Source organism: Manis pentadactyla, chromosome 2, assembly GCF_030020395.1.
Source record: "Manis pentadactyla isolate mManPen7 chromosome 2, mManPen7.hap1, whole genome shotgun sequence".
NCBI classification, from domain to species: Eukaryota; Metazoa; Chordata; class Mammalia; order Pholidota; family Manidae; genus Manis; species Manis pentadactyla.
In genome coordinates, this window is record NC_080020.1 from 77,957,129 (window position 1) to 78,518,951 (window position 561,823).

The 561,823-nt window shown below is 36.8% G+C and overlaps 3 protein-coding genes and 3 long non-coding RNA genes across 22 annotated transcripts; 3 read left to right on the forward strand and 3 right to left on the reverse strand.

Moving 5' to 3' along the window:
• Nucleotides 1–47,789: 47,789 nt before the first annotated feature.
• LOC130681222 (uncharacterized) lies at nucleotides 47,790–150,166 on the reverse strand. Of its 3 annotated transcripts, XR_008994307.1 has the most exons (6): nucleotides 150,028–150,166; nucleotides 148,793–148,939; nucleotides 148,610–148,675; nucleotides 87,570–87,685; nucleotides 75,225–75,420; nucleotides 47,790–47,895 (listed from the first exon to the last, which is right to left on the reverse strand). It is a non-coding gene; the product is annotated as an uncharacterized LOC130681222 (long non-coding RNA). The 3 variants fall into 3 exon arrangements; XR_008994305.1 differs by lacking the exon at nucleotides 47,790–47,895 and having other exon boundaries at nucleotides 74,285–75,420; XR_008994309.1 differs by lacking the exons at nucleotides 47,790–47,895; nucleotides 75,225–75,420; nucleotides 87,570–87,685 and adding exons at nucleotides 105,610–106,298; nucleotides 117,831–117,896.
• On the forward strand, nucleotides 150,011–445,404 carry SSBP2 (single stranded DNA binding protein 2). 10 transcript variants are annotated; one of them, XM_036914196.2, is made up of 17 exons: nucleotides 150,020–150,288; nucleotides 227,660–227,732; nucleotides 241,216–241,277; nucleotides 254,854–254,938; nucleotides 365,318–365,407; nucleotides 385,573–385,632; nucleotides 398,859–398,925; nucleotides 399,618–399,688; nucleotides 406,025–406,116; nucleotides 410,862–410,910; nucleotides 420,438–420,473; nucleotides 422,292–422,346; nucleotides 425,825–425,895; nucleotides 428,693–428,771; nucleotides 431,015–431,043; nucleotides 437,514–437,612; nucleotides 444,779–445,404. In XM_036914196.2, the coding sequence occupies exons 1-17, from the start codon at nucleotides 150,101–150,103 to the stop codon at nucleotides 444,806–444,808; spliced, it is 1,236 nt and encodes a 411-aa protein (XP_036770091.1). In that variant the 5' UTR covers nucleotides 150,020–150,100; the 3' UTR covers nucleotides 444,809–445,404. The 10 variants fall into 10 exon arrangements, with proteins under 10 accessions (XP_036770095.1, XP_036770094.1, XP_036770091.1 ...); XM_036914197.2 differs by having other exon boundaries at nucleotides 150,026–150,288; nucleotides 406,049–406,116; XM_036914201.2 differs by lacking the exon at nucleotides 150,020–150,288 and adding an exon at nucleotides 150,795–150,987.
• On the reverse strand, nucleotides 191,200–347,314 carry LOC130681229 (uncharacterized). The gene is made up of 2 exons (XR_008994312.1): nucleotides 344,857–347,314; nucleotides 191,200–195,391 (listed from the first exon to the last, which is right to left on the reverse strand). It is a non-coding gene; the product is annotated as an uncharacterized LOC130681229 (long non-coding RNA).
• On the forward strand, nucleotides 437,619–438,832 carry LOC130681225 (uncharacterized). The gene is made up of 2 exons (XR_008994311.1): nucleotides 437,619–437,975; nucleotides 438,510–438,832. It is a non-coding gene; the product is annotated as an uncharacterized LOC130681225 (long non-coding RNA).
• A 25,775-nt stretch (nucleotides 445,405–471,179) lies between the features above and the next one.
• ACOT12 (acyl-CoA thioesterase 12) lies at nucleotides 471,180–515,519 on the forward strand. Its single transcript, XM_036914195.2, has 15 exons — nucleotides 471,180–471,308; nucleotides 478,336–478,405; nucleotides 483,472–483,532; nucleotides 486,800–486,901; nucleotides 489,647–489,782; nucleotides 499,358–499,514; nucleotides 501,018–501,137; nucleotides 501,953–502,103; nucleotides 502,733–502,788; nucleotides 503,061–503,124; nucleotides 503,790–503,873; nucleotides 508,906–509,039; nucleotides 510,674–510,802; nucleotides 512,096–512,222; nucleotides 512,468–515,519. Exons 1-15 carry the CDS (start codon nucleotides 471,182–471,184, stop codon nucleotides 512,615–512,617), a joined length of 1,668 nt encoding a protein of 555 aa, XP_036770090.2. The 5' UTR covers nucleotides 471,180–471,181; the 3' UTR covers nucleotides 512,618–515,519.
• A 17,566-nt stretch (nucleotides 515,520–533,085) lies between these two features.
• Nucleotides 533,086–541,957, reverse strand: ZCCHC9 (zinc finger CCHC-type containing 9). 6 transcript variants are annotated; one of them, XM_057493859.1, is made up of 7 exons: nucleotides 541,820–541,893; nucleotides 541,022–541,158; nucleotides 540,281–540,671; nucleotides 537,190–537,340; nucleotides 536,858–536,950; nucleotides 534,908–534,976; nucleotides 533,086–533,677 (listed from the first exon to the last, which is right to left on the reverse strand). In XM_057493859.1, exons 3-7 carry the CDS (start codon nucleotides 540,662–540,664, stop codon nucleotides 533,559–533,561), a joined length of 816 nt encoding a protein of 271 aa, XP_057349842.1. In that variant the 5' UTR covers nucleotides 540,665–540,671; nucleotides 541,022–541,158; nucleotides 541,820–541,893; the 3' UTR covers nucleotides 533,086–533,558. The 6 variants fall into 6 exon arrangements, with proteins under 6 accessions (XP_057349842.1, XP_036770087.1, XP_036770088.1 ...); XM_036914192.2 differs by having other exon boundaries at nucleotides 540,994–541,158; XM_036914193.2 differs by having other exon boundaries at nucleotides 540,979–541,158.
• Nucleotides 541,958–561,823: the final 19,866 nt, after the last annotated feature.

Consider the following 561,823-nt stretch of genomic DNA (forward strand, 5'->3'; position numbering starts at 1 on the left):
TATCTTTCCACTATTCATTCAAGTTTAAACAGCTCTCCTCATCTTAGAAAATTTAAGATTTTCTTTTATAAACTTTCTTACTGAGGAATCCCTTAGAAATACTTAAATACAAATAGTCATAAACCATTGCAGTAAACATACATTTTATTTCATTTCCTTAGTAGTAGAATGGGAAGATGAAATGTCAGAAATATTAGAGTGTGATCATATTAGGGTTCTCCAGAAAAACAGAGCAAATAAGAGATACATACATAAAGAGATTTAGTAAGAGGAATTGGCTCATAGACAATGGAGGCTGAGAAGTCCCACAATCTGGCATCTGCAATTGGAGCCCCAGGAAAGCCAGTGGTGTGATTCCAGTCCAAGTTCCAAGGCCTGAGAATCAGGGTAGCTGCTGGTGTAAATCTTAGTCCAAAGACAGGAGAAGACTAATGTCCCAGCTCAGCAGTCAGCAGGCAGAAAGCAAAAGGGGTGAATTCCTCCTCCTCCACCTTTTTGTTCTACTCAGGCCCTCAACAGATGGGATGATACTGAGGCAGAGACCATGGGCGATAGAGTAGGGCCTCTGGAAAAAAACAAAGCAAGATAATCTATTGTGGGATTTGCTTTGGCCTGCTGGAGGGCCCAGCTTGTTTTTCTGACTTTACCCAGGTGCTGCTTTTCTTCCTCCAGCCCTAATGATTTGCAACCTGGGCAATGTAGCAAGCAAGCCCAAAACAACTAGTAAAAACAGGAAGGATTCCATCTTGAAAATGAGATTGCATCTTAAAACCCAATTAGTTAAATGTAAGTTTCTTAACTAACAGACAATAACTCAGCCCACTTTGGAAGCAAAGCAGGCAGCCTTGAGTGATATGCTCCCAGACCAGGAAGCTGCTATCCTGGGAAGAAACCAGAGCAGTAAAATTCTTGTAAAGAACCAGGAAGACTAATAAGAAACTTAATGTCTCTTCAAAGATAAACATTTTGGGACCACTTAGCAGGTGTACATACCTAGCCCTTTTGCCTCTCAATTGCCTATAAAGCCCCTAGACAACACACCACCCTGGGGCTCTCTTGTCCCCTCCTGGCCTGAGCCAGGAGCTCTGTCCTCTTGCTTTATCTCTAAATAAAAGCCTCTCCCTGGCTCTCCTACCTTGAGTGTTTGCGAAGTTCATTCTTTGACTCCGCAGACAAGAACCCCAGCATCAATACCACCCACCTTCACTGGAGATGGCAATTTGCTGAGTCCACTTATTAAAATGCTGATCTCATCTGGAAGCATCCTCAGAGATATAACAAAAAATAGCATTTAATCTGAGCACTCCTTGGCCAAGTAAAGTTGACACATGAAAGTAAACATCACATGATCAATGATGAAATGTTAAAATCAAGATTTGGGATTTCCTTTTCTAGAAATATGACAGTTGAAATAACCTCAAAAGTCTACTATACAACATAAAGAATACTAGAAAAAAATATTACTTTAAAGCCTGACAGGCAGTGTTTTTTAATGCTTAAAATAGAGACCTTAGAGTTACAATTCCTGGATTTGATTCCCAGGTCTGCCTCGTAATAGCTGTGGCTGTTTCCTCATTTGTAAAGTTGGAAGAATATTATTAAATATTGTCTAAAGAGTTAAAGAGGACCAAATGTAAAATGTGTAGCATAGTAATTACTCTGTATTCTCTATAGAATATCCTCTGTAGAAGTTGTGTATCTTCTATAGAAGTGTTAGTTCTTATTGTTATTATCATAATATTATTATCTGCCAAGAAAATATGGGAAATATACAGTTGTTTGAACTAAACTAGAGCAGAAAACCAGACCAGACGCTGTGTTTTGTTGGTCTCAAAAATCTAAGGACTTGAGATTTTATACCTATGTAGAAAGATTTGCCTAAAGCTAAATACCTAATAAAATAGTCAACAAAATTTCTACTTGCCAGATAATAAAGTTTGTTTGCTTTGGGCTGAATTCAGGTAGAAAAAGCCTTTCTCATAAAACTATAACCATAGGCCTTCTACTATAATGATGAAGTTCAAATTTATAAAACTGCCTGCTCCTGGAGCCCTTCAAATTGAAAAATTAAGATAAAAAATTAATCCTGGCTACTTATATCCCCAGTACATCTTAAAGAGGAAAATACAAAACCTCTCTGAAAAGATACACTTAAACAGACAGCCAAGGAATCTACAGATCAAACTTCTCTAAAAATTAGCTTAAAAATATAAAATCACAAAACAATTTATGAAAATAATCCACCATGAGTTTAAGTCAGTAAACACAATAAACTGTAAGATTTAGCCCCAAGAATTTTACATGGTAGAACAATCTAATAGAGTTAATCACATAAAAATATGATCATAATGAAGATTTTAAAAATCTAAATTCTATTTTAAAACTTGAGAAACTATAGAAATAGGAAAAAGTTGATATAAAAAATAATCTCTCAAGAAATGAAAAATACACTCATCAAAATTTTTTAACAATCATGGCTAAAGAGACAATTAATAAACTGGAAGACAGATCTGAAACAATTACAGAAAATGCAGAAACTAGAGATAGAAAATATGAGAAGTTAAGAGTAGGGTGGCTAACTATACTGTTTTGCTTGGGACTTTCCTGGTTTAAGTACTAAAATTCCCACATCCTGGGAAACCTGTTGGTTCTGAGCAAACTGGGTGATTGGTTACCCTAGTTATCAGATCTAAAGAGTAGAAGAAGGGCCAACAGGAATTTCAAGAATTGGAGAGAAGAATACTTGAGGATGAATATGAAATGAATTTTACAAAATTGGTGAATATGAGTTATAAAAATAGCAGATTAAGAGTCCCCTAAGCTTCAGGTCATAGATACCAAGAGAGAGAAATGAAAATAAATATACCGAGAAACATCATAATGAAATTTCAGAACATCAAAGACAAAGAGTATTTAGAGTTACCATAGAGAGAAACAGATTTCCTATAATGGAATAAAATGCAGACTGGCAGGAGAGAATACAAATGCTATACAGAAATCAGTGTAATAATAATCTTAAGGTCTGAGATGAAGTAAGTCTCCACCAAGAATTCTATACTCAGCTAAAAACTATTTACAAGTAAAGGAAACACCTCCACTTTTGCCTCATGAAAGGCTTTTCTCACACTCACACGCCTGAAGGGCGGCAGCACTCCTGCCTGGGGCCCAGACTCACATGCATCCTGCCACACCCAGACCAAGTCGGCTTCTCACCAGACAGTGAGACACGGGCCTACATACCTGCTGACTGCCAAGTACTGCTGCTGGTGTTTGCCTTGAGACTCTTTGTACAACAAAGGGCAGTCACAGTAACCAAAGCTGAAAAGAGAGTGGAAACCGGAGTAGAAAGGAAATGCCACGGGCTACACTGAGGGATCTGTCAGTAAAAGGAACTTGGAGCCTCATGACTAATGGTAATGTAGGAGGCAATACCAGAGAGGAGACCTTGAACCCACCCACTGGAGAGTTGGTGTTGAGGCCTTGGCAAACACTAGCCAAGATCTTAGGGCAGCTACAATGAGAGGATGGCAGACAAAATATTTGTTGGAAAAAAGAACCATTAAAGGAGAACTGTCTCTCTTGCGCCTTTCCACAAGATGTGGAAGAAAAAAATTTACCTTGTGAATTCATCAACATAAACCTGCCCACACTAGGTTTGGTATTCACATTAATTTGTGTGGTCTAAGAAAGTTTGTGCCAGTTGCTTCTGGCTCAGTAATGCCCCAGGGCTTCTGGCAGAAGCCAAGGCAAATCCTCACTAGAAAAATGTACCTTCAAGTCAGGCTTTGCCACACTAAGATTTTCCAAAAAATATATATAAATGTGTGTGTGTGCATGTGTGTGTTTTATTGATGTAAGTTTAATAGCTCTTCTGATGAGTATTATGGAACTTTGCTATTCAAGCCGCTCAATATGTCATTAGTGCTAAAATTGAATTCCTTTTAGAATTTAGTAGTGGCCAGCCTACTTGCTCAGGTATCCATTCCTGAAATTCTTGCTTCACATTTTATAAAGGCATTATATGATATTCAATAAACTCCCTCATTTTTGGACAGTCAATGTGTGACATTCTACAAGTTTAAGTCATTTGATCTACAGTTAGATTTTAATAAAATTATATAATTCCCTGGATCTTTAATTACATACCAGGCCAAATACAGTCAATCCTTCCAAAAGGCTTCTTTTGTACAAAACAATAACCTTCCTTTTAGTGCTTCCTCAACAACGACTAGCCTCTAATAAAAGTTGTGATTGTTGGGTTTTTTTTTTAAATTGTATTCTGATCTCCTCCTTTAGTACCTAGCACAGTATGAGTTATGTGATGGATTATTTAGTCCCTCTGGGATTAGAAAAATAGAAGGGAGGAGGAATTCAGGGTATGAATCCAAGTAGAGAGAGGTTGTTGTTCTGAGTGATAAGCATTAGCTCAAATCCTGAAATGTTTTGGAACTGTAAACCCAATGCCCCTAGGCCTCACCTGTGTGGCTCGAAGTTACCATCGCTTTTATAACTGTGGGACCTCAGGACCTTACCAATACCTCCCTCTACCTGAAGGCATTCTGGAAGCTTCTGGGGATGTTTCAAATACATTCCAAAGCCTGTGCTCTCCTGCTTTTACACCCGATCTCCTCTGTACATCCACTGTATCTGCAAACTCCTGTGGGTCTCACAGCCTCCACTGGAGTGCTTCTTCTGCTTCTCAAGAGGGAACCTGCCCTATCTACAGAGTTGTTATCTCCTTAGTAAAGCTTTCAAGGTGTCACAGTGACACCTTCAAGCCTCCCTACAGTGGAGCCAGGCTCTTTAGATGCAGAAAAGGGGAGAATGACCTTTCCTCAGGGATTTATGCTGGCCTCTGGGCAGGCCCAGATGACCAGGTGTCATTTATCTCTTCCATCTTGTTGCTTTGGTCCCTGGACCCAAACACAAAAAAGGACTCCTCTGCTCACCACTCAATCATGTGGTAAATTGATATATGCATTCCAGGTTAGGCTCAACAAGGTATCCAGCTACAGAAACATTTTCTTGTTCATTCAAAAAATATCTACAAAATACCTATTATATGCAGGGTGCTGTTCTAGGAACTGTGGTAGACACAAGGAGGAATTAGAGGCAGTTATTCAGGCATGAGACTGACATGTTTCCATCTGACACACATGGCGAAGGAGTCCAGTTGTAGTATCTTTTTTCAAAGAATCTCATCAACCTTAATATCAACCTTGGTACATTTTGAAATTTGACACTTAAAAATCTGACTTAGGACAAAGTAGGCTAATCCAAATTAATATTGCTCCCAAAGGGTAATGAATGATGGTGAGGTTTATTATTCAGGGTGATGAATAAAAATTCAAGACAGTTTAAGTCAAATACCTGCCTGTCTATGAGGAGCCTTTATCTAATTGTGCATAAGCCACCAGCGAGTCCTTGGGTACTTACAGAAACTGCATTAATTCTTTCAGTAAGTTCCTGCCCTGAGCAATAAATGGCTAGGACTGGAAGAACTTGGCTCACCTACTGAGCATACCTTATCACCTTGTCCTGTGACGGCAAATGACCATGTAGGTGTCCTGTGACGGATGATGATGACAACAGGCTTGCCTCACTGTAGACCCAACAAATGACCCCAGTCAGAACAGACACCAAACCAACTGACTGGCAGGAGGAGCTTCAGTCACGATGATGACATCTAAAAAAGAGATGCTTCCTACCCCAGGGAGAAAAACCCTAACAGAAGTAGTTTCCTACTATGTGGAAATGTAGACCAGATAGATACATTAAACATGACAAAAAAAGAAAAAATCTTCTACATCCCGGACTTCTCTTCCAGCTCTGAAACTGGGTATCTATATCCAGATAGGGATATTTCAGTCATGTGCTGTTCAATATAGTAGCCACTAGCCACACGTGGCTATTGAGCTTTGGAAGTGTGGCTAGTCTGGACTTAGATGTGCTTGTAAGTGTAAAATATATGCCATATTTCAAAGACTTACTAAAAATAAACAACATAAAAGATTTTGTATTTAAAATGTTGATCACATGTTGAAATCAGAATATTTTGGATATTTCAGGTTAAGTAAAACACATTTTAAAAATAATCTAACCTGTATCTTTTTCATTTTTAAATGTGGCTCCTAGAAAATTGAGAATGTCACATCTTGCCTGTAATTCTATTAGGTAGCACTGTTTTAGATATAACTGCATTTACTGTATTTATAGATAATATCCTGGAGCTGGCCCTTTTGTGTTTAGATAAAATGTCCCATTAATACCACCCATAGCAAGGTTATTGATAATGGCACAATGTTCTATCATTGCACAGAACCCAAAATTAGGCTCACCATGAAGAAACCTACACAGAAGGCTACAGACAGACAGTTTCATGATCACTTACAACTTTCACACCATGACTTCAGCTATATGAGCACTGCAAATGTGGCTAGTCCAAACTGGGATGTGCTGTAAACAGCTAACCAGCTACAAACAGTTAAATTAGATAGATCTAGAGGTGATCCCAACAAGATCCTATGGCCACTAAGAACTGATATTATTTGGCCCAATGTGAAAAAAAAATATGTGGAAATGAACAGAATATATCTGTGAGTTCCTAGAATTGGAAGAATGAATAACAAGGCCAATAGCACTGAAAACACCCTTGTGATAGACTGACTTACATCCTCCCAAATGCGCATGTTGAAGCCCTCACTCCTAGTGTGACCGTAATTGAAGACAGGACCTTTCAGGGGGTTATTAAGGTTAAATGAGGTCATAAGGAGGGGCTCTAATTGGATAGGACTTGTGTCTTATAGGAAGAGGATGGGACACCAGACCAAACCTCTCTCTCCTCCCCATAACCCCCAAGTGGGCAGAGAAAAAAGGCCTTTGTGAAGACGCTGTGAGAAGGCGGCAGTCTGCAAGTCAGGAAAAAACTCCTCACCAGAAACTGAATTTGCAGGCGCACTGATGGTGGGCAAGCCTCCAGAACCGTGAGAAAATTACTGTCTGTTATTTAGGCCAGTTTGTGGTATTTTATTGTGGCAATCCGAGTAGACGATTCCAGCTCTTAAAGGGGATTCTGGAGAAAAAGTTTATCAAACCACTTTAGTGGGTGGTTAACCACCCTTGCTGCTGGTGTGACACCACATAGTGGAGACTGTGTCGTGGTGTCCTAACAGCGACACAGAACTACTGAGCAAGTCAGCAACACAGCCAAAGGATCAAGACTGCTGAGTCTCCATCCCTCAGAAGATAGATTCTGGAAATTTCCAACTCTACAAAGAGACTGCAGAGATATCTCCACAGTCCAGGGGAACTCATGAAAATGTTTCTTGCTGAGAAAGCGCCTCAGAAATTTCAAGAGAAGCATAAAATCTTAGCTGTAGTTGTCATTCTAATGAATACCAAAGAGATTTCATGTCTAATGAATACCAAAGAGATTACTTTTATCTTGTATTCAAACTAGCCCTTAATTTAATACATCTTCACCTAAGTAGTTCTCATTAATAAGAATATGCTCTAAAATCCAAGTCATTATCTATATTAAATTAATGCAATAGAGCATTTATTTTAATTCTAAACAGATGGATACCAAACTTTCCTGGCTTAATAATCATGTGTAGAGCTTGTTAAAAATACTGATTCTGGGGTCCCATCCCCTGGGAATTTTGACCTGGGAGGTGTCTGGGGTGGGGCCAGTCTTTTCATTTAAATTACACCCAAGGGATCCTGACCTACACAGTCCCTAGACCTAGAGGAACATTATTCTAGGTTTCAAGCAAATTTTAAGAACAATTTCTCCAAAACTTAAATGGAAACATAATGTTATTCACATGCTGACTAGGAATATGGTTTGAAATGTATGTGGGCCCTCATTTTTTCACTCTCAGCTATATCCTCAACAATGCAGTTTTAATGAAAAGCTTATGTGTTGTTAACCTCACTTAGTGTCTGACACACAAGCAATGTGCTAAAAACCATGTCAACACTCCATTTGAATGGGGCATTTTTTAAAAGGCGTAAAGAATATTTGAATTCCGTATAAGCTTTGATCTAAAATGACCAATGGAAAGAAAAGAGAAATTCCATTTATTCAAATGACAAGTATATATTCATGACACTATAAGTAAAATGTATTCATTTAGGCAACAAATACATGTGTGTGTGATACTGTGTTAGCACCGTGAGAGAGATGAAGATATGTCAAAGAAAAACCTATCCTCAAGAGGTGTCCAGTCTAGTAGGAGCGATGAGGCATGGGTACAGATGCTGTTGACAGAAGAAAAGGAGTGCAAACTGAACACTGTGAATTTAGGGGACGGGATTCACTATGTTGCAGTAAAAGCTAAATGTGGGGAAATGTTGGAAGATGAAGCAAGTTATAGGCAAGGGCTAGATCGGGAAGTCTTGGGTGCTAAACTAAGACATTTGATATTTATCCTAAAAGCTGTGGGGAGCCACTGTACGATTTTAAGAAAGGAGGTTACATGTATTCACTCCCTCAGTAATTACTGACTACTTGCTGCATAGCTGGAGTCACCTGTGGAGATTTTAAACCATCCCCAAGCCCAAGCCCCACCCAGACCTACCCAATTAGAATCTCTAGGGCTGGCGAACAGCCCTGGGTTATTTAAAACCTCTCCCAGGGATTCTGATGCACAGCCAAGATAGGCAACCACTATTGAAGGCTGTATGTAAGTACATATCTGCGAAAAAACTCTTTACTCCGAGATGTCTTTACAGGGAGAGCATTTGAGCATAGGACTTGAGCTAATGATAAAATCATTAATGTGGTGAAGGTTGCTGAAATCAACAAGGTTGGAGGCAGCCACAGAAAAACTAGACAGGTAAGGTGGGCATCAATTGATTGGGTTGCTTAAACGACAAAAAGATGCTCTGAAAAAACTGTTAAGAAATTGTTTTGTCTTGATGTCCATGATAGATTAGGAGAAACTGTAGACTCCAAGAAGAGCTGACCACAGTGATCCAAGCATAGGGTTATGGTAGATGGCCAAGGCGATGGCTGAAGGGACAGAGAAAAATGGATAAGACTGAGTGACAGATCTGGAAACTGCCACATGGCTTATGTCTTGCCAATGGGTTTCAGCCCCGGGCAAGTTCGCTTAGGATTCAATGTGACCAAAGAAATTGACATCAAAACGTTCTTGGGGTGAAAGGGTTATACCCAACTTTATTTCCAGGTGGAAGGTCAGTCACTAAAATCCCATTCACTCAGAGTGAGTCTGCAGGCAGCAAGCCGGTCTCTGCCTCTGGGCCTCTCTGCCTGCACAGCCATCCCACACTGCCATCCTCTGGGCCTCTGTCCTCGGCGCTGCCACCACTCCAGCCTCTGCTCTGCTCTCCTGCAGCCTTGCAGCCCTGCCACCATGTTGCACAGAGCACTGGGCAGAGCACTTCATATAGAGTCAACAGCCATGTATTGCCTACAGGTGTGCAGTGAGCTAGTCAACCAGGGCCAGGTGAGAATTCTGGCCATAGGAACTCTCATTTTATCCACACTTATAATGTGTGTCACTAATGAGAAAGGAAAAAACACAAAAGAGTAGGAGAAGGAAATAAGGCAAGTGGATGAGATAATGATGAGACTTGCATTGTAAGAAAAGAGCTGCATCTAGTTATGTAAGCTGCCAGTTATTTGCATAGAACCTAGAATATAGGATATTTGAAATTGCACTGAAAATTGCCATTTTGTAGAAAGACAACTTAAGCACAAAATGACAAATATTCCAAAATGTCAAGTGAAAGTGGCAACTTGTTTTGTGACTCAGACTTGAGGTTTACTATTGGTATTATTTAAAAAATAAATACCATAGCTACAGTCTTGTTACTATTTTATATAAGTGATCAGTCTGAATTATTACTAGTTTTAGTGTAGGTCACCTCTTTTTTTCATTAAAAAATTTAAACTACCTCTCTGTTCTCCCACCCCTTGCTTTGTGGAGATGTCTTTGCTCATGTCCATGCTTTGGCCGGAAGTCAATTATGATAACAAGGGTGAAAAGGGAATAAGAAGCTTCTTGCCAGGGCCTCCTGCCAGGAACAGATGCACTCACTCTGGTGCTTCCTGTGCACAAAGGATGCTTAAGCTTTAAACTGAAAGCTTGAACAAAAACAAGGCTGCATACATGTGTGCGGGCTGTACACTGCACAGCTCGGGAGCCCCGCTCACCTCTGTGGGTTTGTATACTTAATTTTGGGCAGATGGAAATCAAGTGTTAGAGAGAGACATGCCTTTTCCAATTCTCACTAAGGCACTGTGTGGGCTGGCAGCAACGGTGAAGGAAATCCTTTTTTCAGTGTTTCTCAAACCATGGTCTTGGGACTAACTACATTGGACTCCTTTGTGAACTGATTTAACACAGATTTCTGGATCTCACGCCGGACTACTGAGGTGGGCCTTGAAATCTGTGTTTCTAACAAACTCCCCCCACCAGGCAATTCTCACATTCTATTTAAACACAAATTTTCAATTACTTGGCAGATGACTTCATCTTCCCTCAACCAACCATTATGGCATAAAGAAGTCTATATATTTAAATTAATTTACTATCAAACAAGAGAACCAGCACACCAGTTCCTATCTGTCCTTCTGTTTTAGAATAAAAATAACAGATATAGATGGTGAGAAGTGAGACCACAACTTCATGTCAGAGATACAAAGACAATAATACAAAATAATGTAGGAAGTGCCATACTAGGTCATATATTTGATATGCCCAACCCAAAATGTTGGATTTATCCCTATGACCTCAAAAGTCTACAAGAGAAATACTGTTTAAACATTCCTCACCTGCCCACTCTGGGTCATTGATCAACATTTACAAACTCTCATCAAACGTATTTATATTTTCAGTCCACACAACCCATGAAATAATACAGTTGCTGTTTATTACCCAATGTGTAAATGCTCATCTACCTTCCTGTGTCCTGAAAGGAGCTTTGTGGAGCTGAGGTAGCACTGAGTGGCAGCACCCTGGACCTGATGGACACCGTGGCGTTTGCCCCAGCCTTCCCATCACTTGATTTATAAGCTACAGTCTAAGTTCCCTGCAGGATGAAGAGCTCTAATCTTTTCAATCTATTCTTTTAATAAAAACTGTCATCACCTTTTAGTCATTGTAGTTGTCCTTGTAAGGAGCGTTTTTTTAAACCCATTGTCTGTTTGAAGTTTGGTGACCTGAAATATACACAGTTGACTGCCTACGTATATATATGCCAAAGATTTCTCACGAGCATAAGAATATGCCTGTGTTGCATCTAATATCATTCCTCATCATGACATTGTCTTCTTAACCTTTTGAGCTATCATTTGAGACCTCAAAAGCAATCTCAGATATTAATACCAGATACTGAAATTTGATAAAAATGGAAAATTACCCAGGTGGAAGAGCCAAGATCAACTGAATAGCATGAGCCGCCTGTTCTCCCCTGAGCAGCATCACCGTCCACTTCACCTAGACGTACCCTCAGCTGCCTGGCTTCCATCCAAGCCCACAGTCTGGCCAGGAACATCCAATGCAGGAAACGGCACTGCAGGGACCTGTTGAAAAGGAAGTGTCTAGCAAAGCATCATCTGGACAGTGATGATACTGCTTCTTCCATATGCCTCATGATTACTTAAAAGATTCAGATCCTGACCTGCATGAGCATACATCCGGTGGTATTGCAGGTACCGATAAGTCCCACAACACCTTAGCAAAAAGAAAAGGCAGGGGAGGCAAGGCCTAAACATCAGCCCAAAAAGCCCAAAGCCGGGTGCTTTTGAGCCTTGCTTTATGGGAAGGTGCAGACTTAGGTGCCATTCATGTTGAAGGTCGCTGCGTGTTTTGCAGTGACCCTGCAAGCCAGCTGGCACCCTGCTGAGCCTCCTCCTTCCCACTTCTGCTCACATACTGCTCTGCTCTAGGATGTTGGTTCTTCAGACTGAATTCTCTTTGAATAAACCCTCTGGCTCTTTGCTTGCTTTCTCCTTTTGGGACCCCATCCAGGATGACTTGGGAAGCCTTATTAAGCAAACATCCACCCAGCACCCCACTTCCTGCCCAGGTTGCTGCTACCCAAATCTCAAAGCCTCAAGTGGGCAAACACACTACCCTCATCCTCTTAGCAGTCCCCGTTTCTTCTGGGTTTATTTGTTCCAGGATATGACATTTGGATGCTGTCTGTGAACCAGGAAGCAGGCTTTTGCCAGACACTGAATCTGCTAATGACTTGATCTTGGTCCTCCCTGCCTCCAGAACTGTGAGGAATAAGTGTCTTTTATTTATTTGCCACCCAGGCTATGGTAATGTTGTTTTAGCAGCTGAACGGACAAAGACAGATAGGCAAAGCAGAGCATTCAGAAAATTGATCTAATGTTGGGGGAGCTGTGGAATCAGAAGCAAGGCCATCCAAGAGGAAGTGAAAGCACTCAGCCAGTAAATTAAGATAATGGCAGTGGGAATAATAGTCACTTTTAAAAGGAAGACCCTAGGGATGAGTCCCACGCTGTGTAAGCTCCTCCTGTCAGGGGTAGACCCCAGCCCTCTCACAGCGCAAATTCTCAGTCGCCCTTACCGTCTGTGTTCCCACTCGGTCCTGGCATCCTCAACACCAGGCCCTTGCCTCGCTGCCTCTGTACACCTCTCGCTCACACTCTGGGTTTGACCTCAAACACTGTAGCTCTGGTCTGACCTCTGACTCTCCATCAGTACAGTGCACATTGGCCCCTTTGCCTCACGCAGCTAAGCATCCTCTCCAGGACCCCAGCCTCAGCTCCAGCTACTGTGGCTAGCATTCTCTGTAGGTGTGTGCTCATTTCAAAACCAAAACTCAGTTGCCAGACAGCTGGGTTGGGCATGAATAATAAAACACCAGGAGGAAGGATGTGACCCTGGAGTTTAGGACCTGGGGCTGAGAGTTAGATGAATGCAGTTTCCCTGTATGGAGGTAGAAAAGTGAGGAAATTCACTGGTCTAGGAGGTAAGGCGAGGCAATCACTTTTCACACACAGATTAGTGGTGACAATGGGACATCTGAATGGAAATGTCTGAATGCGCAGTCGGACATGCTGGGTAGCAACTAAGAAGAGAGGTCAGGACTGGAGTCAAAGCATACGGACACACAGGCCATGCACCACTTAACTCTATAGTAGGATGTAAATGGCGCCTCCTGGAGTTGTACAAAGCAACAGTCTTGGTGGAAGCAGGAATTACCACATGGAGGAAACAGGTGAAGCCAGGAGATAACAGAACTAAGGGGAGAGAGCAAACCAGGAAAGGGGCACAGGGCTAGGATGGCACTTTGGGGAAAATGTAGGGAGCAAAAGAGAAAATCTGTATTGGAAGATACAGAAAAACAAAGTAGTGTCATTAGTCAAGCAGGATTTCAAGGAGTAAATAATCAATAATCTCAAATGCCACAGAAAGGTCATAGATGAGAGGACCTAGAAAAGAATTTAAGAGGAAGTATGTAATAGTCCCAACTTGTATGTGGGGGATACCTTCCTAACCCCCACAATGGGTGCTGAAACCATGGATAGTACCAATATATATATTCTGTTTTTTCTTTTACATACATATCTATGCTAAAGTTTAAATTCATCAGTTAGGCACAATAAGGGATTAACAACAATAATAAATTAGAACAATTATACCATATACTGTAATAAAAGTTATGTGAATTTGGTCTCTCTCAAAATATCACACTGTGCACTGCCCTCATCCTTCTGATGATGTGAGATGATGAAATGAAGTAGGGATGATGCAGCCACTATGACGTAGCATTAGGTTACTACTGACCTTTTGACGCTATGTCAGGAGGATCACCTGCTTCAGGACCTCGGCTGACCATGGGTAACTAAACCGGCAGAGAGCGAGTCTGCAGATAAGCAGAGCCTATTGCAATGTGGTGAGAAGTCTGATCTGGAAGTGAGTAATCGGGACTCTGGTCTTGGCATGGCCACGCCTGAGCCAAGGCTCCTCACATAAGTGAGACCATGTCTCTTCCTCAGGTTGTTATGGATAAAACAATAATCTTCACTGAATGTTTCCATGTGCCAGCACTGCTCTAAGCACTGTACGTGTTTTCACATTTATTGCCCCACAACGACTTTTATTGTAGTTTTCCAGTATTATCCCTATATTACAGGTAAAGAAACTGACTGCAGAGAGCCCTGAAGTAAAGTTGAAAGTGACACAGTCAGTAAATTGGTAGCACCAAAATCTGAAAAATGAGGTTGCTTGGCCTGGTGTAGGAAGACCTTCTAGCTCTCATTTTAATACATAAAAATGAGAAGGTTGCTAGGATGTATTTCGAATAGAGGTGAGAGAAAAAAAAAAACAGTGATAATAAAAGAAAGGAAGTGTGGGGGTGTAAAGGAGAGAAAAAGGATTGTGAGCATTGCAATCAATAGGATCAAGTAACAATTGTTTCAAGAAAGATGAGACTTGTGTACAATGATGTTTGAGGGGAAGCAGCCAATGAAGATGCTGGACACTGAAGATGATTGACAGAGAAGGATTCCAGAGAAGACAAGTAACCTTGAAAAGGGAGACTGCACCCAGCACGGCATAGAGACACCGATGTTTAGGGGCAGAGACTAAGAGAGATGAGAAAATTCATGACTGAGGTCCTTGCCTTTATGAAATAAGGATTGAAAGAACAATCAGCTCAAAGAGACATAAGCTCTGCTGGAAATTTTTCCATATTTTTCCTATAGAAGCAGTATGTACTCACTATAGAAAATTTTGGAAAATTGCAGAAAAGTAGAAAGAAACTTCTCCTAAGTCCTAGGAAACAAAGAAAACCACCAGAGTACATTTCCTTCTAAAGAATTGGGTTAATTTTTCCCTCCACATATTAACATCAGCAATTCTAGTTATTATTTGGCTCTCAAAAGCTCACATGTAAAGTTCGTTAATATTCTGCCAAATGGATATGCTAACCTTATCCATTTCCCACATTAGAGTTGCTTCCAATTTTTATTATTTTATAAATAATGCTACACTGAACATCTTTGCACAGAAAACTTATTCTGTATTTAGAATCACTTTCAAAAGATAGAACCCTAAAAGTGTAACTACTAAGTCAATGATTTAGTATAATTGTGAACATTTTTAAGGCTTTTGATACTACTTATGCCATTTTACATTTTATCAGCAATGGATAATACTCAATTTTCTTAAGCCCTTGCCAGAATTAATCATTTACAGCAGAAAAAACCTTTGTTAATTTGACACATGAAAAAGCAGTAACTTACTATATAACATACCAGTGAGGCTGAATAACTTTTCATATATTGATTATTTTTTCTACTTTGTAAAGTTTTTATTTTCATCCTTTGTAATTTATCTTTTGGGTTCATAGTTTATATATATATATATAGGTTCATTTTTAAATCTTAGGAGTTATTTATAAAATAAATATTTTAATATGTTCTCATTCTAAACCTCTTTACTACATTTTAACTTTACTAGTTTTGTAAAATTTATTTATTACATCTTCTGAGCCTGGTTCTTCAATCTCCTTTTAATTGAATGAACTCCCTCATTTGCTTCCATTCAGTTCCTTTTTGGCTCAAGTTGGTCAGAGTTGGTGTCTGTGGGTTACAACAAAGAACTCTAACAAACCCAGCAATAATCAATTTAGGAGGGCAATAAAAAGAAGCTGATGTATGTTAGCAACAAGAACCATAACATATCTGGGAATAAATTTACGAGCAAGCATGCTAGACCTCTAAGAAGAAAACTATAAATCTTTGCTGAGGATATAGGAAAAAGCCTGAACGGAAGAGGAGCATACCCTTTCGCTGGTGAAAAGGATTGACTGTTAGAAAGACATCAGTATGCGATCCAAATGGTTGTTAAATTCAATGTCATTCTAATGGGATTATTTGGAGTATGACAAGTTGGTGAAAATGTAGAACAAATAATATGTGTGAACAGCCAGAAACTTTTTGAAACTTGCCACTCAGTGTAAGGCAGTGATTGATAGGGCACCCTGCTTACACTTAGGGCAGAATTGACAATTAGAATGGAAGACTCTGGAGATAACCCTGGGTGCGTGTTGAAAAAGATATGATAAAAGTAGCATTTCAGATCTATGGGGAGAGAGAATAAGTTATATATTTGGAATAGTTACCACATGGCTTCCAAGATTCCTCATTCTACCCCAACTGTGCTGGCTTCTCCTTTTCTGTGTCATTTATCAGCTTCTCCTTCTCCATCTGAGTGCCCCAGAACTTGGACATGGACCTTAGATTATTTATTTTTAGATCTACTTTATCTAGGAATCTGGCTTTAAATACCAATTCTTTACCTATGAGTCCTAAATCACTCTCTCTAGCCCTTACCTAGCGCCTAAACCCTAGTGTCATACATTAAACTGCCTACTTGACATTACACTTGAAACATCTAAAACTTAATATTTCTAAACCAGAACAAGTAATTCCCCTTCCATTACCACTTTCCCCACCACCTCCACTGAACATGTGCACCCATCCCCAGATTACAGCTCCCCTAATATTTCCTATCTTAAGTAAATAACACCACTATCCACCAAGGTGTTCAATCCAAAAACCTAAATCATCTCTGATTTCTGTATTTCCTACATCCTTCAATATTTGCTCTACAAGCACATCCATGGGGTCAGCTTGAGAGAGAGGAGGAATAGGTGCTTAAGAACATGAGCCTAAGAACCAAGCTATTTGGGTTCAGATCCTGGCTCTACCATTGGTCAATTCAGTAACCTTGGGCAACCTACCTACACTTGATCAAGTTGTCATCTGTAAAACAAGGATAATGACATTATTTAATTCATAGGGTAATAGTGGGGATTAATGAGGTGTTAAGAGATTAGACAGGAGCTGATATATATTACTTGTCAATAAATGTCAGGTGTTATTATTGTCTCCAAAATATATCTCAAATCTATCCAATTTTCTCCATGTTCATGTATACCTCCCTAAATCAAGTCACCATCATTCTTTGCAACTGATCTCCCTGCTTTCTCTATTGCCCCATTACAATTCATGCTCCACTAATAGGCAGAAGACCCTTTAACTACAAGTTGAATCAGATGCTCTCTTGCTTAATAATTTTCACTACCTTCTTTAACATGGCCTAAAAATCCCTGCAAGAACTAGCTCTGGTCCTGCTCTCATCTGGTAATACTCTCCATCTCACTCCCTTCACTCGGTTTACTGAAGTTTCATTCTGTTGCTTGGATACACTACGATTGCTCCAGCTTCAGAGACTTTGCCTGTGCTTGCCCCTCTGCCTAGAACATTCTTTTCTTGGTTCTTCCAATGACTGGATCCCCATCATTATGATCTCAACACAAATGTACCATTTTGGAGGAGATTTTCCTGACCATAGTATCTAACAAAGCTCTATTCTCCATCATATCATCCTGTTTCCTTTCCTTCATAGCAGTTCCAACTGTCTGAAAACCTTGTGTATTTTTGTTTAATTTTTTTTGTTGACTCTCTCCTCCATGTAAGCTGAATGAGAACAGAGACCTTGTCTGGTCTTTTTTTTTCAGGTGTATTTATAGAGTTTAAAATAGTTTTTAGCACTTCACAGATATTTAATAATTTTATTGAATGAATTTTTAAAAATTGGTGAATTACTGGATAATTTTTAAAATAAGCCATTGGGTCTTCACCTTATAGATATATAAAAGTAAATTTCTAATTGATTAACTCTCTAAACATAAAACATAAGAAATATATTGATCTTATTAAAGAAAATGCAGGCAAATAGTTTTACGGTCTTGGAGTAGGAATGATCTTTCTCAGCAAGAAAATATACTATGAAGTCATAAAGGAAAATACTGACCAGTTTGGTTGCATAAAAGCTGAAATATTTGCACTGCTAAAGACACAATGGCAAAGTTAAGTGGACAGACAGACAAAAGTATCTAAAATGTAAAAGGCCATATAAATATAGTTGTAAAAATCCTCAAAATACTAGTAAATCAAATCCAGAAATATATAAAAAGGAATATATACCACGTGGAATTTACTGTAGGAATGCAAGATTGGTTTAACATGAAATTGTAATTCACCATATTAATTGGATAAAGGAAAAAACCATGTATTCAACTCAACAGATGTAGATAAACAGTTTACAAAATCCTACATACATTTATGATTTTAAAAAACTATTAACAAAGTTGGAATAGAAAAAAATTTTCAACCTGACAAAAGGGTATCTACAAAATATCCACAGCAAAATCATTCCTTATGGTAAAAGGCTGAACATTTTCCCCTATTGTGAGGAATAAGACAAGGGTACCTGTTTTCACCTCTTCTGTTCAACATAGTACTGGAGTTTCTAGCCAGTGAAGTCAGGCAAGCAAAGAAATCAAAGGCATCCAGACTGAAAAGAAAGAAGAAAAACTGCCTCTATTGCAGCTTAAATGTTACTGCATAAAGGAAATCCTAAAGAATCCACTAAAAAACTAATAAAGTTCAGTAAGGTTGCAGCATATAAGAGCAATAAACAAAAGTCAAATTTAGGTCTATACACTAGGAATGAACTATCCAAAAATAAAGTTGTTCTAGGCAACCACTAACCTACTTTCTGTTTCTATGAACGTGCCTATTTCAGACATCTCATATAAGTGGAATTATACTGTATGTGGTCTTTAGTGACTAACTGACTTGATAAAATGTTTTCAAGGTTCTTTCATTTGGTAGCATGAATCAGTTCTTCATTCCTTTTTATGGCTCAGGAATATTCCATTGTATGGCTACACCACATTTTATCTATCTAGCTGATAGACATTTTGCTTTTTTTTCACCTTTTGACTGTAATGAATAATGCTGTTATGAACATTCGTGTATAAGTTTTTGTGTGAACATATGCTGTTAACTCTCTTGTATCTGTACCTAGAAGTAGAATTTCTGGGTCACATGGTAACTTTATATTTAACTCTATGAAGAACCGCCACATGGCTGCACTGTTTTATATTTTCATCAGCAGTGTGTGAGGATCCTGATTTCTCTACATCCTCACTACACTTACTATTACCTGTCTTTTTTATTATAACTATCCTAATGTGTAGGAAGTGATATTCCATTGTTGTTTTGATTACATTTCCTGATGGTTAATGATGTGGAGCATGTTTTTGTGCTTATTGGTCATTTGAATATCTTCTTTGGAGAAATGTCTATTCAAATACTTTGTCCACCTGTAGTTATTTCTCTGTTTTCCTTGTTGTGTGTTCTTTATATGTTCTTATCATATACATGATCTACTAACATTTTCTCCTGTTCTGTGGGTTTTCTTTTTCACTTTCTTGATGGTGTCCTTTGAAGCATAAATATTTTGAATTTTGATGGGGTCCAATTGATCTCTTTGCTTCTCAGTAGCTTATGCTTCTGGTTTCATATCTAGGAAACCATTGCCTAATCCAAGGCAACAAAGATTTGTTCCTATGTTTTCTTCTAAGAGTTTTATAGCTTTTGCTCTTACAGTTACATCTGATTTAACCCATTTTGATTTGATTTTCGAACATGGTGTGAGGTAGAGCTCATTTTTTTTTTTCACCTGTGAATATCTGGTTATCCAAGCACCTTTTGCTGAAGAGGCCATTCTTACCCCATTGAAGTGTCTTGGCACTCTTGTTGGAAATCTCTAGTTTAAAAAACATGACATTTTGTTCTAATAAAAAGTGGTAGGATGACAATGGGTATCCTTCAGCCTCTTGGCAAATTTATGACAGGCAGTTGACCAGTTGTCACATGTGTCATCAATATCTGTAGATAGTTTTCACACAGGGAAACTTCTAGTCTCACAACTCATCTAACTGAAATGGGATTTTATGGGAGTCTGTCCCAGTTTCAACTGGGAGTCCAAGGCAATAGGTACGTTTATGCAAATCAGCAAATAAGAAACTCCACTGGATATGTAAATTATAATAAATTGCCCCTTTTGGCACCCTATACCTAGAGGAGCAAAAGCTGGAATTCAGCATTCACTCACAGCATTCACATAATCTTCTTGGCTTGGGATCTTTGTGCATGATACAAACTGCATAATTATGTAGTGGTCTTGGATTCCATCTAAAGCAAAATTCTAAAGTGAGTTTTGAGGACAATGAAGCAGGATTTACAAAAGAGTTGGTAAACCTAACTCTACCCCAAAATAAGAGGTTAGACAGAACAAAAGAGAGAATATCTTTGGAGAAAGTTGTACTGAGAATCTAACTTCCTTCAAGGTTAGATGGAGTAAGAGATATTTCTTCTTTACCTCAAATGTGAAAGAGCCTCTTTTGGGACCACCCAGAAAGTATTCTCTATGTCACTATACTACAGAGACTGTGTGTCTGACCCAGGCTTAGAAATACACATCTATTGGTTCAAGCTACCTTTAGCCATATAGTAGAGGGGAATAACTATAGTGTAATTGACATCAGATCAGTGTTTCATGGACCAGATTGAGCCATGAATGAGAAAGTTAGGCTGGAGCTGTCTAAGGTTCTGTCAAAAGGACCATTGGGAGGGGTAAGCAGACCTCAGCACAAAGAGGTACAAGTTTTCTGCTAGATACTTAAATGCTAATCAAGGCATCAGAAAAGACCAGCTGCAGAAGAGACGTTTCTATTTTTCAAAGGACCTTCCAGATAAAGATCACCAATAATGTGGGAATCTCTAAAAGAAAAAAACAAATTTATAGACATGCCCATGAGAGAAAGTCAGGCTAAGGAAGTCACCAAGTCTGAAGAGTACCAACACCAGCTCAGGAGTATAACAGCCAAGTAAACCTAGGCCTCTTTCCTTTCTTTTCGGTTTCTCCCTCACTCACGTCCCAACCCTGGATGCGTCAGAAGTCACCATTAGCTAGTGGCAGGGAAGAGCAGGCAGGGTAAAAAGAGAAGTAGACAACTCCTCCTACTTCCCACTGGAGGCCCAAAGTAGGAAGACACTTAACTTCAAAACACTTTAACTATTACACTGACCTAGGCATGAATGACTAACGTAAGTCTCATTTTTAGATTAAAAGTGTCTGAAAGACATTTTGTTAGCTAAGTGTACATATAACTATGTACAATAGCCCCTTATAGCCCCTTTCTAAAGGCAGGGAGAAAACTAGTTTACAGAGTGGGTTTGGGTAGGCAGTGTGAGGCGAGTGGGGAGGCACTCTGGCAGTGCACTTACTCCATTCATTCATTCCTGAACTATCAAAATCAACATGCTGCAATATGAAAAGTAGTCGTGTCTCTTTAAGTCAGATAATGCCATTTCAAGAATCTCTGTAAAAATAACTTTGATTCAATTCTAACAATACTTCAAGTAGTTCCCTAAAGAAATAACTGTACTGTAATTTGGGCATTGATAGCTGTAACACAATTTAAACACGGCTTCTCTTTTTTGTCTTAATACGATTCCACCCACTGCATCCTTCTGTGCCTTGTTTTGATGATCCTGTCACTTCAGGTTCTTTGAGCTCCATTTTAAGGCGTCAACAATGAATGAAATGAACTCAGCATTGAGATACATTTTCAAGAATTCTCACAGAGTTTGAAACCATCCTATGTAATTCTATCATATTTGATTATAACATGAATAGAAACAAAAAAAGCTAATCATGACATAGAAGCAACTTCATGTCAAATAATGTCCATGAATGAGTCAATTTAGTAAACTCAGAATTGACTTAGCCTATTTGAACATCCATAAAGGGGACTTAGCAACAGCAGTCTTTCCATATGCCAGGTGAAACCCTCAGAGGGAATAGGCCTCAGTTTAATAATGAAAGAGAAGGGAAGGGGTTGATAATTATTCTGTCTAAACAGTGTTTTGCGGCCTAACATTGATTGTGTCTTGAAATCTCCTTTGGGAATGGAGCAGGCAGCTTTTCCTCTGCTTTCACAAACCTCATGCAAATTATTTAAACATTTTTGCAATTATTTTCCTGAAACTGAGTTCTGGCCCAATGCCTAGAAACACTGAAAAGTGACATCACACTGCACCCAGCAATGCAGGTTCCAAAAAATTCTCCAGGGATTCTTACAACTAACTCTTTTAGAGGCCAATTTCCATATCACCATGTAAACATGGAAGTCTACTGGTACTTCTGCCTTTAGAGAGGCTCCAGTTAAGGACACCACCAGTAAGCAGATGTTTAGGTGATTTAATTCTAGTTATCTTGCTATAACTTGACTGTATGTGCAGTTTCTTTTAAGGTCTTTTCTATCTGTGAAAAATATTTCCGGTGGCATTTTCTTATATCCTTGATACATCTGTGCTCCCCTTTTTAATGTTAATCACAGAAAGAAGACTGTTCCCCTTTTTCTCTATCTTAGACCCTATATCTGGTTATTCATAAGGATAATTTTATAATTAATGCAGATGACTGGCCTAAAAATGATGACCCTCTTTTGTACTATTACTTCATGCTGAGGACAAAGAGGATACAGGAAAATTACTCCTTGGCCCAGGAAGTTTATTAAAATGCTAAATGAAGGTCTGGCGGCAGCTCAAAGAACTTTAAATAACCTTGTGGTGGAAAACCTCCAAAACCTCTTTTTACCGTCAGCTTAAACTAGGCTGGCTGTGACAAAGAGTAAGAAAATAAGTAGTTTCAAGAGTGCAAAAATACATCTATTTTTAAAAGGTAGATCTGTCCACTGGTTGTGGGTAAATGTGACATGGCCTCCCAAGGAATGGTGATGATTTGTTGTACCATGGTTTTACAAGGTTCACCGACAGTCCTGGGCAGGTTTCACAAAGGTATGGACAAAGTTGAGCAGAAGGAAGTGTAAGGACATTGTGGTCGATGCAATGTTCTCTTTTGTTAGTCAGTGCAAAACACATCACAGACATCGTTTGTGAATAACGTTCTTGTGGCTAAAATACCCTAGGATGAAAGCACCAGTTGCATGAAGTGAAACGACAACTGCTCCTCCAATTAATTTTACTGTGATACCGGGGGCTCTAACTCCAATGTGGTTTTGGCTCTGCATTGCTGTGCTGGATCCTTCAACATTCAACAGGTTGCAGACTATTGAGAAGATGAGTCTCCAGGGTGCAGTCATTGAGCCACAGTATCTGTAAATTATTACTGGGGCACATGTACTCAAATTTTCAGGAAACTCACGGGATTGGATACCACATGAACAGAAAGAGAAGCTAACCTTGTAATGGGGTCCCAGGAAGAACACAAGAGGTAGATCACCACAGCCTTGCAAGGGCTCATGGAGACAGGGTCAGATAACAAGGGAGAGAAGGCAAGCTTTCCTCCGAGCCCTCCTAGGGAGGACCTGTGCCTTTCTCTCCCATCTGACTTCCAGACACACAGAGGCACAGCCTCCACCCACAGAGCTTCTCTCCCATGGTCTTCTTCCCAGCCCTTGAAGCTGTCTTCTTCGGGTGCCCCTGGGCTCTACCTGCAGCTGCTCTGTCAACCTCCCTCCTACAACCAAGCTCCCCGGCCCAGCTTTAGTCAGGAATGACTTAAAGCAATTAGGCCTGGAACTCAGCATCATCCTGCCAACCAGCTAGCACAGGATGTCTGCTTTAGTTCTGATACCTGGACTTGTAAGACCTACTCCCACCCTATTCACTGCCTTGTAACTGAAGCCCTGCTAAGTTTCTTGTCTCTGCCTTGGTCATTTATCTATTATGAGTCCTTCTAGAACAAAAGCCAATCTTGTTTCCATTTTTCAGTCCCCAAGCTGCTCCTGAATCTCATGCCAAGGGCTGGAACTTTCAATCACTGATTGTCAAAAGTTTCTGGATTCTTCCTTTGGCACCCCGTCCCAAAGCTGACAGCCTCTCAACTGGGCTACAACCAGGTCAGATATAGAGTTCCTTTGCTCTTGGCCCGAAATCCCTTCCTGCAGCTGGGTCTGCACCCTCACTGCTCACCCCAGCCTAGTAGGCAGAGGCAGCTCCTGGACCTGCCCTTCCACGCAGTGCTGCTTCATTCAGGCTAACTAGGTCATCTTGGGCAGTGCCCCATGGCATGAAGGCTTGAGCTCAAGACACCAACTTCACCCTGCTGAGGCTGACTGAAGCTAGAAAAAGAAGTCATATAGTTCTGTACTAAGATCGATGCTTCTACCTTTGTAACTGTCAGGCTTTTCAAGAATTCTTTAGGACAGTTAAGGTCACATATGCTGTTTACTGATCAAATTAAAACTGATATTACAAGTCACTGAAAATCTTAATTTTGAAAAATACTTCATGCTTTAGGAAAGTAGTCATGATTTAATGTTTGAGGGTAAAGCAGGATACTGAGCTATATAAAGCTATGTGAGCTCATTGTGGCAGACATCATGCGGGGTTTTGGCTGCTCAGCATGTAAACTCCATTCCCAAGTTTGGGGAACTTCCCACCATGTGATTCTTCATGTGCAAATGAAGGCCTCCTCCCTTTACAGAGGCAAGGAATCAAGAGCTTTCCTATCACTGCTCCCTGACAGCTGGGCGGGTCTGTGGCCTGGACTTGATCAAGCACCCAGACCTCCCACCCAGACTTGGAATTGGGAGCTACCCACAGAAGCAAGGATAGTGGAAAAGCCATCCCTTCAGTGAGGCAACGCAGGTTCCTGGGCAGCAGGGCCACTGGAGGCAGCACCCATGTCCAGGCTGGCAGTGGTAGAGGTACCAGCTTCAGTGAGAGGTCTTTATTGTGGTAGCATGGAAGCCTCAACAGAGTGATTCCATGGCATTAGCTGGCCTCTGGTTCTGGTTTGTCAATCTTCCTCTGCCACTTCTACTCTTTTCTAAGACTGGTTCTCCAGCCTTCCCTGTGAATTTCTGAGCTACGAAATATCTTTTCAATAAACTTTCTATTTAAGGAGTGACAGCGCTTTCTGTTGCTTGCAGGTTAAAAATCCTGATTCACCAATGTTATTTAAAATACAAAGAGAAAAGACTTATGTACACCAAATGTTAATAATGGTTATCATTAGGTGTGTGACGTCACAGATAATTTTCATTTCCTTCTTTTCTTATGTGCATTTTCTAAAAATGTTAGTAAAGCTACGCAGATGGACAGTGACTATGAAGGGGTATGTGGGGGGGACTTGGTGAAGGGGGATCCTAGTAAACATAATGTTCTTTCTGTAATTGTAGATTAATGATACCAAAATAAAAAAAAATGTTAGTAAGGTTATGTGACCTCACTGGTCTGAAAAGAAGTAAAGTGTTTTGGATCTCTGATGTCCTTATTTGTTGGAAAACAATTAATTGGTTCTCTCAAGTGGAATATAATTTGCTTCTATCAGAATAAGGTACCTGGTGACTTGACCTGGGCAAATCATAAGTATTATGGTAAGAGAAATGCCAATATATTTCATTTTGTTAAAAATCCTTGAGATCAGTCTTTACCTTTCAGTCCTGATCTACATATATTTTTTATTTGTTTTAGAACTCAATAGTCTGTTAAAAAGTGGCTTAAGAAAATTGGGCTATGTTTAGGGAAATTTACCATAATCTGAAGCAATAAGGAAGCATTGATGTTTATAAAAGTGTACATAAGCACAACGACGTTGCTCTTATGATTCTTTGTTGGTTCCTTTTAAACAAACATTCCAACAGTTCTGTGAATATTGAGAATGATAATCTAGATTACAAGGGTATTGAACTTATCAGTAATTCACACAGTTGTTTACCAGCAATGGTGTGAGTAGCACAGAGGAAAATGTATAATAGCGTCCTTCTTCAGAACAAAATCCCAGCTGCCAAGAGAAAACAAAGACTATTATTGTTAGGAAGCAGTGATAGGCTTGTTTCTCCCTGTAAGATCACGTGTAAGTGTTCCATATACCAGACTCACACTAGGGGACTGCCTGCTTTTGACCATAGGTAAGAGATCAAAGCTACATGGTGCAAGAGTCTCTTGCCCCTCCGTGAACACTACTGAGGAAGCAGTTAAGGGAACTCTGCATCTGAACCAGTTGTGGTCACTGCTTGCTGCAACCCTCAGAGTGTGGGGACCCCACGATCATGCCAACTGAAGCAGCAAAGTGGAAGGAGAAAAAGTGGAAGCCTGGCAGAGTGGAAGGAGAGTGGAATTTTGTCCAACAGACTTGGAGTTAGATCCCAGGCCAAACATCCATCAGTTTACTGCATGAGATACGGTCTTGCCCACTCTGAGTCTTAGTTCTATCACAGAATGCAGATAAAAAAAATCTCACTGTGTTAAAGGAAATAATGTATGCAAAATTCCCAGCAGTTTCTGACTTATAATGGGTACTCATTAAATATAAGTTAACTTCCATCCATGACTCCTTCCTCCACATGCATTTTCCTGGGAAAATCTTTATCATTTACAAAGACTGAATTCAGATGCAATTTTTTTGAAAGAAGACAGTTATTTTCTCTAAATTTCCCAAATCTGGTAAAAGGCTATAGTTACCTTCTACTTATTCCCTGGAAAGAGATGCCTTGCCCAAACCACAAAAGTTATTGGTAAAGGGAAGTATTCTCAATTAGCTCAGCAAATGATCTATGTCAATGGACAAATGGATCATTATTTGGGAATTCAGGAAAAAGGTATTAGAGCTCATGAGGCTGAATAGTACAAAAAACAAGGATTGACATTGCTTGGTGCCAAGTTGCAATAGGCAATCAACACTTTCTTCTATTTATTGAATAAGAGAAATACTCCACATTGAGCAAACTGCCTTCATAAATTGCTTAGGTGTGGCTAATTAGCTTGGACATTAAGATGCAGCTTTCCATATCCTTCTAAAGAGCATTTTTCTTGCCAGTGTGCAAATGGGTCTCTGAGAAGGTGACACAGAATAGAAGTGCAGAAATGAAAGAAAATCTAACTGGAAAGGGTGCTCTGTAAAAAAAAAAAATCAATAATTTTGCTACTGAGAAATTGCTACCATCTTTATCCAAGAAAGGGTGGAAAGGTCAGACCAGGCTAACCTGTGTGATAGATGAGTTTATAAAGTAGCCTGTATCAGGAGACTAATTTAATTGACTGCTTTAAGTATGGTAATATACTGCACTTTCTACAGATTTTTTTCCATTGCTAAAATCTTACAATTAAGCTGCATGTGAGGCACACTTTGTCCACCTGAATGGTACAAGTAGCACCAACTGCTGCTGGGCCTAAATGCATTCATTATTATTATTATTATTACCAATATTTACCCAAAGTATTGTTTTAAATGAGATTTTTTTCTTCTTGACTTATTAGACAATTCCAAGTCATACAATGTCAAAGAAAAAATATTTTTGTTCTACCACCATCCCCAGGACCTTTGGGGCCTCACTAAATGCCCACTGTTGTTGCCCCAAATTACAAATTAAGTCAAGAGATTTAAATTAAGAAGGAGTTTTGACCATATACATTTATAAATGTAAATGCCTGGATGTGCATTCTCAGGTTTAAAGCTCAATGTTCCTCATCTCTGTTAGTTATATGTTAATGTAGTTCATATTCCACTGGCTGTCACTTGCTATATTTAGAGAAGATAAGGTATTTGGAAATGATGTTAATTTTAAATGTAATTTTACACAAGTTCCCCACCTCTTTTATAAGAATAACTGGTAGATGAGAACAGCTCTGAATTAGGAACACAGATACACTAGAGAATAATATAATCCAGACAATCTTTGCCTCCTAGAATGAGGGATAAAAGCCAGTGAGGTCTGAATCCTCCGAAAGTGCTCATGAAGGACTGTACTGATGCACACAGTAAACAAGCCTGAGCTTAGAACCCACAAACCCAATTTCTGTATGTAAGGGAAGTAAAAATGAGAGGAAAAGAGCCAATCTAGTATTATATCATGTTTTCTGGTGGTAACTGATAGAGATGGTAATAGATGTTATACAAAACAACCATCAAAAAATAAAAAGGTCAAGTAAGTTTAGGATACTCTATTAAACAGGTTTTCCTTCTCTTCTTTTTTTTTCCTCAACTCAACAATTCTCCAAGCCTCTCAAAAATTAAGATGCATTGAAATCTTCACAAGGGTAGTGATAATAATAGATTGAGGTCTTCCTGTACAAGAAAAAGCTAGATTTACATATTAAAACAGGTAGCTTGCTGAACACTTTCCTGAATTTTCCAAGCTTTCTTTGGTGGACATATATTACATTTTTCATTACAGAAAAAGCAAACCTTCTCCTTTCTTCACCCTTATATTCAGTCCAACAGTACTTCCTGTCAGCAATACCTCCAAAGTATATCCTGAATCAAACTAATTCTTACTAGCTCCCACAACCACAGTCCTAGTAAAGTCCCATCTTTCTCCTGGGTTGATGCAACTCTCCCCAGCCCCGAATTAATGATCACTGCCACCACTCTTGCCAACCTTCAGCACTTTGATTCCTGCACAGAGCAGCCAGCTAGGGGAGTCTTCCTGAAGCATAAACTGGGTTGCATAATATTTCCCCTGCTTCTTTGGTAAGATGTTTCTAAAGGTACCGCATATTTCTCAGTCTTCTTAGAGTATATTTATCAGAATTTAATGTTTTCTGAATAACACATGATATTTTCTTTTCATCACAAAAGGATTGGCTCTATAACGTGCAGGGCCCGGTGCAAAATAAAAATGCAGAGCTTCTTGTTCAAGACTTAGTATGAATTTTAAGATGCTGAGAGCAGAGCATTAAACCAGGCACAGGGCTCTGTATAACTGCTCAGGCTACATGCCACAAAGCTGCCCCTGCATCATACCCCATACAGTATACAAAACAGGGATTCATAGGCATTTCCTAAATAATGAATAATACCTTTAAGATCTAGTAAGTGATCCAGGGTTCACTTCTCTAAATAAATTCAAATGTAATAGAACAATAATAATAACATTAATTGAGTTATATGTCAAGCAAGCACTGTTCTAAGTGTTTAACGCATTTTCCTATCTAATCCTCAAAAAACCCTATGAGATTCATAAAGGATTTTTATAGCAGCATGTAACAAACTCAACTGGATGGCTTAACCAAATATGGGTTGTATTTTCATATACTTGATAAGGGCCTAATATCCAGAACCCACAAATATATAACTTTAATAATTTGTATCAGGATTCTTCAGAGAAACAGAACCAATAGGATATATATGTATACTTTGTGTGTATATATGTATATACATATATATATGCATACTTACATATATATGACTTCTATAGAACATTACCTATGCAAACATACACACACACACATACACAAAGAGATTTATTTTAAGGAATTGGCCCACATGATTTGGGGTCTGGCCTACAGGCTGCAAACTCAGGCAAGATTCTAGTCTTGAGGCAGAATTCCTTCTTCAGAAAACACTCAGTTTTTTCTCTTAAGGCCTTCAACTGATGGGATTGAGGGCACCCACATAACAAGGGTAATCTCTTTTACTGAAAGTCAATTGTAAATGGTAATCAGATCTATAAAATATCTTTACAGCAACATGTAGACTAGTGTTTGACTAAACAACTGGGTATCATAGCCTAGCCAAGTTGACACATAAAATTCACTGTCACAGAACTCAAGAATAAAAAGACAGAAACTTAATTTCAAAAGGGACAAATGACTTGAACAGACATTTCTCCAAAGAATGCATGCAAATGACCAAAAGCACATGAAGAGATGCTCAATATTGTTAGTCATCAGGGAATGCAAACGAAAACCCACACTCAGGTACCACTGCACCCCTACTAAGATGGCCATAAAAACAATAATGTATTTTAAGAGGAAAAAAGCAAGTACTGAAGATAATGCAGATAAACTGGGACCATCATACTGAGACAGGGACCGTGAGTTTAGACAAAGTAGAGTGAGAGCCCCTGGAAAAAGCAAGGCAAGATAATTAAAGTCAGAGTAATGTAACTACATGCAAGGAAACCCCCTACCAAAACTCTGTGCTAACATTAAGCTCTAGAGCCATTCTTCAGTGAGATCAGTTAATATTCCCCAGATAAAGGAAAGTACCTCAGCATAGCCCATGTTTTCATTATGCTAATCATTTGTAATCACGTGTAAGATTCACTTTAGCATGCTAAAGGGCCCAGGTCTATGTGCTGTTTTTCCTCCTTCACACCTGATCAGGTGATCTGCAACCTAAGCAATTAATACAGCAAGCAAGCCCAGCCATAAACAATATAGGAAAAGCAAGAAAGATCCCATCTTAAAGATAAGATTGCCTTTTAAAACCCAGGGAGTTAAGTACAGTTCTTAAACTCTTTAGCAAACAGACAATAACTCAGCCCACCTTGAGGTCAGGGCAGGCAGTCTTGATGGATATGCTCCCAGACAAAGAAGCTGCTATTCTGAGAAAAAATCTGCAGTAAATTTGTTAATTTTGCAAAATTACCTGGAGGATTGATGAGAAAAGAAACTTAATATCTCATCAAGGATGAACATTCTAAGATCACTTAACAAGTCTACATCTCTAGCCCTTTATCATGTTCCTAAAAATCCTCAACCGCTTACAAATCCCCTAAACAATGCACAGCTCTGGACTCTCTTGTCCCCTCCTGGCGTGAGCCAGGAGCTCTGTCCTTTCACTTTATCTCTAAATAAAAGCCTCTCCCTGGCTTTCCTACCTTGAGTGTTTGTGAAGTTCATTTTTTGACTCCGTGAACAAGAACCCCAGCATCAATATAATGCTGGTGGAAAAGTAAAATGGTGTATCCATTGTGGGGAATGGTTTGACAATTTCTCAACAAGTTACACATAGAATTATCATATGACTCAGAAATTCTACTTCTAGATATATATTTAAAAGAATTAAAAACAGGCATTCAAATAAAAACTTGAACAAAATTTCATAACAGCTCAATTGGTGGAAAAGCCCAAATGTCTATCAACAGAAGAACAGATTTTTTTTTAATGTGATATGGCCATATAATGGAGTATTACTCATCTATAAAAAATGATGTACTGGTACATGGTACAACATGGTAAATATTGGAAACATTATGCCAAGTGAAATAAACCAGACATAAAAAGTTACATATTATATTATTCCATTTACATGAAATATCCAGAATAGGTGGATCCATAGAGGCAGAAAGTAGAGGGGAGGGAAAGAAGAGTGGCTGCTAATGAGTTTGAAATTTCTTTTTGGGGTGAAGAAAATGCTCTGGAATTATATAGTGGTAATAGTTGCACAACAATGTATATATGATAAAAAATGACTGAATTATGCACTTAAAAGATTAAATTTTATGCCATATGAACTATACTTCAAGAAAGCTCTAGTGAAAAAATAGTCAAGGGCATAAACAATCATGCATGACATTTTGACAAGTTTGAGAGTTCAGAGGCAATTTTTTTGCTCAGCTTCTGGGTACTACAAATAAGTCAGTTGATTAACATGACTGCAGAAGGGGCCTCCAGATAAAGGAGCTGTTAAGAGCAGGAATTTCAGACAGAAGGGGCAAGGGAAGAGGAGAATAATTCCTTTTGTTAGAGTCCTTGCCTCTGCTCCTCTGATTTCCACAATGCCCTCACTGTTAACCTTTCCAGGTCCTAGAATTCAAGCTGGGAAACACTGGTCAATGTCATTTGGTAGAGCCAAGATAATGTGTATCAGTGCCTCATATTTAATCTAAAGGACTATAACAGATCATCTGAAAGTATTAGAACAGTCTAGGGTTGTTTGATACTCTTGTCAGAGACTTAGTGGTAGAGAAAAACATGTTGAAGTAATCTAATTGCCTAGAGGTATTAAATACTTTTGCAGATAAGTATTTTGGTTTGATATTTAAAAATAACACAACCTGCAAAGTCATTCACAATCTAAATTGAGGAACTTGAATGAGCTGTAGCTCAGTGATATGCCTAGAGACTTACAGTGTATGAGGAAAAAGGAAGGTCAGAGAAGTGACTCATTCCAGAACAAAGCTCAGAAAAGATCATTACTTACAATGAACATAAGCTTCTCCACCAAAACCAAGTCAAGGGGGGAGATCTGCATCATCAAGACCTTCTTCTTCAGGAAGCTTTTTTCTATTGTCCCAGAAGGAAATGGTTGCTTCTGATACAGGACAATCCCACTTTTTGCAAATTAGAATTAAGGCAATTTGGAATTATGTGGTACAAAATTAAAAATAGATCTTCATGCACAAAATGGAAAGAATGCAAATTCTGAAACTGCTTCTAAATTTATCAAGACTCTCAATTTCAAAGCGGGTATGTAAGAGACTTATAAATTAGGTTTATGCTATCATTATAGTGGTGCTACTTTCAGCTAATAAATAGGATTACCTGTCCTTTTTTGGTCATTATTAAAGCTAGAATTAAAGGAGCTTTGAATCACACAAGATCTTAAGAAGTTCTTTGCTCATGAAATGCTACTGCCCTATATCTCAAAGAAGAGACTTATCATGGGAATTCCAATCCTGTGGATCTCAACAGAATAATGAGAGAAAGGAAGTTCCACAGACCCTTTAATCAAATGCAGTCAGGAGAGGGAGTGAGTTGATTAATGAAAGGTGTTGATGAAAGAGGTGAATCTTAAAAAATATTGTAGATATACACATGAAACTTTTATTTTGAATTAAAATAACTACATTCTTTACCACGCTTTTGCTGTAAAGCCCAGGCTTTTTCTTTGCAAGTTGGTCAGTTGATTGTAGTTCCACCTCAACTTTCTTGCATAAACCTCACCAGTGCTACATCTTTTATTATTTCCAATGACAACTTCTTTAAAAGGAAACAAAAACTCAAAAATACCTGTTGGGAAAACTGAGTGCAGAGTCATTCTAGATTTGTATCCTTGTTTTCCCACTTACTTTCATTGAATCTTTTCAACATATTCAACCAAGTATTCATAGAAACAACTCTCCTTTTGCATTCATATTTTGTGTATTTATATAATACTTAATTTATTAATAATGGTAAGTTTAATTGGCATGAAACAGGTTAAGGAACAAAAAATCTGGGTTTTGATAAGTATAGAACTCAACTAGTGGACAGAAGTGAATGCAGGTTTCACAGAGCAGACTGCTGGCTGTGACATCTCAGGTACAGTGGGTTTCAGTTGGTATATTTCCCTGCAATACTGGGCATGTTCTCATCAATGTATCTCAGGCTCAGTTACAGCAGCTCTGCACCAACTCTGCCCTGCGCACCACCTCCCTCTCCTTTATTGCTGGAAGTTCGTTTGCAAGCTGAGGCCCCTCCTTCACAGCTTAGCTACTCATGGTGGCCAGTCCAGACCTGCCACACTCAGTGCCCCACCTGCCTTATGGCCCACTGAATGTAGGCAGCACGTGCCCACACAATGGCCACCATCACAGTGTTGTGGTATGACTGTTCATGCTCACGCCCAGGTGTTATTCTATTATCTGTGGCTGGTTTGTCCACATAGTTCTGTGACATAGAAGAAACTGTCTCTGAAACCTGAAGTTAGGTCCGGATGCAGCTAGTGCAGAGCAGATTTTGCCACCATATAAAGTAATCTGGCTGGAGTCTCATGATGACATACTAGGGGGCACAAAATTCAGTGCAAGTCCCCTTGTGGTGCTTCCTCCGCTTAGCAGACTTCACATCCTGGACAGCTGACCCTCATCACTGCCCTATTACATTTCCCTCCGTGGAAGTAGGGAAGATAGATGCACATTCACTGAATCATGACAAAATCGATAGAATCCCATGTCTTCATTGAAGCTCCATCATTCAGACTTGGAAGGGCCAGGTTGACTTGCACAGTGTTATGTGACAGAGTACATGGCCTCGACCATCCTGACACCTGGTGCTTGGGGTAACCGTCTCCACAGAGTTCTAACTTCCCTTCCATCTTTTTTCTAATCACCTTGCTGGCTAATCTGTTTTGTTTGTTTTAATTTTTGTTCTTGTTTTTAGATGTGGGTGGTAGGAGGTAGGTGTACAGTTTTTGAAAAGTTCAATGTGAAAACTAAGGGACATGGGAATCCAAAGGACACTTTGGGTTGGAAAATTCTTGAGAATTGCCAATATTAAGAATTGAATCACAATTCAAAATAATATGCACATTGTAGGAAAAAAAGGTTAGAAATATTTAATAGAAGTTACACATTTCAGAATTTCAGAGGAGGAATAACTGAGGAAATGAAGTCACTTGGAAAATTCATATGAAATAACTAAACCAAAAAAAAAGGGCTGGTAGGTAGGCCGGAGGTAATCGTGTCAATGGGCTGTGAGGGTGACGTGCCCCACTGCGACAGGAAGAGATCCCAAGTCACAGTGAGAGGGATGCTTGTTTCAAGGGTCCAGGTGCTCTTTCCATGTTTTCCCTTTGCCATCTTTATCAACCCCTTTTCAAACTACAGCATGATTTCTATATTGTTCCAAGAGAGGTAACACTTTACATTGGCTTTACTCATACATATCTCTCATATTACCACAGAATGCTCCTCCCAATTGATTAGATATTTGTCCATCTTAAAGGGAAAGTTTCTTCCTCTGGGTCATTTTCATACCAACAAACTTCACAATCTTTAGCTCCATTGCTCCTGGCAATAACCCAGCGAAGGTCCTACCTCTGTACCTGGGGGAAATCCCTTCGAAATCACAGGATACCTCTATCCCACCTCTAACTGGACTGGGTACCTTGGGCCTTGTTTGGTGTGTTTCAGGGATGCTCATAAACCTGCCTTGTCCCCACATACTTTTGTGATGCATTTGAACAAAGTCACCTCCATTCTCTATCCCAGTCTTATGTATCTACAAAAATTCTCCATTCATAGTATAACCAATATAGCAGCCTTCCGTGTCTGTGCATGGATTAATTTAGCACAGTCTACTGATGCAACTGTCAGCCCCTCTCAAAGTAGCTTCCAGGAGTGTGGAAGGCACCACAGAGCCCCCTCCTCAGACATTGCCCCGAATTTCAGGTCTTTTCAGCTCTGTCTTTTGGTTAATCAGAGAGCCTTTCTTCAGCTTGAAACCAGGTCCTGAGGCTTCTTTTCACACTGCAGGGAGCTTTACCAAAACATCTTCTCAACAAAGATTGGTCTCTCCCTATATTGGAATTTCTCTCCTGGCAGCTACCCAGGAGACAAAACTGAAAACCTTCTTCCTTCATTTCCTACTGTATCAGCTCATGCCTCTCATTCCCACTGGTTGGCCAACGTTTGCTTTGCCCAGTGTCCAGCTCTAAATCAGCCTCCTCCTTCTGCTTCTCCCTCTGCTGCAGCAACTCACCTTCTTTTTGGACTTCCGCTTTTTGGCAGCTTTCTGTCTCTATCTTCATAGGTCTACGTTAACCTCAACCTAACTGTCACATACTGCCACCTTAATGCATTCTGTGATAAGATTTATCGGCAGTAAGAACTGTCACTCAAACAGGACAGGAAAGCAACTCTCCAGAGGTGTCATCAAACAGGACAGAAAAGCAGCTCTCCAGAGGTGTCATTCTTGGTCACAAAAGAAAGTAGGGATTTCATTTATTTCACAATAATTAGCTTTCCACCCACCCCCACCATCCACCATCATCCAGGTTATCTCTACTGCTCTCCACAAGCTGTCTCCTGGGGTGCTCTGATACAGTTCTGGATTTCATCCTGGTTATCTTGCTAAATTCTTTAATTACCTCAGATTCAATGCTGAATCTTGACCATTCCACATCCTATTAAGGAACCCATAATGCGATTGCTTTGAAACATTACAATGCACCAGCATCTCCTAGAGAGTCTGTTTAAAAGCAGATTTCCAGGCCCCTTCTCTATGTTTCTGCTTCAGTAGATTCAGGAATCTGCTTCTTTCTTTAGTCCACCTGAGAGATTCTGAAGCCAGAAATAGGAGATGTATTTCTTTCAAAGTGGGCATTCATACTGTGGTGACCCAAGAAATTTTAATAGTTATGTGTTTATTTTAATTTACATTTTTCTAATAATCCATAGAATAGCAAAAACATGGGTTCATAGATATTTTTTAGGAGGCTAAATAAAAAGTGAGTTAATTTAAAGGATTATATATAATAGTGGTGGTTAGAACTCAAATGGCAAAAATCATGGAAGTGACACGTACATGATGAAGTTGGAAGCTCAGTGCTGCAAGGATTAGGACTGCTTCTATGAATATCTGACATTTTTTAAACTTCCAGAATATTTCTTTTGTATGTAACATATATTTTTTAATTATAAGAGCTACATTTTCACCACAGAAAATTTGAAAACTTCATAAAAATAGGAAAAAGAAAGTAAAAATTACTGAGAAACTATCATTGAGAGCTTCCCACTTACATCTTACATACCACCTTCCTGTCTTTCCTCTTTTGGGCTTGCTCGTGCTTGCTTTCTCTCTCTCAGTCCCTCTCAGTCCTTTATCCTTCATGCTTTTAAAATTGGGAACATGCAGATTCACGCACATACAGATTTGCTGCTGTTTTTTCTTTTTTTTGCATGTGCCATTAAATAGTCTCCACAAAGATGGTTTCATATCATTCCAGCACAGAGCAGTAGTTGAGAGCATGTTGGCCAGCCTGCCTGATTTCAAATCCTGGCTCTGCCTTGGGTAGATTATTTAACTGTTTTCTATGCCTTCATTTCCCCCTTAGTAATATGGGAATAGAAGCACCTACTTCATGGATTGGAGTAACTGAGATAAAATACTTAGGATGCATAATAAATACTCGAGAAGTTTGGAAATTACTATCCCATGTGTATTACCATATTTAAAGCATTCCCTTTTTTCTAATGTTTTTTATTCTTCAGACTGTTTGTGATTCCTATAGGACCTGATCCTAGGGTCAGAATATCCATGTACAATAGTACAGGCGAAGCAACCGCACCTGTGTTCACAGATTCTCATGGCCTGTCTGCTTTGGCTCTTTGGTTTTTACATTTCTCTTAACTGACTTACTGCTGTTGTTCAAGATGACTTTCCATTCTAGAACCTAAAATCTGGCTCATACAAATATAAGCATCCTTCACACCAGAGGTAGGAGGCTCCACTACCATCATATACAGTGGTGCTAAGTGTGGTCTCCGTGAAGGTGGTATTCACCGGATTTCTCCATTGTTAAAGGTGTATCTCCCCTTTGTGATAAATAGGAATTGAGGGGTGAATTGTTTGAACATCCCAATCCCAATGTTCTTTAACCAAGAGGATTTAGCATCTTTTGGATAATACCTAATAGTTTTTACCTGAATAATTTACTATGGCTGGGCATAAAATGATAATTTCCTATTTCTATTATACCTGTTACATTTACTAGTTGATATTTTTCACTAAAGAAGAACTTTCCCTCCTCCCCATCTCCCTTAAATTTATTTCTTATCTGTATGAATTCATAGATATTTTTTAAAATTCAGTGTGTTTCATTAATTCCTGTCATTGCTCATCCTGGTGCTTGGATTGTTCCAAATTATTCCAAATTGGCCCAGGCTGGTCAACATACTTTTGATGAGGACTCAGTACTCAAAGTATGAATTCTGGATCATTATATTCAAAAGCAAAAGGGATAGAGAGGGATAAAGCTCATAGCTCTGTGATAAACACTCTGCATGCATAATTTTACTATTTTTACTCAAGCCTATTAAGTAAGTGTTATCTTAAATATTTTTAAATTCTGCAATTAACCCAAAAGCCCTGATATATAGATATTGTAGCACAAATGGACAGTTAAGGTAGAACACTCAAGTTTGCCAACAGGCGGACTGGACACTTCTGACAGGGCCAGAACCAACATTTCCTCCAGCCATACCTGACGAAAATAGTTTTGCTTTTAGGCATGTGCATGTTTCTGTGTGTTTAACCAGTTCTTCGGTGATGTTAATCCAGAATCATACAGCATATTCTGGGTAGGTAATGCTAACTTATAAAGCAGAAGCTCTGAGCTACTTTCACTTAACTACCTTGCCAGCTTCATAGAGGCTCTCCACACCCTGTGCAAACCGAGTTTCCTGATAACCACAACATGTTGAGCACTTGAGGGCAGTAACTACTTTCCAACATGACGGGCATATTACCCAAGGACTTCTGCTCCCACATCTTCTGTGGTTACTACCCAAGAGTCAGTTGTATTTGTTCCCAAGCCTGTTGGGGTTCATTAGACTTCTGATTGTAGTATTTTAATTAATTAAATTAAGTATATTTTAATTAAGTATTATGAAAATCAACAAACTAGGAGAACAAAAAAGAAGTTGTTATCCTGAAAATCAAGTTAAGAGCTTCAGAAAGTCTCAATAATCCCAAGTCACTTAAAAAAAAAATTACTATTATAACACGTGTGCAAGCAAGAATAATTTAAAAGACTGCAACAGGAATCATAAAGTCCCATCAAGTTCTAGATACAGACTGCCTCAGAAATGTCCACTTTAAGTAAATTGAAACTAGGAATAGATGCATGTGGATATGATTTATGCAGGAAAGTCTCAAAAATTCAGATCTACACTTGGGGGTAGGAGGGAGGCCCTGATGCTACATCAAAATACTGTCAAATGAGTAAGCACATTCTGTTTTTGTGTTTTCTAGGATTTCAGGCTTTAACCAAAATTTTGGACTAATTGAGCCATTACTGCTTTTGGTCTTATCAAATAAGAGTTTCTACTATGAAGTTCTCACTCTACAAAGTTTCAGTCATTCTTAACTAAGGTTTCTGTGTCTTTAAAAGGTCTCCAGGTAAAGAACCATTTTAGGTATTGCTACAAATCTGCATTTAAACTACAGAGACCTAACTGACCACTGCAGCCTAGCTTCTAGAGTCCAGAATGGACATACAGGGCACACAGTCCCCCAGTAAGATGGTGTCTAAACAAGTTTTATCTGTGCTGAACATAACCTATCAGAAAACATTCTGGGACTTTATAAACTACCTCTATATATCATGTTATATGCTATATATTATTTATAGGTTAAAGGGTCTATTGCATTTTAGGGATGGCTATCACTTCTTTTGAATCTCTCCAAATACCTAACACTGTTGGTGCTTTTCCTAAATTAGACCTTCAAAAAAATTAGCTGAGAAGATATGTAATAGCTCAGCATATGGCCGATCTATCGGGGGCACCATCCTTAGCCCTTTCCTATTCTGACAGGACTTCAGGCTTTTGTTTGACTTCTGGCTTTGATGGCTTCTTTACCACCATTTAGGGCAGGGCAAAACTCCCACTTTTCACCCAGGAGGCATTTAACAAATATTCGGGGATGATGGTGTTTTTTTCCTTTACTTCTGAAAATATTCAGGAGCTCAAATGACATCTAAAAAGCCAGGACACAGCGGCCACACTCAGCAGATAGGCTGTCCCTGGGGTGGACAGGGGAACGCACTCCTACTGTGCTCTGCCCTCCAAGTAAATCTGTAGTACAGAACCAATCTCTCTCCCAGGGGCTGGAGAATGAGTCTCACCCTTTCAGCAAGTGAATGTGACTGAGTATGAAAACGTGGGCATCAGAGCATAAGCAGAGCAGTGTCACGTCACATCATGTCACACTGATCTGGAAGGAGCACCGCTGCTGACAGAATCTAGTCAGACTCCTCAGGCTGACATCCCAGCCCCTGACTGCAGTCCACCTTCCCTGCTTTACTCCAGCTTCTCCCACAAACATTCACCACACGACAGCAAAGCAGGAAACTCTCTTCTCAAGGAATGCCTGTCTTTAACTGAATTGCCTTTCCCACCCTACTCAAACCAACCCACTTCTGCCTATTGAAGTCCTACTCATCCATCCAGGTCCCAGGGCCAATGTCGCTTTTCTCTGAAGCCTTCCTTGATTTCTCTAACCCATGGTCATCCTTCTCTCCTTTGAACACCTACGGCACTGAACATATTCTGCATTGTCATGCTATCATTTTTGACTGTACCTCCTATGCTTCTTGGGAGCAGGCATTAGGTTTTAGTTCATTGGCATTTTCTGTAGTACCTTACCCAGTGGGCACCTTGTACATAAAAGATATTTAACCTCTAAATGAATGTTTGATAGCTGTTAGTTGAATTGTATAAGTTCTTGACTCTATAACCAAGTAGTGCAATGCTCAAAGAGTTTAGGAAATATTTTTAAGATTAAAAGATACATAGATTTGGGATGAAAATACTCTAAACAGTGGCAGTTTATGAGCTGAAAAATAATGTTTAGAATTCAGATAGAACATTTGACTTCCAGAGAAGCTCCTTTATGTACACTATAAGCAGATTAGCACGTAGTCCAAGGCAATTTTTATTTATTGAACACTAGGAAAAATATTACTTCTCTTCCATTTTTGACACTTGTAATTCTTGTCCTTAACATTTTTTAACTTATTATTTATATAACTACTTATTAAAATATCAGCAGTCCTAAGAAAAAATATTTAAGACTGTCTACATTTTTTTTGGCATTGAGTGGTCAAACACAATTCTAGGGACTGAAACTTCAAATAAATACAGTGAACTACTTCTTATATATAAGACATTCCTATAATTTATTATTGAAACATTCTATAATGATACATCTATTTCCTCCTTACTTCTCTGCCACAGAATTAGGTGGCAGGCAGCAGAACAAGCACTAAAGAACTTTCCCTATTAACTTTATTCTGCTCTTCAGGATACATTGTGACATTGACAGCATTATAGATCACTCAGAATCCTCCCCTCCCCTTTATTTTTTTCTAGTATTATTCTCTTGGGGCTGAGGGGCATTTCAAGGTGGGTTCAGTGCATTAAATATGTGTGCAGTCTGACTCCAGTACCAGGATGGTATACATTAATGATCTCATTCCAGATTCTGGCTTCATTTTTATCTCTTTGTGTGCAGTACTCTTAGCTAGATCATGATCAGCCAGACACGTTCCGAATTCACCTCATCTTAGTTATTCGGGGATGGGTTTCCACATGTGCTGTTCAAGCCAGTGTACCTCTTAGACTGGGGGGCAAGTTCCCTTAAATGTGGTCATCATGCACAGATTTTGAGCATCTGAAAATGAAATGGTAAAACTATAAAGAGCACAAAGAACTATATTCTTTTGGCTTTGGAGTGATAACTGGGTTTCACTGTTTAAATGCAAAATTGCCAGTCTTGAGTGATAGAAGAGAACAGCTTAGTTACCTCTGCCCAAATTTTGGCCCCATAACAATCTATAAAAGGGGATCCTGTGTCTAGCCTGCCAAACTCAAATACTTACAGACAAATGACTAGAATTTCTGAATGATATATAAGAGGTGATTAGTATGTCTGGCTCCATGTCCCTTTCATATCAATATGGGAATTTAAGTCTTAAATCCCCCCCTGTTGTCTTTTTGGAGTTTCCAGAGCTCTGTCATGTAAGACAGAGCGCTTTGCATTTGCTATTCCTTCTACCTAAAATTCTCTTCCTGCAGATATGCACACGACCTGCTTTCTCATCTTCTCTGTCTTTGCTCAAATGTTCCCTTTCTTCTCAGTGGGAGGTTATGTTATATAGGATGAAGTGGTCACCCCATTGCAGAGACTGTATTTGTCTTCCTTCCCTGCTTTTTTTTCTCCATAGCACTTACCATCACCTGAATGATATGATTATATATATATATAGTTTATTTATTTGTTTGTTTATAGCCCTTCTCCCTCCACCACTTGAAGCTTCATGAGGGCAAGAATTTTTGCTATTGGCTCAGTGCTATATCCCAAGTCCCATAGCACCTAGTAAGTACTCAATAAATATTTGCCAGGTGAAATGAGTAAATTTAGTCTTTTTCTTCCTTTCTTTAACTAGGGAAACCTAGTTATCTTTGCAATACAAAAATCTGATCATGTTACTTTTCTGCTTTTAAACTTTCAATAGCTTCCCATTACCTACAGGATACTATTCAAATGTCTGAGTTCAGACACAGAATCACAGCCCAACTCTCCAACCTTGCCTCCTTGCATGAACACTAGACACCACCCCACACCTGCCCTGCTCCTTACACCCACACTTTTGTGCACATTGTTCTTTTCACCTATGGTGCCTTTGCACCCTTTCTACTGGGGAAACTCCTGATAAACCATCAGGATCAATTTGAAATTTGGGCTCCTCTGGGAAGCTTTCCTCATCTCTCCCAGGCAGAATCTGCCTATCCCTCACCTGGGCCCCCACTTTCACTATAGCAGTAATGACATGGTTTACAGTTATTTATACATCTGTGATTTATACATCAGCTACTAAGCTGTGATATTAGCCTTTATCTTCCTCAATCATTAATAAGATTATATGTGTAAAGCTTTGAATACTAGTTAAGATACAGTTGGTACATAATCTCCCTCCCTTCCTTTCTCCCTGATTTTGCCTCAAAACTGCATCTCCTCAAGTTATGACATATAAACTCTTCAAGGACTGGAAACACCTTATAATTATCCTGAAACTTAGTGAGTCCTTTGGAGATTGATACTTTGCAAGATGTTTTTTTAAGGTAATGATGGATAGATGGATGAATGGATGGAAAAATGGATCACCAGAGGCCAAAGTTCCAGGTCTTTTCCTAAGCTCCCCATCCTTTTTTTGCAGCACTACTTTTGTGCATAACTGCTTCATTCAAAAATTGTGTGTATGATTATCTCCTCATGTGCCCAATTAGATAATTCCACATATTTGAGGAAATAAATAGTTAATTGCACACCCAAGTGATTAGCTTTAGGAACCCGAAGTTTATGTTAAAAAAAAAAATAATTAAAAGAAATAGGTTCATCTGAGGTCAGACTGAAGACCTGGACAAAAAGTTAAAAGTACTGTGTACAAAGCAGCAGCTTGCAATTTTTCAACTTCTAAATGTATTATTCAATATTCAGGGAATAAACAATGAGCAAAGAAATCTAGAGTTGAATGCATTGGAAATTGTTTCATACTTGATTCTGTAAAAGGATTAAAAGGACTTGACATAGAATAAAGCGATTTTATCAAGCCAGAGGACACTGTGGAAGAAAGGTCATAGAACATAGCTGAACACACAGGGACGGCCATAAATCACGTTAGCAATCAACACACCCAGTACTCTATGGCCACCAGTGTGGCCTTGTTTGAGAGAAAAGTCTAAATTCCTCATCCAGCACTAAGTTTAGCAATCGTATGCTGTAAATAACATTTCTTTCTACACCCATCCAGGGATCAGAATATGGCCTGATAAATAGCCCCTATTTTATTTTAGTCATTAAATATATGGGATGGGAAAAGCAACAGCGTCCACGGCGCAGGGTCAGGTGAAAACAGCCTCCATGCCAACAGTTTTCACATTTGAGACTCATAGCCCCAAGGTCCCAGCGCCTCACTTACTCTGGGCAACTCATTTCTCACTGCTTGACTCACCCAACCCAGTTCCTGGCTGACTCCTACTCCAAAAGCACTGAACCCTGAAATCAGTCTCTCTAACCACAGAGTTCTACCACTCCTCTTCTACCATTGCTGCGCTCCTGCTGAACCCATCCTCTTAGGACCTCTGGGATCTCACCTTGGAAAGACAAGATGTTTGTGGCAAAGAATGCCAATTTTTCTCCAATAGTTCCTCCTTTCTCCTAAGAATAATAAAAACCCAAAGTTTTATCAGAGCATGTCACTGCTCACATTAAAGGCTACATTTTCTGGTTTCCCTTGCAACTAGGTGGGGCCTTGTGACTACATTCTGGCCAACAGGTTGGGAGGAGAAGCGACGTGTGCAATCTCTATTTCATTTCCTTAAAAGGAAAGAGTGTGCCATTTGCTAAATAGAATGTAGATGTAGTAGTGAGTTGTTCTGAACCATACGAAAGGGGCAAAGCCACAAGACAAAAGGACCTTGGTTCTCTGATAACTCTGTAGAGCAGAGATGCCCACCAGCTCAGTCTGTAACGTAAGAGAGAGAAATAACTTTTATCATGTTTCAACTACTGTCATTTTGGATCTATGTCACAGCAGCCAATCCAACAGCCTAACTTACAGCCCTTCACAAAGTAACCTTTCCACCAAACATGTGTTTCCATCCTTGTTTTATAACTTCTTCCATAATGATCAATGGTTCTCAACTTTGGTTGCATATTATAATCACCTAAGATGTTTTTAAAAAAATGTTAATGTCCGAGATAATCTTGGACCAAAGACATCATAGTTTCTGGGAGAGACTCAAGCATCGGAATTGTTTGCATTTCCCCAGGTGATTCTAATGTACAATCAAGGTATAGGTGGTTAGGATGATTTGCTGGTGTCTTGAGAAATGATAAAGTTCATTCCCAGCCTAAAGTTGGAAGGAGGGAAGGAGGCAGTAGAAAGCAGGTAAGAATGATAACTCCTCATATCTCTTGCTTGAGAATTTGATAGAACTATCCATTATCTTGCCTGAAGCTTTGAAAACTCTCAGTTTACCATAGAGGCCATATTTGAATATAAGTAGGAAATACATTCCAGAGCAATGTTTTGATGACCTTTTTATTTACTACTCTTATTTCTTCCATGCCTCAGACTTCTTTCATGAGTAATAGAGAGTTGAACTACACAATTAACATCTTGCAGAAAACTATACAGATAAGAAACAGGGGCCACCGGGGAGAACCCCAATGTCTAAAGAAAGTAAAATCTACCCCGGGGAGTGACTAAGGTGCTTGGGAAATTTTTCAATGTTTCAAACACACAGACCATCTCTCAGTAAGACAATAGACACTTAGGCCTAAGAAATTTGTAAACTGAGTGAGAAAGAAAGAGGGAAGGGAAATGAGGAGGGAGACTGGAAGAGAGAAAAGAGAAGAAGGGGGAGATATTGAAAAAGATGGGGTGGGAAGAAGAGAAAGACTGGCAGAGAGATAGATGGTTATAGCCCTGGAGGGGCCATTAAGGTTCAGTTCCCTTGCCACACACTCCCCCTCCATTCACTCAGCTCCTGTAAATGACTTTGCTGATTTACAGGGCAGGGGAGGGGCTATTCATTTCCTGTGTATTATTCCATTACTTACTAATATCTGAAACCAGACGGAAAGATGGCATAAGCTGAATGGGAGGAGGGCAAGGCTGAAATTGTAATTGCATGAATTTATTGTTTTGGAATTTTTTTTTTTTTTGCCAGTGATATTGGTAGGACAAAAATACTGTTGTAATTTATTAAAACTGTGAGGGAGGAAAAAGTAAGATCTTTAAATTTTAAGCACCAAAAGAAATAAGCCCAAGAACTGATTACTTTTTGAAATTTTTTTACACACATTGTCATTACCTTCTTAGGCTTTCCTCAGCTAATGTTCCTTCCAAAACTAATGTTCCTTCTTAGAGGATATTCAGTGGAATCCTGAGATGGTGTGTGTCTGCCCAGATCCAGCGGGGCTTGAAGAGATGGCATTTATAAAAAAATGGTTTGTCACCACTCAGATCTAGCTTTAAGGAAATGGAATGATTTAAAGCTAGCTATCAGTGAGCTACAAATGAAAAGAAGGCAAATTCTGACAGCCTTCATTGGAGTTCCACAGCCCTCACTGGTTCTTAGCTGTTTCGCTTGTATTATCAAAGCCCAGCCTAGGTCAAGAAACAAAGTTTTAAATGGCTTAAGAGAAAAGTTTGATTAAAGAGAAAAGTTATTGCTGAACACCTTATTATTAATCACAGAACTCATAATTGGATGGATAAGAACTTGTTGGTTAAAACATTAAAATAAGCATTTCAAAGGATCAGTACTTCACCAGAGAAAGCAACCACCAACATAGAGTAGGCATCATTCAAAGGGAATAGAAGCAACTGGCTTTTAATTTGACATTTTTTGCTCTATTTTATTTGCTGCCCTCCTGGACTTTCTTTACCAGCAATTACAGCTATTACACTTCACACTATGGTTTTTAGAACCTCTCTTTTAAAAGGCAAAGACAACATTTATTTTTAATAGGGCCTAGCTTATTAGCTATTTGTATTCAAAATATCTCAGACACCATCAGGGAGTTTTCCAACAGTCTTTCTCCACCTTTCTCCTAGTTATTAAAACCCTGATTTGTCTGACCACAGTCACCTAGACCAGGGAAATAAATCATGATAGGTCTAAGACTCTTACTGTACAACTATAACCTCTTTTGCCAGGTATTTGTTTTCTGTTTCCCTTGTAGTTACTGGTCATGTGACCCTGTTCTGGCCAATCATATATGAGGGAATCTCCACAGGCATTCTGGGTAATATTTAGCTTTCAAACAAAAGGGTAAGTATTTAAGGAGACTCACTTGGAGTGCTCCTATGCTTCCTATCTGAAATATTGATGTAAAGGCCTGATGCTTGGAGCTGAAACATATATCTCAGTACTGCCTGTGAGGCAAAAGCATGATAGAGAATGGAGATAATCTCAAAGATGCCACAGCCCTAACATTATTAAGCCATGAACAAGCCCTGGGATTGCCCACAACCAGACTCTTGTGAAATAAACAATAAATATCCTTTTGACTTAAGGCAATGCTTGTTGGGTCTTCTGATTTGCAACCAAAAACATCCCAACCAATGCAATTGGTTCCCTTTCATAAGTTTTTATTACTTTATCATGTGATTATGGAGCTGAATCTCATTCAGTTTGCCCTTTTGGTTTATTAATATAGCTTTATATAAATTTTAAATAATTGGTAACCTCCTCAAGAAAAGAAATAGATTCTTTCCTTGAAATCAAGTAGTTATTATTTAAAAATGTTAACTAGCCATATGGTGATACTAATCATGCGCACTCACAGGATTTACGTCATTTTCAGTTTGGGGGTCTGACAAACTTGACACCCATTCTTCATCTGAAAGGTTGATACGATGACCACAGTATCATTTCCATGTTGATGAATGGACATTGTTGTATATTTGCTACAAAAAAGTAATTTTTTATTGGATTTCAAATTTTCCAGAGTGCTTTCACATATATTAGTCCAACTGATTCTCACAACAACCTCCTGAGGCAGATATTATTTTTAGCTCTGCTTACACATAATGACACCAAGACTGAGGAAACTGAGTGATTTGCTCCTGCTAATTCAATTAATAACTAGAAGACTTTGGATTTAGATCAAAGCCTATGTTCTTCCCAAATACAACGCCATGGAGAACAGTCACTTGGACAACTCTGAGTCTTATGTCTTCAGCCATCAGTCCAAATATTCCCTGATCTCAGGGTATATTATTGCATATTATATTGAACTTTACAGAATTTAATAACAGGTAATATATCTGCAATACCCCCAGTAAATTGCTAGCCTAATGTAAGTTTTGGTAGAACTGGCTTAAAACAAATTTGCAAAGCCCTGAAAGGGCACCATTGTGGTGCAGATCTTCCTCCACTTACAATGGGGTTACTTCCTGATAAACCAGTCATGAGTTAAAAATACTGAAGTCAAAAATGCTTTTAATACACCTAACTACCAAACATTGTAGGTTGGCCTAGCTTACCTTAAACATGTTTGGAACTCTTACATTAGCCTACGGTTGGGCAAAATAATCTAACACAAACCTACTTAATAATAAAGGGATGAATATTCCCATATAATTGAGTACTCTACTGAAAGTGTAAAAATTAGTGATAGTATGGGGTGCAGAGTGCTTGTAAATGCATAGGTTTTGATGGCAGGGCCCACAGGGAGCTGTGGCTCACTGCCACTGCCCAGCATGACCAGGGAGTATCGCACCACATCACTAGCCCAGGAAAAGATCTAAATGCTAAATTCAAAGTATGGTTTTTACTGAATGTGTATCTCTTTCCCACCATTGTAAAATTGAAAAATCCTAAGTCAGACCATAACAAGTCAGGGATCATCTGTGGTCGGACATTCCTTTTCCTAGGCCTTTCATGGCAATTTCCTTATTGTCTATTATTACTTAAGTCATATTAGAAATATGTCAGCCCATCCAGGGCAGAGACTCTCTGTGTTAGTTGTTTTTGTCTAGCATACTGCCTGCCACATAGTACGCATGCCATAATATTAATTAAATCAGCAGAGTTACTGATATAATCATTCATAGAGCCAGAAACACCTTCATCTTTTCTCTCTTAAGCATATTAGTTTATTGACTCGAAAATTGCTTTGGGATCCCAAACTCTGCAGTTTCAGGAAAGAAACTTGATAAGGAGGAGCAGCAAGAGGAAGTTTCTTCACAGTTTGTCCTTCTTCAACTGGTGAAAATACCCAAAATGAAAGGAAAACAATTAGTTTTTTCAGTAGTAATAATAGTTTCTAGAAGCAGATTATCCATCTTCCATTGGGAACTGTCTCTTTTCTCATCACTGTTCTCCTTAGTGGATTAGTTTAGAAACATTACTGCCAGAGTTTGGTGCACGCTTTTGCTTTTTAGTATTGCAACCACATCATGGCAGGTAGTGAAGGAAAACAGCTGGGTTAAGGAAAACTATACACCTATTAAGGGTCAAAAGAGTGAAATTATAGCTCAGATAATCTTAATTTTCTGTGAAAGTTACCCAATTTTTAAGGGAAATCCATGCTCTTGGTATTTTTGAAATGTGCTGCCATCTTCATGAAACTTAATTGCTCTAATCAAGGAAAGAAATTCATAACTGGAATCCAAAATGTTTGTGAATGATCACTGTGCACACTGGGTTTGTCCCAATGGGGAAAACAATCACTTCAAGAAATATTCATGCTTGGACTTTATTTTTTTAACAGTCTATTCAAATTTATTTTGGTAATCAAGCCTTTTTTAGGATTAAGGGAGGATGAAGTGATCAATGGAAAATTTCAGGCACTAAATAGTCTGAGTTAACTTAGAAAATATCAGTTAACTAGAAAGCCCCAAAGGGACTAAAATATAAGCCATTCCATGACCCCATAAACAGCTACAGTCACGGTAATATTAGAAAGGGAACTCTTACTATAACAATATTCAGGAAAACTTAAGAAAATGTGTGTTGTTATGAATCTGATATCAATCAACGTTTGTATTCTAGGAAAGAAATTCTTGAGGAGGAACAGAGCTGTGAATTAAATGTTCCTTCTAAACAGTATGGATCTGATAGGTGTCTAGCCATTTACACACAATACATGAGGCTCCCACCAGGTGAGTGCTGGGTGAGTTTACAGACACCTAAACTAGCTTGTTTTTTATTTCATCTCATGGCCACTACCATACTTTATTTCTCTTCATTTTGAAATAGCTAGTTCACATGCTGGCAAAGTCAAGGAGAAGGCTGCTGATTTGTGAAGAGAGCAAAAGAAAGGATTTAATTCAGTTTTACCTGCATCTCTACCTCTATCTGTAGAAACATTCATGATGCATTTACTTGACCAATTTCAATAAAAATATATGTAATGCACATAATTTAGAACTTCACTACTGTTAAGTAGCTGCAACAGGGAAAATAATTCAATCATAATGAATAAGACACAGTTACCAATTTTTTAAAATACGTACATTTTAACACAAGGATCCTTTTCTTCCTTTTCTCTAGTTGAAGTTTTTCAGTAGAACCACAACATATAAAACACTCGAAAGTAGTGTGGTTCTAGTTGAATGGTGAGAAACAATTAACTCTCTCCCCTAAGATCCTAACATATTCCCAGAGACCCCTAAAGCTCCCAGACAGATAGTTTGAAGATCACGAGGCAAGTAACTTGACCTTGAAACCAGGTTCTAGATCTGGCCCAATCACCAGGGCTATACTCGTTTGGAAAAGTAATTTTGTTCCTTTGGGAGCAATTTCCCTTACTTATAGAATGAATGATCTCTAAGAGTCCTTCTAATGCCAATATTTTATTCTGGCTTCTAAATATAGCTATTCACGTTAAGACCTTGCAAAGAAATCTACTGGGAGTAAAATATGAAGAAAGGCACCTATGATTTACATTAGCATTAGAAGCATGTTATTTTGAAATATGATGTGCTTACTTACTCTTGGAAAAAACTATCCAAACCCTCAGGGTCACGTTTCTTGATCTACAATCATTATATTCCACCTCCAACTTAAACCCTAGCACATCACTACACATGAGTGGGAATATTTGTTACCTCACTTGTCTGCAGCCCTCAATATTTTAAGGCTTTAAGATTAAATATGTAATATTGTCAGTATTATGTTAGCAAATTGGCTGGTGTCTCATTTCCACCTGGAAAAGTTTCCATTGTTATTCTATATGAATACTGTATGATTTGGTTAGTGATATTTACTTAGCTAGGTTACAGATTAGTTAAACACATATTTTTATTCTAAAATATGTACTCTCACCTTACAGCCTTTTTCACAAGTTGATTTTCTGTCTCCCTGCACAGCTGTTCTATATTATGTAACTATGTTGTGCAGTATTTGGCATATAAATAAATGTTCAAGTACACCTGGTATAATTAGAAATGCTGTGGGTGTCTAGGAAGCTGTAAGGGCAATGCTGAAGTGATTGGCCAGGCTGTGCAGAAGATCAACACAGGCCTAAGGAATTGGTGGACTAGATAGAGAGGAAGGAAAGTATCAAGGAATTTTATATCCTAGTGCTATTCCAGAGCAATGAGAAGGGTGATAAGGATGGTCAAGGGAGAAGAACAAAAGTCCAGATGTCAGAGGGCGAGAAGAACTGAGTTATAAGTTGCCAGTATAGCTGTGCAGGTGCACTATTGAAGGAGAGTGAAGGAAGGGTTGACCGAAGTCAAGAGAAGGTGGGTGCTTACAGTTTGAATATTTGTACCCCCCCCCCCGCATTCATATGTTGAAATCTTAATGCCCCATGTGGTGGTATTATTAAGAGGTGGGGGTCTTTGGAAGGTGATTAGGTCATGAAGGTGGAGCCTGTATGTTGAATAAAATTAATGCCCTTATAAAAGAGACTGGAGGGGGATTTCTTACTTTCCCCCTTGTGAGGATACAACAAAGTCTCTGACTATGAACCAGGAAGAGGGCTCTCATCAGGCTGCCACCATGCTGGTATCTGATCTTGAACTTCCCAGCCTCCAGAACTGTGAAAAATAAATTTCTGCCATTATCAGTCACCCCATCTATGGCATTTTGTCATAGTAGCCCAAGCTGACTAAGCTAGTGAGTCTGGGAATGTCATGGACCATAAGGAAGGGTCTGAAATGGCTGCAGCAGGACTTCAGAGCATCTGCACAGGAACACACTGCTTCACATGATTACTGCCACATCACCTAAAGCATTCAAGCACAGACCAGATGGCCACCAACAGGTTGGGATTCCCACATCATGTGGGAGGTAGAGGAGATAATTTCCATAGCTCCTTCTTATTCCTAAAATTCTGTTATTTCTACCAGGAAAAAAAAATTATCAGATTAAATTGATCTTGTACAAGGCATAAACATTTATGAGACAAAATGATTCAGTTTATGACAGTTGATAGAATCCGGACCTGAATATTGCCTTTTGAATAAGCCCACCCACCATCTCAGAGAGACCTAGGTGTCATCTTACCTAGGCTACAAGCAATCTCCAGAGGACATGTCAGCAAGCCACAAGCCCACCTTTCCCCTGACCCCTCCCCTCAAAGAGCACACCTAAAACCCTTGGCCATAAAAAGCCTCTTGGCCAGTTAGAGACTTTTTCTTTTGTTCTGCTGGCCAGGACAGGGGGGTCCCTCTCAGGTTCAGCAACAAACCTGCTTGGACTGTTGAGTTTGCATCCCTTTCAACAGTTAACTGCAGATTTGAATGAAGCTTTAAAATGGTAGAATTATAAAGATCCCAAAGTCCTATTTCTCCATTACACAGAAGGGAAAACTGAGGCCCAGGAAGAGTATGCAATTTGCTTAAGGTGATGAGACAAATTTGGTGACTCTGGACTCAGGATTAATCTCTTTTTTCCATTATAGTGTGCTGCTTTTAAGCCATTTAAATTTTTTGCTGATCTGTGAATTGGAGATAATAGATGCCATTAATTGGCCAGATTTGTGTGAACAAAGAAAATTGCAGATTTGAGACAACTGTGCAGATAATCCTGTTTCCTAAGATGCTAAAATGGCTTAGTGAAAATATCCAGATAATTGAAACCTGACCATTTTATTTTAAAAGTATTTTTAATAATAATTACCTCATTCTCCATTTTAGTTTACTAAACGCTTAGTAAATGGAGATACTGGTCTAATCTCTATGGTGTTCCCATAATAAAGGATTCACTTGAGAAGTGCACCAAAGAAAAAAGAGAGAAAGAGGGAGATTAATCAATTTTAACCTCACTGATAATGGAACAAACTTTCCATACATTGCAGAGAACACATCTCATGCAGTACTCTTGCCAAAAATGTTTAACTTGAATCTGATATATACTGTGGGATATTTTACAAAATGATGGGTCTGGATTCTTCAGAAAGAGAATTGTCATGAAAGTTTTTTAAAAGTGGAGGGACTACCAGTAGATGAATGGATAAAGAAGATGTGGTACATATACACAATGGAATATTATTCAGCCATAAGAAGAAAACAAATCCTACCATTTGCAACAACATGGATGGAGCTAGAGGGTATTATGCTCAGTGAAATAAGCCAGGCGGAGAAAGACAAGTACCAAATGATTTCACTCATATATGGAGTATAAGAACAAAGAAAAACTGAAGGAACTAGACAGCAGCAGAATCACAGAACCCAAGAATGGACTAACAGTTACCAAAGGGAAAGGGACTGGGGAGGTGGGTGGGAAGGGAGGAATAAGGGTGGGGAAAAAGAAAGGGGGACTTATGATTAGCATGTATAATGTGGGGGCGCATGGGGAGGGCTGTACAACACAGAGAAGACAAGTAGTGATTCTACAGCATCTTACTACACTGATGGACAGTGACTGTAATGGGGATTGTGGGGGGACTTGGTGAAGGGGGGAGCCTAGTAAACATAATGTTCTGCATGTAATTGTAGATTAACGATAACAACAACAACAACAAAAAAAAGTGGAAGGCCTGTTTTAGATAAAAGAGGACTGAAGAGGCATAGCCACTAAATTCAATGATGTGTGATTCTTGGTAAGATCCAAGTGGGGAAAAAAACTAAAAATTAGATACAGGACAATTAGGGAAATTTGAATGTGGATTATATATATTAGATGATTTTATCAATGTTAATTCTTTGAGTAGGCAATAACATTGTGGCTGCGAAGGAGAATGTCTTTATTCTTAGGAGATACATGCTAAAGGATGAAGGAGTGAAGTGATGATGTCCGCAATATTTCCAGACTGTTTAGCCATAGAAAAGGGGTGGTGAGTGCTCATATTGGGGAGAGATAGAGGGGAAAAAGGGAGAGAGAGAGCATATATGGCAAAATATTAATAATTGGTGATTCTGGGTGGAAGGTATGATGAGGTTTCATTGTATTTGAAATTTTTCAAAATAACAAGTTGGAGGGAAAGTTGAAAGCTCTGTGAGCTGTTTTCCTCCATAAAAAGTATACAGTAGGAAATGAATGAAATGGGAACCTTTATACCTTGTCCAGTAAGTTATTACTTGGCCTGGGCAAGCATCTATTAACAAGACTATTACCAAGCACTTTATAGCACTTGAATAAAATGCTAAACAAATGACAGATCTAGCTGTGTATGTTTCCTAAGGGAGTTTCTCTCCAATCACTTAGGAGTTTAACTTTAGGAACCACACGTTTCAGAAATGATATATGTGAGGAAATCCAACCTGTAGAACTGCAGAACTAAGTTTCCTTAGTCACAACTAATTAGAGGCAGTGAATGTGACCCTCTTTTCTTTTTGCAGAATCCTACCATACCCAAGTAAGTCTACATTTAGCATATAGCACATACTTTATTCCCTAAACTGTAGTTTTCCCCACTCTAACTAGAGAAAGAGTAATCCAGCAGCTAGTGTGCATGAGTGTGTGCGCACGTGCACACATGCCTCCTAAACAAAGGAAGGGTTTCTAATACCCCTGGTGTGTAGCAGGGGTTTGTAGTTGACTAGGGAGATTTCCCTGAGAACATGATACCTGCTGAGCTAGTGTAAGGTGGACAGGGTAAATGGAATTTTGCAAAATGTGGCAGTAGAATGAATAAAAGCAGCTGCTGGCTAATCAGCTTATCCAAAATATGAAGCAAGATTTAATGTTCACAGAATGTCTGTGGGTTTTTTCTCCCCCCACTCTATAATTCCTGTTGTTTTGCCTTTGTTCATTGACAACAATCTAATGACTGTTTCCCTCATATATGAGTCAAGTATTTCTGTGCAGAGAACTAACTAAATATTTCTGAGTTATTCTTTGACAAGAATTATCATGATTGGCTTAGAATAGACAAATCAAGGCTCATCCTTTGAAGCTGGTACAGAGGCTGATGCCAGCTTTCCCTCGAGCACATATCTTCACAGAATCATGTGGATACCTGAGCAAAACAGGCATTCTCTTAGCAAGGAAGAAAGCAAGGGGAATGTTTGTTGCACAGGTGCCCATGGCTGGCTGCTACAAGGAGGGAATCAACTCAATAAATATTATGGAAGACCAAAAAGGTGTTGGAAGGTGGAGGTCAGAAGACAAAAATGCTACTCATGACTCTGGGCTTGCACTTTGGGGAAACTGTGGTGCTATAAACTGAGACAGAAAATACAGCAGGGAAACAGATTTGGGGATAATACAGAAAATTCTGTTTCTGTTAAGTTGAATTTGGATGCCCTTGCAACACCAAGATGTAAATACACAGCAAATATTTGAAGTCCCAGGTAGAACACTGCATTGGATATACAGAGATTGAATGTCACCAGCACTTAGTAAAAATGAAAACCACTTTGTAGTTAGATCACCCAGGGTGAGGATGTAGCAGGAGAAAAGCAGTGGACAGAAGAGGAACCTACGAGAGAGAGAGAAGGGGTAGCTAGGAAGGCTTTAGGGGGACTTAGAGAAGTGTCTGATTTGGAACTTAGCTTTGAGAAGTAAAGTGACAGACATTGTCAAATGTAAAAGAGGTTCAAATAGCCACAGTCTAACGATATCATCAGAGGTCTAGAAATATCACTGGATTTGCCAATATGAAATCACTGGTGACCCAGAGGCAGGAGAATGTGAAGGCAGTAAACAGAGAAGGCGATGAAAGGTGTGGAAGTAGAGCAAATGGTGTAAACTAGCAGTTTGGGAGAAAATGGAAAAATAAAGATGGAGTGTGTTACATAAGGAGGGAAAAATGGAGAAGACATGTGAAGAATAAAGACTTGGAATGGTCCTTAAAACATATAAGGGACCTTAACTTTGCCAAGTAACGAGATTCCCAGGCAGAAATATTAAGGGTCCACATAAGGTTGACTAAGCCAGTACAGACAAAATTTTGTCCAGTAGTGCTTAGCTTCTGAGGGATAAATAAAAACAGTACTATGTGTGTGAGGTATTCTTAGAGAGTACACATACTGACTTATTTAGTCTTCAGAACCATTCCATGAGAGTGATGTAAGGACCAAATTTTGAAAGTAGAGGGGGTTGATCATGGCACTGAGATTTCACAGCTGGATACAGTTTAAGTCCAGGGCTATAAGGGAAGCAAGCCTTTGTGACCTTAGGGCTGAAGTGGGGCTGCAAGAGGACCAGTGGGTAGGGAGGGGAAGAGTTGAGGTTCTGAGGGTCTCTGTGCAATTGACTGGGGTCGGGAGTGACAGAAAGATAGACTTGATGGATTAGGAGGTTGGGGTCAGAAGGCAGGATATTGGAATTTGAGATTTTAGGGGGATTTCAGATTGATTCTACCTGACTTTCATTCCTATCTCTCATATCCAAAATATCCTATCTCTAATATCCAAAAATACATCTAGATCAGTCTCTGGCTGAGTCCCAGCTTTGATGAGTAATCTTGAGCAAGAAATTTAACTTTTGTGAGGCTCTTATTTCTTCAGCTATAGAGAAAATAAAATGCCTTCCTTATAAATTGTGTGAAAACCAAGTGAATTGATGAATATAAGGCACCTACCTTATACTATATCTGGCATACAGTAGATGCTTGATCTAATATACACATTCACTACCACTTTTACACTTGTTATCAACATCATCATCATCATGTATATATAGTTCAGAGAGGCTTTAAGGAAACTGCAAGGGGGCAGCACTCATTGTCTCATTCATTCATCATATACCCTTAAGACTTAGCACAGCATATGGCACGCAGGAGGGAGTCAACGAATGGATGTGGAACCCACATTGCATGCCCTCCATGCAACCAACCCTCCATTTCAAGGGTTGCCTGCTTCTAAGGCCTCTGGGGGAAAACAGTTTTTTCTCATATCTGTTTCTGGTTCAGTCTACATTGAAACCTGCTTCTCTGCTTGACTTCATTGAACAACTATTTATTGAGACCCACATTGCCTCTGGTGCTATTTTAGGAACTAGGGATGTAATGGTACAAACAGCTCTTCCAGAGCTTCTGACCATAGGGAAAGCATCAATGAAACCATCTTACAAATAAATGTAAAATCGTAACTAAGACACGTGCTACTAAGGAAAGGCTATCAGGAGGAGACTGACCTAGTTGGGGAGGTTGGGAAACGTTTCCCTGTGTAAATGATAGTTGAGTTGAGCAAGAGAAAGAATTAATTTAACAAAAAAGGGAGTGAAAGAATTCCCTAGACAAAGGAAAACAGCATATGCACTCTCTGTAAGGGGGCACATCGACTAAGACCTGTGTGTTTGGAACAAAGAGATACAGAAAGTGTGTTGTGCTGGATAATGCCAGAAAGGAAGGTGGTGGCCCCAGCATGCAGGCCCAGAATCTCCACTTACTCTGCCAGTGGTCACCACATAGAAGAATAAGACACCATTTTTCTTGACAAGGTGCTAATCTAGACCAAAGAGAAATGAAGAAAAGGCCTTACTTCACTACTTCCTTAATTCCCCATTCACCACTAGCCCAAGAAGGGAGGAATTTTTATAGACAGTTTGGGAGTAAGGGAAGGGGAAACGTGGTGTAGTTCAGAATAGGGGACAACTGAAAATCAAACAGACACTATTGGTCTTAAAATGTTCCAAGGCCATCCTTCACTACAAACTCAGCTAGGACACTAAACCAAGGCCATCTCCCCTAGGTCTCAACCCCTGGCAACGCAATTGCAGCCATTGTTCCTGCTGGTGTTTGTCTGTTCTCTTTAACCTGTTCAAGGTCAGGTTTTTAAGCATGGCTTCCACCACTGCAGATGAGAGCAAACAGCATGAACGTGCATGAAGACAGCCTCATTTCTTTTTAGTTCATTTCTTCCATCACAGTGAATGACCAAGACTCACAGGTGAGCACACTGTAAACCAGTCAGATGACTTTGTACAACAAAATTCCCTTTAATTAAAAAAAAAAAATCCTGTACCACTTAAAACTTTTCATTCATTTAGTAAACATTTATATAAACATTTATATAGCACTTAAAATGTGCCATCAACTTTCTGAAATACACAAAGATGCATAAATCATGGTCTTTGGCCTGGTAGTGCTAACAAGACAAATCGTTTCAATATGGTATCTTGTGGTGGAGCTATAACTGAGGTGTAACTGTGTTTTGCATGAGCACAGAGGAGAGTAATTCTCCCTGGGGAAGTGGGATGGAGGGACTTCACAGAAGGTAACATTAGAGACATGGCCTTGAAGAATGAATTGGAAGAGAAAAATGAATTCCAGGAAGACAGGGAAGAAGTTGTGTTCTAGCATGAAGAACATGTAGGAAGGCATGTTGGAAAATGCTGGAAAGTCTGTCTAGGGAGATGAACCAGGCAAGATAAAGACAGGTCTTTATGGTCTTAATAAAGCAGTGATGTAACCAAATCAATATCTTAAAATGTATTTCAAAGCTCTAGAGATGCCATTTGTCATTATAGCTGTTTTGAGAAATTTTCCTATGCTGTTATATACACTAGTCAAGAAAAATTCAGCTAGTTGTCCTGGATGTCTAAAGATGACTTTTAGATTTCATCTAGATTGGCATTAGATAAGCCAGCAATAGATTTCTAGCTTGCTCACCTACTACTTATCATGGTCCCAAATTAGAGCACTGGATAGAGACCAGGAAATGATTTTTTTATACAAAATAGGTATGAAATTGGTCTACAGACCCAATAAAATGTAACTATGAAACTAATTCAGAAACTTCAGTCATTACTGATTATCTCTGTGTGGATTATTCACTATTTGGTTTACTCCGTTACTTGTTAAGAATAAGAGCAATCATTTATTGAGTGACTCTGTGTGTCAAAAGCTTTACTTATGTTAATATCTAACCCTCACACCTTCTTCTTTTAAAATTTTTTTATTAGGTATAGTTGACATAATATTATATTAATTTCAGATCAATGACAGTGTATAGATCTAAGTTTATGTATACATAAGCACAAACATATGTATGTATGCGCTTAGATCTAATTACAGATCTAAGCATATGCACATTATGAAATGCTCAACACAGTAAGTATAGTTACCAGCCATTAAAAAGTTATTACAATATTATTGAATATTCCTTATGCTACAATTTACATCACCATGGCTTACTTATTTTATAACTAAAAGTTTATACCTCTTGATCCCCTTCACCTATTTTGCCTATCCACCCCATTTTTCTCCCTCTGGCAACCAGCAGATTGTTCTCTGTATTTTTTATTTGGTTTTGGGGGCTTTGTTGTGGTTATTTGTTCATTTGCTCATTTGTTCTGTGTTTTAGATTTCACATACAAATGAAATCATATGGCATTTGTCTTTTTCTGTCCAACTCATTTTACTTTACAGAAGACCCTCTACAACCATCCATGTCATCACAAAAAGCAAGGTTTCACCCTTCTTGATAGCTGAGTAATATTCCATTCTGTATATGCACCACACCTTCTTTATCCATTTATCAATTTGTGGACATTTAGGTTGCTTCTTTATCTTGGCTTTTGTAAATAATGCTGCAGTAAACATAGGGGTTCATTATTTTCAAATTATTAATTTTGTTTCCTTTGTAAATACCCAGAAGTGAAATTACTGGACTTTATGTTATTTGTTTTTTTAATTTTTTGAGGAACCTCCATACCATTTTCCATAGTGGTTACAACAGTTTACATTTCCACCAACAGTGAATGAGGGTCCATTTTCCCCACATCCTTGCCAGTATTTCATATTTCCTGCTTTTCTTAAACTAGCCATTCTGACTGTCATGAGGTGATAGATACCTCAGTGTGGCTTTAATTTGCATTTCCCCAGTGATTAGTGGTGTGGAGCATCTTTTGGTGTATCTGTTGGCCATCTGTATGTCTTCTTTGGAAAACTGTCTAATCAATTCTTCTGTCCAACCCTCACACCTTCCTGAGGTAGATTTTGTCACTTATGACAGCCAGAAAAAACTAAATTTTATAGAAATTAAGTAGTTCATGCAGAGTGGAGTGATTAGTAGCATGGACTATAACGCCACAAGCTTGTGTTTGAAACTTGGCTTTGCCATTCATCTTGACCTTGGGAAATTTGCCTGACCTCTCCATGGCCAAGGTTCCCCAGCTGTAAAATGGGCATACTGTATCTAAGCACTTAGAAAAGTGAGTAGAATAATTTTTCACTGTTATGATTATTAATGGCCAGATTGAAACTTCTCAGTAACCCTCTGCTTTCAAGTATTAAACAATGCACTGTCCTAGACAAAGGCAATTAGGAAAGAAAATGTGTCATAAAATGATTACAATGCTTCCAGAACCAACAGAGAAATGGCCTCAGGTGAAGTATTTATTTACTTCATGATTTGGGATAATAGAAGGATGACATCCTGAAGCTGTATGTTTATAGGTCTCAAAATTCAGCACATAAAACAATAGCAAAAAAATTAATGAAACCAAGAGCTGGTATTTGAGAAAATAAACAAAATAGATAAACCCCTAGCAGACTTATGAAGAGAAAAAGAGAATCAACACACAAACAGAATCAGAAATGAGAAAGGAAAAATCACGACAGACACCACAGAAATACAAAGAATTATTAGAGAATACTATGAAAATCTATATGCTAACCAGCTGGATAACCTAGAAGAAATAGACAACTTTCTAGAAAAATACAACTTTCCAAGACTGACCTAGGAAGAAACAGAAAATCTAAACAGACCAATTACCAGCAAAGAAGTTGAAGTGGTAATCAAAAAACTACCCAAGAACAAAACCTCCGGGCCAGATGGATTCACCACTGAATTTAATCAGACATTTAGAGAAGATGTAATACCCATTCTCCTTAAAGTGTTCTAAAAAATAGAAGAGGAGGGAATACTTCCAAACTCATTCTATGAAGCCAGCATCACTCTAATACCAAAACCAGGCAAAGACCCCACCAAAAAAGAAAATTACAGACCAGTATCTCTGATAAATATAGATGCAAAAATACTCAACAAAATATTAGCAAACTGAATTCAAAAATACATCAAGAGGATGATACACCATGATCCAGTGGGATTCATCTCAGGGATGTAAGGATGGTACAACACTTAAAAATGGGGACAAAAACCATTTGATGATCTCCATAGAGATGCTGAAAGAGCATTAGACAAAATTCAACATCCATTCATGATAAAAACTCTCAACAAAATGGGTATAGAGGGCAAGTACCTCAACATAATAAAGGCCATATATGACAAACCCACAGTCAACATCAAACTTAACAATGAGAAGCTGACAGCTTTTCACCCAAGATCTGGAACAAGACAGGGATGCCCACTCTCCCTACTTTTATTCAACATAGTATTGGAGGTCCTAGCCTCAGCAATCAGACAAAACAAAGAAATATGAGGCATCCAGATTGGTATAGAAGAAGTCAAATTGTCACTATTTTCAGATGACATGGTATTGTACATAGAAAACCCTAAAGAGTCCACTCCAAAACTACTAGAACTAATATCTGAATTCAGAAAGGTTGCAGGATACAAAATTAATACACAGAAATCTGTTGCTTTCCTATACACTAACTATGAGCTAACAGAAAGAGAAATCAGGAAAACAATTCCATTCACAATTACATCAAAAAGAATAAAATACCTAGGATTAAACCTAACCAAGGAAGTGAAAGACCTATACCCTGAAAACTACAAGACACTCTTAAGAGAAATTAAAGATGACACTAATAAATGGAAATTCATCCCATGCTCTTGGCTAAGAAGAATTAATATTGTCAAATGGCCATCCTGCCTAAAGCGAACTGGAGCAAATAGTTCTAAAATTCATATGGAACCACAAAAGACCCCGAAAAGCCAAAGCAATTCTGAGAAGGAAGAATAAAGCAGGGGGGATCTTGCTTCCCAACTTCAAGCTCTACTACAAAGCCACAGTAATCAACACAATTTGGTACTGGCACAATAACAGACCCACAGACCAGTGGAACAGAATAGAGGTCCAGATATTAACCCAAACATATATGGTCAATTAGTATACAATAAAGGAGCCATGGATATACAACAGGGAAATGATAGCCTCTACAACAGCTGGTGTTGGCAAAAACTGGACAGCTACATGTAAGAGAATGAAACTGGATCATTGTCTAACCCTATACACAAAAGTAAATCTGAAATGGATCAAAGACCTGAATGTATGTCATGAAACCATAAAATTCTTAGAAAAAAACATAGGCAAAAATCTCTTGGACATAAACATGAGCAACTTCTTCCTGAACATATCTCCCCAGACAAGTGAAACAAAAGCAAAAATGAACAAGTGGGACTATATCAAGCTGAAAAGCTTCTGTACAACAAAGGACACCATCAATAGAACAAAAAAGCATCCTACAGTATGGGAGAATATATTCATAAATGACAGATCTGATAAAGGATTGACATCCAAAATATATAAAGAGCTCACACACCTCAACAAACAAAAAGCAAATAATCCAATTAAAAAATGGGCAGAGGATCTGAACAGACACTTCTCCAAAGAAGAAATTCAGATGGCCAACAGGCACATGAAAAGATGCTCCACATCGCTAATCATCAGAGAAATGCAAATTAAAACCACAATGAGATATCACCTGACACCAGTTAGGATGGCCACCATCCAAAAGACAAACAACAACAAATGTTGGCGAGGATGTGGAGAAAGGGGAACCCTCCTACACTGTTGGTGGGAATGTAAATTAGTTCAACCATTGTGGAAAGCAGTATGGAGGTTCCTCAAAAAACTCAAAATAGAAATACCATTTGACCCAGGAATTCCACTCTTAGGAATTTACCCTAAGAATGCAGCAGCCCAGTTTGCAAAAGACATATGCACCCCTATGTTTATCGAAGCACTATTTACAATAGCCAAGAAATGGAAGCAACCTAAGTGTCCATTAGTAGATGAATAGATAAAGAAGAGGTGGTACATATACACACAATGGAATATTATTCAGCCATAAGAAGAAAACAAATCTTACCATTTGCAACAACATGAATGGAGCTAGAGAGTATTATGCTCAGTGAAATAAGCCAGGCAGAGAAAGACAAGTATCAGATGATTTCACTCATCTGTGGAGTATAGCAACAAAGCAAAAACTGAACGAACAAAGCAGCAGCAGACTCACAAAATCCAAGAATGGACTAACAGTTACCAAAAGGAAAGGAACTGGGGAGGATGGGTGGGAAGGGAGGGAGAAGGGGGAAAAAGAGGCATTACGAATAGCACACATAATGTAGTGGGGGGGCACGGGGAAGGCTGTACAACACAGAGAAGACAAGTAGTGATTCTATAGCATCTTACTATGCTGATGGACAGTGACTGTAATGGGGTATGTGGTGGGGGGAGATTGAGAATGGGGGGGAGTCTAGCAACCATAAAGTTGCTTATGTAACTGTACATTAATGACACCAAAAAAAAAATTCAGAACATATAAAAGTCACTTATGAAGCTTGTTGAAATTTAAGATTACTGAACACACTCCTCTCCTCCCCACCTGGTATCTGGAGCAGGAAGTCTGAGGTGACATACTGAGTTTTACTGGCATGTCTTACCTGAAGAGAGAAGAAAAATTTGTTTTCTGTTTGTGTTTTTTCTTTCTGTTTCAGCTGAAATTCTGTACTGTTAACCTGAAGCCCATTTGGATTTTCTGCTAATCCAAATTGTCTTTCTCCTTTTTGTTCTCTTGGCTCCAACACAATGCCTGGATTCCCCAGGGTCCAGAATTCTTTAATAAAACTGAGAACTATTCTGCCTTCTAAGAGTAAGGAAGTGGGACTGAGTGACCAACTTTTGGCCCTTAAGAAATAGCTGCAATGTTTTAACATATCAGAAATATGAGTATGCCATAGCAGCAGGAGGGTACTAATCACAGTCTTCAATTTTTTTTTTCTTATAGGGAAGGTAAGTACTAAGTAAGAGAAATGAATTAAGAGGCCAAGAAAATGCTCTTTGCCTTATCTTCTCAAAGAAACTTCTTTAAATAAATCCTGGGGCAAAGAATTTTTAGTATTTAATAGAAATGATAAAGCATCAGAACTCACTCACAGAGGGCACTGCAGAGCCCAGAGATGCTGGCCTGGGAATCCTAAACTGATGAAGGGTTTCTCCCCAGCTGGGGCTATGCCAGACCTCTCTCCTCCCCGCCTGCCTGTGTTGGTCCTCGTGCACTGCACACTCCCTGGACTCAGTCCCACCGCCACCAGCCCCCAGGCAGGAGAAAATCCAGAATCTCTTTGTCCTGGGTTGCCGATGACAACTGGAATCCGTAGTCAGGGGAGACAGCCTCCTGGGCAGCCCATTTTTGCTCTTTCCCAATCTGTTCAACTCAGTTTCCTGCTGGCAGGAGTGTTCTTTTTGTGCCAACTTTAAACCACTGAGTGCCCTGGGCATGGGCATGGCCTCTGGAGCTGGCCCAGTGCTTGGCCCACTGCCCAGGAGCTGTCAAGTGTCTTCACTGGGTATCTGTTCCTTCCACTGACTGTCCTCCATTCTTCTTGGAAAAGTAGGATGAGAAACATCCATCCTTAGCATTTTTCCAAGCCTATCCAAAAGCTTCTTCATGCCCTTGTTGAGGGAATGGGCCCAGTGTGGCTGCAAGCGCTGGCTAAATAAGAAGGGAGGGTGCTGGGACTTTTAAAGGCACTCCAGTGATTATGAAACATTTTAAAGGGCCTTTGGGCTCTGTTCTGTGGATTCTTCCAGAACCAGAACCTGAATGCAGCCTCAGCTTACAGGTGTTGTCTAGAACTTCTCCATCCTTAAAGTCCTTTGGTTAAATATAGCCATTTAAAAGAGAGGTGAAGGAGCTGGCTAATTTTATCCTTAAAGATCTAGTATGTGAGGCTGAACCTGTCAAACTGTGCCCCTAGGATGTTATACAGCCATCCAACAACTTCCTTTTTCGTGTCCCAGACAGGCTCAATGGGGACACACTCCAGGAGGATGGTCTAGAGGGAGAGAAGAGTCAAATGTGTGGGAGGAGAAAGAACTTCCTACTTGGAGAAAAGGACTAATGCAAACGAATCATGGCCGGAGGTTCCTGCTACATCAGAATTCCCACACCAGGTTCCTGAACACAGAGATGTGCACTGTATTTAAATCTCCCAAGTCAAATGGGTTCAGAAAATTGTAGGAAAGTAAACATACTACTTAACCACTAGGTGGGTAGTCATCACATATGTTGCATATCTGAAAATTTAAGTCAGAATAGCTTTAACCTTTCCATATCTGATTCCAACTAGCAGTTCTGAGCTGGCTTAGCATTGTTCATTAACAAAACCAAGGCTACTTCTTTCCCCCTAAAAAAACCAGTTAGCCCTTTGAGATAAACCTATATATAAAAAAATAGTGTTTTGTTTACAAAATCACAAGTAAGAGAGCCAGATTTTTTTTCTAATTCAGGGTTCTTTGTTTCCATATGTAAACAGAGAGAGATGCACAGTCTGGTTTTTAGAAAGCAAGTTTAGTTTGCAGAAAAGGCAGAAAAAATCTTATTTGTACCTTCATAGACAGCAATTTGAAAAGCAAACACCAGTGGACCAAAAAACATTCCAAATGCTAAATGTCATTGTCATGATGACTGGCTACAGCCACAATCAAAAGATAATCTAAATTTTAAATCCCCAGTTTAGCTGATAGCTTCTTTTTCACACCTACTCACTATATAACAAGTCATAGAGTAAATGGTCATTTAGAGCATTACTTATCAAATTCCCACATTCACAATGAGTTGGAGCTACTTTCCATATCCACTTTGAAAAAGTCACTAAAAATTCTTTGGGTCACAGGAGTAAAATTAAACATCCTGCCATGGATAACAGTAGGTGAAATTGCAATCTGTAGTCCTGGGTATAAAGACTAGCTTCACTCTAAAGCATTTCCAAATAAAAATAACTTCAACTGATAAACTTTTCTTTAATATTCCTTATGGACAAAGAAATTCCATAGCAACTTCAGGGAAAAAAAAACACTTATGTGCAGTATTAAAATGTGAAAAATATTTTTTTATCCATAAAACTACAATTGCCATCAGGGGTTTACTAACCCATTTAGGATTTTAGAATCTTTACTGTCTAATCTTAGCATACTACACTTTTTGGCTTAACAATTAAACTCATTATAATATCAACACAGATTTTTTTTATAGCAGTAGCAGCATTTCTAAACACGTAAAAACATGTTACAGGTTATAAAGCAGCAATAGATTTCAAGTGCAGTCAGAGTCATCTCATATTAAAACTGGCATCAAGTTCTAATAGCATGTTCACTTACCAAATAGCACTAGAGATTGGACTGGTTATTAAAAACAAAGAAGGAAAACAGAAGTAGGACACCAGAGTATTGTATAGTGTGTGTGTGTGTGTGTGTGTGTGTGTACATGTATATTTAAATATATACACACACATGCATACACATGTATATAGGGAAAAAGGTATACATATGTAGAGGAAGACAATTCCAACCAGCTCTATGGGAGGCAGGAAATTCTCTCTCTCTCTCTCTCTCTCAGAACTGCTTTCATTTTGACCCAAATTTGCTGGCTTACTTGAAATGATTTTTATCTTCCTCATTACAAATTCATTTGAAGTAAAACTGTAGAATCTTAGACATTTAGAGCATCAAAAAATATTTATATTAAGGGAATGGATTCTGCTATTATTTAATTTTATATACTATTTCTTTTCTTTTGTCATTCATTTGGTGCTAAATTTTGAAAATTTAGTCTAATGCCAACCAGTGATCTGCCTGGGAAACTTGCCTTAGCAGGCAGATGCACAGATCAAAAAATAGCCTATCTTTATGGAAAAAATATACACAAACATTTATATGTCCTAACAAAACAAAGTTGAAATGGGTGGGGCCATTTTCATTGATATCCATTTGTCACTTTCACTGGAAAATTTCATGAACAACTTCCAGTATGCTTAGACAAATTTAGATGAATGGAAGCGCTGACTAATGATGCCATTATCTATATACCAAATATAAATGAAGGCCCCAAAATCCTGAGTCATTCATGTGAGCTACTGAAATGACAGGGAAGGGGAACTTAGAAAAATGATAACAAAATGTCTTGAGATGGCAAGTTAATAAAAGAAAAAGCATTCAGAGATATAAAAAGACAAAATATGCTTAGTATTGGGGAAGAGATCAAACTCTAGTAAACAAGGTCAAGTCTTATGAATTGCAAAAACTGAATAATGTACAATCTTTTTAGCAATAAAACTACCTTAACTATCGACAACTAAGAGTTGTTATTTTTGGAGAATGAAGTCAATACATTTGTTTTCCTGAGGCAGGCAGGGGCAGTATTGTGCTATTCATGAACCTCATTAATATTCATTAATTTTTAAAACAGTTTGGTTAGCTTTGGCCAGTATCTATACAGATATTTTGCCTTTAAATAATTACAAGAGCTTCATTATTTAAAAATGTAATTAGCATGAAATTCAAAACCTGCATTTTCATTAGCTGACATTGTTCACTGGAGTGTGTATTTTTTCCAGAAGGGTCTGCTTTAATTGAATTCCTGGGGTAAAATTCTAAAAATCGTAGTGACTAAAATAACATGGTGACTAAACGTAACCAAAAGTAAACTGAAAATACATTTTTTAAATGTTCAAGTTAATTTCCACTTTAAAGAACACCATACTTGTGACCCAATTAGCTCTACAAGCAAATTTAGTTGTTTGACATCCTTCAGCATTTCACAGTAGACTATTTTCACCAGTCCAGCACCTTAGATCCCCAAAGATCCCAGTGCACATTAAGTGATATTTACCTTATGAAGTAACTAAATCCAGATGAGCACAGAGCTCACATCACTGTAAAAAGAAATTGTTTCCTCATGCTCACCACTCCCATTCGGGGACTAGAAACTGAGAAGTCTGATAATTATCCTTGTGCAACTAGGAAATTGTGGACAGAAATGCAAAATAGTTTTATTTGTAAATAAGTCCAACCGTAGAAACCATACAATACCTTGTTCTGCAAAAGTCCTCCAGCCTTTGCAAATCAGGGTTTTTTACACTATGACAGATTAACAACCAGGGCAAATAATTCATGCATGTGGAGTTGGAAATGGAATCCTCCACATGTCCCTCTTGATTCATGTCCACTCTAAGGTACAACAATGTTGGGTAGTACTTTGTGGATTATAAGAAAATTAATCTCCAAAAATTAAAATACCACCCAAAGAAACCTGAATAATTCAGAGAACTATTTGAGGCCTAGCCAACAGGAAAATTTACTGCAGTGAAGAGCTAAACTTTCAAGAAAACACATTTCTTTGTGTGGTTTTGTTTTGTTTTGTTTCTCAGGGCTGTGTGCTCTATAGCTGTATTTGAATCAGATTGATTTGTGTTTGCAAAAGTAATTTCCAATCCCTGAGAAACACAATTGCATTTGCTTTAGATTTTGTTTTTGGCTTTTTGTTTTTGTTTTGTGTTTTAAAGTAAGTTGGACCCTTGGGACTAGTACAATTTTCCTGTTTAGGACATTTGAAAAATAGGCAAAAGCATCTTGGTTCTTGCTACCAAAGATACATAACTGTAGACATAATTTTTCTAAAGACATGGTTAATAGCAGCCAGTCAACAAGAGGAGTAAATTGAGTACCTGGTTCCCTAAACGGATTAAACCTGCCTTCCCACTCCCCACAATGTCAGAGTGGGATAATGGGTAATACTCTCTTCAGAGATCTTTATTCACTTTGAATAATTCACCCTGAGAAGAGAAGAATTTTGCAGCACCCACACGTGGATACATTTCTAATTCAAGGGAGCAGGCTTTGAGTGGCCCACTTTAGGGATACTGAACCCTCTCAGCAACCCAAACCTGACTAGACATAACATGGGGGATACAGCAACCCTCTTCGAGCTCTCCAGGAGCTGAACGTAGTATGTGGCCTTCTAAAGTAAATAGGGAATTGACATCAGTGTCTGAGGTTCAGGCTCCTCCACAAAAACCTGTGGCCCCCAAGTGGCATCACTTTATGAACGCCTAGGATCACAGCTCTCCAAGTCAGGCCTTGTCTTCTCAAGTAGTCTGAGCAGGATTGACAGTGTTGGATAAAAGTATGGAATGCAAAGGGTTAGTCAGAGTCCTTACCCCCCACCCCCAACACTGGGAGGATGGAGGGGTCATCAGGAACACCTTAGTAGGGGACCAACTGGGAACCACAAACACCCACCCACACTGGGTAGCCGCAACTTACACCAGACCTAGACCTGTCTTAAGGAGTCAGTTAAGTTCAGACTGAAAGGTTTAATCAAGGTTTTAGAACAGACCTATTAAAGACAGAAAACGTGGTACATCCCTGCCCTCAAATTGCAAGGATTTCTTTTATGGTGCAGTTGAAGCCTCAAAATACATTTTATGACCCTAATGCCCTTTATTTCCAAAGATCCCAAGAGGTATCTGTAGAAATGACCAGCGGGAGCGAAGAAAGCGCAGTGGGTGTGTAAAAAGCACCCCCGTCGGTTTTCCTTGGCCAGCTCTTCCAGGTAGCCTTTGTTGCTAGGTCGGGGACGCAAAGCAACCACCTCTGCCCCGGTCGGTGCATCCTGCACCCCGACGGCAGCCCAAAGGCTGCAGGACCAATTGCGCCCCTACCCCGCGCCCATTTCCAGCCGCCACCCCGCCCCTTCGCAGCCCCTTCTCCACTCCCCACCCCCGGGGCCGACCCTCATCTCCCCCAGAGAGCCGCAGGCGCTCGCAGCACCCACCAGCCAATTCCTAACAGCCCCAGCCTTCCAGGAAAGAAAAAAAAAAAAGACCATGACATCACGGGCAGGTTTATTTGGGTTTGTTTGTTTGCTTGTTGGCTCGATTAAATACTCGTGGAAGGTGAACGTACCCCACACAGGAGAAGTTTGATGTTGACAAACTTCTGGTGGCAGCGAGACTGTGTCAGCACAACTTCCGGGATAATGAGAGCTGCTTTGCAGGGAGCGCGGCAGCGGCGGCGGGAGGCGGCCGCAGGACGGAACAGCAAATGCTATTCAGCCCGAGCAGTTTCAAGCCGCCCGAGCTGGGGAATTACTGTAGTCGAGCTACGGCTCTTACCACCGGCGCTGGATCTGGGCGCGCGTTAGGGGGGGAAGCTGCAGGCACTGGGCGCCGAGAGGGGAGCTTTCAAGTTACTTTGCTCTATCCCTGCACCCGCCAGAGGCTTGCAGCCTGCGTGGTAACTGCAAACATCTTGTTCCCTGCCTTTCTGGGCGGCCGCTCTGGAACCAACCAACTTTTCTCTCCCCCAAAACTCCCTCTTTGTTTCAAATAGGACTCTCCAAAATTTATTCTTGGGAAGACTGACAGCCGGGGTCAAGAAACAGCTGTTGAAGTTAATGTTTCTTCCTCCCACTTCGTCTGATGGTTGTGCCCTGCCAAGACAAAGTGAGAGGCACTGCCTAGTGGCTCTTTAAACAGACCTGCCTTTATCCAAAAAGGAGGGAGGGGGGTGTATATTTTCCTGCTTAACATACAATCTGATCAGAAATGCAACAGCATGTGCCTTTCAACTTGTGCTGATTACTTGCTGAAAAGATGCTGCAGCTTTTAGTTTTGAACACTTTGAACACTGGGGGCAGGGATGGCGGGAGATGTGGTTGACACTTTCCCTGTTTTGGTAAAGGGGCAAACATTTTAAACCTTTCTCCCTCTGCCCCACCTCTCACCCTCTCAGAAAGGCTGAATGGCCTGAGTGGAGGGACAACAGTTGCATTCCTTTGCAAGGTTTAATTCACATTTAAAAATTAAAATCATTATGCAGTCTAGGGCTTCCCTAAATCTGGACAAATTGTTTTTTATTTGGAGACCTAGGCCAACGCTGGACCTAGCTGTGAGCCCTTGGTGGCTCTCTCCAGGTGAGGCCGGTCTCCTCTTCCCTTCCTCAAATCCAAACCCTTCTCAGCCAAGGGGGCACCCTTTGGGGGTAACTACTCTGCTCTTCCTGCTGTTTTCATGGGCTGAAGGTTGGTTTTAAGCCACCCTTTCTCTGTGCACCCTGCTTTTTAGAATGTCCTGTGGACTGCTGAGGGGCCTCTCGGGGCTGTCCTGAGTCTCCGTGCCCTGACTAAGCCATTGCCAGGTGTCCAGCTCTGTCGTGGGGGAGGGTGAATGGACACTCTATTCCATCTGCATCAGAAAGTTTAACTGCTCTTCCAACCAACCTGTTCTCCCATGGGAAAGCTCTGCTCATTTGGCCTCTCATAAGAAGACATAAAAAGCTCTTCTTCCCCACAACCAGGTTATGCTGTCACCACATCGCAATGCAGTGCCATCACAAAGTGGTATTGCATCAGACCCAAGGATATTTTAGGAAGTTCTTGAGCTGGGTCCAACAAGCCTTCCATGCAGGCCTCAGGGCCACACTGCCAAAAGAGGGCTGCAGAGCTGCTGGACAGGTGGCAATGATGCCCTCTCTATTCTCAGCTCTGTCACCAACCTGTTCCCCCTAGCCCCCACGCCAGTCAGATCCACAGGGTGGCTTCCCTACTCCTCTCTTTGCCTAGCTCCCAGATGCCACCACTTTTGTTCTTCCTCTTGTCTCTTTGCAGTGTTCACATCCACCTTCTGATGTGTTTCCTGTTTTGCTGCCTATAATGGTGGCTGGATGAGACCTTAATTAGTATTTGTTCTTACTGACTATAACTGAACTGAATGACCCTTGAAGATGCACTGGCTGCTGCACACACAGGCTCCACTTGGGTGTCCGCAGGCCTCCCTGGCCTGTTTGACTTGGGTGAACTTCCCTCATTCTCTCTGACTCTGGGGATCACCCAGCTAGACTGGCACAATGGGAGCAGCCAAGAATCCATGCACCACTCCTCTGCAAGAGCCCCCTTCTCTGAGTCCTGCTAATGCAATCCAGAAGCCAATTGACTTAAATTCCTTCTGCTTTATTGTTCTCTGTTCTTAGGCCACCGCTCAGCATCTAGCAGGGCTGTGAGGCAGACCTCCACTGATCTGGAGTTGTAATTCCCCACTGCTGGCTCCTGCCGTTTTATTATGGCCTCCTTTTTTCTAAGATTGACAGACATAAACCTCCAGTGTAGAGGCCTGCAACAGCACCCTTAAAGGCTTCTTTGTGTGGAAATGTAACCATAGGGCAAAGTCAGCCCAGATTCAGCAAAGGCACATTATTCTGCTACAGGAAAATAGTGTGTGGGGACAACCTTAGGCCTTCTCCCTCTGGCTGCCTACCTGGGAGCCTCCCAGAGACAATGCTTTCTCCCTCTTAAGTAGAATTTTTTTTTGGAGGGGACACTTGGGGGCTTGGAATACTGTAAAAGAAGACCTGTGGTGGCAGTCCAGGGAGCTCTAATGCAGTCAGAGGAATCATATGTCCTTCTTTCAGGGAGTAGATCTCTAAATACAGCTACTCCTGAAGCCCCCTTCTGTTGTCCAGGTCGGGGGACCCCTTGTTGGGTGGGAGTTAGCACCATTTGCTCCTCTTGGGGCAAATTCTACAAATGCCTTTGGATCACTTAGAGAATCTGATCCATTTATTCGGTGTTGGGTTAGACAAATTACTCTAAAAAGCAAGGGTGAAAAGATACAAAATCTTAATTTATCATGCAGGATTAAAGTCAGATTTAAATCTGGCAGAATTATTAAGGGATTTAGAGCCCACATCTTTTCCCAAAGAGAAAACAGACTAAAGAATCCTCCTTTGAAGTACAGTGAGGTCAGGAATGTAGAATCTTATGCCTGGATTTTTTTTTCCCCTTTACCTTTTAAAGTTCACTTACATTTTTAATCAGTCAAATACAATAGCAATAGGAAATTCGATTATCAGATGTATATGATTAGGCATTAACCCTTCCATACAGACAAGTGCAAAAAAGGAGAGATGAGTTGTGTATTTGTCATTAAAGAGGGCTTCCTGTAGGACCTGGAGCTGTGCCTGGGTTAGGGGACGGTTAGGTCTAGCTAGCTAGAGAAGATGAATTGGAATCAGGGACAGGTAAGAAAGTGTACAGTTCACGCATAACTGTTCACATGAAATTTAGTTGAAATGTGGGCATTCAGTCCTGTACCCCTAGAGTTGAGGTGGAGAGAGATTAACACAATGCTTTTAATCAATGTTTTTGAAAAATATATTCTCACAGAGTCAAGAACATGTCCAGTGAAGGAAATGGAAAGAAGGAGATGCCTTTAGATAGTATTTGAGATTACAGAATGTGGACAGAAATAAAAATACACATGCAATTATTTCTCCCTTCTCTTTCCCTCCTAAATCTAGGCAGGAGTTTAATTTGGGATTAAAATGCTCCCTGTTGTTTCTCCTCTGGCTTGTCTTCCAGTACCCCATCCACACTCCAGTTCTGGTTTTGGGCAGAACTATGGTTGTCCTTTGTAGGGAATTGTGCGGACTCCTGTGCTGGTTTTCTAATGTGGGAAAACGTCTACTAGGGAGGCTAAGACCACCAAACTAGTTTCATTATGACTCAAGGTACACTTAAATCCAGCCTGCCAGCAGTGGGCCAGTGGCCCAGCATACTCTTCCTCCATAGGGCTCATTAAGATGTTATTTACATTTTTATTTTGGCAAATAGAAAAAGAATACTCTGGTGATATCTGAGCCTGAAAAGTTTTAACTTCTACTGTGGACCTGCTGGTGATTTGCAAAACAAGGTCATAGTATTTGAGAAAGAGATCTTCCCATTTCAGTTCAAAGGAGCTGGCAAGGAAGTGAAGAACAAACTAGAGACCCAGGATTACAAAAGCAAACTTATTAGCCAAACAGATTTTAACTTTTACGTCCCGCTTAAAAGTGAATTTAATGTTTGCCAAAAGCACAAAATCAGCAACTTTGAAAAAAAAAGCAGATTTTGTACTTTGGTCCCAAGCCTTCTACAAAGGCGGTAAGTCTTCATAATTATGCTCCATCTGATCTCCCTGCATTAGAGCCAACCAGAATTATTCCAGATCAAAAACAATGTCATTAATCCCAGTCATTTTTAGGTGAACCAAACGGTCTGGATTCTTACATCAACATGCCAAATTAAATTAACATTTTAATGATGTGTTTCTGGCATTGTTCATGCTTCATAAAGAGTAACTCACTTTATTTGACTCAAGGCAACAAGGCTAACCAAGTGATTTAAAAAAAAAGGATCTCTTCCAGGTCTGGAAATTAAATTTCCTTGAGTTCTTCTAAGGCATCAAAGATTCTTCAGAATCTACAGGCCCAACTATATGATTCTGCTGCCTTTCAAAGACAAGCATTAAGAATTAACAGCTAGAACCAGTCATGAGAATAATTTTTTGCAGCATCCTCATGAAGGCCAGTGAAAATCAGAAGCCATCTCTCAAACAACAATAGGCCAAACATTTAAGACCTCTGAAGATGCTTGACATCTTGCCATGTGTCATCACAGTCAAATCCTGGACAGAGTATTCTCAGTTGAGTTTCACTGAGTACCAGGAAGGGGCTTGTGCAGAATAATAAGTGATTCAACTTTTAGTCTCCAGTTAGAACTGAACATGTCTAATAACATTCCAGGGAAGATGGTGTGGGGAATATGTATCAAAGATGACATCAGCTCTTCGCCTGTCATCAGCCTGTGATAACTGGTTGGGGACCCAGTCTGATGCTGTGGTTTGTAAAATTCTGGGATTCTTGTGATTAGTATACAGAACTCTCAGCTGAAAACAATGAGCCCTTTCTCAGCTGAAGAATGGTGAACAAAGTCAACTACAGAGGATTTTTTTTAAAGCCAAATTTAGAGGAAACAACCACTTCACTGACCCAAGAGAGCTTTTGTTGCCAAACAGCAATCTCAGACTCTAGTAGTTACGTAGTACATTTGGGTTTCAAAGGTGCTTGTCCCACAAAAGATTGTTTTTTTCCTAACCAGAAGAGGAAACCAGAAAGTTTCTTCTCATCTCTGTTCAAAGAAGCCATGTGCCAGTCTCCAGAGAAATGCCTGTGTGCACAAAGCATCTTCAAATTTGTAAGTGTATTAAGAGGCCCCCAATGTCATGCACCTAATTATAATCTAAATCTAAATGTAATCCTGTAACTATCTAAGTATAATAATGCAAATTAATAATGCCATCACTTTTCAGCACTACACTGGCAGTTGACTTTCTTTACAGGGCCATTTTTCACAAAGAAACAAAGTTGTTATCTCTTCACAGGATTTATTGCAGATGTGGCAATTAGACAGAAACATAAGATCTTGCCTAAGATGTGAGTACCAGGTGGATGGGTGGGCATACTCACTAATCAAATGATTTGTTCTCAGACAATCATGTTTGGGATTTGATGCTTGCCTCAGCAAAACTGAAAAATATTATTTTTCAAAGACCTTTGAGGTTGTCCGTAAGGCAATGCAATTTTCAATGCCAAGTCCTCACATTCTCAGAGATAAGCAGGGCAAAAGAAAGAAAGAACATGTAACTTATTATCCATCAATTATTTCCCTATAGCTTAAGATGTTGAAAACACTTTTTGGAAATTTTTCAAGGCAGTGACTCCAGACTTTTCTATAAATATTTTTGCATTTCACTTACTATCTCAAGAGTGGGTATAAGAAGTAGTTTGTTTTCACTCTTTAACACAGGAAGTGAATGAAATAATTTGTCTTTCATGTCATAATGATCATGGTATTGAACTAAAACCATTCTTTTTACATTCAATTCTTTTATCATTGCTACTTTGCAAGGTAATACATATCACAAACTTGACTGAAACGATCAAATGAATTTTTTCTTTTAAAAAATTTACACTTTAAAAAGAAGTTTTTAACTCTTTGGAATAGATCATAAATCCAAGCTAAAGTCTAATGATAGTCAAGTCATACTTTCCCTGTATTGCAGAGTTCTAAAGAATAAGTTGGTACAATTAAGTGGCAAATTTCATGGCACAATCCATTACCACTACCAGTTATGTTATGTAGCAAATATAAAGCACTTTTATCCTAGATATTGAATATGTCATACAAAGCAAGTCTGCAACCAAAGTATCTCAACAGCAGTTTTTTGAAAGTGAATTTTGTTGTAGTTGAATTCAAAATGCAAAGCTCCTTTGTATGCACTGCTTAGGCAGAATAGAAGCAGAAAAGATGTGTTTCTCTATTAAAGTGCTTTAACTCTGCCCTAAAGGGAGTATTTCCAGGAGTGAAAAGGAAGACCAAGTCTACAGAAATCATGGCAACTTCTTACCCAGGAAGACTGCAGAGATTTCATGGATCTTGCTGTTGTTTACCAGAAGGTATTACCTTTCTTCAAATTCCATTCTCACAGCTGCTTTCCTTGTTTCTCCCAGGGTAAATTTCATAGTAAATACACACATTGATAAGTGCCACGCTGACCATCTCTTCTGTCCACAGGTACCAGGTGATGATCATCAGCCTGCAATCTGCAGTGAGGAAGGGAGTGGGTTATAGAAATTAAGAGTGCAGGCTCTAGAGCCACAGGTACTGGGTTCAGATCCTGGTTCTGTCCTTAGCAACGATATAACCTCGAGTCAGCCTCAGGTTCCTCACTCATAAAATGGGGCAAAAGGCAAAAATACAACCCATACTGTTCACCATCTCACTTCATCAGTGCTCCCCTCAAAAGCCCCCTGAAGCTCTCACAAGATCTAGAAGAAGCTCTAACTGGTCTTTGGACGATCCATGTATTTCCCCTCCCCTAAATAAAGAGCTGCATTTTTCTCTGAAGGTTATTACCTTATGCTCTGTGCAGACTTTCATCTAATGGTTGGAGCCCACAGAATCCTAAGTGGGAGCTAAGATTGAGAAATTAGCTAGGTAGTTTCTCCACCTTCTCTCAGTTGCACCATCTTGCTGATACCTCAGTCAATGATGACCAGGTGCGGTGGCCTTTCTCACTCAATGAGGACCTTTTTACCTTCTCAGCTAGACTGCTAGCTTTTTAAGGACAGGCTCTAGCAGTCTTACAGATCTTTGTACTCCTCTGAGCACTAAGTGTAACACAGTACCTTGAAAATAACAGACTCTCAGCAAATGTTTGTGGCTTGGTTATTTTGAGAATGAGCTCTGGGGTGTTTACAATAAAATGGCTTCATATTGAAGAATCCTATGTACCCCTTCAAGATGGACTGTAAAAGGTCTTTCTAAGAAGAGAAAGAAATGCAAAATGGGTAGTCACTAGATATGTAGTGACTACCCATTTTGCATTTCTTTCTCTTCTTTTTTCTTCTTTACTTTGGCCTTATCTCAGCTATCAAGTTAAAAATATTTTTAATTGGTTTCAATCATATCTGAAAGTGTAATAAATTACTCTTTAAAAATAAGACTTCCTAGATGGGCTTTCCCCATTCCATACATACCTATTAGAAATGACTGCTAATAGTTTAAAATATACTTTTCGAGGTTGTTTTATTTCTTTATATTTTTTATGCATATATGAAAATTTATTATTATTTCATAGAAATAATTATGTTATTCATAGTACTTTGGAACTTGCTTTTTTCATTTAACAATGTATTACGAATGTTTTTTCCATGTCATCACATACCTTATTCCTTTTTAGTGCTGCGTAGTGTAGCAGTTTCTTATTTTCTATCTATTCACTATCATTATCTGAAGCCTAGTAGTTGCTAAGTTGTATAAGAAAGCAAAAATTGGTCATAACAGGAAAATATCCACTAATGAACTGACCATTATTAACTTAGTACCCACTCAAACAGCCCTCCCAACTTCACACCAGCATCTATCTCCACCCAGCCAATTTTGCTGATTATAGATATTATAAACATCCAACAATATAATGTAAATAAAATGCATTTCAGTTGCCATGTAAAATTGCTAATCTTGCAAAAGATGCAGGATTTTATGAAGTCATCGAGAATAATTTTGGAAAACTGTTCCATAAGCAAATGAGTATCTGGCAGTATTAAACCAGTTAACAATTAAAAATGAGAAAAACAACAAGAATGATAAGAGGATAAGTTCTTCAAAATGAGAATTATTTGAATGTCAAGGGACTAAAAGAGGCTCTCAGGAAAATTGACAAAGCCCTCATGCAAATAACCTTTGTATGATTCTGCTATTAAAGTTAGTGTGAAGGGTGTCAAAATTTGCTATTAAATAATTTTCCTAGAAAAATTTTCTCCATCACCAAATTAATACTTGATTCACTGTTGCAATTAAAATTTTATATGTGTATCTTCAGAGATAAATCGTAAAGACAAGATAATCCTTTTCTTTTTTTCAAAACAAAGTCTCAGTTAAACCTTTTTTTCATTCTTAATTTTACAATGCTAGATCATATTTATTACTTTTGCAGCTTTCAACAGTCATATTATGGCAAACAGAAGCAACAGACACTGAAAATCAGACTCCTAATAGACTAATCGGATTCCCTAGTTCTCTCTCTATGAGGCCTTTAGAAGCAGGACTGTCCACTCTGCAAGGAGTAAAGCCCCAGGGTGGTTCAGAAATCAGAGGAGGGAAGAGGCCTTAAGAAAGGAGACAGGCAATAGACTTCCTCTGGCACTAATCCAGAACATAGATGTTAGGGCCTAATGTAATTTGAAAACATGAAAAAGATGTAACCTTATTTGTGTCCAAGCTGGTAAAGAAAGTTATAACAGTTAAATGTGGGTAAATCAGGATTTATTTTTAGCAGTTACCTACTGACTGATATTTGGATTATTTCCAATTTTTGCTGTTATAAGCCATGTGTCAATGAACAACATTGTACAAATGTATCTTGGTGCATTCGTACAAGCATCTTTGTACAAAAAATTCCTAGAAGTGAAATGCCTGCTCTTTGAAAAGGTGTATTAAAAACAGGCAGTAGCAAATTGTCCTACCATTTAATGCCATCTACAGTATCTGAGAAGGCCTGTTTCTCCATACCCTTCACAATGAGACTATTATCAGTTTTTACCAATCTGATTGCAAAAATGTGCTATATACATTGTTGTTTTAATTTCCAAAAATATAAATACTTTATTTGCAGGATGAACTTTTCTCCCTGCCTGCTTAGGATCTTCAGGAAAAGCCTCACTGTGGACTCTGGAAAAGCCTCATGATAGAAGTAGGAGGAGATCATCACATCCCTGGTAATGGGTAGAAGCTAAAAAATTGAGATCAACATGCATTCTTCTTTTTAAAAGTCCCTTTTTGAAACTACTGCAGTCATTGCTTACACACAACAAATTGTTAATATTCAGTAGTGGAAGATGGAGATAATTATTTCTGAAAATTCATGATTCCAGGTCTGTGAAATCCTTTACAGATTTCAAAACATGTGACTAGATAAGGTCAGCTGCTCCTGAAATTGGACGCCTGATGTCATCCAAGCCAACACTGCTTTCCATCAGGATTTTGGTCACAGAAAGTGTTAACGTTTTAATTGAAAAATTCTTACATATCTCAAGGACCTAAAAAAGAAAACAAAATGTCTGCTAAAGTATGCATTTGTCACAACCCATCATATGGTAGATTAAGATATGTGCATTTCACTGTGTGCAAATTTTACATAAAAAAGAAACCAGAGTGCCCAAAAATTTAAACATCGAATTACCACATGAGCCAGCAATTCCACTTCTGGGAATATACCCAAAAGAAGTGAAAACAGGGACTTGAACAGATATTTGAACATCCATGTTCATAGCAGCATTATTCACAATAGGCAAAAGGTAGAAGAAAGCAACGTAAGTATTCATGGATGGATGAATAGGTAAACAAAAACGTACTATGTACCCACAGTGCACTATTATTCAGGCTGAAAAAGGAAGGAAATTCAGACAATGTGGATGAATCTTGAAGACATACTAAGTGAAATAGACCAGTCACAGATATTGTAAAAGAACAGATCCTATATGATTCTGCTTACCTGCATACCTCCAGTAGTCATATACATAGAAACAGGTAAGAGAAAGGTGGTTGCCACTTCTGAGGAGCCAGGCAAAGTGGGGAATTAGTGTCTAATGGATACAGAATTTCAGCTGGAGAAAATGAGAGGTTCTGGGGATGGGCAGTAGTGATGGTTGCACAAAAATGTGAATGTTCTTAATGCCATAGAACTGTATATTTATAAATGGTTCAAATGGTAAATTTTATGTTACACATATTTTACCACACACAAAAAAATTTTTTTAACCCATAAGCAAATATTGACTTCTAATGATACGCATGCTGAAGTGTTTGGGAGTGGAATGTACTGATGTCTGTAACATATTTTGAAATGTATCAAAAAATGGAGATGAATTGATAGACTGATAAAGGAATGAATGGATATGTGTGATCAAGTAAATATAGCAAATGTAAATTGTACAACCTAGATTATAAATGTGTATTATCTGTCATTGTTCCATCTTTTCTGTATATTGAAAATTTTCTTAATAAAATGACCTAGACTAAAATAACTAGCAAATGAAAGATTCTTTTTATCACAAATTCATATTTTACTTTTTTGTTAATTACTGGGAATAATTTTGCTGTGGAGAGATCTTCAAGTACACGTAAGGAAAGAGGATTTGTTTGTTTGTTTTAAATAACATTCAAACAGGAACATTTATTAGACAAGTATTGGACAGGTATTGATTCACAAGTGGCTCCATGATATTAAAAATGAATTCAATATCACCAAAATTGATAAGTATCTCTCTCTATATATATATCAAAGGCAAGGGTCATGGTTCAGCATTTTCTTCCACTTGTTGAATTTGAGCATGTGTACAAGGAAAGAATCCCAGCCTACCCAGTGAAATGGAAAAGATGACACAAAATGGGTTGGCTATGATAACATGCAGCTTCAGAGCATTTGAGAGACTGGAGGTCCTCCTGATAAATATTAACTCATTGTAGAAGTATAGTAGGTTATAAATAGCAGTTCTTCATTTCCTCATAGAAACATTTTAGAGAGCTCTACTTTCCCTTTCTTCAGTTCATTAAAAAGTAAACAGAGAGAGACGGCCTTCATTTGTGGAGTCTCTACATTGCAGGCACACTTAGGCAATTTTTATAATTATAGAAGCATGTGATCATCCTATCCCAATAACACTCTTACTGTAAATGTCCAACATTTCAGAGATACAAACTCAGTGCCTACAGGGACAAGGAAGTAACCCTGCTGAATAATGCAGGCCATTCCAAGTAGGAATTGTAGCCTCCTGGGGAATCCTTATCCTGACTGGAGGAGGAATGCATGACTCAGTCCTACTCAACTGGCCCAAGATACAGAGGTCAGTTTTTTAAAGGCAATCAGAAATCTGCATTTTTATGTGAAATCCTCCAAGTTTAGATGTGGGCAACAAATTCAAATGTTTCAAAAATGTTCTGTGGCTCAAGCAAAATACCTTTACTGACATTTTGGGGTCTGTAGGCTCTCTTGGTGTGACCTCCAATGTATGTGCACAGGATTGGGTAGTTCAACTCTCTTGAGTGTTAATGTTCAATAGAATTCAAATCTAGTATTGTTTCAACTCTTTGGGATCATAGTTCACCTCCACCATCCTCCGATTCTCCCTTATAACTGTGGAATATAAATTGTTTGGGTCTTTGTCACTTTAAATAGAAAACAAATATTCAACCACTGTGGTGTTTTCAATATTCATGCAGTAAATGTGTCTGGAAAGTCTACTTTGTGTCAGGAACCTTTTGCAAAGAAAAGATGAGTCAACAAAAATATATAATTTGTGTAGCTCTCAATCTATTTGCATGTGGTGATTCCAAACATACATGTTTGGAACGAGGAATTTATTTTTTCATAAGATAATAGTGCTACATTTAGTAAGTGCTACCTCTGAGTCATTCAGTACATGAGGCCCCCTTATATATTTGTTATTTATAATAATATATATTATTATTCTTCAATTCTTATATCATTATTCCAACTTTACAGATGAGGAAACAGGCCTAGAATAGTTGTATGACTTGCCAAGCTGATAAGTGTCAGAGCCAGGAACCAAATGCATGTGAGGGTCAGGATCCAAGGCCTGTTGTTCTTTAATTCTTCATCACTACAGTGCCTAACATTCAGTGTTCTGCCTGGTGTTAAGGTCATCAGGAAAGACCACAAAACACTACTGTGTCCATACTGTGCTCGCAGAACTATGTTCCTAACACTGTACCTCCAAGAGAATCCAGCCTTGGGTATGATCATGCTTCCTTTCTTACTTCCCTCACTTTTATGCAGGAAAAATATATTTAATTACCCAGGTGATGCACAGATACCTTCTCAGTGTGAAATATCTAAACAGCACTATAGCCTGCAAAGCAGGAAGCAAATTCTCCTTGGCTTCCTCCCCCACCCTAATCCCACTCCCTCTGCTATCTCTGGCTCTACCATTACTAACAGTAGGGCTTATTGCTTCCAAATTTTTTCTGTGCATTTTTACATATGTGTATGTATATAAATATGCATGGAGCTATGTTTCCATGGTAAATACATCCAGAATTCCACCTTGGGACGTTCAGAACACTTTTCTGTTGCATCTTAGGCAACTTCCCCAGTTCCAAGTCAAGGTGGGAGGGTCTGGGGATGGGGCAGCGATGAAGACAGCTATATTAGTTATCTATTACTACATAACAAACTATCCCACAACTTGTCAGCACAAAACAATAAACACTTTTCCCACACAGCTTCTGAGGGTCGGGAAGCTGGGAGCAACTTAGCAAGGTGGCTCCAGCTCCTGATCTCACGAAGTGGCATTCGAGATGTCAGCTGGGCCGTAATCATTTTGAGGATTCTCTGGGGTTGGGCAACTCATTCCCAAGTTGGCTCACTCAGTGGTTATTTGCTGGAAGGCCTCAGTCCTCCGTTGGCCACGGGCAGGAATCAACAGTTCCTTGTCATAAGGTTCTCCCCACGGGGCTCTTTGAGGTTCCTGTGGCATAGCTAGCTGCCCCAGAGTTAGCCTCCGCAGTTCAGAAAGGAGGACAAGGAGGAAGCTGCAGTCTTTTATGTCCTGGTCTTGGAAGTCATCGCTGCCACCAGTTCACTGAGTTGCTACATCCAGCCCCACTCAAGGGGAACAGGTCAGGCTCCACCTTCTGATGAGTGGGGTGGCAAAGAATTTGTGGACATATTTAACACTGCCAAAAGAGCCATTTTATGTGAGAAGAAAAATGGAGCAAAGCAGAGTCTAAGATCAGGGCAAAACAGAGTAACAGGTAGGAAAGAATAGGTGCAGAGATAACGCAGCAACAGAATAGTGAGAGGTAGAATAGCATGGCTGGCAATCCTGGCGGCACATGAGAATCACCTGGGGAAATTTAGGAAGTGCTCCTGCCCAGGACCAACCACAGATGAAGTAAATCGGTATTTCTGGGATTGAGGCCCAGGTATCAATATTGTTTAACAGCCCTCCAAGTGATTCTAACATGCAGCCTGAGTCGTGATCCATGGAAAAGCAGAGGTCCTGGAGTCCAGCTGTGTCTGGGCTTAAGTCCCAACTATGCCAGTTAAGTAGCTGCATGATTTTCGGTAAGTTAATTAGCTTTTCCATGCCTCATCTGTAAAATGGGGTGTTACTAGTACTTCCTCATAGGGCTGTTGTAAGGATCACCTGGGTTAATAACCCAGGTAAATTGCCTTCAACAGTTCCCTGCACGGTGAGTGAGTGCTGAGTAAATGTTCTCATTGTGATTACTAGCAACAAACAGTGGACTTCTCCTCCCTCCTGTTCCCCCTTCCCAAGTGCCGGGAGAGGAATGTGCATCACCTCCCTTCTTTTGCCTGACCGAGAAGGTACCTGGACTCCAGCATCCTGCTCAGTCCCTGCAAGCCAAGCCCAGATGGCCCGCAGGTAGGTTTCAGATAAACTGAGAAGCTGAGCTGCTGCTAGGGAAATGGTGGGCGGAGCTGCAGAAGGATCTCCTTCATCCTGGGAGATGGAACGGGATGGCACCCGGGGCAGTTAGAGGAAGGGCACCCTGCCCTCGGCCTCCCAGAGAATTAAGATACAGCCAATTATACATCACAGGGGCAGGATCTGCGCACACGCCTTGTGATTTCCTCAAGAAACTTTTCCTGATCTCAGTTTCTCTGAACTCCTATCATGTTGGCATGTCTTTAACTGCCTGCTGCCTTTTGTGTTTATTCATCTTCTGTGTTTTCTTTCTTCAGACAGTAAGTTCTTTAAGAGGCAAGGACTATGTCTTCTGGGAGAGGTATCAGTGAAAGGAAGAAAGGGAGGATGAAGAAAAAAATAAGGAGGTCTTGTTTGGCTTATAGATACCTCTTTAATCTTTAAAAACTCACATATGTGTAGTGGGAAAAAGTCCCTGCCTTTTTAACTCCCTCTCCTTATCCCCCCACACCACTATAGCCCTAAAACACCCATTCCCCCAACCACCATTTTCATTGAAAAATCATGTGAGTGTTCTTTCTCCTGCTTTTACAGCAGAGGTTAATAAACTGCCGCTATTACAGGGTATATTCCAGCTGATATTGATGCGGCAGGGACAGAAATAAGCTAATGGGTTAGTTTCTATAAAGAAATGTGTCTCCCAAGCATAAAAGCACTACTTTGTAGGAAAGTAGATTCAGTTTTTTTCAAGCCTTCTAGGATAGGTGGAAGGGGGAAAAGGGCTAAAAAATAAAATAATTAAACTATAAAACAATTGTTGATAAAATTCCTGCACAAATTTTCTCCCTGTTCTCCAACACTAAAATAATAATGATGTGAATAGATTATATTTTCAGTCTCTTGTTCTGTTTTTTTTAAACTCTCTATTCTGCAGGTTTATAATTTGGATCCTAAAATTAAAGATCTCTTCAATAAAATGTATTAAGCACAAAAATATTGAAAGATCTGCTGTTTATTAAGTGTGGATGACAAAAGACAACACCCTATTAGTAGTTAAAACTATGACAATAAAGGACATAATTTCAATAGCATTTGGGCTTAGTTTTGAAATACAGAAATGAGCATCACGGCTAAAAATTCTAGGTTAGTGGAGCCTGATCTCTTGTTTATTGGTGGTGTCAAAACATAAAGCTATCTTGTTAGCAAGCACCTAGATGCTAGAAAGACTTTACTCTAGATTCTGATTTTTCCTAGCTGAGTTCATTCATTTCTGCCAGAATGAATGCAGGGAATTCTGAATGTTAAACCTTATAAATTAGAACTAAAATTAGCCCTAAACTTAAAAATTATTCTAGAGAAATATGGCTTTGGTCGTTGAGGTTATAATAACTGTTACTTATATAAATAGCTGATTTTATTGGTCTAGCTGAATGATTCCCAGGTGTCCTTCTGAAACTTTCTGCAGTCATTCTTCATTGACTGCTATCTCAGCGATTAGAGAAGAAAAAATGATGAACTCAAGGCCTCTTCATCAATGAGCTCAGCCAATAAGCCAATAGGGGTTCAGTGGGCACCATGACCTTCCTAGGAGAGCCACCAGGCTGCAAACTGAAGAAACGTGGCACAGAGACACAGCAATAAAATTCAAGAGACTAAAATAAACTCAGTGAGCCTGCCTGGTCGCTAAACACTGAATATATTTAAGTTCTATTTTGACAAGAGAGCATGGCAGCTTTTTAAGAATTTCATTTTTAAATTGCTAATACAATTTTGTTCTTCTAAGAGCATCATCCTGTATCTGTGTTTGTTCCCAGTGAGGTCATTATTAAGTGAATTGAATTATTGTTCTGTTCAAATGACCTGCACATTCAACGTGTGCTGAGCTCCAGCAAGAAATGTTTTATGTATTATTGGGAGATGGCCATCTGTGGCACAAACCGGGCCTCCCAACATGCAGAAATGTTGGGAGATAGTTTATGTTCAGTTTTATCTATGATCAGAATTCCATTTATAAGCTTTTTTCATCCACTTGTCAACACTGTTCACTATAGCAACACTGAAAATGGCCAGAAACGAACAGATTTATCAGAGCAATGTGAGGTCAGACTGTATGTTTCAATTACTGTATATTGGATTTTTATCATCCATTTTAAATTTTGTCCATAAAAATAGTAACAATGTAATAAAAATGGAAGTAGTTTTCTTTGATCAACTTACAGTTATTATAAGTTGCAAAGTGAACAAGCTAGATTTCATGATTTTTATTAGATAATGGGTCTCACATTATATATGTATATTTTAAATATAACATTGGTTATCCATGCCAAGAAACATGGATTAATTTTTTCAAGTCTGAAGAATACTGCTCTTCCTTTTCCTGCATATGTAATGGAACAGCATGGCAATGTGTAAATTAAATTTTAAAATTGTAGATTATATTTAAGCCTCACCCTACCAATCTTTTCATGTCTTTTCATATCTTTTACAAGTAAACTTTTGATAATGCAAGGGGCATGTTGGACCAAATGAATGGTTTTACATAAGGTAAATACATCCAGATATTTTATGTTACAGAATGAAGAGAATTTTAGGTATCTTTTTCTGGTTGTTTTTGTTGTTGTTCATTGATATCTCAATTAACAACAGGAATTTCTTTTATTATGAAGTATAACATTTTACAAGGGGAAGATGATTTCTACAAGGAAGAGGATTTCCTTCCTTCCTTTCCCCCCTTTCCTCTCTTTCCTTTTCAAATTAAAACCTTCTAAAGTATACAAAGTAATATTCACTTTGGAACATATAATTGTACAGTTTAAATATATTTGGATTTTAATTGCACTTGTAAGTGGGAGATGTTTATTAGAAACATGACTAGTATCAGCAAACAGAGAGAGAAGCTTTGTTCACAAATGTACCCCTGGAGTCATATTATACTCACTCACCTTGAAATGTCATAATGAAAATGACAATAATGATGATGATGATGGTGGTGATGAAGCAGTGGTAACTAGCATTTAGTGAGCACTTTGTGACTGGAACTAGGCTAAGTGTTCCACAGGCATTGTCTTACTTGCTCTTCACGACAACCCTATGAAGCACATAATGTCATCTTCGGATGATAGACTGAGGCTTCAGAGCTAAGAAACTTGCCCGAGGTCCCTGATGAGGACTCTCTCCTAGTCTGTGTGACCCCCCCCAGACTTCTGGAGAGATGGAGGAAAGGAGAGAATATGTGGTGAGTATCCCCAGGTTCCTGCAGTCACGTAATAAAAGTCAAGCCAAGCAGAGATGAGTGGCTTTGCTGTGGCTGTGAGTGGCCACAAGCTTTGGAGCTACAAAGTGCTTGCCCTGGTCTTGCTGCCTTTTCTAGGACTTGAAGCTCTGGGATTTAGCCCAGATCATGTCAGCAAGTCCTTGCTGTCTATCTTCTCCATACCCACCTCTCTGATGCACTGTAGATTTTCTGGTGCAAATGTTTTAAATTTAATATTTGTTTGATGTTTCCTATGATGACTCTTCATTCCTGGTACTCTGGAACACACATCTCTAACAATGGACACAGTGCAATGTGTCTGCCTCATTCTAAATTCTCTAGCTTCTGTTATTGTTGTTCAGGGGGGATCCTGATAGAACCAGAGATGGTGCCTCATCTAAAGAGGTTAGCTGGCCACCCACAGGTATCCAGGAACAGGGGATTCTGCACAGTAAGAAGAGCAGTGTCGTTAGCTGACCTCCTGGGATTTGGACTACAAAATTGGGAAAATATTGATCACATAGGAGTAAATGGGAATTTATACTCCGAGAAGCAGAGCTAACATGGAGGAGAGACCAGGAGAGAGATCTAGAGAGCAGCTGGCCCTAAACATATCTCAATTTTTTGGTGGCTTTCTACTTGCAATCTCCCCATATGAGTTTTTACACTTTTTCATAGGGAGACCTGAGCAAGGCTCTGTTCCTTGTAGCTACAAGAACTTGGCAATGCATACACCACCACCACCTTACATGACTTCTTTTTCACCTCTGTCTTTGATGGTTTTATTAAGAGGGACACTGGTAAGGATTCTTTCCTTTGCAAGTGACAGAAATCCAATTAAAACTACTTTAAGCAAACAAACAAACAAAAAACAGTGTTGGAATGGGGATGTGGCAGAGGAGTAGGAGTTATAAAGATACTGATAGAGAACACAGAACCAAAGGAATTGTTGCAGAACCCAAACAGCTCCGAGCCCACAGTGACTAGAAGCAGAGGCTTATGGTTGACATGGTTCTTTTCCATTTCTCCTCTTTTTCACTGGCTCACACATTTTACATGGTGGAAGATATGGCTGACTGCAGCTCTTGAACATATTCTTACAACTCTGCCACCAGAAATGAGTGAGAATTTTCCCCACCAGTGAAACTTAAAAATTTCCTGTGGAGAAATTCTGATTAGCCAGACTTTGGTCCCAAGCCGTAGGAATATTTGCTAAGGGAAAATAGCCACCCACCCACCCCGTGGCCCAGGAGCATAAGGCACTGATTCTGAACCCACCAGAAATATACGTCTGGACTGAAGGAAGAGGGAACAGGAAGGCTGCTCTGTGCATACAAACCAGGTGCATTGATAAGAGGTGTAGCTATACACACTTTGCTGTGTCATTTACAAAGAAGCAGAGGAGCAAATTTGCTCTTTGTCTGATGTCACACAGTCCTCATGCATATTCCATACTCCTTCCTCTCGCTCATGTCATTGGCTCATCTCAAGACATTAAATCATTTACCCAAAGACAGTCACTCACCTCCACCTGGTAGTTCTCCTCACTACAAAGCCAAGCAATGTGAATGAATTTGAGGACCACAGAAGAGGACAGTGGAGGCTCTCTCTTCTTTACACTGTGGCTTCTCACTGTGATTCCTGGACAATTTGTTAGAAATGCAGATTTTCAGGCTTTACCCAAGACATGTTGAATCAGAAACTCTGGGGGTAGGGCCCAGGAATCTGTTTTAACAAACCTTTCAGGTGAAGGTTTCCTCTTCTTACCCTTATCTTCCAGTCTCACTCTCTGAGATCTATCTGGATGACTCTGAAGCTAAAGTTTGACAATTTCTGCTGTAAGCCACCCTTTAACCAGCTCTTTGTTTAGATGGCTTCTCCAAAGCATTCCCAAGGAAGATGGGCCCCGGGATGCTGGCCTATCATTATCACATGCCTTTCAGCAGGCCTCTGTGTGTCCCTGTTGGTGCCACAAGGTATTGTGCCACTGTCCACGCATCCAGTGCCACCTGGGTCATCCAGATAGATCCCAGAGAGCGAGACTGGAAGATAAGGTGAAGCAGAGGAAACCATCTACGGGGTTCTCTCATATGGCTCAGTCATGGCAAGGCACTCCCACAGTGAGCATGTGCTCGTTCCTGCGCGGGCATAAGCAAATGCTTGCGAAGTGTACCCGGGGGCCCTTCTTTGAGTCAGCTATGCAGGCTCCTGTGACCCCAGAGACTTTAGGGGTGGTACTTGGAGGAACCCTATCTTCTCCACTCACGCAATGGGAGTTGCTTAAAAAACCTCATGGGCTTAAAAGGGAAAACTGAGCCCCAAGTGTTTTCCTGCCCTGTTTTTTCCTTTTTATATTTTTAGAAATCTGAGATCATTTTTTCTCCACTCTGTGAACATCATTATGGTATCTTCATAGTACTGTGCACACAACAGGTGTGGAGGAGATAAACGCTGGCGGCCCCCACTATCTTGCTTCATGAAAACCATCAGTATTGGTTTCCCACCCACTTAATCAGAAACAGATATTTCTCTGCATTTCTAAAAGTTCCTAACATTAAAGCATCCCATTTACTATTTTTAAATAAGTGTTCTTAAGATTTCAAATAGCCTTATATTTAGAATTTGAACTCATGATATGTACAATATAGACCCACGTTTTGGGCAGGTAAAATTATTCAAAAACCAAAGATCATAAATCTTAAAAACAAATGAGTTTTAGTGTTTGTCCTTAGAATCTTCTGGGTTCAAGAACCCTTGTACAATCATCTAATCTACAACTCCACCTTTAAGCTGAAACTGATTCTGCCAGGATAGAGTGCTCATCCCAGAGTTAAAGGATTTGCAAGCAAGGATTCACAACAGAAGCACCATCTCAGCCTTATTGGTGGGATTGCAAAGTAATAATTTAATTTAATTACATGATAATTTAATATCCCCTGTGTTTTCCTGTGAGCACTTGGAGGACAGTGTTTGGAGTGGCAGCTAGGTCTTTGACAGCATAGCCTAGTGGAAGGTAAGGTTGTACCCACCTTACTAGCTAGATTTTAAAAAAATCTCTATTTCTGAAAATATTTAGCTCATGTTAAACTTTTTAAAAACATAAAATAACAACATTCTTTTACAAGGTCATTCATTTGCATTCTTATAAACAGAGTTGGAATTCCAGAGAATAATTATTTATTTGCCCAGCCAATGACTCAAGCTTTCTTCTCTAAAATAGGAAAAAGAAACAGCCACTTTCCCATTCTTCAGTTATTTCACCAGTCCCCAGCCCAGGCCCTAGAAACTGCCTGGAAATCTGTTGTCTTGGCTTCTTCAGAAATTCAGGGAGTAAAAGACAGATAGGACTTATGCCAGATTTCACTTTGTAGTGAATTATTTAAAATTGTTTAAAAGGATAAATATGCTAGAAATTAAATGTGACAGACTGTTAAAAATCACCCAAGGCAATTTTTAGAAATCTTCAGATTTCTATTCTACTACCTTGGGTAAAGAAAAATGGTGATGTTGATAACAAACACAGGAAAGTCAGAAAGAAAATTTAACTTAAGAGGAGGCTGAGTTTAGTTCCCACACAGTGAATTGGTAGTGTAACCCAGTGCAGTGGGTTATGTGTGTGCTACCCAAATTCCCCCTCTGGGACCAAAGCACCTATTCTCTCAGCTGTTAGGATGTTACCTGTTGATGACTCAGAGCTGAGTCCCTCTCCAGGAATTGCCCTTAGCCAAAAGGAACTGTTGTTTGCACTTCCCCAAAGTTATGTTTCTTTCTGCAGGGGCAACCCACATCCAATGACTGGTTGATGAGGGCTACCAAGGCCTAGGTCCCTTGCTTCAATTTAGGGACCTCTCTGAAGTGCCATCCATTTTTTAGATTCCTGGTGGGATTGACTGAGGCCTTGTTGCAACTACGTCACAGTTCAACAGCCTTCTGCCCTATCCTGCCTTCCTCAATCACTTACAAGTGTTGTTTTCCAAAGCATGCCCTCGTTCTTGCACATATATCTTCATCTCTGTCTGTTCCCAGGAATTAAACCAGGAACTTAAAGATGTTACTATGGTAGCTGGAGCAGGGTGGGTAGGGGGTGGGGGCAAAAGGAGATACTTCTTGACTATAAGCAAATCTTAATAAAGTAAATTTATTTGGGGTTATAACCTTTCAATTTGTAACTTCCTTTAAGACATTTGACACATTAATATAAACAACACCAGTATAAATCAATTAGCCAAGTATTTACTAACCACCCATAAGATAACTAGTTTCTGTCTGACAATCTCCACCAACAGTGCAATTTGTTTATAACATAACCTGTTGATACTATTCAGATGGTTTTACAGTTTTGATGATGACGTGCTCATCTTAAAAACTGCACAGCTAATACGATCATGTGATGTCAAGGGCTTAAATGTGACTTACTGACCCAGTGTGAACTTCAAAAGTTTCCCATAAGCAATCAGAGTCATATACAATTAGTTCTTTATGAAAACTATTTAAAATGTACTTTTGTGTTTTTTAATCACCTAATGGGACAGTCTCAAGTCAAAGTCCTCTGTGTCGGGATTATATTCAGTGTGATCAAAACATGTAGCTCAATTTTATAGATAATGTTGTGAGAACCATGTAGGATTCATTGAGCAGCAAGAGCCTGAATGCAGTATCTCTCAGCACCACACCTCTTCCTCATTACCATTTGTCCCAAGGCAACAATAGCTGCCCTACTATTCCACTGTTTCCTCCCTCAGGACAGCCCGATGCAACTGGCCCGGCAGATCTCAGGAAGACAACACTGATGTCCAAAGCACACAATTTACAGAAGGACTTCTGTGATTCATTTCAGTTTTGCAAGCCCAGCTGTTCAGGTTTTGGTTGCTCTCCAGGGCTGTCCTGCAGGCTTGGGTTTGGGAGCTCAGAAATAAAACTGATTATCCCAATATTTTTAAATGATGAAGAAGTACACTCTCTCAACAGCCTCACTATTTAGATTCTGGGACTTCCCAAATCTGTGATGTTTCCTATAGAATGCGGCACCTCTCAACCATGACAGACCACATGTACTAGAATGTTGCAGAGAAATACACTGCACAGAAGATGAATTTTAGCACTAGCTCGCTCTCTATGTAATTTGATATTAAAATAGTGATTTAACATTTGAATGTGGCACAGTTGACAATACAGGTTTGTGCAATGAAAAGATAATTGCTATAATGTTTTAAAATATTTCATTACAGCATTTTTAATAATAAAAACAGTAAAATGCTTTTGCATTTTAGACTCAACCTAAACTTTAATAATCGTTCTTATTCAAATGACAGGATGTGGAACATTTGAATGTTGATATATACCCATGAATGATTTAGGGGAACTATGAAATTATATTAAATTTGAAGAATACAGTTTAGTTGGGGGGAGGGACCCTAATGACTTCACAGGAGAAATATTTATTGGAATATCATGTTACCTTTGTTTGCAGCATAACGGTCTCTGAGGGACCATGTGAGGTTGTTTTGATGGTAAATGTATTACATAGTTTTTAGGGGCCTGGGCCTGAGGGATCTTGTTGAGAAGGGTTTTGTGATCCCAGAAGCAATAAGGAACTTTGGCCTCTCACGGGAAGAGTCTCCGCAGAGTGAATCAATGTCCTTGGAGAACCACAGCAGATGCTGCCCAGGGTGGGAGCAAATGTTTCAAGTTGGTGTCAGTTCACCAAAGAAAGGGAGCAAACAGCACATATTTTATTTTGGTCAAAAATGCTGTCTTTCCTTTAGGATAGCAATCCCAAAGTATTCCTTGTTTCTTCTCTTTAAAAGCTCAGGCTCAAATATTGAACTTGAGCTGGAATTTTGGCGCCCCGGTTTGCTGGCCATTTGACCTCAGCAAGTTACTTCACCTTCCTGAGCCTGTTTCCTCATCTGCAAAATGGGAATGCTTATAGGACTTAGCGTATGGAGTTTCTCTAAGGACTAAATGATGTAGTTAGCCTGTGACACTCAGGTACACACACAGAGTCTTGGCACATGATTAATGTGCCAACAATGGTAGCCATTATTATTATTGGAAATAACTGCTTAAAGGCCCTGTTTTGTCTTCATGTATATGGGAGAGGTCCATGAAGAAGTAGAATCCTCATATTGTGAAACAGGGTTTCTACTTTAATGCCTCCAACTCCAGCTTCACTTTGGGGACTGTAGGCCCACAAATAGGACCCGCAGGAGGCCGGAGGTGAATGATCTCTCGTATGGCCACTGTACACCCTGGAGTTTTCAAGGATCCAGTCTACAGAGTCCCCAGGAGAGCAGAGGGCCTCTCTCATTACTCACATCTCTAGCAAGGGCCCCACAGAGCCCAGAGATCCTGGACAGGCCACAGAGCACAAAGACTGTGTCAGAATTTGCCTAAAAAGAAAATCCCACTCTCTCAACTGTGCTTGCAAGAATTTTCCTTGCTCCTTTCCTCTGCTGCTCTTTTCCAACCCATGACCCTCATCTGGAACCTTAGCCTCACCACAGATCTGTGACTAATCTTGTTGTTACCCAGAGAGAACTAAATAACTATGGTGAGTCCACATCAGAACCACCTTGGCATTTGTTCTCGCTGGATTACTTGTGCCAGTTCTAGTAATAATAATAAACAATAATAGCTAACATTTTTAACACCTATTCTGTGCTAGCCCTGCTCTAAGCACTTCTCATACATCCATTCATTTGCCTCTCACCAAAGCTGTCTGAGATAGGCATTGTTAGCATTCTGGTTTTGCAGGCGAGGAAACTGTGGCACACAAAGGCTAAGTCCCTTGAGCAGTTACGCAGGTAGTGAGAGACAGAATGGAGGTTTGAACGCAAGGAGGCTGGCTGTACAGGCCATGCACTTAAGTACTCTGCCTAACAAACTTCTCCTCTGCTATTTGTTTCAGCCCCTAGCTTGTCCTATTCTAAAGTCTGAGTGTCCAACTTGTCCTGCCTGCCTGAGTGCTGTGGCGATGAGCTGCCTGCGGCTTTAGATCCTCATGTCAGTCCCCAGGGGCTAGAGCTCGGTCCAAGCGCCCTAGGCTCAGTTTTAGGCCTCTCTGCCCTGGATCACTGCTTGGGACGCTGCCTTATGCTTATCTCCCAACATTCCCGAGGCTGCCTTTCTGGCAGAATTTCTTCTATCACCCACAGGGACTTTGGTCTCCAAGCCTCTACTAACCTACACTGGATGTCCCACATCTGGGCTCAAGCTCCTGCAGGCATAGCTCTCACCACAGGAACCCAAGCTCCATTCCTGGTGGTGGCATGCTGGGGCTTTTCTCTGCAAGGAGTGTCCTGGTTATGGAAGAGCACAGCCACATCATTTCATACCTGCTAATTTTTTTCCCCTCCTTCTGCAGCTGAGTCTGAAGGGGGCCATTATAGTGAGCCAGCATTTGAGCTTTCTTAATATATCCTGAATGAGCAGAGAATCCCCCAGAAGCTTCTCTGATGTAGCAGGCAGTAGGATTACTGATCTGTTCAGCATGTGTAGACAGGCTTCCAACTATGTAGACTAGAAGAGTGGAGATGGCAAAGCCCCTCAAAGGCCAGTAACAAATATTCAAGGCGTCTTGAAGACTGCACCCTACCCCTCTGAGTAGGAAGGGGAACTTAGGCTTACTAAGTGAAAATAACCCACTAGATGCTACTCAGTTTAATGCCTAAGACATTGAAATGTCAAGTATCCCATGACATTTTGCTAGGCCAGTTAAAACTAACTGAGTAATAAAATATACCTAAAGTAGTAGAGAGTTAGGGGACTTGTTAGTCATGAAAGCACATATTTGACGAACAGGTCGAAAAATCTCCCCTGACTGAACGGCAGAATGTTCAACATTTTGAGAGTCAATAGATTCCCAACCTAGAAGGTGCTGGGCCACTAAACCAAGGTGATTAACCTCCAGAGTGGTACCACATATGCCTCAGGGTCAAGGGCAAAGCCACGACCTCAGGGCTGCCTGAAAACTCCGAGGAAAGTCTGCAAAACCGTTGGCACAGGAAATAGCTGTCCTTGTATAGAGAACTACAAGCTCAGTGGGTTCAACTGGGAGGTTATGGGGAGGTAGAGAGGGTAAAGGTCACTGCAGAGTTAAGATCAGAAATCATAAAGGAAGATATTTTCAGATTATATTCACCCCCAAATTAAATTCTCTGTAAAGCTAAGTGCACTATAAAAATTTAAGTTAAACCTCCAGCTGGTTCTAAGGGCCTCTCTCTCTCCCTCAGGCTTAGCCTCCGACTTCCCCCTTACATGCTGGGGAATTCTCTCCTGTATGACTCCAGATGAAACACGGGGCCTACTTCCCACTGCAGATGGAAAGTCCTCACATTCACCTTCTCAGCTCCTTGACAACTAGGATGCAGCCTGTGACAGAGGCTCAGCAACCAGATACTCTGGTGCAAGACTCTGAACCAGGAACAGAGGACAGTCCAGTTTGGTGGGAGTGGCATCATTCCTAAGTGTCATTTGGGCTGCGTTCTGCCCTGCCTCCCTTGGCACTGCTCTATTTTCAGAGTCCAGTTTCCTAGCTTTTCCAGTGATTCTGTGATCTACCGAATATCCTTTCAAAACACTAATTTTCTGCTGGAATAAGCTAGTCACTTTCTGTTGCAGGCACCTAAGAGCCCCTGACAAATACACCAGGAGACCTACTTGCAGTGTTTTACAGACAAAAGCAAAAACTCATGAAAACACAAATGGTTCTAACAAATTCAATAAGGAACTATGTATATTCCAAAAGAAAACAGGGCAAAGAACATGAACAGATACTTGACCTAAGAGGAAATACAAATGGCAAATAAACAGGAAGAGACATTTACCCTCACATTTCCAAGATGCAAATATTTCAAATACTGTTGAGAAATCATCCTTCCCATAACATATTTACAAAGATTAAGATTGCCAATACTCAGTGTGGTAGGCCTGTGGGGAGCAAGTTGTTGAGGTGTAAAATGACATACCTTTCTGGGGTGGGGGTGGGGGGACCTGATATTGTATATCAAAATGTAAAGTGTTCCCTCCCTTTGGCTAAGAATTCTGCTTATCGGAATTTATCCTGAAAAGCCATGACTCATGAAGCTCAGTTCCCAAATCATGTCTTGGAATATACAGGTCATGTAATTCAAGGTAAGTTCACAGTTCAAAGTAATCTTAAAATAACTCCCACTCTTCATGTTTAATGTCACATGGAAAGGATGGGCTCACAGAATCATATATTAGATCCCTTTTCATCCTCTCCCCAAATTCACTGCCCCTGTGCTTTGAAACTATGCCCTATGGTACTCCTCCTTGCCCCAACCCCAGACAACTTTCCTCTTTCCCTTAGGACCAAAAGACCAAGAATGTCATCTCTGAAGGCAGAGGACCAGGAAAGAAACTATCAGGGGAAGTAAAGAATGGGAACATTTGCAAATTCATAATCCTTGTTTTAATCCCATCTAAAAATAAGTAGAGACAGATTTGAAGAGATACAGCTCAGCCCCTGCCAACCTCCCCTTCACTCCACTCCAGCCTCCCTGACTCCTCACTGTCCTTCAGGCCGTTGCACTTGCTGTTACTCTGGCCATGCTGCAGTTCAAGATAAATAACGAGGGCTTGACTTCCCAGCCCTGTCAGGTCTTTGCTCAGATGTCACCCTCTCAGCGAGGTCTGCCCTGGTCATCCTATTTAAAATGGCAGCATGCATTTCCTTAATACTTTCTGTCCTCCTTCCTAGTTTTATTTTTCTCCATGGGCCCTTATCATAAACTAACATTCTATATGTTTTACTCATTCATTGATTGCTCCTATTTCTCCTCCCCAACTGGAATATAAACTCCATGAGGGAGGCATTTTTGCCTGTTTTGTTCACTGCTTTATCACCAGTGCCTAGAAGAAAAGCTGACACATAATAGATGCTCAGGAAATATTCGTTAATGTTCTTTTTAAAATTTCTAGTCCTACTGTCATGCTCACCCTTTTAGTACTTGGATACATACAATTATATTTGTACATGTTTTTAGCTATTTCTTGTAAGCTCAGTGAAGACTTTGGCAAAGATCACATCTTACACTTTTTTTTTCAGCCTGGTTAATTGACTGAATACATAAAAAGAATACCTACCACAGACCAAGCAATATATGGGAATTTTAGAGAGGTGAACTGGAAAAAAAAAAAATCACCATGTCCTCAAGAGCCTTGAAGACTAGCACAGAATGTATTACTCTTGGCAACCCTTTTAAGTCAAGTCCACCAACTTGATTTTGTATGACAGAAATGAAAAGTTTGCTCACTCTATGGGATATGGAACCAATCACAGCATGTGGTATTCTGGACTGTTTCATAAATTGAGAAAGCAATGAAAACTGGCAGATTCTATAGGTTCATTTGCTCACACATTCCTTTTTAGATTTTTCTATGGAAAAAGCTCAGGTACTCTGTGATATCTGGAATATGCAACTCTTGCAAAGTGAACTTTTTAGCATGCAGTGTGGCATACTATAGACTAATGGTGTCTTAGTCCCATAGAGTACTTCTGATTGGGTCTGAGGAAGACCAGGGCAAATGAGCCTCTGCACAAGCCTTGCACTTGTATCTTACGTTGCAGACTGAATTATTTCAAGGAGTGACTGACAGTTTCAGGACTGTCAGCAGCAGACAGAGATGGTCACAGCTGCATATGTAAAGCCCCCATTACTCCTGAAATAACTCGGCAGTGACTACAGCCTTCAGAGTTTCTTTCTGAATATGAATACTTCGTGGACAACACTACCTTTCTTTCTGTGTCTTTAAGGCTGATATGTCTCATCCACCATAGGCTTTAACATGAGTGGATAGAGAGATGAAATTATCCATGCATCTAGAATACAGGACTGGGGTCATCTTGTTCTAATTTTGACTCTCCGTTGACTTCTATATAAATAGCTTAACCTCTTTGTACTTTCTCATTTAGATGTCCTAAAGATTACCTCTTCAATTGAATATGGTAAATGAGCCATCTATATCAGTAGAGGCTTTCTGGACATGAGGTACACTCATGAGAAAAATACTGTCCTTGGGTTTCTAAACTATAAAGTTTAATCTTCAGTAACCATTCACTGAACTCTTGGTTGATTAATTCATATAAAATCTTCACACTTTCAATGGTTTTTCTCCTTTTCATTCCCAGTCCAAATCTCAAAGACAACATACAGGAATTAATTTTTTAGTTAGAAGGGGAGAAATTGTGTAAAATTCCTTCAGAGAATGAATGTGGAGTTAAATGTAATATGTGCAACTCTACAATGCTTTGCTAGCATTTGTCCTTTCCATTTTTATTTTAATCCTTTATGTCTGCTTTTCCTGCAACTATTTTAATTTAGATTTTCAAGTATTTTACAATAATATTTAGTAGAGGGGGGACAATGGCCAGTGTACAGAGAAAACCTAGTTACTGAGATTGATGAACATTGTTGAGTGGGTTGGATTTTCATCACTGCTACCTGGAATGTGGAGCTTCTACTTGACTGATAGTAAGAGAGAATTTTTTGATGGTTAATTTGTGGTCCTAGAAAAATAATTTACTTAACTGTTCTTCTTCTTTTTAATATCAAGGTCTTTGGTCTCTCAGACATACATTTAAAGTTATGATGAATCTGAAACAGTTTAGAAACTTGGTATTTGACTCCTCCCACCCCATTTTTGATACTGACAGCTTTTTGAATGAATTCAGCTGGTGAATTCTGATGTTTGTTACCATCTCTATGCACCCCCAGGGAGTGCATTTTGGGGAGAAAACAGTGTGAAGATGAATGCAAAATTAATTTGTATAATTTGTAAGCAGTAAGGTAATTTAATGTTATATTCTTTATAATCTTTGAAATAATTGTCATCATCATCACACCACCCCCAGCAGTGTCAAGTTGCACCTCAACTATTACAACCTCATTTTCCTTCCTCTCTGCTTCAAAAAGTTTAAAAGTCCGTTCAGAAGCAGCCCTGAGTAATCTTTCTCTCCCGTCATTGCAGCCTCATTCTCTTCCTCCAGACTTCTCTGTCTTCTGGATTAAGCAACCTCACATCTTTCCAAATGGTTCATTTTCTCCTGTAAGATGTTTTCCCTTGACCATCACACCAATCTCAGAAATACCCAGCATGAGCAATGACTGATGACGGAAACTAATCTCCCTCCCTGCCGTCTGGTGGCTTTGCCTTTCACACACTCCATTCTCAGGGTAAATGCCCTCTGTTTGAATTGAGAGTTCCAGAGGAGGACTGGCCTCCCTCTTCTAATTTGTCATCTACAGCATCACTGCTATTTACAGATGAGTCACAGTAGACATGAATATGCCATGTTCTTGCTCTAGAGAGATGGCATTGGGGTCAGTTTCCTGGGCTGCTCACTGGGGTTGTTTTCGGAGGTAAAGGGGAATGCTGAAGGGCCATCTCCCATGCTCTGTCTCTTGCCTATAGGCATACATTTGAGAAAGAGGCATTGCAGGTTCCCTTTGTTATCGTGCAATAGTGTTTTTCTTTGGCTTCTTTCCACATCCCTTTCTGTACCTCTCAGCTCCTGGAATGCTTATTACTAAGGACCCATTCTCAGAATGTGACATGCTCCAACTTTTGACACCTGAGGGATAACCTAAACTGTAGTTGCTTAAATTAAAAGTTATGGAGTTGAAACTTATTCAAATGTATCTCAATTCAGAGAGTTTCCTTCAAGTTTTTTGCCTACCTTTTCTTGCTGTCCTAACTATAACTGTTATTTATTGAACAGTCATTAATGCACCAGGCTCTGTGCCAGATGCTTTATATATATGCCTTTACAACAATCTTGCAATTTTACATAATCCCAATTTTACAGTAGAGGTAATGTGGCACCTTAGGGGTTAAGAAATTTGCCCTGGGAAGCAAAACTATCAAATTACAAAGCCCAAGTTTACCCAGGCTTTGCTTTCTCTACCAAACCACTCTAGCAACTCCTGCCCTCACATATATTCAGTGCCCCATACTTCAAAAGTCTCTTCCCTTCTCCCTAGTCAATTTTTCTGTTAGGTTTTTGTTGTAAGAAAAAGAACAAGACAATTGCCTAACTAAATTAATTTATGCTACTGTATTGATGGCTCTTACCTTCAGGAGAATTTGTCAGGCCAAGTTAATCACTAATTCATGGAACATGTGAGGAAACTGTCCTGTCTTTGGTGGGGTGCCTTTCTGTTTTTCCTTACTTAGCCCAAGTCACCAAAAGGACCCCCACCCCAGTACATGCACATGCTTATGCACACACACACACACACACACACACACCCCTGGAGAATAAGAGGTTAACAATTTGATGCTTTGTGCTGACCTCAGATTTAGCCAATTGAGCTAGTGGTTCAGTATGTATTGACAAACTAAGACCTGAGCCCCAGCTTATCTAAGGGATTCAGTCTACTCCGAAGTGCTAGTGGCCTTTCCAATTAGCCAGAGAATATAAGATATTTTATGTTCAATACTTCAAGTTTAGCTACTGGAGATAAATTATTTGAGAATTGCTAAGGGATATGGCAGAGGAGGCACTACGTCAATATATAGTCTTTCTCTCCCTCAGATTAATCTCTTTTTCTTTCTCTGACACTTGCCAGCCCCCTCTGAAGTCTGTTACTAAAAATTTTGAATCATATATGTTAAAGGTATATAATTAAATATCTAATCATATCTCTAAGTCCCTTTGAAAAATATTTTATTTTAAATTATGCAAGGAATGCATAACTTATAGGCTCACTGTTAAAAAAAAACCCTAAAACAATACAGAAACATAGAAAATAACAAATGAAAATTCTTCATTTTCATTCCTTTCCCCATAATAGATCAGTATGTATAGTTTGGTGTATAGCTCTCTGGATCTTTTCTATCATTTACATTCAGTTAATTTATACACATATATATTTATTATTATTATTTTTTAATGTGACTGAGTTTGTACTAAATATAATCTGAAATTTACTTTATCTAGTGTGCCAGGGGTGTGTTTATGCTTGTATTTTCTCAGCCACGTTCTTTAATCGATGAAGCCTCAGTTTCTTCCTGCTGCTATAAATGAGATTCACATTGGCACCGGGTCTTCAAAGCCAATTGTGTACATCTCTTGCCAACTCCGTATTCAAATGTCATGTTGGTAGCTTGAAGTTGTCCTTTATGGAAGTACTTACACCACAGAAATTGGCAAATACTACAAATCAGGTCTCCCCTAGGCCATAATGCTAACCTCAACCCCATGACCTTCATGGGAGCGGCTAACTCTAATTCTCTCCTCCCATTCTGGTGTGCCTTACATCATTATTGAAACTTGGTTCTTCCCTTTTCATTTTATCCCCTGCCCTTATCTCCCAGATATCTCCTTCCCTCACTCTTCCCATATGCCCTGGGATGGAGGAATAGGAGAGATGGAAACAGAAACCAGTAATTCAATGCCAACCACACTTACCTGAATACACGTTACAGCATATATTAGGCAAAAATGTATATTAATTCATGACAGGGATTTATGGGAAAGGCAGGAGCCTGCATTAGTATTCTGTGCCAAATCACCATCCTTCATGGGAAAGAAGTAATCAGGGTGTGCACTGGTCCACAGGGGCAGTAGATACAACTATTGTATGTCATCCTGGGCTTGATGTCCCATTTGACAATATAAGTCACATCTATGTGAGCATCTGACCAATTCCTCCCTGATTGTTAGGCATTTATCACAACTGCTTACATTGTAGGTTATTATTAAGAGCCAATTAAATGGTATATATACTGTGCCTAAGTAGGGGTTGCACAACATATTAATTTCTTTACTTGTTTAGATGAGGAAGTTGAGGTCCAGAATGGTTTAGTGACTCGGTTCTACAGCTGTTACTGACAGAGCAGAGTCCAGAACCTGAGACCTCTGGCTCACAGGTAAAGATTGTTGTACGAAACTGGTCGTTCTCAAAGTATGATCCAAGGAATCCTGGGCAAGTCTTCCCTTTTCCAGCTACGTATTTCTGTGAGGCTGGGTTTTCTTCATATACTTTAACCAAAATAACCTAGCACAGCAGGTTGAATGCAGAAGCAGATATGAGACTCCTACCATCTTCTGTTAAGGCAGGCATTAAAGAGAATTGCAAAATATAAAAGAATGACATAATTTGCACTAGTTATTTTTGTTTTGGAAAACAGTTATTTTTCATAAGAATATATTATCCATGCTAACATATTTGTTAACATTATTATTTTGAAAAAAATTCATAAACACTTTTAAATGTCTCATTTTTCATCTCTAATGTGATATATATGTTTTTCTAAGGCATAGTATCTAGAGATATGGCCAATGTAAATGAAAATTCCTTTACATTCTTAATTTTTAAGAGTGCAAAAGGGTCCTGAAAGCAAAAAATTTGAGAACTATTATAAACTATCCTCTCCCCATTATGATGCTTCTCCGTGTCAAATAAGGAGAAAGCATTACAATCTTGAACAATCTCTAAATCCTTGAACAACTTAAAATGTGCTAGACCATAACATTTAGAGTCTGGGAATTCTGAAAGAGTGCCAGAGTTGAAAAACAGTTGGATTCAGGTTGGTGGTTGGGGAATGTCCACTCCAGGTTTAAAAATTGTGATAGTCAATTTTATACCTACATGACTGGACCACAGGATGCCCAGATATTTGGTCAAACAATATTCTGAATGCTTCTATGAGGGTGTTTTGGGATGAAATTTACATTTCAGTTGGTAGACTTTAAGTAAAGCAGATTGCTCTTCATAATATGGGTGGACCTCATCCAATCAGTTTAAGGCCTGAATAGAGCAAAAGACTGATCTCTCCCAAGATTGGTTCCGAAGGGATTCCCAGGGAATTCTGCCTGCAGTCAGCTTTCAACTGTACATTGGCTATTCCCTGGGTCTCCAGCCCCCTGGTCCACCCTACAGGTTTTAGATCTACAAGCCTCCATAAGCTTGTGAGCAAATTCCTTAAAATAGGTCCCAGTCTGTCTGTCTCTGTCTTTGTCTCTCTCTCTCTCTCTCTCTCTCACACACACACACACACACTATTGGTTCTGGAGAACTCTTACCAATACAGCATTAAAGTAGGGGAGAGATTAAGGCATAAAGACCTGGGGAGGGATTAAGGGCTGTCAGTTCCTGTTAGGCAGGCAAGCTGCTGTCCTGGAAGAGTTGAGGCATATTCTCTATCTCGGTTGCTTCAGGGCCAGGTCAGAGGGTATTCAGCTGAGGAAAATGTGCCCCATGGACAGGCCAGACCATGGACTGTCTTCCCCTCCCACTCCACTCCCCACCTGCTATGCTACACTAAGGGGCTAAGTAAGATTCCTTCCGGTCCCTTGATTCTGCTGGAAATTTCTTGAAGAAAAAATTTTTTAATCTAATATATGAAATTTATATATAATCTATATGACATATGATATATATATATATATAATTCCACAGGAACACTGCAGCGAGACTGGGTTTTGGTGAAAGTGCCAATTATTTTACATGTGTCAGAGTCTTCTCAGAATAGTTGGGGGGTGGGTCGTAAAAGGAGCATGTGAACAACCCTGTGCTCAGTGAGGACTGCCCCTCAGCAGTGAACCAGGGAGCAGGGGGGCAGGGGGGCTTGGGAACAGAGCCGTCACCCTCTCAATTTTGCTTAGGGCTGGTTAGCAGACACCTTAACTGGGAACAATACTTGTGTTTTTTGTTTTGTTTTGTTTTCTAAATCTGAGTATGTTTGAACTAGTTTCCTGGGGGATTCATCGATTAAGATATGTCTCAGGACCTTGGCCACAGGCCATAAAGCTTACTTGACCTGAGTATGATATAAATACCTTCTCCTCCCTGATGCATTGATTTGTTTGCATTGGGCTGTCTCTAGGTACCATACACATCCATATCCCAGCCTAAGTTCCCAGACAGCAAGGACTGGCTTAGAGAAATTCTTTGAGCAACGTAAGAGCCCAAAGGGGGAGGACTGCAAATTTATCCAATATATAAAATGTGGCAGGCATTTAAATATTAAGCTTATATGATCTTCAGCACGTGTAATAGATAAGGAACCTGAGTCTTGGATAGGTTATATATTTAGTGGGAACTATTATTTTAAAAAGCATTTCCTACTTCCTTTCTCCTTCTTGGTAAGTTGGGGTTTACCTTTTCCCTTCTTGGTTAAGTTGATAGGTTGGTTGGTTTTGCCTTCTTAAAGCTCTAACACCAGTAAGACCAACCCCTGAGATGGAGACTGAGCAGACAAAGGAAGGAGGAACACACGTGAGAGAGGAGAAGGAAGGAAAAGGTAAGAATGGACATCAGAATGCCCAAAATAGACAATTTGAGACTTAAAGAGGCTGAGTAGTGTTGAATATACAATTTTAACCTTTCTTCTTACTTCTGAGTGGGAACTGGAACTAGAAACTAAATTCTCAGTATTTTTCAAACTTCTTTGTTCACTACCCACAATAAGCAATGCATTTGACATTGAGACCAGTAAACACAAGGAACAAGTTCCATGGAACAATATTTAACCCTTACCATATGCAAAGAATTCTATTATTTTCCATTCTACTCTTTTAAAAAAAATAATTGTTGAGGTTATAAATTGATTTCATTATCCATTAATGATCTCCAATTCTGGCAAAACATCATTATGGAAAAATTATTTTTAGCCTGCCTAAGGAACTTGCTCAAGGTCATGTAATATAAATGGTGGACCTGAGAATTTCCCCACACTTATTATCCTGATTGGGAGTGAGTCCCAGGGCAGAGAAGTTCCACCTGGCAGTCTGAGGTGCCCAAGACACAAGAAGGCCTTCATCTCACAGACCTTTCAAGTTCATAAGGGATACCCTCCTCCTCCTCCTCCTGCTGGGATCCCATCTGCTTTCATCTACAAAATGTTTCTTCCTAGACATGTTATGGAACTACAGAGCTGCAGGCAAAATATGAAGAACTTCAATCGGGAATAATCAAAGAGAATAAAAGGAAAGGACATTCTCCCCATTGGAAGAGGAATTTCCCATGTAGGTAATTCAGGAGCAAACATAACATACACCAAGTTCAAGGAGGATGGGAGGTAAAACAACTCTCTTCTCTCTGGGCCACAGAACCTCATGCCCAGCCAGTCCAGTCTCCATTAGGATGGGGACAATGGGGAGCTTTGAGATAGGGGCAAAAAGGGGGATTTCTCCTTGTGCTGACTTGCTTCTCCATCTTCCCTTGGTCTACACCTTCTAGAAAGGTGTTTCTCCCTCTCCTTGTTTCTTTCTTTCACATCTTTCCCCTTTGTGAATTTGCCTATAATGTTGAAGGAAAATGAAAAACACAAAACCTTCTCTTCCCATGAGGCAGGTGAGTAATACTTTTCCTGGGGGAAAGTCTGGTTGTCCATTCCCAAGCATCTCCTTTGACCAAGTTGAATTGTTTATCTTCAGTGCACTCACTCCTTTCCCATCAGAGTGCTTCTAGGCTATGGTGATACCTTTAGGGAAGACTTAGGATTAACCTGATCTGAAATTCTTCTCATTCTTCCAGCTGCTTGTCTGTTCTGCTACCTCTCTTAGATGACTTTCCTCCTCTGGAACAGGGAAGGGAGTTGGCTGGTTGAAGCTATCAATGCCTTATTTCCCAGGCTGAGTGACAGGGCCCCTGCCTTGTTACTTTCTTGCATAGGCTTTGAGCTCCTTTCGCTCTGGTCCTGTAGTGTTTAGAACAAAACAAGATCTTTCCTGCCTCAGAGCTTCTGTACAAGTTATTCCTCTTCCTGTAAATCTCTTCCCTTGGTTCTTCATATAGTTAGTTCCTTCTCCTCATTTGAGGCTCAGCTTATGTATCACATTCTCAGGGAGATTGTCCTCAAACAGATCCTCTAAAATAGGTTTCCTTCGTTATTCCTTATCTTGGCTCTTGGTTTCCATCATGATACCAATCACAATGTGTTAATAGTTTACTTAATTGTCTTTGTTTCTGCCTCCTCCACTATATTGAAAGCATCCCAAAGGCATAATCAATCGTATGAAGTAGACAGTGTTACCCTCCTTTACACATTAAGAAATCTCATTTGTCTTGTGATTAGGATACGGTTGGCAACCTTCAACAAAGTGAGCTCTTTGCCAGGCTCTTCTTTCTCCCTCATTAAAATTATTCATTTGATCATTCAGTCACCCAGTAACAGATATTTATTGAGCACCTACTTAGTTATTTTGCTCCAGACACCATGTTACAGTCATGAGCCAGGCAGTTCCTGTTCACTTCACTCCATGTTGCAGCTGGCCAGAATGATCATTCTCAAGTACATTTCTCTGCTTAAAATGCTTGTCAGCTTCCAATGCCATCTGGATGAAATCTGAGCTCTTCAATATGGACAATAGTGCAGGCCGTCTGTGACCCGGCCCCTTCTTCCTCCACAACCACATCTTCTGGGATACCTCTCCTGGCCTAGGTTCTGTTCTGCTGGTTTTCTTAACTACAGAATCTCCTGGGGAAGGCAGGTAGCAACAATGAATGTCCCTTGAGTTTACTTTTCCTGTTCCTGTTCTCACTTTGTCTCACTTTGTCCTGTTCACACACACACACACACACACACACACACACACACACACACACACACACAATGGCCTGGGACAATCACTGAATCACTCAAAACAATGGATTTTGGATTGCTAATTGAGAATCTCAGCAGGTATATTCCTCTGATGGTTGGTCAGACTGCCTTTTACTTCTACCTGCCAGGCTGTAGCTTCTTCTAACTGAGATCTCAGTCTCAGTGCAGCAGGTGAGGGTTTGACCGGCCCAGTAACTTGACGGTGGGCTTCCATAAAGGATCCCTAGTTTGCCAGGTTCCACTGTGGCTAATGTTGTTAACAGTGGCATGAACTTCACTCTCTCTCTCCAAGGATGCTAAATGTCTATCAAGTGCTAAGGCAAAGGATGTCAGGAGCTCCAGATCAAAGAGCTTTGCATCAAGAAGTTTTTCTCTGCACGAAGCAGCACCTTGAGTTCATGCTGTATTAGAAAGACCAGAGAGAAGGGAATTGAAATCTTCACCATTTGTAAATATTTATTTCTTACTTTCAATTCCACAGTTCTTCTGGACTGCTGTTGCAGACCTTTATAAAACTTTTCCCTTCTCATTTTGTGCTACTTGGGGCTTGCTTTTAAATTTTTTTTTCTTGGGGGAATATCATGAACAAAGGACTAAGAGGGAAGGAATTTCTTCAGCAGTTCTGGAAACTTGCAGTGGCTTGTCTTCTAAATGCTTTATGCTTCAGCTTCTTCATCTATTAAAATGGAGAATTAGCAAAATTAACGAACCTTTGTCTTTCATAAAATGTCTTATGGGATAGGTGCTGTGTAAGTAATATGCTATGGAATGATAGCATTTTGTTAGTGTTTATAAACATAATTTGAATTTTCCATTAATTGGAATTAATCCTTTTTATAAGGAAAGACCTTTCTAATTAAATCACTGGTGTGCAACTTTGGGTGACTGAAGCTTTCATTTGGCTTTACTCCTAATAAAATGGTTTTCCACTCTATTTTGGGTAAATTCGTAATTTGCATCTTCCTTTGGCCAGTTTTAGTTAAGTCTCACCTTTTATGCAGTCTCTCTAAACATTCTGTTTGTTTCAGAAAATTTTCCTTAATATTGTGCCTCTTCTCATTATTGAAAACACTTTACAGCTGAAGGTTAATAGTAATGTTTATTCAAAGTAATGCTACTATGTGCTTTAAGATTTTAAAATAAAAACAAATACCCTTTCATTAAATCACTGTTTTAGTAAATTATACTTTATTTTTATCCTGGATTTATGATGTTCCTTCTCCTTAAAAATTATAATTATTTTGAACACTCTGGCCCCAAATGGTAATGAACTACTAAGCCACTTAAACTTTTAGTTTTTTCATAAGTAAATGTCCACCTGGTTCGAACACAGAGTTATGTTTCAGTGCTATTCCCCCACTTACAAGTCTTTTAACCCTCGTATAACCTTCACTTCTCTTGAAAAGTAAAATGTTTTCAACATTCTTAGATACACCTTCCATCTAAATCTCAGTTACTTTTTAAACAGTGTTAGTCATGGAAGTCAGGAAAAGAAAATGTTCTTTATTATGCCTACCCTATGCTAAAAGGAGGGGTTCCAAATAATCTAGGAAGAGATGCTGGCTGTCCTCTGTGAAACTCTTTCTGCTCCCCAGGTACCATGCTGACCTGATTAAAATCCTGGGGCCAGATTTCAAGACTATATTTAGGGAATATAGTCTATAACTGCCAATTAGGAGGGTTTTAATAAAGGAGAGCCCCCAACCCTTGAATCTCTGGAGGACTAATACAAACTTGAACTAGGTTTTCTAGGATGTCTCTAAATCAATACGGTAGTTTAAATTCACTCTAAACAAAATCAGTCTTCATGTCTCAAAGAATGCCTACAAATCTTTGTATGGGATGCTGCAGCACCACACTGAGGTCTGAATGGCCCATCATCAGGTAAGGTTCCTTAGCTCAGATTCCCTACAGAAATATGTGGGCCTGAGGTTAATTCATTTTAAGTGTTTAGCAAAATAGCTGGCTCATAAATGCTTAACACATATTAATGTTTATTTTCCCCCTCTTTTCATGAGGATTTGGAGTAGGAGAAGCTTGGGAAAAATGGTAGAAACATGGCCAATAGACTCCAGGTCTGGCAAAATGTATTCAGCTTCATTTTCCCCTTAGAGAGCAAGACTCGCTGCACACACATCTCTTGAGCCTACAGGGACTCCAGTATCAAAGCTCAGCTAGCTGCCACCCAGCCGTGTTGTACTAGCTGTGGGAGGAAGAAAATACTGATTCTGAAACTGCCCCAATGCAAAGTCAAGGGTGAAGATGATCAGAGCTCCTGTGAAGAAGCCCTAAGGAGAAGATGAAAAGGGGAAAATTCTGAGCAGTTATTTTCTGCAATCTGAGAAGCAAAAGATATTGTGGAATACATACTGTTACAACTGACCCCTCACAAAGCTTTCTGTATAGTCCTTTCAGTCACCCTCAAATGACTTATAAACACTGATGGTATGAGATATAATCCACTCAAACTAAATACATTAGTCAGTCATATAAAAATTTATTAAGCTTATGGAAAGATGAAGGAAGGTTTTACACTGTACCCTGCATGTGATACATTGTGATAAACCCTCTCTGTTCAACCACCTCTCTGCCCATGTCATTCTGGCATGCCACTAGACCCATGCCACAGCAGACCTCCTTTCCTTTTCTGCCCCCTCCCCCATTGTAATGTAATGCTCAGACTTCCAAATTCCACCCTTCCTCCCCTAATGTCTTACAATTGCTTCATGCATTTCACCAAACTTCAGTTCTTCAAACTTGCCTAACCACATGCAGGTGCTGAGTACAAAATAACTCTTCAAAGGAAACCTGAGTTACATATGGTTGTATGATTGGCTGGGATGGGTTTATCTCCTCAAGATATAACCAAGTGAGTCAGCTGACCCTTGCTGAATCCTTTCTCTCAATGAAAGAAGATCTACATGCTCTGAAGAATGACTTCCTGTTACTAGTACCTTCACATTATCGGCTCTGAGGAGCCTAATTTGTTTGCAAGTCCATAGACAGACTCAAGAATATGAATACTTAAAAAAATGTGTCATAACCACATGTTGACTTTCCTCTTGTCCTCTTTGAGCTTCCCAAATCACAAAACTTCTTACACAAAAGCATTATGTAAGTACACCTACTGAAGACTTACTTAATAGGGTGGATGAAGGAAAAGTTTTTATTACACACCACATAGGAAACAGCTTAATAAATGCCCCATTATGCATTTCCTCCCAAAGTTCCTTTACAGGTGGACCATCAGCTGGAATCTACTTTTCTTTGACCCCTTCCTCCAGGAAGCCCTTGGCCTTGGACCTGCCTGTTCTCCCTCCTGGAAAAGGAAAATAGTCTGGAACCCCGAAGGAGCCTTGCTTCTACTCCACAGCAGGTTTATCAGTGTTTATAGCAAAGCAAGTCTCTGGCTACAAAGGCATTCTCACACCAGATGAAAAGAAGATAGTTTTTGCCATATGTTACATATCCTTTGTTATTTCAAAGGTATATAGACTCAGATTCATCTTTTCAACAGATAATTACTAAGGTCTTTTATAGGTAGGCCAAGCAATGGGCTAGAAGCTGGCTATAGCAGGGAGCAAGATCTACTACCTACCCTCAGTGAGCTTACTGTCTAGCAGGAAATAAGTACAAGAAAACACATGTCAACTCAGACTGCCAACTGTGATACTGGGGGATATACTGATTGTCATGGGGACACCTTCAAGAGTCACTGTCTTGAGGGAAGCAAGTCTAGGAAGGCTTTTCCGGAAAAGTGACATTAACAGCAACCAGCCAGATGAACAGTAGCAGAGGAAGAGGGAGGGTGGGGCAGCCTTCCAGTAAGGGAACAACAGGTGCAAGACCCAGAGGGGAGGAATGTAGCCTATTCGAGGCTGGGACAGTTCACTGTGCTTGCTGCAAGCAATGGCGAGGATGAAAAGAGTAGAAAAAGCTGAGGCTGGATTAGCAAGCATGGCTGATTGTATCTGGCCTGTAATGCCACATTGAAGTTTTTTTTTTTTAACTGAAGTTAGTGGGAGAGATTTTGAGCAGACAAGGAGCATATTTAGATTTTAATTCTTTAGAAAAAACCTCACTGGGTGAAATAGAAGCCAAACAAACCAAAACAATGTGTTTTGCTTGAATTGTGTACCAAGTGCTGTGAACGTTCTGTGAGGGGCCAGGTGACTCCCACAGCTGAGGCAGGCTCGGCCAGGGCTTTGAGAGCGGGTGGTCTGGGCAGTGAGGGCAACGCTTCAACAGAGTGAACACCCTGCCTTCTAAATGTACTGGTTTTATTCCAATGCACATCTTTTAATTCTTGAGAACTTTGAAGACAGTATTATTCAAGTGCCTCCTAAAGCCACAGTCCCATTTATTATTTATCTGAAGTTCCTCACGGCTTTCTTTCCTGTCAAGGATATGAATCTGAAGGAATTTTAGAGCCCAGATGATAACTTCCTTGAATTAATTATTACACAATTTTCAACGTTGAGGAAAATTACCTTCTACAATAATAACATTTGGGGCCTTAATCTAATTTTGGTATTATTTTCTCAATGATCTACAAAATCCCCAAATCCTACAAAGACGTTGAAGAATGATGTTTGCATGATCATTATCTCTTTTTCAAGAGAAAATAACTTGTCTCCCCTAATTACAGCAATATCACACACACAAAAAAATGAATTTAGCAAGAAAGATTTGGGCATGTAGAAAGGAAAATAATTTTGATAGAAATGGATGTCAAATTTTAATTTGTCAACAAAGAACTGTTAAAAACAATAATTAAATAATGTTGAACACTTACTATGCGCCAAGTGTGATTTTTGCATTTTGTTATTTAATTCTCAAAATTGTCCTGTGAACTATATACTAGTAGTACCATTATCCCCACCTTACTAACAAGAAAGCAGAGGTTGGGAAAGGCTATGTAACTTGCCTAAGTTATGCAGTTACTAAGTAGGAGAGCTGGGATTTGATCTATCTCCAGAGGTTATGTTTTACATCTTATTTCTGTAAACCTCTTCTTAGAGATCTTGGGAATCTCAGTCCCTACCTTTGGGCTAGATATTGGATAAGAGCCTGGCAAAAGGCTAAAGTACAGACATATAAGTAAAAGACTGGTACAGAAAGGATAACTTGTATTTAATAATCTTATCATTCCACCAGTGATTCAGTAATTTAATATTAACATTAACCTCCATAGCCTTTTCTCTCAGACCACCATTATCTTTATTGAAGGCTATAGGGTATGGCCCTAAATTATTTATTTTTCCTAGACTTGTACAATTCTGTCCTGTTGAATTATTTTCCATTCTCATCAATCTCATGGGCTTTATTGATTAGGTAGGACTGAATATTTCTCCCAATATGAACTGTTTTCAGCTGTTGGGAAGGTAGTTTTCTGTAATACAAGAAATGCAGTCTAATGACCAAGAGCCTTGAATTCCAGCTCTATCATTTCCCAGCTATATGCACTTAGAGAAATTAAACTTCTTAGAGCTTTAATTTCCCCATCTGTAAAATGGGGATATATTACTGCCCTTAAGGACTTGATTAGAAACCATCTGAGGTCACCTGTTTAGCACTGGAGAGAGTAGCTTTAAAGTCAAACCTACCTTCTGTAATGCTGCCGCAGCTTAAACTGCTGCAATAAGTTTCTCAGCTTTGGCATCCTGTTCACAAATATTTCCTCTTCCTTCCATGGCATCATATGTGCAACCTTTCTGAATAAGTGTTTGATTAAAAGGTTGACAAGTGATTCTGGTGGTGATGATTAGAGGGTAGGGCTCACTGGCTCAAACTGCCATGTATAAAATGTGTCTATCAGAATCAAATGCCACTCTGCTCTGCTTCATGCTTAGAACAGGTGGTTTTTTAATAGTATGTCATTTGCTAGGATCCTGGAGTCCTCAGTCAGTTCACTCTCCTGTTCACAGGTGACTGTTGGCTTGAACCTGTGCCAAAGACTCAAAGGTTGTATTTGCCCTTACAGCCCAGGAAACAGATTGGTTTTGAGGCACAACGCTAAGGGTTTGAATGTAACATACACTTGAGCTTAGACAAGTGACAAGTTTATCTCCTTTTTGCTGGTTTATGAACTGATAGATTTTTTTAACCCAACCCAAGGCTTCTCTCAGGATGAGCCAGGTCTCCTGCACTGGCAATCTGTGGAACTGCTGACTCTTCCTGCCCATGCACAGTGTAAAAGACTTGGTGATGCACCTCCTACTCCACCTTTAAGGTATAATTCATATGTCATGAAATGAATTATTAAAATAGATACAAGTCAGTGGTTACCAGTGTATTTTCAAGGCAGTGCAACCATCACCACTAGATATAGTGATTCTTACTTTTCCAAATACATATACCTGATGGAAAAACAAAATTTTGCTTAATGCCTATTTTCCTTTCAATAATTTCTGGTGTAAAAAATCCAGAATTCTGATTGCAGTAATTTGCTCTTCAGGTTGCTTTAGCTGGTATATTAAAGTGAACTCATTATTATGAATTATAAGCATATTCCTATTTATGTAGGTGTCTTCTCCATTTCCCATGATTATTGTGAAATACACAGAGCCTACAAATGTTTAATTCTTTTCTTCTCATATATTAAATTACTTTTCTGCATGAGCATGTACAGAATATATCTAGGAAGATGTCCTTCTAGAGGGTAACACACAGGTCCCCTAGTTTCATCACCTTCTAATAGTGTCTTGTCTTATCAAGAAGAGGTAGAAGTGTTACCACTCATTTTGCTTCCTTGTTTCAGTGATCCCACTCACATTTGGTAAAAAACTAATTCATGTTTGCTTCCCTTATTTGTCTTTTCAAATTTAAAATGTTTTATTTTCAATGTAGGCATTATAGCACCCTTTTTTTTAAACATACATTTTTTGAAAGAATAGACAAATATGTGTCATGGTTTATATACAAAAATAATACCATGGACCAACAGTAACCATGTAGAACTGTTTTCCATTAGTAATGCAGGGTTTATATCAACAGTACAGTTACAGGCAGAGGGAAACATCAATAGCCCCAGCCAGTGAACACCACTGCAGACAGCATCACGGGCAGGGGCGGCCCTCCTGTCACTGGTGGGTATTAAGCTGGTTGCTTTTTGAAGAAGGCATCAGGGATGAGCAAAAGTGTCTAGAAGACTTCACACAACAGGCTACAGTTTCACACTTAATTCCTTCAAATAGTGATAAAAATGGTGATGAAGAATGAAGGCCATGCTAACTGCAGTTCAACAGTTCCAATGGTACTATTACTATATACTGGGGAAACTGGTTTCCACTCCACATCTGGGTCTATTATAAATTGTCCACTTGTTCTAGTGTTTATGAAACATGTACTCTGAATGAAATTTTCTGTTAGGGACTGTTTTGTTAAGGATCTTAGGATCCAGTGGAAGAACTCATGCACTTTCATACAAGAAAGTTGTAATTACAAGGTCAAATTCCATTACCACAGAATTGAAGTAACATTTAAATTATTTTATTTCACTGATTTTATTGTATTGAATATGTTTGAAATAAGTAATTTATTTGCTATGGCTGGGAAATCATTTTTATAATAGTGAGGTTTTCATTATGATGGTATTTATTGTAAGGGGATCTGAACTGTAATATAATACAATTACAATCATAAATATAATTATGAGTGTGTAAGTGCTAAGGGAATACAGTAGGGGAGATTAATTAGAGACAGGTGGTTCTAGGCCTCCTCCAAGGGCTTCTGATTGATTCAGGGAGAGATCCTGGTTCTCTCTAGACTTCTCTTTGCTCCCAAGGGACTCCCCTACACCGAAAATTTATGATGGGGAGGGTAAGGGTCTTTGCATGCATGTCCAAATCAGAAGGATCTTTTGGCCCCAGTTTTTAAGTGTCTCACCTTATTTCTTTAAAATAACTAATATAGCTAGAAAATACTACCCATAAAAAAATACTATTCATTATCTTTGAGACCTCTAATAATGGAACTTTTCCCCAATTTTGAAAAATAGCCTTTTAAAATGAAGTGCCATGCAGAGGATTAGGGTCAAGCTCCCCAAACTCTGTTTTAGAGAGGTGTGCTTAATGATGGAACCCATAAATTATGAAGCATAAATGGGTCCTGACGTGGCCCTCACTAGGACACCATGGCCACTCTCACATGGCTGGCCATGTGTGAGGCCTCACTTACATTAGGGCAGGGATGCCCCCGTTCCACATCTTGTGGTCCTCCCAAACACACATTTCACAGCCTTGCATATTTTATAAGGGACTCTCCTAACATTGATCAGTAGGCAAGTGGCTGGGTGTCAGATTTGCTTTGCAGTAAGTTATTAGGATGGATAAACATTTTGACCATCACTAACACTAAAGATAATTTGACAACTAACTCGGGGAAATAAAGACACACTAGGTGTTCCTGGGTACTCAGCCCCTTGGCTCCACGATGCTTTTGCACAGCAAGCACAGCAATTAGACATTCCTGCATGACCTTACCTAGACTGTCCTGAATCTTGGGGTTATTTTAATGTATCAGTACATGTTTAATTGCTATCAATAAAAAGATGAAATAAAACTAAGCAAAGGCCAAGGTTGAATTTGCGGAAGGGAGAATTTGTGGAGCTCTAAATCCAAAGGTAAAAGAATCACATATACTGTGCCTACCATCAGCTGTCCGGAACACTGAGTCCCAACCTGAGTTTGGTGATGATGCACTCTGCAATCCCAGGTAAGTCACCAAACCCTCTGCTCCTCAGTTTCCCCACCTGTCTATCTTTAACATGTACGCAAAGCCCTGGCAGAAGAAGACTTTTAAATGACTTGCCTCTGAGTGGTCAATCATTCTAAAGGAACAAAGGAAAGAAACTTTTTTAAAAAGCAAAATTTATAGCCTGGGTTGATTTTACATCAGTACCAAATTATAGTTTGTTACCATTTAGGGTTAGAAATCGACAGTCAAGCAAAAGTGAAGTTCCAAAAGTCTGCATTGTTAAAGTGCCAGCAAGCAAAAGGTAGCTTGTAATGTCTTAAAACCGCTGGCAATATGGGAGCAGGCTGAAGCAGGCAGTTAGAACTGTAGGCAGAACGTAACACAGCCCAGGGTTAAAAAGAGGAGGTAAGGGTGAAGTGGTATCTTTGGCTTAACAAAGCGGTTAATTGTCATCAAATGATTCAAATATGTTTATTTCTTCAATCTTCACCCCAGAACTGAGGTGGACAAGGAGTCCCTTTTTAGCTACAGATGACTCTTAACAACAAACAAGGGGAAAGAAAGAAAAAAATGAATGAAAGAAAGAAAAGAATTGTGATTATTTGCATTATCAAAAGTGATCAACTATCAGTTCTTGAGGCTGCCAGAACGACATTTCACTATTATTTTTCAGCTCCAGCCACCAGCAGAAACTCCCTATAGGACACTCATAGCAGCTACACAGACAACAGAAAGGGAAGCAGCTTTTTGTAGCCAGCACCTTCGGGACAGCAGACAGGGTGTTTCACCCTGACGGTGTATGTGTGATTACACAAAACCTTCACTTGGCCTTTTTTAGGTGTTTTAATAATGCTGATGCAAAATAAGAGTAAAATTACAGGTGCCAGTTACCAGTGCTGAATGCTGATAAACAACTTACCATTTTGCAGTGGCTGGTCACATCTGGAGCCTTTTGGGATGCAAAAGTACTGGAAGGATTATTGCAAAACTTAAAGACACTTTTGCTGCCATTACTTTGTTTTTCACCTAAATTAGTGAGGGTTTTTTGGGGGGTGGAGAGGGCATTTTTTTAAGGGAGTCTTAATGCTTATATCACAAACTTACTTAGTTAAACACTAATCAAATAGCAAAATGGAAAAGGAGGTAAGATGTAGAGTACTTGCTTGAAAACTTTTCTAAATTGACCTTAAAGAGACAGAGGCTGGTATAAAATTATGGACTGGTGGATCATGGTTTACTAATTTTCATATGCTATCAAATTCCCCAGTTTAAATAACTTGCTTATATTTGATTTAGCATTACTGATAATTTGCCTTGCAATGCTGAATTAGCATATAATGGGAATATTAATATAAAGAGCATAAGAAAAATAACTTAAATATTAGTGCATTATTCTTATTCTGTTTGGAGTGATGGTTTTCCATAGCCACAAAAGAACATTAACATAAGAATATAATGTGTTAGGATATAGTTAGTATTTTGACTCATTTTTAATAAAACTCTTCTTTTAGAATATAAATATTTCTCTATATTTTATATCCATTTTAAGGTTATGGGCTTGACACCAGAGCTAGACATTGATGGATAGAAAGAGTTTGGAGAGAATACCTTTTAGAAAAGTTATTTTCTGATTCTTGCTTGTTTTCCATCAGGCTGCTTCAGGAATAATTATTCATGTACATAGCTAGTAGTACATAATCCTCTTGCTCTCTTCTTTTTGTGCCTCTCCATTGAAAACATGCAATCAACTCTGAGGCTGCAAACTGGTCATAACTACTGAAGTCTGACTTCCAGGAGATTATTTGCTCTATCTATCACAAAGGAACTCAGACATTTTAATGAACACACATGTTTTTCTATAGCATTCATGGACTGACAGGGCTGGAGATGTCTGAAATGATTTGGTTAGACTCATTGCAGTCCTCCAGAAATCATTTCCTGTGATATCATGTAGTACATTTCTCTTAGGGCTTCCCTGTCAAGGATACTCCATTTTAAAGCTAAATAATAACTTAGGGAGCTTAATAGATTTTATTACTGAACATTGATGCAGTGTGGCCAGTATATGAAGCATTCTAGCTTTCTCCATGCAAATGAGCAGGTATGCTTAACAAGTCAATCTTGAATTTATGTGATGACAAAAGCTACTCTGTGGGCTGTGCCTGTTAGTACATGTAGACACAAGCACATACTGGCTTGAACATGTATTAGCATAAGGTGTTACTGTGCTGAGAAAGTAATTTGTTGACCAAAATATCCATATCTGAATTATAGAGGGCGTCTGTGGTTCTTCTCTTCAATTCCAGTCCCTTCTGCCTAAAGTCTGATTTTAAGCCCTATGTATTTCTTCTTTTTTTACAATAATGTAAGAAACTTTTTGCCTGGCTAGGTCAAGAAGTCAAAAAGACGTTTTTTTCCTTCTAGTTTCCACACCCTGCTTATTCATTTGGAGTGATATTATGTGGTTGTTGTAAAATTAAAAATTAAAAAATAGGACTCAAGTGGTGAGTAAAGGGAAGGAGGAGATGAACATTTGCTGAGTTATGGCACCTGATATGTGCCAAGCTCTTCCCATACATGATCTCACTTATTCTTTACAACAAAACGAAAGGGAAATGTTTTTGCTCTCAGTGTAGAGATGAGGAAACTGAGGCTAAGAAATGGTAAATAACTTAGCCAAATTCACAGAGCTCATCTTTAGAGGAGCCAGAACTTCATCTGGGTCTATCTCTAAAATTTATGTTATTTTCACTACACTGTGCTGCCCTCTATGGATTCTGAAACTTCATTTAGGGAGTACCAGAGCAAGAGAGTTTGTTTGAAGGGTAGCATCTCATATTGTTTGAAGTGCAGTTTCGAATCAAGTTAGTAAATCTCTGTGTTCCAAATGGGACCTGTTCTTGAATCTTCTATGGACCAGTCTGCATTTTCCAATTGGAAAAACCTATCTGGAAACAGTGGAGAGAAGTAAGTTTCATCTTGGTAGCTACAAAGGACAGTTGGAAACTTTTGCTTTTGGTACAATAAAACCTACAGTGTGCTTGGTAATGACCTTTTCAATTGTGGTATTAATGTTTTAGCCAAAGTTCTATTCATTGCCAGGAAGAGAAAGCCACTCAAGGGGAGTTTATTGTGAGGTTAAAACAGGCCATCTTCTGGCAAGCCTAAGGAAAAAAAATCAATGTACAGTCCATGGACTGGATTAAGAACTAGACCTAGAATCAAGGTACTTCTTCTGTGCTCCCTGTCACCTTATGATTTATGGTTTTCTTCTCTCTGTGTATCCACTCCATGCTCCAGCGTTCTCTACCTACTCATCAGCATGCTCATCATTGACAAAGGCCACAATATATCCCAATTTCTCGCAATCACCAGACTGCCATCTGAGGACATGCTTGAGTCTCTTTAATTTCAAGAGAAGATATGATTCCTCACTACCATTGGGTGCCCTTGGTCAGGTGTCTGCCAGTGCCAACAGGGAGGGAGACACAAACAAGACTGCTATGATTACCTCTTTAGTAAAGGTTACAGGTTTGCACAGTTCCTAGAGAAAGTGAAGCAGCCACTCCAAATACATCTGTAAACAAAAAGAAAAATTATCTGAATATGACTTTGTAGTTTTTGGAGTGTTTTCAAACAGTCTCCTTAGATCCGGAATTGTTTATCCCCAGTTTTATGCTTAAGGAAACTGACCAACTGGCTGAATGATCTGCTGAAGATCATTTGGCAGAGTAAATGGAGGACCCAGGACAAGAGACTAAAGCTTAGATCTTTCCACCATAGTAGCCTGCATGTTTATCCAAGAAATGGATACAACTTAAGAAGGAAAGTTGTTGCAATGGTGGTTTTAAATGTACAGTTTAATTCACAATCAACATTCATGAGTGAATTTGCTAATTTGAAGTCACAGTGAGTTTTAACTTAATTTCATAGTACCACATCTTTGTGTTGAACCTAAGAATGGGTACTGCATTCCACTGGAAGCTCATAAATGCATTTTCTTATATTGGTATGGCATGAACTTGTAGGAATTATGGATACCATGAAAAGAATAAGGGAAATATATTGTTTTGGATTGCAGAGTAATTGTAGTTCAATCTTATACAGATGACAGAGTATGCCTTTAAAATGTCATGTGACATTTTTGTGCAAATGGGACATTTTACAGAGGCACAGACTCTATGAAGGTAGGGCTGTGTTTAAAATGCAAGAAGAAATGAGTCCTTAGTCAGGTCTATACCCAGGCACAACTTGTGCTAATTTTTTTCAATGACTCCTGAATCTCAAACCAAAAATCAAGAAAACAAAATTGAATGAAACACTTGGAAGTATACTCTTTGCCCAGTGATAACGCAGTTTTCCTGTGCCAAATTATGTTAATTTCTCCAGAATTTAAAGAAGTGATAACATTTTAAAGATGAAAGGAATTTATTCTTATGCTCAAGAAAAGGCTATTATAATGCAAATTGAAATGCACCAAAATATAAAGCATTTCTTTATTTGCATCCTACTGGACATATCTGCTGGCAATGTCCATGGTGGCAAAAAAAACCACCATGGCAAGAAATGGATGGTAATTTTTCATGCAAGAGCATTACAAATAGATTTCTGTAGAGATTTAAATGTCTGGAAAAGTCTCTAGGAACAGACCTTAAATGGTTACACAGTTAACATTCAGATATCAAAGAATTCAGCAAAATAGAAACTGTTTAAATATTAAACATCAAATTTTCTTTCTTTCAACCCAAGGACTAGTAACATAGTAATAAAAATTGTCTTTGAATCTTGCCGTCACAAGGCCTCAGTCAGGCAGTGGATTTTAAATAAAAATTTGCAAGCAGTTCTTATTTAAGCAAAATTAACAGCTGAGCAAAGAGGAATGAATTAGTAGCCTGCCCCAAACTCACCTTGACCAGACAACAGTCCCCCTCCTTTGCAGCACAAGCTCCTCCTAGCTGTCTGCAAAGCGAAACCGCCCAGGATCAATGCTGTCAGGGAAATGCATCTACAGAGGCCGGGCACTAATCAAGTTCTCTTGCAGCTGCTGACCTAGCCCTCTACACTAAAAGAAGTAACATGCAGCCACGAAAGACAAGCAGGTGGTGGACAGAGAATTGGAGGGAAGGGGAACAATAAAGGCAGAATCCCTGGGCTTGAAAATAATGGGGCACCCCAACAATAAAAATCTCTTTGTCCACAGTGATGAAGAAAGATTTCATTACGGTGTTCTCAAAGAGACCCACCGCGTTGGGTGAGAGGCACAGGATAAGGCGACTGACTCCGGCTGTTCCTGAGGAGGAGCCACAGCCTGAGCGCTGGTTCTCGCGTGGCAGCCCTGTGACTGGACCAAAGAGAGGCAGGTGGGCCTAGTCAGAAGCAGTGGAAGGAATCATAACTGAGAGGAGTAGACGCTTAGGAAACATCAACACATTCTTTCTGTACTTGTGTTCTCCCAGAAAAATATTGATTCTACTTGGTACTCAAGAAAACACTCATAAAGAAAGAATGACAATGTCCTAGAATCTTGCACCTGACAGTAAGCGGGGATATTCAGGAAGATTCAAGAGCTTCCCCAAGGTCACATACAAGTTAGGGAGCAGAGAACTGGACAGAACCAAGGTCAGTTTCTCGTAGGTCTCTGGACAGTGCCTTGCAGTTCCCATAAATGTTCCATACTTCTGAAGCCCTTTCAGCTATGGGTTCATGTTGGGACACTTCATTTCAGTAAGTTGAAATAAAACACTGGGATTGTTAACAATAAAACTGGTTTCTATAAATAATGACTTTTATAGGAAATATGACTCCTATCAATTAACATATGAAGTGTATTTTGCTTTTACAAATGATGAGGCAGTTGTGTCTATAGTAGAGGTCAGAGATCCTTTTCTAGATCTTGTCAACAACTTGATTAGGCATAATGCATCATAGATTACATTTGAAGTAGTAAATATCTACAGTGAAAACAAGGAATCCAGAGACTCTAAGTAGCATTGTTGACCATTCCATTGCTTCCAAAACACTCACTTTATCCTCCTCATTTATTTGATTAATGTGTACATAAACTATAAGAGTAGCAAGGAATCAGAAGAGGAATGGTTTAGCTAGAGTAGTTTGCATGTTAAAAACCTGTGCTCTGGAGGTCTTGGGCAAGTGTCTCATTTTTTTATCTTTAAAAGAATGAGTGGATGATGGTTGTTGCTTTTTAACACAGGTCAAATATTTCATTTAATTCATTAATTAATAAGACACCACTAAGATGTTATAATGGATTCAAAGGAGAATTCACGATACAGCACATATGTAGGGCCTATTGAATGAATTTTAAGATAGAGCAAAAGGAGGAAAAATGTGCTAATATCCTCAGGCAAATAATTGATTGCATTTCACCAGACACAATTTGGACTTTTATCATCAAGAATTACATTTTTATCAATTTTTTTACAAGTTACAGAATTATGAAATAGCTCAAAGACAATGAAAGGTGAGAGATCTCATAGAATCAGACAACTTAGAAGCATATGCTGGATATATATGCCTTGTTCTCAACCGAAGACATTCAGTAATCTTTGGGTGCATTAAAGTTCTTTCATAATTGCCTCTACAATTCACATCTTACAGATGAAGAAACTGAACATAAAGAGGTAATAGCTACCCTGGACCCCTGGATGATAGAGTATGAAAGGGAACCAAAATCTATCTGATTTCATGGGCACTTCTCTTAACCTACACTGTAGTAGTTGTCATCTAGGGGTGATTATATGTCTCAAGGGATATTTGGCAATGCCTGAAGACATTTTTGGTTGCCACAGTTTGGGATGTTTCTGGCTTCCCATGGGTAGAAGCTAGGGATACCACTAAACACCATACAATGCACAGGACAGCCCCCCACAACAAAGAAAACACCTCTTTTTGAAAACTGTTTGCTCTGAAAAGAAGATATTTCTGTTGGACATACATAGGTTTTCAGTGACTAAGAATCTACATGCCAAGGCAACTGTATAAAGCAAAAAACACACTTTTAGAGTCTCATCTTCTTAAGAATCTTCCACTACCATTTATATCATTAAAGAATTGAAAAGGACTAAGAGCGACTGGTAAAAGACAGTGAGAACTTGTGGTAATTGGCACAGTACAAACATTGACTGATATCATCGCAGTAGTATTTATTTAACTTTCCCACAGGCACTGCTTAGGAGTAAAGTATTCAGTGGGCAACATTATTATGAAGCTCACCTGCATTTGGAAATAAATGTAAATGAATTGCATATATTTCAGTATCAGATGCAAAATAAGTGAGACTCTGGCATATGCTTAACATATTTTCTTTAGTACCTACTATGTGCTAGATGCAATGCTGAGGATATATACAGATAGAAGATTGTGAGTTAGTGAGAAGATGAACATGCACAAGAAAGATTATAATGGGGCATGGTCATTCCAGGACCCTAAAGGAAAGCAAGCTTAAGAACTGCAAAGAGGAACAAAAGAAGGCAACTCAGAGACCGGGCTAATCCTGGGGAGATGGACTAGGAGAACAGGAGTAAAGGGAGGGTAATTCTGGGCAGATGGAATTGCACTGTTCAGGGGCATGAATGTGGGAGACATCAGTGTGTTCTGAGAGTGTAAGTGAAAGGGTGTAAGGGCAAGGTAATTCATGTAAAATGACAACAGACAGGTAGCTAGGGTCCTCTATCTGTTTCCAGATTTTTGGCTATAATGAATAAGCTGCTATGAATATAGCATAAATCTTTTGTGAACGTATTTTTAAAACTTTTCCTTGGATAAACACTTAGGAGTAGAATTGCTGGATCATAGAGTAGGTATATATTTAAATGAATAAAAAACACCATTCGAGTGACTATACCATTCTACATTCTAACCAGCAATAATGAGAATACCAGCTACTCCTTAAATTTTAAGTCATTTTAATGAATGCATAGTGGTATAGCAATGATTTTAATTGGCATTTGATGATTAATAATGATGAGCATATTTTAATGTACTTAATGGCTGTTTATAAGTCTTCTTTTGTCATGTGTCCAAGTCTTTTGCCAATTCTTAAAGAATTGTGTGTTGTTTGCTTTTATTATTAAGCTGTAGGTAGGTGCGCTTTATGTGTTCTGGATATGTCTTTTGCCAAATGCATGTGTTGTGAATATTTTCTTCCACTCTGTAGGATGTCTATTTATATTCTTAACAGTGTCTTTTGATAAAGATTTTTTATACTTTGATAAAGTGCAATTTATCACTATTTTCCTTCAATGATTAGTGCTTTCTCTGTCCAGTCTAAGAAAGCTTTGCTTACCTGTCAACACAAAGATTCTCCCCTGTATATTCTTAACACTTGATAATTTTAGCTTTTGTGTTTAAGTCATGATACACCTCTAATTAATTTTTTGTGTATGATGTGAGATAGGAATTGAGTTTCACCTTTGCACACATATAGGTATCCAATTGTCTCAGAACCATCAAAATCATTCTTTCAATCCTATTGAATTTCTTTAATACCTTTGTTGAAAATCATTTGACCCTATAAATGTGAGTCTATTTCTGGATTTCTCTACTGTGTTCCATTGATTTATCTGTCCATCCTTTGGTCAATACTACTCCATTTTGATTATCACAGCTTTATAATTAAATCTTAAAATAAAACTCAAGTAGAGTAAGTCTTCCAACTTTGTTCTTTTTTTTTTCAGAATTGCTTTTGCTATTTTAGGTTCTTTGGTTTTCCACATATATTTTAGAATTAGTTTGTCAACTTCTACAAAAAAAGCCTCTTGGGATTTTGACTGAGGTTGTACTGAATCTATAGATCACTTTGGGGAGAACTGACATCTTGACAATACTGAGTGTATCAATCCATGGACATGTTTATCTCTATCTATTAGGTGTGTTTTCAGTTCTCTCAGCAGTATTGTGTATTTTTTCAGCACAGAAGTCTTGTACTTCTTTTATTAAATTAACCCTAAATATTCAATGTTCTAGCATACTATCATAAATTCCATTTCCCAACCCTATTTGCTTTAAATAAAAAAAAGAAAAACCCTCATTGTGGAAAATAGAAGTATAGAGAGAAGAAATAATCAGTTTAGTATGACTGCCCAAAGTTAATTATTATTAGCATCTTGCTTCATACATAATGGTCTTGTCTATATGCATACCTACATACACATATTTAAAAAATATAAATAGTGAGTCTGTCTTGTAAACATAAAAATTAAATCAAACCAACACCAGTATAACCAAGCAGCACTTAAAAGCAAACCTAGACACACATTGATTTATCTATGTTAATAATATTTAAATGACAGATTATCAATTGAGGCCAAAAACAAAAACAAATGAACAAACTCTACTTAACCCATAATGGCTTTTAGAGTTAAAAGCCTGACCTGAGCTTATTTATATACTCATTTAAGGAAACACAACCCTTAATTCCCTATAAACTCTGGGTCTCCCTAAGCTCTATAAAGAGGGAGACACAGGAGGAGTTGGTGGATGAGGGTGAAGAAGACTTAGGAAGCACAGGCTACTGAAGTTGGCTTAAGGAGTCCCGTACCAGCAATGACTCTGGGGTCTGTGTGCAAGCTTCAGAAGCCAAGCAGGCTCTGGCAGTAGAACTGAGTTGTAGCAGCAGTTGATCTGTATTAATTCTTCCCAAATAAATCTACTGAGGCTGAAATACAGGAGGTCCAATTTCAGGGTTGTCATGTTATCCAAGAAACATGTCCCAGCAACTAAAAGGCAACCTCAAAATAATGTAAATACTTGCCTGTCTCAAACACCATGCTGTCAACACATAGTCCACAGATTTATTTTTGTTTAAATCTCCTTTAGTTCTTGCATTGGCTTCATCCTATAGCTTTTCTAGAATTCCCTTCTCTGAATCGCATAAAACTTTTTTCCTAGCCATATCCTATGGGCCTTTTCTCTTCTTCTCCACCCTACCTACCTCCCCACCCCTTTCTCCCAATTCTGCATTCCCTAAGCCCAAAGAAGCATCCTTGCAATGGCAGAACCCTCTCTGAGAAGACAGGGCGAGGGAAACCCCAGGAAAGCCTCCACATTACAACTTCTATCACATCCCCCTGAGCAGATATTCCTAAATCGGGAAAAGCCTGTGCCACTGGGAAGACTTCTGGGAAGTCCTGGAGGCTGGGAAAGATAAGACACTCACAAGAATGGATTTTTATTCTTACATGTAAGATAGTAGATACAGAAGGTACTTTGGACACAAGTCATTTTCAGGAACTTCTCATCCTATTTCCTGTGAGCTCCATTAATAAACCACCCAGCAAATTAGTTCAGCCCTGTGCTCAAGGAGGGCCTAGGTTTGGAATTCCTGGGGAGCCACACACAGGTCAGGAAGGAGCTGCTTTGGCAGTGCAAAACGGGAAGCTGGCACAGTGGCCGTCCAGGCTGTGTTGATCTTTCAGTCTCATACTTGTTTTTAGTTTCACTTTCTTTTAATTATGGTCTTTCCATATCTGACCTGAACAGCACCATTCTTCTGGTTTGTTAGTTAATTTTAATGATAACAGCGTATTACCATTAGAGTGGCTTCTCAGGTCACAGTGTATTGCAGAGAGTAGATTGTTAATTAAATGGTAATGCTCTCTGAATTTGGAAGTAATTCCTAAAGTTAATAGTTATTAGTTACCTTGAAAATGTAAAAAAAAAAACAAACAGTATATTAAATCAGTACATAATTAGTAAGCTGTCCTCCAAGAAGCAGATCATATCACATTCTGTGGAAAAGGAACAGCTTTGCTGACAAGGCACTGACATAGTTAAGAGAAACCATGAATCATGAGGGGCCAGGAAAATGGTGCTGCCCAGCTCACATTCAGAGGCAGCATAATTTATGAAGCACTGAGGACAGTGGGAGGTAAGCTGTCAGAAATGCTAAGTTCTCTGTGGAATTATTACATTCCCTTTGAAAGATTCCATGTCATTGAAACGAGGTAATCTGGGGAAGCTTGGAGGTTCTGTGCAATTGGGAAAAGGGCAAAGATACTTGGAAACGAAGCCAAATTTCTTCAGCCCTTTTCCCACTGGAAATCAGGCCCAAGGTCTTATGAAAACAGACTTTCTTTTCAAGTATCAGGAGGAAATACTGCAAGAAGGACACCCATGGCACTTGGAAGCTTCCGGATCCACCAATACCAGAAGGGTCAGAGTTGTGCAGAAATTGCAATGACTCTGCCTTAAGATCAGGGTTTTCTTTATCCCTCAGCACACTCTTTTCAATTATTTAAAGGAAGATATTGTCTATGGTTTCAAGGGAAAGAGAGTGCAAAAATAAACAACATATTGATGACCTGAACAAACTTATTATCAGTTATTACATTTATTATTTCTGTTGATAAGTAATAATTTCTAACACTTATAATTGAGTGCTGAAGACAGTGGTGAGTGCTTTGTGTGGGTTATTCTACTTAATCCTGCCATAAATATAAGATCCACCTTCAATTTACAGATAGAGAAACTGAGGCTTAGAGATGCCAAGCAACTTGCCCAAGATCATATAATTTATCAGCACTAGAGGCTACACTCCAGTCATTTCCTTTAGCTTTTATAAAGGTGTCAAGTTTTAACCTAATAAAAAGATTAAAATGACTAAATCTACTTGACATTTTGGAATGGAATATGATTCACCTTGACGATGAGCACTCTGGATTTTGGCATAGCAGACTGGCTATTTCTTTTTGTCAAATCATTTTTATACAACTTCTGTCTGGTCTATAATGGCTCTGTATAATTTCAATATAATGGCTCTGTAGCATGTACTCTCTGAATATAGATGAAATCACTCCCAGGTTAATGCCTCAATGGAATGTTCCCTCAACAAGAGAGAAAGTTTATGCAACTTTGGAAAGTAGTACTGGCAAACTATTCCTAAACTACCTCCCACTACTTGTGGACCCTTTCTCTCCCTACCTATTCATATAGTTAGCTTGTCCATTGGGACTTAGATCATAAAGAGACTTCTTTTATGGGGTTACATTATTTTCCGTCAAGCAGTCATTTATTTCCTTGGAGGTCTATTGAACCCACTATCTATTTCCATGGGGGTAGGTAGTTCTATTTCTGAAGCATTTATAAGAAATTTTATAACAGTTTCTATGGCAACAGAGGATGGGAACATTATTTCAAGACATTTAAAATGATAATTTACCAAAACAAGTGCATACCATTTTGTTTACTACTTGGCCATTGAAAGGTCTAGGGTAGCTTCATTGGCAGTTCAAAGAAACATTGTACTTCTTACTTCTTTGCATTAAGCAGCTACCTGGTCAGAAAATTGATTTCCAGAAACATGAATGACCACAGAGCAATGTTAGCAGCAGCTTTCATTGGATTTTTGTGGTAAACAATGTGAAATGGCATTCCTGCACCAGGAAATCTGGGTGCAGAGTGATTGGATTTCAAAATGAACCATCAAGCCCACAGGCAAGCTTAGTACAGCAAGCAGGCCTGCTTTCCAAGCTAAGAGTTAAGCTTTTCTCTTCTGAATCAAATACCAGAAATAAGCCTTTCCCATTTATGTATGATACCAGAATAAATAGAGGGCCCTCACAAGGGAAGCCTTTTGACTCAGTTCAGTTCAACAGATGGTTATGGGGGAGTAATGTGATGTCGTGGAAAGAGAGCAGGTGTGAGGCCTGACAGAGCTGGATTCAAATCCTAGCTTTCCTTGTGGAGCCGTGAGAGAATCACTTATCTGCTTCAAGGCTCTTTCTTCACCTGAAAATGAAAGACAAGAATGCCTCACTGGCAGGATGTTTAAGGATTAAAAATAATATGTATGTAATCTGGGCCCCCATGTTCCTAACTTGGAGAAGAAAAAGATGCTGAAACCAGGTAGAAGTAAATCATATCCTTTACTTGGGTTTCTCAGGGCACAATAAAGGAGGTGCTGTTTGTAAGCTCCCAGTCTCTCAGTTCTGTGTCACAGATGTCCAGGAATCTGGCAAAGGTCTGATTCCCTTCACAGGGCAGAGAATGCAAGCAGCAAAACAAAAGACAATTCTTTCTAGATGGAAGAGGGGGTGTGGCAAGGACTGTGAAGATACACTATAAAGAGGTTTGCCCTCTCATATACATACAACACTCTTCTCAGTGCTTAGAACCTGATAGCTCTTTCTAGAGTAATGAGCATCTACAATGTGCCAGGTCTTACCTCCTGAATGTGAGGGATAGAGTATAGTAATGAGTACGGTAAGATTCCTGCCTCAAGAAGTTCACAGTACAGAGGTTATTCTGAATTTAGATGTCTGTTTTAAGCATCTATATCACTGCTAAAACATTGAACATGCACTCTGTTATTTCCATCAAACATTAGGTATAATAAAACATCTATGTGACATAAATGATGAATAAATGTATTAATTGTATTCCAGAGAACTATTTCAAAATGACCAGGCAACATCTCTTAAAAAACAGAAACAAACAAAACAAAACAACTCACTAAATGACAGTTATTTAAGATATACATTTACTAGTTTTATGTTTAGCAATAAATGCTATTTGTAGGTTATATGATAATTGAAGTGCTATCAACGTACATAAATTGTATCATTGCTTTTAATCAATTATGTCATCCATTCTTGGGTTAGAATCATAATAAACAGGTATTTTGTTCATTAATTCATTGCCTTTTCCCTCTTTTATAACTTCTACCCTATTCTAACCCTAAATGGATTGTAGGGTCTGAAATCAGCTACTTGTTATTGTATTCTGTAGCAAATTATTTAACCTAAACTTTAGTTTTAACATCTGTTAAGTGGGGATAAATTCAATCGTATCTACCTTATGAGACTGTGAAGATTAAATAAAAAATGTCTCTTAGCACCTAAGGGAGTCTGGCACACTGTGCCAACATTTAGCAAGTGGTTGTTATTATTGCTCTTATTATCATTATTGTTTATCATTGCTGTCATTCCAATCTATCATAGGAGCTGGGTGCTATGAACAGAAAAATGCTTTATTTTTAAATTTCACTGCCTTCAAACATGTTCTGTCTTACCTCCCTTTCCTGCCCCTGGAGGATACCTCAGGCAGATTCTGTGTATTTTCCTGTTACTTTAGGGTATTAGACAAAGTCTCATTTTCAAAGACAATTTAAAAAGTCTCACCCAATCTCAATCACTTCTGTTTTCTATCCAGGTTAAAGCACCTCCTGTCTCCCGGACTCAGGCCTGGCCTGGGAGCCCAGAGGTCGGTGGCGGAAGCTACATAGGGTCCGTTTCCTGGCCTTCCTTGCTCTACCTTCTCTGTCATATGCTTCGGCCTTCTTCAGGAGAGTGTGCAGTGGGGGCCAGAGGTGGTGAAGGGGATGGAGGGGACAGAGGAGATGGTAGCTGCTGCTCCTTGTACTTCTCTCTCGGTTGTCTTTCGATGTACTCTCTCAAAGGGCCTCGGTCCTAGCCACTGCCCAATGCTGGCACTTTCTTTCTTGGAGCATTTCTGTAGGTTCTACAACTCTCACCTCTCCACCCACCTCTTGTCACGAATGCCAAGCATCATTTTGTTCTCCCGGAAAAGTGTTACTCTGGCTCAGCGTGCAGCCCTGGAAACCAGCCACTTTCTGGGCTATCTATTGGTTTAGAAGAAATTCACTCCCCTTTTCCGGTCAAATTCTGGAAGAGTAGGCTCTTTGTTGTTCTCTCTGTCCCCGGCCACCTCCAGGTAAGAGTTAGACATCAGCCTCTCTGCTCCCCAAAGCCCAGAGAATATGTGATTTGAGAAAAGAGAAAATCCACAACACTTTCCACTTTTGCCTCCCAGATTCTTTTCTTTAATGATTCACTAACTTCTTTTATGTAGGATGGTAGCATGATAGACTGGCCAGTCAAAGAACCAGTATTCCTGCATGGATGCGTTTAGCAGCTGTCTTTAGAATGTGTGGCGTCCCGTTGCCTATTGTCCTCAGCCAGCCACTTCAGCAGAAACCCTGAGACAACAGGAAAAGTCCCATCCAACATCCTGTTACATTTTTATTACGCCTGAACTTTTAAAACAGTCCCTTAATTGGTTTTCCTGCTGCCTATCACCCCCTATTTTTTTCCACCCCATACCTAGCTGCTAGATTAATCTTCCTCAAAAAACACTGATTCTTGTCATATTTTTCTTTTCAGTCCATCATTGCAACTTGCACAGGTTGGCTACCATCCCAGCAGCCCTTTCAAAAAGAAAAGAAAAACCTTAGGGTCTCCCAATTTAATTTAATCCCAGATGATTCATCCAGACATTACAGTAGTAGAATTTCTGGGAGTCCCAAAAGCTCTGGTGACACTGGTTGGCTTCCAACTGCTTATTATGTCAAATAAACTCCCCAGGCTACAAACATAAACTCCACTAATTCAATGAGGTATTTACAGAATTTTGGAACTCAAAGAACATGTCATTTAACTTTCCTGTTTTACATAGGACAAAATGGTGATTCAGAGGGGCTGAGACTTGCCCAAAGTCACTGGTCATCTGAGGCACAGTCAGAACAGTTACCGAGGTCTTCTGGTTCCTAGAGTCAGGTGACTTCACCATCCTAGGTGATAGAATGTCAGCTGGTTTCATTCTTTGTAAACTATTGTCCAGTTAGTCCCTGAAATGCAGGCGATAGCCCACTTATAAAGAAAGGGAGTGTTCTTTCTAAAACTGGTATTAAAGTCTTTTCTAATAGCATGTAGGAAGAAGACAATTATTACTATTAAAAAGAATTAAGATGGACTGCAGATTCAGAATTTGTTTCAAAAGATGATAATGGATCCTTTTGGCAATGAAAGGGAAAGCTGGGGACATATCCTGGATGAGGAAGGCAGAGAAAAAACAAGTTAAATTTCTTTAAATAATAAAGTAATTGGAGTTTTCCATTTCCAGTGAGAATGGGGAGGAAGGTATTTTAGCAGGCCCAGGACCTGGAGAAGAGAGAATATGGGGAAAAAGGTCCCAGGAGGTAGGGAGAGTGGGCAGACCAGAGGCAAAAATGGCTAAAAAGAAACTCCATGTGGCTGAAAACTTTAGACACAAAGTTTTATATTTGAATTTAAGTGTTTTTCTATATTGTACTGTGATCACCCTTTACAATCCACAAATCTTCATAAAAGTTCATTATACACAACATTAAGTATTAGAGATGCCTTGAGGAATAAAGGATAAGCCATTTACTCTTGCCTGGGGCAAAGGGGAGTAGGGAAAGGGACAAAATCACAGCTGATCCCAACTGGTGGGTTGCTGAGGTCAGCAGAATAATGACCCCCGCAGATGTCCACGTCCCAGTCCCAGGAACTGTGAATGAGTTCCTTGCATGGCAAGAGAATTAAGGTTGCTAATCAATACATAGGGAGATTCTCCTGTATTATTCAGGTGGGCCCAATATAATCACAAGGGTACTTAAAAGTTTAAGAAAGAGGCAGAAAAGGAGGTAGGATGATGCACATGAGAAGGACTCCACCTCCCACCAGTGTTCTTAAAGACAGAGACAGGCCATGAGCTGAGGGATGTGAGCGGCCTCTGGTAGCTGGAAAAGACAAGGAAACAGACCCTCCCCTCAAGCCTCTGGAGAAGAATGTAGCCTTGATGACACCTTGATTTTAGCCCATTGAGACTTATATTGGAATTCTAACTCACAGAACTGTAAGAAAATACATTCCTATTGTTTGAAGCCACTAAATTTGTGGTAATGTTTTACAGCAGCAATAGAAAACTAATATGGTTGCCCAATTTCGATTCTCTAAGACTCTTAATACTTGCAGTTAACCCAAAAGTTTCCACGTCCTTCAACTTTTTTAGTTCACCCTATGAAAGTACAGAGCTGGCCCCCAAATTTCCCAAGAGTCTCAAAGTGGTGAGGAGGGGACATTCTACTTGGTGGTTGCCCCAGACTGTTACTGTACAAGCCAAGCTCTTGATTATTTCCTAATAATTAATTCTACTTGATTTATGTTGGCATTCAAGTCCCTGTGCAGGCTTGTGCCAGCCTGCTTTTCCCACTTCCTCTCCCACTGTTTCTCTTCACAAGCCCTGTACTCTTGCTCAGTCAGACCACTGGTACCCCAAATGTCCTCTTTACTTCGGCTGGTGCTGCCTTGTCACCTGGAAAGCTCTGTCTCCACTCCATGCACACCAGGCCTGGTAACCATCCGCTCTTCCTTCACGGCCCAGTTCAAATATCACCACATTTTCAAAGCTTCCCCAGGTCAGCCTTCCTCAGAATTTCCCCCAGGATTTTGTTCTTAGCTCTCTTAGACCATCTGTGATAATTTACTTGCAGCTTGGACATTTGATATACCTCCTAATTCATTGTCTTGACTGGAGGCTCCCTGAGGGCATTGGTCTCCACAGTGCTGGGCACAGAGCTTTTCACATCACACATGCTCAGTACATGTTTGCTGAATGGTGTCATGAGAACATTTTTGTCTTAACAATTTACTTAAAAGTGGAACACATTAAAATTCACACTATCAACACATACATTTCTTTCTATCTATCATCTATCTTTTTCTTTTTTTCTGAATGCCATGGTCCATAGTTTAAAAAGGAACAAGTGGATACAGTGAAAACATATTTTGGTATGCCGGGTAGACCCAGTTTATATCTGCCTCACATGGTTATTAATCGTGCTCTTTTCATTCCAAAAGAGTCCCAGTATGAATGGTCATCTGACTGTTGGACAACATAGGTTATAAGGGCAGCCTTAGGCTTTCATTCTCCCTGAGCATGACAACTGGAAACCAGTTGTTCCCACCAGGTATCCACTTTGCTGCAGATGCTTGGCATGCCCCACTTCTCTGTCTTTTCCTTCCACAGCAACCATTAACGTTCAGGTCTATCACTCCCCTCAGCTTCATCTCTGCTTCCTACCCTTGGTTTGGTCTAGGGGAGTGTCTGCAGTAGCAGGATTTGAGGAAGCAGAAAGAGGAAGGCAGCACAAATCTCCAAGTTAGCTGCTCTCTTGTCACTCTCACCCAGCCCCATTATCCTGGCCTCATTTGGTGTTCCCAGGCATCATTCCTACACTTAATTGTTCTGCTCTATCTTTCAATGTCTGACTGTGCTTTATATCTCAACATCCATCACTGATGTTAGCTCCAGACTGACACCATAGGAATGATCACCAGTACCTATCTTACATTCAGGGTAACTCCCAAAGCAGCAGGGATGTTAACATCTCAGATTGCAACTCAACATATTTTCCTACAGCGGCAATTGCCAAAATGTGTTCCAGGGAAATCTAGTTTTGGGTGTTAATATCTGTTACTCAAGTGGACAGTTTCAAAGTCAAAGAAGGTTGATGAATTCTCAATGGAACATTTTAAGCAGTTTTCTTTCCTACAGAACTTCTTAAAGCCTTTAATATGCAAATGCACATTATGAATCTGAATGGGATATATGATATGCAGTGTTTCCCAAACTTCTCTGGCCTTAGAACTTTTTTCCTTAAAATTTTCTTGAGGGAATATTGTTTGGTGATACATATTTTGTCTTAAAGAAACATACTTAACTCTTGTGGTTTAGGCATACATAGGTTCTTGTGAATTGACACAGGGTCTACAGAACATAGGCATTATTATCCTAGTGGGACAATGCATTCTAAATGCTAAAACTGCATTTTTGGAATACACAGTTTGTGCAGTGGATAGTTGCACATAAGACCCTTCTAGATAAGAATTGTGATTATCCAAAAAGCAGAGGCTGATGACCAGGTAGAAAGCATTTGGGACCTGAGGTCAGAAGAGCTGGTATCCCATGTCAACTTGACCACTATTAGCTAGGTTTTCCTGAGCAACATCCAGCATTTTGCCCTCAATTTCTTTATCTATAAAATGGAGTGATTAATTATGATGTTAAAATAAAAATAAATAATACCTGCTTAACATATCTCACAGGAATTTTAGGAGGATCTAAGGAGATAACATGAAAGCAATTTGAAAAGAGTAAGGGTTTGCTTAGTAAGTAGATATAAAAATACTGTATTATTTCTTAATTAACTTGGCTTTGCAGAAGGGGCAAGGATGCAAACCCATACATAATCTTCAAACCTTATTATTATTGTTTTTTGCAAAACACTTCAATCCAAATGATTTTCCTCAACACTGGTAATAAATTTTAATTTCTTTTTTCTCTTTCTCTCTAGATCTTCCCTCTGGTGGAGGAACAGTGCAGTGACCAAAACAAAGGTGTAATCGAGAGAGCAATAGAAGCCCAGCATTTAATCGACTGGGTAATAGGATAAAATAGGTCACTGTCATATTTAAGCTTCAAGTGGGGTCTGACTGAATTGGAAACAATGCAGTTGGGCAGATTCCATCCTCAGATTTTTGGGGAACTTTGGATCCAAAGTTAGTATTTGTCCCAATTTTCCCATTGGCAAAACCGAGAGTATGCCTCTGTTGACAAAGCCTAAAACATCATCTGTGATGCCACAACTGTTTTGTTCATCCAAAGAGCAGGGAACATTAGTTATGACATTTCTCCATTGTCCATCTCATGTGATAGGACAGAACATGTCACTGGGCCATGAGCAGCAGCAACATGAGTCTATTTCTTGGCTCTCTCAGTTCCAGGACTGGAGTGATCTATTAAATTATCTCACAGCATTCTGAGTATTGAGCAAAGTCAATCTCTCTGGTTCAATAACTGACTTACAGAAGGGGGACTCTGAGTAACCTGTTAAAGTATCTTTTATCTGGAAGATTCCTAGATTAGCAATAAATTTTTTTTCTTTGCTGTATTTGCTTGAAAATGGAACCTGTAAGAGAAAGTAGATATGCTCTGCAGACAAATGCATTTTTAATTTAAACTCCATTGTTTATTACTTTATGGTAGAAGTTGCAGATGATTCTAGGATGGTGAATTACATAGGCAAACATGCATAAGGAGAGGTACTGACTTATCATAATCATATGTATTTAGGTTTGGTGGCTACTTGGGGGAGGGGAATTTCTCTGTAGATGACACAAATCAGCAGCTAATTTAGAGATAAGTAAAATAAAAACTATCTGGTTGCTTTCCCTTAACAGAAACTATACTTTGGATATTCCTTTCTTTTTTCACTTTTATCACTTGATGTGAAAAGAGTAACATTTTACAAGTAAGCATGGCTTATGTGGGACTCTTTCCAAATTGCTTTATTTATATATTGCTATCTTTATTTGTTATCTTTCTTTTTAAATAAAGAATCTCAAAGCATATTACACCAAAAATTCATTAATTTGAATACATATCTGCCATGTTATGGGTACAATCACTATATTGTACCTATAATCCACTTCAGTGTTTGAAAATGATAACGGAACCCAAGTACCCTTTCTCTGTGTTAGGTTCTACTTCGACCACTTAGCACATGCTACCAATTCTAGGCATTAGATTGTGTTTTCCAACAGTGAATTAATTAGCACACATTCTTTGTTGTAGATGAGGAGGGAGGAGAAAATCAAACAGAAACAAGATTGAGAAGAGTGAGGGAAATAGGCTCTTTCACATTTGAAAGATAAAGTTCTGTGGAAGGAAGCTTCTTGGTGCTCATTAGGAACACAAGCCTCCATACATGCATGGAAGAATGGAGAGCAAAAGGAATTTCAATTACTTTTTCATGAAATCTGACCCAGAGTTGAACAAAGAGAATACTAAAGCTTTTGCATATGCCATTTTTAGGGGGGACATCAATCTTTTTTCCCCCTTCTCTGGTGTTGCTTGAACAAAAAGAATTATTAAAATTGAACTTGTACGGGTTTTTATAAATCAAGATGTCAACAAATACAAGCACTAGTCTAGTTACAGCGAGAAAGTATAGTTTAAAGAATAAAACTAACCCTGTTTCATTTTTTTTAAGCTCTACAAAGAGCACATTGTTTATTCTTGTGTAAAAACGTCATGTAAAGAAGCTCTCTGTCAGGTACTCTATTTTTATTTACTTGTTTCATAACTCAATTATAATGTTCCCCTCTATCTAATAATTAGCAAATGCATAGTAACAAGGCTTGAAAACATGTTCTTTTCCCCACTGTGTGTCAGTTAAATTTCCGAATCGTTATGGAGAACGGGTTGTGCCTGTGGAGGTGAGTCTTCCCTGCTGCTCTGGCAGCTTGCCCCTGTGCAGTAGTTGAGGGTCAGCTCTTGGAGAAAGGCCCAGCCAGAGGCCTGTGCAGGGACTTCCTGCCATCTGGAACACTCTGAAGCACAGTGAAAGATGTCAGCAAGAAGCACTCAAATAACTCCTTTCCAGCTCCCTTGGGATGACCAGTATTTCCCCCAGTTCCATGACTGGGAAGATTTAACAGTCACTGCCAGTAACTTGATGCACACTGTTTTGAGCTTTGGTTGCCTTTCATGCTTAGGTTTTTGTGGCCATTTGTCATCTTTTGAACACCCTTTCTGTGTTTGAGGAATTCACCAGAGTCTGAGTTCTGCTTTCCCATTGAAAAGTCCCAAATGCACTTTCCCAGCTCTTCTTATAGCAAGGATGCAAATCTGTAATCTAGATTCTGCCAATCTGTCTTCCTTGTAGGAGACATTGTTTGGGAAGAGAACAATGAGAGGAAGTTGGTGCCTCACAGAATCCGTTTTCTAGGAAAAGGGGTAGTGGAGGCTTCTGGCTCTGGGAGAGGACAGTGGCAGAGGCTCTGGTATCTAGTTTCTAGTGCTAACACCACCCACTGAGATGAAGGGGTTGGGGCCACAGGGGTCTTCTGGTGGCAACTGTGATAGATGCAGTGCCAAAGACCAACATCTTTGCAATAAAAAAAATCAAAGCTATCTAATGTAATTATTCATCAGACATATATGTATACTGAAAATCAAAGCATTTAACTTGATTTGTTGGAATTTTAAGAACTTATTAAAATGATAACTTGTAAATGCCTTATTTTCCATAGACAAGTAATAGAGCTTCTCATAAATAAACTCAAAGACCAAAGGGTTTATGGGAAACTGCTGTGGCATGGTTTCCCTTCAGATATTTTGGGGATACATGTGGATTTATATTTAGTTTGGATATTATCATTTACCCATTTCTGAGCTTCCTTCTCCCTTTTCCTCCTGTATTTCCACTTTCTTTTCACATCTGTATCATTGCACTCATCTAATTTTTCCTAGGGTTGGATGGACAGCAGTCCTCATATACAGTATGGCATCTAGGAAGGAATGCATAGGATTAGGGGTCACAACGGGACCATCTTTCTGGAAAGAACTTCCTCGTAGTGTGAAGGAGGAGCAGAAAACCCCATCCAAATCAGTGAAAAACAGATTTTTTGAAGTAAATGCTACCTTATTATTTTCCAAATAATTTCCATAATTTCAGAAAAAAACAGTATTTGTAGAGGTCAATTAGTTTTAAAAATATAAATCATTATTGGCTCATGGCAATGGATCATGACCACCCTTGACATTATGTAAAATAACAGCTGGACCCAGAATTTGAAGATAACGCTTGGAGAATATCAGTAGGCCCTTTCTTTTCAGGGAAAAGAAACATTATAAAATGTTTTCTCAGCTAGAATGACACACTACAACTGTATTAATGAAACGTTACAGATTTATGGGATCTAAATTAATGAGTTTTAACCATAGGGATATATTGTGAGAGATGAGGAACTTAGGAAATCAGAACATAATACTAAGTTACAGGAATCATAATAAAAGATCTTCACCATTTTCTGCCCTTCATGCTGTCTGCCATGATATTGAAAAAAACTGATATTCTAAACTCTGATGAGCATTCCTTCTTTAGTCATTCAATTGGTTTTTAAGATTATTTTCCTTTCCATCCTGTACCCTGTGTCATAATTTCTACATGATATTATTCCTGTTATGAGTGCTGTTTAATTATTAGTGACTCAAACAATGAGAACTTAAATGTTTTGGCAAAGATCTGAGGCTGTGAGGCTGTAACTGACCAGATAAAGAAAGGAAACCACAGGGTTCTCCTATAGTTGAAGAGTGCTCTTTACCACTTTCTAATGTTCCTTCTACTTCTATGAAGCTACATGACTGCTTTGCATGGTTTATTAATTCTGTGATTTCCCATGTATATATATATTTCCAAATATACAAAGGTAAGAGAACAATATCCTCACATTAATATTATTTTTTTCTGCTTTAATTCCCACTGGTTTATTAATAAATGGTTTTAAAGTCAGTGTTTAAGTCTTCTTTTCTCAATACCATTTTGGCATTTCTACAATTCTGGAAAGAAACCTTCTAAGGGTAGGAGACATAGATATGTGGCTGGAGTGACACAGATTTAGTTCTACCAAGGCCAAGAATATAGCCTGGTTCTGCCTTTGAGCTCCATCCAAATGTCAGTCTGTAGGGATAGGAGACACAGAGATTCCCTTACAAAGAAGAATATGCTACTCAGCTGTGGGGAGTGTCAACATCTTCAGGGTCTGCCTCAGCTGCTAAGAACCACCTCTTCAGAGATCATATCCACCCTGAGGCAGCTCACATCTGATGAGCAAGGTTGGGTATAAGACCAGACCATTTTGGCAGGACACAGGACACTCTGATGCATTGTATTTGTTCTAGAGGTCTCCACTGGACTGGAAGAGGCTTCGTCAGGCCTACATCAGGGTTGATGTCTCCTTCTGTCCAAGCCAACATCATCCTCTTCCTTTCACAGAGTTGACCCCTAATGAACATGTTGTATTCCAAATTCATCTCAAACTCTGCTTTCAGAGAACCTTAACCTGTGACAGTAGGCAAACTGAATAAGATCTAGAGGCTCTTTTGGTCAAGATCTGAATGACATAGGCCAGAATTTTGAGATGTTTCTTGTCGTCTTGTCCTGAATCAATTAATCTATCTATCTATCATCTATCTATCTATCTATCTATCTACCTATATATCTTCTAAAAATAATTTCCTTTTGTTTGGTTGTGATATAATTTTTCATTTTGCTTTTCTTTGGGGAGTTTTGTTTGTTGGGGGAATTGTAGGAACTCTTCTTACATAGAAACCTAAAGAAAGTACAATGCTGATTTCCCCATAAACTTCTACTGTTACTGAAAAGACATATTCTCATGGAAAAATAAAATTGGCTCTATCACATGAATTAATTTACAGTTAAAGAACTTGTACAAGCAATATAAGCAGTAAACTCTCTTTGTCTATGTGTTATCTATGGATATTTAATTAATATAAATCTGCAAGAAGTTGATCAAATAGATAATTTTTGTGCAGTTTCTGAAATGGACACAGAACAGTGCTAGCTCTTAATTTTTCTCCATCTCCAGATCACATCCCTCCCTTACTGCACCTAGCTTATGCCCTTCCTTCATCCATTAATTTGCATCCTTGTAAAAACCCCTCCACTTCCTTACTTCTACCTACCCTTCTGTCTCTCCTTCACACAACTTTCAGCATGATTTTTCTAAATTTCAAATCTGATCAGTTCATTTCTCTGCTTAAAATCCTCAGTCACTTCCAAAGACTTACAGGGATTTAAAACCTAGTCTTTTTCCTGGTACTCATACAAAACTTTTCATGAATACATCTCTGCTTACTCTCTCTCCAGTTTCATCTCCCAGTCACCCCCACCTCAGGCAATTCCTCTGCAGCTTCTGGGATGCACATCGTCTCTCTTTTCTTTTGCCTGTGTACATGATGCTCCCTTTGTTGAAATGCCCTTCTCCACTTTTTTTAAATTAAAAACAATTTTTTAAATTTAGCTGAGCCTTATTCTTTCTTCAAAGCACTACTCGAACATCAAGGAAGCTCTAGGTAGTAGTCCTCCATGCCCACAGAATACTCATTGCCACTAACACCATTAATAGTACTTATAAATAAGACTATATTGAAATATAAGATTGCTATAATGCTTAAAAGGTTCCAATTACTAGGAGTAGCTTAGAAAAACATTTTACGTGTCGATTGACCAGCAGAAGTCTCTCAAGTTATTTTTATTTCACCCAAAGCAGTTGCCTATACCAGGAACTACAAGCTAATAATATTCACAGGAGAGAGAATGTCTGTTTGCCTAGACTGTTTGTGATATTAGCTATGCAAATAAATATTTTGATTGTTCATTTGGGAGAAGAGGATTACTTGATGACTGTCTTGAAGTACATGTAGGCTTATTATAAGAGGAGGATGACTAATTTTTTTCCCATTGCTATTGCTGATTCAATGAGGAAAACTTTATACATTGTATTAACAGTTACAGATAAGAAAGATTTTCTTCACTGGAATAAGGAATGTTGTGAAAACTCCCTCATTACAAATGTGACTAGATGACATCAAAATTCTAATTTTTACCCTTGAATCTGTGAAATCTGAAGTGATGTCATCTCAGTGATCAACTGTCACCAATAATGAGTCTTGAATTCAGCATTACATTCTCCAGTTACTACCTTCAGATAAGAGCTTGTGGCGACATGTTATGAATGTAGGGCCATCCTGGGCAGTGCTTAAGAATCAGAGCATTACCCTCACAGTTATACCTCACTGGGGAGACAAGACACAGGAAAGTTAAGTTCTAGAGAAAGGCAACTATTACTATATATGACACAGATTATAAGAGCAAAGAATGGCTTTCTAAGGAGGTAGGAGCTGGAGAGGAGTAGGGAAAGCCACTCATGGCAATGGAAACTGCATATACCAAGTTATGCAGTGTTGATAGATGTGTGAGGTATATTTGTGTATGTTTAGAGACCATGTAGGGCAAAGATCAGCTTTCCTGAGGAAGAAAACATTCATAAACATTCACGAAGCACATATGATATGCCAAGCTCTGTGCTAAACCAGTATATGCATTTTCTCATTCAATTCCTATGATAACTTTAATGTATAGTTAGCAACATTATCTCAGTTTGCAGTTGATAAAACTGAGGCACAGGAATATTAAGTGACTTGCCTAAGATCCTACAGCTAACAACTAATGGAGCAGAGAATTCAAATCCAGGTTCTCAGACTTTAGCTACTGGGACTAAAATTCTAGAAACATTAGTAATCACTTTCCAGAGGCAAGGTATAAACTGAGGTCAGAACCGTGGGGCTTGAAAGCAGGGAAATGTCTTCAACATGTAAGTATACTGGAAATGTCTGTGAATGAACAGACTATTTCCATGGAGTATATACTCAGGGAAGAGACAGACGTGTGTAAGTGACTATTATGTACTGAAGGCTGTAGGTACCAATGGATCAGACTGAAGGAAAACCTGAGGGTAGAGGACATTATCCTATAAGCAGTGGGGAGGCATTGAGGTTTCTGTGCAGGGCAGTGACATGATGAAAGCTTATTACTGAAAACTTCATGTGCTGACTGGATGCTACTTGTTTTCTTATTGTCAGCAACATTAAGCCACTTAGAATGCCAAGCAAGTTAGGTATGTGGTAATAGAAAAGAGGAGGACATATTTCTATTTCTCAGGTACTGCTCCCCAAAATTCTGCTAATTTGGTTTAGATGCTGGAACAATAAATTGGAGTAAGAGCAGAAGCCTAAAATCTGAAGGCATGCTGATGCTCTCCGCCCAGTCGCTATTGTTTCTAAACATATAGGGACCCCCAGCCTGCAGGAGGACAGAGCGTGGTAAAGACTGTCCCTTGCAAATATCTAAGACAGCTAGGATCTAAGGTCATTCATGTATGATTGTTTCAGAGTTATCCATTCAATCACTCAGCCAGATTCAAGGACTATTTGTTTACTGAGTGCCTTTGGGAGGCATAGGGATCTGACATAAGAGGTACAATAAGGCCACTACTCCCATGGAGTATGTAAGCCAATAAGGTAACTCAGACCATAAACATTTCAGATAGTGATGTGTGGCTATAAAGAAAATACAGCAGAGCAATAGGAAGAAGAGTGACTGCTGAAAGAGGGATAGCCATTTAAAAAGGACTCAGAGAAAATTCTCTGTTGAAATGTCATTCCAGGAGACTTGAGTAGTGAGAAAAAGCCAGCCATGCAAAGAGCACAAGGAAGAGCATTCCAGACAGAGGGAACAGCCAGAGCTAAAGCCCTGAGGTTGGAAGTTAAAGGAAGAAGCAGCAGGAACCATTGGCTTTTGCCATTAGTCACATCCAGAACTTTGAAAAGCATATCTGAAATTCTTCCTCTTCAAATACTATGCTAGTGAAACATTCTAACATTTAATTCAATGATCTATCTCATTATTAACTTTGTTCTTCATAACCAATTAAAATTTTCCATCTATAAACTAACAAATAACAAAAAAGAAAGAAAGGTCATAGAGTCAAAAATATGGATGAGGGGTTTCAGAAGATTACCTTGTGGAGAGTGTGGTGGTGAGGGCTGAATATGCAAGGTTGCAAATCATGTAGTATTTATTAATTTAATAAATCTGTCTTTATGTCAATGTAATCGAAGGTTGCCACAAAATAATGGTCTCTTGCTGCTACATAAATGTTGAGGCCAAGCTCTGATGTTTATTTTCAAGACAGGAGACATTGATCCTTCACTAACAGAATATTACAAGTTTATTTCTATTATGCAAAGTAACCAAAGTTTATTTCATTGCTTGATTTCGATGGATGTTGGTGCTGTCAGAGTTCAGAATGGTCAGGGGCTAGGAGGCCAACAGGATGAGTATTTTTTTTCCTGGCATCTTTGGATTTCATTCTAATATTAAATCAATAAAGGAAAACTTTAGAGATACTTAGTTTCTGGGATCTTTCTTCTGATGCCCCAGGGATTAGGACTGTTTGACACAATATTGTTCTCCCTTAGCACCTAAGAGACTCTGAAAGTCAGACAGTGAGTGAGTTGGACGGGGGCCCCACCCAACTGGAAAGGCAACAGGAAGAGTGATGAGAGGAAAAAGACAGCTACAACAATAGAAGGAGGAAGTGAAGCCAAAAAAAAAAAAAAAACAAGAGAAGGAAAAGTAACAGTGAACTACAATAATCTACCAGGAAAGGAAAAACTACACAGAAAAAACAAAAAACAAAAAACCAACTCCAAAGGGAACTGCAAGCTGCTGACTTTGGACGCATGGGACCAGTTTTTGGTTATTTCCAGAGGCAGGGCACTTAAGTGATCCAGCGAAAGGATGGTGACGTACTCCAGGGATTCAGGTCTCCCTATTCCAAGGAAGGATGTGAATTAAAACAAAGATTTTGGTTTTCAGGTTTTATCTGTCACAGATCACACAGCCATATAGATCTGGGAGGTGTGATCAACCCAAAGAGGAGCGCACAAGGTGAAGATGGGAAGGAATACAACAACTGGTAGGGGTTCCTGGATTTGGAAGGAGTAAGGAGAATATTTACCTCATTTTTTTTTATTAATTTTATTTTGGCATCATTAATCTACAATTACATGAAGGACATTATGTTTACTAGGTTCCTCCCTTCACCAAGTCCCCCCTACATACCCGTTCACAGTCACTGTCCATCAACATAGTAAGACGCTGTAAAATCACTACTTGTCTTCTCTGTGTTGCACAGCCCTCCCTGTGCCCCCCCAACACTATACATGTTAATCGTAATGCCCCCTTTCTTTTTTCCTGCCCTTATCCCTCCCTTCCCACCTGTCCTCCCCAGTCCCTTTCCCTTTGGTAACTGTTAGTCCATTCTTGGGTTCTGTGCTTCTGCTGCTGTTTTGTTCCTTCAGTTTTCTTTTGTTCTTATACTCCACATATGAGTGAAATCATTTGGTACTTGTCTTTCTCCGCCTGGCTTATTTCACTGAGCATAATAGCCTCTAGCTCCATTCATGTTGTTGCAAATGGTAGGATCTGTTTTTTTCTTATAGCTGAGTAATATTCCATTGTGTATATGTACCACATCTTCTTTATCCATTCTTCTACCGATGGACATTTAGGTTGCTTCCATATCTTGGCTATTGTAAATAGTGCAGTGATAAACATAGGGGTGCATCTGTCTTTTTCAAACTGGAGTGCTGCATTCTTGGGGTAAATTCCTAGAAGTGGAATTCCTGGGTCAAATGGTATTTCTATTTTGAGCATTCTGAGGAACCTCCATACTGCTTTCCACAATGGTTGAACTAATTTACATTCCCACCAGCAGTGTAGGAGGGTTCCCCTTTGTCCACACCCTCGCCAACATTTGTTGTTGTTTGTCTTTTGGATGGTAGCCATCCTTACTGGTGTGAGATGATATCTCATTGTGGTTTTAATTTGCATTTCTCTGATGACCAGCAATGTGGAGCATCTTTTCATGTGTCTGTTGGCCATCTGAATTTCTTCTTTAGAATATTTACCTCTTTTAAAAATATCAAAAGATAAATAGATTCATACCAAGTCACCTTCTCCTTTTAAAATCTTACGAAGAGCCCAAACTTCACTTTACAATAGTCAGAATGGGAGGAAATGATATACTTGATAGAGGACAAGGCTTCAATGAAGCAGGGTGTGGCTTGGTGTTTCTGATTTTGCCTAATCAGGGGGCTCAGCTACAAGAACAGAATCATTGCTGCTTACTATGCTGAGCAAGATTCACTAAGCCCTACTCAAGGAGTTCTGCCTGTATTTAATCCGACCTGAATTCACAGAGAAGCTTGCCCTTCCAGAATCATAGCACGTGAAAAAATAAATGTTAAGGAGCAATGGTGACTGGATGGATCCGAGATCTGATCCTGAAAGGGCCTGAAGACAGAGGCTGCCTGGGTGCGGATTACAATCCTGTTGTTCACTAGGTGTATAAACCAGAAACATTTGTGAACAATAACACCTACCTCCAAGGCTGTGAAGATCACTGAGTAAGATAGTCTATGGAAAACACCTAGTGCCTGTCACATTATAAGAGCTTAATAAATATTAGTGTTGTTAATACATATGAAGTCTGTGGCGTGGTTTGTAAGAACTAAGTTCTTGCATGACTGAACCATATAATGTTGCTAACACTTAACCATTTTTGACTTAAAAAAATAGCAGTTCCTTACATTTCAATATAATATGTTCTCAAGAAACTTCCCTATTCCTTTCACCTTTTATCCTTTTTGTCAGGGGTTAAGGGCAAAAGAAAGGGAAGGGGGAAAAGAGAGGAACAGGGAAAAGAAGGAACAGAAAGGTGGGAGGTTACACGGTAAAGCCCTCTGAGGCCACCTGCACTGACTGCTAGCTGAAGTGATGAGATGCAGTCCATCCTTCCCTGACAACCTGTTACAGAGATTTCTAGGTCTTCAGGAAAGTTCTGAGACATGGATGTAGCATATGTTTCCTTGTGCCGCAAATGAAAGAACTGTAATCCCAACTATACCAAAACAAGAGAACAGAGAAGGGTACCTCCTAAAGGACATGGAACTGAGGCAGGAACAAAGGCAGCAGTACAGGAAAGCTGGGGTGTAGAGGAGTGGGAGAGAGTGCCCAGAACTGGGTTCTTCCTTAACCATCCTTCTCCACAGATGACCTGCATCCATCTCTGGAATGAGCTATTTGTCTGCCTTCCTCCTAGGAAATGGACCAGGCTAAAAAGCCAGGACAAATGGATATAGTCCTCCGGATGCGTCTAATTTCTGAGTACCTTGGCATCAAACATAGTCCCAAAGAAGAATATTCTAAAGGTCAGTGTACTTGGCCCAAACTCTCCTTAACCCGGAGCAACAACTTTCACAAAGCAACAACTTTAGCCCTAAGTAGTATCCACAAGGCTGGAGACACTGACTAAGATTCTTTACAAAGAACTAAAAATCCCTCGAGTGTTGCAGGGAGGACAGGGTAGGAGGCAGGCAGAGAGTAGCAGACCATAATACAAAATGTACTTTTTCCTAACACTGGTCCACACCACCAGAGACAACGTGGTTCTTAGAGGTGGGTGAGGGCAATGGGGATTTGCCTGGTAGTAGTCAATAGTTCAGCATTACGTGCATGGCAAGGGGAATCCTTCTACATTCTGCCTCAAGAATTCAGGTCCAAGGGAAAAGACCTGAAAAGTTTGGAAAGCTGATGATAATGAGATTGTAAACTTATTCATCTAATGAGGAATCTGGTTTGTACATGTAAAATCTGCTGCTGCTGCTGACACTAGCAGGTAGCAATTACCACGGCAGAATTCTTACAAATCTTCAGGAACTTATTGCAATATGTAGGATGGAGCTCAGTTTGGTTTCAAACACATTTTGGGCATCCCAAAATAAAATGTTAAAGTGCCCTGCATATCATTGGCAAGTGTATATGACCCTGATAAGATTGTTTATATCTTATAACTTACTACTGGCAATGGCTATATTCAGCACTTGTCTTAAACAGACTTTTAATACTGTTAAAGAGGCTAAAAATACAATATATTTTTAACCCCTTATTCTTAACCTATTTCAAGGTAAATAAAATACAACAATGGTAAAATTTGTCATCTTTCTTTCTTGCCACACTTGGTTAAGAGGACCCAACTATGTTGGAAAATTATGGATAGCAAATATAGTAGGTACTTTTCTTTCTTTGTTTCCATTCCCAACAGGAGGAAATGACAATGCCTGGAATGTTGCATAGCCTCCCTCTTGAGACTGGGACTTTTATCAACTCCAGGAGAGCAAAGACATCATATTGGCATAAGCGCAGTAGGTGAAAAACCATTGTGAAGATTTAGGAATGCACTAAAAAAATATAGTAATACTTATGAATAAAGAACACTTTTGGCATACTTCCTATTATATAACTTTAAACATTTAATGACAAAAATACAGCCAGTGAACACTGCAACACTTGGAATTTGTTTTATAAATGTGCTTAAGTATGTGAAATTGCCATACATGGTGGCCCTGTTTTTCCACTTTTCTTCATTTTATGCATAATTCTTTAATCAGGATTATTTTATATTTTTCCAAATTACTAAATTTCAAATTCTTGATGGTGCTAAAAAAAGACTAGGCCCTCCAGAGATGGAATTGTTTAGAACTGGCAGGTCTGCACACTGTCTCTTCTAATCCATTGGTGTTTATGAATTCTAAATTGGGATTTTAAAATCCAGAGCAATAGGTTAAGAAAACATTCATTGCCTCAGATTAACTGATGTTAAACCAATAACAGTATGTCAAATAATGTTAATTTGAGGCCCCATTTCATTTATTATTCTGATATAAGAGACCATGTTGCATAGTATTATAGTTCTAATGACTCTGTTCATTCAATTACTTTGGTACATGGCCTGTGAGCAGTTTGTGAATCTGAGCATGCTGGTCTGTGTTGCCTGGAGTGAAAGTTTCATATGGTAGGTTGAGTGACAAACATCTCAGAGCTTGCTCACATTCCTCTGTGGAATAGTCACTTCTGAGAGAAAGAGGTGCGGCTTCGTGGTCTGGGAACAGGATTGTCAGCCAGGAACATAGAGTTCTCATCCTGGAACTAGTTTTATTTTCTTTATGGATCAGATCATGCTAATGAATCTTTCTAAGACTCAGTTTACCCAGTTTAGAGCTGTTTAGGAAAATCTAACTAACTGGGGTATATTAAATAGTAATGAATGGATATCTATTAAAAAATTTGAAATGAAAAGTATGAATGTAAGGAGATGTTATTTTTATAAACTAATTAGTCTTATGAAATAAATAAATAATAGAACAGTTTGTCCTTTGGAAAAATTACCCCTAAACAAGAAAATTCATTCTCATGTTTAGTTTAATTTTTCTAAATAAATATTTTCTACTCTACATGTTTTAGCTTTTTTAAGTTCACAAGGTGAATATTCTATGTGATACAAATAATTAAACTCATGATTAGCTTTCACTTAAACATAAAGAGGTAGTCTCTTTGTTCTACATAGCATAGGGAAATTTGTTCTGAAGTTCCATGCACTGCAATATTATAGAGATTACTAACCTTAATGTTTTAAAGAAAAAATTAGGATCAAAGATATGTATAGTCAATCTAGAGCTTGAGCAGGGTGGTATAATGATCTGCCTGTTTTAAAATGATAAAGACTTCCAAGAATAAGATTTGGGTTCCAGAAAGAGAAAATTGTGCATACATGTCAAAACAAAACATGGGGGATAACCTAATGAATGAGTAATTGTGGTATACTATACCTGAAAGAATAAAGTTAAAAAAAAAAATCGACCTCAAATGCAATGTAGCAAGCTCAGCTGGTCAGCATTTTCCTGCCCAAAATATATCGCCCAAAAATTAATCAGTCTCATGTGTGAGGTTAAAAAAATAACCCAAACTTTAAAAAAATATATTATGATTCTTTACACTAGGAAGTTTTACATCTCCTATCTCCTACTCCTTTTTAAAAATAAAAAACAAACAAAACAATAGATCTTCACTTCTGTGGCTGAGATCTCAAATTTGGCTCTGAATATGTGTTTCAAATCTCATTAATTACAATATTGGCCCCACGAGATATAGTTGCTGATGCAAAGAACACTCTTTGTACTCAAAACAATTTGAACGAGGGCAAAAAAGCATTTTATTTACATGTGTAAATATTAAGAAGAAAATAAAACAGATAGCTGCTGAGATGTTTTAATGATAATTGATTTGATTACTTGAGCTTTAAGGTTACCATGCATAGGAACAGTCATATTTTCGTTTTGTGTATTTGTGGGATGATAACATTCTTGTAAAGGTAACGTAGACATTAACTTGGCAAGTTCTGAACTAAGACCTTTAGCATTTTATTTTTTCCAGATACTGAGACCAAATTGTTCTGAATTCCATACCCCACTGTGCAGATCTATAATTTATTTATTTTTTAAATATCAGAAACTATGCCATTACCCAAGGGACTCTTCCATGTAACAAATCTGGGTACAAATGAATCAAATGAATAAATTACAGCAGTAGACAGCAAACAGCCTTTCTTGTTTTCTTTCTTCATTTTCCTTTCTCTTTAGGAAACAGCAAATTAAGCCATGGATATTTGTGATCTTGTACTATAAGAACACATGTGGTCATACATTTTCATCCTATTAACAAACCAGCTGGCTCAGTGGGTAGAAGGTAAAGTCCACTCTAAGGATATCTTGATGCCTTAAATGAGGAAGGTCATCTGCTGTGTATAGACACAACCTAAAAATCTTGCTCTGAGATCTGATGGTGCCCACTGGCTGTCTTTAAACGTATACTGAACAGCAGAGTTAAGCAGCCTTGCTTACATAGAATAATCACTTGGAGCTTGCAAAAAATACAGATGCCTGGGTCCATACCAAAGGTTTCTGATTCAGCTAGTCTGGGGTGGCATCTCAGAGCTTGATTTTAAAAACAAACAAACAAAATTCAACAAAAGATGAATCCTCCTAATTCAATGCTAATGTGCCACAACTAAAAACCATAGTTAAAGAATCCCAACATGAGTGCAAGGATAACTAACTTGTTTTTAGATAACAGTTGTTTTTTTTTTAATGGAAACCCTTGTTTTTTAATGGAAACCTTACCTTATTCTAGGCATGGGCAGGAGCATGGATCAGCAGCTCACACAGCTCCCTCCTTGACAGCATTTCCTAAGCATCACAATATAGGGAGTAATTTTTGGGTGATGAAGCCTTGGATTACTAATAATTTTCTGGGGTAAAGCCATTGAAAGTAAATAATTGAACAATAAATTACATAATGCTAACCTTGAACATAAAGTCTGTGAACAGTGGCAGCCTTATACACATTTCAGTATTTCGAGTAAAAGTTCATCAGAAGAGAGACTCTTACTGGCTCAGTGTCACTCCTTGTTCTTCAGAGTCCATGAATGCCATGTTCTCAGCACCAAATCACTGTTAAGTCATTAGAAACAGAAAGGAGAATGTTGAGATAGAAATGGTAAATTCCTTCTCTTGGAAGTTAGTCAACTTCACCTGATGTGATTTTTTTTTCACTTTCTTTATCCTCACTTCTTTTATTGGCTAAATTTTTGTCCTTTGAATAGGAGCACTTTTCTTCTTTTTTATGATGTCAGTCCACTATTGTTTTTGTCATCTTCTTTTGCTATTATGTTCTTTGGCTTCTTCATCTTATCTTGTTTCTTTTATTCTTCTTTCCTATTTTTTGCACTTTACCTTTTCCAATTTTTAAAAATTCCCCTAACACTAGTACAGCAGGTCCTTCCTCTTCATTTTTCCCAGTTTCATATGTTTGGTTACCAGCCCCTTTTCTGATCCTCTCTCTCATTTTTACTGACTGCTCTTCCCTAACTTTCTGTTGATGTTTTATCCCTATCACTTGCTGTCAGTGGGCACACAATCCCGTGTCTTCTATCTCCCTATCTCCATATGCATTTTTAGGTTCCTACTACTAAAAGCTTAAGGCTACATGTGAGGAATAGAAAAGTACCTTTCCCCATCTGAATCCTATTTCCTCTCCCCTCCCATAGCTGTTCCATGTCTACTCATCCTTTCCTGATATTCTCCCTGACCCCCACCTGCATCCCCTCTACACCTGTCACTCCCTATTTGATGCCCATCTCTATTTGCACTGATTTTACATCCAGAAGATAAAGGATGGAGTTCTACCAGGAGCCAGGTTGTGTTTTCCAGGAATTTTCGTGCATTTACTGAAATGGGCCTGGGGGCTTGGATCTAGATTCTTGGGCAGCTTTCAACTCTTGCACAGTTTTGCACACCTGGGAATGACCATGGGGCCTACTCTGATGGACAGGACAGGGATGTCTTTAAAGGCCTTCTATGGGCCTTTCCACTGGCACCCCAGACCCAGGCTGGGAAATCAGGCCAGGTGGGGATGCCTGGGGCCTTTTTCCGCAGCAGAGTGGTGTGTGGTGCGCCACGGGGCTCTGGGAGTAGATGTTGGGATAGCGAGCCACTGAGGCCCCAGCAGTCAGGGAGCCATCTTTGGGAGGCAGGCTCACCTCTAAAGAGAGGACGCAGGCCCGAGGCAGGGTGCTCCCTCAGGACGTAGGGCGCGGCCCTAGGGGCCAGGCGATGCCACCCCAGCGGCGCCAAGGGCTGGAGGCGCAGTCCCTCCCCAGGAGGGGAGGCAAGTCGCTCCGGGTATCTCAGCCAGAAGGTCGAGGGAACAGCGCATGTGTCCCTGCCAGCCGGCCCTCTGGGAACAAGGCGGGGGAGACACCCCAGGGAGTAGGACGGAGGGCTGCAAAGATCAATCCTGGGTACCGGCGCGGGGTCATAAACAGGAGAGGAGCGGGAGAGGGCGTTGGTGGGGGGCCCCAGAAAGGCTGGGGCCGTAGGTCTGTTTGTCTACTCCGCGGGCGCCCTGAAGTCTGGGGCGGCCAAGGTTCCGGCTCCGCCAGCTCCTGCCGGAGACTCCAGGCCGCACTTTCCCCTCCTCCCGGCGCCTGCTCTCCAGTGAGGAGCCGAGCGCGGGCGGCACGGTGGGAGGGGCGGCGGCGGAGAGAACAGCCAGTTGTTTAAAATCCTTCTAGAGCAGTTTCTAATTCCCCCCTTGCGCCGGGGTTCGGAGGGGGGAGGGGGAAAGAGAGCGGGAGGAGGGAGGAGAGGGGAGAGGGAAAGAGGGAGGGAACCTGGGAGGGAGGGAGGAAGGGACGAAGGGAGGGAGGGAGGAGACTGCCGCTTAGGCTGTAGCCGCCACCGCGCGCTTCGGCAAGCCGGAGGGAGGAAGAGGCCTGTCAGTCTCTAGCGTTGCCTGGGCGAAGAGGGCGGAGCTTTGGCGTGGGGCGGCCAATAGTGGGGGTGGCTGCGTGGGTCGCCATGGGGACGGGGCTGTTCCCGGGGAGGCTGTGATGGGTTGACAGGTGCGTGACAGTGGGAGCTGCTCTCGGCACAAGCATGTACGGCAAAGGCAAGAGTAACAGCAGCGCCGTCCCGTCCGACAGCCAGGCCCGGGAGAAGTAAGTGTCTCCGCTTCTCACCCACCTCCGCCTTCACACGCGCGCACACACACGCACGCACTCGCACACTCTTTCGGAGACACACACAGACACACTCCGCCCGGGGAGAGACGCGGGTGGGCTGGCAGGGGGAGGGGTACGCGAGGTGGGGGCGTGCGGTACCCGGAGCGGCGGCTTCCCGGGAGGTGCCAGCGCGGGGCGAGCGGCCGTGGGGGGCTGCTGGCGGGCTGGAGGGAGTGTGTTGGGGAGCGGTGGCGGTGCTGGGGGCGAGGATGGAAACTTGTTTGGGTGATAGAAGGAAATAATCCGTGGGTTCACCAGCTCACAAAGTAACTTTAGAGCTGGGGGCCCCGGGCTGCGGGGAACGGGAGAGCCGCTGGGGGTCGAGGAAAGGACGGGAGGAGGCAGCTGCGTAGAGGGCGCGTGGTGGGAACGTGTGTTTTTGGAAGGGCAGGCTGGGGCAGGGACCCGCAGCACCAGGGACGCCGCGGTGGGGGCTCGGGCGCCGGGTGAGGCCAGGGCGTCGGTGCCGGGCGCGCGGCGGGCGGAAGCCGGGATCTGAACGGCCGAGCGGGGCCCCGCGGGGCGCGGAGACGCGCGCGGGGTTCGCAGGGCGTGAGCGGGCGTGGGCCGGGTGGGCGTCCCGGCTTCCCTGCCGGGCGTTGGAAAGCGGCGGTCGCGGCCGCCTGTGCCTAGCGGAGCTGGGGGCGGCCAGGGGCGCTGCTGAAGTTTGGGAGTCTGAGAAGCCCCGAGTTCCCGGGAAGGAAAAGTGTGCTGGCGAAGAGCGGGATCTGCTGGAGAAGCTGGTGTTTTTGCCTCTTCCAGCCGACCCACCTCCGCGGTGGTGGCGGCGGCTGGAGAACTTTTTTTTGGAGATTTGCTTCCTTCTAATCGTCGCGGGGCCGCGGCTACCCAGGCTGAGGGCGATGGTCCCCGCGAGGCGGTGGTCTTCGGGTGCGTAGAGAGGCCGCTGTGGGAGCTGCGGCGGCCGGCGCAAGGAGGGGGCGGTGGTCCGAAAAGGGATTTGCCGGAAGGGAAGCAGCGTTGAGGTGGGAAGGAGTTGTTTGGTCCGCGGTGTGGGGAGATACAGGTGTTAACTTCGGTGGGAGCCCAGAGGAGGCTGGCGAGAAAAGAGCCCCTCCTGGTCCGGGGTGCCACAGTCACCGCACACTGCAAATCAGGGCTGTTTGCTGCTATTCTTACGTACTTGTAACGGTGATTTGGTTGTTACTAAAAATGAGAGCGAATAGTTACTGTGATCGCTGAGGAAGAACCCCTGTGCCGCAGATGAAACAGTGATTCCCAGTAACCACCTCCACTTAGAGCGTGACTGCGCGCTCTGCCTTTCTGAGGGGGTTCAGACTGGGGAAAAGTCTGAGAGCATCTCTCAAGAGCTGCTTTGGTTACCTTGCGCACGGAAATAGCTGGGTAAATAAATGCCCAGACAATCGAGTTTCCCTCTTTGCTATAGGCAGGTAGTAGTCTTCTGAAACTTTTCGTGCCCTAGGGAAGGGAACATTTCCTAATCTTCGTGTTGGCAGCAACACACAATTCCCATAGGTTTTAGGGGTGGCAGGCCTTGATGTAGCAAAACAAAACAAAACAAAATTAACGGAGATATGCTGTGTTTTTTTTTTCTTCCAGAAGTATTTTATTAAGAGCTTCATTGAGGATCATATTGCTGTGAAAAGGCATATATAAAAAACTTAGCATTAGACCCTGTTTAAGAAACAGCAATTACTGAAATTGAAGTTTTGAAATAGCCTAATTTGTGTGCATTAACTATTGGTTGTGATATATCTGATAAAATAAAAACATTTAATGGAATATGTTTTAATGATTACAGAGTTTTTGAATTTCCTATAGTTGGGAGTGAAGGAATTGGAAAGTACTGAGACATAATTTTATTTTTGGGGGGGGTGGTTAAATTTGAGAATCAAAGTAATTTTGGACTCCTAGGAATGGCAGACTCTAATTTGTATCCCAATAACTTTGTGAAAAAATTTTTTTCTTAGAATTTGAGGTAATAATGAAGCAGTTACCCATGGTCTGTCTGTGGTCCTTTCTAGTTCTAATTCTGTGATTCTGTCATGAAAATAAATAATTGCCACTATTTGCTGTGAAGTCTACCAGACTTAACACCAAGTAACATTGTAAGCAAAGTGGTGAGGGTTCTGCTAGATGGTGCTATTTGATTTAAATATGTTTCTCCCATTCATTGTAATTGGCATCAGGAATCCTGGACTGGGTTGCCTTGTGAACTAAATATAGGTGGAGAGGCCACTTTTGGAGAATTGACAATGACTGTTCTGGGTTAATTGTTGAATTAATTTGTAGGTGAATGTTGTTTGAATCTAAAACAAGCATTGAAGTAGATTCTATTTTATAGAATAAACTTACTTTCATTTTGGTGGGAAAGTTGATTTGTTGTTCAAATTTTTCCTTTTATGTTTACTTGGGACTTTAATGGCATTATTTTACAATAGTGTACTAACTTCTGAAGATAGGAATTTTGAAGTGTTTAAAATGGATGTGACTAGATTAAAAAAAATTTAAGTGGCAGATTTTAAAAAGTTTTGAATGAAGAATTAGTAAGCAAGTTGGAATTATGATCTTAAAATCACACTTGTTTTTCAGTAATATGTAAATGTTTTATTTTAATAAACAAATCCAAAAAAATGAGCCATTATTATGAATGATGGCATGCACATAAAATAAAAATACTGGTTTTATAATCTATCAAGAAATGTGTTTTCTAACATGAGTTCATAGTGGATAGCTGACAAATGCTTACCTGTACTATTGCATTTTTACTTTCTCTTTTATTAAGTCACTATAATTTGCTGGTACACAGTTTCTATAATTTCAGTAAACAGTTCTGAATATAAAAATGGCCAGAGTCAGGTTAATTGCTTATTTTGTTGGTTTAAAGACCAGACAGGTCAAGTCTATACAAAGGTTTGGATGAGGTTTAATTATAGAGGGAATGATTGAAAACCCTTGTAGTGAGATGGGATGCTTGCGTAAAAGTTTAAATTATTATGATTTAAGTAGATTATTTCCCCTTTAGCAGACTTTCTTTGTAAGGAATCACAATTGTAATTAAGTAACTGTATAATTGGTTGTTTAAAGTCTAGCTTCCTCTAAAATGTAAGTTTTTTGAGGGCAAGAATGATACTTCTAATTTTCTCAGACAGGAAATCCTAGACATTAAGGATAGTGCCTTTGAATGTCAAAACCACCAAATAAATACTGTTGAATAAATGAAGATGTTAGACTCAAAGGAAGTTTGTCAATGTGAAAAAAAGTTTTTCAGTGACCTTGAACATAAAGACTTTGGAAGTTTGAGTTCCATGTTCTCAAGCTTAGTTGTGTTTAAAAAATAACCAATAACAAGACAGTGATTATTTTTTTGTCATTTTATGTGCCAGTCACTGTGTTCGGTATTTTAGGTATGTTTTCTCTAATTCTCTCTCAATTCTGATAGGTAGTGATTTTTTTTTCTCCATTAAAGAAATAAGAAAACTAAAACTAGTTAAGTAATTCATCCAGGAATACATTGCTAGCTTGGTTTTTAATAAAGGTTTCTCTAACATGGGTTTTTTCACCATGGTTGAAGCTCAAATACACATTTTCCAAGTATATCAGACTGCCTTTCAGATGCTACAGATTTAGGGAACAACATTACATAATCATATATAACAGACTTTAAAGATTTGATTAGGTGATGTTTTCTTGACCATTGGCGCACCCTGATGCTTATACCCTCCATTTTGACAGAGTGCATGTATATTTGGAGATGGCCTAGAAATTTTAGGAGTGAAAGTTGGAAGCCTAAAATAAGAATACCAGTTTCTTCAAATTTTTCTCCCAGGAACTTTGTTGGATCACTTAAGTTTTAAGATTAGATCATAGTTGTGAATAATTCCTGTATGAAATGTTGTTGAATTTTAAGCCACACTGTATGCCACACAACCACAGAAAGAATAACTGGCAGCTGCACACAGCTAAGTAGCGATACTAGTTTTTTATTAAACTTACATAACTTTTTATTATTTTTTTAATTTGATCCTTTGAAATTATGGAATAGCATAGAAAGATGAACCTTCTATAAAGCAAAGTTGAACATAGGATACACATACTAGACAGTGACATTGTATTAAGTAAACTTGTATATTTCTGAAGTGAACTTAAAAAGCTACAGAAATCAGACTGTGCATCTAACCTGGGGGTCTGAAAAGTGACTTCGGTTTTAAATTATGAATCTTCTAGTTGAATATACCAAAAAAACAAATACCGTACACCCATTTTTAAGTGGTTAAAGTGTAATGAGCATTTGAATATTACTCCAGATTTAAAGGAGAGTTCATAGGGATGTAATGCCAGCATCACCTTATTCTCCTCTTTTTGTTAGTAAGTCATTCCCCTAAAAACTTACAAACTTCCCTACTTTTCTTCCTTCCTTCCCTTCTGAAGGAAATAAAGACAAGTGAAGTAGTATAAATCTCTTCAGAAACATGATTGACAAGCAGTTAATGCAGTTAATGCAATAAAAGATTTCTAAAACTAATGAAAGAGTACTTTTTGGGGAAGAAGTTTTCTGTAAGATATTAAATCAACTCACTTTTTCTGAATCCCAGGATGTTTTCTCAAAACACTGAACAGCCTGTTTCTAATATGTCATTTTAGCTGTGAGATTGAGCTCTGTTCCATTACTTTAGGAGAAATACATAAAGGAAAAGTTTTTTTTTAAAGGAGCAAAGCTAAAGGAAAAAAACTGTGTAAGATGTCGAGAGTTCAATTTTAGGATTTTTGTCAGGAGATTTATTTTAGAAATAGTATTACTATTGTAATGTGTTTTTTTCAGAACTATGAAAGAAGCAAATGAAAGGTTTAGTTCCATACTTTAGAGCCAGTTTGCTATGTAAAACCGGTCCAGGGTAAAGAAGTCATTAGCTTTTAGTTGCTCTGAAGTAGTGGACCAAATGTGTCTTAGATCTTCAATTACAACTTGAAAAGAGTTATTTTGTTTTAAAATTAAAACAACAGTGTGGGTGGGGTTAATAATTCCTAGGTTTCAGTTTATTAACATTTCACCCAAATAGTTTAGAGTTAAAAGTAAAATTTGGGGAAAAAACCATTCTGAATTTACAATATTCTTTCTTCCATAGAGATCAAAACTTGTTACATTAATATTGGGACATAGGATTAAGGATTAATGCACTGGATTTTAAAGACATGATGCTACTTGGAATATATAATGTAGAAATACATATTGAAGATGATTTTGGAATACATAAAAATATTCTCTGTTATATGTATATTACTGCTTTGACATTGGTGTGGAAATGATGAAATATGTGCATGCTAGTGACATATTGTGGGCTATTAATATTTGAGTCTGTCAACATGCTAAAATATTCATTTTATTAATAACTTACTGTTTCTCAAAGGAAGGACTTAGAATTGCAGCAATAGAATAAGGTATTTGTTAATATTTGAAGAGCGTTTGGAGTAAAAAATAAGTGATTATATGTAGATTTTAAACTTTTCTAATCAGATTTTATAGATATTTATGTGTGTAACATCTATTTATGTAAGGTTTTATTAATGTAAGTATATAAGTTAACATGGTTAGGACTGTGGGAGTTACTTGACTATTAAGTCAAAACTCCATGTATACTACAAAAAGTGATCTGAAGGGGGCTACACCAAGATTTATGTCCAGCTTGTTTTCAGTAATGTTAGAGAAGTGGTAGACTTATTCTTACCTTCTCCAAACTATATAATCTTATTCACTGTGTGAGGACTTATTCCACCTGAGGAATAATTGAGTTTTTCCAGGTAACTTTTAATAGTCCTACAGGCTGCCCAAATTTATGGATGGGCATAATGGGTAATTGGTATTTTTGTCAGAGTCAGAGTAGGTTAATAGTTAAAGATTGAAAAGTGGAGCTAATATGTTTTTGTAGTATTGACAGACCAAAATTTTATCTGGACTCAAAAGAGCCTGGACAGTTCCAGCGCAATGAAGGAATTTATATTCTTTCTTCATTCATCTTAAAAGAGAAAATTCAGTTGATGTCACTTCTTCAGTAATGACAAAAATACCCTCATATTTTACTTTTAGAATTTCGATTATGCTATTTTATGTAGGACCCTAAGCAGCTTTCAAACAGTAACGAGCCATCATAACATTTTAAATCACAATTCAGCTGGAGTGGCAATCTCCAATTTTTGATCTTCTGTATTAATTTTGATTCATCATATTTCAAACAAGTAGTTAAGCACAGAAAAAACTGTAGAGACTGAAGTATAACACTTGTGGGGAAAATGGAATTTCCTATGGTCAGGATCCTCACCTCACTTAAACTACTTGATGTAGTTGGACTACTGCTAGGCTACTGCTTCCACACTGTTAGCAAAGAGCTATTATTGACTGAGTCACTATATAAAGAGTTCTGCCCAGTGCTCTGGGCAGAGGCAGAGACCAAGGTGAATTAATGACCTGCAGACTGCTGGATGCAGATGTGATCCTAGTGCTTGACCTACCACGTGAGAATAAAGCTGGGCATAAACCCTTTTGCCCCAAAATGTTCCATTGTCTTTTCGGTCTCATCAAATCCATAGTGAACTTGTCTGGGGCTGAACTCATAGGCAAGACACACTTTTTTTTTCTATTTTTTAAGAATTTTTTCGTAATTGTAAATGTAATTTAGTTTCAATTACTACTACACTTTAAATTTCTAGTTAGTATAATCTCAGCTGTGTTAAAATACTGATGAAATATTGTGAAGATAAGAATAGTAGATGAAAATTTATATGTGGCTCTGTCCATGTAAACTAAGAGAGGAGTTGATGCCCAAAACAGACTCTTTCCTGAAATTAATATGATTATTTTTCTTTTGGAATCTGATACCTGCCTTAATTCTGTTTTTCTTTACCTATTTCAACTTGATAAAGAACCAAAGGCTACTTTGCTGACAGAAGAAAGCTAGGTAAATGAATTATTCTATTAAAAATGATTTTACTTAAACAATTAGAATGAATGTTTTCTGTAAAATAACAAAATCTGAAATACTACAGAAAGAGCTTGAGGAATTTTGTCACAGAAGGTTATTGTTTAATAGTAAAAATAGTAACAATAACAGCAGTGCTGTCATTTGAGTATTTTGTTTATATTTGGTACTTTACTAACATTGTCTCATTTAGTCTCTTCCCGAATCTACTAGACTGTAGATACTGTTCTCCATTAATATCACAGAAGAAACAGAGGCTTAAGAGTTTATCATGCTTTTGGCTGCAGGTATCAAAACAGGAGAGAGAAAATTTCTTAACTGATCAGGGTTTAAAAATAAATCTCACGTTACAGGATGTCTGGAAGAGGTAGTTTCAGAGTTAGTTCAGTGAATCAAGAACATCAGGGTTCAGGATCAACTGCCATCTTCATGGTTTCCCTCTCATGATTGCAACATCCCTGCAGTCAGGTTCCAACACCACTCAATCATCCAATCAAGTATAAAGGCAGAAAGAAGGGCAGAGCTTTTCCTTCCTCATGTCTCATTAATCAGGGAGGAAAACCTTAAAGTTACTTAGCCTATACCTTCTTAGGCCTTATTATAGAGAACAGCAAAATTCTCTACCCTAAAGCAATTACTGGCAAAGGTAATGGGATTACCATAATTGGCTTAAATCAATTATCATTCATCCTTTGGCTGGAAACATTGTTCTTTTACACTAAACAAAACAGGGGGTCTTTGGCAAAGAAGTTGTATCTTAAGGAAATGGAGAGAATAAAATGGGTGGGTCTGTTTTCATAGAACTTACTTTCAAGTTTGGAGAAACATATAATAATAAACAAGTAAATAGACATACTAGGTAATTTCAGACAGTCGTAAGTGCTACAAAGGTAATAAAGTAGGCTAATGTAATAAAGAGAGTGACTGGGAAGCGACATTAGATTGGGCAGTCCCGACAAGGTTCCAGGGGAAGAGACCGGTAAGTCAAGACCAGAATAATATTGGAAGAATCAGTCCTGAGAAGATTTGGGGCTAGAGCATTTGAGACGGGTCTAAACTGCCATTGAGGAAATCTCTCAGCTTCAGCATAATTGTCCAAGGATATGTAAAATATGAGTCAAATTTGGGATGAGAAACTATGCTTCCTGGGACAGTTTTGTTTTTTTACTGAGGAATTGGGTAGTCAGGCTAGTTTATCTATATTTTCTTAGATCATAAGTTTGACCATCTCCTATCTCCCTAACCCCACCCCCCACAGATAAAATTGTTCCTAATAAAAATAGTGTAAATGTGACTTTAAAATAATGTTGATGATAGAAATAACTAAGATTTATTGAGCAATTAAAGCCTATTGGGTTGACAAAGGGTGGTACAACTGGCATAATTATTTCTTGTAAATTTCCGAGGTTGGGTTAGACCCCTTTACTGTATGTTCTCCTAGCAGCAACCTCTACTTTAGCTTACTCACTTCTATCATAAATGAATGAATTTCTGTAATATAGGCATTTAGTAGCTTTTTCAGTGCATTTCAGGACTATAGCAGATTACCTAGTTGTATTACATTGAAATATGTGTATTTTTTTCAATATGAATTTATGATAGAACAATCTTTTGTTTGTGTTTCAACAAATTTAATAATATAAATAGAATTGTACTTTGTAGTTTCAAAGAATTTTAATATGCTTAATTTTATTTAAATCGTAATAATTCTGTGAGAAAAGTGATAATTCCCTCTGACTATTGAGATTCATTAGTGGAAATTGATTACCCAGCCAGGGTAATACAGGTAAAATGTGCCAGAGCTAAGCCATATTTAGATTTTTTTGGTTCCAATGTCAGTGTTTCTTTCATTATACTACAGCTTCTTCTTTTAAAATGAGAGAAGAATATATATTAAGAAGGCTTAAGTATGGATTTGATTCAACAGAGAATCACGAATTTGATGATAGTTAAAACTTTATGTCAATACTTTGATTAAATGAAAAATTGTTATAGTGTGAGTTAAACACAATCCTACACATTTACTTAACTCCAAGAAGTGCTATATCATAAGTAAAATCTATTCAAAATGATTAAGCTTTTCTTATATCAATTGACTGGTTTGGGATTTGGGGTAGTTTGGACTTCTAAATTGTGAGGGCTTAGATTCTTTGATAAGTGAACTCTTCTCTATTGCCAGTTAGCTTCAATTTAGAGAGTTAGGATATTTGCAGGAAGAGGAAAGGATTTTTGTGTCTTTCTTCAATAAGGGAGGAAAAATCTTTTGATATGAATTACTGAATGTTCTTTTCTGTTCTTGCTTTTATGGTGATAAAATGTATTTAATATAAAATTTACTATCTTAATCATCTTTAGGTGTACATTTCAGTGGCATGGAGTACATTCACATTGTTGTGCAGCCATCACCACCATCCTTCTCTAGGACTTTTTCAGCATCCCAAAATGAAACTCTCTACCTATTAAATAATAACTCCTCATTTCCTCTCCCCCCTCCCCAAGCCCCAGCAACCATCATTCTATTTTCTGTCGCAATGAGTTGACTATTCCAGGTAACTTGTATAGGTGGAATAATACAATATTTGTCTTTTTGTGTCTGGCTTCTTTTCCTGCTTAATTCCTCCAGCAACTTCATAAAGTAGATATAATCCCCATTTTACATCTGGGGAAACTGACTTTCAGTGAAGTTATACATGCCTTGTCCAGGGGCATATCATAAGTTGCATAGTCTGGATTCAAACTCAGGTTACTGACTCCATTGCCAATTTTAACCATTTTGTCTCAGTGTGTTTCATTGCTTAATATGGGAAAAAAAGGGGGGGGGATTGGGGAATGGAATACTTAGATAGTTCTCATCACATGTATCCACCATTTTAAGTTAACAGTGGAGGCGATAGAGAAGAAAGAGGTTGGGAGAAAGGTTTAAAGCATTGTGCAGCTGCTAAAAAGGTGGGCAGAACTACAGCTACCAAAAGTGCTTCACATACAGCTTCAGATTGTTGGTATCTGAGATTTAACAACTTGGATGTAATGCTTGTCAGAGAGGAAGATGCCAGTTATGAGCCCTGGTTAAAATTTCCAGTACAACTGTTTTTTCTTTCTGTATCTAGAAGCAATGTAATCCAGCTTTAAGTTACTTCATACTTGGTAAGTTTTAGAGTAAGAAATAAATAGAAGAAATATGTAGTGGCTAGAAACAAACTTTCTCCTCTAATTATGAATCTCCTCTACTTATTGTCTCTTCCAACTAATATATGGCCTGTTGGTTTTTTTGTTATTGTTTTGACTAGGACATCTAGAAACTTCTGTATGGTTCAGGAGCAATAGTACAACCATATTGAATTTATTAGGTAGTCATTTCTGTAATACTATTAGAAAAAATAGAAACAATTCCTTTGTTTCATTTTTCATAGAATCATATGCTATTTGTCATTTATAATTAGATTACAATTATGTGGAGATTACACTTTATCAGTGCATTTAAGCAATAGCTATTATTAGGAAGCTATTAAAGGTGTTTCAATAAGCATTTTTTTTTTACCCTGAATTAAACTGAGAAAGTGCTATTGCTATTCTTTCTTTTAGAAATACTATAATGGAAAAACTTGAGTAAGGTTTCTGTTAACATGAAATACATTACCCATATACACATACTCATATATGTTTGTGTGTATATCTTGGGAATAGTTTTCAAGTAGGAGTTCATCTTGGCAAATAACTTAAGTCATTTTGAATTCAAATTGGTACTGGGTCAATTATGCAACTGAGTTGGACTTACAAATTCTGAGCCAGGAAAATTAGGATGCAGGCAAGTTTTACTAACACACTAAAGGCAGTTGATGCTCTTCTGTAAAATGGGTTTTTCATTAACAGGAGAACACAATATAGCAAACACTGGCCAAAATGCTGCCAGTTGACAAAATGTTTATGGGTTTGTATTAGATCCCCAGCAGGATAGCTCCCTTTAAATGATAAATGAAAAGAGTTTAATGAAATTATGTACAGGATTAAAACCAACAAGGGATGGAGCAACACCTAGGAACTGGCAACATGGGAAGCCTTATGCATCTCAGGTCTGAAAGAGAAAAGGGAGAGAGCAGTTACCAGAATCTGGTGAGCATGCTAGTCATTGCAGAAAGGGCACCCCCTGGCGTGGTGGTCTCATGAGGACCACAGTCACTGTCAACCCTACTCTGAACAGAGGTGGAGGCCTGGCAGAGAGGGGATCTTCTTCCCTTGCCCTCTGATCATCTGATGCCTCCTTCTGTAGAGCCCAACTGGGGAGCCAGAGGGTAAGGGAGCTAAGGTGATACACTCTGTAGAGATCAGCCTCCCAGGTCACAACAGGGCAGAAAGTGTAGAAGGTAGTTCTGGCAGGGCCAATGGAGAATACCTAGGACAGTGTTCATGTTTCAATTTTAAAAAAAAATTTGATGTCTTCCAGTTCTTTGTATAGAATGACCTGAGAAAATAGCATTTTTAAAAAGTTGGGTTTTGTCAAAGGAACTTTTAAAACCCACATAACTATTTTATGATAGCATATATTTATATATGTTTTATGAGATGGGGGATAATATTCGTTCTGCTTTTTGCTATCTCCCATTCCTTTATTCACTTAAGAAATGTTGCTCTCTTATGTCAGCCTCCGTTGAGCCCTCTGGAGTCAGATCTGAATAACAAAGCAATGTCTGTCCACCCCAAGCTCACCATGGGGTGTGGGGCCACTCTCAGTGACTACCACACTGGGTAACAAGCACTGCAATGGGAATAAAGAAGGGGCTGTGGGAGTTCTGACAAAGGGCACTGCACACAGCCAAGGGCTGTGATAGTCTCAGGAGATATTTCTAAGAGGATATTTATTACATGAGAAGCATTAGCCGAATTGGTGGGGGTGTGGTGGGGGAGTAAAAGAGGAGTCTAGGGAGAGAGAGAAACATATACAGAAACAGGGAGGCAGTGAAGAGTACGATACACTTGGTGAACTGTGAGAACATTGGTATGACTGGATGTGCTGTAGGGGATAATTCTGGCAAGTCAAAGAGGACTTATTTCAAGAACAACCTTGAATGACAGCTTGACCTGGGAGATAAGCAATTTCCAGCAGATAAGTGACATCATCTGAGGTGCATTTTAAAAGAATCATTCCAGAAGTAATATGGAAGGGTGAGGTAAAGGGCAAGACCGAGACATTAGGAACCTAGCGTCTAAATAAGCTGCTGTAGTAATACATCCTTTCTCTACACTAGTGGCAGTCCAGTGGTTGTGTTACGATGTATAATACACAGGACTTGGTGGCCTAAATGTGAAAACTTAGGATTTTTAAGATGGCTGTCACTGTGGGTAGAAGTTTCAGTCACAGACTTTGAGGACTACAGGAGGAAGGACAGATAGATCAAAGGATGAAGATGATGAGTTCAGTTCGAGGTGCCATTCAGACCTGGAGATGGAATCCTGTGGGAGGAAATCGGATATATAATTCCTGAGCTGGGTTTGGGGCTGGTGATGGTGGTGACTCTGCTGGAGGTACAGAACTAATGATGGGGAAAGAGAAGTAACATTTGTAAGCATAAGGTACCCATGTTTCAGACATTGTGCCAGGCACCTCATTTATATTTTATTTCATTCTTAAGAGTGTGCGAAATAGGTGTTATCTCCATTTTAATGAAGAAACTAAAGCTTTAAGATGATAAGTAATTTAGCCATAGGATAAGTAATTTAGCCAAGTCACACATGCCAGACCTGGAATCTGAACTCAGTTCTAGCTCATTCTTTCTCTCTTCTTAAGAATGACTTATTGAAGTATGACATTCTGTTTCTTTCTTATACAACAATGATAGTATTATACGCAGCAGTAATAGTATAACTTCTTTTGGGTTCTGAGACCCGATTCCAAAGTGTGTGTGTGTGTGTGTGTGTGTGTGTGTGTGTGTGTGTGTGTTTGGGAAAGGGATCATCCCACACACAACACCAGGCAATTCTCAAACACCAGCAGGATGACCAAGAACTCAATTCTGATGCTATCTGCCTGGAGACAACACCAGATTCCCCAGGTTAATGACTGTGTTCTAAAGATGTGACCTCCACCCTCCACTCCAGACACCAGTCACAAGCCCCAGACAGTTCCCTGTGCTTCTGACCTACCAGCAACAGATTGGAGGTTGCAATGACCTCCCGCTTAGGTTTGATTAATTTGCTTGAGTGGCTCACAGAACTCAGGAAAATACTTAACGTTTACCAGTTAAATAAAGGATACTGTAAAGGATACAAGTTAACAGTCAGATGAAGAGAGACATAGGATAAGGAAGGTCCCAAGTAAAGGAGCTTCTATCTTCATGGAGCTTGGGGGCTGTTTTGGTGGCACATCGACATGTTCTGGTTCCCCAAGCATAGAAGGTTTCTCTGACAGAGAAGCAGGATCCATTAGAGGGATAACCTCCTCTCTGGGGTTTTTGTGAGGGCTTCATTGCATAGTCATGACTGACTAAATCATTGGCCATTGGCTGATTCAGCCTCCAGCCCCTGCCCTTGGGTGGGGTCCAAAAGTTTTCTCATCAACACAAGGCACCCATTTCACTTTTAAGACTCTGCAGTGTTTTCAGGAACTGTGGATGAAGACCAAATACAGGGGAAATATATATTTGGTCATATGAATGACCAAATATGTATTTCTTATGATGCATTACATCACACATTCATACAGAAAATTGTACATAAATGTGTAGTTTGATGAGTTTTCGCTAACTCAATATACCAGAGTAATCAAGCACCTGCATCAAGGAAAATAACATTACCAGCACTCCAGAAGCTTCACACATGCTAGCCCTCCCTTGCCCCAACTTTTAACAGCATAGATTAGTTTTGCCTGTTTTTCCCCTTATATATAACCGGTTTTAATTTGCTTCTACAAAATTTGAAGCCATGAGATGGGAATGAAGTCAGTCTTAATGGGAGTGTGCAGGGAGAATGTGTGAAGAGATCAAAGTTGGAACTTTGGGGAATATTTAAAGGACAGGTAGAAGAAGAGTTTGAGACTGAGACTGAAAAGGAAGACTAGAGAGGTATGAAGGGAACTCACAAGGGATTGACCTCACCGAAGTCAAGGAGGGGAACTTTTGAGAATGGAGGTGTGAGTTACTGTGCCAAAATAGTAGGTTGAAGGGGTTAAAACACGGGCTAAATTTTCAGAATAAGAGAGCATTTGTGATCTCAGTGAGAAGAGTTTCGAAGGAGTGAACCCAAGCTAACATACAGTGTTTTGAGGAGGTGGCTGTAAGGCAAGGACGTGGAGACATCATATGTGGACAGCCTCTACTTCAGAAAGGAAGCATAGACAGAGGACTGACTAGAAGAGGATATAGATTTTTCTCCTGGCTAATTTTGCATCAGGTGGGAGCTTTAGTTGTGAACAATATTTGGTTTTATCTTCTTGCAAAGAGGTTTTGTCAATTACTTTGAATCACTTGTTTTTACTAAAGGTGACAATGCTGGATCTCTAGGGGACGTGGAAGGAAAGGAGGCAATAGATATGTGGTTTTTAGTAGACAGGCTTAGAAAAGGACTGTATGTGAATTTTTAAACATAATTTTTAGGATGTGGTGAGATACTTTGGTGGGGTTTTTGTCAACTGATTAAGGCTTTTTTGAATCTTAGGAGGTTAGAATAAAGGGATATTTTCAAGTGATGACTGGGAAATGACTGGAATAGTTAAAAAACAATAGCTGCCTGACATGACTACCAATCCAGTAGGCTAATAACCTTTAAAACAAAATTTGATGGGAAAGTATTTTTTAAAATCTCTCCTGGTTAGCATAGTCTAATTCCTCCTTATAGAGTATCTCTAAATTTCATTTCTACTTTTTAAATTGATAGAAGGACAAATGAGAATAGTTGAGTAAAACTCCTGTTTAAAGTATACAATAGTACTCTTTAAATTTTTTTTTGTTTAATATTCAAAGTAAAAAATTAAAAATTACAGATAAGCAAAATAAAACAAATAAAAGTAACCATATAACATTCCTGATTTTTTTTCCATATCCATATATGCATTTAAAATCTTTGATATTTAATAAATAAAATGTCAAAGCCATGTTACTAAAAACATACCCTTTTAAATAAGAGGGGGAAAGACAACAAAAGATAACATTTGTGAACCTTCATCATTTTCCAAGTTCCCAGTAAATACCTTCTGCAAAAACAGAAGTTAAAAAATAAAATAATTTACTTAATTCACTCATGAAATATTTATTCAGGGTTCTACTCTGTGCCAGGCACTGTACAAGGCAACAGGAGTGTAATAGTGAGCAAGATAAAACCCTGCTAAGGAGTAAACAGGGCTTTTGGAATGGGAATAGTTTGTGCTTGGGAGAAGTCCAGGAGTGAGAGAGGCTATCATCCTTTCTAGAAACAGAAGTTCAGTAGTGCTTTAGTTGTGTGTGTGTTTGGGTGAGAAAGGTGGTTTTAGAAAGGTGGTAGAGACAACGGGGATAAGCATAGGCTAGTTTCTGAATGCTAGGCTGAGAATTGCTGAATTCATCCTGAGACTGCCTGGAGTTCACCGTAAGGTTTTTAAGAAGGGAAATAACTTGGTGAAAGTAAACTGCCATCGTGAAAACAGGAAACAAGTCATCTGCGATGTTAAAAAATGTCAGTTCCATTTTACCCAGATGTAATAAAGTACAGATGGATAGATAAATATGTTCTGTTATTTGTATAGGATAAACTTAAGATCAGAGGAAAGCAAATAGACATACAGAAATAATAAAAAGTATGGTTTAGTATTGATGTTCTATTTTTATATAATATTTCATGATAAAACTTGTAACATTTTTGCCATCAATAGAGTTTATAAAATACATTGTGAATTATTTGTAAAATACGAATTCCATATTAATTATTTAGAAGCATAATTAAATAAAAGAATAAGGATAAGGCTTATGTAACAAATCATTAATAACCTATTTGCCTTTTGCATAAATCTCATGACTGCTTTGTGGGCTTTGAAATGTAATGGATAGGATAAAGTTTGTTATTTATTTTTTGTTATATAGTTATAAAAGATACAATAAATTAAGTTTTATCAATATATATTTAATAAATTTGCAACAACCACCATGAGATGAATTAACTAAAGTTTACAACCATTGCTGTTCTAAGCACAATTCTTAAGTACTTTCATTTGATCATTAATTTAGCATGCTTATGTTAATTTAAAATCAACAATGAGGAGCATACACAGGTCAATTTGATTTTTCTCTTGGGAACTTGAATAAAGTGGCATTTATTTGAAAAATCTTCCAATAAAGGCAGTGGTCTTAATAAGATGTAAAATAATCAGTTATTGATTGGAGAGGCAACAATGGTACTAGCTTAAGAGTGTAGCATTCTGCCTTTAAATATTTTCCTTGTAAATACTTCTTAAATACTGAAAAATCTTCATACTCAACAAATTCAGGGGGCTTTTTAAGTCCATTTTCCTTTGCTTGGTTGGTTGTATTAATGATGTGTACTAAGAATTTGTTCATGTTACGGATATACTTATTATTATCATTTTGTTTGTCCTCTCGGCAAAGCTAGGAGCTTTGAAACGTATAAGAATTGTGTATGTGTTATGGTAGCCTGCTGTCATTTAGAATTAAGGTGAGGGAGGGAGATATTTATGTTAAATTACAAATGAAAATCAAGATGGAAAGTATCTTATTTTAGGTTTACTAACCCTTTAAGGCATTAAAGATTGTTTAGAGATGCTTTGTTAAATTTACTATTTTATCATATTTCTTTCTTAATTATTGTTAATATGGAAGTGCTAAAACAAATTAAACACTGAGCTTTTAATCTATGTATCTAGGAAATTATAAAAGGCAGAGAAACAGCTACGGATTGGTATTCCTTTTCCGTATCATCTACCAATTCTTTAAGTAACTTTAACCCAAATAAAATAGTCTTAATTCTTGACTCTAATCAGAAAATGTCATCCTTATGTCCATTTACTATAAATGAATAGGTACTTATGATGCAACAGGCATTTTTATGATGGGCTCTGTATTGTGTTTGATTTTTTTAAGAATGAAGATGTTTTTAAAAATGTTAGACTTTTTTTTTCCTTTTACAGGGCAGAGAATAGTTTCAAATCCTTTTAAAGGTGTAGAAACTTAACTAATTAAAGTAAGTAGTATTTACTATTCAGGGCCCTATTCAGACAAAAATAGCCAGTGTGATAGGGTTATGGGAGATCTTTCTTTTTCCTAAATTACATTGCTGCAGGCAAATGCTGTCTAATGGTGACATTTGGTCAGATCAAGGTGAGTTACATAGAAAGAAAAAAGGAATCAGTAAAATCTAGGGTTAATAATTTCTTAGATTTTCTAACAGATATGATCTGTCAGCAAAGTTGGAGGACTTTTAAAGGACAATTCTTGGGCCTGTTTGATTTTAAATAATCTAATTTAGATAGATGATAATAAATTCACATTATGTGAAATATATAGCTTATCAGTGAGACTACTTCAGTTTTAAGTCTAATGAGTTTTTACCTGTGTGGCTGTAATAGGGGTTTCTGACCCTTCTCTTCTAGCTGTTGATATATTGATGGAAATCCCTACAATCATAATTTACAATGACTAAATGAGACTCATTTTTCTGATGTTTGAAAGTCATGAGAACCCTCTCCATTCCCTCCATGTTTGTTTAGTACTGTATGACTATTTCTTGGCTGATTTCCAAGTTATATTTTCCATTCAGTGGAATCCTGAGATTGTTGGGGCCTTCATATTTTTTTTTCTGTAGATGACTGATAGTATTTTATCTTGATGATTGACATTAAAATGAGTTTAAGAAGACCTTTTATCTATTGCTGGGGGATTCTGGGATTATTTATTTTGCCTTACAAAAGCTAGAGTATTAACAAGTCTATTAGAGTATTTTAAAAATTTAAATCTTTTGAAATTACCAAATTGGAGGGTCCTATAATATCTAAGACCTCTTTCCTTCCAGTGATGAGAGAAGTATTCCTTTGACTTTTTTAAAGGCAGAAGTTGAGAGTTTCTTGAATGTGCTGTTTACTAACTGTCTGAAATGACAAGAGATAACTTATCTAGCAACACACCAGGCTACTAAGATAACTGAGGAACGGGCAGCTTTTTATTTATTTATATTTACTAAAAAGGCGTAAGAGACTTTATTGCAGTGATAGGTGCATCTGCACAAAGCTCAAGTTTACGTATAATGCTTCTATTTGAGCCACTTAAAGCTTTATGTGACATACAAAAGCGACATTCAGATTGCTTGTTTTGCTTTTATTTATTTGCATATGTAGTTTATTGCACTTGTGAAAAGGGAAGTTCTTATAAAAAGCAACAGAACAGGAAAAACAAGCAAATTGTCATTTCTGATAAATTATGATAGAGAGTTTAGTTCAAAAAATTAAGTTTGAGAGATTTCATTTAACCTTGGTAGAGTTTTGATAGGAAGCTGAACATGTAAAAGCAAAACTATTCTGCTTAACACATTAAAAACATTATTTACAAGATGCTAATAGTAAATTTATAGAGTGTCCTGGTGTTACTACTTATTGCATATGCTGCTGTAAATTATTATTATTTTGTTCCATAAAGACTAGTAATTTTTAATATGTGTTTATGTTGAAATATTTATCCATATTACGGGTCATGGATTACCACTTTGTTTTGAGAAAAGAATTATAGTTTTCATATTTAGAAACTGAGAAAAAAGAATTAAGACAAAAATTGAAGGGCCAGATGGTTTAACATCACGTGTCATTAATTTTTGCTTATTTTAGTTTCTGAAATAAATTTATATTGTTCTGATTATGTTTTTCTACTTTTGATGTAACATTTTTAGGATTTCTATTAAGACTTTCAAATTCACATAAGTGGATGATATCAGAGATAACCTTGATTTGACATAAGATGTCAACTCAAACGCCATCTTTTGAAGCCAGTTTTAAGGCCTTGAAATTCAATGCTTCAGTGTATTGCAGTGTTAAAACAGCAAAAGTTTTTGTTTTCTTGACGTGATAATTGAAATGAACATATTTTCTCCATTTAAGTTAATGTTATCCTACAAGAAAATCCCATTTTGGGTTTTATCTTATCACTTTCCCAAGTTATACAGAACCCACAGGGAGGAGAGAAGCAAAGTTTTGGATATTATCCCTCTCAAGTAATCTACAAATAAATGGTTCATTGTTCTTAAGGGAAAAGAAGAAGGTATCTTCTCACTTGGATGATGATCTCTTCTATAGATGTGTTGAAACATGAAAATGGAAAAAAATCCTGTTAATTGAACTCTATTTGGATTAGGTAATTGGCTTCCTATTTTTTGGATTCTTTACTGGAATGGTTACTGGAACACTTGAAATGGATAAGCATTTTTGCCCTGAAGCTTATTAAGACAGCCAGAAATCTTTTTCCCTTACTTGGCATAAGTAAAGATACTTTTCCATAGGATATTGCCAAAGATTCATTTGGCTTGGCAGTCACATGGACTGTTATGTGATTACTTCTTGAGGGCAGTAATTTTACTGCATGAAAGTATTAGTCATTATTCTTTAAATCCATGGTCATCCAAACAAGATAAAGGGTTAATGTATAATTTCCTAAACTATCAATTTATTTGGATGACCTAAAGAACCTAGAATATTAAATTAATGACTTCATTCATCATCTTGCAATCTCAAGGAGGTAGATATTAATACTCTATTTTATTGATAAATAATTTGAGGCAAAAACAGTTTGAAAGTTAAGGTCATAAAGTTCAGTATGTATAGAATCCATACTTGAACCTGTTTTTTCCTTTGAACATTTGTTTTTTATTGGAATGCAGTTTTAGTTTTGCCAGATGAAAAAGTTCTGGAGATGTTTCACAACAATGTAAATATAGTTAACACTACTGAACTGTACACTTAAAAATGGTTAAGATGGTAAATTTTATTATGTTTTTTTTTACCACAATAAAACAATTCTATTAGAAGTGATTTTCTTTTTGTTTACTTACTAAATAAAACTTTAGTGACCAATAACAGGAGGTAAAATGTTCATCATTTTGGTTCATTTGTCATCTAAAATGATACTGCTGAAGAAGAACCTGAGTTTCTACTTAGATATGTACTGATGTATAAAAAGTTTAGTTTTCTTTTCTTACTGTCTAAAGATTGTATTTCTTTTAAAAATCTAGTCAATGATATAGTTAAAACATAAGATGTAAATCAAAGTTATGGTACCAAGGAGTAAGTATATTTTAGTTTGTCCCTCTGAATAAGAAGTCCACTTTTCAGTAGAGGTGAAACTCAGGAAAGCCTGCAAATTTGTAGTTTTGACTATGTAAAATTTCTTTTAAAAATAGTTATTCTGTAGCTGTTTATTAGTAATGAGAGTATAGCATTTGCTTTTAAAATATAGTACAAAAAAGTGTATATTTGGCAAGAATTACATATTTTGGTGATGCTGATTTGTTTGGTGTGCCTTTCATGTAACAAGATAAAAATACAACATCTCATTTTATTAAAAAACAACTAACCACTGGAAAAAGCCAGTCTTTTTCCTATCTCTCTCCCATGTCTGTCAAGGTATATTTTACGCACGTGTATTTTGTAAAATTGTTATGCCTTATTTTACCTTTTAGATGAAAGAGAGATTGATGATATCAGGCCAATCATTTAGAATTAGATATTTTAAATTATGAAGTTTAGTGTATTTTTCTGTCTGTGTAACTATTTATCTACTTACTTATTTTGACTGTAAGTGTAGAAGCTAAAGTTAATACTCCTCAGCTCAAGGCACGGTATGACCTTTGGTCCATGGGTGGCTGATCTACTGTTTAATTCACATTCATTCATTCACTCATTTATTCAGCCTTACCTACTTCCATTCCCCATTTCTACAACCTTAGCCTCATAGGAAACTGTTTAGGTCTATCCATCTTGCTGTGTGTGTGTGTGTGTGTGTGTGTGTGTGTGTGTGTGTGTGGTCTCCATTTCAATTTCTAACTACTGCATTGAAGATTTACTATTTTACATCATCTAACTGCTTAAGAATTCCCGCTTTCAAGTTACTTATTCTTTCCATTTTGTAAAAAAAGAGAATCCAACCTGTTTGAAGCTACGCTAATTCAGATGAACTATTTAGAGACAAATGTAACCGAATTCAGTGATTTATAAAAAGTAAGTAAGCTTAACATGTTGAAAGCATTGAGAAGTCTAGGCAAGTGTATTATTTACTCTTTTAACTTACTGGCATTTTTAACTCAATAAGTAATTAAAAGATAAACTTCATTTTCCATTAAGCACCAAATTTATTCTTTGCAATTGACTATAGCATTGCATAGGATCTCAAGTGTAGTAGGGATTTAATAAATGTGTTGACTACATTTGATGCCATACCTATCCACTTATAAACTGGCTTGGCTATTTGCAAAAGTTAATTCGTGTTTGGGGTCTAAATGTTCCAATATGATTTGGACATCAATCAAGCAAAAGGGGTAGCAGAATTTACTTATTACAAAAACAAAAAAATCTACTTTCTAGTTTAAATCTAGTTGGGATCCCCTTTTCCCCAACATTATCACTTTTGATTCACACTGCCATTGTGCGTAGTAAGCATGCCAGGTTTGTTTCCATTTTAATAAAGGAGAGGTTGAGATGAAGACACTAAATGGCTTGCCCATTGTTACTTTGCTGTGTAGTTCTAGTCAAGACTAAGACTGGAATCTCCTGATTCTTAAGCCAACATTCTTATTCCTATACCCATAGTTTCAAACTTTTTCAGAAAGAACTTAAGGAGGTGACATAGTATGCAATGAGGATCATATCATGGTATGGAATGAGGCCATATTAGAGTAGCTCCATTATTAATGTTTTTATATAATGGGGTACAAAAAATGCTTTTTTTAAAAAAAATTGCTACTCCTTTAACAAAACTTTGAAAATCATTGCTCTGTATTGTTGCTGCTTTTGGTTTTGATGGAAGCTCTAAGCCAAATTAGACAAAATTAACTCCACAAAAGAATAAGAAAAAAAAGTCTATGATTACTGAACTGCTTGGTGCATTTATTTTTTCTGTCTTGTAATGCTGCTTTCCATTACATTTAGGCTAACACTCAAACTCCTTATCAGGGCCAGATCATTCAGAACTCTGTATGACGTTTGATTTTTCTGCATGATCTGGTTCTTGCCTAGTTCTCTATCCTATGACACAAAGTGAAATTATTTAATGACTAGTAGACTCTAAACAATGCAAGTGCAGAGACCATGTTTGTTTCATTCAGAACTGAATCCTCAGTTTACACATAGTTGGCCCCTGATAAATATTGATTTATTTTCATATGTATTGTTATGCCAGACTTATTAATATGGTTTCCCCCAGCCTTTTTGAGATATAATGACATAATATTGTGTAAGTTTAAAGTGTACGTGTTGATTTTATGTGGTTAATACATTGCAAAATGATCACCTCTGTAGCATTAGCTAACACCCATATCATTTCACATAATTGCCATTTCTTTTTTGTGGTAACATTTAAGATCTCTCTCAGTAACTTTCAAGTGTGTAATACAGTATTATTAACTATAATTGCTATGCTGTACATTAGACCCCCTTAACTTACTCCTCTTATAACTGCAAGTTTGTACCTTTTGACCACCATCACCCACTTAGCCCCTCTGCCCCTGTTTTTGGCGACCAACAATCTGTTCTCTGCAACCATGTTGTTTTTTTGTTAGTTTTTTAGATTTCCATATGTGAGATCATACAGTATTTGTTTTTCTCTAACTTATTTCACTTAGCATAATGCTGTCAAATTCCACCCACAATATTACAGTCTGCAGAATGTCTTATGACTGAATAATATTCTATCATATATATATCATATCTTCTTTATCCATTCATTCATGCTTGGACACCTCCATATCTTAGCTATTGTGAATAATGCTGCAATGACCATCAGAGTGCAGATACCTCTTTGAGATCCTGTTTTCATTTTCTTTGGATATATACTCAGAAGTGGGATTGCTGGATTATATGGAGGTTCTATTTTTAATTGTCTTTTTTACAGCTACACATTTATTAACAGAATCAAAACTCTTTTAAAAAATTGTTGAGAAACCTCCATATTGTTTTCCATAGTGAGCACACTAATTTATAAATGGAAATTTTTAAAAATTCACTTTCTGGTAGTTCATTGTTAGTATATAGAAATGATTTTTGTATATTGACTTTGTATACTGCAGCTTTACTGATCTGATAAATATTTATGAATGAATGAATGTTGAATGAGTTATCAATAAATGATTAATTTACATGCACCACCCTCAGAGAAAAATCTCAAAGTATATACATTTGATGAACATTTTCAGTACATAATAGTAGTGGGAGTAATGTTGTAGCCATGATTTTTAAAATGTTGAAGCAGTTTCTTTGTATGTGACTTAATACTAAAGTTAAACAACTTTGTGAAGGTAGGAGTATGTCCTCACTTTATAGATGATGAAACAGACAGAGCTCACACTTGCTCAAAGCCACTTAACTAGTAATTCGCAGAGCTGAGATTTGAACCTAGGTCTATCTATAACTATAAAGTTAGCACTACTCTCCTTTCCTACTTCCTAAATTAATTTCTCTCTACTTTGCTGCTTCTGAAATGAATGCTTAAGTTGTCTGGAAAATTCACTTCTGATGAGCACTTTGCTTTCCCAGTGATGCTGGATAAATGAGGTGTTACTGTAATTGGTGCTAATTGGATGGCACAGAGAGAAAGTGCAAAAGAAATTAAGGAAGGGAAAGGTGTGTACTGTAGTCATCAGGGAAGCTCTTGGAGTAGCTCTGGGACTTTAGTTCATTCTAACACTATGAAAGTGCTCTGAACACTGAACCTTGTAGATACATGGGATACAAGGAAGTATAGAGGAGAGTAGAGGTATTTCACTTCAGAGGAGGTGCTTAGAGACTTTGAGGTATTCTGGGTATCCTGAAAATGAGGAGGACTAGTGTGACTGGAAGAGAGAATTTATATCAGGGAAAAGTAGGATATTTGTTGAAAAAGTGGGTGAGGATGATTGGGGGCTGTATATAATCTGCATGGAATTTATGCCAAGAATGGTGGCATTGTGGGGCAAAGTAGTACTTCAGGACATTGCATCTGGTAGCAGTGTGAAGTTTGAAGTTAAAAGCAGCGCTGGTAGTGTGGTGACTAAGGGTGGCAGTTGAGGCCCTGGGCTTGAATTTCACCCCTTATACTTGCTGGCTTATAAGCTTGGAATATTATTTCATGTACTGTCCTTCAGTTTCTCCTCTGTGAAATGGATTTGAACAGTAGTAGCTATTGCCCAATCCCAGAGATTCTGATTTAGTGGGTTGAAGGTGTGGGACAGAAATACCTCCGCCTCCCAAGGCAGATTTAGTTACCTCTCCTCTGGGATCCTAGAACACTTTGTATTTTAATATTTTGTTCTTGATTTCAGGTAAAAATAATTTGAATCAATCAAACTCCTATGGCATACTATCAGCTTTGGCAAGTACAAGGCTCATATTATTTTATTTAAAATAGTCCTCATTTATCCAGTTTCCATTCTCATTCTCTGCCTCCCTAGACATCCATACTAATGTCTTTGGATATGTCTGTATCTTTAAAAAAAATATGGTGGTATTTATGTACGTGTTTTTACTTTATATAAATGGTATTCTTCCGCAAATCTGTCTCTTTTTTCATGCAACACTCTAAAAATGCCTTTTATTATGGAAAACTTCAAACATACGCAAATGTGGAGAGAATAGTATAACAAACACCCACGCATCCATCATCCAGCAGCAGCAATCAACTCATAGCTAATCTTGCTTAATGGACACTCCTCCCCTTGAGGCCTCCTCCCCACAACTCCACCTTTATACTATATTATTTCAAAGCAAATCTGAGATTTCTTTTCTGTATTTTATGCTCAATACTTAAAAAAAAAAGTCTCTCTGAATCTCTGTTTCAAGACTTGTAACTGCTACAGGTACTTCAGAATATGCATAATCCACGTCTTCACTTGTCTGGTCCTCTGGTAATGGGCACCTAGGTTGCCTGCTACCATAAACAACTTCCTGCTACCATGGCCAGCTCTGTGGTTTCCATTTTCATACATGTCCTCTTAAGGACTGTGGGGAGAACTCTGATTTTCCAGAGTAAGAGCTCTGGATCATAGGATATACACATACTTCATTTCACTAAGCACTGCTAGCTTGCTTTGCCAGAATGGCTATACCCCTTTACACTCTCACTAGCAGTACATGAGCATTCCTTCACCCTTCATTTCCACTGACTTGATATTATCTCACATTATATTTTTGCTGGTCTGATATTTGTAAAGTGGTATATGATTACTTACATTTCCAATTCTCTAATTATTAGTGAGGTTGGTTATTTCTTCATATACTTGTTATCTATTATCCTTAGAGCCTCCCATTCTTGCTGTTTCTTCTGCCTAGAAAGCTCTTACTCACTTGGTTCGCTCACTTCATTCAGAACTCTATTATATCCCTGACCATCTTATCTAAGAGTTCTTGTCATCACTTTCTTTGTTCTGCTTTATTCTTCTTCATAGTATTTGTCACAAGAAAGCATAGCATGTTAATTTATTATGTGTGTATTTATTTCCCCTGCTTAGCTTACTTGAAGGCAGGGATTTTATGCATTGTACATATCCGTAACCCTAGCACTTAAAAAAGTAGGCACTCAATAAATATTTGCTGAGTGAATAAATGTTAATTTGCTATTCATGTCCTTCAGCCACTTACCCTACTCAGTAGGAGTTTCTTGAATATTTAGACATTAATTCTTGTTGATTTTAGACATTGTAATATAACCTGTTAATTTTGTCTATGGCGTTCTTTATAAGGAATCTTTAATTAACTGGTTAAGTGATCACATCACAACACAGAAATCAACACATTGTGGTTTGTGGTGTTGTGGTCTGAAGAAATATTTTTCCATCACAAATTCCCCTGTATTTTCTTCTACTTGCTTTAGAGTTTTGTATTTTACATTCAGGACTCTGATTTCTCAGGATTTTACCTTTATGGAGCATGTGAAGCATTGTGTTTGATTCTGTTTTTCTCCCAGTAGAAAATAAGCACTTTGTACTTTTCCTGCTGATTTGCAGGATACTCATACCTGGGTGTATGAGTTCTTTCTCATATTTCATTGATCAGTTGTCTACTTCTGTCTAGTATCACTGTTTTTATGACAGTGGCTCTTTGAACTATGTCATTAAGTCTGGTAAGGTAAGTCCTCCCTCTTTAAAAATTGACTTGCAACATATACATATACAATACAGCAATACAATATAACATATACAATACAACCATAGCAACAAATACAGTTAAGTAATTAACCTAAAAAAGAATGCACAAGACTGTTGTGGAGGAATTTACAACTCTACCAAAGGACATGAAAGAAGACATTACTAGTAGGAGAGAAATACCATGGGATGACTTAATGTTATAAGGTTATGAGTTCTCCCCAAATTAATCTGCAAATTCAGGGCAAGTGCAGTCAAATTTTGCAGATCTCAAAACATTTATTCTAAAATTTATTTGAAATTTTTTGCAAATCTGTGTCAATTTTTGAAATAAATGTACTCTTTCACAATACTTTGGATACTGTGTTTTTTGTGATTAGTCTTTGCAATTTCATGGATGGGCAATTGATTGGAGACAGAAGAAAAAGGAAGAGAGCAGCAGAGAAAAATGTTTTGATTAGCTATGATAGAAATTGTGGTGGTGGCAGTGAGTAGCAGTCTTAACAGAGAAACAGTAAAGGGAAGAGTGAGGGACTGTTGGACAAATACATACTCCTTCCTCAACTCTAGGCAAATGAGTGTGGTAAAAACAGAGGACAAACAGCCACCTTAACGTTCCTCAATATAGAGCCTTTTCTATGCCATGCTAATGACATATACCATGTCTAGTCCAAAATCTGTAGGGCATATTTAACTGGGGTATAGTATCTACGGCAGGTACCTCTGAGATGTGGCTCAGTAACCGATGCTCATAAATAATGGGGATCATGAGTAATCAGGAAGACTTTTTAATATATTTTTGATGTTCTGTTTTAAGTGTCAGGGAAATGCATATAGAGTTTCAATAAAAACTAGTTAAGGTAAGAATAATACCTGCACTTGGGTTAACTTCTTCCTGGAAAACCCAGAGCTATTCATTTCTTCAATTTTCATAGAGTCAAACTTTTACTCTATATCTTGTGTACCTGCAATTGGGTAAGCTCACAATCTGAACACAGAATAAACCACTCTGTTTTTATGGGGACTGCAAAGAGAAGAAAAATGGAGTTGAGGGAACTGAACCTCATTACTATACTACCAACACTAATCAAGCATGTTGACATCATTATATTAACTGGGTATTGTGAATCTTTCCTCTTTCAGAAAACTAAGAAATTTCTCAAGGGATGTATTTATGTTTACATAAACACATACACACATATCTAACTCTTACTAAGAATGTGAAAATTTGGGAAGGAGTTATGTAGCCTAACATGGTGCAGACCACTTGTTTGTAACTTGTACAGAAGCTTCTTTCTATTATTTAAGGTACCCACCTTTTTCTAAGTAGGTGAACATTAAGAGATTTGTTTTAAAAACTTCTTTTAATTAGCAAAAATAAAAAAATGAAAGAGCTTCTGACTAAGTTGATTTTTCACAAAGAAGTGATAATGTGTATACATATAATTATTTGTCATTCAAGAGTTATACAAAGTGCTATAACTCCTTTAGTGAGATTTCAAAGGTGGAAGAAAGCACTTTTGCTGGATGCATTGGGAAAGATTAATTTGAGCCAAACACTTAAAGGTAAATAGAATTGAGCTTTTGGCCATTCTGTGAAGTTGGGCTTTTATATATACTTAAAGGGAAGAGACCTACTGTGTGTTTCTATAATGTAGCACACATTGTGCCAGGTCCGTCATTTACATTGTATACTTCACACTTAGATAACCATATGAAGTATATCTTACTAACATTATATGATGAAACAAAGATTTAGAGAGAAAATACCTGCTCAAGGGTATGTAGTTAATGCCTTGAGTTTGTTACAATCAAGATAGCCGTTTGGAAGCTGTTACCTGAATGTTGCTAGAATAGCTTGAGATGGTTACTACTTCAAGAATAATACACAGACTTTGCCTCAGTACCACAGTTATTGTTATGTTTCCTCTAACTTTTCATGTTTAAAAGGTTTTGCCAGTGACTGGTGGAAGCCCATTGTCTCTGTTTTCCAGCCACCTCCTTCCTTTGATGTTTTGGCTGCCTTTCTTCAGTAGGGTGTGCCATTCTCATGAAAGAGTGTTATCGTTAACAGGAGAAAGGTAGGTTGTCTAGTCCAGAAATGAAAATGAAGTGGCAGTACTGGAATTATTCTCTTGGCCTTGATGCGGAGAGAATGAAACCATGCTGAGGAATAAGGAGGCAGCCCTTCAGCTGGAAGGTAAGGGGCTCTCACCATGTGCCTGTATGGTTATATTCCAGCTTTGGAGGGCAGTAGCATAGTTACTTAGCAGTATTTCTGACAAGGCCTTCATGCCATGGATTCTTACTAACTCAGTAAGATACTAATGCATATTAGACTGTAAGCTAGGTTATTTTGCATTCTCTTTGGTGGTGTTCTTTTCCCTTCTATTTTCTGTTAATACTTGGCAAAATTTTTTTGAAAATTCCAATAAAAATATAGGATGTGGCACATAGTATTTGTACAATAAATGTTTCTTGAATGAATGCTTGCATGTGTCAGCAGTACTGAGAACTGAGGGAAGGGTTTTCTTTCTTCTGTGTTTTAGACCATAACTTCAAATGAGGATCAGGGTGCCCTGATGGACCAGTGTAGGGGTAGAGCAGCAGGGAAAGTACAGAAATCCTAAAAAGGAAGTGATTTCCATGGGCATAGAGTCAGATTTTGTTGCACCAGTCATCCATTTTTCTTCAGTGAACATTGGCAATTTTTTGTTTTATTTTTACTAGGATTATTGATTCCCCTTACAGTGACTTTGATGAACTGACACAGGAAACCAAAATGTCATGTCTGTGATTTCACAATCTATTAGAGGGTTTCATTGTTTGTTTGCTGTCTGAGTTGGAAGAGTTCTTCAGAAGTTAAAGATATTTGGGGATATTTTTAGATCCTGTGATTTTCAAGCCCAAAGAATTAAATAGCCGATTTATTATGAAGCATAGGGATTGGATTGCCATGTTTTATTGCAGTGACTAATCATCCCATCAAGTAGTAGTCTTAATATTTTTTGTGGTGTCCATCCAAACTTAGTAAAAACCTAACAGATTTTAGGTTTTCTACTATTGTGACTATTTTTGGAAAATCCGTGATAACAGTGTGAGCTAGGTGGCTGATAAATGTACTAGAGAATATGGAGCCAATCCTGTATGTGTATCTGTTTGCTTTTGCCCACTTCTTTTTCTTTTTAAAACAGTATTCTACCTAAATATTTTATTTTATCATGATCACATGCCTGTGACTGTAAAAACAATATGTATCAAAAAGAAAATCCCTGGTAATTGATACTATTTGTGTGTGTGTTATAAACAGATTTTGTTTTACTTTTATGTAATAATCAGGCAGCATGTATAACAGTTTAACAGTGAAATATATCTTACTAGTTAAAAAATTAATATAGAGATTTAAGCTTTTCCTGTGGCTAAACATTACTACACCGAAAAATGGTTGACCAAATTGTGAATTCTAAGAGTGCACGACTGACGGTATTTTAAAGTAGAACAAAAATTTCATTCAGAACCTTAGCAAAAGAGAGGGGCAGATGCCTTGATATTTATCTAGTCAACTTTCTTGCCTTTCATACAGAAGATGATACATACTAGTGATGTCTTTGAAATAAATGCTCTGAGGTCTTATTTTTGTGTTCCTTTTTTTGAAATTTTATGCAACCATCAAAACAGTAGCTAACAGTCTAGCTTGAAAAGCTTAGTATGTATTCCTTTCTAGCACCTGGGCTTTAGTGTTCTGAATGGCTCCAACAACAGTAGTGTGACTTCCTCAGAAGTTATAGCAAAGGCCAAGCCATCATTTCGATGGGTTGTAATACATAGTTCAAATTGTGAGGTAACAACCAATATGAAACCAAGGGAAGACCATTTGGACTGACTACTCTGATACATTTTCCAGCAATGCTTGGTAGTGGTGACTCAAAGTGGAGATGGGATTTGGTGGTGCTTCAACTCTGGAGCTCAGAATAGGCATTTATGAAAAAAGTGCAGTCTAGATGAGCTCTGAGACCAGAACTACAATCTGGGCTTCATTAATCATATTGTTATTTTCTGTATTTTATGATGTTTTGACATCTTGAGGCCTTGCTGACTGGGGAGAGATTGCCCCTCCTGGGCTAGCTAATTTCTAGAGATAGCTTGCATTCTTAGAGAAGGCATTCCCCTGTGAGTGTGCCTTTCATATGCAAACCATCCAATTAGGAGCCGCCTTTATTGACCTCTCACTGGTTGAGCCACCTACCCCCAGGGCCAAGTAGTGGCGACTAGGGGCAGTTCCTACAACCCCAGAATCTGCTGAAATTGTTCAAACTTAACTGGTCCTAACTACTTACCCTTGCCTGCCTTTCCTTTCCTGAGAAAACCACAATAAAGGCTTGTGCCCATGTTTTCCCCTTACTCCTTCTGCTTCTGAACTGCCTTGGTGCTTTCCCTCGTGGTCCTGTGTGGTGTGGCATGCCCTCCTCTTGGGAATATTAATAAACTTTTCTTTCAAAGGCAGTTATCTCCAAGTCTCTCAACTTACTATAACCAATAAAAACAAATCCTGAGTACATTTTAAAATGTGGGTCCTGCTATCTTCTGGAGCCCCCTAAGCTACCTCTGGCCAAACCTCAATTCAAGCACATAATTAAGACAAGTAGATCTTGGGCCCTGTGGAATGTCCACTGTTATTGTGAGAAGCCATGTTCTGTACCTTTTTCCTCCGTCTGCAGCCCACCCCCCACCTTGTGAATATCAAGTCCACGGAGGGCATCTCTTTTGGGAAGTAGCAGGCTTGGCTGGATGAAGATAGTAATCAGCCCCCTCCTTCTTTGGGATTGGCTTTAGCTCTTTTTGGAGGATGGGGAGCATGTGGAGAGGACAGAAGGAGCAGTGGTGGCTGTGAGACCTGGAGAAGGGGAGCTTGGCTACCTGTGAGGGAGATCCACAGCAGCTACTCACTGCTGCAGAAGGCACAGAGCCAAAACACCCAGGTTGCTGCTGCTTAGGACCTGAAAACGTCTGTGGATTTCTGTAGCAGGAGGTTGTTATCAAACTGTTTTGAAACCTGTGGTGACCTCATCTGGATTAATGTATAAACAAGGATGCTTCAGTAGAAACACTGTAGGAATAAACATAATAAATGTTTATTGAAGAAAGGATGATACTATATAATTCTGGCAAAAATATATTCATTTTTTTAATGTAAATGGGAAAATGGAGAAAAATAACACATTTAGAGTTCATTAAATATCAGTTTTATTTTAAGCAAGAGGTTTTTACAAAGGGTTGATAACAATGTCTGGATTAAAAATGGCCTTAAATGTTTACATTAGAGTTTCTGTGACCCCCAAGTGCTTTTCACTGTTAAGGTCTAGGGAAGACCCTAGTCAGTGCATTTTTTTACATAGATTCCCTGAAGGATTTGTTTCATTGAATATTGGCAAATTGACATACTCTCTTTTCATGTGTGGCACACCTGGGAATATCTGAAATGCAAAATTTATATTCTTGACATATTTCTATTACTAAATTTATCTAATGTAAACATCAACTCAGTTTGCTCAAGGAAGCTGGTGAACCCCTCACCTCCACCAGCTTCCTGATTTCTTGTCTCAGTTGTTTTCCTTTGAATGTGGGGAATTTTTAAATTGAGGTTTCCCACCAGAGCCTGAGCTCTGCTTCCAGGAGGAGGCTGGATATAGTTGCTGGATGACATCTGGTATGAGCTAGCCCACCTTTCCTGCTCTCAAAGCTAATCGATGTCTCTTTTTTTCTTTTTTATCATTGCTATCTTTTATTTCTCTCAGCTTTTTTATGGGTTTTTCTTTCCAATCGTGCACTTTGGATATGTGCACTCCAGTTAGCCTTCTGAATTCTACTCTGTACATGACTTATTTTAGAACCACAGTGAAAAACCATGATAGTGTCTTCCTCCATCTGTCCCTTCTTATGTAAACTCCTAAAAAATATTTCTCTGTTGATGATGTGTCACTGTGAGCTTCCCTTGTCTCCTTTTCCTGTCTTTTTCAGAAATATGATTTCATAGTTATTTGCTTAATAACTGGGAGGGTATAAGGTCTATTATCAAAAAGAAAAACATAAATGAATGATAAAAAACACATTTTTTCATCAAGAGAGTGCTACAAGAGAGTTCTCAGGGGCTTATAAGATTAGAACTGAAATCTAAATAAGTACCAACATACTTCAACTGTGTATTAATAACCTTTTTTATGTGGGAAGACCAGAACTATGTATGCTCCATTGATTTGTCCTGGTACCTTTTAGATAGGCTTTGAGAACTGTTTGGGTGCGGGTTTTATATTTCATGGTTGGAGAGACAATATACTGGAAGAATAAAATCTCTTCCAATTTAGGGACTATTTAGAATAAAAGAGAAAAATGGAAATACAAGTAGAATTATGAAGTTTGGTTGGCGACAAAAGAGCACTAAAAAAGGTAAAGATAAGCAGGTGGAAAATCTTGAAATACACAGCAAGTTGAATTTTGTGGGGGACATGAATTTTCATATATTATGTTTGTTTTAATATGGATGGGAAAGAAAGACATGGCATGATTACTCAGTAGTTTAAATGTCATGTATTTGATTGCAGAGGTCTGAATTGCCAAGAGGCAAGTTGGTTGGGTCTGGGATTTGATTTCATTTCTTGTAAGTAGCCTATTACTGTTTCATGGGTGCTGGTAGAAGACACAGCACTGCTAGGTGGGAGATGAAGGACTTTATTGCTCATGGTACAGCAGGCAACAGCTTTGCTTCACTTCTCCTTGCCACCAAGTCCCATGAAGAGGATACAGTATGGTACGGACAGGTCCTGTACACACAATGGGCTGCTGCTGAGGAGCAAGACTGCTCTTTGTCCTGGAGGGTGACTTTACCTCATTCTCAAAGTTCCTCCCTGCAAGCACAACCTGAGAAATGGCCTTGTAAAGTGTGGTCAGAATCTTGCATTCCTGGCATACCCAGCAAGACATAAAGGACTCCAAGAGATCCCCAGAGAGTGTCTCCCGACAGGGTCTATCAAGAGTCAGTAAATTCTCTCCTGTTTTTCTTAAGTTTTAGAACATAGTATTTAAAGAACTGTATACGTAGTATTTAAAAAACAACTAAAGGAGATTTTTAAATGGAAACTTCTTTCAGTGAGGTTCAAGCACAAGGTAGACATGTATTGTGCAAAAATTCCAAAATTTATTTCAAACTTCATATTGCCAATGAAGTCATTATGTTAGGCAGTCATGCTGCAAATAGTTTTTAGGGGCTCACTGTTTAGTAGACTCTGGGAACACAAAGATTGAACAACATGAAGCACTTGGGCACATTCAGGATCAAATAGAGAGATGGTTGGGTAATTTGTTACTGTATAATAATACTGTGGTACCCAGGATGCTGTGGAAACACAGAAGGATGGTGCCCGATGCAGCCTGGGCTGAGGCGGTCAGGAAAAGTCTTCTTGGAGTAGCATGTCTTTAAGTTGAGTTTTAAAAGATAAAAAGTTAGCAAAATGCAAGTGTGGATGGGCATAACTTGCTTAGCGACTAGAAAGGAAAATGATAAGAGAGTTTATTGTATTCAGTGACCTGCCTGTACTAAAGTAGTATTGCAGCAGTAGCATTTCACACATGGGGAAAGGTCATTGGAAATTCTAAGCTTGGGAGTGATAGGACCAAGTTTTAGTTTAAAAAAAATCGCTATGTTGACGCTAAGGTTGGAAGACAGGTGAGGTTGATTCTAGAGTCATGGAGACTCCTTATTAAGCTGTTGTGGTAATTTAGGTAAGATTTGGAAAGGGGCTGAAGTAAGGGTGTGACAAAATAGGTGGAGAAGAGGGGGCCAATTTAAGAAAGATTTGAGGAATAGAATTGACAGCCATTAGTGGGAAGACAGCATGAGGAAAAGGTTGTAAGAAAGATAATACCTGATAAACTAATTCAGGCTTGAATGTCTGAGTTTCAGGTACCTGTAGGAGATGCATATGAAGGTGGTAGCTGACTGTATGGATTTAGGATTTAGGAGAGTTTTGAATGCCAAGATACAGGTTTGGGAGTCTTCTACTTCTTCAATGACTGAACATCTACTGTATGTATGGCACTCGTTAGGTGAGGAACCAACATTGAATGAGATTTGTTATCATGCACTTTACATTCTCATGGGCCACAGACATTAAACAAAAAAATTTTCGAATTCTTTTATTAAAGTGCTGCCTGTGTTAGGTTCCAGAGCCCTAGTGTTGCCCAACTCCAGGGGGATTGTTTACATAGAATAAAATGAGCAGCTGGAGGGTCTTGTTCAGGGTGAATAGGAGTTAGCTAAGGAAAGAGTTGTGGATAGAGAGAAGGAATTGTTTCAGGTAGAGGAAACTGCACATGCCGACACCCTGAGGCAACAGAGATTGTGGTATGTTTAAAGGACAGAAACACTAGTGTGGTTGGAGCATAGAGAACCAGAGGGAGAATGATGTGAAATGAAGCTAGAGAAGTTGGCAGTGATTTATCAGGGTACAATATCATTAATATTGGAGTCATCCAGACTGTGGAGAGAAGATGGAGAATGAAATCCCACAAGACCCCAGCATTTAAGCAGTGGGCTGAGGAGAAGGATTTCACAAAAGAGAGACAGAAGTGGCTAGAGAGAAGAAGGGAATTGTGAAAGATACCACAAATCAAGGGATGGGAGTTTGGGAAAGGAAAACCTTGATAACTATCTGAATGCTGAAGAATAAGTAGGAAAATGGTTAAATATGTGATGATGGAATATTCCAGTGTTTTCAGAGAATGTTTAAGGATATCAGAAATGGTAATGAAATTGAAAATATTAATTGAAAAAGGGCATGCATATTTGCATGTTCATCATGAATCCCAAGTTTTATTTTTTAAAAAAGTCTACATACACGAATGTGTGTTTATGCAGCAAAAATATTCAAAGGCAGTACAGCAATATGTTAATAATAGTTTCAGCCGGATGGCAAATTATTTTATTCTTTAGTTTCTGTGCAGTTTTCAAATTACTTGTGCATGTATTAACATTATAATTAGGAAAGTTATTTTTTATTTTGATGTAATTTTTATTAATATTTAAATGCATTTTATCAGTATTTTACAAACACATTGTTTAAACTTGTAATGGGAAACTATATTGTCTACTGTCACCCTCATCCCATATCCTGTTTCCTAAGGTCAACTACCATCACCATTTTGGTTGATTCTTTTGCTATTTACTGTCATATTTCCAAATAAACTTAAACTGCTGCTACTTAATTTTTTTAAGATATTGTCTAAACTTTCCACAGTGGAAGATGAGAAATTTTGTTCTCCCACTTACCCTGTTCTCAAAGCCACATACACATTTGCCTTCCTATCCTCCTGCTACAATTATTCAAATTTTGGGTAGAGTAGTAGTTAATGTTGACATTATTATAACTACATAAATGCTCTTCATATCTCTACCATGTGGTAGTAGTATTCTATGATTTTTTTTCTTTACTGTACACAGTTGTGTTTTTCCTGGAATACATTTATTTGTTAAAAGGTAGCTTAATTTTCCATGTGCTTATAGTTAATTTATCACCACACTCTACTTGTTATGTAAATATCCTCTTAATCATTCCATTTATTTCATTTTCTTGAAGATATAGCTCTCAGACTTCTGATATGTTCTAATCTATACTGGATGCTCCCTTGGTCTTTAGAATCTCCCTTCTCCATCATCCCTGTTATGCCAAGGATTCCCTTTGCTTTTTCTTGTGTTGGATCCCCTGATACATGATTTCTTTTGTTAGTCCTCATTTTGGTAGAGCACATTCTCCAGCAATATCCTGAGTGTTTGGTGGCTTCTTTTGACCTAGAAAAACGTGCCCAGTTCTGGGCATTTTATTGAGTTAGTTCTTTGCCTTCTTTACCTCAATTTCTGCCCTACTCCCACACCTCTGTTATTAGAATTCCATCTTTGGATGTTATAGGAACTTGGACTGATCCTCTTATTATTTTATTTTTTCTCTTCAGTTATTTTCCACATTTTTCTTTTTGGTTTTATTTTATTGGAGATTTCCTCAGTTTTTATCTCCCAACCCACTGTAGATTAAAAAAAGACTTCTGTTATTGATCCCCTACTTTCCTTTAATACCAGTCCTGTTCTTTCATGCATGCTTATATTCTTTTATCTTTTAGGGATTAGTAACGAAAGCTTTTGGAAATTTTCTTCTCTTCACATATCTTTTCCTTCCAAGTTACTTTTTTTCTGCACTTACTTTGGTCTCTACCTTTCTTATTAGGAAAGGAAAAAGAAATCTGTGTTAAATTCTTATAGATCACAGGTTATTTAGAAGTCTATTTTTTCTGTTCTACATTTTTGGTGAGGTCTTTAAATTCATGGAGATCAAATTACATAAATAAGTCAGGTTTCGAGGGTTTGTCTTTTTCCTTCTTTGTCATATTTTGGTTTGTCTATATTTTCTATGGGATACCATCAACTTGATTAAGCTTTGTTGTTATATTAAGAGTTGTGATTAAGATATTAAGGAGTTACCAGTAATTGTGCACATAGTGGTGATAAAATGAAGGAAACTATGTATTTGAAAGGTATTTGCTTAACTACATTATTAAAAGAGAAAGCAGGAAAGAAGGAGGGGGGTAAACTTTGGAAAAGAAAGGTGAAAGAAATCCAGAGGAAAAAATGGGAAGAGAGGTACCTGTGTAGCTATAGTTGATCATGTATTTGCTTCTGTTTCAGTATTTTTCCTGTTCTTTTCTCATTGAATTTAAATGTCTAGAAAATGGGGGCCATTACTTCGACTGACTTTGCAGCTCCCAGATCCTAATAGTGCAACTCAATTATCCATCGAGAGACTACCTGCTTTGTGTTTTTAGCCTTTGCAAATATAGCTTTCAAGTTCTTATTGACATAAGTAAACAAAGAGGGTGACAAAGACTTTCTGAGTCATTTCATTGTTTCGTGCATACATTTACACCCCTGTGTAGCTTGGTTTTAGAGCAAACTATTCATCATCAACCTTTAACTTAAATTCAGAATGGATAAGTTATCTCACATAATTTTTCTTAAAAAAAAAGCAATTTACAATAAAAGTGTTTTTCTAGTGAATTTAATTGTCTTCAGATTGACTTTTAGCCCCTACTTGTCCTAGCTATCCTTACCTAGGGTAACCAACCCAATATGCTATTCTTTCTGTATTTAGAGTTATAGGAGCATACCTAGATAGATCACTGATATTCAGCTAACTCTGAAGGACTTGGAAAATTAGCCATCAAAGACAGCTCAGTTGGGACACACTACCCAAACATACAAACTAGAGAAGAAAGGATACATTTTTGAAGACTTCCAGTAAGGTTGAAACATTCATTTTCTGGTTTTCTCATGAAAATTAATACCCAGTTAGCTAGCTTGACTATAATTCTCTCCCTAGCACAAGAGAATGATAATACAGATGCAGCAAATTTAAGAAAAAACAGTTTTTGTTTAAGCCTCCTTTAAAACAAACAATCTGAGAGATGAAGTTCTTTATCTCTAACATAAAACAATGATCTGAAAAAAGTTAAGAAGGGAAATTGAATGACTTTTCAATTAATTAATTGAAGTGTTGCTCTGTATCCCAAAAATTAAACATTATTCTATTCAAATGTAGGTATGAATAAATGTGTCTGCTTTATTGTACTCTGTACATAACTCTGTCATAGCTTAAATGAATTTTTATTTAATCAATTATTATTTCCTTTGCTGTAGAGGGAGCTTCTTGTCTGGGCCCATGTCCCTGAGCTCTGTATCTTTAAGATTTAACCCAGTTTCTGGAGTATAGTAGATGCTAAACAAGTACTAGGTTAATTAATCATGAGCTATGAATGTTTCTGGGTTTGTCTGTTTTTAGGGGGGATTACTGTTTAAAAATTAACAGAAAAGTATATGTTGACCATGATGTGCTTTTAACTTGTACTATGTACTTGATTTAATTTTTGATTAAACCTCTGAAGTCACTGGTGTCTTACTTCTGAGGAAAAAATGTGGAGATTGCCTGTATGGCAAAATGTGAAGGCAAAATGTGGAGGGGTGTAAATATAAATTGTCTAAATGTAGAGGTATTTTTGAAAGAACCATCTCTGTTCTGGTTTTTAGGACTATAGAGTTTTCTAATGAGTAGTTTGTGGAAATACCCTTATTTATCATTTTATTTCCCTGGAATTTTCTTAAGTTAGAACACAGAAAGTTAACTGAGAACTAAACACTTCTCTTGGGGCTAATCTTTTAAAGTAAAACTATCTGTCACCTCAGGCTCCAGCTGTTCTCCTGTGCATCTAAATGGCTCCACTTCCCCTGAGGACTCAGGCAGGTGCTGGAAGAGTCTCTGAAGGAAAGTTTAGGTTAATCAGACTATCAAGCAGCTAGTTTTTTTTTAAAGGTTATTCCATAAATAAATGGTGAGAAGACTTGTTGAATAGTAAGATTCAGAGGGAGACAAAGAACTCTCTACTATTGTTTAGATAAAATCCTGATGAACTAGAACTTGTGTAACTGACTTATTTAGCTTAATTGAGTCCCACCACCCCCAACCTTGTATATTATAATGGGAGAAATAAGTTGTATAAAATAAAGGCTGCTATGGGTCAGCAGACATTTAGCCAGATCACCTACATATTATACGTATTAAATATGTATAGTCATCATCATTGTCAGTCTCAGGATGAGCCAATAATTCATACTGAAGAAAATATGACTTTGGGCAATGGGTAATTTGGGGCAATATGAAGTTAGTTCTAGGCTATACACACAGGTTAACTTTTCGAACTTATTAAAACTAGTAAGTGAACAAGTGTATTTTAGCGTAATTTCTTTCTTTTAACATGGGCTAAGGCAAAGAACACTAGATTAGAGTCACACACTTAGATTATTGCCCAGATTCAGTATCCAACTAACTGAATAACCTCTGGCAAGTTACTTCACCTTCCTAGGGTTCCTTTTCTGTTTGCACTGAGAGATTTGCACATTCACCTGTGAAACTTTGTTATTCTGTGAAATAATTTGTGTTCTTACTCTATTGAAGATATAGTGCAGGATTCAAAGAGGGAAAAGAAGTGTTCCTTGCCTTCAGAAATGTTACAGTAGAGCTAGATGGAAAGCTGTAAAATATGAAAAGCTAAGTAGTAGTATAAAGTAATAACATAAGGTATAATATAAAACATGCTATGAATGATATGGATGCTAAGTACTATGAATTCTGAGGTAGGTGGGCTAGATAATCTGTAGGGTAGAATCTGTAGGGTAGAAAATAGCTGCACAGAATTGGGAATTTTGAGCTAATTCCAGGAAACTGTGTTGACCACACATAGATGAAAGGAAATGGATGGGAGAGTATCTCAAACAAAGGGTGGAAGCTGGAGTCATAAGTAATATTTGTTTAAAAAAAACTACATTTGTTTCTAAATTCCAGCACAGACCCATCATGGATATTTTGGGTTCCTAAATCCAAGTAGAATGTTTTACCCCTTTTAAGTTTTACTTGGTACAAGTATTCATGATCAAATAATTTATAAAAATTTTTCCTGTAATATTGCAGTATGAAAGTCAGCAATAAGATGAGGGAGCTAAAAGGATTTGACTTACAAAAATTCTAAGCGAAACGGCAAAATTTTTAAATAATTGGTTTTGTACAGTTGTTGACTAGTTGAATCCAATTAGGAGGCATTTGGTTGTATTGATGTGTTTATTGTTTTTCAATCAAAAGCATATATTTATTTTAAGTACACTTTACTTTTTTAGACTTAAATTATCAATTGCTTTTACACTTTTTTTTTACTTCAGTTGCTTCTGAAAACTATGTAGAATAATGTAATTAGAAATATATTTATGCATTTAGTATTACAGCACTTTTGTGAAGCAAATGTTTCCTTGGTTTACTCCTTATAATTTCTTTTTATTAAGGTGTTATTGATATATACTCTTATGAAGGTTTCACATGAAAAAACAGTGTGGTTACTACATTTACCCATATTATCAAGTCCCCACCCATATCCCATTACAGTCACTGTCCATCAGTGTAGTAAGATGCCACAGATTCACTATTTGCCTTCTCTGTGCTACACTGTTTTCCCTGTGACCCCTCATACCATGTGTATTAAACATAATATCCCTCAGTCCCTTTCTGCCTCCCTCACCACCCACCCTCCCACACCCCTTTCCTTTGGTAACCACTAGCCCCTTGTTGGAGTCTGTGAGTCTGCTGCTGTTATGTTTCTTCAGTTTTGCCTTTTCGTTATACTCCACAAATGAGGGAAATCCTTTGCCACTTGTCTTTCTCTGCCTTATTTCACTGAGCATAATATCTTCCAGCTCCTTCCATGTTGTTGCAAATGGTAGGATTTGTTTCTTTCTTATGGCTGAATAGTATTCCATTGTGTATATCCATCTTCTTTATCCATTCATCTACTGATTGACACTTAGGTTGCTTCCATGTCTTGGCTATTGTAAATAGTGCTGCAGTAAACATAGGGGTGCATTTGTCTTTTTGAATCTGAGAAGTTGTATTCTTTGGGTAAATTCCAAGGAGTGGGATTCACAGATCAAATGGTATTTCTATGTTTAGTTTTTTGAGGAACCTCCATACTGCTTTCCACAATGGTTGAACTAGCTTACATTCCCACCAGCAGTGCAGGAGGGTTCCCCTTTCTCCGCATCCTCACCAGCATTTGTTGTTTGTAGCTTTTCAATGCTGGCCATCCTTACTGGTGTGAGGTGATACCTCACTGTGGTTTTAATTTGCATTTCCCTGATGATTAGTGATGTGGAGCATCTTTTCATGTGTCTGTTGGCCATCTGAATTTCTTCTTTGGAGAATTGTCTCTTCACATCCTCCGCCTATTTTTTAATCAGGTTATTTGCCTTTTGAGTGTTGAGGCATGTGAGTTCTTTATATATTTTGGATGTTAACCCCATGTCAGATATGTCACTTACAAATATATTCTCCCATACTGTAGGATGCCTTTTTCTTCTGTTGCTGGTGTCCTTTGCTATACAGAAGCTTTTTAGTTTGATATAGTCCCATGTGTTCATTTTTGCTTCTGTTTCCCTTGCTTGAGGAGACGCGTTTAGGGAGAAGTTGCTCATGCTTATATTCGGGAGATTTTTGCCTGTGTTGTCTTTTAAGAGTTTTATGGTTTCATGACTTACATTCAGTCTTTGATACATTTCGAGTTTACTTTTGTGCATGGGGATAGATAATAATACAGTTTCATTCTCTTGCATGTAGCTGTCCAGTTTTGCCAACACCAGTTGTTGAAAAGGCTGTCATTTCCCCACTGTATATCCATGGCTCCTTTATTGTATATTAATTGACCATATATGGTTGGTTTTATATCTGGGCTCTCTAGTCTATTCCATTGGTCTATGGGTCTGTTCTTGTGCCAGTACCAAATTGTCTTGATTACTGTGGCTTTGTAGTAGAGCTTGAAGTTGGGGAGCATAAACCCCCCAGCTTTATTCTTCTTTTTCAGGATTGGTTTGGCTATTCAGGGTCTTTTGTGGTTCCATATGAATTTTAGAATGATTTTCTCTAGTTTGTTGAAGAATGCTGCTGGTGTTTTGATAGGGATTGCATTGAATCTGTATATGGCTTTAGGCAGGTTGGCCATTTTGACAGTATTAATTCTTCCTATCCATGAGAACAGGATGTGTTTCCATTTATTGGTATCTTGTTTAATTTTTCTCATCAGTGTCTTGTAGTTTTCAGTGTATAGGTCTTTCACTTCCTTGGTAAGGTTTATTCCTAGGTATTTTATTCTTTTTGATGCAACTGTGAATGGAATTGTTTTCCTGATTTCTCTTTCTGTTACTTCTCATTAGTGTATAGGAGTGCAACAGATTTCTGTATATTAATTTTGTATCCTGCAACGTTGCTGAATTCAGATATTAGATCCAGTAGTTTTGGAGTGGATTCTTTAGGGTTTTTTATATACAATATCATGTCATCTGCAAACAGTGATAGTTTAACTTCTTCTTTACCAATCTGGATGCCTCTTATTTCTTTGTGTTGTCTGATTGCCATGGCAAGGACTTCCCAAACCATGTTAAATAACAGTGGGGAGAGTGGGCATTCTTGTCTTGTTCCCGAGCTTAAAGGAAAGGCTTTCAGCTTCTTGCTTTTAGGTAGGATGTTGGCTGTGTGTTTGTCCTATATGGCCTTTATTACGTTGAGGTACTTGCCCTTTATACCCACTTTGTTCAGAGTTTTATCATGAATGGATGCTGAATTTTGTCGAATGGTTTTTCAGCATTTGTGGAGATGATCGTGTGGTTTTTGTCTTTCTTTTTGTTGATGTTGTGAATGATGTTGATGGATTTTCAAATGTTGTACCATCCTTGCATCCCTGGAATAAATCCTACATGATCATGATGGATGATCTTTTTGATGCATTTTTAAATTGGATTTGCTAATATTTTGTTCAGTATTTTTGCATCTATGTTTATCATGGATATTGGTCTATAATTTTCTCTTTTTTTGGTGTCTTTACCTGTTTTTGGTATTAGAGTGATGCTGGCCTCATAGAATGAGTTTGGGAGTATTCCCTCTTCTTCTACTTTTTTGGAAAACTTTAAGGAGGATGGGTATTAGGTCTTCACTAAATGTTTGATAACATTTAGCAGTGAAGCCATCTATTTGGCCCAGGGGTTTTGTTCTTGGGTAGATTTTTGATTACCAGTTCAATTTCTTTGCTGGTAATTGGTCTGTTCAGATTTTCTGATTCTTTCTGGGTCAGCCTTGGAAGGTTGTATTTTTCTAGAAAGTTGTCCATTTCTTCTAGGTTATCCAGTTTGTTAGCAAATAATTTTTCATAGTATTCTCTAATAATTTGTATTTCTCTGGTGTCCATAGTGGTTTTTGCGTTCTCATTTCTGATTCTGTTTATATGTATAGACTCTCTTTTTTTCTTGATAAGTCTGGCTAGGGGTTTATCTGTTTTGTTTATTTTCTCAAACACCAGCTCTTGCTTTCATTAATTCTTTCTATTGTTTTCTTCATTTTAATTTTATTTATTTCTGCTGTAATCTTTATTATGTCCCTCTTTCTACTGACTTTGGGCCTCGTTTGTTCTTCTTTTTCTAGTTTCATTAATTCTTAGTTTAGACTGCTCATATGTGATTGTTCTTCTTTCCTGAGGTAGGCCTGTATTACAATATACTTTCCTCTTGGCACAGCCGTTGCTGCATCCCACAGATTCTGCAGTATTGAATTATTGTTGTCATTTTTCTCCATATGTTGCTTGATCTCTATTTTTATTTGGTCATTGATCCTTTGGTTATATAGGAGCATGTTGTGAAGCCTCCATATGTTTGTGGGATTTTTCATTTTCTTTGCATAATTTATTTTTAGTTTGATACCTTTGTGATCTGAGAAACTGGTTGGTACAATTTCAATCTTTTTTAATTTACTGAGGTTCTTTTTGTGGCCTATTATATGATCTATTCTTGAAAATGTTCCCTGTGCACTTGAGAAGAATGAGTATTCTGCTACTTTTTTAGGTGTAGAGTTCTGTAGATGTATGTTAGGTCTGTCTGTTCAGTGCCTCTGTGTCCTTACTTATTTTCAGTCTGGTTGATCTGTCCTTTGGAGTGAGTGGAGCATTGAAGTCTCCTAGAATGAATGCATTGCATTCTATTTCCCCTTTTAATTCTGTTAGTATTTGTTTCATATATGTAGGTGCTCCTGTGTTTGGTGCATAGGTATTTATAATGGTTATATCTTCTTGTTGGATTGACCTCTTTATCATTATTTAATGTCCTTCTTTGTCTCCTGTGAGTTTCTTTCTTTTGAAGTCTGTTTTAATTGATACAAGTACTGCAACTCCTGCTTTTTTCTCGCTATTAGTTGCATGAAATATCTTTTTCCATCCCTTCACTTTTAGTCTGTGTATGTCTTTGGATTTATTGTGAGTCTCTTGTATGCAGCATATAGATGGGTCTTGTTTTTTTATCCATTCACCAACTCTGTGTCTTTTTATTGGTACATTGAGACCATTTACATTTAGGGTAATTATCGATATGTATGTACTTATTCCCATTGCAGGCTTTAGATTCTTGGTTACTAAAGGTTCAAGGTTAACTTCCTTACTATCTAAGAGTCTAACTTAACTCACTTAGTATGCTATTACAAACACAATCTAAAGGTTATTTTTTTCTCCTGCTTTTTCTTCCTCCTCCATTCTTTATTTATTAGATATCATATTCTGTACTTTGTTTATCCCTTGATTAACTTTAGGGATAGTTGATTTAATTTTACATTTGCTTAGTAATTAACTGTTCTACTTTCTTTACTGTGTTTTTATTACCTCTAGTGACAGCTGTTAAACCTTAGGAACACTTGCATCTAGAGCAGTCTCTCCAAAATACACTGTAGAGACGGTTTGTGGGAGGTAAATTCTCTCAGCTTTTGCTTATCTGGAAATTGTTTACTCCCTCCTTTAAATTTAAGAGATAATCTTGCCAGATAAAGCAGTCTTGGTTCAGACCCTTCTGCTTCATTGCATTAAATACATCATGCCACTCCCTTCTGGCCTGTAAGGTTTCTGCTGAGAAGTTTGATGATAGCCTGATGGGCTTTCCTTCGTATGTGATCATATTTCTCTCTCTGGCTGCTTTTAATAGTCTGTCCTTATGTATGATGGTGTTTAATAGTATGATATTTGCCATTTTAATTACTATATGTCTTGGGTGTTGTCTTCCTTGGGTCCCTTGTGTTAGGAGGTCTGTACACCTCCATGGCCTGAGAGACTATCTCCTTCCCCAGATTGAGGAAGTTTTCAGCCGTTACCTCCTCAAAGACACTTTCTGTCCCTTTTCCTCTCTCTTCTTCTTCTTGTATTCCTATAATGCAATATTATTCCATTTGGATTGGTCACACAGTTCTCTCAATATTCTTTCATTCTTAGAGATCCTTTTTTCTCTCTGTGCCTCAGCTTCTTTGTATTCCTCTTCTCTAATGTCTATTTCATTTATTGTTTCCTCCACCATATCTAATCTGCTTTTAAATCCTTTCATTGTATGTTTCATTTCTGATACTTTGTTACATAATGATTGGATCTCCGATCAGTAGCATTCCTGAGTTCTTGAATATTTTTCTGTACCTCCATGAGCATGTTTACGATTTTTATTTTGAACTCTCTTTCAGAAAGATTCATGAGGTTGGTTTCATTTGACCCTTTTTCTGGTGTTATGTATGATTTTGCTTTGAACCAGCGTCCTTTGACGTGTCATATTTGTATGTGGCGCCCTCTAGTGCCCAGAAGCTCTACACTCTGGAGCTGCTTAGCCCCTGGAGCAATTTCATGGGTCACAGGTGAGCGGTGTTGGTGCCTGGGAGTTGGAAAGAGCTGTTTCCTGCTTCCTGGCTTCTATGCCCATCTCCACTGCCAGAACCAGTGGGCCGAGCACACAGGTATAAGTCTCTATGCTTTGAGTTTGTAGCTCCTGTAGATGGGGTTCCCTCTGGCTGGCCTAATGCCACGGCAGTGTTTGCTAGTTCGTGAGCCAGGTGGTGCTAGCCAGAAGAAAGTCACAGTAGGCTGCATTTCACGGAGGGGGGCCTTGGTGCTGTGTAACCAGCCAGTGGGCTGGAGCATCTGAGATCATGAAAGTTCCCAACCTGCTGGGCAGAGTGCACCCAGACAATTTTGTGTACTTGTCGTTTATCCTAAGCAGTAAGCTCTGTGCAATCCTTGCCCCTTTAGGAGCCCTCTCACTTTTAGAAAGTCTCTCAAACTGCCCTCCTTTCTTTTGTCCCAGTGCAGCCACATATGGATCCCTGCTTTCCACAATCTGCTGGAATCTCAGTCACTCCAGGAATTCTGCCTGTCTTAGCTTTCTGACCCCCTAATCATGAGGGCACCATGAAAGCACCGTGAAATGTAGGTTTGTGCTCCCAGAGCAGATCTCCAGAGCTAGATGTTTAGCAGTCCCCGGCCTCCACTCCCTTCCTGCTCCGTTTCTCTTTGTCCCACTGGTGAGCTGGGGTAGGGAAGGGCTTGGGTCCTGCAGGGCCACCGCTTTGGTACATTGCACTGTTCCGTGGGGTTTATTCTTTTCTCCAGTTGTATGCAGTCTGGCACAGCCCTCTTTCCTGTTTCTCTTTCAGGATTAGTTGTATTAATTATATTTTTGTATTATATGCGGTTTTCGGAGGAAGCCTCTGTCTTACCTCTCATGCCATCATCTTTCTACTCCTTATAATTTCTTCAAGGGGATCAGTTATATTAAGTTTTCTGTTAATACATTCTTTAAGAATTTTAACACATTAAGTGGATTTTAAAAACCCTGGTATTTTATATGGAGATTAATTAGAGAATGAAAGAAAGTGTGTTAAACATATTTCCAGATTCACCTTCCATGGCATCAGGCACAAGACTATTCATTTATATAGGCACTCTATATATATGCTATCTGCTGAATGACTGGTGGGATGGATCAATGGACAAGTGAATAAATTAATATATTCAGATTTGTTTTATATACATCTATTTTTATACATAGTTATGCATATACATATTTGTTTTATAAAATAATATATTCTGTTTTGAGGAGTTTGGATAAAAGTGTTCCAAGGTGTGCTGTGAAAACATTCCTTAAAGAAGGTCTCTAGCTAAACAGGTTTAGAAATGTAATACATTATGTTTATGTCAAGAAATTCTTAATATAGGCTAGCACATTAAAGGTTCTGAGTGGTCCAGCAATAAAGAAACTCATTCAAATTTAGCCCAGCATTTCCAAAAGAAAGATGAAATGCTTTTTAAATCACATATTATGTATGCATGTGTGTGTATGCAGGTATGTGTGTGTATGTGGGTGGGTGTGTATTTGTAAGTATCTGCAAAATTTGGAAAACAGTGGGTCTTTTTGTAATGTATGTGGGAGCACTGAACAGATGGTGGTATGGCAAGTGACAGTGTTTCATAAGACTTGTAGATAACTGGGAAAGCACGTGTAAGATTACAATTTTCATAGGAGTTAGTGACTAGTAATAGTGAAAGCCTGCTATACCCTTCACAAATTGTAATCATGCCATCATTGATTATATACCACAGTGGAAGGACTGAGAAAGGAGAACAAAAGAGCCAGATGAGTAATACAGTCTCCATCCCTCCACCCCATTGCTTAGGTAGCACAAATACCAGAGCTGCTTGGTGACAGCAGTGGTCCTGTGGCCATTCCATCCACATGGCTCAGAGTGCCTGGCTTTTTGCCGGCTTGACTATCCCCTCACTGCCTCATTTCCCAGTTTTCTGTTCACATGTTGAAGGAACTAAAGCATCCGGAAACCTCCATAGTGATGTACTCGTGGCATTTATTCATTTTAAGTATCAAATATTTTCAGTTCTATCTTAGTATATGTATTATACAAGAAGATACAATAAAAATAATAAGGAAACACAATTTACCAATGGGTACAGAGAAAAACTTAGCACGAAATTTTGTATCTGTGGATAAAAAAACTTACTTAAAAAAACCTGAAAGATAGTTGGAAGTGAACTCACTTTATTAGGTTCCTTTGTGGTTTTTCTCTTTTAAGAGAAAACAATAAGCATTAATAAATCCAGTGTTTTTCATTACTAGGAAAATAAACACAAAGACTTAGCTTCAGTGTTTAACAAGTGAAAGAGGAATTGAATTTAAAAAATAACTATTCTGACTTCTTTTCCTGGAAGTATGTACTGTGTTTCCGTCTGAGCCTCCCCAGATAACCTGATGTGCTTCTGCTGTCCCAGGGAATCACTATATCAATGCCAGATTTTGCGTGTGCATCTGATGGACACCATGTATCATGGCTCAGGATACCTGAGCTTTGTGGCTTCTCCTGGATGGCTGGCACTACGTGTGCATTCTCTCTTTCTGGCTGTGTATGTTGTGTCCCAGCTTAATATCTTCAGAATAATCTGTGTGTTCTCAAAGTTCGTTTTTAAGTCTTATTTTAAAACTTCTATTAAGTTTTTTTCATTCATTTTATAAAGCTTATGCAAACACTGAAGGGTTTTATAATTTAATGGACAAACTGTTTTACCATTTAATCCTTAATTAAATATTGAACCACTTTAATAAAGTAGCTATCACACAAAGAATACTGAATAAGATATTTGGAAAAAAGTGGGGAAAAACAAAAGGCAAAAATCCTTCATTAAAATGACCAGCTTGTCTGTTGTAGGAAATAGTGGGGGCTATGTATAAATATCTGTTCTTATTTCCAGCTATTAGAGCCTGGTATTGTAAGATTTAGCCATAGCATGAGAAATCAAAGTTCTTTTACTGCCCAGTAGTTCAAGGTGAGACTTTAATGGCAGCATGGAGTGGGTCACAGATCTCTTAGTGGCTAAAGGCTAAGAAAATATTATATAGCTCTTTAAGGGGATGCAGTGGAAATAGGGAAAAAAATAAATAATCTAGCCTCCTATAATAAAATGACAAAAAATATAGTGACCCAGTTTGAATGAGGGTTTGAGTCATGTGACATAGGGATCCTTACTACAGGGATTGAGCACCAGCAGAGAGAGCTCACACTCAAAAGTCTGGATGAAAGTAAAATGGCAAGCTTAGTTTTTAAAAAAATAGCCTTCCTGCATTTGTCCAGAACTTACTGGCATTGTGTTCCATATGCTTTGTATTTTCAGATTCCTATTTTGGAGTTTTCCCCCTGCTTTCCTTCTATTGCTTTGCATGAAAGCGCTGTATATAAGTAGGCTTGAGTAGTAGGAAGAATATATCTATACCTTTTGTCCTCTTCTAAATACTGCAAAATCTTTTTTTAATTATGGAAAAATTAATTACATTGATTTCTTTCAGTGTTTGCCTTATTAGTCTCATGTATCTGTTTTTAATCATCCCTGTTAATGATACAGTTAAACTTAAAATTTAATCCTTTGTGAAAACATTAATTACTATGTAAACTGGTATTCCAGTATAAAAGGGTTCAGAGTTCAGATGGGTTTATGGAATGGTACATATTATATCTCTTTTTTAGAGATTCATAATGTACATTATAATGTCAAAGACTCTAAGAGTAGCTTAAGCAAATAATAATGTTTAGTCCAGAGTTTCTTTGAACACCAATGATAGAATAAAGTGGCAGGATATCTATTGCCTTAGTACTTTGTATTTTGGTGGGCTTGTTTTGATATGGCTAAAATAAAAGGGCTTACAAAATTAGCTTAGTCAAAAAGTTCTTTTTCATTTGAGACATCTTTAGTGGAAACATTTAGCAGTACTTGGCACAGAGTAGATGCTTAATAAAGAAAAGAATTTTTGTTTAGATTGACCAAGGATGTACAGTGAAATACAAATAGTTTAGAATTAGATTATCCTCTTGCAGTGTTTAGTATTTCTGTAGAATCCTACTTCTTGATTGCTCCAGGAAATATTTTCCCTAACTTATTCCTCTGGCTTTGTCTGGTTTTATGTATGGGGCTGGGAGGTGGAGGGGAGACAAGGAAGACCTAGGAGTCCTAGAATCATGAACCTAGCTACCCTAGGGACTTCATAATAGAATAATGATACCGAAGTAATAGAGCTTCATCTAGGGCTAATTTTTCCTTCCATCCATATGCAGAGGGTATTTTGTCTGTGTCCTTGTAAGGGTGCAGCTTAAGGTGCTGCTGGATTGAAAATAATTAGACCAATTGAATTTACCACCATATTATTCTTCTGTTTTACTTCAGAAATTTTGAAGACTTTCACAATTTGGAGTTATGTTTCTGGCTTCTTAAGTCCTGCTTGAAGGAGAATGAACTGTACTTTCATAATGTGGTCAAGTTTATCTATTTATCAAGATATCCAAAGTGTTTATCACAATAACGGTTGCTATTTTAGCCATGTGTCAGGCATTGTGCTAGGGACTTTACATAGATAATCTGTAATTGTCCCAACAACCTCAAGTGGTGGCTTCTAGGTAGTTCAATTTTGCAGGCAAGATATGGTACCCAAGAGATTTATACTGTTTTTGTTCTTCCCATAAAATAGTTTGTAATTCATTTTCTTAAACTTGTTTTTAAAGACTTTAGTTAGGATCCAGTAGACTGGAGAGTAACAGTAGGGGGAAAAAAACTACTTATTTTTCTTCTTTGTAAACTCAGTCTAATTTTTACTCAGATGCATATTCTCATTTTTTATTTACCCATTGGATTAATCATTTTTTGGCCACCTGTTTTGTATGCATCTTGCTTAGAAGAAACACACTGAAACAGAAAGGTGCTTGCTGGCACGAAGGAATTAATCTGCATCATTACTACTTTTCCCCCACTGCTTTCACTCCCATGAATGAAGTGGGCACAGACAGGGCTGGAGCAGTTGTTGAGAGATGGGGTTGATTGAGGGAGTGTAAAGGCAGCGGTGGGATAATCATTTTAACTTCCTGTCTTGTTGCCATCTTGGGCAAAACTTGTGACACCAGAAAGCTGCCTGGGAATTCTTAGTGATATTTTTCAGTGCATTTTTTGTTTTTTCATGATGTAGAATTGAAGAATGGCTATACAAAGTAGTTATAGGGAGTATTAAGAAACAAAGACGAACACTGCATCTAACATTATTTCACGATCATTTATTTGGACTGTGGCAGTATTTTTCCTGTTTTTATCTTGAATCTTTCTCAGTCTCAAATTAATACTTTATAGTATGTCATGAATAAGGACTTTGTAACTAACAAAATGTTATACTAGTTTACTTTAATGGATGCCAATGTCATTCAAAGTAGCTAAACCTATAAAAGCAGAATTCTTTTGCCAAATCCTAGAAGCTTAAATTATGTGTCAGGGCTCTTTTTGCTTTGTTAGTCCTTAAACTTATTTCTGGCAGACGTAAGTTTGAAAGGCTTGTTAAACCCTCTTAGCCACTGGCTCTTTGATTTCTGTACAAGTTGCACTGTGGAGTCTGGCCCTTGTTGTTTTATTGGAACAAGGCAAAAGCACACACAGTTTAAGTGAATGCATTTTTCTCCTCCCACTCTCTTTGCTATCCATCAACCCTTCCAAATTACTGAAAATGAGTTGTTTATTAAAAATAGGATAACTTTTGGTGTTCACTGACTCACCTTTTGTTTTGAGCTAAATCGTACCATTCAAAAACACTAGTACAAATGAAGAAATGTGGAAATAGATGGAACATCCAGACAAAAAGTATTTATTAAATACCTGTAGTATACATAGCATTATATACTACATTAGGCCACCTATTTTATTTAGTTATAAAGTAGAAAAATTAAGCTTAATGTGCTAAAAATCTTAAAATTAATTTTGACTATACTCCAATTTTTATGGTTGATATTTTATATTCAAAATGTTTTACTACTTTATGTGTATTTTCTTTGTAGTTCATTCATATTCTGTTATTCATAGACTAAATATTTTAAATAGCCACATAAATTTCCCAATATCGTCTTTAGCTTTTGAGGAAATATCTAGTATCTTGAAAAAGAAATTGAATATAAAAATTAATTGGTAGTGTAAGAACTTATTTTTCAAAAGAATATATAGATGAGATTTTTAGATAAATGCTACCTGTAGGGCAAATAATTATTGTATTTTTATTATGTCAACATTTGTTCATGTGCTGCATTTCTTCTGTTATCTTAATGTATCATTTGGATATGTGAGTAGTTGTTACTGAATTTAAGAGCTTTATACTTATAACAATGTAAAATTATAGCTCAGTGCTTTACCTTGTCTACTTTGAGAACTTTATTCCTTCCTTAAGGCTTTTTAGTAGTCTCCAGAGCATAGCCCACAGAGCTAGAACCTCAGGTCGGGGACCTCAGGTCCTGTTTCACTTTTTTCTTCAAAATCTTATAAGTTGTTCAAGAAACAGTAAGGTTAAAGAATTTAGCTTAATTTTTCTATTCATAAAGGAAGATGTTTAATATATTTTACTGCAATAAAAAAATCATGAAAAAAGGTAATGTTTATTATAAAAGCAAACAAAAATAGTACCACAAGTAAAACAGTAAGAGTCACTAGTAATCCTCTCCTATCTAGGAATGTATTTATCTGATTAATATTTAAAATAGAAGATCCGGCAAATGATGTTAATGAAGGATTCCATGTAAATAAACACTAGATGATAGATTCCAAAAGAAGCTATCATAGACTATTGTAATAAAACTGTAACTAAGATTATGACTGAGAGAATGAAATAAGTGGTGGAACCAAAACCAACCAATCTGGATAACTTAATCCCAAAATAATTTTCTGCCATGGCCAGATTTCTTTTCCCTGCTCCTCAGTTTTATATAAAAAATGTTCTCAGTCTCCATTTAATTTTTCTGTCTGGTTGAAATTGAAAGAATTGAACTTGTAAAGTTATCTTGTAGTGTTACCAGTGGAAGATGACGTAACATCTCAAGTTTTGGACAGACTTAATTTTTGACAGCCTATCTTGGGGAGATAACATTTTGGCTATGGATAAGTTAAGATTATTGAAAAAGGAATTCCCCACTTACCTCATATAATCTGAAAGATAAAGAAGGCTCCTTTCCTCTAGATCTCTGAAATGCCCTGTATTCTCTTTAACTAATTAAAGGTACAAGTTCCTCAGGAATGGAGACTCTTGGGGATTTGAAGCTTCTCCTTATCTGCAGCCTCCACCACCTTCTTTCCCCAGGTAGTTTTTGAGTGCGCAAAGTCTGTCAAGTTCTGGGTGCAGGATAAAATGCTGAACAAAAAACACTAGCTCCTGCTCTTTGCCAGCTTAACACTTTTTTCCTCCCTATGCTTCTTATTTCTTAGTATAAGAAAATATGAGTGAACAAACCCACATGCTGTCCAGTGTTTAAATAGGTGGCCTTTCAAAAGGTGCTTTGTAAATTGGTTTGTTTGGTAAAGAGGGCATATCCCTAAAGAGAAAATATTATAAACTGTAATTACATTCCCAGGTGGTACCATAATATAGTTGAAATCCAAAACTAACAATATTATGGTTTCCCATTGTCTTTGAGGGCACAGGTTACAACTGTAAAACCAAAATTTGGAGAAACTATTTAGCTTTATAAGCAATTCCAGTAACCAGAAGAATGTTCCTTTTCTTTTCCATCCTGATTTCTATATGTGCTAAACAACAGGGAGTGTTTCCATTTGTTCTCCCAACCCATGGGCAGTGAGGGGAGATTCATTCACCCGGGTGCTAGTGGCAATGGCAGGGGAGGACGAGAGTCCTCTGCAGCTGTGACAGGAAGGGGATAGGGGTTTCTGGGAATTAGCGAATGAGTGACGTAGTTGTACCTGGACACAAACATATGAAAGATTATTGTAGAGGTGGATAATTTTTGGCATTTAGAAAAGAAAGGGGAGATGGAATAGCACTGGTACGAGGTCAAGTTGGCATTTAAGGAGTAGAGAAGATGAGTAAGTTGAATGTGGTGAAACAGGGCACTGGAGGGGAGCGTTTAACAATAGCTGCGTGAAAGGGAACTGGAATCTTGGCCCTCAGCCCAGCCAGGCCCTTGAATTTCTCACATGTGGCAGATTTGCGGGATTGACATATTTGCAAGTCAGGTTCTGCCTGTATAGTTTCCTTTTATTGACACTTTCTTTTAATTTGTAATATCTTTAGGAAATATTTAAATGTTCATAGAGCATTTGGATTAGTTTTAAAAATGTTACTTTTATGCATTTGAAATTCCTTTTAAAATTTTCAAGTTATGTAATCTTTGGAATCTTTTCAAAGATATATATTATACCATTTCACATAAATTAAAAAGTGTAAAATAAAATCCATTGAGAAGAAAGCACTATTGAAAAAGAAAATATGCCAACTAAGTTTGATTTAGTCGAAGTAAAGGGAGAAGTTTCTAACAATAATAATCTGGTTAGTTTACATTAACCATGTTGTCTACTTTTTCCATTAAAGCCTTCAGCATATTAATCATAGTGTTTTAAAATTCCTGATCTGATAATTCCAACATTCTTGCCATATCAGAGTCCAGTTATACTGCTTGTTCATTTTCTTTAAACTGTGCCTCTTCTTGTCAGGGCACTAATCTCATCTGTGAAGACTCCACCCTCATGACCTACTTACGTCCCAAAGGTCCAACCTCCAAATACCATCACATTGGAAATAGGGTTTCAATGTATGAATTCCCAGGGGACATATTCAATTCATTGCATCTAGCATTCCTAAAGTGGTCTCATTCTCTTGGCCGAAGATGGAGGCTTTATCCATCACACCCACCCTACAGGCTGATTGCAAAATAAGGAATGTAAAAGAGTATACTCCCTCATGTAAGTCTTCTAACTTCAGTCTGTATCTCTGACCAAACTTCAGGCAAGTGAACACTCCCAGTTTCAAGGGAAATAGGAGAATGTTATCTTTTAGCTGGGGAACAATATATCCAGCCAAAAATGTGGTTTCTTACTACTCAGGTGAAAGCCCTTGGACGCAACTAATAGACTTTGCTACAGAAGGGGTTAAAATTGTGTGTGAGTGTGTGTGTGTGTGTGTGTGTGTGTGTGTGTGTGTGTGTGTGTGTGTGTGTTTGGGGGAGGAGAATAAAAATTTATTAAAGCTCTCTAAATTTGGTTGATCTGCAGTTTTGGAGCTTCCATGTCATTTCTCCTGTGGATAATCAAAAGGGAGCTGTTAAAAGATAGAGGGATAGATGGTGCACCTGACAGTGTTTTGATCTGCAAACCATTTTGTTTTCAAACATTTAATTTTGCAGATATTTAGGGAAGTCAATTAAGGAAGGCAGACCTTTGCTAAAATATTTTACTTCCATATTATGTATTCTGATATGTCAAGAAAACACTGAAATGGCATAGTAATCTGATTTAGTACCATGAACCTATTATAACACATCTTCTATTTAGCTGGCTTTGTAATTGTCAATATTAGTGCAATTTATCCCCTTCAAATGTTTTGGAATAAAAAGTATGGTTTCTAATTATAGGGTAGATTAGGTTGAAAGGATTAAACTAATATAGGATGTAGCAATTCTCTGCTCTTTGAAAAGCTAACATCTGGGGAAATTTGGAAAGAGTAAATATGTTTAGAAATTGCATATTCTTTTAGATAGAGTTTTATAGTGGATGTACCTCTTTCCATTTAATGATTAAAACTGTTCTTGCTCCAGTTTTGCCCATCGAACCAACTTACATTGAGTCAGTTGAATTATCTTTGACTAGTAGGGCCAGATTTTTCCCACAGGTGTAGATAGCAAGCGTCCTTTTATCTTAGTATTTTATCTTACACTGCTATAGGAACTATACAGACATATTATGGAGAAACAGTTTATTTTAAAGTTTGATTGTAAGAGCAGGGTGATTGGAATGGTGGCCTACATTATGTGCGCTAATAATGTCCCATTTTCCCCCTTATCTCTCCCTTCCCACCCACCCTCCCCAGTCCCTTTACCTTTGGTAACTGTTAGTCCATTCTTGGGCTCTGTGATTCTGCTGCTGTTTTGTTCCTTCAGTTTTTGCTTTGTTGTTATACTCCACAGATGAGTGAAATCATTTGATACTTGTCTTTCTCTGCCTGGCTTATTTCACTGAGCATAATACCCTCTAGCTCCATCCATGTTGTTGTAAATGGTAAAATTTGTTTTTTTCATGTGGCTGAATGATATTGAACTGTTCATCTTCTGATGCACACTTAGCTTGGCTATTGTGAATAGTGCTGTGATAAACATAGGGATGCACATGTCTTTTAAACTGGGTTGCTGCATTCTATTATTTATTTATTTGCTTATTAAATTATTTATTTATTTATGTGTGTATGTATTTATTTACTTATTTGTTATTTATCATTAGTCTACAACTACATGAGTGACATTATGTTTACTAGACTCCCCCCTCAACAAGATGCCCCCAGATACCCCTTTGCCGTCACTTTCCATCAGCACAGTAAGATACTGTAGAATCACTACTTGTCTTCTCTGTGTTGTGCAGCCCTCCCTGTGACCCCCTTCCGTCATTATACATGCTAATCATAATGCATGCTTTCTTTCCCTCTCCCCTTATGCCTCCATTCCCAACTATCCACCCCAATCCCTTTCCCTTTCGTAACTGTTAGTCCATTCTTGGGTTCTGTGAATCTGGTGCTGTTTTGCTCATTCAGTTTCTCTTGGTTCTCCTTCTCCAGAGGTTAGTGAAATCATTTGATACTTGTCTTTCTCCACCTGGCTTATTTCAATGAGCATAATACCCTCTAGATCCATCCATGTTGTTGTAAATGGTAGGATTTGTTTTCTTCTTATAGCTGAATAATATTCCATTGTATATATGTACCACATCTTCTTTATCCATTCATCTACTGATGGACACTTAGGTTGCTTCCATTTCTTGGCTATTTTAAATAGTGTTGCAATAAACATACGAGTGCATATGTCCTTTTCAAACTAGGCTGCTGCATTCTTAGGGTAGGAGTGGAATTCTTTGGTCAAATGGTATTTCTATTTTGAGTTTTTTGAGGAACCTCCATACTGTTTTCCCCAATGGTTGAACTACTTTACATTCCCACCAGCAGTGTAGGAGGCTTCCCCTTTCTCTACATCCTCGCCAACATTTGTTGTTGTTTCTCTTTTGGATGTTGGCCATCCTAAATGGTGTGAGGTGATATCTCATTGTGATTTTAATTTGCATTTCTCTGATGATTAGCGATGTGGAACATCTTTTCATGTGCCTGTTGGCCATCTGAATTTCTTCTTTGGGGAAGTATCTGTTCAGCTCCTCTGCCATTTTTTAATTGGATTATTTGCTTTTTGTTTGTTGAGGTGTGTGAGTTTTTTTATATAATTTGGATATCAACCCCTTATCAGATATGTCATTTATAAATATATTCTCCCATACTGTCAGATGTCTTTTTGTTCTACTGATGGTATCCTTTGGTGAATAGAAGCTTTTTAGTTTCATATAGCCCGACTTGTTCATTTTTGCCTTTGTTTCCCTTGCCCGGGGAGATAAATTCATGAAGAAGTTGCTCATGTTTACGTCCAATAGATTTTTGCCTATATTTTTTTCTAAGAGTTTTATGGTTTCAAGACCTACATTCAGGTCTTTGATCCATTTCGGATTTACCTTTATGTATGGGGTTAGGCAATAATCCAGTTTTATTCTCTTACATGTAGCTGTCCAGTTTTACCAACACCAGCTGTTGAAGAGGCTGTCATTTCCCCATTGTATATCCATGCCTCCTTTATCTTATATTAATTGACCATATATGCTTGAGTTTATATCTGGACTCTCTATTCTGTTCCACTGGTCTATGGGTCTGTTCTTGTGCCAGTACCAGATTGTCTTGATTACTGTGGCTTTGTAGTAGAGCTTGAAGTCAGAGAGCATAATTCCCCCTGCTTTATTCTTCCCTTTCAGGATTGCTTTGGCTATTTGGGGTCTTTTGTCATTTCATATGAATTTTAGAACTATTTGCTCTAGTTCATTGAAGAATGCTGTATGTATTTGGATAGGAATTGCATTAAATCTGTAGATTGCTTTAGGCAGGATGGCCATTTTGACAATATTAATTCTTCCTAGCCAAGAGCATGGGATGAATTTTGATTTATTAGTGTCCTCTTTAATTTCTCTTAAGAGTTTCCCATAGTTTTCAGGGTATAGGTCTTTCACTTCCTTGGTTAGGTTTATTCCTAGGTATTTTATTCTTTTTGATGCAACTGTGAACGGAATTGTTTTCCTGATTTCTCTTTCTGCTAGTTCATCATTAGTGTATGGGAATGTAACAGATTTCTGTGTATTAATTTTGTATCCCGCAACTTTGCTGAATTCAGATATTAGATCTAGTAGTTTTGGAGTGGATTCTTTAGGGTTTTTTATGTACAATATCATGTCATCTGCAAACAGGGACAGTTTGACTTCTTCCTTGCCTTTCTGGATGCCTTTTATTTCTTTGTGTTGTCTGATTCCATGCATAGGACCTCCAGAACTATGTTAAATAAAAGTGGAGAGAGTGGGCATCCTTGTCTTGTTCCCAATCTTAAAGGAAAAGATTTCAGCTTCTCGCTGTTAAGTATAATGTTGTCTGTGGGTTTGTCCTATATGGCCTTTATTATGTTGAGGTACTTGCCTTCTATACCCATTTTGTTCAGAGTTTTTATCATGAATGGATGTTGAATTTTGTCAAATGCTTTTTTAGCATCTATGGAGATGATCATGTGGTTTTTGTCCTCTTTTGTTGATGTAGTGGATTATGTTGATGGATTTTTTAATGTTGTACTATCCTTGCATCCCTGGGATGAATCCCACTTGATCATGATGGATGATCTTTTTGATGTATTTTTAAATTTGGTTTGCCAATATTTTGTTGAGTATTTTTGCATCTGTGTTCATCAGGGATATTGATCTGTAATTTTCTTTTATTTTGGTGTCTTTGCCTGGTTTTTGTATTAGAGTGATTTTGGCCTCGTAGAATGAGTTTGGGAGTATTCCCTCCTTTTCTACTTTTTGGAAAACTTTAAGGAGGCTGAGTATTAGGTCTTCACTAAATGTTTGATAAAATTCAGCAGTGAAACCATCTTGTTTAGGGGTTTTGTTCTTAGGTAGTTTTTTGATTACCAATTTGATTTCTTTGCTGGTAGTTGGTCTGTTCAGATTTTCTGTTTCTTTCTGGGTCAGCCTTGGAAGGTTGTATTTTTCTAGAAAGTTGTCCATTTCTTCTAAGTTATCCAATCTGTCACCATATAATTTTTCATAGTATTCTCTCATAATTCTTTGTATTTCTGTGTTGTCCATAGTGATTTTTCCTTTGTCATTTCTGATTCTGTTTATGTGTGTAGACTCTCTTTTTTTCTTGATGAGTCTGGCTAGGGGTTTATCTATTTTGTTTATTTTCTCGAAGAACTAGCTCCTGCTTTTATTAATTCTTTCTATTGTTTTATTCTTCTGAATTTTATTTATTTCTGCTTTAATCTTTATTATGTCCCTCCTTCCACTGACTTTGGGCCTCATTTGTTCTTCCTTTTCTAGTTTCATTAATTGTGAGTTTAGACTGTTCATTTGGGTTTGTTCTTCTTTCCTGAGGTAGGCCAGTATTGCAATATATTTCCTTCTTAGCACGGCCTTTGCTGTGTCTCACAGATTTTGTGTTGTTGAATCATTGTTGTCATTTTTCTCCATATATTGCTTGATCTCTGTTTTTATTTGGTCATTGATCCATTTATTATTTAGGAGCATGTTATTAAGCCTCCATGTGTTTATGGGTTTTTCATTCTCTTTGTGTAATTTATTTCTAGTTTCATACCTTTGTGATCTGAGAAGCTGGTTGCTACAATTTCAATCGTGTTGAATTTACTGACGTTCTTTTTGTGGCCTAGTATATAATCGATTCTTGGAAATGTTCCACTTGCACTTGAGAAGAATGTGTATCCTGTTGCTTTTGGATGGAGTATTCTGTAGATGTCTGTTAGGTCCATCTGTTCTAATATGTTGTTCAGTGCCTCTGTGTCTTTACTTATTTTCTGTCTGGTTGATCTGTCCTTTGGAGTGAGTGGTGCCTTGAAGTCTCCTAAAATGCATGCATCGCATTCTATTTCCCCCTTTAATTCTGTTAGTATTTGTTTCACATATGTAGGTGATCTTGTGTTGGGTGCATAGATACTTATAACAGTTATATCCTCTTATTGGACCCTTTGCACCCTTTATCATTATGTAATGTCCTTCTTTGTCTCTTGTTACTTTCTTTGTTTTGAAGTCTATTTTGTCTGATACAAGTACTGCAACTCCTGCTTTTTTCTCCCTGTTAGTTGCATGAAATATCTTTTTCCATTCCTTTATTTTCAATCTGTGTATGTCTTTGATTTTGAAGTGAGTCTCTTGTAGGCAGCATATAGATGGATTTTGTTTTTTAATCCATTCATGACTCTGTGACTTTTGATTGGTGCATTCAGACCATTTACTTTTAGAATGATTACCGATAGGTATGTACTTATTGCCGTTGCAGGCTTTAGATTCGTGGTTACCAAAGGTTCAAAGGTAATTCCCTTACTATCTAACAGTCTAATTTAATTCACTTTGTGTGCTATTACAAACACAACGTAAAGGTTCTCCCTTTTTTCTTTCTCTCCTTTTTCTTCCTCCTCCATTATTTGTATGTTACAAATCATATTCTGTACTCTTTGTCTGTCCCTTGGGTGACATCTATTTAGCCTTAGGAATACTTCCATCTATAGGAGTCCCTCCAAAATGCACTGTAGAGGTGGTTTGTGGGAGGTAAATTCTCTCAACTTTTTCTTATCTGAAAATTGTTTAATCCCTCCTTCAAATTTAAATGATAACCTTGCCAGGCATAGTATTCTTGGTTGAAGGCCCTTCTGCTTCATTGCATTAAATGTATCATGCCACTCCCTTCTGGCCTGTAAGGTTTATGTTGAGAAGTCTGATGATAGCCTGATGGGTTTTCCTTTATATGTGATCTTTTTTCTCTCTCTAGCTGCTTTTAAAAGTCTGTCTTTGTCCTTCATCTTTGCCATTTTAATTATTATATGTCTTGATGTTGTCTTCCTTGGGTCCCCTGTGTTTGGAGATCTGTGCACCTCTATGGCTTGAGAGACTCTCTCCTTCCCCAGACTCAGAATGTTTTCAGCAATGACCTCCTCAGTGACACTTTCTATCCCTTTTTCTCTCTCTTCTTTTTCTGGTACCCCTATAATACGAGTATTGTTCCATTTGGATTCATCACAGAGTTCTCTCAATAGTCTTTCAATCTTAGAGATTCTTTTTTCTCTTTGTGCCTCAGCTTCTTTATATTCCTCTTCTCTAATTTCTATTCCATTTACCATCTCTTCTACTACATCCAATCTGCTTTTAAATCCCTCCATTGTATGTTTCATTTCAGATATGGAATTTCTTAATGATTGAATCTCCATCTTAAATTTGTTCCTGAGTTCTTGAATATTTTTCTGTACCTCCATGAGCATGTTTATGATTTTTATTTTGAACTCTCTTTCAGGCAGATTGGTGATTCAGTTTCTCTTGACCCTTTTTCTGGTGTTTGTGAGATTTTGGTTTGAACTATGTTCTTTTGATATTTTATATTTCTGTGTGGTGCCCACTAGTATCCAGAAGCTCCAGTCTCCGGAGTGAGGTTGGGGGTTGTAGGGGAGGGGAGCTTGTGTTTTTGGGAGGAAAGATCTGTTTCCTGATTCCCATCTGCGGTGCCTGTCTCCCATGTCAGAGCCAGTGGGCCAGGCACACAGGTGTAAGCCTCTGTGCTTTGCTAGCTGTTGTAGGTGGGGCCTCCCTCTGGTTGGCCTGATGCCAGCACAGTGACTGCAGGTTTGTGAACCAGTGTTGGCAGGCTAGGAGGAAGGCATAGCATGCTGCGTGTCACAGCAGGGGGCCTCAGAGCTGAGTAGGCCGCGAGGAGGATGGGACACCTGAAGCTCCTCAACGTTCCCTACCAACTGGGCAGAACATGCCCAGACATCCTTGTCCAGCTCTCCCTTCCCCCTTGCAGCAAGGTCCGTGCAAACCCCACTCCTTCAGCAGCCCTCTCGCTGATAAGAAGCCTCTCATACCGCCTGCCTTTCACTTGTCCCAGAGTGGCCGGGTGTGGGTCCCCTCCTCCACAAATGGCTGGAATCTGTCTCTCAAGCACTACACTTGACTGAGCTCCCCAACGTCCAGAGCACCACACAGTGTAGGTTTCTGCTCCCAAAGCCGACCTCCAGGGCTGGATGTTCAGCAGTTCTAAGGTTCCACCCCCTCTGCCACTCCATTTCTCTTCCTCCAGCTGGTGAGCTGGGGTGGGGGAAGGGCTCGGTTCCCACCGGATTAAGGCTTTCATACGTTACTCTGTTTCGTGATGTCTGCTCTGTTTCTGAGGTCTGTATGCAGTCTGGTTCAGCCTTCTTTCTTGTTGTTTTAGTGTTAGTTGTATCAATTAACTGCATTTTCATACTATCTGTAGTTTTGGGAGGAATTCTCCATCTCACCTCTCACGCCGCCATCTTGAACCTGTAGTGAACTAATCTTTAATAGTAATATCCTAATCTCAGCTCTTCTACCAAGTAGTTTTGTTGATCTGGAAGTCAAAATTGTTTTCAGGCCATATCTAATGAACAATAGGATTATATAATCTTGTAGTTGAGAGATAATTTAAAGGTCATCTGGTTCAAATTTCTATTCAGTGAATAAAGCCCTTGCAGTATCCCAGCTTCAACCTGAATGTTTACTCTTTCAGAGATTGAACACTTATATTTCCCAACCCTAAAATGGTTCATTTCCCAACCCATAACATTTTCTAATAGCTCTCATGGTTATGAAAAAGGCCTTTGGTATTGAGTTACAATTTGCCTTCTTTTCACTTTAACCCATTGGTTTTAGTTCCACCCTCTTTAGCCATGTGAAATAAGACCAATCCCTCTGATAGCTGACAACCTATTAAGTTTTGTGCCTTTTCTTTTTGCAGGCTATGCATCACTGACACTTCCAATCATGACTCCCCCACCCCTTCTCTTTCTAGGATTATTACCTCTCCTTTTCCAGTTCTGTGCTCTATTAATGCATTTAAAGATAAAATTAGCTCTTTTGGCAGGGCAGTCAACTACACTATTAATTCCTATTAAAGTTACAAATTCCTATTAAACTTGCAGTCATCTAAACCTGTCTTTTCACTAGGCTGTTATTAAGTTACACCTGTCTGTCCTGTGTAAGTTTTTTTATTTAAGTATAGGATTTTACCAATATATTTGTTAAGGTAAACTTAACTGATTTAATGTAGTTTTCAGAGTACCTATTTTTTGGGGATACTAATTCAGGAAGTCTTTATTTTAGTTTTATTTTCAAATTTGAATTTGATTATACTGTGATTGCACATCTAAAATCATGGAGTTGGTTTGATTATTTCAGTCTGGACTTAAGGTTAAATCAAGATTTCTTTCTTTTTTTCTTTTTCTTTTTAATTTCATTTATCTACATTATTCAGTGCTCATCCCAACTAGTATAGTTACTATCTGTCAACATAGAATGATGTTACAGAATTATTGACCATATTTTCTATGTTGTACTTTCATCTCCATCACTAATTTATGTTGTGATTGAGATTTTATGCCTCTCATTCCCTTCACCTGTTTCATTCACTCACTGTCAGGAAGTCAGGATTTCTTAGAGTTTTTTTTTTACATTGATTTAGGCACCCATGGGTGCTTAATCCTTCTTAGTGCAATTGATTGGAAATTGAATATTTGGAGATTAACTTAGCAGAGGCTCATATTGTGTTTAGTCCAGTTTTTTATCTACTGACTATTTTGGTTTCTTATGTAGAGATACATTTTAAAATTTTTACTTAAGGTACAAATACAATTGAAGAATCAGAATAATTTTAACTAAATTTGAAAAATGTGCATCCCACTTTCTGATATTTTAAAAAATTTTAGGTTTTTGCTTTTGTTTTTGGGTACAGAATAAATTTCTGTATTCCAAAGCTTTCTATAGTAACCTAAATTTTAATTAGGCAGTGCCATAGGGAATGCCTTCTTGATGAACATTTTTTCAATTACAAACGTACATAAGGCTTATTTTAATGTAAGCAGAAAAATAATTGAAAGAGAACTATGTAGAAATTCTTAATACCATAAAATTAGTATTGTTTTTACTGCTACTAAATACTTACTTTCATGTGTAAAATCATTTTATAAGCTCTAAAACATTATAAATATAAGTTGCTATTATTACTGCATTATATTCTATAATAATGAAGTCTTTCTATTGCATATTAATATATAGAGAAATTTGTCTCCATAATAGAATATTTTATTACTTTCAGGTACATGGAGAACTTTTTTTTTGGCCAGCAATGTTGCATATAGTCTAGATAATTCTTTCATTCCAATTATCTTTTTCTTAAAAATTCCCTTTTCTTCCTACTTGTGCCATTTCCTTTAATACATAGCTTCAGTGCCATTTCCTCTGTCTTTTGAAGCCTTTTTGTCAAGAATCTCTTACAGTGGTCTCTTCCTATTCTGAATTCCTCATGTTTTGTTGCCTGTATACCCATCATATACTACTTTGTATTAGTGATCTTATTTTTAATTGTATGTTTTGTCCCCTTAAAAGTTTGAAAAATACTTGAGGGCAAAATTTGTATCTTCATTTTTTTTAGTATAAGACCTAAAACAATAGTAGGAGCCTACTAACTGTTGATATGATGAACATGAGTGTTTATTTGTAAATTTCTCAGAATATTTGAAGTTTTTATTTCTAACATTAGATATTTAGAATTACCTTTATGCTACTAATTTGTTAAACAAACTCTTGGTATAAAGATGCCTTCTCTGACCATAATGCCAGAAGTTCTGCATTAGTGGGTCCTAAGTTAATGTTTCATTCATTCTCAGTATTTTACACAAAATAGGTGCATAAGAGTTGTCTTATAAAGAGATGACTAAATGACCTGAAAGAGCAAATGCTGTAAATGTCTACCTATTTCATGTTAATGCTAGGAAATAGATGTAGCCCTGGAAAAAAAGTTCTATAGTTCTGATTTTTTTTTTAACTGTTAGATCCACTTTTTTTTTCTTTTCTTTTTTTCTTTTGGTATTATTAATATACAATTACATGAGCAACATTGTGGTTACTAGATTTCCCCCCATTATCAAGTCCCCACCACATACCCCATTACAGTCACTGTCCATCAGCATAGTAAGATGCTATAGAATCACTACTTGTCTTCTCTGTGCTTTATTGGAGATTCCTCAAAAAACTCAAAATAGAAATACCTTTTGACCCAGGAAATTCCACTCCTAGGAATTTACCTTAAGAATGCAGGAGCCCAGTTTGAAAAAGACATATGCATCCCTATGTTTATCGCAGCACAATTTACAATAGCCAAGAAATGGAAGCAACCTAAGTGTCCATCACTAGATGAATGGATAAAGAAGAGGTGGTACATACACACAATGGAATATTATTCAGCCATAAGAAGAAAACAAATCCTACCATTTGGAACAACATGGATGGAGCTAGAGGGTATTATGCTCAGTGAAATAAGCCAGGTGGAGAAAGACAAATATCAAATGATTTCACTCATCTGTGGAGTATAAGAACAAAGAAAAAACTGAAGGAATAAAACAGCAGCAGAATCACAGGACCCAAGAATAGACTAACAGGTCTGATTATTTTATATGGAGCTTTAAAAAAATAGTCCCAAATAATGATTAATTGATTACCATACATTTATTCCCTCTGAAAAGTATAGGGGAAGAATTATCCTGTGTTTTTCCTTAGTTGGCGTTTCCTTTGAACACCTGCCTACTTCTGTTTGTGGTACTAAGAATTCTGGGTCCTTGTCTACAGTGCATTCTGAAGCATTTCTTTCCTGTTCTGCCAGTGCCCTAAGGAGTACAAAGAGACATTGCTGGAATTTGTTATGAGAAAAACTTCCAGAGTTCCTTTAGGACAAGTGGCAAATGGATTATAAGTACTAGCCTCACTTAATGGTACATATTAATGTGGATACTTTGCATATTACAAAATGAGGTAGGTACAACTATAAAGACATCACCAAATGTAGGTAGATTATTTTAGGGATTTGGCTGGGATTAAGGAAGTTGAAACAAGGGGAAATATTAAGAAAGAAGGTTCAAGTAGTAGGGAATGTACAGTGGATGGGAAAGGAAATCTGATGTAAACTAGAATCTAAAAAATCCTGTAAACCAGAATCAAAAAGCTAAAATGCATGTGTAAAATTAAAAAAGAGAATGGAAAGAATTAAGAAAAATAAGATCAATGAAACCAGGAAGAAATTCTGAATAAGTTATTTTTATTGATTAGTAGCCAGAGGAAAATATTAGACTGGTTTTAAATATTTTCCACTCATACTAACTTCTTGGGATATGCAATTTACATTATTTAGAAAGAAGGTACATTCTTAGTTATAGTATATTGAAATAACTTATTATAAGTGAACTATTATTGTTCATCTGTACTTGAAAATATTATATATAGGTAATAATTTACAATAAGCTTGGGGAAGTAGATAGGACCTCATGACTAAGTTTTAAAATAATTTTTGTTGATTATAGAAAATTTGCAAAATACAGAGCAATACAAAGGAGGAAGGAAGAGGCTTCATTATTCATTGTAATCACTTAAAAAAAACTTTATAAGAACAAGCAGTTTTTGGTTCAAAGCAAAATTGAGCAAAAGGTACAGAGATTTCCTATGTACCCCTTGCTCCTAATAGCTAAGTGATTTCCCAACCTGAAAGATACTTTAGTATGCCTTGACTTCATACACAGTACCACTATTTTGGGGTACTTTACTTGAAGCCACTTTCTAGCCAAATCATCTAATTACACATGCATGTCGTTAAAAGTTGGTTTGGGTTGCTCAAGTTACCCACCACTGTTAGGGTAAGTCGCCTTTATTCTAGGACTAGTTTAGTCCTACCTCTGAAATGTGACCCATGGGTCTGTACTGTTTTTTGAGGTCTTTCTACTGTGGGTAGATAGTGGTTTCCCAGCCCTGTGTGAGCAATGGTTCTTTGCCTGGAGTTTTGCCCTCACATATTCAAAGGGACTCCATGCAGGCTATTGGAGCTTTTTTGTCCATGTACCTCCCTCCTATCTGGTATTCTGCCTACAAATTCCAGCTGTGTTAATTTCTTCCCAATTTGATCTCTTAATCTCCACAAGAGTCGACTGTATTTGGTTTTCTCCCTCCCTTCATTGTGTTCTGGACATCACCAGAAAGCCAGGGTGATGATGGGACTCAATTTTGTTTGTTCCCCTTTTCTCAGGAAGTACAGTACTGCCTGTTGCCCAACGTCTAATATGTTTTATATATTATGTGGAATTTTCTAGTTGACTATAGCAAGAGGGCAAGTTCAATTCCAAGTGAAGTGGAAGTCTGGTGCCTGGTGTTAATTTTGATGTTAAAACATTGAAATAGAACATAGCAAAACTTCCAAGGTTAGTCATCAAGTATTGAGAAGCTGTTAGTTTTCTGGATCAATACCAAGGAAAATCTGCCCTCTGCAAGGATAACACAAACAGATGGAAGTAAAGACTGTGACTTAAACTATGTATATCAATATTCCATAGATAAGGGGGAGCTCTTGTATAAATCATAATCTCCAAGGTGGATTGAAGTGGAGTAAGTACTATTATCAACTGTACCCAGTCCTATATTTCCAATGTATATAGCTTAGCTAGATGATTGGATAAAAATTTTTACTAAATTCTATAAATAGTTGTATTTCTACAAACAATTAATTCCTTTTTTGTTAATTCTCATTTTTATATCTTAGCCATTTTTAATGCCCCCCAAATTGATAGTAGTCATTTTAATCATGAGCTTGCTTGTTTGTATAAAGGGAGTATTTCTGTTTCTAAGCATGCTAAGTCATTTAATCCCAAATTCATATACCCAGGCATTCCTGTCTGTCATATATGACATCAAAGAAACATCAGCAAAGTAAAAAATTTTTTTCCCAGCTATCCATGTAATTGTTAAATCTTTCATTCCTGTCCCTGTCTGTCTTAACGGATGCAATTATCCCTGCCCTAGAACATTTTCACAGTTTAGTATCTTCAGTATCTTAATATATACCAGGAACTTTTTCTCTAAAACTGGTATTGAGAATACAGTTGACTCTTGAACAACATGGGTTTGAACTGTGCGGGTCCACTTATTTGAAGATTTTTTTTCAATAAATACATTGGAAAAGTTTTTGAGGTTTGTGACAATTTGACAAATATTTTCTTTTCTCTAACTTTCTTTATTGTAAGAATACAGTATGTAATACATATAACATAAAAATATGTGTTAGTTGACTGTTTATATTATCAGTAAGGCACCAGTCAATATCAGGCTGTTGGTAGTTAATTTTGGGCTATTCAAAAGTTATATGTGGATTTTTGACTGCGCAGGGGGTTGGTGCCCCTAACCTGCATGTTGATCAAGGGTTAACTGTATAAAAAAATAGACACTTAAAGTGTGTTTAAAACAAAAACTGGGTATTAGTATTACTTGTGGTTGCATAGACACAGTTTTTGATGCTCTAAATCTTGTTTTTTAGTTTCACTGTTGATGAGGAACTTTAAAAAAAAGACAGTGTTAGAACAGATTTCTAATTTTTCACACCTCTTTAGCACTAGGTTGTAAACTCCGTTGAAAATTTGATCGGGCTGATCTAGTTTCACTACTATATTAGAGTCCCACGAGCAGCCTCTCAGTGGCTGCCAAATGCTCTTTGCTACTTGTTACTAGCTGTGATCCAGCTTTTGGCATTTTTTCAGCTACCAGTCACATTTGGACTTTGATAAGTGTCCCATTGGTCAACACTGGAATTATACAGTGGCTTAGGAAGAAGAACTTCTTTCTAGGTCCAACATGACTAAATAACTGTTAGGAAAACTTAATCTGTTCTGAGTTATCTACATCTCAGGCTTTTCTGGTCACTGATGTTGGGATTTAAGGAGAAAAGATGGGGAGTGGACTTTGGATGCAGTATGTTGGATACATACAACTCACCAGTGCTAAATGGCAGAAGCTAGGCCATCTTTATGATATAAACACCCCTCTTCTAGACCTGAACTATTTTTTTATTGTTTGTTCCCTAACAGTGACTTATTTACTTTTAAAAGGAAATAAAAAGGAGAGAAAGAGGTTATTGTCTTTTGAGGATTCATTTTATTAAAAATAACCAAACAACAAAAATCTACCACCCACAACTAAATGGACTAATTTTTTTCTTACAAAAATACCACCCTTTGTATATAAGGTTTAAGAATCAATATGAAGGAATTGTTTTGGTAACATCCATATTGTCAAACTATATTATTTTACTGAGAGGCTGAATTTTAAAGATACTAAGGGAGTGCTAATCCTAAAATAGGTATCTAAGGGGATATCTTACACTTCTCCTTTGAATGCCTTGAAGGAAGAAACCAAAGGATTCTGTAAGTGCCTTATGCTTGGTCTAAGAAAGTTATTCATTCATTAAAAAATGTACTGAATACTTGCTATTTTAAGTGCTGGAGATACAAAGATAAACAAGACAAAGTAGTTATCTACTGAAATTATACAGTATAATTTTACAGCATTATTAAATTTATTTATAAATAAAAATTAGTAGTTTAATTTCCAGAGAAACCATGTACAGCCATTTTTTGAAGTTATCCTACCCTATCTGGACTCCACCTTTGCACATACAGTGAATTAACCAAAATAATTTTAAAATTACAAATGGGGATTCTTAATTTGAAGTCTTTATGTTTATTTGAATTGGTTTTCTTTTTCCTTACTAAATGGAAAAAGATCACAAAATGTTAACAAAATAAATTTTCATCAGGGTTTGGGATGTATGTATGTTTTCTCATATTAAATAGCTACTTTCTCTTGTTTTTCAATTTCAACACCGTATCTTTTTTGGAATATTAAAAGAATAGTGTGCAAAAGACAGGTTCTTTAACAGGTAATAGATCTAAGTATGAAAAGTAGATAAAGGATATTATGGACAGACATGGCCATTTGCTGGTACTTGGACATTTCATTATATGGGCACTTACCTAGTGATATTTATACATAGTCGATAACTGTCTACATTACAGGACTATTGTGAAGCATAATTAAATATTACCCACAAGTGGCACACATTATAGTACATATTCCTAAAAAATTTTATAAATATTAAGTCATATGTTGTTATGACTAGCATGTGTAATATAAAGGAAACTTGTTGAATCCTGTTAATAAGCTTAAAAAATCCTTTCTAGGATAGAAAGTCATATCCACTTAAACCGTTCAAAAATTCAGATTTTAAAAATTAGGCACTTTTTCTGAACTGACTTCTGTGAAGTGACGATTTGTTTTATATAGATGTATTATATACACATATGTAGATATTGACATACATACATGTGCCTGTATGTACAAAGGAATTAGCTCTGAACTATAAGCAATATTCACCTTTTATTTACATGTAGCTTAGGAAACTTGTTTGCAAATTAACAATACTGTCTTAGAAACCCATTTTTATATCTTGCCTAATATAGTTCCTTATTTTTTACCATTTCCTTCAAAGGAAGAAATTTAATCTCAAATTAGATAGCTAGGTAACATGAAGAGTTGAATCAAGTAAGATCTTTACCCTTTTCCCAGACTGTGAAGTCCTTTATTACGATTATTGAGAATTTGTGTAATTAGATTCTCAAGTGACAGTATCTGTTTCAGATGCCTTATTGGTTAAATACTAAATTGTTCTGGTACTGTTAAATTATACCTATTGGTATGCATGTAATATTTTGTTCATGTGAATGATAAACTTTAAGTTTTTTTGCTAGATTTTATAATTTTCACAAGGCAAATTTGAAATAATTTAATTTGGTGGTGTGGTCATGACATTTTCAGATTTTAAAGTTCAAGAATTAATCAGAGAGCAGTCACTTAAGTGCATATTGAATGAATATATCTAAATTCTGAATTGTTTTTTCAAACATGAAATTAACTTATATAAAATATTTCACTGTAAATCCAGCCAGTTTCCTTTTTATTTACTTTTTGATTGTTCTTCATATTCTTTGGTTAGGAATCTTTGTGCATTAAGATTTTCTACATTTAGGATAATTTCTGTAGGTTAGATTCCCAGTAATGGAATTATTGGGTCAAAGCGTGTGAATTCTTTTTTTTCAGGTTCTTGATTTATAGTTATTGCCAAATTGATTTTGATAAAAGTTATACCAATTTATTGCCATCAGTAGTATTTAAATTCAATTCCTTATATATTATGTGTTTAAGTGAGAATTTAAATCTCACTGTTGCTTTAATATATATTTCTTGGATTCCCAGTGATGTTAAAGAGTTTCTACATTTTAAAATTAATTGTAGTATTTGTTATTGTCTCTGCCCATTAATCTATAAGGGTTTAGTATTTTTCCTTTCATATTAGTTATTTCTGTTTTGAATATTTAAACAGAAGTATCTAAATTGACACCCCCCCACTCCCCCCAATAAAACCTGACTAAATTTAAATCAGACGACAAACTGGGACAAAATTTTGTAGAAAATGTATCAGAGGTTTAATATTTTTATCTAAATAAATATCATATTTTTGTGTAGTGTTAAGTGGCACAAAAGTTAATCTTTTACTGAAGATGCAATGCTGCCATTATGATGTTATTAGGGGACACTTCTGTAACAATCTCCCCCAGGACTTCTGAAGGAGGCTGGGATGTTTGCTCCTACTCTAAGTAGGCCATACTGGTTTCAATGGTTTATTTGGTTTTTCTGTCACATCAGTACTTGTTGGAATTCATCTATTATTTCTTATTGTTATTGATGTTCCTACCAGTAGCTATAACTTTATTTCCTCCTACTCGGTTTCTATGCACAGTATGTAAACATACATATGTATATACCTACATATGCATATATATATATATATATATATACACACACACACACACACACACACACGTAAATGTATAAACTTTCAATTTTAACATGGATTATGAGCATTTTTTCATTCAATTAAACATCTTCAAAAATATTTTTTCCCCCTCACATGCATATATCACAATCTTTATTCCTCTTTTATCAAATATTTAGATTGTCAGTTTTTCACTGCTCTAATTTTGTCACAAGCTTCATAATAAATTGTTTGGATTTCTGATTAATTCTTTAGTATTTTAGAATGAAAATTACTGAGTCAAAGGATATGAAAGGTTTATTAATATTTTTAATGACATTTAAATTATATTAATAATACTATTATTTTCCTTTTTGCTTGTTTATTTCTTTTGTATAGGTAGTAGAAGAAGCACAGGGCAAATAAATAATCAATCAGAAGAAAGTTTATGTAGTAAAAAAGTCTTCTTGTTATCCTAGGCTCCCAATCCCTGGGACAGAGTCCTGCAGTAAAATACACTGAATACACGTGAGTGGGACCTGAGGAGTGACCCCTGCTGCCCCTGTGTCTGTATATGTGTAGCATCTCTCTGGAGGAGTGTCCATGCAGTGTACCCAAGAGCATACTATACCAGCCGCTATACACTTTGCAGACTCCACATATTCACTTACCTTTTCACCTTGACATGTTATTTTCCTGAAAAGCCGTACCACTTACACTTCTGTACTTTACCTTTACAGACATTGAATGCTTTCATGTTTTTAGAGCTTTTGCATCATTCACTGATGAAATTTCAAAATACTTTTTGTAACTGGGATCTTCAGTATTTCCCTTAGGATTACTTATTGGCTATAGGTACTCATTCTTATTTGACTTTTAATTTCTGTACCTTGCTTATTAGTTAAAAATTAAGGTCTTCACATTCTGGCAGGTTGTTTTATATGAACTCTTTATATATTAACCATTTAGCTTTTTATCATCCTATTGATTGCATATCTTATTTTCTCAGTCCACTATTGCTTTTTAATTTTATTTGCTTTTTAGAGGAGGCAACCAGAGGTTTAACATTTTTCTGTATTTTTTCATTTTTATATATCTTTAATTCCCTTCTAATGATATACTTTTTAAATAAACAAAAATTTGATTTTAGTTAGAATCATATACAAAATAAAGTATAAGTGGGACCCCCCAACCCACTTATTCCTTTTTTTAATTGAAGTATAAGCCCATCCACATCCAAATTATTGGTTGTTTTGAATTCATGAGGCCTGATTGACTATCAGAACAGGAGATTGATAGACTTTGAATTGTGGAGTTTTATCAGGTTGGCTGACTTTTCCATTCTGTCTCCTGGGGCATCTGTGAGTGCATGTGCATGTGTTTCAGGGACAATGAGTTTAGTGTGTATGTGATACATAATTATTGTTTTGAGTGCCAGATGGGCTCAGCCTTTGGTTCTTGTCTACGTTCTTCCCATTTGAACCTCTGTCTTTGCTCTTTTAAAGCTTAAGAGCCTGCAGTGACCAGCAAGTGAAGAAGATATTGAGCTGTTTTGGATATATTTTACATTGTCTTTGGTGCTCTCTCTAGAATTGTTGGTCACAATTTTGGTAACTCAGTTATTGATGTCCAGTTGAAAATTAGAGTGAAATTAAGATAATTTCAAGATACATGATCCATGAATTATTGATATGCTCTTCATTAATCAGTGTTAAAAAATAGTCTGGGTCTACTTTCTGCTACCAAACCCTTGTTAATTTTTTTCTATGCACTTGAATCACATTATAGGCTACTATTAAATAGCCCCTCTGTACTTTATCAAAAAAAGTTAAGTTTCTTAAAGATACTGAAAAGAAAAAAGACAAAGTTAATTTGAGAATATATACAGTTTAGATATTTATATATTTCATATTTATTTTTAAATTTTCACATTCAGTAGTAGTTGAATCCAAGTAAAATGTTCTTTTCCTGTTTTGTGATCTCATGCTATGCTGTGATTTACCTGCATAGCATGGTACCTACAAGTGTCATTCACCACTACCCTGGAATCATTTGTATTCAAACAGCATGGCTTTTCCCCCAGAACCTTCTGGAGATACTTATTTCTGGTGTCCCTATTGCCTCTGTTGTGAGGCGGTAATGGGAAATATACAGCATCTGTGTCTGAAGCTAGAGTGAAAATATTCCTGCTATTGCTGTGGCTCCTACTGGTTCCTCAGGAGCAGGAAGAGGCATAGGAAGGAATGGCAAGGTGGGAGAGATCGTGGCATTAGAATCCAGTACATGACTTGGTAATGTATTACTGGATGTGAAATAATTAGCTGTAATTATAGTAAACATTGTTACTTGTTTCTGTATTTTCTAGTCCTTTCAACAGTACTACAAGGGAAGTATTCTTCCCATTTGACAAATGAGGAAACTAAGACTCAGAAATTGTGTTTCATTCAAGTGAGCACAGGTACTATACACACTATAAAGGTGGAGAAGGTGAATTTAAGTTTTGACGTGGTCAGTTGAAGAGAGAAATAACTTGTTAAAATTTCAAACAGTTGTTTGGAGAAGCAGAGTTGGAGTTTGGTAGAGAAGACAGAGCTAAAGGGAGGTTTGGAAAATCCTGTACTCAGAAGCGATAGTTAACATATTGGAGATTTGCTGGTGATATATTATAAAGTCATCATGGCAGCAGAGTTAATTAATTGTTCACCCATAAAATGTTGCCTGCCACTCTTTCTGGAGCATAGGTCCTGACTGCCTGGAGGCATTAATTTTGTTCAAGGGAGGTAGCAGAGCATGGATTTATAAGGTGGTGTTATAGACAGGTTTTTCTCAGCCTTTATCCCCTTTCATCACCCTGCCATTAAGGATTCCATGCTGCTGCAGGACAAATTGTAGTGGTAGGAGGACAGGCATGTTCCCTGCAAGATGCTTGGTTATGTAGTTTGAAACCCCTTCCCCTGTTGATTCTGTACCCCTTCCAATACAGTTTTTAGAATAACTCTCATGAACCCATAAATAGTGGAAGTTGTTGCTTTTAATTCTGCTTACAAAGGTATATCATTTTTGTTGCCTAATTAATTGTGGGAGAACATAGAAGAAATCTATTAGTTCCTTTAATATAAAAAAGAAGAGATTACAAGGAAGTGACTTGTTTAATTTTAAGGAATGATGTTTGTTTGTCCCAAGGACACAGGAACAGCTGTGCTCTGGCCTCTGCTGTTCTGGGGTCTGTGCTCTTACCCCTCAGGTTTGCCATGGTGCCTCTGATCCACTTTTGGCTTCTCATTTCAAACTCCCCCAAGCTTGGGGGAACATCCTTGTTATGCAGCTGTTGACTTAGTCTTGGATTTCTTGTCTAGCCAGCACTACTGGGCTCTAGGCCCAAGATTTTACAAACTGCAAGCAATCACATGAGGCTGTTCGCAGTTAGGCGTAGGGTGACACTACCACTGGCAGGCAATTTTTAGGCTTCACAGGCTTTCCAAGAAAAATTCACAAATACTCTCATTTTCAAGGCTAAACCTGTCATCATAGTCAGTGAGCCATGTAGCTGGTTTGGGTGTAGTTAGTGAAGGACAGGTTGTGTGGGATATACGTATTTGAAGAATGTGTGCTAAGAATCATCAGAAGGGTTTGTTTGTCTGAAACTGCAGGAATATTCCAATTCCTGTATCTTTCACTTTGTACTTTGGGGATGAGCCACACTTCCACAGGGAGGTACTCCTACTGAAGGGAGTATGTTCTATCACTCCCGTGTGTTAGGGTAGAAAAAGAGTTGAGAAGCCCTGATCTAGGATGTGTCATTCGTGAAGAAGTTAGGAGATGTTTCTAAATTACATATGTACACTCACAGTCAATGACATACTTTTCATCTCTGAGTAACTTGAACAGATGTCTACTCTCTCTTGGTGCCTAGTAACTGCAGAATGATTCTCATTTTAAGTGTTTGGCAATTTGGGGATGGGGAAAGGAATGGACAGAGCAACTGAACCTGTACGAGTTTTCATTCTTTATGACAAATGCATGATATGTCTTCAGGAAAATGAAGAAAATATTCATTTTTGCAAATGCTATCAATCTCTAACAATCTCTAACAATCAAAAATTCACTTGGCAAGAGAAGTGGTATAGCTATACAGAATTGTGGTTATTGTTACATTGTTCTGTTTACTGTAAACCTGGCTCAGTATTGGTAAATATGGTGTAGCAGAAAATGAACTGTTGTGAGCTATCTGGGCATCAGTCCAAGATATCATTAAAAATACTGCCTCAGACTAATTTGGGTTTATGAATAATATTTTGTTAACAGCTCGAATGAAATTGAGCCACATGGTGTAGCTTAAAATTCTGAATCCACAAAATAATGAGAGTAGTTTAAGTGTAGAGTGCATACTTAATATTCTATATTTAAGTGATAAATTTTTATGTAATTTTGTGTTAACCCTTAAACTATAGGTACTCAAATACTTAATGTGATCTGATATCTTTAATGCTGTGTGTGGTTTGCTGTTAACTTGCATTCCTTTTAAGGAGAGGTTGCCTGAACAAATATTAAAATAGACATTCAACACCTGTATGGATGTGCAAACAGCTGGAGTTTGTTAACATTCACCAAAAAGATTGAAGGAATAAAGTTGTTGGAAAGGTCCAGGAACTTAATTCCTGTATTTTACTAATGAAAGATTATAATTATACCTAAAATAGGTTATGGGGATTATTAATATTTGGTTATAAATTATTGATTATATTAGGTATAACAAAGAGAATGAGGTGTTATGATGTATGAGATGATCCAAGACAAAAATTCATATTTAGATGCTTCTTACCAAGAAACCATATATTTGTCTTTTCCTTTGTTGTACTATTTTGATTAGCTTAAGTTCTTTCTGAGCATACATATATAAACTCCTATTAAGAAGATACAGGAGAGTTGATTTTCTCTCATTGTTAGTATGTAAAATACTTTTCTAATGAAAAGGTATATGTATTATTTGAAGAATAAATTTTAAATATACCTTTTGTCAATAAATATTTTATTCATTTTCCAGGTTAGCACTCTACGTATATGAATATCTGCTCCATGTAGGAGCTCAGAAATCGGCTCAAACATTTTTATCAGAGGTATGTTTTATATATTTTATGTTGTATATGCATTATATATGTGTATAATATATTTATGCATATATGCAATATGCATAATATAGTCTTTATATAGTTAAGCATTTTTAGTATCCCAAAATGCCATTTCCATGCCAGTACCCTCCTACTCAACTTGCCAGTCATTTTTTCCCATAGAAATAGGAACTAATGTTAGCCTTTACAACAATATTCAAGGAAGCAAATTTGCTTAAAAAAAAGACAACCACCACCAAACACCAAATATCTAATTTTAGTAGTATCTTATTTTGGCATCATTCACAATTTTGTAAAAAATAGTGGGTTTTTTTGTATGGATAATAGTGGATTGATGACTAAACTTCAGTTAGAAAACATTTTGATTATCTTTTTTTTTTTTTTTTTTTTTTTTTTTAGATAATTATTTTTTATTGAAGGGTAGTTGACACACAGTATTACATTACATTAGTTTCAGGTGTACAACACAGTGATTCAACATTTATATACATGATAATTCTAAGTACCAGCTATCACCATACCAAGTTGTTACGATATTTTGACTATATTCCTTATGCTATACATTACATCCCGGTTGCTTATTTATTTTACAATTGGAAGTGTGTACTTTTTCTTGGTTGTTGTTGTTAGGGCATCTCTCATTTTTATTGATCAAATGGTTGTTAACAACAATAAAATTCTGTATAGGGGAGTCAATGCTCAATGCACAATCATTAATCCACCCCAAGCCTAATTTTCGTCAGTCTCCAATCTTCTGAAGCATAACGAACAAGTTCTTACATGGAGAACAAATTCTTACATAGTGAATAAGTTACATGGTGAACAGTACAAGGGCAGTCATCACAGAAACTTTTGGTTTTGCTCATGCATTATGAACTATAAACAGTCAGTTCAAATATGAATACACATTTGATTTTTATACTTGATTTATATGTGGATACCACATTTCTCTCTTTATTATTTTTAATAAGATGCTGAAGTGGTAGGTAGATACAACATAAAGGTAGAAAACATAGTTTAGTGTTGTAAGAGAGCAAATGTATATGATCAGGTGTGTGCCTGTAGACTATGTGTTAATCCAAGCTAGACAAGGGCAATAAAACATCCACATATGCAGAAGATTTCTCTCAGAACAGGGGGGGTGAGGTTCTAAGCCTCACCTCTGTTGATCCCCAATTTCTCACCTGATGACCCCCCAGCGACTGTGCCTGTCTTAGGTTGTTCCTCCCTTGAGGAATCTTACCCGTCTCTGGCTAACCAGTCATCTTCCGGGGCCACACAGGGAAATGTTAAGTTGGTAAGTGAGAGAGAAGCCTTATTGTTTGAAATGGTTAGCTTTTTATTTCTTTGCATATTTATGCCCTGTGGCTTCTATGCCCAGCATTTGTCTTGAGGTATCTTTACCACTTGGAGGAGTTATGATACTCGGTAAATTTGATATGAGGCACGAATTCTATTTAAGAATTCGTTGTAATTAGGAAGGAAGAAGAAAAGCTATAGAAGTAGCAGGCGGGAGAAAACATGGGAAGATTGATTATTTCTTTGACATATCTTCTTGTAGAGTAACTTCAGCATGTATATATTTTAAGCTACTACTTAAATTGCGCACACACATTAACATAATAGGAGTATAGTTACATAACCAAAGCATACCTGTAATTACCAGCCATCTCCAGTGAAACCAAGAAAACCAGTTAGGCACCTTAGGCATTTGTGAAAACTTATCAATGATATGATGGTTATTATCTAACTGAATTTGAATAGTTTGAGAAAAATCAGACAAATTAAAACAACCCATTCCTGGGCACTGTTCACATCCCATATGTTCTTTTAACAGTAAATAGTCTGTAGTTGTAAGATTTTGGAGCGCTACAATTTGCACTTCTCCTAATTCTTGGTTGAGTTCCAACAGTATAGATCCAGTCAAATTTGTTGTTTTACTGTATGCACAGGCCAGCTTAGATATCTCCTTCATTCCCATGGCAAGTCCAGGAGCTGGTGGGATGAGTGCATCTACAGCTGTAGCAGTGCGTGGATCTTTGTTGGGGTTTTTTGATGATCATCTTCTGGCATGAGTCTTCCCGAGAGTGCTGATGTTGGAAGTTCTCTTTCATATCGTTTCTTAGTTCATTTTCGGGGTAGCCAAATTAGGCTTTGATCCTCTGTATAAACACAAACAGACCCTTTGCCTACACTTTTATATGTCCTTTATATTATTGTGTAGAACTCATTAGAGGTCACCACATAGGAACTGCATTTTTTTTTTTTTAATCATTAATCTACACTTACATGACGAATACTTACGAATACTTTGTTTACTAGGCTCTCCCCTATACCAGGTCCCCCCTATATACTCCTTTACAGTCACTGTCCATCAGGGTAGCAACCTGTTGTAGAATCACTACTTGTCTTCTCTGTGTTGTACAGCCCTCCCCTTTCTCCCACCCCGCTATGGATGCTAATCTTAATACCCCCCTACTTCTCCCCCCCTTATCCCTCCCTACCCACCCATCCTCCCCAGTCCCTTTCCCTTTGGTACCTGTTAGTCCATTCTTGAGTTCTGTGATTCTGCTGCTGTTTTGTTCCTTCAGTTTTTCCTTTGTTCTTATATTCCACAGATGAGTGAAATCATTTGGTATTTCTCTTTCTCTGCTTGGCTTGTTTCACTGAGCAAAATACCCTCCAGCTCCATCCATGTTGCTGCAAATGGTTGGATTTGCCCTTTTCTTATGGCTGAGTAGTATTCCATCATTTTGATTATCTTATTTCAAGTTCTTGTTTCTTTTTAAAAATTTTTCTCCACATTTTTGAATTTTGAATTTAAGCTTTCTTACAATGATGCTTTTTCTTTTCCAATTTGTATAATAATGAGAATGAGGAGGATTTTATTGACTTCTATTATATGCCAGGCACATTGTTGGCCAAGGTATTTTATACATGTTATCTTTAATTCTTAAAAGATGGCATTATTCCTGTTTTATGATAAGAACTGGGCTCAGAGAGTTTATAGAACTGGTTCACCTTAGTCAGTTATGGAACTAGAATTCAAACCTAGCTCCACATCAATTCCAAAGCTCCTGGTTTTCTTGCTGAGTTCCCTCTGTGCTGTCCAGTATAGCAGCCAGTTATCAATATATAGATTTTTGAGCACTTGAAATATGACTAATCTAGTTGAGAAGTACTACAAGTGTGAAGTTCACACTACTGGATTTTGAATTTTAATATGGTTAGTAGAAAATTTAAGATTACATATTCAGCTTTCATTTGTGGTCTGTGTTTATATTTCTCTGGGGCAGTGCTGGTCAAAATTATGTTGTGCTAGTGATCTCACTACTTTGGCCCCCACCAGATCAGGGATGTAACAGGCAACCTCTTGACCACAGTGCCCTGCCTAAGGTACAGCCTTCTTGAGATTCACTTGCTCCTAAAGAATTGCTCATAACCCTCCAATCTTTTATCTGGTTAATTAGTTTATAATGAGAGGTATGTTCAGAATATGTAGGAAGTCAACTGTTTTACCATAGAAAGTAAAACATATGTAATGTAATAAAAATTTGATTTCAAAGTTCATTCAAATCAAAAGTTTTGTGTATCTATATCTCATTAAATCATTAATTAGAAGACTTCGTTTTATGATTTTTCTACATCACATTCTCTGTTTGGTAGTACAAAAGCAGTGATTGAGATTGCAAAAAGGATACTCTTAGTATTTTTATTCTTTATCACTGCCACCTAGAAGAAACTAAAGTTAGCTATAGAGATTTCCTTTTTTTATATTAATACAGTTGAAAACTTGGTGAAAGAATTTACTGATCTCTTTTCTTATATCAGAGAATATTTTACTGTTTTACTGATAAGAACTGGGCTCAGAGAGTTTATAGAACTGGTTCACCTTAGTGAGTTATGGAACTAGAATTCAAACCTAGCTCCACATCAATTCCAAAGCCCAAAGTTGAATTCCAAATTCCAAATACCAAAGTTGAATTGGTTCAACTTTCTGAATCCTCAGGGGTCCCCAAGACTGTATTTTCTTACCAAAATTATAAGAAATCAGATACAGTGCTTACTAAACTTCATCAAAAAAGAAAATGTTGTTAACTTATTTAAGGAAGTTCAGATACTTGGACTCAAATGGATTATGTGGATTGAGCAGGTAACTAGATACTGTACTGATATGCCCTGAGCTCAATGGAAAATAGATGTACAAAATTCCTAGGACTATCTGGTAAAAATAAATTTCAGTTTCTGAAGAGATTCACACATTTTTGCTAAGTATGTACCATGGTTATATTTTTTTCTGGCTGCATTTGGAATACAAAACTGAGGATTTCTCTGCTTTCTCAGTCTGGTTCAATTTCACAAGAGGAATCAGTTAAGCTGAAAACAGTGTTGTCACCAAGAAGATACAGTATTTCTGGACTTTGGAGATGAGTGTATGTGATTCCCAGAACTATTCTTCACATTCTAGCTTACCAGACTCTGAGTGGCAATGTGAAAATGTGTCCTAATTACCTAAATAACCAATATAGGGTTGGCTAAATATAGGGAATGGCTAAATTCATTGAGGTGTAAGTTTACCATAATGTAAAAGAATAAGTTAGATCTTTTTGGACTTAACATGGTAGACTTCTAAAACATTTTCTAGGAAAAAGTAAGCTGAAGCATGCCATTTATCCTTTGCGTATAAAATGATCTTTATTTATTTTTGTGGGTATGTATTTATGAATGGGAAGTATAATAAAATGTCTAAAAGAATGTACATGCTCTGGATCAAACAGGAGCAAGCCTGTGATCACCAGCAGGGGAGATGATTTCTACTAATCAGCCAGGAAATGTGCTTTCCTTCTCTGCTGGGCCTGAAACACCCCTTTCACTGAGAGACACCTGGGAGTCTGGGAGCTCCTGCTATAGGGGTGTCCCACACAACAAATGGTCCAGCCTAGTAGCCTCTTTGTCCCCATGCACTGATATTCCCCTCCTCTGTTCAGAGACACAGAATGACCAGGTGAGAGGGATCCTGTCACAGTAAGCACCAGGCCAGGGAAGCCCTTCTAGCATGGGCCTGAGCACCCACATGTTTGAAACAAACTCATACAGGATGTGTTCTCTGATCACTTTGGCATCATCAAACAAGGAATCAATAATAGAAAAAACAGGAAAACTTTCAAACAGGTAAAAATGAGACAGCACATTTATAAGTAATACACAGGTCAAAGAGATCTTAAAGGAAATAAAAATACATAGAACTGAATGGAAATGAAATCACATCATCAAATTATGTGGGTTGCAGCTAATGCAATTCTGAGAGGGAAACTTATAGCACTAAACTTTGCATCAAAAATGAGGAAAGGTCTCAAATCAATAATCTAAGTTCCTACTTCAAGAAATTTGGAGAAGGGGAAAAAAATCCTAAAATAAGCAGAAGGGAAGAAATAATAAAAAGCAGACATCAGTGAAATTGAAAACAGGAAAACAACAGAGCAAATCAAAAGTAAAAACTGATTCATTATAAAAAAAAATCAAGTTGATAAATGTCAGTCACTTTACTATGTACTTGAGGTCACATAGCTAAGATTGTGTGAAAGCTGCTTTTTGCTAATGGGTCTTAGGGCTCCTGTATATTTAATATATAAATTTTCCTGTATATACAGGATGTATTTTTTTGAAAACTTAAGAATGAAAATATCATGTCTTGTCCAACTGAAGGTATTTTGCTTGAAGCTTTTTAATTTGTAACTCAGATATTGAACCTATGATGTTTAATTATTTTTATTATTACAAACATCAGATGTGCACTTGGAAATAAAATTCCAAACAGTAAAAAAAAGAGAATGTATATGCTGGACTAGTTTTCTGGGAGTGGGGATGTTAAAGGGCTCAATGGGGGAATTTAAAACTAGAAATATATATATATATATATATTTTATTTGTATATATATGTTCTTTGTACAGTTATTTAAAAATAAAAATAAAAATAAATAATGGAAGAGAAAATACAAAATTATCTCCCTTTTAAAATGGAAGCCTAGAGGTAGATCAGTGATTGGCCATTGCTGGGTACACTGTAGAGTTCTAGATAATTTCAATTCATTAAATTTCAGTAGCTTTCTATATCCTCCCTCATACTTCTAAGTCTCCACAGTATGTAGCTGCTGCATGTGTTTGCCTCTGCACACCTTCAGTTTCTGTCATCTGGGATTTGCTCAGTGATGTTCACTCTACCTTAAACCTCCTTCCTTTTTCTACCTGACTGGCTTAGAAGTAGCTTTTTTTAGGAAAGCTTTCTCAGGGCTTCACCTTTCTACGCTGATGGTGCATTCTTATAGGAAGACCTTTGCATACTATGCCAGGAAGCTTGAACTTTATCTTCTTGGCAAGAGGGAGCTTTTGATGGTTTTTAGGTAAAAGAATAACATCATTAGGCATGTACTCTGGTGTCTATGTGAATGGCAGTACTCCCCTCCCTAACTGTAGACAGTAAAGAAAGGTGAACCTAATCTTTTAGACCTTTGTGCTCTATTTAGCATTATTTTCCTCTCTTACTGTCACTTGGATCATCTGGAAAATTTAAGCCTGTTTATTGTAGAATGACTTCTTAAGTAGTTTGAGTAGTAAAGGACCATCTTATCTAAGTTCTTCTTAGTCTATCCCTAGATTTTTACCTAATTCAGAACTGTTACACAAGAACTTAAAAAGTAGGGAGACCTATTTATTTGGGTTGGGTATAGTGATTAAAAAGGAAATGATTGAAGTGACAACAATTATTCAAATACTCGATATTCTCACTCTGGTTCAAGGTGAAGTAAAGTATTTTTTCCTATAAGGGCATTCTCCTTCAGGTTGAATGAGGAATGGGTATCTACGATGTTAATGAGCCCTTTGGAACCAGAATATTTACTGTGCTTTGCCACCTTTTTCATTAGTATGGGGTTGCTTTGGGGGGAAGTTGTACGAAGGTCAGATTGGAACTCTAGGCATCATCTGAGCAAGTAAGATATATATCTCAGCAGCCCAATCTCTCCCTGGGGCTTAGTCATTCTAATGTGCCCACAGCCTGGACTGTCGGATAGTGGGCTGCTCCTGATAGCTTTTGTTATCAGTCAGAAAAGTAGGGCACTATTAGCCCAGCTTTCTTTCTTTCTTTCATTTTTTTTTTTTTTTTACCTTTTAGTTAAAAGGGTAAGAGAGTAAGAGTAAAAATCAAAACATTTCTCTAGCCAGGTTGTGTTAACTAGCTCATTGTTATCTGATTCGTGATAGAGTCTAAACTACTGCCTGAATCCTAAATATAATTTGTATGTCTTTTCATTTTCTTATCTCCAGGGGACAAAACTGAATATTCTTTAGAAATAATCTCAGTATAGAACCCTTCCTCTGCTTTATCTTTTATAATTCTTCACTATTTAATAATTACAAACAAAATGCCAAGAAATTTTCTATACAGTTCTATATCAAAGTCCGTTACCTTGGATTCATTAGCAACTATTCTCTTCTTGGTTATTGTTTCATTATGCAAAGATAATTCTGACTCATTTCTAAAATTTTGCATGATATTCTGTGTCTCAGATGGTTTGGTGTCCTTAACAAATAAAATTAAGAATTAGAATGTTGTGAGATCTAGATTTATTTACCTCTTAAAAATTTTATATTATTAATACTTCATTACTAATTCCCATAAATTAGACAATAAGTTAGAAATAGAGGCTTAAAAATATCTAATGGACAGATTCTTCAGATTATATTAGGAATGCTTAATTATGGAACACCCTAGACTCCAGAATTGTGTTCCCTGTCTATCTTTCAGGTATGTGAAGAGAGAAAATAATAATTTTATAACCAGTTTCTTGAACTTTAATTTGGAAGCAATATAATGTAGTGGGTAAGAGTAATTGCTTTAGGGCCAGACTGCTGGGTTTCAATTATGTTCTACTTCTTATTTACTTACTTAGTTTTCTTAATTATACAAAGAATAAAATTGTAAAATACTTTAAAGTTGCACTGAGATTTACATGTTAGTATATATAACCCTGGCATGAAGTACTCTAAAGAGTTATTTTTAAAACTCTTGACCAATTATTTTCTATCTCTGTAGCTTCTTTCTTTAGGGTGCAAACATAAATATATATCCTTTGTGTACAAATGTGCTCCAAGTGTCTGCCCCTTGGGTGGCCCACAACCTTCCTACCTCCTGGGGTTACCTTTTCTATCAAAATGGCTCCAGCTCTAATCCCTGTTATTATGGGTTGTTTCAAGTCCTCTCTATTACCTCTGTAGCTTCCTGGGAGAGGGGGTGCTAAGAGTACTTTTTCTGTAATTTCCTGTTCCCACCGAATGTTACTGCCCTGCTGCTTCTCCTCCTTACGGCTGATACCTTTTCTTTGCCTGAAATCTCGTGTGTCCCTCATAGTCTCAATTCTCCACTAATTCATTGCCCTGGTATATAAAAGATTCTTACTCAAGTTTAGGGCAAAACTGAAGACTATTAAGCCTTATACAGTCTAGGTAACAATGTTAACTTGAGTATTAAACACACTATCCTTAACTATCCCAATAAAAGACGTTCCTCTTTAAGAGGACTTCTGAAGCAGAGCAGCACTATTCCAGTAAAGCTTCCATAGAAATGCTCTCTGATCTCTGCTGTCTAGTAAGTTCATCACTTGGCACAGGTGACCACTGATCACTTGAAAAGTGGCTAGAGCAATTGAGAAATAATTCAATTTACTTAATTTTAAACTAAAGAGCCACATGTGGCTAGTGGGTACCATGTTGAACAGCAGTTTTGGATTATCTACTTCTAAGTGCAGGTAGATTTTTCTCCCTGTTAAACATCTATTAGTTTTAATTTTTTAATTAAAATATATTTCATTTTTGCTTTTTTACATTTAGTTTCATGTATAGATATTCCCATACTTCTTTACATAGAAGATTTTTAGAAAATTAGTGGAACAGTAGGTTATATCTAAATTAGAAGTTTCAGGAATTCTGTCTAGGAACACACATATACATAGGCACACAGATTCTTTTCTTAACACAGGAATTAACTTTATCCTTTTGTGCTATTAAAATTATTTTGAAAATTGGTTCTCAAAAAGTACAAAAGGATTGAGAAGTAATCTGAAAAGCTTGGAGCCAAGAGCTTTAAGCCTGCTGCCGCTCTGCTGGAGAGGTTGTTGAAGTGGGTCTGGATCATGCAAGGAGGTCCCACACTGACGGGGCTAGAATCTCCTGCTGACAGTTGTCCCACCCTAACTAATGATGCTGCTGCTTCAGCTAGCCAATACTTCCTTCTTGGAGCCAGGGGCTAGAAGTCTCTCTCTTCTTCCTCCAACCTTTTGATCTCCTATTAGTGTTTCCTGATGGCAGAACTTAACAGGAAACCAGCTGGCAAGGAGCCTAAGAAATATAATTTTCAGAAACTCAGCACCAAGTGTAGGATGGAGTATAGAAGGGTGCGTGTAGGGATGGGAGATAATAGGTATATGACCCGTATACCTTGCCAGAAGCATATAATGATGAAAAGTTAAGCAAGCAAGCATGTGTGTGTGTGTGTATACCTATGTATGTTCATGTGTGTGTGTGTGTATCATGTTTTCTTTTGTTTACACAAATACTAGTTTACTATACACATTGTTCTGTGCTTTGGTTTCTGTTTCACTTGTTTGACTTCAATTATTTTATACTGGTTCATGAAATGTCATAATTCCCTTTTTATGGTTGTAGGGTATTTATTTTATGAAATGAGCCATGGTATATTTCACCAGCCCCCTACTGATTAGACATTTAGGTTGTTGCCAGTCTTTTGCAATTATACACATTGCTTCAGTGAAAATTGTTTATATATAATTTTGCATTTGTGACCATATAGAATAAATTCCTAGAAGAATTGCTATATTAGTATGTGCATTTGTAATTTATAGTTACCTTCTATAAATCGTATAGCTTTATGTATGTCTTACTCCTGACAGTATACCTTTTGTTCGTGATTTAATGTTTGTTTCTGCATTTGTATAGAAATGTTGACAATGGTAGATCACATGATCGAGACACAGCACAATCACAGACTTACACCAGGAGATGTCTGGCTTTCTCATTGGCCACACTGGGGAATTAAAAGGACTATGAGTGGGCTTTATGACGCCCACCCTCTCCAACTCCTATAGAGTTTCTTCAATTTCCTTGTCCCCCCCCCCAGGCAATTTACACTGCTTAATATTTGTCACCCACCAAGGTACAAGCAGAGCTACAGATGGGTGCTTAGCATGTCCCCTCAGGCCCTGCAAAGTATCTACTCCCAAAATATATTCAGGGATGGGAGAAATGTACACGGTATACTCCTTTGGGGGTAAACGATCTATCCCCAATTGGATTTGGGCTTTCTTCACTCTAATTGCCTTACCCCCATAGCCATCTATCACAGCAGGGGTCCCAGGAAAATACTCAGGGTTGCCATGAATCAAAGAACACTCAGCTCCTGTGTCTACCAGTGCCAGGATACATTTTACATTCACAGGGGACCAATAAATTGCTAATTCTACATGTGGCCTCTGGTCCCCACCATGTCCCCCAAGGTGGGGACTTTGACCCTCCCCTCAGTCAAACTGCGATACCCAATCATCTTTCTGTGGGGGTGAGGGCCCTGGCGAATCCTGAGTACTGTCTCCCATGAAGTTTTGCAGGGACACAGGCTGGGCAATGAGGCCTTGACTCTGGTTTCCGTGTCCTGGACCTCAGCGGCTGGAACTACTGTTCTGGCTTTAATTGGTGCCACAGTTCTAACAATATTCTATTGGGATGCCCATCGAGTTTTTCTTTCACTGTCCCAGCCTTTATCAAATCAACCCACATCTGGGTCCTCGAGACCTTCACAGGGCCTTTTGCACTTCTTCTTTCAGTCATGGCCTGTACTTCCCTCTGTGCCCTTATTGTTTCAGCCTCCCCCAGATCTCTAAAGTACGAGTAGCCACACTCATAAGTTGCCCCAGGTGGAGGGCAAGAGTATTCACTAGGGACCCAAAGAGAGATGTGGGAGCTGCATGCAGCACTAGATTTCTCATTCCTATAGTGACCTCCTCATCAGGGCCCTGGGGGTCCATATTATAGATGATGTTTTTCATGCCCAGTTCCTGCAGTACCTGTTGGAGCTCTGCATACATTTTCCAAGTACTGGGAAAATATGGTAAATCACCCTGATTAGTCCAAACTATCCTGATGGCAACTGTCAGCGATTCTAGGAGTGTCTGATTCCCTGAGGTGTGATGGGCATTTTACAACCGCTGCCGGAGGGAAAGGTGAGTCATCAGGGAAGCCATTCTACTCATCTCTGTACCCAACACAACGTTTTCCACCCCCATATCCCAGAAATGTAAAAGCCATGTAGGTAGAGATTCCGATGGCCTCTGCCTACCAGACGCTCATGTCCACCAGCTCATCCTGAGTATAGGGGCGGAACATGGTGTGCTCCACAACCTGGGGACGGGGCTGCTCCTCCCCATGAAGAGCCCATTGTTGTTTTGTTTTTATTTTCTTAATTACATCTGGGTGGACCTTTAAAACAGGAGAAGATGGTACCTCTGGCGGTGGCCGGGGTAGCAGATCCTCCAATGGCCCCCCTCTTCCTCTTCTCCCTCAAGCTTCTCCACCAATGGCTCCTCCTCCATGATTTCCAGGACTGAAGGCACTACTCTTTCCTCCCCCTCCCCCACAGCTTCCTGCAACGCAGCTTTTCCTACTGTCTCCCCACTCGCCAATGCTAAGGAATCTTGTAGGAGTGTGACCTGCCTTTTCAGTAACTGTCTCTCTTCTTTAAAAGCATCCCGTAGGTTATTGCCCAGTTCCTCCAAGCGATGCTGAAGTGTGTCTCTCTCCCGCCTAAGTCCCTTGATAATCCTCTCTTTCTCCTGTATAACATTTTCTACCATCTCAATGAAAAGAGACCCTACAATGCCAGCCACTACATGGCCCCCTAAGGTCTCCAAGCAGTCTTCCAACTCCCAGAGGGAGAATTCTGCAACTTCCGGTGTTTCTACCCTTCCCCGGTTCTGGGGAAGGCCCCACCCCTCTAAGAAGTACTTTACCCTAGACCAATTCCCCACTAGGGGTTCCCAACTTGGAAACCCCACAGCTGGGGGGATAATAGCAGGTGAAGTGGCACCCTGTGCTTCTGCATCCACTTGGGTCTCCCCACCATCCACAGGAGCAGCCCTCCCAAAGGTCACGCCCATTATGACAGATTTTGGGTTCAGAGGCACCCTGCTGGTAGCCACCAGATGTAAGTCCAGGGAGATGAAATCCCAGAGCAAAATATCTCTAAAAACTGAAATCAGTCAAAGGGAGAAATAAAGTTTAAAACCCATTTATTGCTTACAAGCTTCAGTCCAGGGCCGTCTCTCTCCTCTGATCCTGAAGAAGCAAACAAGCAAGCCAGCCAGCCAGCCCCTCCCTTTAAACTCTCAGGTTCAGACATGCCCTAGGTTGCCCAGGTAATTACCGTTGACATGGAGATGAACTTCTCTCCACCCCTGAGGATATGCAAATGCACTAAAGCCAGGCAAGATACTCTGGAAATGTTACAATTTTACCCACACTGAGTTCCTATTTTTTTTTAAAAAAAAACCTTTCTGGTTAAGAATTACTAACTTTTTGCATAGTAGGTGATAGAAAGGATTCCTTGAATTTTTTGAAATCTATAATTATAGTTGCTTTGTTTTCCTCCATAGCATCAGTCACCTTTGACTTTTACTATAAATACAATCTTCTTTTCTGCTGTTGTTTGTGTTCTATCTTCCCTAATAAATATAAGATTTTCTTTTGTGTTTACTGCTATCCAGTGCTTAGAAAAGGCATTGCAATAATATCCACCCAACTTTTCAATTTCTAAATTTAATTTGTAAAGAGTATTTAGTCAGAACTCTTAATTTTTTAGAGAATTAAACTTTTATTACAGTGTTCTGATTTTATTATAGTGAACTCCAACTTACCTGAAATGTAAATAACTGGAAAGTTAATATCACAATCTTTTTTACTCTTATTTTATGGAAGACATGTGCCTTCTTATTTCCACCCCCTCAAATCAGGTATTTATTAAAAACTCAATCCTTAAGGCATAATTTAGAGTCCATACATATTAAGCCCAGATTCTTGTAAATTGCTGGGTTAATGATGATAACTGATTTTTATATTGATGTCAGTAATGGTGACTTTGATATGCCTTAAGATCCTGAAATCCCTCCTGAAATTTTGGTACAGTGAGAAGCAAATTCAGGAAAATAATGGTGGCATCTTCTGTTATAAACTACTAATCAACAAATCACTGGGTAAAATGAGTACTTATAAAACTTGAGTTAGGAATAAGTTTGTAATGATTAAAATCTTATATATTACCTTAATATTTTATATGGGAAAATATTGTTTTGAACTATGTATAAAAAAAGTATTATTAGGAAGTACTTAATATCTCTTTTATTTATTTTAGATAAGATGGGAAAAAAACATCACATTGGGAGAACCACCAGGATTCTTACATTCTTGGTGGTGGTAAGTATCTTTTATTCCATTTTTACTAGACTGATAATACATTCCAGGAGGCCTGCTTTCTACCTGTTTATGATTTCATGCCTCTCTTTTATTCTTTGTCATTTTCTACAAATATTTTCTGAAAGACAGCACTTATTAAACAAGCTCAAAACCAGCATTAGTGTTATTTAACTTAAAGATACTACTACTGAGTCAAATTGGAATTGGGGCCTATATGTGGAATCCCCAACTCTTAAGTATGATTCTATGTTATTCAGCTTGAGCTACCATAATAAAATACCATAGATTAAGTATCTTAAACAACAGAAGTTCGTTTCCCACAGTTTGGGAGGCTGGAAGTCCAAGATCAAGCTGCCTGCATGGTATGGTCCCTTTCTGGTGAGAGCTGTCTACATGGCTTTTAGATGGTTGCCTTCTTACTGTGTCCTCACATGGAGAGAGTGTCTTATAAGGACACTTATCCCATCATGAGGGCCCCACCCTCATGACCTCATCTAAATCTGAGGATACTGAAGGTGGTGGTGGTGGTGGTGAAATGTTTAGGACAGTGAAGAATAATCTAAAAAATACTTCTTGATTATTTTTTGAAATAGTTCTATATAGGCTCAGAGATAGAACTGACTAGGATCAAACAAGATTGTCAGACAGTATTGGAGGCCTAGTTGATACTAGAGCTTATAAATGTCATTGTAGTATCAGTATGCTGAAATTGTGACTTTTCTGTAGCAGAAATCAGTAGTCCAGGTATTTGTATGGACAAGCCAGGATTTTTTTCTTTTTCCCTTTTCTTTAATTAAAAGCATTTCCTGTTGAGTGTCTTATACATTCAACTCTCAACATCTTATGTGAAAGAAAAAACAAAAGCTCTCTTCTGTTGTCATGCACGTAGTTTCCTTGGTATGTTATTTAATGCCATCATCTTAATCTGTCTCCTGAAACATGCCTTACTAGAAGTTCTGTGGTGAATGGGGCTGCACACATGGTCAGTTGTGGTTGTGGGTTTCCCTTGTTTGTCTCGTGTAGTATGGCAGGAACAGGTGCAGTCCTTGCACTCAGAGTTGTTCCTGTATTTGGAACAACGGTTTGTTGCAGTTAAGAACTATCATTTTTGTTTTCCTGAGGTTTAAGACTGAACTCTTTTAATGTATAATATTACAACAGTTTTTCATTTAGCATGCCAGGTATTAATGAGGTCTAGTTCTAGATTATGAATATTCAACTGTTTGCTGAATATAACTGAGTCTCCTCACCAGTTGACACCCTTATATTTTGTATGTTTCCAATTAGGTCTACAAAATGACATAAGAGACCATTTTAATAGTCTATACCTATTGTATTAGTGGGCTAACAAAGTGAGGAGCTTAAGGTTTCCATTAAAAATTAATTTTATTTCTTGCTCCCATTTCCCTTTTATTCCCATTTCTCATGAATGTAACTCATTCTCATATTGTAGATGGTCAATAACAATCCACTGAATACTTGGCTTTTTGCTTCAGTCTTCAGTCAGACTTTAGCTTTTTTTTGGTCTTGGCTCTCAGAAGGTGCAGGTCTTCAATCTGCCATTGCATTTCCTTCTTCTATGGCTCTTAAATTCAGGGAAGCCCTGCCTCTGTGATTTTGGTATTTTAAGTAACTTAATATGTTCTTAGTTGTAGATATCAAAGGAAAGATAAATAATGGCACATAAATATTTTTAAACTGTGTTTGTTCATTTTAAATCTAGCACATGCAAAATGTATATGTATAGTATTTTCAGTGCTTTCAATTTTCTCCCTGGAAACCACTAACATACTTTTTGAGGTGCCTACTTCATCTATATAAATCAATTATTCTTAATGACTTTAAGATCATGGGGTCCTCTGAGAATGGATGAAAAGCTAAAGCTGTAGTCCAGAAAAATACCCAGGTCCTGAGCTTTCCTGATCATTGTATGTAGCCAGTCATGACTGAAGGCCTTAAATCCAGCGGATTCCTGACCATTTTTTTTTTGTTAACTGTTTCAGAGGTCCCTTTGCTTTTTGTTTTTTATTAAGACTAGTTTTTAGTAGCTCCACAACATAATTGAGGAGAAGGTACACAGATTTCCCATATACCTCTGCCCACACACACACACCTCCTGCCCACACTCATGCATAGCCTCCCTCATTATCAACATACCCTACTAGAGTGGTACCTTTGTTACAACTGATGAACCCACATTGACACATCATAATCACCCAAAGTCCATAGTTTCTGTTCTTGGTATTGCACATTCTATGGATTTGAATAAGTGAATGATACCATGTGTCCATCATTATAGCATCATACAGAGTAATTCCTCTGCTCTGCCTGTTTATCTCTGTCACTCTTGCCCCTGACCCATGACAACCACTAATCCTTTTAATATTTTTGCCATTTCTAGAATTATTTAGTTGGAATCATATAGTATGCAGCCTTTTCAGATTAGTTTCTTTCACTTAGTAATATGCATTTAAAGTTCTTCCATGTATTTTACATGGCTTGATAACTATTTCTCTTTAATGCTGAATAATATTCCATTGTCTCAATCTGTCATAGTTTTATTTATCTGTTAACCTACTAAAGGACATTTTGGTTGCTTCCAAGTTTGGGAAATTATAAGTAAAGCTGTTACAAACATCCATGTGTAGGTTTTTGTGTGGACATAAGTTTTCAATTCCTTTGGGTAAATATCAAGGAACTCAGTTGCTGAATATATAGTAAGAGTAATTTTGGCAGTGATATATGTCATACATATAGTGCTATGGCTAGTGGTAGAAGCTTTTTCAAAGCAGGTGCTTCATAAGAAACCTACAAACTGTCTTCCAAAGTGGCTGTACTATTTGTGTTTCCACCAGTAATGAATGATACTTTTTGTTCTACATCCTTGCCAGCATTTGTATGTTGTGGATTTGGGCTATTCTAATATGTGTGTAGTGGAATCTCATTTTAATTTGTACTTTCCTGATGGCATATGACATGGAGCATCTTTTTATATGCTTATTTGCTATCTATATCTCCTTGGTCAGGTGTCTGTTTAGGTCTTTGGCCTATATTTTAATCACGTTGTTTCTTATAGTTGAGTTTTAAGAGTTCTTTATATATTTTGGATAAAAACTCTTTATTAGATGTGTCTCTTGCAAATATTTTCTCCCAGTCTGTGGCTTGTCTTCTTGTTCTCTTGACATTGTACTTCATAGGGTGGAAGTTTGTTTATTTTAATGAAATCCAGCTTATCAATTATTTCTTTCATGGATATTGCCTTTAGTGTTATATGTTATATGTGAAAAGTCATTGTCATAACCAAGGTAATTTAGGTTTTCTCCTCAGTTACCTTCTAGGAGTCTTATAGTTTTATGTTTTACATTAGGTCTATAATCCCTTTTGAATCAATTTTTGTGAAATGTGTATGGTCTGTGTCTAGATTCATTCATGTGGATATCTAGTTTCAGTACCATTTGTTGAAAAAATTGTCTTTGCTCCATTGTATTGCCTATACTTCTTTCTCAAAGATCAGTTGACTCTATTTAAGTAAGTTTATTTCTGGACTGTCTATTCTGTTCTGTTGATATATTATCTGTTCTTTTGCCACTAATGTGTTAAACTTGATTACCATAGCTTTATAATAAGTTTAAAGTTGGATAGTATTCTCCAGTTTTGTTCTTAAATGTTGTGTTGGCCATTCTGGGCCTTTTTTCTCTCCCTATAAACTTTAGATTCAGTTTGTTGATAGCCATAAAATAGCTTGCTGGGATTTTGATTGTGAATGCATTGAATCTATAGATCAAGTTGAGAAGAACTGACATCTTGACAATACTGAGATGCCTGACCTTTTTTATCCTTAACTCTTTAAATCTGGGCTTTATAATATGTTCTCTAGGTTAGGGATTCAGGATTAATAATGTTGTCTGTAAGTAATAACATCAACTGTAATAATGGTTGTCTTTTTTGGGGGGACCTAGAAAGCTGTTGCTGCTGGTTAGGTCCAGATGATTAGGATAACATGCATTTTTTGAGAACTTAGTGCTTGCTCAGTTCGTCAAACTAAAGGTCCATGTTGGATGGACCAGTTGCAATTTATGACTTTTTCTCACTTCTGTTTTTTATGGAATATAGAAATGAAGTTGTTGTTTTTTAAGCTTCTTCACCAAATATTTACAAAGTGCAAAGCTATGCTGTCCTCAAGGAAATAAATAGTAGGAGAGATAAACAATAACATTATAACTGCAGTATAGATTCATTATAATAGCAATACAGGAGGGGAGAATTCAGCTTGGGGGAGTTAGGAAAGGCTTCATAAAGAAAGTCAGTCTGAGCTGGAATGGAAGTTGAGTGAGGAAAGGGTATTTTGGGTGATGAATAGTTTAGTATGAAGTCTTGAAAGGGATGGTCATGCATCCAAGGAATGACAGGTAATTTGGGCCAGTTGAATTACAGGTGCAGTACTATCAAGTGACAGAATATAAGACCAGAAACAAAAGCAGGGACCAGACTAGGAAGTCCTGGAGTACATCAAGAATTTTAGACTGAAGCTCAAAGATTTTAAACAAGGTACATTACATGATTAAGTTTATGCTTTAGTTACTCACTTAGCATCAACATAGAGATGGATTGCACAGGGTTGAGAAAAGAGTCAGAGTCTAGTTTACAGGGCAATTGTAATTATCTAGTTGAAAGATGATAAGGTGATGGATCCCAGATAGTTAACAATGAGTGAATACTTTGGAGGCGAAGGTGGATGCTCTTATGTTTTAGGTATAGATGGTGAGATGAACAGTGGTGCTATTGACTGAAGGAATATAGAGCCAAATATAACTCAAATTCTAGCTCTAACCCACACCATAACTTCATCTTAGACCTAACCCTAACCCTAATCCTAATCCTACCCATACCTCCATCCCCTCACTTTCACCCTCATCGTCACCCGCTCCTCACCATAACCCTAAACCTCCATGTTGCACTTCCCTAACGTTATCCTGGAGCCTAACTGTAACTGTAACCCTATCCTCCCCATACACCTAATGGAATATAGAGAGAGCTTTGAAGAAACCACCATAATTTAGCATGGTTAGTTTAAAGTTTGAGATGTCTATGTAACATTCAGAAAGAGATACCCTATACCAAGTCAGAGATCTGGGTCTGTAGCTCTATAGAATTTGGTGTTAAGGCTGAGGGATTGCATGAGAATTCGGTTAACGGTTATGGTTCCGTGTGGGTGAAGGTGATGGGGAGGGTTAGGGGCTAGACTTATGGTTAGGTTTTGGGTTAGGGCTGTCATTAGGTGTAGGGTGAGGATAAGGTTACAGCGAGAGTGAGGTTTAGGGTTCAGTGTTAGGATTTGGCTTAGGTTTTGGTTTTGAGTTATGGTTAGGTATGGGTGAAGGTTAGTATGAGGGTGAGGGGTTAGGGTGAGGCCAGGGTTAGGTGTATGCGAGTAGATAGGGTTATGATTAGAGTTAGGGTCCGGGTTTAAAGTTAGGGTATGGGCAAGATTGGGGTTTAGGGTTATGGTGAGGTGTAGCTCTGAGACAAGTCCATCATGGTTTGGGAATTATTGGCATAGACCATGCTATAGGTGAAGGGTATTCATAAGTGAAACTGCCCAGTGTAATAAGTAAGAGCAGGGCCTGGAGTTGGAACTGTGGGGCAAGTTAACACTTAAGCATGTGAGGATGAGGAAAAGCCTCAAAGGAAAATAATTGGAGAGGAAAGAGGGTGATTAGGGGAGAATAATGTATTGAACCAGGAAAGGCATTCATGTAGACATTAAATTGCACAGCAAGTTTAAGTAAAAAGACCCAAAGACTTTCCTGAATTGGGAAGTGAGGTGAACTTTGGTGGTCTCGGGGAGAACAGTTTCAGTGGAGTGGTGGAAGTGGAATTTAGAAGTCTGCTGTAACTCATTTTTCCAGCTTGATGGTTACTGAGAGTATGTGAGGTGTGGAGAGGCACATGTAGTGGTTTTAGGATTAACAACTGAATAGGACCTGACATTTTTGTATTTAAAATAAAATAGATTTAAGCATATATATATATATATATATATATATATATATATATATATATATATATAGGTTGAGATGAAAAGAATGAGAGTTGAAGATGTAGGAAAGAGAAGTACACATGCACAAAAATGCAGAATGAAGTATGGGAGAGAGGAAATAATTTTACTTTCTGGAACTTTATTTCCATGTTCTTATGTGATTTGCTTATCACTTCTTTTTTTCTTTCCCAGTTTACACCATGCTCAGTGCTGGTATTTCCCATGCCTCCATGTTCAATACCTTTACCTGGATCAAATCCCCTTTGAAACTCTTGAATAAAAGTTTCCAGCTCTTCCATGAATTTCAGAAATAGAAATACCAAGAAGGTTCTTTCTTCTGAAATTAATGTCCTTTTCACATTGTGTGATTCAAAAATATGCACCTTTTAAAACTCCCTACTTAAAGTTTTAGTGGCAGAAATTATGCTTCTTTTTATTGAATTTTATTTATAAAACATATTTTGAAATACCTTTGGGCCGATGAATTTATATCCTGAAATTAAATATATATGACATTGCACAGAAATAAACTATTAACTAAAGTTATCATAAGAATTCAGTATCTTTCACCTGGGAATGGGAAGTCAAATATTGTAGTATGCTAGCACTCTAATGATTTTAGAATCCAGTGGATGACATCAGGTTTAGCTAGGAATAACCAAATACGCATGTGAAAACAATAGCACTGGAACTAGTCAGCTGGCTTACTAGAATGGTATAATAATTATAATTGACAGACTGGTTCTTACTCATCTTGTATGTCTTGCCTATAAAACAGGCCTTGCGTATTTGCATAACCATTTATTTGAATTAAGGTAAACTAAGCAGTGTAAAACAATGTAGGCAACAACTAATATAGAAAGAGTATAATCACAAGGAATTAGCAAGAAAGAAAGCAGAGACAGGTGATCAGGCTATATAGAGAAGGCAAAGTGTATCTGAGAAGGTAGGAAAGGTGTGCACTACAGGGGAAATTTTGTTAGGGAGAAGACATTGTAAAAAACTAATGGAATCTTCCTCTAAATGCAAAAGGTTAGAAAGGAAATTGAGACAAATTTTACTGGGTTAATAAGAAATCTTCTTTGTTTTTGGCTATACTAGCTATATGAAATATTATAGAAGATATTTTTAGAACCTTTATACTTCTTTTAAAAATACTTTTGCATATACCATCTCTTTGTACAAAAGCCTGTAAAATACATAACATATTATTGTCTCTCTTTTTACATAAAGAAACTAAGGAATGAAGCTATCTTCTCAAGGTCAACTTTAGAATTAGAATTGAAGTTTTCTGAATTGTAACCAGTGCTATTTCAGTAACAGATAATATTTCTTAAACACAAAGCAGAATTTAGTGGCCCTCTATTAGTAAGACATTAATTTGTCTTCCCTTTTGAGCATCGTGAGTAGCAAATTATAGACAGTAGATATAAAAATGCACTCAGAAAAGTTGTGTCTTTTGAGTCTGTCTATATTGAGACATCCATAGATCACTGGAAGCTGTATGTAGAGCGATGGGCTGGTTGCCATAGGATACTCAGGAAATGAGTTGGAGTAGGAGGGTCAAAGGTAAGATAACAAAGTGCTTGCTCTTTTATCTGGGACAGGTATCTGCTTATAACAGCTGATGCTGATCAGACTGCCAGAGCTGTATAAACCTGCCTATAGTCATCTTGCAACATGAACTCATAATACCATACTCGCATTAAAGGTAAAATAATGTAAGAATTTAAAAAGCCCAGCTCTGCCACTAACTAATGGTGGGACCCCCTTGGCAAATTAACCTTTCTAAGCCTCAGTTCCCTCATCTATAAAGCAGGACTAATAATAGGAGGATTTAATGCCTGAATATATGATACTTAGTATATGGTATTTGAACTTAGCACATTCGTTTTAAATATAAGCTATTTTGATGATTCTTTAAAATATGTATTTATTACTAATCCAGAAATAGTGTAAAAATTTTATGGTAATGGGACAAAATTTAATGCTTGTATTTTAAAAACTATTAAGTAATGATAAGGAATAAAACAAGTACATGTATGTGGAAGAGCTAAGGTAATGATCAGGTACATGTGTATTTCATGTAAAACCACCCTTAGTCTTACAAATGGATAGTTTTCTTCAGTTTGGATTATGAGTAACTAACATTCGTATATAATCTACTTTTGGGCCAAAGAGAAGTAATTTCCTTGGTTATTGAGACTTGAATTTATAAGAACATGGCTTACTCCTCAGAAAAAATGTTTTCTCCAGGATTTTTTTCTTTAATTTTATTTTCAGGTGGTCCTAATTCTGGCCAGTGGCACAAAGGTTATACAGTTATGTTAGTGTCCCATTTTCTGGACACATCTGGCATATTTATTCACCTTTGCAGATTTCTCTGATGACCATTTTGCTTTTTGTATTCCTCAGAGATATTAACAGCCAACAAAGTCATTTCCACTCACATCCTCAGAATAGAAGGAAAAACAGTATTTGGATGAGAATACTCAACTTGGGAGTCCTGTGTTTGTCTTTGATTTATGTAGGGAAATATTTAGTAATAACAAATGATATAAGAACAAAGATTTTAATACTTTGCAAGTTTTGCTTCCCTATGTTGTTTTTTATCTTGTTCATTTGAAAAATACATATTTTTCACTTGTTTCTGGTTAGGAGTAAACTGTATAAATCTAAAACATTATTCATGAGGATGAATCCACCACATTTCGAGGATGACATTTTAGTTTCAAACTTAACAGATGCAGGGATTAGAGAAATTGAAATGCTCCTTAGCCACCAGCATCTCAGGTTGTACAGAAAGGAAATCTGTGTTTATGGAGGCCCAGAATTTTCTGCCCCTGGTGCTCATGAAAATCAAGGAGCCAGTTCAGTGGGTCATCAGAAGCTCTTAAGTACATCAGTGAAATTCCTCCAAGAACAAATCAAATATTGCTATGAAACTTACTAAAAATTTTAATTCTTCCTCTATTGGTAAGACCATATTTTCATACGATAAATGGCACATTATCTTAATATCAGCCAAAAGCATTTGCCAAGAGTATTTGTAAAATTTTATAGTGTATGAGATATAGCTTGTACTTAGAATTGTCCTTAGGTGTTTCAGGAGGTTGAGTTGCAGCTTTCATCTCATTTATCACTAGTCTTGGATCCACAGTCACATATGTACTGTGGATAATACATCATTTTCTTTTTTCTTGTGCAGTATATGACATTGCATAGCTTCAGCATTTACTACATAATTCAGATATCACTAGAAGAAAATCATAATTTAAAATTTTTATTTATGAATGGTTCATAGCGGTCTGCCTTATTAATCTATTTTCTAAATAACAAAATAAGGTTGTAAAAGTTAAGTGATTTGTCTGTTATCCCACAAAGCTAAGCTTAGATTAGTGGCAGAATGTGGACTAAAATCATGTGTTTTGGTAATCATGTTTTGGCATCTTTGTTACTGTTGTTATGATATAACTGTTTGTTTTCAAATATTAGGATGGTATTGTAGTCGTTGCAATGTATTGTGTAGCTTAGATTACTAGTGCAAAACATGGGTTAAATTTTCTAGAAAACATATACTTTTGAAATATGTTTCCTCTGTGATTCCTTGTTAGGTAAGAATATAAAACAATTATAAAATAGATGAAAGGCATTAAAACATGAATAATAGAGGGTGGGTAAAATTGCAATATTGCCAGAAACTCTCGCCTGGCTTTAGCGCATCTCCATATCAACAGGCGTTTCCAAGGGGTGGAGGGAGGTAGACCATCTCCATATCACTGGGTAATTACTCCGGCGACTGAGGGCTTCTGTGGACCTGAGAGGTTGGGGGGAGGATTCGCTTCTGCCGCGGCATGAGAGACACCGGGTGGCTTTTTGTAAGTAATGAACGGGTTTTAAACTTTATTTCTCCCTTTGACTGGTTTCGGTTTCAGCTAGGTATTTTGCTCCGGGATTTCCTCTCCCCGGAGTTACATATAGCACTAAGAATAGATTTGTATTTAACTAATTATTAATTTTATACTTTAAATTTCATGACATATATATATATATATATATATCTTAGATTATTATTGACTTAATTATGAAACTTCTGATGAGCAGGGTTTTTTTTTTAAATGAAGATTTATCTTATTTTTATAATTAATGTTCTTTAAGCTATTCTTATTACCTCATACCTTCTGATGGTCTCCTTAACTATATGGTCTTTGAAGTGGTGGAATAGAAATTGTAAGTACACAGAGAAGAATATACATTTGTCATAGGCATTATAAAACCATGCCTAGAACAAGGCTGGCCATGAGTAAATATTTTTTCTCAATTTTTTTTATTGTAATAAAAAATACATAACAAAAAATTAACCATCTTAACCATTTTTAGTTGCACAGTTCAGTGGTATTAAATACATTCATAATATTGTGCAGCTGTCATCATCATCCATCTCCATAACTCTCTTCACCTTACAAAACTAAAACTCTGTATCCTTTAAATGATAACTCTCCATTCTCCGCTCTCCAGCTAACCACCCTTATACTTTCTTTGTGATTTTTGCCATTCTAAGTACCTCAGCTTGGGTTGTCTGCACGTTTTAGTTCTTGTGAGTAATGCTGCTATGAACCTGGTTGTAAAACTAGCTCTCTGAAACCCTGCTTGCAATCTTTTTGTGTATAAATCTAGAAGTGAAATGCTGATATGGTTATTTCTAGGTTTTTCAATTCTTTTTGATGCAATTATAAATGGGATTATTTCCTTAAATTCTCTTTCTGATAGTTCATTGCTAGAGTATACAAACACACTGATTTTTGTATATTGGTTTTCATATTCAGCAACTTTACTGAATTCATTTATTAGACTGAATGGTTTTTTGATAGATTCTGTAGTAATTTGAGTCTGCTCTCTTTTATTCTTAGTACATCTAGCTAAGTGTTTGTCAGGGTCGTTCGTCTTTTCAAAGAACCAACTTTTGTTTTCATTAACATATTCTATTGTGTTCTATTCTTAGTTAATATCTCTGTTCTAATCTTTATTATTTCCTTCTGAATGTTTAATTTATTCTTCTTTTTAGTTCCTTAAGTTTTAAAGTTAGGTTGTTGATTTAAGAACTTCCTTGTTTTTTAATGTATTTATAGCTTTAAATTTCTCCCTTAGCATTACTATTGCTGTGTCCACTTAGTTTTGGTGTTTTGTGTTTTCATTTCATCTCTAAGTATTTTGTTACTATTCTTTGATCCTTTGGGAGTGTGTTGTTAATTTCCACAAGTTTGTGAATTCACCAGTTTTCCCTCTGTTATTGAATTCTAACTTCATCCCATTGTGGCTGGAGAAGATGCATTGTATGATACCTATCTTAAAATCTATTGAGAGTTAATTTGTGCCCTAACATATAGTCCATCCTGGGAAATGTCCCATGTGCACTTGAGAAGAATGTGTATGCTGTTGTTGGGTAAAGTGTCCTGTTAGATCTAGTTGGTTTAAGCCCTCTATTTCCTTGCTTATCTTCTGTCTGGGTGTTCTATTCATTTATTGAAAGTACTGATGTTCTAACTATTATTGTAGAACTGTGTATATCTGTGTTGGGTAAATGTCTTTAAAGGATATATTTCTTTATCTTTATTCAAGGAGATAATGTATAGGTAATATAGGATTATTAGAAATACCGTATATAAAGTTGTCCTATTTTAGTAACTAATTTTACTATTCCTTATCTTGATCTGTTAAACTTCTGACTTTCCATTAAATCCATCAAGGGAAACTTAAAAATAGTAGAACATGTTAGTCTTCTGGGATAAATATTTAATTTAATTACATATGTATAAATGATCATTTACAATATTTATTTAATAACTTTTAGGGCATATTCCAACAATAAATTACTGTTTTTCTCCCAGTCCATTTTGTATGACAGTCTTTTAACAGCAATATTGGTATAATTTTCAAGAGGAATCCTATGGTATTTACTAGAAAATTGGGGAACAAGAAGAGATTTTAAGGTGTCTGTCATAATATTGCATATAATCTGTGATTAAACTATATACAGTTTAAAGGCTACCATTATAAAATTTTGGTTTTAAGAGCTTTGAAGTTCCTTAAGAACATAAAAATAAGAATAACTGCAATAAAATATAGCTCATAACATACCTGATCCAGGTGGAAGACTTTTAGCTCTATCTATGTATATCTATAATTCTTACACTTTTTATCCCAAAAGGGACCTAAGGAGGCCAAGTACAGCTTTTAACATCTACTGTCCTAACTTACTTTTGTTTTTATTGTTTTCTTTATATTTCTTGCTTATTGTAGAAACTTAAAAGGAAATAAATGCCAGTATTCAATCTTTCATATTTTTACCTCTTATAATTATTAATCTTAATAATAATGAGGGTAATCTAATTTTACTGAATTAGTTGTGTTATAAGTCCTACAGAATGTTTCCTTCTAGCTGAGGAAAGAGAGTCTAGACTAAGTGAGTCTTCAAGGGTCAAAAGAAAGAGGGCAGGTGCAATTTACCAATTTTTACTGTATCATGTTACCTTTGTCCTCAGAACAATGACCTACCGTAATAATATGTACATAGTTTTATGCCAGGTAATTGTAGTATTCATATTATTAATAATATGCTTACTATGTACATATTATTATGCACTATGTTATATAATTTAATTTTCTCAAAAACTCCATTTTATATAGGACGGAATTGTGTTTCTGATCTGTTGAAGTAACTTGAGCAGGGCTGTCTTCTGTCTCAAGTTATGTCGTACTCTAAAACCTATTCTCTTAAGCATTTGACTTAGTCTGCTTTCCACTTCTATAAAATGGAAAATGTGTAATAAAAAATACTTCTTTTGGTCTGTGCAGTTGCTTTTAGATATTTACTTTCCTGATTTTTTAATCCTTTGCTTATGCTCACTGTTAATTTTATAGATGGAAGGATGGCCAGAAACAAGTTTTACAGACAGCATAATTATTTTTTCCCAACCAGTTACACCTTGTTTTTTCCCATTGGTTTTGAAAAGGAGGGAAAAAAGAGAGTGTGAATTCTTTATTTTAAAAATCACTAACCTGTTTTGGTAATTGCAAGGGAAAAGAATATATTTTAAGAAAATATATTTGTTTGACCAATCTGACTTAATGGTCCGGGTGTTGGCCTAGAAGTTGGACAAGAAAATTGTCTTGAAAAAATGAATGAACCACTTTATTCTTTATTTATTTACTGTTCTCATTCTTCATGGGAAAGTTTTATTTCAATCATGTTAAAGTCATGTAAACAGACAATTAAGAATGACGGTTTTAAATTTTTTGAAATTATTTTGTTGTTTTAGAAAAATCTTAATAGCATTTCTGAAAGATGTCTATTTTACATATCCTATTATTGCATGAAGAGTCTTGCCTCAATTTAAATGTTTCAAAAGAATATTGGTCCAATATAAGAAAATACATTTTGTTTAAAGAGTAATACATGTCTTCTATTTTTGGAATTGTGATCTTTTATTTGATAGTTACATGATTTTCTTAATGTTACCATATCTACTTTTTTAGTGTATTTTGGGATCTCTACTGTGCAGCTCCAGAAAGACGGGAAACATGTGAACATTCAAGTGAAGCAAAAGCCTTCCATGATTATGTAAGTTAAGATATAATTTACTAAATTATCTTGTCAGTTTTCTTTTTAGCCACTGCCTTTTGAAAATGCATTGGACCATCTATTTTTTTCCTTTGGTTCTAAGAAATTGGTTGTTCTTTTTTTTTTTTTTCTGAAAAATAGGCTCAGAATGTTAAAAGTGAAATACAAATGGATGATAGAGTCTTGTTGAAGAAACTTAAGATAAAACAGTAATCCTGACTCCCAAGTTATTAGAGGTTATTTCTTTAAGCATGCCTGGTGTACAAAATTTTAGACTTATAAAAATCTAGTAGTAATTCTTTATTCTACAAGAGTCATCATAAAAATTCTGTAAATGATAAGCTCCTCTTTTGCATGTGATTTTAAAAGTAGATAGAAATATTACAACTTTTTGTAACTTTTGGTTATATATCATAAGGCTAAATATCTCTTTCACTGAATTCAGTTGCAGAAATAAAATTTACTGTCAACTAAAGGAAACGAGAGAAATGTGGAAAATGAGAATGCGTAATTGAAATGTGCAAAATGAAAATGTGAATCCTTTTTCTTGAGGAAGGACAGTGGACTGTCCTTGGCTAGGTGATCTCTACTGAGTATTTTTTTAGAACAACAAATGTGATTTTTAGAAAGTTGATTGTATATCAGTAAGTAGAATTATAAAAAAAGGGGGGGAGATGGAAACAAGGTAATTTTGTTTAAGGAAAAATTGCATTTAAGAATGAGGAGATGATATTGTGAAGGGGCTGGGAAAACACTGTTTGCAGAGCTGACCAAGAAAGGACAGATTGAGTTTGGGATGGAGGAAATCTAGTGTCCTTGATCTGAAGAGAGTGGAATTGGGGCTGGAGCCTGAGGAAATGTCTGATAGTAAGTACCTAAAGCAACCAGAGGTATACTTGTTTAGTTGGTAGAAAGGAGGCATCATTCTGTATAAACAGTCTTAAAAACCAGAAGCAGAGCTCAAAAAAGAGAAGGGAACCTTGTTTCTCCAGGGGAAATACTCTCAGCCTTAGACTGAAGAGTGGAAATAGAATAATTAGAACCTCAAAAGTAGCGCAAGGAAAAGTATGCAGACTTAAGAGAAGTAGAAATCTTGGTTGGGCATTTGGCAGTGTCTGTTTAATACTTTAAACGTGTACTACTCTGATTAAAGTGAGACTGCTTGTGATTATCTATCTGATATTGATTGTACTCATAAAGCTTTCTGTATTCTAAACAGTAGCTCTCAGGAACAAGGTGAGTGAAAGAGATGTGACTACATATAAGGAAAAAGTAGAAAAAGGCAGATCAGGCAGGGTCCTGGACACGGTATTTGTCTGAACAATCTCATTTTCCTTTTTTTACTTGGGGAACAGCAGAACGTAAAGTAGAGACTCAATCACGAAAAGTGTATGAGGAATCTGGATAGAGTGGGATACCCCCTCTCATCTGTCTTTCATACCAAGAAAGACATGCCTCGATTTGGCCTGCTTGTCATGGGAAAAGTTTTTAAAATACCCTCTAATTTTCACAACTAGGTGGCATTAGACAGTGCCAGTGTTCTAAAGGACATTTGCTGTCTACATTTTTAAGAAATTAATTATATAAGTACTTTGTCAAAATTCCATTGTATAGAAAGGTGAACCCCCTGTTCATCATAGAGGTCTTTCAGGGAATATGGAACTAATTCAGCATCTCTTTCTTAGAAGCATTAGCTAAATCATTGTTGTCACTGTCGTAGCCATTATTTATCATTATCATCATCATATTCATTTTGCATAAAGCACATTCAGTATTTCAAAGAGTATTCACACATATTAGTTTTAGAAACCCACTTAACTATTTGAAGGTTTTTAAAAGTAACAATGGCTAGAGGTAGAAGTAAAAGTAGATTTTGAAGGAAGAATAACTCCTTACCATGTAATCTGGTCCTATGAAAATGTAGTTTAGAGAAATTAAGTATTTGGATTTTATAATTCATTATGAATAGTGGCATGTTTTACCAAATGGTTTATAATTTTATCTTAAATATTAATTTTAAGAGATTTGATTTATTCTTAGATGGCATTTTTATTATACCAATAAAACCAATATATGTATTTCAGTATTTTATAAATATCTATAATTAATACTAATTTTATATTCAGAAAAGTTACTTTAAAAGAGGTCAAATTTCAGCTTTAGGTGAGTTCTGATCACTCTTCTAAAATTAGAAAATAAAAAACATGGTACAATAAAATTTAAGTTTGAGCTGCTTTTCATTCCATTGTGTTAGATCCATAGGCATTTAGCATTTCTCTTGAAAGACTTGTTTTTTGTATGTGCACATGTTAATAAGAGTACACTAAATAGATGGAATTTTGAGCCATTCTATAATTTTTAATAACTTCTTTTTTTCTTCTTCTTTTTTGGTAACTACTGTTCCAGAAATATTTTTGACCTTTGGTTTTTAAATTTAAAATTTGTTTTCTGACAGTTGCCTCTTTAGAATATGGGTTTTTGTCACTTTATTATTTTATTTGCCAAATGATTGTAGATGCAGTGTTAATATTCTTTCCCTCAAAAATAACCCCACCATCTTATTGTGAGAAAAAGAGAAAGCGTTTAAGATGAGTTTTGATCTTCTCACATTTATATTTTAAAATATATTAACTTAAATATTTAGCATCTGTACACAATGCTGTATGTAAAATAATATATTTAGAAATCAACAGTTCATAGTATGGAGGGATGTACTTTTGGATGACAGAGCTGTAAAAAAACACAAGGCAGTGATTACTAGCCAAGTCAGGAAATAGGCACTTCTGGGAGGTGGAAGAGGTTATGGTTATGTTGGGGCTCACGGGAGGGTCTTCAGACATGGGTGACAGAGTTGTATTTTGCTTGACCACTGTGGTGGTTGCTTTATAATAACCATGTGTTTGCTTTATAATACTTCATAATACCATAAATTTATTTTGTATTGTTTTTCTATTTATATTTAAAAAATTTTTAAATAACAAGACTTAAAAACACAATTAAGATAATTAATTTCATAGAAAGAACATGTACAGTGGTTTCTAATGTGTTTCCAGGCATTGCTCTGGTTCATCCTTGGGAACTGATGGCAGAAAATATAGGGATGATCTCCATAAAAATCTGTGTTTGTTTCTTTTCTACTATGACAGACACTAAAAAGTATGTCTTACTCTTGATTTTTTAGAGGCAAGTGGGAAATACAATCAGAATATTGGAGGGAAATTTAATAATCAGGAATTTATCTCGTAAGAGAATATAGGACTTTATAGTAGAATAATTGTTTTGCCACATGGCCAGGAGACACCTAGCTTGGCCCTGTTATTTTTATCCTGAGTGAAGTGCAAGCTTATTTGAACCATAAAATTATTATTATATATTGCAACATTTTCATTAAAAAGTAAACTATCTCAAGTGATCACAAATAATGTCTACTAATTTGTAAAGTTTATTGGACTAGCTTTTTGTTCTTTCCTCATCAGTGTGCTTTATTTTACTCTGAAATCACAGGCAAGGCTTTTATGTGGAGTTAACAAATTTTTATTAGATTTTTTCCTCCACTTCAGATTAATATAGAGTTGTTTTATTTAACAATTTATTTCTAATTTCATTCATTTCCTAAGAAAAGTGTCAATATATACTATCAAACTGAAGACACATGTATATAGTGATTATAATTTTAGCTTTCTGTTGTGAATGAAAGATTTATTGTCCTAAAGCAAAAATAGAGCCATAATAAATATATTATTGTTTCAGTGTGGTGATAATGAGATCACATCATTGCAGTGAGGTCTTTGAAAGCAGAGAATTAGATTTGTTTTTCCCTGGGGTCTGTCAAATAATAAATGTTCAATAAATATTAACAAAATGCTGTAGTCTATTCTTTGGGAGACTGGAAATGTTTCATGTTCAAATGTTCAGGTAAAGTGATAGGCTTGAGTCATAATTATTGATAACATGTGAATGATTTTTGTGTTCTTGCATAGGAGTGTTCATAATGTGTAGGAAGGATTATGGTGCAGGTTTCTAGTGATGGGATACTTTTATAAAATGATCTATAAATGTAGCATTATGCAAATAAAAGAATAGAAGAATGTTTTCATTCATACCTCATGAAGATTTTGTTACAGATGGTCATATATTATTTAGAAAAATACTTCTGTAGAAAACACAGTATAGGGAGTATAGTCAATAATATTGTAATAACTCTGTGATGACAGATAACTATACTTATCATGGTGAACATTTCATAATATGTATATAAATGTTGAATCACTGTGTTGATCCCCTGAAACTAACATAATATTGTATGTCAACTATGCTTCAATTAAAAATAAATAAGTATATCATTATGTATGTATAAAATTATATATATATAATTAAAAAAAGAAACTGCTGCAGAGAGTTAGGTGCACCCTTTATGATTCTGCATCATCTTCTGTTTACCTTCTTAAGATCCCAGTATATCAGGTTTTTGTAATAGAAAGTTTTTTCTAGTAATTTATGAGCTTCCTCAGGGAATAGGTTTTGTTTTATTTGTTTTTTTCATTCCCTGTGCCCAGCATGGTGCCTGACAAGATGTTCAAATCATGTTTGGTGTTTATATAAATGGATGATTTGATAAAATATTATCTAATAAGTATTTGCCATTTCTTATTTTAATATAACTGGGTATGTAGTTGCAGGAAGGTCATTTAATACTATTTTTACTTACTTTGTATTTCAAAACATTTAGATAAGACAGCAGTTTGCAAAGACATAATGACTGAATCAAAGCAGGTAGCAGATGCTTTTTATCTTGGAAAGCATGGTTCTAGGGAATGTAACAGTGAACAAAACAGAGTCACAATCCTCATGAGTTTGCCATCTAACAAGAGACCTTTTCTTGAGAAGTCTGAAATATCAGATAGTCAAATGTATGTAAAGATACCTTATAGTCTTATATTGTTGGATCAGTCAAAATTATAGATATGTAAGGATGTGTAGAGATGGCAGACACACATACCTTTTGGTGTGTGTTTAGATTTGGGCATATAGTAGGCATAATTAATAAATGCTCACATGAATGCATAGTGTCACATTGGCCTGAAGTTCTCCTAAACAGTCCGTGTAATCCAGAGTTCTTAAGCTGAAAACAAATAAAGTTACACTTAAAATCGATTGAGATAAAAACTTGTAGGTGTATATTAATGTTCATGAGTCAGTATATACTCTGTTGTTCACCTCAACAGGTAGGGACATAACGAGATTTATTTTTTGCCTTACTCTTATCTGCCATACTGTTTCTACCATTGTTTTCATTTCTTGTAGAATCCAGTTTAATATTTTTACCTTATATAAACCTTATAAACCACCTTGTATTCTTTCTAGCATAAGGTAAGTTGTTTGCTTTGTTTTTATGTAATCTGTTTTGATTAGAAGTACTTTCGCCACTTCACCTGTGGTGCATATATATATCTCTATTCCCAGCTTGTCACTGGGCCTAGAGTTGCTTCTGGGTGGCTTCTAAGTATTGCTGATAGCTGTATCAGCTACTTTTCCCATTTCTTTTGATCCTGAGATTCCCTGTAGGGCAATATGTTCTTTCCTCATTCGATGGGAAACTGTAAAATAAAGCATTGTTGAAGAAGTCTATTTGAAAATCTTACAGTATAATTTTTGGTATTAAATAGACATTATGAAATCTATAAAGACATAAATGAAGAAACTAACATGGAAAAGAGATAAACAGAACAGGGATGTCTTTATTGATAGTTTGTTTCATTGTGGAAACTGATATATTGTTTCAAATGTATTTTAAAGAAACTTCATCTCAAGTCCCTTTCCTCCCAACTGATACATTCCTTTTTGTTAAAATCTAATTTCTGGTGAATGTGAAAAATAAATATGGAAAAGCCTTTAAGTTAATGTTTTCCACATATATTTGATCTGTCTCTTTGCTTAAGGCCACAAACAATGACTACTGTAATACAAGGAACTATTTGCAGCCAGCCACAGTACATAGGTATTATGAGTTCCCAGAGCTCAGGTGCCAGCTTTGGCATCTTTGATCTCCGTAAAAGGAAAGTTTTTGGATCTCTTGTAAAAGAAGATACAGATTTTTTAAGGTGGATTTAAGATTTTTCTTATCAAAATCAAACTTAACTTAAAATGTATGTGATATATTGTGTTAAAATATTTAGATTTTTAAAGAACAAAAGGGTACATAATTACTAACAAATGTAATTCTATGCAAGATTATCACTAAGAAGTGATTTTGGTAGACATAATTTAGGACCATTCTATTATCACTTATTAATTCTCTTTTGAGAATCTATTTATATACAGGTCATTTTAAGACTATGGGAAAGGCAAATATTTGCAAATATTTCTCTCTAGGGGTTCATAATCTAGAGAGGTATATGAACTGTATATTATGAGTTAATTGCTATGAATATAAAACATAGATAACTGTTGTATGAGCTTATATGTATTGACTTTTGATGATTGGGATTTGGGTAAGAAAGGATGTGTGGGGGAAGGGATATCAGAGAAACTGGCTGATAATGGAAAAATATAAGGTGTATTTAAAGAATGGAAAGCAGAGCCATTGACCAGAGTAGGACAATCAAACACAGAATCAACACCTAGCTAAAAGATGGTAGAATTTAAAAATTTTAAGGACGCTGTGAATCCTTTTCAGTGGTTCATGCCAAGTTTTCTGGACAATTGGGATACAGTGGAAGGGCCATAGATGGTGCCTAGGAGTGAGAAAGAAGGGAGAACACCCTATTAGAAAGGCCCCTGGCCTTCTTCTCTTTTAACCTAAGCAGCTCAGTTTTCTACCTTTCTCAATTTCTTCTATTTTCTCTTTCTAATAAAATGGAATCTCCATTTAACTTGTTAAACATGCCATATACGAATCTTCTTTGGTTAGTTTTATTGTTGTTCTCCTTTATCTCCAGCTTCAAAACCAGCCAGTTCCATTGCCTAAAGATTTCTTATGCATGTCTTCTCTCTAATCTCACTGCAGATGCTTTAGTTCAAGTCTGTCATGTTCCAACAACAACTTCTTCTGCATCTGTCTCCCTTTTACCGTCTCAGGGGTTCTTGGTTAAACTCTTGAATAAGCAACTCTCTTTAAAAAAAAATCTCTTGCATATTTACAGCATCAGAATCCAAACATTCTAAAAACTTTAAATAAAAGTTTGAAAGCTGCTTATTTAGTCCAATCTAGTTATTTTACTAGATAAGGAACTTGGTACCCAAAGAAGTAAAGGCTTTGTCATTGTTTAAAAGTTTGAGTGAGTTTTATTCAGGAAAACTCAGGTTTTTCAAATTTGTGAGTACTTTTCAACTATATTGAATGAGAGTTTTGTTCTGTCTACAATGGAGAGTAATTTTTTGAGCATATTCAAAAATTAGTAAATTTAGGACAATTAAAATGAGGGCAGTGTGGGAGGAACATTGGAGAAGGGAAAGGACTCAAGGTAGAGACTGTGAAGAGGCCACCCTAATAGTCTAGATAGGAACTGAAAGCCCTTGAATTAGGGAGGTGGCATTTGAAACTGAAAGTAGAGAATGAAAATGAAAGATAAAAAATGTGATTATCTAGTTGTAAGGATTGAGAGAGAAAAATTTTAAATAATTTGTAGTTAACTTGTCTGATGAACTGAGACTTGTGCTACCATTAACAAGTATGAAATTGGAAGGCAGAACATAAGAGACAGTAGGATAAACTACTGAGGAAATAAAGTTAAAATAAGAATTAAGGCCTGGGGATAGAAATTTGAGAAAATTGCTCACATTTGTGGGAGATAGGAAGAAAGAGGTTAGCAGTAAAATGGGGTAAATGTACAACACAATGAGAGGTAAGTATGATTCACACTAGCCGGAGCAACATAGATAGTATAACTAGTGTGTTCTTTAACGCGGTAAATTACCTGAATCTGTTCACTATTTCAGGATGTTTCCAACTTGAACTCTATCTCCTAGGGCAACTAATAAAATTTGTTTGGTGTTAATATACTATGTTGAGTTCCTAAGATACTCAAAAACTGTTTATGGTTTTGAAGCAAGACTTGAGACTCAAGCTATGTCAATGCCTGAATGATTTTTATAGGCCACAATTTCATTTTAAAAAGCAGTCATGTATTGTATAGGGGAGAAAGTAGATTCAAATTTAGGAGGAAAACTAAATGGACTTAAATGATCCATGGCTTCTGTCAGAACTTTTTGAAGCTTAGATTAATAGGTAGGGAAATCTCAATGTATTAGCCCTCTTTTCATTGCAGCTTTCTTTTATCAAGGATTATTGAATTGTCTGTTAAGTAAAGAGCAGTGTAAAAATTCTCATACCTCAGGGAGGTGAGCATGTATAGACTATAAAAATCTATTATGTTCAATTTAATAGTCAACCGGCCTGTTCTTAATTGGTACAATTAATATTTGATGAAAGAATATACATTCTTCAGGCACTCTATTTCTAAACTGTGCCCCCACTTCCATGCAAACATTGTACTACTTCTAGGTGATCCATTCATTACTCTTTGTTCTTGCTTTCTTTTGATTATTACCTTATCCTTCTTATCACCTTACCTCTGCTGTCATCATTATCCTTTGTCAGCCTAAGATAGATATGAAAAAAGAAAATGAAGGAAAATGTGTCAGACCTAAATTATAATGGACAAAAGTCTTGACAGATAAAAGAAATGGGAAATACATAGATATCACAAAATGATTTCTGTATTGTTTGTAATAGTATACCTTAATTAATGTGTATTAGGAATTATGGGGATATTATCCATACATACATCTCATTGACACATCGCCATGTATACCAGACTAACTTCCTTCCATTTTGCTGTAGCCTGGAAACCCCTGTGAAAGAACATTGGGAGTTCGTTGTAGGTTAAATCTGGAGGACCCGTTCCATCACAGGCCACCTGTCTTCTGTTCCAGACCATGAATACAACTTCTGATCTGCTCTTTCCATTTTCCTTTGTCAGTTGTTCCTCCCATAGGGCCTACTCTTTTCTTTAGGTCTAAGATTTTAATTTCATTCATTACAAAGACACATAGGACAAAACAAAACAAACACTGGGAAGTTTGCAGAGAATTAGGAATCTCAGCAAGACTTTATATTTGAAATATAAATGGAAGTTTCCTGGTTTATCTTCACTTCCACATTCCTGACTATTTATTTATTTATTTATTTATTTGTGTATTTGTGTGTTTATTTCTGTATGTATGTATGTATGTACTTGAGGGGTTGTAGGGGAGAGTGGAATGGGTGGGGTCTTTTTAAGTCTCTTATTTGGGAATCGCGTTCTCCTAACTCCTGTCTTGAATGGGGGAGAGCTCTTGCTTTGCCAAGTTTAGACCAAGATAGGATTGAGCTGGCGCCACTGCTAGGTCCTTTAGAACTTGCGGTGTCCTTGGAAACCTCTCACTTGCTAAGTGGTCTCTCTAGGAGGGCACAATGAGTAAGGAGGGCAGTTTCCTAGCTGAGGGTCAGAGTTTCTCCTGGCTCTTTAGCTGTCTTTAACTGCCTAGTTTTCCTTCAGCTTGTTCAGCTGCTGGGACTTTCAGGCTAATTCTGCACTTGAGAGAATGCTTTTGTGTTTTTAATGAATGTTTGGGATTAATTTCTTCAGTGCCAATGAGGTTTAATGGCAGGTGTTACAGAGGGAAGCTCTCAGCCTTTCATTACTAGCTCCTTCAGTTCCTCTTTGCTCTCTCCCATGTATATTTTTCTATGTCAAAGTTGTGCATCCCATTGGATCAGCTACTGAATTTCTCTTTCCAGAACAAAAACGATTGTCCTTGCTCAGGGACCTACCTGCTTGGATCATTTTCCCAGCAGAGAAATATACATATTCTCTGAATCAACTGTTAGCCTTCTTTTGCAAATTTAAACCCTGTTAAACGGTGATCAGCTCTGGCAGTTTGCACCAGTGGGAAAAGGTAGGCTTTCTTCTTTTGATATCCCTGCTTTGCCTTTGCAAGCTCTCCTAAATTCAAGGTACAAGTTATATTCTACCTCTTTAGTGAGGACTTCCCTAACTTTTCTCACCTTAGTTAGTTGTCCACGTTATGAGTTTCAAATAAGAGATTAACTGTCAGTTCTCTACCTGATTTGCTTTTCACTCAGACTCAACATAAAATATTCTCCTCCTCCTCCCCTTCTCTTCTTTTTTAACTTTTTACAGAGTTAAAGTTATAGCAACGTTGAATTAAAACAAAAAAAATTTATCTCAGTAATTTCCTTTGAAATAAAAAAGAGCCAGTAGAATTTTGTTTTTCCCCTTTTAGGACATTTAAGAAGTTGATAATTGTAGTTTTCTGCAGTTTAAATATGTACATAGTTCTCATGGGTTATTAGTATCTATCTGGAACAAACAACAACTGTTGCTTACCTTACTCATATCAAGACTAGACTAGCAGTAAAGAGAGGTGCTTAGGGAATGAGGATTGATTTATTTAATTTAGATTAAAAAAAAGAAATTTAGGATTTTAAAAACTTGAACTCCAGTTCTAAAGCCCTTTTAAATATTTAATTTTTAAATTAATAATGGTAGTTATTAGAAATCCCAAGAAGGAATAATAAATTTGTCATTAAATCTTTGTAGAGAAAAACATTTGTATGTTTTTCTCTTGAGTAAAGTATAAGTAGATAGATATTTAGTATACTATAGTGGTACCTTCAAGAATGAGGACATAAGAACCACCTCTGTTGGGGGAGTCAGTGAATTGAACCAAAGTTAAAACAAATTCATAAAGGTAAACAGGAATTCAATTTAGGATTTTAATTTTTATAGTTTCTATTTAAAAAAAAGGGAGTTTTTTTTTTAAGAATCATCCTGAGGATTGGCTTTTAAAATAGAGAACAAGAAATGCAAATACTCAATAAAATAATTTTTTAAAGATTGAATTCTATCTATCTATAATGAACAATTAGGAAAAGAGTAGGAATCAGAGGAAAGACTTTGCTATTTAGGAGAGTTCTAAAAGTCAGAGATTAATTTATGTATTAAACCAACGTTCTGAGAAAAAAATGTAGCCCTTTAATTTAAATATATAGATAAATATTGATCAAATTTATTGACAATACTTTAAATTCTTTTCTCATGAGTGCTTAATACCTCTTTGCTTCATTTTAAATGCAGGAAAAATGCTGTTTAAACTGGTTCAGTATATTAAAAGATAAGGAGAAAGTAAAATTTTATATTGAAAGCTTAGAATTCTGAGTTGCTATTAGATTTCTCAGGTAATATTTTCATTTTCAATGGAAAATACAGTATATCTTATAACACATTACATGTTCTATGATGTCATTAAAAAGATCTAATCAGTGCCTATCTATGTGAAATATTTAAATTTTAAAGCAGTTAAGATTTTTTGTTTTGTATTATGAATTGAAACAATTAATTTTTAAGGTCTTTGCTGCCACTTTACCCAGAATTAAGATCATGGCAGCCTTGTGGCCAAATTGAGTGTATTCTCCTTATTAAAAATACAAACAAGACTATGTAAGCTAATGAGCCATGTTTACATTTGACAGACAGTTAGCTAACAGAGTTTAATTTACTATACCTATCCCCTGCCCCCAGAAGAAAAAAGATAGAAAAAAGTTTGATCTTGGGCCAGCTAACATTTTTCAGAATGAGAAAGGTTAATCTGAAACTTGCTGTCTTCTAGCAGTCATTTCTAATAATTCTAAAAAGCATCTCCCCCTTTTCACATTAAAGCTGTTTTTCTGATGGGTTTTCCTACTGTTACTTTAATAAGGTAAGTACAAAGCACACCTCATTTTGGCTAACTTGTTTGGAGATGTGATAAAATTGGATCTAAACATTTAAGAATTTCTTCTCATGTTGAGTCACATGATTTACCAGGAAAATTTTGGTTTTTGCTGTATAGCAGCACACTCTGCAAAACCAAGTAGAGATATCACAATATTTATACTCTTGACCAGTTGAATTGTGAAGATTTTATATAAAAACATTCTTCTTGTTAAATCAATGAGTACCACATTTCATAAATTCTAAGAAGCATTTTTTAAAATGTATTTTTAAACATTCCTAAAATTCATATGTATCTTGTATTCAATAAGTCATGCCATGGTCTAATTATTTGGCAACACTTTTCCCTCTTTTTAATGATTCCTAAAATAATTGTGTATTTTAAGGTAAGTGATATCTTACTGATGAATTATGGTTATGGTTATGGTGGATAAGCAGTTTTTTTTGGACTTTGAAAATAGTAGTTTATATTTTTGAGGTAATCTCATCTGTTACACTTTTTGTGATGTCAGCTGTATAGAGTTTAATATAACATCTTTACTTCCTCATGTTCAACGTGGAAAATTATTTTGATTGTTTGGTAATGTTTAGCTATTCCAAAGGACGTTCAGAGCCTTAGTTGTATATGCTCATTATATATTTTTATTTTCAAAATGATAGTATAATATAGTAGGAGCCATAGAACTACTTTTATAAAATGTAACTAATACAAGCACAGCAAAGGACTTTGATAGTTTTTATTATCATAGATGGTGAACCCAATAACAAATAATTGTAATTTTCTAGTCTTTAAGTTTTTTGATTTTAGTATTTTTAGTAATAATTTTAGTGTTATTTTTATTGTGTATATTATTATCACTTTAGTAGAGTTGTCATTAGTTGAAGCCTTAACACTTTCCTCTTGAGCCTGGTTAGTCTTTTCCAACATCCATCATGGCTCTTTACATTTTCCATGGATGGTGACAGTATCTCTACCGTCTCACATGTTCTTCTACAGTGTGACCTTGCTACTTTTCCATCAAGAGACAGAGTCCAGTTTCTTTCCCTTAAATCTAGACTGACCTTAATGACTAACTTATAATCAATGAAATGTGCTAGAAGTAATGCTGTGTGACTTCTGAGATTAGGTCTAGGCTAGAAGTCTTGCAGCTTCTGCCTTGAACTCTCGGAATGCTTGCTCTCTGGCTTTTCCTCCTCAGGATGCTCCATCTTGAAGCCTAGTAGCCAATCCTGTGAGAAGTCCAGTCCCAAGGTAACAGTCTTTCAGCCTTCCAGGCATCAGAGCCCAGGCACCAGTCATGTAGTAAAGAAGCCCTGAGCTGTCTGAGTCCTCACAACTGAGGTACAGATATAATGGAGTCTGCAGAGATAGCCATTTCCCCTTCTCACTATCCAAAGCCCTGAACAACTGAATGCATAAACATAATAAAAGGGTTGTTATTTTTTTCTGCTGTTAAGTTTGGGGTGGTTTATTATGCAGCAATAGATACTCAGAACAAAATTTAATATCTGCAAGTGGGGATGCTCCTATAACAAAAACTAAAAGTGTATGGGATCAGCTGGTGGGTGGGGAAGACTGTTCAGGAAAACTCAAAGAGATTCATGGAGACTGTTGGTGAGTGCTTGAAAGAAAGTGATGACATATTATTTGAAGCTGGAAATAAGAAGATCTTTGTTATCTAGTGGCAAAAAGTTTAGCAAAACTGTCACCCAGTGTAACATGGATAATTGATAATATACTTAATGAACAGATAGATCTGGCAAATGAGAGCTCCAGATAGAATGTCCAAAGAGTTATCAACTATTTCTTTTAGTTATATCTGGTGAGATATGGGTGGAGAGAGATGAGCTAAAAAAAGGATTTCTTGTTTTCAAGCAGAATTTGGAGGAGATGTAAAGGACCCTGGACAGTTTTTCCAGCATGTGAAGGGTTCTCAAAGTAACAAGGGGCCTCAGAACACAGATCAAATCCAGATCAGAGTTAGGAAGATGTGGTCTCAAGGTAAAAATGAAACTAAGGTGTAACTATAAAACCTTTAAAACCTCAGAAAGAGAGGAGGCCCTTATAGATTCTTACAGACACACAAAAATGCCTTCCACATATTTTAATTTCACAACTCCTAGTTTTTCTCTGTTAAACAAAAGGGCTTCAAAGAATCTTCAGGGCTGTGTCCCATAGCAGCCTCACAGGGGATCCAAAGTAGACAAGGACTTATTTCAGAGATCTATGGGTGTGGATGAGTGCCTGAATGAGTGGATTTATAAATTGAAATATAGAAACCTATGAAATTTTCAAAAGAATTTTATCAGCCTGGACTTACAAGAACTAAAACAACACTAATAAAGAGACTTTTGGATTCCTGACCTTCTGTAGGCAGGAGAAAAGCTGAGAAAATTTCTCAAAACATGGCTTCTTTTTTATGGAAAAGGAAGCATGACCCAGATCGTGGAGCCGAGAGGCTAGAGGACAGGCCCAGAACATAGAGTAGCCCCACCGAGTAGGAATGCGTCTCGATCAAGGTCCTAGTTACGTGTGCTCTGCTAGATATCAGAATTATTATGGCAATTACATGCCTCCTATCCTCCCTCCTCACAAACCCAGTGTTTGAATGGGATATCAATCATGATTATCTTATCTCTGAAAACTAGGTGTTTTGAGTGTGTGGAAGGTAGATGGCTTGTCTCTTTAGTTTATAGGTCTTCAGATTGAGAGGAATTGTATTTGAGGTGCTGCACCCAAAAATCTTGATACCTGGACCTCATGTAAAAGTTTGGTTCTTGGAGTTTGAACTAATGCTGTGATCAGGAAGGACTTTGGGTTTGGGGTTGTCTGGGAATGAATGTATCTTGTGCTGGGATGGGTGACAATTGTTGTGATCATAGTGTGGATTGTGCCCGATTGGGTTTTTTAACTTTATATTTTGAGATTCTTTTTATTATAGATTCACATGCAGTTGTAAGAAATAATACAGGGAAACCCCATGTATTCTTTGCCTAGTTCCTCCCTGATGGAAACATCTTGTAAAACTCTGGTACAATAACTGAGTCTGATATCTAGTAGAACACATTGGTCAGGGTTGCATCCTACTTGTTGAGAGAACTTCTCTGTAATATAGGGGCAGTCCTCTAGCCTCTTGGTTCCAAAATCTTGATATAATCCACTGATCTAATTCACAGTTCCCTAGTTTTGCTTGTATTCATTTGTGTGTATGTGTGTGTGTGTGTCAAGTTTTGGTTGATTTTTGTCATCTGTGTAGCTTCACATATCCACCACCATAGTCAAGGTACAGTACCACAAGAATTCCTCCTGTTGTTCTTTCGTAGCCACACCCTCCTCTCAACCCTATTCCTAATTCCTGCTGGATTGATTTCTGTTACAGCATTAGCTTACATTAGAAATTCAAATGTACTTTGAAAAAACTGAATATATATTATATGTAGAATCATTTTATTAAATTGAGTCTGGAAATTACCAACAAAGTCTTCAATTTAGAGATACAATGGTTGACTTTTACAAATTTAGAATTCATCTGTTAAGAAAATAAGCAACTATTACATTGATAAAGACTACTTTAACTATTTTTACTGCTGTCAGGAGATGGTTTAAAACACTGAAATAAGTACTTCATTTGCACGTGGTCAATTGTATAGACAGATTGGGTAGTATATAATGCCTTTGCTTTTGTATTAAAAAAATGTGTACCATAAATGATGGTATTTTAATTCTTTATTGTTCAGCATATTCAGTCAAAGGCAACCAAGTATGAAAAGCTATAAGGAAAGCATCCCTAAAGGAAAGAATTGACTTTCTGTACTACTTTAATATTTATTCTACTGTACTATTTTGTTGCTATGGTAAGAAAAATAAGCAAAATAATTGGAAAGGAATTTAGTGTTTTTCCTTTTTAAATTTTTGATTACCAAACCATTTCTGGTTTCTCCCTCCTTTTCCCTGTTTCTCTCATGTACTCAGCTGTTCCTTATGATCTTTTACTGTGATTACAAATTATTTATAACAATGCCAGATTTATTATGGAACACTGGTGTAAATTTTGTATTCTAACTAAGAAACATGCAGGATCCTTAATCTTGTAGTATCTTAGTGTATGATATGCATCATTTGTGATCCACAAATAGAAATACCTAAAAATTATTATGAGATTTATCTTATTTCTAGCATCTAATCTATATCTTCTTTTACTTTAAAGAGACAGACCATCTTAATATCCTCTTTTTTATTTTGCTCCTTCTTTAATTAAAAATATACTCATTGACCTTGCTGAACACAAGCCTGGTTGCTGAAGAGATAAATATAAGATAGAGCCCTAGTGCTTAAGGAGCTTCTGTGCAATGGGGCAGAGAAGCCAATAGATGATTGCAATAAAATATGGTCTAACAGAAAAATAACACAGCATATTATGGGAACATTTAGGGCTGGACTTTAAACTTAGCCTGCACAGGTGAGAGACGGCTTCTAGGAAGAGCTTAGGAGGAGACAAGAATTTGTTAAACTTCATGAGCGTAGAAAAATTGAGGCCATGTTTCCTCCTACCTACCATAGTGTCCAGAATATAGTGGGCCTTCAGTTCATATTTGATGATGGTTGAAAAGCAGAGATGTGTAGCTGAACAACAGAGTTTTGGAATGAGTTGAGTGAAAAGTTAAAAGAAGGTTTTCAGACCAAGTGAAGAACATGTGCCAAAGTTTTTGTCTTTGGTAATATCTTCTGAGCCAGTGATCCTCACACTTTTTCAAGGTCAGTCAATTCATTCAGTCTCCCTTTCTCTCTCTCTCTACAAAATATCAATAGACTGTGACTACTGTCTATTGTTTCTAAGCAAATTGCCACAAGAATCTCTGTTATATGTCCCAGAGATTAAACAATAAAGAATGTAATATTTTCAAAATCCCTTTGAAAGGACCCTTTGGGTCTAAAAATTATGCTTGTTTGTTTTTTGTTAAAGATACTTTTATTGAAGAAAAGGGAAAAAAATAGAAATGTGTTCTTTTCAGTCCTAAAGAAAGTAAAAAATGATGTAATTGGTTTTACAATCAAACCTCTAACTAACGATGTGAGGGGCTTATGATGGGCTGCCATCATTAGCCTAGAATTCCTGACCTGGGCAAAAAGGTTGGGCATTATTCATCTTTCTGTGCCTCCTGAGAGTGGTCCCATGGGCAGAGGCTTGACTTCAGGTATCAGCTATCTGGCACTTGCTTTGCCGTGCATTCCCAAAAGCCAGTCCCATTGCAGGGTTCTGAACTTTTCAGAGGATTTAAGACTGATACTCTCCTCAGAAGAATAAGCAGTGGTGATAATATCAGGTTATAGCTTGGCACCATACATGTTTGAAGAATAAAGACAGAGTCCCATTTCTTTGCATTTCTCATGGAGGAGGGGTTACAGTTTTTTTTTTTTATTAAGAATCAAAGTAGGCTTGGCCCACAGGGAAGCATCTCTAATTTTGACAGATCATAAACCTGTACAGAAGTAAGACTAAGCATGCATATTTAAGAGACTTCTTATATCTTGTTATGGCTAGAACAACAGGTATGAGGGGTAATGCTGAGAAATGAGATTAGATCAATAGGCAGGGACCAATTCGGAGAGGATTTTGAAGACTCTGTTACAGAAGTTTTGATTTTTCCTCAGGGCAAATTGGAGCTGATAAGGATTTTGACTTTACAGAGTGAATAACATAATCGGATTTATGTATTTTAAAATCCACTCAGGTATCAATACAGAGGATGGGTTGAAGGAAGCAAACTAGAAGTAGGGATATGTGGACCATCATTGCACTTTCTGTTTCTGTGTAACAAAATTACCCCAAAAAGTAATAGTTTAAAACAATCATTTATTATATTTGGCAAATCAGAAACTCTAGAGACTAAGAGAAGATAAAAGGATTTGTTGAGCTATAACAGATGCTAGTCAGATAAGGACTGAATACTGGGAAAGGAAATTTCTGCTTCACTTGCAGCAAGGCCAGTTAAGAGAAACAACTTGTCCATCAGACTCAAGAAACAGGGCACATTTATAAGGCATCTCAAGGAAAAAAAGTGCGTTACATTCACATTGGCTACAGATAAGGAAGGCAGGCTAACACAAAGTGGGGAAAAATCTGGGGTTAGGTGGTTAGTCTATAGAGAGGATTCATCGATTGGTTGTTGTTGATAGTCAGACACTGGGATCAGAAATGTGCAAGCAGTATGTGGTGGTTCTGGGGCCCTTCTAGATGATGGTTGAAATGACTTCATTTAAGAATGTGGAGTTTCTGGTTAGTCATGGCATGTGGCTATAGGCTGATGACCTTCCCTTGTCTCTCAGTCCCTCATTCCCCAGCTCTATGTCACTTAATTTAGGACATTTCAGAATTTTTGCCTTGTCATATGCATGGGTTACTAGGCAGAGGAGTTCAGATGGGCTGTAGTGGGGATGGCTTATCTTTGCTTTGTGATGTTTGTATGGCAAACAAGGTGAGAGTTTGTTGTAATTCTGTCATCCTGCCTCTGGATGTAATGTCTTTTTTTTTCTAGATGCCTCAAGGTTTTATTTTTATCATGGGATTTAAATATTGTATATCTAGGTGTGATTTTTTTTTATCCTGTTTGGCATTTTCTGAGTAGGTTGGACCTGTGTTTTGTTATCTTTCATTTACTTTGAAAAATTCTCAGTTACATCTTCAAATATTTTTTTTGTCCTTTTTTCCTTCTCCTCTTCTTACAGGTATATTAAGGTGTTTGATATTGTGGTATAGCTCTTGAATGATCTGTTCTCTGTTTTATTCTTACTTTGTGGGGTTTTTAATTTTAATTTTATTTTTTTACTCTTTGAATTTCATTTTGAATATGTTTTATTGACTTATTTTCAGGTTCACTGATGCTTTCCTCATTGTGTTGAGTTTACTAATGAGTTTGTCAAAGTCAGTCTTCATCTCTTACTGTGTCTTTTACTTGTGGCATTTCAGTTTGATTCTCTTGCACAGTTTCCATCTCTTGACTGAAATGTCTCGTTTGTTCAGGCTTCTGGCCCACCTTTTCCACCAGAGCCTTTAACATACTTATCATAGATATTTTAAAGTTCCTGCTTGTTGTATTGGTGTTAATCTTAATTTCCTTGACAGAATGGCTTTTTTTTTGTGTCTTGTACTTTTTGGTTGAAAGCTAAACATCTTGTGTAGGATGACAGAAGCTAACGTATGTTTTATTTAGCCTAGAAATTGATATGCTGCTGCTTTCTCTCACCCATTAATGTGAGGAGGGAACAGTTAAGTTCATCTATTCAGGTGGTTTGCTGGGCTTGGTTTTTTTTGTTACTTTGGTGTCAAGGCACCACAGGCTACAGATTTCTCTAACATGACTTTGTGTTCAGGATGGAGGCCGGTTTGCTGGGTTTTACTCAATATTTGGTCTGCCTTTAGCTGCAAGTCTTCAGTTCACTTCTGAGTCTTTACTGTCTGACATCTCCCTGAGAACGTACTGCTTGTTGCTTGATGCTCTCCAGCCTGGTAACACAGAACATGGGTTACATCCTCCGTTGTTCATATTCAGCCTCAGCTTTAGTCTCAAGAGTGTCATGTTCTGAGTAATCCTGTCCTGCCCCAGTGGTAGGGGATCACTGTCTTGATTCAGGATGTTTTCCTATTCCCCACCCCTCCAAGATTGTGTTTTTTTTTTTGTATTTTCTTTTCTATCACTTTAATGGGGCTTCACCTGTGGCCTTAAGGCTAAAGGACTTTTTGTTCTTCATTCAGTGGTTTTAAAGTTCTTTGTTTCTTAGTGGAGAGGGAACTAGGTATAGCTTTGTGCTTTTTTCACAGTAGCTGCTTTTCCTCTCCTCCAGGCCTGCTGCCTGAGAGAGGCCCTCTCCAGTCTCTTGCATTCCCCCAGGTTTTCTTGTGAGCACCTTGTGAGGCATGTGGAGAACAATCTGTGAGTAGAGCATTCCTCTCATGTTTCTGGCTCCCAGGGATTCTGTAGTGTCATGCTAGTTCACACTCAGCCTTCAGTACTTTGTTAGAAATTTTAGCTGAGTTCTTACCAGCCTTTATTCCATCTGTCATCTATTTCAGGTAATCAAGTGCTCACATCCTATCTCTCCTTGGAGGTATCTTTCTTTACTTAGATGAGCTCTCTCATAAGTTTAAGAAAATTTGTGATTTTGTGGGTTACCTGCCTTTTTTTTAGTTATAAGGTTGGAAATGATGCTGTTCCCAGCTTTCTACATCTTACACAGGAAGCATATGAGTAGGTCCCTCAATATATAACCATACCATTAAACCATATTGCTTATGATACTTAACTGGGTTACACATTTGACCTGAAAGGTCCACAATTCTCTGTGATTTTCCTTCTGATAGCTTCTTTTTAAATCTCTGGCTAGACCCTGATAATTCTTTCCAACACTTTCCTCTCCATCCAAAACATATCTAAGGCAACTCAGGAGAGGCACATTTTGAAATATATTGGTAGAGAAAGGAAATCCCATTTTTAAGAGGTAGAGAAATCTGGGGATGTCACCTCTCCTTTTATTAGTTGATTTATCTAGAATCAGTCACTTAACTGGGTGAATCTCTTTTTTTTCATGTTTGAAGGGTAATATTGAAACCTTCATTCCTTTTATAGGGTTGTTACAAGATTCAAAGGAGATATTGTATATAAATAATTTCTGAAAAATGTAAAACTCTATGCAAATTGTGATTTTATTATTACCTTTCCCTATGTACTTTTCATCCATGATTGCATTTATTTTTACTAAGATTAAGTGGACCAGCTATAATCTGTCTGACTTCCTGTTTTTGATTTATTTAAAGAACTTTTTATTATTGGTTTAAAGGTTCTTGGTAAGGACTTGAATTTTTTTATTTATCTAACTTCTAATTTAAACCTCTCATGCTCTACTTCATAGACTTCCCTGTGTTTCTTTGGTGGTCAGAATTTTCCTACCTCAAAATATGTTTTTTTCTTACCTTTAAAGATCTTTTTTACTTTGTTAGTTACCCATGTAAACATGTATTTGCTACTGTTTGATATTTTTTGAAGTTCTGATTTTTTGATATGTGACCTTCATTTCATTTCTATTTCTAATAAATTTGTTGTAAAGTTTCCAGTCATCTTGTCATTAAGTGTTTTTTACAAACTTTTCTGAAACAAATATCTCATTTATTCATAATTATTTGGAAGTTTGGTGTTCTATAGCAGTTTTTTTATTTGTTATTTTCTTATTTTGGTATCATTAATCTACAATTACAGAAAGAACATTATGTTTACTAGGTTCCCCCCTTCACCAAGTCCCCCCCACATACCCCTTCACAGTCACTGTCCATCTGTGTAGTAAGATGCTGTAAAATCACTACTTGTCTGCTCTGTGTTGCACAGCCCTCCCCGTGTCCCCCACGCACTATACATGCTAATCGTAATCCCCTCTTTCTTTTTCCCTGCCCTTATCCCTCCCTTCCCACCCATCCTCCCCAGTCCCTTTCCCTTTGGTAACTGTTAGTCCATTCTTGGGTTCTGTGATTCTGCTGCTGTTTTGTTCCTTCAGTTTTCCTTTGTTCTTATACTCCACATATGAGTGAAATCATTTGGTACTTGTCCTTCTCTGCTTGGCTTATTTCACTGAGCATAATACCCTCTAGCTCCATCCATGTTTTTGCGAATGGTAGGATCTGTGTTTTTCTTATGGCTGCATAATATTCAATTGTGTATATGTACCACCTCTTCTTTATCCATTCATCTACTGATGGTCATTTAGGTTGCTTCCATTTCTTGGCTATTGTAAACAGTGCAGCGATAAACAGGGGTGCATCTGTCTTTTTCAAACTGGAGTGCTGCATTCTTAGGGTAAATTCCTAGAAGTGGAATTCCTGGGTCAAATGGTATTTCTATTTTGAGAATTCTGAGGAACCTCCATACTGCTTTCCACAATGGTTGAACTCGTTTACATTCCCACCAGCAGTGTAGGAGGGTTCCCCTTTCTCCACAACCTCAACAACATTTGTTGTTGTTTGTCTTTTCGATGATGGCGATCCTTACTGGTGTGAGGTGATGTCTCATTGTGGTTTTAATTTGCATTTCTCTGATGATTAGCAATGTGGAGCATCTTTTCATGTGCCTGTTGGCCATCTGGATTTCTTCTTTAGAGAACTGTCTATTCAGCAACTCTGCCCATTTTTTAATTGGATTATTTGCTTTTTGTTTGTTGAGGCATGTGAGCTCTTTATATATTTTGGATGTCAATCCTTTATCGGATCTGTCATTTATGAATATGTTCTCCCATATTGTAGGATACCTTTTATTCTATTGATGGTGTCCGTTGCTGTACAGAAGCTTTTTAGCTTGATATAGTCCCACTTGTTCATTTTTGCCTTTGTTTCCCTTGCCCAGGGAGACATGTTCATGAAGAAGTCACTCATGTTTATGTCCATGAGATTTTTGCCTATGTTTTTTTCTAAGAGTTTTATGGTTTCATGACTTACATTCAGGTCTTTGATCCATTTGGAGTTTACTTTTGTGTATGGGGTTAGACAGTGATCCAGTTTCATTCTCGTACATGTAGCTGTCCAGTTTTGCCAGCACCATCTGTTGAAGAGACTGTCATTTCCCCATTGTATGTCCATGGCTCCTTTATCAAATACTAATTGGCCATATACGTTTGGGATAATGTCTGGAGTCTCTATTCTGTTCCACTGGTCTGTGGCTCTGTTCTTGTGCCAGTACCAAATTGTCTTGATTACTGTGGCTTTGTAGTAGAGCTTGAAGTTGGGGAGCGAGATCCCCCCCACTTTATTCTTCCTTCTCAGGATTGCGTTGGCTATTCGGGGTCTTTGGTGTTTCCATGTGAATTTTAGAACTATTTGCTCCAGTTCGTTGATGAATATTGTTGGTAATTTGATAGGGATTGCATCGACTCTGTATATTGCTTTGGGCAGGATGGCCATTTTGACTATATTAATTCTTCCTAGCCATGAGCATGGGATGAGTTTCCATTTATTACTGTCCTCTTTAATTTCTCTTAAGAGTGTCTTGTAGTTTTCAGGGTATAGGTCTTTCACTTTCTTGGTTAGGTTTATTCCTAGGTATTTTATTCTTTTTGATGCAATTGTCAATGGAATTGTTTTCCTGATTTCTCTTTCTATTAGTTCATTGTTAGTGTATAGGAAAGCTACAGATTTCTGCGTGTTAATTTTGTATCCTTCAACTTTGTTGAATTCTGATATTAGTTCTAGTAGTTTTGCAGTGGAGTCTTAGGGTTTTTTATGTACAATATCATGTCATATGCAAATAGTGACAGTTTAACTTCTTCTTTGCCATTCTGGATTCCTTGTATTTCTTTGTTTTGTCTGATTGCCGTGGCTAGGACCTCCAGTACCACGTTGAATAACAGTGGGGAGTGTGGGCATCCCTGTCTTGTTACCGATCTCAGAGGAAAAGCTTTCAGCCCCTCGCTGTTCAGTATGATGTTAGCTGTGGGTTTATCATATATGGCCTTTATTATGTACTTGCCCTCTATGCCCATTTTGTTGAGAGTTTTTATCATGAATGGATGTTGAATTTTGTTGAATGCTTTTTCAGCATCTATGGAGATGATCATGTGGTTTTTGTCCTTCTTTTTGTTGATGTGGTGAATGATGTTGATGGATTTTCGAATATTGTACCACCCTTGCATCCCTGGGATGAATCCCACTTGGTCATGGTGTATGATCCTCTTGATGTATTTTTGAATATGGTTTGCTAATATTTTGTTGAGTATTTTTGCATCTACATTCATCAGGGATATTGGTCTGTAGTTTTCTTTTTTGGTGTGGTCTTTGCCTGGTTTTGGTATTAGGGTGATGTTGGCTTCATAGAATGAGTTTGGGAGTATCCCCTCCTCTTCTATTTTTTGGAAAACTTTAAGGAGAATAGGTGTGATGCCTTCTCTTATGTTTGATAAAATTCCAAGGTAAATCCATCTGGCCTGGGGGTTTAGTTCTTGGGTAGTTTTTTGATTACCGATTCAATTTCGTTGCTGATAATTGGTCTGTTTAGATTTTCTGTTTCTTCCTTGGTCAGTCTTGGAAGGTTGTATTTTTCTAGGAAGTTGTCCATTTCTCCTAGGTTTCCCAGCTTGTTAGCATATAGGTTTTCATAGTATTCTCTAATAATTCTTTGTATTTCTGTGGGGTCCGTCATGATTTTTCCTTTCTCGTTTCTAATTCTGTTGATGTTTGTTGACTCTCTTTTTCTCTTAATAAGTCTGGCTAGAGGCTTATCTATTTTGTTTATTTTCTCAAAGAACCAGCTCTTGGTTTCATTGATTTTATCTATTGTTTTATTCTTCTCAAATTTTATTTATTTCTTCTCTGATCTTTATTATGTCCCTCCGTCTGCTGACCTTAGGCCTCATTTGTTCTTCTTTTTCCAATTTTGATAATTGTGACATTAGACTATTCATTTGGGATTGTTCTTCCTTCTTTAAATATGCCTGGATTGCTATATACTTTCCTCTTAAGACTGCTTTTGCTGCATCCCACAGAAATTGTGGCTTTGTGTTATTGTTGTCATTTGTTTCCATATATTGCTGGATCTCCATTTTAATTTGGTCATTGATCCATTGATTATTTAGGAGCATGTTGTTAAGCCTCCATGTGTTTGTGAGCCTTTTTGCTTTCTTTGTACAATTTATTTCTAGTTTTATACTTTTGTGGTCTGAAAAGTTGGTTGGTAGGATTTCAATCTTTTGGAATTTACTGAGGTTCTTTTTGTGGCCTAGTATGTGGTCTATTCTGGAGAATGTTCCATGTGCACTTGAGAAGAATGTGCATCCTGTTGCTTTTGGATGTAGAGTTCTATAGATGTCTATTAGGTCCGTCTGTTCTAGTGTGTTGTTCAGTGCCTCTGTGTCCTTACTTATTTTCTGTCCGGTAGATCTGTCCGTTGGGGTGAGTGGTGTGTTAAAGTCTCCCAAAATGAATGCATTGCATTCTACTTCCTCCTTTAATTCTGTTAGTATTTGTTTCACATATATTGGTGCTCCTGTATTGGGTGCATATATGTTTATAATGGTTATATCCTCTTGTTGGACTGAGCCCTTTATCATTATGTAATGTCCTTCTTTATCTCTTGTTACTTTCTTTGTTTTGAGGTCTGTTTTGTCTGATACTAGTATGCAACACCTGCTTTTTTCTCTCTGTTGTTTGTATGAAATATCTTTCTCCAACCCTTGACTTTTAATCTGTGTATGTCCTTGGGTTTGAGGTGAGTCTCTTGTAAGTAGCATATAGATGGGTCTTGCTTTTTTATCCATTCTATTACTCTGTGTTTTTTGATTGGTGCATTCAGTCCATTTATATTTAGGGTAATTACTGAAAGATATGTACTTACTGCCATTGCGGGCTTTAGATTTGTGGTTACCAAATGTTCAAGGTTATCCTGTTTACTACCTTATTGTCTGAACTCACCCGCTTATTGAGCTGTTATGAACACAGTCTGATGATTATTTCTTTCCCTTCTTTTTCCTCCTCCTCCATTCTTCATATGTTGGGTGTTTTGTTCTGTGCTCTTTTTAGGAGTGCTCCCATCTAGAGCAGTCCCTCTAAGATACCCTGTAGAGGTGGTTTGTTGAAGGCAAATTCCCTCAACTTTTGCTTGTCTGGGAATTGTTTAATCCCTCCTTTATATTTAAATGATAATTGTGCTGGATACAGTATCCTTGGTTCAAGGCCCTTCTCTTTTATTGCATTAAATATATCATGCCATTCTCTTCTGGCCTGTAAGGTTTCTGTTGAGAAGTCTGATGGGTTTTCCTTTGTAGGTTTGTAGGTGACCTTTTTACTCTATCTGGCTGCCTTTAATACTCTGTCCCTGTCCTTGATCTTTGCCATTTTAATTATTATGTGTCTTGGTGATGACCTCTTTGGATCCCATCTCTCGGGGGTTCTGTGTGCCTCCATAGTCTGAGCAACTATTTCCTCCCCCAGTTTGGGGAAGTTCTCAGCAATTATTTCTTCAAACACACTTTCTATCCCTTTTTCTCTCTCTTCTTCCTCTGGTACCCTTATAATGCAGATATTGTTCCTTTTGGATCGGTCACACAGTTCTCTTAATATTGTTTCATTCCTGGAGATCCTTTTTTCTCTCTCTGCATCAGCTTCTATGCGTTCCAGTTCTCTGGTTTCTATTCCATCAATGGCTTCTTGCATCTTATCCATTCTGCTTATAAATCCTTCCAGAGTTTGTTTCACTTCTGTGATCTCCCTCCGGATGTCTGTAATCTTCCTCCGGATTTCATCCCTTAGCTCTTGCATATTTCTCTGCAGCTCTGTCAGCATGTTTATGATTTTTATTTTGAATTCTTTTTCAGGGAGACTGGTTAGGTCTGCCTCTGCAGATCCTTTCTCAGATGTAACTATCTTGGTCTGGACCAGATTTTTTTGCCTTTTCATGGTGATTGCAGTGGCTGTAGGCAGGTTGTAAGTGTGTCAGCTGGGAGAAGAAAGTCCTTTCCTGCTTGCTGGATGTCTTGCCCTTCTCTGCTGCCTGTAATGGCTACCTGCACTCCTGTTGCAGCCACCAGGTTAATCTCCTAAGCTGCTGTGGGCAGGGTGTCTGTCAGAGCAGTGCGGAGCCCTGCGGGGAGTGGCAGGCATGCCAGGTGCGCTCCTCCATGCTAGCAGCGACCCTGCCAGGCAACTGTGTGGCAGCAGAGGCCTTTGGGTCTGGCCCGGGTGGCTGTTCGTTGGGCTGGGATTCTGGTCACCTCCTGGGAGCACGCCTGCTCCTTCTGGCTCTGCTGCTGGTGCACGCGGGGCTTTTCCGTGCAGGCTTCTACTGGGCTCTGGCTTCACTGCTGCCGGTGCACGCCAGCCATGCCCGGGCTGTTTGGTTGTGCCGCTGCGGGCTAGCCCTGCAGTGCACGGATTTGCTCTCAGTTCCTTCTAGCGCTTCTGCCCCTGGCGTGCACTCCCACTCTACTGCTACTGGGCCCGTGTGTCGGGGTCCACGCCAGTTGGAGGAACGACTGGCAGGCTGCCTAGTCATGTGAGGGGCTTCAGAGCTACACTGCCTCCGTTTAGGGTGCCTAAGTTTCCCTGGTATTTCCAGCTGCCAGGACAACTTCGTCCAGCTATGGGGTCCCTGTCTCTTTAAGACTTGCAGAAAGCACTCGCTTTTCTTTTGTCTCAGGGGCGCCGGTTGCAGGGACCTGCCCGCAGGTTTTGCTTTTCCGTTTCTCTAATATCCAGCACCCCGTGCACCTTGTGTCTGCGTTCCGGGTGCAGATTTCTAGAGCTGGGCTTTCACTCCCTCCCCGTTCTGACTCCTTTCTTCCTGCCGGGTTTTGAAGTGGGGGAGCATTCGGGTCCCGCCTGGCTACGGCTTGTATCTTACCCCCTTCGTGTGATGCTGAGTTCTCGCAGATTGTAGATGTATGCTGGCTGTTGTACTGCATCCACTGGTGTCTCTTTTAGGAATAGTTGTATTTATTGTATTTTCATAAATATATATGTTTTGGGGAGGAGATTTCCTCTGAACTGCTCATGCCACCATCTTCCCGTGATCCTCCTCTATAGCAGTTTTAATGAGAAAGTTGAGCTTGATCTGTTAAGTATTTACTAAGTACTCGTCAGTTTGTACCTTGGGGGGCAGTGATCCTGCATCAGGTCTTGGCAACCAGGGTGTTCTGCATCAGTACGGTGGCGGTTACAAAGGGTGGTGGCTCCAGTGTCCCCATTTTCCACTTTTTCTTTTCTTCCTAGAAATGTGATGTTCCAGGTTTCCTGCCCTTTCTCCCTCTACCTCGGCCTCAGTTTATTTTATTTCAAACAGTATTTTTCACCCTCATATGTATATACTGACATATTATTTAACTTACATTCTTTTCTAAAAAATGACTTAGTTCTTATGGTAAACTCTTTCTCTTTTGCTCATATACACATTTTCTTTCTCAATTTTCCTCTTATATAAAAAGAACTTCAAATAACTCTATTTAGAAATAAGAAGAATCAGATACTGTTAACTAGTTTAGTTGTATTAAGGAGGAAATATTCATACAATAAATGGAAATGAGGCAAAATATACTAACCTGTGTCAGGGATCCCCAAGAGCGCCCCAAAATTCACTGCTTTGCTAGAAGGATTCACAGAACTCAGTATAGAGTCATACTCACTGGAGTGGTTTATTACAGCAAGAGTTTATAAAGAAAAAAAATGTCAGCAGAAGTTGGATAAAAAGGGAGAAGTCTGAGAGTCTGGAAGAAACCAGATGCAAACTTGCAAGAGTCCCTGGCCAGTAGTCATACAAGATGCACTAAATTATTCCAGCAACCACTTGTGATGACAAATGTGAAACGTCCACCAGAGAAGCTCATTTGAGACTCAGTGTCTAAGGTTTTCATGGGGGACTGGTCATGTAGGTACCCTATGCTTAATATATACCAAAATTCCAGACACCCAGAAGGAAAGCAGATGTTTAGTACAAACCATGTTGTTTGTCCAACAGTTTAAGCATAATGAACCATCGTTTTATGAATGGTGACATCCTTCCTGAAATCAGAGTTCCCAGAAGCCCTCCAGAGTCCAGCCTTGTACACAGTTTTTTCTAAGGATGGCAACCTCAAGCTTGCAATGTTAACTCTTTTTTGTATACTACAGTTTGACTTTGGAGTTACTTCCAGGAAGTATCCAAATCTCTGTTCAGAATCAACAGAGGATTGTGGTGCGTTTCTTCATGTTGGTTGCTAATCAAACAAACACTACCATTTATTATAAGTTATTATAATACTATGAAATAATTTTCTATTACTTTGCACTTCAAATAGTATTTCCACTATTACAAGTTTTTGTGAGATAGCCCAGAAATTTTATAGCAAGTATTTTTACATAAAACTACATTCCACTTTTCAAACCGATTTGCAAATGAATTTTTACAGTAAAATCTAGATTTAGGATTTTTCTTGTATGTGGTGTGCAGAGAAGGAAGAAATGAGAGTAGATTGGATTCATCAGGGAAGGCTTTAAGATAGGAGGAAAAAAAGGCCAAAGGATATTGTCAGGGAAACATAATAGCCTAAAGGAAGGTTCAGGGTTGGGGACATGGAGGGGAGAGATGATTGTATATTATTACTGTAAAGCAAATGTAAACTCACAATTACTTTTTACTCAGGGCTGTTGAGGCATAGATGCCTGATCAATGTATTTTCTGCTCATGTGGGTTCAAAAACTATTCATAGGAAGGCCTATTTTTCTTATTAATAACTTATATGAGATATAAGTATTATATATTTTTATTTTGTTATGTTTCCTAATCTTAAACTACTTAACTCACAGGGTTGCTTTGAAGATTCAAAAAGGTAATATATTTGAAAATGCTATGTGAAAGTGTTCATGGCCATCATTTCAAAAAAATTATAACTGTCTCATTCTAATGAGTTAGATTAGGCATATAGTTAACATACAGTTTTTATTATGTATCGAATTCCTGTGCACAGCAGTATTATGTACTGTCCTCAGTTTGCTCTTGCTTGTTCTCCTAGCCCTTGACTGAGTATTCATACCAGAAGTTCTTTCTGCTAAACATTATAGTTCTTCTGTTTCGTAGTGTAGACTTCTAACATTTATATATGTTGTGGTTTAGTTTTCCTCCTTCGTATCATGTAGGTTCTTTATTTAGCCTTTGTTTCCTGTTTTCCTCTGACACATCACTCAACTATTTGGAGAGTAAATTTTATAAGAACAAATCTTCTGTACTTCATTGCCTTACAATATTTTTTAAAGTTAAAACAAAATTTAAAATAGTCCAAGATAGCAAAGCTATATTTCAAAAGTTTTTCTTTATATAAATAAGAGGTGGAAAATATTTCATGAGGGCCTAGTGCCTAGTCTAAAGCTGGCATTAATATTTGTCTTAATGTGAAAAATTGAGTATATTCTCTAATTCTCTCTAAGTTGAGTATATTCTCTAATTCTAAGTTAAGATATATTGCAAGAACTAGAAATTAAGCTACATAATTTTTGTCTACTAACTAATAAAACTCTTGGTAAACATCTAGATGAAGCATTAAAAATTTTAGGCCAAATATTTGATTATGTCACTGACTCCTAATAAGCTTACCTGAATATTAATGAATAGTTCAAAAATTGGCTGATTTATTCTCTTCTTTCCAGATTTTTGCTGTATGTAGAAACCCTCTTAAAGTTTATTAAGTAACACATACCAGTGTTATACTGACAATCTATAATTCACTTGTTTCAAACTAGTTTTTGAGCATAAGGACTGCTGTATTATAGTTATTATATTTAAAAATTTGAGAATAGCAAATATTATGTTTACCATGTGTATTAACACTAGTCAGATGAAAAACTGCATTTGATAAAGCTGGATCTGAAATAAGGAAAGCTAAAAAATAACTATGGGTAGAAATTTCTGGAATGTCAAGGGCATTTGGAAGATAAATATGAACAAAAATGCCATGTTCTGTTTAAAAGCCAAGAAGCTATTCCTTAGTAATAGTTTTTATATCTACCACCACTAATCTAATGTATTCTAGAACTAGTTGGGCAGTGACAGGAAGCCACATTTCAGATGGGAAATGTGTCAAACTGTCTACTTTTTAAAATGAGGGAGAAACATACATGTTGGTAGCAATGATTTATGTGTTTGATGTAGTTAATTTTCAGAATAGTTCCTTTGTTATTTATATTTTAAAATAGCTATATGTTAAAAGAGGATAGTAATCCATGATCATATATGTTTGCTATCAAATTTAGATAGGTATCACAAAATGTTCACATTTATTTGTGTCATTTATGTATCTTCTATAAATGAGAAATGCATGTTAAGAGGGAATTATACTGTGTAATAGAAGTCTAATACAAAAATTGAGTATACATTAGGTTTAATATCAACCTTTCAGATTGCACTAAATTTTTTAAATGAATAAAATGGAAAAAGCCTCATCCTTTGTAACATACATTTTTTGAAGTATAATTTGATCAAAATAAAGAAAATTTAATTTTGTGGGGTTTTTTTAGTAATTTTTAAATTTTGTAAAAAGGATAGAATAATAATAGTTCATAGACCTCAGCTCCAAAGAAGAATACTTTTGTCTTTGTGAAGATGGCTTTTCCTAGACAAAACAAACCAAGCTTTAACCTAATACTTAAACAAACTGTGCTTATATACCTAGGGAAAAGCTGTTTACTTTGAGATTCAGTTTGTTAAGAAGCTCTTCAGAAAACTGGGGAAAAGCAAAAGATCTTAGCTGAGATAGAACTTGCTTACTGCTGATAAGGACATTTCTGTATTTTTAATAAATCTAAATTTCAGAATTAATAAAAAAAACTTAAGTTGGAATTCATACCTAGAATAAAATTTAGTGGAGGTATTTGTTTTTGAAGCAATTATATGACCTCATGCATTAGGTTGAATTTTTCTGTACCTATCCTTGCTTAAAAGGAGCCAATTAATGGGAAATGTTGAGGTAGGGCACAACAGGAGAACAAGACTATTCTTCATAGCTTTTTCTGTAAAATATAAAATATACTTTATCCCCTTTGCTTATATACTTTAAAAAACCATTTACTGTGCTCAATTTTAGGCAACAATTAGCTATAAATGATAGGTTCTCCCAACGGAAACATTTCCCTCTGTCTTCTATAGGGAAGAGTCATCATTTTTTTCTCTCTACTGTTTTTAAAAGGCTGGAATTTAAGTTTTTAATTTAGCAGAGTTACTCTTGTTCTTACTGAATCTTTCCTTTTGGCTCTGAAGGTTCCTGTTAACATGGTACAGCCTCTGCAAAATCATAAGGTATAAAGTAGCAGATTTTTAGAGATAACAGCGACTTTTCAGATCACCTAGTCAAACACCTTCAGTTTACATTTAACCCAGATGTCATCTCAAGCTTTCTATCCATCCTGTGGCCTATTTAGTATTGCTGCATATCCTCAGGGATTATATGCTCATGGTTACTTTCAGCTTCCAATTTCTGACCCTTGGGGACTCTTGATCTCACTTCCAGTGAAATCCATTAATCCTTTTCTCTCTGTTTCTTATAGACCTAAGCAATAAATGCTATGATTGAATGTACTAGACTATTAATGTGCCTCCTAGAATTGGGGTAGTGGACTGTGCTTTTACTTAACCTTCTCCTGGATTACATGGTGGTCTAGGTAGAAAAGCAGAATATTTTGTATTTAGTCTATATTCCCTAATTTTTAGATGTAAGGTATTAAGTGGTCTAAAGACCTTCATTAGGAACTTATAATTATATTGAAGACTACCTTTAATCATTTATGCCTTAAAAAAATAGAGTAAAGGGAATATAGTGGAACCAAAAGCTGAATACTGGTTTTGTAACCAGCATTTGGTGGTAACATATAGTGTCATTGTATGTCCTTGTTTCTATTAACAAAGCATTTTTTCCTTACCTACACATGAGACTTTTTTAAGGAGCATCCTAGCTAAAATGCTTTGCCTCATAAACACATTGACAGTGATATAGTATACTAGTGATATAGTAATATAGTATACTAGAACAGTGATATAGTATACTGGACCTGAGACTCTACTAAGATATCTGTATTATTATTCTTATCATTATCATTATTATCATCATCATCATTCTCTCTGATCAGTCTCTTGTAACCAAAGCTGATCTACCTCGATTACATGATAATTCTAATACAAAGCAGGAAAAAACAATAAAAGGTACAGAGATGAACTTAAACTGGGATACTAGATACAGTGATGTCCTTTTCCCAACCAGTAATTACAGTATGAAATGGAACTAACATAGAAAAACAGTATTTATTTTGATTTTGCAATGGGTATCTTTTGGTTGAGTTGTCAACTTATTTCTCTTTTCCTTGTGCATTAAATGACCACATGTTTTAATTAATTTAAAAACTGTTCCTGGGGTGGAGCCAAGATGGAGGCTTGAGTAGAGCAGCAGCAATCTCCTCCCAAAACCATATATATTTTTGAAAATACAACAAATACAACTATTCCTAAAAGGGAGACCAGAAGATACAGGACAACAGCCAGACTATATCTACACCTGTGAGAACCCAGCACCTCGTGAAGGGGGTGAGATACAAGCCGCGGCCTGGTGGGACCTGAACGCCCCTCACCCCAGCTCCTGGCGGGAGGAGAGGAGTCAGAGCGGGGAGGGAGAGGGAGCCCAGGACTGCTAAACACCCAGCCCTAGCCATCCGCACTGGAGCACAGACACAGGGCGTGCGTGGTGTGCTGGATGCTAGGCAAACGGGATAGTAAAACCTGCGAGTGGGTCCCCGCAGCCGGCACCCCTGGGACAAAGAAAAGTGAGTGCCCTTTGAAAGTATTAAAGGGACAGGGACCTCACAGCTGGACAGAGGTGTCCCGGCACAATCAGCTCAGCAACTGGGAACCCGGGGAACTCCGGGCGCCCTAATCCCCTGGGTGGCAGAGCAGCTCCAAGGCCCCTCATGGTGATAAACAGCTTCCTGCCAGTTCCCCCTCCAGCGCAGCTCCACCATAGAGGCAGAGGCCTAGCCCACAGCAACCACACACAGAGCTTCCTTCACAGCAGCTGGGCAAGAATCAGACCTCATCTGTGCACAGCTGCCCAGCACAAGCCGCTAGAGGGCGCCGTCCTCCCAGGAGAGGAAGGCCACAAACTAGCAAGAAGGGACGTTCTCTCACCTGACAGGTGCCAACTACCCACGACAATCTCTATTGCCATGAAAAGGCAGAAGAATTTGATACAGACCAGATTAACCCAGACAGTCTCCCCTGAAAAGGAATCTGGGCAGATAGACCTAACCAATCTTCCTGAAAAAGAATTTAAAAGTAAGGTCATAACCATGCTGATGGACTTGCAGAGAAATATGCAAGAGCTAAGGAGGGAGAACACAGAAAACAATCTCTGGAAGGATTTAAAAGCAGAGTGGACGAGATACAAGAGGCCATTGATGGACTAGAAACCAGAGAACAGGAACGAATAAAAGCTGATGCAGAGAGAGATAAAAGGATCTCCAGGATTGAAACAACATTAAGAAAACTGTGTGACCAATGCAAAAGGAGCAATATCTGCATTAAAGGGGTACCAGAAGAAGGAGAGAGAGAGAAAAAAGGATAGAAAGTGTGTTTGAACAAATAATTGCTGAAAACTTCTCCAAACTGGGGGAGGAAATAGTTGCTCAGACCACAGAAATACACAGAACCCCCAACAGAAGGGACCCAAAGCGGATAACACCAAGACATATAATTAAAATGGCAAAGCTCAAGGACAAGGACAGATTTTTAAATGCAGCTAGAGAGAAGAAAAAGGTCACCTACAAAGGAAAACCCAAAGAAAGCAGACCTAACAAATACTAACTAAAGGCAAAAAATAAAATCAACTACACACAAAGGCAGTCAAAGAAAACACAAAAGAGCACAGAATAAAACACCCAACATATAAAGAATGGAGGAGGAGGAATAAGAAAGAAGAGAAATAAAGAATTATCAGACAGTGTTTATAATAGCTCAATAAGCAAGTTAAGTGAGACAGGAAAATAATAAAGTAGCTAACCTTGAACCTTTGGTAACCAAGAATCTAAAGCCTGCAATGGCAATAAGTACATATCTTTCAGTAATCACCCTAAATGTAAATGGACTGAATGCACCAATCAAAAGACACAGAGTAATAGCATGGATAAAAAAGCAAGACCCATCCATATACTGCTTACAAGAGACTCACCTCAAACCCAAAGACATGCACAGACTTAAAGTCAAGGGATGGGAAAAGGTATTTCATGCAAACAACAAGGAGAAAAAAGCAGGTGTTGCAGTACTAGTATCAGACAAAATAGACTTCAAAACAAAGAAAGTAACAAGAGATAAATAAGGACATTGCATAGTAATAATGGGGATTAGTCCATTTATACAACAAGAGGATATAACCATTATAAATATATATGTACCCAACACAGGAGCACCAGCATATGTGAAACAAATACTAACAGAATTAAAGGAGGAAATAGAATGCAGTGCACTCTTTTTAGGAGACTTTAACACACCACTCACTCCAAAGGATAGATCCACCAGAGAGAAAATAAGTAAGGACACAGAGGCACTGAACAACACACTAGAAGTGATGGACCTCATACACATCTATAGAACTCTACATCCAAAAGCAACAGGATGCACATTCTTCTCAAGTGCACACGGAACATTCTCCAGATTAGACCACATACTGGACTACAAAAAGAGCCTCAGTAAATTCCAAAAGATTGAAATTCTACCAACCAACTTTTCAGACAACAAAGGTATAAAACTAGAAATAAATTGTACAAAGAAAGCAAAAAGGCTCACAAACACATGGAGGCTTAACAACATGCTCCTAAATAATCAATGGATCACTGACCAAATTAAAATAGAGATCAAGGAATATATATGGAAACAAATGACAACAGCAACACAAAGCCCCAACTTCTGTGGGATGCAGCAAAAGCAGTCTTAAGAGGAAAGTATATAGCAATCTAGGCATATTTAAAGAAGGAAGAACAATCCCAAATGAATAGTCTAATGTCACAATTATCGAAATTGGAAAAAGAAGAACAGATGAGGCCTAAGGTCAGCAGAAGGAGGGACATAATAAAGATCAGAGAAGAAATAAGTAAAATTGAGAAGAATAAAACAGTAGCAAAAATCAATGAAACCAAGATCTGGTTCTTTGAGAAAATAAACAAAATAGATAAGCCTCTAGCCAGACTTATTAAGAGAAAGAGAGAGTCAACACACATCAACAGAATCAGAAACGAGAAAGGAAACATCACGATGGACCCCACAGAAATACAAAGAATTATTAGAGAATACTGTGAAAACCTATATGCTAACAAGCTAGAAAACCTAAAAGAAATGGACAACTTCTTAGAAAAATACAACCTTCCAAGACTGACCAAGGAAGAAACAGAAAATCTAAATAAACCAATTACCAGAAAAGAAATTGAATCAGTAATAAAAAAACTACCAAAGAACAAAACCCCTGGACCAGATGGATTTATCTCAGAATTTTATCAGACATACAGAAAAGACATAATACCCATTCTCCTTAAAGTTTTCCAAAAAATAGAAGAGGAGGGAATACTACCAAACTCATTCTATGAAGCCAACATCACCCTAATACCAAAACCAGGCAAAGATCCCACCAAAAAAGAAAACTACTGACCAATATCCCTGATGAATGTAGATGCAAAAATACTCAACAAAATATTAGCAAACCGAATTCAAAAATACATCAAAAGGATCGTACACCATGACCAAGTGGGATTCATCCCAGGGCTGCAAGGATGGTACAACATTAGAAAATCCATCAACATCATCCATCACATAAACATAAAGAAAGACAAAAACCATATGATCATCTCAATAGATGCTGAAAAAGCATTTGACAAAATTCAACATCCATTCATGATAAAAAATCTCAACAAAATGGACATAGAGGGTAAGTACCTCAACATAATAAAGGCCATATATGATAAACGCACAGCTAACATCATACTGAATAGCGAGAAGCTGAAAGCTTTTTCTTCTGAGATTGGGTACAAGACAGAGATGCCCACTCTCCCCACTGTTATTCAACATAGTACTGGAGGACCTAGCCATGGCAATTAGACAAAACAAAGAAATACAAGGAATCCAGATTGGTAAAGAAGAAGTTAAACTGTCACTATTTGCAGAAGACATTATATTGTGCATAAAAACCCTAAAGACTCCACTCCAAAACTACTAGAACTAATATCGGAATTCAGCAAAGTTGAAGGATACAAAATTAACACACAGAAATCTGTGGCTTTCCTATACACTAACAATGAACTAAAAGAGAAATAAGGAAAATAATTCCATTCACAGTAGCATAAGAAAAAAATACCTAGGAATAAACCTAACCAAGGAAGTGAAAGACCTATACCCTGAAAACTATAAGACACTCTTATGAGAAATTAAAGAGGACACTAACAAATGGAAACTCATCCCATGCTCCTGGCTAGAAAGAATTAATATTGTCAATATGGCCATCCTGCCCAAAGCAATATACAGATTTTATGCAATCCCTATCAAATTACCAACAGCATTCTTCAATGAACTGGAACAAATAGTTATAAAATTCATATGGAACCACCAAAGATCCCAAATAGCCAAAGCAATCCTGAGAAGGAAGAATAAAGGGGGGGATCTCACTCCCCAACTTCAAGCTCTCCTACAAAGCCACAGTAATGAAGAGAATTTGATACTGGCACAAGAACAGACCCACAGACCAGTGGAACAGAATAGAGACTCCAAACATTAACCCAAACATATATGGTCAATTAATATTCGATAAAGGAGCGATGGACATACAATGGGGAAATGACAGTCTCTTCAACCGATGTTGCTGGCAAAACTGGATAGCTACATGTAAGAGAATGAAACTGGATCACTGTCGAACCCCATACATAAAAATAAATTAGAAATGGATCAAAGACCTGAATGTAAGTCATGAAACCATAAAACTCTTAGAAAAAAACATAGGCAAAAATCTCTTAAACTTAAACATGACTGACTTCTTCATGAACATATCTCCCCAGGCAAGGGAAACAAAAGCAAAAATGAACAACTGGGACTATATACAGCTGAAAAGCTTCTGTACAGCAAAGGATACCATCAATAAAACAAAAGGGTATCCTACAGTATGGGAGAATGCATTCATAAATGACAGGTCTGATAAAGGGCTGACATCCAAAATATATAAAGAGCTCATGCACCTCAACAAACAAAAAGCAAACAATCCAATTAAAAAATGGGCAGAGGAGCTGAATAGACAGTTCCCTAAAGAAGACATTCAGATGGCCAACAGACACATGAAAAGATGCTCCACATTGCTAATCATCAGAGAAATGCAAATTAAAACCACAATGAGATATCACCTCACACCAGTTAGGATGGCCAACATCCAAAAGACAAACAACAACAAATATTGTCAAGGTTGTGGAGAAAAGGGAACCCTCCTACACTGATGGTGGGAACGTAAATTAGTTCAACCATTGTGGAAAGCAGTATGGAGATTCCTCAAAAAGCTCAAAATAGAAATACCATTTGACCCAGGAATTCCACTTCTAGGAATTTACCCCAAGAATGCAGCAGCCCAGTTTGAAAAAGACAGATGCACCCCTATGTTTATCGCAGCACTGTTTACAATAGCCAAGAAATGGAAGCAACCTAAATGACCATCAGTAGATGAATGGATAAAGAAGATGTCGTACATATACACAATGGAATATTATTTAGCCATAAGGAGAAAATAAATCCTACCATTTGCAACAACATGGATGGAGCTAGAGGGTATTATGCTCAGTGAAATAAGCCAGGCAGAAAAAGACAAGTATCAGATGATTTCACTCATATGTGGAGTGTAAGAACAAAGAAAAACTGAAGGAACAAAACAGCAGCACAATCACAGAACCCAAGAATGGACTAACAGTTACCAAAGGGAAAGGGACTGAGGAGGATGGGTGGGAAGGGATGGATAGGGGCGGGGAAAAAGAAAGGGGGCATTACGATTAGCATGTGTAGTGTGTGTGGGGGCACGGGGAGGGCTGTGCAACACAGAGAAGACAAGTAGTGATTCTACAGCATCTTACTACGCTGATAGACAGTGACTGTAATGGGGGCTTTGTGGGGGGGACTTGGTGAAGGGGGGAGCCTAGTAAACATAATGTTCTTCATGTAATTGTAGATTAATAATACCAAAAAAAAAAAACTGTTCCTGGGAGTTGGTCAGGACAGGAACTGGCAAATCTATTCACCAGGTAGTATCTAGGGGCTGTTTGACAGCTTTCTTTCCTTATCATGAAATCCTTTATTTGATTATGTAATGTGTATGTGCTGTAACACACTGAGCAGCCAGGTGCTGTTTTTACTGTCAGCTATTTGAAACTATAGACTAGAAACAATGGCTTTCATAACCAGAACATTTCTACTTCTATTTCTACTGTCAGTGAAGACAAAAACAGCTAAGATTAAAATAAGAAACATAAGAAGTAACTCATCTTTCAATCATCATTAATGAGGTCTACACATTTTACTATAATGTAATCTCTCCTTTTTCCACTATCAAGCCCCTTCTTACATCTTAACACTTAGAACTGCTACTATGCTAATTTTTCTCTTTTTCTCTCATAATTGATATAATGATCCTCATTGGGATGATTCTCTAGTCTCCTTCAAGCTTTGGCTTTACTTCTCCCGTTGGTCCATTGGACATTTGTGCTTGTATGTCATTCTGCCACTTTAAATTCAGTGTTTTAAAAAGAATTAAAATCACCCACCCACAGTCAAACCTAAACAAAAAACTTTATGAAAAGTAAGAATCTTTTTTTCTGCTTCTAGCTTTCATAGTTCTATTTCTGATACCATTTGTCTCCAGTTCTCCTATGATTTGAAACTTTAATGTTTGACTCCTCTCTCTTTCTCTGCCAACATCCTTCAAACTCTTTTGCTTCTTGCCACGTTCCCTGATAACAGATTAGTAGTTCCTAGGTACTGCTTTAATCAGCTAATTCCTCTCAGATATGTTTCACGATGTCTTAGTACTTTCAAGAAATCCACGTTTCATTACCTGGCATTCAGTTTCATGATTATCTGCTTCTATTCTCTATTCATGATTAAACTTCTACTCCCATCTACTTAAAAGTTTGCCTGCGCATTTTCCTGTGTATGTGCATTGAAACTATGTTCAAACCAATTGCTTTTTAAACCAGTCCATTCCTCTCCCAGTCACATGGCTTTGGGAATATTCCCCTCATGTCTTTTAATGGCCGAACGTGCTCTCTACCTGTTAAACCTAATCCATCCTCAATAAGTTTTCATTATTGGTGTAATGTGTTGCCACTTTATAGTTGTAGCTTCCAGGGCACAGCACAATGCCTAATGCATTTCATACAAGCATTTGATTTATATGGAATGATTCATTATTTTGCTGCATTTAATAACATTATAACTATATTGTAAGGGAGTTTAATGGTATTTTAAAATTTTTGCCTTTTTTGTTTGTCTTTTATTTATTATACTTATTTTGAAGTTAAGGCTAGAGGTAGGAACTTATTCACTAATTGTAGCTTTTTGTATGAAAACACAATCTACTTTACGATTATTTACTTTCCACTTAAAATTAGTTAGGATTCATGGTCAGTGGCTGAAATTAAGAGATCCCCAATAAGATAATAGTTTATTTTTCACACATAGAAATGTTATGACTGATATGATTACCCCACAAATACCAGAGAGTCGGGCTTCTTTCTTCTTGCTGTGCCAGTTTCAACCCAGTTGTCCAGCTCCGCTCACATTCTAGTCAACTGGAAAGAAGGAATAAGGGAAAGGAGAGGGCACACATTGCTTCCTTTGAAAGTAATGACTGAGTAGTGGTATATTATCACTTATACTCAAATATCATTGGCCAGAACTTAGTCATATGCCATATCTAGCTACAAGAGAGGCTGGGAAAAGTCATCTTTAGTAAATATAGTGTTCACTTGAAATTTTGTGTCATTTTGTAAGAGGAGAAGTGATCTGGGAGGAAAACAGCACTGTTAGAAATATATTGAAGCAAAAAGCAAAAATCACTTTTAAATGTTAAATACAAATGGCTTTATAATGATTGTCCAGAAAAATATTCCAGAAAAATATGCCTGTAGTTTAATGATAGTTTTTTTTTGGGGGGGGGTCATTAATCTACAATTACATGTGAACATTATGGTTACTAGACTCCCTGCATCAAGTCCCCACCACACACCCCATTACAGTCACTGTCCATCAGCGTAGTAAAATGCTATAGAATACTTCTCTGTGTTGTACAGCCTTCCCTGTGCCCCCCACCACATTGTATATGCTAATAGTAATTCCCCTTTTTCCCCTTGTGCCTCCCTTCCCACCCACCCTTCCCAGTCTGTTTCCCTTTGGTAACTGTTTGTCCATTCTTGGGTTCTGTGAGTCTGCTGCTGTTTTGTTCCTTCAGTTTTTTTCTTTGTTCTTATACTCCACATATGAGTTAAATCATTTGATACTTGTCTTTTTCTGCCTGGTTTATTTCACTGAGCATAATACCCTCTAGCTCCATCCATGTTGTTGCAAATGGTAGGATTTGTTTTCTTCCTATGGCTGAATAATATTCCATTGTGTATATGTACCAATCTTCTTTATCCATTCATCTATTGATGGACACCTAGGTTGCTTCCATTTCTTGACTATTGTAAATAGTGCTGCGATAAACATAGGGGTGCATCTGTCTTTTTCAAACTGGGCTGTTGCATTCTTGGGGTAAATTCCTAGAAGTGGAATTCCTGGGTCAAATGGTATTTCTATTTTGAGCTTTTTGAGGCACCTCCCTACTGCTTTCCACAATGTTTGAACTAATTTACGTTCCCACCAGCAGTGTACAAGGGTTCCCCTTTCTCCACAACCTTGCCAACATTTGTTGTTGTTTGTCTTTCTGATGATGGCCATTCTTACTGGTGTGAGGTGGTATTACATTGTGGTTTAATTTGCATTTCTGTGATGATTAGCGATGTGGAGCATCTTTTCATATGCCTGTTGGCCATCTGAATTTCTTCTTTGGAGAAGTGTCTGTTCAGATCCTCTGCCCATTTTTTAACTGGATTATTTACTTTTTGTTTGTTTAGGTGCATGAGCTCTTTGTATATTTTGGATGTCCACCCTTTATCAGATATGTCATTTATGAATATATTTTCCCATACTGTAGGATGTCTTTTTGTTGTATTGATGGTGTCCTTTGTTGTACAAAAGGTTTTCAGCTTTATATAGTCCCAGTTGTTCATTTTTGCTTTTGTTTCCCTTCCTCAAGGAGATATGTTCATGAAGATGTTGCTCATGTTTATGTCCAAGAGATTTTTGCCTATGTTTTTCTCTATGAGTTTTATGGTTTCATGACTTACATTCAGATCTTTGATCCATTTCGGATTTACTTTTGTGTGTGAGGTTAGAAAATAATCCAGTTTCATTCTCGTATATGTAGCTGTCCCATTTTGCCAACACCAGCCGTTGAAGAGGCTGTCATTTCCCCATTGTATATCCATGGCTCCTTTACCGTATATTAGCTGACCATATATGTTTGAGTTTATATCTGGGCTCTCTAGTCTGTTCCACTGGTCTATGGGTCTGTTCTTGTGCCAGTACCAAATTATCTTGATTACTGTGGTTTTGTAGTAGAGCTTGAAGTTGGGAAGTGAGAACACCCCTACTTTATTCTTCCTTCTCAGGATTGCTTTGGCTATTCGGTATCTTTTGTGGTTCCATATGAATTTTAGAACTATTTGTTCCAGTTCATTTAAGAATGCTGTCAGTATTTTGATAGGGATTGCATTGAATCTGTAGATTGCTTTAGGCAGGATGGCTATTTTGACAATATTAATTCTTCCTAGCCAAGAGCATGGGATGAGTTTCCCTTTGTTAGTGTCCTCTTTTATTTCTCTTATGAATGACTTGTAGTTTTCAGGGTATAGGTCTTTCACTTCCTTGGTTAGCTTTACTCCTAGTTATCTTATTCTTTTTGATGTAGTTGTGAATGAAATTGTTTTCCTGATTTCTCTTTCTGCCAGTTCATAGTTAGTCTATAAGAAAGCAACAGATTTCTGTGTATTAATTTTGTATCCCACAACTTTGCTGAATTCAGATATTAGTTCTAGTAGTTTTGGAGTGAATTCTTTAGGTTTTTTTATGTACAAATCATGTCATCTGCAAATAGTGACAGTTTGACTTCTTTACCAATCTGGATGCCTTGTATTTCTTTCTTGTGTCTGATTTCTGTGGCTAGGACCTCTAGTACTATGATGAATAACAGTGGGGAGAGTAGGCATCCCTGTCTTGTTCCTGATCTTAGGTGAAAAGCTGTCAGCTTCTTGCTGTTAAGTATGATGTTGGCTGTGGGTTTGGCATATGTGGCCTTTGTTATGTTGAGGTACTTGCCCTCTATACCCATTTTGCTGAGAGTTTTTATCATGAATGGATGTTGAATTTTGTCGAATGCTTTTTCAGCATCTATGGAGATGATCATGTGGTTTTTATCCTTTTTGTTGATGTGTGGTGGATGATGTTGATGGATTTTTGAATTTTGTACAGTCCGTGCATCCCTGAAATGAACCCCATTTGATCATGGTGTTTGATCCTCTTGATGTTTTTTTGAATTCGATTCACTAATATTTTGTTGAGTATTTTTGCATCTATGTTCATCTGGAATATTGGTCTGTGATTTTCTTTTCTTTTGGTGTCTTTGCCTGGTTTTGGTATTAGAGTGATGCTGGCTTCATAGAATGAGTTTGGAAGTATTCTCTCCACTTCTTTTTTTGGAAAACTTTAAGGAGAATGGGTATTATGTCTTCTCTATCTGTCTGATAAAATTCAGCGGTGAATCCCTCTGTCCCAGGGGTTTTGTTCTTGGGAATTTTTTTGATTACTGATCGAATTTTGTTGCTGGTAATTGACATGGTTGGATTTTCTCTTTCTTCCATGGTCAGTCTTGGAAGGTTGTATTTTTCTAGGAAGTTGTCCATTTCTTTTAGGCTATCCAGCTTGTTAGCATATAGATTTTTGTAGTATTCCCTAATAATTCTTTGTACTTCTGTAGTATCCATTGTGATTTTTCCTTTCTCATTTCTGATTCTGTTTATGTGTGTAGATTCTCTTTTTCTCTTCATAAGTCTGTCTAGGGATTTATGTATTTTATTTATTTTCTCAAAGAACCAGCTCTGGTTTCATTTATTTGTTCTATTATTTTATTCTTCTCAATTTTATTTATTTCTTCTCTGATCTTTATTATGTCCCTCCTTCTGCTGACTTTGGACCTCATTTGTTCTTCTTTTACCAGTTTCAATAATTGTGACTTTAGATTTTTAATTTGGGATTGTTCTTCGTTCTTAAAATAGGACTGGATTGCTATATAGTTTCCTCATACAGCTGCCTTCTCTGTGTCCCACAGAAGTTGGGGCATTTTGCTGTTGTCATTTGTCTCCATATATTGCTTGATCTCTGTTTTTATTTGGTCATTGATCCATTGATTATTTAGGAGTATCTTGTTAAGCCTCCATGTCTTTGTGAGCCTTTATGGTTTTTTTTGTACAATTTATTTGTAGTTTTATCTCTTTGTGAGTTGAGAAGTTGGTTGGTAGAGTTTCAATCTTTTTGAATTTACCGAGGCTTTTTTTGTGGCCTAGTATGTGGTCTATTGTGGAAAATGTTCCATGTGCACTTGAGAAGAATGTGTATCCTTCTGCTTTTGGGTGTAGAATTCTGTAGATGTCTGTTAGGTCTGTCTGTTCTGGTGTTTTGTTCAGTGCCTCTCTGTCCTTACTTATTTTCTGTCAGGTGGCTCTGTCGTTTGGGGCGAGTGGTGTGTTGAAGTCTCCTAAAATGAATGAATTGCATTCTATTTCCTCCTTTAATTGTGTTAGTATTTGTTTCACATATGTCGGTGCTTCTGTATTGGGTGCATATGTATTTATAATGGTTATATCCTCTTGTTGAACTGTCCCGTTTATTGTTATATAATGTCCTTTATCTCTTGTTACTTTCTTTGTTTTGAAGTCTGTTTTGTCTGATACAAGTACTGCAACACCTACTTTTTCTCCTTATTGTTTGCCTGAAATATCTTTTTCCATCCCTTCACTTTAGTCTGTGTATATCTTTGGATTTGAGGTGAGTCTCTTGTAAGAAGCATATAGATGGGTCTTGCTTTTTTATCCATTCTATTACTCTGTGTCTTTTGATTGGTGCATTCAGTCCATTTACATTTAGGGTGATTATCAAAAGATATGTACTTATTGCCATTGCAGGCTTTGGATTCATTGTTACCAAAGGTTTAAGGGTAGCTTCTTTTCTATCTAACCATCTAACTTAACTCTCTTATTAAGCTATTATAAACACAGTCTGATGATTCTTTATTTCTCTCCCTTCTTATTCTTCCTCTTTCATTCTTTATATGTTAGGTTTTTTATTCTGTACTCTTTTGTGTTTCCTTTGACTGCTTTTGTGAGTAGCTGATTTTATTTTTTGCCTTTAGTTAGTATTTGATTGGTCTGCTTTCTTTGCTGTGATTTTATTTTTTTTGGTGACATCTATTTTACCATAGGAGTGCTTCCATCTAGAGCAGTCCCTTTAAAATACCCTGTAGAGGTGGTTTGTGGGAAGCAAATTCCCTCAACTTTTGCTTCTCTGGAAATTATTTAATACCTCTTTCAAATTTAAATGATAATCGTGCTAGATACAGTGTTCTTGGTTCAAGACCCTTCTGTTTCATTGCATTAAATATATCATGCAATTCTCTTCTGGCCTACTGTTTCTGTTGAGAAGTCTGATGATAGCCTGATGGGTTTTCCTTTGTAGGTGATCTTTTTTCTGTCTCTGGCTGCTTTTAGTACTGTGTCTTTGCCTTTGATCTTTGCCATTTTAATTATTACATGTCTTGGTATTTTCCTCCTTGGGTCCCTTGTATTGGGAGATCTGTGGGGCTCCATGGTCTGAGACTATTTCCTCCCCCAGTTTGGGGAAGTTTTCAGCAATTATTTCTCCAAAGACACTTTCTATCCCTTTTTCTCTCTCTTCTTCTTCTTCTGGTACCCCTATAATTTGAATATTGTTCTGTTTGGACTGGTCACACATTTCTCTTAATATTCTTTCATTCCTAGAGATCCTTTTGTCACTCTCTGCCTCAGCTTCTCTATATTCCTGTTTTCTGATTTCTATTCCATTAACAGTATCTTGCACCTCGGCCAGTCTGCTCTTAAGACCTTCTATTGATTGTTTAATTTGTGTTATCTCCCTCCGGACTTCATCCCTTAGCTCTTGCATATTTCTCTGCAGGTCCATCAGCATGGTTATGACTTTTATTTTGAATTCTTTTTCAGGAAGATTGGTTCTATCTATCCCACCATGTCCTGTCTCTGAGTTTGCATGAGTGATATTTGACTGCGCCAGATTCTTCTGCCTTTTCATGGCAATAGAAGTGGTTGCAGGCAGGTATCTCATGTGTCAGCTGGGAGAACAAAGTCCCTTCCTGCTTGTTGGTCTCCTTGCCTTTCTCCGCTGCCTGTGCCGTCTACCCGCACACCAGGAGCTGTCCCTGGGATAATCTTCTGAGCTGCTGTGGGCAGGGCAGCCCTCGGGATAGCCTAGTGCACTGCGTGGGGACGCAGCCGCACTGGATGTGTTTTCCTGTGAGAACGGCGCCCCTTTGTGCCTTCCGGACCTTGCTCTGGCTTCTGCTGCCTATTCCACCTACCCACACACTGGAAGCAGTCTCTGGGATAATCCCCTGAGCTGCCGTGGGTGGGGCAGCCCTTGGAATAGCCTAGCACACTGTGGTGGGGGGGGTGGCAGACGTGCTGGGTGTGTTCTCCTGTGAGAACAGTGCACCTTTGTGCCTTCCAGATGTTTCTCTGGCTTCTTCTGTCTGTGCCGGTTAGCTGCACGCCAGGAAGATACTCTGTGTGTTTGCTGTGAGTGGGGCAGTTCTCTGGCTGCTCCACAGATGTGGTGGGTCAGCTGGTTTGGCTTTCTTTTGGCTGATATCTGCATAAGATATTTTTTCTCTGACCTTTTACTTTCAAGTTTTCTATATCCTTATATTTAAGGCCTGTTTCTTGCTATAGGCATGTAGTTGGACTTTAAAAAAATAAATCTTGTCTATCTTTTGGTCAGAGCATTCTGTGTATTTTTAATGTAATTACTGGTATATTCGAGTTTAAGTCTGCTGTTTTACTCTTTTCTATTCATTCCATCCATTTTGTTTTTTTCTTGTTTTATTTCAGTTTGATTATTTTTTCAAATGGCATTCCTCCCCTACCTCTCATCATTTGCTTGTTATATTAAGTCTTTATTTTTCTTTTTATGGTTACTCAAAAGGCCACACCCTCCATTTTTCATTTGTATAAAACGAAGTAGTACTATTACCACTTCCTGGGTTGTAAAAGAAGCTTCCTTCAAATATGTTTAACAACCCCGTCTGCCCAACTTAAAGGCTGCTGTTATGTATTTTAATTTTGTATGTATTTTATACTACAGGAGTCATCATTATTGTCAGTGTTTTTACAGAAAACCTTCCTTACTGAATCTTTGAGCTTTCTTCTTGAAGCATTCTCTTTTTGCTAAAGAATATACTTTAATTAACATATTATTCTTTGTGTGGATCTGCAGATGATAAATTCTCTCAGCTTTTGTTTATTTGATAAATGACTGTTTCACCCTTTTTTAAGGACATTTTTGCCAGATGTAGAATTCTAGGTTGACATTTTTTAAGGACATTCTTGCCAGATACAGAATTCTAGGTTGACAGTTTTCTTTCCGTGTATTAAAGATATCATTGTAGTATATTCTGGTTTCCAGTTGTTTGTCTTTGAGAGTTCAGCAGGCAGTAACACTTGCACCTTTACTATTTTATTTCTGGCTGCTTTTAAGGATTTATTTATTTGCCTTTGTTTTTCATCAGTTTTTACGGTTACATAACTAAGTATTGTTTTATTTGTACTTACTCTGAGTTTGTAGTGCTTTTTAAATCTGGGGCTTAATGTCTTTAATTAGTTTTGAAAAAATTTCAGCCATTGTATCTTCAAATATTGCCTCTGCATCTTATTTTCTTTTTAAATCCTTTCATTCTGGGATTCCAAATACCTATATGTTAGATATTTTACCATATCTTCCATATCATTTTTGCACTTTTCTATATTTTCCATTTATTCTTTCATCCACATTTTAGTTTGGATATTTAATTCTTATCTGTCTTCTAGTTCACTGATTTTTTTCAGCTGTATGTTATTTGATGTTAAGTCCATATACTAAATTTGTTAATATTGGTGATTGTATCTTTTCCTTCTAGAATTTCCATTTAGATGTTTTTATTCCAACTTTTTACTGATGGTTTCAATATTGTTGCTTAATATTTTGGTCAAATTAAGCATAATGCTTTTTAAGACCACCTCTATTTCCCCATTATTTGAATCCACAGTTGTTTATATTTTATTTCTCTTAGTCTCCATATGTTTGATATTATTGTATTTTCATATACATGGGTATTTTTTATTCTGTTCCAGCTGTTGTATATTAAAAATAATAGAGATAATTTGAGAATCTCAATGACATTTCAAATAGGATTTATTTTTGCCTCTGGCAGGCAGCAAGTCTAGGGGCACTAGCAATTCCAGATCATTATAATCCAACCAAGGAAGTGAGGTAATTTTGAATATGCTTTATTTATCTCCTGTGAGTGGAGATAGTCTATATCTGGATTCGTAATTACTCCAAGGGTATAACCCTTTGAGGTCACAACCCAATCCAGACTTTATATTTTCCTTGGTGGGCTCTGAATGCTAATATTTATGCCCCAGCACTATAAATTTAAAATTTCTGCTCCCTTTTCAGCCTCTCAGCAATGATTTTGACATTGGCAAAAGCCTTGAGCATGAAATTGCCTTCAGATGCCTCTCTGAGTTGACTTTCTTTCCTAAGCCTGACTCTGCAGTTCTTTACTATTTCAGTAGCCTCTCGTGCCTTACAAAATTGTTTTTTTAATATTCTTTCCAACTGTTTACGACATACCACAGGATTGGTCTGAAACACCTTGTTTGTTAATCTGGAAGTCAAACTCCTCTCCAAAAAGTATATTTTAATAGTGATGATGAATGTGATAATGATAACTAGTATTTTACTGAATACTTCTGTCAGGTATAGTTTTCATACATTTCATTTAATCTTTCAGTACTTACTATAAAGTAAGTACTATTATTGTTACCATTACTACATATTAGAAAATTAAGATTTGAAGAGTGGAGGTGCACAATTAATTATGGCAAAATTAAATTTTGCACATAATGCTGTTCACCTCTAGAATCCACAGTCTAAACTAGTGCTCTACTGTAAAGTTTTTATGACAACTGAATATATCTATGATAATAATGTGAGTCTGTGATTTATAATTTTGGGCGTGTTTGTGTTTATGACTAGAGATTCTAGTCTTTTCATTTTATTACTGAGTTTTTATGTAACCTTTAAGCCATTCAGTGTATATGTAGCTCACTTTTAGAACAGAGGTTCTCAAACTGTCTCAGTTCACAGAATTCTTAGTATCATGGGGGCCTTAGCAAAAAAACAAAACAAAACAATTCTGTTAATGAAGCAGTAAGGTCCAAACAACTAAGTATCCATGATCTAACAATTTAATAGCCTTTAAAAAAATACATATAAATTAAAAGAAAAAAATATATTTTAATTTGTTTTTTTAAACAATCATAATTGTTTATAGAATCTGAGCACCTGTTGGGCATTGCCCAACTTTTCAAATCTTGGAGTCACCTTAGACACTACTACTCTCACTTCCTGTTTCTCGTTGATTTTTACAAAATCTAATATCAAAACTGTGATCTAGCTAGAGCTAGTGTTTCACCCGGTATTCAACATACGTTGAGTACTTCTGTGTCTCCCTTGAAAATTTAAGATATCCCATGATGCAAATTTGTCGAATGTGGCATTAGCACATTTATGTTTAGAGGCTGTAAGTTTGAAAAAGCCTGCTAGCCTCCAGACTCTGGGGTTCCTCAGGGAGTATGCTTTCACCTTCCAGATAAGAATCCAGGCATTGTAGGTATTGATAAATGTTCAATATAAATAGGTTTTTAAAAAAAATTAAGGTAATTGAATGTTAAAACTTTAAAAAGAATACTTTTGAAAAGAATCTCTTAGTAATCTTAATAATAGCCTTTCATATATTTGTTTACATCTGTCTGGGGATGATGAGCAAAGGAATTTGTCTGTCTACTCAGAGAAGCCAGTTGTATGTATGTCAGGTAGATGTCCATAAAGAACAAGACTCTACTTTAAAAAACAAACTTTAATAATTAAATGACCTTTTATGGCATCACAGGTTTGCTGGGAAGTGGGGAAAGAGACAGTCACTATGGCTGTTTCTGTCATTCCCTTTGCCTGGGGACAAAGATTCAGGCTACCAGTTCATAGAGGTAACAAGGATGATAGAAGTGCATATGTTGCATTCTTACTCTGAAAACCAGTTATGTGACATAGTCTATAGGTGATGACATTGTCTTGTTGGGATGGTGTTTTAGATTTTCTAGAGATAAGGCAAGTTAAAAGAGGAAAAGTATAGAAATCAAATTTCCAGTGGCTGTTCTTTTAGAAAAGTTGCTTTAGCTCTGTAAAATGAAAGTCTTCCTGTATACCTCTTATATGATCTATAAAATTCCTTTCAGCTCCTATGATTCACCAAGACCTTTTGCTATATTCTCTACCCCAGTAGACCATTCTGTTACTGCTATTGTTTATTTGTAAATTTATAAATCTAATGTAAATAAGCTACCTTCTTAATGACCATTTAAATCTTCCCAGTAGATCTATCCATGGAGCCATAATGTTTACTGACACGCCTTCCTGTGATGCAGTCCTTAATTGGGAAGCACATCTTATAAAAGATAATAGTGTTTTATAGTCTCCAAATGGGAAACTCCTGTCATTTAAGATTTGCCAGAAAGGAATTTACTGGCATTAGAAACCAAAACATATTTACTCCTCAATACTTGTCCCTAAGGCTCTAAAATGTTACTATAAACTTAGAACATTCCTTTATTTACCCAGGTTTATTTTCAGGTAATTGATTACTCAGTGTTTTCCTAGAAACCTATTCATTCATATCCTTTAGAAAGTACATATGTCCTGAGCTATCAAAATGATATGAGAATAGAATGCCCTTTTCATTTAATTTCTGGTGTGATACTATGTGTAGAGATTTGTAGTTGAGTTTCCCAAATCAATTATTTGCTATTTCTTGGAATGCTTTAAATTGAAAACATTTACTCAGTTTTTTAAAATTATACAACTAATTAATTCATTGAGTTGTATCTAGCAAAGAAAAGCGTAAAAGTTAATTTTGAATTAGATGGATTACCATGTTATTTAAAAACTAAGTTAACGTGTTTTCACTTGTATCATTAAAATTTAAGTTTCTTTTAGTTTGTTAGAACTCTAGTAGGAAAAGGCAGCCAGAAGAATAGAAAACGTTTTGCCTATTGGACATATGGGCAAGTAATATTATTGAATATTTTAGTTTGCTTTATTTATTCTTAGAATCTTTAATAACTAAAAATGAATCAGTCTTTCATATATGTAATTGAGCTGTATTTGAATTTTTTAAAATATATAATCCAACATTAGCCAAATTATATTTAAGTCCAAAAATAAAAATTAAAAGTTAAAAAATAAAATGTACAAATCTGGAGATATGACTAGATAGCAGCTGGTTAGGAAAAAAGTTTTCAATAATTATAAGTTAAATATAATATTTCAGTATTGTAAAAAGGAGAAATTCCCCATTAATTTGCTTTTGTTTGTTTTGATTTCCTCCTGGACATGACATTTTAAGGAGAATGTTGACTAGTCTAGATACTATTAGGGGGCTACAAAATGTTTTTGCCCCCCTGTGCTCTTACTCCCAAAGCATTGCTAAAGTTATCCCCCCCCAAAAGTTAGAGAAAGTCAACAAAATTTGCTTAAAACTTAGCCATTTTGTCAAAGCTTGGTTTGTGGCAGAAACCAAGTAAATGCTATCATCTGTCTTTGGAATTACTGGATTACTAGTACAGAGACAAAAATAGTGTTATATAAAAGCTCAGTAGAAGCTATATGCCTTCCCTGCAAAAGTAACTTCAAGACAAGCCTCTAGCCTGTCCCATATAGGAACTCTGGAATAGCCACTGTCAAAAAATACATCATATAATAATGAATTAAAGGAACTGAACTTAATTGCAATGAAGAGGAGAAAGAAGAGATGTGGTAGTTGCCTTAAAAAGTTCTTTAGGGCTATCATGTATAAGAGCAATAATTGAAAAGGGCAGAAGTTTCAGGGAAATACAATTTGGCTTATAACAAAGAACTACCTAATGGTCATAGCTGTCTGTAGAAGTACTTAAATATAGATTAACATGGTATATGATAGATTTCATATCTATAGAAGGAAATGGAGAAGGAATGACTTAAGATTAATTCTGATTTTTAAGATTCTGCAATTCTACTTATCTCCCTCCAATAATACTACATTAAGCTGCTTTAATGATGGGCTTTTCAAAATTTTTAAATTTTGAAAATTTTTCTGTAATATTTTACTTCACATTTTCTGTGGGGTGCTCAGCAGGAATATGACATAATTGGTGAAGGGTCTCAATTCTAAGCTCTTCTGTTTCTTTAACCAGGTGGCCCTGTGTAGGTAACAGTGTGCATAACCTGAACCACCATATACAGCATCCCTGTGTGGTTGTCAGTGTACTTAGAGCATGTCTCTCCAGACTGATTTCAAGTGTACTGTGATCTTGTTATTATTTCTGATTGCTTATCTTATTGTTGGAGTAGTTAAAAAAAATAAATATAACTAAATATTACTCAGAACATTTCCTCTGAATGAAGTAGAGTAGCTCTTAAGAAAATTCTAAAATTTTCCTGATTTCACATAACTGGAAGATTTAATTTTAAAGAACTCTGGCACTATTCGTGTTACTAAAACCCAGAAAATATTAATTGAGCCACAATATTGTATTAGAGGTAGCTGCAGGGACTTCCCTCCCCTCTCTGTACATTTGTATATGTGGTGTGAATAATAGTTTTTGAGATATACAGCTTCCTTGAGGTAAAATTGATATACAAAAACACTGCACATATTTTGATACATACAAAAATAGAAATTGATGTGCTTGGACTTGTGATACCATCACCATAATTTAGGTAATAAACATGTCTATCACCTCAGGTTTCCTTGTGTCCCTTTGTTGGTAAGAATACTTGAGATCTACTTAGTCTTAAATTGCTATGTTCACAATACCATATCAATAACTATAGGCACTATGCTGTACCAGATCTCTAAAACTTGCTCATCTTTTATGATGGTAACTTCATAGAACAAGAACTTCCCCCTTCATCTGGCAACCACTATTCTATTTTCTACTTCTTTAAGTTTGACTATTTTACATACCTCATGTAAGTGGAATTATACAGTATTTGTCCTTCTATGACTGTCTTATTTCACTTTGCATAATTTCCTTTAGCACTACCAATTTTGTTGCAAATGGTAGGTTTTACTTCTTTCCTAAGGCTAATTAATATTCCATTCTACATATATACCATATTTTCTTCAAGTCTTCATCTGTCAGTGGACATGTAGGTTGTTTCCATATCTTGGCTCTTTTGAAAAATGCTGCAGTGCTCATATTTCTTTGATATCCTGATTTGAGTTCTTTTGGATATATACCCAGAGGTGGAATTGCCACATCATATGGTAGTTCTATTTTTAAATTTTTTTAGGAACTGATGTACTGTTTTCCATAGCAGCTGCACAATTTTACATTCCCACCAGCAGTGTAAAAGGGTTTGGACTTGTCTACATTTCCAACAGTTGTTATCTTTTGTTTTTTTTTCTTTTTTTGATAATAGCCATCCTCAAAAGTGTCCGATGATACTTCATTGTGGTTTTGATTTGCATTTCCCTGAGGATTAGTAATGTTGAGTACCTTTTCACAGATCCATGGATTATTTGTCTTCTTCAGAGAAACGTCTGTTGAGTCCTTTGCCCATTTTTAAAATTAGTTTATTTAGTTTTTTTGCTGTTGAGTTGTAGGAATTTCTAAAATATTTTGGAAGTTAACCCTTGATCAGATATATGGCAAATATTTTCTTCCTTTCTGTAGGTTACCTTTTCACTGTTGATTATGTCCTTTGCTATGCATAAGCTTTTTTAGTTTGATGTAGTCCCATTTGCCAATTTCTTCTTTTGTTGCCTGTTCTTTTGATGTCATATCCATGAAATTGTCAAGACCAATGTCATGAAGCTTTTCTCCTGTTTTGTTTTTTTTCCTAGGATTTTTATAGTTTAGGTCTTAATGTCTTTAATCCACTTTGAGTTGATTTTTGTGTGTGGTATAAGATATAAGGGTTTCAATTTCATTGTTTGCATATGGGTATGTAGTTTTCCCAGCATCATTTATTGAAGAGACAGTTATTTCCCCATTGTGTATTCTTGGTACCCTTGTTGAAGTTCAGTTGATCACATATAAGTGGGTTTATTTCTGAGCTTTCTGTTCTGTTCCATTGGTCTGTATGTCTGTCTTTATCTTAGTACTATACTGTTTTAATTACTCTACTTTTGTAATTTGAAGTATGTAATGTATTTTGAAATAAGTGTTAAAAGATTTTTTATTCTGAAGATTGCTTTTCTTAGGCGTCTTTTGTGGTTCCATATAAACTTTAGGATCACATTTTCTATAAGAAATGGCAATAGGATTTTTATGAGAATAGCACTGAATCTGTAGATCTGTTTGGGCAGTTATGGACAGTTTAACAATATTAAGTCTTTGGGATATCTTTCCATTTGTGTCTTCTTTACTTTCTTTCATCAATGTGTTATAGTTTTGATGTACAACTTTTTCACCTCCTTGGTCAAATTTATTTCTAAATATTTTATTCTTTATGAAGCTATTATAAATGAAATTTTTATCTAATTTCCTTTTGGGATAGTTAATTTTTAGTGTACAGAAATATAATTTATTTTTAATGTTGATGTTGTATCCTGCAACTTTACTGAATTTGTTTATTAGTTCTAACAGCTTTTTTGGTGCAGTCCTTAGGATTTATATATAAGATCATGCCATCTGCAAATAGATAGTTTACTTGTTTCTCTCCAATTTGTATGACTCTTCTTTTTATTTCCTTATTGCTTTGGCTAGGACATCCAGTACTATGTTGCATAAAAGTGGCAAGAGTGGGTGTCTTTGTCTTGTACCTAACCTTCACGGAAAAGCTTTCAATTTTTCACTATTGGTTATGATGTTAGCTGTGGGTTTGTCATATATGGTCTTTATTATGTTGAAGTACACTCCTTCTCTAACTAGTTTGTTGAGCTTGTTTTTATCGTAAAAGAGTGTTGAATTTTGTTAAATGCCTTTCAGTATCTGTTGAGATGGTCATGTGAATTTTATCCTTTACTCAGTTAATGTGCTATATCACACTTGTTGATTTACATATGTTGAACCATGCTTTTACCTCTTGAAATAATCCCATTTAATCATGAGGTATGATTCTTCAAGTGTAATGTTGAATTTGGTTTGCTGGTAGTTTGTTGAGCATTTTTGCCCCAATGTTTATCAGGAATATGAAAAGTAGTTTTCTTTTCCTGTGGTATTTTTATGTGACTTTGATATCAGGATAATACTGACCTTGTAAAATGAGTTTGGAAGTGTTCCCTTCTCTTCAGTTTTTTGGAAGAATTTGAGAAGAATTAGTGTTAATTCTTCTTTAAGTGTTTGGCAGAATTCACTAGTAAAGCTCTCTGGTTTTAGACTTTTCTTTTTTGACAGGGTTTTAATTACTGAGATTCAAACTCCTTTACTCACTATTGGTCTATTCAGATTTTCTATTTCTTCATGATTCAATCTTGGTACATTGTATGCTTTGGAGAATTTCTTCTAGAAATTTGGTGTGACATAATTATTTATAGTAGTCTCTTTGATCCTTTTATTTCTGTGGCATCTGTTGTAAATATCTCCTCTTCATTTCTAATTTTATTTGAGTCTTTTCTCTTTTTTTTCCTTAGTCTAGGTAAATGTCGATTTTATCTTTTTGAAAAACCAACTCTTAGTTTCCTTGATCTTTTTATTACCTTTCTCATCTCTATTTCATTTATTTCTGCTCTAATCCTTACTAGTCCCTTTCTTCTGCTAATTTGGGACTTGGGTTGTTCTTCTTTTCCTAGTTACTTGAACTGTAATGTTAGGTTGTTTGAGATCTTTTTTCTTACTTTAGGCATTTATTAGTATGAAATTCCCTCTTAGAACTTTTGCTACATCATATAAGTTTTGGTATGTTTTATTTCCATTTTATTTTCTCAAGGTGCTTTCTGATTTCCCTTTTGAATTATTCTTTGGTTGTTCAGGAATGTGTTGCTTAATTTCCACATACTTAAATTTCTACTTTTCCTTCTGTTACTGATCTCTAGTTTCCTACTATTGTGGATGGAAACAATATGTGATAGGATTTCAGTTTTTTTAATTTGTTAAAACTGTTTTGTGGCCCAATGTATGATCTATCCTGGAGAATGTTCCATGTTTATTTGAGAAGAATGTGTATTCTGATATTGTTAGATGGATTGTTCTGTATATGGCTATTAGGTCCTTTTAGTCTATAATGTTATTCATGTCTTCTGTTTCTTCACTGATTTTCTGTCTGGATGACCTATCCATTGGTGAAAGTGGGGAATTGAACTCTCTTCCTAATATTGTATTGCTGTCTATTTTTCTCTTAAATTCTATTAGTATTTGTTTTATATGTTTTTGCTCCAATGTTAGGTACATACACATTTACAGTTATTGTGTCCTATTGATGGATAGACCCATTTAGAATTACATAGTGACCTCCTGTATTTCTTGTGACTGATTATGACTGAAAGTCTATTTTGTATAATAAGTATTGCCAATCTTGCAGCATTTCGGTTACTATTAGCAAAATATTTTTTACTGTTCCTTTGTTTTCAGCTTATGTATATTCTCTTTAAGTGAGTCTTTTGTAGGAAGTATATTGTTAGATCTTATTTTATCCATCCCACCATTCTGTGTCTTTTGATTGGAGAATTTAATCCATTTACATTTAAAGTAATTATTAATAAGACTTTCTATTGCCATTTCATTCATTGCTTTTTAGCTGTGTTGTCATTCCTTTGTTCTTTTCTTCCTCTCTTGTCATCTTCCTTTGTGATTTGTTGATTTCTTTTTTGTAATGGCATGCTTTGATTCTTTTCATTTGTCTACAAGAGGTTTCTTGGTAGATTTTTCAGTTCAGTTGTTCTATACTTCAGCTCCAGAATTTCTATTCGGTCCTTTTTTATGTTTTTTTCTCTCTATGTTTATATTATCATTTTGATCATGTGTGATTTTTCTGATTTTGTTGTCTGTGTTTGTTTATTTGCTTTTTCCTAGCTCACTGAGGCTTCTTTAAGATGATTACTTCGACTATTTTTGTCAGGCGATTGATTCATAGATCTCCATTTCTTTAGGGCCTGTTATTGGAGATTTCTTGTTTCTTTGGTAGCATTGTATTTTGCTGATTCTTTCTTTGTGTTCCTTATAAGCTTTGCTTTGGTGTCTTTACATTTGAAGAGCAGCCACCTCTTCCAATCTTTATGGATTGATTTTCTCAGAGAGAAACTTTTACCAATCAATGCAACTAGAAATTCTGGGAGTCTCTCAAACCTTTTTTATGGATGTGTATATTTTACTTCCCTTCCTCCCTCCTGGGGAAGAATTTTCAGGGTTGTGCACCATTGCTCAATTCTCTAGAGCCATTCTCAGTACCGAGAGCTACCTTTCCTCACCCTGAGGTCAGTGCACTGAGATGCTAGGATGTTAGGTGCTAGCTCTCATTCTCTCTCCTCTCCCTCCCTTCAGAAGAGAAGTCTCAGGATTGTTCACCTTCTCCCAATCGCACAGAGCCAAGCTGGCTGCTAATATCCATGCTGCTGTTATTCACTGGGGGCCTTGCCATTTACTCAGCCACCTCTTCCTTGTTCCTAGATGCCCAGAAGCATTCCAACTCTCTGGATCCTTCAGTACTCTGGATAAGGCAAGACAGTAGTGGTTCTCTTGGGAAGTACCCTGAGGAGCTAGGGATGTTAGACTCACCCTTAGCTTTCCCTTTTTCCCATGGTAGAAATCACTTACTAAAAGGATCTTTTTTGGCACTGACCTATGTTGACTTAAAGAATGAGAGACACAGGTAAAGTGGAACTGCTCTTCTTACCCATTTTGATGCAGTTCTTGGTTTTGTACTCTTTTAGGATGCTGCATCTTTTTAACTGGATTCTGGGGTTCTCCTAAAGGTAATTTTGGTCTCTGTGTGATTGTCAAATCACTGTGTCTGTGTGAGGACAGGGCTGAGGCTTCCTATTTCTCCATCTTGCTGACATCACTCTGTATATTATTTTTTAACTGTTTGAAATTTGAGAAAGCTATAAAGTCAGGTACTAAATCTCTGAAAAGATATCTACCCCATCCATTTCTCCATTAAAGTAGCATGTCATTTAAATGGAAGGGTTTATTGTTAATTTATTGCCTGTTTATGGGATATCTTTTTTTAAATAAAAGTGTTTAACATTTTTAAGTCATTATAGTTTCATCTTAAAGTAAGATTTGAAACTAACCAGAGTCATCAGTGATATAATTGAAATTCTGAAGACTCAACTTTAAGAAGGTTTTCTTAAACCACTTTACACTGCCATGATTATTACCATATTAGCTTTAATTTAGTGTCACTTTGAATTAGGCCATGGTGTCAAACTGTGCTAAAAGAAATCGTCTAGTGACTAGAACTATTCAGTAACAGCTATTGCTCTACCTATGAGAGGATTTTTAAAAACCTGCCAGCAAAAAGCATTTTGATATACCTTTTACATTATTACTATATTAGTTGCCACTTCTATATGTAGAGGTTGGCTTTATTTATGGAATTGTTTTTAGGATACTGCTAACTTCACTGACCCTGTTTCAGTAAACGAAAAATAGTTAAGTTTAAAGGTAATTGTTGGAATAAGACTCAAGCAGATAACAAAAGGAAAGCATGAGGGGATTTGGGGATGATAGAACTGTTCTATATCTTGATTGTGGTAGTGGTTATACTATGCTTTTGTCAGAATTCACAGAAATTTACACCAAAAAAAGTGTATTCTACATTTTTGGTGTAGAAAGAAAAAGAAGATAAAAATACAGCCATCCTTTCTTTCCCCAGAAAATTCATTGGATATGATTAAAGATATTTGATGTACCTTCTGCCTTTCTTTTTTGCCTTAGTACCCAGCCTAGTAACATTTGACTGGAATCCTCAGGTAGTCCTGTCTAATTTAGATGAGCTTCAGAAGGTATTTGAACAAGACTTTGAAAGATCTCCATTCATAGAATCCATCCTTTCTTTTTACCTTCTTTCATTCCACATTTTTCTACATACGTTTATTTATGGTATTTTCATACATATGTTTATGTTGCTAACATAAACTCTCAGCTAGATCTCTTAAGACCATTTATATAGGACAAATAGCCAGCTTCAAATATTTGCTTGTTATTTATAGAGAAAAATTTTGGCATGTGTGTAAAAAAGGAAAGTTCTTAAATGGTTGCATTTTTTAAAAATACAAAAATATAAACAAGCTAATGACTCACTGTTTTTAAAATTGTACTTTATATTATTTTGATAATGGTAGTGATATTTGTGCATAGACCACTATATTATTTTCCCTCTTCTTTCTGAATAACAGCACAAATTTTTGGAATAAACTGTGTAACAGAGTAGTTACCTTATTCTCATAAGGGTACAGTTATAGTCTGAGTTCTATATATACACTGCATTAACATAATAAAAACAATGCTACTTAATACAGTTATTTATCTGAGTTTAAGTAGATTAAAAAATTGAGTGAATATATATAACACATAGCTTGTCTTTCACAAATAATCCAGAATTTTCATTATTATTTTCAGTTGTTGAACACATGTATTCATTAATCAAAAAACTTGCCTTTATTATAGTCCCCTTTAGCCTGATATTTTCTCTATTGAGTTTTTACTACTAAGTGATTGATTAAGTGAAAACATTATTCTGAACTGAGTATTTTTAAGAATGAAAGTTGAGAAAAATGAACATACCATCTTCCTTTCATAGCTAGATTAAGAAAGTTGAGTATATTGACTGGAAACATTTTCTTTCTATATGTGTGAGATGCTACACATTTAAGACTCAATAGCCCAAATATACTTTATCATTTGCCTAAGATTTCTAATGAAATATGTATTGATTATGTTGATTTCATTTATCAAATCCTTTTAATGTGCCTGCTGTGAGGTAAGCACTATTATAAGTGCTAAAGATACCTAAGTGAAGGATATGATTGGTTCTTTCTCTATGAGTTTATGATCTTATGATTTATGATCCTATGAGCTTATGATCTTTGAAGAGACAAACTTTAACAACTGTAACTTTATAAATTTATAATAGAAGAATGTACACAATGGTAAGGGAATATGACCTAACTTGTGATTTAGTATAAATTTATATTACAGAGTGGGGGAAACACAATTACAGTACTCAAAAACTACAGCAGAATTATTTATATTTTGGCACTTCAGAAAATTCTTGCCAGACCTTTGAAAAATTATCTTTTGATCTTAAAAATTTTAGGCCAGTAGTCTTATGTTTTAGTGAAATGAGGAAATTAATTTATTACAGCTTTTAAAAATCATTTTGTTATGCTCAATATATGTAAAAAAAATTTTTTAATAGTTGCTATCATAGGATGGTAATCAACAGGTAATAACTTCTGATTAAAAGGCCAATTTCAGATAATGTACTCCATTATTGGACTATTTGAAAACAACAGTCCCAAACTTCTTTAGTTAGAAATATGTTCCTAGAAGAAAGTGAAGAAGTTAATAAACTGCTCCCATTATATGGTAAAGAAACATTATGCATCACATATGGAAAGGAATGTTGAGAGGAATAGATATACAGAAAACTGTACATAATACTTTATCATCTTGCAAAATTCACTTTGATTGGAGTATATGTGGGATTCATAGGAATTGGTTCTTCTCATGAGCCATGGTATTGTTTTTGAGATTTTAAGTAAACAGGGAACACAAAAGTGGAAGTATATAGCATTTTGATTCTTTGACAGCAATTAGCAGTACGTTTCTAGACCTACTTTGCTTGAAATGAAAGGTTTGGTATTAGAAGGAGCAGGTAAAACCAGGAAACAGCTTTTGAATACCACAGTTTGTAAATGGCCCATTCTTTGATCCTGCTTTCTCTTGATTTTTGATAACTCATAACCTTATTTTGCATGGGACTTTGTCTTTTTAAGATGCTGACTACAATCCTAACTCTGAATGACTTTATGCCAGAGAATCAACCACTGTCTATATGAACACAGGTAATTTGGTTCTTAGTAGGCTGCTTTGGATCAAATACTTCATTTGGGCCAATCAGGTGCATGTAGCCTATCAGGATGACAATCCCAGAAGAAACATTTTCTGATATTGGATAAGATATAACAAGCAATGAAACATGTTTAATATAACATTTTAAGAAAAAGGAATTTTGTTACAAGGACTCATAAACTGGATAAAGAACTAAAACTAGAAAACTGTTAAGTATCAAGGCAGTTCTAGGTTCTAGCCTCTTTATCTCTTATCATTCAGCCATTTCATGCAGGCACTCTCATTGCAGGTGTGTTCTTATACCCCTCCACCTGTCTTTCGTATGCCCACAATCATTCACACTCTACTTGTCTCTGTGTATAGGCTCTTCCTTTTGCTGTTGATTAGCCAGTTTTCTCTTGTTTGTATCTGAGAATATTCAGTCTGTCTAGCTCAACAAGTTATTATCACTTTTTCTAAGCAGAGCTCTGTAAGCCTGCCTACCTCACAGATCACTGTTCAGCTTAGTGATTGGCCGCCCCTGAGATAGTAACCACTCATTGATAATAATAGATCAGTGGTGCATCCCCAATTGGAGGTTGTGGTGATATAAATGAGAAGGGGAAGCTGGGGGGTGCTAATTCATGTGGGTTTTCTAAATAAGAACACTATTCTTCTGAGGAGCAGTTGCTTTACCTTCTCAGATATGGGACTTTTGGGAAAAGTTGGACTTTCAGGAATGAAGAGAAAGGAGGAGAGAGGGAATATTAATGGAATATTTAGAAGCCAGGTAAAGAAGGAGTTGCTTTTCTGTTACTTCTTGTGTAATCAACCAAGGTAATTAAGTGACATTCCTAATTTAGGTGTAGGATAAATAGCATTTGAAGTTAGGCCTGTTTATCTGTCTGTTCTGAGTCCATGATTTTTTTCACCAAGCACATGATAATGTCTTACTACTATGATTATACATTGGTGACATATCTTTCCTTGTATTTTTACTTTAAGTTAATGTATATTCAGTACATGAGATGAGGTGGTCTTGAGAAAAGCAGACATACATGTCCAGTTTTTTCTTACATATAATCTGGTTATACAGTTGTTTCCTAGGGTTTTTTTAATGTTATTTCACCTACCAAATAATAGAATATTGCCTTGTAGTATTAAAATGTTGAACAACAACCCAACTAGCAAACCAACAGAACTAGTTGAAATTTGAGATCAAGTTTTTAACTTATAATTCAAAATTACTAATCATAGTTCATAACCTACATTCAATACATAAACTTAGTATTGCATATTTTGGTTAAAAATAAAACTGCCTGGTTATGGTGTTTTTTTTCCCCTACCTTTTATATTAATGCATAATTTAGATACAGTAAAATTCCACCTTTTGGTGTACAGTTCTGTGAGTTTTGACAAACATATTGGATGCAACTACCACCACAATGAAGATATAGAACAATTCTGTCATCTAAAAGAATTCCAGCCCTTTGTAGTTAGCCCCTTCCCTACCGCCAGCCTCTAGTAACCCCTTATGTATTCTCTGTGCCTATCGTTTTTTCCTCCCAGATTATCATACAATTTGAACCATACAGTATGTGGCTTCAATCACCTAACTTAATGTATTTGGAATTAAACATGTTGTTGCATGAATTAGTAGTTTTTCCTTTTTGTTGTGAGTAGTGTTCTCTTGTATGACTATACCACACTTTGTTTATCAATTCCTCACTTGAGAGACATTTGAGATGTTCCAGGTTCAGGTAATTTTGAATTAAGCCAATAAAAACATCCTCAGACAAGCTTTCATGACAACAGGATTGTTGGGTGAGGGGGTTTGTTTGTTTGGTTTGTTTGTTTTTTTCTTTTCATTTGGATAAATACCTAGGAGTGGGGCTATTGTGTCATATGGTACCCTATTTGACTTCACAAGAAAAAAAACAAAATTTTACAAAGAATCTGTGCCATTTTGCATTCCCTCCAGCAATGTATGAGTGTTATGGTTGTTGAATATCCTTACCAGGACTTGTTGCTGTCTTTTTCTTTTTTTCAGTCATTCTAATAGGTGTGTAGTGAGTGGTTTATTGTTATGGTTTAGTTTGTATTTCCTTATTAACTAATGATGTTGATTGAGCCTCTGTCTTTTCATGTGCTCATTTGCCATCTCTATATCTTTGGTAAGGTGTCTGTTAAGATCTTACTCATTTTCAAAATTGGGTTATTTGTTTTCTTAAGTTCTGAGAGTTCTTTATATAGTCAGGATGCAATCATTTATCAGAAATGTGATTTGCATATATTTTCTCCCTTCTGTGGTTTGTCTTTTCATTTTCTTAATTGTTTCCTTCAAAGAACAGTTCTTATTTTTGATGAAGTCTCAATTTATCAGTTTTTCTTTTGGTGATACATTTAAGGAATGAATCTTTGTCTAAACCAGCGTCACAGATATTTCTTCCTATGTTTTTTACTAGAAGTTGTATGTTCTATGATTAATTTTGGGTTAATTTTTATATATGTTTCAAGGTTTGTATTAGAGTTCTTATTTTATTTTATTTTGTGGTAGATTGGTTTCCAATTATTCCAGCACTGTTTGTTGACAAGACTCTCCTTTCTCCATTGAATTGCATTTGCATCTATATATGTGTGAATCCTCTTTCTTTCTCCATTGCCATGTTGTCTTCATTGGTGTGCTTTATAAGTCTTAGAATCAGGTAGTGTAAAACCTATAATTTTGCTCCCCATTTTCACATTCTTTTGGCTCTTCTAGTTCTTTTCTATTCTATATAAATTGTAGAATCAGCTTTTGATTTTAATAAAACACTACTGTTGGTATACTGATTGGAATTACAGTGAGTTCATAGATAATTTGAGGAGTATTGAAATGGAACTATTGATTTTCCTATTCTTGAACACAATATGTCTCTTCATTTATTTAAGTCTTAAATTTCTTTTTTTAGTGATGTATAGTTTTCAGTGGACTAATTTTCGTTAAATTTATAGCAAAAGTTTTATGACTTTTGTGATATAATAAATAGTACTTTAGAATCAACAGCTAATTGTTCATAGCCTGTATGTAGAATATTGATTTTCTACCTTGTTAAGCTACTAAATTTTAGTTTTAGTAGCTTTCCTTGTAGTTTCTTTTGGAGTTGGTATGTAAGTAGTGATATCTATTTAAGATTCAGGAGAGGAGTACATTTTATTTGGTTTTATTCATGAGATCCTTAGGACCTAGAATGGTTTTTCATATACATAACATATGTTAAGATAATTCTTAAGTTTTAATTTGATTTTTTTTTTGTTTGGTTATTTTTAGTATCAATAATTTGGTATCAGGAACCAATTTAATCAATTATATAAAATGTGATATTCCGTTATACTTCCAATATGTTTCCATGAAAGACAACATATGGGGGAGTGAATGTTTCTTATAGTCCTCTCTGTTAATGGGATCTAAAAGAATGTGTATCTTACTTGCTGTAGGCAACTAAGATAAATAATAAAAATGGAAAATATCTTTTTGCTAGAGTTGTACTTCTTAGTCATCATTGTTATATAAGTATAAAAAGGTCTAAGTATTTTAATAATGTTCAAGACTGCCTTCATATTTTATGTGATTTTTAAAAAGGAGTTGTGACATTGCTCTAGTGAGTTCTCAAGACCTTAAAAATTAATCTTTAATTTGAACAGATGATGATGAATGTGAGGCATTTACAGTATACAGTGGTTCTCTAGATGCAATTCTACTCTGTAGTGCTTTATTGATTTCTTTCTTTCTGCACTGCCACAGCTCAGGATTTCTGCTCAGTAATACCAGGATCATTGAAAACAAGATGCAGTTAATAGCTACTTTTTTACCCCTCAATCCAAAAAATGTCTTATGTTTAGTATTTAGTAGAAGAGTTTTATCTAATAATTTTTATTTATCTAATTTATTTGCCAATATTTGTGGGCATATATCCTAAGACTACTGGTTTGAACTAGTAGTTATTAAGTAGAATTATTTTTTTAGGATTGGTAAATGGAAAAGCATGGACCACTTTTTTCAGACACCACATTGCCACCTCCTACTTCCATGAATAAGGAAATATTTTAAAAGATATTTACAACCATGTTTTAGAGACAATAATTATTGTTTTCTGGTTTGTAAGAGATTATTAGCAAAATTTCTGCTTTCCTTTTTCTATACTCAGTCTCTTCAACTGTTATTTTCCTTTTCCAGTATCCTAGGATGTTCCCATTCTTGGGAAAGGACTTAACAAGTGATTATATTATTTGGTGTGATATTTTGCTCCAAAACTTCTAGAAGTTTATTCAAGAAAGTGAGTGAACTAATTTATGAAAACATTAGTTGTAGAAAAAAATTCTGAGAATGGGAGAAATTCTGATTAGGGGACAGTGGTGAAATCTGAGGAGCGGGACACAAACAGTTAATTTTTTTTTTTTTGAGTCCTGTAGCAATTGTAATGTTGCTAAAAAGTCCTATAATTTCTTAAACACATTCTTCTACTCTAAATCTTGTTACCTATTCGATACATAATGAAAACAGAACTTGCTTTTGAAACCTAACTTCATAATCACGTCTGTTAAAATGTATTCCTATGAAACCTACTTCTTAGGCTTTCTAATGCTGCTTCTCATGGGATACAATATGACAAGAGTAGGGAATAGGGGAGCCTAGGGGTGGAAAATTATGCACTGTGGTAGCTTTCTATATCAGTATTCATATCTAGCTAGAAAAAGACTTTTGCTACCTGCATTGCTGTAACACTGCTTCTCTATAAATTGATTCTGAAGTTCTTCTAAAGAATCATTCTCCTTTGTTTTGCCAGGAAAGGCTTATGCTCTAGCTGCCTTTTTTTTTTTTTTCCCACGCTGCAACCATTTGGCTGTAAAGAGTTTATAATCATATCTATGTTCCTATCTAAACAGAGAGCAGGACAGTGAAATATAAAGGTTTTCTCACTGTTGATCTGGGAGCTTGATGTTTTAAAACCCAGGAAAGTTATCGAGACTTGCTAAGTTTAAGCACAGCGTTTTAAAAAGAAAATTAGAAATGATATAAGAATCTAACAGCCACATGTCTTTATTTTCTAATTAAATAGAAACTATACAATTAACCATGGCATATAGTACTCTGTTATTTTTAGACAGTACATTTTACTAAAGTTTTATTTTTCAGGGGAAACATCTCTTTTTTTCAGTACTGATTGTGGGAATATGTTGAAAAATAATTGAAAGAAATTGAACATTAATTTATTCAAGGTTATTTTGCTTTCTCAAGCAAATTAAAAGCTTATTTTAAAACTTTAGGTTACTTGTGAATAAATCAAACTAGGTTTCTGATACCTTACACAATACTCTATCAAAATAGGTTGTTTACTTTCATTATGTCAAGTCTGTTTACAGCCTTTTGTTTGAGGGAGCCTAAAGATATTGATAATTACTTGTATAAAGACATTTTTACTGATGTACAGGCTTGAATATAAAAAGTTTTAATTGTTACTATGGTTATATGTACTAAAATGAAGGACCAATTTTAAAAGTGTGGTTAAGTGTTACTTTGATAAGAAGCAAATTGATTATTTAAGAATTTAAGGCAGAACATTACTAGTCTGCAGTTCATTTTCATTACTTCTTATAACATTATAAATACATTTTTAAAACACCTTTCTAAGGATTCCAGGCATCATTATACTGTTCTTGAGCAGATGTCCAGGTCTGACAAGCCATAGTAAATACAGACAATACTACCTCTCTGGAGAATAACACTTTCTTTGCTTTGATCATTATATCAAAAAGATAGAAGCTAAGCAAGTTGAGCCAAGATTTTACATTCAAATATGCAAGTGGTTATGATTTTATAAGGATAAAAGTGTACCACTATGTTCAGAAAGTCATGTGAGTTAGAAAAAAGATAGTTCAATCTTAAACCATGGATTTCTGATACAAATTTAGTTTAAATATGCAAAATTTTATATTTTGTCAACTTACATGTATGAATTCTTATTTATTCAACTAGTGTTTAATTATGCCAGGGCTGTACCAGGTATTAGGAATATGCATTGCTTAAATACAATTGCTTAAATAAAATATGCATTGCTTAAATATAACTTAATATAGCAACAGTATGGAGAAAGAATGACATAATGAGAAGACAACCAGATAAACAATTCCAATTTCCAATGCTTTATTTAGGGAAAAGTATGGGTGCTTTAGACATACATGGCCAACAGAATGTAAAATCTTATAATTCACAGGGCATTGGGTAGCCTACTCAGAAGGGCCTTGCTTCAGCCGTGGAAAATAATTATTCCTAGACTGCTACTCTAGTCTCACCTATAATATCTTGAAAACAAGGACCAAAAGGATCAAGCAATGATCAAGTAACTAGCCAGTGGGCTGTCTAGGACAGAGGTGACAAGTGCAGGGGAAGGGCCCCCAGCAAGAATCAGCTGGGTGGGCATGCTGGGTCTCTCCTAGACCCACACAAGAGCAGGGAACATCAAAGCATCTCCCAGGGCATCTCAGGGAAGCCAGGCTGGTTGGGGTCAAGGTACACCTGAGGGGAACCTGCAGAAGCTTGAGGACATGAGAGAGGAAGAAGGGAAGAAGAGCTGGGCCAGGGTAGGAGGCAGTGTGGGAGCCCAGGGAATGGGCACTTGGCTCCTTTCTGGTTTGGGTTTCTTTTTCAGAGGGCTTGAGGCCTGCAGGGCTGCCCTGGGATCTCTTTGGGAGAGGCCCAGCCTGTCCACCCACTCATTCTTTTCAGAGATGTTGCCCACTCTGTGGGCATGGGGGCATGGTGATTTTTTGGTTCAGGCAAAAGCATTTGAAAGAAAACACCCTGCCCCTGATAAACACAGGAGAATAAATGCAGTAAAAGTGCCTCCCTGTAAAAAAAAAATCCCAGAACAATAGGAACATAAAAATATCCAGCACCCAACAAAGTAAATAAATAGTTTGTGGCTTTTTCAATCAGATATTATCAGGCAATACAAAGAAGCAAACCTAACCTGTAAAGAGGAGGAAAAGCAATCAAAACCAATCCAGAACCAACATGGGTGTTAGAATTAGCAGATGACATTAGCAGTTACTATAATTTTCTGAATCTTCAAAAGTTAGAGGAAAGATTGAACATGCTACATATAAATATGGAATATATAAAAAGAACTAAATCAAAATTCTAGGATACAAAAGGACTGGGTGGAATTAATGGCTGATTAGACATTGCAGACAAAAAGATTAGTAAATTTGAAGACACAGCAGTAGAAATTATCCAAAATGAAACAGAGAAAGAAAAATACCAAAGGAAGAAGAGGAGCAGCGAACTGTGGGACAACCTCAAGTAGCTTAATATACTTGGAGTTGGAGTCACCACAGCAGAATAGAGAGGAGGACAACAAAAATGATAATGTATGGGAGTCATTGCCGAAAGTATTCCAAATTTGATGAAAACTATAAACTTAGAGACTCAAGAATTTCAAAGAACCCAGTACCCCCAAAAAAGATATGTAAATATGTATGCTATAAACCCTAGAGCAACCACTAAAATAAGAAAACAGAGTTATGGCTAGGCAGAAAAGAGGAAAAAGGGAGCAAAGAATAAATGTGACAAAAGAAGACAGAAAGATGGTACAGTTAAGCCTAACCATATCAAGAATCACATTAAATATAAATGGATCTAAACACCCCATTTTAAAAGCAAAGTTTGTCAGATTGGATGAAAGAGCAAGATCCAACTATATGCTGTCTATAAGAAACCTACATTAAATGTAAAAAACAAATTGATTAAAAGTAGGAAAAATAGAAAATACAAATAAAAATAAAGTTGGAGTAACTCTATTGGTGTCAGAAAAATATTTCAGAGTGAAGAAATATAACCAGGGATATAGAAGTTCATTTCATAATAATAAAGGGGTCAAGGAAATTTGGGGCCATTATTCATTCTTAAAAAAGGAGATCTGTCATTTGCAAAAGCATGGATAAACATGGAGGACATTATGCTAAATGAAATAAGCTAGACACAGAAAGAAAAAAAAACTGCATAATCTCACATCTATGTGGAATCTTAAAAAGTCAAAGATATAGAAGCAAAGAGTAGAGAACAGTAGTTATTACCAGGGGTGAGGAGGTGGAGGAAATGGGGAGATTGTTGGTCAAGGGCACAATGTTACAGTTATATTAAGATGAATAAATCTAGGGATCTAATGTACAACATGAGGACTATAGTTAATACTGGATTGCATACTGGAAATTATCCAAGAGTAGATATTAGATGCTTTTATCACATATACTAAAAGGTACTATGTAAGGAGATGAGTTCATTAGCTTGACTATAGTAATCATTTCACAGTGTATATACATCAAATCATATACATCTTAGATATGTATAATTTAAATATACATATAATATATAATTTGGCCTACTGGACATTTATAGAACATCCACAACAACAGAATATACATTCTTTTCAAGTGTGTGTTAAATATTTACCAAGATAAGGAGTATTCCTGGCCACAAATCAAGCCTCACAATTTTAAAGGATTCTAGTCATACAACCTATGTTCTCTGACCAAATGGAATTAATTGAGAAAATTTTTCAAATATTTGTAAGTATTTTGAACTGCATGAAAATGAAAAATTACATATAAAAATTTGTGAGTTGCCACTAAAGTGATACTTAAAGGGAAGTTTTACAGCAGTTTTAAACACTTGTATTAGAAAATAAGGTCTCAAATCAATGACCTTCAACCTCAAGAAGAAGAAAAAAGAGAAAATAAGGCCAAAGTAAGAAGGAAAAAGGAAATAATAAAGATCAGAATGTAAATTAATGAAACAAAAAAACAAAAATAGAGAAATTAATGAAACCAGAAGTTGATTCTTTGAGAGGATCAATGAAGTTGATAAATATATAGCTATACTGATCACACAAAAAAGACACAATAATCAGTATCAGGAAAGAGAGAGGTGGCATCATTACAGATTCTGTATATATTAAAAAGATAGTAACTTCACACCAATAAATGTCACTTGGATGAAATGGACAAATTCCTTGAAAGACCAAATTATCAAAGCCCAGTCAGAACTGATAATTTTAATAGCTCTTTATTTCTTAAAGAAACTGAACTTATATATAAAACTTCCCCACAAATCAAAATCTAGACCCAAATGGCTTTACTTTAAAACCCATCAAATATTTCAAGAAGAAATAGTACCAATTCTGCATAAATTCTTCTAAAAAATAAAGAAGAGAGAATACTTCCCAGCTTATTCTATGAGGCCAGCATTATCCTGCCACCAAATGATAAAAAGACATTCCAGTAAAGAAAACCAAGGACCAGTATCCCACATTAATGTAGATTCAAAAATTCTTAACAAAAATTAAGTAAACAGAACTCAACGGTATATTAAAAGGATGTACACTGTGAGCAAGTGGGTTTATCCCAGGAATGTCAAGTTGGTTTAACATTTGAAAGTCAGTCAATGCTATGTGTCATTCTCAGTAAACACAGGTAAAGCACTTGACAAAATCCATTATTCATTCTTTATAATTCACAGCAAACTGGGAATAGAGAGGAACTTCCTCAATTTGATAAAATCCTGCAAATAGCATTCTATTTCTTGGTAAAATAATGAGCATTTTCCTTCTGTGGTCAACAATAAAGCAAGGGTGTCAACTTTTACTACTTTTATTCAGCATCATACAGGAGGTTCTAGCCAGTGCACTCACACAACAAAAAGGGGAAAAGGGCAAAGAGAAAGGAAGACATAAAATTAACGTTATTTGCAGATGGCATGATTATCTATGTAGAAAACATGAGGTGGGTGGAGAGTAATGATGTGACACAAAGTTCAAAAGGTAAATAAAGGCAGGCCATGCAGACTTTTTAAATCCACATTAAGGAGTGCCAGAGTTTCATGAGAGCAATGCATAACCATTAAAATTTGTCTTTGCATTGATAAGATTTGCAGTTAGTGTACTTTGATTGCATTGTAGAGCATGCAATGAAGAGGGCCATAAGACTCAAAACAGAGACTTCAGGTAGAAGTCCATAGACATAATGTAGATGAAAGATTAGAGTTGCCTAGGCCAAGGTAGTAACAGTAAGAATGGGAAGATGTGAATAGATTTGATACCTGTTAAAAGATGGAGTTGACAGACCTTCACTATATGTGGAAGATGGAGTATAATGAGGAATCCAGAACAACTCACATGTTTCAGGCTTGGCAAACTGGATGGGTAGTGATGCTATTCACTGAGATAGGTAACATGGAAAAAACAATAAGGTTGGAGGAAGCAGGTGGGATGATGAGATGAGTTTTAGATATATGTGGCATAAGATTCTTTTTGATAGGTAAGTAATGATGTCCTAGAGCCACTTTATACAAATGTCTGGATAAGGAAAAAAGTTTTAATGGGTGATAATAAATTGGAAGACACCAGATGGTACTAGAAGCCAATGGGAATGGAAGAGATTGCCTAGGGAGAATATGTAATATGAGTAGGAAAGTGGGTAGGGAGAGACACTGACTAATAAAGGAAGAGGAACATGAAAGTAAGATTAGGAAGAATGAATCAAAAGAACAAAAAGAAAACTAGAGAATGTGTTGTGGAAAGAGATGCTTTCAGAAAGGAGAGAAAGAGTAATTGTGTTAAATGCTGCTGAGAGGTCATTCGTAAGTAACATTTATACAGGGGTGACTATGTACCTACCAAGCACTACATACAGTAAGCAGTTTTGCATGTGTTAATTAATTTAATTTTTATAACAATCCTCTGAGCTTGGTATTATGATATTCCAATTTGCAGATAAGTAAGTGAGGCACAGATAGGACAAATGGCTTGCCCAAGCAAATGCATACATAGCTAGCACGCCACATAATCAAGATTTGAACTCATGCAGTTTGACTATATAATTTTAACACTAAGGATTTCACTGATAACTTTAGTCAGTTTTAGTGGATCAGCAGGGTAAAAACCTGATTGGAGTGAAATAAGGAATAAATGAGAAAAGAGAAGTGTAGATAATTCTTTCTTAAAACTTGAATGTGAAAAGGAAGAGTAAGAAAGGTTGGAGAGTTCTGTTTGACATTTAGGAAGGGCTTCCTTAAGGTAGGCAAATCATAAGTAAGTTCAAATAAATGCTGATGACAGCCAGCAAGGGAAGAGAGGTTGAAGAAACATAAGAGAAAGAGAGAGGGAGGGAGGGAATAACGAGAGCTTGTGGACCCTGATAAAAGGCAATGGGAAATAGGATTCACAGCAAAGAAAAACAAAGGGGCCTTCGAAGGAAAAGACCTCTTTTATTGTCACAGTGGGGAAGGAGGAAAGCATGGATGTGATTCATATAAACTTGTAGGTTTCCTGCTATTCCAACTTCTTCAATATCAATTTCTCTCTCTTTCATAGATTTGAAACAGGGATGAAAATTCTCTGTGTCAGCAAGTACTACCCATTTAACTTGGACTTCTGTTGGCTAAAGGGGAGAGGGAAGAGCATCCTTCTACTTTGCTATTGAAATTCAGGTTTCTAAGACACAGACTGAGCTGGGGAAGTCTTTCTGTACCGTTCCAGCATGGAGGATTTTCTACCACTTTTGAAGAATCACATTTGCAATTACCACAGGAAATGAACATACTCCTTGGTATTGTGTGCTGGGGTAAATCTGTGTTGATAGAAAAGATAATCTGTAAATGCTCAGCTACCGGTGATAGTATCCATGATATGCCCTATTTCTTTATAAGCAATTGTCTGGAATATGGAGTTAGCAAACCACAGCCCATTTCCTGTTTTTGTAAATAAAGTTTTATTTGGAATTTTATTGGAGCACAGCCACATCAATTCTTGATATATATTCGTGGCTGCTTTCAACTACAATATCAGAGTTAAAGGGTGGCAGCAGAGAATACATGTTCTGCAAAGCCTAAAATATTTACTGTTTCATCCTTTTCAGAAAGTTTGCTGACCTCTTTTGTCAAACAATAAAGCAATAAAGACTCAGAAAAAAATTTTGAGAAAGAGAGAAATTAAGATGCTAAAAATGTGAAGGGAATTAGAAAAGTAAAAGATACTTAGAATCTATTGCTAAATGAAAATACCACTTTACAAACTGATATAGATTATACCTTAATCTCATTTTGATTTAAAAATTTTTTATTGAAATGTTAATAATAGTTGTTTCTGAATGGTGTAATTATGAGATTACACTTAATTTTTATTTTCTTGCTTGTCCTTATGTGTTTTCTGATTTTTCTACAATGAACATGTCTTTACTGTTTTATTATAAAACCAATCAATAGAATAGAATGAGAACACAGAAGCCAACACAAATTAGAACATGAAAAATGGCAGGGTCACACAAAGATGCGATATCCTGGAAAATAAAGGAAGTTCATCTTGTTGATTACCAAAAAAGTTGGGAGGATTTTTCGATGATGCCACAAAGAACACTTTCAGGATCTTTAATTCTTTACATGTAACGAGCATCTAATATGAGCACTGTCAGAGAACATAGCTTCCAACAAAAAAACACAAAGAAAAGAGTTATATAAGTTGTAAATTACATTTAGGCTTTATTTGTCATTTCCAAAGAGACAGATTTTTTAAGTTTAGATATAGAGAGATTCTTGATTTTTGTGACTTGTAGGTAATGTTTTATATTAGTGATTTATCTTTAATTCAAAAAATTATATTCAGTTATTTAGCTATAAATAAAACCAATTCTTTGTTCTAGAAATTGCAGGCTTTGTTTTCTAAGAAAATTGTGCCTTTAAAAAAAGGGTGAACAGCTTTTATTTGGATAAAAAGAAGTCAGAAAGTAATCTTTTCAATGAAGTACTGTTATTAACCAGATGAGACTACAAGTAGCTTTACTGTGGTATTCTCTTCCAACATCTGCACTGGGGCACTACACAGATGGTCACTATAAAGTTCAATGGATCTTGACTAGCATTAAGTTGATTTCAGTGGCTATACTATATCAGGAATCATTGAAACAGAAGAGAAACCAGTTTTCACCAAATCTTATCTCTGAAGTCAACATTTTTAAAAAAATTATAACTGTGAATAGTATATATTATCTCTCTAATGAGCAAATCAGTTGCTAAGAGGAATCTCAAGATTGAAACTTGGGTACAAATTACTGACTTGCCGATAAATTGCCATGCAAAACAAACAACAGACAACCAAAGCAAAAAACAAGCCAAAAACTCTTGTTCTGTTTGTCTTTTAAATGTGATCCAAGTAGGCTGATTCATAAACTATAAAATATAACTTGTAAGAGGCATTTTTATGTAACCTTGTTAAAAAAAGGATTAAAACAATAAGAGAAATGAGCCATAAAATAAGAATATCATCTGTGGATATATATATATATATATATATATATATATATAGCATTTTTTGTGTAAAATGTAAAATTTAAGCCCATGTATCAAATATATAAATGTATAAAATTGAATTCAATTGTATACTTATAATTAAATATACATACACAGATGGGTGTGTATGTGTATACCTATATATTTATGTGTGTGTATAATTATATCCATCTATTTCACTGACTAGTAAAGAGTGAATAAAAGAATGACTTTGAATGAAAAATTTCAGTAATAACTATATTTAAAAGAAAATTTCCTATTAATGAAATCCATTATGTTACGGAATAATCTTAAAGGGAAGTTGTAGGAGTCCCACTGCTTGTTATTTAACAATGCACTGAAAAAAAATCCGCTCAAATTGGGAGTGAACTTCATTGGCCAGAATTCACATGGCCAAGTGCAGGACATCCTAGTAGATCTTATCCATATCTGACATTTATTATTCAAGTTGATTTTAATCATAATGTAGACCGGAATCTGTTTTTGTTGCTTATGCAAGCACCCTTTTTTTTCTTTTTAATTAATGTGTTTCTCATTTATTCAGGAAGTCTCTAATGGTATTTGGGGGAGGGGCAACTTCCTAGCTTCCTTCCTGAGTAATGCAGTTTTTATTTATTCTTGAAAATGTGGTCTTAGCCAAAGGCCAATGTTGAACAGAAGGAAGGAATAAGGAAAGGCACAAAGGAGGAAGGGAAGGATGAAGGGAGGAAAGGATAGAAAGAAAAGAAGAAGCATAAAAGGAGAACAAGAAAACAAACTGTATAAACACTGAGTTTACTAGCATAAAAATAAGTAAGATTTCTGAAATGTTCTGCTAAAACAGAAAGGTCCTGTCATTGTCTCATTGGTTCTCCCTGCTGCCTTGATGATACCATTTTATTCATATATAAATAATTGAAGCAATATATGTATTTTTGGTAATGATACTGCTGTTACTGAATTTACAGTAATTGAAACATAAAGGGAAACTGTTCTGATTATACTTTTTTCTGAATTTTCATATGACTACTGGAAATTACCCATGTCATACAGCTTTCTAAGTTTACTTCAAAAATGATATTATTAGTGTTATGAGTAAAGAAAATATCCTGCTGAAATCTGGGATTTAAGGGATGACTAGTAGGGTAGTGAATGGAAAGGTGGGGGGGTAATGCATCAAAATCTTGTTGGGGAGAGAGAGGTTAGGCAGCTGAAAATACATAGTTGATTAAACTATATTTATATTAAAAGCTGTAGAAGGTAAAACTCAATGAAAGCTTAGATGGTAGGGATATACAAAAGATAGAGTGAAAGGTCCTGTAGGAGGTAGATTTGAAAAGGCTGATAAACGCTACCCAGAGGTATGAGAGTGTTACTTTCTAAGTCATTCTTAAATAGTTTTGAAACTATTTGAGTAGTCTTTCCAAATTATTATAATATATGAGTACTAGATTGCATTCCATTCTCTGCTAGTCAGAGATCCAGTGTCAAGTCCATTTTCATGACTTTGAAGTTTAGTTCCACATGAAGTGTGGAAAAAATAAAACTAATATTTTGGAAATGAAACTAATATTATTTCCTTTCTAAAATAAGTCCTTTTCCTAAAGATTGTCATATTTTTAAAGTTAATCTCTCAGCTTTGTGACATGCAAATCTGCACGTTGTCTTAGAGCAATAAAACATAAAAGGCAGTTAGAAAGACTAGGGTCATAACTAAAGAAAAATGTATTTCATGCACAGTGTATATCACGGCTCTGTTTGACCTCACAGTTCCTTTGTGGGGAAACTAGACTACTCTACTACTCATAACATAAACTCATCTGTGAGAAAAGTATTGCTGTTAATCAAATCACTGTAAGTGACTCACCCAAGGCCACACAGAAAATGGGTAATTGGACTATAGTGAGATTTGCAACCTTCTTGTCTGATTTTCAGCAGTAATGCCGCCTTATTATTGTCATTATTTCTTAAATTCCTACTGAGCTCATTTTCTTCCTCCTGCTAGTTTGTATCATCTGTCAGAAGCTGTGACCTATTTTTAATGTTGCCTTTTCAAATGAAGAGATAATATTGCATGCTGTGTTTTATACATTGCTGCGAAAAATAGATGAAGAAAAATTTATAAATTCTGGACATGACATTTTCATGCTCTTCATAATTACTGAAAGTCTATCACCATTCGAGTCATAAATTATCGGAAAAAGTATTTTGTTCTACTTCCTTTTCCACATGCACACCTTTACATTATTTTCTGTAAATCTTGTTTTACTTCGTTTTGACTATGTAACTCTGGTGTCTTCATAGAGTTTCAGGCTATAATTAAATATGTGGTTTATTTGCTCCCTGAATATAGATGTTTATTCTAAATATATACTATGTGAAATCAACTGAGTCCTGTGAATGACACACAACTAGTGCTAAACATACTATATAAACTCTTGTTTGCTTATACATCTCTCAATACAAGAATTAACAAATCTTCACACATTCAAGGATTTACCCAGCTAATATTATTAACTTCATGCTACAAAACAAAATAAATTTGTACCCAATTTTTTCCACATTCCAAATGAGTATAACTAGAAAAGGAATGTAAGAGCAATCACAAATATTTATAGTAAGTGCTTAGTAATATCTGAGTTGGCACACTCATATCTTTTAATATTCAATTAATTATTTTCTTTAAATAGTCTGCTCTAAGTTCTTAGAAATTCTCTGAAATGTATAGCTAGCATAAAAAGTATAACTGCTTCACAATACACCACAGGGACAGTAGTACAGCATGGAGATAATCATTGAGTAATGATTTTGTAACATCTTTCTATCTTGATAGTAAATGCACTAGAGGGGTGAGGATTTAATAATATGGGTAACTGTTGAACCACTGCGTTGTACATTTGAAACCAGTATAAGATTATATATCAATGATACTTCAATAAAAACAAAGTATAATTGCCTTCGGAATACTTAATAGGTGTCAACATTTTAAAAGAATAGTGTTTCAGGTTTTAAAAGAATACATGTGACATCAAAAAGGACAATGACATAAACATAAGCATAAATTTGAATTGTTTCTAAATTTGATAAAGTAAACATTTTTTTTAAATTTAAGTATCATTAATATACAATCTCATGTTGGTTTCAAATGTACATCACATTTGTAGTTCAACAGTCCGCATGATCAACTGTCCCCGGACCCAGATACCTCCCTAAACCCTCTCCCTTGGTAACCACTAGTCACTTCTCAGTGTCTGTGTGTCCACTGCTATTTTGTTCCTTCTGTTTTGCTTTGTTTTTATAGTACACAAATAAGTGAAATCATGTGATATTTGTCTTTCTCCCCCGAAAACATTTTTAACTTCTGAAAAACTTATTTTATACTGTTTTCAGTACTGAAATGTAATTTCTAATTTCTTTACATGACAGGTGACCATCAAAAAGTTTTGAACAAAATTTAAGCTGAGTGCTTTATTGGAATAAATTTAAGTTACATTCCTATATGTAAAAAAAAATTTTTTTTAAATAAATAGAGTATAGGTAGAAAATTTGCCTTAGAGAATTATTTGTTGTTCAAGCTTTCCCACTGAGGAAGTGTTGATTCTAGACTTCTAGAATTTTATAGGTAAATTCTATATAAAGCCAGCATTTGTATTTCTATAAGTTTTTAAATTATGAATATAATAAAATTCCAAAAATGGATGCATAAGATGCTTCACTTGAAATATCATTAGTTAGGAAACCTGTGCTTATGCATGTGTTAAATATCTTCTGAATATAGAATCATCAAATTTATTGTGAAGCAGATACATAAAAGGTCATTTTTCTAATTCCTGAAACCAAATATATTTCATACTGTAATGAGATAGTTACAGGAGAACAGTCTTAGAGGCTAGTTAATTAGCTGTTTTAATAGTAAGAAGAAATTGATTCCTAGTTAATTATAATAATAACATAAGCTTTTTTTCCCCTATTAGTACTGTATTTCTCTTACAGTAAAATATCCCTGTGTTTTGGGAGCTTAGAACTAGCTCGATAAGTTCTCAGCCATGATTCCATGAAATATAAACAAGAAGCCAAATCCAGAAATTATATCTACATGGTTAAGTCAAGTAGAGATTTGTTGAACATGTGAGATTTATGTAGAGAATCAAATTGTCCTATTCAGCTCAGTTAAAATCAACTAAGGTTTATTTTAAAGTTTTAGACCATTTGTGCAAATCCAAAATAAAGGTTAAATAATGTGTCATGATTTTCTTCATTCCCTGTTTTGAAAATCTTCAAACTGCTGCTTTTCATATTCTCATCAATAAAATTATTTTGGTTAAAAAAATGAGGTAATTGAATATGATGTTTTCATAACATTATTTATTGAACACCTAGCTATTAAGTCTAAGGTGCTGAATGGGGTTTCCTTAGATAAGACTACAAGATAATATTGTGGTCTTCAAGGAATTTGCAATTTAGACAGAGTCAAAACCCAAACATATGAAAAGTTAAACAAATTTAATGTTGGACAATATCAGAGATATAAATAGTATCAGAAGCACAGTTACACATTCCAAGTATTAGAAAGTGGATTTGGAATATAAAATATAGGTAAGTACTACTAATTAATGTTCAAATAGAACAACATAGGGTGAAATTCATTTACGTTGAAGTTTAATCAGTAAGCAAGAATAAATATATCAGATTCCCTTTTATTTCTTTGATCTATGAATCTGGACATGTGTCTTTAAGATGGGGGTTAGAGGGAGATTATGGGGAAGTGTAACAAAAAAGGAGAGAGTGTATGTTACCCTCTTGAGAGAAGATTGCTGTCTAGCAAGAGAGCACAAAATTGAGAGGACAGATATACCAAAATCCAACTGACCTTAAGATTACAACTTCTTTTGGTACTTTAAAAAATCATAATGCCATATTAACAAGCAATCAATAAATATTCAATAAAATCACTTTCATAATAATAATTCTTTAATTGAAATAATTTTTGTGTCACTCATCCATTTATTCTTTCAGTAGATAGTATCACACCCCATTGTATATGCAGAATATCGAGGTAAACATTGTTCTTCTTCCCAAGATGCTTACAGTTTTAGCTTGGTGGAACAGATGCATTTAAGTACACACAACTGTACCAGGATGTAATGTAATTACATGTAGGAAGGTAGTAGAAACAAAGCCTGGAAACCCAGCTCAAATTTAGAGTATGTAGAGATATTATAAGGTTAAGATATGTAGAATTAATTTAGGTAGATGGGATTCATGGAAGATACTTGAATGTATCAGTGACCTCATCAGAGCAGAGATATTCAACAGTGTGATCTGACATTGTCAGAGCAAAATGAGGGATTGATGGAGAGAGAAAAACAGAAAGATTAAATGATATTTTATTTCAATGGTATAGTTAAGGTATGGTAATGACTGAAATAGGGCTTCATTATTGTAGATGTAAAAGAGAAAGATGATCTTGAAAAATTTGGAAATTTACATATTTCAAGATTTGAAGTGAGATACCAGATCATCAATTAAAAATTTACTTTGATAATTTAAAAAATATGATATGCCTTGCTTTTTAAGCATTTATGTTGGTCTTTCTTAGAGAAAAATTAATTCATGTGATACTAAGCCACTTTTGTAATATTATACATTTTAAAACATTTCAGGCCCACATCAGTAAATCCAATGAAAGAAGAGATGGGAAGAACCATTTTTTTACTAATTACCTTTTAATTCATGCAAGTGTCATGAAGTAGTGTTTGGGCAGAAGTAATATACATTAAATCGATAGTTAAAACATTTTCTTTAAGAACTATATGCCAGATGTACAGTCTGAACATGTATTTCTTGATAGACTCTGTTTTCTTTTTTTTGATCAAGATTTGCTCTTTACTCTAAAAGCCCACAAACTATGAGTGATGGTTAGTCTAGCTGAAAGCTACCAATCATTATTCCAGTAAATTCCAGGAGAATTCCTTGTGAATGATTTTTGAGAAAATATATATTCAGACTCTATAGAATGTACTGTGACATTTACAATCTCATGTTCGTAAAATTGGCATTGTGTTAGCAGGCAAATACTTACAGAGAGTCATTTGTTATAAAAATAGTTGATCAATAAATCTGCTGATTTTTCTATTTCCCAGTAGCTTGCCCAACAGGTATAGTCACCATGGATTAATAATACTTTACTAAAGTTAATGGAGAGGAGAAATAGAAATGGCATTTGTTACAATAAAATCTGGGCCTTTTTAACAAAGACTAGCACTTTTATCTTTGGACATATATGAAAGAATTTTATCCCTTAGACCTTGAAGACCTATTATTATAAATGTAACATAAGTCTAAACAGGCCTAAAGGTCTTCAAAGTTAGTGTTCACAATACTGAGAAAGTATTCTTTTTCAAGTTAATGCTCCTACATAGAAGAAAAAATATATATTTTCAAATTTCACCTAAATATTAACTTCTGTACTACTATAACAAACTGTATAACATGGATTAAAGGCCTGATTGGGTTGAGGTATAGAGTAACCAGTCTGAAAGGGATCATTATGCAGGGTAGTTTAGTAATACAGAAAACAAGCTTTGAAATCAACTGAATTTAAAATTGTGATTTTTGCTACACAGTAACATGTGACCTGGACAAACTGGTTAATATTTTGTGTCATAGCTCCTTATTTGTAAGGTGAAAAAGAAATTGATTGCTATTCATGGCTACTATAGTAATTAAATGAGATCACATAAAGCACTAGGTAAATACCTAATATGCAGTAGGTGCTCAATAAATGGCATCCATTTTTCTTGTTTTAATGAGATCAACTAGGCTTACACATAAGCATTCCCTCTAAAACTATGAAAAGCAAAAGGAAGGAAAGCTCACCAAAAATGGTGAGGACATTAGATTTGGGGAGCATAGGTTCTTGACAAAGAAATTAAAAGTAAAATACACTCTCTGACTTGTTACAAGTCAATTATTTTCTCTCTGCCACTTTGGTGATACCTTTTATGGTGTCAGAATTAAAGATTTTGAATTAATTCTGTTTTCCCTCCTAATTTGGCATGTATTGCTTTTTGCATTATATAAGGGTTGTTTTAACCCTGTATAAGCTGCCATGCCATGCCCCTGAAAGCACAAAATGTGTCCTATCCATTGTTATATACCCCAGAGTACATTACACCTAATACATACTCAACAGGTATAATAGATGAATTCCCTGAATCTCAGTTTATATACTGTGCCTGAGACTTAGAGGTATATTGGTTCTTTGTCAGCCGAATCGCACTAAACTATGCGGTGATATTTTCAGACTTCATTCACAAGCCTAATTATTTTTATGAGTATTATTAGTATTATTACCAAATTATTTCTATTATTATTCCTTAAAATGTTTCTGTTTTATATTTTGTATTTTATGTTGTATATTTTAATATATAAATATATAGTTTATATTGTATATATTTGAATGTTTTATATATTATAATTTTTATAAACATATATATATTTATGTATAGCAAGGTAAGTAAGCAAATGTTTGTAAAAAAAAAATCCAAAACCTCAGAGTCTTAATACAATAAAAATTCTTGCTCACATCTGTGTAGTGTGGATAGAATTATCACTTAAAATATAGGATGTCCAGGAGGAGTATTCTTAGCATCATGGCAGCATAACACAGCCTTCATTTTGTCTCCCCACTTCAACAACAACAACTTGGCATCCATCCATGAACAAAAGTGCCCTTGGATTAGTTGTGGAACCTGGTATTAATGCCAAAGTACCTGGGAGGAGCCTCAACCACCAGTGCATCAGGAAATAGGCAGACATATTTAGGTGCAGGAGACTATGAACTGACTCTGGCCCCTCAGCTGTAGTCTGGAGTGACTGCAGAACAGTAACTTAGGTAGTCACCATCCAATGAGATAGCCTTTTGGAAGCTGTTTTCCAGAAGAGAAGTTCCAGCACTCTTTTGGAGGAAACAAAATAAAACAAAAGAGTTTGGACATATTGAAGTGGGTAAGAGGAGCAGCTTGTTTTTGTTTTTATCACCCCTCGCCAAAGGTGGCACAGTTTGGGCTAAACTGGACAGCCTGTGATTTTTTCTCTGGGGAAAGGGAGAATCAGTGAGTAAAGTCCTGGCTTCCCCAGCTCTCTGGAACACTGCTGAAGAGACTCATTGCTCTGTCACAGCATCCAGAGCATTAAAAAGGGAGCTCCATTATTAGGTAGGGAAGCGGTTCAGGAGAGTAGCATATAAGATTCTCAAAAGGCATAAAGGATGAGGTTCCTGCTGACTATCTGGACTCCAACAGGAAGCTTAAGCCAAGGGAAAAACTTCACCCATGGGTCATCCCAACTGACCCAGTCATCCCCAATACATGGCACGCCAAAACCACACCTCTCCCCCTTTGCAGCCGTCTGGTTCCTTGTGCAACTCCCAGCTCTGTGGTGAGCAAGCTCTAGTAGGCAAAAAGCATGTGCAGAAAGCAGACCAGGGTCTATGGACAAGAAAGAAACCACAAATTTGAGCTGTAGTGCCACCATTAGGAAAACAAAAGAGAGTGTATCTGCAGCTGGCCTGGTATGTTGTAGGATCAAGAAAGACATGCAAGCTTAAGAATTCCATCACAAAAGGGAGCAAGAAGTATGGAGCAGTTGCGTCTATACAAGGTCAGAGAATGCTTCAGAATGTATAGCAGGCTGACATAAAAGTGCTTTTACCCTGAAGGCAATTAATAAAATTGGAGGAGGTGACTGCTATTTCACATGTAAAAAGAGCAGTGCAAAACTCCCAACGAATGTGAAAAAAAATCAAGGAAAAATTACATCACCAAAAAGAGAACAATAATCTTTCAGTAACCAAAACCAAACATGTGGAGATCTACAACTTACCTGATAAAGAACTCAAAATATTGTTTTAAGGAAACTCAGTGAGCTACAAGAAACAGATAACTCATCAAAATCAGGAGAAAAATACATGATCAAAATGACAAATTTAACAGAGATAGAAATTTAAAAAAAAGAACCAAATAGAAATTCTGGAACTGAACAATTCAGTGAATGAAATGAAAAATACAATACAGAGCATCAATATCATAGTAGACCAAATAGAAGACAGAATCAGTGAGCTAGAGGATAGGAACTTTGAAATAACCTAGTCTAAAGAGAAAAAGTTTTAAAAGCCTACATAAGCTACAGGAAATCTATAGGATACTATTAAAAAAAAATGCCTGTCTTCATTGAAATTCCAGAAGAAGAAGAGAGGGAGAAGGGGACAGATGCTTAATTAAAGAAATAATGGCTGTGAAATTCTTGATTGTGGAGAAAGAGTTAGATGTCCAAGTTCATGAAGCTTATAGATTATTATTTCAACCCAAAATGACCTTCTCCAAGACTTTATAATAAAACTGTCAAAAACAAAGACAGAGAGAATCAAAAGTTCATGACCTTCAAAGAAGCCCTCATTAGGCTATCAGCAGATGTCTCAGCAGAAACCTTACATGCCAAGAGAGAGTGCAGTGTCATAGTTAAAGTACTGAAAGAAAAAATTGCCAACCAGGAACTGTGTATCCAACAAAGTTATCCCAAAGAAATGAAGCATAAAGACATTCCCAGACAAACAAAAGCTGAGGGAATCCATTCTCACTAAACCTGCCTTATAAGAAATGCTGAAAGGAGTGCTTTAAGCTGAAATGAGAGGACATTAACTAGTAACATGAAAATATACACACACTGATAAAGGCAAATATATAGTCAAATTCAGAAAAATAATGATATGTTAACCACATGACTCTAATATAGGTTAAAGGACAAAGTACCAAAAATAATTATAGCTACTATAATTACTTAATGAACACACAATATGAAAAGAGGCAAATTGTGATATTAAAAATATAAGGGGTGAGTAAAAGGGTAAAATAAAAGTTTTATATGCAATCAAACTTATCAGCATAAAATAGATTCTTATATCTATAAGATGTATTATATAAGTCATTTGGTAACCACAAAACCAAAAACTATAGTAGATTCTAAAGCTAAAATCAGGGGCATCAGAGCATACCACACAGAAAATCACCAATTCAAAGAAGGACACAGTTAAGACAGTAGAAAAGGAGTAAGGGAACATACAACAGCCATAAAATAATAAGATGGCAACAGGATGTCCTTACATACAGTAATTTCTCTAAATATGATTGGGTTGAATTCTCCAGTCAAAAGGACAGAGTGGCTGATGGGTAAAAAAACAAGACCTAACTATGTACTGCCTACCAGAGACTCACTTCAGCTTTAAGAATACACATAGGCTGAAGATAGAATATGCAAGTGGAAACCAAAAGAAAGCAGGGGTAGCTATACTTAGGTCAAACAAAATAGACTTTAAGCCAAAAATTGAATGCCTAGTATTTGCAGGATAGAGCATGTATAACTGAAGCTATACTTAGTATCCATAATCACTGTGAAAAGAACTATCACATATAACCCTGGATATTGAGAGGACTCACACCCAGTGTCATGCTCTTTCAGTCATATAAGTAGTGATTATGGTTTTGTTTTAGTCCCCAGATAGACTACTTTTTGATTCTCATGGTGGTCACTGACATCTCAAGACTTATCTGTCTAGAGTCAATAATGTCATTTGTGACCTAGTGGCCGAAGAGAGGATTGGCTCTGGGGTCTCATCAGCATTGTCTTCTATCCAACTAACCAACCCCCAGTGAAAAGAGAAATACATTGATAATTAAGAATATTTTTAGGTAAATTAACTTTTAGGGTATTGATAATAGAAAATCCATAATACAGTTTTGATTTATTTATTAATAAAGTCAGAAAAGCTCAGTGATATTCAGGCATGTTAAAGATATTATTCAAGACCGATCATTTATTAGAGAAAGTTGACCAATTAAATTTTTTAATATTTCAAAATTTCTTTCAAAAAATGGATTTAATTTTTCTTAGAATAGATGTCAAGTACTACAATAATACCACAATTTGTGAAAATAAAGTATCTTTTCCCATTCTGTGTTAGAATTAGGCACATAGGTAAAGTTTTAAAAATTTAGAAAATTTTCTAAATTTAACACAGAAACAAAACCTTGTATTTGCCTTAATTTTTTTTCAGGTAGAAACTTCATCAAAGAGTATTTTTCTAAACAATTTCTCTAGCTTTCCCAGTTACTTTTGCTTAAAGGCATGAAGTTATTAAGTAGCTGAATATTCAATATGTGCTGGCCCAAGTACTTTTCATGTATTAAGTCATTTAATTTTCATAGCAACCAACCTAACTGAGGTAGATAATCCCATTTATCTAATGAAGAAACTGAGGAAAAGAGAGTTTAAGATTAATTACTCAAAATGTGTTGAAGACTATCCTTCCCCTGTTGAGTTGCCCTGACACCTTTATTTAGAATCAAATGACATTCAAGTATGAACCTATTTCTGAGCTCAATTTTGTTCCATTGATTAAGTACCTGTTTTTAAGCTATTGCCATACCATCTTGATTAGTGCAGCTATAGACAAAGTCTTGAAATCACTTAAGTGTGTCTTACAACTTTTTTTTCACCACTTCTTTAGCAATTCTAAGTTCTTTATATTTCCATATAAATTTTAGAGTTAGCCCATCAATTTCTTTTATTTTTATTAAGTCATTATTGATATACATTCTTATGAAGGTTTCACATGAAAAAACAAATTTACCCATATTATCAAGTCCCCACCCACACCCCATTGCAGTTATGTGGTAAGATGCCACAGATTCACTATTTGCCTTCTGTGTGCTACACTGTCTTCCATGTGACCCATCACACCATGTGTACTAAACATAATACCCTTCCATCCCCTTCTCCCTCCCTCCCCACCTGCCCTCTCACACCCCTCACCTTTGGAAACCGCTACTCAATTCTTGGAGTCTGTGAGTCTGCTGCTGTTTTGTTCCTTCAGTTTTGCTTTGTTGTTATACTCCACAAATGAGGGAAATCATTTGGCACTTGTCTTTCTCCGCCTGGCTTACTTCACTGAGCATAATGTCCTCCAGTTCCATCCATGTTGTTACAAATGGTAGGATTTGTTTCTTTCTTCTGGCTGAATAGTAATCCATTGTGTATATGTACCACCTCTTCTTTACCCAGTCATCTACTGATGGACACTTAGGTTGCTTCCATATCTTGGCTATTATAAGTAGTGCAGTGATAAACATAGGGGTGCATATGTCTTTTTGAATCTGAGAAGTTGTATTCTTTGGTTAAATTCCAAGAATTGGGATTCTTGGGTCAAATGGTATTTCTATTTTTAGTTTTTTGAGGAACCTCCACATTGCTTTCCACAATGGTTGAACTAGCTTACATTCCCACCAGCAGTATAGGAGGGTTCCCCTTTCTCCACATCCTCACCAGCATTTGTTGTTCTTAGTCTTTTCGATGCTGGCCATCCTTACTGGTGTGAGGGATATCTTACTGTGGTTTTAATTTGCATTTCCCTGATGATTAGTGATATGGAGCATCTTTTCATGTACCTGTTGGCCATCTGAATTTCTCCTTTGGAGAATTATCTCTTCATATCCTCTACCCATTTTTTAATTGGGTTATTTGCTTTTTGAGTGTTGAGGTATGTGAGTTCTTTATATATTTTGGATGTTAACTCCTTGTTGGATATGTGTTTACAAATATATTCTCCCATACTGTAGGATGCCTTTTTGTTCTGTTAATGGTGTCCTTTGCCATATAGAAGCTTTTTAGTCTGATGTAGTCCCATGAGTTCATTTTTCTTTTGTTTCCCTTGCTCAAGGAGATGTGTTCAGGAAGAAGTTGTTCATGTTTATATTCAGGAGATTTTTGCCTATGTTGTCTTCTTAGAGTTTTATGGTTTCATGACTTACATTCAGCTCTTTGATCCATTTTGAGTTTACTTTTGTGTATGAGGTTAAACAATAATCCAGTTTCATTCTCTTGCATGTAGCTGTCCAGTTTTGTCAACATCAGTTCTAGAAGAGGTTGTCATTTCCCCACTGTATGTCCATAGCTCCTTTATTGTATACTAATTGACCATATATGATTGGGTTTATATCTGGGCTCTCTAGTCTGTTCCACTGGTCTATTGTTTGGTTCTTGTGCCAGTACCAAATTGACTTGATTACTGTGGCTTTGTAGTAGAGCTTGAAGTTGGTGAGCATAATCCTCCCAGCTTTATTCTTCCTTCTCAGGATTGCTTTGGCTATTCAGGGTCTTCTGTGGTTCCATATGAATTTTAGAACAATTTGCTCTAGTTCATTAAAGAATACTGCTGGTATTTTGATAGTGATCACATTGAATCTGTAGATTGCTTTAGGCATGATGGCCATTTTGACAATATTAATTCTTCCTATCCATGAGCATTGGATGTGTTTCCATTTATTGGCATCTTCTTTAATTTCTCTCATGAGTGTCTTGCAGTTTTCAGGGTACATATCTTTCACTTCATTGGTTAGGTTTATTCCTAGGTATTTTATTCTTTTTGATGCAGTTGTGAAAGGAATTGTTTTCCTGATTTCTCTTTCAACTAATTCATCTTCAGTGTATAGGAATGTAACAGATTTCTGTGTATTAATTTTGTATCCTGTATTGCTGAATTCATATATTAGATCTAGTAGTTTTGGTGTGGATTCTTTATGGTTTTTTATGTACAATATCATGTCATCAAACAATGACAATTTAACTTCTTCCTTACCAATATGGATGCCCTTTATTTCTTTGTGTTATCTAATTGCTGTGGTGAGGACCTCCATAACTATGTTGAATAAAAGTGGAGAGAGTGGGCATCCCTGTCTTGTTCCCGATCTTAGAGGAAAAGCTTTAAGCTTCTCACTGTTAAGTATGATGTTAGCTGTGGGTTTGTCACATATGGCCTTTATTATGTTGAGTTACTTGCCCTCTATTCCCATTTTGTTGAGAGTTTTTATCATGAATGGATGTTGAATTTTGTCAAATGCTTTTCAGCATCTATGGAGATGATCATGTGGTTTTTGTCCTTCTTTTTGTTGATGTGTTGGATGATGTTGATGGATTTTCTAATATTGTACCATCCTTACATCCCTGGAATAAATTCTACTTGATCATGGTTAATGATCTTTTTGGTAATATTTTTTAATTCGGTATGCTAATATTTTGTTGAGTATTTTTGCATCTATTCATCAGGGATATTGGTTTGTAATTTTCTTTTTTGTGGGGTCTTTGCCTGGTTTTGGTCTTAGAGTGTTGCTGGCCTCATAGAATGAGTTTGGAAGTATTCTCTCTTCTTCCATTTTTTGGAAAGCTTTAAGGAGGATGGGTATTATATCTTCACTAAATGTCTGATAAATTCATCAGAGAAGCCATCTGGTCCAGTGGTTTTTGTTCTTAGGTAGTTTTTTGAATACCAGTTCAATTTTGTTGCTGGTAATTTGTCTGTTCAGATTTTTTGTTTCTTTCTGGGTCAGCCTTGGAAGGTTTTATTTTTCTAGAAAGTTGTCTGTTTCTTCTAGATTATCCAGTTTTTTAGCATGTAATTTTTCATAGTATTCTCTAATAATTTTTCATATTTCTGTAGTGTCTGTAGTGATTTTTCCTTTCCCATTTCTGAATTTATTTACGTGTGTAGACTCTCTTTTTTTCTTCATAAGTCTGGCTAGGGGTTTATCTGTTTTGTTTGTTTTCTCAAAGAATGAGCTTTTCCTTTCATTGATTCTTTCTATTGTTTTATATTTCTCAATTTTATTTATTTCTGCTATAATCTTTATTATGTCCCTCCTTCTACTGACTTTGGGCCTCATTTGTTCTTCTTTTTCTAGTTTCGTTAATTGTGACTTGAGACTGTTTATATGGGATTGTTCTTTCTGGAGGTAGGCCTGTACTGCAATATACTTTCCTCTTAGCACAGCATTCACCGCATCCCACAGATTTTTGTGGTGTTGAATTATTGTTGTCATTTGTCTCCATAGATTGCATTGATCTCTGTTTTTATTTGGTCATTGATCCATTGGTTATTTCGGAGTATGTTGTGAAGCCTCCATGTGTTTGTAGAATTTTTCATTTTCTTTGCATAATTTATTTCTAGTTTCATACCTTTGTGGTCTGAAAAACTGGTTGGTGCAATTTCAGTCTTTTTTAATTTACCGAGGCTCTTTTTGTGGCCTAGTATATGATCTATTCTTGAAAATGTTCCATGTGCATCTTGAGAAGAATGTGTATTCTGCTGCTTTTGGGTGTTGAGTTCTGTAGATGTCTGTTAGGTCCATCTGTTCTAGTGTGTCGTTCAGTGTCTCTGTGTCCTTACTTATTTTCTGTCTGGTTGATCTGTCCTTTGGAGTGAGTAGAGTGTTGAAGTCTCCTAGAATGAATGCATTGCATTCTGTTTCCCCTTTTAATTCTGTTAGTATTTGTTTCACATATGTAGGTGCTCCCATGTTGGGTGCATAGGTATTTATAATGGCTATATCTTCTTGGTGGATTGACCGCTTTATCATTATGTAATGTCCTTCTTTGTCTCTTGTGACTTTCTTTTTTTGAAGTCTTGTTTTAGCTCATACAAGTACTGCAACTCCTTCTTTTTTCTCCCTATTAGTTGCATGAAATATCTTTTTCCATCCCTTCACTTTTAGTCTGTGTATATTTTTGGGTTTAAAGTGAGTCTCTTGTAGGCAGCATATAGATGGGTCTTTTTTTTTTTTATCCATTCAGTGACTCTATGTCTTTTGACTGGTGCATTCAGTGCATTTACATTTAGGGTGATTATGGATAGTATGTACTTATATGCATTGCAGGCTTTAGATCCTTGGTTACAAAAGATTCAAGGTTAACTTTCTTACTATCTAAGAGTCTAACTTAACTCACTTAGTATGCAGTTACAAACACAATCTAAAGGTTCTTTTTTTCTCCTCCTTTTTCTTCCTCCTCCATTCTTTATATATTAGGTATCATATTCTGTACTCTTTCTCAATTCCTTGATTGACTTGGGGGATAGTTGATTTAATTTTGCATTTGCTAAGTAATTAACTGTTCTACTTTCTTTACGGTGGTTTTATTTCCTCTGGTGACCTCTGTTAAGCCTTAGGAATACTTGCATCTATAACAGTCCCTCCAAAATACACTGTAAAGATGGCTTGTGGGAGGTAAATTCTCTCAGCTTTTGCTTATCTGCTAATTATTTAATCCCTCCTTCAAATTTAAAAGATAATCTTCCTGGATAAAATATTCTTGGTTTGAGGCCATTCTCCTTAATTGCATCAAACATATCATCCCACTCCCTTCTGGCCTGTAAGGTTTCTCCTGAGAAGTCTGATGATAGCCTGATGGGCTTTCCTTTGTAGGTGATCTTTTTTCTCTCTCTGGCTGCTTTTTTTTTTTTTGTGAGAGGGCATCTCTCATACTTATTGATCAAATGGTTGTTAACAACAATAAAATTCTGTATAGGGGACTCAATGCACAATCATTAATCAACCCCAAGCCTAATTCTCAATAGTCTCCAATCTTCTGAAGCATAACAAACAAGTTCTTACATGGTAAACAAGTTCTTACATAGTGAATAAGTTCTTACATGGTGAAGAGTGCAAGGGCAGTTCTCTGGCTGCTTTTAATAGTCTGTCTTTATCCTTGATCTTTGCTGTTTTAATTATTATATGTCTTGGTGTTGTTTACCTTGGGCCCCTTGTGTTGGGAGATCTGTGGATCTCCATGGCCTGAGAGACTATCTCCTTCCCCAGATTGGTGACATTTTCAGCAATTACCTGTTCAAGGCACTGTCTATCACTTTTTCTCTTTCTTCTTCTTCTGGTACCCCTATAATATGAACCATTTGTATTGGTCACACAGTTCTCTCAATATTCTTTCATTCATAGAGTTCCTTTTTTCTCTCTTTGCCTCAGCTTCTTTGTATTTCTCTTCTTTCATTTCTGTTTCATTTATTGTCTCCTTCACTGTATCTAATGTGCTTTTAAAACCTTCCTTCTATTGTATGTTTCATCTCTTATATGTGTCTGTAATGATTGGATCTCCAAATGGAATTCATTCCTGAGTTCCTGAATATTTTTTCTGTACCTCAATGAGCATGTTTACGATTTTTATTTTGAACTCTCTTTCAGGAAGATTCATGAGGTTGGTTTCCCTTGACTTTCTCTGGTGTATGTATGATTTTGCTTTGAACCAGGTTCCTTTGATGTGTCATATTTGTATGTGGCATCCTCTAGTGCCTGGAAGCTCTACTCGAGCTGCTCAGCCCCTGGAGCAATGTCAAGGGTTGCAGGGGAGCTGTGTTGGTGCCTGGGGAGAGGAAAGAGCTGTTTCCTGCTTCCCGGCTGCTATGCCTGTCTCCACTGCCAGAACCAGTGGGCCAATCACACAGGTATAAGTCTCTATACTTTGCGTTTATAGCTGCTGTAGGCAGGGCTTCCCTCTGGCTGGCCTGACCCCAGGGCAGGGTTTGCCCGTTTGCCAGCCAGTTGTGGGCTGGCTTGGAGGAAGGTGCAGTATGCTGCGTACCTCGGAGGGGGTCTTTGGAGCTGCATATCCAGCCAGTGACTGGAGCGACTGAAGATCGTGAAAGTTCCCAACCTGCTGGTCAGAGTGCACCCGGTTCTGTGCTGTCCTTGCCCCTTTAGCAGCCCTCTTGCTGTTAGGAAGTCTTTCATAGTGCCCGCCTTTCTTTTGTCCCAGAGCAGCCAGATATGGATCCCTGCTTTTCACAAGTGGCCAGAATCTCAGTCTCTCCAGGTATTCTGCATGTCTTAACTTTCCAACCCCCCTAATCACCACAGCACCATGCAATGTAGGTTTTTGCTCCCAGAGCACATCTCCAGAGCCAGGTGTTCAGCAGTCCTAGGCCTCCACTCCCTCCCGTTCCATTTCTTTTCCTCCCATTGGTGAGCTCGGGTGGGGGAAGGGCTTGGGTCCCACTAGGCCATGGCTTTGGTACCATTACCCTATTTCGTGAGGTCTATTCTTTTCTCCAGGTATATGCAGTCTGTTGCTTCCCTCTTTCCTGTTGTTCTTTCAAGATTCATTGTATTAATTATATTTTTGTATTATAGGCGGTTTTAGGAAGAGGCCTCTGTCTCACCTTTCTCACCATCATCTTTAATCCTTTCTCCTCCCCTCAATTTCTATATTTAAAAAAATGTACTGGGGTTTTGATTGGTATTATTTTGCATCTACAGCTCAGTTTGGGGTAAATTGATATCTTGATCATACTTAGACTTTTATTCCATGAGCATATTATATCCCTCTATTATAAGTCATCTTCAGTTTCTCTGAGCAATATTTTGTTTTCATTTATGGGTCTTAAACACATTTTGCTAAGTTTCTCCTAAATATTTTGTCTTTTGATGTGATAATCTTATTATTTGAATTTTATTACAATTCTTCATAGCATATTAAATCAATTTTTGTGTATTGACCTTGTATCCTTTGATCATGCTACATTCACTTAGTAATTTTAGGCACTTTTTGAAGACTCCTATGAATGTGGTCATGTTATTTGTAAATAAAGACATTTTTCCTTTTCCTTTCCAATTTCTATGCCTCTATATTCCTTGCCTTTATGCACTGGCTATGATTTCCAATATAATACCAAAGAGAAATGATGATTGATATCTTCCCTTTGTTTCTGACCTTAAGAGGAAAGTATTCAGCCTTTCATCATTAAATATAACTCTATTAATTAATTAAAAACTATTAAAAATAGGTTTTCATAGACAGAACTTTATCATTTTAAAGAAATTCCTTTTTTATTTTGCTGGCAGTTTTTTAATCATGAATAGGCCTAGAAGTCCATCTAATGCAAATACTTTTTCTGTACCTATTGAATTGATATGTGGTTTTGCTCCTTTTTTCTGTTAATATTTGCTTTTGATTATTTACACCAAACTTGCATTTCTTTGGGGGGGGAATCTCACTTGGTCATGATGTTATACTTTTCATATGTTGTCATGTTCTGATTTTCCTGATACTCTTTTAGATATTTGTGTACACATATATGAGAGATATTAGCCTCTGTTTTCTTTTCTGGCATTTACTTTTGTTTTAGTGTCAGAGTAATACTGGTCTTGTAAAATGAGTTGCAAATTTTTATTCAAGCCTTGAATTTTGATGGTGGGAAGGTTTTATTAAGAAATCAATTTATTTATTAAATGTAGAGATATTTAGATTTTCTATTTCTTCTAATGGTCATTGTGTTTTCTCTCAAGCTATTTGTCCATTTCTTTTATTGGCATAGAGTTATAATATTCACTTTCATGTGAGTAGGATAATTATTGCTGTCCAGTGATAAAAGTGATTTATATCATGTCTCTTTCCTTGAGTCTGGTTTGCAATTTTATTGAATTTTCAGTTTTTTAGTTCTGTTAATTTTCTCTTTTTTCTATTTCTACTTTATTGATTTCTACTTTTATCTTTCTCTTTCCCTTCCTTTGGTAATAACAGTAATAATTTGATATTAATTTTCTCTTCTTTTCCTAGATTTTTAGTGGAAATTTTGGTCACTGATTTTAAATCTTTTCATACATAAAATTTAATGGCACTGCTTTAGCTACTTTCTGTAGATTTTTATATATTGTATTTTCATTATCATTCAGGATAAAGTATTTTCTAATTTCTCATGCAATTTCTTTTTACCCTTATATTATCTAGAATATTTTTCAGTTTCCAACTATATGGAGATTTTTAAATATATTTTTGTTTTTAATTACTAATTTAATTTCACTGTGGTCAGATAACATAAGGTGTATGTTATCTTTTTAAATTTATTGAGAGTTGTTTTATGTCACAATATATGGTCTGCTTTGATGAGTGCTCCAAGAGTACACATCAGAAAGGAATGTGTACTCTGCTGTTGTGTCGTGTTCTATGAATTCAGTTAGATCTATTAAATTCATAAACTTATTCTAGTCTTTTATAGCCATGTGTAAAATCAGTGAGTACACTGATTTTTTGTGTACCCACACTATTGATTATTGGAAGAGAAGTGTTAAAATCTATAACTTTAATTGTGAACTTGTCTATTTCACTTTTCAGTTCTGATAATCTTTGTTTCACACACTTGAAGCTCATTAATTAAGTGCATACACATTTAGGATTGTTTTGTCTTTTTGATCCATTGACCTTTTTTTTTTATAAAACTATTCCTCTATATCTCTGATATTCCTTGTCCTGAAGTCTAATTTATCTGATATGTATATAGGTACTAAAGCTTTTTTATGATAGCATTTACAGATATACCCTTTTTTGTGCCTTTACTTTTAGCTTGCATACGTCTTTATATATAAAGTGTGTTTCTTGGAGCAGTATGTGCTTGATTTTGTTGTATTATCTGAAATCTATGCCTTTTTATTTCAGTGTACAGCTGCTTATATTTAGCGTAATAATTGCAGTTTTGAGTTGTCTACTGTTTTCTACTTGTCCCATCTAATCTCAGTTCCTCTTTTCCTTTTCATTTGATTTTTTTCTGATTTTTTTTTTTTAGTATTTAACATCTGATATTCCACTTTATCTCCACCATTAAGTGCACTTCTTTATTTTTTTAGTGATTCTGTGAAGGTTACTTTACATTCAATAGACTTTTCCTTAGGAAAAAAAAGTTCAAAGCCAGAAAATTATGATGTAGGCTGTGTATGTCAATGATTAATCAATTATCAGAATTTTAAACTAAGGAAGTTGTAGTTTGAAGGTGATAGTTTTAATGCATACTATTTTATAGAGTTCCCTATTAATCTCTCAGATTTGTTTTTGATTGTATCATCACTTCCCTTTTATTAAGGTATATTACTTTAATCAAATAGACTTTGTCCTTTCAGGTATACAGTCGCAACATAAATTTGCCCCTGTATACTCCTGGGAATACTACTCTTTTCACTCATTAGTTGATAGTTTACTCTTCATAGCAAGTGTTTCATATATCTGCTCTCCAAATGCTCTCAATTTCAACTCCTCTCAGTTACAGGTAATAACTTTATATCCTTTATGACAGAAAAGACCATCTGGAATGAACTGTATGATGTACTGCTTTTACCTCAACTAATTTCTACTTCATTTAACAGTAGGGAATGATAATCTCCTTTCCTTGCTGTTTTAGAAGTGATGTTCTTCTTCCGTTCCTTAATTGTGCTCTGAATTTAATTTCTTTGTCTCCTAGAGACCCTGCTCTCATAATTTATCATTTTCTTGCATTCTTTCCCCATCTGAACAAAACCCACTTGACTATTATGTTCCTAACTACCATTTGATTTCTGTGCTATTTTTCTTCGTGAAATGAGAGTCTGTACTGCTACCTCTATTTCCTGGCATCCTACTTCCTTCATCACACCTTGTCATCTTGATTCCATACTACAGCCTCACTTATTTATATTTCTTTGCCTGGTTAATTTTTACTTCAATATTAAGCTCCAGAATAATCATAATCATTTCCAAGAAGACTTCTCTAAACTCCCAGGATGGACTCCTTGTGAATATCCCTTTCTTACCAGTTTGTGTTTCTAGTTCCCACTTTGCACTAAACAACTCTTCCCCACTAATCAGGGAGAAAATAGTTTCTTGTTTTCTGTATTTCATTTGTAATTCATTGCTTCCTTTGTGCATTTTTCCATGTTTTTACTCTGGTCTGAATTTTTTTTATTATTATTCCTTTACATCACACTAATTTTTCTTCAAAATGCAGCTTAACCAAGAATATTTTTTATGAGGTTAACCCCAGTATTTTGTTGTTTTCCCCTTAATGTGAGTCCCTATAGCACTTATCAACCTGTGTTCTAATCACCTTTGCCTTTGGTGGGGTGCTAGTCTCCTGAGTATTGCAGAGAGGGATGAAACTCCTCTGGGAAGCACCTTACCTGAGCTGTGTCAGGGAGTTAGTACATGGAGGATAGGTGACAATGCCTTGGCTTAAGCATAATAGCCAAGCTTCCCCCCATCATACAAAGAGTGTGTAACATTTTTACTGAGCCAATGAAATGCACTACAGTTTATGATAACTTCTCTCCCAGTTTGAATGCTGTTTGTTTTCTTCTGAGATATTTCTCTGTACTCTCCACTTCAATGCAATTTCAAGGATTAGAAAACACACAGTAACACAGTACAGCTGGTTTTACCCCGTAGTTATGTTTTTACCACTCTCTATTATACTTGATTGTACATATTACACTACAGTGTTAAATAATCATTTGTCTCTTTTTTCCTTCAACAATAAACTTTACAATACAATCTTACATTCCACTTAATTCAGCTTTATCTGGCAAGTGCCAAGTCTAAGGTAGAAATGTAATAAATATGTTTGTAAATTTTAAATAGAGCATAAATGATAAGCTCCCTGTATTTATTACTGTGTACGATAAATCCAAAACATCTAATATTTCTAGCCTTTCCCATCACCTAATATACACATTTAAGCTATGCACTTTCTCTAAATACTACTTTAGCTATATCTTACAAGTTTTTATGCATAGGGATTTTGTAGTTTAAATTAAACAGTTTCCTATTGTGATTTTATATACTTAGAAATACATGTTTTAATTTCTCAAAGTATAGCATTTTGAAACATCTTTTATTAATTACTAATTTTAGCCATTATGTTCAAAGAATATAATTCATATCATATATATTGTTGACTTTTTCTATACCTTTTTGTGGTATAAAAATCATTCAATTAAAAAATTTTAGTTGTGATCAGTTTTTTATGAATATGAGAGTGCTTGAAAAGAATATTTTCTATTTGTAGGTGGTGGCTCATGTAAGTGTCCATTAAATCAAGCTTGTTAGTTGTTAAATCTGATTTTCACTCTATTTAATATGTCAGTGTCTGAGAAATCTCTTAACTCACACTGTGCTTGTGGATTTGTTGATTTCTGTTAGTAATTTTGTCAGTTTTGCTATATATATTTTAAATTTATAATGTTAGCTGCATTAAGGATGTTATAACTTGCTTATAAATTGTTCCTCTTCTTAAGTAAAGACCCTCTTTGTATCTACTAATGCTTTTTGACTTAAGTTTTATTTTGTTAGACAGAACATCAAGTCTTATCTGGTTGAATAAATCACCAATAGTGATTTTTCAATAAAATAAATTATTATTTTATGGCTCCATTTTCAAAATGATATTTAAAATGAAGTTAACTTAATGGCTATATGTGATTGGCAACCATATATTAAAACTTGATCTTGAAAATGAATTATGTGGTCATCATATAGTAGGCAAATTACTATTCAGATGAAATGATACTAAAATAAGTTGACATTTCCTATGTAACAGCACCATTGATTCATGTTCATCACCTACAGTGAATGCTAACATGAAGACTGTATAATTATTTCCACTTTCATATCCTTTAAAACTACCCAAGCCTATATACAAAATAGTAAAGCAAATATCAGCTACATTGACTTCTGTTAATTTATTTTCCAGGAACTCGATATGCCTACTTGACATAAAATAGCGTGGGCTACTTAAGACTTAAGATACTTAATAATTCTATAAATAACATAACATTTATTTTGGCCAGAAATAATACATGTCATCATAATAGAATGGATTCAGTTCAACCAATTTTTACTAACCAGGCACTGCTAAGCACTGTATATTCAAAGGTAGAAAATAAGCCTGGCCCTTTAAAGCTAAGTATTTTCAGACCGAGCAGAGAAAATCTCAACATAATTGGGTTGGTACTACAATTGAATTTATGCAGAAGTTACAGAAACCATAAATTATTATTCATTGTTTGCTGATAAAGGTATGTATTGCTGTAATAACATACCTAAGGTAATGATCAACTGTTTTCTAAAATACAAAGTCAATAAAATTGTTAAACAAGTTAGGAGGAATGTGTAATTTCCTTTCTGGAAATACTCTGTAAGAACAGAATTGTTAGTAAATGTTCTTGCTGAATTTTTCACACATTCTAAATTGAACTTTTGCTTCTCCCCTGCCCCTTTTGCTCCCCTTCCTCCAAACTTGATGCACATCCAGTGTTACCTGTCTCATGACATCGCTGTAATGTTTCTGCCAGAAATCTGGGAGTCACCCATGACATGTCCTTCCTTACCAAGTTTTTCATGGCCTACATCAGTCCTTTTAACTTTGAAACATTTTGAATCCATCCACATTTCTTCACTGTTGCCCAAGCAGCTCAACTATCACTGTGCCACTTCAGAAGTAATTTCATTGCCCCTCTCTTTCATTTTCTCAAGGGAGCTATCAGAGTCATCTATTTAAAACAATAGATCTAATGATCATGTGCTTCTTTCTCAAAACCTTTGCTGACTTCATGCTGATCCTATGATAAAGTTAAAGTGATCTCATGGCACACATTGGAATCACTGTGATTGAGCCACACTGACCTTTCTTAATATTTCTCCTACTCATCACTTTCCTGCCCACCCTAGGGTCCTTACTGTTTAATTCTCTTAGTTTATAATACATTAATTCTGATGCCTCAGTTTTTAATTCTTTTTGCCCCTTTATCACTAACACTTTCTTCAGCTATCAGCCTTAGTGTAACTTTTAGGAAATGTTCTGTAACCCACCAAATTATATCTTCCTCTTTGTTCTTCTAGTATTTATCACAATGGTAAATAAATATCTATGAATTATCTGTTTTCCCCTCTGAGATTATAACATCTTGAGAACAAGGATAAGGTCTACTTGGTGTAGTATCAGAAACATAGCAAGCACAAATATTTGTTGGATAAAAAAATTCACTAATGATAATGAAAATTATAAACTCAAAAGATTGACTTCATAAGGTCTAAGTCAAAAGATCTAAAAATCTAAAACATCTCAATCATGTTCTCACTTTAAAAACTTCAAAGTTTTGCAATTGAATTCAAAGACATTTTATTGGAAAAAGTGGTCATATTAAAATTTTTAAATTCAGAATCTTTTATTTTTCCTGATTATTCACTATTTTTTTTTTGAGAGGGCATCTCTCATATTTATTGATCAAATGGTTGTTAACAGTTAACAACAATAAAATTCTGTACAGGGGACTCAATGCACTGATTATCCACTATTTAAAAAACACTATGCCAAATGAATTTTGCCTGCTGTAAGGATGAAGATTTCTTGAGACTATCCAAAAGAATGTGATATAGTGTCTAAAGGCAGATAGTTCCAAAAGAGGAATTCCAGGCATTTTGAGGAAAAATGGCAATACTCCAGAGCCCATCACTCCTTTGTAATAGGATATTTGGTGTATTTGTTTTTTAAAAAACAGTGACATTAGTTTTTTATGTTGAAATTGTAGTTAACCAGTTTTCTCTGATGACTAAATATACTGCAGATTTCATATCAGTGAACATCAGTGACTACTATAGAACACTGTAGTTGAAGTTTAGGAAAAAAATAGTGGATGACATTTGACCAAATGTGTCTCAACTACTATCCCATAATATTTATTTTTTAAATTTTAAAGCAAATCTTTAAAATAGCATGATTTTCCTTACCTTTGTTTCTCTAACAGAGTATCAATTATTTGCTTAATTTCTCACTTTTTTAGTCTACTTAACTTTTTTTATAGGTATTATCTTTAGGATCTTTGTTAAGGCATTTTTCTAGATTATCTCTCCACCCAAACATTACAGAGATGAAAGCACCCTTTGCAGGTTTCCCTTTTTCTGTATGTTTATATGTGCTAACATATATAGTAATGTTTTGTTTTGTTTTGCCTGTGGTAGCAATTAAGATTTCAAACCCAGTGGCAGAATTAAGCATAGTTATACTCTATATTTATAAAGAAGGTTTAGATAGCTGGTTCAGTGGCTTAGCCCTTGTTTCCAGTTTAAAGCCAATGTATGCAAGTATTTTCATTTTGTACCTTATATAATCCACCTGTAATGGCACTTTTAAGAAACAGTAATTACATTTTTTAAACTGAACAATAGTATTTCTGGTTAAGTTACTTTTAAGTTATCTTTTTATCCATAACAACCTTTGGAGGATATGAAATATTTTAAATAACTAAAAATGATTAAATGTTGAAGCTGTAAAAACTAATCTTAGTATGGAAATTCATCCTAAAATATTATAATATAGTGAAATAAATTTTAAATTATCTTAAAATTTAAAAAATTTAAGCTTCAAAAATAATCTTTTCAGAGAAGATATACCTTTTTGCATAAACTTCTTAACTGACTCATAAGGACTATGACTTAAAATGATGAGTGTATAAAAAGATGAGATATAATACCTTCTTCCTGGAAAAACCAAGCATACAAACAAAAATTAGTGATTCATCCTATTGATACAGAGCTGTTCCTCCATGACTGTAATCTGTTCTGCGACAAAGATTTTAAAACAACTTTTTAAAAAATTTTTTATTAAGGTATTACTGATATACACTCTTATGTAGGTTTCACATGAAAAAACAATGTGTTTACTACATTCACCCATATTATCAAGTCCCCACCCATACCCCAATGCAGTCACTGTCCATCAGTGTAGTAAGATGCCACAGATTCACTGTCTGCCTTCTCTGTGCTACACTGTTTTCCCCCTGACCCCCCACACCATGTGTACTAAACATAATACCCCTCAATCCCATTCTCCCTCCCTCCCCACCTGCCCTCCCACACCCCTCCCCTTTGGTAACCACTAGTCCCTTCTTGGAGTTTGTGAGTCTGCTGTTATTTTGTTCCTTCAGTTTTGCTTCATTGTCAAACAGAACTTTTTAAACAGAGTTTCTGTGATTATGCAATCAGAACAAGTGTGCCTTGGATTCTAAAATGAGCATTCTAGGATAATAGAGTAAGCACTTGAGAAAAGTCCTACAGCAGACCATTGAGAGGAGGTCAAAACAGGTTAGTAGATCTGCTGTGGAGATCTTGAAGACTGGTAGCAAAGAACAGGCATGGAGGTGTGTGTACATAGTCATCATTAAGATGGTACTAAGAATAAGTAATAGAAATGCTCTGCAGGTCAAAAACGCTACACACTATGGGGTAATGGTAAGAAATAATAGGTGGAGATCTAGGTAAGTGAACAATTGGCATTAAGGGAATCCACTGGCAGTGAGGACCCAGCTGTGGAAATGGAAGCTCAGTGGCAGAACATACTCCCTCAGAATTAATAAGAAAAAAAGGACTCAACAGAATGTTTTGCTCTAGTCTCTAAGATAATGAGATGCTAGTTAGATGGGAAATGAGGCTAGAAGCCCAGCAAATGAAAGTGAGAAATGTACCTTACGTTGGCACTGCGATTGAGGCTCAATCCCAGTTACTTTAAATCAGTGTGCAGGGTCATAACAGAGACCATCAGCCAAGTTGACGTGATGGTGAACCCTAAACCATGGTTCCTGTAGTTTCCCTACCCTAGAAGTCAGCTTGGCTAGAGTCTAGATGGGGTTGGTGGAACCTTCAGTCAACAGTGAAGGATCCATTCCTTTGTGGGTTGGAGGAAGGGTTAGAGGCTGGCAGGCAGTTAGTTATAGCTGAAGAGGAGATGCTGCATTGCCTTTCTTCTTGCTATGCTTCGAGAACACCTTTCACTGTGGAAGAGTAAAAGAACTGATTCACATGGGCACAATTCAAAGCCACTGAAAGAACCATGACTCCAGGAAATCCACAAAATAAGCTTTGTTAAACCGTAGAGATATTTTTGTTTGTTTACTTTTACTTAGGTCAGTTGATTTAATCAAATGATAGTGTTAATAAACATAACATGTACACTCTGCAACAGGTCAAGAATAATAACCTCTAAAGATCCATAGAGCTCCCTGGTTTCTAGAAACCCCATGAACAATATTCTTCAAAGTGAACTAATCATGTTGGGGAGGGGCATATAAGTTTTCTGTGAGTTCCTAGCTGAAGTTATAAGTCGCCACAAATTTAGCAGCTTAAAACAAGTTTATTATCTCACATATCTGTGGGTCAGAAGTCTGGGTTGACTGGGCCAGCTTAGTTTCTCTGCTCCATGTTTCACAAAGCGAAAATCAAGCTGTGCACCCACTGGGTTATCTATCAGAAGATTCTCTGGGGAAGAATTCACTTTCAAGCTCTTGCAGGTTGTTGGTAGCATTTAGGTCCTTGTGGTTGTAGGATAGCCAAGGGCTACTCTCAGCTTCTAGAAGTCTCCACATTCACAGGCCCTAGAGATTAGGGCAGGGATATCATTGCAGGGGCCATGCAGCCAACCACAGAGGGAAACTTTTTCTAAGGGGTGACTGTGATTATCCAATTTCTCTTACTAGAAAGGAGTAAGAATAGTTTATATACCTAGGCTGTCAAGGGAGTAGAAGCCTAGGGATTTTTATACTGAATCAATAGTATAAAAAAGATATAAAGGCTTTCATCTTTGAGGTCAGAAGGAGGAAGTAAGGTTATGGCCAGTATCTGTAGTGGTTAAAAACTTGTGAAAGAGGGTAAAACAGTAATATTTCTAACACCTTTTCTTTGTGTTTCTCTTTAAAGTATAGTATCATGAAATGCTATTGAATGTTATCTTATTAAGTGTTGACTAAAATGTTAGTTTGTGAAAAGGAATCGGGCTGCTTAATAGAAAAGCTCATAGATAGAACTATATAGTTTGACCATGTGGCCATAATGCAGGCTTATTCTTCTAGAAATAATTTACCCAACCTCTGAAGTTCATATGAAGACAATAAATGTTTCTTGAGGACTGAACTTATAAATATATGAATGATAAAAGCAGTGTCTGTCATAAATATTCCCATTTCATTTTTAAACTGAAAAGTTATATACTATTTGTAAGAGTTTTCTTAATAACTCATAATCATCATTTTGAGGAGTAATCACACCAAGTTAAAAATTTCTTGTGTTGAAAACGAGTCTGTGCATCTTAAAGCAGCCCCAGGCACCCAGTAGGCAGTTAATATTTGGGATGCATGTACAGATGTGAATACATTACATAGAATTTAATTATCTCAAAACAAATTCCTATGTCAGCTCTTTTTCTTATAATTTGCCTTTTCTGATTAATGCTGAATACAGAATTCAAGGAATCTGATTTCTGAACCTAGAAACATAGCTGCTTTTCTGAAAACTAACAGCTAAATCAAAGGCTGCCTCTTACAGTATTCTTTAGGAATGAAACTATCCCTGTGTTTACTAGTATCCTTTTACATTTTTCTTGCACTGGAAACATCTTATAGCACCAATTGGTGCTTCCCTTATTTCCTATCATATTTTCCATGCTCTGTGGCCTTCATATGAAAAAGTTAGCATTTTGTAGAAATTGCCAGCCAATCAGAGTACTCTTTTTCTCTTGCATGGCTAAGATCAGCTGTAATATTTGGATAACCAATTCTTAACCACTTAATGTTTTTAGATGTCAAGCCTACTTTTTCACTGATGCTTTGTTTTTATTTGATTTTGTTTATAATGCTGTTTCTGGGTCTGTGTTTCTTTTGTAAACCTAAGGGGTTGATCATTAAGGTTTTGTAAAAGCAACATATAAAATATTTTTGTGATTTAAAAACAGGCCTGAAAAGTACAATAGTCAATGATGCTGGTTCTCCAGACTTTAAGAAAATGATTTAAGTGGGGTGGGCTGGGGAGAACATGTGGTGCTAAAAATGCGCTTGTGTATCAGTGCAAGCAAATGTCCAGGAATAATGTAACTGATTTTTAGATTATTTCTAGGATCTACCTTTCTGAAACAAAAACTGATTCTTCATAGTCTGAAAACTGAAATGTTTCATGTCTTTATTTTATTGAAGTAAGAGTTCTTTTTTTAAGTTAGAAATATCTGTATTTTATTTAACCTTCTTAGGAATTAGATTATTTTAAATAAGCTTGGTCATATTTTATAGCTATTTACAAAATTGTCAATATGTATGTTTAACCTACAATAATTTTTCTGTTATAAATAGAACAATCTGACATTTCAGAAAGTTTGTGAGCATTTTATTTAAAAATCAGTTATATCATTTCAACAGTTAACCTTATGTAGCCACCTTTTATCTGTTATAGGTTGTTTTGCCATCCACATAATTATAATCATGTTACAGTTAATTCTGTATTTGGCATGTTTCATATAGCATTATGTCAAGCAAATTCCTATTCCCACACAATTCTATTTGTAACCATTATTTTTTAATAGGTGAATCATGTTAAATCACTTAGATGCACTACAATTTATTTAAGCATTACATGATTGCTGAATTTTTGGATTACTTCAAATATGTCTTCCTATAAATATATGACAGTGAACATATTTTATGTGTACTATTTTTCTCGTAGTTCAGAATTTATATTTGGATAGTATCTGAAAAGAAGGCTACTTAAATCAACATTCATTAATAAAAATTATAAAAAAAATATATAGAGCATGGTTTATACATGTAAAGTGCCTTCTACAAGTGTACCAATTTCCCACACCACCAATAACCTATGAAAATCCTAGCCTAGCAAGATCCTAAGCATATTTCCCCAGTTACCAATAATATCATAACTGTTTACATAGTTGCTAATACCATTTGCAAAGGATAACCATTTGAGGTTTGCCAGATCTTTCCTTTATAACCTATTATGAAAAGAAGTCTCCCAACTTCTAGCATTAGAAAAAATGTAACCCAGACATGATCACTGAAAAAGTTCAATCATTCTAGGCATGAAATTAGAGATTAGCACCTACATATGGAGTTACAACATTTGGGATTAAAAGTATCAAGAAAACATTCGTCAAATCTCTGTAAGAGAAAAAGAGATTATATTCTAAGGAATAAAAATAAAGATGGTATCGATGTCTCTGCAACACTAAATACCAGACAACAGTAGTATCTGTAGTTTTGATGAGAGTCAACAAAGATATTTGGATAATATATAGATTTGGAAAATGATATTCACATATCCTCTAGCCAACTAAGAAGTGTATAAAAATTAAGAAGTGTATAAAACTTGTAAGTGATGCATATACCTCTTCTGCTCACATTCCATTCATAAGAACTTAATTTTTGGTGAGAACAAGGGATACTGAGAAATATGATGTAGCTGTTCACCATATGCCTGGCTCGCTACAGTTGGAAGAAGGGAAAAACAGATATTTTGTGGTCTACTTAGCAGCCTCTGTCGTGCCTGCTGCAGAGGACCTTTTTAAAGTATGTGAAAGTGGTGTGTATGTGGATGAAACAAAATCCCAATGAAATGAAGTATTCTGGGAAACATGTATATGAGCAGAATTGAAGCAAATATTAGTAGAAAATATAAAAAGAATAACGACCATAATTATTTCCAAAATTGTCTTGTATTTGGGCAGTTTTCCTGCTGTATATTTTTTAACTTTCAAAAAGCAGATAAACACCATATTATATAAACTGCTTCAGAACATTATTTAAGAGCATTTACAATCCAATTCTTTGGGAGAGAGCAGAATAATCCTGATGCTCAACTTTGAAGAATATAATACAGCAAGCAACATTCTAAACTTACTTCATTTAGAATATAGATGTAAAGGTCCTAAATAAAATATTAGCAAATATAATTCATTAGCCTCTTAAAAGGATCACCCATCATGGTAATGGGTGAGAAATACAATGATGATTTATGTTTAAGAACTTAACTATCAGTAGATGATTACTTATTACATGTTTTGCAAAAAATAAACCCATAATACCAATAGAATATGAAAAGGAAAGAGCATCTTTTTTTATTCCTGAACTTTTTGCAAATTGTTTTTAGAGTATAAGGCATAGAAAATGTTTTTAGTATCATAAAGAAAATGTCCAACCAATAGTCAAAATATTTAACTATGCTTTTCAGTAAAACTGTGAAAACATTATACCTACTATCACCATTTTAAATATTTCTCAAAAAACACCTGCATATGGCATAAAAATAGTACAGAGGATTTAATAATAAAATCAGCAATTCCCTGCCCAGTCTCTTCCTACTTACCTTCTCTTTAATCCTCCTAACAATTTCTCATAATTGTGTCACTATTTTAGTTCCTCTATTATTACCTTCACAGTTTTACATGTATCTTAAAATATTTTTTCTATTTCACCAAATATAGACTTTATATCTTGATTCCCTGATGTATAATTAGGCAACTGGTTCTCTAACATCCTTAGTAAATAAAACGGTTAGTTATTTAATATGTACAATCTTGATAAATGCTAACTAATTATGTTTATTAATTATACCCTAATTTTATTTTTAAGCAAAATTTTATTGTATGACTGTTGTTTTGAAACCTCCATACAATTTTTTTCCTACCAGTGGCCACTAGTTATAATAAATAAAGTTAAAATAAGAACTCTTTTAGCTTTTATTTCAGACTTTTAAGATGAGAAAATATAAAATAATAGTGTTCTTCTCTGTTCCTTAAATTGAGAAATAGGGAATTAGAGGATAAAAATGATTTTAAAATTGAATTATATGATAGAATTATGAGAAAAGGGAAAATAAGCAATGGTGCTGGACATATAACCAAATAAATAAGAAAAAAATAATAACCCAAAAATAAGAAGGGGCACAAATTAAGTTAAGCCTTCTTAGAGTGTGGGATGATAAAAGTATGGAAGTACAAGAGAGGAAAATGCCCACACAGACTTAAACAAAGGTAAATATATAGCAACATGAAGAAAGATATCATGGTGACTCTTCAAAGTTCATTTTAATATTTCCTTGGGTAAGCAAATACTTGTCCCATAGTTTAGTTGATTTGAAAACACCAAATTTAATACATTGGATTTATAAAAAGTATATTAATGATTTGGGAAAATACACGGGAAATGAAAAGTATAGTCACTCTCAAAAAAAACCTTGAAATTTAAGTGACATGACAAACTGATTTAAGAGCAGTTAGAAAATACATATCTGAATGTATATATTAAAAACATGTAAATTAATCCAGTAAAGAGACAGAACACTTTTCATGATAATTAATATTTTTATGTTTGCCCTGAATTCTTATGTATAAAATATGGTTAATATGGTAAAGCTTTATTATTTGTATGTTTTTGTTTTTTTTATGAGAGAGGTAAAGTACAGTCAACCCTAAATAATTATGGATGTATTACATAATAAAGGATTTTCCATGGTATTCTAATGAGAATTCACACAAATCCAGTGAAACTAATGCTTTGTAGTAGTTCTTGATATAATAAACTATTTTATCTCCTTTTGTGATTTAGTCACAGCCCTCCAGAATAATACTTATTTTGACTTAGAGCCAACAAGTTTCTGTGGATCCTCAAGTCATGAGATAAATTTCTCATGAGTTGAGATTAAACTTGAGCCAAGTCGCAGAAATTCCAGTAATGAAACCCAAGAAATTTGATACTTCTTTCTACATAAAGCCCTAATCCCCAAAACTTAGTACAGTTTCAAAGCATGTATTATTTATATTGCTGCTGTATATAAATGAGCAAGATAGGCATCTTTTACAATGCTTAGAGTACCATTTAGTGTACCTCTTGTACCTCTGTAGTCTTGATTATCAGACTAGTTTTTGTGAATGATCAGCGCAGTATACCCAAGCGTACCATAAACCTGACTCCACACAGTACAATAGAGGGGGGAATTATTCCTTGGCAATAAATCCCAGAAGAATGGATGGATAATTTAGCTAAAAAATGTGGTCCACAAAGTGAAGTTTGGGCTGAAATGCTTTGGACTAGTTCTTTGGTACTGGGTAAGCAAACTGGGTAATTACTAGTCTTCTCTTCACTTCACTTTGTGCCCTTAGACCAAGGCTAGAAGTTACTATCACACCAGAAAACTAAATCATCATGCTCTGTACTATAAATCTTGTAGCTATAAAATTATTTACTTTCAAGATGCTTCTATTGTTATGCCCAAAGTATGATTATTAAGAAAGAAGTATTTCCACAAAAGTCTTCTATCACTGTGAGGGAAGAGATGCAAACTCTGAGAATTTGGTATATCTTGAAATGTAGGAAGACAATCTCAACAACAGGGTGAAAGGCATGTTTAAATCAGTCACCATAACCCGGTCCATTAGTTTGTTTGATTCATTCATTCATCCCTGACTATCCTATTTAGAATTAGAATCCCAACCCCTTGATGGGGAATTCTCTATTCCCTGCTTTTTTTTCTCCAGAGCACTTATCACTGTCTTTCTTCCATCACTAGAACATTAACTTCAAAAAGGCAAGGATTTTTTTTCCTATTGTGTTAAGTACTGTATTGCAGAGCTCCAAAGAGTCCTTGGTGATGTATATTTTAATTGAATTTATAAAATAAAAACTTGGAAGGCATTTTGAAGATTTAACTCGCTTAAATCTTCACCTGAATCACTTCTTTTGTTACACTTCTAAATGTAGCTGAAGGAAACCCATAGGAAACACATACAATGTAGAACTTTGAAGAAAAGAAAGCTAATACATTTTATGCCATTAAACAATGTAGTCCCCCCAAAAAGGAAAAAATAAAGGAGCCAATGATAGCCCAGCATCTTTACTTGTTGAATTTTAGTTTTAGATGCGGACAAACATTTTTTTTTCCTTTGGGTAGACAAAATCTTATTTTCTTTCTAGCCAACTAGAATTGAGGGAGAAATAGCATCTTCTAATTACACTAAGAAGTTGCAGTAATTCACGGAATTCTGTTTTGTTTTTGTAAACTTGCTCATTATAGTATACATGTCTATAAAAGTATTAGGTGAATATGGTTTACAAACTTGTCTCTTTTTTATGTAAGCCTTTTTTAAAATTAAAAAAACAGGTTTCTATTCTATAATTAATTAGAGCAATAGTGACATCCTATGTCAAGATTTAGTACTAAAAGCAATTTCCCCATGTTAGTAATTGACTGTCAAAGGATGTAGACCAAATCTTTCTCTGTAGAATTGGCTGTAATTGTATATATTTAAATTAAAAGAGGATAAATGTTTGGTGGTAAATTTTCCTCTTACTCTAATATTGTGTTTTAAAAGTTTTATACGAGCATAGTTAAAATGAAAAAGCAATTTGCCTTTCATTTTTTAAAAAAACATGAGTGCTGATATATAAAACAATATAGAAAAATACCTGGTGAATGGTAAGCATTCAATTAATATATAATAATGAAATTGCATGTCTTTGCTTAAGATAAAATAAGAAATTCGTGTTTATCTTAATGTTTAAGAAATACTTTTTTACATTTTATATGTGTATGCTTTATCAAAAGGTGAGAATTTTGGCATTTATAGGTAAGTTACATTTTAGATAGCTGAATTTAAATCTAGATTTCCCCTGGAAATACCAAAATCATTGGCCTTCATTATTAATAACTGCCAGTACTATTGATTAAACATGTTTTAGTATTTTTACCACTTTATATACAGGGAAATGTATGCTACAAATATACTGAGATATTACATCCTCTAATGGAACATTAATGCATGAATGAATGCACTAATACATAGGTGAGGACTGTGCAGCAGATACACTAGATACAGGATTAGTTTTGAGTTCTTTTCATAGCAGAAGGGTCAGGTTCATCCTGAGGTATCTTCACATGTCTCTGGTCCCTTCTTGACTGTTCTTTAGTACCTGTAATATGTCACACCAGGCTGAGGGATGAAATGCATGGTTGTAGAATAGTTGTATGTGACTACTGCTCTATGAAGAATTAAGTTTAAAACTTTGATTTACTTACAGAGTCAAACCCAAAGTTTTTCATACTCCTATTTCATGAAGCTCTAGGATTCTATGAAATAATTTGCGAGTAAAGTAGACTTTGAATTTTTCAACCTGATTTTACATAATCTGCTTATGTGAGACTAATCTCTTCAAATCTCATTCTTTTTTCTTACTCAGTCTCCTAGTGACTTTCTCATCCTTGCCACCCTATTTTTACTATCAGTTCTATTTTGGCTACTGATTATAGTACGTCAAAAACTGAATGATGTGATTATTGCCATCTACAGGCAGAAAATTAATTACACTTGTTTAGGACACAGAAAAAGCATCATCTAAAAAAAGGGAGTTCTTTCTCCAATGCTACAACCACCATTTGCAGACTTATTACCTACATATTTATCTATCAGTTGATATTGCTATTTCAGATACCTCTGCCTTAAAGTATTTAAACTTATATCATTTTGTCATATTATTATTTCCCTTTTGTGTATTATTCAAATATACCATCTTGTTTAACTTCTGTAACTTCAAAAAGTTTTAAGAGACCTGTTTAAACCAAATAACAGTCATATACTAAGCTAACTGCCATATCTTAGTTTACCTCTGGAGGTGGGGGGGAGTACATTACCAACATCTGTTCACAGGAATGAAAAGCTTCCCTTCCTACAATCTGTTATCATTAGTCTTTGGTTTTGTGCCTTCTCTGTAATGATAAAGGTTTGTTTCTCCTTTATTCTTTGCAGAGCGCTGCAGCAGCTCCCAGCCCAGTGCTAGGAAACATTCCCCCAGGAGATGGCATGCCAGTAGGTCCTGTACCACCAGGGTTCTTTCAGGTACTCAGAGAAACTCTGACGAGGACTCTTAAGGCATAGGAACTCCTGTTTGATTTTATTTAAAGATGTGAAGGAGAAAGAGACTATTTGAATTCTGAAGGTAAACATAATGCTGTGCAGCCAACTCTTGATTATGCAGACTGGTTACCTAAGTGACTAGATGAGCTCTTCCTTCCTGGTTTTATTTGTTGTTAAATGTTTATTCACTTATTTATTTTGCCATTTTATTGTTCAAGTAAGAAAGAAAAGGAGTTGAAATGCAAATTAGCCCATTAAGTTAACTGTGGTAAAGATTTTGTGGGAAAAGAAGCTGAAGATGGGGTTCTGGAATGAAGTATGGATTTTAACTATCCTTGTTATCCATATCTCTATAGACTAAAGATAATCAAGATTTGGCTGTACTTCCAAAATATGGCTAAATCGTAACATATTCATGTATCAAGCTTAAAGGCAGTATCAAAATGTTGGAAAAATCATCTTTGCGGCTTTTAAGCTGTATTTTTTATTAATATCATTGCATTATATAACATTTAATAATGTTAGTATTTTAAATTTTCAACAAGACCATTTATTTTAACAGTGGTGATAATGATTTTAGAATTACAATATAGCACTTTTTAATTTTATGGCATCCACTTTTAAGTCTGAATTTTCTAATCCAAACCAACATAGATTCTGAAGTTTATTTTTTTACTACATAGTTCTTTTATAACATTATTTGAAAAAATTTGGAAGAATTTAGGAGTTAAGAACTGGAGTTGGAAGGCATTACAGGAATTAATTGTTATTCTATTTTGATAGTGAATGACATAAGGTACTTAAAACCTAATTTATCACTTCAGTGTTTTATATTTTCGAAGTCCTTGATAATCATTTGTTACTTAATGCATATCATCATTACAAGGTAGATCAATATACTTGCAGATATGAAAATGGAGAAAACATTATATGTAACTTTCCATAGTACAGCGATTGAATAAAAAGGTCTTAATCAGAACCTAGCACCAATTCTGAAATGTAAAGTTCTTTAGGACATGCTTATTTATCTGCCTTATTTATCTGGGTGTATTAATACCCAAGTGGTCTAAAATATTCAAAAGTCTTTTAGAGCTCACATTCTGTCTTGAGAGCCCTTTCTTATAGTCTAGGAACTTATAACTATGATTATTAATCAAACAATCATCATCATCCTTAAAGATAACCATAGCCAACTGCTTAATGTATACCATTCTTTAATCCAAAGGTTTTATATATATAAACTCTTAATTCTTACAGTCATCCTAGGTGGAAGTACATGTTATTATCATTCTCATTGCACAGATGGAAAAACCAAGGCTTGATAGATAAGCCATTTGCACAAAGTCAGAAAGGGACGGGGCTGAGATTCAAATCAAGGCTTTCTGGACTTAAACCATTGAATTTACCTTTTAAAGTTCATATTTATTCATTATTCATAAAATATTTCTAGGTTTTTTTTTCCTCATGCTCTTATTTCTCTTGCTAAGGATAGATTGGTCTTAGGTAGTAAATCAGAAGAGTTTATTTACTTACAAACGTTCATAGACACTCTCTAAGCGGCATTTTTAAAAAGAAGGGATAGGTTGGGAAGGAAGCCAGATTCTTTCTAGGGTTAAGCAAAGATATATAAATCCATACATTTTCATTTTCACATTTTATAAAATGAATCATTCTCCCCTTGCCTGTCTTCTTCCTGAGGCTTGGTAAGAGTAGTTGAAATAGTTAATTTTGTTTTTATTATTCCAATGTGATAAATATTTGACTACTGCTAGATGCCAGGCACTGTGATGAGCATCTAAAGTGAGTATGTGTAATGTGTACCTTCCTGAAATGCCTTGTTTAGACAGGGAGACATTACTAAAAATAAAATAACTGTAATACATTAAGATATGTGCTGTAACAGAGAAAAGCATAAAGTTCTTGGTGACCTAGAAGAAAGAACTAGTAAGCCTGTCTAAATTGGAGCTAAGAGTAGTTTGGAAAACAAGCAGAAGAATGATATTCCAGAAAGTGGGAACAGGATGAACAAAAAGGTGAAGGCATCAGAATTACCTGTGCAGAGGGGTTCAGAGTAATCTGAACAGAAAGTAGAGGGAGGGCAGGCAGGAGCTCCTGGAAATGAAATTGGAAGGTGTACTCTAGCAAACTGAGAAAGGCCTTATATGCCATGTTAGGAATTTGTCTTTTTTCAGTGGGCATGTAGGGGCTCTTAGAGATCTTTAAGAAGGGCAGAGACCTGAATTGAAACTATAGAGTGGATTCAGGCTTTCTTAGGCACCTATGATAACAACTGTATACAAAATCCTGCCCTCAAAAAACTTACATTGTGGTGACTGAGACAGAGAAAAGACAATTACAGTACTAGAAGAAAACGGCTGTATTGAATGGTAGGGTGTGCTCTTAAAACAAATCAGAATGGCACCAAACCCAATCTTGGGAGCATCATTGTCAGGGAAATATTGTCAAAATAATAAATGAAATCCAATCTGGCATCTGAAGATGAGTTAGGCAAAGGAGGCAGGGAGAGAGGGAAAGAATATTACAGAAAGAAGGGGAAAAATTTTGCAAAGACCCAGAGGGTAAAGAAGAGGGACCAAATATTTTTTAAAAAACAGAATTTAATTCCTAAAGGGGCAGTGACTAGAGATGAGACTCCAGAGGAACTAGGAGAAGTCTTGTAGGTTCATAATAGTTTGACTTGATCTTAAGGGCAGTGATAAGCAGGGGTGAGGCATTAATACTTACATTTAAAAAAATCACTCGCATTATAGTGCATAGCCAGGATTGTAGAGAGACAAGTCTGAAGGTGCTGAGACAATTTAGGTGGCTGGTATAGTAATGCAGGTGGGATTTAATGATGGCCTAAACTAACAAAGTGGCAGTGAGTGTGGAAGAAGATGAACAGATCTGAGAAACAAATAACTGGGGTGGGGGGTATGAGTAAAAGAATTGAAGAATAATATCCTGGTTTCTGATTCTAACCTGGGCGGATAGATGGAGGTTTCATTTTCAGAGAGAGAGACCACAGAAAATGAGGAGTAATTTTGAGGTGGCACAGTTGAGGTTCCTGTGGCACCTCCAATTGGAGATATTCCTGAGGCCAGTGAATGTACAGTCTTAAACCTAAGATAGGGATCTAGGCTAAGATAAAATTTACAGGGTCATCATCACAATAACAGCACTTGAATCCACAAATGTAGATTAATTGTCCAGGGAGAAGTACAGAATGAGAGAGCCAGAAGGTACATAACCAAATTCTAAAAACCCACTAACACTTGAAAGCTTAAGAACACAGGTAACAGAACCCGCTAAAGAGACTGGATTCAGGGGTATCAGCTGGCTGGCTATTTTATTAACCCAGTGAAGAGATCTAGTGGACCTACTGAAGAGCAGTGGCAGTAAGATTAGGAAGGAAGAAGTAACTAATTTATGTTTGATAGGGCTGAGGGGATTGATTAAATCACAGGTAGAGGGAAAGAGTTGGAGGAATCAAGGATGATTCTGAGGTTCCTACCTGGGGCTTCTGGAAAATTCTAATGCCTTTATCTGAGTTAGAAAAGATAGGAGGTAGAAAAAGTTTTAGATATGTTTGCATTTGATACATGTCAGCCCTCTTTATCCAAGGAGACCATTCCAGCTAATCCCAAATACTCTTTTCTCCTATTCAACAGGCTTAAATAAGTTCAGTCTCCCCTAGAAAAGCCTCTCTAAAATATGGAAAAACTCAAACTATTAAAGTTCTCTAAGGCCTGTTTCTCCTCAAGCTTTTGAATTAAAAAAAAATTAAGACTATTAACTGTCCCCTTATGAAAGTCTATGAGTAATAGGAATGCTTCTCTATAAATTTACTATAACTTATAGTACATTAAAGTAATGTATATTTTCTTATTCAAAAAATTTTTGAGGGTGGTGAAAATATTTTTTCCTGCTTCCTGCTCTTTACCATAAGAACATTTTTAAGAAGAAAATTATATCTAATTTCTTATCACTCTAAGCCCATTCATATCTATTATTAAATAATAACAATATAATCTTTTAATGGGGCTAATGTAGACACCTTTGAATATATAATTAGTATGGGACATACTAGTAAATATTTGATTTTGAAGTCTTATAGCCTCACTTTCATTTTTACCATGTATTAAGCTTTGTTTTGATTTTTATCTTGATACACATGCTGTATTCTTGTCACTGGATCTTCAGTTTTTATAACTGAAACTATTGAAAACTAATATATTGATGTTAGGTTGTAAATGTAAAGCTTTGACATGAATGAGATTATAAATACTTGCTGAAGATAAAGTATACCAAGTAATTTAGTTTCATACTGAGATGGACACCCATATTTTAAAATCTGAATTGATCAAAACTGATCTGGTAGAAAATAGGTTGCAGCAGATTTTTAAGTCCTGTATTTGCTTCGCAAGCATGGTGTTAGCAGTGATAAAGCTGCTTTGCCATCTAGTGGTGGTTTGCAGATGTCTTTGCTTGTTCAGGATATATTTTCCAAGGTTGTATTTTTAGCAGGACTGCACTGTAGCAAGCTGACCTAATGTTTTGACATAGTAATAATGCAATAAGAACAAAAAAATAGAAAGAAAACCTTCCCTTTTCCTCATGATGTTGTTATTGACTAGAAAAGGCTCAATATAAATGGCATTGATAAAGCAATGAACACAAAAACTAAGCTCAGAGTAATACAATGTTCTTGATATTTTAAAAGAAAAAGAATCAAAAGTAAGAAAAATAATTATTTAATCTAACATTTGAAGTATAAAAGGAAAATGAAAAATGTTTTTATAAGCCCTGGTTAAATATTTCTGGAGGTTGCTATTTATTTAACTTATTTCTAGAAATATGTCTTAATATTTTGAAGATACCTTCATAACTAAGTATACTTAACAGCTCTGCTGTTCCTATTCAGATTTTTAGAATACAAGCTTCTATTATCAATAGCACCTATTTTACCCTTTATTGGTACATACAGTTAAATAATCTACACACCTTCTCAATTTCCTTTTGCTGTTAATCTTTGTATTGTCTTCACTCCCAGTGGTTTGCCTTTCCTCTTATCCTTCCTGACCATAGCTGTCTCAGAAATTAGTCTTTGAAAATAAGGAGAAACTCCTTTTACATCTCCTCAGAAGTTGTAGATAATACCTTTGATCTTAGGTAATGAACCAAAATATTAGTATGTCTTAGTCTTACAAGTAGGGTACTGAAAATCTCAAGTAGAATTGGCTTTCTGAACTATAGCATCTAACATTATCAAGATATATATATAGTTTTTAAAATTCAGACATTTAAAACAGTATTTCTCAGAATTAAATACACCAGAATTTGGAGAGTGGAGGTGAGGATGGTTTCTTATTTATCAAAGTTCAAGTACTAAGAAATTAAGTTTAATATTTTTTGAAATGTAATTTTGAATCTTTGAAGAACAGAAATTCTAAGTATCAAAAATAGAACAAGTCTTTCTCTAGAAAAAAGATAAAAGCAGCCTAAAAAATAAAGGTGGCTGACAGCTGCTGGCTTGATAATGCTTTCCTGCAGTTGTGGTAATAGTTTTTCTGGCCTTAACTATTGGAACAAATTAAAACTGCTCAGCTTGAGCAACTAAGTAAGCTTTTTAAAAAATTGCTGTTTCAAATAACTGAAGACCCTACAGAGGTGAATAGATGGACACAGAGCAGAGAATTTGGTATCAGGGGTTCAGAGTCTTAAATGGGTTTTCCATTTAGGTGGAATGAAACAGTTTCCTATTGGAAACTCTTAATTTTTTTCATTGCCTATCACAGTGAGCATTTAGGAAAAAGTTAACTTGGCCATCTTAGACCAATATTGTTTTCCTCTTTACTTCCATGCTGCTTCTGCTAGCCAAAGGTGTCAACATATTTAGTGTGAAGCAATAAAATAGCAGATTTTAAAATTACATCTATGATAAGAGCTTATCTATTTTTCAGCTAATTTGAAATTGTAGTTTTTCTTTTGAAACTATCTTATTGAAAATTCTTCCTAGGGTGCTTCAATTTTTATTATAGCCCCTTGGAATAAAAATGTATAGCAAATTGCAAATATGCAAAGACACTTAATAACACAATTTTCATTTTTTATTTAATGTTGGTTGTGAAACAAAATGGTCACCATCCTTTGGGATGGTGTATTAAATGTATTACAAATTTCCTCTATAAGTGGGATAGGTTTGTCTTAAGTATACGTTAGTACACCTTCAGCTTTTTTAAAAATAGCTGATCACTAGCCGGTATTCTAGAATAATTTATCTTATATCTATATCAGGGGTTGACAAACTTTTTCTGTAAAAAGCCAGATGTTAAATATTTTAGGCTTTGAAGCCTTTGGAGTCACAACTATTCAACTTTGTTGTTGTAGTGTAAAAGCAGCCATAAACACTGTGTAAACTAATGAGCATGGCTGTTCCAGTAGAACTTTATTTACAAAAACAAGTGGTGGGCCACATTTAGCCATACACCATTATTTACCTACTTCCACTCAATATGAATATGATCACCACTAGACAGCCTTTAAGAAATCCCGAGGGCAAGGACCAAGAACAATGTTTCTCCAATTGCCCTGCTTACATGAGAGTCCTGGGGTCACCCAGCTCCAGGTATATCAGAATTCCTGGAGTGGGGCACATAGGACTGGAAATCTTTGTGTTTTGTTGTGGCTGTTGTTATTGTTTGTTTTGTTTTTAACAGGTGAGTCTGACAAGGTAAAATTTGAGAACCACTGGCTAAGAGTGCTGATGAGAGTCAGTAACAAATATTTATTAATCCCCACTGTGCTAGATTTACTGTAGTGAACAAGACAAGTAGAAATCTTTGCCACATAGAACATAGAGTCTATTAAGGGAAACAGTGAACAAAATAAATAATTATTTTTTAAATATATGATATGTTAGGCCATGGTAAGGAGTGGGGAGAAAAAGGAAATAGAAAAGGAAAACATCAGTGTTGTAGAAGTTTGGGATTGAGTGGCCAGAGAAGGACTCATTGAAAAGATGCTATTTGAGTGAAGACCTGAAGGAAGTGATGGAATAAGCAGGTGTGGTATCTGGGGAAAGTGTTTTAGGGTGAGGGACAAGCAGGTGTAAAGCCCGTGAGGTCAAAGCATGACTTGCTTTTTCCAGGGACGACAGAAGGGTCTGCACTGCTCAAAGGGGGTGTCAGCTGGGGAAAATAGGTAGTAAGCGTATGTGATAGAAAGCCATATCAAGTAGAACTTTCTTGGTTATGTTAGGGATTTGGGGTTTTCCTCTTAGTGGAGGGTTTTAACAGGGTCATTCTGACTTCTATGTTGAGATTAGTATATACAATGGAAGGGTAGAAACAGGAACACCATTTTGGATATCATTACAGATTTTGACAAGAGGTTATTATGTCCTGGACTAAGGTGGTAATAGTGATGGGAAGTGACTGGACTCTGGATCTATTTTGAAGCTAGAGTCAACAGATTTTGGCAATGGTTTGGATATGTGCTCTAAGAGAAAAAGAAATCAAGGGTTTGTTTTCTTCATGGCTTTTGGCATGTTTACTGGAAGAATGGAGTTGACATTTACTAATGTAAGTAAAACTTCAGGAGGAGATATGAGGGAAAATGTCAGCAGCTTAATTTTGAACTTGTTAAGATTGAGATGGCTATTAGATATCCAAGAGATGTTGAGTAGGAAACACGAAAACAGAATCTGGAGTTTAATGGTTGAAGCTTGGGCTAATGTCATTTAGGTTATTAGCATATGGGTAATATTTAAAGCTGTGAGCCTAGATGACATCTGCAAGATAGTGAGTGTAGACAGACACAGGAATGATTCCGGGACACTCCAGTGTTACAAAGTCAGGCAGATGAGGACAGATGAGGAAGAACCGGCAAAGTAGAATAAGGAGCAGCCCATGATAGAGGAAGAAAACCTCTATGTGGGATCCTGGAAGACTGAAAAAATGTTTCAAGGAGGAGAGGACTGATCAACTGTGTCAAATGTTGCTGATAATTCATATTAGTTGAGGACTGACAGTTAACCACTGGATTTAGCAAGGAGCTCACTGATGGCCCTGGTAAGGCCAGTTCCAATGGAGTGAGGGGGATAAAAGTAGATTCAGGATAAACCAGAAGAAAATTGGAGGCAAAGAGTATGTCCAACTCTTTCTAAGAGTTTTGCTCTAAAGGGAAAGAGAAATGAGGCAGTGGCTGGAGGGAGAAGTAGGAGAGGTCAAAGAAATTCTCCAAGAATGAATTGTTAACTATTAGAAACTGTTCAGCTCCACTGAGGGACAGAGAACACAGCTCTGCTGGCACCTGTGAGAAAAGAGGACGGGCTATTGCCAGATACCATCCACTACACCCAGCAATCAGCTCTGATCTTGAGTATGAGATAAGATGCCAGGGAATAGAGTAATCAGGGACTCCTTGTGCATGGTAGGATGCTTATCAAGAAAGAGTGAAATATGATTAATTACTTAGAATACCTACAAGTATGAATACTACCTGTTGTCTGTCATTCTTGTAATCTATATCTTAAACTTTTCAGCATTAGTCACATTAGTAAACTGTTGGTTTATTTGTATATTTCTGTATTTATTTGTAAGCTCTTGTTTTAAAACAGACTTTTTGATGCATCAATAATTTCTGTAAAAATCTGTTCTGTAGAAAGACTGTTCAGTATAGTTCAGACATGAGTAACTTTAAATATAGACTTCATGTGTTTACAGGTAAGTAACCAAGTGAATATGAGAGTATCATTCATTTCTAAGGAAAGTAAAAATATATATAATCTGCTACTTGTATCAGATAATTTCTTTAACAAATGTTATAGCTGCATGTGAACTTGAAAAGGCCACTACTTGATCAGTAGAAACTTAACATATAAAGCTATCAGATGGGTAAGAACAAAGCAGCATGCTTTTTTGCAATGGTACATTTAAGTAAATTAAAGTACCTGTCTCCCATACTCTCATCTGGAACAGGTTTACATGGAAGTGTGAATATGAAATAGAGAAAAGGAAAAGAGGGGAATACTTTTGCATTCTTTAATGAAAAAATAAAAAATGGTTTTTAGAAAGTATTGTTATAGCTTCTTTGTTGATTGAGTGAGCCTGATACTTTATCCTAAATTATAAATCTCAAATATTTATTTTCATACCCATAGTGTTTTTTTTAATACACTCAGTGTGTTGATCTGTCCTTGTGACTTCAGTGAATAGGAGGAGACAGCACAGAGATGAGTTCTAGCTGCTTCTCTCACAGGCAACAAAACAAAACAAAATGTGTCTGTGTGTATTTGTGAATACATATTGATCTAAAACAAATTATTAAAGTTTTTTATATAATGTTATCTGAATGTTTGTAGTTTGTTAGACCAGCAGACAGTATGGTCCCCATTCACAATTTACAAGTCCATTGTACCATACCGATATCTAATACATGGTTATGAAGGCTTGAAATAGTCTTCTCTTCTTGAAAAGGCCCATAATGTAAGTGAGCAATTTTGATGCTTAAACTAAATCCATACCAAAAGAATCAAACTGCTTCTAACTCTCTGCTGAATTGGATTAGCTTTGCCAAAATAACATAGGAAACTGGATCTGTTAATACTTTGGTTATTTTATATGAGTTGTTTTAATTAACTGTTGATGATGGTAGGATATCTGTGATATATGGGAGATAAACTACATGTTTATGCTTATCAACAGAATATGCCAGAACAAGTATGTCATTTTGTGAGCTAAATTAGTTTAATACTAGTTGGAATTAAAATGTGTTAATCAAGACTGTCTTATCCACTGGGGTGTTAGTGATGTCTGATGAAGATTTTCATGAAAAATAGAAAAGAAACTAAACAAATTAAGATATATGAATTGTAAACTAACTTGGACAAAATTGATTTGATACATAATTTATGCTTCATTACTTTTCTACAGAAAACTCATGAAGCAGCTTATGGAACTATGAAAAGTAAAATATGTGAACATTCTTACTATATGAAAGATGGCTGAAATAAAATATAGAAGTCGCAATACTCTGTAATGATTTTTCAAAATAATCTCAGTATTATTTATTATTGATAGCACATGACTTCATGAAAGTTAATTAAGAAAAATTACTTCTAAGTGAAATATAGAGTAGCAAAACAGAGAACAAAAATCTATATAGGAAAATCATGTATAGTAAAGAGAATTGAATTAACGTAAACATGGACACAGAATGAGTAAAAAGAAATACTTAGTTTTAAAAATTTTATGCTTTGGGTAAAATCATATAGTGAACATATTTTTATTACCTTTCTAGGACTATAAATAAATATTTATAACCTGCCATATTTATCATTTTCTAAAATTCATGGAGAAGTTTTCCCTTAAAAGATTCTAGAATAATTTTCATGTCACAGACCTCTGTCTTATTCCCTGTGTCTGCTCAAAACAGTGCATCAAAAACATCAAAGAAAGATTAAATCATCTAAAGCCACATCTGCATGAGACCCAGTAAGGTAGATGTTTGATCTTTATGTAGTTAATATAATTACTAAAGATAATCAGTATTTTTCCTGGCTATACATCATTTTGTACCTTGTGTTATAGCCTAAATGTTGAGGAATCACATCACTTTTTGGCAAATAACCATTTCCTTACAGATTTGTGGACCAAAGGTAGTGTGCTGAAGACAGTATATAGTAAGAAAGCAGAATGCTTAATGTTCTTACTAATGCTTAGTCTTTTTTAATGGGAAAAAAACAACATGCAAGCTAAAACGTGTTGTTTCTAAGACCTGAGGATTATAGCTTTTTGGATATATTTCAGCCAAAACACTAGGGTCCCATGCATAAACCCAGCACTATATAGGACAGATGCTCTACGAGAGGTGAGCTGCTGTATGTAGCTGTTGGCAGTTCTCATGACCCAGGATGTGCTTCAGAAAATGATCCGTAAATTATCACACTTTTTTTTTGCCATATCATACAAAAATTAATCTGGCATCGTTGTTTTTTTTTTGCTATCATTAATGTACATTACATGAACAACATTATGGTTACTAGACTCCCCTCTTCATCAAGTCCCCCCACATACCCATTACAGTCACTATCCATCAGTATAGTAAGATGCTATAAAATTACTACTTCTCTGTGTTATATTGCCTTCCCCGTGTCCCCCCCTACATTATACATGCTAATTGTAATGACCCTTTTTCCCCCTTATCCCTCCCTTCCTACCCATCCTCCCCAGTCCCTTTCCCTTTGGTAACTTAGTCCATTCTTGGCTTCTGTGATTCTGCTGCTGTTTTGTTCCTTCAGTTTTTTCTTTGTTCTTATACTCCACAAATGAGTGAAATCATTTGATACTTGTCTTTCTCCACCAGGCTTATTTCACTAAGCATAATACCCCCTAGCTCCATCCATGTTGTTGCAAATGGTAGGATTTGTTTTCTTCTTATGGCTGAATAATATTCCATTGTGTATATGTACCATATCTTCTTTATCTATGCATCTACTGATGGACACTTAAGTTGTTTCCATTTCTTGGCTATTGTAAATAGTGCTGCGATAAACACAGGGGTGCATATGTCTTTTTCAAACTGGGCTCCTGCATACTTAGGGTAAATTACTAGGAGTAGAATTCCTGGGTCAAATAGTATTTCTATTTTAAGTTTTTTGAGGAACCTCCATTCAGCTTTCCACAGGGATTGAAATATTTTACATTCCCACCAGCAGTGTACGAGGGTTCCCCTTTCTCCACATCCTCGCCGACATTTGTTGTTATTTGTCTTTTAAATGTTGGCCATCCTAACTGGTGTAAGGTGATATCTCATTGGGGTTTTAATTTGCATTTCTCTGATGATTAGTGATGTGGAGTGTCTTTTCTTGTGCCTGTTGACCATCTGAATTTCTTCTTTGGAGAAGTGTCTGTTCAGATCCTCTGACCATTTTTTAATTGGTTTATTTGCTTTTTGTTTGTTGAGGTCTTGAACTCTTTATATAATTTGGATGTCAACCCCTTATCAGATATGTAATTTATGAATATATTCTCCCATACTGTAGGATGTCTTTTTGTTCTACTGATGGGTTCTTTGCTGTACAGAAACTTTTTAGTTTGATTTAATGCGACTTGTTCATTTTTGCTTTTGTTTCCCTTGCCCGGGGATATATGTTCATGAAGAAGTTGCTCATGTTTATGTCCAAGAGATTTTTGCCTATGTTTTTTTCTAAGATTTGTATGGTTTCATAACTTACATTCAGGTCTTTGATCCATTTTGAGTTTACTTTTGTGTATGGGGTTAGACAATGATCCAGTTTCATTCTCTTGCATGTAGCTGTCCAGTTTTGCCAACACCATCTGTTGAAGAGGCTTTCATTTCCCCACTGTATATCCATGGCTCCTTTATCATATATTAATTGGTCATATATGCTTGGGTTTATATCTGGGCTCTCTAGTCTGTTCCATTTGTCTATGGGTCTGTTCTTATGCCAGTACCAAATTGTCTTGATTACTGGGACTTTGTAGTAGAGCTTAAAGTCAGGGAGCATAATTCCCCCCACTTTATTCTTCCTTCTCAGGATTGCTTTGGCTATTCAGGGTCTTTTGTGGTTCCATATGAATTTTAGAACTATTTGCTCTAGTTCATTGAAGAACGCTGTTGATATTTTGATAGGGATTGCATTGAATCTGTAGATTGCTTTAGTAAGGATGGCCATTTTGACAATATTAATTCTTCCTATCCATGAGCACAGGTTGTGTTTCCATTTATTGGTTTCTTCTTTAATTTCTCTCAGTGTCTTTAAGTTTTCAGAGTATAAGTGTTTAACTTCCTTCGTTAGGTTTATTTCTACATATTTTATTCTTTTTGATGCAATCGTGAATGGAATTGTTTTCCTGATTTCATTCTGCTAGTTCATCGTTAGTGTATAGGAATGCCACAGATTTCTGTGTGAATTTTGTGTCCCACAGCTTTTCTGAATTCAGATATTAGATCTAGTAATTTTGGAGTGGATTCTTTAGGGTTTTTTATGTACAATATCATGTCATCTGCAATTACAGACAGTTTGACTTCTTCCTTGCCAATCTGGATGCCTTTTATTTCTTTGTTTATTCTGATTGCTGTGGCTAGGACTTCCAGAACTATGTTGAATAAAAGTGGGGAGAGTGGGCATCCTTGTCTTGTTCCTGATCTTAAAGGAAAAGCTTTCTGCTTCTCGCTGTTAAGTATGATGTTGGCTGTGGGTTTGTCCTATATGGCCTTTATTATGTTGAGATACTTGCCTTCTATTCCCATTTTGTTGAGAGTTTTTATTATGAATGGATGTTGAATTTTGTTGAATGCTTTTTCAGTATCTATGGAGATGATCGTGTGTTTTTTGTCCTTCTTTTTGTTGATTAATCTGGCAATCTTTTATACCATAGTGGTTACTAACTACTGCTGCTCTCTAAAACTGCCTGACCTGAGAAACAATTTCAACCCTGTTATCCCAGAAATAGTAAGAGAATCCTGAAAACAGTAGGAGAGAGTAAAAGGCTTTATTAGTCATCTGAATTAAAATTATCTTATATGTTGATACAGACGTTGTAATTATAGCTCAGTATCTTCTTGGACTATCCAACACTTTGTTCCTTACCTACTCCTATTAGGTCCTCTGGAAGATATAATTTATCCTGTTTGAGCAAGAATTTTCCTCTCTGTACATATTTCAAAAGCATTTTCTCACTAGACAACCAAATATACCGTGGCATTACTGTGGCTTACTCTTTACAATATCAATAGATACTACTTATCTCACACAAGACACACAACTTGGTCAGGTGAGATTTTATGCACAAGAACCAAACTTGATTACATCTGTTGCTAGTTTTCAGAGTGTTCCACCAATGTTGTGCATTCACTCAGTCAGTGAGCCAGCTGTTTGGCTGCAACTCTCCATACTCTCTTAGAATGTGCTAACTCCTCCTTTCCCTTCCGCAGGAATTTCATTCTAAGTTTTCACATTATAAAGAACAGTCTGATTATAATGATAATATTCTTCTAATAAAATACCACATCCATTTGCCACCATTCCTCACCCATCACCTATTCCCTTTTGGCATTTGACTTAAAAACACAGATAAATGGACTGAAGACAACGTATATTATCAAAACTCTCTGTTCAAGAAAGGAGAGAGCTTGCTGAATTAATTTTATTTCCATTGTCTCATTTATTTTAGTCCAGTGACTCAAGAGCACATGCTAATTAGTGCTTTAAATGCAAATTAACTTGCTTACCTGAAATACCACTGCCTTTTCAGCTTTTCATGGTTCAGTGGTAGCAGGGGTAAAGAATTCTACATTAAGTGAATGGTAGCACAGGTGCAGAGAGTGGGGGGAGGGGGCAAGGAAGAAGTGCTAGGTTGGGCAATTTATTTATCGTCAGTTGGTTGTAAGAATGAAGTATGTGTACCTGCCTTTACTCTAGAAGATGTTAGTGTAGCCGGATGTTATTATGGCTGTAAGAAAATGAAAATGGTAATTAAGAAATTTGATCTATGGTTATCTTTTACATAAAAATAAGGAAATTGGCATAGTAATCTCTAAAAATGTAAAACTTCCTGCTATAAAATATGTCAAAAAGGCATATTCAAATAAAATTCTGTGAGTCATATTTTATTATAATTTTACAATATAGAACTTGTTAAACAAGTGGCTTTGTGAAGTAAGAACTCGTTTTTTAAGAGAGTGTTCCTGTTTTTAAATTGTTTTGTAAGTTCATATTTTCTTAAACTTGGTAATTATGTATTTCTCTCAGTCATCTAAAAAGATTTTATTTTTTTTCCAAATTCAAAGCAAATTTCACTTGAATATTTTGCCCTTAAAAACGTTGTTACTTTAATTAGGTAAGTCCTGTGTAATTGTATGTTTTAGAACATACCTGAGACTCCTAACTTGTCAGAAGTGTGAAATGTCCTAATGTTTCATTTATCCATTCTAAAGAAGCTAGTACTATTATTCTCTTCATCATTGACTTGTTCTAAATTGTGCTCATAAAATGTAGCATATAGAAAATGCTTAAGTGATTGGCATTTTAAAGAGACTTATTTTTAAATGATTTAAAATTTTCTTTATTACCAATTTGCTCTTAAAGACTAAGATTTAAAGAGTTTCTGAAGCCATGTTGAAGTATTTAAAATAAGATATAAGATGATTTATATATTGCTATATCAATTTTAAGGATTATTAGAAACTCCAGTTTTATTTTAAGGATTAGTTACCTTGACGTGAAGGTAATTACTTGCTTTGATATGGTTTTGTGTTCTTTCCTCTGAGGTGGGTTTCTTTCCTATCAAGGCACACATTATGCTGCAGTAACTGAATCCTCTATAATGCTACAAACAAAGTGCTAAGGAAATCTAGGGAAAGGAGCCTATAGAGATTCTTTAAAGAGGAAGTGACATTTAAACTGGCCCTTGGAGGGTTAGTAAAAATTTACTTGGCAAAGAAAGGAGAGTACAGAGTAATCTCAAGAAATAGAGAATATTCTGTTGTTGATAAATCACATTTATATGTTTTCTAGAAATCATTTAAAATGTTAGAAATAATAAACATTTCAGGAATGTGTCATTTAAATGTATAGTTTAATCATATATATTAAAGGAAGTTATAGCTTAAAATGGTTCTTATCACCAGTAGTTTCAGGACGAGTAAATTATTCATAAAACAGTTCCATTGCAGGGATCTGGGAGTTTCAGAGAAGGAAAACATAGGACTGAGCAATCTCCCTTCAACTAAGGTAAAGAAAGAGAAAGAGGTGGTTCCTTCTAATTCTTAGAGAGCTGAGATAAAACACTATGGGTTTTTGAAAGATCAAATAAAAAGAGGCAGACTGTAACTTTCCAAGAGCAGAAAGGGCAAAGAGTAAAGCAAAATCTCTCTTTTAGAAAGGAATAAGTTTAAAATTTAATGAATAATTATTGACATAATGAAAAATAAAATCCTTTAAGATCGAATGACATTCATTCTAAAATGTATTATGCTTCTAAATGATGTGATCTTTTCTATAAAAGACTGCTTGGAAGAAATGAGCTGGACACTTGGGTTGTATTTCTATTAAAGGTTTTTTTTTTTCCATTCACATAATCACCAAATTTTGATTTTCTGGCTTTGTATATATTTTTATTCCTTCCATTTTGGATTACACCATTCATTGTAGGCAGATAACTGAAACACATAGAAGTGAGAATTTATGCCTAAAAATGTAGTTTCCATATGTCAGAGTACTAGCTGTACCACTCAGTTTATCTTGTGTTATATTTGGAAAAAAATACTTAAAAGCAAAGCCTTGATAACATCTTCCTGTGTTGACAGATAGTAACTGCACTAGTCGGGGTGAGGATTTAATAATGTGGATAACTGTGGAATCACTGTATTGTACACTTGAAACCAATATAAGATTGTATATCAATATGCTCCAATATAAATAAATAAATAAATAAGCAAAACCTTGATTTTCATCATAACCTTGTATGTTCTATCAAATAGGGATGATGTAATAGGACTTCTGAGGGAAGGCACCAGATTAAAATATTATTTTCTTTGAGTTGTCATTGATACTTGCCATTTGGTGAAGAAAACATTCTATTTCTTTCAGATTAGTGGAGTGATGTGGAAAACAATTTTTCCAGAAAATTGTTTCTCCTATTAATTACAAGTCTGCGAAGCTTGGAAAATCCTAAGCGAAGGGCAATGATCTTTATCTGCTTTGTTCACTGATATGATCAGCCACCTAGAAGAGTGCCTTTGTAGGTGTTTAATAAATACTTGTTGAATGAATAAATCTCTACCAGACCTTTTAATTGATACGTGCAGCTTTTTTATTCTCCCTGTTGACCTTTGATCTGAACAAAGAGCATCATTGTTTGATGGAGTATTTTTACCTTTAACTAGCTTTTCCTTTTTCTCTGGAAAGCATGATTATCAGTAAGTTTCTCCTGCTCTTCGATAAAGGTGGTTTGTGCCTTAGAAGCACATGCTTATATCCCTCCCCTGACACTTCAAATATTTATTGCTATTTATAATAATCTAGTCTTTATACTTAAGGGTAATGCTAGAAATAACAGAATCATGAGTTTTGTTTTTGTTTTTGTTTTTGTGTTTCTATGGGGCCTTTAGAGATCATCTATTCTAATTCTGCATTTTAAGGTTGAGGGAAAAAAAGCCCTGAAAACTTCTTAGCTCAGGGCCCCTCTGCTAATTAATAGTGGTACAAAAATTAGAATCCAGACCTTTGACTTCCAGTCAAATATTTTTTCCATACACATAAATAGCTTTTTCAAGGGGAAGGCTTTTTCCAGTTAAAACATTGGTTCACCATTATGACACCATCAGGCAAATACTTTGATGCCCAAACTATTAAAAATAACTTCCCCAAATGTAAAAGAATAAGCACATTTTCATAGCTTAAGGATTCCTTTGAAGACCCTGTCCTTCCCAGGTTATTAATACAGAAAGTACAGATATGGCTGTTAATAAATGTACTCTATATTATCAGTGGGTAATCTCTTAGATTAGTACTTTTCTGTAAAATAATTTAAATTGGCTTTAATATCTTAAATTATAATTGGAGGAAAATTGACTTCTGAATAGGGAAGTATTAATATTAGTAGAATATCCTCAGTTGCTAGTATGCAAACTCTTGGATTCCCTTGCTGTGTCGGAACCTGTACAAGCAGGTCCTTGAGGACCTAGGTGATTGATTTAACTAGATGCCTTATGGTAAGGGTCAAGCTGAGTATTAAGAGTTTATGTTATAACTGCACTAATTTGATAGTAAAAATCCTTTCCCTATAGCAATCTTTATATTTTAGGTAAAAGTAGTAAATTTTTATCTAAATGAAGTAGATTCTTGTCATTATTTGCTTTAGTTGTATAAGTACAAATTAGAATTTACAAGTAATTTTCTTTTTGCCAAACAAACATAAATTTGAACTTCTTGGAATAGGGCATACAAGAGGAAATAAAGTATCCAAAGAGAGAATCTTTCTCTCCCAGTCCTATTCTGCAGGACTTGCAGGTTCCCAGCTACCGCATGCACTACCAGTTCTCCATAGTCCCTTGATGGGACCTCATAGTCAGATAGGAGAGTGTGACATACCATTAAAATACATTCATTTATTCTCAAGCCCATTGATTAGAGATAAAATTACTCTTATCAAATAATCCATTAAATTAACACTGTAACATCATTTACATTCAGAGAAACATGCACATCTCCAATACTCTATCTCAAACATAGTACATCTCATTGTTTATCTCAGCTTGTGGTATTTAGTAATATTTTTAATGTAATGTCTACCTTGTATTCCATTTCTAGGTGAATTTTTTATAGACAGGAATCATTAGTAACCTATTTTTATTTCTCCAGACAGGAATTATTAGTAACCCATTTTTATTTCTCCATGTTTCAAAAATTAAATTAATATTATACTGTGGATTAGTGAATATGTCATAAAACTTCACTTTGTGAAAGAAGACAGCCATTCCAAAATCAATGACACAGTGTTTAATTATTATGTTTTTTAAATGAGTCCAGAATGTAAAAGGCAATTTCATAAATGAAATCAGATGATTAGGAAAGTAGCAGAGAAAATAGGAATATTGGGATAAGTGTCTAGTTGGCAGTACACTAATTAATTAATCCAATTTAGAGTTTCAGAAATGATGAGAGACAATTTTGATCAGATATGTGTAAACTAAAACATTTTTAAATGTTAAAAATTGGAAATTCCACTTGAAGTGACATTATGTCAATCCATTTAAAATTATCTTCTGATTAACATATAAGATTAACATACAAGAACATATAATGATATGACTAACATATAAGAACACAGTGAGCAAAAAGTCAAATTGCTTGCTTATTTCTAAAGTTTCTCTGTTTGTCAGACCCTCCAAAAATACTATTTAAAAAACCTATACAGCGTAAATATGTTAGGATTTTATTTTTCAGATATTGCTTTTAAAGTAGCCCTGAAAAATATGTGTAGCCATGAACTGCAGGCCTAGTTTCTAAAAATGTTTGCAGAAAATGCATTATAAATGTGGAATTTAATTATGTAACGCAGTACATATTTGACTTGTTCAAGCCTTTGTTCAATTAATTCTTAATTCACATTAGTTTATTCTTAATATTTTACTTCATAATATTCAATGCTTTAGAGTTGGTAATTTGCATATATTACATGTAAGAAATAATCTTCCATTTAAGTAAGTTACATATTGTGATATAATTAAATGAAATTATATTATTTTTCTATAAAAATGGAATTTTGAATAATTTTAGGTATAAACTGAAAAAATTGATGCCCAAATCTAAGTGATCAAAAATATTTTCCTTCCACTCAACATTGGGCAATCACTAAAAGATTCTTTTAGGATGTTTTTCAGACAATTTTTGGACTGATAAGGCGGCCACCCCTTAGTAGCTTCTGAGTCATCTCATAAGATAAATTGACTTCAGTTTTAAGACTAAGGTCATTTTTTTCTTTTGTTTTTTTTTAATGCCTTGCAATCTGTTTGGCTCAAAATATACAAAGGAATTTCAACTTTCAAATTTATAATCAATTTTGAATTATAACAAAACCCTTCATAAAGGAAAACCAAATCTCCTCTAACCACAGATGACCCTTGGAAAAGAAATTTCTGTATCATTTTAAACAGAGCTACAAAAGAAAAGGTGAAGAAACTTGGCAACTTTAAGATTATTAAGGAAAATTGATAACCAAACTGGATAATTCAGAACCCAGTTTGTATAATGTTATAGCCAATAGTCTTTCCTGAGATTCAATTGCCTAAATTTCTTACTCTTATTTTTGCCAATTAGACATCATTATCTTAATAATAATTAACATTCAAAAAAAATTTTTCTATAGTTACTTTAGTCATCTTTGACATTTTTACATTTTTTTGGAAAACTTTACAGGTATTCTACAAAGTAAAAAATAGAATGGTAATTCTTCTCTAAAGTATTTATTTTACTGAGGACAACCACATAGGGATGTAAATTGATTTATGTTTTGTATAATTCTAAAATTCTTTGAAGCAGTTTATTTTCAGACCTGTATTTTTACATTGCGCTGTTTCTTTGTTTTGTTTTCTTTTTGTTTGTTTTACTTCAATAGCCTTTTATGTCACCTCGGTACCCTGGAGGTCCAAGGCCCCCACTGAGGATACCTAACCAGGTAAGATTTATGTGCTACTTAAGTTTACTTGTTTTTTTGTTTTTGTTTTTGTTTTTGTTTTTTAAGAATCAGTAAAGATCTTGAAAATGTCACAAATATTCCTTATCTATAGAAATGTTAAATTATCCTTTCTCTGTCCCCACTTAGTGCTACTTCTAGTAACACATAATCTACTTCAAGGGTTGGCAGACTACAACCCATAGATTGGCTGACTGTTACGGGAAATAAAGTTTTCTTGGAACCCAGTCACACTCATTCATTTATGTACACCACAGTAGCAGATTTGAGTGGTCATGTTGGAGACCATATGTGGCCTGCAAATCTCAGAACTTTTTACTATTTGGATCTTTACAGAAATAAAGTTTGCTGACTCTTGGAGTCTGCCATAAACTTTGGACCTAATTTTTTTAATATATATAAATTTTTTGGTAAATACTGATCATTTAAAGGATGGCAATAAAATTTTCTATGAACATATTTTGGTTTTCTTTTTATATTATATAGTTCCAATACCATGGCTATAACATTTATATCCATTTTGCCCAATTATAATGGAATGTAATTAGCTGCTTCTAGAAGTTTCAGATCTGTTAATAAATCATTAACAACACATCTTCCAACTTTTTTTTACCTTCAGGAGCTCTTAAGTTCTCATGAATTTTTATCCTCAAGTCATTTTTTATCAATGTCATAAATATTTATTTGCTAAAGAAAATAAAGTACAATTTTTACTTGCAAGGGGTTTATAGTTTAGGTTTAGGATACAGACAGTGTGCATGTATAGAAGAAATTAACTGCTTAACTTTACAGAATATTAATGTCAAGATAATTATTCTGTCACTTTCTAAAATTCCGTTATTTAGTGGGTATATTCTGAGGTCTAAAGTAAACCCTGTTACCACAATAAATCATCTTTTTATTCTTATTCTTTTTCTGTTCCCACTACCTCCCCAGTCAAAAACGGAACCAGAAGCTGTATTACCAACACATTTGGTAGCAACAGGGTTCTGCTTCTCCTGCCCTAACTCTTACTGAAATTAGGCAGTGTCCTTGAGTTGTTCCAGTTTGCTGGTGTTCTCTGCGAGTAAGCAGCAAGAAGCGCGGGCACCCATGTTCACCACCCGGGAGAACTGTAGGCAGGCAGCACTGCGGGCTCAGCTCCTGGTTACACTGCTGGGAGGCCAGCAGGGACTCAGCTCCCAGTTACGGTGCTGGGAGGCTAACGCTGGCTCAGCTTGCGGTTACACCACTGGGAGGCCAGTGCGGGCTCAGCTCCCGGTTACACGGCTGGGAAGCCAGTGCAGGCCCAGCTCGTGATTACACCACTGGGAGGCCTCACGTTAGCAGCTGGAGTTTTCTCCTTCAGACTGAATCTGCATTCAGTGCATACAACCAAGGAGATGGCAGGAAATGGGACAGAGAAGTGCAAAGATGCCAAATGTCCCAGAGAATGGGAATCTTATTTTCTCTGTGGGTGGACCTGTATATATTGAGAATCAGATCTACTTACATAGGTGCCTGGGTCTTTTAAATTTTAAGTACAGAAACTTGCATCTTTCAGTGGAGTCTGCACGGTTTGGACATCCCATCCATAACTTTGCATATTTCATACATCTAAGAGATTACTGAAAACTCTGAATTAGGGAAATGTGAATGTCGTGTACAAGTGTGTTAGAATATTTTTGACTCCATGTCAATGATGTCAATGATGAAAATCTGATGGAATTATTAGAATTGTATCCATGTGACATTGTTGAAATACCTGGTAAGTGTAACATGCTGTGCTAGGTTCCATATCTATAAAGACTAGCAAAATGAAAGACATACTTTTTAGAAGAGGAATGGGTTAGAGTTGGGGGGGGGATATGGTATTATAAATCTAGATTGTTTGAAATCATTTTCAATAATAAGTACATAATAACCTTTGGATTTTTAAAAGAAACAATACAAAATTTAAGGTAGTAAAGAGTTGTGATACATGGTCGTTTTCCTCAAGTATTTTAAGCAGTCTCACCTAAGGATGTGTTAAAACTTTCTCTGAGTGGCTCTTTTTTGTGACCCCTCCCCCACATATATAGTTAAACTTCATTCATTCAGACATCTATTTTTCAAACATAATAATTTATACTATTTTTCAAAAGAATTTTATGAGCAAATTAGTCATACTTATAGTGTAAATAGTGTTTTAGGAAATGTTTAACTTAGCATGACCTTTTCAAGCAACAAAATGGTATTTCAGTTTAATTATGTAAAGTAGAATTGGCGAAACTATTTTTGGTGATTAATTGCAATGATGTATATGAAAACACAAATATGTTAAATATTTTTTGGTGTAGTTGTAATTTAAAATGATCACAAACTAATGAAATTTTGTTTTATTGATAGAGTGAAATTTATCCTCTCCAATGTGTTGACTATTTTGACTATGTAAAAGACATTCCCTTAATAAACAGAACCTTCAGAATTTATAATTACTAGTTATTAAACTATAAATTTTAATTTAAGTTCTCTTGAGATGGTTTTCATCACTCTGGACTAAATCCACAATGGCTTACACTATTACATATTTATAGGACTGGGGTATTGGCACATGGTATATCTCTATACCAAAATATACAGGAAGGGGTAATAGTCTCTAAAATGATAAAAGGAAAATAAAATTACAAAGATATGCAATATGGCAAAGAGGAAATACATGTAAGAGAACTTATGAAGCAGTTAAGGACATATGAAGAAATCAAGCCCAAAAAATATACTTGTCTCTGCAATTTTAAACTGGAATTGCCTCAACTGTCTGAATAGCTCATTACTGTTGAAGTATCCATAACTTGGAGTAGAACAGGTCTTTTTTTTTTTTTCTGGTATCATTGATACACAATTACATGAGCCACATTGTGGTTACTAGATTCCCCACATTATCAAGTCCCCACCACATACCCCATTACAGTCACTGTCTATCAGCGTAGTAAGATGCTATAGAATCACTACTTGTCTTCTCTGTGGTATACTGCCTTCCCCGTGCCACCCCTCTACATTATATGTGTTGATCATAATGCCCCTTTTCCCCCTATACCTCCCTTCCTACCCATCCTCCCCAGTCCCTTTCCCTTTGGTAACTCTTAGTCAATTCTTGTGTTCTGTGATTCTGCTGCTGTTTTCGTCCTTCAGTTTTTTCTTTGTTCTTATACTCCACAGATGAGTGAAATCATTTGATACTTGTCTTTCTCCACCTTGATTATTTAACTGAGCATAAAACCCTCTCACTCCATCCATGTTGTTGCAAATTGTAGGATTTGTTTTCTTCTTATGGCTGAATAATATTTCCTTGTGTATATGTTCCACATCTCTATCTATTCATCAACTGATGGACAGTTAGGTTGCTTTCATTCCTTGATTATTGTAAATAGTGTTGTGATAAATATAGGGGTGCATATCTCTTTTTCAAACTGGGCTCCTGCATTCTTAGGGTAAATTCCTAGGAGTGGAATACCTGGGTCAAATGGTATTTCTATTTTTAGTTTTTTGAGGAACCTCCATACTGCTTTCACAGGGATTGAACTAATTTACATTCCCACCAGCAGTGTAGCAGGGTTCTCCTTTCTCCACATCCTCGCCAACATTTGCTGTTGTTTGTCTTTTGGAATGTTAGCCATCCTAACAGGTGTGAGGTGATATCTCATTGGGGTTTTAATTGCATTTCTCTGATGATTAGTGATGTGGACTGTCTTTTCATGTGCCTGTTGACCATCTGAATTTCTTCTTTGGAGAAGTGTCTGTTCAGATCCTCTGCCCATTTTTTAATTGGATTGTTTGCTTTTCATTTGTTGAGGTGCATGAGCTCTTCGTATATTTTGGATGTCAACCCCTTATCGGATATGTCATTTATGAATATATTCTTCCATACTGTAGGATGTCTTTTTGTTCTACTGATGGTGTCCTTTGCTGTTCAGAAGCTTTTTAGTTTGATATAGTGTGACTTGTTCATTTTTGCTTTTGTTTCCCTTGCCTGTGGAGATATGTTCATGAAGAAGATTTTCCGTATTTATATTCAAGAGAGTTTTGCCTATGTTTTCTTCTAAGAGTTTTATGGTCTCGTGACTTACATTCAGGTCTTTGATCCATTTCGAGTTTACTTTTATGTATGGACTTAGACAGTGATCCAGTTTCATTCTCTTACATGTAGCTGTCCCATTTTGCCAACACCAGCCATTGAAGGGGCTGTCATTTCCGTATTGTATATCCATGGCTCCTTTATCATATATTAATTGACCATATATGTTTGGGTTAATATCTGGGCTCTCTATTCTGTTCCACTGGTATATGGGTCTGTCTTGTGCCAGTACCAAATTGTCTTGATTACTGTGGCTTTGTAGTAGAGCTTGAAGTTGGGGAGCAAGATCCCCCCTGCTTTATTCTTCCTTCTCAGAATTGCTTTGGCTATTCGGGGTCTTTTGTGGTTCCATATGAATTTTAGAACTGTTTGTTCCAGTTCACTGAACAATGCAATTGGTATTTTGATAGGGATTGCATTGAATCTATAGATTGGTTTAGGCAGGATGGCCATTTTAACAATATTAATTCTTCCTACCCAAGAGCATCAGATGAATTTCCATTTATTAGTGTCCTCTTTAATTTCTCTTAAAAGTGTCTTGTAGTTTTCAGGGTATAGGTCTTTCACTTCCTTGGTTAGTTTTATTCCTAGGTATTTTATTCTTTTTGATGCAATTGTGAATGGAGTTGTTTTCCTGATTTCTCTTTCTGCTAGTTCATCATTAGTGTATAGGAATGCAACAGATTTCTGTGTAGTAATTTTGTATCCTGCAACTTTGCTGAATTTGGATATTAGATATAGTAGTTTTGGAGTGGATTCTTTAGGATTTTTTATGTACGGTTTCATGTCATCTGCAAATAGTGACAGTTTGACTTCTTCCTTACCAATCTGGATTCCTTGTATTTCTTTGTTTTTTCTGATTGCCATGGGTAGGACCTCCAGAACTATGTTGAATAAAAGTGGGGAGGGTTGGCATCCTTGTCTTGTTCTCGATCTTAAAGGAAAAGCTTTCAGCTTCTCACTGTTAAATGTGATGTTGGCTGTGGGTTTGTCATATATGGCCTTTATTATGCTGAGGTACTTGCCCTTTTCAGTGTCTGTGGAGATGATCATGTGGTTTTTGTCCTTCTTTTTGTTGATGTGGTGGATGATGTTGATGGTTTTTTTGAATGTTGTATAATTCCGTGCACCCCTGAGATGAATCCCACTTGATCATGGTGTATGATCCTCTTGATGTATTTTTGAATTCGGTCTGCTAATATTTTGTTGAGTATTTTTGCATCTATGTTTATCAGGGATATTGGTCTGTAATTTTATTTTTTTGTGGGGTCTTTTACTGGTTTTGGTATTAGGGTGATGCTGGCTTCATAGAATGAGTTTGGAAGTATTCCCTACTCTTCTATTTTTGGAACACTTTAAGGAGGATGGGTATTATGTCTTCTCTAAATGTCTGATAAAATTCAGTGGTGAATACATCTGGCCCTGCGGTTTTGTTTTTGGGTAGGTTTTTGATTACTGATTCAATTTTGTTGCTGGTAATTGTTCTGTTTAGATTTTCTTTTTCTTTCTTGGTCAGTCTTAGAAGGTTGTATTTTTCTAGAAAGTTGTCCATTTCTTCTAGGTTATCCAGTTTCTTAGCATATAAATGTTCATAGTATTCTCTAATAACTGTTTATATTTCTCTGGTGTCTGTCGTGATTTTTCCTTTCTCATTTCTGATTCTGTTTATGTGTGTAGATTCTCTTTTTCTCTTCATAAGTCTGGCTAGGGGGTTATCAATTTTATTTATCTTCTCAAAAAACCAACTCTTAGTTTCATTGATTTTTTTCTATTGTTTTATTCTTCTCAATTTTACTTATTTCTTCTCTGATCTTTATTATGTCCCTCCCTCTGCTGCCTTTGGGCCTTATTTGTTCTTCTTTTGGCAGTTTCAATAATTTTGAATTTAGACTAGTCATTTAGGATTGTTCTTGCTTCTTTAAATAGACCTGTATTACTATATACTTTCCTCCTATAACTGCCTTCGCTGCATCCCACAGAAGTTGGAGCATTGTGCTGTTGTTTTCATTTGTCTCCATATATTGCTTGATCTCTACTTTTATTTGGTCATTGATCCATTGATTATTTAGCAACATGTTGTTAAGCCTCCATGTGTTTGTGAGCCTTTTTGTTTTCTTTGCACAATTTATTACTAGTTTTGTACCTTTGTGATCTAAGAAGTTGGTTGTTAGACTTTCAATCTTTTTTGATTTACTGAGGCTCTTTTTTGTGGCCTAGCATGTGGTTTATTATGGAAAATGTTTCATGTGCACTTGAGAAGAATGTGTATCCTGCTGCTTTTAGGTGTAGAGTCTGTAGATGTCTGTTAGGTCCATCTGTTCTAGTGTGTTGTTCAGTGCCTCTGTCTCCATACTTATTATCTGTCTGGTTGATCTGTCCTTTGGATTGAGTGGTATGTTGAAGTCTCCTAAAATGAATGCATTGCATTCTATTTCCCCCTTTAATTCTGTTAGCATTTGTTTCACATATATAGGTGCTCCTGTATTCGGAGCATATATATTTATAATGGTTATATATCCTCTTCTTTGAGTGAACTCTTTATCATTATGTAATATCCTTTTTTGTCTCTTGTTACTTTCTGTGTTTTGAAGTCTGTTTTGTCTGGTACATAGAACAGGTCTTTATCATTCTCCTGGATAAAATGTTTTAATCAGAAAAATTCACAATTTCATTCAACACTATGCTGAGGAAACCAAAGCAGCCAGAAATACCAAGACTGTTACTGAGTGACAATGAGAATAAATTATTGATTTACTGATCCTATAGACTTTTGATAATGTATACTCTTTATTTCTCACCATTCCTGAAACTCTATAAACAGGCATGTGAAAATAAAAGTGAAATATTTATATTCACTTGGGTTGTAGGATTATGAAGAGTATGAGTATTACCAGTGATTTTTTTTATTTCTGTATTTTTAAAATTTGCATTGAACAGGTATTTCATTTGTGGTTAGAAATAAGATATCATAGTTAATTATACACATAGATGAATAAAAGTACACATTTCATTCTGATAGTACAATATATAAGATTACCCTTTATAATATTTAATGTGTAGTTCTTACATAATAGGAAAAACATAATGGATGCTAAGGATTGACAAACTTTTAATAAACTTTTCTTTATCACTTTTCAGTTAGGGTAAAAATCACCAGGCATTTGAACATAAAAAACATTGTTGGAACATTTACTCATATACTAAAAATAAATCTACTATATCCCCATATAACCAAGATACCTATAATTTAAACCAACAACAATTACTTTTCCTTATGAATTGTCTTTTTCAAGATATTTAGCATGTCCTTTCCAGTAATTTTTTTGGTGGCGGGAGAGGTTTGGGTTTTCATGTGTATTCTATGGTTTTTGGTTTTGGGAATTTTTTGCTTCCTTGTTTGTAAGGCTGATTTACCAGCACAACACTATATTCACCCTAGAAAACTCTATATTTTGTGCAATTGAAGTTTTAAGCCTTTGACCCCCTCACACAAGAGCCTATGTAACACTCTTGGACGCTAATAAGAACAGGGATACGTTGCTAAGCAACAAGATGACTCCATTGCTTGAATTCCCAATAAGTTTCTTTGTAAAATTTTTTACATATAGAGTTTGACTTTCATTTAATGATATCAGTATGAGAACATAAGAGAAAACTTCAGCTGCATATAAAGAAATCTACTTTACATTGAGGAGATAAGAAATTTGCTGCTGAAATTGTAAGGAGGTTGACTATAGTAAGTCTCTGTCTTTAAAAATTCAGTGTTGCACCTGTTCAAATAAATTAGTGGTTAATGTTGAACGCATAAAGTAGCTTTAATGGCCAAATCAAAATATCCCTTTGTAACACTGGGATCTCTTTATTTCTTTGTTATTATGATAATTACACTTTGGATTTATTTAAATTATTTGTAATCCAGTGAAACACAGTTTAAAACATATTTCCTAATCACTTTTAACTGTGAGCATATGCTCAGATATATATCTTTTCCAGTTATTTTCTACCTTTGAAAAACATAGGAAACTAACATTCAAAATGGCAAAAAAGACATTCATTCTCTTCCCAAACCCAGAAAAGTTTACATAATGAATGCTGTGCAATCTTACTCAATTTAAGTTATGGATACAGAGCCTTTTAATACAATATTTACTTCTCTTGCTAAAACATATCTCATTATCTTACAGCCATTTGGTCACTGGTATTCCCTTTTTTGGACACAAGCCAATACAAAAAATGCATTGCCATATATTTCACTGAAAAGTTCATAGGACTATATAAAGTCTCTCTCAGAAGTATTCTATCATTCAACAAATAATTTTTTGAAGTTTACTATGTGCCAGGCATCATTCTGGGTGTGGGGATATGTCAATAATCAAACTAATGAATTCCCAATAAGTTTCTTTGTAAAATTTTTTACTGTGAGCATATATCCTCTTCCTGTGGAATTGGCATTCTAATGCAGTACTACCCAGTAGAATTTTCTAGAATGATAGACATGTTCTGTGCCCATACTGTCATATGCAGTAGCTGTAGTAGTTTGAGCACCATTGAACATTTGAAATGTAGCTAGAGTGATTGTGGAACCTAATTTTTAAATTTATTAATCTTAATTTTAATTTAACTAGTCACATGGGACAAAGGGCCACTATATTGGATAGTGCAGTTACAGTGGTTGAAATATAGAAAAATAACATATATGTCAAATAGTTGTGTTTTTGAGACAAAAATCCTAACTTAATGTAACATTTCTGTATTTTAATATCTCTTTTACTGATACTGCCTTTTTACAGAAGAAAAACCCATGAAAGTGATGTTATTAAAAGGGCCTCAATTATGTCATGCATCTTATGTCCAAATGCCAGTGGTGCCCAGCAATGACTTCTTCGTGTGATGATGTGCGATAATAAAATGCCTACATGATGAGGTGGAGTGAGGTGAATAACGTAGGCATTGTGACACAGCGTTAGGCTACTGCTGACCTTCTAACAATACATCAGAAGGAGGATCATCTGCTTCCAGACTGCAGTTGACCATGAGCAACTAAAACCCTGGAAAGCAAAACTCCAGAGGAGGAGGAGCTACTGTATTCATCCTCAGTTTCTTATCATCAGAAATGATTAATAATAATTATCTCACGGGATTGTTGTAAGCTTTGAGTAAAATAATAAATCCAAAGAGCTTAGCACAATTCCTGGCACAGATGTACTGGCTCAGAAGTGTGTATTATTGTTGATACGTTTCCTATTATCAAGCACCCTCATCATTAGTTTTATTTTCTTTGTCAGAGTGAAGATCCATTATAGAACAAAAAATGTGTACCAAAATTTGTGACTAGTTAAACAAATCTGAATGGAAAACATTTGCCATTTTTAAAAATGTGAAAATAACATCAACCCACAAGATGTATATAAAGTTGTTCATTTTTCCTGATATTAAAGGCCTAAAGCTTGCAATAATTATGCCCTTGTTGATACACAGAACCATCATCTGGTCATCCCAGGACTGATAAAAATGTTTTGGAAGTTAGAGATTTAAGATACTAAAAGACAGGCACTGATGACTAAGAAGTTAAATTTAGATAAGACACTCATTTTGAAAGACAATTTGACACTGATCAAGAATTCTATAGAATTATGCTGTATTTTTAACAGATGAGTAAAAACAGAGAGCCTTGTCAATTGTTCTGACATTCAAAGATAAATAAGAAAAAATAAAATTTTTAAGAAAATGGTTTCCAGTGCTAAAACATCATGTCTCCAATGAAATTAGAAATTCAGAATCAAAATCTAGAGAATAAAATCCTAACCACTTAGAAACTTAAAGCAGTGACAACTTCAAACTCACAACTGAAGATAATGTTGACTAGTCATGTATTTTCAGTCCTGCTCCTAATTCACTTCGTTACAACTTTTGACAGTGTTGGCCACTTCTTCCTTTTGAAACTATCCTCGGGAATTCTGAAATGTTGGTCCTGGTGCCCTTTCTAATTCCATACCTGTTCAGTTTCAGTTTCCTTTCCTACCTTTATTCTTGGTATTTTTAAAGAATTATATCTCTGATTTTTTTCTTTTCACTCTTTAAGATCTATTTGATTTTTATGACTTTATTACTGGTAATTCCTAAAACTGTCCAATCTAAACCTTATTTCTTTTATTCCTTCAATATATATTATTCTGAGCCAATAGGCACAGATAGGTTCCGCACTCTATCAGAGCTCACAGTCTCTTGGAGATACATAGAGGAAAATAAGCCATGATCATATTTAAGTTCTAAGAGAGTGAGGTATAATACCTGGTACAAACACATAAATAGCCCTTACGTCCCCTGCATGCTAAGACATTTAGAGAGGCAGAAGTCACACACAGGTGGAAGAAAGAAGAAATAGCCGTTGTGGTTATATTGAGCAAATAATTACATTGATTGAGCAAGTAAGTAAAAGATATTGAAGATAATACAATCCAGGTTTTTCATTGAAAGTATTTGCAAGCATAGGAGGGAAGAATGCTGTTCTTGAAGTTTTGAGTTGGGATTGGAGATACTGAATCAGTGTTGGAGAGTGAATTTGTGGAATGTATACATCGTATGCAAACACAGAGAGGCATATAATTAGTCATAAATGTATTTGTATGTGCAGTGATATGTATGTACATATACATAGATTTTTCAAGTGTCTATTAAGAGGGCCAAAACAGAAGGTACCCCACTAACAATGAATACTGAGAACCCAGATCTTGATGCCTAAATGCTGTCTTCCACTAGAAGGAATCAGGGCCTTTTGGAGCATGGTCTCATTCCAGAGCTAGGCCAGAGAAAGCATGAGATGAACCTGGAACATCTTGTGCCATTAAGGAAATGCTCAAAATTTGATGGGCACATGTCAAAAGGAGACAAGAGTCAGCTTGAAGAGCCTTCCACTGGCCAAATCTTGTATAATTAATATTAAATTATAGTAGCACTAGATCACAATCTATTGATTAAAATAGAAATCCATTAAGTAAATAAATAAGTAAAGGTAATCTGTTCTCACAGTGGAATGTCAACTAATATGAATAGAATGATAGCCATGAAATATTTCCATTTGGCAACTCTCATAGTGCTCAGGAATTGTCAATGCATGCTAATGCTGGTAGATTGATAAAGGATTGATGAAGAATGGGATATTGACAATCTTGGAGTAGTTCTAATACTAAAAGCAATCAATTACAAAGGTGAAAAATAGTAATCATATGGTGTAGGAATCTAGCAGACACCAACAAGGAGATGACAAACATTAACATCACCAGTAGTAACGCCCTCTGGTGTGATAAACTGAGAAGGGCATAACATCATTTCTGCGGTATTCCTTCTAAAACTGTGACCTGAGTCCAGGTCATGAAAAGGCCTCAGAAGATCATCTAGTAAAACTTAAGACCTGTTCTCTAAAACTGTCGAGGATCTGATAGGGAAGACTAAGGATTATTCCTACTTGAAAGAGCATGAAAAGATGTGACAACTAAATGTACCATGTATTCCATGAGATCCTGGTCCAGAAAGTAAGAAGAAATATTGTTGACCAGACAGCAAAATGTTAATGAGGTCTGTGGCTTGGATGGCATTGTGTTGTATCAGTGCTGACTTCCTGAATTGAAAAGTTGTGTTGTGGTTGTAGAGGGCAATATTCTTGCTGAAGGAGCTATACTGTGCAGTACTCAGAGGTGAGGACGAGCACTGTCTGCAAATTGTGCTCACGTGATTCTGAAAAAGACTGATAGCAAGTGTATATAGAGAGAAAGAGAAGGGGTAATGGGGCAGGGTGATTAAATGTTAACAGTTGGACAATCAGTGTTAGGGTATATGGGAATCCTTTATGCTATTTATGCAATTTTCCTGTAAGTTTGAAAAAAATTTAAAATACATACATATTTTAAAGCAAATAGAAGGAGAACTTAGGCCAGACCAGGGTTATATTGAAGAATTTTGTTAGGAAAGGATCTCTACGTTGAGATCTAAAATGTGACAGCAATAGACACTTAAAAGTCTGTAAACTCCTTAGGAGGAGAGAGGGTTTAATTATGTTTTGTTTTTATGGTTAGCATTTAGATATTGTTGATTGAATTCATGAATTGAAAAAAACTGGAGTAAGTTTGGTATGGCTGGAAGTTAGAATATCAGTGTGGCAGTGCCAAGAAATTAGTCCAGAATGATAAAGAGTGAACAGATCATATAATCGGAAATCAATAAATAGGTATTCAGTGTGCTTATAAGCAAAAAAAAACGGTTTGAGAAATGGCAGTTCTGTACTGTATCTCAAGTGGTAACAATTAATTAAACAGTTCTGAGCTGGATGTATAAATTCTTTAATATCAAATTTCTTTTCAAGTTTGAACATCTTAACCAATTAAAATTAATCTTTCTTTAAAAAAAATTCTTGACAATTGTCAGGATTATGTGTATATATGTATTATATAAATTTTGTAGAATCAGCAGGTTTCGTTATAACTTGGGCCACATCTAAGTGCTGCTCAATTAGAAACTTGTGACTCAGTATATATCCAGTATTACACCCTGCATAAAATAAACCCTATCTTCTAATCTCCACCTTTTTCAGTTCTAGTTCTCTTTTTTTCCATTCTGCCAAATTGTACTTAATTGAAGTATTATTTTTTTAAATAGTTTTTAGGAAAAATATGACTTCAAAATAAATTTTCATTGGCCCTGTGGCATTTAGTTCTGCTGCTATTGTAATCTCAAATGAGTAAAATAATCTATAGAAATAAGAGTTTACATTTCGGAAGCAAATTAGTTATTTCAGTACCCTTAGTAAATTAATTTTAGGGAAAGGCATTATACTTAGGAAGAAATAGGACAATTATTGGTTGCCTAGATTATTTTTCCCAAAATGTATTTATTCTGTTGCCACAAAATAGAGCAAAGTAGAGTGTTTTTAGAACTAAGAATTATATTGGTTTATATAGACCTATAAAATTTATAAATAAATGTGAAATATAAGAAATCTTGGGAAATATTCCAATGTATTCTTTTAGTTATAGGAATTTTAAAAGAGAACTGTTAAGGCATTTATTTGATAAATATTTATACAATATTGCTTTGTATTTTGTTTCACTAAATATGCTAGGCACTTGGAGGTGTCCCAGGAAGTCAGCCATTACTTCCCAGTGGAATGGACCCAACTCGACAACAAGGTGACTACCTTAAAAGTGAATTTAATGTGCAGAATCACAAAGGAAACCCTTTATTTCTTAAGGAAAATCTCATTTGTATCTCTTCTATAGTGATACCAATTGCATTTTTGCAAGTAACATGGCCAAGTGACTTATGTTTTGAGCTAACTCTTAATTGTGCTTTATAGTGAGGGTGGTGATAACATAAGAAACAGAGTACTTAAATACCCAAAAGTGCATAGTTTAACCTGTAACTTTTAAAACCTTTTATATAGTTTCTAACAAGTAGGAATCAAAGTGATTTTATCACTTATGATTCGATCTGCCTTTTTCAGATACAGAGGTTAGTCCACTGGAAAGACAAGCAGGAGGAAAAGAGGATGCTAAGCAATTAGTGACTTGATTGGTTTAACCAACTCAGTGTGATCGGGTCCTTCCATAGAGATGTTTAGGTACCACAGATACATACAGCTCTCTAACACTGTTCTAAGGAGAGAGGAGCAAAACATGTGAGAGATGTAATTTGATACAGAATAGAAAGAAAGTTTCAATCTCAAAACTTTAGAAAACTGGCCAGGGAAGCCAAGATGCAATGATGTCAGTAACTCAGTCCCTTAGGAAATAAATACTGTACCACCAAACAGAGAGGAGGCTACTGGTTTAACACTCAGACTCATTACATTGCTGATTTTTCATACATGTTTTTTTTTTAGGGCATCCAAATATGGGTGGGCCAATGCAGAGAATGACTCCTCCAAGAGGAATGGTGCCCTTAGGACCACAGGTAAATAATCAGTGCAGAATGCTGGACTCTGAGTTTTTTGCCTTCATCTTATATAAACAAACTACAGTATTTGCACTAAAGGCTTGATGTAACGTGGGTGCCAGGCTCTGGAGGGCGTACCTGTGACATGTCCAAACTGATGTAACAAACCATATTTTAACAGGTGCTATCACATAATGCGTTCAGTATGTTTGAGAAAATACATTGTATAGAAATACATTATTATAATGATTATAAAAAGATAACTATTACCTTTTGGTTAATTACGTTGAGGAAATATAAAAAAATTATAGCAATTATTATAAAAGATAACCATGTAAGTTAATGTTAAAAAAAACAATTGATTAAAATATTAAATAGAACAAGCAACATAAAATATGTTTCTGTAAGTCTTTTAAAGAATACCATTAACAATTTATTATATATTATCACATTTCTTTATAGAATATGAAAACAATAGAGAACCATTTAGAAATAAACATTAAAATACATCTTACTGATCAAACAAAATGCTATCAGTATACATCAAATGTTATCCTATTTCTCCAACAAAATGTCCAGAATAAACACTGAGGTTGACCATTTCCTAGCTACTGGTGACATTTTTTAAGTGTGGTGTTTCAAGATACCACTTATTTTAGCTAAAGCATCCTCTTATCTCCCTTAGGAAAACTGCATGGGATAGAAACTAATTATATAATGTTGTGTTTCAAAGAAACTAATCCAGAATTTTACATTTCTACCTCATGGGTCAGAGATCAGTGTGTCACAATTCTGGTTAAAAAAAGGACTTAATTTATTTTCTTCATCTTTTTCAAGAATAGCTCTGTAAGTGACAGTTTTAGGAGCTTTTTCATGCATCTATGTTTTATAAATTAACATTTTGTGGTGTGCCCAAAGTAGTCAGAGAATTAAGAATCTAACACCCAGGTAATGTGATTTAGACCTAGGAGTGTCTAACCAACAGACAATAATACATATGTAAGTATTTTGAAACATGAAATGCATATAACCAAATTTTTCAGAGATACCATACTACATGAAAAAAAAACCCACTAAATAAAATATATGTCACATCCGCAAAGTCAGAAAAAATACCATTTATTTTATTTAGACTCAGTTATTTTCTATGCATTTTCTTAAGATCTTATAAAACTGACTTAGATACTTAAATTATTTTTCCCTATTTTTAATCATATTAGGGATGATCTATGTTATCAATTATCATTAAGCTATTAATAGTAATTAGAATTTATAAGATCTATAGAATATTTCATTGATTGAATACACTTTTAGTCTCTAATAAACTAAGCCAACCAATTTGACTATATAGAACTTGAATGAGTCTTTTTCCCAAAAGATTTTCATAATAGATTCATTTTTGAGTACACATGCAAAACTTCATGCCTAAAATGTAGTTATCATTCTTCATTCAGTTCACTTATTTTTCAGCTAGCTGCTCTTTAAACAAGTGTCACCCCAGACCAATATTTTCAATACTTTTAAAAACTGGAGTCTGACTTGAGTCAGTTTTGCAGTGTTTGAAAGATACAACAATGCTTACTGAAGTTTTAGGAACACAAAGATCTCATTTGAAAATATAGAAATGAAAAGCATTCTGGTCTTTATTTTTTTATGTTTTGTAAATATCTAAGCTATATGTTCATATGTTTTGTGTTTAAGCAAATTACACGAGAAAATAAGAAAACATATTTCTGGTGAATAATCTCTTATTACTGATTAGTTTTTAGTTTGTTAGAAATCTCTTATTATTAATGAGCTTTAATAACTAAGTGTATCATGTAAGTGTGAATTCTTTCTTTGCATTTTCAAACCCAAAGAGAATAGTTTATTTCTTCCATTTGGATTAATATCCTTGCTATCTATTTCTTTATAATTTGGGGGAAATAAAGTGTTTTGGTATGAATTTACCTCAGAAACTAGAAATAACCTACAATAACTTTTTTAAATGACAGTGTACAAAGTATAAAAAGTTAAAATAAATTATTTATAACATACCATGTACTTAAATGAAAAGAGGAGTCATACTCATACGAATGATACAATAGATTAAAAGTGAGGTAAAATCATTTGGAATGGAGGATTCTTGTGAGATATTTACTCCTAACACTTGATATATAAAACATATGTATTATAAAACTGTGAGATTTGTAATAAAGGTTAACTGTTTTTCTTGAAAGATAATTTCTTGAACTATCATAACAGCCATTTAATGATGCACGTGCTCCCAAGAACATAATGCATCTGCTTCATTGTAGTTAAATTATAGAAATAGTCTCTGGAATATTGCTTCTAGCTTTATGTACAAACAAAATATGCATCTCTTTTTTATCATAGGTATTATTTCCATAGTTTTTTAAACTTAAGACCAGTGTAGTAGAGTGATAGAAGTTATCTTTTGGAACAATTGAATTCCTAGAACAAAAAAATACATATAATCTAGTGATTTTTATATGATGCTGGTTCAGGCAAAGTGCACACTTAGAACATGATTAATATTTATTGCATGGATAAAGAAGTAGAAGTTTATTTCAAATCCTGGCATATTTTTCCCACTCCTTTATCTATTTTAAATATAAGTTCAGTGATAATACATGATCTTAAAAATGATATCACTATTCTTTCCATAGAAAAGCAAAGTTATCTATTTAATCAAGAAAAATATCTTTCCTAATATCATATTTGAGTCATTTTTCTACTTTTGTAATAAGATATACTTCGTCTGTGTTTTTGTGCTCAGTATCATATAACTAGTAGAAAAATTCACCAATTTGTTCAAGTTCCTCCAGAAACTTGAAAGATAAATGAGATCTATACAAGTAGGAATATATCATGATTTCAGTCAAATACTTGGAGTAGAGAAATGGTGAGATGGAAGTATATGATAGACTGTCTTGTAAAGAAAGAGTAAACTGTATTATGATTAGTACACATGGTGTAGGGGGGGTCACGTGGAAGACAGTGTAGCACAGAGAAGACAAGTAAGTGGCATCTTACGACACTGATGGACAGTGACTGTAGTGGGGTATGGGGGGGCTTGATAATATGGGTGAATGTAGTAGCCACAATGTTTTTCATGTGAAACCTTCATACGAGTGTATATCAATGATACCTTAATAAAAAAAAAGAATAAACTGATTCTGTATTTTCAAATCTAAGGTAGGAGGTAGAATTCAACTCAGTGTAAGATAGAACTTTCTAGAAATTAAACTGCCCAATCATGAAAAACTCTTTATAAACTTTCCAAATATAGTCTGAACAGCCATTTTGTCAGGAACATTGCATTGGGAGGGAGATTAAACCAGATGGAATTGTATGTCTGCCATCAGCTTTAAAATTCAGTGATTCTAAATTAGCTCTTCCCATTCTGCCTTTGTTGATACCAATTGGAAAGCCAGTTGTTATTCTTTCTTATCTTCCTGTTTTATTTTTGCTTCAGGTTATTCACAAAATGAAAATATTTTGTAGATCTATCAAATTAGGTATTGGATAATTTCTCACTGATTTCCTGTGATGTCTAACCACTAGATATGCAAAGATGAGTAAAACAGACTCAACCTTCAAAGTACTTACTGGTTTGCAGGAGACTCAGATACATAAAGAAAAACTATTATACAGTGGGAAAAAGTATGGAAAAGAAATAGGCATAATCTATCAGGAAACCATTACATAAACAAGCATTCAATGCTGTTAAGGTCAAGGGCTCAAAGGAAACTTATGAGAAGAAGACTCATTTAAGTTGGTCCCTATTAACAATGATAAGAGTTGCCAGCTACAATTTTTGAGCATCAAATACTATGTCATTAATGCACCAAGCATTATGATAGGTGTGTTTTATGACTTCATTTTATCCTCCAACAGGCTTATAAGGGAGATATTATTACTTTACAAATAAGGACATTAAGGTTGAGTGAATCATTGTGAAAATCAGTGGCCCATGATCACACTCACAGAAAGAGGGACAGAGGAAATGCGGCAGTGGAAGCAGAGATTCAAACCAATGTCTTTCTTTGCCCAGAGCTATAACGAAAACTAATGTGTTCCTTGATTTAAAACAAAAAAAGTCACAGATCTCCTAAGACCAAAAATGAGGGACGACTTTCTTGTGAAGCATTTCTGTTATTCACCGTTCAGATTTTGTTCCACTGGCTTTCTTCTCAGACTCCTTGCTAGTAACTGCTGCCACCACCAGGCTTGAGCCAGGGTTAAGGAAAATAGCTATTGTTTTAAACTGTCGTTCAAGTGTGAATAGAAACCATTCTACCATCCCGTAGCACGTACAATTGGGATATTTAAATAAGATATCTGGAAACTAAAAATATATAAACAATGAGAAAAACATGTAACTAGGTAATTTATAAACAGGCTTACTTTCTGGCAGCAGAATTCCTCTCATTGAATATTTCCTTATCATCTTAGCACCTACTACACAGAAGGGCACAGCAGATGAATTAAACATGAGTGTGAAAGTATATAGTGCGTTTCTGAACCACAAGAAATCCAGTAGGCTGGAGGGTACAGTTGGGAGTAGGTGAAAAAGGTGAGAATTACAAGAAGTGATGATAGGAAAGACTGGCTGGGGCTAATCTGTGAATAGCATCATAGAGCCGTGCTGAGGAGTAGTTAGTGTGGGTCATTGTGCTGAGGAGTAGTTAGTGTGATCATCGTGGCTTTTAAGTGACATCAATAGGACTCAGCTTTAGTAGCATAGTTCTGGAGGCAATATGTACCATAGATTGGGAGGTGGAGAGGCTAAATCAGAGACCAATTAAGACAGTACAGTAGACTTATTAAATGACAAAGATCAGTGATAAGAAAGCAAGAACTATTTCAAGAGCTATTTTTACAGGTAGAATCAATAGCCTTTGGTAACTGATTGGATACAGAATTGAAGTAAAAAGAAGAGACGTCAAAGAGCTCCTGGAGGTTCTGAGCCTGGACTGTTATATGCAAAGTGATGCCACAAAACTGACTGAGTAAGACAGTATGAAAAACACACTCAGAAAAAAAAAAAAAAAACACCATAAGATTTCACTTATATGTGGAATCTGAAACACAAAACAATTTAACAAAAAAGACCAGAACAGAAATAGACTCATAAATACAGAGAACAAATTGGTGGTTGCAATAGGGGAGGGGGTGGAAGGATGGGCAAAATAGGTTAAGGGGACAAAGAGGTACAAACTTGTAATCATAAAACAAGTAAGTCACAGTGATGAAAGCAAAGGGAACATAGCTAATGATATTGTTATAACTTTGTATGGTGACATATGGTAACTACACTTACTGTGAGCATTTCATAATGTATATCACTGTTGAATCACTATGTTGTTCACCTGAAACATGTAATACTGTATGTCAACTATTCTTGAATTTAAAAAATATTTTTTTAATAAAGAACACAGTTATGAGAAGATAATATTGAGTTTACTTTTAGACATGTTGAGCATGAAATTGTGTCCAGGTGGAAACCCATATGAATTTCAACATACTAGTTATCTGGGATCTTAGAGATTTCATGACAAAAGATAAAATATTTAGAATTCCTAACATACAATTATGTAGTTCTGATGAGTAGTCAGAAAAGTTGAAAAAATAGTGATATCAGAAAACCAAGCATAAAAGTAATTAATAATGTCAAAGTATATTGACATGACAAAATTAATCTTTTGGAAACTAAAGTAAGCTAATATGATATGCATGTTGAAACATTAAAACATCGTTATCCCTTGAATGCTCATAATAGATATTGACAGAAGCCTATTGTGTCATATAATTTATGCATACATATTTTAAATGTACTTCAGTTTTCATGTATTTTTGTGTATTTGTATATTAGTACATTTCTCTATTGGATATATTATTTTATGGACAGAATTTTGCATTCAACTTTCTTATGTTGGGTTCACATGTTTGGTTTTTTCAGACTTCCTGTAATTGTTCTGGGTCTGACAATTTCAAAAATGTTGACTAAATCATTTCTTTAAAAACAGAGTTTTGGATTTATGAAATGTTTTATTTGAAAAAGTTCACTGTTGTACAGATATTAGGAAATTAATAAAGATATGTGGAATATTGTAATTGCAACTATACCTTAATCCTGCAACGTGCTCCAGTGATCTTATGTATTCATGTGGTTTTTAAAAAACACAAACCGAAATAATTGTTAAAATAGAAGCAAAAGTACAAGAGTGGACCCTTCAGAGAATGAATTGCACAGGCCTTATCCAATCAGGAGTTATGTAGGGATATCATTAACCTGCTCTCCTTTCTTTCCCCCCTCCTCTTTGGTTTTGTTTTTTTGTTTTGTGGTAGTCTGACCCTTGGTTATCATTACAGAACTATGGAGGTGCAATGAGACCCCCACTGAATGCTTTAGGTGGCCCTGGAATGCCTGGAATGAACATGTAAGCAAAATGCTATATTATCCTGTTTAGTAAAGTCTTCTATTTTCTGTCTCCTAAAGGTTTTGTAGCACAATTTGAGCTCCTCAATACCTGTGTAGTATAAAATGAAAGTAATACAAATGAACTAAACATGAGCTGTAGTGTTTGCTTCTTTTTCACAATATATTCTCTGGTTTTCTTCCTTGCAACCTTTAATTTTTTTCCATTTTCAAATGCCATAGATGCCAACTTTTAGCCTGATTTTCATGTTTTACTTAATTATAAAAAGTGAATCTTTTGTGAATAAGCATATAAGCTCCATACAGTCTGTACAAAAGTATGAAGAGATGCTGACACCTGGACTACAACTTAACTCAATAGAAGTCGACAATTGAATATTGTTAACTTCATTTTAACAGATGTCTAGTAATTTCTAAGAGATTTTAACTCTTATAAATATATATGTGTCTCTTGCTTTATTGGGACCACTCTTAACCCAGAGTGAATTCTTTCTGGTATTTAATCTTCTGTATTAAAGAACTTCTATAGTACCAACATGTGTTGAGATAAGGAGTAAACTAAAGGTTTTTTTGGTCTTTGTTTTTAACTGGAAAGGCCTTTCAAGTCCAAAGAGAGTAATTGTTTCTGTCAGCCAAAATAATGCAGTATATGAAGGCATTTTTATTTATTTTTAATTATCTAACTTGCCCTCCAAGTTCCACATGCATCAGTTGCTTGTTAGTGGCATTCCTTAATGCACTGGGAGAGTCGGTTTTATGATGTGGCCTAAAGCAAGCTTACCAGGAATAATGAAAGTGTTCCAAATCGGGTTGTGGGTAGTCTCCTCTAATATATTTCCCATTAGTCCAATTTTTTGGTTACTTACATATCAGACAATTCAGCCATCATTAATAGCATTGAAAATATACTGAGATAACCCCTTTTGATGTACATAGCGATTTTTTTAAGTTTCTGAAACCATTTTCATGGAAAGCAGTTTTGCCTAAAATAGAAAATAGGTTAATAGGTGGGTACCAACCAGACTCAAAACTAGCAGGAAAAGAGAAAAAAGTAGGTCAGATTTTCCTATCACATCTTTTCACTTTGAAAGTAAAAATGGGTAGACATGAAGTCTGACTTTTCTCAAATTCATCAAAGGCTTAGCTTTTATGAATGGTAGCCATGAAAAAAAATAACTGGTATTTTGTGCTTATAAAAGCTGAAACTCTTACCAATAGGATTTAAATATATGTAAATTTAAGAGATTCTGACTTTCAAAGGCAATTGCTTTTAAGGAATATAATTTTGAATACTGTGTATAGACGTGAGTGGCATACATTCTGAATACTGTGTTCAACCCAGAATTATCATTAAATATTAGAAATGTATCTAATATCATTTTGTATATTACTCTTCCTTATAATTAGCCATGTGATTAACTTTAGATCAACCTTGTTTTTTTATCTGTACAGAGAAAAAAGTTATTTTCATGTGACCATTAAGAGACTCAAATACCTGCTTAAAATTATCAAGTTCCTTTCTCACATATACTTAAATAGATACATATGAGCACATTTAATTCCCTAGGCTATGGATACTAAACATACAACTAAAAATTTTAACATCATTGATATTTGGATTTGGGTTTCTCATTTAAATATACTCAGATACTTTAAAATATTTTTATTACATAATGTTTTACTATTTATATAATTTCTGATTTTTATAGAAACTTCAAGCCATAAAGATTGAGATTCCCATTATTGTTACTATTAACTTCCATTTGGTGTCTAATATAATTTTCAGTTTTCTACAAAGTAGGGTATTTCCATCTAATAGGAAAAGATCTGAAATGTGGAAGAACTGACCAGAGATAGTAATTCTTGTATTGAATTGATCCCAACAATGCAGAAGTGCATTTAAGGAGACATAAAAAAATAAAACATCATTATCTCTACTGTACTCAATAGAGTGAACTTTATTGAAATTCACTTCGTAATTTATTATCTTTAACACAAAGTAAATCTTATTATGGTATGGCAAATAAGTATGTCTAACTGGTATTTTTGGCTTTCTTCTTGTCATTTTTAAGTGTTGGGGAACTTAAAAATGTAAGGAAAAGGCATTAGAATAGTGTTACTTTAACCTATATTTTTAGCAGTTTAAGATACTTACGTTTTGGGCTCAGGAGACATCTTCCGGAGAATCATATCTGGATGAAGTTTTCTTAGCTTGTCACTTTTTCTTGTTTGCCAGCAAAGTGTAATCACAATAAAAATAGCCAATTCTTGTCCCTAGAGTAATTAAATACTGTATTTTATTGGCATCTTTTATTTGTACTGAAGAATAAACCATTTGGAACAAAATTTTCACAATATTGTTGTTAAAAAAATACTCATCACCTCCAAAGAAAATGGTTATTCTGATATAATTTTTGTTATATTTCCATGCTCTAAACTCAGTATGAATTATACATAGTGTCATCTAAAATTAGAATACACTTTTAATATTTCTGTAACTAGTATTGTATCTTTAGAAGTGAAATCTTATTATCAATTCCAGTAATTTAAAGTAGAATATACAACCTACAGTCAAAATGTAAATGTTTCAAGTGTATTATAGGTTATTTTTAAAGGAAGCTGTATTTGTAAGTTAACTGCATTTTTGCTAATTTCCAAAGAATTTAGGATTGAGCATTTAAATATTTCTAATTCTATTCTGTATTCCTTGGTATTTTATAGAAACTAAAAAGACAAAGAATTTCAAAGTGTCTAGACCTTGTTCTAAATCACATCCCATAGAATTATAAAGTTTGTATAGCTAGTATCTTGAAGTAAAATGACTGAATTGCAAAAGAAAAGAGATTTTTCTCTATGATAAACATGGTTCCTTTGATTTCATCATATACAAATACCCTTGCCAAAAAATACAGACTTTTTTTAAATTCCATTTTTCTTCTTTCTTTAACGAGGCTAACCTGATTCTACTTCCAACTATACTTATATAGAAATTTCTATTCACAATAACGCCTATGTTGTAGTTTGCAGATTACGTTCTTTATAACACCAATGGTCCTCAAGAAAAGTAGGAATTATTACTGAGCTTAAGTTGTTCTCGAACTATCCACTACTATAACCCCCCCATTTCATTTAACCTATTTGTGAAACTTAAAATGTTTTCAAACAGTTTTGTTCCTCCATACAAAGTATTAATACAGAAACTATTATATTAAAGTGCAATTATATAGGAAATATATATATATAATGTGCTGAGACTAGTATTTGTCAAATAATTGAAATACATAAAAGGTATTTTGTATTACTTATAACAAACACAACATTTAATATTACCTAGTTGTTATTTAATAATGGAAAAATGTTTAACATTTAACTTGGCATGTTAATTTAACATTAAACAAATTTTAAAAAGCAAATATTTTATTGTTTTAATCTTATTCATATAGCCCTTATTTAAACATATCAAAATTATGAGAACACCAGCTGCATAAAATCATTGTATACAATTTTTTGCCATGATTGCAATATAATATTTTTATGTTGTTGTAGGACAAATATTTCCCAATTTCTTCACTGTGTTTTAACATCAATCATGTGGATTAACATCAAACAAATGTTTTACTTGATCTACAAATCCTATGTTTTAACTCAGTTTCTATCATTAGAATATTGACTCCTGTATGTAAAATCATCCTTCTAAAGTGTTCCAGCAGTTAATTGTAAAATCCTTATCATCATCATCATCTAAGAGAGGCAACAATTGCCAGAGGCAATACAGGTACCCCTCACCTTCTCCCTGCACACAGTTCTGTGACCAAGTCCCCTCAGGCTTCTTAGTTTCCTCTTCTGTTCCTCAAGAAATTGGGGGAAACTGTATTGGGACTCCCTAATAAAGCTCCGGGGCAGAATTTTCATGCCCCCCACTGATACTCACATCCCTGGGGAATCCCAAAACAAAACTAAAAGCATTTCTAAATATTCCAAGCAAACATGGGGTAATATAGATAACTCGGACAGCCTCTGTCCAATACTTAGAACTGCAGGTTTAAGGTCCTTGGAGTAAAATCAAGGGACATGCTTTTTTTTAACTAAAACTTTTCACTGCAATTAGAGGAAAAAGGGAATTTTAAGGGACCCTAATTACAGATGACCAGCTGGCAGTAGTCTACTTCTTTATCAGTCAGTACTTACTTAGGTACACTTTATACTAAAGCATGAAGACAAGAGGCCCTTTAGCTTAGTTAATTAGGCATTAATTTTGCTTTAAAAGCTTTATGTCCTCTTAAGTTATGGATACATTTGTTCTCCACCCTAAAGTGAAGTAATATATTGAAATAATTTCATTTTCATTTTGAGTGAGATACAGTGGCACTTACTTTGATGTCACAAGATTATAGTTTATATTAATTTCATATTTAGTGCTCTTTACTCTAAAAGCATGTTTTTATAATAATTTAGACATATGTATATATTTACTGTTATAGGTGATTACCACTTATAATGGTTATTACAATAACTGAACTCAAAAACTAGGCTTCCTAAAAGTAGTTTGATTTGGAAAGAAAACTGTTTTGTGAAATGATCAAAATTTTTGATTTAAGAAATAAAAAACTATGAAAGTAGTTTCAGTGCTGAACTAGAACTTCATGGTAACTGAAAATTGCAAATGTTCTATTTTATGATTTGTTGTTGCTTTTTGTTAACATTCAGAGCATAGGTTAAAATTTCATTTATGATATTGTCTTGTAGGGGTCCAGGTGGTGGTAGACCTTGGCCAAACCCAACAAATGCCAACTCGGTGAGCATATATGTTTTTTAATTTTATTTCCATTTTATAGCATTTAACAACAATAACAATCTGTTGCTTTTTAAATCCCTGCAATTGGTTATATTAACCTTTTTTTTTAAAGTAATCATTCAAAAATTTATTTTTTGTGATAAATATTTAAGCATGAATAGTTTTTTAAATTAGGTAACCTTTTCACTTCATGGTCTGTTGTAAACCTTCTTTCTATGTTGATTAACAGACTTTAAAAATAGAAATATAAAATGTGATTGAAGTAGCCTATATTTATGGTAAAACATTTCTCATAAAGTGATTTGATCTTCTAAAATAACTGCAATAATCACAAAGTTAGCAGGTAAACGCAGTCTCTATCAGAGTTGTTAGGATTGTATTTGCTGTACTAGTTACATTCAGGTGTGCTCACTCCCTGCCCCAGGAAGCAAGCGCGCATTTGCCCTGGACCCCATTAGCTAAACTGCCATCCTTACACATCTGTCTATGTATCCAACATACTGGGAATTTTCCTTACCTGTTTTGTGGCAGTGGTTTGACTGCACAAGTATTTTTTTCTCTTAATAATAACACATAAATATATGCACAGGTTGGAAATTAAGCTTTCAATATTAAAATTAATATGACTTTAATTTAATGATCCTGGAGATGTTCTTCTTTCTTGACTTTGAAGCCTCGAGTTCTTCAATATGTTAGGAGGTCTGTTGTATACTTTTTATGTATACAACATAAAGTGTGTGTGCTGCATAAAGGTACCTGAGTCAAGGATGTCAGTAGGACGCTGAAATGCATCTGTGCTAAACTTGTGAAGACTAGGAGTAGCTGCCCAGAAAGGATGCCTCTGGCCAATATGCACAGAGGTATAGTCATTGGCCAGAGGCATCCTTTCTAGGCAGATACTTGGCCTTAATGCTAAATAAGCATGAAATTGATCCAATGTTGAGGGTTATTTTAAAGTTGAAAATTTAAAGTAAGGCTTATGTAGTATAGAAAGAATCATCCTAAATCCATTTCTCTTCTAAAGCAGAAATCACTTTCTTCTCAAACAACTATCATATTTTTAAAGAAAAAATTAAATTTATATTAATTATAAATTAAAATTAATTTATATTACCTGCCTTTCTCTTAGTTTCAATAGCTATGACATAAAATTATTTGGGATAGAGAGAATGATGATGTTGCTTCCATTTGGGTCTTCAGTGTATATGTGTGAGATAAAATGTGTATAGGCAGAGAGAGGAAATTATACATATTACATATTATATGAATGCAATTATGTATTTTATCTCAACAAATCTTTCTGAAATACTATTTTGCCAGATTATGTTATAATGTGATTATCTTTCCTCCTCCAAAATTCTTAGTTTACTTATATGCTTTTGAACAGTTTGCATGTTTCCTATTATTTGCCTTTCAAATGCATTCAAGATTTCACTTTAAAATGGCATCTGGCTAACAGCTCAAGATACAGTTCTTTCAACTCCATATTAAAATACCATGAAGATCAGAAGAAAACATTTTTTTATAACACTGAAAACTCTGACAACCTTCCTACTGCCAGAATCTGGAAAAAATTTCTATTATCTGCATGTCTAATGAAACCAGATTTAAAAGCACAATCAATAACCTACCTTAACTATATAAGCCTTCCTACCTAGGAGCAAGAAGACCCTTTGCTCCTTCCTCACTGTCAGCTCAACCAGCCTTTCCTCTGCTGCACTACAGGCAGCCAGAGTGCGATTCACAGCCACCACTGCCCAGCTCCTACACTACCTCCTTTTATATACTCAGCCACTTAGGAATGCAGGCAGAATTTGGTATTATAGATTGTGTATTGTACCTAGCAGGTGTATTATCCAAGTAAAGTATTAAATAGAAACAGAGATGAGGAGAGAGTTCTGCATTCTGGTGATTTTTAGTTTTTAGGTACTCTATCTCTTCAGGATTTCATGGAGCTGAGCACTAGGGGCAGGAGAATGCACTGCATCAGGTGAGAATCTCTGCACTGTTTTAGATCCTGCAGAAGACAAGGAACGAGGGTAGAAGCTATGCACATCAACCCTCTGTCTAATGGTCAGTCTGCAATGGGCATTTGACTAGCACACATGTGGGCAAGTAATAGAGTTGAAAGCAATCTCTTCTGTTATTTAACCACATGTGGACACATCTGTCCTCACGCAATGTGAATAGGGAAAAAAAGTAGGGGAAGTCCTGCACTTTTCTCCTCAGAAAGAGAAAGAGGTCATCATCCTGAGCACAGAAAGGAAAACCATTTTTCTGAAAATGATTTAGTATAAGAACAAGAGAAAAAAGTCCTAGAAAACTGATAACTTTGTAGCAAAAACATAAGGCTTATGTGAAACAAGGCTAAGAGTATTAAAGAAGGATTTTTCCCCTAAATATCATTATCATTGATCATATTATAGTGACAACTTATCTGTATTATTTTGAATTCCACGTTCTTTAGACTTCTTGTTCAAACACTTTTCATTTTCTCTCTATGTAGCAAGTCTCTGGCAGCTCAGGGCAGCATATTGAAGTGGTTGTTTTGTTTTTGCTGTTTTCAAATATGTTTTATATATTTTCTTTTAAATGTTTGTATTAAAGTTTATATCATAGAGAAATTGCAAAGATATTATGAGTTCCTGTACAACCTTTGCCCAAATTTCAAGTGTTAAAGCTTTACCACGTTTGCTTTATGATTTCCTCTCTCTGCATAGACACATTTTTTCTTGAACCATTTGAGTTGTATTTAAGTTGCTGACATAATAACCCTTTATCTCCAAATGCTTCATGTTTGTTTCCTAAAAACAGACATAATCTTTCAGAACCAAAGTATAAGGATCAAAATAAGAAAATCAACATTGATGGAATACCATTTTCTAATATGAAGACCTTACTCAAATTTCACCAATTGTCCCAACAGTGTCCTGTGTTACAAAAGAAAATTCCACTTCACTTGTTACATTCATACCTATGTCTCTTTGTCTTCCTTACTCTGGAGAAGTTCCTCAGCCTTTCTTTGTCTTTCTTAACCTTGCAGTTTTTTAAAAAAATGCAAGTCAGTTATTTTGTAGAATTTCCCATAATTTGGTTTCATCTGATGTTTCCTCATGATTAGGTGCAGGTTATACATTTGGCAGGAATGCCACAGAAGTAATTTTGTGTTTTGCTCGGCACATTGTTTTAGGAGGCATACGATGATGATTTATCCCATAACTTGGAGTGTTAACTCTGATCATTTAGTTAAGGAGGTGCTTCTCAGATTTCTCTACTGTCAAATTACTGTTTTTCCCTTTGTAATTATTAATTGGTGGTAGACATACTTTGAAACTACAGTACCTATCCTCTCCCTCCTTGTACTTTCATCTGCTACTTTTGTTATCCATTGTTAATTCTTTCCTGAATCATTTTTGTACTATGTTGGTTGCCAAATGCCTATTTTCTAATTCTGTCTTTCCTTCTCCATTGATTAATTAAATTTCTGCTATCACAAAGAGTTTTCTTTCTTCTCCTCTCATTCACTCACATATGTCATATGAACTTGTGTATTTGTATTTTTTTCCATAGGTTTTTTTAATGCCAAAATCATTCAAGTTGGATCATTTGTCCTTTTGCCATGTAACCCTTAGTCTTTGAGCACTTTGACATGCATCTCCTGTTTTCCTAGCCTGAGCCCTGGAGGTAGCCGTTTCTTCCCTGACCCCTTTTAGTGGGAAGTGGCAGAACACATCCAGTGATAGCTTCTAGACCCTCTCAGCCAACAAAACTATGATATAGGTGTGTGTACACACACGTCTGCACACATCTGTATCTTCCTGTATCTGCCTGTCTGCATTAAGTCAGGAGTGCACACTGAGGCTTTCGTTTCAATCCAACACAACAAAGTTCATTCTAGACTTTCTGCTTCCATATTTATAAACTCACTTCTCTGAAAGTGAGTAATCTGCCTACCATCATCCACAATATATTTATTTATTTCCTTAATTTTTATCCACAGTTCTGTCATGTAAAAATGCTTTGATCAAAAATATTTTAGGCTCCCTTTTACATGGCAGTAGGAAAAACATTTTTAGAGACAAATTCATATTTTTAGTTCAGAATAAAAGTATGGGTTTTACTTTTAACTTCTTTCAATCTGAGCTTTACAATATTGGTCTCAGATTGTTATTTGGAAGTTTATTTACAAATCCACTATTTCTTCCTTTTTATATTTTTCACAAGGAGCTATGCAGTTGGATTTAGTTGTATACAAGTTCCAGTCATTAAGTAATAATCAATTTTATTGAAAATACCTTAACTGTCTTTGTCTGAAGACACTTTTGATTACAAGATACAGAAAAACCACCAAACTAGGCTCTTATTGTAACAGGATATTACTGGATCATGTATCTGAAGAGTCCAGATATTTATTTGCTCTGGGGCATATTCAGCTCTAAGAGCTCAAATAATGTCATCAGGACCCAGTCTCTATTTGTCACTTACCTTTGTTCTCCTTGTCATGGCAAGAAGGCTGTGTGAAGTGCCAAATATCTTATCCTCACAGCTCCCAGTGGTGCACAAAAGAGCATAGCTTGTTATCAGTTCAGCACAGGTATTGGGAATAACTAATGAGATGAATTTGCTTAGCTTGGGTCATATGTTCATTCATGAAGCAGTTAGGAACGCAGGGTTCCTATCAGCCAGGCCAGGGTCACATGCCCACCCCCTGAGCCCCACTGAAACCACTTGGGAAAATAAGAGAGGTGTGGTTCACAAAGAAAATTCAAGGAATTGTTAGCAGAAGAGGGGGTAGGCAAAAACAACAAATGTTCAGGATAGCATTGTATTCACTAACCTGACAAGAAAATGACAGAGGAAATTCCTTTAAGGGAAAAAATGAGGAGCTATTATAGTGATTAAGCCTAAGGGAAATAGAAACATCTTCTCCAAATAGGCTCTGCTCTGTACAAATAGATGTTCATTTTTTTAAAGGGCAACAAAAAATAGAATATTTTCAACTTTACACTGATACAGATAATATCTTGGTGTTGCCCTCCCTGATTTCTAGTAAACCTGTGCTTATAAGGTAATTCTAAACTTCACAGTTGAAGAAAGCTACTTAATGAAAATGTTACTAATTATTTTTAAAAAGCAAACCCAAAATCTTATATTTACTTGCCTCTTTCCCTACCACAGCACCACAGTCTTGGATATTAGGAATGAGAATATTTAGATTCTCATTACACCTCCTGAATTATCTGTCTAGCCTAACCAGACATTTTACATGGCCCTCAATTTTCTGGTCTGTCAAATGAAAGAGTCTTCTATTTCTATGTTTCTGATCTTCTAGCTCTCTGATCTTACTTATCTTCCACATCTGCATTTTCATCTTTCTTTTCATGTTAGTGGATATTTGGTATGGAATCTGGGGGAGGTGAGAAAGGAGAAAGTCAATTACCTTGGGAGAATGTGGACACTTACAGGTAGAGAAAAACTTGGACAAAAATAAAGAAAAGAGTAAATGCAGGAGATTTTTTAAGAAAACCTTTTAGACTTTTAGTAGCTGAAAGCCTAGATTGCTTGGGAAGGCATAGAGGATGACAAAGCTGATAAAAGAAAGCAGGGACCATGATGTGTACAGGGCTTTGAATGCTGACAAATCTGGAGTTTATCATCTGTGTGGAAGGGAGCTGTGTTTTAAGAAGATAGTATATAAATGTATGCAGTAGGGAAATGAAATCAGAGATTATAATAATAGGCCTTTTAAAGCAGATGATAAAAGGGATGAGACAGGTACATTTCACATATAGAATTGAATTTGGGGATAAAGAGAAGGAAAAAGTTGAAAGTGATTTCAAGTCTTTGAATCCAGGTATCAGGGAGAATGGGAATAACACAAACTGAGCTGGACACATAGGAGAAGAATAGGTTTAAAGGTAGACAGCTTTGATTTTGGCATGTTGAATTTGATGTATTTATAGAATACCACCTTCGATTCTTCCACAATGCCTCATGCTTATTTCTGTATTGTACTTAACACATTATATTATAATTTAAATTTATAATGTTCAGTCTCAGCTGAGTTCTTGCTGATGCTTGACTACAACTTTTTTTACTTTTCCTTAGCTACCTTTTTTTCCTTCTTATCCTTGATGCCTTCTCTACCAGCTAAAATTCTCACATATTTTACAGAGGGAAAAAAAAGATCTCATGATTTTAAACTTAAAATTTTTTCGGATCCTAGTCTTCACCTCCAGTATTGTCAGACTTTTAGTCATCTTTCTTTCCTCTTGTATCAGAATGACATATGTTCTTTCTTTTCAGTGCTTACCCTTCTATCTGTTCTCTTTAATTCTACCTCTCCTGCCTCTTTGTACATCTTGCTCATTCATTCTTCTAAGAAGTCTTTAATCTGTCTCTTTCCATTAGCTGGCACTTTACCCAACACTATGCCTGTGAACAAAATCCCAAGACAGCCTTGCACCCCTCATCTTCCATTCTCCGGATCTAGAAGGGGATAGCTGATAGGAGACTTCTTTCAACCCTTCCTCAGTTTCAAAACACCAACCCATGTTTCTCACACATTGCCTCCCTTACCACCATTCTACTGGACAATGAATGAATTCCTTGACCTTCCTGTCTTTTTCATTACTACACATAGTAATGCATAGCCTAAAACAGAGCAGATGATGAATAAAGATATATTGAATTGACTTTTCACCCCATTTCAATCCCCATGAAAATCCTGAAGGTTGCTAGTGACCTACTTACAAACAAAACATAATGACTTACTGTCTGTTTTGTTCTAAATGTCTGTAAATTTCTTTTCTTAACTTTAATAATGTTTATTTTTTCCATATTCTTATTAACATATCCCTTTTTATTATTTATGCATTAGTGTGTCACAAAAAGTATGAAATGCTTGAGCCTGACAGGCTAAAAAATAAGCCTAGTTTAAGCATTTACTAGCCATGCTGTACCTACTAGCTGCTTCTTAAAATTCTAACTTGTTTGACTTTTTAGGACATATTTTCTCCTAATTTTCCTCCTGTCACATGAGCCACTCTTACTTAGTTGGTAATGTTCTGTAATTCTGATTATAGGCCTCCTTTTCCTCATTTTAAAATTTTTGTATGGTTTAAACTATCACTAAATCTAATAGAATCCTAGACCAAGTATTGTGCTCAGCACCAAACAGAAATGTATTTAATTGAAGCTTTGTCCCTAGTCCTAATCTCTAAAAAGTTCCAGGCCTATATTTCTGAATATCTCTTCATCAGATCTATCTCAGTGTCTACCAGTGCCTTCAAATTCAACATGTCAGACGTTTCTCCAAACGTTTCCCTTTCCCAAATTCCCTATATATAGCACCATCATCCAAGTGAAACCTGGGAATTATCCTCTTCCTTGTCTACCACACCCTTTGTCACCAAGCCCTACTGAGTAAGAGAATTAGTCTTTATACCACTTCACTTGGCAGATGCTACAAATGGGGATTTCCCACCCCTCCAAGTTTACTGGGTTTACTGGCATACCACTGGAATGCTTCCAGGTTCCCATAAAGACTGAACCCAAATGCTTCCAGATATTAATGAAGACTAGGTTGAAGTTGGAGAACATGATTATATTTTGGACCTTGTCAACCTTGTTTTGTGTTTCTCTCCAGCAAATCTCTACAGTAAAACAGAAAAGATAGCTAGAGGTAATCAAAGAGATGAAAATAAACAAAAAAGACTTCAGGATAATAAATTTAAGAAATTGGAGAGAGAAACAAAATGCCAACAATGGCAGGGAGAAGGGCAGAGGCAATTCAGTAGGAACAAATAGGGAAATATGGACTCAGTAAGCATGGAGGAATGTGATGGGAGAAGATTCTGGTTGGAATATAGAATAATATTTGTCAATGTCATGAGGAATAAGAAAGTCAAGAGAGTTGTTTAGATCTCTGTGCAAAGAGTTCTAGTATGAGATCTTACTTGTAAATGGAAGAGAGGGAAGTATATTTTAAAGGAAAGGGAAGCAGTGAAGTGTGAATTCTAAAGATAAAGGATGGTTATATTGTATCTTGACTTTGCTTTAGAATAATGGTAGGCAATATTAAGAGGAAGAAGAACATGAGTCAGGTACTGAAATTACAGGAATATGGCAGTTGGCGCCGATAGATGCATTGGTGATTTGGAGAAAGTAGGTGCACATGTGACAAATAATAAGAAGCAGAAGATGGATGGTAGATCATGAACTGCAAGGGGCCCAGAAAAGGAAAGTAATATTCATTCACCAAGTTGAGTAAATGTTTGCTGGCCATCAGGATCTCAATAATCTTCATGGAAGTTATCCTCATCATTAGCAAGGCTGGGCACCCTGGTAGTGACCATCTGCAGTTCTGAATTGTCCATAGGTAGACCAAGCAGGGGCCTTCGAGACATGTGGTCTGTGCTAAATGCAAAGCAAGGACACCAAACAATGAAGAAATATTCAAATAATATTAAATATTCCTCCCCCAAGTTTAGAATTATTCACCAAAGGAAAAATCATAACTTTGTTATACTTCCTTCTGCTTACTTTATGGTTTCATATTATTTTTATGTTTAATTATATGGAAGGTGTTGGGTGGAGGGAGGGTTTAGGTTTCAGGCACTAAAATCTTTTCACAACTCTGAGGGTCCTAGTCTAGGATTGACTATCTGACTCTGAGAAGGTAGTAGTTTATTGGTTTTTTTCCAGAATAAAGCAAAAATATCTCATAGTCTTCATGCAAGTGAGCTGGTGAGCTTGCATAAAAAAATTAATTATATGGATTTAACTTTCTGTATTAATAGCCCCATTCAAAGGGCTTATTTTTAAATGTCTGATTTCCAGTTTTCTTAAACTATCATGGAGATGTTGTATTAATATCCTCTAATCTCTAGAAAAGAGCTTGGTTAAGAACTTGATTTGAAGGGAAAAAGGGAATTTGTTACCCATATCCAATTCCCACAATTTAATAGTCTTTGGAGATTTGTATTAAAATATTTTGCATTTATTATATTATTTTCTAGTAGCTAATTAGAAAGGAAAGGGGGAAAGGAGAGATCTGTGCACCAAGTATTGACCCATACTGCATGAGTGTAGTAGCCTGAAACCTGTGTGTAAAAGAAAACATCCCACAATGCACATAAATTCTAAGTGTCATCTCTAAAGGTTATTAATTTGAATAAATTTGGTTGGTTTTGGGGTTTTAGCTACATAAATGTATATTTTCTAACTACAGAATAAGTGTCATTGGCATCAAGTAGTGAGTACAACTGTTCTGAAACCAATATAACTTGAAGTTGTAATTCTAAATTCCTCTTGACTAGCATGCACTCTTTTCTCGTAAATTCAAGATAATACTGCATTTATTTAGCTTACTAGCACTCAGACAGATATAAATGCCTTTATCCTTTCTGATACATTTTAAAACTTGATGAAAGTCAGCAAATTGATTCCTTTTAGGTCAATCTCCATACTGCCATGTGAATCAAAATACATATATATATATATTTTTTGTCCTGTTCATGTTCCAGATACCATACTCCTCAGCATCTCCTGGGAATTATGTAGTAAGTACATTTGGGTCTGTTTGCTCATAAGAATTGATGTTACATTTTATTTGGGCAATGAAATAGCTGTCCAGATGTTAAGAAGAGCCCCTGTGTATTGGCCAGGAAGTGAACATCTGATTTGTATTGAGTTTTTCATCTGCCAACCTCAGTACATATGTTAATGTTCATTAGTGAAACAGTTATCAATCTGTCCAAAATTGTCCTGAGTGCTGTGTTTTACTTCAGCATATGTTTCTGTAAGCCAATACAATACACTCTGTCCAATCATGAAGAAAGCCATTCCTGGTTACTCAATGATATGCTTGAATTTGCAGTTCTCCAGGAGAATAATCCACACCCCCTCCCCACTCCACTCACCACACACAAAATCTAAGAAGACATTAAACTTTCTCACAGTCACAAAGAGAATCAGGTAGCAGAACAATGACTAGTTATTTGGGGTGCCTTTTTAGATTTTTTTCATTTTTAGAAATTGGAAATGCTCAATTTTCTCCCTATTATTATTTAGTACATATTAAAATTTTCCAATAATTCATGTGCACCTGAGTCAAATTAGCAAGTTTTACATGAGCTCTTGAATTTACAAATGATCTTTTAACCATCATCACATTATAATCCTTCCTACTCTCAAGGCCACCCTAGAGGATAATTTGTTATAATATTTAAGGGGAAATGTCTAAAAGTAAAGCAAGGATAAAATGGTCAAAAGGACAATCACTCCTAAGGAAATTTCTGGAAGTGGTGACTAGCTGGAATAGGAAAAAAGGAATGCTGACAAAGACCAATGAGCATTTTACTGTCTGTGGAAAAAGTGTTTTATGCCCATGCTGGTTTTTTTGGACTTGTGAACTTAGTGCCCCATTGTTCCCATAAGATATACAAACTAAGAAAGTCTACTTCACATTTTCTATGAAACAAAAATAAAAGTAAGAAAGTCTGGGTAAAACCTATTTTTTCTTGAAGTCACTCAAGAATAAGCCTAACATACAGTTTTATGAAATTATAGACTTTATTAGAAGAGAAATGTGAGCTGTTGATTACATAGCAAGCATATACACATTTGAAATGATTGATGTGCTGTGTCTGCACACTCAAAATGAAGTGAAAATTTAAACACTTAGTAGTTAATTTGATTACTGTACATCTGAAAAATTCTAAAACCGTTTGCCTCAGTTACCCTTTTTGGTTGTCTGAAATAACTGAATTGACCAGAATTACCTAATCTCCATTTCAGATTGGTAGTGTAACTGCAGCCTTAGTAACCCACAGCATTAGGGAACATTGCTTCTCATTTCTAATTGATGGGATGGCTAAAGGTGTCATGCTCTGGGAGTGCTATAATTCATAACTGATAAGAGGAAGAAATAGCACTAATGTATTTTTTTTAAACATATGAATGTGTTTGGGTCTTTAGTTTCCTATAAAAACGAGTGATACAAAATATAAGAAAATTGTAGTAAACTAATTTACAAATACACATGAATTATTTCTATCTTTTGGATTAGTAAAGGCCCCACTAAATGGATTCTCTTTAACCTCATTATATCTGATGTGATTAAGTCATGAATAATAAGTCACTGTTAAAGTCTCATTGTTTTTGGAAACTTGTCAAAACATCTCAGTATATTTAAGCTAAATTATGTTTTGCATAATATTGAAATAACTGTTTATTCAAGAAAATAAATTATGAAGAAAATATATTTCCTTATTTTCAAACTGGATTATTGTAGAGATAAGTCTAACTTTTCTTCTGTTTTTTCTTGTATTGTTTAATGGAATGCCTTATTTTTACTGAAATTCTGTGTAATTATTTAGGGTCCTCCAGGAGGTGGAGGGCCACCAGGAACACCCATCATGCCTAGTCCTGCAGGTATTGTAATCAAACTAGTCAACAGGCATTTGATTAATAGAATAAAATCACAAAATATAGAAATTGTTATGAAAGCAAGTTAGTATTATCTCATGGATGGTTGCAGAAGTAGAGTAGCAATAGAAAGTAGGAAGGAATAATGTTCTTAAATAACTCTTGTCTAATGACCTTAAGCATTTAGAAAATTCTGTAGTATGGGTAACAATATAATCAGAATGGAGATTGTGTTGATCTGTATAAATTTCCCAATAATTTATCTGACTAAAAGATTCCTTGAGACTGTGGAAAAATCCAACTCTCTAACTTAGAAATATTCCGCATAAGTAACACATGAGATACATGGACCCATTAGATTTAATAGAGCAAATTAGACTCACTGTATCTATTACCTTACTAAGATAGATGTAGATGTGCTTACAATATTATTTACCCTACGCAAGTGTAGGTATTTATTAGTTAGCTAGTAAATCCACTATGTAGTGGGGGAAGTTTTTTTTTTCAATCTTCTAAACCAGAATGCCTTGATGTTCCTGTAATCATTTAATATAAATTACTTTAAATAGCTCTATCCTTTCCTTTCTTTTTGAGACTTTAATACAGACTGTAAAATGTGTTGTGTCTTGAAGACTCTGATGGTGGAACTTTACATTGCCATAGCTCTCCTAGAAGCTGTTCTGGCAACACATATCAAAAACCATGAAAAGCTCATACACTTGTCTCTATAATACTACCACTAGGAATAATTAAACACTAACCATGATTTATGTAGCAGTATGCTCATTTGTTACAATCAATAGTGAAGTAATAGGCACAACCCTCAAACCTAATCTAAATTTAGTGAAATTAATAAATTAATTTTTATGGACTATAATATAGCCAGTAAAATTTTAATCAAATATTTTTCAATAGCATGTAGAATGAATGTTCATGATTCAATACAACATGACCACAATTTTATTTTAAAATATAAATAACAGAAATCTAGAAAGTAGAAAACAAAGAAATAGGCTAAGACTTTACAGTAATAGCTTCTGGGTAAAAAAATAGATGGGGAACTTATAATTAGGGAAAATATTTAGTTTATGTTACACTGTTAAATTCATATGTTCTTAGCTGGTTTGTTGAAACCTAAGACATACAGAAGCTTGAAAGTATATGTCATTAATCATAACCATAAACAATAACTTTTTAGTTTTGTTTTTTTTATTTTAAAAAAACATAAATTGATAACAAAAACAAATTTTACTGCACTTCACTAACTCTTTGGAGTATATCATCATGGATCTCTGTCCTCAGAGCATCTTCACTGGAGTAGAACAATTCATTAAAGATAGAATTATATGAACTGAACATCTTCCCACTTTTGCATTCTTGTATGATATAGTTAATATTTAATTTATGAACTATGTGATTAATAAGCACCATAATACTAAATGCCCCCGGAAATTGCCCCCTGTGTATCTTCCTGGCCTTGTGTATACTCTTTTATGTACTCATCCTGTATGACAGTCATTCCTCTAACATGAGTCAATACCTTACCTACAAAAAACAGATGCCAGGAGGTCTACTTTATTGTAAAGTTGTTCTGTATATGAAAAGAAGTCAAACATTTCCTGGAAAATACCAACCTTATTCCTCTCATTTTTTTGTTTTTCAGATCAAATTATATTTGTGTTTGATCTTAAAAGCAAATTTTTGTCTTTCTACATATTCAAAATGTGTTTGAAATCTACATATTTAAAAAGCCCATTTTCCTTTCAAATTAATTACTAAAATTAGTTAAATAAAACCAGTAAGGCTAATAAAGATGAAAAACGATTTGAAGTGTACCTATATTTAAAAAGCAATCCAAGATTTTCTGAAAGATACATTGTTCAGGATAGAGTTTATTCCACTAGTTAAATCTAAGTTAGCAGATATTTATTGCCTATAGCACACACTTGTGAGTAAGGTAAGGTCCCTTTCCTTCACTCAATGAACTTATTATAACCTACTTGGAAGCAGGAGGGAAGAATAAGACAAATAAGATATTAACTATAATGGAAAGCAGAATTCAGTGATGGGGAGCACTCATGCACTTTAAAGAATCATGGGAAAAAACTTTATGGAAAAGCCTTGAATAGTGAGTAGAATTTCAGTAGATGGAGACTGGGGAGAAGATACTTGGAAGAAGAAAGACCAAAAATATGGAGATGGGAAAGGGTGATCATGTACAGGATAAAACAAGTAGTGTGGGTTGACGGGAGTATAGCGTACATGAGGCTGTAAAAAGTAGTTAAGGCCACAAAAGTGGACTGGGACCTTGCCTAGTGTACACCAGTAGTGTTCAGACTGAAGTGGACATTTCAACTTTGTCAACAGTGTGATATAGTAATCTAGATGTGAGAAATAATATTTATATTTATGAATCACTGTTTACAAACAACCAATAAATGACATCTAACATACTCTGTAAATGATACACACTAAAATAATAAACTTATTAATGTATAACAAGTAACTATAAAATAAAAGGCAAGGTAATTGCCTATTTCCCACTCTATGCTTATTGCCATGAGAGAAAGCAAATGATTTTTTATCTTCTGCCTTGAATCAGTTCAAAAAATTTGAAACACATTTTACTTTCAGCATAGGAAGGTCTACAAAACTATATTTAAGAAAATCATGTAATTGTGAAAACATGGAAAAACATTTCATAAATCATATTTCCTTAATGTAAAATATTTAGCCTTTCATTCTAGGTTATATGTTATAAAAACATCTAAGACATGAGGTGTAAATTTTTTAAAATACAATGAAACATTACATATACTTATATAGATATACACTATATTTTTATTACAATGAGTCAAGTATAAAATGAGTGAAAAAATTTTTTATCAGAAGTTATACTGGAAGAGGCTGGCTTTTACTTTGACCAAGAGAATCTTTCATTCTAATTGCACAGTCTTGTTCTAACCTCTTCCTGTTGGAATAACCCAGGATATTCCACCAGCTATTACTAATTACTAAATAATTAAACTCCTCTTTAAATTGGTGTATAAGAAGCTTAAGGAAAAAATGAAAACTGAAAAAATACTGAATCCGAATTTTAAGAGATTTTTGTTATATGTATGTATGTATATATATATATATATATAAATTGCTTAGAGAGATAAAAAAAAATCCATGTTATTTTAAAAAAAAAAGCTTTACTGTGAATTTTTTTAATTTTTAAAGTAATGTTCCTTTTGGCCTGAATCATTCAAGTGATTATTCTTAATATATTAAGTAAATTTTCCTAATTTAAGATTGCAGAGTGATCATTTCTGGAATAGAAAATGACTTCCAGATATTTTTTTCTGAACATCAGTAATGACTATTTCAAGGCCTGCCCCTACTAATATGTGTATGTGTCCAGATCATTCATTATTACTTTCTGATGACTTGGGTGTAGATTATTTAAAAAATGTATTGATTAAGTAATATTTTCTTTCAGATTCAACCAACTCTGGAGACAACATGTATACTTTAATGAATGCAGTACCTCCTGGACCTAACAGGCCTAATGTAAATATGAATTTTTTTAAATTTTGGAAGATATTTAAATTTAAAGATTCAAACTCAAAGTACATTCCATTACCTGCATACTAGTTAAATTTTATATTCTATTATCTGGAAGCTTACTGGTTAACAAAAGAATCAAATTCTTTTTATGTATTGGATTGAAGAAAACATAATACATAACATTATAACAAAACATTTCATATCAATATAATTTAAATGTAAATATGAACCTAATCAATTATAAAATGTTGGTGTGTAGTTTTATTTCATCTCAAATACTTAATAATTAATACTATTTGAAAATGACAGCAATGTATAATAATTTATGTTAACCTCATTTTTTAGCATCACTAATTTCTTCACTGTGGTTGTTTTGTTTTGTTTTTTATCCTGATAAACTTGAAAATAAATCAAGAAGCTGGGTTTGCTTGTTTTTCTTTAAATTTTTGAAATGTGGAGCTTAAATATGGAACAGAGGAAATTCTATATAAGAATTTAGATGTTCTTAAATCATATGGTTGTTATTTTTCCACAAAAGCTTACAAGAAAATATTTTATTCATCTATTATAAAAGATCTACATGCAAAAAAATTTATAACAATATAATTAATACATAGATATATTTAAATAGAGTATTTCAAATTAACGAAAAATTAAAAGACATAAAAGAATGCCTGTAAGTATACCAAAAACAGGAATGAAATAATTATTTTAATTGAGTTTCCTAGCAGTGAAGACAACAAAAGAAACTTTAAATCTTTCCAACATGGTTGATACTTGATCTATGGCTAGTTCAAATTGAGATGAGCTGTAAGTATAAAATACACACTTTGAGGAGTTAGTACAAAAAAAGATGTAAAATATTTTATTAAAAATTCTATATTGGCTCTATTTTGAGAATAGGGTAAATAAAATATATTATTAATATTAACTTCACCTGTTTCTGTTTACTTTTTAATCATGGTTGCTAGTAAATCTAACTGTACTTAGTAAGTTCATGTTTGTGCCTTGCATTTTACTGCTGTTAAGCTATAGGTACTGCCTTCAGTTATCACTGCTCGCTTTATACAACCAAATAAATTGCTTTTCAGGAAAACGAAAACATTTCCTATCAGTAATATCTAAAAGGTGTTTTTATAGAGATATTAAAGAACATTGAATATGATAATGAACAATGTTCATTTTAGAAATGCAGCAAAAATACAGGAAAGCTTTTCATTCTGAAATTTCATACCTTAAAACTTGATAATTTGAAAGGGAGGAAACCAAAAGCATATGGTATTGAAGGCATTTCTGTGAGCAGCTGAGCTGATATCCCACTATGTTCCATTCTTGTTTCCTAACTTAGTCTATACAAAGGAAAGGGATCCAAGAAAAGTAGAAGATGAACATGTCACTTTTCCACATGTCATTCATCTCAGCCAAAGGTACAAGCCAGTGTCTGCTGAGGGCCAGGACTGTGGTGTTAGGTGCATCCAACGTACCCACCTGTAGTCTTAGTGCCTTCACCATGGAGCCCAGATCACAGGACCAAACCAAGTAAACTCACAGGCTCCTGGCCTCACGAGCACCAGTTTCTCATCCCAGATCTAAACTATGCTTTTGACAAAAGCTGGATAACAACAGTAAATTCAAAGTTAATTTCTTTAACCTATCACTTGAGGCATACATATTCCAGGTTGTTTACTGAAAATCAATCCATGTCCTTTAAAGCAACAGAATTTTAGGCAACAGAAATGGCATTATCCTGAGAAATACATGTAAGCACGTGGTTTATATGATCACAGTGATGGAAAGCCATCTTATTTCCACACAGAAATACATTTATAAGTTACAGGTTGTCTGCTGAGGGCAATTACTTTTCTTCCAACGTCCTGTATAATTATTAACCTCTACAACCCATCTGCACACATAAATACACACATACCACATTCAATCTTCTGTGGACTGGCCTGGGAAATTTTAAGAGCAAGTGTTTTCAGTAGACTGTCTTTAATAATAATTATAGATGTTTTGTCTTCAAACTGAGTTCTGGGTTGCCTCAGAAGTATTCTAAGGAGATGAGGAAAAGACTAAGTAAGAAGGGCGTGGACTCGCCACCAGCAGCCTATGCTACCACACTATGCCTATTCTCATCTGTTTTATACTGGGCTTCCAATGTAAGATTTCACTCGAAAATAAAATAATCCCACTACTTTTAAAAATGTTAAATATAACTACTATAGAATATCTGATTGTCATTGAACTGACATAGTTGAGACTGCCAAGAAGAATTAGCTATATTCAGCTATCCCAAAGGAGCTAAATGTATTTAATCTGCAAGATGAAATTATTTATTATGTCCATTTGAACAAAGATATATTGTCTGCTAAGAAAAATGTTGGTGTTGGCATAATAATGTTGAATTATTCTTACTAATAAGCCTATGCCTTTGGTAGCTTCTTCTGAATCACCCCTGGTCTTTATAATAGCAAAATTTGTCAGTCACCTAGAAGAGAATGCTTATCTTCTCATTGGCTCTGGAGTGTATGTGCTTTCTAGTTGAAAGTATTCACAGAGGAAAAATCTGGACATGAATGAAGGTTAGTCTGAAGATGCAGCACACAGAGAAGATGATATGCGGGAAGTAGGGCAGTCCAGTCAGAGACCCTGTAAGGCTGACAAAATCTAGGAATATAACCTCCACAGCTTGAAAATAAGTTGTGGAAATGTCTTATAATGTTAAAGATAGATATTATAATATTGAGATAAACAATTGTTTTCACTGTGATCATAGTCATTTTCTTCATTTTTTAAATAGTTTCCAATGGGCCCTGGGTCAGATGGTCCCATGGGTGGATTAGGAGGAATGGAGTCACATCACATGAATGGCTCTTTGGGTAAGGATATTAAATTTGATATTTAGAAATAAATTCATAATATAACCTTAATTCTTTATAGTGAATATTATGATTTGCAAAGTTCTTCCATACATAGGAACTCATTTTGAAGTGCTTCAACTTCTGCCTCATGAGTGACTAGAGATGATTTGCAAATCAGAAATGTGAGAATTGTTCTAACCTAGTTCATATTCACAGGTATTTACTTTATGAAAATCTGGATGTTTTATGTTAAAAGCTGTGGGCACATATCATGCATGCCTCACCTGGAAGACTATATTTTCCCAACTAGTTTCTCTGTTTCCAAAGGTCTATAGACACAGTCTCAGAGGAACATCAGTTTCTGTGCAAGAAATTCTTAACTTGGTTTTTGTATTTTATGTTTGTCTCTTTTTTAAATAAAATTAGTAATCACATTCTGAATAAGTCTCCTCAAAGAGAATATTGCTCTCATTTTCTGTGTTCGTGATAAAACTGAGAGTATAACCAATGTTGAAAAGATACTTAATATGTTGAAGACATAAATAATGCCTTCTCACCAGATAAAGCCAAATATCTGCAAAGAAAATAGCAAGTTTCACAATAGTGAGAACTAGAGACAAATGGTATAAAACTGACTAGGTTACACAGGACCATATATGTATAGACAGGCCGAATTCAAAATCCAAAAATTTATGTTTATATATATTTAAGTAACATTATCATAAACTAATTTAAAAGTTGACAACGGAGGTGGAAGTTTGTGGTAATTTTTTTCTTTTGGAAAGGGATGATTTCTTCTTATGTTGCAGTGAGTTAACAGTGTCATGAGTAACTTAGGTTATTACACCCACATTTCACAACTTCACCAAGGTCAGGAAATGCCACCCTCTGATACTTCAAAGAGTTATATAACTTCAATAATCAAACTATTTGCAAGACATTGATAGACCTGTGCTTTTAAGGACACATACTTACATTGCCTAGATTTCTAAATCTTAATTTGCACTGTCCAATTATGGTAGCCACCAGCCATGTGTGACTATTTAATTTTAAATTGAAATTCAGTAAAATTTAAAGTTCAGTTTCTCGGTTTCACTGCCACATACAGAGTGTGCACAGCCTCATGGTGACCTTCATGGAGAGCACAGAGAGGCATTTCCAACTTCACACTAAGCTTTATTGGACAGCACCATTCTAGAATTTTATTTTCCAATGTTTACAAAATAATTCACTTTCCAATCTTATAATTTGTAAAATCATTCAAAAAAAGATGACATTTGGTCATAGAAGATTTTTCAGTTGTATTATTCACTAGAGGAGAATTGGCAGGAGAGTTTCACATGTGCTTGGCATATGGCTTACTATTTTCTATAATGAACATTGTACATATTTCTATATACATATTACATATATACATTCAGAGTATTTAATAATTTGTAATGCCTGTTTATTTACAAATTAATCATGTTAATAAACCCTAACTTTATTTGTGACTATTCACTGAATGCTGTACTATTAAAACAGTATAATATTTTTATGCCAATAAAATTGTTAAAATACTAAAAAATCAAGCTAATATTGTGGCAAAACTCTCATTATTGTTCCTTTTTACCTAATGTATAATTCCATTTCTAAAATAAGAAAATTAGTATTATCATTTCTTCCAAGAGTCGAAACAAAACTACAATTATAATTTGAAGACATTTTTACTTTTGATGGGTTGCCATGAATGTTGATTTCTGTCAAGTTTTTAATAATATTAAAAATATTTGGCTTTCAGTTATTATAGTAAAATATGGTTCAGAATGTTGTTAGGTATTGTTACAAATATCCACTTATATTTTATCAGTTTTTGAAACATAGTTTCAGAAAATATAGAGATATCTCATGCACTCTAATTTTTATATATATATGTGTATACACATGCATACATTTTAAAATTTTGAATTGAGTAATTTACAAATGATCTCTCTAATATTTTACTTTCAGGAATTTATGATGTAAAGTTTTCTTCATTCTGCCATTGTATTAAAAAAACAAACAAACATGATTGACTAGAGGTACAGCTTGTCCTTGCATTTGCCATCAGATGGTACTTACTCTCTGCAGTATGAGAAAAGAATGTTTTAAGATTAAGAAATTCAGGTGATATACACTGAAAAGTACAAGCAGTGTACCACATTTATTTATATTAAAGGAGTACTTAATTTACAGATGAAGTCATTACCTAATAAAGGCCTTCTTTTCATATTTTGTTTTAGGCTCAGGAGATATGGACAGTATTTCCAAGGTAAGTACCCTGTATATACTCTGTGGAGTTTTTTATATGTATTCTATTCCACATGGAATTCTTATTAAAATTTTTAGAGTAACTGTATGAATGTTGTTCTAAAACAAGAGTTTGAAAGCAGAAGTTCAGATCGATTAAATGGAAGTTAAAATTTTTAATGCATATGATCTGTGGGAAAGGGTAAACGAGTCTTTTAAGAATGTTCCTATACGTGCTAAGATTAATTTATAGGACATACTAGACATGATTAATTACATGATACCCAAGTACTAACCAATTTCATCACATTATGATGTTACATATTTGTAAAGCAAACTGATAGTTTAGATCTTTTGAAAATGTGAAGAAGTCTACAGCAACATGCAAAGAGGTGAACTGGAAAAAGTGGTTATATGTTATAAGAGCATCTCATTTGTCTTTCAAACCTTCATTAGGCAATGCTGATGTCCTCAGTCATTATTCTAGTTCCCCAAAATAGAATAAGAAAGTGATTAGAGGAAAATTATATTAATACAAGTAGAAAAGTGAACCTTCCAATAGCATGTGTCTTTTCCTACTTAAGTAGATTATCTAAAATTAATCCTTTGCTAACATGCCTTATATTTTTGAAAAATACCTAAATACTTTTTAGGTCATGGTGAATTTTAAATAGTTTTCTGTGGGTCAAAAATATATTTAGAATGGCTGATAAGAACTAATTATTAGCTACCACTGGAATGACTCTCTCAGAAATCTGCTCAATAAATACAGAAATTCATTAAAGGATGACTTCACTTTTAATTCTACTTCTAATTTATATTCATGTATAATAATGTAAAATTCCTGACACCAGGGAAAATAAAATAAGATTGATTGAGCTACAAAACTTTTTACATTAAACTTCAATCTAAAAAAATGTTTAATCGGCGTTCTGACATTGTATCTTCATTCCCTGGCTGCTTCGCCTCACAAGTTCTATATGCACTTTGGATGTTTGTGCTTAGGAACAATCAAGAAGGTCTTTTTCTTTTCTAAAAATAGATAAATATTTATAAGAAGCAGTGACTTACCTCTATGAAAAATTGTATTAGCTAAACCTTCAAAAAGCCTATTTGCAAAATAAGATTCACTGTGTAATTCCATTAGAGCCGTCTTCCTGGGAAGCACCTTTACAACCAGGTGACCGTGGTTGTATTGGGTATCTGAGGTTATCTAGTAAGTGATAATAGCTGAATTGTGCTTTATGCTCACCAATACATTTCTCATGTTATATTTGAGAAGCGTTCTTGTATCTAAAGGTGATTCTTCATTACACAAAGGTAGAATCATCCAAATTGAGTTTTAAGGCCATCTTCCTAAAATTCCCACTGAAACAACCCAAACAAAATTCAACATGGGAAACTATTTTGTAATTTATAAAGGACTTAAAATTTTTAAATAGAGTCATACTGACAAATTAAATGCCATCTTCTAATCTGTCCTCATGTGAGATCCATTAAATTCCTTCTGTGCTGCTTTTCCCATTCCTATTCTCTACGACAAGTTTTTCACTACCCTGAGCCTACTGCTGATAACATTCGCTTGCCTAATGATATATTTCTTATTCTTTAATCATTAATAGACCACCCATTGTGTACTTCTGTGTGTTGGGTATTGACCTGTGCACTGTGGGGAGATACAAAAGACTTCTTTAAATAAAAACATAATCTGTGTCCTCAGGTGGTTTATAGTTAAGCAGGAGTTCCTTCATTCAGTAAACATTAATGCACCAAGGCATTATGATAGGCTCAGAAAATCCAAAGATAAACAAGATACGGTCTCTGCCCTCAAGAAGCTCAGTATAACTGAGGAGATCGAACAGATGCACTAAGGATAATATACAAAGTTCAAATACATTTCAATTAACATAAGAATTATCCCCGAGTAATAAAATGCCACTTAACGATGTAGTAGAAATGACTAGTTGCCTCTGCCTTCAGATTAGCTCCAGAGCATCCCGTTGCTGCACTGCCCCAGGCTCGTAGGCTGCAGGCTCCAGCCAGGCTGATAGTGGTGTGCGGCATGTCTATTGCATCTCCATCACACTGTAGTCGCTTTTCTCTAATCAGCACATCGTGCATAGTACACACCACCACCACCACCACCAATTATTTTTCTCCCTACCTCTTTCCACTGACAGTCCAATTATTTCATTTTACTCTTCTCCCTACCTCTTTCCACTGACAGTCCAATTATTTCATTTTACTCTGAGCTATGCACATTGTCCCTAACTCCATTTCTCCCTTCTTCCTTCTCCAACACATGACCAGCTATCTCAAGAAACTCTCTCCTCCCTTTTCTCTTATTTCTGGGTTTGTTCTTTTCCATCCTATTATTTTTCTGGTAATTTTTGGTTGTGAATCAAAAGGTAACGTTGACCATTGCAACTTAGCAGTTTTGTTCGAAATCCTCTAAGGTCTCCAGCCACATCTTCCTGGTTCTCCAATTAAACCTATATCTTGGTCAAGCACCACTATTTACATATTTTTTTTAATGTCTCCACTAAGCACCATTATTTACATATTTTTTAAATGACTTACTCCACTTTTAAATGTTATTAGTACTACTTCAGTTCTTTTTCTATATTTTTACTGTAAATATATCTATTTTATTAATTTTAGATGCAAGGTAAAAAACACCAAATTGAGAATCAGAAAGCCTGGTTTTATACTTAAAAGTTGTGGCCACATGTTAATTTCTCTTAGGCCTAGTATCCTTAGCTAAAATACAGAGCTTATAGTTCATTCCCTGCCTACTTCATAAAATTGTTGAGAATCAAGTGGGAACATATGCTAAAGGCTATGAAGCACTACATAAATATCTTCCTTCTCATTATTTATTTTACCTCTGTGGGCTAGGAACTTAACTGTCAGTGCACTTTGGTAGCATTGTTTCAGTGGCAAAATGAGCCCAAAGCTCCAAATTTTTTAAATTATTTCTTGCTCAGTTGAGGATTACCTAAAACTCAGATGCATCTTTCTCAAAATACAGGATTCACTTTTAATTTGGAAGCCTTATTTTTAATGAAATGTGAAATTCTTTTTATCCCTTCTACAACTGAGAAGCCACCCATTTATCAATGGAACAAAACTATTTTCCCTTAGAGTTGTTGAATATGTTTGGGGTGGAGAGGTGCACATGGTTTGTTTTCTTAAAAGGAAATCACCTAAGTAAATTCCACAGTTCACATTAAAATACTTAACATTTCTATTTTTGAATCTGAAAAACCATACCAGAGAAGGCAAGATCTGATCATGACATGCTTAATAGATTATCAGAGGAGTCTTTCCCATCTGAAGCTTTCTGTCCTCAGAAACTTAGTTCCAGTTAAAGATCCCAAACCATTCATTCACAAGGGAGCTAATCAGCAACTATTGATCTCTGCCATCTTCTCAAGTATATGGCCTGAGTTCTAGCTCATCTGTACACCCTGGAAGAGCATGACTGACAGTTTGTTCTTTGGGGGGGCTGGCAGAATCAAAGCATTCTCTAAAACTCATTACTGGCAGCCTCTGAGCAATCCATTCAAAATTCATTTTTAGAGGGCTTAGAATAATATCAATATTATTTTATTCCAATTATAGGCAGGCTCAAAATTTCTACAAGTACTCTCTTTTTCAATAGCATTGTGAAAAGGTTTGGAATAACTTCTGAGGATGAGTGGAAGAAGAGACAATGTTACTAACAAATAGATGACATAGAACAATACTTGCAATAACATCAGAGAATAGATAGCCTAAGAGAATTAAATGTGTCAGATAAGGGAAATGTGTGTGTGTGTGTGTGTGTGTGCGCGCGCTTTTATTCATAACATTGCATACATGACATAGCTCAAGTAAGGGAAAAAACATTCCTGTTTAAAGAAAAGGTGAATGACAATGTATTACAATCCGTTAAAGACTGGATCAGTATAATGTTAACAATACTTTTTCAAGATGAATTCTTAGATTACAAGCAGGGAATGAAGTACACATTAACTGAAGTAAGAAATGCAACCAAAGTACCTAATGTAGCTAAAAGTAATCTTTACTTGTGCTCTGTTGTGCTCCACTCCCTAATTATGTGCTCAAGCAATTGGAATGCCTTTTTGACCAATCTAAGCCCTTTTTGTACATTATGTTCTTGCCTTATGATGAATCTATCGGATACACTGCACACAAACATAGCTACAGTTAAATGTAACACACAGTTCATTGCCAAACCTCCCTCATAACCTGGACTGGTATTAGGAACCACTGTCTTAGTTGTTTCTCAGATGCCAAAATTGAGTGTGTCCTTAGCCTATATCTTCATCTTGTAACTCAATGATCATGACTAGCACAATTTTCTTTGGACTTGCCCATTTTGAAGATTATCAAATATGCCCAGTGAGCTGGAGAGGAGTAAGTTTCAGATATTTGACATAAGCTCAGTTTTATGTGATGAATGTATTCTTTTAATCTTCTTTACAAAGTTCTTACATAACCCCCCCTACAAAAAAGAATGTAATGCAGAGCCGCCATGCTATGAAATGATTGAGGAAAGCAGAACTAAAAACACTAGAGGTGTTTTTTGTAAGTATTTAAATGTATTAATGCAATGTTACTTTCAAATTTGAAATCTTTTTAAATCAGGAGTTTGAGTCAAGAATTAGATTTGAAGTTAGCTAAACTTTCCAAATAGTAAATCAAGCAAGGACACATGACAAAAGTGTAGCAGAGACCGAGAACACCCCCAAGTGAATCAGAGCTACACAGCTCTTGGCAGCGCACGTCATGCAAATTACACAAGGATGGAGAAGGCTCATTCATACATTTGATAGAATGCATAAGCTTCAAAGTATACCCTTAAATACAAATATATATATGTTATATTTTTCATTCTGAGATTACCAATTTCTCTATTATGTAAAAAAAATGACAGAAATCTACCTCCACCAAAAAGATACAATATTTTTATAAATTTAGTTTTCTTCTTGAACTAAATCAGCATTATCATTCCTGTTTTCAAAGTACAGTTGATTATTTAATAACTTTTATAATCAGTGAGTTATAAAATATTACGCACGTCATTAAAATTCACTTAAAATTTTTTTTCAGGACATCAGTTTATCCATGTTCATTTCAAAGCACTGACATTTTTCTGTATACTTTGGGAAACTAACATTTTCAAGGAAAAATTTATCCAAAAAATAGAGTCCTGTTTATGCTATCAAACTGTGGTTCCCCAGCTGTTGGGGTTCATTGGCACATGGAGCTCCTGTGGGTCTCAGAGGATCCTTGTTCTCAGGTCCTCCCTGTCGGGTGCACAGTGGGACAAGATTTCTACGAGCTCTTCTACCTATCTCTGCTTTACTGTTTAACCATATTATTAGAAAGCACATACTCTTCTGGGAATAACTCATTCATGAAATTTTAATTTTTGCGACATAGCTTGGCTTTAGATAAGTTAAAATCCTCAGAACACTTTTCTTTAAAAAGTCTAAAAACTTATCCAAAACAGAATATAAAATGGAAATGGCTTAGGGGGAAAAAAATCTAAAATTTTCCTTCCCTTTGAAATAAACAAAAATTTTTAACTTTGAAGCTTAGTTTCACAAGTCAATGAATTGGATCTCGGAAGAGTCCTTCAGTCCTAGTTGCAATACTGCGTGAACAGGCTTCATGTGGCAGCCACTCTGTACTATTGAGGTGGAGGATCATATAGACTCGCATGGCTAAAACTGCAAAGTAATAATGAGGTGGACAAATTTAAATAGAATATGAAGCTATATACAGCTAATTCAGTTTTAGATTGGATTGCTAATAGCCATTTTATCGTAAAGGAAAGTTTCAGATCATTCTATTCAGAACAATGGGAAAAGGTTCCAAAGTAGTTTACTTTAAGCCCTCTTTTCCTCTAAAAGAAAAGTGCATACTGAATTCTCAAGCCCTAAGATATTTCTCTTGTTCTTAAACTATAGTTACTATCTCCGGTTTTTCCTTATGATTCAGACCTTAGAATAGTTGAAGTAGTAATGTAGAATTAAGGGGAAATGTTGTTCAAACAGTGACCTTTTGAAGTCTGATTAATAAAATCACCAAGGGAAGCCATTCCCCCATCAGGCCTAGCCGGTGGGTAGGCTCTCCTCATCATGCTCCTACTGGCAGCGGTTTCTAAACGCTCCAGAGGTCTAGGAACTCTATACGCTGAGCATGAAAAATTGAATAAATATTGATTCCAAGACCAGAAAAACAGTTGTGGTGGGCTATTTTGAGGGTTTTTTAGTTTTTTTTAGTTTTCATTTGGGAAAGCATTAGTGCTTGTCAAGATGAAGAAAATGAACTAGAATATGTGGTAGAAGTCTAAGGTTAGAATTATAAGTCTGCTTTGTCCTTAGAGATACTGCTATAGATTCCATTTTTGAGACAGTACAATGCAAGAAGGAAATTAAAATCTTCAACAATGCTCTGTTTTCTAAATCTTGTTTACAGAATTCTCCCAATAACATGAGCCTGAGTAATCAACCGGGCACTCCAAGGGATGATGGCGAAATGGGGGGAAATTTCTTAAATCCTTTTCAGAGTGAGAGTGTAAGTATTCCCTTGACTGAATGATTATATCCAAATTTTATTTCTGAAGCTCTTCTATTAGAATAAATGCATAAAGCCATTATTATGACTGTTTATCTAGAGATCAATAGGTTGATATTTTAAAGGTTAGAGAAGTAAGTGGAATTTCTTTGAAAAAATGGAAAAAATTAACTTTTATTTTCCTCCTACTCTGTGTACATTACCAAAACCAAGAACTAATACTAATTTTCTTCCAGAGAACATCTATTGTAAAGGAACATACTGGAAACAGTCTGCATAGTTGATAGTTGTTTCAAGTGTCCACATTACTGAAATGTCTTAGGTCTGTTCTCAGTGCTGTCCTGAAGGCTCGGAGAATAATCTGTACGACGTCCTTCATGCACTAGACTGATGGCCAGTATTGATGGTCTGTTAACCTGCTATTTACATTGAACCTGAACTGGTTATCCAGAGCAGTTTTTGGTGTGACCATAGTGTTAGGAAAGGTGGCATCATCCCATAGCGCTGTAGAAGTAAACAGGAGCAAAAAGAGAAGCAATAAAATAATTTGTTCATTTAACAATTATTGAGCAGCACTTACCATGAGCCATGGCAATTTGCTAGGTACCAGAGAGAGCAAAAAGACTATGGTGTCTTTTCTCAAGGCGTTATTACATAATTCAATGATTTTTTTTTTTGAACTAGTATTTCACATTAGAAGCACCTAAGCATTTTTTTAAATACAGTGTCCCGGAACTCACCTACACTTAGTGAATCAGAATTTGCAGGAGCCAGGCTGGGTGTACTTAGATATGGAAAAGCTTTGTTAGTGATGCTGATGCACATTGTCTGCTAAAACTACTGAACTGGACTACAGCCTAAAGGATTTCAAAACCCAAACTAATTTCATCTTCATAGGATCAGTGCCCCCACATATGTACTGCCATCATTAGACTATGTTCCTGAGGATCTACCAGACTACAGATAGAATGGGAGGAGAAAGCCACCCACATTTTGCCCTAACTCAAGCTCTGCCAAAGGTGACACCATCAGGATCTGAAGCAGTGACCAGTAACATGCCTGCTTCTGCACAGAATGGCTGCTTTCTGAAATGGAACCCAAGATTGAGTGTCCTGTGCATTCTTTTACTGCTTGCTATTGACCTAGTACCTCTGCATGGGATAAGACTTCCTGTTTTTAGACTTTTGTTAAAACTAGAAATAAAATTGTGCTGATCTTTAGTTTATCTATTTTATTTACAGGATATATATATGGTTTGTGAGAAGAAAGAAGTATACAAATTAAAACTAAAAATTTTTCTTAAAACATCAAAAGATTAGCCCATCAGTGATGAGGGAAGAGGTAAAACATACGAAGCTGTGTAGTTGATCATAATGCTTAGGTTTATGGGAATTATTCTTTAGATCCTATTTCTTTTACTTGTTTGCTTCAAATGGAAAAATTAATTTTAGTTGGCTAATGTTCACTTCATCTAACTAGAGACAGTTATTTCCTTTTATTAATTCAGTTCAGTTCCACACTTATGGAGCCTCTTAGATGCAAAGCACTAGGTTAAGGACAAAGTATTCTTAAGGTAAATACAACACATCTGAATCTCAAAGAATGCAATCTGATGGGAAGAATGTCCTTATAAACTAATTAAACCATATGTCAGATTAATATGTGCTATAGATATAAACCAGGTATTTTTAAAGCATAGAGGAAATTAATTTTGGATTAGGAAAGAAAACTTTCTTGAAAAGGTTCCAGTTGACTGTAACTTGAGGAGAACTCTCCCCCTCCTTCTTTCCTAAATTTGTCCCTGGTGACCACTGCTTTGTTTACCAGTTGAAAGAGGGGTGCCACTTCAGAGATGGCATCAGAAACCTCTTTGGTGAGGTTCAGAGAATCAGCTATAATTGGACTTTAAAGACTTCTTTGCGCAGAATGGACACCAGCCTCACCCTTTAACCTGAACTGGACTCTGCCCACCCAAAACAGCAGCTCCTACTGTGAATCTGTGCCTGGAAAGGAGAGCAGCTGGGGCAGGGCTTCCCCACGCCATGCCTTCCATCCAGCCTCACCTCCCCAGAAGCCAGGAAGACTGTGAGTGCCAGACCGCAGTGCAGTCAGCAGAAAACAAAAGCTCCCTCCCTTCTCGTTCCTCCCTCTGTCCTCTTCCCTCCCCCCAAGAAAAGTCCCAAAGGGAAAGGTAATTGAATGGTAGCTGAGGAGCGACCCTACCACCTGGAAAGTGTGCCCTAGGAAGCGGGTCCGCCCTAGCTGCCCATTCTGCTGTCTGCCTGGTGAGGGGTCTGCACAGTACAAGTGAGCTGGTGTTCCCTCTGGCTTTCTCTATCACATCATCAGCACACCCTTTTGTTGCAAACTTTTTAGAAGATTCAAAAATGAGAGTGGGAAGGAAGTAAAAAGAGATTCAGTGCTGACCAACTAAGGCTTTAAAGAAGTGAATAGGCCAGGTATCTATCGCCAACAAGTTAGCTTTCCTATAATCAAGGAAAAGAACTATTTAATAAACTCAGAAAGAAAACATTTTCCAATGAGTCAATATGAAAATCTAGTATTTTTTAATGCATATAACTCTGAAATGCACATATTTTTGAGCAGTCAGCCTTTTGAGGATTTGTCAGTCTTTATCTTGAAGTTAAACCACAAAAGGAGTCCTGGGAAGGGCACAAACATCTGCTGAGTGCTTATTATGTAGCAGACACTACCCTAGTCGCTTCACGTGTGCTTTTTCATTTAATTAACATAGAAACAAAAATCACAACTCCAAAACAAAAATCACCACCTCCAAAACCTTGCAGTACCAACATGCAACACACAGAAAAATGTGAATCAAAAAGTGTTTCACTATTCAGCCTTTTTTAAAAATCATAAACAAGACCTTTATTTCAAGAAACAAAAATGCCCTCTAGTGTTCAAACTTTGTAAAATGTTTGTTTTTGAAAACTGAATACTTGAAATTAAAGCAATTGAATATTGAATTGAATACAAAAAGGCTTAAAGTAGTTTTTCATGCTTCTCAAGTAAACAGTCTTACTTCTTGAATTGATTTAACAGAATATTTTCTCCATGGCATTGAACTATAAACAGTTGAGTAAATAGGATATTAAAAATCATGGTATCAAATAAGAATTATAAACAGAAGATACATAATCCTCTATTACCCTTACTCTCCTTTGTCATCTTCTATTGTAAAGAAATCACATATAACAAATACCCTAATCTTTTTTTGCAGTGACATAAACACTAAATATATTTCACTTTAATTTACTCCAAAGTAGCTGTACTGTTCATTATTTATGTCTCATTAAGAAAATAAATATTATATAGATGCATAGAACTAGAAATATAACGAGATCTGAACTCTTCTTGAAGCATATAAATAGGAACTTATGTGCATTGTTCAAAGATTTAATGAATATCTCCAGCCTCCCACGGTGCGTGAACTGGGTATAAAAAGGGAATTCACACATTCTGTAGTTAAACCAAGGCATGCCATTTCAAAATATATTTTACATAAAAAGGTAAACTAAAAAGTTAGTACCTGTTTAAAATTTTACTTTTCAGGTTTTGGTTTTTCTTTCGCTAAACCAAACAGGAATGCTGTCGACAGCTTTCTAAGAGCCATTTTAATCATCTGAACCAGACTCACAGAATAGTCTTGGAACAGGGCACCTCTTACTACAGCGTTTGGCACAGACATCACAATGCCAGTGCATACTGATGCAGCAGTGCAATAGAAACAGTGCGGCGGGGCCTCAGGGCAGTACACCATGAATATATTATGTCTCTAAATATGACACCTGTTTAATACCAACTCTGCCTTTACTTTGGGAAAACCGGAAGCCACCTCTCTTCTACTTTGGAGAATAGTAATCAATAGTGAAATTCCTTTCTGCTGCCACATTCTGAGTTTTCCTAGAAATTTTGTGATTTCCTTGTGTGTGCTTAGTTGAAGCAGTTTTAGTAAAGGCAGCAGCACAAGAGCACGTTCAGCCTTAGCAAATGCAGAGAGCACAGCACTTACAAACTTTCGCTCACAGCTGCTCGACTGTACCAGACACTTAGAACATCACTTTACAGGTACTTGTGCTATTCAAAAATTAAATTGTACTAGATGCTTGCTAATTTTCCTGAGCTGTTGTGCATAGAGCTGACACATCCATCCTGTCTAGTTGAATCTGACCTTTATTTCTCTCTTATGCGACTCTGTTTTTCCTCTTAATTCCCTCCTTGGACAAGCACAGCTCTCTTAACTTCCCAATGAACTGTATTAACAATGTATCGTTTTTCTGTAAGGTTTGCTTAAGATATTTGAAATCACAGGTTAACTATCTTAACAATTGCCAGTGTTAAGAGAGAGTAGCAAACATCTTAATAACACACATATATGATAACTGAGAATGTGCATATATTTTGTTTGCATATATACATACTTTTAACAATGTGTATTAGAATGAAGATTATAACATTTGGACTACATTTCCTAGTATTACATGACATATGAATGAACTGGAATAATCTTTATGAAAAAAAGAAAGAATATTTTAAAATCCCAGTTATTCAGGATGTGCATTAAATGAGATGATTTCCAGAGTCGATTATGACTTATCCAGATTTTTTTCAGACATCTCCTTTGAAGTCCTTCCTGAAATGCTTTAGTATCTTTTCCCATTTTTAGATTATTGGCACAATATGCCCAATAAAATGTCTTTGAATAAGGATTGATGACCTAGTTGTATTATTTAAATTTATATTAAATACAGCTGAATTTTCAGTTCCTAAATTGCCCTTGCTACATTTTAGGAGTTCACAAGCTCTGTGTGGCTAATGGCTGTTACATCGGACAGCACAGAACAGAATTTATCTATCATCACACGAGTCCTCTTGGACGCCATTGATTGGGTCACCATTCTTATTGTAAATGACAGTAGCTATAGAAGGCATAGATTAAATTTTTCTGTCCATTTTGCCATATTCTGTCATTTTTTCTCCTTTTAATAGAACCTTAGTATTCCATTTATTTTCTTGTTGTTTATTCTTACCCCTGAAAGTCCAATGCCAAAATATAATTCTATTTCATCAAAGGCTGTGGAGGATTCACTGAAGCTCACTGTCAGTTTTCCTAATGGGAGATTTGCATGCATCTTCTGCTGAAATGGAGGCACGTCCCCCTTCCTGCACAGCGACAGGGTAGTCTCCATTCATCAGTCCTTGTCTATGGTTGTTTGGGGTTTGCGGCTTGTTTTGCTTTACTTTGCCTTTTTTTTTTTTTTATGCCACTACCAAGGGCAAAGGGAGAGAGATCTTCCTGCCAAACTGAATCCTTGCTCTTTTGCCTTTTCCCTGGCCGTTTCCCCTTGTATCACCTACTCGCTGTAATCCAACATACAGAAGCAGTAACATTCGTAATTGTTTTCTCTACTGAAAGGAAATTTGAGGCTATTAAGTGATTACCAAGTAGATTTTCCTTGATTTGACCTGTATTTAAAGTATTAATACTCCTCCCCATGTGGTTCTCAGGCCTAGTCATCTGCCTTTACTCAGGGTCAATTTTTTGGGTTTGAGCCATAAACTTACCCCTAATGACTTTCTGACCAGACTTTTGCCATATGAATTGAACCATAGTCACCTTATGCTGTTCCCCAGGGAATCCTGTTTTGTCTACATTAATAAATCCATCCACACCTCAGCACGCACCTTATAGCTCGCCTCTGGTTCCTGCAGCACCGCAGTTCACCTGAAACTCACTCAGCGCCATGTGCGCCCTTCAGGAACAATCCCTGCCCCCTTCCCAGGATCATAGCACTTCCCAGCTAAGCCTCTGCTGCCTGGGACTTTAACCTGCCCCTTTTCAGGAGGCACAATCATTAACATGTCAAAAGGAATTCCCTTTTGTCTTGGTCCTCACAGGTTTTTATTAAAATATTTAAGGGTCCACCTTCACATTTTAATCTGGACACCCTCTTCGTCTGGAGACCATTACCCTTTGGGAGTGGACGCCCCTGCCCATATCTCAGGCGATCTGGAACTGTGGTGTCCAAAATGGGTGCCGCTAGCTACGTGGGGATATTTAAAAGTAAATAAATCAAATAATATTAAATCTTAGTTCCTTTGGCACACTAGCCACATCTCTTGTGTGCAGTAGCCACATATGGCTAGTAGCTTCCGCGTTGGGCAGCACAGATGGTAAATATGTCCATAACTGGAGAACGTTCTATTGGATAGCACCGCACTAGAACTTTTCTCACATCTGTTCCTCAAGAATGTCAGCGTGAAAGGGCATAAGTATCAAAATAATTGCTCTTTGTTCCTGGCTCAGTCACTTTTGAGACCACTTTTCCAAATTTCCGAAGGCCTCACTTTTTACCAGTTGTCAGCCCCACTAAACTGACAAGTAGCGCGAAACAACAATGCCCCTACTCCCACCAAAAAAGTATTGTGTATTGAAATTAGAGCCACAGATTAGGGGAGGGGCTTATATGCTAAAGTATGAATTAGATTCTTAATTTGTGATTAGATTGATTATTAATCAATGCTTTAATGAGAACTTCCTAGGACCAGCTGGGTGGTGGCTTTTGCTTTGCTTTGTTTCCCTAACACTATTAATCAAACATTAGCTGAGCACTTTCTGTGTATTCAATAAGCACATGGTTTCATGGATTTTATATTTTATCTTCCCAAAATTCCTTTAGGCTAGATACTATTATTAAGCCTATTTTACAGGTGAGGAAACTGAGGCACAGAGAAGGTAAATAACCTTTCAAGTTTATGTAGCTAGTGGGTAGCAGTACTACCCCTTGTACTTCATTATGATTCAGTCATGGACTGGATTGACCCAAATTGTTACAAGAGCCCACGGAACATGAGTCTGGCTAGAAGGAAAAAGCTGAGGGGTGGGTAATTATCAACCACTTAAGTCCAGGGAAAGAACGGGACTGCTTCCTTTCCAGAAGGAATATTAAAAATTTCAGGCTATGTCAATTCTATGTAAATTTACTCCTTTTATAGTTCCTTATTTTTTTGTTGTATGGGGCTAAAAGCTTGAGCATAAGTGGATATAAAACATTAAAATTCCCAGTTATTGTTATTTACCAAGAAGAACATTAGTGGTCTGCAAAAGAATTGTTGTTAAAATACATATTCTTCTTTCCTTCTAGTACTCCCCTAGCATGACAATGAGTGTGTGATCCATTACCAAGTCTCCTCATGAAAACCAGTGAGTCAGCCCTTCCAGAACTACTACAGAAGAAAATTACTCATCACAGTGTACAGCTAAACAAAGGAATCTCAGTCACACCAAACCAACCTTTTGATTCCCTGCTCTCTCCCCAATTTTGTGAAGAAAGCGGGTCCAAACGTGATTCAAACAACTGTACAGAGTGGCATATTAGAATTGCCCTAAACTGAACTGCAAATAATTATCTGTGTATGTATATGTGTGGGAAAAAGAATGTACTGTATATGTGTATGTTATATGGACATATACACATACATACATTGACCCACAGGACATTGTAAAATATTATCACATGACATCTTAAGTAGAAATAAGTAGGGACTTTTATTCCATCCTTTTTTTCACGTTTACATTTTAATTATTAAAAGTTGCTCCTGCCCCTCCCTGAACTATTTTGTGCTGTGTATATCACTGCTTTATATAAGTTATTTTTTAAGGTGAACTCAGATGTTATGGTTTTGTAAATGTCTGCAATCATGGATAGGAATAAAATTGCTTATTTGAGAGCTTTCATTAAATTGCGTCTGATGCAAGTTATCCTGTGAATCACAAAGTGTACTGTCTCAAAGAAAACAAAGTGTGTCTTCATCTTTATGTCAAATCAATTTCTCAGTTACCTTCAGTGAAAAGTATTTTTATACCTTTTATTTAGGAAAAATACTTCAAATCAACAGAAGCTTAACTGGGACCTAACACAGTATATTTCTACAATAACTGCTGTAGATGGAATTCTTGATTTGTTTGTCTTGATACAGAAAATCATTAATTGGCCCCAATTGCTTAGACCACTAGCAATAAAGTGACAGGGGTTGTCATATTTTTAGCAACACATTTTCTCTTTATCATGATAAAGCCCAGAAGTGATAGCAAAACCATTTGCTTGATTTTGTCACTTCTCACTAGGAATAGCATACTAATGTGAAATGGTATCTGATTTTTATTCAGACCTCTTGTGAACATTTCCACATAGACATTGCAAAGAAGATCTATTCAAATAACTGAGACTTTCAGCACAAGGCGAAAAGTTTTTACCACACCCAGGGGCTCTGGAGTGCTACTTCTCTATCTAGATATCTTGCTTAATATCAGCAGAGTTGACTGATTCCAGTCCCTTCTGTGCATACCTTCTCACTGGCAGCAGAGCGTCTGCTCTGTTCCCTCAATGTATGACTTTTATTTAGTGGAAAATCGTTTATAGTAACTATATTTCATCTGGACATTGACTTCAGCAGGCTAAATCTACATTGTGTAACTGTTTAGAAAACAATGAATAAACATTAGAAAAACAATAGCACACACCTCCCTTATGAAAGCTCTATGGCATTTTTCAGATCTTTTGGGGTTTTGTGTTTAACCATACATACAAACACCAAAATCATAATAGAAAAGTGTGAAGACTTTAATTTTAGACTCAAAAAGATCAGTTGGTGATCCTTTCTGTTAAAATTGTGATACAAATAACTATTGATAAACATCAACTGTATATCTAAACTCCAGAAACTTTGAAAAGCATTGTTTAATCTCAGGTAAGAGAAAACCTTTCTTTAAGTTTATAATCTCTGAAGTAAAAACAGCGGTATATTTGCTAGTTCCTAGTCTCAGAATTTCTCTCAAATCCATAATAATTTATTCCTTGTGAAAATAAAGATTTTGCTTGTGCATGACAGGGATGCTGGGCAGAATTGTCAAGGGGAAAAAAAAGAAGCTGAATTAAATTTATGTTCCAGATTTAAACTCTAATCAAGCGAGTCACCATTAATTATTAGTGTGTGGGAGACTTAGGGCTGCACACTGAAGAAGAGCTTCCAGCTTTCAAGCTGTAGTGAACTTCCATGAAAAATTCAAACTAAAAAATCTTTAACTCAAGCCAAGGTAACCTGAAGATGACGCCTTGTATAGACACATGAATTTACCAAGAGTAATTTTTACTTTCAATTTTTATGACATTTGTGTGAACATTGATAGTCCTATAATTATCAAGCTTAATTTTATAATGCTAGAAATTTCAAGCGTTTTGTTGACTTTTTTCTCCGTTGTTAGTAACCTTGAATTTGTTTTATTTGCCTTCTAAGAAGGTATTGTTTCTAATTATCACAAAGAATCATGAACCTGATTTTACTTGCCCTTATTTTAGGGGTAACAATTGGGAAATGAATGGCAAGTATAGTTCCCATTGTGTCTAGCCTATTTGGTCAAAAAAAGTAAAATTTGATTTTTTCAAGGTATCGTGATCAACTCATCGTAAGTATTTATTTCTTTTTCTCTCTTGGAATTCAGATTTAAAATAGCTATTTTAAACTTTTTAAAATTCCCAAAATAGTTGAAAATTTTATTTTTGAGGAGAAAATTGTATTAAAAAAACAGAAAATAAGGATACTTAGTTTTAATATCAAATAATTTTCTCATGCACTGAATGGAGGATAGAATATCTGTATATTAATTTTTGTTCATTTTGAATCATTTAAACCTTACCCTTTCTGTTGTAATAGGATCATTTAACCGTTTTCTCTCATTTTCCATTTCCATCCATGCATTTGTGTTGGTCTTGATATATACTACCTGTTGCTGAGTTAATTTTACACATTACACCTCACAGTGATAGTATCAGTACTTCTTGTCTACACTGAACATATAAAATACCCATATGAAATGTGAAAATAATAAGTCAAAACATTAATTCTCATTATTCTGTGTTGCATTCTACCCAACTCACTACAGTTGAAAATCCATGTCAAATTCTTTCTAAGGTTTGTATATTCTTAACTATCTTTCTTATAGCAAAGTTTCTCATGGAAACAAAGGCTGTAGAGTGCCATTGATCTGTAACACCCCGCACATTTGATGGGTGAATCTTAGCGCTCCTTTACGCATGTTCCATTTGGACTCAGTTGCTGATGAGTAGGAATTGTACAGCTAGGAATCTGAGGTTCAGATTCCTTTATTGTCAAAGATTAACAAATGAATTCTGCTCCCTGAGCCATGGAAAGCCCAAACACCACTTCCCTTCCAGGAATAAAATAGAGAAAACTTTCATCTCTATTTTTATGACTCTCTAAGATATCTGAACTCTATTCCATTTCAAGGATCATTCAGCTAACACTTCCTGTAGTTTAAAAGATAGCAAATGAAAATAAATGAGTTCGGTTTGGGACATGAGGAAGCCCTAAATCTGCCCACAGCTTTTCCATCATGTCATTCTGGGAAAGCATTCAGAACTGCTCCTTTGGCAGAGAGTTTTCCAGAGTCCTTAATACTATGAAGTAAGTATAGATTGGCTTCTTCCATGGCTTTCTCCATGCTTTCTTCCTAATTTCCACATCCTGCAGTAGAAATAAGATACAGACGGAACAGTTCTGCCTTCTCTGCCCTTACAGTTTTCTTCTTCATATAGTACATAGTTTTCCCAAGGGTAATAATTGCAATTTCCATTTCCTGATTATCACTGTTAATTAGAAACAGTGCCACAAATCATAGCTACTTGACCTTGGTATAGTATTTTAACACTGGTTTTTCCTTCATTTTTATGATTTATGTACTATCATTTCCTTTCCTTGAAAACACCAATTAATGCAAGTTGTGCATGAGTGTGTAAGTGTGGGAGGGAGAAGTCCAATATGGGGAAGAGGAGGTTGTTGCCACATATTTTCCAAAAAGTAGATTCATCTTCTCTTTTTCCTTTTTTTTAACCCTTCCTGGTAGAATAAGTTTCTTGTTTGCCATAAAAAGCAGGAGGTCTGAGTTTGCTTACAACAGTGGTACCCAATTGTAAATATGTATAATAGGCTCCCTGGGTTTGTGACTCATACCTTGAAAATTACTGGAAAGTAAAAGAAAGAATGGTGAGCCATTATTAGTATGCTTCCATTTTGCATACTAAACTTATGTGTGTACATGCACATGCATGTATTGGAGGTTGTGGTATGAAGTTTGCTCACAAAACTTCTATGATTTACATTGTTGTAACAACTGGTAACTATTAAACCTAATTCTTTCCTTTCAATTGCTTTTTATTTCATTGGTAAAGTAGCTGATAAAAGTGATTTGGGATGAAAAGAGAGTAATACAAGACATAAGCAGATGGAATCTCCTATGCTCAGCTTTAATATGCCCATGTTAGATTGTCCACATTAGGCCTTCTTATGAAGGTCTTGCATCTAAAGACAAGAGCATAAATGATCATTTAATCCTTGGTCACTTCCCTGCCAGAACTCACCCATAATTGTAGTTTTTTAATGTACATTTTTCTTACAAGAAATTGAATTGACCTTACTGATTTATTTCACCAAAAATGTCAACTTTACCCATTCAGATTGAAAGAGATGAGCTGCAGGTGAAAATCACCTGTGGCCTTTTTAACTACTTTTCTAAACTATATTCTAAAAAGAAATTCTCAGCTGAATAAGTCTCCTAAGGAGAATTTCCTCTGTTAAGTCTCCCTGTTAACTTAGTTTAGTTGGTCTTCCTAAATAGAAGAAAAATACTTTTTGTGAGTAATTTCATGTGAATATTTCTGATGTCTATGTCCTTCAATAGGAAATACTGGCTGTAGACACTGTATATTTTTAAGTGGGACCAAGTATTTTCATGTACAGAATTGCAGTTTGTCTCTTCCCCTTTGCAGATTTACAATCCTCAGGATAAATTTGACTCATTTTGATTATCCCAATCATTGAAATGTTACAATGTGTTCCTAAAAATATTTACCATTTCATTTTTAAAATGAATGCAATTAACATGAGAAAGGAGAATACTAGTATTTCTAGAAAAAAATTATATAGAAGACTTTTACTTTTACTGTTAAGTAAAACTTTATCCCACTTTCTCTTTTGCACCGAATGACCTTAGTGTATCTCCAAGAAAAGTAAAATTTTGATTCCTCACAATGTTCTCAGAACACAATAAAACATGTTATCCACTACATTTCCATCATGTCCTGGTAAAACTGCTCATTAAGATGTAATTAGCCATTGCCTTCTTGGGAAACAAGAATTCAAGTCATCTGCTCAGTTTACATAATTTGAAAACAATCCCCTTTAAATTTAGCAACACCTTAGAAATATTCTTGATATAAGTTACTGATATTTACAATGTGTGTATGGCTTTCTATCAGATCCTATTTCACAATGTTTTGCTTTCCTTGCATTAAGACAATTTAAAAACTTAACACACTATGTTAGAGTGAATACAGGACATGTAAAAAATGGAAAAAGTCTTTATTAATTTCTTTATTCTTGATATCCATCATCTTATTGAATTGCTTATCTAATTGTGATTTTAAGAATTTCTTATTATATGTCCTAAATTGTTATACCTACTATGTCATCCTGGTAAAATAGAATATTTGTAAGGTTTTTATAAATGCACAGCTAATGTATAAATACAATTGGAATCTGGGATGACCTTACTATCTACTATTCTTAATTCAGTCATGGTCACTAGCTACCTGACACATTTTGTAAATCTGTGTGTGTGTGTGTGTGTGTGTGCATGCATGTGCATGCACATATACACATACCCATTATTACATTTATTCTCAAATGAATTTATCACTTGATGTTTTTGTACAAATACTTGAGCTATTCATGTAATGGGAAAAGTTGCCATAAACATGTACATAAATGTCCCTTATTTGGCACATGTTTTCACATTTAATTTTAAAAATACAACTTTTCATTTGCAGGTAAGACCTTTTCATTTCCAGACTCTGCTGTATTACTTTTGGGAAAAGTAAAGGAAATTGTTTATATGAAGCTCACATAAATTTTTCTGAATGATAAATCAAAATGTAACTAATATGGACATCTGTGTGTATAATTGAATTAGACATTATGCCTTATGTAGAAACCGGGGATCTCTAATAATCAAAGAATAAGAATCTACATGCATTTAACAAAAGGCTGACTCTGGAGGTCATATAAGTAAACTTTGAATACCAAAAAATAATGAATATTATTAGCAAATAGGTATCTGTTAATGGATAGGAGTTGGGTATTTTACACCAAATAAAGGTACACATAATGTGAAAATCTGAAGCAATTATGCAGATAGTCCATGCAAAACTGTTCTCCTCAAGTGCATTCATCTTTCTGATGAGTTGTACAGATGGTTGCCTCACTTCAACATTGGCCCAAATAAAGATTCTGAAAGTCGATTCTTCACACTACTCTATAGAGAAATGAGAATATAGAAGGAGTAAGGTCTATAATTGAAATTAAGAATTCATCCTAGATACCAATTAAATATGCAAATCATTTTTAAATATATTCTTAAATATTCGTTCCACAGTATTTGGGAGTATTTAAGTATTAATATTCCTAAATGGGGTCTTCTGGTTGAGTGATGCAGCACATTTGTATACAGTGATTAGAAAAGAAAATGTTATAAATCCAAATGGCCAGACATTTAATTAAGCCAAAGCTTATCTCAAGTAACTTGTCAGGAAAGTTAACAAGATATCTGGGTTTCCAGGAAATGGAGGCTAGGTAGCAAGGAAACTGAAGAGTCCCTGCATTTAAAACAGATAGAAGTCATAAGAACTTGCCTGGAACTACTTCTAATTGTGCAAATTTGCTTATTAGTGATAGTAACGTTATGTTAATACAGGGCAAGTGTAGCATCAATAAATAAAAGCCAGCAGAATTAGATCAGTCCCCCCTCCACTTCTCTTGGTGAAAGAGTCTAAAATGAAGGGAAAAGAGTCAAACGATCTGCATTACCAAACCCCAAACAATATGAGTGACCAAATGTTCTCATCATTCAACATATTTTCTTTTTAGGTTTCAATAAAACTTTATTTACAAAAGTATGTATTTGGACCACAAGCTGACTTCTGCAGTATAACAATTCTGTTATCACTGCAGTTAAAAATTCCCTAATATTATCTAAACAATCAGTCCATATTCATATTTTCACAGTCATCTCCAAATGTCTATATTGTAGATGTTAGGGTCTTTTTTCCAATTTTATTGAGAAATGATTGACATGTTTCAGTGTATAAGTTTAAGAAGTGCAGCGTGATGGTTTGATTTACATATATTGTGAAATGATTACCACAGTAGGTTCAGCTAACATGTATCTTATATAGATCCAATAAAAAGAAAAGAAGGAAAATTTCTGGTGAGGACTCTTGGGATTTACTCACTTAACCACTCTCCTACATATTATACAGCAGTGCTAGCTATAGTCATCATTTGTACATTACATCCCTAGTACTTATTTATCTTACAACTGGAGGTTTGCACCTTTTGACCACCTTCCTCCAATTTCCTCTCTCCCCAACCTGAATGTATTCTTAAAAGTAAAGAAACGCTTTACCTTAAAGGAGGCATAAATATTAAATGAAAGAAATTCCGGAAGTTTTATTTTCTATACAAAATGATGAGAAACATGATGTTACTTTTTTCAAAGACTGAAAGCCAGCAGACAATGTACATATAAATATTTAGCTGTCTCATTCAGCTGCAAAAGTTTCCCTTGAAGTATATGTTGGGCTCTGTTTGGCTATAGCTGCATTTCTCAGTGTACAGGGATCTCGAATTTTTCTCACAAGATTGTGTCTTTGCATCTTACAGCACGTAATTCTTAATGGTAATAGACTCTATCTAGTCATGTAACAAAATTTCCTTTTAAATGTGCTCACAATCAGATTTTTCTTGCATATACTCTATAAATTAGTATAGGTTGTATAAAAGAATTCAGTGTTGCTTATTTATGTAAAACCTGTTTCAGAGAAAAAATTGGTTTAAGAATTGGAAAGTCAGGTGTATTCTCTATATAGTCTTTTATGGTGTTCAGTGTTTTGTCATCCAGTTAGTCATTATTCACTTATGACTGAAGAAATACTACACATATGTAATGGTCTCAAAATTGTTTCATTGGAACACATTATTAGTCACTGAAAGTGGTAATAATTTTGAGAACTTAACATGCTATTAAACAAGCAGTTACTAGCCAAATTTTCACATATTTACTTCATCTTTATTTAAGAAGTATTTACCTAGGCACACTTTTTGATTCAATGAAAAACTCTCAGCTAAACTTATATCCACTGAAAATAAATCCATTAACACTTTAAAAAATATTAGCCCCATATGAAAGTATTAGGTGAAAATAGAAGTACTAGAAATTGAAGAGGGTCCATCTTACCATAAAGTTCTCAAACTAATACCCAGATTCAAAATTGAAATGTGCAGTGTAGCAGTTACCAATAAGAAATACACTGGGCCAAATAACCAAATGAAAACCAACATAGGAGCCATATCTAATTTGCACCACAGGTGGATTAGTAAATCTACTGCCAATATTTCTGAGAAAATTATCTCCACAAAATTAGACCATAACCAGGTTCTCAATGTTGAGTCATCAGAATTTAAAATTCAATCCTTTTAGCAAAAATGCCACCTGATATAGGCAGCACAATAATTTCATGCTCTTCTCAAGAACAGTAATCCTGTAAGATTTCCGGGTACAAAATTGCATGGTCCAGGGAAGCTCAATTTAGAATGTAAAGCATTCAAGCCCCAGATCCCTGCAGAATGTGTATGCCCTGAGTGTCTCTAAAACAAGCCTCTTAAATCATCTCTGAGAGGAGTCAGTCCAGAGTGCATAGAAGCTGTCTCTGGTGACTTCACTTCCCAGATGATTTAAAACCTTGTTTAGAAAGGTATCACAAGTTCTAGAAAGATTTGCATAATGTTCCTGTGTAAGAGTTAACCGAACTGTGTATTTGCAAAAATGAAAATAATAGCAACATTTTCTACTTCAAGTAACCAGAAATATTTTGTTGTTATGCTTTGGCCATAGGCACTTTAGAAAACAATGATATACAGATTGGAAAAGTGTATGTCCAAGAAAACTTAGATGTTCATATGAAATCTGTCTAAAATAAAATACCTTTCTGGCTTACTTGACAGTATTGCCTCTCCTCATGTTTACCATGATTTGAGTATTTGTGTTGGGTCTCCAAAAATGAGATTCTGTTCATCCCACATGTGCATTAAAGCTGCACCGGAAATGTGTAAGTTAACCCAACTTAAGAGACGTTTTGGAGCAGACAAATGATTAAGTCAGATTCTTTTTCCCACTTGAATTGCACAAGCTGGTGTTCTAAAGTTTTGTCCTAATCAGGACAAAAATTGGCATTTATGAGGATTAGTGATTAATCACTAAACTGTCACATAAACTTCAGTTCAGAAATTAAAGGCATACAGTTAATTCCTAACCTACTTTGGGGGATTTCTTCCTGCTGAAGGTAAAAATGTATACTATAGGCTTTACATTTTAGATCCCTTTTGTGGTGATCTTGATTCTGCTTGCCAAAAAAGAGGTACATAATTTCAACTGTGTTCAGATATAAATGCCAATAATTAAATTACTTCAAATCTGTTTCTGGTATAAAAACCTATACACAAAAGATATGTAGAATTGGGAAACTAGGAACTTAACCAAAAGAGAGTTGTAAAAAAAATACCTAAGTACTTTTAGCCTTGGAGAGGTATATGTGTGCAAGCTGGTTTACTAAAACGTTTCAACTTTATAGTCTTTATAGAGTTAGTGCTTTCTTAGTTCATACGTTGAATTTATATTTTACCATTTGTTTAAAAGATAAAAATCAACCTAAATATTCAAAATGTCTTACAGTTCAAGATATTCCTTCCTTATTTATTTGGCTACTAATTTTATTTTCAGTGATTATGTTAAAAAAGTTCATGGAAAAAAATTTCAGACTCTTAATTAAAAAGACCAGTCAGCGATGGAAAAGAATTGGTTTCTAAGGATGTTTAATGTAGAATTGTTTCAACTAGAAAACATAGTCTGCACAATTCTGGAATGCAAACACAAAATTATAAGGTGAGTTTCACATTAGGCAATCTTTATTCTCCTGAGCTATTTAGCCTGTGCACTGAGATGAGAAGCTGGCTGTGTGAAGTTGCCTTTGACCTTTACGTTCCAGAAGAGATGAGGCCAGAGGGGGAGTCTTACTGCGAAGGACTGGGAAATTCATTTGCAGGGTTGACTCCTCCGTCTTCCTTTGAAAGAATTCCACTGGCTTACCTGACCTGAGCACTACGTTCCTTTTCCTGCAGCCAAAAGTCTGACACTCTGCCTGTGTCCCAAGGACTCGTATTTCAAGTTGGGGGTATGGGGGTGGAAACTTCAAAAAGGGATCCAAAAAAGAAACCTATTTTCCTCTCACAGTAGAAGAGTGCATAAGAAAAGTTATTTTCTTATGATTATGTAGCAAATTTGAAGTGTTTTAATTATTGGCATTTGTATCAGAAAAACAGTTGAAATCACGTACCTTACTTTTGGCAAACAGAATCAAGACCACCACAAAAGATCTAAAATGTAAAGCATATAGTGTTAATTAAGTCCTCATAAATGCCAGTTTTGTACTCATTTAAGCTATTTAAAAATGAACCACCACTCCCCTGGCACTAACCCCCAGCCTCTTGTTAGTTCCCATGCACACTCATGAAACTTGTAGCTATTGTAAATTTTACTTTCAACTTCTAATTCTTTATTAAGAAAACACTCTTACAGGTTCAATGAATATGTTAGTTATCCAATCATGCATTATCTGACCAACTGAAATCTAACTTGCTTAATAAGAAATTCACATAATTTTTGCAAGTAGAATTGCATTAAATGCTCTGTCACTTGTAAGTAGTTATCTCTATACCTACAGTTAGTCCTTGTTGTTAAGGTACTGTTTGGAATTACTGAAAAGTTAATGCACCTTCGTAGCTATAATCTTTAAAGGATTAATGTGGCTCTTGAAACACCCACTTTTATTCTCAAGGAGTAACTTAGGCACTGGGAAGGACAGAGCCCGATCTTTTCTGGATCATTATTAAGACAAAAAAAAAAAACTCCAGGAAAACATGGTTGACTGAAAGCCAAGTCAATACAGATCTTAAACTACTATGGAAAGTGGTAATGGCATCTCCACGTGACCATCATCTTTCCCATAATGAATGATTGCATTTTGATTTAAGATACCATTTCTGCATTAAGCAGTCTCTCAAGATGGGTTGCTTTGAGGCTGACCCTATGCCTCAACTCTACAGACCCATTGTTTACATACAACCCAGTTGACAGTTATCTTCCTCAACCTGCCCCTATTTGTATCCCTCCCCTTTGGTACTTGGAGACTTATTACAGAAGCAAATGTTAGTAAACACCACTGAATCAGCAGCAGACTATTCTTTGAATGGTTTAGCACAATTAGCAGCTACTTAAAATGAACCACCACTCCTCCCTGGCACTAACCCCCAGCCTCTTTTTAGTTCCCATGCACACCCATGAAACTTAGCTATTATAAATTTTGCTTCCAACTTCTAATTCTTTATTAAGATAATTTTAGTAATTTATAGTTTGTGTTGTGTCAACTTGGTTTTGTTTTGGGGCTTGGGTTTTTTTATTGTTTGTTTTTTGTTTTTTACTTATACTTGTCTATCTGGGTTTTAGCAGTTTTTAAGGGAAGAAGGAAAATGTCCTGTAATTGATAGAAAATCAGAGCTACAACAAGCTGATTGTTGGTTGTTGTTGTTTTTTTTATCAAGCATAATTACTGGTTTCTACTGATAAATATTAGGGAGGTCATATTAGGGAGGCATGTGATTCTTCAAGATCCTGAGTTCACTTTGTTTTTTGATGCTATGTAGCATGTTGTAACACTGAGACAAATGTCTATTAATATCTCATATATTAGCTTTAATGAACATTAGAATGTAGTAACATTTCTAGTCAAATAAATCCCAGTGTTTTGAAACAGCGGGGTGGACGGGAGGAGGGAGAGTGCACGCCCATTCATCTTTCACCATGGTCCTTTACGTGAATGAAGTACAACCTGATTGTTTTATAACAAGCCACACCTAGCTCTTGAATCAGCAGTTCCTACGTATGACTTATAGTAAATGTACCTGGGCTTCTAAGATTTATAAAAATTTGTAAGCATAAGTAAATCTATTTTAGATGTATGCTCATTTCATCTATGAATTTTTCCTGTGACCCTAACACATCACCACATGCCAGTGCAGTATCTTTCATCCAAACAGGCATTCAGTTACTTCAACATCTGATGTGGGGGGAGAGGAACACTGATGGTGGTGAGGCACTCACACCCAGTTACAACTAATCAACTGTACGGCTTGCAAAAGTTAAAAGAGTAAGCATGTTCTTAAGGAAAATAATTAAGTCATGGTCCAACGTATTTCTAAAACCTGAGTATTAATATCCCTGAGATAAGACTCCTATGAAGGAGGTAGGCAAATGAAATTAACTAGTGAGTATGCTGATCAAAATGGGACAATTGTATGCTGTGGCCCAGATGACTCACATGTTCCCTGAAAGGCCCAGATTAAAGGGTGAGGGGCAGATGGTGTAGAGGAGTGCATGCTGACTGTACCTCTGACCAGGTTGGCTGACATGGCTGCTGGGCCACCGAATGAGTATGTGTGCACACTCCTCTCTGGAGTGTAAGTTCCCTCTCCATGAGCCTGAAAGGAGAGTAGAAACCTAATGGACTCCAGAAATCTCTACAGTAGTACATTCCCAATGGACGATCAGTGTGAATGGTAGGATTTCCTTTTTTATGACTGAATAATATTCCATTGTGTATGTACCACCACTTCTTAGAAGTGGAATTATAGAGCCACATGGTATTTCTATCTTTAGTTTTTTGAAGAACCTCCATACTGCTTTCCACAATGGCTGCACCAATTTACATTCCCACCAATAGCATAGGAGGGTTCCCATTTCTCCACATCCTCCCCAACACTTGGTATTTCTTGTCTTTTGGATACACCAGGCCATTCTGACTGGTGTAAGGTGATATCTCATTGTGGTTTTGATTTGCAATTCACTGATGATTAGCAATGTGGAGCATCTTTTCATGTGCCTGTTGACCATCTGTATTTCTTCTTTGGAAAAAAACTCTGTTCAGTTCCTCTACCCATTTTTAAATTGGGTTATTTGTTTTTTTGGTGTTGAGACATAGAGTTCTTTATATATTTTGGATGTGAAGCCTTTGTCATATAAATCACTTATGAATATATTCTCCCACACTGTAGGTTGCCTTTTTGTTCTGCTGATGGTGTTCTTTGCTGTACAAAAGCTTTTTAGTTTTATGTAGCCCCACTTGTTCACTTTTAATTTTATTTCTCTTTCCCAAGGAGCTGTGTCTGGGAAAAAATTGCTGATACGTTCAAGAGACTTTTGCCTATGTTTTCTGCTATGAGTTTTATGGTTTCCTGTCTTATATTCAGGTCTTTGATCCATTTCGAGTTCACTTTTGTGTATGGGGTTAGACAGTAATCCAGTTTCATTCTCTTACATGTAGCTGTCCAGTTTTCCCAACATCAGTTATTGAAGAGGCTGTCTTTTCTCCACTGTATATTCATGGCTTCTTTATTGTATATTAATCAATCGTATGGCTGGGTTTATATCTGGGCTCTCTATTCTGTTTCATTGATCTATGGGTCTGTTCTAGTGCCAGTATTATATTCCTTTAATTATCGTTGCTTTATAGTGTAGCTTGAAGTCAGGGTACATAATACCCCAGGCTTTGTTTTTCTTTCTCAGGATTGCTTTGGCTATTAGGGGTTTTTGTGGTTCCATATGAATTTTAGAATTGTTTGTTCTAGTACATTGAAAAATGCTATTGGAATTTGATAGGGATTGTATTGAACATGTAAACTGCTTTGGGCAGGATAGCCATTTGGACAATATTAATTCTTCCTGTCCATGAGCCTGAGATAGATTTTCAATTATTTGTGTGTTTTTTAAGTTCTTTCATGAGTGTCTTATAGTTTTCAGAGTATAGGACTTTCACTTCCTTGTTTAGATTTATTCCTAGGTATTTTATTCTTTTTGATGCAATTGTAAATGGAATTGTTTCCCTGATTTCGCTTTCTGCTAGTTCATTGTTAGTACATAGAAATATAACAGATTTCTGTGTATTAATTTTGTCTCCTGCAACTTGCTGAGTCCAGCTATTAGTTCTAATAGGTTTTTGGTGGAGTCTTTAGGGTTTTATTGTATAATATCATGTCATCTGCAAATAGTGACAGTTTTTCTTCTTCTTACCAGTCTGGATGCCTTTTATCTCTTTGTGTTGTCTGATTGCTGTGGTGAGGACCTCCAGTACTATGTTGAATAAAACTGGTGAGAGTGGGCATTATTGTCTTCTTCCTGACCTTAGAGAAAAAGCTCACAGCTTTTTGATGAGTATGATGTTAGCAAAATTCTTAAAAATGTTATAGGTTCTATTTTTTACTTCTCTTAAACCATTTTATTGTATGACTGACATGGAAAAGCTGCGCTTATTTATTATATACAACTCACTGAGTTTGGAGATAAGTATATACTGATGAAACCATCAATATCATCCAGGCCATAGACATACCATCACTTTACAAAGTTTCCTCACACCCTCTCTATTATTATTACTCATGTGTGCATGTATGTGGTAAGAACACCTAACATAAGATGTGCCCTCTAAAGTATGTAGTACGTTGTTGTTAACTGTAGGCATTATGCTATATATTAGATCTCCAGAACTTACTTATCTTACATAACTGAAATTATTTTCTACCCTTTGAATACCATCTCCTCATCCCCCTTTTCCCTGAACCTAGGCAATTATCATTTTACTGTTTTAATAATTTTAGATTCCACACAAAGTAAAACTATACAGTACTTGTATTTCTGTATCCTGCCTGTTTCACTAAGCATAATGTCCTCCAGGTCATCCATGTTATTGCAAATAGCAGGATTTTCTTATTTTTTTATGACTGAACAATGTTTCGTTGTGTGTATATACCACATTTTCTTTATTCATCCTTGGATGGACATTTAGTTTGCTTCTGTATCGTCCACATCTTGATTAGTGTGAATAATGCTGCAGTGAACATGGGAGTACACATATCTCTTTGAGATCCTGATTCAATTCCTTTGGATAAATACCCAAAAGTAGGATACCAATGGACCACATGGTAGTTCTATTTTTAATTTTTTGAGAAAACTGAATACTATTTTCCATAACAGCTGTACCAATTTACATTCTCACCAACAGTGTACAAGAGTTCCCTTTTCTCTACAAGCTTATCAACACTTGTTATCTTTTGCTTTTTTAAAAAGACATCCTAACAGGTGTGAGGTGATATCTGATTATAGTTTTGACTTACATTTCCCTGATGATTAGTGCTGTTGAGCACCTTTCCATATACCCGTTGGCTATTTGTGTATCTTCTTTGGAAATATAGTTATTCAGGTCCTTCACCCATTTTTTAAATCAGGTTATGAGATTTTTTGCTCTTGAGCTGTGGGAGTTCCTTTTATATTTTGGATATTAATCCCTTATGAGATACATGGTTTGAAAATATTTTCTCCCATTTCATATGTTGCTTTTCATTTTGTTGATTGTTTCCTTTTGTGTGTAGAACCTTTTTAGTTTGATATAATCCCACCTAATTATCTTGCTTTTGCCTGTGCTTTTGGCATCATGACCAAAAATCATTGTCAAGATCACTATCAAGGAGCTTTTTCTGTTTTCTTCTAGAAGTGTTATGGCTTCAGGTTTTATGTTTAAGTGAAACAAAACATAAAAATTTGACTCACCCCAAACAAGAAGATGGAGCTATATTCCTAATAAGGGATAGGTGTGACCTCTAGCAAAGAAAAAAATAACCCAAAATCTCAGCTACTGACTCTCAAAGTTTTATTACCTTTGATTATTAAGATATATTTTGATTATTTAAAACATTAAGAAATACAATGCCTCTTATTTGAAGCAATATAAGTAGTGTCACAGTAACAGACCACAGCACTGGGAGAAAGAAATGTGGATTATAATCTTGCTGCCACTACACGACTCTGAGCAGGTTATTTATGTTCTCTCTGAGCCTCAGTTCGTTAAAAATAAGAACATTGATTTGAAAAGCTCCAAGCACCATGAACTTCTCAAGGAAATAACAATGATAATATCTCTTCTGAATGCTATTGCATTTTGATCATTCTAATAATAATGCTATATCTAATACTGTTATGTGAAAATGAGATCTTATGAATAGCTAGAAATTGTAGTGATGTAAGAATCTTAAAAAATTGTCTTTTTTTTTCTGCTGATGAGAGCAAGTATGGAGACTTGATTTTTCTGAAAAATCTACCATATTTTTGAGTTTGCTTTCCTATGTTAATAGTCAGTTCTTATCGGAAATGCCAGGGAAATGGTCTAATACTATCAGTCTTCTCAGAAAACTCTAGGTTCCTAAAGAAAGAAGCTACTGAGAGATGATAAGAGTCAGAAGTGACGCGATTACAGAGAGCCCCTACCTAACATATATTTAACAAGAATAAGAAAATAGGACTATGTCTCTATGGGACTAACTGTTGATCCTTTGACTATACATCCTGAATTTTCATTCTGTTTTACCTCTAAAACGCTAACCTGGTGAGTTGCTAATAATATTTCAAGAACTGAAGTCTTAAAGCATAAGAATATTTTTTATGAAGTCATCTTGTTCCTGGGGAGATTGCCTGGTATTCTTTTTCATTGTTTGGAAGAGAATGCTAAATGTCCACTTGAAGGGAGATAGCTGCCATAATAATGCAGTGATGTAGCAATCAGATTTGAATACCTGAAATGTTTAAGATATGAATTAAGAAGATACACTGATGAAAACAGATGTCACAGGAAAACAGATTTAGTGAAAAGATCTTAATTAAAATGCCCAAAGTCTAATAAGCCAGTGGTTGACAAGGCAGTGGTTATCAGCAGACTGGGCAAACCTGATTAATTTTGGGGACAGTGAAAGAGGAAGAGAAGGAGGTTGCCAGATCATCTAGGAGATTTTGGAAATAAGCCCTTTGACAGTAGTTTTAGAAAATCTTTGTTCATTTTTCTATGATTTCTTATGGACATTTCCCTTACGTGGTTATGCCATCTCTCCTGAACTGAACTACAATTAATCTGATGCACTCTATATATCGGCACAGATTCGTCAAATGTACATATATATGTGGTTTTGTACTTGAATTCAAATTGTACAGTTTTGTATTTTACTTTGACTGTGTTTGGAATTGCACTAGAGTCAATGTATATAGTTTAAATTGTTTTGAAACAGAAAAATTCTTAAGTTGGGTTTTATTGGTGAAGACTTCTTTAAAAGACTAAATTTCTATTATTTCTATTTCACCATTCTCTATACATATACATATACCTGTTTCAGTGGTTCTTGTGTTTTACAATTTTGGATACATTTTAGAATAAAGTTTCATTTTACAAAAAAAATATTTTGATTAACTATGCCGAATTTCTCAAGTTACAATTATTTTTAGAAAAAAACTATTAAGGATAAAATAAATTTCAATTACTGTTAAAGTAAGGATGTAATCATGACAATATTATGAAGACTAATAAATAAAATAGTACAAGATATCTAGAAAATTACTGTTATAATCTCAACCATTAAATTGGCTCTGAAGTCAAATTGCTCAGGTTCAATTCCTGGTTCCACCATTTCCCACTGTGTGACTGTGCTTATTTTCTCAAATATAAAATAGGAATTATTAATAGTACCCTGTGCCAATTCATGCAGGGTCTTGTGACAATTACATGAAATCATGCATATAAATCACCTTATATACTGTCTGGCATGCACAACAATAAATATTGCTATAATTACTAACAATAGCAAGGTCTAATCATTCTATCTTATAATTAGAAAATACTGAAAAATGCTTAGATTGATTCCAATATAGGAATAAAATATTTACAGCTTACCAAAAAACCCAAATTGTGCATGCATATTTCTCTTTAAACCAACTAGTAAATTTCCTTTTTTAAATTGAAAAACATTTTAGGTTTTGCTCAGTTTCAGTCTATGAGGTACAGTGGCTGGCTAAGAACTTAACACTTCAAGTATTCTTTAATTAAAAATCTCATGATGTGTGTAGGCCTAATTTTCCCAAGAATCACATTTTATGTAGATTTAGCTTTTTAAAAATGTACCTAGCTAAATTAAGGCTTTTATATTAAAATCGGTTATAGAAAAACATTAATCAGGAGTCTCAAAGACTTAATTTTTTTATTACTTTGCTGCTATTTGAGAAAAGCAGAAAAGTAGCTGATATAAAAAAATCTTTTAAAGCAATGTGTTTTGTAGGGTATATTCTGGATTCACGTCATATTTGATCTGACCACAACATATTCTACATCTACTGTGCATTAATCATGGAGGTGGTAGAAGATCCAGAAGTATGAAAGACTTTATATTTTTACACTATACACTATGCCAAGAAAATGAGCCCAAATACTTAAGATTTAAAAAGTGGTTCTTCTTGGCCCTCTAATATCAGGAAATTCCTTTAGCTAATCTGCCCCATGTTTACATTTTTGCCTCTTGCTCTTATTCCAGGCCTAAGCCCAAACATCACCTCCCCAGAGAGCTTTTCCCTCACCCCATTAGCTAAAGTTTTTATGCTTCGTCTTCTTTTTAGCATTCATGTCTGGTTAAATTATCTTATTAGTTTGTGTGTTTATCTTTGGTCTTCTCTCATGAGAATATGAGCTCTATGAGAGCAGGAACTACCTTGCCCACTGAGGCGCCTAAAACAGCATCTAGCACAAAGCAAGGGCTGAATGAATGAATGAAAACAATGGCTGAATGTGAATCACTAAAAAGTAGGTTTGCATTCCTTGGGTTGCCGCCCCTTCCTCCATCTTCAAAGCCAGCAGCATAGCATCTTCTCTCCTCTCTGACCTCCTTGTTCTCTCTTATAAGGACCCCTGTGATTACATGTGGTCCACCAGGAATAATTTCTCTATCTCCCGATCTTTAACATAATCACAAACGCCAAGTACCTTTTGCCACATAAAGTAACACATTCATGAGTCCCAGGGAATAGGATGTAGGCATCTCTGGGAGGCCATTATTCTGGCCACCATAGAAGGGAAGGGAACAGGACTGGGCTGAGGGATGCAGGACTGGAGAGCAGAGACCTCAGCCAACCCCACAGAGAATGTGAACCAGGAATGTTCTTCAGAAAGTCTCAGACTGAGGCAGGAATTTATACTCAAATTACCCAGTCAGTGAATACACCTGCCCCCAGGGAGGGAACATAAACTAGAACCTGCAATTCCCTTCTACTAAAGGCAATTCCTGCGGAGGTGCCCTAGTGTAACCCAGGAATGGAGACACTCTTGGCAGCTGGGAGAATTGAAGTTTGGGGCTTGAAGAGGGTATTTGTACCACAAAATCCACTGAAGTCCATCCCTTGCACTGCTCAGATCCACTTACTTTGTACAGGACCCTCTTGGGATGGCTGCTCCAAAATTCTGGGCTGCTCCCTTTACCTGGAGAAAATTTGCAAGAGGAAGCTTAGTGAGACAAATGGAAGCCCCTGCAGCTGGTTCAGAGCTGTGATGATCCTAATAGTCACCTTCCTTAAGCGCCCTCTCTAGCCGGCCCTTGTAGCGCCTCTGCTGGTTTAGGTGGCTTGCCTGGTGGGCAAACTAGACGCTTATCCCTGAGGGACCTGGTTCATCCCTGGTCACCATGCCCTTCACGGGCATGGCTGCTGTGCAGATTTTTCACTGTTTATCACCAAAATTAAGCAAGGGAGAGCCAAGATATTCCCCGAGTACCACTGCATGCCAAATGTCTTTTTGCCTTTTGCCTGAAGTCCCACCTCCTACTGGAGTTTAAGGTTGATGGTAACACTCTTCCTTCCTGCTGGTGTCCTATCACCAGGAGCCTGCAGTGCCCAGGACTCTTGCTGGACCCCTAGCAGGGCCCTGTCTGGGAATCAGGAGCTCCATATCTGCCCCAGGTTGTGAGGACTGGAATCACACATTACCCAGGTAACATAAATGACATTAAGTGGGTCCATTCCTGCTTCCATCTCTTGCTTCCCAGACCCTTGTGTTCTACTAGAGACACAGTGTAGGGACACATAAAATGATGGCAATGGTTTCCCAACCCCCTTCTTCCACCTTTGTCCCTATAGTCTATTCTCAAAAGAGCAGCTGGTGTGATCCTTTTGAAGCATAATGCAAATCATATTATTCCTCTGCTCAAAATTCTCTAGTTCCCCATTTCACTCAGATTAAAATCCAAAGTCTTCACAATGGCTTTGAAGGCCCTATACAACCTCTCTCTCCCTTTCTGATGTCATGTCAGGACTCCCTGCCCCATCTGCGCCAGACAGACTGCCTCCAACATGCCCCATGCTGTTCCTCAAACATGCCAGGTACACGTCTACCTAGGGGCCTTTGTACTTGCTGTTAACCTCTTCCAGAACACAGTTTATTGGTCAGGATAATCTAGGCAATGTTGCAATAACAAACAACTGCAAAATCTGAGGGTGAAATCAACAGAGTTAATGGGTCAGCTGTTGGTTCTGGTCCTTGTCATTCTGATCATGGTGCAAACTAATGGAACCTCTTCCATCTGGAACTGTGCTGGCTCAAGAGAAGCATATCAAGTCATGCTCTGGCTCTTATTAAAGTCCTTCAGCCAGCATTGCTTACGTTTCATTGGCCATATGATTCATATTCAAGGAGATATGAAGTGCAAACCTACTGTGTGGCCAGAAGGAGATGGATAAGACCATTAATGAATGGTCCTGAAGACAGCTACCTTCTCCCTCAGCTCGGCCTCGTGGCGCTCTCTCTCTCTCTCACTTCAGACCTTTGCTCGAGTGTCAGGTTCTCCGTGAGGCCTTTCCTTACATTTCTGTGTAAAACTGCAGCAATGCCCATCTACCTCAACCCTCCCCTTTGTCTTATTTTTCTCCAAAGCATCACACATGTGCATGTACATCATGCACACACACATTTATATGTTTATTTTGCCCAATTCTGCCTCCCTCACTGAAGGTGAGCTCCAGGAGAGCAGGGGATTGTATCTGTCTGCACTTTTGCTTCCCGAACCCATTGAGCAGAGCTCATCAAAGGAGGAAACCCTGATACCTGCTGAGGGAAATTCAGGACCCATTTGAATTCCTACTCTTATTCATATTAGGGTTTTGAAAGATTAATTGGTGGTAGTCCTTGGTCTCCAAACGTCTTCTGACCTAGTTTAACTCGTGAGAATAGGAGCAAATGGTGGCTCATTTTTAAGCCCTTTGATATGAGGCTTCATGTGTGATTCTACCTAGGAGAGGATGTGCAAGACAGTTGTTAATTCCAACAGGTAGGAAATATAATTTTTCTAAGATTTATTAGAATGTTTGCCTTTATCAGTTCCAATAGTAAATCAACACTTTTCTGACCTGATATCTATGTAAAGTTTTTTAAATTAAATATGAATATTGTTAAAAGGTATTCAGGGACTCACACAGTAGAAAGTAGTTCTTAAGAATATTAAAATTTCATCAATCACAGTCGTAGGTTGGCATACTAGTTAACATGCTATGTAACAGCCAACAGTTCAGATAAATTGCTGTGGGTTATGTTACTTTCTCACATGTTCTCTTCTACTTCCTCTGCATGTGATAAAGCTCAGAGGAAAAAGAACTAAATAAAATTCCAAGATGTCAGTATTTGCATTGTGGGAAATCTTTTCTTTTCAAATGCATTGTGATGATCACTAAAATATTATTAAAAACACTAATATTATTTTATCTAAATAATGCAAATAGCAAGGGTTGTTACCTTGGGCATGAGAAGGAAGAAGCAGAGTTACTTAGGAATTTAGATTTGATTACTAAGTAGGTGGGCAACTCAGGGTAAATTTCTGAATCTTAGTTTTTTCTCATTTAAAAACTACAATAATTATAGTGGACATCCCCATGTAGAATCTCTTGTGAATAATAACCAATGGTTCTAAAGTCCCAGGATAATGCGACACTCTATAAAGTTGGGTTACTTTTTTAGTCTCCCACAGCGACAGGAACTGACCTGGATCTGTCTGCTGCGGCTCTGTGTGCCCACAGCACCCGCACAAGGCTTGTGCAGGTAGGCCTGGTGGGCACCGAGCAGTTGTCTGATCTGAGGACACACTGATACCCATGTAGGTCTTTGTATCTCTAGCACAATCAGGTGCATGGCTGAAAAACTGATTTCAAAACTGCTGTAAGAAGAAACGATTTCCCATGTCATGTTGCCTTTGTTTTATTAGGGTGCAAAGGAAGGATTCAGTCAAACATCATTGTGAAAGTAAACCACCTGGCTGAGTAAAATGACCTAGAATGAAAGTGCGATATTTATGAGCTGGATCATTCATCTCATAGGAACTAAAAATGAGCAGCACTGATGTCACTCAGAGACTGAAAAAATAAATAGAAATGAATATTTTCATAGGAAATAAAAAAATTAATGATTTCAGCAAATGTGTAAGAGTGCTATGGGAGTGTATCAGTTAGAAATCTTTTTGTTATACATCACAGATAACCAAACAGATAACTTAAAGCAAAAAGTGGCAGTGGTGGGGGGTGCATAGGAAAGACTTACATGTTCATGTAATCGGAAAGTTCCAAATGGTTGGTTTCAGGTGAGGCTTGATCCATTAGCTCTGTGACATTACCAAGGACTTGCCTTTCCCATAGTCTTCCCCATGCCTGAATGCCCTTGTACAAGTCACTGGTAATTTTAAAAATTTGTCTGGCTTCCATTCTCCATTCCTAATCAGAGCTCAGTTAGCTTTTGGGGAATAACTTCTCCTTCACTGTGTTTAATTTTAGTGAGAAGGTAATTCCAGGCACCTGTCTCATTTCTACTAAAACAGAGAGAAACAGATTTCATCTTCCCGGTACCCTTCTTTTCCGCAGTCCTAGAGGCATGAGCAGACATGACTTAAGCTTGCTCAGGACGATGCTCTCTCCTGGTACTTTAGATCTTGACCAAGTTCCACAAGGAAGAAAGGAGCAAGGCAAGTCCATTACAGAATCTTGTTAATAAGACACATTTGCTGTACTTCCCAGCCCCACAGCATCTCCTTTCCTCCTGCCTGCTGGCAAACCTGGTTCTCCGTATTTAGTCCACTGCAAAAACCCCAAAGGCATTCCTCTTTGCTTAGGATGTTTGGATCCTGCTGCTTGATTGACAGAGTGATGAAGAATTTCTGGGGGTGGCCTTACAGAGGAGGGCTTCCTCTCTCCTGGTCCCTGTGGCACTGTGTACCAAATCTTTTGATATGCCCTTATCACAGTACACTACTGATGTATCCATCTGTGTTCCAACCAGACTGAGAGTTCCCTGACAATGGGGCCTACCTTCCCTTATGCTTAGCCCAGTGTCTGGTCAATAATATTAAAAATTTTAAATAATGTGTTGAGTGAATTAACTAATTGGTGAATGAATCTGTTTGCAGAGAAAAAGAAAAATGCTTATATCAAATAATTCTAAAACTTAAGGCAGTATGTTGCCAAGCACAAATCATAGGGCTTTAAAAAAGTATGGCACTGCCAGAAATAATATTTTTAGGCTGTTTTATAGAGTTGTTGCACATTCTTTGAGGATTTATATACCTATCAGGACTAATCTTGTTTCTTCCTTGAAATTTAATCTGAAGCCTCCTTCAGGTTGAAGCCTATGTAATAGGAGATAAATATTCACCATTACGCCAGCAGGAAATGCCTCTGATGTTTAGGTACATGTCTCTTCCTAAATGAAATCAAGTCCTGAAATTTCCATGTTGGTTTTAGCCTCCCAGCACCACACCCGGGAGCGAAGCCCTACCGAGCTGGGGCAAACACTTCATTTCCTCATCTCCTGAATGAAGGCTTTAGTCTATCTAGTTTCTTTCTCACTCCAGCACTCTAAAGATGTTCTCATTATTCCAGTGATTATCATACTGTCCACATTCTTACCCATCAGCTTTCCTGCTCTTGTGCGTGATCTTTTAAAATCAAGCTGGCTTCACATTCTGCTCATCTTCAAAAGATGTCTCTCAAATGGATGCCCTTTCTTTAAACACAGTAGCAAAAATCTTTGACAGATAAAGAATATAGCAAATGTTCACACATGCAGATGACATTTTCAGTGTGCAAGGGGAAAAGAGACCATTCAGAAAAACATAAGAATAATAGTTTCAGACAGAGGCTATTAAAACAAAAATCACTACAAAACCAAGAAAATATGGAAATATTCAAAATTTTCTAAATAGGAAATAATACATATAAGAAAACACATCCTGAATTTGTATACCATGTCTGCTTTTTGGTTAAACATCCCTAGACATACATAAACAAATTCAAGTTGTCCCCTTCCAGATAATCACTTAGGAAAGCTACTTTCTCACACCTATGCTGAAAACATTTTTGAAATTCCTCAAGTTTACAAGAAACCAAGTATATGAGCATATACATAATATTACTTTATTCACCATTTTTTACCCAAAACAATACAACCAAACCAAAACATAAATTTTATTTCCAATAATTTAATAATTTTTCTAAAATATTGATAAATGAAAATCATGCATGTGACCTTCAGTTGCTGTGTAACAGACAATCCCCAAATGATAGGGACATGCAAAATCAGTGTTTATGCTCACTCCCAGCATATCTTTTGGGTGGCTCAGCTTCAGGCCACATGAGTTGTCTAGGGTGACTGCAATATGTTAATTCAGTCTCGCACCAGATGCTAATGTAGTAGCCACTCAGGCATATAAACTTCTCATGTCAGAGGCCAGCTATTGCCAAGAACAAGAAAACGTGGTACCTTGAAAGGCTAGGATTGATACACTGTTACTTCCCCACATTCCATCCCAAAACAAGTCCCATGGCCAAGCCCAACACCCTTAAGTGCTTCACATGGAGTTATTAGTAGATGGAGTGAATATTTGCTGAACAATTACCTAACCTGCCAAGATGGTATGAAGAACCCTAGAGGCATTTTCCAATGAGGAGCACCAAAAGTGATGCGAGTACTAGTGTATTGAAATAAGTGTATAGCTACATAAGAGGACCATCCTGGATGGACAAGTTTTAATTTGTTTAAATAAGTCATTTTTATGGTTTTTATAAAAGTCAACCTTCATACTTAACTGAATGCATCCAATTCATATTTATGCTCTATGGATGGAAACCTACCCACAGAGGTCCTGAAATTATCAAGTCCACATTTCCTTAGTTTTTCTCTTTCATAAAAAAAAAAAAAAACTCTTTAAAAGGAGAAGCAAAATTACTAGAATCTCCATTCTGACGTCTCCCGGCTGGGTCTTAGCAGGCCATCTGCATAGGGGTGAAAAAGCACCACCAATTCCCTGGAGGCAATCAGGTTTTGCCGTGAGCTACTTTGGACCCTCGGGGGGCCCTGAGCGCACGCCAAGTGCTCTTTTTAAGTTAGCTGCTCCTGTTCCATCAGCTGCCTGCCTGGCACATTTGTTTATCTTCCAGATTTCTATTTCTTCACCCATAAATGCTCTCCCAGGTGCAGATGGCCTTAATAATATGACATCTATGAATCTGCTACATGCTGAATGTTTTCTGATTCACTGTTTCCTTAACAACTGCTTTGTAAAGTCATTAATTTTAGCTCTAGAAGTTTAACAGCTTCTATGTGCTGAAGGCTGAGAATGAACACTCTCATTTAATGTTCTGGGTTTTGTCTCCTATAAAGAAGAAATTCTCCTGGGAGTTGCTGAGGTGATCAGTAATGAGGTGACAGTTTCTAATCTTAAATTCTCTAGATAAAAACCAAAATGTTGCCTTCCTTTGTTGGGTGACTCTGATGTGCCTACAAACAACAGCACTGGTTTTTGTTTTGGTCTATCTGGCAGTGGGGGTTATTTCATAACTAAATGATCAATACTTTGAGGTATTCTTGGAAGGGTTCTTTGAAACCATTATAATATCTTAAGAATCAGAAGGTGGATTTTGTGAGGAATGGGTGCCCATTCTACCTGGCAGTCAACAGCCGGCAGAAATCCTCTAAAATCAGCTTCTAAAGCAAATGGTCTACATTCCCAGCACAGCATGTATCTCATTAATTCTTACCTCCCCATCGCCTCTCAAGCTCTTCAGACAGATGATAACCTCACTATTTACGGAGCACACACCCTGTATCACCTCAGCCAGGTACATGGTATGAGTCTCCTGCATTATCTCATTTAATTATCTCAGCGTCCTCTGGGCTAAGTACGGCTGTCCCAGCGTTACAGGTGAGAAACCCGGGCCTTTCCCAGCTTTGCCAGCCTCGGATTTGGCTGCTTCTGGGACAGAAGCGTCTGTCACCCTCCTCGCGATATTCCTGGCGCCTCACGTCGCCTCCCGGTGCCCCGGCGGCCGGGCGGCCAGCAGGGAGCGGGCGCCCGGCGGGTGCCCTCAGAGAGGACCGGGGCCCTTGGCCGCGCGGCTTCGCGCTCTTGCTCGCGCCATGGAGCGGCCGGCGCCCGGCGAGGTGCGCATGAGCCAGGCCGTCCAGCCCGCGCACGGCAGCCCCCGCGGCGAGCTCAGCGCCGGGCAGCTGCTCAAGTGGATCGACGCCGCCGCCTGCCTGGCGGGTAGGGGCGCGGCGGGCGGGGTGTCCGGGGGACCCGGGGGGGCAGGGGGTGTCTGCGGACTGGGAGACGGGCGGCGCTGTGGGGAGGCAGAGTGGCAGGGGTCGCTGATGGCTGGGGTGCGGGAGGATCCGCCGCCGCCGGCGCCAGCCTGCGACCTGGGATCGGCGAGGAGAGAAAGGAGAGGGTATTTGCAGAGGGGTGAGCCCTGTGCAGGGGGGCCGTGGTGACTGAGATAGCCCACCCAACACTGGGTATGACCTAGACCAGGGATTCTCAAACAGTTTTAGTCTTAGGGCCCCTTCACCCCGTGAAATAAGTGAGGACCCAGGAAAGCTTCTTTTATGGGGGTTGTTTTTATTCATATTTACCATATTCGCAATTTTAAAAAATTCATTTTAAAAGAACAAGAAGAAACCCATGGCATATTTTTATTGAAAAATAACTATTTTCAACAACAACGAGAATGTATGAGAGGCATGGTATTGGTTCACATTTCTGCAAATCTCTTTAATGTCTGGTTCAATAGAAGATTACTACTCAGATCTGCGCCTGCATTCAGTTTGTGGCTACCGCGTCCTTACTTAGTCTTTGCTCACGGCCTTTGCACCTGCTTTCCTTTTTGCCATTATACTCTTCTCTTGGACCTTTCCGTACATTACATCTCAGCTGAAATATCATTTTCTCTGAAAAATCTTTCTTGACCACCTCTTTACATTTGCACCCTTTCATTCCTTTCATCACAATGGCCTTTCAGATTTCCTTCATACCACTTAACACGATCTGTAATTATTTTGTGTATTTAATCTATTCACCTCTTTATTTCCCCCCTGGGCAATGAGCATGTAAACTAAAGCTAGGTCTCCAGTGCTTAGTAAACCCTAAGTAAAAACCTCCTGATTATATGGAAGGGTAGGTGGATGACAGGTCCAGAACTTGGAATCTCATTTCTAAAATGAAGCCGGGATTTTCATAAGGCACAGACTTGGCAAAAATCCATTTTAAAGTAATATATGTTAGGATAAAATATTAGAGCTGGAGGGAGGTTAAGGTCATGTATCAAAGGACACTGGTTTTACAGAGGGCAAAGGTAAAACTCAGATAATTACAGAACCCTGCTTTTCCCAGTGAGCATAAATAGAGTTTCTAATTCCCTGTGTGGTAATCACATGCAGAGTTCAATCATATATGTGAAGCCAATCTGTCTTTTGTTTGTTGATAGGTTTGTTTGGTTTCTGTCTTAACATTTTTATCAGCATTGGGTTATAATAATATAAACAATGAAAACATTAAAATAAAATTAATCCATATGTAAGAAAAGCAAGTATAGAAATAATTGAGGTTGTTAATAATGTTGCCTGTTGCCAAGGCAACTGAATGCTGAAGTGACTTTGAAAGTTACTTCACTAAGTGCCTCTGTCCTATAATGGAAAAACAATTGCCCTCCTGCAATAGTCATAAAAATTTCTGATTTTACTTCTTTGGAAACTCAGACCATAGAATAATTAATAACCAATTACTTTTGACCTTAATAGTTATATTACCAACACAATATTAAAGAAACCTTCATGATAAAGTTTGTTTGGAAACATGGATAATGCCTGTGTTAAACACTCCATGGTGAGAAGAGGCATCCCATAAACAAGGGACATTATTTAGCTAAGGTAATTGAATCTAGGGCAAAGAAATGCTCCACTGTAGTGCTTTATACAATAAGAGTAATACAAAAACTTTTGGTTTTTCTGGCGTTTTCCTTAATGACCATCACATCTGTACAGCTGCATTACTATGATAAATAATGATCACAGTCATGGCCCTAAGGCACTGCCATGACCACCAGGCACTGCTAGGTTCCAAAATGTCTTCTAAATATTTAAAGAAAGATTAAATATGCTCACTATCATTTTGATATTAAACCTCATTTATGTCAGTGGCCCCATTATTCTAATTCCTTAAGCCTAGAGGCTCAAAGCCATCTCTGAGTCATTCTTCATCCTCCATATCTATTTTTATTTTGAAATAGCCTGAAGTTGTATTTCCCTCTCTATTTCATTTGTGATTTTTCCAGGGCTCACTTCTCAGGAATGGTACCCAGTCCATCCTATTGTGCAAGTCAAAAATCTAGGAGTCATTCATCCGTGATACTTCTTTCTACCTTGCTTCCCCCTCCACATATTCAGTCCACAGATGGAGTCCTACCTGTTTTTAAAGGAGACTACAAAACCCAACCACTTTGTTACATTCCCACTGCCACCACCTAGTTCCAGCTACTGTCATCTCTCACGTGGACTTCAGCAGGAGTTTCCAACCTGGTCTTCTCCATTCATCCTGGTCTCCTCTTGATACTGTGTCTAAAGTACTCTTAGAACGTGTTAATCTGATCATGTCACATGGCCTGTTTATGTTTTCCCATTGTCATCCTTACCAAGAGCTATGAGGGTTCCTCTTCTATCATAGTAAGTATCTCCTATGAGAAAAAATCTCCCACAGGTAACAACTATACACTCTGGAAAAAACATTAAGTAAAAGCTACCCAAGGCAACTGACAAGTGAACAAAGGCAGGCTTAGAATACTTGGAAGTCAACACTTGGAAGAAAAGAATGGTGGTACCTAACTTCGTATTTTTTTTTTATTACTTTAGGCCCAAAGAAAAACCCCAATCTGCCCCCAGCTAAATTTCTGACAGAAAACCTATAGACTTTCTGATTTGAAAAGACAGAAGATTTGGGGAAAACCCAGCTACTGGAATGTGAGGAAGAAAATTTGAGAAAGGAGAGAGCCAGAGAAACCAAATCCTAAAATCTATCTGTTATCTTTGCTAAAATCTCTAGTGAACTTTGAGTCATATATGCCTAGGACAAACTCCAAACTTACTAGCTAAGGCCAAAAGAACTGAAAAGGGTTGTTCCCATCTCTAGAGAGGCAGTTTTATAGTTTGAGTTTAGTTAACTGCCCACTTAAAAGACAAAACAAAACAGTACTCTTCGGAAGAATATATACGAACCTACAGTTTGTACAGTATATCACTGGCTAAGATACAACCCAAAATTACTTCATATACAAAGAAATTGGAAAGCTTGAGACATTCTTAAGAGAAAAGATAATAAATGGAGACCAATCCCTAGATGATCCAAATGCTGAAATTAAGCTCCAAAGGTTTTAAAAAGCAGCTATTATAACTCTGCTGAAAGACGTAATGAAAAGTTTGATCATAAGGGATGAAATCATAGTAAGTCTCAGAAGAGAAATAGAAAAAAAAACGGTAAAAAAAGAAACAAATGGAAATTCCAGAACTAAAAATTAAAGTATCTGAAATAAAAAATTCACTGGATAGGCTAACAGCAGAACAGAGAAGACTGAAAAGAGTTAGTACACATAAAAACGATCAATAGAAATTATCCAATCCAAAGAACAGAGGGGGGAAATGGATTTTTAAAATGAACAAAGTATCAGAGGTTTGTGAAAAAAAAATCAAAAGGTGTAACATGCATGTAATTGGGGGCCCAGAGGCAAAGAGAAAAAATATGGGGCAAAAACAAATAAATGAAGCAATAACAGCTGAAATTTCCCAAAACATGATGGAAGACATACTTTTCCAGTTTCAAGAAGATCATAAAACACCAAGCAAGATGAATATAGTGAAGACCACATCTAGGTACACCAAGTCAAACCTTGACAGGAAAAGAAAATCTGGAATTCAGGCAGAAAAAAAGCACTGTGCTATATGCAGAAGAACAATGATTACGATTACCATTTATCAGAAACAAGGGAGTCAGATGACAGTGGAACAATATCTTTAATAATAATCATTATAAAAACTGTCAAGCAAGAGCTTCAAGTCCCTGCTCGTAGTCCATCCTCATCCATCCCTTCAGCTTTATCTTACCTACTCTCTTTGCTTTCTGCATGTAGCCACAGACCTCAAAAGGACCGTTGTAGTCACTGCTCTGTCTGCTCAGCATGCTCCTTTACTGTGCTCCTCCTCCCCAACACATCTGCTTTACTCCTACTCATTCTTTCAGATCTCAGTTCAAGCATCCCCTCTACGTGGAAGCCTTCCTGCCTAGGTCTGGGTCCTCAGTTACAGACTCTCATAAAATCCATGTTTTCTTCATAGCACCTAATGCATTTTGTTATGACGTAGTCATTTCTTTAGTCCCTGGCTCCTGCACTGGACTCCATGAAAACAGGGTTTGTGGCCATTTTGTATTCCTATTTCCAGCACCTCACAGAGAGCCTGGCACAGCATAGGTGTTCAATCAATATTAGTTAAAGGAATGAATAAACGGAGGTATCACCATTTTTATCAGTCATCGTCTCATACTTGTATTACAACCACTTAGCTAGTCTGCTACTGTACCTTAGTTTTTCTCAGGTTCCCCAGGAAATCAGAAATAGCTTTAGGGTTTCTCTACTTTTATTAGCCTACACTATGAAGGCCAATCAAAATCATGAACCAGACCAAGCTGGTTCTGTTGTATTCACATCTGACACACTTACAAAATCACATAGCACATGGTCCTATGTTGGTTCTCCATATTTTCCTTTTTTCTTTTTAATTTTGTGGTCCCTGAAAGTCTGTAGTGAACCATGGCTAAGGAGCATCTAAAGCCCATGTTTCACCAAGTACTTCTTTAGGGCGTGTTCCTTGGCTGGTCTTTTCTGAGAGTTCCTATTCCTTCTACAGTCAAAATTACTATTTAAAACAGTATATTTAATCTTTCTAAGCCTAAATTTCCTCATTTGTAAAAATGAAATAATTGTACCAACCTCTTATAATTGACATGCATAAATACTCAGCTCAGTACCTGGTCAATAATAAATGCTTAATAAATGGCAACTATTATTATGTTTCTTCTTGATCCCTAATATAGTCTAGTATAGTGCTATATATGCACAGGATATACATACCAAATATATACCATACAGTTTTAGTCTTTTATTGGTTATTGCACTGTAGTTATCATTTAAGTCATTCAAAATTAGTAACTCCTGTTGGTGTATGTAGAGAAAATGAAAGTTCCTATGGCCAGGATTCTCACCTGACCCTGGTCTGCTGGCCCACTGCACATGTGTGGGCAATACATTACTATTGACTCTATATACAGAGCTCCACCCAGTGCTCTGGGCTGCCCGGCTGCAGGAGAGCAGAGGCTGGAGTGGCGGTAGCGCCCAGGACAGAAACTGAGATGGCTGCAGGGGGGCAGAAAGGCCCGGAGGCAGAGACCGGCTTGCTGCATGCAGACTCGCTCTGAGTGGACGGGATTCTAGTGCTTGACCTGCCACCGTGGGAATAAAGCTGGGTACAAACCCTTTCACCCCAAGAACATTCCATTGTCATTTTTTGGTCTCACCGAATCAAGAGTGAACTTGCCCGAGGCTGAAACCCAGGGCTAATAAGTGGTAACATTTATTAGCAAGAACAGTTTAATAATCTCAACATCCTATTCCTTCATGTCAAGTAACTGGAATGAATGTATATTAGGTACTCTTTAGTCAACGTTTTGTAACATATATTTGCAAGGACCCAGTAGGTTAAGAAAATTTTAAGCTCTAAAAAGGTGCTATGACTGGATATCTGACTACCACTGATAGACTTACTGAAAGATAGAACTGATTCAGCTCAGCATCTGGAAATCAGTGGGAAGTGTGGAGAAGCTGGGGTTCCTATGACCAGGATCCTCACTGAACTTAAACCACCTGATGATGTAACTGGCCTGTTGCTGGGCTGTCGCTTCCACACCCGTAGGCAATAAGCTATTATTGCTCTATATAGAGGGCTGGGCCCAGTGCTCTGTGCAGAGGCAGAGATGCTAGTGCTCGACTTAGCGCTGGAGAACAAGCCAGGTAATAAACCCTTTCACCCCAAGAACGTTCTATGTCATTTCTTTGGTCACACTAAATCCATAGTGAACTTGCCTGGGGCTGAAACCCATTGGCAAGACAGAAGTTAACAAATGTTTGATACTTTGAATTAAATTGAGTCCACCTTGAGTATTCATAGGGTCTGATACTTTTATGTTCTCTTCCTTTCACTGAACTTGGAGCTGGGAAGCCAATCCTCCCCTCCAGTTTTCTACAGAATTAGCTCACAGGGAGGATGGTTAAATACTTGCTCTCTGGAGTATCTGCTCACCTGTCTCTACCTGGGGCTGTCAATTAATATGACTGCAATTAAAGTAATCCACTTCACACAGAGAATGTGAATTCAGTGTAATTCATTCTCTTTTTCATAATGTGGCACTGGGAGTAAAGTCTCCAAAATTAAAATGGGGTTGCAAGTTCTTAAAAAGCCAGTGCAACTGTTTGAGTTTTAACTGATTATTCCTTAAAATCAAATTCTGACAGAAGCAGCTATCAAAACTTTCCAAAGAAAATAAATTCTGGTATTTTTACATAAAGCAAAATCAGCAATAAAGAAAAAACAAATTCTCAACAAATTCAATGCAGACATGGAACATAGAAATAACGAGAGCTGCTCCCTAATCTCTCTCCACCCTACTCAGAACTCTCCTCCTCCAACAGGATGAATGCATAATGAATTTGCTAACAATAAGTATACTTCCTATATATCTGATTTGGGTATGATCTCAGGGTCTCCCATACTGTTCAATGCCCACACTGTGAAGTGGTTTAAATATGTTCAGCTGCTGGTTATATGGGATAATGGATACAGCTTTGATGCATTGTTTTCAAAACAAGACTAGTACCTGACAAAATACTTAAAGTTGGCACCAACTTCTTAAAATTATTTAATTGCTAGATATCCTGAGTTCTGGTATTGGGGTACCAAGAACAGTTTAAGTTAAAACTTGGAAGATAGTACAGTAAGTTCCATGCAGTAGAAATAAAACTTAAAAAGCAAAGGAAGTGTTGATGCAATCATCCAGAAGTGATGGTATTGTGGTCCTATATTGAATAAGAGGATGAGTTACTAGAATAAAACCACTAAAGTTTTATTCCTTTCCTTTATGCTGAAATATTCAAACATAACTACTAATGCAGCATATTTTTACCTATTTTTTGAAGCTGAAAAACATGCTGGGGTTTCCTGTGTTACAGCCTCAGTGGATGACATACAATTTGAGGAGACAGCTAGGTAAGTGGTATTGCCCTTTCACACCTTTGTTCTGGGTTTACTGGTTCATTTGCAACATATATTTACAGCACCTAAGCTTGTTTATTTGGAGTCAGTGATCCAATTTGTTAATAAAATAAATAACAATGGACCCAATGTAAATAAGTAAAAAAACTAATAATAATTGCAGCACCTACTTTTAGTAAACAAGTATAAATTCACAGTCCTATTTTGTTGGGAAATAGTTGTCAGAATTAGATGCATTTTAGCATAAGGCACAGTACAGTTTCTAAAAAGCTGATTCTTAATGGCCACTTCCTGTACCAGAAGAATAATTAATGATAGTAAGTATTTCTGTGATGGTGTATTCTGTAAGTAGGCTGTTGGGTAAACATTAATTCACCTCCTTAGAGTTGTTAAATTATGAAAAATCTTTTATGTGTGGAAGTGTGTATGTTCTTTACCATCTCTTATTGTGACAAAGTTCAAGACACACAAATACTTCACACATACACAAAAGTAGAGAATTGTACAGTGCATTCCTAAGGACCCATCCCCTAACTACAACAATAATCAACTCATGGACACTCTTGTTTTATCAATACCCTTCCATACTCACCACGCACCTGAATTATTTTGAAGCAAATTTCAGGCATCATCTATAAATATTTCAGTAATTCTAAAAGATAAGGGTTCTTTTAGAAAATATAATGACTTCAGTACCATTAACAGAAATGATCATTCCCACTGGTCCCCAAATTTTTTTTTAATTTAAATGAGTTATTGAATCAGGATCCAGCATGGTAGCTATATCTTTTAGCATGAAAATTTCCCTTCCTTCTTTTCTCTTGCAATTTATTTTTAAAGAAACCTGGTCATTTGTGCAATAGCATTTCCCATGTTTTGTATTTGCCCATTGTAACCCTGTGTAACATGTTCCTCTGCCCTTTTGTATTTCTTGTAAACTGGTATTATCAAACCTTCTTCAGATCAACTTTGAGATATATTTTGGTGAAACCCATTCCTGTCAGGAGCATGTAATGTTAAGTGATCATTATCTAGATTCATTATTTCATTAGATATTGGTAAAATGGTCATATGCTAATCTATTATTTCTTCTTCATTTATTTTTCCAGAATATTTGTATAGAGACCCTTTATCTCATTAATTACACAGTTACCCAGGAAAGTTTATCTGGGAAACACAGGCTACATCTTTCCTTTTTTCCCCCTGCACCATTCCTTCTTTTTATTTAATATCATTATGAACCTGTGGGTTTTAGCTTATCGGATGCATTTCAGTTCCGGTGTGATTGTTCTCATGGATGCTCAAACTGCCTCATCTTTGGACAGTGGGAGCTTCTTCAGTTGGATTCCTAAGTTCTTGGTCATGACCCCAAAGATAGAAATCTTTAGTAATTCCTTTGCTTTCTGGTATGACAAGATGTACTCATCTTTTATATTTTCTCTCATACAAATTTAGAATCAGAAATTTCTTCAAAAGAAATAATAAGTAGACATCACAATCTGGGCAGCAAAGGTGTCACTGAGAAAGAGTTGGTCATTATTTCAAGGCCTTTTCAGTGGACAGAATTAGGAATTTGTTTCTTAAAGAGTGTATATTAATACCTATAATAAATTAGAATTATATGGTTTTACTTCAGATTTTTATGTTAATAGCTATTCTTAAAAATTTTCTCTTATACTGAATATTTTGATCTTTTAAGACATGAGCATAACTGACAAGAAAAAGAAGAAATAAAGTCACTTGTTTCTGGTCTGGGATGGTTCTCAGAGACCATGGGCTAGTTGTCACCAGTTTTCAAACCCTAATTAGTCTTGTCCCATGAAATGCCCAGTTCATCTCTCCAACCTTACTACTTACATTTATCTATTTGGCATTTATTTATTAATATACAAATAAAATTATGTTAAATGCATAAAGAAATAACATCTTCAAAGCTAACCCCAAAGAAATTTTTTAGCAGAAATTACAATCATGAACATAGACCTTCAGAGCCCAGCCCAATCATTTCTTTGTACTGAAGAGAAACAGGCCTAATACCCAGAGCCAGTCAGGGAACAGTGGGTGCTTAGAACCTGGATCTTCTCATGCTTAATACAGTGCTTTCCCCACCCCACTGTTTCTGGCTTCTGGCTTCAGTGTCACTGAAAGAACCCTTGGCATTCTAGCATCTTGTAGATGCAGATAAAAGTCCACTGACTAAGCTCATGTGCTAGCCATGTGATTTTCCGTGAAGTAGAAAAAAATTGCCATGTATTTGTATCTCAGCAAAATTACAAATTACTGTAAATCCAAATTTACTTGGGAATAGAGTAAAGCATCATTATTAAACTTATGAATACTAACAGTAATATAGTATCTACTATGTACTTTCCAATCCTAAATTTTATAACTAAGACTTAACTAGTAACCTCAACTGAAATGTGATTTTGTCATTTTATATCATTTCATTTTTGTGTTGTCAGGAAGGATTTGTGGCCACTAAAATCATGAAAAAAGAATTTCAGTTGTATTTTTAAGATGGGACCTGCCCCATAAAAAAAGAAAGAAAATTGAAAGCTACATATAGAAAGCCATACAATTTGGTTATGAGCCACATTAGATATTCTTAAAATTCACAAATATCTATTGCTTATACAAAAAGTACTGCTCTAGGCTCAGTAGGATATGTAAATGATTGTGACACAATTCTGGAGTGGTGGTCACTCAAGCCAGACAAATACGTAATCATCAGAATAGAAAAATAAGATGCATGCCTAGGATAAGAAATAAACTCAGTTCTGTGGGGTAGTGAAAAGATACATTTTGACTGCAGAATCAATGAGTTTCATGATAGAGGCAGCATTTAATGTGGACCTTAAATGCAGTATAGGGTTTCATCTGTTGAACAGGAAAAGGACTTCACAAGATGAGGCACCTGAAGAGCTAAGCACCGAGGTGGGAAGGAATAGGGAGCATTCAGAAAAAGTCTGATCTGCAGAGGTGATGCCCCAGCAGTAGACTGTGTAACAGAGGCTTTGAATGCAGGCTATGGAACTGGTTTTATTTAGTTGGGATTTTAGTCATTCCACTCATTTGACAATTAACATCAGGAGTTTGGTTTGGTGGAGAACCAAGTCATACAGATTTCTACTTTTAAAGGCAGGGCAGAGTTTACAAAAGAAGCAAAGAAAACTGGCAGTTGCTTCGCCTCCTCAAAGTAGGACAGGCAGAGAGACATAGGATCTTAGTAGTAAATGAGTACAAAGTACTACAGCAGCTTTGAAGAGGGTCTCTAACTCTGTCTGGTTCCATTACTGTAAACCTGCTAGAAACTTTACCAAACAAAGCTAGGAGTTCTAGGAGGAACTAATTTAAGGAAGAAAGAAAATTGATTTGGGTTTGCATATGCAAAATATGGGGATTAAATTAAATTAGGTAATATGTCTGGAAGCAGCAAACACTGAGCCTACGAGGGCCTCCAGAGCTAGCAGTTGAAAATTTTGAAAATATGGCTCTCAGTTTCAAGAATAAGGTGCAGGTTAAAGATGTAGATTTGCAAATCATCTCAGCAAAGATAATAAGATCATGGAAGACAAGTAGTTGTTCCAAAAAGAGAGTGAAGTGAGGAGAATATGACAAAGGATGGAAGTTGAGGAGATGTCTACAACTAAAGGATGGATTAAGGAAATCAGTGAAGGAAACAGAATGAAGAGAGAACAGTGTTTTAGAGGCCAAAGGAAGAGAAAATTTCCTGAAGAAAGGTGGGTTGATGCTGTTAAATGAGATGACATGTTGGATTTAGCTGTTAGGAAGAGACTTTGGGGAGGTCAGGAATAGGATGTGGAGGCACCAGCCAGATCCAGGAAGGAAGTGGGAGATGAAACCCACTAACTTCTGCACCTGGCAAAATCCTGGTCTTTGAAGACCCATCTCAAACATCCGCTCTGTTATGACTCCTTCCCTGACTTTCTGAATTTGTCTTTCTGATGAGTGCCTTTGTGGCACTCAATCCTTTCTTTTTTTTCCAAAAAATTGCATGGTCTTGCACTTCATCCATTTATATCCTGGTGTCCCAAGTGAAGGCTGGTCCCCTTGAAGACCGTCACTGTATCCTGAGATCTTAGCTTAATGCCAGGGCTAGTTATAACTCAGTAAACATTTGTTAAATGTATGAGTTAGGAAAGAAATGATTATTTGAGGAAGTTTGAATATGGAAGAGAAGAGAAAATATCTTGACATAGAATAGGCCTGAGAGAAAGATTTTTCAAAAGAAGCCTTGAACATTTTTATAGACTGAGAAGGAGTCATGGAAGGGATGGAGACTGAGCATATAAAGGAGGGAAGAGCTGACTGAGCCAGCGGAGGTGGAGGAGGAGGTAACAGGATGGCATCAAGGGCACAGGTAAAGAAAGGACTGGAAGGGATCTGACTTCCTTCCCCTGAAACAGAAGAGTGAGAACAGCAAGAACATAGTTCAACTTTGAAAGGAAGAGGAGAAAAGTAATTAAAGAGGCTTAATTGGGTAGATCCTTACTTCTGCTAAGGTGAAGGGATCAGAGATGACTGAGGGGCCTGAACACATAAGGTTTGTAACAACTTCGGGTTGCACATCAAAGTTCCAGTAATCACAGGGACTGAATGGATCATTTAGCAGCCCTGAGTGCCTGTGTAAATTTAGTGAAGCTGAACAGTTTGCTTGTTTGTATGTTCATCTATTTATTTGTTAACCACCGTTTTAAAATCAGTATCAGTTGCATAGGTTTGTTTGTGTGTTTGTGTTTACTTCTTGTATGGAAACAGCTGAGATACAGTCCAAGTATGTGTTGCAGATTAGGAAGTCATTCTGCACACCATCTTTGCAAAGGTCTTTTTCTGTTTAAATAGAGGCAGTCAGCTAATGTGTGGTTTACAATGATCAGCATCTGTTTTTAGCACTCTTTTCCTGTTATCATTAACCTATTTTCATGCATGGACATTATCAGCATGATATGGTTGGATTGCTCTATGGCACATGCATTTAAGTGAATCTTCAAGTCTGAAATCCTTTCCCCCCTCCCCCATTTTTTTCTTTTTTTAACCAGAGTTGGACAAATTATTACCATCAAAGCAAAAGTCACTAGAGCATTCAGCACGAGCATGGAGGTAAGAGATCTTTTTACTTACTTCTGCCTATTGGTGCTCATATCCTCATTGCATATAGAGGGGAGAGGATGAGGCCTAGAATAATTTGGAGTTCATGGGATTCTTAATTTCAGAAATCCTTGATTCTGTAATCAGGCTCACAAGTAAAATATAAGGAGCCCATGTTTCCCAGTCAACTCTGCTATCAAAATTAACTGCGAGGTAATTTTTACATAGAAGGATACAGAGAAAGTAAACATGCAGGGCACTCTCTTGGTTCTTTGCAAGGAATGGATTTTATTTCTTAATTACTCTGACCATACTTGTTCTCCATCTTCTCACCCCCTAGTGGAAACTATCCCCATAATCAACTCGTTTTTGAAAGGCAGGATAACTGAAGTAAGGCGGGAAGTTTAGAAGATTTTTCTTCTTCATCCACTTGCCAATCTAGTTGTCAATACAGCAGTCTCAGGGGCTTTTAAAGTCTCTACCCAGTTTAAATTAGCAGGAAATGAATTACTGGACCCCATAATTGCAGCTTCTAGCTCAGTCAACAGCAGTCACCTGGATCTCTAAGCACAAAAGACATTAAGGACATACTCGTTTCCTAGGACCACCATAATGAAATACCACAGCCTGGGTGGCTTCAACAACAGAAATATAGTGTCTCCCAGTTCTGCAGGCCAGAAGTCCTCCAGAATCAAGGTTTCTGTAGGGTTGATTCCTTGTGAGGTCTGTGAAGAGACCTTGCCCCCAGTTCCCTCTCCTGGCTTCTGGTGGCTTGCCAGCAACATTTGGTCTGTGGCTTCTGCCGCATTGCCCCCATCTCTGCCTTCATCTTCACGTGGCGTTTTCCCAGTGTCTGTGTCTGTGTCCAAATTTCCCTTTCCTATAAGGATATCAGTCATACTGGGTTAGCGGACCCACCCTACTCTAGTATCACCTCATCTTAACTCTTTACATCTGCAGCCACCTTATTACCAAGATAAGGCCACATTATAAGGTACTGGATTGGGAGGGGGACACAATTCAACCCATATTCATAATCACAGAACTGCTCTGGCAATAACCACACCCCTGGTGATGACTTTACCCTGACTCAGTCCCTTTTCCCTGGTACCCACGTAAACTGAATGTGAGACACCTGAAGGAGCCAGAGAGGTAGTGCTCCATGGAGACAGCTGTGGTGGTACTTCTGGGCCCTGATTTCTCGGCTGCAGGGCTCTCGCATTGTAGCCTCAGGGCTTGGCCTCTCCTGAGGGACAGTAGGCCCCTTTATATTCAGCCCTTACTTGGATAAAAGGTCCTTCTCTTTTCTCCTTTCCTTCATATTCCCTGAGACAAGCTAGAATTTCCAAAGGAAGTTAGACTAAAAGCTTAGAAAAGGGAAGAAAAAAGCCTGTTGAGTTTGAAACCATAGACTTCTGATCTTAAGAAAAGTAAATCCTAGCCTCAACTAGGGCTAATTTATCCCCTTCTAAGTTGAAGTCTTCTGTGCCTTCTGTGCATGAATGTATTGTGCATTCAGTGAGGTCTGGCTGGAGGGAATTCCAAACGTTTTCAGCTCTGTGGGAGCTCTCGGAATTGTTCATGTTACAGTTTTCCAATAATTGTTTCTTCCTCAAAAGTTGTTCTCACCTGGCCTTTGAGCTTACTCACAACTGCTGTCAAACCAAACATTCAATGGGACAGTACACATATTTTTGGAATTCTTTCCTTTTGCAGCTCCCTTCTTTCTAGGACTGCCTGAGAATCTCAGCTGCCTTGATCTCTTTGACTTCTGGCTCCTCATTTCAGCAAGATTGGGTTTCCCCTCCTTGGCCCTAATCTGGGAATTACCTGCAGGCCTCGAGCTCAGAGAAATGCAGGTGCTCCCCTCATTTGTTCCCCTTTCCTCAGGGACCACAGCTCTGTACTGCTTGTTCTTCTGTGTCCTCCTATACTTGGTCCAGTTTTCTGGTTGTTTTCACAGGATGTAATTCCAGTCCAACCTACTCTCTCATGATACAAAATGAAACTCCCCCTGACATATGTTTTTGAAACATTTGGTCATCAGACATAATTAAATTAACTGTTCTAACAGAAGACAATGTTCAGATCTTGTTTTAACTCTAGAATTGTTGCTTTGTTTTTACGGTTAGCTGTTTCATTCTATTTTTCATTTCCCTATTTCTCTGAAAGTGCAAAGCTATGTGGAGTTGAAAGTTGTTGGGAGTTGATAATGGATGGTTTAACTGTGTTTAATCATCATCTCATTAACTTAGGTTTTACTGTGCAAATACTAATTTGCATTTATAAATTAAGTGACTTGACATGAATCATGGATTATTGATTATTTTGTACATGATATACTTGGTGACGATGTCGAAATAGATATTCTTTATTGTTGATAACACAGTGTTGCCCTAAGATGCCTGAGGTTGTCCATTAGTCCAAGTAGATAGTGTTACTTATCTGGAATATGTGGAGGAGTGTTTATTAGCCAAAAGTCTAATGACAAGTTCCTGCATTTACTCACACTTCTTAAAGTGTAATCCAAGGACCCGAGCTTCAGAGCTCTCCACTCTGGGCTCTGAAATCCAGTCCGCTATAGTGCCACCGTAAAGTGTCAGGGCCACCTTCTTGCTAGTCCTGAAAAATAAAACTGAAAAAAGAAACAAAGCTATAGATAAAATCATGAATTCTGTCCATGTTAACTTGGTTTTAAAACTAAGAGACTAAAGATTAGAAAAAGCTGTGGTGCATCCCTCAAATGGGCTGCTATAAACGCATTCATTATTATCTTTTTTTCCAATGTATATTTAGCAATAATGGGATTAGAAAATGCTTATCACAAAGTAACAATTTAAAAAAATTATAAAGCTGTAAATACAGTATGATTTTATGTATATGTATGTGTATATACACACACACATTTCATATATATATATATATATATATACATAAATATGTGTAACTGGAAGAAAATTCACCTAAATGTTAGTAATTATTAATCTGGGTGCTGAGATTACTGATACATTTACTCTGGGTAGTCAGATTCCATTTCTATCATTAATCTATTTTTTATATTTACCAGATTTTCCATGGTAAATATCTATTTTTGTATAGTCAGAAAAAAAATCATTTTTTCAGTTTTCATTGAAAGCAAACTGGAAAATAAATAAATTAAAATGCTTGTTTCCTTCCCAAAACAAAGGAAAAGAATGCTGCCGTGCATAACTGAATATTGAAAGCTGCAGTCTCATCTGTTGTCTGAATGGCTGAAAGTTTATTTTCTTTTCATTTTAGATCAGCATCAGGGTCACAGTACAGGACATGTGCACTGACGTTGAGAAACTTGTCAGTGTGGCTTTCTGTACATTTGTAGCCAAACCGGTTGGAAAAGAAAAGGTAAGTTTTCTTTATGAAGAGATATCTAACATGTGCTTCAGGAACATATTAATGATTACATCAGAATTATTATGGAAAATTTCTTCTTTCCATGAGGTCTGCTTTCCCAAGAATTGTTGTTCACCAGTATTTATCATAAAAGTTATCATTCTGTGGTAATAATCATAGTATTAAGTACTTTAGAGAGAAGGAGATGTAGCCAATTTGGGAAAAAGGAAGAAAACACATTTTAAATGATTTGAAGGTTATACCAGTTTCTCAAAAATACTGCTTACTGGTTTAGCTCTTTTCTTGTGTGGTTATGTAACTCAAAATTGAATTAAAATATATTTTTTAAGCAAGAGCAATTTAGCAAGCAGTTGCATGTTATAGTCCAATCATTTTTTTTATACCTGAGAAGCATGTCAAAGTTATGCAGTTACTGAAGTTTAAAAATAAGCTTCAGGGCATATGTGGTAAAAACACCCTTAAAAGAACTACATTGGCCTGATGCGCATGCCCAGTGGCCTTGCCTGGCCAGTGGCCCAGAGCAGGTCATTCTTAGTCTGCTGGCCATTTTCTCATGATGATTTCTTGGTTTTCCTTTTAAGGTCAGAGTGTCCCGGTGAGGGTCCCCATGTAGTATAAGCCTTTTTAAATGTAATAATTACATTTAGTATTTTAAATCTTACACACCAAATATTGCTCCGATGTGGCACAGTAGCTTCTCCCAGCCCCACTGTCAGGCAAAAAGAAGGGCTTCTCTGTGAAAGTATTCTTCCTCCAGCTTCAGAGCTGGGACAAAGCTATGTTTTCTCTGTATCCAAAGGCGATGACAACAGAGCAACCCTCAGCAGCTTCTCCCTTGGGCCAGGAGGCACAGCAACGGATGGGGCTGAGCCAGCCACTGTGGGGCCTGTGTGGCAGGTGTCCCTGCAGAATTTTGTACAGTGGGACACTTCTCCCACTCGCTGCCTACTATTAAACTGGCCACAAGGCAAATTCACATTGCCCAAGGGCATTGTTTTCAAACTGAAGTTCTTATCAGCTGTTGTATTATTTAAAATTCAGCCTTCAGGGCTCTGTCTCAGACCGACTGAGTTAGGATCACTAATGCAGGAACTTGGAATCTGTACTTTGACAAAGCATCCTATGGATCCTACATCCACTAAAATACAAGTCATTGACTTGGGTCTGTCTTGCCCATCATTCTGTTTTTCCTGGAGTCCTCCAGAAACCTCTGAACTCTTGGGAATGAGAGAACATGGGGTGGGTGTACGGTTCCCAAATTTGAGAGCAAGTGACAGAAAGGAGCCCACCTCACCATCCTCTTCTTTATGTGTAGGAGGAAATGAGATGGCCATCATATTTCCCCTCCAGTTTCAAATTGCTCACCCTGACTTCAGGGACTCATGGAATAAGATACAACAGTCACACTTTGGTTCGGTCTCTGCTGACCTTAAGAACTGTTCTCCAGAAGTATTTCAGGGAGGTGGAGGACTTACGGTGCTGCCATCATTGGCTGGCTCAGATAAGTTTATTATAAAGCACCTTTTCTTAACTAATTATTTTCCAGTTAGTAACATTCTTTTTCACTAGCACATCATGAAGAGAGTCATCAAAGAAACAAGGTTTGGTTTGAACCAACAAGCCTACCTGGATCTCTGTCCAAAGCAAGTTTATTCCAGGCTGAGATGGGCAATGATTAACTAGGCCTAGTTCAGCAATTGCACAGGGCAGATCCACAGTCTCCCTAGGGTATGCTCACGCAGGACCTTACTAAAGCTAAAGGAGATGGAACAGCAGACGAAAGGAAACACAGCAAACATTAGACAAGTTCAAGACTTCCTGGCAGAGCTCTCAGGGTCCTCTTTAGTCCCACAAAGTGTACTTCACCTGCAGGTTGGAGAGACAAGGCACAGGTTTACCAGGTGGTCCTTTATAACCCGCTGGTCACACACTCAGACAAGGCCGTGCAGTCAAACCTGAGCTGGCTGTCAGTCTATACATTCCGAAACAAATTAAACAAGGCAGTCCAAGGGAGTTTTGGCTTACACAGCATAATAAAATCACTAGCTAGTTCACCCTTATCTTGGCCAAAGGTCAGCACCAGCCTTCAGGTGCCCTGGAGATAATCATGGAGCTACCCCAGCCCTGCCACAAGGTGACACCTCCTTATACACACAGATCAGCAGGAGGGCATTTTTACTGAGGAGCTTGAGCCCTTGGTTCTGTTGCATCATATTTCCACGTTTCTGGAGGTTGATTATACCTTTATTCTGACATATTGATTTTTTCACTTTGCTTATTACATAATATCTTCACCATGTGATGAAATTTCCAAATTGGAAATATCTCTTAGTACATGATAGCTTTCTCTAGAACATTTTTATTCCCTCTTTTTGAGGCCATAACTTTATAAAAAGAAGAAAATATTTCTTAATAAGAATTCAGTGCAAAGTCCCTTTCCTTATTCATTAATTTGAAGAATTTCTTATTTTGTAGTTCGGTTGAAAATTTTTAAAATCAGGGAAAATTAATATTTAGAAAACTTTAAAAAATATGTATCTTATTGTCTGAAGAAATAACTAAGTCTATACTGATTTTTTTTAGTTAGGAGAACATTTAGTCAAAATAGAATGCATGCAAAAACACCTCTATTTGAGTTAGAAAACAATGTAGCATTTCATTTTTTTTTTTCAAAATTCATGTTGTGCTTTTATAATTTAGCAAGGTAATGAAAGATAAATGTTTTTCTTTCTCTAGATTCAGTTAAAACCAGTCATACTTCTAACTGAACAAGATCGTGTGGAACATAATCTGGCTTCTGAGAGAAGGAAAGTTCGTTTACAACATGAAGATACCTTTAAAACCTTGATGAAGGAAAGTAACAAGTTCAGTGGTCAGTAAATCTACTTATAGGAACTTTATGTGACTGTGACGGGTGAAGTGGTCCTTGCTTAGAATACTCTCATTTTCACTTTATTATTACAATTTAGTCCTGGTGAGGCTAGATACCTTTTCCAACAAACCCAGTAGCTGGAGAAGGACGGGGCTGACCATTCCGAGTGTAAATGCTGACATCTAAGCCCCGTGTAGACCAGAGGATCCCTAGGGGAGGAGTCAAGAGGAGGGCAGCAGGGACCGGGGAGTCCTTTAAGTGTGTGCTCAATAATGATTGATGAACGAATGATAATGCCATCCATTGATCCGGTGCTTCACAGTTTACTAGAGCAGTTTCTCTTCCATTATCGCATTTGAGCGGCATGTGACCTCAACAGAGGAGGAAACTGAAACGCAAAGTTATGAAAAACCTTGCTATATATCACAGGAGAGATGAAGAGAAGCAATAAGATCCTACTCGTGTTTCCCGACTCTTCTGTAACAACGCTGTTGTGTCTGATAAGCCGAAGTTTCTTAGCTCTCTGGTGGTGACTTCCTGGATTCCAGGAGGCCTCAACCGGGCAGAAGGGCAGGGAAAGAGTGGCTGCCTCACCCCTCCCTCCCCTCCCCTGCGTCTGAGCCCATCTCCTGCGGCCCCAGGGCAGGAGACCTGCGGGCGGAGAGCTAAATGGGCAGAGCAGAAAGCGAAGAGACCCAGCCCAAGGCTCCCGCCTCCTCTCTGCCAGGAGGGCAGGAGGCTCGCGAAAGATCACCCCCAACCCCCCCAACCCCCCAGCCCCCACCCCCACCCCGCTCTGAAGGCAGACAAGGGGAGAAGAGGAAAGAGAGAAGACAAGAGAGGGCCATGGGAAGAATGTGAAGACGGGGGAGGAAGCGTGCACACAGAGGCCAGAGGAGAGAGGAGAGGCAGAGGTGGAGGGGACAGTGTGGCAGGGCTTCATTTTGCCCATTGTGACATGATCATGGCCCTGGGACCACCCCCACCCCATGACCTCTGGGTTGGAAAAAAGGGTTTTCAAACACTTCTACTTATTGCTGACCTTTTAAAAGACAATACCCATTACCAAGTTCCTTTTAAGGAAATGAAGCCTTTAGTATTAAATGACTGTGCTCAGAAGAATCCATCCTTCTGTGAAGATGGTTTCTGTACTAAAATGTATTTTGAATGCATTTTGTTAAGTAATGAAATGGCTGGACCATGAGAATAAGAGCATTGCTCGAGAGAAAAGGTGGTAGGAGCAGGACATGGAAAGATAGGACAGTGTCCTGGAGGCTCTCTTAGGCCATGCTAAGAGTCTTGAACTTTCTTCTGATCTTGAGGAGAGCCAATGAAGATTTGGACAAGGTTATTGCATGATTACAATTGGATTTAATATGGTCACTCTGGGTAGAAGAGGGGTAACTAGAGGGAGGGACACCAGGCAAGAGGTGAGGCGTGCCTGCAACCAGCAATGATAGTAGAGAGAGAGAAAGCAGGGAAAGACTAAAATAATATATAAGGGGTAAAATCAGCAGAATAGGCTCACTGGTGTGGAGATTTGTTTGAGGAAGAAGCAGGCCAGGATAACTCTCAAGTTTTTGGTTTAAGCAACTGATTAAGTTAATGGTGGTATCATGAACAGAGATCATGAATATGAGGGGCAGGGGGCAGGGGCAGTTCTGATGAGGTAGATTTGCCATGTTTAGTTTGCCATGCCTGTGGAACAAAAAGGACAAAATCTCCCCAAGATTAAATTTGAGAGATAACAGCTTATAGATGGTGATTCAAACAAAGTCAGCACCTGCAGTCACTCAGGAATGGCTCACAGGGACACAAAGATAGTGAACCAAGCATGGAACCTGTAGAGTATGGTCATCTAAGATGATCGCAGAAGGATAAATCCTTCTGCAGAGACTAGTCAGAGGGCTACAAGGAGAACTGCAAAGAGTCGTGTCAAAAGCCAAGGGAATAAAATTGCATGAAGCAATGAGTGGTCAGCTGTGTTCCAGGAAGGAAGGAATAAAAACTGTCCACTGAATTACGAATAGCAAAGTCACTAGCACATGCTACAGTCATTCAAACATAGAGATGACTGAGGTAATTGTGACTTCAGTTTCAGTTTGTTAGGAAGTTGGGAAGATCAGATCTATGTGTCTGGTTCAATTTAGAATTATAAAGTTTTAAAAGTCTGTTTTTATCATGTTTCACTTATCTGCCCTTAAATAGATTATTCTGTATTTCTTTGAACAGAACAACTTCAGCCTAACTTCATTGATTTGATCATCTTTTTAGAAATTTTACTAGCTTCCATGCCACTGAGGGTGCCATAGAACTTACAAACAATTTCTCTTAGCAATGTCAGAGCCAGACCCTGAAACTGAAAGTCACCTTAGAGTGTGTGGTTTGTCCACCTGCTGCCCCAACTATCTGATGAAGTTTATTTTGAACTGGACAATATATTCTATAGGAAAACAGCTAGATCATCTTTGTTATTGAAATGTGTTGTTAGAAAAACTGTGATTGTACATTGGTTACATCAGACATAAAAGCTTGAAATGTTTTTAAGATGTTGTATGATTAAAATACATATTGTTAGAACAGTGAGGAAGTCTAATCCAAATGATATGCTTTCTCAAAAGGGAGAATGATGACATTACATTATCTAAAAACAGGACTGCTTTGGAATGTGCTCTTGTACCACTGGATTATTGTTTGGAAGCTTGGTGTATAGGAAAACACTTAAGATTTGGATCATTTGTTCTTAGTAAGAATAATTTGGAACATTATTTCTCAGTAAGAAATCATATCATGATGAGCACTGTCCTGTGTTGATCCTTTCAGGTTATGAGGAAGAAAACTAGGGCTAGAATGACCTCAATTCAGGTCAAAGTTCTTGAGAATGTGAAAGGAATGTAAAATTGTCCAAGCAGAATGCTGACACAGTACTTAATGAACATCCAAAGTACAAGTATTGAAATTGACCACTGGACAAGTCTGCAGAAAGGATGAGGTCTGTGTTGACTTAACTTGAGTACACAGCCAGAGCTGTGGGCCCTGAATTGGTCTCTGAACCTGGGAGAGTTCTATTTCTCCACTGATTGGCAATTTCTGCAAATAAGCATGTGTCTGCACCAAAGTGACTCATACTCAACGCTCAGTATATTTCTGCATACATGTCATAGTTGATGCTTATGCATATATGACCTGCCCTAGTACCTACCTCTCTGTGTCCTTGTATATGCCAGGCATGTTTTCATAGGAATCAAGTAGATTTTTCTTTGAAGTTATCCCTCAGAAGAGGGGTTGCCTTATATTTGAGTCTTTACAATGTCTCTCACATTATAGGGACCTCTAAATTTTTTATTTTATAAATATTTTAAATTATTTCAAAACAGTTAGTACACATGCACAGGTTGAGAAATTCAGAAGACATAATAGACCATTCAGTTGAAAGGCAAGTGTTCCTGCTATCACTGTCTCCCAGTTAGCCAGTTCCCATCCTCAGAGACAACCACTGTTACACACACACACACACACACACACACACACGGGCAAGTACATACTTGGAGCAGAATACTCAAACAGCTACGCACCTTTTTTTCATTTAACAACTTATTTTACAGATAGTTTATATTATTTTATTTTTGAGAAAAAAATACCATTTGATTAAGAGATATTGATGTAAGAAACTTAATACTAGTTTTGGATTTTTATAGAACATCATCTAACAAAGTCAGTAATAAAAAAAAAGAGTCAGACAGAGAGGTTGGAAGGGATTTAAGATTTCACATGCCTTTTAAATGTCTAATTTTAAAGCAACCCAATTCTGATTACAGCAACATGGTGGACTTGGTTTCTGGAAAACCTAAAATTTCTAGATAAAATATTTATAAACATCTTTGCAAGCACATCTCAGCAGGCAGAAAAATAAGAGAAAAGCTTGAAGTCCAGAAATGATTAAAAAACACAAATGCAGCAGTGTAAGGAGATATGAGCCGGTATCTCCTCAGGACTCTGGCAGTGCTAGAAGACCTAGAACTTGTCTTTTAATGGGACTGCACAGGCTCAGCAAGCAAAGCCAGGGGCCCATGTTAAGTAGACAGTTAGATCAGGGAACCTTGCATGAAGCTGCAACCCCAAAAGAGGATACCCTCAAGGAGTTGACTGGAAAAGTCCTCACCCTCAGAGAGTTCAGGTAGAAAGTTTTGCAGTCTCTGCCTTAGCCCTCTGGAATGGGGAAAAAATACTTCCCATTGAGAATTCAACCACAAGCACATTCTCATGCAGATTTGGTGTCAGAATTCACATTACTTGTTTGCACTGAAACAGACCACATGAAACCATGTGTGAAGTGTCATTGTGTGGTAGTACTTCTAGGTGATCTGCAGTCACAAGTGCAAATCCCCTGGAGAAATGACTTTTAGCCAAGCCCTCAAGAATTCCAACAAATAGAGAGCTGAGGAATTTGAGCTCCTAGTCAAAAATCGTAACTTATAAACAAGTCATCAAAATCTAGAAGAAACACCAGACAATAGATTGAGACCTACAAAGATTACAGATATTGAATTTATTACATAAAGAATATGAAGTAAGAATGTTAACAAAACAGTATCAAAAGCATTATGGAAGAACAAAAAAATGACCTAGAAGTTTTGACAAAGAAACAGAGAACTTCTGTAGAAAAAGAATATATAATAATTAAAATTTAGAACTTAATGAATGAATTAAATAGCAGATAAAGACACTAAACTAGAAGATAGATCTGAAGACCCCTTCAGAAATGCAGATGGGTGAACAAAGAAATGGGAAATATATGAGAGATTTGGGGACATAAAGATTTGGAGTAAGAAGTCTAACATGCATCCAATCAAAGTTCCAGAAGGAGAGGATAAAAGGAATGGGAAAGAAGTAACATTTGAAGTGAATGACATAGACATGTCATTGAGAGATAACAAGAAAGTTTAAAATATGTATGAAAATATGTTGGACCTCATTACTAATCAGGGAAATGCAAATTATAACCAACATGAGATGCTATTTCACACCCACAAAATTAGAAAAAAATTGAAGAAGCCACAATACTGTTTAAGTAAAAATGGGAACTCTAATAAACAGTAGACAGAATTGTAAATCAGGACAATCATTTTGTTACCTAAAAATATTCTGTTGATAGTAAGGACTATGAATGTGGAATACATCAGCAATGTTAAGTTAATTTGCCCATTCAGTGATTCAATAAATATTTACTGAGCACCCATATTCAGGAATTACATCAGAATTTTTTAAAAGTCAGCCTTTATTGGTAATCAAAAAACTCCCAAAAAACAAAAGTCAAGGACCAAATGGCTTCACAGCATGAATTCTGCAAAACATTTAAAGGAGAGCTAATACCTATCCTTCTTAAAGTATTCCAAAAAGTAGAAGAGAATATTTCCAAACACATTCTGTAAGTCCAGCATCACTCTAATACCAACACTAGACAAAAACACAACAAAAAAAGAAAATTATAGATCAATATTCCTGATGAATATAGATGCAAAACCCTCAAAAATTCAAAAATACCACAAAAGATCATCCATCATGACCAAGTGGGATTTAGACCAGTGATACAAGGATGGCACAATATTTACAAATCAGTCAATACTATGTACCACATTAACAAAAATAAGAGTAAAAATCACATGTTCACCTCAGTGGATGCTGAAAAAACACTTAACAAAATTCATCATCTACTCATGATAAAAACTCTCCTCAAAATGGTTAAAAGAACATACCTCAAAATAATAAAAACAACAAACCCACAGCCAACATCATACTCAATGAGGAAAGCTGGAAACTTTTCCTCTAAGATCAGGAACAAGACAAAGGTGTTTCACTCTTACCCCTATTTTATTCAACATAGTACTTGAGGTCCTAGCCATGGCAATCAGACAACAAAAAGAGATAAAAGGCATCCAAATTGGTAAGGAAGAAGTTAAACTCTATTTGCAGAAGACATGATATTATACATAGAAAAGCCTCAAGACTCCACCAGAAAACTATTGGAACTAGTAACTGGATTCAGCAAAGCTGCAGGATACAAAATTAATATACGGAAATCTGTTGCATTCCTATTTACTAACAATGAACTAGCAGAAAGAGAAATCAGGAAAACAATTCCATTTACAATTGCACCAAAAAGAATAAAATATCTAGGAATAAACCTAACCAAGGAGGTAAAAGACTTGTACTCTGAAAGATATAAGACACTCATGAGAGAAATTAAAGAAGACACAAATAAATGGAAATCTATCCTATGCTTCTGGATAGGAAGAATAAGTATTGTCAAAATGGCCATCTTGCCCAAAGCAATTTACAGATTCAATGCAATCCCTATCAAAATACCAACAGCATTTTTTCAATGACCTAAAAGAAACAATCCTAAACTTCATATGGAACCACAACAAAAGATCCTGAATGGCCAAAGCAATCCTGAGAAAGAAGAACAAAACTTGGGGTATTACGTGCCCTGACTTCAAGCTATACTATAAAGCTACAGTAAAACAGTATCAAAACAGTATTGTACTGGCACAAGGACAGACCCATAGATCAATGGAACAGAATGGCCTAGATATAAACCAAATTGATATATGGTCAGTTAATATATGATAAAGAAGCCATGTATATACAATGGGGAAAAGACAGTCTCTTTAATAACTGGTGTTGAGAAACTTGAACAGCTACATGCAAGAGGATGAAACTGGATTACTGTCTAACTCCATACACAAAAGTAAACTTGAAATGTGTCAAAGACCTAAATGTAAGTCAGGAAACCATAAAACTCTAAGAAGAAAACATAGGCAAAAATCTCTTGAACATAAGCATGAGCAGTTTTTTCCTGGACATCTCCTTGAGCAAGGGAAACAAAATAAAAAATAAGCAAGTGGGACTATATCAAACTAAACTGCTTCTACCTAGCAAAGGAAACCAGCAAAACAAAAAGGCAACCTACAGAATGGGAGAATATATTTGTAAATGATTTACCTGATAAGGCATTAATAACCAAAATATATAAAGAACTTATATGCCTCAAACCAAAAAAAGAATAACCTAATGGTGGAGGACCTGAACAGACACTTCTCCAAAGATGAAATAAGAATGCCCAATAGGCACATTAAAATATGCTCCACATCACCAATCATCAGGGAAATGCAAATCAAAACTACAATGAGCTATCACCTCATTGGTCACCATAAGTGGTCACTAGTTAGAATGGTCACTGTCCAAAACACAAGAAATAACAGGTATTGGTGAGGATGTGGAGAAATGGGAACCCTCCTACACTATTGATGGGAATGTCAATTGATGCAGCCACTGTGGTTCCTCAAAAAACTAAAAATAGAAATACCATTTGATCCAGTAATTCCACTTCTAGGAATTTACCCCCCCAAAAAAAACAAAATCCCTGATTCAAAAAGATATATGCACCCCTATGTTTATTGCTGCGTTATATACAATAGCCAAGATATGGAAGCAACCTAAGTGTCCATCAATAAATGAATGGATAAAGAAGAGGTAGTACATATACACAATGGAATATTATTCACCCATAAAAAAGAAAATCCTGCCATTTACAACAATATGGATGGACCTAGAGGGTGTTATGTTAAGTGAAATAAGCCAGGCAGAGAAAGACAAATACCATATGATTTCACTTATTTGTGGAATATAAAAACAAAGCAAAACAAAATGAGCAAAACAGCAGTAGACTCACTGACACTGAGAAGTGACTGGCGGTTACCATGGGGGAAGGGTTAGGGTGGGTGGGTGGGAAGGGTGATGGGAATAAAGGGGCAAAAATTCTCAAATATAATATGTTGATCATGGGGATAGTAGTAGAGCATGGAGAATATAGCTAATGATTATGTAACATCTTACTGTGGTGACAGATAGTAACTGCCCTAGTGGGGATGAGGATTTAATAATATGGATAACTGTTGAACCCACTGTGTTCTATATTTGAAAGCAATATAAGATTGTATATCAACGATACTTCAATGTAAAAAAGAAAAAAAGTCAGCTTTTGTCAAAAGGAAGTAGGATCTAGTGGGTCAGATAAAGATCACAGAAATAAACATAAAACTATAACTGAGAAAGAAGAAGAGATCATAAGTAGCTGTGGAAGTCACAGAAGACTTTCCTAAAGAAGTGATGACTGAAATGAGCCAAAGCAGGAAGAAGGTAGAGTGGTGGCCAGTGGAACTGATACTGACAGTGAACAGCATTCAACTGCCCTGATGTGGACAGCGCTTGGTTGTAGGAACTGAAAAAAGGCCAGTGTGGTTGGAACAAAGGGATAGACTGAGAGAATATGATGGGGATAGGAGGGGTGTTCTTGGCAGTCAGACTGCGTGTGGCTGTAGAAGCCATATAGGTCAGACAAGGAAGGAACGCTAAGGAAGGGCTAGGGGTCCTAGGAAGGATTGGCGCTTATATGCAAGGACTACGGGGAGTTACTGACATGTTTTTAAGCAGGAGACTGAAATGATCAGTGGAATGAAAAGGAAAAAATAAAAGAGGAAGACTATCAATTAATTATAAGTATAAAACTTTCATTAGGAAATGCAGTTAAAGTTCTCTGTAGCCACCCTTCTCTGCTTGCTTATACATGATAAGAATGTCCCCATTCCCAGTTACCCACAACAGCTGGGTGTATCTGTGCTCTTACACTGCAAGCTCAGCTCAGACTCTGACAGTACAACCATGATGGTAGCCCTGATTTGTAAATTCTCCCCCCACTTCCTCAACAATAGCACATGAAATTTAAGCCTAGCTGGTGATTCACCAGATGATGCAGGAAGCACAATTGAATACATTTTACTACTTTGCAGCCAGAGTAAATGATTTCTCCATTGTTGAGAGTAAAAACCAATTTGTCAGTAAATGAAGCAGATATGATTCAAAAGAAGCAGAAGGACACTGAGAAGTGCAACACATTGTGTCCTCTCTGTTTGTGACTGCATTCATTAGAAAACAACCACAGGAGGCCCATTCCCATTCTGAAGTTACTACTATAGCAAGCTATTCCAGATTCTCAGTATCTTTGGCCCTTTATAGCTCAGTTCCTTTCTTTTTCAACAGCTTTTTTGAGGTATAGTTGACATACCAGACACAGTACAATTTGGTAAGTTTCAAGACATGTATATACCCATGAAACCATTATAATCAAGATAATGATATATCTGTCAATCCCCAAATTTCTGTCTGCCTGTCCCCTCCCTGACCTCTCCTTCCTCCACCCAAACAACTTGTTTAAATGCAATCATTCTTTTAGTCAAAATTTGGATAGACTTATACGATACGTTGGAATATCATTTCTAAAAGGTCTTGCTATCTGCTATCTTACCCAATTCACTGTAAACATTCACCATTCAGATGAAAGTCACTCTGCAAAACAAAACCTTTTTATTTCCTCAGCAGTTTTAAGTATTTGAGAATAATTGTAAAATTTTCTAAAAATTCTGTTAGTTAAGTGTGCTGCTAGGATGGAAAAGCCGTAGCCCCAGGTTGTGGCATTAACGCCAAAATTATGAATGCTTACTTCTATCTTTCAGATTCCATTTGTGATGAAGAGGAAGGAGTGGTTTCCACAAGGGGCACCTCTGTTCAGAGCATTGAACTTGTCCTCCCTCCCCATGCAAACCATCATGGAAATACATTTGGTGGCCAGATTATGGCTTGGATGGAGACTGTGGCAACTATTTCTGCAAGGTTCTTGGTTTTGACCTTTGATGTAGGATTTGGGTTCAGTGGGGAGAGAACAGAAAGATTCTGAAACCCAGTTATTGAGTTAGTCAAGGAGACAAGGAGAGGACAATGTTGCCTTTTATTAAAATGAGAAAATACATCATTCACCTGTTTACCTTAGGATTAGTCTGTCCTTTTGTTTGAAGGTGAGTGTTTACATTCTTGGCTCAAAAATAAAAATGAAATGAGAGTGCTAATACTTTACTCTGATTTTATTATGAATTATGAAGGTTGATATTGTGACACTGTGACTCCTCGTAATGATCTCATGACAAAGAAAATGCAGAATAGAAATAGAAAACAACCTTTACACTTAAAATTAGTCAAGTTACAAACTTTTTAAAAGACAATTTTCAATTAGGTCTGACTTCCGAAGGTGCTGGTAAGAATCATTATTGTCAAAGGATTAACTGAAAAATAAGACAAGAAAAAGGGAAGAACTTAGAGAGTACTTTTAAATGCTCTACAGTTTCAAAAAAGGTTATTTTATTCTTAATGGAACCATGTAGGTATTGAGCAGCTTTAAGGAACATGGTGTACTCTGAAAACACATTTGAACAGAATTCGCCCTACTGACAATTTCTGTAAGCATCAAAAATTGTTAAGTTTTATTTTACCAAAATTAAATGAATTTTATTAGTAGTATTTCTATAGTTATGACTATAGTTAGAAACCTGTACTTATCTTTCCTATAAGTTATGTACAAATAAGAGAGCTTGCTTTTAAAATGTCACTGTCACTCTCAATGATAATAAAACATTTGAACCTGTTCTTTTATAAAGGCTTTTGGTATAATCAGCTTTGGCAGAGTCTGTTCAGTTAGTGCTGGCACACTTCAGAGAAACTACAGTGGAAATCTAAAATGTAGAAAATTATGGAAGTGGCCATCTGGAACTAAATATTCTTTATAAATATTTCAAAATTTCACACAGAAAAACTTGTAAAATGTACACCATGTAGCCTTTCAGGCTTTGTGTAGGTAATTTTTCTGTGGAAAAAAAATTAGTCTTTTAATATACGGGTGGATTCAGTTAACTATGAAGCTAAGGAACTAGTGTGAATGGCAACAGCTGGCAGTTTGTTCCCCTCCAACCCGGGATCACAGTTTCCTGTGATTGTAGTCATGAGCCTTCAATTAAAACAGAAGATATTTGTTGGTTTTTCAAAGGACTTTCATAGGGAACAAAACCAGAGCAGGACTGTCACCACATGAGCAGAAGCATTAGCATAAAGATCTTATGACTTGGGGACATGGAATTTCCCAAAATATTTGCAGAGAGTGTACAGAACCACTCTCAACACACCTATCCAGTGATATATTTCACTCTTGAGTTGAAAGAGATGCTTACTTAGAAAGCATATTGAATATTTGTCTATTGCATCTGTCCAATGAATCAGCAGTTCATGAAAATATTTTGGAGGATAATTGCTTTCCTCTCTCCCTCCCTTTTTCCCTTGTTTCACCAGCCGCCTCTGTCGGGTGCATCCCCTTCTGAAGTCTGTGGATATGTTTAAGTTCCGGGGACCATCTACAGTTGGAGATCGGCTTGTCTTCAATGCCGTCGTCAACAATACATTTCAGACCTGGTAAAGAGTGTCTACAGCTCTTCAGCTGCTATAGACAATTTCAAACTTGCACATAAATGTTTTCTTATTTTTATTTCAATCTGGAGGTAAGGGACTACTTTCAAGTAACCAAGTTTCTTCTAATTTTTTTTCAGACTTCACTCAATCTTCAAAATCCATAGACACACAATTTAACCCTGTGTGCTGTTTGGAATCTCCTTACACTTTGTAAAATTGGGTTTTGTCTCTTAATAAGGGGGACCCTCTCTCCCAGTTGGTCCAGGAGCATCTTGGTTTGTACCTGTCATAATTACTAATGCTTCCTTTCACTCTCAAAAGAGTACCAATGGCAAAACAGTCAGCTGACTCAGAATGCACCTGTCATCTAAAACATGAAGTTCAAACCACTTCCCAGTTTATGTTATTCTTAATATACAATGAAAAGATTTAGTATTTTTTCTTTTTAACTGTAAAAAAGAGTATGTTTCCTGTCTAGTTTTAGTGTTTCGATGCTTTTAAATTACAAAACTATTGTTTTTAGAGGAGAAATGCTCTACCCTCCCCCTTACCAAAATATGTTCGTAAGTGTTTTTAAAGTCCCAATTGGCCTTTTTCCCAAATAAAATTGAGAAAGCAAAGTGGAAATGCTCCCCAGGTCTTGTACATCAGATCTGCCAACCGGATGAAATGGATTTTAACAGTTTCATGTATTTCCAGACAACAAAGAAAAAGCCCAGAGCCCTGGTTCTCTTCCTTGTTTGGAGGAGGTGGTAGTGGTGGCCAGAGGCCAGGCATGCTCTGGTTCTCTGCCCACTGCCCTGTGTCGCCCTCTGCAGTGTCGAAGTGGGAGTGCGTGTGGAGGCCTTTGACTGTCAGGAGTGGTCCGAGGGCCGAGGCCGTCACATCAACAGTGCTTTTCTCATTTATAATGCGATCAATGATAAGCAAGAACTGGTCATATTTCCCAAAATCAAACCCATGTCAAAGGTTAGTGACCAGCATGGAAGTCTGGTTATCAGACCATTCCTCCTGGGGGAAGCTGTGGCTACAGAGCTCTACCTGAATTTCTTTGCACAGTGACATCCTCCATGGCTATTTGCCTTTGGCTTTCCCTCTTTCCTGCATCACCAAGTAAAATGGGCTTTTTTTTCCCCTCCAGTTCCCTGTACTCATTTGTTGGAATGATGGAGGCCCTCCAGCCCTTACCACTGCTTGGTCACACACAGCTGTGGAAAGCATATCAGCTCCTGTGCCCCATTTCCGACTCCCTTCTCCCACTTTACATCCAGTTCTCCACGCTGCTGCTCATTCATCAAAATTATGTCTTCCCCTTATCTAAAGCTGCCTTATTGCCAACTTTCACCTTCCTAAAAACTCTCCATTAAGGTATATGTCTAATTCTGGTAACAGAAATGATAACAATCACCAAGTTAAAAAGGAAAAGCAAACAGCTGTAAGTGCTATTTTTATCCAGGCACCTTTGTGGGTGATGGGAGTTCATTCAGAGACAACGCGTGTATCCCACTTAGCATTTTCAACTGACTTAGAAGAGAGACCTTAGGACTGTAACACTTAAACATTAGACATTTATCGACTGACCTTGATTTTTTTGAAAGGATGATTTTAGACGGTATCGTGGAGCCAAGGCTCGCAAGAGAATTCGTCTGGGAAGGTAAGGGACGGAGGGGTGAGGATTTTATGGAATCTTCTCTTATTTGACAACTGCATAACAAAGAGCCCCCTTGATTCCCTCATAATGTAAAAAGAGAAGGTATAATGTTTTCTGACTGTGGAGACTACTGTGATGAAAGTTGGTTTTCCTGATTGTTCCACCAGTAAAAGAAGCTTTTAAAAACTGCTGATTTAAGTTTAAGAAAGTGCCGTGGTTACTGTTGTGTGCTAAATGCAGAGAAGAAAACTGTTAAAAGTCTTATTTTTTTCCAGAAAATATGTTATTTCCCACAAAGAAGAGGTTCCACTTTGTGTACACTGGGATATAAGCAACCAGGTGATGGTTTTATGATTTGGAGCTCTTTGTACAAAAATCACATCATTACAGAATGGAAATCCCCATGTTTAGCTGATTCAGGTTTTGCCTGCACAGGCTAGATGAAAAGCTGACTTCTATCAACCAGTCATTTCAAAATGAAACAAAACCTAGTTATTGTAACCAACCAGTTTCATCATCTTGTTTGAATTACAAGAACAGTTCCCAAACGACACACTACTCAGGAGGCTCTGCCATCAAATGCATTCAAGCAGCATGGGACATTGGACCTGATGTCCTACCATGATTTGTGCTGAATGACATGCCTACCAGCTTGCGTTTTTATAATGCAACAACAAAGTTTTAATCCTTTCAATGTTTTTGACCATAAAATATAAAAGTAAATCCAAGTTATTAGGTGTTGATTATAAGTCATAAGAAAGGTAATCGTGTCTTTGCTCAAGACAACAATTAAAATGAGTCTAATTTGCTAAGCATACAGGCCTCATGTTACCTTGTGTGAATTCTGAATTAACAGTTCAAGACAGAAACTATGTTCCCTGGAGCTTAGCTCTGAACTCAGCATCATCACTCTGACTCTAACAGTGCCCATTTTCTAAACAGAAACTATTTGATCACATATCTGTGCATTGAACCACAGCTTTTAAAAAACATTTGTGTTTTAGGTAACCCTGAGTAATGGCAATGTGGAAGCTCTCAAAAACCTGGCAGCCAAAAGTGGTTGGGAGGTTACCAGTGCCATGGAAAAGGTAGGAGGCATCCATGTGCACGCACAACCTATTGTCCTTCACAAACTCAAGTTGTCATGGTAGTGGTTCTGCTCCTTCTGTGAAGGTAAACAGTCTTTCTGGGAAACTATTTCTAAGAGTCAAGCCTCTTCCCAATCCTGTCCCTCCTACTCCACACTGACTGATTTAGGGTCCTTCAAGTATGAGCGTAGTTCTCATGTTCCTTCTCTCTCTCCTCTCCATCTGCCCAAATCCCACCTGGCCTTCAAGATCCAGGACTCACACTTCTCCATAAAGCCACTCCTATCACCCCTGACTGAAGGAACGTCTAAGAAGTCCTTTAACAATTACTTCTTCAAGATTAATTTCTTAGTTAATCATGCACTATCTTGTCACATTTCCTACACAGCTACATTGAATTGATATTTAAATCCTATATGGTAACTTAACTTTTTTACACATGGTCTTTTTCCCTAACATTATTATCAACTTCTTAAGAAAGAAGCCTGGTCTTGATTTCTTTATCTCTCTCAGCACCTTTTGCAGTGTTTCCGTGTCATCAAGTTTAAATAAATGTATACAATTTGGATTTTAATTTTATCTAATCTCAGAGGTGTATTAGGAGACCTTTGAAGTCAATGCCCACACTAACTAGACTGAGAGCTGTTTAGCTGACCACAGCAGTTCCAGAACATAGCAGTGCCTGGTACTCAACAGATGCTCGAACATGCCAGCTCTTTGTCTGTGCTTGTATTTCACTGTGTACTGCTTTTTGTCATCAGTGAAGCAGCAGCCTCTAAAATAGGGTGACTATATGTCCTGGTTTCCTGGTCATCCCATCATAATCTATTGTCCCATCATAATTATTACCAGTGCCTCAGTGTTCCAGTTTGGATAATAACTGATATGGTCACTTACCCTGAACTTGAAGTGAATTCAGATGCTGCTTCATTGATTCTCTTCAACTCTGACCTCCTCTGTGTTTTGTTCCGGGTTGTTGGCTTTTATTATGTCTTTGCCCTCACTACTGAATCCTTTCAGGGTCTTTCTTAACCTCTTTGGATCCAGTTAGGTTTCCATCATGCTTGGTCAGTAATGTAGAAATACAGGTTTGATATAACAAAGTTATCTCTTCCTCATAAAAGATGCTTCAAGACTTTGTTTTCTTTTACTAATACAAAATTTGCTTCTTCCATCAGTGCTGGCATCTGAGCACTCATGAACAGCATTGGAAAGGACAAATTTGTGTCTGAAATGAAGGAAGAGAGCACATTTCAGGAAATCATATAATATAGTAAAACTTCAGCTCTTTGGGAGTTTGGGGCCAGTAACAAACCTAAACAAATAAATGGGATATTTACCAGTGTCTAAGGAGACCCATCAATAATTAATTCTCAATTTTTGTACAATTTTTATACTTATTAGAGGATATTGTGTAATTAAAGGAGCATTTCTTATGTTATCTCTGTTGAATTTGAAGCCCTTCATGTCTTTATATACATGATAAAATCGGATTTTTTTCTTTCTGAGTTATCCCCCTCTTCTTTCCTACTTTTTAAAGGTTTTATTTTTTGTTAATTTTAAAATACAGCTCTCATCTTTTTCTGTCATCTTTTAATTGAATAATTCTTATAATACAGCTCTCTGTTAAGAATAAGACTCAGGTTTTAAAATCTATACTTGTTTTTGAGATGTTAGATGGCAAAAGTCTAAGATTTCTGGTCTTTATAATGAAATGGGGCAGTACTTAGTGTTTTAACCCATATTTCATTTTATCAATATAAAGCTGGAATTAATAATAGGTATACTGTCATTTTAAAGGGACTTACAGTCTATTTTGGAAACATCACATATATGCATGAAATAGCTGAAGAATAATTTTGAGCTGGTTTATAAACAAGTGAGAGATTACACTATTGAAACTGTTCAGGTCACCTCCTGGGCAATTCAAAGAAAGGGAAGAGAGAAACAGAATTTTGGAGGTGGGTGATTCTTTTCTCCTTGAAGATAGTGTAAGGAACAGATGCTGGAGAGACAAAGGGCTCTTTCTAAGCTGTGAGTAGCTTGAACCAAAGCTTCAGGTGGCAATAGCATGGATAGGAGACTGGTCTGACAGGAGTAGCTTTTTATTTAGGGAGCAGCTGAGAGTGTGCTGGAAAAGCTCTAGTGAATGCCAGAATGGCAAGGACCACTTGCAGTCCTTCCCCCACAGGACAAAACCCAGTATAGGAAACAGACCAGAGGGAGCTGTTCTAGTTGAAGTTGGGGAGGCGCTGGCCCCAGAGTCCCATCTGACAACTCTCCTCCCCTTAGCCCCGGGTGTAACCCCCTAGCCACCTCCAAGAAAAGTCAGCGCCCCCACCACCAGCCCCAGGCCTCCCTACAGACGAGTTTGTCCTCCTGCCCACAGTGTAATTTCAGTAACACATTGTCAACATAGTGTAAATTCTGTAATTTTGAGTTATTTCCTCACGTGCTACTTAGACATCCAAATCCACTATTTGGATTTGTAGATTTGTATTAGAATGAAAGAAAAATATCACTAGTAAAATATTAGCAAGCTCTGGCAGATTTTGAGCCTACCTACTTTAAACATCATTTCATAGAATAAAATTCTCCAGGCACCAACTAATAGAAAGTTTGAGTTGGTTACAAAAGGAATTTAACCTGCATTCTTCCGAGCATGCAAGGGAACTTGTCTCTTTGGACAGTTGGTCTTGTCTTGGAGAATTTTTTCACCGAGCAAGTTCGCATTTCTACAAGAGTCGGGTTGAAAAGAACCAACACCAATCTCACTGCGCTGATCGACAGTGACTGCAATGGGTTGGCGGGGGGGGATTCGATAGTAACGGTGAATGTAGTAACCACATTGTTTTTCTTGTGAAACCTTCATAAGAGTGTATATCTATGATACCTTAATTAAATAATTAATTAATTAATTTAAAAAAGAACAATTTCAGAAAAGAAAAAAGAGCCGATACCAACCGCTGCCTGTCCTTGCATCCGCGCCGCTGGTTCTGACGGCAGTGCAGTAAGACGGGCTGTCGGCTTCTCACCTTCTGGGGGAAGGATCACAGTACCATTCACTCACCCAGGACAGTACTCGGTGCCCGATAAGGGTAGTGAGGGCAGGGTGTAAGGGCGGCTACTCAGCTTGGCGTTTGCTTTGGCTCCAGGAGAGGACGCAGCCGCGTGTGTCGGTAACCTGGGCAGCAGCCCCTGGGAAAGTGCTGCGGCGGTCTGTTTCCCAGGGCTGCCAGAACCGTGCCACAAACTCGAATGGCAGAAATGCATAGTCTCACAGTTAAGGAAGCTGGAAGTCTGAGATGAAGCTGTTAGCAGGGTTGATTGCTTCCGAAGGAGTGAGGGAGAACCTGGTGTGGCCTCTCCCCAAGCTTCTGGGGGTTTGCTGGCAATCTTGGTGTACCTCGGCTTATAGATGCATCCCCTGATCTCTCCCTTCATCTTCACGTGGTGTTTCCCCAGTGCCTATGTCTGTGTCCAAATTTCCCCTTTCTGTAAGGACACCAGTCATGCTGGATTAGGGGCCCACCCTACTGCAGTATAACCTCATCTTAATGAATTACATGTGCAAGTATCCACTTTCCAAGAAAGGTCACATTCTGAGGTACAAGAGGTGATGACTTTAATATATGAATCTGGGGAGGAACACAATCCAGCTCTTAACAAGTGCTCAGCCCAGCAATGCATGCCACTCCACCCCAGTTCCACCAGGTGGACCATGGCTGCCCCCGAGGCCACAGCCTGAGAGAGGTTGTAGAATTCACCCTGGCCACCTGCCCTTGCCCCCTCTCAGGTGCAGAGCCCAGCAGCCCAGGTTAGAGCCACATGGCCATCTAGCTGGGATACGGTGACTTCCCTCTGGCTTTATACCAGTGAACCTCCTTTTACTCCTGCTATAAAGAGGCAGTTGCTCCTGTCCATGTGGGCTGAGTCCCAGTAACCATCTGGAGCATTTTTCTTTCACCGTTCAGTTTTCCCTCTGTTCGGTAGGTTTTCAGGGTGCAGGTCATATCCACCTTTGCTGGCTCGATTTAAAGACAGGCTTGGCATGAGGGTCAACTGGATAGGAAGAATGGAATGGTCACTCCTTTTCTTTCTAAGCTGCTTTTAGTCAGTTTCTCATTTCTTCATTTTCTTCTTGAAGAGATTTATGTTTAAATAAAGGCCTCTCCCTCACAGAGTGATTCTTCCATCTGCTTGATTCCAACACTGAAGTCTTAACCCTATGTTTGTTTGTCTCCTCACAGCTTGTTGCCATGGGAATGATTATAAGATGGCAAATTTCTATACTAACTTTAAAGCACCCTGAAAGAGATGGAGAAAATGGGCAGGACAGAAATGTGCTCATAGCCAAACACATATATCTCATTATTGGCAAAAGCACAGTAATGTTTAAGTATATGTCAGATGGCTCCCCAAGACAGGACTCCTCTTGTCTAAGGAATACAAGTATTAGAAACCCAAGAATTGGCTTCTCAGGAGGGTGAACCCTTGTATTCACAAATGAAACACTGCTTGGTTCTGAAGAAACATGGTGCTTCCCTGAGCCTGTTGAGAGGCTGAGTTGTTTCAAGAGGTGGTGGCTTGCTTCTTGGGTCCCCACGGCCCACTGAAGACATGCCTGGCATCCTGGAAAAGTGTCTGAGGCTGTGGCCTTAGCTCTAATGTCTCTGGGGGCAGATGGGGCATGGATATGCCTAGCAGCGAGGTGATACTTTCTGTTGTCCTGGGTAGAGAGGGAAACATCATAAGGAGATAAAGAGAGAATAGCTTACATTCTTTATTTTTTTCCTGAGAAAAATTGTAATTAAATAACCCAAGTCATATGCTGTATGGAGTACACAGGAAAATAGCATCCCAGTCTGAACTCTAGACATTCAAGTATTTGAAGTGAAATTGTCATCATCTGGCTTCATTATTATCCAGGTGCCCAGATACCTTAGTAATCAACCTAGGACTACATATATGTGCATAGTTTTTAAAGTAAAAACATTCATTTTTCTTCCATAATTTATTTTTTCTCTTTTAGATAAAAATTTATACTCTGGAAGAGCATGATATTTTATCTATTTGGGTTGAAAAGCATGTGGAAAGACCAGCACACTTGGCTTATCATCTCTTGTCAGACTTTACCAAGCGACCTTTGTGGGACCCCCATTATGTGTAAGAATACATTTAAAATATTAACCACCCCTGACATGTAAAAGGTAATCTCCATAATGCAGTCCATCTCTATTGCCCAACAATGACCCATTGTTTTATTAAAGAGTATTTTTTAAAGCTTGCTCTACACAGAACACTGCAAGTGCTATTGAGAGACACAAAACAAAAATTATAATAATTTATTCATCAGCTGTATTGAGTTGGCATGCTTGATCTGAATCTATTGTAGTCCCACCAATAACTCTTCAAATCTGATGCAAATTTGGTATTCCTGTTTAACAAGAGAGAGTCTCCGAGACTTGCCAAGATTACACAGGCAATACAGTGACAGAAACTGAATTGGAAGCCAGGTCTATGAGACTCTGAATTCCACACTCTTGTATTTTCAAATACAATTTCATTGTTCTTGAGGAAGTAATTAACTAATTGTCCTTCCCACTTCCCACTCTTGATATTTAATTAGTAGTTCCTTCTTCTTCTGGAAGCAGCACTCCTGGTGAGCAGCTGACAGGAAGCTGTGTGAGTACTGAGGTGAAAGACCTTCCTTCCTGCCTCCTGTTCCTCTCCCTTCTGATCAGGGCCGTGCACCTTGTCCACTGCACTGACCCAGACTGATGGCACTCAGGCCATGCCCCCTTCTCCAGGGAGTCTGGCTTCTGGGCTACAGCTCTCAGGGCCTCACTGGACTCCTTGCTGAAAGGGAAGGATTGGTGAAATGGGCTTCTTAGTAGATTAAGCATTACCATTTACTTCCTAATCTTGACAAGATTGAGGTTTAGCTTTAAAACAGCTAAACCTCATTATGTTAACGCCGTGTAATAGACAATTTTACCACTAAAGTGAAACACCTCTGGGGTCATGTGTTACATTTACATCCATCCATCATGGTTAATGCTATGATAATAAACACTCCGAGAGAAGAGGAAACACTTCATGATTTTCTTGTATATGTAGATACTCTATAAGTACAAAGCTTTTAGCAAGAACAATGCCTAAACTTTGATGTTAATTTTTTTCATGTGCAGAGGAATGAATGAATGAATTCTAATTCAACTTACTTTTCTTGTGCACCTACTATGGTTTAGGTATTGTGCCAAGTATTTTCATTTAACCCTGACAATAATCCCATAGGTATCATTATCTACATTTTACAAATGAAAAAAATCAAGTGACTTGCCTAACATAACATAGCTACTAAGTGACAATCTGGGATACAGAGGCAAGTTGATCCCAAACTTAGTGCTCTTTCCAATATCCCATATTCGTTTATGGAAGAGTCCTTCTTAGGCTGTCCTTATATTATAAGGATACTGGTCTTCAAAATATTGATAATACAGGAAAATAATTTTGTGGCAAACAACTAAATGCCTTTCTCTGAAGTATTGAAGGGCAGTGACCTTAGAATCTAATGGCCACCATTCTCTCCATCATATGTGTACTCATTCTTTTTAACCGAACAGCTTTCTAAAGAGGGACTGTGAAAAACACTGCTGGCTTTGGAAGGATGGTTATGTGAACAGAAGGGTGAATGTGGATATCAGTGATGAAGTTATGCGAACAAACAATAGAAGTGAGCGCTTTACTCTAGCAGAGAGAAAAGTGCAGCCTTTCTTTTCACCGTTCTGTTTCCATAGGTCCTGTGAAGTCATAGACTGGGTGGGTGAAGATGATCAGATATACCATATCACTTGTCCTATAGTAAATGGTGACAAACTCAAAGACTTGGTAGTACTTGTATCACGAAGAAGGCCTCTCAAAGATGGGTGAGTACATGCAATTCAAGTGTCGTTGCAATGATTTATAGTATAGAGTAGAAAGAATAAGTTGATATGAAAATAAGGAAGGCAACATAGGCATTTCTGATCGTGTTCATCTGAATATTTTCTAGAACCTTTAAAAAATCATTTATTAAATGCCACCTGTACGCAAAGTACCATGCAAGATTCCTAAAGCAGTTCCCTTTCCTTTTGTGCTATAAACATTTAAAACCATGCATACTTAGCAAATCATTGAGACTTTCCATTATCAGTAAGTAGTGAAAGCCAAATAAAACACCAGGAATTGGTTTAGAATTTACAAAGACCCAATTGTGCTAGACCTCCAAAATGACTAGCTGTCAGCAAGGGCTGTCCATCAGAGTGTCTGTGCATGATTTCTCTGTGGGCATTGAACTTCTGGGAGCACCTGATCTGGGTTCTAAGGGGAAGTGTCCAAAGAGACAAGAAATGGAAGCTGCCAGAACAGTTAAGATCTACACTTGGAACTGACCAGCATCATTTCTAATGTCAGAGCTGGCCTATAGAAATAATCCCACACATAAATGATATTAATGCACATGGATGTTTCAGTACAGTATAATTTATTATGGCAAAAGATGTTAGCTATAAACTGAAGGTCTATCTTATGAATTATGGTAGAGCCATACTGCAGAGGATGAAGTAACTATAGAGGCACTGAATCAGAAACATCTCCAAAGACTTATTGATAGGTAAAAATTCAAATTGTAGAGCAATATTCATAAAATGTTAAGATTTATGTAAAAATCTATGTATGTGTGTTTGCTTACGTAAATGTTATATATTTATAAAAAAAGGTCTGGAGGGATACATATTGAAATGTCAACACTCATCTCTAAAATGGGAGAGAATTGTGCTAGGGTGGACTGAAGGAAGACTGCTTTTTAGTCTATAGGGTTCTCTGTTGTTCAAGGGTTCCATAGAACAATGTCTATTTATTTTTAAGTGAAAAAGAAGAGACTGAAATTACAACCCATTAGGGCACAATAAAACCAGTTTGGAGGCTAACTCCAACTCTGTGGAATTATGCCAAGTATATGTACTTCTTGGGCAGAACATACCTGTGACCATTATTACTATTTCCTACACTTGAATGTAGCCATAGCGTTTTCTAAGGCAGACCACTCACCTGAAAGATCTGGATCTTCATAGTGTCACTTCTACCTATATAAATAAACTGTATTAACTACAGGAATTAATTTTCTAAAAACTATTCTTCATTTCTTGTAAGAGCTTAGAATATGTCCTTTGATCTTTCAGTAACACTTATGCAGTGGCAGTGCAGTCGGTTATCCTGCCATCAGTTCCACCTTCTTCACAGCACATCAGAAGTGAAATCATATGTGCTGGATTTCTCATCCATGCTATTGACAGCAGCTCATGCACCGTAAGTCTGATGAAACATCTGCAGATTAATTTGTTCTTACAGATACAGAGATTTTATCCAGGTTTCCTAATTAACTGTAATTCTGTAATGTATGTCCACACCAGTGGAATCCTTACTAAGGTCATCCTTTCAGATCCTTTCCAGGTTGGGGTCATAGCCTCCTCTACACCAGAAAGATTTGACCCTTGCTTGAGAAAGTCTTAAGTCAGCAAGCAATTAAAATATTGCATTTTCTTTTGAAACAGGTATCATACTTTAATCAGATTTCTGCTAGCATCTCTCCTTACTTTGCTGGAAATCTTGGTGGCTGGTCAAAATCCATCGAAGAGACAGCAGCCTCCTGTATACAATTCATAGAGAATGCTCCTGATGGTGGGTTGATAAGTATATGTTAAATGGTAAACTTTCAATTACCTGTTTTGATTTCCCACTTTTAATTCCAAGCACCCTTAGCCTTGACACTTGGCAAGCTTTGGGGACACAAATGACTTGTTATCAGCCCAAACATAATGCAATTAGAAAGGGATCAAAAAACAAAATTCATCTCAGATCAAATACCACTGATTTGGATTAGAATTATTAAAAGACCTTTAAAACTGTTGAGTTCATGTGTGGCTCTACTCCCTTCCGAACTGCCCATATGCAAGTTTATGTGTTCTGTAACATGGTACAAACTTGACTAAAATGATCATAAACATTTTTAGGCTGCAGTGGTGAAACATGTTCTGCTTGGAATTTTATAAAATAGAAAAAGATAAGTTGGCTAGTTGATTAATAGGGTGGGATTATTCCATGTATAGTAAGTATCTGTATGTCAGGAGCATCTGACAAGATGTATTACATGTTTTAGGGCTTTAAATTAGGAAGACATTAAAACATAATGGATTCCAATCAATTTTAATAACAGGGACTACTTTACTAGTGTCATTTAACATATATTCAAGGTGACTGACCAATTTAGTCTCTATTGCTATATATACACAAGAAAAGTACCTGCAAAATGTGATATTGCAAAGAGAGAATATTAACTGAGCTCTTCTTTCATAACCACATTAACACTTTATTCTCTAGACTTCCACATTCATTATTCTGCTCTGTGATTTGTCTTAGCTCATAAGACAAACCAGCTTATGTCAAGCTAGCCTCCTCTACAGGACAACGTTTAGAAGTTGAAGGACTTCTCCATTCGAGTGTGGAGAATTTAAGAGGTTATATACATCCTGCTGTTAGTTTGTATATCTCTACCTCCACTTTCCTGGTAACCCCTTCCCCACAGCCATTCACCAGCCTAGGTCTGGCGCTAGTTAGTTTATTATGTGACAGCAGGTTTTCATGTAATGAACTTTGGACTGTGCTCCAATTTTATGAATTGACATTTACATGCAGTAAGAAAAGTGGATATGTAGATTAAAATGATTATCTTCTACATTCCAGAAGTAGAAAGAAAGGTTTTTGAGAATGTTCTTTAATTTTTTAAAAAGGTGAAAAAAATCAGCAGTCAAGGGGTTACTTCATATTAAACTTTTGTATTTGCAAAATTTCAGAGCTCTCCGACAATTGAGACACTTCCAACATCTGTCTGTCCTATCGTTGAATTTATATTTTTGGAGCTTTTTCCTCAATGGCAACAGTAATATTGTGAGTTTAAAGGAAGAGAGTAACTGGCTGGGTCACTGTCAGACATGAAAATTTTGCTCACTCTTGATTTATACCACAGGCATAGTCTATACCAGCACTCTCCAATATGGCAGCCACTAGCCACATGTGTCTATTTAAATTAAACTAATTAAAATAAAATAAAATTTAGAAAGCAGTTCTTCAGCTACCCTAGGCCCATTTCAAGCAGTACTCATCACATGTGGTTAATGGCTAGCATATTGGACAGTGCAGGAATAGAACATTTCCATCATCACACAAGCTGCTTTAGCTAGTGCTGGTCAGTTGTGTTTGTCTCTGTGTTATAATGCAGGCAGGTCCTATTGTTTTCCCATTTTCACCTGTCATATACCAAGTGGTCCCTTCTACCCTTGCTAAAAGAAATGCTTCTGGACAAAGACCCAGGGCTCACCCATCTGGCTCTTTCTTGGATCATTCAGCACGGCCTAAGTTAAAGGGCTCACTTTCAGACTACTAGACTAAAAAGACTTGAAGAGGGTGTGACACAGGAAAAGATAGCAATACATTCAGGCTCTACTTAGGGCTTCTCAAAAAGTTTAAAAACCATACCACAACTGCCTAGGCATTCCTTTTGTAAAATTCAACAATAGGCCTTAGGTTTGTATTTATTTGTTTAATGGAAATATGTCTGATCGCTGTTTCATGCATTCAGTAAATATTTATTAAGAGCCTACTTTGTACTAAACACTTTTAGGAACTGTGTTCAGCAAGGAATGGAAATGTCCTGAACACTCATAAATAAAATAAACAAATAATGTAGGATATTAGAAGATCAGTGTTATATGGCAAAATAAAACAGGGTAAAGGAGGTGAGTACTGGGGAGACATTGGAGATGGTCATTCATATTTTAAATAGGATGGTTAGGATATGCTTCAATGAGGTCCATTAGAGCAAAATCTGAGGGCAGAGAGAGACTGAGCCATAGGATATCTGGATGGTACCATTTCCTGCAGAAGGACTAGCCAAGGTAAAGCCCCTGAAGTGGGAATGCTTCTGGCACATTCTAAGAAAAAGAGAGAGAAGCTGGGAAGACTGGAACAGAGAGAGAATTTAAGACAGCCTTCCCCTGTTCTCTTTGGTGCTCAGGCTTTAAGCAGACAAGACTGCTCTAAGGGTGAGCAGCTAAGCTGGTTCATCAGCAGGCACTCTTAACTCCTGGAGACTAAAGACAGAGGAAACATAAAAACGTAGTCATGCTTGGAGTGTCAAGGTATCCTTAAGGAACACTCATGATTTCATGTCTTTCTTGATTGTAAAAGTTTTCAAGTGCTTTCAACAGGACTGGAAGCTTTTTGATTAAGAAAGGAAGCTCATTCTTATTAATTATTCCCAATTTTAATGCAACTGAGTTCCTGATCTATATTCAGGTTTCCTGTCATCTTCTCAAAAGAAGGAAATCTAGGGTAAATATGAAAATTGATCAGAATATAATTTACCCTTATACTCAAACACCTTTAGGAAATGATGAAAAATTTTATTAAAAGTAAAAGGAAGTGGAGGATTCAAGATAGGGGCATGAGAGGTGAGATGGAGAATTCCTCCCAAAACCACAAATAGTTTGAAAATGTAGCTAATTGATACAACTAACCCTAAAACAGCAACAAGAAAGAGGGCTGAACCAGACTGCATACACACCTCATGAACAGAGCAGACCTCATGAAACAGGGTAACGTATGAAAGCCTGGGCAGGACCCAAGCCCTTCCTCCACCCCAGCTCACTGGTGGGAGGAAGAGAAACGGAGCTGGGGAGGGGGTGGAAGCCTGGGACTGCTGAACACCCAGCCCTGGAGATCTGCTTTGGGAGCAGAAACCTACACTGTGTGGTGCTCTGGACGTTGGGGAGCTCAGACAGGTGGAGTGCTTGAGAGACAGATTCCAGCCATTTCTGGAGGAGGGGATCCACATCTGGCTGCTCTGGGACAAAGGAAAGGCAGGTGGTATGAGAGGCTTCCTAGCAGCAAGAGGGCTTCTGAAGGACCAGGCTTTGCACAGAGCTTGCTGCGCAGGGGAGGGGAGAGCTGGAAAAGGTTGTCTGGGCATGCTCTGCCCAGCTGGTTGGGAACTTTGAGGAGCTTGAGGCACCCAATCCCCCTGGCTGCCTATTCAGCTCCGAGGCCCTCCACTGTGACACAGCCTTGCTGCACCTTCCTCCTAGCCTGCCAACACTGGTTCACAAACATTCAGTCACTGTGCTGGCATCAGGCCAGCCAGAGGGAGGCCCCACCTACAACAGCTAGAGACACAAAGCACAGAGGCTTACACCTGTGTACTTGGCCCATTGGCTCTGACACTGGAGACAGGCACCGCAGATGGGAATCAGGAAACAGATCTTTCCTCCCTCCAGGCACCAGATCAGCTCCCCTACAACCCCCAACATCACTCTAGAGGCTGAGCAGCTCCAGAGGCTAGAGTTTCTGGGCACTAGTGGGCACCAGACAGAAATATGAAACATCAAAAAAACATGGTTCAGACCAAAATCTCACAAACCCCAGAAAAAGGGATAAATGAAACTGAACTCACCAGTTTGCCTGAAAGAGAGTTCAAAATAAAAATTAAAAACTTGCTTATGAGGTACAGAAAAATATTCAAGAATTCAGGAACAAACTTAAGTCAGAGATTCAATCATTAAGAAATTCCATATCTGAAATGAAACATAAAATAGACAGATTTAAAAGCAGACTAGATGTAGTAGAAGAGAAAATAAATGGAATAGAAATTAGAGAAGAAGAATACAAAGAAGCTGAGGCACAGAGAGAGAAAAGAATCTCTAAGAATGAAAGACTATTGAGAGAACTGTGTGATGAATCCAAATGGAAAAACATTCATATTATAGGGGTACCAGAAGAAGAAGAGAGAGAAAATGGAATAGAAAGTATCATTGAGAAGGTAATTGCTGAAAACTTCCTCAATCTGGGGAAGGAGATAGTATTTCAAGCCATGGAGGTGCACAGATCTCCCAACGCAAGGGACCCAACAAGACAACATCAAGACATAAAATAATTAAAATGGCAGAGATCAAGGATAAAGACAGACTTTTAAAAGCAGCTAGAGAGAGAAAAAAGATCACATACAAAGGAAAGCCCATCAGGCTATCATCAGACTTCTCAACAGAAACCTTACAGGCCAGAAGGGAGTGGAATGATATATTTAATGCAATGAAGTAAAAGGGCCTTGAACCAAGAATACTATACCCAGCAAGGTTATCATTTAAATTTGAAGGAGAGACTAAACAATTTTCAGACAAGAAAAAGTTGAGAGAATTTACCACCCACAAACAACCTCTACAGTGGAGGGACTACTATAGATGGAAGTATTCCTAAGGCTAAATAGATGTCACCGAAGGGATAGACAAAGAGTACAGAATATGATTCATAACATACAAAGAATGGAGGAGGAAGAAAAAGGAAAATAAAAAAGAACCTTAAGGTTGTGCTTGTAATAGCACACAAAGTGAGTTAAATTAGACTGTTAGATAGTAAGGGAATTACCCTTGAACCTTTGGTAACCACGAATCTAAAGCCTGCAATGGCAATAAGTACATACCTATTGATAATCACCCTAAATGTAAATGGTCGGAATGCACCAATCAAAAGACACAGAGTCACTGAATGGATTAAAACAAGACCCATCCATATGCTGCCTACAAGAGACTCACATCAAACCCAAAGACATACACAGACTGAAAGTAAAGGGATGGAAAAAGATATTTCATGCAACTAACGGAGAAAAAAGCAGGAGTTGCAGTACTTGAATCAGACAAAATAGACTTCAAAACAAAGAAAGTCACAAGAGAAAAAGAAGGACATTACATAATGATAAAGGGGTCAGTCCAGCAAGAGGATATAACTATTATATATATATCTATGCACCAAACACAGGATCACCTACATATGTGAAACAAATACTAACAAAATTAAAGGGGAAAATAGAATACAATGCATTCCTTTTAGGAGACTTCAACACACCACTCACTCCAAAGGACAGATCAACCAGACAGAAAATAAGTAAAAAGACAGAGGCACTGAACAACATATTAGAACAGGTGGACCTAACAAACACCTACAGAACACTGCATCCAAAAAGCAACAGGATGCACATTCTTCTCAAGTGCACATGGAACATTTTCAAGAATAGATCATATATTAGGCCACAAAGTACCTCAGTAAATTCAACAAGATTGAAATTGTAGCAACCAGCTTCTCAGATCACAAAGGTATGAAACTAGAAATAAATTACACAAAGAGAGCAAAAAAGCTCACAAACACATGGAGGCTTAATAACATGCTCCTAAATAATCAACGAATCAATGACCAAATAAAAACAGAGATCAAGCAATATATGGAGACAAATGACAACAATACTTCAACAACACAAAATCTGTGGGACACAGCAAAGGCCGTGCCAAGAGGGAAATGTATTGCAATACAGGCCTACCTCAGGAAAGAAGAACAATTCCAAATGAACAGTCTAAACTTACAATTAATGAAACTAAGAAAGGAAGAAGAAATGCGGCCAAAGGCAGTAGAAGGAGGGACATAATAAAGATTAGAGCAGAAATAAATAAAGTTGAGAAGAATAAACAATAGAAAGTATCAGTGAAAGCAGGAGCTGGTTCTTCGAGAAAATATACAAAATAGATAACCCACTAGCCAGACATATCAAGAAAAATAGAGTCCACATAAGCAGAATCAGAAATGAGAAAGGAAAAAATCACTACTGACAACACAGAAATACAAAGAATTATAAGAGAATACTATGAAAAATTATATGGTAACAAACTGGATAACCTAGAAGAAATGGATAAATTTCTAGAAAAATACAACCTTCCAAGGCTGATCCAGGAAGAAACAGAAAATCTGAATAGACCAATTACCAGCAAAGAAATTGAATTGGTAATCAAAAAACTACCTAAGAACAAAACTTCTGAACCAGATGCTTTCCTGCTGAATTTTATCAAACATGTAGTGAAGACCTAAACTCATCCTCCTTAAACTTTTCCAAAAACTAGAAGAGGAGGGAATACTCCCAAAGGCCAAAATCACTCTAATACCAAAACCAGGCAAAGACACCACAAAAAAAGAAAATTACAGACCAATATCCCTGATGAACATAGATGCAAAAATACACAACAAAATATTAGCAAACCGAATTCAAAAATACATAAAAAAGATCATCCATCATGATCCAGAGGGATTCATCCCAGGGATGCAAGGATGGTACAACATCAACATCATCCACCACGTCAACAAAAAGGACAAAAATCATATGATCATCTCCATAGATGCTGAAAAAGCATTGGACAAAATTCAACATCCATTCATGATAAAAACTCTTAACAAAATGGGTATAGAGGGCAAGTACCTCAACATAATAAAGGGCATATATGACAAACCAACAGCCAACATTATACTTAACAGAGAGAAGCTGAGAGCTTTTCCTTTAAGATCGAGAACAAGACAAGGATGCCCACTCACCCCACTTATATTCAACATAGTACTGGAGGTCCTAGCCACAGCAATCAGACAAAACAAAGAAATAAGAGGCATCCAGATTGGCAAGGAAGAAGTCAAACTGTCCCTGTTTGCAGATGACATGATATTGTACATAAAAAACCCTAAAGAATCCACTCCAAATCTACAAGACCTAATATCTGAATTCAGCAAAGTTGGGGGATACAAAATTAATACACAGAAATCTGTTGCATTCCTATCCACTAATGATGAACTCACAGAAAGAGAAATCAGGAAAACCATTCCATTCACAATTGCATCAAAAAGAATAAAATGAGGTGGAGACAAGATGGCGGCCTGAGTAGAGCAGTGGAAATCTTCTCCCAAAACCACATATATATATGAAAATATAACAAAGACAACTCTTCCTAGAATAAAGACCAGAGGACACAGGACAACATCTAGACCACATCCACACCTGCGAGAACCCAGTGCCTCATAAAGGGGGTAAGATACAAGCCCTGGCCCGGCGGGACACTAGTGCCCCTCCCCCCAGTGCCCGGCAAGAGAAGAGTAGGCAGAGCAGGAGGGAGAGGGAGCCCAGGACTGCTGAACACCCAGCCCCAGCCATCCGGACCAGAGTGCAAACATAGTGCGTGCGCGGGGCCCTGGATACTAGGAAATAGGGCAGCAAAAACGGTGAGAGGGTACCAGAGGCCTGGCGCCGGAGGACATAAGAAAAACGAGCGGCCATTTTTTTTTCTCTTTTTTCTGTTTTGTTTTGGCGAGCGCTTTTTGGAAGTCTTAAAGGGACAGGGACCCCACTACTAGGGAAACAGGGCAGCAAGACAAGTAATCAGATGCCTGAGGCTGGCACCGGAGAATAAAGAAAAACGAGTGGCCATTTTTTATTTCTTTATTTCTTTATTTTTTAATAAAAAAAATATTTTTTTTTGGTCGTTGTTTTGTTTTGGCAGATGCTATTTGGAAGTCTTAAAGGGGCAGGGTGGGACACTTAATCCAGAGGTAGGGAATCTGGGGATCTCTGAGCACCCTAATCCCCTGGTCTGCAGGGAGCAGGGAGGACCCTTACAGAAATAAATAGCCTCCCGGCCGTTCCCCCTCCAACTCGACTCCACCACTTTGGAGCAGAGGCCCGAGCCAGGCCACGCCCACAGCAACAGTGGAGATAAACTCCATAGAAGCTGGGCAGGAAGCAGAAGCCCTGTCTGTGCACAGCTGCCCAGCAAAAGCCACTAGAGGTCGCTGTTCTCCCAGGAGAGGAGGGCCACAAACCATCAAGAAGGGGAGTTCTTCCAGCCGTCACTCGTCCCAGCTCTGCAAACTATTCCTATCACCATGAAAAGACAAAATTACAGGCAAACCAAGATCACAGAGACACCAGAGAAGGAGACAGACCTAACCAGTCTTCCTGACAAAGAATTCAAAATAAAAATCATAAACGTGCTGACAGAGATGCAGAGAAATACACAATAGAAATGGGATGAAGTCCGGAGGGAGATCACAGATGCCAGAAAGGAGATTACAGAAATGAAACAAGCTCTGGAAGGATTTATAAGCAGAATGGATAAGATGCAAGAGGCCATTGATGGAATAGAAACCAGAAAACAGGAATGCATAGAAGCTGACAGAGAGAGAGATAAAAGGATCTACAGGAATGAAACAATATTAAGAGAACTGTGTGACCATACAAAAGGAACAATATCTGTATTATACGGGTACCAGTAGAAGAAGAGAGAGGAAAATGGATGGAAAGTATCTTGGAAGAAATAATAGCTGAAAACTTCCCCAAACTGGGGGAGGAAATAATCGAACAGACCACAGAAATACACAGAACCCCCAACAGAAAGTATCCAAGGAGGACAACACCAAGACACATAATAATTAAAATGGCAAAGATCAAGGACAAGGAAAGAGTTTTAAATGCAGCTAGAGAGAAAAAGGTCACCTATAAAGGAAAACCCATCAGGCTAACATCAGACTTCTCGACAGAAATCCTACAGGCCAGAAGAGAATGGCATGATATATTTAATGCAATGAAACAGAAGGGTCTTAAACTAAGGATAATGTACCAAGAACGAATATCATTTAAATATGGTGGGATTAAACAATTTCCAGACAAACAAAAGCTGAGGGAATTTGCTTCCCTCAAATCACCTCTACAGGACATCTTACAGGGACTGCTCTAGATGGGAGCACTCTTAGAAAGAGCACAGAACAAAACACCCAACATATGAAGAATGGAGGAGGAGGAATAAGAAGGGAGAGAAGAAAAGAATGCCCAGACAGTGTATATAACAGCTCAATAAGCGAGCTAAGTTAGGCAGTAAGATACTAAAGAGGCTAACCTTGAACCTTTGGTAACCACGAATTTAAAGCCTGCAATGGCAATAAGTACATATCTTTCAATAGTCACCCTAAATGTTAATGGACTGAATTCACCAATCAAAAGATACAGAGTAATAGAATGGATAAAAAAGCAAGACCCATCTATATGCTGCTTACAAGAAACTCACCTCAAACCCAAAGACATGTACAGACTAAAAGTCAAGGGATGGAAAAACGTATTTCAGACAAACAACAGCGAGAAGAAAGCAGGGGTTGCAGTACTAATATCAGACAAAATAGACTTCAAAACAAAGAAAGTAACAGGAGATAAAGAAGGACACTACATAATGATAAAGGGCTGAGTCCAATAAGAGGATATAACCATTCTAAATATATATGCACCCAACACAGGAGCACCAACATATGTGAAACAAATACTAACAGAACTAAAGGGGGAAATAGACTGCAATGCATTCATTCTAGGAGACTTCAACACACCACTCACCCCAAAGGATAGATCCACCGGGCAGAAAATAAGTAAGGACACGGAAGCACTGAACAACACAGTAGTGCAGATGGACCTAATAGACATCTACAGAACTCTACATCCAAGAGCAACAGGATATACATTCTTCTCAAGTGCACATGGAACATTCTCCAGAATAGACCACATACTAGGTCACAAAAAGAGCCTCAGAAAATTCCAAAAGATTGAAATCCTACCAACCAACTTTTCAGACCAAAAAAGCATAAAACTAGAAATAAACTGCACAAAGAAAGCAAAGAGGCTCACAAACACATTGAGGCTTAACAACACGCTCCTAAATAATCAATGAATCAATGACCAAATCAAAATGGAGATCCAGCAGTATATGGAAACAAATGACAACAACAACACTAAGCCCCAACTTCTGTGGGACGCAGCAAAAGCAGTCTTAAGAGGAAAGTATATAGCAATCCAAGCATACTTTAAAAAGGAAGAACAATCCCAAATGAATGGTCTAATGTCACAATTATCGAAATTGGAAAAAGAAGAACAAATGAGGCCTAAGGTCAGCAGAAGGAGGGACATAATAAAGATCAGAGAAGAAATAAATAAAATTGAGAAGAATAAAACAATAGCAAAAATCAATGAAACCAAGAGCTGGTTCTTCGAGAAAATAAACAAAATAGATAAGCCTCTAGCCAGACTTATTAAGAGGAAAAGAGAGTCAACACAAATCAACAGTATCAGAAACGGGAAAGGAAAAATCACTACGGACGCCACAGAAATACAAAGAATTATTAGAGAATACTATGAAAACCTATGTGCTAACAAGCTGGAAAACCTAGGAGAAATGTACAACTTCCTAGAAAAATATACAACCTTCCAAGACTGATGAAGAAAGAAACAGAAAATCTAAACAGAATAATTACCAGCAACGAAATTGAAGCTGTAATCAAAAAACTACTAAAGAACAAAACCCCCGGAGCAGATGGATTTACCTCGGAATTTTATCAGACATACAGGAAAGACATAGTACCCATTCTCCTTAAGGTTTTCCAAAAAATAGAGGAGGAGGGGATACTCCCAAACTCATTCTATGAAGCTAACATCACCTTAATACCAAAACCAGGCAAAGACCCCACCAAAAAATAAAACTACAGACCAATATCCCTGATGAATGTAGATGCAAAAATACTCAATAAAATATTAGCAAACCGAATTCAAAAATACATCAAAAGGATCATACACCATGACCAAGTGGGATTCATCCCAGGGATGCAAGGATGGTACAACATTTGAAAGTCCATGAACATCATCCACCACATCAACAAAAAGAAAGACAAAAACCACATGATCATCTCCATAGATGCTGAAAAAGCATTTGACAAAGTTCAACATTCATTCATGATAAAAACTCTCAGCAAAATGGGAATAGAGGGCAAGTACCTCAACATAATAAAGGCCATCTATGATAAACCCACAGCCAACATTATATTGAACAGCGAGAAGCTGAAAGCATTTCCTCTGAGATCGGGAACTAGACAGGGATGCCCACTCTCCCCACTGTTATTTAACATAGTACTGGAGGTCCTAGCCACGGCAATCAGACAAAACAAAAAAATACAAGGAATCCAGATTGGTAAAGAAGAAGTTAAACTGTCACTATTTGCAGATGACATGATACTGTACATAAAAAACCCTAAAGACTCCACCCCAAAACTACTAGAACTGATATCGGAATACAGCAAAGTTGCAGGATACAAAATCAACACACAGAAATCTGTGGCTTTCCTATACACTAACAATGAACCAACAGAAAGAGAAATCAGGAAAACAACTCCATTCACAATTGCATCAAAAAAAATAAAATACCTAGGAATAAACCTAACCAAAGAAGTGAAAGACTTATACTCTGAAAACACAAGTCACTCTTAAGAGAAATTAAAGGGGACACTAACAGATGGAAACGCATCCCATGCTCGTGGCTAGGAAGAATTAATATCGTCTAAATGGCCATCCTGCCCAAAGCAATACACAGATTTTATGCAATCCCTATGAAACTACCAGCAACATTCTTCAATGAACTGGAACAAATAAATCAAAAATTCATATGGAAACACCAAAGACCCAGAATAGCCAAAGAAATCCTGAGAAAGAAGAATAAAGTAGGGGGGATCTCACTCCCCCACTTCAAGCTCTATTATAAAGCCGCAGTAATCAAGACAATTCGGTACTGGCACAAGAACAGAGCCACAGACCAATGGAACAGACTAGACAATCCAGACATTAACCCAGACATATATGGTCAATTAATATTTGATAAAGGAGCCATGGACATACAATGGCAAAATGACAGTCTCTTCAACAGATGGTGCTATCAAAACTGGACAGCTACATGTAGGAGAATGAAACTGGACCATTGTCTAACCCCATATACAAAAGTAAACTCAAAATGGATCAAAGACCTGAATGTAAGTCATGAAACCATTAAACTCTTGGAAGAAAATATAGGCAAAATCCTCTTAGACATAAACATGAGTGACCTCTTCTTGAACATATCTCCCCAGGCAAGGAAAACAACAGCAAAAATGAACAAGTGGGTCTATATTAAGCTGAAAAGCTTCTATACAGCAAAAGACACCATCAATAGAACAAAAAGGAACCCTACAGTATGGGAGAATATATTTGAAATGACAGATCCGATAACGGCTTGACGTCCAGAATATATAAAGATCTCACCCACCTCAACAAACATAAAACAAATAACCCAATTAAAAAATGGGCAGAGGAACTGAACAGACAGTTCTCCAAAAAAGAAATACAGATGGACAACAGACACATGAAAAGATGCTCCACATCGCTAATTATCAGAGAAATGCAAATTAAAACCACAATGAGGTATCACCTCACACCAGTAAGGATGGCTGCCATCCAAAAGACAAACAACAATAAAGGTTGGCAAGGCTGTGGAGAAAGGGGAACCCTCCTACACTGCTGGTGGGAATGTGAATTAGTTCAACCATTGTGGAAAGCAGTATGGAGGTACATCAAAATGCTCAAAACAGACATACCATTTGACCCAGGAATTGCACTCCTAGGAATTTACCCTAAGAATGCAGCAATCAAGTTTGAGAAAGACCAATGCACCCCTATGTTTATCGCAGCACTATTTACAATAGCCAAGAATTGGAAGCAACCTAAATGTCCATCAATAGATGAATGGATAAAGAAGATGTGGTACATATACACAATGGAATACTACTCAGCCATAAGAAAAGGGCAAATCCTACCACTTGCAGCAACATGGATGGAGCTGGAGGGTATTATGCTCAGTGAAACAAGCCAAGTGGAGAAAGAGAAACACCAAATGATTTCACTCATCTGTGGAGTATAAGAACAAAGGAAAAACTGAAGGAACAAAACAGCAGCAGAATCACAGAACTCAAGAATTTACTAACAGGTACCAAAGGGAAAGGGACTGGGGAGGATGGGTGGGAAGGGAGGGATAAGGGGGGGAAGAGGAAGGGGGGTATTAAGATTAGCATCTATAGGGGGGTGGGAGAAAGGGGAAGGCTGTACAACACAGAGAAGACAAGTAGTGATTCTACAACATTTTGCTATGCTGATGGACAGTAACTGTAAAGGGGTTTATATGTGGGACCTGGTATAGGGGAGAGCCTAGTAAACATAATATTCGTCATGTAAGTGTAGGTAATGATATCAAAAAAAAAATGGCAGTTCCTGTGTGGTCATCTCCAATGAGTTCTACACAAGGGTATAAAGGGCATATAAAAGTGTAGGCAAAGGGCCTGTTTGTGTTTATAAATAGGATCAAAGCCTAATTTGGCTACCCCGAAAATCAACTAAGATACGATATGAAAAAGAACTTCCAACATCAGCACTCTCTGGAAGACTCATGCCAGAAGATGATCATCAAAAAACCCCAACAAAGATCCACGCACTGCTACAGCTGTAGATGCACTCATCCCACCAGTTCCTGGTCTTGCCATGGGAATGAAGAAGGAGATATCTAAGCTGGCCTCTGCATACAGTAAAACAACAAATTTGACTGGATCTATACTGTTGGAACTCAACCAAGAATTAGGAGAAGTGGAAATTGTAGCACTCCAAAATCTTTTAACTACAGACTATTTACTGTTAAAAGAACATAAGGGATGTGAACAGTCCCCAGGAATGGGTTTTTTAAATTTGTCTGATTTCTCTCAGACTGTTCAAGTTCAGTTGGACAATGTCCACCATATCATAGATAAGTTTTCACAAATGCCTAAGGTGACTAACTGGTTTTCTTGGTTTCACTGGAGATGGCTGGTAATTACAGGTATGCTTAGGTTATGTAACTATGCTCCTATTATGTTAATGTGTGTCTGCAATTTAAGTAGTAGCTTAAAACCTATACATGCTGAAGTTACTCTACAAGAAGATATATCAAAGAAATAATCAATCTTCCCATGTTTTCTGCCGCCTGCTACTTCTATAGCTTTTCTTCTTCCTTCCTAATTACAACCCTTAAATAGAATTCGTGCCTCATATCAAATTTACCGAGTATCATAACTCCTCCAAGTGGTAAAGATACCTCAAGACAAATGCTGGGCATAGAAGCCACAGGGCATAAATATGCAAAGAAGTAAAAAGCTAACCTTTTCAAACAATAAGGCTTCCCTCTCACTTACCAACTTTACATTTCCCTGCATGGCCCCGGAAGATGACTGGTTAGCCAGAGACGGGTAAGATTCCTCAAGGGAGGAACAACCTAAGACAGGCACAGTCACAGGGGGGCCATCAGGTGAGAAATTGGGGATCAACAGAGGTGAGGCTTAGAACCTCACCCCCCCTGTTCTGAGAGAAATCTTCTGCATCCGTGGATGTTTTATTGCCCTTGTCTAGCTTGGATTAACACATAGTCTACAGGCACACACCTGATCATCTACATTTGCTCTCTTACAACACTAAACTATGTTTTCTACCTTTATCTTGTATCTACCTACCACTTCAGCATTTTATTAAAAATAATAATAATAAAGAGAGAAATGTGGTATCCACATATAAATCAAGTATAAAAATCAAATGAGTATTCATATTTGAACTGTTTATAGTTCATAATGCATGAGCAAAACCGAAAGTTTTTGTGATGACTGCCCTTGTACTGTTCACCATGTAACTTATTCACTATGTAAGAATTTGTTCTCCATGTAAGAATTTGTTCGTTATGCTTCAGAAGATTGGAGACTGACGAAAATTAGGCTTGGGGTGGATTAATGATTGTGCATTGAGCATTGACCCCCCCATACAGAATTTTATTGTTGTTAACAACCATTTGATCAATAAATATGAGAGATGCCCTCACAAAAAAAAACAAAAAACAAACAAATATATATATATATATATACACACTTCCAATTGTAAAATAAATATGTAACCAGGATGTACTGTATAGCATAAGGAATATAGTCAAAATATTGTAACAACTTGGTATGGTGTTAGCTGGTACCTAGAATTATCATGTATATAAATGTTGAATCACTGTGTTGTACACCTGAAACTAATGTAATACTGTTTGTCAACTACCCTTCAATAAAAAATAATTATCCAGAAAAAAAAAAAAGACATCCTACAGTATGGGAGAATATATTCATAAATGACATATCTGATAAGGGGTTGACTTCCAAATTATATAAAGAGCTCGTGCACTTCAACAAACAAAAAGCAAGTAAGCCAATTAAAAATGGGCAGAGGACCTGAACAGACACTTCTCCAAAGAAGAAATTCAGATGGCCAACAGACACATGAAAAGATGCTCCACATCGCTAATCATCAGAGAAATGCAAATTAAAACCACAATGAGATATCACCTCACACCAGTTAGGATGGCCAACATCCAAAAGACAAACAACAACAAATGCTGGCACAGATGTGGAGAAAGAGGAACTCTCCTACACTGCTGGTGGGAATGTAAACTAGTTCAACCATTGTGGAAAGCAGTATGGAGTTTCCTCAAAAAACTCAAAATAGAAATACCATTTGACCCGGGAATTCCACTCCTAGGAATTTACCCTAAGAATGCAGCAGCCCAGTTTGAAAAAGACAGATGCACCCCAATGTTTATTGCAGCACTATTTACAATAGCCAAGAAATGGAAGCGACCTGTGTCCTTCAGTAGATGAATGGATAAAGAAGATGTGGTACATATACACAATGGAATATTATTCAGCCATAAGAAGAAAACAAATCCTACCATCTGCAACAACATGGATGGAGCTAGAGGGTATTATGCTCAGTGAAATAAGCCAGGTAGAGAAAGACAAGTATCAAATGATTTCAGTCATCTGTGGAGTATAACAACAAAGAAAACACTGAAGTAACAAAATAGCAGCAGACTCACAGAACCGAAGAATGGACTAACAGTTACCAAAGGGAAAGGGACTGGGGAGGATGGGTGGGAAGGGAGGGAGAAGGGGGAAAATGGAGCATTACAATTAGCACACATAATGTATGTGTGGGAGAGACACAGGAAAGGCAGTATGTACAAAGAAGACAAGTAATGATGCTATAGCATCTTACTATGCAGTTGGACAGTGACTGTGATGGGGTATGTGGGGGGGAGTTGGTAATAGGGGTAGTCTAGTAACCATAATGTTCAAGTAATTGTATATTAATGATATCAAAATAAAATTTAAAAAAAATTAAAAAATAAAAGGAAGTAATTTTATATATACTGCCACATGGTTTTGCTCATATTTCCTATTGCACATTTTAGGCATAACCCTAGAAATTTGTATTGGTATAGTTATAGGAATAGTTTTGAAAATATAAGGAATACATTTTGTGATTTAAATTGTTAAAATGAAAACTGTTAAGTTCATGATTTATTTCACCCATTTGAAGGTTATGTAACTATGGGGACAGGCAGTTCACCACCGGCTGAGTAGTTTTGCACGTTCTTGTCGAGTGTGCCAGACTATAGGACTTATTCATCTTTCAATTCTGAGCAATTTCTGTAATTAGTCCTATAGGCATGTAAGTAGGTCACAGTGACTGCTTGACTTTTGTGTAACTGATCAGTGTCCTGGAAGAGAGGGTCTGGCTTGTCCACTATTTGTTATAGTGTTTACAATTTGCTGAAAGGGTGCTGGACCCTGGGTTCCTCAGCTGTGACACAAACTCACTATGTCCACAGCATCCATCTGGGCCCATTATGTCACCCTGTGGGGCTTCGGGGCAACACAAGTATGTTGATACTTATACTATTTGCTGTGCTGTGAATAATAGAGTCCTTTGTCTCTGAACTACAAGTCTTATGTCTTCTGCCAACATCCATGAAACAGTAACAGGCTAACTTATTTAGCTTACTAAGAATCTTAGACCCTTCACAGCTCTTTACAGTAACCCATCTCCAGATTTAAAAGTCAGAGAAATATCAGATTACAAACTCCTTCCTCATTTTATACAAGCAAGGATAAAGTACCATATAAAAATATATATCTGATGCCATCTTTCACTTCCTCATTTTGTGACATTTTTAGGGATATTTGAAAATAGATTAGATATTAATATTTTTATCATCTGGACAGCTCATTACTCCTCTCCATGTTTTCCCTTCTTCCTTACCTGGCTTAGATTCCATGATCCATGATTATAATCCTTCTCTGGAAAACAGCCGTACCTCTCAGACGTGACACAACCAAAGGCTTGAAAAGGTTTTTTTTTTTTGCAAATGAACTAGTCCTCTTATGTCTCTGCCACTGACATGAGAAAAACATGTGAGAGTTAACATGCTGGCTTCAGGAAAAGGAAGAGAGCCACGTGGAAAAGAGCTGCATCCTCTGAGCCCCACTTTCATTGGCTAACCCCAAACCAAACTTCATATGGAGGTAAGCAAGCCCAAGCGCAACTTGCACAGCTGTCTTGGTAACCGAGCCTAGATCTGACTCACTGGTAGGGGTTACGCAAATGCTTATTGTATGCTTCTGAGATTTTGTGGTTGATACATGGCAGAAACTAACTGGTAGAGCCTATATGACCCCTGTTAACTAGCTGATTTTCTGCAGGTTTATCCCTGTTTTCCAGCAATATTGGCCTCTGCTGTTTTTCAGCTATACCAGGCATGCTTCTTCTTCAGTATAATTGCACTTTTCTATTACCTTGCATGAAAATATTCAAACCTTACTCCATATATACCTCCCTGTATACCTATACAATATAATATTATGGATGACCTTGAAAACATTATGCTAAGTGAAGGAAGCCAGTCATGAAAGACCACATCTTTCTGCCCAAGTACTGCAAGCTCATCCCCTCTTTAGGGGCTTTGACTAATTATTTCCTCTTCCTAAATGTTTTCCCCTTATCTTCACAACTTGTGTCATTCAGATTTCAGCTTTAAAATCTTCTCTTTAGAGTCCTTCCCTTCATTATCTAAACTAAAATAGCTATCTAGTCACTTCACCATCTATTAATTCCGTTTGTATCACTTACTTATTTAACTCATTCATTCAACAAATGTGAATGCTTATGTGTTGAGCACTTATGGTATTCGGAACAAATCCCTACCCTTGTGCAACCTAGGGATACAGATAGGGATATAAATTACAGAGAAAATTTAGAGTAAGAGAATGAAAAGTTACTGGGATAAGGAAGAAGCTGCTCTTCCCTATGAAGTTGGTCATAGATTCTAGAGGCCTGAAGAAAATAAGGGAGGGTTGACTACAGGGATGGGGAGAGGGGAACGTCAGGAAGAGAGCAACTTGAGTCAAGCCTAGTGGTTTGAAAAAAATGGAGACAAGAAAGGAAACTAGTATCTCCCCCCGGTGTGTGTGTGGTAAAGTGTTTAAAGTCATTATGAGTTGGAGATGTTATTGGAACATCCAAGTAGGGATGCCTAGCAGGCAACTGAGGATACTGGACTGAAACCCACGGGATAATGTGGCTAAATGTAATTTAGGAGTCAGACACAGAAAAGTGAAAGGTAAGTTTAAGAAGAGATGACATTTCCAAAGGACTGAAGGAAGGAAGAGTGCTAACAACTAAGTCTTAGCAGAATATTCTAAAAATGTAATAAAACATGAGAACAATGTTTTTCTGATATGTCAGTATTTCTTATATGTAGTTTTTCCCCCTAAGTCTCCTTTCTTAAACCCAGTTAGAGTGCATGTGTTCTTGTCTTATTCACTGCCACAATCCCAAGTGCCTGAAAGAGTACCAGAACATAGGTGCTTGGAAAATGCATAATGAATACATAGATAAATGAAATGTTTGCCTTCCTCTTTAGGCAGTCTTAGCTAAGAAAATAACCAACATGTAGAGTTCCTTTCAGGAAACAATCTTTTAGGATGTCCCATTTCTGTATCTGGTGAATTCCTTTGACAAGTGTCCATATACTTTTTTTTTAAATTAAGTTTCATTGATGTACAATCTTATGATGGTTTCACATAAACAACACAGTGGTTTCAACATTCACCCATATTATCAAGTCCTCACCCCTTCCATTTTGGTCACTATCAATCAGTAAGTTGTTATAAAGTCATTGTCTTCTCCATGCTGTACTGCCTTCCCCATGACCTACCTATATGGTGACTGTGAATTATACTGCCCCTTAACCCATTTCTCCGTACCCACCCACCCTCTCCAACCCCTCCCCTAGTAACCACTGGTCTCTCCTCCAAGTCTGTGAGTCTGCTGTTATGTTGCTCCTTCTGTTCTGCTTTGTTTGTATACTCCCAACTAAGTGAAAACATTTGGTATTTGTCTTCCTCTGCCTGGCATATTTCACTGAGCATAATACCCTCTAGATCCATCCATGTTGCTGCAAATGGCAGGATTTCTTTTTTTATGGCTGAATATTCCATTGTGCCATAAACTTTTTAATGTTACATTGGGTACCTGCAATTTATTTCTAATGATTTCACTAATTTATAGATTAAAATGTAAACTAACCCAAAGACGACAAAGTGGACGCTAACATCTCTGCATTGAAGATGATAGTATAGAAAACATTAGACTTAACTTTCAGCTGTCAGGTTTTCCTCTCCAGAGCCTTTTGCTCCTGACAGGACGGGACAGGTGAAATGCCCCTGGGTGTCTTTGGACTAACTGACTAGGGCTGCATGGCTGTCCTTTTCTAGCTGCATCACTTCCACAATTCCTTTCAAATGATACTCACTCCCTTAAGCTCTGGGATGCTCAATCATTTTCTGTCATGTTTTCTTCTCTCACTGAATATAAAAGAACAGCTCCTTATTAGGACTAGAACTGTTAAGTTGTGCAGACATTAAAACAGAGAAAGGTGTTTCTTGTTTGGTAAATATTTTGCTTTTGAAGCATCAGCAACTAATCACAACTATTTCCTTTAGTTACAAATGTATCCAATCAGGTAAAATTCCAAATGAAACACAATCCACCAGAGTCACTCCATTAAAGAGTACAATGGGAGCCCTAAGCCTTATGAAATATATGTATTAAGTATGCATGTATTCATCAAATCAAACAAAGAAGCTAATGGGTCTCTGATTAGAGTTCTAACTCTATTATGGTGAAACTTGCATCTCATCCTGACTTATCTAAAACATGCAAACAAAATGCTACTAAGTTTGATATACAATCTGATATGTACCCTCATACTGGTTAAGTACTCCAAACTAAATGTTGGTTGAAATTTCTTTCTTGAAAACTAAGGGCAAAGCAAGAGCTGCTGTTAAGTTTAGATATTCTTATATTTTAGCCCCAGTAATGTGCAATCCTTTATGTCAAAACTAAAAGAAAAATTAACCAGAATTAACCTCATCTAGGATTTATGAAAGATCATGTTTCCAAAGGGATTGTAACATGGACATTAATGTTAATGGCCAATGGCTAGTTCCAGAATTAGGTATTCAGAAAAATAAGTAAATAGCAAATGAGTTTATTAAACATTTTAAAAATAGAGATTTTGTGGCAACTTACAAATAAATTTTTAATATTGATACTTTGAACCAAGAAAACAATATATCCAAAATTCTTTCCCAAATGCAAAGCAGTTACTCTGTTTAGGGGTGGTTCACATTAATGCAGAATTTGTTTTTAGGGAAATGATTGTTACAAACTGACATATATAACCATTTACCTAGCTACACCTAGGTTCTATCTGTTAAAAATAGGTTATTTTAGAAAATCCAATTTAAGCATTAACTTTTCTTCAGTTATTTTCTTCAGAGGTAGAAGAACTCCTTGATGGACAGAACTCAGGGAACTGGCCCCATCCAGATCATGCTGGTATCTACAATACAGGCCTCCAAGGAAGCACAGCTCCAATTTGTGAAGTAGGCCCAGTTTCAGATGTCCCACAATGAGGTGGTAACTAATGACAGTACTAATCAGTATCAAAAATTAACAACTTTAGGTATCTTTGTTTTGGGTTTCTGTGGTTTAGGCACATCCAAAATGTCTTCATAGTCTGCGCTCATTCCCTTTGCCCAGCGACCAACTGTGACCATTTGCTCTGTAAAGGAATCAGAAAAGTCAGAATGTAAGAAAAACAGTAAATACATCCACCTAGATTGATACTGGTTTAGCAAAGGAACCAGTTTTGACGTGAATAATCAGAAGGCGGGAAGACTCCATTGCTAAGGAAAGTAAGCAATTCTGTAATTGATTATAATCCTTGATTTCAAGAGTACCACAGGCAATTTCTCATCCCAATTAGGGAAATGTAGCAACTGCTTTGCAATGCACAAACTGATGAGAAAGCTCTTTCATTCTTTCTTGGAGTTCATCATTATAGAGTCAATGAATTCCAAGAGTCTGTAAACAGCAAGACTTATGAAGCATCAGTTTTAAATGTACAAGATTCCACCTGTAAAATTATACAACATCTGCTTGTCAGGTCAGTCTTGTCATTTGGGAAGTGGCAATCCTCCCAGGAGGGAGAATTCAAATTCCACTTCCATCATTTCAGTCTTACTACCTACAATGTACTATAAGACTTCTTCTAAATAAGACTGTCAACAAGAACTCTTGGTCTTCAAATTTAAATGTTAGGGATAGGAAGTAAGGATGGGCAGACTTATTTGTGGAGTACTGTGACTACATGAAATAAAAAAGAAGTGGACTTTTGCCCTAAGAAGCTGGGCTGTCCTACTGTCATTCTAACCAAGGTAAACTAAGGTAATACTGGTCTCTACTTCCCCCTAAATCTGCCACAGGTATAGTGAACATACATGAAGTTTTAAATGACCAAGGGCAGTTAAATCATTAGGAAGAAAATGTAACTGTCCAGATGCTGTGCAGCTAACACAATTTTAATATTTTTGGCAGTTATTGCAACCAAATCTAAATCCTTCAAGTACACACAAAGCAACGCACATATGAGGATATTCAATCATAAGAATATTGAAAGCTATTTTCTCATTTCTTATTTTCTTAGTGAATGCTTTAACAAAATTGGCTCTGCTATTAAATTCTTTAGCTAGCAAATATAAATGTTTATGAGTAAGATGCTTTATAAAATCAGAGTCCTATAGGGCTTACTGGTAACTTTTTTCCCACCTGAGAACAGCAACTAATGCTCAATACCATGTCTACTCTGAGAGAAATAAGATTTCACTGCAGTAGGAAACCAGGCTGCCTTAATTAAAATCAACAGAGCTTCGTTGAGTTATCAATAACAACATTAGGCAAAAACACAGAATACTAATGTTACCCCTTCTAAATGGATGCTCAGAAATCTCACCTGAAGTCTTACTTTCAGGGCAATCTTTCTTAAGATGTTCCACAGAGCCACAAAGTTTGCAGCAACCACCTATCAAAAAAACAGTCATTGAAAAACATTTCATACTTAACACAAGGCACTTAATGTCTCAAAGCACTTTTGTATCTTATTTGGTCCTCACCACCTTGTCAACGGCAAAGGTAGCTGGACCCGGAACATAGGCAGCTGCCACCATCCCTGTCACTAAGTCCATTCTTCATTCCTCTTGACCCCACAGAGCACTAAACTGTGCCTACCCACCCCTTCTTCAACCTGGGCTTCAGGGGAGAAGTAGAAACAGAAGGGAGATAAAATCAAAGGTACTTGTCTCTGGAATGTCCAATAGCCCCTACTCAGAAGCCTGGATCTTAACCATGGTTAGATAGGCAAAGGTTTGTAAACTCCTGAACCTGTAAGTAAAATTTGTGTGAGATGAATTTCTTAGAAGGATATCCATAGTTTTTATCACATTCTCAAATGACCAGTGACCTCCAAAAGGGTTAGGAACCACCACTCTGCTGTACAGGTTAGATGAGGGTACAGTTACAAAAGGAATGACATTTTGTTTTAGTGCTTATTATCTGCCAGGCATCCTATCCCTAACAAAAATACTCCTTTGCCTGCTTAAGCAACGTTGCAGGATTATGAATTATAACACACAGGGTTTCTGAAATGAATCTTTCAGTTAATGGTCAAACACTACTGCTTAATGGTCAGGCATTATGATCATGTTCATCAGTGCCTTACTCAGAAAAATGGCACTACAGGATGTAAACCTGACTGAATTCTCACTTCTGTGTGATCTGCTCCCCTTATTGCACTTTTTAGAAGTATCCAGTCATTTTGTTTGACCATCCCATCTTTGCCCATTAGTCATGTCATCTAACCTATTTCTTAACTCAAACTGAAAGGTACTTTTGAGCATTTCCAGGCACATACCTCTTGACCACTGTAGATGCTATAGTGAAATAAGAGTCATTTAAATAATATACTTTAATTCTAACTCTTCAAGGTAAATGCCATAGTTCCCCAAATCAAAGGCACCACTGATTTTAAGATAAATTATTTTACATACTTGTCAGAAAAAAAATGCTGCCAATTATTTGGGACCCATCAGTGGTAAAAGACATTTGAGTTCAGAGATATTAAAATGTAAAAAAATGTGCATCTTAGAATCAATGAAATAGTTTTTTCATCTCCATTTTACAGATGAGGAAACTGAGATAAGAGAAGTTAAATAACTCGGCCCAAGATCCACAACTAATGAGTGGTAGTACTAGAACTACAGCGAGTCTGACTGATCCAGAAGCTATACTTTTTCACTGGACTTCTTCAAGGGAACACAGGACATGATATAAGAGGGGTCTAGAACTTGATGGTACCAGCCATCACATTAACAGATGACAACTCCCCTTTAAAGCTCTAGACATCACAGATTTTTTTTGTGGGGACCATGATACTTGCAGAGCTAAAGCTAAGAAATTACATGATCCAGTGCCAAACAATTAACTAAGGAAAACATTCAGAAACAAAAATTACTTCAAATACTGAATGCTATGTACCAGCCTTTCTACCCAAAATGGTAGGCTGAGATGAAATTCACAACACCATTTTTTAAATTATACATTAGTTTGAGAGAGAATTCCTTTGCTTCTGTCATATTTAAAAGTGTTTGGAGCATACTCTCACAAATGATGCTGAAGTAAGCACAAAGAATTTGAAATTTGCACTTTAGTTCTTTCTGATTAATGTAGCAAGTCATATTACACAAAAAGTCCAGTACATAGAAAGCACTTGATAAAAAATGCAATTCTGAAAGTTTTGTTATTTACTCAACAATTTATTCAATAAATGATTAAGAGTACCAATTCTTAAATCACAACTCTGAATGATAACTCACCATTTTTGACATGTAAGGGTAACAGTACTCACCATGAGCATAGAGTCCTTTGGGATTATCGGGGCAAGATCTAGACAGGTGCCCCATTTCCCCACAAACAAAACATTTTGCAAAAGGAAATTCACCTGTAAGGATTAACAGTTCTGTGTTAAGTTGCTTATGTATATTATAAGTCATGTAATTCATATTATTTTAAAGACTCTGAAATCATTTGTTTTAAAATAACTTAAAATTTAATCTTATGATTTCAAAATATTAAATGGCACACTCATAACAAACCCCATCAAGAGAAAAAAAAAACAATTGACTACCTACTGGAACTTCCCCATTAACCAAATCAAAAACTGATAGGAAAAAAACATACCAAGAGCTGGGTCTACGTTAGCTTTGCACTTGGTTATTTCATGCTCTGTGGACCCACACCGGTAACATATTCCAGTGCCCGTATCTTGATTCTCAAGAGCAGCTGGGCAATCTGCAATCCCATGGCCAGGTTTTCTACAGTGAAAACATACCTGGGAAAACAAAATGTGAATTACCACACTGCAAAACTATACTGGCTTTGTTATCAAAGTCTTCTTATAAAAAATATTTTTGAAGCATTTCTTATTTTAAAGTTGTCTACCTCTTTGACATCTCAGTATTTTATTTGTAGAAAAAAGTGTTTCTAAATCCCTAAACAAAATGAAATATCGTTTCCATTAAAGGGTCTCGGTGCTTTTGAAAACCCTCAATCCAGAAATCCATCAATCTCAGAAACAAAGTTATAAATGGCTTTGTAAAAGGTAGCTACTTCAATGAATTAAGTAAGTAGGGACTATCACTTTATTAACAGAGATGTCTGCACTAGAAAAACTGAATTAGCTCTAGGAAACAGACAACAGCCATAAAAATGATCACTTACTGATACTTGCACTTTTAAAGTTCATATAATGAATGAATTTGGGCCAAATGATTCCACTTAAATTATGATTCAAATCATAAGATGTATTTCATATCAAAAGTATACTTTACAGTTTTTATATATTTAGTACATTCTTTAATGTTCAGAAATAAGAGGTTTCATTTTTAAAATATATACACAATACATTTTTTTAACAGTAAAATGAATAAAAGGTGCTGTATTTATACAATAGAATATACAGCAATGACTGAATAAGCTACAGCTATATGCATCAACACAGTTGAACCTTACACACATAATGTTGAAAGGAGCCAAACACAAGAATAGACACTGAATAATTCAACTCATATTTTCAAAAGTGGCACAGCTAATATGCTATTAGAGGTCAGTGTTAAGCCAAGATAGTGGTTACACTGAGGAGTGTACGGGTCAGAAGGGGCTTCTGGATACTGGTAATGTTGTTTCTTGATCTGAGTACTGGTTATGTGTACTAAATACACACTGTGCTGTAATTCACACTCTGAATTCTCACTGAGCTTTATTCCTGTGCTTTGTACACTGTTCTGTATGTTGTACTTTCACCAAAATTTTACATTCTGCAGAAGTCAATACTAGCCTTCCTCATCTGCCCCCTCAGACCATAAAAAAAAGTTATACACAATACATTTTAAAGGAATAATACTAAGATGAATTATGTGGCCCCAACACAACACTGAACAATGGTTTGGTTACTTTACATAGTACATTTACAATATATCCTAGTAATCTGGGGATATTTTTTGCTGCAGTGAATGAAAATATCAGTCCTAATCAAAGATAGTAGATATTTAAACTATTTTGTTTAAACTGGAAAAAGGTATATACATTTCTTAGATAACAAATAGTTTTCTTTTTGTTTTTGTTTTTTGTAAAATAAGCACAGGAGTTTTAAAAAGTAAATTCATCAGGCAAAATAAAACATAGAACATTTTCCAACTACATCCCTTTTTTTCCTGTTTAATAACATATTGGAAAATAATGATTCCCTTTCTTCACTGTCTTTTACATTTAGGATGAGTTGGTCCAAACAAACAAAATGCATTTATTCTACAACTGCAGGAAAAGCTACCGCTAAAAACTGGATCACCAACATTATGAAGTCTTAAATTCCTAGTGAAGTCAAGGTGGTCTCTAGTTACCTGACAGTTCACCGTTAGGCTTTTACCTTTAAAACCTAATCTTCACCAAATACAAATCTCTTGAATGATCTGCATATTTAATGTAGATGAGACTGTGGAGAGCAGACCAGTACATTTCTATATCTTAATCAATTTATTAGCAATTAAGAACTGATGCTTAGAATGAGGTATTAAAAAAAAAACAAGAAAACAAGTTGTAAGTCATAAGACATACACACTAAAGTATATGCTTTAAAATAAAACATTCCTTATCTTGAAACACATTGTTTTTCCCCTTAATTACAAACAGAAAACTTCTCTTCAAAGGTTGCAATTAAACTTTTTCAGATAGTTTGCAATTCACCATACTGCCTATGTCAATGAAATTATCTTCAAGTTAAATTAACTTGACTTAAAAAATATTCTTAAATAATTGTACAATTGAAACAAAATTATCCTGATCCGAACAGAAATGACTCTCTTTTCTATCCAAATTTATCCATATGGATCATTTCATCAGTATTATCTCTAAATAATTACCTTTAAATATCACACTGCATAGAACTAATCCTACAAATAGAAGACACGTTTATGGAGGCTATGTTTCAAACTTATATTGGTGCAAAGAGTATTCTACATTTAGTAAGTCTAATAAACAAATTAAAGTCTAAAATGACAACAAATCCTGATTCTTATGTAGTATACTGCTAGAAAATTTGTGATATTCACTTAAAGAAGGTAAAGAATCATTTCTTGTGTCTGACATAGTTTACAAATCCTGGGCTAGCCACTACAGAAATAAACCTGCAGCCCCCTGCATTCCTCTGAGTGTAATATGAGAAGGAAGCAGCAACTGTCTAGGGAGTTTCAGTAAGTTTTAACTCTGTTGTTACTAACTGGTGTGATTTCTTCTCATGCCTCAGGTTTCTCATGGATAAAGGCAAAAGGACATCCTTTCCAAGTAACAGGAACCACACATATGTAACCTGTTGTACCTAACCCTCCTCTGTGTTTTATCTTTTTTTAAATGATTGTTTGAAAAAGGGCAACTGGAAGGCAGATTCTGAAGTCAGACAAATTCTGGGTTTGAATTTCACCTCTTCTACTAAGTAGCTTCATAAAGATACTTAACCTGTCTGCACATCAATGTTTTTTACCCATAATATGGGGGTGCCACCATCTTTGCATGCAGTATTGTTCAGATAATTTATCAGTAGGGTGCCTAGCATATAGGAGGTGCTAAAAAAGTCCCAGTACTATTACTAACCCTCAAAGGGATGTTTTACATATCTAGTACATAACAGCAATCAGACGCTAAAATAGCTATGTGTGAATTTATGAATAATAGTTTCTACCCATGTAAAGTAACATTTTGGTACAAGGGATGATCTTACCATTGCATTTTTCTTTGCTGCTTGTCTTTTTAATCTTCTTCCTTCCCGACGACTATCTTTCTTTAAAGCAACTGCAATTTCTTCCCTTACTTCCTCACTGTCTGTTGCTATCATCTCTCCATTGTGAACTATCTTTGAGTTTTGTCTTAGGTATTCCATGAATCCATTCACATCTTCATTTAAGTATTCCTTTTTCTTTTTGTTCTTTTTGTGTTTTGCTTGGGGTGTATCATTTTTAAGTGACAGCCTACTGGCATCAAGTTGCTTACTCTTTGGTATGCTTTGTTTTTTTCCCTCAAAGGATCCCTTCTTCATGTCCTCCCATGACGTTGCTTGCAAGGGTCTCTTGTTATGTGTGGTAGTAATTCGTGCCCACCTGGTCATGGTTGATCTTTAAGACAAGCATGTCTGGTTAGTCATTTAAAAAAAAAACTACACTACAGTTTCATGTTGTATAACATTATATCCATATGTTAAAGTTTTAATTATTAAAACACTTAACTTCATTTAGTTATCTTTATATTTAATTCTATATTATGCTGCATAGATATGCCTGTAATGTAAATCCAGCCCTTAGTAGCTACCATACCAGTAAAACAAACACTACAAATACTTAAAATTGGAAAACAATTCATTAATTCCAAATTATTTCAGTTATTCCAAATTATTTTGTAAAACTTAAATCACACAGTTAATACAGTGAATGAAGTTACTCTTCTCAAATTCTGTAGTTTTCCTGACCGTTTATCTTCCTCTCTCTAAGTCCCTGGGCTGTTTTCTTCCAACCTTTTTGCCTAGTCTGCCTTTACAACGCAAACGATTTGCACAGCATACAGAAATCTTGTCCTTTGACGTTAAGTTTGTCATTACAACTCTTCCTGGAAAACAGATAAGTAAACCAATGTTTCAGTCACAGATGATACCGGATCTTCTTTAATTAGAGTGTAAGCTACTGCCAGCCCAGTAGCTTCAAATCATCCTCAGTTATTAAATCGCAACCTCTTGGGGCAGCATCTCTAGGGTGTACCAAACTAGGGTTTAAACTTGGGTTCCTACCACGGAAACATCCCTTCAACACAAGGTAGGGGATGAGCCATGAATAAGTGTGGGACGCTCCACACCACTTTACACCAACGCGCAGACCCAAGTTATTGCAGATCCCACAACTATCCCACTAAGGGCAGGAACTGTTTAAAGGTGGATTATCCCTCCTTGGAGTACGTGAGAAGGGGGAAGCGCTGGGTATCATGCCCGAGTCGGCGGAGCCCAGTAGCACGGCGGGCCCCCGTAGGGCTGGACGCACCGGCCCCGGCCCAGGCCCAGAGCCCTCGGCTGAGGCGGGTCCCCGCTCCGGCACCCTGGGTAGGCCGCGTAGCCTGAACCTCCTGCCCCACCGGGCAACGGGATCTCCTGGGCACCTAGCAACAAGTTCCTCAGCCCTCCCGCCGGGGCCCAAGGAACAAACAAAGGGATGCCACGGCATCTGGGGGCCCAGAGGCCCAGGAGCCCCATCTCACTTCGCCGAGCGCACCGTCTTACCGAGCACGAATCCTCCAGAGCAGCTGAGTTAGCGAGCCAGAGATGCCGTTACCCCTGCGGCGGCGACGGAACTCGGGACCGGAACACGTCATACCCGAGAGAGCATCACTTCCGGCGGCCAAGGCCGGGGCGGGCGCCGGTAGAGGAGGTGGGTGCCGAGGTCTCTTCTCGGGTGGGTAAATGTGGTTGAGTTAATGTTTGTGGAGCGCCTAGCGTTTGAAGAGCGCTGCGCTAGACGCTAGAGACGCACAGGTGAAGAGTGCTCAGTCCGTACTGTCTGGAACTCAGTTTAGTGAGCAAGATGGACGGGAGTGTCGGTGGGGTGGGAGAAACCCGCAAAGGCTTCCTCGAGAAGGACCTTTGAACTAGACTTCGAAAAACAAAAGTCTGGTGCAACTGGCGGCGGGAAGTAGTTGCGGGCTTTCCGAACAGATGTAAGGTGAAAGTATTAGCCTAATGGGAGAGGATCACTACGATAGATATCTAGAGCCCTGTTGGGTGGAGAGCGATACCTCAGGGTCCTCCTCAGTGCTATTAGACATTCAGTTGAAATATCAGACTTTGCCAAAGTTCTCTTATGAAGAGGAAAACACCAGTCTCCTGAACAATTCATTATCTCAATAACATCTCCGTGGTATTACATCCTCAGTAGGACCACTATTCCAGCTCCATCATTATGCTCAATCCATTTTACCTCTAACGTATCTGTCCACTTGTTTGTCCAAGATTTCATCTTGTCTCACCTGGATTACTGGCAGCTGGTCTGGGTATACATTCTTGCTCCACTCCTTCAAATCCATTTTCCATGCCATAGCCAATTGAACTTTTAAAAATGTAAATCAGATTGTTACTCTCCTGCTTTAATCCCTTCCATAGTTTCCCATTGTTCTTAGGATGAAGTTCAAACTACTTACATGGTATTGAGTCCCTGCCTACTTCACTAGCCTTAGCCTGTTCTCCCTCTTCTTTGAGCAGAAGCCTTTCCTCAGTTTCTCAAATGCCACAGGTATCTTGCTATCTCCAGGCTCCTTTATATATGCTGTTTTCTTCCAATGGTACTCCACTTTTTCTTCTTCCAACTGATCTGTACTCACCCTTAAAAGCTTTTCACATTTTATTCTCAAGCCTTCCAATGCCTCCCTCCCCGCCTGCACCCCCCACCAGACTAATCCCCTGTTGTATGCTCATTGCAGTCATATTTCCTTATAGCACTTACCAAATTTGTAATTGCATGATGAATTGTGTAATTAGTTGTTTTTCCTATCCCCATCTCCTGGTATATAGTTGGTGCTCAGTACGTTTTTGTTACCTAAGTAAATAATAAGTACTTTGCAGTGCTTGTTAAAGCAAACTGGAAAGTGACCAATTTCCCTTTTTTTTTAAATTATGTGTAAGGATATTTATTGATACATGGGTAAAATCAGAAAAAGACTAGAACACTGGGAAGAGCCTAATAGTATATCAGTGAGGATATTTAAGTTATGCCACATTCCTTATATGAAACAATCTGAAAGTGACCAATTTTCTTTAAGAGGAAAGAGTAAATTTAATGCTATAGAAATACTGGGAATTGGTATGGTAAATAGCAGAAATATCTTAGGTCTCATGGTGGGGAGAGTTTGAAAAGACAAAAAATCCTCCAGCTTTTGAAGAGAGGGAGCTTCCGAAAAAATGTGTGCTGGTGCTCTTCATATCAGAATGTTCTCCACCTGCTGGCTTCATGTTCAAATACCAACCTAGTGACATTTCATGAAGAGGTATTCTTGTAGAACCCAGGTACTTACACATAATGTATACCACTAGAGGGTGCATTCAACTAAAACTTGTCTTTCTAGTATGCTATACTATAGAAGGTTGTTCATTCCTGGAAGTGAAGGAACATGATCTCAAATTGTTTTTGTGGAAGTACATTAAATAAAGATCAGTAATTGAACAAATAATAGTAGAAATCTTTTGGGATTCAGAATAAAAAATTACTGTTACTACTAAAAGTAGCTAACTCATAGAACATTTTATAGGTACCTAGCAATGTGTGATGAATGCTTTACTCATTACTTTTTAATCAATCCATGCATTATTGTGAGAGGTAGGTCCTATTGTTTTCTCCACTTTACAATGAGGAAGCAAGTTCAAAGAGCTGTAGTAACTTACTCACACATCTAGTAAGAGTCAGAGTCAGTATTTGAACCAAGATCTCAGTCCAAAGGTGTGAGCTCGATTACCATGAAATACTGAAAGGGATTGTTAGCCTGCTTGAATTTACTTTAAAACATCTTGCTGTTATCCTTGTCCATGTGAGACTTAATTTTTTTAGATGTGTTCACTTTTACAGTTCAAAGGCTTATCTTAAATTTCCCCATTCAGATAACCCTGAAATACTATAAATGTGGTACTTTCATAACAATATTCACAGGGTAAATGTTAAGTGAGGAACTAAAGTTTTGGTTCTAAAGAGCTGAAGTACTTCATTTTTAAAAAATTGTGAAGTGTATTTGGCATATGAAAGAGGATATAAACCATGAAGTAATTACAAACATGTTCTTGTAAATACTACTGAGTTTAAGAAACTGATCATTGTCAGATAGTGTTTTAAATGATATTAACATAGTTTTTTGCACAGGCAATACATTTTTACATTTCAAACAAAAATAATTTCTTATGAAGATAGAAGATTTCTACAAACCATCTGTCATCCTGATAATTATTAATTCTGGACAAAATATAAAAACAACTAGTAGAGGATTCTGAAGAGTAAATAAAAGCAGACACTTGTTGAGGGGAGTCGAAATCCAAAGAAGCAACTAGCACATGGGTCAGTGTCCTTTGGTGTGTGTATGTCTTTTTCCTAAGAGTGGGCCACCGGCACAAAGTGTATGAACAGCTAAAATTGCAATGGAAAGCCCACCGTCATCTTTGAGACTGCAAGAACCAGAGAACATCGCATGTAACAGCCATCCCTGGATAGTGAGGGGGGATCCTGGAAGGGAGACAGCTGTGAAGAGGATTCTTCCACTTCTGTATATGAATACTTCACAGGTCTCAAACTGGCCCTGAACCTACATACACAGGACAAACTCAGAGACAAAGAAATGAACTGAGACTTGAGTTGCCACCTGCAAAAAAGTGAGACAAAGCCTGTAACAAGTCTGAACAAGTTAGTGGCCTGCTTACATTTATTTTCATGAGGAATAAAACAACTCATAGTATGTACACAGTAACAGCCACAATGTCCAGGATAAAATCCGGAACATAAATCACCACTGGTTCAGTGGTCCTTTGAAATCTGGTCATCTCTAGTTTGCCTGCTATTGTTTAGTTTTCAGAGTCCTCAAATAGCTAACCTACGCATTATGTTTTAAAGCTGCATTCATTGGGAGATACAGGATGAGGTGTACTCATTCCATCTTACCTGGTAGGAAACCACCACTGTTGGAATTTTAAGTCCTCATTCTTGGATAGAGTCTCTTTGGAGGTGCTTGGCCAGGCTGGTGCTTTAGGGATAGGAGTGGCCAAGGCTCAGCTTGGTGAGCCAGCCCTCCAGCTGAGTCTCATACCAGTGTGAGCAGCTTCACAACAACCTGATAAGCTACAGAGTAATTTGGAATGGAAGATAGTCTACAAAGGAAGGCTGGGACCAGATTTTTGCCAAATCGAAGTGCTTGCATTTTATTCTGTAGAGCTTAAGCAATGAAGAGCTATACATAATCATTTAGATATACAGTAGATCCCATAAAACATCTAGAAAATGGTTATGTGTAGAAAAGTATACTTAATGCAGTAGTCAGAACCCTTTGGACACTTACTGAGCTTCATTAGAATATACAGAAAAATAGAGCAGGAGAGAGTGAAAAGAATGAATGACCCTACTGCTGGAGATAAAAATGAGATCCAGACCAGTGACAGTCTAATAGCTTCTTTCATAAATATCTGTCATTTTTTTATTTTTTATTTTTGAGAGGGCACCTCTCAAAATATGTCATTTTTTAAAGCAGCTTTAGAATCCTTAAAATAAGGCTCTTGGATAATGGAATTATGAGTTCCTTTTTTCTCTAAATTTCATTTTACAAGTGTTCTTTAATGAGTGTGCATTACATTCGAGTCATTATTGAAGTTTTTATTTAATCCATAGGAGTTTTGAGACAGCACATGAGAATTTCCTGTTACATATAGATTCAAAGAAATACCTGCCTTTAAAAATTCAATAGTCTTGTTTTTACAGGTCAGTAAACAAAATGTCAGGAAAGTTAAATGATTGCCACAGGACACAACTTCTAATGATAAGAGTTATTACCTGAGGTGCATATGGAGATGGCCCTATATTTTAATTTTTTCATTTGTATTGGCTTTCTCACTTAATAACAAAGTTACAAGCAGTACTGCTTTATTTCAGAAGTGAGAGAAGTGGTATTTGAAGTGCCTAACAGAAGAAACCCATTAGTGGAAGTTGTTTGAGGTTGCTAAGCATTAAGAAATAGAAATAATAAGTTTGTGTTCTCCCTAAAAGAGCTTGAATCTTTTTCATATTCTTTGCTTAAACATGAGAAAGAATGGCATTGGAAACAATCACAGATATGACTTCTGACTGTCATCTCACCCTCTTCTGGTGTGTCTCTTAAGCTCAAGTTCTTAATCATGCTTCTTAGTGGTGACAAGTGTTAAGTGCTTCAAATGAATACTTAAACCTAAATTACATGTAAGTAGTAAGATTTCCAAGCTCTCTTCTTTGAGATGAGTACTTCCCTCCTCCTCCTGTCAGGGAATGCTACTTGATAGGGGCCTTAGACTGTCCTTTTAAGGGAGCAATGGGAGGTCTGCAGTTACAAATTGAATTCTACAAAATTGGGTAGGTATGGGAAAAGTAGTTCCTGATTATTGTCAGCACCTTATTAAATCCTTGATACATAAAAATGACAGTCCTTGCCTTTAAGCAGCCAACAGCCTGTGAAGATAGGACATGCAGACTGGTAAGCCCACCAGTAAGGCAGTAAGTGAAGGAGTTACACTGGTGGGATAGGTTACAGATAAATTCATTCAACTGGGAGATTTTGGAAAAATGCACAATAGAATGTATTGCAAGCGACTGGAGAGGGAGATTAGGGAGGTAATGGGGAGGAGTCAATAAAAAAGAAATACTCGAGATGACCACATAGTAGGAAAAAAGTTGCACTCCCAAAAGCCTGGTGTAGAAAATAAAAGATATGGGAAAAGCGGTCTGACAGATATTCTAAGAAACATTTATGGAACAGGAAATGTACAGTTATATGTATATATTGTGGAAGATGTGAGCATATGATGCTGAGCTCTGTGAAGATGAATTTGGTGCAGTCCATATCCCAGGAGAATCAGTAATCTAGCGGAGGAAACACATTCATACCAGTAGTACTCCAAGGAGTAAATGAAGGAGGGAAAACGTTTAATTGTGTTCAGGTGTGCCCAAGGCCCTCACTCTGAGACTTGCTAGCAACTTTTCAAATGAACATTAGTTTCATTGGGTGTATGTGCTTTTAAATATCTGAACAATGTGTTTTTAGAGCAAGAGAGCAAGTCAGACAGAGGGACTTCTTTTAAGAGCAGATCTGAATGTAGTCTTTAATCTATATGTATTGCTGCTTTTCCTGTACTGGACATTTGTTTTAAAAACATCTGGGTGTTGATGGCTACCCAGCATGGCAAATGTGTTCAGTGCCATTGATACCTGGCAAGTAGCCATCTTCCCTTCCCAACTTCATATTCTGCTGTATTTCATCATAAAGCCCTGTTTGGAGGTAGATGGACTTCTCTCTCCTCCCCCATACACTCATAATAAATATATTCCTAGGAAAGATGAAAAGCAGGAGTCCTATTGACTTAGAAAAGAGCTCACAATTTAAAAGTGGGGAAAATGACATCTCAGCACTATAATGACAAAATTGGGATCTGAGAGAAAAACTGTTCAGTTTCTATTTAAAAAAAAAAAAAAGGATGGCAAAAGACAGATACATTTATCTCTGTTTTAATTCAGGTTGAACCATTAGGCCATTTAACTGAATGTTGAAGAAATGTGCCAGGGAGTGTGTTGAATGCAATGTGTTACTTAAAGCCTTTAATAACCGGAACTTCTTACCTGTCTACCATAGAGACATGTGATTTCACTGTCAACCAAATTGTTGTCAAATGAATAAAATGCATAAAAAACTTTAAAACCAACCCTCTTTTACTCATTAAAGTCTTCTAGTGCTTCATTAATTTTAATGGTATAATCTAGCTCTGATTGAAGAGCACCTGAATGCAGTTAGTGCCTCATCAGTACTGATGAGTTCCCAGTAATTCAGGCCATGTCTGCAGAGTGAGCACAAATTATGTGTCTCTATTTACATCTACTCCATGCATGTTTGTCCATGTCTTTAACATAACTTTACATTCCAGGAGCCCAGTGTCTTCCTTTTTTACTTCACCTACATTATATAAAAGAGATTTCTATTCCAGAGCTGCTTTTATACTAACAAATGAGTTTTGTGCAAACAAAAAAGATTTTGTGGAGATGCCAAAATCTGGTATTTCTTCCCCAGATCTTCAGATTGAATATAGATATAGCCTATATGAATCAAATGCATTTTTGAAAAGTAGGGAGTCTGATGTATGTGTTAAAGAATAAATGACATTATCAGTCCATTGCATTTCCACTGTAGCTTCAAGTTTCATAAACCTAATTAGAAAAAAAACTTCTTAACTGCTTGTACAATTCCATAATTATATCTCAAACTAGATTTACTCATTGTCAAATACAGGTTATGCTTACAGAATGAATAAATGATTAGTAATGGTACACCTCTTTAGTCCTTGACTAAAGAGTGGGTATTTTCATAGCACTTAGGATTTGACTCACTGAAATGGGCCTGGAGCAAGAGGTCAAACAGTTTAACCCCATCGCTAGCATAGGAAGAAACAGAGGATTTGGATGTCAGCAGTAACTGGGTAGGGCTTTCTCCCATGATGCAAAAGGCCAGTGCACAGATGTAATCCCTCCATCCCCCTTTTCTAGGTTCCATGATAAGCATTTGCTTTCCCTTCACATAGGTTTTTTTTATAGAAAGGGTAGCGTGTGGTTAATTTGACTTCCTTTTCTGAATCATCTGATTCCAGACTTGCAGTTTTTTGGTTTAAGTTTATAGACACTTAGTCTCCATTTTGTGCAGATTTTTCTAGTTTAATCCTCAGTTTTATTTACCTTTTTTCCCCTTTTCTTGAGGTTTTTGAGGCTACCTCGTGTTTGTTCTGTTTCCCAATAAGATTTTAAGCCCTATATAGTTCCCTACATACATGAGAAGAGTAAATATGTCTAATATAGAGAGATGGCAATTATTTCATTTCTACCTTATTAGATTAAATACAATGGATATTCCATAATTCATACCAAAGCTTTCCTCCATTAATAGCAGCTATGTATCCCTTCTTAAAATACTAGGCCTGATACAATTTAAAATTTCTTTTAACTTGTGAAATATTTTGACATTCAAAAAGAAATAAGAGCTTTCTTATATCAGGACCAGCAGGTGAGCAAAGGAGTTGTCCCTGTGACAGTGGGTAATCAGTTATGACAGCTGATGGAGGTAGAGCTGCTTTCACATAGTGGCACAGGGAGAAATAGGTGTGGAAGCCAGGTGACCCACTTAGACACCTCCTGATAGTCCTTTGTACTATTGTGACTCGATGTGAAACAACCCCGGCTTGAGAAGGATGTCATTGCAAAGGCCTCAGGACTGAAGGTTTGGGTCACACAACATGGTGAGCCACCAAAGGGTACCAAGGCAATAGATGAAGATGAAGGTAACTTAGAATGGATAACAGAGGAAGTTGAAGTACCAGTTACAGCAATGGGGGCTTCAGTTCATACCACTAACCTCTCTTTTCTAAGATCTGCCTTAAGAATGAGATCCGTGGGAGCCACAAGGGACTGCTTTCTCTTAGAAGTAAACCTGTACAATGGAAAGAGTGGATTATGGTGGCCATGAGAGTAGCACTGAGCTCTCCTCTTGCAGGGAGCATAACTGACAAGTCCAGTTACTGCTGCTGTGGATCACAGCCACCATGTTCTTACTGAGGCTAGGCTCCTGGTAGTCTGCTTTCAGCCCAGACGAGGAGGCCCATTCCTACCTAAGGAGCTGCAAGGCTCTTCCAACAGGTTGGAAGGCTCCCCACTGGCCAGGATGAAACTTTTTTGGAATTCTATTGTAGTCTGGAACTTTTCTACCCAATCTTCCTTTCTTAAGTCTAGCATCATGGTTTGAACGCATCTACCCTCTCTCAGATGCTCCTCACCGTCTTACTTTCATGTTGAATCCTGTCTTGGCATCGGTTTCTTGGCAGATCCAAACATGGTTGCTTTTCAAGGCTCCTGGATTCTCCCTGACACTTTGTCTACTTGTTCTGTGGAATCTTGAGAGAGGAATGTGGTCATTTGGCTATTTTCTCTTTCAGTTCTCTCAGTTTGGGTTTCTATATTTTGAAACTTGTTACTAGATGAACACATACTTAGAATTTTTAAGTCATCTCAGTTCTCTTTATCTTTTTTTTATGAAATCTACTTTAGTAATTGAATAGAGCCTGTGAAATAATAGCATATAATATAAATATTAGCTTCTGCCCCCAGTTCCTGGCACAAAGCTCCTAAAAGCCTTTTAATTTCCTAAATAATAAGAATGCTAGGAACATATTTTATTCTAATACTTGGTCTTTGAGTCTTGTTCCTGACACCCACCTCCTAAATCCCTTGGAACTTCCTGGGTGATAGGCGTGTCTTTTGTTCTAATGAGGTGACTATTGGTGGACTCCTGGATAGCTTCAGGGCGGTGTCTGGTCACCAGAAGAAAAAGCCATGATTAGAAGCTTGGGACTGTCACCCTACCTACCATCCTCCAAGAAGGGGAGGGAACTGGAGATGGAGTTAATGATCAATCATGCCTAAGTGATGAAGCCTCCAAATAGGATAAATATGGGGCAAAAATTAGGCATATCATAGGCAAAGTGCTGAAATATCTACACAGAGAAAAATGACACATTACATATAGAAGAACCAACTATTTTCATAACCGGATTTGCCATCAAAAACCATGAAAAACAGAAGACAGTGAAACAAAATATTTAAAAGAGCTGAAAGAAGGAAAAAAAGAATTTAATGTTTATTGAGTCAGGTAATTAGGTCTGCATGCATGATGTGAACTTCATCTCATTAGTGTTGTGTGAAATCAGTTTAATGGGTCATAATCAGCACTTTTAAAAAACAATGGGATAATTGAAATAGAAAAATATCAGAGTGCATCTCAAATAGGATAACAATTACTATGCAAAACTTTTGTTTGGCTTTTATACATATACTTGCACACTTGTGTATACTGAAATCTGATATAGAACATTTCTTCCCATAGGTTACAGTTAAAAATTTTAAAAAGTATGCCACTGCCTTATTTAATCATCATAAAAACTTTGCAGGTCTAGATTTACCTCCATTTTACAAATGAAATCAAGACTCTTCAAGTAATTTTCCTTTGGTCATATAGCTGGTTAGTAGCTGAGCCTGAATTTAAGGCCAATCTTCTGACCTCAAAACAGCGTTCAACTTTTTGAGGCCAAAACTTCTTTTGGCAGCTTTCAACTTTTGGCCTGAGGGAGGCTAGTCAGTTCCCCATAAGTAGACATACTTATGATGATGACTTGGCAGCATGGAAGTCAAGGAGAAGGACCTGTGTTCCTCTTATCATGGAAGAGAGCAAGAATCATTTCCCAGCATTAAAGCCTACTGCAGCTACATTCTGCCTCTGATTCAAGGAATAGAGAAATTAAGAAGGTCGCATGACTCAGAACGATGCTCGGTTCACATCATTACTTGATGAATACTGATTGAATAGATCTTAGTAAGCAAGAACTATTTGCATGCTATGACTACTTTGGTTGAAAGATACGGTGTTCAATTAGAATTTTAATTAAGAGTTTCTTGATCTCCAATTGATTCATCTTCCACATAAAAGATCTTTTATTTTCACTGTAACATTGCCAATGTGCTTGTTTTTTGTGGCAGAAATATAACTCAGCATACTTTTGCAAACAGAATCATATCATTCATGTACTTGGCAATGCTTGAGGAGAAAGAATATTCTTGTATCCAATTAAAGTGCTATTACATGATCTGAAAATTGAAGAGCTGTCAGAGAAGGGTATGTGATGAATATGGAGGATTTCAACAAAAAGTGAGGGGCCAGATAGAATGTTCCAGAATCCATTGTAGACTTGGCTTAAATGACTGGCTTTAGTTACTAATATCTTATTCTTAAAGAGGAAAGTCACACAGGAATATATTTCTAGTGATACAATAAAAGTCAAACAGCCCCACAAATCAAGAGTTTCAAATGTAGATAAGATAGGTTAAGTACTAACAGTCTGTGGGCAAGCCAAAATTGAATGCAAGTATGGGTGTGGTTATTGATGAGTGGAACTGAAGGCCAAAGATGAGAAATGAACAAGGTAAAAATGCAAAAAAAGAGACGTTAGCTGTACCCTCTGTACCTTAGACATTCAGTTGATTCTTATTAATGATGACATTGATGTTGCTCAGAATGTTGTATAGGAGAGGGGCGGAAGATGGCAGCGTGAGTAGAGCAGCGGAAATCTCCTCCCAAAACCACATATATCTATGAAAATATAACAAAGACAACCCTTCCTAGAATAAAGATCAGAGGACACAGGAAAATATCCAGACCACATCCGCACCTGAGAGAACCCAGCGCCTCGCGAAGGGGGTAAGATACAAGCCCCGGCCCCACGGGAGCCGAGCGCCCCTCCCCCCAGCTCCCGGCGGGAGAAGAATAGGCAGAGCGGGAGGGAGACGGAGCCCAGGACTGCCGAGCACCCAGCCCCCGCCATCCGGGCAAGAGTGCAGACACAGTGCGTGCGCAGGGGGCCCTGGATATTAGGGAATCAGGGCAGCAAGAACAGTGAGCGGGCACCGGAGGCCGGGCGCCGGAGGACATAAGAAAAGCGAGTGACCAATTTTTGTTTTTTTCTTTTTTTTGCTGTTTTGTTTTGGCGAGCGCTTTTTGGAAGTCTTAAAGTGATAGGGCCCCCAATACTAGGGAAACAGGGCAGCAAGAACAGTGAGTGGGCACCAGTGGTCTGGCGCCAGAGGACACCAGAAAAGAGAGCGACCATTTTTTTTTTTTTTATTGCTGTTTTGTTTTGGCAAGCGCTTTTTGGAAGTCTTAAAGGGATAGGGCCCCCAATACTAGGGAAACAGGGCAGCAAGACCGGTGAGCAGATGCCTGAAGCTGGCGCTGGAGAATAAAGAAAAACGAGCGACTACCCTTTTTTTTTTTTTAATTAAAAAAAATTTTTTTTTTTAAATTAAATTTTTTTTCTTTGTTTTTGTGGTCGTTGTTTTGTTTTGGCAGGTGCTTTTTGGAAGTCTTAAAGGGGCAGGGCGGGACACTTAATCCATAGGTAGGGAATCCGGGGATCTCTGGGCACCCTAACCCATGGGCTGCAGGGAGCAGGGAGGCCCCTTACAGAGATAAATAGCCTCCAGGCCGCTCCCCCTCCAACGCCACCCCACCACTTTGGAGCAGAGGCCCGAACCAGGCCGTGCCCACAGCAACAGCAGAGATAAACTCCACAGCAGCTGGGCAGGAAGCAGAAACCCTGTCTGCGCGCAGCTGCGCAGCACAATCCACTAGAGGTCGCTGTTCTCCCAGGAGAGGAGGGCCACAAACCAACAAGAAGGGAAGTTCTTCCAGCCGTCACTCGTCCCAGCTCTGCAAACTATTCCTATCACCATGAAAAGGCAAAGCTACAGGCAGACAAAGATCACAGAGACAACACCAGAGAAGGAGACAGACCTAACCAGTCTTCCTGAAAAAGAATTCAAAATAAGAATCATAAACATGCTGACAGAGATGCAGAGAAATATGCAAGAGAAATGGGATGAAGTCTGGAGGGAGATCACAGATGCCAGAAAGTAGATTGCAGAAATGAAACAAACTCTGAAAGGGTTTATAAGCAGAATGGATAGGATGCAAGAGGCCATTGATGGAATTGAAACCAGAGAACAGGAACGCATAGAAGCTGACAGACATAGAGAGAGATAAAAGGATCTACAGGAATGAAACAATATTAAGAGAACTGTATGACCAATCCAAAAGGAACAATATCCGTATCATAGGGGTTTCAGAAGAAGAGAAAGGAAAAGAGATGGAAAGTATCTTAGAAGAAATAATTGCTGAAAACTTCCCCAAACTGGGGGAGGAAATAATCGAACAGACCACGGAAATACACAGAACCCCCAACAGAAAGGATCCAAGGAGGACAACACTGAGACACATAATAATTAAAATGACAAAGATCAAGGACAAGGGAAGAGTTTTAAAGGCAGCTAGAGAGAAAAAGGTCACCTATAAAGGAAAACCCATCAGGCTAACATCAGACTTCTCAACAGAAACCCTACAGGCCAGAAGAGAATGGTATGATATATTTAATGCAATGAAACAGAAGGGCCTTGAACCAAGGATACTGTATCCAGCACGACTATCATTTAAATATGATGGCGGGATGAAACAATTCCCAGACAAGCAAAAGCTGAGAGAATTTGCTTCCCACAAACCACCTCTACAGGACATCTTACAGGGACTGCTCTAGATGGGAGCACTCCTAGAAAGAGCACAGAACAAAACACCCAACATATGAAGAATGGAGGAGGAGGAATAAGAAGGGAGAGAAGAAAATAATCTCCGGACAGTTTATATAACAGCTCAATAACTGAGCTAAGTTAGGCAGTAAGATACTAAAGAGGCTAACCTTGAACCTTTGGTAACCACAAATTTAAAGCCTGCAATGGCAATAAGTACATATCTTTCAATAGTCACCCTAAATGTTAATGGGCTGAATGCACCAATCAAAAGACACAGAGTAATAGAATGGATGAAAAAGCAAGACCCATCTATATGCTGCTTACAAGAAACTCACCTCAAACCCAAAGACATGTACAGACTAAAAGTCAAGGGATGGAAAAACATATTTCAAGAAAACAGCGAGAAGAAAGCAGGGGTTGCAGTACTAATATCAGACAAAATAGACTTCAAAACAAAGAAAGTAACAAGAGATAAAGAAGGACACTACATAATGATAAAGGGTTCAGTCCAACAAGAGGATATAACCATTCTAAATATATATGCACCCAACACAGGAGCACCAGCATATGTGAAACAAATACTAACAGAACTAAAGGGGGAAATAGACTGCAATGCATTCATTCTAGGAGACTTCAACACACCACTCACCGCAAAGGATAGATCCACTGGGGAGAAAATAAGTAAGTACACGGAAGCACTGAACAACACAGTAGAGCAGATGGACCTAATAGACATCTATAGAACTCTACATCCAAAAGCAGCGGGATATACATTCTTCTCAAGTGCACATGGAACATTCTCCAGAATAGACCACATACTAGGCCACAAAAAGAGCCTCAGAAAATTCCAAAAGATTGAAATCCTACCAACCAACTTTTCAGACCACAAAGGCATAAAACTAGAAATAAACTGTACAAAGAAAGCAAAGAGGCTCACAAACACATTGAGGTTTAACAACACGCTCCTAAATAATCAATGGATCAATGACCAAATCAAAATGGAGATCCAGCAATATATGGAAACAAATGACAACAACAACACTAAGCCCCAACTTCTGTGGGACGCAGCAAAAGCAGTCTTAAGAGGAAAGTATATAGCAATACAAGCATATTTTAAAAAGGAAGAACAATCCCAAATGAATGGTCTAATGTCACAATTATCGAAATTGGAAAAAGAAGAACAAATGAGGCCTAAGGTCAGCAGAAGGAGGGACATAATAAAGATCAGAGAAGAAATAAATAAAATTGAGAAGAATAAAACAATAGCAAAAATCAATGAAACCAAGAGCTGGTTCTTCGAGAAAATAAACAAAATAGATAAGCCTCTAGCCAGACTTATTAAGAGGAAAAGAGAGTCAACACAAATCAACAGTATCAGAAACGAGAAAGGAAAAATCACGACGGACCCCCAGAAATAAAAAGAATTATTAGAGAATACTATGAAAACCTATATGCTAACAAGCTGGGAAACCTAGGAGAAATGGACAACTTCCTAGAAAAATACAACCTTTGAAGACTGACCCAGAAAGAAACAGAAAATCTAAACAGACCAATTACCAGCAACGAAACTGAAGCAGTAATAAATAAACTACCAAAGAACAAAACCCCCGGAGCAGATGGATTTACCTCGGAATTTTATCAGACATACAGGGAAGACATAATACTCATTCTCCTTAGAGTTTTCCAAAAAATAGAGGAGGAGGGGATACTCCCAAACTCATTTTATGAAGCTAACATCACCCTAATACCAAAACCAGGCAAAGACCCCACCAAAAAAGAAAACTACAGACCAATATCCCTGATGAATGTAGATGCAAAAATACTCAACAAAATATTAGCAAACCGAATTCAAAAATACATCAAAAGGATCATACACCATGACCAAGTGGGATTCATCCCAGGGATGCAAGGATGGTACAACATTCGAAAGTCCATCAACATCATCCACCACATCAACAAAAAGAAAGACAAAAACCACATGATCATCTCCATAGATGCTGAAAAAGCATTTGACAAAGTTCAACATCCATTCATGATAAAAACTCTCAGCAAAATGGGAATAGAGGGCAAGTACCTCAACATAATAAAGGCCGTCCATGAAAAACAGCCAACATTATATTGAACAGCGAGAAGCTGAAAGCATTTCCTCTGAGATCGGGAACTAGACAGGGATGCCCACTCTCCCCACTGTTATTTAACATAGTACTGGAGGTCCTAGCCACGGCAATCAGACAAAACAAAGAAATACAAGGAATCCAGATTGGTAAAGAAGAAGTTAAATTGTCACTATTTGCAGATGACATGATACTGTACATAAAAAACCCTAAAGACTCCACCCCAAAACTACTAGAACTGATATCGGAATACAGCAAAGTTGCAGGATACAAAATCAACACACAGAAATCTGTGGCTTTCCTATACACTAACAATGAACCAACAGAAAGAGAAATCAGGAAAACAACTCCATTCACAATTACATCAAAAAAAAAAAATACCTAGGAATAAACCTAACCAAAGAAGTGAAAGACTTATACTCTGAAAACTACAAGTCACTCTTAAGAGAAATTAAAGGGGACACTAACAGATGGAAACTCATCCCATGCTCGTGGCTAGGAAGAATTAATATCGTCAAAATGACCATCCTGCCCAAAGCAATATACAGATTTGATGCAATCCCTATGAAACTACCAGCAACGTTCTTCAATGAACTGGAACAAATAATTCAAAAATTCATATGGAAACACCAAAGACCCAGAATAGCCAAAGAAATCCTGAGAAAGAAGAATAATGTAGGGGGGGATCTCACTCCCCAACTTCAAACTCTACTATAAAGCCATAGTAATCAAGACAATTTGGTACTGGCACAAGAGTAGAGCCACAGACCAATGGAACAGACTAGACAATCCAGACATTAACCCAGACATATATGGTCAATTAATATTTGATAAAGGAGCCATGGACATACAATGGCAAAATGACAGTCTCTTCAACAGATGGTGCTATCAAAACTGGACAGCTACATGTAGGAGAATGAAACTGGACCATTGTCTAACCCCATATACAAAAGTAAACTCAAAATGGATCAAAGACCTGAATGTAAGTCATGAAACCATTAAACTCTTGGAAGAAAATATAGGCAAAATCCTCTTAGACATAAACATGAGTGACCTCTTCTTGAACATATCTCCCCAGGCAAGGAAAACAACAGCAAAAATGAACAAGTGGGACTATATGAAGCTGAAAAGCTTCTGTACAGCAAAAGACACCATCAATAGAACAAAAAGGAACCCTACAGTATGGGAGAATATATTTGAAAATGACACATCCGATAAAGGCTTGACGTCCAGAATATATAAAGAGCTCACACGCCTCAACAAACAAAAAACAAATAACCCAATTAAAAAATGGGCAGAGGAACTAAACAGACAGTTCTCCAAAAAAGAAATACAGATGGCCAACAGACACATGAAAAGATGCTCCACATCGCTAATTATCAGAGAAATGCAAATTAGAACTACAATGAGGTATCACCTCACACCAGTAAGGATGGCTGCCATCCAAAAGACAAACAACAACAAATGTTGGCGAGGCTGTGGAGAAAGGGGAACCCTCCTACACTGCTGGTGGGAATGTAAGTTAGTTCAACCTTTGTGGAAAGCAGTATGGAGGTACATCAAAATGCTCAAAACAGACATACCATTTGACCCAGGAATTGCACTCCTAGGAATTTATCCTAAGAATGCAGCAATCAAGTATGAGAAAGATCAGTGCACCCCTATGTTTATCGCAGCACTATTTACAATAGCCAAGAATTGGAAGCAACCTAAATGTCCATCGATAGATGAATGGATAAAGAAGATGTGGTACATATACACAATGGAATACTACTCAGCCATAAGAAAAGGGCAAATCCTACCATTTGCAGCAACATGGATGGAGCTGGAGGGTATTATGCTCAGTGAAACAAGCCGAGCGGAGAAAGGGAAATACCAAATGATTTCACTTATCTGTGGAATATAAGAACAAAGGAAAAACTGAAGGAACAAAACAGCAGCAGAATCACAGAACTCAAGAATGGACTAACAGGTACCAAAGGGAAAGGGACTGGGGAGGATGGGTGGGAAGGGAGGGATAAGGGGGGGGAGAAGTAGGGGGATATTAAGATTAGCATGCATTGGGGGGTAGGAGAAAAGGGAGGGCTGTACAACACAGAGAAGACAAGTAGTGATTCTACAACATTTTGCTATGCTGATGGACAGTGACTGTAAAGGGGTTTATAGGGGAGACCTTGTATAGGGGAGAGCCTAGTAAACATAATATTCGTCATGTAAGTGTAGATTAGTGATACCAAAAAAAAAAAAAAGGGCAGTTCCTATGTGGTAACCTCCAAAGAGTTCTACACAAGAGTATAAAGGGCATATAAAAGTGTAGTCAAACGGTCTGTTTGTGTTTATACAGAGGATCAAAGCCTAATTGGGCTACCCCGAAAATGAACTAAGATACGATATGAAAAAGAACTTCCAACATCAGCACTCTCTGGAAGACTCATGCCAGAAGATGATCATCAAAAAACCCCAACAAATATCCACGCACTGCTATAGCTGTAGATGCACTCATCCCACCAGTTCCTGGACTTGCCATGGGAATGAGGAAGGAGATATCTAAGCTGGCCTGTGCATACAGTAAAACAACAAATTTGACTGGATCTATACTGTTGGAACTCAATCAAGAATTAGGAGAAGTGCAAATGGTAGTGCTCCAAAATCTTACAACTACAGACTATTTACTGTTAAAAGAACATAAGGGATGTGAACAGTCCCCAGGAATGGGTTGTTTTAATTTGTCTGATTTCTCTCAGACTGTTCAAGTTCAGTTGGACAATATCCACCATATCATAGATAAGTTTTCACAAATGCCTAAGGTGCCTAACTGGTTTTCTGGGTTTCACTGGAGATGGCTGGTAATTACAGGTATGCTTTGGTTATGTAACTATACTCCTATTATGTTAATGTGTGTGCGCAATTTAAGTAGTAGCTTAAAACCTATACATGCTGAAGTTACTCTACAAGAAGATATGTCAAAGAAATAATCAATCTTCCCATGTTTTCTGCCGCCTGCTACTTCTAAAGCTTTTCTTCTTCCTTCCTAATTACAACCCTTAAATAGAATTCGTGCCTCATATCAAATTTACCGAGTATCATAATTCTTCCAAGTGGTAAAGACACCTCAAGACAAATGCTGGGCATAGAAGCTACAGGGCATAAATATGCAAAGAAATAAAAAGCTCACCATTTCAAACAATAAGGCTTCTCTCTCACTTACCAACTTTACATTTCCCTGTATGGCCCCGGAAGATGACTGGTTAGCCATAGACGGTAAGATTCCTCAAGGGAGGAACAACCTAAGACAGGGACAGTCGCAGGGGGGTCATCAGGTGAGAAATTGGGGATCAACAGAGGTGAGGCTTAGAACCCCCCCCCCCCCCGTTCTGAGAGAAATCTTCTGCATCCGTGGATGTTTTATTGCCCTTGTCTAGCTTGGATTAACACGTAGTCTACAGGCACACACCTGATCATCTACATTTGCTCTCTTACAACACTAAACTATGTTTTCTACCTTTATCTTGTATCTACCTACCACTTCAGCATTTTATTAAAAATAACAGTAACAAAGGGAGAGATGTGTTATCCACATATAAATCAAGTATAAAAATCAAATGAGTATTAAAAAAAAAAAAGAAAAGAAAAAGAATGTTGTATAGATTACAAGGTTTGCTTTCTTTTTCTATCAGTAGCCATATTTTTATGCCAGTGCTTGTTTTTCAGTTTTTCTTCTAAAAAAATAAAGTGTTGATGTATGCTTCTGTTTCATCTCTTCAGATCGTTTATGCTTATGTTTTTTTAGTTGTATGAGTTTACCTTCATTTAACCTTTACCTCCTATGACCTTTCAGAAGAGAGACCATCAGGTCTGTTGGTTTTCCCTAAGGGATTGCTTTAAAGGCTATTCAGATATGTATTACTATAATAACGATTCCTTTCTTTCATTATTTATTCAGCAACCCCTTACACAGTACTTAATGCATTGAGTACTTCTGTGTGAACTTTACAAATACCATTTTGTCCTCCCAACCTCCCAACAACGTTATAAGATTGGTATTACCATTGTTATCATTTTATACAGAGCAAATAGAAGAACCTAGAGGCTGTGTAAAACATTTAGTGTCACACAGTGGGTGAGCTGGGGTCTGTACCCTAGCAGTGTGGCTGTAGAGTCTGTGCGCTTGGCCGTGACCCTAGTCTTCTCTACCCTGTGTCCCTCTGTCCCCAAAGTGCCACTGCCTGAGGCTCTGATCTCTCCTGTCACAGGCATTGGCAGCAGACTAGCCCTCCATCCAGGGGGCTTAGCATGATGTCCTAAATTATACTGGGTGTGTTTTCTCTCTTAAATTTTACCACATATCAATTTGTCACTCAAAAGTTAGTGTGGCACCTATTATCACCAGCACAAGTGTCTTCTTTTTATACCTTTTTGTTCTCAGTAGAGCAGGAGGGAAGACAAATGCTTATGTTACAGCTATAATTTAACTCTAGCACCTACATTGCTCACTTACAGAACACAGAACTTGATCCTATTCCTGTTATTAAAAGCTAACAATATTTTTCTTTTGTATGTGGAGCAATTTAATAACTTGTTCCAGAATTACTTGCTCCCACCTCTTCTGTCAGTCCATTTCAGGTGCAGACATCACAAGATGGATGGAAAAGAATAAAAAGATTTGAGATAAGGATATGCATGCTGAGGAAAGAATTCAGCTTTTGAATTATACCAAACACATTTTTAGTATTTTGAACAACAAATTTTGGATTGCTTTTGAGAGACTCAGTATACAAACGGACAATGCTGGACTACATATGACAATAGAACCCTGACCCACTATTTCTGCAGCAACCAGGTAAGGAAGCCAGACCACAATCTCGGTACCAGTCAGCCCAAAGATTGCACTTGGTCATGACTGCCAGACCCCCTGATTTTTTCCCCATTTCCAACTCAATACCAATTAGAGAGAGCCAGATATGCTCCCTAAACCAGTTGTGTAGGATACCCTGTTTCTAGTTAGCCTGCCTCCAATTTCCCCATATGCTTAAAACCCCAATCAGAATATACTTGAAGACTTCCTATTTTTTCACCAAAAAGCTTTCCTGTGCATGCCTTAAAGTTTCTGCCAAATTCAAGTGAATGAATAGCTGAATAAATAGCCTCACCCTCATTTGTGTAGTCTTACTTCCACCTTTCAGAAGAAATGAATCTCCTTTTGCTCTAATTGTCAGAAAATTGATTATTTATATTAGT

What these genes read in the sequence shown, in the direction of transcription:
- SSBP2 (XM_036914196.2), top strand. Translation starts at nt 150,101, where the DNA reads ATGCCACCCCAGCGGCGCCAAGGGCTGGAGGCGCAGTCCCTCCCCAGG. An exon ending in CAAAAGCCTTCCATGATTAT is followed by an intron (nt 254,939 to 365,317) that starts GTAAGTTAAGAT and finishes TATTCTTTGCAG; the next exon opens with AGCGCTGCAGCAGCTCCCAG. An exon ending in CACTGAGGATACCTAACCAG is followed by an intron (nt 385,633 to 398,858) that starts GTAAGATTTATG and finishes TAAATATGCTAG; the next exon opens with GCACTTGGAGGTGTCCCAGG.
- ACOT12 (XM_036914195.2), top strand. Translation starts at nt 471,182, where the DNA reads ATGGAGCGGCCGGCGCCCGGCGAGGTGCGCATGAGCCAGGCCGTCCAG. An exon ending in CGCCGCCGCCTGCCTGGCGG is followed by an intron (nt 471,309 to 478,335) that starts GTAGGGGCGCGG and finishes TATTTTTTGAAG; the next exon opens with CTGAAAAACATGCTGGGGTT. An exon ending in AACCGGTTGGAAAAGAAAAG is followed by an intron (nt 486,902 to 489,646) that starts GTAAGTTTTCTT and finishes TTCTTTCTCTAG; the next exon opens with ATTCAGTTAAAACCAGTCAT.
- ZCCHC9 (XM_036914190.2), bottom strand. Translation starts at nt 541,911, where the DNA reads ATGACGTGTTCCGGTCCCGAGTTCCGTCGCCGCCGCAGGGGTAACGGC. An exon ending in CAGCAAAGAAAAATGCAATG is followed by an intron (nt 537,341 to 540,280) that starts GTAAGATCATCC and finishes TTGTTTTCCCAG; the next exon opens with GTATGTTTTCACTGTAGAAA. An exon ending in CAAAGGACTCTATGCTCATG is followed by an intron (nt 534,977 to 536,857) that starts GTGAGTACTGTT and finishes TTTTTTTGATAG; the next exon opens with GTGGTTGCTGCAAACTTTGT.